Genomic DNA, 576,716 nt, shown 5'->3' with positions numbered 1-576,716 from the left:
CCATGCACGAGCAAACAACGCTCGGCAAATATGTGTGTATTGCCAATATAACCGCATTCCCCTTCTGAGCTAGTTAACGTATACCTGCACCATACACCTGGGTATAAAACATACACAAGAATATTATATTACGTGTGTGTACAAATTTATACCCGAGGTGCGAGGTATAAACATCTCTCGGTACAATATAATAATTCATACGCGTCGTATCTTATATTCGTCTATTTCATAATTTTCTATAACCAGGCGGTAAAGTTGGACCTGAGATTCTTATCTCGGCAGCCACCAGTCGAGGGACTACTTCTGATAAAACGAGAAAAGGTGACGCGGAATAACATGGAGCGGAAGATGAACGGTCCTTGTCGAAATGACAAAAAAGTAAATGAAGAGGAACCGGCCACGAGAGTAGCCGCAGCTCAGCGATAATAACACAATCCATGTTGCACCACGGTACAAGGCTTCAGGTGTCCCATGTGTCTTCGGGCTCTTCGTCACTTTTACGACTCCGGCACGTGGCTTTGAGCTATGGCAGACAAATAGACTGCCACGGCAGAGAGCTTTAGCTGCACATTATGCTGAAATAAACACGCCGGTATTGTCCCGAAGTCGACGGGAGGTTGACGATTCCAAGTCAGGGTGCTTGCGTTGCTTCCATGCGATCCTCGATCACTCACCTTGCGGGAGTCAAAGAAATCGTTCATGACTTCCAGAGTCTCGATGATGAGCCGAAAAAATTTCACCACGCCCGTCGCGGAGTGCGTGCTTATTTTTCGATTTGTCACAAACACCTTCCTCACCTCGCTTAGGTGTAAGGTTGGTGTGTCTGCGACGGACGAGGAGTCAGGACTCGAGGTATAGGAAGTAACTAACGTCTACGACCGGGGGGAAAAACGACGCTTGGTTTTTGCGCGCTGGTATAACGATAGGGAACCGTCTACGACGGTATTAAGTCATTTGTATGTCATATTCTCGCAAGAGGCTATCATCGCTATTCATCGCCTTCTCTCCGCGCGCTGCAATTCTGCGGTCTCTCGAATAGCCCACCGCATGCCGAGACGGACGAGAGGACGGAGAGATTCTTGCCGATTACGGGGCGATAAGGGCGAAGAGAGGATCACGTTTTAGATTTTTTCTTTATCATCGAGCGCGACAATTAATCGCTCTTCGTGTGAACGTCGAGGTAACAGGCATATCCCCGCTGTTGCATGGCCCTAACGATCTTCTACGTGTAAATAAGTATTTCTTGTTGTTTTTGCCTATATTGACGTTAGTCTGGCAGGTCAAAAACAAACGTAAATAAGCGGACAGGCTTACAAAAAAAAAAATGACGAGAACGATAATAAATACGACTTTGACTATCAATTGAATAAATTAAATGACATATAAATAAAATGTAAATGGAATATAACTAAAATATAAATAAAATGTAAATGAAATATAAATGACATATAAAAACTCTTTAAATCCTGTCCATCGTCAAAATAATAAAAATTACACATTCATTCAAACATTCACAAATAAATTAAAATAAAATACGCCGTAATTAACACACACTGGGATATAAAATTGTCTATGATGATAATGAAAAAAGTTGATAAGTCATAAATAAATTAAAAATCACTCATCCTTTTCTTTATACTTGGCAGCAGCTCCGTCGTGTGATTATCTAGGTGATTTTGAGAGTCTTTCGATAAAATTTGGGATCTACGGTCTTCTTAAGTTTTCTTCGCGGCGATTCCGTAAAGCGAAAAAGTTTGTAAAAATCGCTGATTCCTTGGATCTCGTGACTTCGTTTTGTTTTTTATTCTTGACTCACACGTTAGGATGCGTACGGATATTTACTGGCGATGTCGATGTGTTAATTTAATTTGAATTTGCGTTAACAACGATTAAACAATCACTACGGGAATTATAAACCGGTTGGTTGGGCGTCTTCCCGTAGACTCTTTCAAATTCTGAGCCGTTCTCCCGCCTGACGCCTAAATCGAGATGGCTGTGCTTAGCAAAATTTCGCGGGCACTTTTGAACTCATAATATCGTCACATACCGATCGCTGATGCTCACCGGCCATAAACTAAGATTCCTCTAATTGCGATCGTCGCTGCATTCCTTTTGACGAGTTACGCGCTACTTCGTTGCGCATCCTGCGCTAATACTGCGCAGCCGCTTCGCCGCCACCCGAGTGGGAATCCTGTGTCGAAAAAGGCTGGATCTATTGGATCTTCTAGCGTTAACACTCTTTGCAATTAATACGATCTTGCTGGCCAGCCCGACGATACTTATAGCCAGCTGGCAATTAAATTTTATCACACAACCGTAATCGTAATCGTTGCAAATATTGTACGCCAGCTTTGCGATAGTTGCAAGCAGTTGAATATTACGTTGCGGTAATCGTTTTTTTTTTTCATTTTACTTCATGTTGGTAAACGGTCTTCGTCGGATCGAATTTCAGCCTGCGAAAAATTTTTCGAAGCTCCTGAAGCGATTCATCGGTTTCCGATTAACACGTGAATTTCAAGTGAAGACAGCGTAAAGTCGTTTGAAAAGTGGGAATGGAAAGTAGAGCTCGAAGTTCCCTCTTCGACATATCCTTTTTAGATTTTGCTCAACACGGAGGTAATTTATGGACGTGATTCTTGAGTAAACTTCGGTTCGCTTGGCAGAAAGCGGCTGTGAAACTTGGTCGGTAAATTTGTTAGAGATACTGTGAAACAAGTATATTTCAGCGAAGAAATCTCGCGGGCTTTGTACTACAGATTCCGTCCGAATCTCGCCTACACACCATTATTTTCCTCTTCTTGCGCATTTCCAAAGACGGTAGTCGATTATACCGGCGATGATTGAAACGAGAATAAAATATTGACTGACAAACCGAAGATGTTTTATGTTCTCTCATTCAAATGTCAAAAATTACAGGGACAGAAATCCTCGCGAGCATTCTAGAAAGAAGCCAACCAAACGATAAGCGCGTATTAATACAAAGTGATTTAAAATTAATTGACCATACTTTTTGATCAATTACTCAGCATAAATTCTTACGGCAACTTTAGATGAGATTGACTAAGGCGCATGATGACGTTACAGCCCGAAGCGAAGTAACATCGTGTAAGAGCTACTCGCTTCTCTGTTTCTGCATCCAGTTTCCTCCTTGCAGATCTCCATAATACGCACAACCAGGTACGTCGCGTCTACATGCACGAGTAAGCATAAGTCCAGTAATAAATTTACAGTTCCTCTCGTCGTCGATAACTCGACTGCTTATAAAAACCCGTATTGCGGCATGATTGGGTTACATGGAAAGTACGCGCGTGGAACCAGGTCGTCGCAATCGCAGCGCTTCTCCGCTCGGCGCATACTCCGATCCCAATTGTAAATCGCGCAACTCTGGGACGCGCAGCAGATGTCAAAGACGGTAAACAAGTGCGCGGATTGAATTTCAGCAATAATCACTGAAAGTATTCGAAACTGTACGGACGAATATCGAGGGGCTGTAAAATTGTTATCATTGACATTTTTCTCGGCTCCGCGGAATCGCGCGCGCGTTCCGCGATGACAAAGCTCTGGAATCCGCATCGCCGTGCATCGGATGAACGCGCGTTGATACGGCGGACATACCGGGTCGATTCCAGACAGCCAATCAAATACCGGATGAGACGCGGAGGCACGGGAAAGCGGGCAGCCAGCAGCAGACGCGTTGCGCCGTTGCGCGCACGAGGGCAATGCTACCGGACTCGTCCTTGCCTTGCGTCATGCGACCTTCGCAGCAGTCGACTTCACAACGCGCGCAGCTCCTCCAGGCGTCCGTCCCTCTTCTTCCCCCCAATCGCGCTATTAGCTTCTCGCTCGCCGCCGCGCCGCCGCGATCGTTTCTCATCTTGCGCGCACGCGTCTCGACCGACGCGATTTGATCCGATGCTGAAAAACAATCCAGGCCCGAAGATGGCGGTCGGAATATACGCCGATGCGGAACGAGTTTCGTTGCTCAGCTGCTCCGTTTTTCTTTCGCTCATCTTCGATCGAGCCCACCGGTCGATGCGCTTATGGGTAAAACTTATTTTCAGGACATTCGCGTCACTCGATACTTCTTCCTCGTTCTTTCGCCTAACTTTGCCGATTTCAGAACCGTTACGCGAGGTTTTTCTCAGTACAATTTCAGTTCTTGAATTCCTGACAAAGATATAACCTCACTAGTCAAAAAACGTGGCCCATCTTGAGCGTCGACGGTCGGCTTAACCCAAAACTTTTGACGATTTTCATTAAATTTTCTTTGCTTCTGATCTTCTGATTTCAACAGTCAACCTGTACAATCTGTTACTAAAAAAAAAAAAAAAAACAAAGTAAGGGAGGTTGAAAAATCGGAATTGGCTGAAATGCTCCCGATATGAATTCCGCACGAATATATACCGCGAGGCTGTTGCCACCGGAGCCGGAGGTTGGTTTCGTAATCACCGCATCTCTTCGACCTTCAACTCGAACCGAGCCTTCGGCGTTGCCCCGTGGCACAGCGATGAATCCTGAGGCGCCTTCGTCCGAGAAGCGTTAAGACGATGACGCGGGGTTATGAGGAGGGTATTCCGGACGGCACGAAACCCGTCATTCTCCATCTCGGCAGCATAGCGCGGCGAAACCGAGGAGAAGAGTGTAACTCGAAGGTATAACCGAAACCGAGAGAAAGCAGGTTTTTTTTTGTCAGGGTCCCTCGCCGAGGTCGTTTCTCCTCGTCTTCTTCTTCTTCCTCCTTCACGGTCAGGTCCTTTTCCTTCTCCTTCTATTTCTACTTCTACTTCTCTTTCCCCTCCTCATTTTCGTTATTTTTTTCATCTCGGCATGATCGCAGCGTCGGCGTCGAGTCGCCCATGGGCGTTTAAGGGTTACGTGATTACAGGCTCCGCAGCTCGTTCAACGACGGTGAAAACACTTTCCTTCCTTTTTTATCGCGTCACTAATTGGTAGATACTGCATCGACCGACGAATGTTGCACAATGCACTCGTAGGAACGCCGTGTATCAACACCGACACTCGTTTACGCGTGTGTTTGCTACATCATAAAAGTCCATCCCCCCAATATTTTACCTCGGTATCAGATTTTAGAGAGAATAATTCTTTCGTATCAGATCATCCGAGATCTTACGGAGTTCGGAAGATCCCTTCTTGGTAAATCGGTCGATTGCAACGGACCGTTCCTCAAATGTGTTTTATCCGTAATTTTACGAGAACCGCGAACGCTTTCAACGTTTGACAATTTCGCAATTGCTGAAAGTTGTTATCGAAAGTGGAACGGAAGTAGTTTTCTTTTTCCTGTGCGCTGTTTTGTCTCCCTCTTATCTTCCATCCTCGAGTTCGTGCTTTTTTTTTTTTTTTAATTCACCTCTTCGTTAGTCGCACGAGCATTAGCATGGGAACGGAGTTCTACGATAAAGGAAAAAAAAAAAAAAAAAAAAACAGCTAAAGATTATTACAAAAAACGTAGCTGCACGGGCGTAAAACGCGTTTTGTTCGGGTACGTAATATTAGATTATCTCTTCTCGGTGCAGCAGCAGTAGCGGCAGCAGCAATGAGAGTCGACGCAAGTCTCAGATAGGCGATCAAATGAGTCTCGACCTCTTTCTTCCTTCTGTGTCTAGACATTGTGTACCCACAAATGCACGTACACAGAGACCGACCGAAATAATCTTTGTAATAGAATTTACCGTTGTTTTTTCGTCACCGTACAATATGGACGGGGATCGATGTAAGCGTACGCCTAGGCACAATCGTGCATTTAGGTACTCTCGCGTTACACACGAGCACTCGATTCTCTCTCGTGCACGCATGTGACAATACCGCGATCCGGCAATTAAAGACGTCTGACTCGCGACCGACCTTCCGACCGACTACGTAAACGCCGAGAGGATCCTTTATTCGTCGTTAATTAACGGGCGAAATGAGCCAGGCAAAACACATCTAACCGTACGCTCGCAGTTCGCGCGTTAGAACGTTCAAAAAACGTTGCGGTGATTATTATGCGCGCATGTTATAACCTCGAGTTTATCGAGTTGTGTATAAATTTTTCCCGCCGATTTCTTCTCGGACCTTTATAATCGCTTGTATCTTTGTGCAATTGATGTGTTCCGGGTGTCGCAAACCGTCCACGTGTATAACGTGTACAACATCGTAACGTCACGCGTGTATCGGAATTCTTGCAAAATGGCCACGAGGATAAACAGAACAATTAACGCCCTCCGTTCGCCCGGACCAAGAATGTCGACCACCTACTTCCGGTTCGCAATTAGCGCAATTAATGCAATTAGCATCGTTAGTTAGTCAGAAGAACGAAGCCTCCTCTCAATTCTGTGTCTCTTAAACGCGTACAGCGTACCTACTTCTCCGGTCGCGTGACGGTGTGCGAATTGGTTGATGACAGCCTTAGCTAACATCCTTTCAATTGTTTCGAGATTTCTCGCATACAAGCCTCTAAATGCTTGTTTGCTTGCGGGCGAAGAACTCTCGGATTATACATCCGCTGTTATTTGCGAGATCGCGTTCGCTAAATTTAGGACGCTAGCGTGCAGCCAAATGCCAATTCGTCTTTGCGTACTTGCTTTATTACATATACACATGCACCGGCACTATTCGGAGAAAGTTGCAGCGTTGCGGCTCACGCTATTCAGGGATCGCAGAACTTTCAACCAAATTTTGACTTTTTCCAACCAGAATCGAATAGGACTCGAAGTTACATAACCATTTTTTACGTCATACAAGCTTGTCTATTTCTTTCCTTCTTCTTGGCTTGGGGACACTTGGGGCTTCGGATTTCGGCCAAACATTTGATCACTTTTAAAAAAAACGCTAGAATTAATCGATCGACGTGATTTTGCGACAAAAAACAACCGTGCGTCATATCAAGTTGCTGCAATTGTTAGTTGCAAAGATACGGTAGAAAAACGGAAAAGTCTTGTTGTTTTTTCTCAGCAGTTGTTCGTACGATGTTTCGTTTGAATTGTTTTTCTTTTTGGATCTGGAATCTCAATTAGTGGAAACTACAGATCATTCTCATTATAAAACGTTTTTGGTTTCTAAATATCGTAAAGGTATCTTTTGTTATTGAAAAAACTATAATAATGGTTGTACATGTTTTCTCTTTAATTTCTATCCTGTACTTGTTCCCGATACGCGGATGTTGAGATCAATCAGAATTACGTTCGAGAATTATAATGAAACCGCGCATGTCTCTTGCAGGCTTATGCAATCAATATATGCTAAAAATGACAGATAGAAAGTAGGATTTGTTAATTATTATGCCTAATTGGATGGCGTGGGGAAAGAGAGAATCGTAAATTTCGTGCCTCGGGGGCAGACTGCAGGGTATACCCTAATATTTTGCACTTTTATTCCGACAACTGATGATTGCCAAAAATTATACAACCACTGAGAAAAAAAACAAACAGACATTGTATGCAGATACACGGTAGATGTTCTCGACGCTCTTCGTTACAGTTTATTACTCGTTTTTCAACCGTATCGGATCAAACTTATCCTTATCGCGTTCAGCTGGCTAAATTTAACTCCGACGATAATCTGCTCAACTGCATAATCCATGTAAGACAGCCACACAGGCTTGAAAAAAATTTACTCAACTAAGGATGATGCAATTATTATATACATATATACATATATATGTATATATATATACTCACTGACGATTCTAAAATTTTTGAGAGTTCGGGTCAATACAGAAAAAAATTAAGAGTACAATTCAAGAGGGAATTACGAAGAAATCCAAAATGCAGGAATCAAATCTTGAACTTGCTGTTTGGTTTTTGTTAAAAATAGTCGACGCGCCGATTTTACGTTTTCACCCAGTTATATTCGAAATCCGCAAATTAGAGCCAAATCGCTATCGCGCATTATGGAATTCGATAGCGTGAGTGCAGGATCTGAAACCGCCTGACCGACGGCAAAGAACTCATTATCGTTAAACGTTCATCGTTGAGCATTTCAGCCATGCAGTCATAAGAGCCCGGCAAACTGCGGATAGCCGGAGTCGTTGAGAGTGTCGAGATATTTACACCGCATCGTGATAGTTTCCGATTGTAAGCATTACGTGGGATACGCATGCACGCTGCATGCCTGCAGCGCGTTATGAAGCGTTACATATATCGCCTTCGGTCAAGGCACTCTCGCAATTAGACCTCCTTGATTTCTATCCGGACTTTATCGCCCTGCCACGATTTTCTCGTAATTAGGATCGGTAATGATCGTCCAGTTTCTTTATCTTTTTTCCGTCCTCCTCGAGCTGGGCTTATTTCTTTCATTTTGAAATTCACGCGCGTAGTCTGAACTTGTATATGCATGAGCTGAGGAATAACATTTATTCGAATAAATAATAATAGCAATATTAATTACGTAACATGTGTCTGACTCGCGTGTTACCGGAGATTTTCCGATACAGGTATATAATTGGTAGGTATACGGATATGATTAATTCTTGTAAAAAGCTACTCGCGTAATTATTTCGCCCGTTGTTTTTAATCTTGCGAATCTAATTATTTACGAGAGAAGAGGAGAAAAAGATAGAAAGAAGGAGGGAAAGAAAAAAAAGCATATTTGCAAGCAAATGAACAAACTTCCGTGAAATCGATTCTCCTCGCTTGACCAATACGTCGTATCTTAAGGGATCCGTGTATCAGCTGCGCATGGAGAGAAACTGACGAGTTAATTTCAATGGGAAGGAGTGGTCGCGACCACGCGATCGACGGGATGTTGAGATTCAGACCCGCCTGCGAACAAGGAGGATGTGAGTAAGCGCGTATGGCATGCGTGCGAGTCGCTTATCGAGGTGCAGGACACGGGGTACATTCCGGGCATCTGATCCTCTCCGCTCTCCAGGAGCCGGACGCGAATCGCACGCAATCGTTGCGCACGCGACGATTATGAAGAAACAAACTGCAAATCGAGGATTCTTTGATCGCGGTGCCGAAACGTCGAAAATCGAGAGGCCATTTCGATCGAGGAAGTCGTAAACTTCGAAGATCGAAATCAAATTGCATAATAAAGGAATTTAATTTACTGAAATATTCGTTGAAATAAAGAGGAATAGATCGAGATGCGGAAATCATTGCTAATCGCTTCGGATAACGTAATTGCGTCGAAGAAATCGCCCGGCAAGCGTTGGAATTCATGAAAATCGTTGCGGTAGACGTCAAAAATGGTTTCAATTCGCGATCACTATCGATTTTTATTTCATCGAATGCTTTCGTTGATCTCAACTGACTTCCAATGACTCCCCAGCGCTTCGTATGATTTACATTGGTTTCCTGTGATTCTAATCGAATCCGGAAATCATTGAAAATCACTCGTAATCAATGTTAACGGATGGGAATACATCATTTGATTTCAAAGCGAATGGCCTATCGAGTGGCTCAAAATTCAGACTCGTTCCGCAGCGAGGGCGTCGCGGAATAACCGAAACATCTTCGGAACGGATGTCTCGGTGATTTATTATCTCGCAATCGGACCATTTTCCTCCCTCATTCTCGACCTGCCCACGCCCAGGACACCCGGCGCGAAACTGCTGACTCAATCTCGCCTGAAACGGCGCACCTGTCTTTGGATTGTTTTATCACTCTAGCAGCCATAAATAAAGATATTAATTACACCGCAGTATAATTCTGTGCTCCGGGTTTAGGTCGTCAGGCTTCCAAGCGATCCATTCAGCGACTCGGTTTATTGCCGTGGATTGGTGGTTTCGCTGGTTCTCTGTAGGCTTGTTGGACGTTCGAACTGATTGCTCGTGCGGAAGATAGTTCGTCTGAAATTTGATCGGTTAACGAAAACGACAGTTTCTTATATTAACGATAAGATGGATTTACATTCGTGAAGCTATTCACGCCGGAAATCTCTGAGAAGCGTTTAACGTTCCAATCAATCACTTTAAACCTCCTGGGATTTGTATCCAAATATCTTGGGCGAAATTCACCCAGTACGTTATATTTTGCTTCGAAAACGAGTTCTAACAATTTAAATAAAATATCTAGGTATTTTTTGAGGATCGTAATAGAAGCTCTCTTACTTTTCCTAACCAAAATTGACCGTTTAAATACTGTAAAGTATCGACAAAGTTGAAGAAAGTGGCAAAAATGTCGAAAAAGGTCTTTGTTTTTCGCACGAAGAACCTTTTATCGCAATTGGCTTATCGGGGTTAATTTAGAGACTAAGAACGAAACACCGTCCTTCAATTCTACTTTTCCCACAAAAAAAGTCTCTTTCATTCAAGTTTCTCCATCCGGACTTGGCTGCGTCGAAAAAATGTCCATTCTTGGAAGCATGATCAAGAGTCCGTCAAGGAGATCGATCACACGCAGATCAGGTTTTTCTTTCAAACTCCTTTAGAAACGATTATTGAACAAAACGTATCCATCGTGACTCGGTAACTCTACGAGCGCTGTACGTGCGTTTTAAACAGAGTCGATAACGGGGTGTATAATGTAAGTGCAGCGCACCTACGGGGGGTGTAGTGATTTTCTAACGAGCGTATATGCACACGGGTGACGTGCCTCGCAACCTTTAGACCGCAATGGTTAGAGTAGCAACAATCTCACAATCACCGCTTCGCGGCACAGCGGCCTGCAGAGGTGGTGTACGTATTATGCATTATACCCGCAGACCTGGGTACAAGTATGTACGTATCACTTTCGCCCGCGGACAGATTCCGTATCGTTAACCCGTGACCCGCCTTTCCCCATAGACAATGTGACACCGGTTCGATATAAATATTCAATCGGCATCGTGACGGGTTCTTTGTCTGTTATCCTATCCCATGCGCCTAACCGCGCTTTCCTAATTAATTGCCCGTAACTGCGCTCCACGCTGTCCAGAAACCCCATGGCGCGAAATTCAACCGTAAGTTGTGGTTAGGAATGGGATTTTGCTAGCGGGTATTTATGAGGTTACGGGTGAAAGTCTGTTCAACCCCCTTCCGCCATCGGAAATGTGCACATTTTTCCACATTTAATGCAAAGCTGAAAGTGATTCAAGTTCCATAATAGATACGAATAATTCCGATAACTTCCCATGGGGTATGGAAAGGGTCCCGTTCTTACGACGCTCGGCGACGCGCGTCGAGGAATCGTGCGATTGAAATAATTGATGCGTTTTGTCGCGAGCCGAAGTGTGAAAAGCGGGAGGGGGATTCCATCGGGGAATTAACGGACCAATTTAATTGCAGTTTACACGAGTTAATTATTCTAAAAGCGCCTTTATGCTACCGGTTGATAATATCTTGTTTGACATCTCGCACGACTGCCCGGCTGCGCAGGCTCGCTGTATGAGAGGACTCGACGCTTATTGCTTGTTGCGCTGCTGATCGGCTAGTGCACGGCGCTTTTAAACTGCGCGCATTCTCTCGCCTCTGCGCTGCGCTCAGTGCCGGACGTAAATGGACTGCGGGTTGGCTTAATTGATTAGCTCGCAAACAGGTTGTGTTATTAATGTAACGCGCACCGAGTCGCCTCGCTGCGCGGTGTGTTGCGCACGGCGTCACCTCGAAATCCGCGATATTTTTCACTTTCAACTACCACCGAACTTTCGATAGATAAAAAAAGAGAGAATAATAAAAAAAAAAAATAAAAGACTAATGCAAAAATTGATTTCTCATCTCGTATCGCGACTACGGCTGGCCGATACAGGCATCTAAACACGCGAATCGCAGAGAAATCTTTTTCTAATAGCTTCAACTGCAGCGACGCGGCGATGCAAATTATCATATACCGATATACGCTTGAATAAATTGCACGTTACGGCGTCTAGTCAACAAGTTGTCGCTGCACGATGTAACGCGTGTTGTTACAAGCTCGCTAACTCTTGAATGTTAGCTCATCGGACCGACCAGACCTGTTTATCAAATTTTCGTTTCTCGTTCGGCAACGTAATTTCGCCATCGTTACGATATTGTAACTTTGTCGTATTATAATATGTACAAAAAACGCAGTGAAATTCCGCCGTCACGCTTATAATGCATAATTTTCGTGAGAATAATTTGCATACTGTTTGGCCACATCTACGTACCTACGTTCGCCCATATTTCTCTGGAATTTATGCCGCGTGTCGCGTAGATAATACGATCCTGTCTGGCACAGTTTTCGAGTAGTTGAAACATTTTTACGACGCTGATAAACACCCGGTCTATCCAGTACGTTGTATAACCGAGTCGCGGGTTCTGGAACGCGGCCAAGAAGAAGAAGAAAGCGGACGACGTAGTTGCGAGCATAATGTAACGTTCAAACGTTGCGCATCTATGACGAGAATACGTATCGTATATAACCGATTCGCGGAGATGCTTTTACGAGGCGTAAATGCACCCTGGATAAAAAAAAAAAAGAAACATTTTTGTCAATTTTTTACTTCACCCCAAAAAGAAAAACTATCCTTCTCGTTCTTCTCGTTTCTTCCAAGTATTCCTGACTAACGGAAGTGGTTTGCTCTTTTTTTTTTTTTTTTTTCTTTTACCGAGACGTCGAACGATTATAAGGTAGGAAATGGGGCAATCACGCGGTGAAAACGTCCCAGTCGATCGCGCAACTCTCCGGCGAAAATTAAACGGGCTGCAAGTAAGAAGAAATGCGGAGGAAACTGCGGCGTTTCGCGTTCCAGGTGAAACCACCGCTCTGCGGTGATTTTACGCTATCTGTATGCAAATCGATACAGCCGTAACGATTGCTGAGAGGCAAAGGATGACAGTTGATTGACTGGTAACAACGTCGTTGCATTGTGTGTAATATTTCTGCGACGTACGATTTTATCTCATCGGCTTCGTCCGGTCGTTTGCTGCGGCTGGCGACAATAACAGGCGGTTGAAAAACCACTGAACTCTGCTTCCTTGATAGTGCAGTAATTGTTTTCCAATTTAATATTTTCCCCGATACGACAGCTGCGCGGAGCGCGGATCAACGACAAGTGCTGCAGACAGCGCGGCAGCAATTATAATAGTTAATTAATTGTATCGCGGGTGCAGCCACCCTCGACCTCCGCGCTTTGAAACCTGAATCAGCCTTTCGACGATAAGTCCTGCACGCTGTGCAACGCGCCGGGATCCGAACCGTCGTTTCGAAGCCTCGCACGTTTTTCACCGCGATCGCAGTCGATCGGCAGAGCGGCTTTTTTGATTTCCTCCTCACATTTGGCTGAAAGGTTACCGGGAATAATTGAGAAAAATTGAGTCACGATTTTGTATAATAATCGCGACTCCCAATTTGTGATCTTCGATCCCCGACGTATTTGCCGCTTTCAAATAACATCCACCCGCAATTTCCAAGTGGGTAACGGCGCAGCGTCTTCCACGCAATTAATTATCGATATTTTTGCTATTCCGCCGCGTGGCCGAGCGATTCGAAATCGCTGCTGGAGACGTTTGCTTACCCTACACGATTACTGCGAGAGCAGACGCGTGTATTTCATACATGGGCACGTATGCATATTACGGATGCACATATAACGCGCATACCTGTGTCAGCCCGCGGCACGTTCCCACTCGGCTGAACTTGCACTATCCGTGCTATCCGGGATTTTTTCTCACCGCCTCAGGGGAGAGGAATAAAGGCTGACGGTCGATGTTTCGCGTTAAGGGATCGCGTTGCGAGAGCATCGATAAAGTTCAACTTGAAAATTAAACTCAATTAATTCAGCTCTTGGTGTAATTCTTTCTCCGTTTGTCACACGCGACGTGCGGTATTTTTTTGATCCACCAACGTCATCGAGGATTAACGTCGCTGGAATCGGACCGAGTCAATGCACCTTCCGTTAAAACGCATAATGAAAATCGAGCAGAATCCAGCTGCCGTATTCTCTGTCTTCTGTATTAGGAACAGCATGGCAATAAACATCAGGTGCATATGCAGCGTGACTCAGAGTCCGGTCGGCAAGGCCGAAACGCAGTGTTGTTTTATTGTAGGTGTGATCGCTGCACTTGTTGCAATCAGCGCCGTTCTTGTTGAAATTGCTTTCGTTATAACTTTTCATGCTTTGCAGCAAATTGTTATTTTTTTTTTTTTTTTTCTCTCATTCGACAGACTTAAGTAACCGGCTCAGTTCCTCCGCGCATAAATTGACATTCGTGGTGGAATTCACTTCGGCATTTTTCATATTTACAGTACCGAACGAACGTGAGATGAGAATTAGGGGAAACGGTCACCGTTCGAAAAGGAGAACAAATGTGCCAGATGTGTTTCCTGGCCGTAGTTGTTCGCGTTTATATTCTCAAATGGTCTATTGCACATCTTGAATGTACCTAAACATACAAGCGCAATGCGTTGGAATGCTGCTTTGAAACTAGAAACCTCTGAGAGACCCTCGTTTACGGATAGGTGTCCGCACACATAAACGTAAGTACACACATCTATGCGTACGAAAGATAAAGGCAGCGCGCAACAACGCGACAACGATCACGTACGAACGTCTGTGTCGTGAACGTGAAATGAATTGCGCGTGTGGAGTTTGCTACCTGCGACGTCAGCTCGTCGGCACGGTGAGCATGAAATGTCCAAACGAAATTATCACCTGATAAGACGTTATCGGAATGGCAGGTGTGAATCGAAAGTGAGACAGCGTTGAGAGAGGGAGCCAAGCCAACGACAATGGAACCTGGCATCGTGATCGTCAAGGTATGAATTTCTCACTGCCTTGAAGAGGAACGGGATCAATTGCGATTCTTAAATTGCCAATGAAATTGCCAGCTGCGTGTAGTTGTTGCACCTATGAACTCGGGAGAATTTGTCAGCGTTACACTTTTTCACGAGTCGTTGATAAGATACCGGGGTGAGTCGACATCGCGATCAGTCAAGTGGATGGGAGAACAGATTCGGTCGTGTTATTTCTGGTAACATTGACGACTTTACGACCACACGCTTGGGGATTATTTTATCAGACTGGATGGAGAAGAACGGTGTATATTCTAAGTTTGAAACAGCCGTATGACAATAATCCTATTTACCTAGTTGGTGCGCGTAAATTGAAACGTCGGAGAGACCGCGTGGTGTCAAGTTTGCGAGTCCAGATCACGCTTGTTTGAATACCTGATAACATAATCGCGGCTACGTTGTCTTTAAATTTATTCGTTGACACACGTTTGTTTAGCTGGCGGAGGTCAAAATCTGAGTTAATTTTTACCGCACCATTTGGATGCACGTTCAGACGTTTCGGATCGTAGCGTGACGATGCGGTTCGAGAACGACGAACGCTAATTACGTTTATAATTGTCAATCAAGAATTCGAATTGGCAATTTATCGAGACTGTATTTGGAGCAGCTTTCGATCTATGCCAATGGGTATGTAACGATCGGAAAGATATTGCGGAGCGAATAATGAAGCGCGAGAGGATCGACGGAATACTCCGTGTACACACCAACGGCGAGATTCCCGCGGCACGTTGAACTCCCTGCCGGTGGTTTTTTTTTTTATCTTTTTTTTTATTGTCGGTGGATAAAAAAGCGAATGAAACTCGAACGCCGAAGGCGGCGGTGGCCGAGGCAGGAGGAAGATAAAGAACGAGGAAGAAGAACGACGGATGGAAGGGCTTTCACAGAGGGAGGAGACGGCGTATCGGGCGTATTTAGATGGAGGGAAAGAGGGCAGGTGGTTCCCCGGTGTGTGTGGACTAAGGTAAGTCGGAGAGGAGCCGAAATAAAAGGAGAAAAGGAGAAATGGAAGAGGAGGAAACCCGCGGCCGGGTTCACCAACACCGATTTCAACCCGCGTCCGTGCACGCTTGTTATAATCACACGCGCGGAGGACGAGAATGAGAAGGCATTAGAGGCGACCTTGAGAAGGACCTTGGGGAGGGCCTTGCAAGGCCGTCTTTCCAGCCTCTCTGGACCCGTCCCGTCTCGGTTTGTTGCGTCCGGCTCCGGGACTACGGGCATCGCTAGGTTTGGACGTGGTGAAAGGTGCGGATGGCCGTAGTGTTCCTTCCTTGTATCGTCTTACGCTCCACCGCAAGACACCGGCTCTAGTTATGGAAGTAGTCGAGACACCGAATCTCCCGACCGACGCAAGATCGGCAAGGTCTGTCATTTTCGCCAGAGCGGTTGAAAAATATTAATCGGGATCCGATCCGAGTAAACAAAAATCTCGAGGAGGTCCATTTGTGGTCATTTTGACTCCATCTTCGGGGATTCCGATGACTGCTGATCATCGAATTGACCGACAATGAGTAGCTTTTCGGTCGAGGATCGCAACTTTAGCTACTCTTGACTCTTAAGCCACACAAGCGTAAGGTCCGCATATAATTGCGCAGGTACTTCAACCGGAAAATTTACGACAAGTGCGATACGGCAGTGAAATTTCTTGTTTGTTAGCCTCTATTATTAACGGTGATAAAACCTTTCGGAATGTCGTGATACCCCGCTGGCTTCAACCATATTCAAGCGTATACAGTGTATGCACAGGTGTCCCCCCGGCTCGTTTGAATAAGCGAATTCAGCGCAGCTCGAGTCGCGAGTATGTTAAAAGCGACACCAAGACCAGATATGGGAGGCACACGCTTTTGCTTCCGTCTCTCTCACTCTCCAATCTTCCATTCTTCGGTTTTTACTTCAGCTCCTCGACGGCTCCTTGAATGAAAGGGAAATTTTCCGATCTTTTTGTGTGTTTGCAAAGGATCGTTTAGATTTCCTGCGTCCTGCGACGGTTTGTTCTCAAAGAACCTGCATCGGGCTTCCGAAGAGTCTTTCCCCGATAACTTCACGTTTACACTTCCTCGGTTTTATGAATGCGAGATCTGGCGTGTTGCGAGTATATTATGCAACCATTCTGTAACTGCACATTGGTGAACGGTAGACTCACGCCGCGAGGAAAGTATGTTGAAGATATGAGACAAAGAAATGATCTCAAGAAAAGATGGTTCCGCGAAAATGGCCTTATTTAAGGTACACTGTGTATATAACTTGTAGGTAATAAATAGCGAGGAATTGAACATATTTGCATCGTGCATGTACTAGATTCAAAAATGCTCGTTATATTTTCAGGCGAAAGTTATACATATTATAACGAGGGTTAAGACGTCTTTCGATGACGCAATAAGTACGACAATCCTCCTAAGACGTCGGTATTTGTAAATTTTATTTTCTCTGTTGTTACCATATATTTTTTTTCTTCCTCGCGCCGCGTGACTCGCCGCTAGCTTACAAGCGTAATAAAAATTTATAGTATGATGAAACGTATAATATATAATACATATTGTACACGCGTGTAATATACATATACGGTAATGCCTGGCTGTAGAATATATCTAAAATAGAAAAAGGAAACGAAGAAAAGAAGCAAGATAGGAAAGCAATAAAAAAAATAAAAAATTCAACAATAAAAAATAATAATAAGTCGGCATGCGATATACGCTCGACAACAACGCGTGGTTTTTACCCGTGTATTATTGCCGGGTAAAACACTGGCGCAAGGTATAGCTGGTTTATAAACGTGGAAGTATTTTTAAGTGCAAAGTACGCGGTGGATACCAATCGCTTTGCCACTCGTTCTTATCGGGAATGACGTCGGCAAGGTCGTTCGTCGTCCTCAAGCATATAACACGAGCCGAACGGCTAAGCAACTGCGCCGATCATCCGGCTCGACGCTAGTCGCGCAACGTCGAGATAATTAATACCGATCGCACAGTTAGCGGCGTTCGCTTCGACGGAATGAATACCATCGACAAGATAGTCGCACGCCTACGGTATAAAATAAATAAATACATTGATTGAATTTCCGAATGAAAAAATTTCTGTTTGCGAAACGTCAGAAATTCAATCATGCGGGATATAAAATCTGCGGCATCTGATCAGCGTTAAAAGTTGTTACGACAGTTCTCAACCTGCTGCGCATTCCACATATCTTTGATGTTGTCAGATCGTTATATTCAAAAAATTTTACAATCGCAAGAGATTCTCGCGATTCGCATAAATTTTAATTACGGTAGATTGCTTTTACTTCCTGACTTCAAGTATAGAACGTATATATAATATATAAAAAAAAATTCAAAACCGGAGTTATTCTTTGTTGTCATGCGCAGAGCTCGTGGAGCCGGTCGAGCAGAATGTTGGAGGTCTGCATAAGTTCTCGATTAGAAAGTGAGACGACACCCACTCGGCTGAAAATTAATGTAAAAAAGGATGGCGTGCTGGTATCCACGCGTTTAACCAAAGCTCCAGTTCAGAGCATGACGGAGACTCGGTACCCTGATTGCCTGCTCTTAAATCTCGGCGTTATATTTACTCCGAGACGTATGCACCGAGAGTTCTCGTCTTGATTAGAGTCTCACCGCTATCTCGGCCAACAGGAGATTGAGAACAAGCCGTACAAGAGCCCGAGCGCAAAAGCTGTACTGCAAGACAAAACGAACTTGATGTGTAGCGAAAATTCCGTCTCCGCAGAAATAATTACGCCGCTTGTATTTGGATCCGGAAGATTTCATCCATCATTCGTTTCGTTTTTTCTTTTCAAACGACTTACGCAGTTCCGTGTGAAAGTAAAAAAGACTAGATGAATTCCCTCCTCGTGACAGCATCAACGCGTCGCAATATTTTCAAACTTTTTATGATCGTCGAAGAAACAAATCGTCGATACATCACGATTACGCTTTTTCTCGGTGCAATAATATTCTTCGATCTAATCTTTTCCAACCTTAACTTTCGAACGTACGCGAAGTTCGAGACTCCGATACGTTATTCCAAAGAGCAAGAAAAGAACAAAAAAAAAAAAAAAAAACAACTCTCGGTTATCGTTTGCTTCCGGATCGAAGAACCAGTCAAGATGGAACGGAAAATTCAAGGAATCGTGGAGTGAAGCTAAATCATTACGCATGGTTCAGTTCGCGCTTCGCGTATCTCTTCGCCTGCGATTTTCACGGCTGTATAAAATTACGCAAGGTTTCTTTCCCACCGGGCAGACTAATCGCGAGGCGGCGGAGCAGAGTAACAGCAGTAACAGTAACGTCCTTGCAAGGCCGACGGGGAAGGGGCGTCGAAGGGGACGCCCCCCCCCCCCCCCCCCCCTTTCCTCCTCATCGGGCCCATTCGAGATCCTACCCGGCCTGATGCCGCAGCCTCCGGGCGGACGGTTACGTCGCTGTGCAGCATCGCCCTGTCATCCAGCCGCCCGCAGCATCCGTTCTCCTCCTTATCTCATCCTAGAGATTCGAAATGCCTTCGCCGGGCGAAGCTGCAGGCCCGACGCTGTTGATGTTGATGTTGATGTTGATGCTGCCGCTGCTGGTGCTGCAGCCCGTCTAACTCTTGGTTAAAAATAATCTACGTCGACACGGATTGACGGTTACAAGCTTGCGCAACATACCTTATGTACCCCGCTTGCTTCTATTTTACCGATATTCGCGATAAGGGATCATATCTCGTTTGCCTGTGTGGATGTGGCGGGCGGTTTTGTGGAGTGGAATTTAAGAGTTTTTAACCGTGGCTAGAGATAAGAGGCTGGCCAACAGAAACCTATTTTTTATTCGACGTCAGGGAGTCGAGTGGTCGTTAATTTTTATCGTGTCTTTTTCATCGGGGATACCAGTTTGTCGACGTTAAGTTTTTAGGTATCAGAAAACGTTTCTGTTTGACGGAAAATTTGTCATCTCACCCCGTCAGAAACGCATCGTTACCCAATTTTTTAAATCAGTGTTCTTTGTAAAGGCTGCTTGTCCAGGTTGCATTGAATTTAACAAAAACAATGCAGTTCTGATGTTTCTTATTTCCGTATGTGCATTTGCAATATAAGTTATTATTCATCCTTGACCGTACTACACATAAAGGGCTTCGCCCTGAAGTGATACTGTTTCAATGCTCGTGCCAAAAATAGCATGAATCACAGAGCAGATTGAATTCGTTTCGAATTTTGTCATCACCTGTATCGAATTTTTGAGTTGCGGCAAATTGATACTTAACGCCGGAGAAATTAATTTTAGCTCACTGTTTGGTCCTTACTCTGGATTGAAGTTACTTTTCAAGTATTCCAGCCCAATTCCCTGTCGGAGTATTGGGCAATGGATTCGGGTGGTCGAGTACTTTTTACGCACAAGATTTAGATGATACAACCAATGATTGGAGTGATTGTACCAACAAATATGTTTCATACTTACACTGTCAGCCAACTCGTGCATGAACTGGATGTGTTTACGGTGGTCCTTGCCAAGTCACGTACGGTGCACGGCGAAATTCTCGAGAACACGATGAGAACAACAATAATTCACGTGAATCAGCTTGCTTGAGATATTAAACAACCCATAGAGAGCCTTGACCTCATGTGAGAAATAGTTGCTTTAATACAAGAGGCATAATTTGAAATTCAGTAAGATCAAAGTAACCCTTTCCTGAGTCTGATATCTTAAAGGAAGTCAAATAGCGAAGTGAAACTTTTGAAGCCAAAAAATTCTTTATACGTTGGTAATGTCATTGCAGAGTCCCGAGTCGTGTTGCGTGTTAAAAGTATCCTTATACTTCCAAGATCCTGTTTAATCACTATGTCTATTGCGACATAAGACGCTAAAAATGACAGATTTCTTTTATTCATTCTGTCATTTTCAGTGATCAGTTTTTCAAAGCTGCTATCAAAAACGTTTTATCCTTGTCATTTTCGACGGCGGCCAATTCATCACATCCGTCCGATAAATCGCAAGAATTTAAAAAATCGGTACTGAGCCCGAAAAAAGATGAGCTTCGGAATAAAGTTTCTCCATTATCCGCCGCATGAAACGAGCCTTTTGACGTGAAAAGAATTTTTTTTTTCCGCGCGCAATTAATACGTCGTGGGCTGCATAAGCCGCAGCTTAAGCCTGGACGACGTCCGTCAGCGAGCATCGTTAATTAGTCGGGGTAAAAAATTCCCTTGGAAACCTTAGGCGGCGTCTTGGTCTTCTCGGCAAAAGAGAAGACCCCCCAGCACGGGACGGATGCTCAAGTTCAGAATCGGTTAGCATCAGCTTCTCAACGCGGCGCGGGCAAACGGGTGGAAACGAACCACGTGGCACGGATACAGTTGCGCAATAAGCTTATATCCATAGGTTGCAAAAAGATGGATGGAAAAAAGAGAGAGAGAGGGAGAGAGAGAGAGAGAGCTAACAAGAGGACAAGGAGACTACTTCGATCTAGGCTCTCTGCAAGGTGGGTGCCAAACGCAATGCGGTCTTACGGCCCACTCGACATCCTGGGACCGTTCGATTCGCGGACTTACGTGGGCATTACCGGCTCAATCAACGATTGCCCCGATCCCATATGCACCACGCGAAACTATAAATAGACCGGCTGGCATTTCGCATCAGGCCATGTTTCAAGCTTCGATCTGCACTTCTGTAGGAGCCTTGCACAAGTGGGATACGATTTCGCAATGCCGAAGGTGTACGAAAAAAAGAGGGAAACGACTCTCTTCTGAGTCATTTCCATTTTTTTAATTTCCTGACATTTCTACAGGAGGGTATTGCACAATCGCCCCGAAAATTGAAAATTGACTTCTAAATAGATCGCAACGTTTTCGAGTCTGGGAATTCACCTAGCTCTGACCATTTTACATGGACCTCTGGGTATGCGATCAATTTTTCGCCTCGTGATATCTTGAGAACGCGTGAATGAATTTTCGTGATTTTAATCTCAATCAATGCCCTTGTTTCTATAACTTGCAATTAGAACTGACTGGATTTTGAGAAAAATCGGTAAACTCATTGCTGAGTTATTTACCAAAATGACAATTTTCATTCGACGATAACTTGAAAACTGACGAAATGATTAGGTCCAGAGTATTGATCGGCCTTCATTTATCTTGGTATCGATTTAATTTCCAAAACGAAAACCTTTTCGTCCGACATTAATATTTTTTCAAATAACAGGAACAACGGAAAGTTCTAGGCCTGATCCTTTCGGGCCGTTCAATTTTTCCTACTTGTTTTCCTGGAGATGGATTGTAATAATAAAAGGTTTTTCCCCCTCCCGCGAACGCCACGAAGTGATGTTTTTAAACGCACGATTTCAACGCCGGGTGACGGATTTCGCCCTCTCTATACAGCCATCTCTCGTTCAGGAAGAAGGTGGCTGGTTTGGCCTGCATTTAGAGCCGGGTTGTAAAATTTATAGCCCGCCCGTTGAAAGAGCCCGCGTGTCGGACGTCCGCTCCGCAAATAGAAGCTGGTGCGGTTCAGCCCCGTGGGTAATTTAGTATTGTTTCAGTCACGAGCATAACGCTCGGCTGCCACAGGCTCGCCTGTCCGCAGCGATGTTGCCTGTGCGTACCTTCCTGCACACTTTCAGACTCCCTGTGATCCTGACAAGTGAAGAGACGTGAACCCTGGAAGGCATCCGAGAGACTTTATCCAACCGCGGCGATACTTTACTGCAAGGTAAACACGAGCCTGGGGAGGCGGGCAGGTGAGGATAAGTGGATTTTCATGTCGGACGTTGAGCTCTGGTATTTCAGATACAGGTATCGGAGTTATACCCCGCACCGACCATAGTCTCGTCTCTCGTCTTATAAATTATTCGTGAAATTTAGCAACCGGGAGGGAGTAAACAGAAAACGAGAGGCAGGCTGTATCTTCGACTACCTGCTGCGACCGTCCAGGATTATAAACTTTGAACCTTTTTCCAGCAAGGGGGAAAAAAGAGAAACAAAAAAGAAACGTGGGAGATAAAATCAATCCCAACGGAGCTTAGGAGCATGTTTATGATAATCGCGTAAGGTCGAACTCTCCCCCGCTTGTTTCACATTTCAAATTAGTCCACCAAATCCCGCGGAAGACGATTTATAAAAATCCTTGCAACTGAAAGTATTTCCAATATCAGCGACGGTGATCCCAGTGTCGGGTCTAATTGCGATCGGTGCAGAAGCGAGAGAGAGATCGAGAGACTTTTCCCTATAGTTGATACAAGTCCGCACGTCCCGGGCATGAATCTTGGGCCGGTGGTTTGATAAATTGCTGCACTGCCCAGCAAGGACGTGCTCTATAATTACGAGAAGTACGTCGAAAGTGTCCGGCGCAGGCGGGTCTCGATCCTTCGAAGCTGTGCAGCATCCCGAGGATGCAGAAGTGAGATGCGGAATATACAGCCGGAAAATTCCAGGACGAGGGCGTTTTACGGCTGTTGAACGCAGCAAGAACTCGGGACCTGCCGCAATGTGTGCGCCGGGACTCCGAGTGGTCGCTATCGCTAATGAATCGAAGGCTGGCTGCTTCCAGGTTAATAAAAAGTTAACTCGGTGAGAAAGGTTAGTCGCTGCCACGCCGCTGATCCCTCGTCTTCCCCAGGGATTTCCTCAGCTTTACGCTCATAAACGCGATAATATGACGGCCGTTAATGTTTCAACCGTGAGCTTGACATCGGTAGCTTTCTTGCTCCTTACTCACCGTGTTACTTGAAATACTTGACGTGTATCGACTCGGCTGTGCGAAATTTTCAGAATACGGATAAATTTTATTTATACTCGCTTGTACCACATTTCACCTCGCGAATCATCCATACGCGTATAATATCAGGAACGGAATTTGGACTCTTTAAAACAGCGCATACCTACGAACACCGTCGGACCTTTTATACTTTCTCACTGTTATCAAGTCCAGCTTGTCAAAAATCAATTACGCAGCGATTACAATGATAGGTATGAGATTAAATTGAGCAGTGATTTATCTCTCGGTCCAAAGTCCGAGCGCGCGATGCGATTGCAATTATTGATATCGATTACAGGAGTATCGAGGGGTGAATAGAAAGCAAGTGTCTATGCTTGCTAAAATAGAAACGAAAAAAAAAAGAAAAAAGAAAAAAACTGATCTGCCGTTGTAACGGAAAATCGTTGCATTCTAGAAGCAGCGAAATATCGTGACTAAATATCTCTGGACGCTTGGTCTGGTAGCCGATTGCTTAATGTGGAAGTTCAAGAGTAATTGAACAGCATCAATGTTATCGCACGAGCTGTACGACAGAGGAGAACCCAGCGAGCGACAGTGAACTATGATCGATCAATTCGCGTTGCAACACATCGGTCAATTCAACTAGTTTAAACGCGTCATTGTAGACGATCACGCGGGTCGCAGTGCAGTATACATGATATAATATCACACAATTCACGATACGTAGACATGAATATCTCTCGCTCCTTCTCTGATTAGAGTTACACGTACGCCGCGTGCTCTTGCCTTGCCACGAATCATTTACAACTACGGTGGTATGGATAATAAGCGTGCAAAAATAAATAAAGCGAAAGAACAAATCTCGACTGCACGCGAGTATAAAATGTTCGTAAAACGAGTTTTAATATGAGTTTTAGTGTCGATTTGACCGGCGTAATTTGAGCGGCGCCTGTAACCCCGGGCAATAATGATCGGGCAAAAGAAAAGAGCAGGATTCGCAATTGAGCGCAATTTTAGCAGAGACGATAAAAATAGACGCTAGTATAGTACAGAGCGTGCATCATGAGCGCTGAATCTGGAGGATCGGATGAGGAGAGAGCTGCGTAGTTTGAGCCGGCGGTAATTGAGGCTGTGGTTGATTAATTTAAAACCGTTTTGTCATGCCTTACCGAGCATTGTACTCGTGTGTGTTTTTATTTAATTCGCGCCTCTGCCATACGGAGGCGCTTGCGCGCGGCGATTATGCCGTACCGAATATAATATCGTTTGACTGATCACCATAAAGGAGCCCGTAAACGTATGCCGCGGCATACGTGCCAGGCAGTAAACATCAACAAATAATAACTCGATCTGGTTCATATATTCGTTGAATTTAAATGAAATGATCAATTGACCGCGTGCGCCACTTTTAAATCAATGGGGGCCGATTGGTCGAGGCTTGTACGCACGCGTGGTGGAATAAAGGATAATATGAACGACACATCGGTCGAGCTGTAGGAGCAATTATACGTACACTCTGCGTCTTGAAAACAACGTCACGCGGTCTTAATCGAAGCTATAAACTTGATTTAGGCACCATCGCGTTAATGTTGCTAGTGTGTTTTTCTTCATGCTGGGAGCTCCCTCTCCGTATTCGTGCAGTTTTGGACAACAATGACGGTAGTAGGTGTAATGAGAATACTAACAAGAGTGGCGGGAATGGAAGAACGTAAACACGAATGATGAGGGGAACATAATGATAAATGACGAAACTGAACATGATCGTAAACTTCAACTTGATGAATTTCAATAGGGACGTTCAAACGTGACCGTGAATCTGCGTCTGTTCATGAAGATGACGACGAATCTAAACGTGCCCGTCAACTTGTACATGAATATAATGGTGAACCCGAACCTTACGAAGCGATAATAAACCTCAACACGAAGAATCTGACAGAGATAGCGGAGTGAAGCATGGTCGGAAACCTTAAGGTAATTATAATTCTGACCCCGAACGCGGTCGCGGGTCTGAAAATAAGCAGCGAATGATCGTGATACGGAAGAAAAAGAAGGGAAATTGGGGATCGGAGTAAAGTTGAATGGCAGGTTGACTGTTCGTTCCGGCGTGGAACGAAGAGTCTTCCTCCTTGACCGCTAGGTCTTCGGAATAACGTGTATATCATAAGATCTAGCCAGATTGAGGATCTATAATTAAGATCGCGTGGTGATCTGTGGCTTGGTTGGCTCCAGACAGGGAACGTCGACGACCACTGGATCTAGTGACGTGCGCGTGTGGTCTCCGCAGCTCCGAGAGACGGGATCCCGGATCGTGTTACCCCCGTTTTACAACATCTCAAACTATTTTTATTTAGCTATATGGGCAGGGTGCGCGATGCGCCTATACGCATTAATTTCCTGCCGCTCTGTACCGAGTCTGATAACATTCATGCTCCGCGGGCTAATTAGTCGATACGCTTTCCTCTCGTTCCATCGTTGTCAAAACGCATCGCGCAATGCAATTCTGTCTAGGCCGTGATTAAAATCGAGACAATCGTTTCCTCTCACGCTCTGCTCATGCAGCTGAGATTGGACATCGGAGGCAGGAATACACAGCGCTTGTTTGCCAAGAGAAGTTTCTTTTTTTTTACCCATCGCTCGTAATTTTTGCTTATTATCTTGCTCGACCAGTTCTCTTTCCGCTCTCTCTCTCTCCCTCTCTCTTTCTTTCTCTCTCCACGCTGCAATCGTGATAGCGATACTGATATCTCGGGGTCAAGGAGCCGCCGTTGTGCTGCGGTCCAGGAGTTATATTGCTCTGCGAAACGCCGCGAGATACTCCCGAAACACGCGGAAGGATTTACCGTGGCGAGCCACTCGGAGCTCTGTCGTTTTTAAATCACCACCGTTCGTTTACATTTTTTTTTTTTTTTTTACTCCGCGAGTTATGCCATATTTCACCCGATATCTCTCCTTTTACCATTAACAAGATGCGGCCGGTTGACTTCAAGTTATCCAATTATTCACCCAAGATGAAAATTCTTATTTATTATAGACACCCCACTCTGGTATCCATGCGGCTATAATTCTCATTAAAATGATAGATGAATTGTTTCGGTTATATACGGGAATTCCTGCATCGTTAGAAAATTCCTTTCATTCTTCTTCTTTTAGATCTTTTTCAGCAGTGAAGTTAATTCTGTGACACTAGTCTAAGGAACTCCTTCGTCCGTAATGCGAAGTCCGATCGAGTTGGCGATCAGATCCAATCGACTCCTTGTATTGTCATCGAGTATAATATTCTAACCCGATATCCAGGCACAGAGATACAGCCTTGGCCTTATTGAGTGTTGGTTGGATGTTCTACCGGTTAGTTGCGGGATGCTGGAGTCACGGCGGTTCCCACTATGGCCTTGTTTCGCGTGTGCACTACACAAGTACGCTGCCTTGTTACACGGGGATGCAGACCCAACGTCCATGTTCCCACATCGATACGGTTACACACATGTGCTTTTTACCCACTGTCGCATCGCTCTTACGCACATCCACGACGCGAGCTCAGAGCTAACTGTATCTTGAAGCCCATCTCATCCCGTGCCTGGGCTTCAAACATTGCACGCGGGATGCGTGCATCTACTGTCAAACTGATCCTCCGACGAATGTCCTAATCGTGAACCGTCAAGTCTGAGAATATGCAATTCATGGCTGCACCAAAACTGCGATGGTCGCTCGACGTGTTCCTTGAATTAGACTTATTTCAATGTCTCGGCATTCCGAGTCCGTTGCCTTGACCTCTCTCCCTGGAATTGTTGTGCGCTGGTGGGTTGATATCGTTAAACGGACTTCTAGTCCTACCCAATCGTGATCTCCAGTTGAACTTGACCTCCGTTTGAAGCGCGGTAAAATCTGCGTCACAGCACGTGTCATGCTCATCGTTCCTGGAAACTGTTCCGATAATTAGCATGTTATTAGAACGAAACTGAATGCGGGCACGATATAAACGAGAGTCGAGACGCGGTAACTTTGCCACTTGCGATAAATATTAATTGCACGAGGATTATATAACCGGAGAATAAGACGCATGGTATCTGTATAATATGTTAATACTGTGTTTAATGTGTTATGATTTACACAGAGGATTCTGATACGTGTGCGGGTGTTTAACAATTGGCGTAAGTGCATCTAGAGGACTGCCAACGGAATACGTGATGTGTATTATACACGATGTATGCGTATATCCGTACGGGTTCTGCGCTACACCGGGTCGTTTGCGGGTGAGACGGAGATTAATTGCATATTTAACGCGATATATGGGTGCGCGAATCTGCATACATCTACATATACATACTCGAGACGTGCCGGCGTAACCCTTCGACGAAGAGTGCTCATTAAGTCAAGCTTCTCCACGCCAGCTCGCATCAGCCACGCGAATCTATCGATCAATCGATGCTATCAATGGCTCTCACAAGTCAATTCACGTTTGCGTTAACCAAAGACACTGCGTTACGTCTCGCTGCACATTTTGCCGCGTATCGAAAATCATCTCCGGTACATCTTTATACGTGCCGCGTTGATTCTACAGTGAAATAGAACGCTCATGTTTTTTTTAAACCACGATCCGGTCAGGTTCGGACACGGTATTTTCCATACGTCAAACAACGCACCCAATCAACCTCCGTTAAATTTTGACGACCAATTCTCACGTTCTCATGTAAATACAAAAAGCGCACAGACATCGAATCGCTCGCGCCAAACGTCGCAGAAGCGGTTGTGCATTATAAATCGTTCACTCCTTGCAAGCACCATTATCAAGCAGTTTTTGCCAGCCCTACTCCAGAGTCCAAGGAAAAAAGTTCTCGGCGCCGGTACATTCGACGCCGGTTTCTCGATGCCGATGATGCAGGTCCTGCAGGTTTCCGCGGATCTTCTCGCCGACTGGGCAGGCCGCTCGAGCATTGCGGTTGCGGGTTGTAATCGACCTTGGCAACAGCTCAATCAACGGAGCAGCACGTTCCGAGACAGCGTCGACGTCGTCCCTCTGCAACACGGGGAGAACCCGATGCGGCTACGATGCTCCGATAGATGCGAGCCTTCGCAAGGGTAACGCCTAAGTAACGCACGTCGGTAGCTGACGCGAGTACGCCCTTCGGTCGGAACTGTTAATGCCGTGTCTCGTCGCTTCCCGATCCGGACGGTGGAACCTGTTCTTTCAAAGTTTATTACCCACCATTGCCCGGCTATTTCGACGTTCAAAGTTAACCGGCTCAGGATCCGTGGTACCAATTTAATTAGAATGTCTTCCTCGTCGAGGATGGATCGAGTCGATGGGAATCAGCTTCAAGATCCTTATACTTGAGAGAAGCTCGCCGCGAATGATACACGCGAAGAGAGCGTTTATTTCACGTTCCGATAGATTCCGAATTTCTTTTCATGTTACAGAAGATTCCCTGGGAAGAATACAGCGAGTAACCTGTTTTTGGAAATCACGAATAAAGGGATTTTCGAAAAAGTGCAACCTTGGCGAAATTCTTACTGCAATCGTTACTTCTTACGGTGTACCGCACTTTTTTTCAAATACGGTTGCAGTATCCAGGCATATGGAATTCGTTGTGGGTAGTTGACGAAGAATTGTAAGCAGAAGTGGGAGAGGTAAATGTCCCTTCAAGCATTCCTCGGCAAGTTCACTGCTGTACGTGTAAGTCAACTGCGTGAAAACTAATTGCGAGCATTGCGAGAAGTTCGTTCCTCTCGAAAACTCAAATGCTATTACCGAATGCCTGCTCGCATCGAATCAGAAATTTATTGCAGCAAAACGTTTAATGGATCGGGTTTTTTTCAACCATCTGATGAAACAGTTAGAACATGAAGCAATGTTTTTCTTTTTGCCATCGGAACACCTGCGTGCCTGTCTCGATGGACTCGCGGTTCAACGCGATTCACAATTTGGCAACGACTGTTATAGTTTTCGCTATACTGTACGTGGTCTCATAACGCAAAGGTACACCTGGTTCTCCTCTTCACATGATATTCGAACAATTTAATGTGGGCATCTACCCGCCTCGTTGAAAGTAGTCCGTGCGAAGAGCCCCGTGGAGGAATTTCGCCCGCCATTATTATTAATTAGCAGTAAATTATGGAGATCTTGCGAGGTCGAGTAGCTCTTCTTCTCGAAGCGGATATTTCTCGTGCGCTATGTTATACACACATTACAAGCGTGTGTGTATCTCACCGGACATCGCGAGCCGTTCCCCTGTATAATCAACGCTGCGACCGACCTTATAGTCCAGTTTGCTCGAGACAATGGAATCTGGAACGTGGCGATCACGATACTGGAAGAGAGGCGGGAGAAAGAGAGAGAATCGGAGGTCCAGTTTCGAGCCAGCACTTTTCGCGAATGCTTTTATAAAACGTATTGTGCCGATGACCACGCAACGTTTGCGGAAGTAACGATTGCTCGAATTGCTTTACAGCGTTACACCGAGACTGAAAATTTATGTCTCCTTGCTGTATGAGAATTCTTAAACATGCACCTAACGCGATATCGCCGCGAATCCGTAGGTACGTGCCTTTCGGCGATATTGATCACGGAATTTCGTCCACGGTTTTATATCGATGTCCCGTTCGATAAACAAAAAATACCAACATGCGAAACAACAAATGTATGAGTCATCCTCCGACGATACCAATCGCAATTTACACGTCATTGTCGCCAAGGTTGCAAAATTGTCGGTCAATTAAGGCTAATGCATAAGTTCGATGTTGAAAATTGTCATTTTTTTTATTAATTAATAGATGCAAACGAATGAAGAAGGATGGGACTTGAGGGGGAGTCGCGTGATCATGGGGTTGCCTATTATATAAGCGGCGGTCTAACACACGTGCAAAATATGCGTATGTATATCCGACGCGTAATCACGAGTTCCCACGCGCATTCCTGGGACCCGCGATGCGAGAGAGTTGCCCGAGAGTAATCCACCCCCTCATCTTTATCACGGGAGATTATGAAATTACTGTACTTAGGTCCCTTGTGCTTTTGGAAAATCGAAGAGTCGACGATCACTCGCGTAGGTACGTTATTAAACATCATGGATGCTGATTCAATTGTTCAACCTCGATACATCATCATCCGTACCGCAATCTTTGCTTCGTCTCGTATCGTTTCAAGCAATTGCTAATTATTACTAATTCTTTTTCGGTTACTTTTGTATTTATTTTCTGCAACTCCTTCGCTTTCCTTCTTCCACAATTTCTCGCATCGATTCTAATCGTAGGTCGTAGTGTGCTCGGAACGCTAGCGCAATATCGACGAATCGTGTGAAACTGGTCCGAATATTGGAACGACTCGAGGGTACCGTACGAATTAGCGATGCCAGGCGATACTAGAAAATAGAACGATACTTCTCGTGAGCGGCAGGAGCGACCCACATTGCAATCTGAACCTGAAGCGAGGGAACTTCCGCGTGCAAGTCGCGAGTTGTTGTTCGAGGCAAAGGCACGGCCCGACTTGCCGGATCATTAACAGGCGTTACATGCAGTTCGTAGCGAAGGAAGATCAAGACGCGTGTGCATATCGTGGCATCCAGAACTCGGACGTCCGTCGTTCTTCGGCAATTAATTCCCGATCTCTTCGATCGATTTTACGATTCTGCACGGCCCGGAAGATCGGCTTCTCCGGAAAGCGGCGACGCCTGCAGTCAGGCATCCAAGTCGATTGCAAGCCTTTCTAACGGAGAGCCGATGATCTGGGAGACGTAGATTGCAAATTACGACAGCAAGCTCTCCTTCCGTGCATTCTTAACTTCTTCATCCGCTTGTCCTCCGATCGAGCAGCAGCAGCGGCGGCAGCAGCTATAAAGGCTGAAAAATTTCCGAGCTAGCCACATGCTTCACCGTTCGCCGATTGGGCATGAAAATGAACGGAGCTCAGCCGAGGTGAAGGGGGCCCTGCAGCCTAACTCGGGTTAGCCGAGATTAGCTCAGGTTAGGCTCGGGCCCCGTATGTGGAGCATGGGAATATCTCGGAAGATCCTATCGTCCTCACTAGCCCTGCGCGCTCTCAGCTTGCCGACGAACATAACCGACGTCTTTAAACGAGTATCCTGAACCCAAGAACGCTTCCGAGGAATTCCTCATTTCAGGCTCTTCGCCTTAATTGCTTTTACCGTGGAATTGATGATCGTAAATTAATACCGTTTTGTTTTACTCCATTAATTAATTTTAACCGCACCGTGTGCGACTATTAATAATTATCAGTTTTCACCTTTGAGGTCGTAAATCATTTCAAGTTGAGTTGAAAATTTAATCGCAACTCGTGCAATCGACATTTTATCTATTTGTGAGATTAATGATTACATCGTCGTATATTTTTGAAAAGGAGTTAAATCCATAAAGAACGACGACGTTGGCGAGCCGCGTGCCACGGGTTTCGATAGGAATCTGCTCCGCATTTAAACGATAAAAGCTATTCGGGGTCTGAAAACAGTCAACGCACGTAGTTGTAACCGTATAATATATCTCAGGTTACGCAACAGGTTTGTTTTCGTGGCTCGTTCGCTTGTCGAATGGCCAGTGGTAGAAATTCGGTGCAAAAAAAAAAGAAGAAAAAAATGAAGAAGGAGAATTAGAAATAGAAAGAATGAAGAGCATTAAGTACAAAGAGAGATGAAAAAAGACATCGCCGTCGTGTAACGAGTGGGTTATGTATTAAGATTTGCATCACTAGGCCCAATCCGTTACCCCAACAATGAGCTTGTTAACTCCCGATACTGTGCCTACGTTGAATATTCATATGTACGTTAAATTATGCAGCGTCACTAACAGCCGTGTATGTAGAGATGTGTAATCTCGTTGGTTGAAATTCATCCAAAAAGCAAACGGAAGTACCGTTACACTCGTGTACAGTACTGTACCAATTGGACAATCGAATGAGATCAGAATCGAACGAGCTTATACCGTTTATCGTCTAAACTCACTGCGGAGGACGCCTTTTTTTTCGAAGCTTAAATACGGAAAGGATTCCGATTGTAGTAACGCAACGTTAAGTAACACCGTCGGACGTAAGTAGGCCACGCGTAAACATATAATGTATGATCTAATCGCGTAAGCTGCAGTTCAATTTCTTTAACGATCCGTGTAATTATAGGTACCTAAGTATGGATATATTCGAGTCCTCGCTTCGTGCGTTCAAACGAAAAAACAGTAGCGAACCAGACAACGTAGCGAATGTTTAATTGTTCCCCGGCGCGGTGCCTATTACAAAGCATAAACGGTGGGTGAACGAGATGTATCCTCATTTCCATTCTCAGTGAGACATAGACGCAGTGATTAAAGAGGCCGGCCGAAGATCGCCCGGAAATTTCCCATTGCGCAACCCTCCGCGTTATCGAATTGAACACCGTAGACGATTCGTACCCTATACATTATGCCTCGAAGACTACGGTGCTTCGTGAAAAAATAGAAGGAGAGGGAGAGAAAAAATGTCGACTGACAAACAGAAAATCTATCTTGGACATCGAAGCTCCACGGCTGAACAGACTCCGTTGTCTTACGATCGAGAGAATCGCAGAGGGACACCGTAACGATCTTTGTTGATGAGAAGAACACGCTCGCAGCGTTGGACTCTGCACGTCATGTCGCCATGTCGAGAACGCGGCGTGCCTTCGCGTCAATGCTCAGATACATATCTCGATTTGATCATCGTGATCCAGCCTCAATAAAATTACCGAGTGCCGGTACCTTTGCCAGGATCGGCTGCTCGGCTCTATCGGCGAAGGCGTGCGAATATTTTTCCGAAGCGGCTTTGACTCAGGTATTTTTTTTCCCGAAGAATTCGATCAATTTCGACGTCTCGCCGTTTTGTATTCGTACAGATTGACTCGACGTGAAAATGTTGTGTCTCCAGTTCTTATTTCATCACTTTTTATCGACGTGGCACCATGTGGCCCGATATCGCTGGCTGGTTATTGCACACACCAGATTGCTCGGATTATTACGTTATAAAATGAGAAATTCCGACCTGTACTTGGCGCCAGACTTGAGCCACAATATCGGGTAAAGTTTCTCGAGACTTCCCCCTTCCCGACGATTCGGACGACGATTGCCGCACTCGGGAGTTGATTTGAATCCGAGATCCTTGTTGTGGTCCTTGTAAAAATGTCGAATACTCTACGCCCGTTTTATTTTCTTCTTCTCGTAATTTTTGTCCGCCTGTTTTCAGACGGTGTAAAAATTTCAGGCACGCCTTCTTCGAACGTTGCAATAACACAGGATCTGCATGCAGCGACAAGGGGCTGATTGTTGTCGGTCCGCCACTCACCGACCTTGCGGCTACATGACCCAGTAAAATTTCTTCTCCTGTCATGCACGTGCTTACCGAAGTGCGTAGGAGTATGCGTATGACCCAGATGGAACGCCACGTTCATTACCGCGGACGCTTTCGACGGCCGACGCGCCGCGGTTTTTGAGAATTTAACGTCGATTTCTAAATATTATAGATATTGTAAATGGGAACGAGTATGGAAGAGATATCAGAGGCCGGTGAACCCGTGCAATGGTCGCTATTAATTTACGGCATACGTGTTATTATAACACATTGTGAGAACTGGAATTTTCTAGCTATCGAAGTGCCCAATTCGTTTCACTACATTCGTATGCGTGATAAAAGTAAAGAAACCAACAAAGATCGAAAAATTTCCGAGGATCCGGGTTTCGTCTACGAAGGAGAAACTCGCTGCGGTATAATATGGATGGATCTATGACTATGTTTTAGGACACGCAACTCTGTCGAGTCGCGGTGAGCCCGTGAAACGCTTTTTGTACATACGTGATATCGACTCGAAAGTATAACCGCAACTGTAACTCAGCTACGAGGATCGTTATGATTTTAAGAAGACGCGGATCGGCTTCAGTCCCGAGGAACATACATGTGCGTAGAATTTTAAATGTAGGAACAGTTAAATTCTCTGCTCGTCACTAGATTCGAACAAACTATTTTGAACTCCTCTATAAAAATAACAACACCCGAAGAAGTTTCCGGTAGGAAAGATTTGAGGAAAACGCAGAAAAATAATTAATTTCATCTGACAACGAGTGCAAAGAAACTCCATGGAATAAAAAAACCTTGGACATGTTTCTGTTTCGATACAAACCCGGAGGTTAGGTTACCATTTTTTCAGGGATCGAGCTTGTGTTTTTTTTTTTACTAAGGTAGCAGCTTATGTCACCGTTAAGATGTAACAAAATATGAAACCGGTGAACAAATATCAGAGCAGACTGATCGATTAACTCGCGACGTTCCGATGCCAAGGCACATGATTATTGACGTGAGCATGGATAAGTAATGTACACACCCGCGTGGTTATATGGGACGAGGATCTCGCGTTACATGCCGGTTGTGTACATGTTGTACCGCAAGGTCAGCGGTGATACGATCTAATACAGTGCCAGGCTCCGTATGTCTTGTCAAGTTCTTCGAGAGAGTATCGCCGCATCGCTTTGACGTACGAATGTCCTCGGTAATGGAGCCAGCGTTGATCATCCGTGATCCAGATGCTCGATCGGAAGAGCAGCCGTTTAGTCGGGAATGAATACCGTGTCTGGACCCGAACCCAGAGCAAGCTGTGTTCATTGGATTTGTTTTATTGTATTTCAGTAATTACACGACCATGTGGAGCATGGAAACTTTGCTTCGCACTTTAGAGGTAGTAACAAAGTAAGGATGACAAGCTTTGTTCAAGAAATCACAAGAAGAAAAATAATTACCGACATACTCCAAAGCACTCATTCCCTGTATTTTTTAGCGAACGGTGAGAGCAAGTGCGCAATATCCAAATGCGTCTCTGAATCAGCACCCTGGAATGCATTGATCGGAGAACAACCGAACGTTTAGCATCATAAAAAGGCGAAATTCTGTGAAATAACAAAATTCGGGTAGCGCGAATTACCGGCAATTGCTGATAAGAATTGGCGAACGCCTCGTAATCTGCGAGACAAAAGAATCACCGTATCTCTCGGTTTCTTTCGTTGGAATTCGCCGGTGTTTTCCATGTCTCGGGTGAACCGCTGTCAGTCTATGCCGATAGCAAGGTACAGGGTAGGTAGACTAGCGGAGCGTAGAATATCCGAGAAAGATGCAGCGCCGCGCGGTGTGTTTGCAAGGTGAATAATAGGCTGGAAATGGAAGTCGTCGAACGAGCGGGGTCCTCCTCTTTCCGCTGCTTTACGACTCCTGCCGGCCGTGGGTCTCGGAGTGGTTATTTCAAGTAGTGAAAATATCCTCGAGACGGAGCATGGACTCCATCCGGAGGACTCCCGGACTACCGATCACGCCTGGAGTAGTTCCTCAAAGCATCGACTGAGCTTTCCACTCGGGCAGTTTGCAAACAGTCTACTTTTACGATCATTTCCGTCGTAGATAAAATTCAAGCCTGGCAGAGACGCCACCTCTGGATTTTCAGGACATTTCAACCGCTGGGCTAAGGACCCGGCATTTTTACTTCCGTATCTCGTTTCTGAGAGAGAAAACAAGAGAAACAAACAAAATCGTGCCGCTGACTTCGCGGACCTGACCGAGGATCAGATGCTTTGAGTATCGTGGAGCGGAGGGAGGGAGGCTCGAGATAGACGCGATCCTATGGCCCATAAATTCGATTCTACAGCCAATAAACTACTTCTGATTACACGCTCCGAGACTCCATAGTGTCAACCGGGAGAAGAAACTCTCTGACTTCTGGCCCGACATTTAACAGGACCGTTAAGAAATCCTACACGCATTTAAATCCTTGATTCAGTTTGGAATTCATGCCTCTCGTTGACGCGCCCGTTACTGCACTGCTGCAGCCATAGCCTCGGCCAAGGTAAACTTGAGGCGAGGGTCGGGGTTGACAAAACATAGCTGCTGGGATTATGTACTATTTTGGTACGGCCACAGCAGCCGAGGAATAGGAATTTTTTGAGTAAACGAAACTGGTTTAAAAATGGAAAATTTGTTCAATACCCACGCGACTCTGATGCCTGTGTGGTTACGGGGGCTTTTCCCTTCGCGACGTAGGGAAGATATATCGAGAATTGAAGCCGGCAAACGATTACTCTCAAACTTTATGACGTTGTATAAACGCCGAATAAATAGCTAAAGACACGATCCGTTCCTGCCGTCTGAACAGCGTGGAATCGTTGGAATTTCGAACGCGGAATACGGATTTGGAAATGTTTTCAGATCGTATCCCACCTAAATATTAGTTCGCCGCACGTTTTTCCTTTTCTTTCTCTTTCTCTCTCTATCTCTCTATCACTCTCTCGCGAGTATGTGAAATGCTGCACGCCATAACGGAGCTCTGGAATTTGGTCAATCGAGCCGTGGTGATTTTGACTTTCACCAAAGATCGACCCCGAGACCTTCTCCGTCATCAGTCAGGAGGCAGTGAAACTGGCAGATGCCGTCCAACTTTGACCCCGGCCGGGATGCCGAAGGTGCACGAGCACGGATCGATGCCTACTTACATCTCGATCGTGACATCGACGATCATCGCCAATATATACATGCAGTCGAGGTGGGATAGGAACGCATAACTACGATGTGAAACGGCGAACGAACAGCACGACTCAGCGAAGGACGGCGAACCGAATCCAGCAACTCCAGCACTGCAAATTCTAGTCCTGACAATGACCCAACCGAGCACATACCTCAGCTCCGGAGTCTCGATTCTAAGTACAAGACTGCGGGGCTCAAGGTAACACGAGAGGGCCACCAGCATCGCTCGAGGCTCTGGTTTTAAATTTGTCTAAAGTAATTGAAGCTCTTGGCAAGGAGGAGGAGGAGGAGGAGAGGAGGAAGGAGACGACGGGTAAGAATAAGGTGAAGAGCGGGAGCAAGGCGGAGAGGGAGGGAAATAAGAAGAAGCAACCTACTTCGGCTTACCTATTCGGCCATCGTCTGCAGTCGCTGCATTCGCGGAGAATCCGTGTAATCCTTGCACGTAATTGCGGACTGCGTGCGGTGCTGAAAAGCGAAAGTCACTCTGCTAATTAGTAGAATAACAATTGCCAGACGTTTTGCATCGGTGGATATACCGGGTATTGAAGTTACCTGCGAAAATATGCAATCTAAGGCTGGAGAAGAAGAGCAAACCGCACAGCGAAATTCCGTCCAGGTGTGTCATCGGGAAAAATGTAGCTTTGAGGAAAGACGGTGTTTGACTTTGTAACGCGTTTCGTCACTCGTGTGTTTGCAAGTTTCTCTGGCTACACTTTTGGACATCTTCCTAAGTTCGAAGTCGTGACAAATTGTTCCACGTAGAGTTTTGAGTGTCTCCGTGCTTTATTCACGGAGGATTTACGATCCAAGAAAAGCGATAGAGGCATATTCCTGCACGCAGGCGAGATAGTCGCGTGGCTTGATGCACTTCTTGGAGAGCTGTGCTGGTGCAGCTGCGAGCGAGCGAGGGAGCGGGGTTATCAGGCGAGACAATTTCACGCGGGTTGCTTATACACGTACGTATTGCAACTATTAGCATATCTTCTCACAATAAAGTTAATGGCCCGGAGTATGCAAGACTCCCGTGTCTCCGAGACGGGCGACGTTGCGACGTTGCGACGCTGGCATGCCGGGACGCTAGGGTTCCGTCTCGTGGGAGACTTCACTATGTACGTACCAACGATGTTGTGAAACCCGGTTGGCTCCCTGCAGCGTCGTCTGCTCGGATTCCTGCTTCTGCATTCCAGAATATACCTACCTAAGACCAATCTTTATAGCGCGGCTAGAGAGCGAGGGAGAGAGAGTGAGAGAGAGAGAGAGAGAGAGAAGGGGTGGAGGTTGGGTGGGGATTTATATCCGTTCGTAATAAACATTCGCGGTGGATTTAACGAGGCACACCTTCCTCCTGGGTGTAAATCTATTTGCATCTTCGAGGGGATGAATATATATATATACGCTATGTGGTATGAAAGGTGGGCTGTGTATTTGAATATCCAAATGCCTTTTCCCCAGGGAACCCTTTCACTACCCCCTGTTCGACGGAGCGGCAGAACGCGAAACTTTCATACCGAACCAAAAGTCCTCGAAACGTAATATCTTTTCAAAGCTCCTGAATGAAACTAGATTTCGTTTCAGTGATGATCGGCTCGAGTCCAGCAGTGGACCAATTTCTCCAACTCGTCTTTCGAGTTTCAATGTCACGGTCTCTTGATGCCGATCGTTGTGTCATCTGGTAAAACGGCTTCACCTACTTCCAGTGACATCGGAAACAAATGAATTTTTTACCAAGGAGCCAAAGTGTCGGCCGCTTACGTGCCGATTGTTGGATTCTTATACAATTATTCGAACGGGTATGAACGTGTATCCGTTACAATACTCATTGTTCGAAACATCGATCGGCTCTCAGCGGGGCAGCGGTAATTATTGCCTGGTATAATAATAAAAAGTATCGGCGTTGAATGAATCAGGATAGAATAGCCATTGTCCGAGGCAGCGGCACCTGGTCAGAACCGGCTGTACAAAGTACCCATACGTGACGTCACGTGCTGCACTTGACCGTTACAAGACAATAGTACAAACATGGTGCGCGGGGCGGTGCGATGTTATCTTCAAATCAAAAGACACGTAGATGCGCGCTGCGTGCCTCTGACTATCCATCGCATTCCAGAATCGATGGGCACTCGATAAGCAAAGTGGCTGTACCGGTTGTAAAATCGTTATTTCGGACCCAAAGTGATTCGCAGGCGCCGATTCGTTGGGTAATTGCAAATTAGCACACTTAAACCGCGCGATTACTTCACAGGAAACTTCCTATCCGAATATAAACCAACTAACGAAAACAGCCGGCATCGAATTCATGTCAGTTGTATTCGAGTAAAGCAATAACTTCTGCTATATATCCAGTCCGATTCGAAATCAGAACGTAAATAATCCGAATTGAACGCTTCGGTTTCACGCCTGTTTATCTGTGATACTGGCTCATCGATCGCAAACTAGTTTTCAGCCGTCAGTCGGCGCGAGCAGCGAGATACAAGTAGTATACGATATCTGCTCGCTATGAATACTCATAATCACTTCGAGTCGGGCAAACCGAGTTCTTTACTCGGTCTCGTGACCCTCGCCGGAAATATTTGTATAAAGAGGAACTTCCGGTTGAAACCGGCGCGCTGCTGCACGGAACCTTCGCCGAACGCATATTTCTCAGACGCCCTTGTTACTCCTAAGGGGACGAACCCAAAGTTAGGATTTGAATCCACCAGGTTCACGAAACGGTTTTCAATTAATTTTCACTCTTGTAATTGGAATGTTTCTTTCCTCGACGTAATGATTAAAACTTGATGAAATCGCGTTGTTCGAGTATGTAAATATATTTGCTACTGGAACATTTTGTTCGTATAATTTTTTTGCTGTCCATTTATATTGGTATTATCTATAATAGATATCCGCAGGATGTTATGCGGCAGGTCGCAATGTTTCACGTATAATATTGTTAATAATAATGTAGCATTGATAATGCGCTTCTTGAGTACTTGTATAAGGTTATAGATATACCGTAAAAAAACAGTGCAAATTCTATTAAAGCAGTTGTTTGGTATTTCGAAACACACGACGCACGCCCGCGGACTCGGTACGTGTTTCATCGATGATTTCCAGTCGAATCCCGAGTTCTGTTGTGTTTTGGTTGGAATCAATGAACCACCGTTTGTGTTGGATGTACTGCAGTCGTGCGTTGTTAACCCACGTCATATGAAAATAGCGAGGAATGCGATTGCATCGATGCATGGCCAGAACCGGCAATGACAAAAAAACAATTTGTCACACGTTCTCACATCGTACTTTTCCGCTCGTCGTAATCGCAAACACTCTTATTTTACCACGTTTTTATTAGCTCGCTTTCTTTTTTGTTGGTTCGACGTTACCTTCGATCCGACCAACCGACGCAATAACATGGCGTGTACGCTTATTCCTCGTTCAGTGTAATCACAAGTTTGAAATTAAATTTTCTTCATCTTATCCGACTCGACGTGAAGAAAGGCTGAAAACATTTCGTACATCTGCTAATACTGCGCAGTACGTTGGCATTAAACGATCAAAGGCGAAACTAAGTTGGTGGGCCTGGTGAAAACAAGAAAAAGAATAAAATAAAAAGAAAATGCGCGGTGAAGATCGTCCTCAACCTCGATGTTGCGGTTTCACCGGATGCCTGAAAAAAATGTCACGCAACCTCGGTGATGTAAGTATAGCGAATAGGTTCCCAAACTTTATGCGAGTGGTAAGAAAGGGGCAATAAAATCCTCCCGCCCCGTTGAACAAAGATCCGACTTCTCGAAGACTGCTCGCGCGCAATATTTTTCACTCATTGTCAGTCTCAAGGCCCGGCAAGAACGTCGTCAAACCGTTTCGCGGTGGTCGTGTTGCAGCATTTTACACGGCTGTACAACAATCGTGTAAAATGCAGGATGTTCGCCTCCCGCCGCGAGTCGCCGACAATGGACAATTAAGATGGCTCGCCGTCACGAAGAGGCAATCAATTGATTCGTTTCCTAGCCGCCGTGGGAGGGCTGCATCCCTGCATATCCCGGAATACCTCGGCGAGGATATCCTATCGAGTTGCTTGCTCGTTTTTTCGTCCTGCATTGTTCTCCCGCGGGTGGCGAGACCGCAGCCTCGCAGTCGGGATAATTCGAGCTACGATTTAATTTTCCTTTGCGTGGCCTCACTGAAATACTTGCGCGCAACTCCTGCCGCGGATAGGATAATAAAAAGGAGCGGAATAACGACGACGATTTGTCGGGTGAAATATTTAACGGTGAAATAATGACAGGCCTGCTGGTTTCATTAACGTGCTTGCTGGCCCAAATCTAAAACCTATTACTATGCCCCTCTGCGGGACCGCTTATAGTTGTCACGAACCAACCGCCGCCGAGCCGCGCCGCCAACGCGGCCCAAAGCTACTGGGTCGACCAAAAACGGAGGAGTTACAGTTAGAAGGATGTTCCCGAATGGGATGACCGGCCACATCGTGTCCGGTTATTGCCTCCGAGTACTCCGGACATGCGACTTTGACGCGGAGACAATGCGGCTCTGATCAGCCATTAAATATACCCCGAGATACCGAAACTCCGGCTCGAATCGAACCTCGACTAACGGTACGACCCGATTTGAGAAAACCTCTCGGAAATTAGAATGTCGCGGAATGTTTGCCCGGAGTAAAATATCGTCGCACTAAATTATATTCAACAAACTGATCGAGGAAACGGACTCGGTTGCGAAAATTACCAGCTAGTATAATAACTCCAGGACGTGAACAGTTAGCTTCTCAGTTGAAGATTGCGTTGAGTAATTATTATTCTCGAAGCTCATTTTGTATAATAAATTTCGTACAATAATTCACGATAATTCTTGTTGTTTTTTGCACGTCTGTATGTGTTTTTGCTAATAGTCCTGCAGCTGAAGCGCGGGCTCTGTTGAATATTTTTGTATATTTTAAAACTTCGTTTTGTTTCCGGAGCTTGCGGAGAATGTGTCTGCAGCCGGCGCTCGTTTCGCGAGTTGAGACGAGATCTGATGCGAGGCGTGCAAAGTCGGGATGAATTCAGTACATAACGCCGCGTTTCTTACATAAGTAAGTTCATAAATTCATACGCTACGGAGAATTACCATAATGGCCGTCCGCGTGATTGCGGTAATGGGGATTTATATAGATTTGACTTTCTAAAGATATTCCTACTGCGTCTCGAGAGTTCTTGTCCCGACGACATCGTCGTCTGGTTGTTATTGCGCCGATCGCTCCGTCGGACGTAGACATAACAGCACGAGTTGAACCAGCGCGACTGAATTTTTTATGCACCAAATTTATGAGAAATAACCGCGCCGTGGTTTTTCACCAAACGGGGACATCGTTGTCTTGTAGCTAGGCGAGGGACTATTTTTCTTCACTTTCTTACGGAGATGCAGCCAACTCGTCACGCGCTTTGATTGCACCAAGTCCAAACGTCAAGTGTCAGCGCTCGTAATGCTGCAAAGGGCGAAGGTTGGCTCCGGGCTTCGGATTTGGTTGATTAAAAACCTTTGCTGCGACCATACGCATCCATGAGCACACGCTCCGATCCGCTCCGCACTCGTAATGATGACAAATGACTATGTAAATCACATGACAGGGCCAACCACTCGTGGTTAACGCAATCTTGCGATCGCCCGCGCATTCGGGCCCTCCATTGCGTGTAATCCTACGTACCAGTGAGAAGTGCATTGGTGCATCATGATTTGGGTATTGGTCGCGGATGAGATAGGTACAACACGAACGTTGCAGTTTGTGAATTGTACACGTGAACAACACGTAATTGAGACGCACTTTCTCATTATAAATTTTTATTTTCTTACTAAAAATCTCTCTTTTTTTTCTCAGCTCGTAATTCTGTCACTGAAGAAGGGATGAAAGTCAAGGACCACAGACACCGGAATCCGTACCCGAGAAGTTCTTGCAGTCGAACATCATTGGAGAAAAATACGGTGAGTCAAGTTCAAAGTCACAATTTTGAGCAAGACCTGGAGTACCGACGCGTTGCGAGTGTCCAGCGGGATAACAGTTGAAGAAGAATTTCGTTTCATGATTTTACCGCGTTTCGTAGATCGGCGTGTCCCTGCACGCGTGCAGCATTAACATTCAGGTGCCGAGTTTTACGGACGGGGTTAGCGACCGTATTTTTCCCCCTTTTTCTTCGCTCGGTTTCACTGTCGTTTTAATCTGTTCGTGTACCCGGGCAGGAGGTGGGTATAAGGTAGGCAGATACACGCTTATGCGGAGAGAGGCGGGATGCCGGAGAGAGAGGAATTTCCGTCCTTGCGCACCACCTGCGAGAGCTGAGACTCGGGTACTGAGCTGCAGCAGTTCGAGCGACACTAAAAGCTAAATTGATTTTGGCTCGGTTCGTGCTTCTCTTTGTCGTAAAAAGACCTTTTATTGCCTCCTACGCACGTGCGTTTGCCCACCTCTGCGCCCTGCAGTGTCTTGCCATGTTGCACGCCGCGTGTCTCGCGGCCTGCACGAAGAACGAGTGGAATCCTTCACCTCTTCTTCGGCGTAGACTTCGACTCCGTCGCGGCGTCGCGATATAACTCGAATAGCTCTTGGCTACGTAGGTGCGGAGAATTTTCATCCGCGCCCTCGAGACTCGCGTTGTACCCGCATTTGCCAACCACTCGACGCAGGCGCAAATTGAGCGAGTGACCCTCACTCTGTGCAGCCACTTAAATCGTGCGATATAAAAATCACGTTTACTGTAATTGAAGAGAGCCATTCCGAAAATTGGATTTACGCCAGCGCTGTTCGTATAGCCTATCTCGGTGATTTATGTCGAAGAGGGAGAAAAACCGATAAATTATAGACTTCTTCTTATTCTTTTTCTTTCACTCTTGACTACGATATAGTTAGATGTTAACCGTCTCCAAGCGAGATCATTGACACCCGTGAGGAATTACAGTCTTCGCATTATCCAAAGTCATTTGGCCCAATTCGTAAAGACACTTGAGACCGCCTCGAGCGTTTAAACTCATTGAAACTTGGTTAAAACCACTCGAAGCTTTCCAAGGTGCGACCAAATTAAAGTTCCTACAGTACATTAAAGTCCGGATTGAGAACCGTCTGACGTCAAGTAAAGACAATCACGTGACAGCTTGAAAGGTGAAGTTGGATGTTCAAACTCGCTGGAGTAATTTGAATCAAGGGTCCTTCAGGCCCCGCGAATTCGCGTGGAATCTCCTATAGCCATGATTTTATCTTACGAATATTTACGAAGTCGTGGAAGAGTCTCGAAGGCATGGGCAGGTGTACGATGAACTGGTATCCCAGCGGTTAACCCCTTGGGGCTCGGATTTCGACCGCAGGACTGGGCTGCAGATCGCGCCTGATGTGCAGCTGTGCGAATAGCACGGTCCGAAGAGAAATGAATACGTTTCGATCATAGATATAAATAGACATCGCGGTATCGTCTTGACGAGGCAAAATGCCACCGGTTAAATTGCTTCTTCACATCATTGAACCATGCGGGCTGAATTCCCGCTGCAGCGTCTTGCTGTTCCCCTCCACCCCCCCCCCCCCCCCCCCCCAACGTTCTCTCCGCATCCGGTCTATTATTCGCAATTATCGTTGCAGGATCTTTGATTTTTGACGCCTAATGAAATTGATTGGCGTCTAACGGACGTTCGACCAACAAATACCCGCAAATCACATTATATTGAGGTAGACGCAGAGTGCGGTGTTTCACGTTGGATCGCACACTCGACTCTTGGCGGGTACTTCAACGCTTCTCTGACAAGGAGTAGAACTCTTCGGCTCGAAGGCTTCGGATTTTCTGAAAATAAAGTCCTGAGGCGGTAAACTTCGATAGAAGTTCCGTCCGTCCGTCCGGCTGTCCATCAATCACTTCGACACCTCCGAGGATTCGATCTCAGGAGAAACACTCTTTGTTTCACCGTCTGAGCAGTGCTCTTGCAGCCAGCTCTTTCCCGCGCTGATCTTAAGCCGTAAATGGAACCCGCGGGATTTTTTCCGGCTTCTTGACTCGTCTGAAAAATTGTATTCGAAATCCGACGGTCAACTCCGGGGTGAACTCCGCTCTCTGATGCAAGCGATAGAGCTGCTCGCGCATTCCGCGCTTCAAGTGCCTCGGCTCACAAGCTATTTCTTCCCATGCAGCTGTATCGGAGAGAGAATACTCGCCGTGATCGTAGGCGGTAAATAGGAAAAAAGGGGAGGGGATCGGACGCCGCAGGAAGAGATTCAGAGGTATCGGGGAGTCATCGTATGAAGATGTCACGGTTTGACGGTCTAACAATGGGGTATAAATTACGAAGGGCACGAGTGCATCGTGACCAACATCTCCTTCTGGCCCGGTGCATGCGCCGGTTCCTCCTCTGGAGGCATCTACCCGGGATCAATGATAGGAAAGTTTTAAAACCGCCGCGCGGAAGGCCTTCGGACGAACACGACGCCGCGACGCCGGGCTCTAACGAAGATCTACGGAATTCTTCGAGGAACGACGCCGAGTGCGGGTAATCGTCCTTTTACTTTCATCTGGCGCGCGGCTTTAAGGAGAGAAAAGGTTGTCGGTAATTTCGATCCACTGCACGATATGTGCTTATTATTTTTCTTCCTCGTGACGATAATTTTTGTCCGCAAGCCTTTGTATTATTTGCACTAGCCGACGTACATCTTTGGTACATTATGGGACGCGGGACGACGAGGCGTCGTTTTATGGCATCGTCGTCGCGGCGCGTCCTTACGACCCACCCGATGGTCATCATCTCGCAGGCGGGGCGCGGGGAAAAATAAGCGGACGTTGTAATTAATTAGCGAAGATTACGCAGAGGTACAATCTGCATAATTAACTGGCTGACAGACGGAGGTATACATTTGTCATTTAAGATACTCGGGGGGAGTGTTTTAATTGCGTTAATAAACTCGCTCGTGCTCGTAAATCAATCCGCAGGTGTTTAACTGCCCGCTGAGGGTTCCATCCGCGATCCTCGATCGAAAATTGAAAATTATTATTCGAAGCGTCGGCCGGTGCGTGTTCGATATAGGCAGCTGTGTACACCTGTAATTTTTATGGTTTTTTTCATCTGATCTCAAACCATCAGATTCGTGTGTTTACTCGGTACCTATCTATAAAGCGCATATCAGGCTTGATCGTTACGATCAGGGCGGGTAAAGATCGTCTTATTTGCTCGATCCATTCAATCCGCGGCGTAAATTGTGAATTTGCATAATTAGCATCGCCTTAAGGAAGCCATGGCTGACGGGTGAATAACAAGGTCAGAGAAAATATAAAACGTAGGCCGACAACGACGTCGTGGTTTATAATACGATCCGGGCAATTTGCCCGCATTCGATTGCCTTCTTTGCGTACAATAACGAGCGTGTAATTATTTCAAAATCCAGGCTTGTTACATACAGACCGTTTGAGCAGCCATCATAGTATTTCAGCTTGTTAGAATTAATTCCCTGAGTTTCGAAGAAATCGGCTGCACCCTTTTCCTTAACTGGATGCTCATCGTTGCGGAAAATCATTTACAAAAACCTGCGTCGCCGTCGCTGAGAATATAACTTAATACCAAAAACCGTTGTAATTTTCCGAAAGTACAACGATTGCCGCTGCACTTTTTACGCGCTGGGTAAAAGCATCGAGCCGATAATTATCCGCAGAATCGATCGACGTGTATACACCGAATACTAATTTTTCTTTTTTTTTATATAAACACGTCGGATCGAGTTATGGCGCGTAATACCAGCTTAATAAATCTCGGCTACGGGTGCCGCAATAAGAGGACCCCAGCTGGGATAGGTGTTGGTAATTACAGAGTGTTGTCTGCCCGTTTCCCAGCTGCAGCCGCTCGTGATAAACTCGCCTGTCTAAGCGCCGGACATCTAGGAGGGCATCCAGGGATCCGCCATAAGGGAGCTCCTGGGCAGTCCGCAAGAAAGGCGACAAAGCATTTCCAGATCGCACCTAGCTGGAAACCGCTCTTAATTACGGGTGTAACACGCGGGCAGCTGACATTCGTTTTGCAAGGGGAGATTGAGACCCCGTGGATTATCATTAACGGATTACTATACGCACCCCGGATTGCCGCGCTGCTTATATTCTGCACCGTTTAATAAAACGAAGCTATTTATAGAACGTCCGCAGCACAGCGGCTGCGATACGCGTGTATCTCATTGTCGGAGAAGGTGCAATTAAACACGAAGGAGGTAATTTTCTACAAGCTGCGAGTTCCGGAGCTCCGTAATCCCTGAAAATGCAGTGCGTTCCAGGCAAAACCCCACGACGCACCGCTACCTTCACTGATGTGGGCACATGCCGTCATCTTTTTGCTTGTGCTTCATACGGTAGATGATCATGGGTAAATATTCCTCGTTACAAGGCACCGCTAAACTACTCGGTTCTAGCTGCACTGCAATTCAACCGAGTTCCGTGTTTTGATACAGGCAAAAATAGAGAACCACTTCCGAAACCGAATGCTAGTACTCAACGGATTGTGAGATGAATTTTAGTTGAATTTCAGGGCAAGTTTTGCAGAGGGCCCTCGATGTCACGACGTCGCCGTTAATCATCTCCGTCGGTTCACCATGAGAACGTGACTCTGGTAAGAGACACGTTCAGCTTGTACGTTTAACGAATTCAAAACAACTCAGTCAGAAAGAACGGACCAACGATCTGCAAAGTTTTTCTGCTTCCATAACGGATTAATTTTCAAACGCATGTTTATTTATCGTCCTTTTTCGTCGATTTTTTATCAACGTTCGTGCCTTCAGGCAGACGGTGACCGCGGTAGCGTCGATGTCCGGCTAATTGCGTTCGCAGAGCATGCACACAAGAAAGGAGGCGATTGAAACGGGAGCAAAATGCTGCAGTGTGGTATAGGATAGGATAGGATAGGTATACGTGCATGGGTACGCTAGAGCACCTTAGTCGAGGGCAGGCGGAGCAGCAACGACGATCTTCTTCGCATTCCGGCTAGTACATATTATACTGCGCGTATACGTAAGCTAGTCTAATTTATAAGTAAGTAATTACAACGGCCAGGGGCCTCCGGTTCCGGGATTCCCTCTGGCTGCCTCGACACACGCACCCGTGAGGACAAACCGGGATCGAGACGCTTCGCTCTCCCAGGCCATCAATAGACTCCGCGAGCAACCTGACGCTAAATACATACGTGTGTACCTGCCCGGTGTAAGCATAGAAGAGCAGAGACGCTGGTGCCTGATTTATCGGGTCCCGTAAGATCGAGTTCCACGATCGTCAAACAATTACGGAACATAAATTTCCACCCGAGAAAAAATTAGACTGGGTTTAAATAACAACGACCATAGGACGATAACGGATGCAAATCCGCGCCACTGTGAAATTAAAATTGAAATCCGACCACCGCGGAGCGAATTACCGGCTTATCTTATTATGCGCCTCTGCTGCGGGTGCATTATCTCTTGGCCCTCTATTCCTTTCTCTCTCCCTCTCTCTCTCTTTCCTTCGCCGTGGCGAACGCGGCAGAGAATCAAATCAATTCCATAAACTGCATCCCGCTCGGGGGCCTCCTTCAAGGCTGAAGAAGGCAAGGATAAAGAGGCGCGAGGGTGAGCATAAGGTATGGCCACCGCCGGAGAGCGAGAGTCTCTATGCTCCTTGGAGGCTGTAACTCGTGATCGCGGGGGTCAATGACGCCCACGACGCTGCGAAGCTCCAGGTTCACCTCTTGCGGCGCCAGCCCCTTTGGTATACTCCATGTTCTCGGTTATTAATTAGTATCGTCTGAGACTTGGACGCCTCCGTTCCGTCGAGATTTCTCATTACGCCGCGAGCGTTTTCTAATTCTAATTTGTCTACCAACGAAAAGTTCAAAAATTGAGGTCATATGAGTCGAAACTAAAGCCTAAGATGAATTTGGGTTACTGACGGTGAAAAAAGCTTATCCTGATCAGTCTCTCGACGAAAATCATCGCGCTGATTATCACATTCAGTTCTTCGGAACGTTTTTACAAGTATTTTCAACGATCTCGCTTGGAAACTTACAACATATACACTGCTACAGGGATCCAATTTGGATATTTTCAACAACGGTGCTTTCGCACAAATGTCTCAATTCTCGAATTGATAGCAGTAGATTTAAAAGTTGAAAGATTGCTGATTAGAGGTCGTGTATTATTTAAACGACTGTATACACAAGTATACTGCGTAATGTGTTTACACAGAGTGTACGGCATAAGACTCAATTAACGAGCTCTCACAATGCGCCATACCGGTGGCACGAATCATTAACCAGAGGTTAAAGTAGACCTTGTTGTTGTAAATAGTCTAGAAGCCCGATTATGCCGAGCAGGGTAAAAAATCTTGCACAACAAAACAGTGAAGCTAGGTGAGGCAAGATGGCGTCAACAATGAGAGTGTTATATCTTGAAGGTATGTCGCCGGTCAGGCTGTGCTGCTCGGTCCAGGGACGCAGCGCAAACTCCAGGATACAAACTCATATCCAAGTTTCGCGAGCTCATTCCAAATCATCACAATGATCAGTTACAGAATAGAATAATAAAGCATGAGGCGTGAGCCGGTGAAGATTGGCTATCAGGCAACGGTTGTTGTACCCAATTTCGAACGTCGCTGATCCTTATCTCGGATAAGTTTCACATCCAAGAATTTATCGGCAGAGAAGAAATTTCACCGAGTTCTCTGAAGCGGGCAGAGAATAGATCCGAAACGCGCAAAGTAATATTTCAATCCCTGCACAACGTGGATGACCTATTGATCAAAGAAGAGTAACTCCAGGATCGTCGAAGAGGTTAAAGTTATATTAGGAAGTCAGTGTAGGTATATACGATACCAAAGCAGGAAACAAGTGAGGAGAAAAAGAAGGCGAATGCATAACGAGGAACAAGCGCCGTTGAAGATAGTCTCAATTGTCATCCATATTCGATGAACTTTCGAAATCGTGAATGTGTTCGTATTCTACTCGAGTCACTCCGGTACCTACCGATCGGTGTTCGCCGGCCCTGCGCAGCATGGTTCTCATATTTTTACTGCGGGGGTGGCCGTGTGTGCCGAGCCTTGCCTCGCAGGACACTTGGTCTATCCGTGTTCCTATACTATAGTATCCCCGACGTATACTTGCGGCTTATGAACACATGGCTATGCTGCATACGTCTACCGGTCGGGGCACTCCATGCAGCGAGAGTCAGGCTGCAGAGTGTTACACCCGGCGTGCTGGAATCTAAACCTCTCGAATTCGACAATTCTTGAATACAAGGTTGACAAGGCGAAAGATTTCTGTATTGAGTCAGTCCAAAAATGGTGTACTTCACTTGAACATGTGTTTGAAAAAAGGACGTGGCCATTAAATTTGAATCCTATGAGTTTTTATGCTCTCACTTCGGATTATGCGAGAGGTCGATGAAGATTAGACAGTTGTCCTATACGAGGGGCTCGAACTATGCAATACTTTCTTTGTGGCACCAAACATAATATAGGTGTAGGGATATATACCTAGATGCAGGTATAGACGAGTCCGCAGGGCTTGCCTACACATGGCTAAGGACTCAGAGTCACGGTGAGCGGACAAACTCGCTAGGGATCGAACGAGAGTCGGATGCATCCATCTAGCCTCCGGGTGAAACAAAGACTGGGGAACGCCAAGAAGATGTCCATGCGTTTTCAATTATGACAGAGCCTCCGCACCGCGGCTCGGTTTTTCCAAATCCTCGCTCCCAAGAAATCCTTCGCTGACAATGAACGACTTGTCACTGAACCTGAGTCATCTACGTCAGTCCGTTCCGTTCCGATCAGTTCTTGTCCTGCGGTGCCGGCGAGTCTCTGACGCGAAAGTTGACCTCCAGCCGCATGCCGTGAGCCCAGCGTGGTGCCTAATGACCCGGAACATCCCAGCTCAGTTCTTGCTCCGTGTCACGAGCTCCTCGACCCTACTTCAGGGCGGAGATCGGTGAGCATGTGGCGTTTCCAACGGACGCCGTCTCTTGTGGATTTCATCCGTCCGTACCGCTGGGTTTTACTACCAAATAATAACTCTTAGCTTTTTCGGAATTGGTTTCGTTATTGTGACAGGATTTCCACGCTGAGAATTAGTTTGGTGTGGAGTTACTTGCCAGAATTTGCTACATGCTTACTATCGCACGAAGCATCGTGACCTTCCGGAGCTCGTTCCCATCTGTTGGATAATCACGCTCGTTGTCAGTATCCCCCAGAGCATTGGAGTTCGCGTTTGTATCGCAGATCTTGATAGCTGCGGTAGCCGCCCATAGAGACGACGCGAGTTTCCTACCGGAGACCGGAGCTGCTCCACTGACATTTATGACAACGACGCACTTGGTGAAGGGGTCACCCAAGATCGCGAGCCGCAGATAGAGGGCTGCGTCGGTGTTCCGCGCCCCTCAGAGACCCTGGCGCTGCACCAGGAAATGCAGAAACAAGCTCTGCTCCGAGGTATACAAGACCAGTTTTGAGGATGATTAATATTGCACGTATGCTCCGGTCTCGGTAGGTACCCTGCCTCTTCCTTATCCTTCCTCGTCGAGGATCTCACGGGCACGCGAAGATCCGATGGGCGTGAAGGAACACTCCGGAGTGTGACTGTAATTAGCATCAGTTCAAATCACTTTCAGCTCCGCGGTACGCCGGACTTTATGACCACCTAATGAACGAACTCCAAGGAAGGCGTATACGTATATCGCGTTTCCACTGCATTCTGCATTAAATAATTAGGCGTCTGCGGTGTTGTTGTTTCGCGACTGAAGGTTGGGTGGAAACGCTTGGTAGGTAGGTAGGTTCTTCTCTTCGGGCTCCGCGGAGCGGAACCCTCCTCTTTCCTTGAAATCGATTAGGACTAGACCGCCGGGAGATTTGCGCTCTCGCAATCAAGCTTCGGTCCTTTCCTCGCCTTTTTATCCTCCTTTCCTCGTTAAGCCACGCCGGCCGATCCGACAGAAGGCAGCCGCCACTGAAGATTACAATTTACCCTCCTTGATTTTCTACCTAGGAGAGAGTATTACCAAGACTGTTCCGCGAACTAATAAATTCTTTACGCGAGTGCCTTATTCTCGCTCCGTGACATTCACCCAGGCGTCCGTCTCTTCTCTGCCTGGCCTTCTCGCTCTCCATACACACACACACACACACACATATGCAGTTCGCAGAGAGTGTATAAAACACACAAGCCCAGCGGGACTTCGAAGCCTGGCCGCTATCGCTCAGGATGCATCGGAAAGCCGGACTCGCTTATCTTCGGCGTCGTGTCGCGAACGTTCCGCTTATTGCGAACCGTGACGAAGACGTTAAGACGCCATGGCGACATTGACGCAGATCAGCGGTGGTAACGCGGAGGCGAGCTAACGGGACAAAGACTTATAATAGTTGCTTGACGCTCGAATCGGGGATTGATGCCAGCGAAGTAGAAGTCGTCGATGAGTGCAGGTCGTGGAGAGCAAGTTATAGACCGGTTCTTTGGACGGGAATTTGGAGCGAACGGTCAAGAGAGTTCAAAGGTTGAGGTGAGACGTAGAGCAGCATCAGCCCGCCAAAACCGCGCGAAGCGAAGCGAAACGGAATCCCCGCGATTAGCGCTCGATGTGAAAAGCTCTGTGTGCATTTGCAAATTATACGGATTCAGTGAACCGTGTTGAAAGTGAGAAAGTGTGCCCTTCCTGACACGATTGTGCAACAACTATCTCTGCGCTATCTTGTACAGTATACAGCTACGCGATATAGTCATACATGCCTGTGGTTACGGATAAAGAAATAATACAAGCCTAAATTAGACGCGGGATCGACAGCAGACTTCGGCGTTTGCCGCAGACTACGCAATCTAGCAGCTTGCACTCCGCGATCCTATAATTACAACCGTAAACGAAGGAATCATGCGGTACCAGCTTACATGTACCGGTGATAAATAAACTCAGCGTATGTATACGCGCATGAAAGTGGATGGAGTAATCGACGAAAACTGTCAAGTAAATTGTACGAGTATGAATGTGACTATATTAATCCGATGCGGAAGAAACGTTTCGCATGAACTGAAAGCTTAATTAAATTCTGTCACGCTCGCAAGAACCATGTCCCTATTATGTATCTCACAATCGATGAAAATATTTCCATTCGTTGTGGCCCCATAGAATTCTTTCGAGAGCTGAAGAGCACAGCTGCGCTCTACCTCCCCTTGAGTAACTATAATACTCACATAATGTAGCTATTATCTAGCGACAAAAATTCCCCCTCGCGTGCAACGTTTCTGCAGCAGTACAATCAACGTTGATTTTTATTTTTCTTGTTCCGCCAGGGTAGAGGGCCTTGATCCAATCAACAGGAAACCAAAGAGTTGATCACATTGTCACAACAGCCATTGTGGCGCATTCGCCGCTAATTTAAAGTGCACTGTATGTACCTTCTTCTTGATTAATGTAAAGGAGAAAATTTCGTCGCGTCATGACAGCGACTTCATGCGCAGGCAGGGCTGGTGGGCCCAGGTCCCTTAGTCATGGTGCGACTTAATTGGGTCTAACGTGGCGTGAGCGAGCAATATCGTCCTGTGGAACAGGCTCGTCTGCAAAAATTTCGAACGTGGCGAAAACGTTACGAACGTCAAAGAATCTGCCAAGTACTTGTTTTTAGTTAGGAAGCGTATAATGGTTACAGCATCGAATAATGTACTAAGTTAAACACATAAACAAAACATTATAAATCTTTAAAAATCTGCCAATTACATACATGTTTAGATCAGCAGATAATTGAGCTCAAAAAAATTTAGATGATACGTGTGTACTTTTGAATTTTCAATTCCACATCTACAACGGTATCGTTGATATGATGGTTTCCAGAGACAAACTGCGGTTTGGAATATAGCGGATTACTTTGTTTGGTGTTAGACAAATTTGCTAGAAAAAAAAAAAAAATAGGCTTCAACATTTGTATGATAGTAATCTACGTTTAAAACTTTATTTTCAAAGGTGCCACGGTTTCACAGTGCCTCCAATGTATGGTATGCGAAGAATGACAAGTAGAAGAACAATTTTGCATCATCTTTAAAGCTTGATAATTCGAAAACCACTGGGTTGATTTGTTCAATGTTTATAGAGCACATCCGTTGTGCCTGAGACTTCCGACTGTACAAAGTTCGTCGGAAAATATCCTATGGTGGTTTACAAGATACAATGCGTTGTTTACAGAAAGCTCATTCGACCGGTTAAATAATTTTTCGTGCCATTTTAGATAGCTTGGCAGAAGGTTGGCACAGCACGTTGCTTTAAGCGTCATTACGCACCACCGCAGCACCCTAACCGTCCTACGAGACCATTTAAGGGTCGCTAAGCAGCTTCGGCTTGTAAAGAAAACTGTCAACAGATGGATACCGATTGCTATGGACCAGAGGATAAGTGCGGCAAGGTTGATACGCGGACTCCAAATTGCGGAACTTGACCGTCCACACTTTATCCTTGGTCTTGGATGATCTACCAAGAAATTATATTTACCGCGCCTTCTTCGCCGCCAGAAAAAGGCGCAGGCTTCTTTCGTCCCAAATCTTCGGCCCCTTCGAGGCAGGTGGACTACCAACTGTATCCTACCGCCAGATGTTTTTCAATCCTCGTCCAATGGCAACCGCCGAAAACTTGGCGATGAATCCTGACCAGACACGATCATTGTGGTGCAGCGAGTTATTTTTAACGGGGTTGGGATTGAGTATTAATTATTCGTACCTATTCGGAAATTTTTATGGTAGCTATTACTACCGAATCCAGGGATTGCTATTACGTTCCGATATGTCGATACATAGAAAAGATGTGGTTCCTAATTGAGGAGCGTGATCGGGGTCGAAGAGTTTACAGATTCAATTTCAAGCCCATACAAATCTATTCGAGGTTTGTCCAACTTGCAAAGTGGGAATAGAGTAGCCCGTCAACGGAGCGTATCGCAACAGAATGGAGACGGTGTTTAAAGAGCGCAGATGCTCGGCGGCAGATGGTCAAGCACCGGAGGCTGATCGCGAAGCGACTGTAAAGGTAGGCGGGAGACAGTCGGACACGCGTCGCTCTGCTCGGAGAACTGGAGGAACGGCACTGGGAGCAGTGGCTTTGGCTCGGTATAATCAAGACACTATAAACCTGGGGTTTTGTTGCTCAACGTTTTTCAGATACCATCATCGCGGGTCATAAAGCCCGGTCTCTGCCCCGTAGGTTGGCAGACGTACGTATTGCCCGGATTGCACGCAGTCGCTATTGTGCTCAGCTGCATCTCTGCGTCGGTAGCTCGGAACGTATAATTAAAAAAGAGGAGAAGTAACCAGCCGGGAATCGCGTCTCTGTCAATACCAAACCGTCCGCGAAGCTCTTTAATCTCCACCGTAGGCGCTCATTGCATCGAGGTGCACATACCCGCAGCCTACTCTCGTTTTCCTCCGCTCGCATCCCAGGATCAACGTCCGAAATTTATGGCTGATATTGCTCTACGGCTTATCTCGGAAGTAAATCTCAACCACCGGCATCTATACTTATGCAAGGAGGATATATTCCGCCGTAAATCTCTCCCGGTATTCCACTAAATCGAGTAACACAAAGGCTTCGAGTTATCAGTCATCGTTTCGCCTATAAATTCTTTTTCACCGTATCTCGGTACCCGAGCTACAATTGCCATGCTTCAAGGCTCGCCTACCGAACCTCGAGTCCGTTTCATCATACGGGTATCCGCAATTTTTCAACCAATGTAGGAACCTCAAGCATTTCAAGTTCTTGAAAAGCAATGCAATGGTCCTGTTCAATGGAATTCAGTCGATCAGTTTCGCTTTATGCACCGAGAAGATATGCAATAAATATATTTCTTTTATCACCCCGCCATTTATCAGACTGTGGATCTCCGCTGCTGACCTCGTCGTATAACGGCCGGAGCGCAGATGGCGCAGCTCAGCGAAACGGATGGTGCCAACTCAATCAGGGGCGTTAGAAGTGCAGTTATAAATCGTTTCCAACCGGCGCGGAATCATTGAAGAGACAGTGTGGGGCTGAATCGGACGGGTAGGTGTATGTGCAAGTTATAAAGTACGAAGAGCCGAGAACTAAATATAGGCACGGTGCTAAGTTCATCTTTATTGAGGTTTATGTCAGTTCAACCTTTGCATATGGTGTCTGGCCGTGCGTCCATCCCTTGACTGCACTTTACGACGCGTAACTCGCTATTACGCTCATATATTCTGCCGATCTCGTGACCATCGCTTCGGCCGTATCGAAGCGGTGCATTACGCAGTTGTAATTACAGGACATTAGCTAGCCATACTTCTACCAGCGAGTCACAGCGCACCCCTATTTTATTGCTATCGAATCCTCTCGCGTAGCCGTGCGCTGCATCTATCGTTGCAGAGCGGCAGATACCGTCGAGTGGAGAACGCGGTTGGAAACGTCTGCGTAGATCGGAATACAGCGGCATGAAAACGCGAGGAAGGGACGTTATCCATCAGTCATACGGCGCTGCACCCGCCGCTCTTCCTATGCGCGCATCGCAAAGAGGAAATCGCATTCTCATTACCGATTTATGATTTATTCAAACAACGTCTAATGACACGCGAACTGACGCGGACCGGCGTTGGCGCCCACGCACAGACCGGCTGCCCTCCCCCCGGGACAGGCATTAATCGTTCGCGCGAATAATCGATTCCTAATGCTGCGAATGCTCGGACGGCGTATTTCATAACCACTTGTTGCTGCACAGCTACGGCGAAGAGAACAGAAAATAACCACGAAGGGGGACGAGCCTCGGGGACATGTTATTAATTGGAATATCTTGCGTGGGCTTTATTTCCATCCGCTTATCCTGCCGCCGACTAATCGTGCTGATAGCGGCAGACCATGTGACCACCACCATTGTCCGCTTTTGAAGAGATTTTTCAGCAAAACACCTTATCATTCTCTTTCAGGCTACGGGTGTGAAATCGGGTCGTATCCACCAGAGATAAGAGCCTGTTTTTAATCCGTCATCGAACCTGGACTCGAGGAGTCCCTGACCTTCACCTTGTCGAGCTTGCGAAACTCCGGCAAAGTCTTTAGGTGGATGAAACGACGTGGGTACAAGTTCGAAGCCAGTTCGTGGCGGTGTAGGAGAGACGCTAAGTGACTGGCCGAGTGACGCTTCATTAACAGTGCACAGCTAGCTGCAGGCCGGTTCTTCCCCTCGCCTAGACGCTGCAGCCACCGACGTCGTCGAGTTGGACGGGGAAAGGAAGTGCTCAATAAGGCTCTAATAATGCAGATGCCAATGAACCCATCGCCGCCCGCAGTGCCTGCACTTCAGGGACAAGAGGACAAGAGACGCGACGCATGATCGGCCGAGAGCCGCTCTGAGTGATCCTGAATTTGCGAAACCGTTGAGCAGGAGCAAAAGTGTTGTCGTCCAACTCCTCTGGTCCGTAGATGGAACTCGGGAGTTTTGCACGACGGTACGCGACCTTTTCTCTTCTCTCGGCGGATCCCTCGGCGTCGCCTCCTGCATGCACCGTCTTGACGCGACAACTGAAGCCTACAGCTGTTAATGAGGCAGAGTGTAGACATGCCTCTCTACAGGAGTGAGGCCCTCAAGTGGAAAGGACTGCCGACCCTCGTCCATCAAGGGTGCAGATCGCGGACAGATCGAGACATGCGTGAGCTGTATTTTATCGCCAGTATTTTTTTCACCTGCCCATGCCGCCGCGTTACTTGCGTCAATCCCCGGTAATGGGGAAATGCCGATCCAGGTAACTCGGCAGAAAACAACAACGATCAACCGTCGTCGAACATTTCAAGGGTTAAGATCGGCGTTATTTTGATAGAATTTCTGCCGTTTTGCCAACTTTCACGGCTCCGTATCTTTATCCGTATGGAAAATTCAGCTTCCTATTCAAAATTTCTTTTCGCGTCCCGTCAGCTTTGCCGGGAATTATCGTTGAATTTCAAAGATAATACTCTTAATCGGCTGCGAGGAATATTTGATTTCTGTTTAGTAGAGTAGCACGTGTTGGAAAGACTTGGAATGGTTTGTTCGGGTAAAATTCAACCCATGAATATTCTACCGCTGACAAATCTGTGTGTTTTGTCATTCAACAAATGTTACGTGTATAACGATTCTCCGAATACGTGGCTCTTTATTTGGTGCCTTAACGTCGTTAGTAATTGCCTCCTCGACGAGGATCCAGCGATTGGTGGTGTCTTAAGTAGTGCGGGACACTCGCGTGCATCTCGACAGAGCCGAGGGGAGTAGTGGGAATTGGTTAATTATCCTTGGCTACAAAGTATCCATTTTTCCTCGAACGGCTCGGTGAGCGAGTCGCTGAGGCTGAAGGCGAGGGCCAGAGAGAGAAAAGGATGAGATAAGAACGCCCCATGGTAAAGAGACCTTTTCCCCACGTTCCGATCGGTGGATCAAGATGGTATTTAAAGCATGGAACGTTGTAGCAACATCTTAATTAGATTTAACGGACAACAAAGTGAATGAAAATAGTAAAAGAGCCCCTTTGTACTCGGGTGTTTTCGCTGATCCGATAGAAAGAGCTGAGAGTTTATGTAACGTTGTCTTCGCATCACTGTCATTAGCAACTTTCCGAGTAGTTTTACCAGCCATCAAAAAGTGGTCATTTTCAAAAAGTCAAACGTGTAAGAAAGCGCCAGTATATAGTACTCGGAAGTAAATTCACGATGTGTTTCCTGGACCGTTTAAGGAGTCGCGTTCAAGAGGAAAACTGGACGCCGCCGTAGCGAGCGTGTGGCAACTGTCGATTGAATTTCCTGTCTTTTCGCGTGGAAGTTGTGTAATCTTTGAAGGAACGGAGAACAGCTGCAGCAGCGAACTTCTCTCCCGTTTGCGCAGGGCTTCTGACGCAGCACCGCGGGTAAAGAATTCCATGCGTGTACGTTAATTAATCAGCGATGGCTAGAACGATTTCACGTCCGAGGCCTTTGGCGGCGAACTTGGTACACAGACTGCCGGTTGAAGCCTCAAGTTTTGTTTGGATTCCCTTAGGATGCTGGACACTCGTTACCAGTGACAAATGACACGGACCGACACTAAAGATGAACGACTTTACTAGCCTCCACGCATGTGCAGCCCAAGTACCCAACTGCGGTAATTTTATCTTTTTCTTATCTCGTGTTACTTACTCCCTCCTCAACTACTCCGGTCGCCGATGTTTCTGCGTACCTACTTGCGGGCTCACTCACAATCAGGAAATAATGACCCCAGAGAAAGTCTAAAAATGCGCATAATGTGGGAATGGTTTCTTATATTCAGAAGTGTGATACTGTGGACCACGATCTCGGCCATCAATGGAACGCAGTGTTAATTACGGTGCTGATTATTTTGCCGTGTGTCTCCAGCTTTTCGACGTTCTTCACTTCGAGAAAAGGCAACATCATCTTCCACCGTTTCCAGTTTGGTTCTCATTTGTCCTGTCGTGCTTACGACGAGCAAAGTACCGTTGCTCTTACTCGCTGCAGCACCAGTCCTAGACAGATCAATTTACGCGGTTCGATGGATGGCACCGATTATAGAAAAGCAGTTTCAATTATGCGGGTATATGTATAGCGTATGCATAAGACGCCTGCCGAGGCGCAAGCGTCGGAATGCACACGGAATCGCGAAGGCGAACTAGTCCGACAATATCGACGAGTTGAGAACGGGAGACGATTATACGCACGAAGGGTGAAGGTAAACACAAATAAACAGATAATCATAAATATGAATATAAATAGCTGGAATAAATAGGGACGAGGTAAATACGACGATAAGTGGAAAAACACATATAAATGAAATAAACAAACAAACAAACAAACGCATAAACGACGTAATATTTTGACTTTTGAGAGGTCGCTTTCTCTGCTCCTTGCGCAACCGTTCGCCGCGTGTCCGACTGGTTAATCGCCTTACTGGATTCTCGTTGAATTCGCTTAAGTATGACATAAGGCGGAATGCCGTTGGATGTATACGGTTGTTAGCAGCGCGGCGGCTCATCTCGGCGCGACTGTAGAATCATTATTTTTTTATTTATTTTTTTTAATTTTATTTACTTTTTACCGCGCGATTAGTGGTCCTCTAAAATCGGCTGACGCTCGCTCGTTCGTTGCACGAATAACGTAATTACAAATTCCACCAACGCGAAATCTCTGACAACCTAAATCCATACATCGCCGGGCCAGTTGAACCCGGAAGTTTTTTCGTATTATTTTATTTTATTTTTTTCATTTTCTTTCTTCGTAACAAATATGACAAATTACAGGCACCTGCGAATTTCACAGAGAGCAAATTACTTCTGTCTTTACACGCGCGTTTACCTCGTATGATCGTGCAAATTTCAATACGGTGTTCAGATGGTCAGACGCATATACAGAGAGAAAGAGAGGCAGAGAAAACTTTCGCAATGTTCCCGATTTTTTCCACGTCAAGTTCAGTATCTGCATGTTTAATACAGGTAATTGTATGTGTAATGACTAAATTGTGGCTGGTTTGTCTCGCAACGCTATACGTCGATTACCCTAACCTAACCGGTAGCACTAAAAAATAAGTTCCACTTAATTCGTGCATGCAGAACGAGTGGTAATAATAGGTTTCAAGGATCGGGTCGAGTCATCGGCATTGTTCCAGGCGAGCAGTCGTACGAGCTTGCTAACTACCCATTAGCTTTGATCTCTCGCGGAACCGCGTCTATAAGGTACCGATATGCGTTACACCGTTGCAGTAACGCATAAAAAGAGTTTTTTGCTCTGTCACTTCTTCCTCGAGTGATCCTCTTCCTTCAGCTGTATAATTTCGTGATTTTCACAGCCCGTTCCAGAAACTTTCCAGTGCAAATTTATGGTTTGCTTATATTTCTGATGCGTGTAATATACAACTCGGCGATCTTGTTGACCCTCGGCATCTGTTATTGTTATTGTTATTGTTATTACGGTAGTTGTTCTACCGGTGTGAGTAAATCTAAAAAGTGAAAGCGGGATGAACCAAGGGGGTTATGATGTCATCCAAGACCGGCTGACCCTGCAGGTGATCAAGCTGGATATAACGCGTCTCACAACGTGAGTGACATGCGCCGGACGTCACATAACGATCACGGGAAGTCTAACTGCGAGTATAAGGTATTGATCGAGGAAGTGAAAATTGACGGTTATAAATCGATGGACCCGCATGTGTCGTCTGTGAATCCGTAAATAATTATCTTTAACGCAGACCGTCGGTCCATAAGGCAGAAGTTACACTAATTGTAAGAGTCCGATTGCGTCCGAGGTGTCCATCCTCAGATAAAATTTCTCCTCGAAATGAGCCCTGCAGGGTATCACAACCGAACGTGCGAAAGGAAATAATTCATGGGCTCTGAAAGTAGCAATCGGTTGATTGTTTTCGGCGAATTTGGAACAAGGAATACGACAAAAAACTGCCGGTTTCGTGATTAAATATGAATCTGTGGAGTACGGAGTGCCTTTTGCTGCAGACCCTGGATCCCAATTCCACCTTCGGATCGCCAAAACCGTTGGCCTTACGCGGTCCCGAAGAGGGACGATTGGCCAGGTCAGTGTCGGGTTTCAGGGTTCGGTACTCGCACATCCATGAGTCGAAACCCGCTTTCACCGGGTGACGCACTCGGAGCGAAATTCACTTTCTTTCGTCTCTATATTATCTGATCTTATGTTAGATGTGTACATTGTTATATCGCGCTACTTGCCGGCTCTGCGTGGCGATGTTAAACACTACGGTCACCGGCTGACAAGACGTTTCTACGGAGTCACGCGCTCGTGAACGGACGTAAAAAGTAACTTCAGCTAGTATGATTCGCGCTCTCATCTCACCATTGTCGGGCTTTCTGCATCGGGAATTCCCGAGGTGTAATATGGTTATTCGGAGAAGTTTAAAAGCCACGCTTCAACACAGAGTGACACTTTGCGACCTTCGGACCGTAATGCTAGGTTAAAAAGAATAGTGGAATAAAGTACGGTGTATGTCTGTTCAGCAGAATTTATCAGATAATTAATAGAATGTACACTAAAAGTAGTTTTCAGTTAGAATGTGAAAATAAAAGTAACCAAAATAGAGGCATAAAATATTGCAAATACTAAGCCTCGGATCGATAAAATAGAAGCAATCAACTCTGTTGACAAACGTCACAAAAAATTCACTCTAGGATAGAAACAGAGAAATGCTAAGACTTTGAGCCACAACCCATGTTGCGGGTAAAATATGGCGTAAGGCATTTAACTTGCGAAGAATCTAGTTTACGTGGGTAACGAGTAAGAATTATACAAGGATGCAGAGTCGTGACAGAGAAGTTTGTGAATAAAAAAGAGAAAAGGAAAAAAGAGAAGGCTAAGGAGAAAAGAGGAAAAAGAACGGTGTACTCAAGGATGATCGTTGTACGATAATTCGAAATCGGTTATTATATGGCGCTGAGCGTAAATGAAACAGGTTTTAAATGTTGTTTGAAATATGACATTTGGCGTGACCTCGGAAAGAGAGAAAGAAAGAAAGACAAACTTTACGAAGTTGCATGGCTCTTTGTATCGAGGTTTGCAGCTGATTGAGATTCGTGGAAGAAAGGGTCGCGGGAGATCGGAGATGTACGAACGAAGATGGTGTATGTATATATATTCATATATATATATATATATATATATATATATATATATATATATATATGTACATGAAGTCGAAGCGGAAGTAATGAGGTCCCTCTCACTAGACCAGAAATACATAACAAAGGTACGTCTTCACTGCACGCGTGGCGTATAATAAAGTAAATGTTGGCGCCTCTTAACTCTCGCAGCACTCCGGTCTCCGCATAGTCATTAAATCGTTGTTGTATCTGCTTCCTTCTACGGACCAAGAATCACCCATGAGACGCCCAGGGAATGTATATCCTCGTATAACGCAGCCTTACCAACAACCCACCTTGCCCACCTCCGCGGCGTTACAGTTACCGCCATAAAGCAGGTAAACGTACAGCTGGAGCTTGGCCATCCCTGGAAACGGTTCTGCTACGGTTTGCCTATAAACAGCGGGTGAGAAACCCGGTGATACAAGTTTTATGAGTAATAATTGAGCCGCAGCCCATCGAGATGCCACGCTACGCTCTCAGGGCTCTGCGCAACGTCGAAGCGCGATCATCCCACTTTCCATTACTTCCGCATATCGCGCCGCATGCTGCCGCTTCATGCCGCGGCCGCGGCTGCGGCTGCGCCGTCGATCGGTTCGACCGACGATATTTCAACGATTGATAAGTCTCGCGGTTATTATATACCTTCGGATGAAATGCCTCTCGTGAATCACGAACTTGACCGATATCAATTCGCAACTGCATCCGGGATCCCGCGATAATGTGCACTGCATCCGCCTTCACGCTACGCAGAAACCAATTCCCGATTATACGCGGCTAATTAATATCACTGCCGTTCACGTTTACTCTTGTGTTGCGTTAGACACGGATATCACGTTTACTCCTTGTAATACTAATTAGAGAATTACAGGTATTTAGGTTTGAATGAGATTTGATCGCGAATAAAATAGCAGTAAATATATTCAACGAGCTGATGTGGTGGTAGATCGATGTGATTGGTAGTCAACATTTGTTGGGAATAACTCACAGAGTGAAGGCGTACGCTCTGCTTAAGGGTGCGTGGACAACAAGAAAGGACAACAAGAAAGGTAAGGTTGTGGGAGTTGGTATAGAAAAGAAAAGTGGTGGAAAAAATCCAACTAGATCCATCTAAATCCAAACAAAAAAACTGAAGGGATCAGTGAAATTGAGCAGAAAACATTTGCTAACCAGATGTCTGGTTGTAAATTACCACTTAAATCCTAGCGATGGTTTTGGGGCGTAGCAGTGTCAATATGCGAGGAACGTAAAAAAACGGGTCCGAGTTTAGAACGAGGAAAGGTTGCATATGCGTAATATTCCCTGCGCGAAAGTTCTTGCTGAGGAAGAACCGGGACGTTTGCGAAACCGTCGATTCAAACGTCGCAGAAACGTTAATTACGCTTATCAGGTGAATTACGCGTGTAATACGAGTATGCATTACTGCGTGTCGGTACATGACCAGAGAGATAAACACTCGGTAGACCTGAAGATTTGTTTTTTGAGTGGTCCTGCAGCTCTTTCGCTGAGATGCACTCTCGCTGCTCTCAGAGCTGGGCGATACAGACTCGTAAGCGCTGGCAGTGAGAGTGATTGGCTCCTAAAGTGACCGTTAAACTCATTGCAGTGGATTTCGATCAGAAATGGATGTGTACTGTGCGGGGTGTGCTCGTTAAAATATCGAGTGCCTCTCGAAAGTATTTTAAATCAAAGAACCGCTGAGATTTAACTTGTCGTCATAAACTGACACTCTGGTTTCACTTGCGAGCACAGTGCAACTGCTGGATACCAGACGTATGATCGTCGAAAACGATTCCTGTAGAAAAAGACATATACATATACGCTGAGCTAATTGAACTTTCTAATGGAATCTCGTTCACGTGTTACGAGAGCTGTGGTGCAGAGTCATTGCGTGCCTCCAAATGCAGAGGGAACGCTTTTAAACTCTCTCGTATACACAATACGCGTATGTACGCAACAGTTGCGGAGGATAAATTCTTTGTACATCTTCAGGTATAGGTATAATAATAATAATGCCAGCTAACTCGCCGGATCGTGGAGGGTTAATTATTTACTAAGTATAACAGTACCAATTAATATTACCGTTAAACCTAAACGATTTGCAGTTAGCTAAGTAACGACTGATAGAGCAAGATAACATAATCACTTGGACCCGATAATTATAATGGAATGCGCGAATGAATCAATAATTCATAGGTGTTCAGGCCATCCTCCGGGCTGCAACTCGAGCGCGAGCCAGCGCTGAAGCTTTACGTGTGTCTCCTACCCAGGTAGCAATGCGTGCCTCCCCTCTTGTCACCTCTCGCAGGAAATCAGGATCCGAAGCCCCCAAGAGCAAATCGAGAGTGGGATAAAAAAGGGGCAAAAATCAGTCCCGTCCTGCAGCATCGGACGGTATGCGCACCGGTTATCGCCCAGCACCGATACATCATGCTGCCATTGCGTGTGATAAACCAGGCTTAATCACGCTCGGGAACTGGTGCCTCGCCATCTTTCAATCTTCGTCGCGATACCGTATCTAAGAATTTGCGAGGTTGGAAAAAAGGGGAAAAACACCGGTGAAACGCTCCAAGATTATACAGGGACGAACTGACGATAGACGTCTTCAACCTCCCTGCAGCTCATCGCGCTGGTTGCTCGTAATGCTTCGATGATTAAAAAGCCATAAAGTAACCCCGCTGATCATCCACTCTGGCGAATAATCATTTAGCGTTGCGAGAGCAGCGGTCATTATCCGCCAGCCCCGTACCAATTATCGAAGCTCATGGCTCTCTCGTTTCGATCAATCGCCATGAAGAAGAAACCTCCAAGCCTGATGGATGTGAGCTGAGGAGACGTGGTCGTGTCGTAATATCCTACCGATTTCCGTACATACCTACAACCAGCTTCCCTGGAGCGCGCTGATTGCAAGAGTTCCTTCGAAGGACCATTCTTTTCTAAATCACTTGATCTTGTCTCCGAAACGCTAATTAATCTTTGGATTTGTCGAGAAAATTACGAGCCTGGTTACGCCGTAATCTCGAGTTCCGGTTTCGCGGGTCCAGACAACCGTGGCTCCTAAACTGACGACAGCCTAGATCAAGGATGCAATTCTACGAGCAAAGAAATTTCCCAATCTCTTCCCGCCTAACCAGACTGCATTCCAACCGGAAATTCGCGGACGTAATTTCGTAACGAAGCCTGATCCCACCGGAAATACCCTTTTCGACATCACTGCAGCACAGCGTTTGAGCATCGTGGTGCACAGGTGCTCGAACAACTTTCTTAATCAACACAAATGGAGCGAGAAACATCGAAAGATCGGTCCAGATGCTGAAGTACAAAGTGTCGCCGGTGTAGCTGACGATCAGGAGGGTCGATCGGAAAGCCGGTCAAGTGTCCCGTCTCAGCATGCATATGCAGCTTTGTCAAAGGAGCGTAAAATTGCGTTCCGTGAGTACCAAGAGACTCGTTAGTACATAATAAGGTCTTACAAATATTGAAGGCTTTTTCCATAGGCGTGTTTACCGGCTGGTCGTCGAATCGCACAGCCTTCGCCACATCTGCGCCAAACAAATGGTGCCAAACGTACTCGAGGACCACGGTGGTATACCCACGGTTAACGGATTTGCATAAAACTTGACTCTTGTGCCAATTACGCGACGTGTCGGTAGGCATACTTGTATGAGAGCGCAGGTACGTTCGGCACACCGCGGTTCGGATTTTCATCTTTATGGAACGTGACCTTGCGAGAAAGATAAACACGAGCAAGTATTCCGCAAGTATCTCCTGTCCGTCTTGCCGAATCACACGGGGCGAGCGGACGTCGGTGATAATTTAAGCCGCGACGTGTGCGAGACTGAGGATCGTTGGCGATCGACGAAGTTACGCCGACGCAAAAATTGTCCAGGGTAACGTTACGCAATAGCGGACAACGGTGGGCTGGTGACCAAGTGCGAACAAGGCTTGTAAACATGTAACTGTAAGAGAGTTGTGTAATTAGAAAGTTTAGGTTTGGTTCAGCCGACGCCACTACTGTCTGCTTGGATCCCAAGCTGGACCAGGAGCTGCACGAGCCATCGCAAGTGCGTGCAGCGACGACACGCGGACATGAAATCGAATAGCATAAGCCCTAGTTTTCCTACAATATAAAATCCTCCCGGTGAAAAATCCTGCTTAAGTGAGCCTCGGTATACGGGCTGCGTGTATACCTAAACTGTGTCATAGAAAGCGTTGCAGCATTTTTATCGCCTCTACGAACGAGGGGATCGCGTGCCTGTGAATGCGTTCGTGTGTCTCTCCGCAGCATCGGGCGCACTTGCAGGCGATCTCCGGCGTTGTCCGAGACTTGGGTATCGGATGACCGGAGCACCGTCGAGATTCCTAATCAGAAATTAATCGAATCGGTGGAACGGACACACCTATGGCACGGTTGACGGTGCGCCCATGTTTACTTGTCTCTTCCAATCGATGTTACGGTCTTCTCACGACTATCCCGATCCGCCGTCAATCCCACACGCTTATTGCGTCGTCGAGAACCGGACGAACCGCCAACGCGGTGGGCGAAACAACGTGATTAAAGAAACGGAAAATGTCGAGTCGTCGGCAATTCGTCATCCGGTAGACCGACCAGAATTTCGCGGTTCCAGACGATTTCCTGTTAGCTAGTGATAAATTTCGGTACCATGCATCGTTTCTTAAATGTCGATGGCACGGAGGTGTCGGTGTACGGCTTACGATTTACGATTTAATACCCGGATGAACTAACAACATGAATTTACTGTCGCATCGACACCTTGATATTGAGCCTGCGACTACTTTTTCGGGCATGAGTAACATCTTCGTAACAAATCATGCCTCGGGTTTGTGACAAGAGTAAAACGTTGGTCGTTTTGAACACGTGTGCGGCGCAACGGCGCGTTTCACTCTCTATTAAAGAGCTTTCATCGGCACCTGACCCAAAAACTAAGTCAAACGATGCTCAACCGACAAAGTGGGTAATTAAGACGCGGCCAAGAATTCTGAAATTCTTGAGGCAGAAACATGACTCTCGAGCGATGCACATACTCGTGTAAACGTCATTAAACATCCCTATCGCACTGCTGACCATGCGCCTAGCCAAGAGGAAGGAAAAGAAAAGAAGAGCATAAAGGTTGATTGCGCACAGAAAAGGAGCCCGGCATCACCTGAGCTGCAGCACTTTTACTCCGTACAGTCGAGTCACGGCGAGCAGCACCTGGATCGTTATCTCCTCCAGGCGGAGGACACTTAGCGTGACCGCAGGACACGGGCTGTCCAGTCATTTGCCATAATGTCACATTGTTTCGCAGTGTGCTCGAGGCGCACCGGTCAAACACACCCACTATAATCCCTTGCTCCACATGAACCAGGAGGCCTTGGAACTCACAATGTGATTATTATAAAATTATTCTCCTTTCTAGCTGCGCTGTTCGGTTTAACTGTTACATAAAAGCTGCGGTCGAAGTGCCGCTGTCGCGTCGTGGAATATGTACCTGCAACAATTTTAAAGCCTGTGGTACCTATCCGCTGCTGCAAGAGACACGCGAACCCAGAACGAAACAATAATTACTATCAATCGTAAACTTACAGGCATCCTTCTCCTTTTGGTTATATGTATGTTATATCCATACAACGCGCCGTAACGCTGCACTTTCGTGTCTCTTGTATCGCGACGTTGCTAAATATCTGTTATACCCGCTATGGCGACAGGTGATAGTAGGTCACCTCAGCAAATTCGTCAACTCGACAAAGAGTAACCGGGTATAACTGCTCCGAGCCACTCGTCAAGCGGTTTGAATTATTGTTGTACTCCCTCTACTCCTACCGAGCAATACGGTCTTTTTCGTTTCAGGCAGGATTACAAAGTGGATCGCTATTCACATTCGACAAAACTTTGCTGTTTCATGTTACATATTGTGAGGAATCTTGTATACGATGAATTGTTTCTGGGCTTTTATGATCAGCACACTCTGTCGGTGAATGAATGACTCTTACGCACGTGTAATCTTTAACCGGCGTTCAAATTTTTCAAGTCCATGGCATAGCTGATACACTTTCCTCGCACAGTGCTGGCTGCATTGAGGTAATGTTTTACGGGTAGTGGATGAGCAACTCCCTAATGCTTCCGATAAGTCCCGAGTCGAGGAAGAACTTACGGTCGAACCTGTGTCTGGATGCCGCGCGTTCCGCACGGACACTTACAACCCACCTATGCATGTATATTGCGGGCTGCAATTTGCTACGGTGCGGAGAAGGGCTGCGGATTTCTTTCGATCGGTTAGATTCAGAGGCACCTTTGGATGCGGAGCTAAAAAGGCGACGGCTAAGTGGTAGCGCTGTTCGTTCTCCTTCACTTTGTACGGTTTTTACCCTGACCATCCCATCGTGACTCGGGCTCCGAAGCTCGACGGTTACCGCAATAGCAGCGTTTCAACCGTGGCTCGCTAAGTGGCAAAATATGTGGCCAATTCACGCAATCGGTTACCATTATCATTACCATTATATCCGAGTTCTTCGCTCGATTCATTCAAAACGTTTCAGCTCATCGCGACGTTCGAAGACCGACGCGTTCACGGTCCGGGCGTAATTACCGTCGACTCTCCGTTTCGTACTTGGAAAAGTACCGGAGCTGCAGGGTCCGACGATCGGGGTGTATAAAGTCAAGGCTGAAGGCATCCCGACCCCGACTAACCTCCGGGGAAGAATCTGGGCGCGGGGATCGGGATCTAGGAGCGAGATGCATCGCAGGATCGAAGTCCTGCGGCCCGCGGCTCAATCCTTTGCTCGTTCCCTTCCGTAGTCTAGCCTGCCCACACGATCAGCGTCATAGTCACGATTTTGATTGCGAGTACCGGCCAGCTTTGCTGGGTGTAACGCGAAATGGTGTTTGAACTGGGATACCGATAAACGCTACGGGCAGAGCTGCGGGGCGAGTATATTACCAAGTCTCAGAGTCCGAGGAGTAAATCATAATTAGATCCGAGGAGATATTATCGCGGAACAATTATGAACTATGTATACCTACTATAAGTATAACATTATATATAATGTTATAAGGTAGGTACGCGCGTATTTTATCATGAAACATTTTTCCGACCTTTCTTCATTTTGCTTTTGCTTTTGCTCAGCAGAGCGTATGCCTGCAGATACGATCTCTTTGCAATGCAGTCGTATAAAAAGACTCGTAGTATCGTTCCGCCTCTTTTGATATGATTGGGAAGGGATATAATTGAGGACTGATTTATCGACGAGAAATATGACGAGACGAATGAATTTTTCTTTTTTTTTTTCGTTTTGATGGAACTGAGGGGGTGGAGTTAATGAACGGGATGTTGCGCTGTTCGAACCAAATAAAAATCAGTAACTCGACAATGATGATGATTTATGTCTGTTGAGACAGAATTGAATCCGGGCGTTAATTATATATTTATTATATACGCAAGTCAGAAGTAGTTGTACGGTAAGAATGAATATTTCTCAAACCATGCGCGAGCGTTTGCCTGCTGGCTATCCGTCCCTGTATTTCGAGGCTCACGGTTAGTATGACGACCCAGCGTTCCAAGTGTGAGTATCTGCGCAGCTCTATAATTTACAACGTTTTCAACTATAATTCAATATGACAGGAGTGACGTATTACGCATAACAGGCATAAGCTCAATATCTATAGAAAGATGTTTTTATTGCTGAATTGTTTGTTTGTCTTCGTTAGATCTTTTTATTTCAATCCTTTTTCCTAGCAGACAGATGAGCGCCGATTATTATTATTTTTCAATTTCATGCCTCGCAGTCGAATCCGTGTCTCATTGCCGACCGCGTACGTAGGACTTTGCGATTCACAACCTGATAATTAATGAATCGCTGTTGAAAAAAAACATTTTAGTTGAAGAGTAAGAATTAGCCGATCACGCCGAGTGGCTGAGTAAAAATTAATGACAATTATACTAACAATGATGATAATAACAGTGATGTAAATAGCGATACATTAACACAAATTTCGCAAACACAGAGCATGAGAATTTTAAAACCGCTGCTTCGATACAGCGGCTACGAATAATTCCCTCGTGGTAATGAAAAAACTAAAACTGGCAAACAGCGGCATCGTATTAATCGAATTTCACCGGCTGAACAACTTTTTGTGATTTTAATTGGGAATGGACGCGTGCTTCAGGTTGTCCGTTTTTGTTCTCGCATGAACTTAACGGGCCGTTGCGTTAAAATTGCAAATGAGACACGCGCCAACGAGCGAGGATCGGTGGCTCTCTGACCGTCTAAGGTGGCCCTCGGCCGTCTCTCATCTGCCCACGATTCGCGAACTTGATTTCTGAAGCAGCCGTTTTACATCGAAGGCCAAAAAAGGCGTCCCGCGTTCATCGTTTATTCTGCTCCATGCTCGCTCGCTTAATACCCGTGGTAACGTGTGTTCACGGTCTTTGACGATCCGATGTTAGACGGTCTGTTTGTTTTTTCTTGTCAATTACAAAGTAAATATGATTATCACAATATTGATCAAGATTTACCGAAGACTCCTTGTTGATATCAATACTTTGCTTGGTGATTTGGACCGGCTGCTTGTGTCGGCAAGTGACGAACGTAAGGCACGAAATGTTCCACGCTTTTCATCCGTTGAATTTTAATTAAAATTCAGCCGGGGTGCGACCTTCGGCTGTAAAGGAGTGGTCGATTTGCATTCAAGAAAGAGGAAAACGAAGAAGAAACGAGAAGAAAAGAAAACAAAACGAGTAGAAATACGACTTCGTCCTCTCCCGCAGAGGAATACTGATAAACGTTTCGCCGCGGTGGTTGACGCGTATAGTTTTTGACGGCTCCATCAAAGTTTTCAATTTTTTTTCCCCCGCTTTAATCGTGCCTCTCTTTTATCGCTGTCATTCTAATTTTAATTTCCGATCGGGTATAAAATATTATACTCATGTAATGTTACAGTTACGTGTGTCGAATCTTCGAGACCGCGTGGGAATTACGCATACCTATAACGGATTGGGGAACGAGATAAGGCGAATCAATTTACAGTACCTATCTAGGAATAATTTTCATCCGTGGCTGAAAGCGAGGATAGGAGATGGGAAAAAAACGTGAGAAATAAAAATAAGGAATTACAAACGTAGCGTCGAGATCTACGTTATATGACGGGCTAATTTAATAAGTTAGCTTCATTTAGCTGATTAAACACAGTTATAATAGCGACACGGAACGAAACGACGAGTCATGCGAGACCGCGACTGTATCACGTTATATTTTAACACACGTAGAGGCGTCTCACACGCGAACGGATTTGAGTATCGGTGCGTCGAGCCGTAAGGAGCGAGTTACCGCCAGATTTATATCGACGGCGGAAGTGAAATTAATTTGAAATTCTACGACGCCCTCGTTAGAAACATCAATTCATTTTCGAGATGCTCCCGCATGCCGAGTATTAATTGTAAGTCTGGAGCACATGCGGCCAGCGGTCGTTGGAAATGGGTGCGCAAGTCAGCGCTACATTAACCTCAATCTTTCGCCACGATTTCAACACGCGTGATCGGACCCTTTCGTAATGTGAAATTAAAAAATTACAAATTACGCTGGATTAGGATCACGGCGTGCGTGCGGAGTCAGAGTTACCGGGAACGAGTCGTACCTTAGTATACCTCTGATGTCTGAACCATAAGATGTAACTGAAACCTTATTGCCCAACGCCACCGCTGTACAATACCGTCCAAAACTAGTCACTCAGCTGTGAACGCCGCAGGAATACCAATTAACAGTGTAGATCGTAAGTTAAATTTACTCCCTCAACGCCGAATTCGACAGAGTTGATACATCCGATACGTGCACGATGGTGGAAGTCGACGAACGACGACAACTGTTTGAGAAACTTGACCGCTAGCTGCAAGCACAAATTCACAACTACTCCAGTCCGGCACGGTGGCTTTGAAACGATCTGTAGACAATTGGCGAGACCGCGACGAGGCTAGCAGTTAAGTTCAGGTTTGATATTCATTAAATCTAGATTCATCGCGGAGTTTCTTAGTATATCGTGATTGCGTTACTCAACCAGATTATTCGCCCTGCGTGTAGCTGGCTGATTGTGGATGGTAGTATAAGCCTAAGATGCATAGTACCTGCTTACTGCGTGGTATTATCTATAATACAATTCAAACGAATTATCCGCATAATGCACCGCGCGCATGCACGATTATTATCCGTTTTAATCCACCCGCGGCGCATTAAGTCTCTCGTCCATCCGCCTGTTGCAGCTCCCCAACTCCTCGTCATAAGCTATACGCATTCTTCGAGTAAAAATCAATTAACTCAGCACGCTCCTCCGTGAGTTTGTCTATTCGTCTGTCATGACCGCGCGGGACCGTCGGTCGTGGGTGGAAGACCAATCCCTGTCAATGAATGGGGTATTCAGACGTAGAAACGCGGGTTTTTTCCGTTATTGATGAACAGTATCACCGTCGTCTTGAAGTCTCCGTCGTAGCGATCCATCCGTGCATTTGGATCGCTCGTTACGCACGTGTGTGGGTGCAATGGGTAGCCGAATACCCACCCACTGGCAAAACTACCGCTATTCGAATGTGCGTTTACCGCGGCGCAGAATAGAGATACAGCGTCGTATAATACGTCGAGGTACGTGTACGCAGTGAGAACACTGAACCTGAAATTCCTCCGAGGTTAATTTACATGTGAAAAGGCCGCCTGATACCGTACCAAAACGCTAATTACACGCACAATGAGACTCACCCGGAGAGATAATGTGTACCTGAAGTGAGGACAAAACGCCGCCCTCTTCGTGGCCCTGACCTTGATGACGGTGTTTAATGTAAAGATCCTGACGGAGATGTCAGCGGTAACGAGTATTGTGCACATACCCCGGGGATCGTTGCAGCGATCGGCGATACCTAAGCGCCAAGGAGAAGTGCTTCGTACACCGTGGCGATGGAGATCACTAGGAAAAGTCATTCTCGCTCAACCATCGCGGAGCGTAAGCTTTCAGTGAAATAAGTTAATGGAGGAGCTGATGGGAACGGTGTTACAATGTGCAATTAGGCTGGTCGTATTGCCAGGTGCAAAGGCTCCGTAGCTGCATTGAGCCGCAGAATTGGTAGCAAACCTCAACAACTATTAGACGGATATTCCCGGAAGATCAAAGTCGTCGCACCGCCCGAGGATCTGGCTCCACTTTGCCAGAGAGCGTTACTTCTCTCCTGAGCTTTGTAGACTGCACGGTGTGATCTTTAATGACAATGAACAGTTAGCGCTAGGCCGGGCTGCGCCATTGCGCAATACCACCTCAACTCGGCTCTTCGTCTACGCTTACCATTATAATACCTAGTCTTCTTTCGCGTAAGACGAGGACGCCTCGATCTTTCCGTGCTATCAGCTCCTGGAACTCTTGGCAGCATGGACTTCTTCGCATTGTTTACGGCCATCGAACACGGAGTTGATAAACTGGTCGATGCAGGCTGATCCAACGGTGGGCAGGTTTATCAGAGCCGCAGGCGGAGGAACGACGCGACGGCTAATGCGAGGCTACAAGGACGTCGGGAACTCTCGACGGAGGAGACGTAAGCACGTCTATGTGGTTTCGTGTTCAAAGTCACCTCGCGCCGACGTGTGCGGGCCTTATTTTGAATCCTCGGATGTACGCAGAACCGACACAAAGCCAACATTGACGCTCTCGGATCATTGTTGGACGAGATTGCGTCGAGATCGCACGAGGATCGGGCGGAGGCTCCTTTCAGTCGGGGCTCGAAGACCTTGCGGGAAGAACCGGCTGGCGATTCAGTCCCGGCGCGTCATCGGGCCCGAAGAGCAAAAGATCGCTTTTCAGCTCCTAGCCGATTCAAGATCTACTCTGCATACAGAAACTCCTCGATCACCGCGACTCGTGATCTATGCTTTAATTACGATAATATCGATACTCCTGTACGCGCAATCAAAGACCTTCAACGAACTCCCGTCTTGATTGTGCGACAATCAATGGCCGTGACGCAAAACTCCGTGGCCCCTGTTTGACGTCGACTATCTACCGTCTCATTTATTTATCCCGGGTAGCATTGAGGCCAGAGTATTGTGGGTGCAGACAGGCAGGCTTGCAAAATGGCGCAATCTTTCCTAGCGTAAAGTATGTTCGTACGTTCTCCGTTGCGGAGGGCTGGCTGACTGACTCCTAAATGTTAGGAACAATGCCGCGTGCCGAGTCAGTCAGGCCGTGTCGAAACGAGCGCCTTACCCGGGCACCGGGGCGATATGCTCACCGAGATAATACGACACAATGCACTTATAGCCTTATAGCAGAACGGACAAAAAGGAAGAGTAAGATCTCTCCCCGTGGCTCGTATCCCTTCCTCGCTAATTCGCTCTTTGACTTTTTACACCGAGCGTCGAACCCCGCCGATGATGGTGAAAGACAATTACACGTTTCCAGGGAGACATTCTTTCAGGACACTACCGTCTATGTGTATATTCTTTGTAACGCAACGATTCAACGGGTCACAAGTAGAATGGTCAAATAATGTCGCTACTTCGGCGCAACAGGTTCGAAAAACTTATCGTTACTCCGGAGCGTCTCGTACAGGATTACGTAATGGTCTCGGAGCTGGACTATCCTGTGCCAAAGATTTGTGTGCATCAAGTCGTCGGTAGCATTCGGGTCGAGACCGACACCCTGGAAGATGAAAAATATCCGTTGAAGTGCGAGTTTGTTCACACGTTCATTCGTCTTACTGGAAAAATCATATTCCCAGGTTCAGCACCAGCGACCAGATCCTTTTCTGGACCTTTGGTTACATCGCGCGAGTTTTCCTGGCCCATATCCGTCGGAAAATTTATAACTTGGAGGTACTTTAGGTGGAAGAAGAGCTCGTAGGCCCAGCCGTCGATTGTCTCTGTAGTTCGGATCGCTTGAGCCAAGGATGGGTTCGGTGGTGTCGAGACGAGGGCGAGAGCCTGCAGCCAACGCTTGAGCTGAGGATTTGTGAGGAAGCTCGTCTAGAAAGATGATAATAAGGGGGGCGAAAGCAGGACCGAAATACTCGACTCACTATCGTCGTGTCTGCTATCAGTCGTACAGCAGCGGGTCTCATGGTGGCGGTGAGGACGTTAACCACGGTGGAATTTTCATTCGAGCTCAGGGTACTCCAGACAGTCGAGGTTCCGCACTGGATGTGCCGCAGGTTTTCCCTGTCGAAAAGCAGTTGTACAACCCCTGCGGATGACTCATGTACGCCTCTCACCTATGCAGAAACATCGCAGCGATGCAGTCCAATATGTACATCGACGGTTTGATAACCACTGTTCGAGTACAGGCCGACAGTCTGTTCACCAGGATCGCCAGGATGTGTGCCAACGGTCTGGAACGACGACGCAAGCTGGGTCCTCCGTATCCTAGACGGTATTTTTTCTTGGTGATACCGTTCCGGGATTTACACCTGTCCCAAGTCGTCCCTGAACAACAACTCTCTGCTGTTGGATGTAAGATTTACGTGAAGAATTTCAGTGATCGTACGAAATACACATGGTCTTACAGAAATGTTTCGTGATATTTGTGTGCAGATGTAAAGTGGCAAATCGAGGATTGCGAATCTGCAAATTGGCTCCTTTTACATAGAGACGTTCACATCCCTCGATCTGCCGAGAAAACCGTCATGAATGTCCACATCTGACTCGCTGAATGACAAACTGTGAGTATATGTGTACTTTTAATATCTTCGTGAATTACCGTCGTGAAAGTAATAGTCCCTGGTCGTAGAGATGATCGACAAGCAGCTGGGCGCAGGGTGCTCTGTTCCCTTTCCTCGACTCTTCTTTATCGCCTCGGGAGTGTAAGTGTCAATCAAGTTATTCAGCTCCGTTACTTTGTCAGGGAATGTGTTCAGGCAGAGCAAAGCCTACGAAGAGCGCAAAGTTGAAATTAATTCACCTCGATCCCTCTTTTCGTCCTTTTCAAAACGAACACGTCTCCGCGTTCATCGAGAAGGTTATCCAGTTCGCTCAAACGATTCGAAGTAAATCGGTTACCTCGCGTTGAAGCTTATCCAGACACGGCGACTCGGAGTCACTCTGCACGATTTCCATATTCGTTCTTGATCGTTTACTCGACTCGTGTTGTAGTGTATAAACAATTTCACATGAATTTTGACTATCTCGCGTACTGACATCTCCGATTCTGATCACCAAACACCGAGAGCGAGAAAGACAGCTTTACGTAACGCGATGAACAAAAGAAAAAATTCATCTCCTGCAACGACCGCCAAAGGCCAACTTCGTTTGCTCGGCGTTCGCGCCAAAGGAAGGACTCGTGATCCGGGAACGCACCGATGCCGATTTTCAATGCGTCTAAGACCGAGAACCTCTTTGATACTCCATGCGTATGTCAGAGTCTGACAGATCGACATGCCGGCGACTAGAATCTCAAATAAACGTGTTTTTAATATTTAGAATCCCGTCGCGATGGCGCTGAGCGTGGATTGCCGAAGGGAAAGGAACTATTTTAAGGTCAGCGTTCAAAGAAGATAACTCACGGTAACACTATGTTTGACAAGAAAGACATAAAATGGATGCTTGTTGCTGGTATGATTTACACCAAGAATAACTTCCTGCGATTCCGAGAAGAAACGCTGCGCCCTCTGCTGCTGCTATTGCTGCTGATGCAGGAGGTGCCATCGACTCTCTATAGATATGTGTATTTCCAGAATTTATACTCTCGAACACTTTTATTTTCTCCCACGTTACCACCTTCGCTGAACAAAAACATGTTCAAGCTACACAAATAGACGCTTCGTGCTTTAAAATATCATTTCACATCCACGTGCAATGAAAACGTGGTTCAAATTTCATCGCTGAAGATGAAAGAAGAACGCGATGGAATAAATGTAATACCTTGCACATTGGAATTCATGATTCCTCGAAAGTTTATTGTGTAATTGTTACAGGATTATATATCACGAGTAAATTAAAATATTTTTTGCCTGACGCATCGCTGTTACGTTGCTCGAGTCTAAAAAGCCGAGGCTTTCATTTTAGATATGGTGCGAAATCGTTCGCCATAATATACACGTTTACTTTCAGCCGTGCGTAGAATATTTTGACTCTTTGAACTCTGAGCCGTTATGAAATCGTTACAGGTACAGCAACTGTCTACTTCGATCGCCGGACGGTTATAGAATAACGACTGATCGGTAACCGACGTAACAAATTTTACCACAGTCGCGAAAATTCGAGGTTCAGTTCTCAACCAGATTCACCCACGAATACACCAAGTGCGAATTTTAGCAAATGCAACGGTAAAATCAGCGTGTTGAGACGAATCTTGGCAGAAGGAGGAACATTTTCGCGGTCGTTTGCTGGAGCCGACACGGTGGTGCAGTTATCGCTGCAGTTGTTGCCGCCCGCGGAGTGCAATGAGGAAGAGATGGCATCTTCCCGGTCCGCGCGCCTCGTTGTGTCTCTCATTGTTTATCGCTGCGAATAAACTCCTCGCGATTTAATCTTGATTTGCATTGTCACGTCTCGGAGCGGTGCTTTAATAACGGTTCCCCGCATACGGCTATGCGACGCGTCGAAATTCGCACTCGCTTATCTCGCCTCTCGAGCCTCGCCTCACGCTTGGAATTTCGATTTACTTTTCATTTTCGTTTTCCATCCGGACGAACTGCGACTGTCGCGCGAGGCTCGTGAATTAACCGATGCAGCTTCCTCTGGGCAAAAAAAGAAAAAAAATCGTATAACATATATCTCGTCGATGAGAAGCCGTTTCTTCATCGTTTTGCCGGGACGAGAGGTGAAGCGCCGCATGCAGCTCGATGTGCGGTAATGCGAATTGCACGTAATCGAAACTGCATTGCAGAATTGAATTGCAACGACGATGTACGTGACGCTCGTAGGAGAAGCGACGATTTTCCCGCTTTCTCTGTGTGTGTGTGTGTGGGTATTTCCACGTGTGCCTATCCGCTGTATCTATAACGACGTAATAACACGTGGATGAAAGTTTTCCGTTAACGTTTTAAGACGCCGTTTCGCAGCTGCGCTCTATCTCAAGCCAAAGCGATTCTCGATTCTGACCCGATCTAATGGTTCGATCGGCACGGCGGCAGCTATTCCGCGGCACTTCGCTGTCGCATATACCTCTCGATGCTTACTTCTGGGTTCTAACTATAATGTCCCGCGTAAATAACTGGATAAATTGATCGCAAGGTTGCGTATAAATTTATACGATTCTAATCTTCTTCCTCTTCCCCTCATCCTAGACTCGCTAGGCGAAAGCGATTGTATACCTTTGCGCCTGTCTGAATTCACCGGTGTGTGTCAAGGCGTACGTGTGCATTTCAGACGGTCACGTTGTAATACGGTAAAACGCATTTGACACGTCGAAAAACGAACATTAATTGCAGCAATCTTGTACCACCGCTGCAGAGGTGGTTGAATTTTTTCGTTTTACAAAAATTCTGCATTCAGAATGGCGCGGTTCTGGGGTTAAAGAAATTTCCTATAATGTACGTAACGTACGGTACAAATTGGACATTCGTTGAAGAGCTCGGCTCTGCGTGTCACGTCCGAGATACATAGTAATATTTACGATATTAATGATGATGACGGTGATTACAATGGTAATAATAACGGCGTAATAACTCACGTTTACATTTCTACATTACAAACGCAATAGCATAAAATAATTTACGCTGTGATGCAACTGCTTTCTCCGCATTATAACGGATTTATAATCGAGCTTCAGCGTCTTCCGCTATAATGTACAGGTACATCTCGAACCGTGCAGGGATCTGCTAAAGAATAAGTAAATAAATAAATGGTCCAATTACGTAAAGAAAAAATATATAACACGTTGTATCTAGACACAGGAGTCGCGAACTATTACGTTCTTCTGGATTCGATATCTTGTTTGAAAACAGAAAAGAAGCATACAGTGTACTTTTTAATAATGCTTCACGGTCCGGATAGGCGAGGAAGTCGCGGAAGACCTCGTACTGATATGAAAACGATTCGCTTGGATGATCGCTGGAGAAGTGTCTGGAGCCTCGGCTGTAACGAGGCTCATACTTTGTTGGTAACGCGATATTAGCTAGATACTGCAACAGAGACAATAAACGTTATACTTGAACGACCCGGTGCAGCGGCACTTGAGCTGCGCGCCGTGCCAGCAGCGTGTATACATGCAGACGGTAATAGGATTGTTTGCTTGTTATTACATCCCAAGCGCCCTACGGCCATAAGCTAGAAGGTACAATTATAACTCCGCTTTAATTACCTCGATAAACGCAGCAGGAAATGACCGAAGAGGAGTAAAATCGATTGCAGAGAAGATCGGAATGCGTGATCGAAACCCTTTAGAATGAAACGAAAATTCCGAACGACACGAAGGTCGAGCGAATGGATTATGCTGACAGTAAAATACTCCGAGATCGACTCCAACATCGTTGTTTTCCACTTCTTGAGCCCTGCCGCACAGCTGCAGGTATCAATTACACAAAAGATTGAGCTCTAGACCACACAGAAGCGAGGAAAGTGTTCTGCAGTTTATACACTCGGTACTGCACAGCGTTACGATGGGTATTCAATACTGGATACATGCATGAACAAGGCGTTCGTACCGCTCTGAGAATGGTTTCTTTTCTCGATGCGTGGGTGGCGTGGGTGGCTTCGTTTCACGCCTTGAAACCTTCCAGCCGAGATGCAAATATCACCGCAAGAACAACGCGAGCTTGTCATAAAACCCGCGGTTAGCAAACGAAGTTCATAAGAGTCTTTGCAAACAATTTATAAACAGTTAAACCTACGCCGCCGCACGGCAATTAAGCACAATCTGCAAACAGGATGAATGCATTAGTTCACACGAAACGAAGCTGCAGCGAAAAAAATCCGCCATCACGATTTTTGCCGTCCGAGAATGAACCAAAATCGTTCAATTTCATGGACGAGGTCGTTTCTCGTCTTTCAAGTCAACAAACCATTTCCGTTTCACGGGGCTGCAATGGAGCGGTGCATCCTGTTGGAAGACTAATTCCCACAGAGATCGGATGCGCGAGAGGCCCGCAGCCCCGAGTGATCGGGGTTTGATATTATAGAGTGTATAGACAATGAAATTGGTTCTGCGTCTCGTTGAGGAAGGGAAGCTTGCTGCGCAACGCGGCACGAGCAAGAACCACTCGAGATTTCATCTCCTTCGAAGAGAGGTGGGCAGCTGATACAGGTAGGTACGGATTATGTTTGCTCTGCGCTTCGGCACAGGTGTTAAAGCTCCGCAGCTCCGCTATCATTGTTGGCCTCGTGTGTATAATTTACCGGTACAATACCCCGACGATAATTCAATTTGACGTCTACCGACCGTACCTGCGAATTCCCGGTTATTCTCTTGCAGATTATTCTACTTCCCAAATTGCAACTCTGACTCCAAAGACCCTGAGATCTGATGGCGAATTAAGTGGCGCTGGAAATGTTTCCAAGTCTCTTCTTTGCACAACTGAAAACACAATATAATCGAGCGTAGATACGAAAATCAAAATTGTCATCAACGTTTTTCTGTAGTTTTTCTTAGACTGCATTATGGGAATGCGAAAATCTGGAAAGCATGTCAAAGATGAACGATAAAAGGTCAATATCGCCGTAACGGATAGTTCCTTGATTTTTTTCTATCCTTAAGGCCGTTAAGAATCCTAAAAAATTCCAAACATCCATACTCTTCGTCAGACGATTTACCACGCAGTTACGAAACAAATTTATTGGAAAAAAAAGTCCGATGTAACAGTGTAGCGGTCGAGAAAAAAGAACCGAGAGGAGAGACTTTCGTGCGGTATAAACTCTTGGACAAGTGGACGAACTCAATGAGATACTTGAGCACCTACCAACCGCATGAAAATCGATGATCATCATCGGGAGGGAAAAAAATGGGACAGTTACATGAAAAGCTTCACCAAATGACCGTCCATCACCACGCGTACCTATAAGATCTCGGGGTATTAGGTAAGAGTAAGGATTCTCCGGCACCTGTCATTTCTCTGTGACCCTCGAAAGAAGATACTTCAGGGTGGAATCCATGCGCACATACTTGGTCGAGCTCTGCGTTATCCAATCAGCATAATTCTTTCGGACACATCCTGCTGTGATTGTGATACTGCTCTAACAATGCGCCTCGGTATGTTTATCCAGCAATAAGTAGTCTAGCACTATTTCCAAGTACCCAACTTCTTCATGTTCGAAGCTGGTTTCTCTGATTCCGTGGAACGATGAAATTCCAACGTTTCAAAGTCAAACGCGTTCGTCCTCAACGTTGAAATTTGATACCGTTCGAGTAGGGAACAGTACAAAAGGTGATCTGGCTATTCTCAATGGCCCCGATGTTGAAAGTTCCTCAAAATTTTGAGAGTTTTCATCTGCAGCGAATTCAGTTCCTTACGCCACTGGGGGATGAATGATCAGTGAGACGGCCAGATGTTGGACTTCTCCTAGGCAACGACGCTGATGTTATTGGGTAATAAAATGAATTGCGATCGAAGCGTTTTACACTTGGCCTCAGCGGACGAGAGCGTGCGCGCGTTCGCGCTCAATAAACCGGTGATAAATGTGCGACTGGCTGCTACCACGGTGGGTCTATAGTTAGATTCTACTATACGGCATTCGGGGTAGGTCAGGAATACACCCGCTGACGTCGTATATTATTCAAACCGTCAAGATTGTCGAAAGAAGGAATAAAAAGGAAATAACAAAAATGAAAAACAACAAAAAGAAGGCTGGGAAAGAAAGAGAAGAAAAAGAGGATAAGGAACCGAAAATTAGGTACGTATCAAATTTCAGAGACCAGAAGCCCGAGGAAATCGATTTGAAGAGCACACGGTAGTATAGCTACTTTTCTGTTTTCTGCGGTCGAGCTACTCGCTTCCATCTATGTAATCCGACCGCCGAATATTGTCAGAACCAATTCCCATAGTGCATTTTGGTCGTTTTAACCCCCTGAGCTTGTGCCCAAGTGTTACACCTTACACCTATAATACGTTATACAACAGCGATACTTTAATAATTCATTTCGTGTCTTCGGGTAATTAAAATACGCCGTTGAAATATTTATAGGCAGTCAATATGCAGTGGAACCTTACTTCTTTTTTAACGTCTCGTCTCTCTAATTCCAATCAGTCAAGTGTAAATTGAATACACTATTCTCGGAACCTCGACAGTTGGGAACGAATGAGTTAACTTTACAATCGAACATTTGCACAGGATGAAGAGGACGGAAAAAACTAAATACAATTTAAAAAAAAAAAGAAACACTGAACGAAGGAAAAATAACTATACGCCAAATTATCACACCGCGTGGGGAGATCATCCTTCACTGTGAGTGAGCGAGGGGACGAGGAGAGGAACGAGAGAGCGGATAGTAATTTGCGAGTACATAAAAGCAACGTGTGAAATTGCGAATCCCGCTCGGGTGTTGAAAAAAGTGATTTATAATGACCGTTTCAAACGCTTCGCTGGCCGCGAGCCAACAGCTGATCCGGTTTACATCGATTTATCATTCAAACCATTTGCCAACCTGTGTAGCAGTCCGTGTAGGTCTAATACCGGAGACAAGTGAAGTCGTCAGAATTACTTAAACACGCGGTTGCGGTTTATACGAATTAAATTTTTTCGATCATTATTTGCTCGAGCAGTTATCTTGAGAAGAGACTAAGATGCACCGAAACATTCGGTTTGGCAGAAATGGATTTAAAATATACACCACCCTTGATATACTCCAAGAGTAACTTAAAACAGGGTTTATGATACTGAGTTGACAAATTAGTCAATCCATAGATGAAGATAAACTGTTGAAATAAACGTCAGGTGATATTTCGCATATATACAGCTGGTCGGTGAACGATTCGCAGAATTTTGGGAATGCGATGTTTTTTCACGTACCGTCCAAAATTTTGAATACTGCAAACTAGATTCCGCTTAGACCGCAAAAATTGAGCGTAATTCAAAGTAACGAATATCTCGTAAATGCGAACTGGACGGAATTCGTTCGGTGGTCCGGTGACAATTTTACTTCTATTACTATTATCGTTTTATAGTAAAACTGAATGATGTAGCTGATGTAGTGTTTTTTTTTTTTTTTCAGCTCTTCGAGGTTCACAATCACAATCCTGTGGATGGCAGAGAGTACCCATCGCCCGCGGGAAAGATCGATGGGCGTGCATCCGAGTCTTTCGACTACAATCGCCTTTGACCCCGACGCCCGAGGCTGGACTTCCTGGTGCGAGAGACGAATGGGTGGAAGTTCTAGGAGGTCTCGACCTTGGCCGATGAAGAAGAACGGACAGTAAAAAGTGGGCGAGGAGGTGCCGGAGAGGAGGACGAGCTCGGAATAGGTATTACGCCGAGGACGATGGAAAAACGGAGAAAACTGGATCTCGTGTAACTGGAAGAACCTGCGGTGAGTGCGAGAGCTGGTTATGCACTCGAGTACCGGGTATACCTACATTGAATAAAATGAGTTGTGTACAGTTTCGCCGATGCTCCTCGGCCGCTTCGCTCGGCCGTGCCGCGGTTCCACAATCCCGAGGACTCTGATCGCGGAAGTTGATGCAGGCGCGGGAGTAGCCGGGATGCCGAGATGCCGGGACGCCGACCGCCAAGGGACCGCGGTCACGGGATGGGAAGGTCGCCCGGAGGTCATTCACCCTGCGCCCTTTCCCCCCCCCCCCCCCCCCCTTCCTCCCTAAGACTTGCTCTAAGCCGCCTTGTCCTCCTCCATCTCTCTTCTTCTTCTTCTTCATCTTCTTCTTCGTCTTCCTCTTCCTCTTTGCCTCCGCTTCGTCAGCTTCTTCGCTCTCTGCCATCTCCGATCCCTCCCCCGTTCGCTCTTCGCCTAGAGCATAAGGATGGGTAAGCACCTTTTATACGCTCACCGGTTCATCGCCGCGTTCCCGGATCGTTGGACCGATTTGCTCGTGTCGGATGATACTGGTTCAGTGATTGCTGATCGCGATTCATCATGATTTTTATTTAGCTTGCAGTTGAAAGATTTGCTGGATGGAAACGAGGAGGAAACTTCAGTAACTATCTTTGATATGCTGTTTATAAGTTGTACGTAACGTGCCTGATGTAGACAACCGAATTCCACAAAAATCCTGATTATAAATAACGTCGAAATTGTGAACTTGGTTAGATTTATAATATTCTCGAATTTTGTTCAAGTCCGTATCGCAAATATTTATGAGAAAATAACGTTAATCCCCTCGTCGTGAAAAACGAAGTTGTGAAATCGTACCTTGACTTTATTTGAACGGTTAATTTGACTGGTATTTTTCTTTATCCATGGCAATTGATAGAGCTCGATGCGCGCGCGGCGGTGGCCTCAAGTTTAATTGCAACCTAGTTGAGCGCGGAGAATCCGGATTGCGCAATTGGCAATGACTCGAGCGAAGTCGCGGAGAGGTTGGCGAGCGGCGCGGGGTAAATACTGTATAAATAATAACGACTATCCCGTGATCCGAGAAATCCATAAAACGCCTGGCGCCAGGTATATGCGTGCATTCGTGTGTAGAGCCGGTGAGAAAAAGCGGTCGGCAGGAAAACCTCCTTGAACGTTAATGCCCCGAGTAGTGGACCGTGTTGACAAGCAACGGCTGCTGCTGGAACTCAAAGGCTGCGAATATCACCGAGCGGTCTGGCGTAAGCGGCATTCGGTAGCAGGAGCCGAGATGCCAAACCCGCAAAGAAGCCGGGACCCGGGAGAGGGAAAAGCCGCGAGGCGGTAATATCGCAACGAATGTCTATTACGGATTCCTGCCACTCGCCGGTGTAATTGCTGAATGAAGAGCCGGCATTATTACATGGTTGTGTATACGCTGAGAAACTATGCAATTATGCATCCCCGCGAGCTGTATTAATTACTCGGATGCATTCGTTGCAGCAGCGGCTTCCATAGGAGTCGCGGGCCCTCCAGGACTCGGGAAATGATCCGGCGATAATTCGAGACGCTTTTTTATCCGTACCCGTCCGGGAATAGCTGCCGCTACACGAATTGCGTAACGCATCGCGAGTTTCTTTACAGTTTAAACCTGGCGGTTGATAATTTATTTAGTTACGTCTAAATTACTCCACACATATTATACAAAAATGAAAACTCTTCAGGCGCACCGAGAATCTTTGGAATTTCTCTTTGTATGCTTGTGTATGTATGTATGTATGTATGTATACGGAACTCCATAGAAGACGAGCTGCGAGATGTAATCAAGCTGGAATCGGGCGGGGGGAATACTTATATAGGTGTGTATAATATACAAATAAATCCGATCCGCAGCGCATGCGTATTTTGTATAGGTGGATGCTTTTTTTCACAGTCTTGTAAATTTTGTTTAAAAGTTATTTTATCGCATTCCTGCGGTCCGATTGCTCATTAAAATATAGCGCGATGCTCGGATATGCAAATCGATCGGAATTATTACACGCGTCTGCAGCTATCCTACATTAAACAAACACACTTATTTTATGCTTCGGTATGTTAATATTAAATTATTATTGTTGAACGTTAAACTCGGGCAGAAATGCCACGGCCTTTCGCACGCCGAGAAACTTTCCAATCCCAATATTCTCTGTTACGGTGTGCGGCAGTTTACGTGGGCAGAGCCGCATAGATAGGAAGAAGGAGTTTGCGTTTAAATAAATCGCAACATTTTATTCGCACCGTGTTGCGGTTGACAAGGACGCCAGGTGTGGCAGCACCGTATTGAACCTCTTCTGCTGCAGATGTTCGCCAGCCTCCCAGAACCATATCCTTTCCATCGACCCTCGATTGTTATCGTTATTTCGAATCGGCGTAAGGGTGGTGAAAAAAAAAATCGGTCACAAACCTGCTGCGTCAATAAATTCTGCTTTCAGGCGGTCTTTTGATCGGTTATTCAAAAGCGAGAGAGAAAGAGAGAGAGAGTGAGAGAGATATGTATAGATAGAGAGAAAGAAAAGTTAGAAACAGCGTAGATCCATTTATAACCATTCCAATTCGTGGATGTACGTTAACGTCACCTGTAACGTGGCCTGCTTAAAATAGCCCGCAAAAATCTGCATAAAGTCAATAAATTGCCGAGTTGTTACTTACGGAGGATCCGTTGCGAGAGGATGAATAACGCACGTAGCGAGTGAACGAGTGAATGAACCATAAAGAACGAAAGTTAAAGCCTTTATTGTAATACTTTCTGCCCGTCATTGCGTCTCAAATGACATACATCGACTAGCCGCACGGTGTTATATATAATAGACATACGCGTGAACCTGTGCCGAAAACGAGACAATCCAATTACGTCAAGAGTCGAGCGCCGAATGGATTTGACAAATGATGTGATAATTACACGTGGAGGGGTAAACGAAGGTAAGGAAAAAGGAATAAAAATAACCTCCGCGGGATTGACAAATGACAGCCCAGCTTTCAGAAATAGATAGGTCCTCTACATGCATAATATAGTCTTCGAATAATCCGCATCTCCTTAACAGGTTGCGGGTGAAACGCGTACGATAATTGGCACGTGTAAGATTTTACATATTTTTTTGCCGGCTCATGAATGTAGCCAAAAGTGACATGATTTTTGAATAAAATATGCGACCGGGTTTTTTTTACTCGAGATACTTTACGAAATTTATTATATACTTACCCATCCAATATAAGACGAAGAACGCGGATTTTACCGGATTGATATGCCGGGTGCTTGCGTGGCAGTTGATTTCTTTTTCCTCGGCCGTTTTGTGCCAGCGATGAGCTTCGATGATAATCGGTTTTTTCTCAACGCGCGGTTCAACAAACTTTGATTACTATTTGCTCACACAAGTGAACGTGCAGCCGCGATCATCTAATCGTTAAATATTCCACGAGCCTGCAGGAGCCGCTGGACGGTTAGCCTTATTACTAACAACTATCGTGATTCCGCCGAATAAATGAACCACACTCCAGAGATCGATCGTATAATATCGCGAAGGTCGACCAGTATCAGTGTGCGAGGCAGCACGTGCATACATTCGGAATCGCGTGCATAGGTAGATATATTGTACATACGTGCACGGCGTGTGTTCAGACATCATCGTGATACAGACAAATCTGCGAGAATATGCGCGCCGTCTGTGTAATTATGCGTGTAACTTGACGGATCATGTAAGTACTCGAGCACCGAGATGGTGAGAAAGCAAAAAAGGTGAATAAAAATTAAAGGGGAGGAAGAGATAGAGAGAGAAAGATGTACGTACACGCATACATCGAAAGATTATAAGTTGGTTGGTCGAATACGATTTGAATAATTATTTAAACGCTTGTCATCGTACTCTCGTTAAGATTCCACGATGCCCCTCATTACACATTTCTATTTTCGTTTTAATTATTTTATTTTTTCACTTTACACGCTTTTTCTTTTCCCATCAAATTTCCAAGCACAAATTTATATGTAAGTATGTATCATACGATGTAACATGTGACGAATTCTTAAGGCTATCGGTTGAACTTTTGCGGGATTACATATATTAATCACTGCTTTGCAGGGGACGATAATTCATTCGAACCGTTTAATATTTTTCTTTCTTTTATTATTAATAATATTATTGCTGTTGTTTCACCGCATTTTTTGTTGGAACTAATCGCGGCTAAGTTTACGGAATCGTTTCGTTTCAGGACTCCGAGCGTAATTACACGACCGGGTTCGATCCATTGCAGGATCCGGGGTCTAAACGGTCTTTGATTTATGGTCGTAGAGCGTGTATGCGACGTGAGAGACTGACGGACGAGCTAGCTGAAGTGGCGGTATGCAGCGCAAACGACGACATTACGAATTCCAATCGTCATTTTGAGATGATTTAGCTGACGGGGATTTATCGCCTAATAAAGGAGGAAATAGGACGATAAAGAAGCTGCGTAGGGAATATACGTGCATACACGTACAAGGGTTGGAAATTCCGTGGATGTCGAGGTAGATACTTTCGGTCATTAACAAGTCCGGGCGTAAAGTCTCGGGCCCGCGGAATCTCGGGACAAAACGGTTTTTAACCAGACGGTAATGAGCGGGGAGGAGCTGACAAAATTTTTACACGTTGCGACGCGGGTCAACCGATCCAAGGGGGGCGAGTCTGGAATTTAATAACCGTGTCAGACGCGACGCTGAAACACGAACTACACCGCATTCTTCGGATGGTGTAAATGCCTCACTGTCGCCGCTCTGGTTTTGGATAAACGAACAGAGAGACTCGACGACGAAGACGACGAAGCGTGACGCCCGGCGTCGCGATGCTGCCAACAAATACATCGTCGCCTCCTCCCATCCGGGGATGTTCGCCTCTCGACGACTCCGAGATCCGCCGATTGAGAGAACAGACACGGTCTGTCCGAACTTTGACAAATCGGCTAAATTACACGACTTCACTCGTGCTACAACGTTTTTTTTTTTTTTGTCTTCCATAGAAACTACACGTTTCTTCGACGAAGACGGGAATTCTGAAATGTTGACGTTTGAAAGTTGTCTTTACTCTGCGGATCTCAAGTATCGTCGATCTGTATCGTAATCGAGAAATGTGATTCGGGGTACGAAATATAGGAATTTATTTCACGCAGCTGTGACCACTGTTACTACTATTTTTTGATTTGGTCAAAAATTTAAGACTTAATTTTGAACTCGATCGATGAAAGTACTTCACAATTATTCAAATATCGAACAAATATATTTCGTTCGATGTTGCTTTTTTCTGAGCGTGAAACGTATCTCAGCAGGAATTCCTTGGGCTATTCCATTAAGCCCAGGCCAATCAACGACTCGTTCCGTCGGTGCTGCGATGTCCAAATATTACTTCAATTTCTCAATACTTGACTACACCTACATGAAATATCTGTCAGTGTGTCAATGGTTCGCTTCAGTCGGCGACAAAAAGTAAGTTATCCAGAAAATAATTGCAAACGTCGGATGCCGGTGCCTGAAAGGAAAGATTGAAGATCGTCGTGTCGGTTGACCAGCGACCTTTCTAAGCACAGCCTGCCGAATGAAGCTTCTAAAATCGCCTAATTTGGTGGCGCCCGTTGTCGCCTAAATTAAGCCATAAAATTAATTGCTCGTTACGCTATTCGCCGCGGCCTCGAAGATTCCTCATGCAGATAGATCCACGGTTCAAGGTTCGAGGCTGCAGACTTTGTGAGTGTGGATTGTGCACGCCCAACGGTGGATATAAATTCTCACACGATTAACCGTACCGCGAGATATTCCATGTATGTATATACCTATGCTCTCAACGCGTAAACGCAATTACGCGATCAAACAATCAACTGTAAGGTAATGGACATGGCGTGGCTGATAATCATCCGGCGTATAAATTCAGCCGCCTCTACGAGCAGATGGATCGCAAATATTTGACTATCTTCTCGCCTCTCGCGCTCGCAGCTATTCAATTCCAATAATTGCAACGAGGTAGCGAAAAGTATTTCCTTCGTTAACGAATCTCTCGCCTTATAATTTACCTGTTCTTTCTTCACTTATCGTTAACCAGTTTCAGGTTCGTCAAAATCCCTCGCGACAATTCCGACGATAAGATTTCGCGAGGTATGAAACTCGCGAATCCACGTACGCATGCCTTTTCCGCATTCCTATGAAGCTGCATGATATTCGCATGCGGCACACGTATATACATACTGCCCTCTTTACTCGATATCTGTATAGATGACTGCACGCGCATCTTATATAAGTAATGTATACCCTGTGGTTGAACTCGCGACGTCGGCAGAAGTTATCTGCTGTTTGTTGAGCACCTGCATATCGAAAAAATCGCATGGTTATGTGCTCCGCACATCTTGGCTGAAGAACATTTCAGACGGTATGGAAGTTGATTAACTTGTTTTGCTAAATTAACTGCAGGTGATTACGTGCGCAGGTGATCGTTTCGAAATGAGTAAAGACACGATCACATTTATTAGCTACACAACGTGGATTTGAAATTTACGACATTTGTGATAATTGATTGCGACATTTAAATATTTTGAAACTTTCGGGTGTGAAAATATGCACAATGTAAAAGAAATTGTGGTACGTTCAATTTCTATGTTCTATATATAATTATATATAAATAACGTGAAACTGAATACAAAGTTTATACACTATAACGCGCTGATCGTGCGATGCAGCCTGCCTTGAAAAAGTCGATGAATAAACTCCGGCTTGGATACCCACGGAATTTATCCGATGCCCGAGGAGGATTCGACGTTTCATGCAGAGTGTACATTGTTCAAGCGATCAGAACATAAACATACGTAATGACGGAAACCGTGAGTGGAATTGAGTAACGCCGATAAATAGAATCCTCGATCTCTGAGGGGACATTACGATAGTTTTCAAGAGTCGCGTGCGACCGACGAACCTTATTTATAGACTTGTTGCATTACTGCAGCCTCGAGTCGTGGGTGGGTGCATTGTGAGAGGAAAAGGGGGAAGAGGAAGGGCTAGAGATCGTAGACACCTACGGTGGCGCCGCGTAAGTTCTGCGTCTGCGGGATGCTGCACCGCACCGGCATACCAGACGGCGTCTCAGGTCTCTCGGAGGAGGAGGAAGAGGAGTAAGAAGGAGAGGGAGAAGAAGAGAGGAAAATAAAAGATTCGTGAGAAACGAAAGAGATACGAGGATGGAATTAGAGAATAGTTGAGAAGGAAATTAAAGGTCCCGAGTTCCATACGCCGCGTGCGTTTCATTTCGTTCGCATCGATTGGCCAACATCCGAAGAAGCTGAAAAATATACAATCAGGTGCCCACCTTCCAAGTGAGATAATTGCGCTTGGCCGACGAAGAACGATTATACAGCTTTTCTAATTACCGGCAACCATTTCACTTTCTTCTCTCTTTATTTATACACATTATACATACATACACGCAGGATGAATTTATTTTTTCACTATCGTACGGATACATTGAATGAATAAATACGGTAAATCAAACATATTCTTGGGGGGCTGAAGGCAACTACCCGCACGCCATCCCGGTGCGCAGATTTATCGTCATCGTTTCACCGGGCGATGGCTAATAATGTAAGTAAAAGTAATTGCGAAGGAAGTATTGCCGCAGCTCATCGACTGAGAACTGCTGCAGCACGCGAACCTTCGGGCTGCATCTTATACATGATATAACAACGTACAAAGCTGAGGATAGATCGAAGCACGAGGTGTTGAAGAGGATTGGCGTGGCGGAGTAGGTGCTGCAGTCTGGGCACGCATCCCGGGTTATGCGGCAAATTATAATAATCCTCGGGAGGAAATCCACATGGAACAAAATCCCTGCACTTTTGACCGAATACGAAGTCGCGTATTTCAGCATCTGACATACGAACTCGGGTACCTATCCAACCTCGGCAGAGTATTGAAAAATCAAAAGAAAAATGGGAAAGGAAACAAGTAGCTACAATAAAAATTGGTGACCCGAACCGTTCTCCCTGAGCACACGTACGCATATGTGCATATATGTGTTTATGTATCTATCTGTGTACGTAACGTACGATGTTGATCTATCCTAAGTAAGACGTAAAACAGTACCGGTGATTTTATGTCCGTTTCTTTCACCCAGCGTTTCCACTTTCCGCCCGATTGAACCTTCGGCTCAGCTGTGCTCGGGGTATCGGTTCGATGTACGTACGTATGCATACGTACATGTGTGCGTATAGACTCTTCGTGCCGTATAGCTGTACGCCTGTAATGCACGTGTATATTCGCTCGTAAACCACAGGGCAAGAACCCAGACAATCGCCATTAACCAGTTTATGCTTTATCGCGTGCTGATCACAGTTATTTCAACCGATTCGTACCAAACACTGTACCTACACATATATGTACTTTCCGCCTGAGCCTCTTATCCACGCTCATGTGTTATACGTCCTGCACGACGGGATTGCTATTAGCCAGACCGACTCGATTTAGTCGAACTCCGTGCGTGCGCTTGCCATATTCCTACGATGACTGATCGCTTTCGCTTGTGCGAACATAAGACAGTTTGAGTGGTACTTGGTTAACGCGGGTGATAGAAATCGATGAGCAGCGGTCAGATTTCGACAATCAGCTCACCCAAAACGGACATAAAAGAAATAATGCATGTCATACGCAAAATCGTGTATCGTTGCGGGTGAATTCAACAAATCGACGAGATACGAAGAGTTCGATGTAAGTAATGAAAATAAAAACTGCAAAGGTCCAGCTAGGAGGCAAAGAGGCTTGTAAAATCTCAAGAAAATAGTAAATTGTTCTACGAAACATCCGGAATAGTGAACTGAGCAGCTATTTCTTATGCAGAAATGTAATACTGGAGTAAGGGCATCTTGGGCACGAATAAACGTTTCCACGAAATAAAAATTTATAAGACGCTCTTCTTGCCGCACCTTGTATACCGTGCAAACGCGTAACTTACAAAAGGTGCGTTCTTCGACGGTAAAAATTCTGTATAGATGTACGCGCATAGGCACGAAGAACAAGTTTTCGTAGCACGTGCTCGCGCCGTTAATCCCTGACTCGTGGAACACGAGACACACGGGAGCGTGGAATAAAAGCGTCGGTATATACATATATAGACGGACAGCAGAGACGGAAGCTAAAAGGCGTCGTCCTCTATATCATAATTATATCTATTGTACAGTGGCACGATTTCCGATACGGTATTGCGACATCGTCTCCTAGGAACACGTTTCACACCAACGGTTCGTGACTTAGAATGACTCATAAAATCACACGAACACGCTGCAGCGTTCGATACTAGGAAAAAAAAAAGTTTATAGAAGAATTTTGCCTTATTTGGAAATTTCACGACGATGTCAGCCGGCTGACCGTTTCAATCCAAAACCGCACGGTCGACGAACGGATATCGAATGAGAGGACAGTGATGACTTCAACCCTGACGGTTTTTGACTAAAAGGTCGCTCTCAGGTTTCCAGAAGTAAGTGCAAGTGTGGCAAGAAGTCAAAGAGGAGGAAGAAGAAGTCGCAGCTCGCAGGATTTATGAGCGCGTTACACGGAGGCCCACCGCTGGGAAAACGAGACGGACGCTTTCGTGCGAGAATGGGAATGGGAAGCTGACGGTGTAAAATCTCGGAAGCTATGGAAGTTTTCGTAACGGTAGGACATTTATAGAAGATTCTGTCGCTCGGATAAAATAGCGGGATAAATTCTGGAGGCTTGCATCTAGGCAAGTAGGCGAGGTGTGGGGGTAGGAATGGTCCGCCTAATATAATATCAACCGCCGCTGTCTCGCCGCTTTTTCCTTCCACCGCATTGGAACCGATTTTAGAATCTGGGAGCCGCTTTTAGATCCGTGATCCCTTTTTACACCCCGGAAACACACCCGAGGCATTAAAGAGAAATGGAGATGTAAGAGACGGGCCACGAATAAACGTCGCAATATTTTTAGACAAAAGTGTTATAAGTCAGAATAAATTTATTCAATTGTAATCTTCTCTGTGAATTAAATTAGTGAAAACTAGAAGATACATATGGTGTCTAGGTTGGATTTGAATATCTTGAATGGTACTGTTGGCATTTCTGAATGCTGCTTCCCCTCTTCCAGTAATCATCGGGTGAAACATAATCAAGGGATGGGACCCGTTCGTTATAGAATTCGTGTTCGCTTGTGGAGATGTATTACAAGGCATACCAATAAGCTGCATAAAGTCGGACGGAGTATGCGTTCAAAATTAACCCACTCCGCCAGGAATAGTCGGCCGGATATTTTCGTGCGGGAGAAAGCAAGAATCTATGCTCATCGGTCGGATGCCGGGAATTACGAACAGGAAATGTTTACCGGCGAATTACTGGATCTACCGTCCGTGCCGACAGCTTAACCGTAGAACAGCGACGGAGGCGCCGCAGACAGCGAACGAGCTTTCGAAATTTAAGGACGACTACCGCCCGCTCTATTCGTGTAACCCGCGTCTCAATTGGTCCGCGAGCCATCCGCGACGCGGGGAGATTTACGCCTGGGTGTGGGTGGAGGTGACCCCGTCTCATTTGTTTCCACTCAGAGAAGCGGGTGAATTTATCGTCCTGCGGTTGGCGGAGAGCTGACAAGAAGCGAAAAAACGGGGTAGAATGGGAAAGGAACGAGGTCGCTCGTCGGGGATCCGCTAACTCTGGAGGCACCCCGGCAGAAAATAGACGAACGGCTGGTGGATGTGGAGTTTAAACAAACACCGGCCGGCGCCATTTGTGGTGTATCACATTGTGCGGTGCAGCGAGTGGCCGATGATATTACTCCGAAAATAAACCGCCCGCGTACCTACGACTACGATTCTTACATTTCTACATATCTGAACGCTTATAGCCTTCTCGCCCATCCCTCTTTGCCTAGAGATGCATTTCGTGAATACCGCCGCCGCGACTCATGATCGTTGGAAAAACACCCCGCGGACCCACCGCGTGGTTATCCACCGGGATATATTCGGAAGTAGTATAATAAGGAGAGTTCTGCGTACAGATTCCGATACCGACATCTTACCGACATCTTTAGCCGCTTCGCAGCCCAGACACAAACCCTTTCCTCCGATAAAAAAGAGTTTGTGTCTGAGCTGTGAAGCGGCTAAAAATGTCGGTAAGATGTCGGTGTCGGGATCTGTACGCAGAAATCTCCTTATTACACTACTCTCGGAGCTGGATTTGAGTACCATGAGTCATTGTTGTACTTGTACTGAGATTTGGCGTGGCGACAGGTAAAATTTTCGGAAAATTTGTCTTCTTCGAACATTCCACTTTGTCGCTGAAGATCCGTCCGCTTGCGCCGGAAAAAGAACGACACCAATGGCTCTTCAAACCGCCCTTAAATCACGCTAGTTTCGAGGTTCGAACCTGGAGTCGCGATTCATATCTCATCCGAAATTATCGGCAACTTGTTGCCCCGGTATTCCGAAAGCCAAGGGTATGGTGGTTAGGTAGGTAGGTATAATAAACTTTACGAGCAATCAGTCATCCGCACGGCTTGTGCGTCGTAACCAAAGCACCGCGTAGAGAAAACGCGCGGGGTGCCCATCGCGCAGTAAAAGATATCGCAGTCACGAAACCCGGTGGGGGGTTAATCGTAATAATCACATAACTAGTCGGCCGCCGCATCAATTTACCCGTTTATTACCCCCTGCTCTAGTTCGAGTTTTTCAAAATTTTATTGCACCCCCCCTTCTATGATTCGTAGTTATACTCGATTTGATTTACGACACTCGGACCGCACTGCGAGCATCGCATTACCGATGAACGTCATCGCCCTTGACGAAATGAAACTAATTTCATCGACATCGAGCATATTTCTTTAGGGTGCGTTGTACCGATTAATCAAAAGGATTTCGAAACTGATCACCAGGGTTGTGATGGGATGATAAAGCGAATGATCAGGTTCAAGAACGACCAGATAATTGTGTACCATCAACTCAGAATTATACCGTCGAATTATTTCCTAATTCGAATAGCTACTGAAATTCCATGTACCGCGACAGCAGCACCTATGCAGAGGAATGTGAAAATGGAAAAACTCGGAGAAAACTCGGTTCAGCCGCGAAGATCTCGTGTAAGGAATGCGCGGATGGTCCGGAGCATCGAAGGTCTGGCACGTGAGAGGAGGTAGTAAAGATATGTGTTTGTATGGGTGGAGTATGCTAATAAATCCGTTGGTAAGGAGCGCTGATGGATACAAATAAGAATATTCCAAGGGGGCCGAAGCACTTGGAGGTAATTGTTTGGGGCATAAACGTTAACGATGCAGCATGTCTCCGAAACAAATGCCTGCAGAACGATCAACCGGCGATGGTGATGGTGGTGGTGGTGGTGACGGTGCTGCTGCTTATCGTTGCTCCCAGTCTCTTACTTCGGCATTATGCAGCTACTCCTGCGACTGACTGGTTATTTTTACACGCATCGTGAGAGGAGACGTACTGCTAGGCGGTATTCTCGACGGTTACTCGTTGCCGTAACCACCCCTCCCAGAGACTGCTAGTTTCAATTAGTCTTACACCTTCCTACGATTGCTTTTCTTTTATCTTTTCCCCGGCGCCAGCGATAAGCCGGTGAAAAAAGAAGGGAAGAGGGGAGGTAAGAACGGAAGATAAAAGATATACTGTTCGATCTGCATACACCGTCAGTATCTCATGAATCAACTGATACCTTCTTCCTCTTCGACGTATTCGTGTAAGTTGATTGCCGGTTTCAGTTTACTATGGGACTGATTGTGCACTCATGAAGACTTCCATAACTTTGAAGTTTTACAATAAATCAATGACCTGACAAATATCCAAGAATCGATTTTCGTGAAACTTAAACGGCACTTTGCTGTTCTGCCCATCCATTCATTCCCAATGTCGATTTCACCGCTTTGAATTTAATAATTTAATGGGGAATAGAATTATACGAGTTTTATTGACAAAATTTAATTTCACTTTTACCAAAAATTGTAAACAACAAGTTTGCCAGACGGACAATTTAAATATCGTAAATTCACAACACAAGCACGAGGATAAAATTTACATTCTGAGTGAAACCTTCACGGTTTATTGGAAAATGATACATTCACTTCTGCTTTCGAATTCCAGGCAAATTCCTAAGTCTGAAATCCGTGACTCGGATCGAAGTCATTGAGTCGATGAATTTTCTTGAATCTATTCCACTCGAAATTCACTCTAGGCTTGAATAAGTTTAATATTATTATCTTACTTGATTTCTGCCATACAAACATACGTGTGCGGTACAACGAACCGTGGATAAAATCTGCGAGGGACGGTTTGGGCTGATGGAGGATGCCTGCCGGAATCTTGAAGTGATTATCATCCTACGCAGCAGGGATCGGAGAATTCGGATTTGGATGTCGTATGCGAGCCGTTAGAACGGGACTTGGGCAAGGCGTTGGATCCGTCGGGCAGACTTCGGTGGAGGGAGTCTTGGAGCCGAGTGCCAGATTCTGTAAATTCCAGTGAGATATCATTGTCCAAGATTTATAAAGGGTCTACACTTTTTGATAAATGGTCCTTCTGCAACCGCCGAGGAATGCCTGCGTCGGGTGCGACGCCGTCGATCGGAAGAAGCGCGTGTTTCGCAACATTCTCCAGGTTAGATTGAGAGACGTGCACTCAAGAGGTTCCTGAAACTCGGATAAGCAGCTGCGCTTCGTCAGAAAAAATGAGCCCCGAAAGGATCGGAGCGAGACTGAAAATATGTAAGAAACTCGTCTCCGTACCTCCCCAATCTTGATGCCCGTCTTCAACAAAGGAATCGCGGAATCCAACATCTTGCATTCGTAATCCGTGAGCGGCGGCACACCCAAATTCTTTTGGACCCCGTCGGGCCCGAGTTGCAGAGGCGATGCGAAATACGTCACTTCCGGCACGACGCAGGACCGGACGTAGGCGCATTCAACGACACCCGGCAAGCCGCGAAGTCCTGTCGATTTTTCGCACCTTAGTATTCTATTTTTCGGTGGTATTCGGCGAAGCGGATTCTTTCAAAGAATTCCGCGACAGGTGCGGTCTTTGGAAAGAATCAATCTTACGTCGTCTGCTCTTTGATCGGGACATTTTAATACCAGCATTATACTAAAAAAACTGTCCCTTTTTCACACTCTCCTCTTACCTTTGCACAAAGAAACGCAGAATCTGGCAGCAGCGAATGCCATGCTCAATGAAGGGGTGCCGCTACCATCGTAGGCATTCATGAGTTTCTCATTTGCTGATTTTACCGACAAACTGAGCCCGCTGATCTCCTCCTGTTCGAGAGTAAAACAAGACAGTGCATCAGATCGGTTTCTCGTATCGATCACCGTCCGTGCATAAGCCAGATAATAGCCATCGCGTCCGTTGACAAAGGAATGCCTATTTGGATAATATGTGGAGCGCGACACACGCGCGCGGCATACTTTCTACCACGGGAGCATTCCTACGGCTCTCCAATTATACACAAGAGATAATGAATTAATATACAGAGTCGAAAGACGAAGCCTATGGCCAATGATCTCGGGTCGAGAAGTCGAGCGGCCGCATCATCGCCCTGGAATGTAAGACTCATTCCTTCTTCCACGCCATACACACCTACCTTCTGTGCAACGCAACGTGCGAATTACTCGGGCAAAGGTGGAATGGCGGAGTAGTTTCTCGACTAGGAGAGGGAATGACACGTGCAAATTGTTCTTGTCACTCTCGCTCGCGTTATACACAAATGTGAGAATATCCCGGTGAATAGTTGCACGCACGCAATTACACATACACAAGTACCAGCTGTCATCGCGCTTATAGTGCGAACAATAATTATCGCTGTAATAACTAACGCCGATGGCGACAATTGAATCGCTTTACGCGTGTGACACTGACGTTCGTTAATTTGCAGCTAGGCTTAATGTGAGAGAAAAGCGGGACGCAAGTCCGCGCACAGCTTCCGCCGATAACCGGAACCACCACTGCTTCCGGAGGCAGTCCCAGAATCTCCGCGGCGAACGTGTTCGATCGTACGCAATCCAGCGTAGTCACCCCGAATATGTTGTTCAGCTCGTAGAGACCCGATTTTTTGTACAATTCGGCGATCATCGGTATCAGAACGTTCACCGGACTCGTAACGACGCCCAGCATGGCCTGAAAAAATGATGCCCACTTAGAATACCGTGAAGGAAGTAGATGAGAAGAATTGCAGGTATCCAATGAATTTTTCAAAACACATAATAACAACGTTGGTGGTTTCGTGTTTTTCCCACTTGTCAAATCAGAACTTCGTTGAAAAGTGACTATTTAGACTCGGATGGGCTGTCGAGATTAGTCGAAACATACACAACGGAGCGTTAGAACGTCGACGCGTACGTCGCATGCATATCGGTGAATTTAATCCCCTCATTTATAACGTCAAAATACACCGAAGATCGTGGGAGGAATTCAGGAAATAGCGCCGTACGCGGTCCATATTTCAAATGCATACCTATATTATATATATTTAGAGAAGCGAGCGGCGGGTTATTTTTCACTTCGAAAAGAACAAGCCTCGCCCGAAATTCTTTCTCTCGACTCAACCTAAGCGCCGAGCTCCGCCGAATTCGTCGATCGGTGGAACGAGGATTGGCCGTGGCATATTATCGTACGCTTCGTCGTCGGGTTGACGAGCTGCCTGACGTTAATTGTCAGCGTTGAACCGGGATCGTTCGGGAATCCGAAAAACAGATCCTCTCGCACCTCGTCGCCGATGCTGCACGCTCGGATAACGAATGCATTTGGGTCTGGACCAATTAGGTCGCGAGCTGACGTTAATTGCGAGCGCAGCCAATGCAAGGGCCGTCGGCTGTCACCCGAAACATCCGCGAACGCAGAACGTAACGAATCGGCGCCGATTAGACGGGGCCAGGAGTTCTGATCTAATCGTGAACGCCGCTGACGGACGCATTCCTCTTATCCGCAAAATGCGACGCGCGGCGAGGCCTTCGAGAGCTTTTCGCACGCTTGAAATATCGACACGGAGTAGCTTAAAACCATTCTTTCACGAATGAATCGGACGGTTTTTTTCTAGCAATTGTACCACGATGAATAAACGGGAACGAAAATTATTCCGAGAAACAATTTGACCCGGAGATTGGAGCAGACGCTTTAACTAATACGGACTCGGTTAATCTTGCTTTGACGCAGCTAATTGAACCGAGTCCAAGACACCCGGCAGATTCCCTCTGGCGAGAAAATATTTCGGCATAACAGGCGGAAAGGTGATTATTTATGAAAAAGACATTTTTTTTCCGTCGAGGTATAATTGATTAATAAAAAATTTAAAGTTGAATCGTTGAACACACGTGGGCTCAACTAGCGTGCATTTTAGCTTACAGCAAATACTGAGAGATGAATATAATCATCATGAGAACTAATTTCACGTGACCTCGGGTGCTTGCACAGGGTAAACGTATTGAATTATATCAATCGTCGTAATCAAGCCGGGTCGAAAATTCCAGAGTTTAGTATTACGCTCTATTGATACGTCAATCTTCGTTAAAATATAACTAATTAAGGTATACTAGACACTTTAGGGCTGTCAATCGTCATTTAATTCACCGTACTATGTGCGATACGGACATATCGCAGCGCTAATTGCCAACTCTTCAGAATAATCACTACTATACATTAATCGCACATGCAATTCAACGGTAAGTAAATCAACGCTGCTCGTCGTATCAAATTCGAGTTATATGACACCAGCTTTGTATCTTTCCTCCTTATCTGCGAATACATGTATGCAGTGGGAATTACGAACACTTGAATAAAGAGAAATAAAATAATCTGATGCAGAGTACAAAGCTGAAGAAGAATGATCGAAGAGTGAATAGGCTGTAACAAAAATTCAACAGGACGTAATCGTGAGTATCTTATCTGTCGTGAACTAATCTCTTTTCTCTAATAGAAACCCTACAGCTGCCGGTCTTCACCGTGAGCAGAGTTTAGTTACCATTAATTTATAGTTGAAGGTATGTCGGCCCATGCATCAAATCGAAAAATACGGAAAAACGCATCGGAGCAATAAATTAAACTACAGGAATTTCGTAAGTTGAGAAATAGCATGAAAGAAAAGCTCATCGGCAATTTATAAGGTTATTCAAATTAACTCACCCTGGGGCAGTGCTCGGTCAGATGGGGAATCAGTTGGGACAATATTTTCGCATTCGGTTTGAGAATTTGCTCACCGTTGCGTTTTAATTTTTCCGGTTGTCCCGCGGTTATTATAACAACTTTGGCGTTCCTCAATGCCTCGTGAATGCTCGAGGGACCTGAGTAACCGTTCACCTTGCATCGAGCGTCGACGTGGTTCAGTTCAAGGGCAAGACTATGCATCGGCAGTATGTCGTAGATCGCAAGCTCGTCGACGATACTTGACCGCTTTAAAAGCAGAGCAAGACATCTCCCTGAGACGAAAAGTTTCTTATAGCCAGAAAGCCATGAGCTTTTTCCGTGGCTCAATTGTACCTGTTCTCCCAGCAGCGCCCAGAATCGCGACTTTCATAACCTTCGAATTCGTCGGAACAGTCGTTCGGAAATATCGACGTGGAATTTTTATCACCGCAGAGTTCCACCTGGCTTTGCGAAAAGCCCCAAACATTTTCCAACATATCGTCTATTTTGATCGTTTATAAATTACTGACTAGAAACCCGTGTTGTAAAATTTGACGATGTGACACTTCTGTCACAATAATAATATTAGAAATAAAAAAAAAAAAAAGGAACTACAAGGAACGAGAGGGGCTAAATTTTCATGCCTCGGTGGCTGAAATCCATTAAGAATCACGGGTCTCTACGATGAAAGATAAATCAGCCCTCCAGTCGGCTTGCTGCTACTGAATGTATGGAGTTATAACCGAGGAGACAGAATTCCTAGTAGGTTACTTATCCGGTATAGATTTCCGTGGAGCGGCGACGAACTCGCGATGCAATGCATAACTCCGATCCGCGATGCAGGGTTAGATGGAAGGTGGAAGGTTTCCGGGGAACGGAACCCAGGGCGACGTCTTAAGTCACGTTCAACAGCTCGGTTCCTAGAGGCCGTGGACTCGGCGCCGGGTGTCGTATGACCCGGTTCTCCAAGCCCGGCTCCCGGGAACGCATTCCTTCCCAAGTAACAACGCCGATATTCATTAGCAGCGTGCATATACACCGGCGACTGCCTGCGCGCCGGAATCGACTTACCGATTCCAACAACAATCAGAACCGCTTATCGTACATCCCAACCGGCAATACCACAACGATTAAGTGTAAACCTACAACGACGATCAAATCACGAGTTACTGGGTTACAACTTCGGTTGTCTGATCGGCATGATTGGCATCTCGCAGACATCCTTGAGTAATTTTTCGCAACAACGATGATGTCAAGCTTATGAAAACCGCGACGAGAAAAGAGGGAAGAGGGGAAGATAAGGTGGCTAAGTCGGAGAAAGTGCTTTTCGTGCGAAGCATTAACCGCTGACACGTGACGCCGACACATAAAAGTGCATCTCTCGCAGCGCTACGTTTCTTCTCTAAATATTTTACAAGCTGATAAAACATGGAGGTTAGGTGGGAGGAGCTTGAAACTTCCCAACGGCTATTATACTCTGTGTTCCGGCGATCGCTGTGCAGATTTCAGGGAATCTAGGCTGAACCGTATCACCAGAAGTAGCTTTTGTTTCGTCTACATTCTACACAGAGTCTTGTCAGAATCCTGTACGCGTGATTCTTCACTCAACGAATGTTTACTTAATAAATACTGCAACATGTTCTGATTACAACCGACTTAATTCATGCCCTTTCATCCTACTCGAATGTCGGGCTGTAATCAACGGCATTCGAAATATACCGGTACCTGGAACTTGGGGAAGAATAACGTCTCCCTTCTTCGTACAGGGTCGGATATAGCCTGGAATAAAAGCTACCCTTAACGAGAGGCCGAGCTTGCGGCGCGTGACACTCGTCTTGGAGAACACTGGCGCCTGCCCACCTTCTTCGGATCGTGACTGAAGCAATCATCCGCGTTTCCTGCCGCCGGCTTACGTTCAGACCCGAAGACCAATTAACCCTTCGTGATACACGTGTATTTATTCACGCACGAGCGGAGTTCAACGTATTGCTGGGACACACGCGGTGCGTTGTACGGATGTATCGTCTGCAACAAACCAGCGCAAACGACCTTCGGGGAAATAGTAATATTAATAAATATTTTTCCATCTTTGCCGATTTATGGCAGTCATTTGTTGTTTCATTCTTTCAATATTCAAACTCATGCGCGACCCGTGATAGCTTCGATTAGCCACGGCGCATAAATACGCCTCGGCTGTACGAAGCTGCAATCGCGTGCAGGCTGCACCAAGGGTGTTCAGGTTTCATATGCCTTCTCAACCGACGGTGAAAATCACGCGTAATGACAAGCCGTTGAATTGAAACTTGGGAGTATAGTACGAGGATCGTGTAATTGTTGGTTCGAGATTGATTCGTGACGCGGTGCCCTGTGACTCTCCCACGCCCTCAAGTCGACCGCATCAAACTCTGATCCCTGATGCGCTACTCAAGCTCGAAGTAAGTGGTTCATTAATATCACTAGCCTTCGGTCAGCGAATAAGAGGCTAAAGACACGGACGCACAGAAGCCGTGACGCTGCAGAAGACCTATCAGTTTGGATGATTACCGATTAAAGCGCGAGAGGAGGACCCAATAAGTATACAACCCGAGCGTTTTATGCTAGCGTACGTCGTTTCAAGTTTTCTCTCGGTGTAGCCTCTCGTGGATGCAGTCGTACCTTCGACGAACTTGTTCACAAGGCATTACGAACTCAATCGCACGCTGCGGTGGCACGTCGTTGACCGTTTTGATGATGCTCATAGTTATAGAGTCGGAGAAGAGGAGGAAGTATAGAGAAAATTGCGACGCAAGTCAGTTTTGTGCAAATATCATGCGACAGGCTGGAGATTGAACGTGAGAGAATAACGCTGCACGATTGCAAAGTATGAACGTGGAAAGAGGAAACAACGGTATTCAATTTCCGGGATTATCGTCTTCGGGCAAATTGGATGTACCTTTAGTGTATGTGATAAACGTACGGTTCTGCATGCGATGCAAAGTGCGAAGCAGAAGGTGTTCATCATCACCGAAACCGCCGTAACAACCCTCGACGAATCGGGAATAGAGCTAGACCGAGACATTCCCGTTATTACCGAGGATATTAAATTAGGTAAAACCACCGCAATTACCGGTCCGATTTACAGTATAATGCAACAAAGTTGCCGCAACTAACCGGCAATTCTGTTACAACGCAGGCAGTATCGAAGATGTTCGTGTAGCAGCGTTTTCAGCATGCGAAGAGGATTGCCTATCCTGCAATTATTACATCTATACGAAACTGCAGGCATGAGACGCCCATCAATCGATGCTGCGAGTATAATGCATCTACTTGCCATGGCAGTTCAGCATGCGCCGCGGAAACACCGATCCATAAATGCAGGTGCACTTCGTAGTGTGGGTACGTAAAGTGAGCCCGTCAGCTTACGGTGCGGTAGAAAAGATCATCTAGTAGCCCGTAGCTCGTTGACTTGAAGTGCGGGTATGGGGTTTGATAATCGGCTAAGTACACCGCATTCTTCGTGAATAATTGATTAGCTCCTTCGGCTATGTATTATCAGACCAAACCCACCCGACGATCCCGCAATCCCATGAGTCAACAATGCATCGCCTCGAAGATAGATTACTTCCTCGTGATAATGCGTGCAACGCCGCTTTCCAAACGAGCAGAAGAAACCAACATCCTCAACACTCTGAGCTGCTTATTCCGCTGCTGGGAAAATTAAAAAAAGTTTCTTCGATCTTTACGCGCTATCCCATCGCTCAACTTTTTGTGACAATTTCCATGACCACGATCGCCTGAAAGCGTTCTGCTCGTGTACTCAAATCCCCTTTGAATTCCCATCTTCTGACCCTCGCCGTACTTGTCCTGTTTCTCTCGCCTCGTTCTCTCCGAAGTTTGTGTCTATAAAGCAGCATCAAGCGATTACACGGAACGAGGACCTAATTAAACCTCCGCAACTTAACACTGCGCGTAGTTTACACTGTATGTGTCTTCTCGAACTCCCACAAAAGCGTGGCATAAAAACCCTACACCCATTCTTGCATGTATACATTTGAAAGCTTTACGGCTGTAAGCGTGAAGCCGACTGCATGTAATCCATTTCTCGCGCGTCCCGAAGAGTCCGGGCATTATCGCGTCTCTTCTTCCCCTTCGCCAGGCACAATAGACGCCCTGGGCGACAGTCGGGTATATAAAGTATACCAATACGTGTACGTGTAACAAGTTCACCGGGGTTCGTCCGGGTTGAGCGACGTGCCTAATTGCCCGATCAATCATTTCGCCGAAGACTTTATACGCCAGGTACCATGATGGCTTTTTGGCTGGCCGAATCAAGGCTTGGACATAAATTGCACCCGGAGAATGTTCCAGCCGTGATGAGCAATTGCGACCCCCCGCAGACGCGGCTCAAATCACTGTAGTTCCCTTCAGGCAATTTGCAACGGGTCGCAGACGGTTCGGAAATTAGCTTCTCATCCGATCGCTTCTCAATTAATCCGACGTTGCAGCGTAAAAGCGGGCCAGTCTTCGCTTCTGCAGGTATGTACCTCAATTTGTCGTAAAACAGTTGGGGTCCGGTTTGAACCCGCTATTCCTGCAGCTTATAGACCATCTTATCCGCATTTTCTGTTCGCGGACATTGAGCGACAGTGAATAAAAGTTGACCTCTGGCAACACGGCATCCGTCATTGTAGCCGTTCCTGCCTTTCGGAGTGTTGAATTTTTTGCCTTTCGCTTCTGCATTATACCGTATACCGTGTCTTGCGTTATTGTAGGCACTCCAGAGGCAACGTGACTCCGTACCGATAAAACTGTCAAACGAGCAACGTGGCAAGCACACTTAGCTTAGATTTACACATTTGTGACTTATGACCAGCCGTTCGCTATGGGGGTAGCGTATAAAATTTTGCCCATTTTCGCTGTCGCCCTTTGCCATAAGAGCACGATTTTCCACGGTGACTGATTCCGAGACGCGAGAGTAACAGCGAGAATGGAAATGATCCGCTTCGTAGAAGTCTCAAAGTGGTTTCGATGCGGTATCGGAACTTTGCACTGTCATAAATCCCAGGGAAAAGCATTCGGTGCGGAATATGTGCGGTCTGAAAATTTCTGACGCAGAACCTGCAACCATATTTGCATATAATCTACAACGAACCGCGAATAAACCGAGTAAGAAGTAAAGGTAACCGGGAATACCTGTGACCCGCGATCCCTCGATAAGCCGGACATCTCCGTGAACACTGGTTACTTGAAAATACACCGAAGCCAATTAAGCCCGCGACGTTAACCCCCCGCCCTTTCTACTCCATGCAGCCGCGTTCCCAGGCAGGCCGGAGATTCATCGAGGGGTCAAGGACGAGCTCGATTGAAAAATCGGAATGAGAAGAGGTAAAAGGAAAAAAGCTCAGATCGCTCGGAGCCCTCTCATTAATTTATACAATGTACTATGCCCGTCTTGTAATAGAAACGATACATGGACAATGTTAATTGTCGGCAAGTTCACTGTGTTCAACAAATTCGAAACTTTTCATATCCGGGTACGTGCGAGATTTCGAGATCATATGATGTGCACCCAATTTGCAGAGAGCGAAGGTGCTGCTGATGTATAATACAATGAGTATCCCGATCGAATGCAGGGGCATCGGGAATCCTGTTCACCTCGGGATTAAATCCACGAGGATTGTGCAGAAGAGGAGAAGGCGAGGACGGGACACGAAGCGGCAAAGAACTATAAACTGCAGAAGCGTCGAGGAGTCAGCGTCGAGTCGTATATCTCGCGGTAGTAGAGAGCGAGAGAATAACTGCGGTAAAGATTAACCAGGTCTAATCTAACCTTGAGGACTGTTGAAGCGGCGGCGCAGGTACGCGTCGGCTCGTGAAAACGACCTTGCGATCGGCGGAGTAACGCGGCCGATCGGCGATCGCGTTTCAGGCGATCGGCGAGGAGGGACTGCGAGCAAAACCGTCGCTCTTCGACGGCCGAGGCGAAGGGGGCCGGCGATCCTGTCTCCTCGCTCGGCTCCTCCGGTTTCGCAGGACTCGTGGAAGCCGGCGACAAGCGCGGCGGGTAGGTATAAAATCGGAACAGAATCGGCGTCATAAGTCACTGACGCTCCGCGTCGAAGATCTCCCGCACCCGATGGCGCCGCGCGTGCGGAGGAATGTCTGCAGCGGCCTTCTTCTTGCGGCGAACAATCCTACGGCCCGTTGCACGTAAAGGCAGCGCACCACTGACCAATAAGTCGGTGCAATGGGACCGACGCAGTCTACCTTTTATCGAAGTATAATGCTGTATTACGGCTGGCATGGGACCCGGTTTTTCGCGGTGCCGGTTCAGCCGCCAGCCGTTAACCAGGAGTCGGGCTCGCGCTGTGTTTGTTGGTAAAAAGCTCGACTGCCGCGTCTAGCGCTGCGGAACCTCGCGGCCCTCGGACAATCATAGCTCGAGACGTGCAAGCGTGTGCGTGCTTGCGCGCCGCCGAGCATGATCGCTGCGATCAAACTAATGGCTCGCTATACCCTGTCGTTTAATTGGCGTTTTCATTTAATGGCCTCTGATTATTATTTTCCCATGAAACCATCATCCTCTCTTCTTGCCCAGCTCCGCGGCGGTCTCGAATGAGTGCTTACGCTCTTCTTTCATCCCTAAGCCGGGGTGACGGACGCCGCAATGAGGAGGGCTGCGGCTTTTGATCGCCGCCGCGGCGGCCGCGGCCGCAGTCGGTAAGTCACGGATAATGGCGCGGGCGCGTCTGCGTTACCGGCTAGCCGGGACGTACGTATGTGTGTGCCTAGGTATGCAAATTGCGAATCGGTCGGCGCGGCCTGCGGGACAACCGCGGAGGCCTCGCGGTACATTGTACATACCTCGTTGGTTGTATACCTTGTAGCTCGTAACCTGTAAGCTGTACGCCTCCGCGTTTTTACGGATTCCCCGCCTTAACTAATGATCTCCCGGGACGTTACCATTAATTTGTCTCCCGGACACCGAGCTGACCTTACACCACTCCTTCTCGTACAGGGGCAGGCTTTGTCCGCGAGTAACTCGCTCGGCATATCCGTAATCTGAGCCTCGACTATTCCCCTTTAGTTTCTTTGGTAAATAAGCGCAGCTTGAGATGTTTTTGCTCGAATTATATGCTTAGTGCCTGATTTTGAATAATGATCTAGCCATTGTCATCGGCGTTGTATTTCTGTTTCAGGATGAAGCAAAACCGCATCTCCTCGGAATGTGAATCGGAATAGTTTTCGCAGGCCATTGAGTGTCGATAAACCGTATGGCAGCGTCATCTGTGAGAGGAGCCGAGAAACCTGCCAGTAGCTGAGAGCCGTGAAGTTGCCAACAAGGCAGAAACGTTCGTAATAATTTTTGCCCACTGATTTGAATTAAAATTCGATTGGCGATTCTCTCTCAATGGAAAAAAAGCTAGCGGCGTTGTATGAATAGGTACTGCATTTACTCTGGAACAACACCTATAAACAGAAGGGTCCGCAAATCCATTCTGAGGCGAACATTCCGTGGCTCACAGGATCAAAAAAAAAAGAAGGCAATTCATGCATTTTTGCAGTTAATTTTTACCAATTTCAAAAAATGCTATATTAATGGATTGAAACGCTAAATTGACGTAGTTTCGCGACAGAAATCGATTGCGCGCAATCTGGAATCACTGCGAACAACGAATCAAAAGTTACTTCCGGAAAAAAGCAAGTAGTCATAGCCGGACAGTTACAGACTCAGGCCAGTATAGTTTATTCAATATGCCTTAATTCTAGTGAGTGTTTCAGTGTCAGTGTATAGCAATTGAACAAGTTGACAAATGAAATTCGAATACGCTGCGAGCAATGAACCAGGATTTACAACCAAAAAACGAAATATTTTCTTCGTAATTTTTCTGCTGTTGATCCTACTATACTGATTACCTAGCCGGTAATCACGTCAGCGTCCTTTACGCGTCACTAATTACCGACGTGCAATTTCCATTATAGCGTATTACACGCTCTTACCATCAGATCTTGGATCTATATCAATCCACACAGTTACCATCATAGTATACATCGTTACTGCATCACTTTCAGCTTTCCGAAAATCTCAAGAAGACGGATTTAGAAAATAAATTATGATCGAAGAGTGAAGAATAAATTGAACTTAACATTGATTCCACATTCAAGTGCAGAACAAATGAACCAAAATCAGGAAAACCCTTAAATTCAGCAACCTCCGAACTCGAGTACTGCTGTTGCAACTGCAGAAAACAACTTTACAAGTAACTAGGAATTTGTGAGAACCTAACGCTATTAATTGATCGACAAGAGCTTGTTATTTGTTAACAAATATGTCTTTTGAATGAAAGTGTTTGTGTGAACAGAACTATGTCAATCACGCACGGTGATAGTTGGCACGACCCAAAATAACCGAATTCACGAAAAGTGTCCAGCTGAACAAGAAACCTGAACAAACCAAACATCATAACTCGCACGCCTAGATATCGCACAAATTGTGAACCCCATTTCGATCTCTCTCGAGAAGCATATCGAGGATCTCTCGAAGATGGTCTTCCAGAACGTACCACTACGCTCATTTTCATATATTTTCTACGTTCGTAAGGGTCCAATTAGGGAAAACAGCTTCATACATATCGATTCCAAGACGGAAAATGTTTCGCTCGAGGAAAAAGTGAAGATCTCCCGTTTGCATTTTTATTCGAAGTTTTGACGAGTTTTGCAAAGTTCTGTAATAAATTCTTTGGTGCACTATATCGACGTAATTTTGCAAGAGGAATCGATTCAGTGCAGTCCCAATGCACTGCGATCAACAGTTCAAGAGTTATAGCCCAAAAATGAAAGACATTTTCATTTTGACATCTCTCTGGTGCTGGTTTTCACTTTGTCGCTTCTCTGCTGTCGATCTCACGCTCTTTACGCTGTGTTTTCTGAATTCCTGGGGGTGCAATTGGTCAGGAAAGTGTTATACAAATCGAATCAGAGACCAAACGTTGTCCAGCCAAAAAACGAAAGATTTTCCTGGTAATTCCACTACTGTTGGTCCTACACTTTTCGTGACGACTTGTCTGAGCTTCTAAAGGTCCAATTAGTCAGGAAAGGGTTACGGCCGAAAATCGTTTAGTTCCTCTCGGGTGTTCAGTGAGGTGAGCAAGGAAAATGACTAATTCAGAGCCACAAAGTGTTTGTTCGTTGACTGAAGAATATGAAGACAGTTGCCCTAATGGGCTTTGGTGTGACAACCGAAAATCGCCGTGCGTTGAGAGCAATAGTAAGCCCAAGCCAGTACTTAGCCTAATACGTGACGCATACTATAAATTTCATAATTTCCAGGAGACAAACTAGATTATCTACAAAAATACGGCTCTAATCTGAAAATAGAAAAATTATCCATTTCGAAATGGGATTCTATTCGACACGCGCTCGATGTATTCGATAACAATAATATTCATAATTATTCCAACAACTTTGCATGTGCTCTCTCGATCTTGAATTTTCGTAGGCATAGAATCGAAACGCTGTTTTAGCTAGTCGCAAATGAAGTATCAACGTTGGGTAGAGAAGCAAAATTGTTTTTCGAAAAATGTTCGTATGGAAATAAATTCAGAGTAACTTTAAAACATCACGGATGCGCTAATTTTGATCAAGACGAAATGGATGCTCCGTATATGAGACAGTATTCAACGCAGTGTTCTGATTTAAAGACCAAAAAAGGTGATTGTCGGCGATTTTTTGTTTTTTTAATGGGGAGGGTTAGAAAGAAGCTTCTTAAGACTTCGAGTGTATTTTAACACACATTCCGAAGGTACGAGCAAAAATTTTTATCATCCAACTGCCGCAGAACGGCAGCGTTATTACCAGACCCTTCGACTGAAGAATACATCTTTAGTCAACGGCTGACCATCGGAGGGCCAAGCCGCTTGACTCTGGAATCGGCAGGAAAGATAAAGTGCGTATTTCATGTCTGAAATGTGAGAACTAAAATCATTATACATCATATCATGTCATCATACATCATACATCACACATTGTACATCATACATAGTATTAAAGGTCGAAACCAAAGTTTGGATGTTCGGATGTTCAGACAGTGACGTCACCCAAATTTTTTTTTCCTCTTGACGTCATCGATCTATATAGACGAAAATCAGCTAGCCGAATTCCTCAGTCTGGAATCAACCGCGCAGTAGAGCGGACGTATGAGAATCGCGCTCCGCAGATTTCGAGTACCGGGTTCTCTATCCCCGTGGTTCCTGCACTCCGGGTCCACTACCTGGTGAAACTCGACTTCCAGGACAAGCGCTCCGTAGTTTCTGCGCTCCAGGTCCGCTACCTGGTGAAACTCGACTTCCAGGACAAGCGCTCCGTAGTTTCTGCGCTCCAGGTCCGCTACCTGGTGAAACTCGACTTCCAGGACAAGCGCTCCGTAGTTTCTGCGCTCCAGGTCCGCTACCTGGTGAAACTCGACTTCCAGGACAAGCGCTCCGTAGTTTCTGCGCTCCAGGTCCGCTACCTGGTGAAACTCGACTTCCAGGACAAGCGCTCCGTAGTTTCTGCGCTCCAGGTCCGCTACCTGGTGAGACTTGACTTCCAGGACAAGCGCTCCGTAGTTTCTGCGCTCCAGGTCCGCTACCTGGTGAAACTCGACTTCCAGCACAAGCGCTCCGTAGTTTCTGCGCTCCAGGTACACTACCTGGTGTAACTTGACTTCCAGGAGAAGCGCTCCGTAGTTTCTGCGCTCAAGGTCCACTACCTGGTGTAACTTGACTTCCAGGAGAAGCGCTCCTTGGTTCCTGCACTCCAGGTAGGCTACCTGGTGATACTCGACTTCCGGGACAAGGGCTCCGTGGTTCCTGCGCTCCAGGTACGCTACCTGGTGATACTCGACTTCCAGGACAAGCGCTCCGTGGTTCCTGCGATCCAGGTACGCTACCTGGTAAAACTTGCCTTCCAGGACATGCGCTCCGTAGTTCCTACGCTCGAGGTCTAATGCGCTAATAAAATTTCTATAATTTTCTCACAATCTTCTTGGTAAAATGTGTCGATAAAAATTATATTAATCCTCACACAAAATTTTTGATGTGTTCTAATACTGAAAATATTTATTAGTATTCGAGGTATAACACGAGGTGGTGAGCGGTGGTCGTTGGAAGTGGTTAGCGGTGTTCGAGGTGGACGGGGAGGAGGACGAAGAGACCGAGGATTTGTGCATGGTGAGTACAACACTTTTATAATATTTGATGGTAATTGTAATTATATTTCATCTAAAATATTTCAAACTGTTTACAATAAATGATTTCAATTCATCTTTCGCGCAAACCCAATTCAAGAGCTACCAATGCGGTAATAAAATTTCTATAATTTTCTCATAATCTTCTTGGTAAAATTTGTCAATAATTAAATTATATTAATCCTTACACAATGTTTTTGATGTGTTCTAATACTATAAATATGTATTAGTATTTGAGGTGGTTAGCGGTGGTCGTTGAAGGTGGTCGGAGGTGGTTGCGGGTGATCGAGGTGGACAAGGAGGAGGACGAGGAAGACGAGGAGAACCAAGTGGACGAGGAGGATGACTATTTGTGCACGGTGAGTCTAACATTTTTATAATATTTAAAAGCAAGTGTGATTATGTTGCGTCAAAACTTTTTTAAATTTGTCTTGTTTTCAATAAATTATTTCAATACATTGTTCGCGCGAGCCCCAATTTAATAGCTATTAATGCGCTCATAATATTTCTACGATTTTTCATAATTTTCTCATAATCTTCGTGGTAAAATGTGTCGATAAAAAATTTATATAAATTCTCACACACAATTTTTGATGTGTTCTAATACTGAAAATATTTATTAGTATTTGAGGTATAACCCGAGGTCGTGAGCGGTGGTCGGAGGTGGTTGGCGGTAGTTGGAGGTGATCGAGGTGGACGAGGAGGAGGACGAGAAGACCGAGGATTTGTGCACGGTGAGTACAACACTTTTAGAATATTTAATGGAAATTATAACTATATTGCATCTAAAATTTTTTGAAATTGTCTTGTTTACAATAAATTAGTGTAATTCATTTTTCGCGCAAGCCCTAATTTAGTAGCTATCAATACGCTGATGAAATTTCGATACTTATTTATAATTTTCTCAATCTTTTTTGTAAAATGTGTTAATAAAAATATTATGTTAATCTTTACACAATACTTTTGATGTGTTCTGATATTGTAAATATTCATTAATTATACCTCATAACCCAAGGTGGTTGACGGTGGTCGTGGGACGCGGTTGCCGATGGTTGGAGGTGATCGAGGTGGACGAAGAGGAGGATGAGGAGGAGGACGAGGATGACGAGGATTTGTGCACTGTAAGTACAACATTTTTAACATATTCAATGGAGTAGAAGTAGGAGTAGGTGTAGGATCGAGAGTTGGATCAGGAGTAGGATCAGAAATAGGAGTAGTATCAGAGGTAGGAGTAGGAGTAGGATCAGGAGTAGAACTAGGATCAAGAGTAGAAGTGGGATCAGAAGTAAGAGTAGGAGTAGGATCAGGTGTAGGACCAGGAGTACGATCAGGAGTAGGATCAGGAGTAGGAGAAGTAGTAGGAGTTGGAGTTGGAGTTCGAGTAAGAATAGGTGTAGAAGTAGGAGTAGTATTGGTTGGAGAAGGACTAGGAGTAGGAGTAAAGGCAGTAAGAGTAGAAGCAGAAGTAGAAGTAGAAGTAGAAGTAGGAGTAGAAATAGGAGTAGAAATAGGAGTAGAAGTGGCGGTGGGGTGGAATGGGGTAGGGTAGGGTAGGGTAGGGTATAGGGTACGGCATAGGGTAGTGTATAGGGTAGGGTGTGGTAGGGTAGGGTAGAATAGGGTAGGTTAGGGTAGGGTAGGGTATAGGGTGAAAAATTAAGAAAAAGTAAGGCTAACCCCTTTGCATTTTTGGCGAAAATTTTCGCGATTTTGAAAAGTGCTGGAATAAATTGTTTCTGGAACTATTCCGACGTAATTTTGCAACAGGAATCGATTGGGCGCAGTCCCAATCCGCTGCGAGCAACGGATAAAAAGTGAGAACCAAAAAACCAGTATCCGAGTTTTCACCATTTTTCAACTGGTGCTCTTTCCCTCACCATTTCTCTGCTGTTGGTCCGCCGCACTTTCTGCTGCGTCTTCTGAGTTCCTGGAGGTCCAATTAGCAAGAAAAGAGTCATACAATTTGAATCTGAGACCGACAACTTTTCGCCCAAAAAAATAAGTAAGGCTACCAACTAATGCCCTAGTTTCTTATGCTGATGATACTGTAGTCTTGTGTAGTAGTAGCAACTGGCAAGAAGTGTCTATATGTTTATCGGACTGGCTAAATAAGCTTGATATGTGGTTAAAAGTTGACCAGCTAACGCTCAACGTAGATAAATCAACTTTTATTACCTTCGGTAGCTATACTGGTAGTGTACCTAAGATTTTGCATTTGTACATTAAAGATAGTGAGTTAAAAAGAGTTGAAAGCTGTAAATACTTAGGTGTTGTTTTTGATTGCCATATGAAGTGGATCAATCATATCACTGAGTTAATTAAAAAAGTCGAGTACTTTACTTTTCTGTTTTATAAACTAAGTAATTGGGTGCACCCAGCTATACTGAAAACCATATATCATGGCCTTTTTGAAAGTGTAATAAACTATGGAATTATTGCTTGGGGTAGTGCATATGATAATACCCTAAAACCTATAGTCAACCTTCAAAATAAATTGATAAGTAAATTGAAAATTGCTGATGAATTGTTAATACCACTGAAAATTAAACAATCTTCTATTGTACAGGCTTTAACATATTATTATTCTGAATGTAAAACGATGTATCTGGACAGGACGATAAATACACGGTCTAGACAGCTAACTCTACCAAAAATTAATAAAACAATAAGTACTACCAATGCATTTTACGCTGCAATAAAGTATTTCAATCTACTTCCCGATGATCTGAAAGTTCTTAGCCAAAGTAAGAGGTTAAGAAAGAATATTGTGAAGTGGATCTGAACTATTTTATTTTAATTATGTGATTAAGTCGTCAACTGTAATGATTATGTATTAGTAGTATTGGGTAAACTTTCTTTTATACTTTGTACACTACATAGCTAATAATACCTGTATAAACTGTATATGTATGTGTGATACCAATTCTGGGGTCTATGCACAGGTGCTCTTGCACCTCTATAGAATGTATACCGGAAGTAAAAATAAATAAAATGAGAAAAAAAAAAAAAATCCCTTTGCATTTTTGGCGAAAATTATCGCGATTTTGAAAAGTGCTGGAATAAATTCTTTCTTGCACTATTCCGACGTAATTTTGTCAGAGAAATCGATTGGGCGCAGTCCCGATACGCTGCGAGCAGCGGATCAAAAGTTACAGCCGAAAAACCAGTATCCGAGTTTTCGCCATTTTTCAGCTGGTGTTCTTTCCCTCGTCATTTCTTTGCTGTTTGTCCGCCGCACTTTCTGCTGCGTTTTCTGAGTTCCTGGGGGTCCAATTAGTAAGAAAAGGGTCATTCAAATCGAATCTGAGACCAACAACTTTTCGCCCAAAAAATAAGTAAGGCTAACCCCTTTGTATTTTTGGCGAAAATTATCGCGATTTTGAAAAGTGCTGGAATAAATTCTTTCTTGCACTATTCCGACGTAATTTTGTCAGAGAAATCGATTGGGCGCAGTCCCGATACGCTGCGAGCAGCATATCAAAAGTTACAACCTAAAGACCAGAAATTCTGTTTTCGACATTTTTCAGCAGGTGCTTTTTCCTTCGTAACTTCTTCCCTGTTGGTCCCACGCTCTTTTTGCTGCGTTTTCTGAGTTCCTGGGGGTCCAATTAGTCAGGGAATAGTCATACAAGTCGAATCTGAGACCATAAATTTTTGGCTCCAAAAATGAAGAGAAAAGTAAGGCTAACCCCTTTGCATTTTTGGCGAAAATTTTCGCGATTTCAAAAAGTGCTGGAATAGATTCTTCCCGGCACTATTCCGACGCGATTTTGCGAGAGAAATCGATTGGGCGCAGTCTCGATACGCTGCGAGCAGCGGATCAAAAGTTACAGCCGAAAAACCAGTATCCGAGTTTTCGCCATTTTTCAGCTGGTGTTCTTTCCCTCGTCATTTCTTTGCTGTTTGTCCGCCGCACTTTCTGCTGCGTTTTCTGAGTTCCTGGGGGTCCAATTAGTAAGAAAAGGGTCATTCAAATCGAATCTGAGACCAACAACTTTTCGCCCAAAAAATAAGTAAGGCTAACCCCTTTGTATTTTTGGCGAAAATTATCGCGATTTTGAAAAGTGCTGGAATAAATTCTTTCTGGCGCTATTCCGACGTAATTTTGCAACAGGAATCGACTGGGCGCAGTCCCAATCCGCTGCGAGCAACGGATATAAAGTAACAACCAAAAAACCAGTATCCGAGTTTTCGCCATTTTTCAGCTGGAGTTCTTTCCCTCGTCATTTCTTTGCTGTTTGTCCGCCGCACTTTCTGCTGCGTTTTCTGAATTCCTGGGGGTCCAATTAGTAAGGAAAGGGTCATCCAAATCGAATCTGAGACCAACAACTTTTCGCCCAAAAAATAAGTAAGGGTAACCCCTTTGTATTTTTGGCGAAAATTTTCGCGATTTTGAAAACTGCACTACCAATTTTTCACAACTCACAATCACCCACTTTACGTAGACCAAAGGATTTATAACTTGGAAGAAACCAAAGTTCTGCGAATTCGAAACGATGGTCAACTAATTTGCAAAACAGTAATCAGTTGCCATTTATTAATTTGCATTATAGAAGTTCATGTGTTACGGACCAATTGTGAAAGTCCTCCGCATGGTGATGTGATCGTGAAAAAAATTAAATTAGTACGTTAAACTTGGCGTGCCTCTTTTAAGGCATTATGCATATCTGAAACAATAATGATAGAATTTTATTTATTTCTAAAGGTGTTTTTCTAAAAATGCTGCCCAAGTACCACCTACCGATTTTTTTTTCTTCATTTTGGACTTCCATGAATGTATGAGCTATTTTTTATTTTCAATTCAAACTAAATTATCACTTCCATTTGGATAAATATAGGGTCAGTCCCACCCCAGTCTGGCAGCGATATGATTCGTGAGAGACGTGGAAGCTAACGGTCAAGTTTCAGTCAAGCTTTTATTGTCAAGTAATAGACATGAACTTGGCAGTAGTATGCGATTTAAATATTTTTTCTTAAAGGATGAGAATATTTATGTATCCTGTGTTTTTGTGAAATATTTTTGTATAAGCCGATTATAATAATATGCATACATTTTTCATCAGAGAAGGTATTTTGTGGGTAATGACCACATTTACGTACTTGGCGAAAGTGCTTTTTGGGGGGATAATAATATATAACACTGCATTATCCATCTGGGTACACACGTCGAGTGATGGTAACATTAGTGCTTGTCGTCTTTACGTACCGATCGCTTACCGACTTGAGTTGCGCGACGCAGAGAGCGCTGCTTGAAACATAAAGTTCAGTGTGAATTTCTCTCGTACATTTTCGGTTACGGAATAACGGAAAGCCCCACTAGGCCAACAGTCTTTATAGATCTTCAGTCAACGGCGTGAACGCGCTATACAAGATAATTCCACAGAGTCCAATAGAGTAACAGACACTTGATATCGCCATCAGCTCCTTGTTTTGAACCACGAAATGTTCTTGTATATTCTTCTAATATTAGAAGAATTTCTGGGCTAACAATAATTGATTTGCGTTATTTCAAATGGGTCCAGGATCAGACGAAGCATTTTTCTTTCAGGTAAACAGGCACGCGTGCAGACACACAGCATCGACAACGCGAGCAAATGAACCAATCAATTCCTATTTTAGTGCCACCTCCTGTGCTCAGATATTCTCCTGATAGCGGGGGCAGTTTTCAATCAACTTCAGCAGCTGTGCGAGTCTTCTTGCAATCCTTCAGACTTGATTTCAGTAGATCACGTTGACGTCATATTGCAAAAGGAAACGATCCGATCGGACATCGTCTTATGGTGGTGATCAGACAACCCGTTTAAGATGCTCCAGTCCAAAGGCGAATTTCGATGCTTGTCACTGATCTGATTATTAATCAGACTCATTAATCATCCTCAGCATCTGTAACTACCGTGAGCGTTCGTTTTCAGTTATAGTCAATCATAAGGGACGAAAGATTTAAGGATCTTCATGTGTGATATAGTGTAAACGACATAGATAAAAAAAAATTATTGGGGGAGAACTATTCGATTGCTGACTCAAAAATTATGAAAAGGCTTACGTCAAAGGGTAATAAGACTGAATACTGACTGCTCAGTTCACGGACTGTGAGTCACCACAATATTTTACTGAAGTGTTAGAGTTTTCATCAGCCTTATGAAACTCCGCGTTTTAGAGAAATTGAATGGTAAGTTACCGACAGTTTGAAGAATAGCCACTAAGTGAATATTTGGCAATGCGGCACAGTCACCTGACATTCTGACATTAAATTATTAATTATCGTTTTATATTTAGCGCTTTAGACATAGATAAAAGTCTAGTGTTACACTCAATAATGTCCTCTTTCACTAGTAAACACTATGAAATTGGTGAGATTACTGACTAGCACTTCACCTACTTAGCGTCCCCAACAGGCGAAAAAAATAATCTAGTACCGGATTTCGTCAATCCAATGCTCTACTAGCTTTGAAACGATGGCTAAGTTTAAGAATTGTAAACTGAGAAAAGGCCGAGCGTGTAATGTGTTCTCAGTCATCAATGGGCATTTCGCGAAAGTAAATATTCTCTACATTATCGACAGTTTTTTGTAATGGGAAGCTGGAGGCAAAGCGGTTGCCGACATGCGCCTACAACTGGAAATTAGTTCCGAAAACCCAGTTCGTCTCGAAAGGCGCTAGTAATCGAAGAAAGCGAAAAACGTGACCCTCGGTTCTCTCATTGTCTGCAAAGCAAACGTCAACCGCGTGCCGAAATTTGAATTGTCAGTGTCAGCTGACGTTTGAAATTACCACATTAAATCACAGCTTTATCTCGGAAAAGTAATATCGGTAACATGGGGCTGTTAACAGTTCTCAAAAAGTTAAAGCAGAAGGAAAAGGAAGTTAGAATACTGATGCTGTAGGTATTTTAAAGTTGTCCGACGTAGATCGTTTTTGAGGTTATATGCTCCTGTACTCCATTCCAAATTTCCGTATTAGGAAATAAGACGACTCGAGAAGTTTGCATAAAACTCAATATTCAGGACATCGACATTTATTGCAACGTCTGATACTGAATATCCGTTTTCTAGGGGATTGGACAATGCAGGGAAAACTACGATACTGAAAAGAATAATCGGAGAACCAATAGACACAATTTCTCCCACACTTGGATTCAATATCAAAACACTGGAGCACCGAGGCTACAAACTGAATATATGGGACGTCGGAGGGCAAAAATCCCTCCGTTCTTATTGGCGTAATTATTTTGAATGCACGGATGGTTTGATATGGGTTGTCGACAGCGCCGATAAGAGACGCTTAGAAGACTGCAAGGCTGAGCTGGTGAAACTTCTACAAGAAGAGAGACTGGAAGGTGCCAGTCTGCTGATATTCGCCAACAAACAGGATCTTCCAGGAGCTCTTTCAGCTCCTGAAATTGCCGAAGTGCTCGACTTGTCGTCTATAAAATCCCATCATTGGCAGATCTACAAATGCTCAGCTGTCACGGCCGAAAATTTGCTTGAAGGAATAAACTGGATAATCGATGACATTGCAGCTCGGATATTCTACCTTGATTAATACCACATTATGGTCATAGCATTTAGATATCTGTATTTATTGTGAGCAAATTTTTTCATATATTCTGCTGAAAAATTCACCGGCTGAAACAATTAGTCGAAGAGAACAAGAAAAATATAACGGAATTGCAAAATTTTTCCGTTTGTACTTTGTAATATTATTACGATACATTAATTGATCTCTGATATGGCTTAATAAGTATATCTATCAAAAATGGATGATATGTTTATAAGATTTTTTTTGTTACCAAACATACAGCCATTTCATGCTCGACCTTTTATTATTTTACGATTGCAATCAATTTTGGAGGGCTGTTCGTTTGAACATCACTGTTATAATTATCTGTAAGTACGTTTTTTACAAGCTCTCCACAAAACTGTATAAATTAGAGGTACGCAATATACGCAAGATCGATTTTTACGTTTATAGGCTTAGTCTTAGTATGGACTGACTAGGCATAACACTGCTAGCTTTTGTATTATGCTTACACTATTCCAATTATTCCATGTATTAATTCGATTTAAATAATAATACTTACAATTTTTTACTGCAAAGATTCTTTCTCGTTATCATATATACACACGTGCGTTCACTTTACTTGAATGGAATTGATATTACAACGACGAATTTTCGTTTCCTTATAATAGCCAGAACACCGCATTCAAAAGTTGATAAAAGTTGATAAAAGTAAAATTGCAGTATTTCTGGATATTAATTGATATAAATATCTTGCTTCTATTCACTTTTACAGTTGCTATAATCTAGATATAAAGCAGAAAACGGCCGCGGATTGATTTTGGGATCAAAACTTGTTCTACCGAGTAAATCGCCAATATTAACTTATCGATGGGCAACATGACAATGAGATCATCTTAGGCACCACCTAGTGAAATTTATGCAAATCCCTGGTCTCTGATATTCTAACATAAAGTTTGCGACAAAGAAAATATTACACGAAATACCGAGGATATGATCTCCCTGCACCATGATTCCACCGTCTAGTTTCACCACAACAAATAAACAGTCTCGATTTTTCAGTTGTCAATTAGTGCCGAGACTTAGATATTGGCTATAATCAAATATTGTTGGTTATTTTTCATTTTTCTACGAATTAATGCAGATATTAGACCACCATACCTATCTGTCTCCGTATTCTTCTTCATCTTCAAACTCATCGGTCTCTCCTTCCGTGCCAGAATTCGAGACGAATAATTTCACCGTCTTTGCCGACTTTACCTTAGCCTTTTTAGATGTACTTTTACTCTCCTGAGGTACGTCGTCGACTTGTTCTTCCTGTTTTTTTCTACCTAGCTTTTCCTGCTTCCCCTTCTTTTTTTTAGGCACCGGGGGTGGAGGCGCGGTTGTATCGGGATACTGCTGAAGGTAAAGGGCCTTCATCGCTGCCTGATCTACTTTTCTGTTTGCTCCAGGAAACGCAGTCATGAGCGCATGGATTAGGGTTTCGGATAATTTTATTTTAAAGGCTTTGACCAATTCTTTGAAATTGTCTGTAAATGTAATTTTAGAACAGCATAATCCGGCGTATATTTCGAACAGCAAAGTGGAATAAACTCCATGCGGCTGTATAAATGTCACCAAAGTCACTCTACCTCTGCTGTTAAGTTTGTCTTCCAGCGATAAAATAAAGTGTCCAAAATCCTTCCGCTGTTTCTTCTTCTTCGGTTTCATTCCCTCGAATATTGCACGTTTAAAGAAAATTTTCTTCTCGTCGGGCCCGACAAGCTTGTGATTACTAAATATTCCACCCAATTTTATCCGAAGCCAGGACCGATTGGTTCGAATGTTCTCCAAGTCTGGCAAAACGGTTTTGTTGACCCAGATGTTCTTCAAGTCAACGTGGCGTAGCTGAGTCTTTGGAGATTGCTCCGGAATTAGAGCGTGAATGAGAGCTAATCCTCCGGCTGATTTCAGGGGATTATCCCCTAAGTAAACCTCTTGAAGGCCAACATTTTTCGCCAGTGATTTTGCAACCGTAACTCCAGCCTGCTCGTCAAATCGATTTCCTGCGGAACATTGACAGAAAACGAGAATCAAGTTGCAGACAGAACATGTGATTTTCTCAAGAAACACAACTTTCACTACATTACTTGTAAAAAGCTGTGCGCCTCGAGTACAATTTCAAGAGAATTATTTTTGACTGATTTTCTAAATATTGATTTATAATTTTCGAGAAGAAATGTACATGTCTTACCACTCATATCCAAAGACACCAAAGTCTGATTCTGTTGCAAAAAGGTACCCAGAGATGCCACGGCTTCTTTGCCGAGCGCATTCCAGGATAGATTAAGAGAAAGGAGCGTCTGATTCTCGACAAGTCCTTTGAAGAGTCCGTTTGACACTTCCTTTGTGAAGAGACCATTCCACGAGAGATCCAAGTGCAAAAGATGAGTATTGTGAGCCAGCATTGCTTGCAATGTATGTGCGCATTCCGTTCCCAGCTGGTTGTCCGACAGATTCAGCGTATGCAGAAGCTGGTTGATCTCAATGACTGGTGCCAACAAATTGAAACCCTCATCTTTCAATTGGCAGTTACTTAAGTCCAGTTCCAAGAGTGACCAGTTCTCCGTTAGGCCCCGTAACATGCACTTTATGCCTTCGCATCCAATTCTACAGCCACTCAAGTTCACGTGACTTAGTATCTCAGTTTCGAGTAACAGGTTGTTCAAGTGACCGCAAGCTTCTCGCGTCAACCAATTGTCCTGAAACAGCGTGCCAACTTTTTCCCATTATGTGCATGTAGTCGGAACTTGCCGTATATAAACATTTAACAGAAATGACAACATTAATAAAACATGGAAAATTGCAGAGATTATATAATAGCTCAACATAGTTTTGAGGGTTACCTTCAGGTGTAAAGATTGAACGGATGTGTTATTGTACACTGACTGGCAGATGGCTTTTACAGCTCTCGGATCCAGTCCGTAATATCGGAGATTCACTACCTCAGACCTAAGTAGATCATACATACACGCGATGGGTCTCAGATTCAATGACTTCATCATGTCGGCGAACCTTTGAATACCGTCATTCGTGTAGGTCGGAACGGGATCATAGAGGATCCAAAAGGCTTGAACGTTACCGGGATCATCGGGAATTGGAAAGACGTTGAAAAGTCTCAGTAGCTTGATATCAGAGTCGCTTATGCCGCTGCTCATCAGACTGGAGGATGATCTCGAGGAGGAATTGGAGTGTAAACTCGCATTCTGAATTTCATCTTCCTGGGTGATAATCGTCTCGACCGAGCTCGTCTGTTGACTTTTCTTCGAACCCTGAACATTCGGAGAAGTTATATTATAGTCTTATCATACTTGTTCATCTTATGAATAATAGTTGAATTGAAAAAACGTGCAGCCAAGAGTTTCATAAACGCGTCCATTTTCTTCTCTCTCTTCCTCCTAAGAAATGATTGTTTCCTCTTCTCAACTTGGTCGGTACCAAAATCGGAAACACTATCCTGCGGGGACGTGTCCTCGATATCCTTAGCCACCTCTGCATCCTCATCTTCGTATTCAAATTCGTACTCTTCTACCTGCTCTTCTTCTTCTTCTTCTTCCTCTCCCCATACTTGCCATTCGCATTGATCATACAGCATCAGGTCTTCCAATGCACCGGGAACCTGTTGAAAATTTCAAAAATTTTCGTCCATGAAGAAAATTATTGGTTTATTCTAGTACCGAATAGGATATTAGCTGTTAGCTAGTGCAGAAAATTTCTCGTGTCAAATACTATTTCAAAATCTAGTATCGGAAAATAGTATCGGAGTCAAACTCTAGTATTCTAATATGCTTGTAGTAGCCTGGGAATAATTAAACCGTCCAAGAGTGAACCAAGGTTACAAGATTTCTTTCACCGTGAATCGACGAAAATGAAAATGCTCATCCATCAGCGTACCTGCTGAGGTTCTTCCATGGCATCTCTTCACATTGGGTACTGAATAAAAGTTTTGAAATTTACAGGTTAATTGTGACAAAAAAACTTGGAACTGTCAATGTGGATTGAACAGGTGCAGACTGAAGTTACTCGCGATGCTTTCTTCCAAATTTTCTTTTGTGTCCATCCGAAATACTGGAAAGAAATCAACAATAACTTGTCACAGCGTTGATTTTTCTCTGTCAGCGTAAGTGCACTTTTTATAATTCAGTCGATTCTCCGACGGATTTAAGCACGCTCGGTTCCACGACTACTTGATAAAGCTCACGGTTGCGTTAATTGATGACCGAGAGATTGACATTTGGTTGGAAATCTGTCCTAACGTTTATTCCAAGTGACTCACATGTCAAGTATTCGTCAAGTATCAGGCGGGTACTTGTCTATTGTATTGTTATTTTAAAGAGTCCCTTGAATCAGCAGCTTGTACGGTTGCAAAGCTGACACACCAAGAGTGTACTCCACCTTACATGCTTCTGCGTACAAAAGTCCTTAAAATTCCTTACGCCCTGTGAGATCTATCATTAAAAATTATCTTAATTAACAGCCAGAAAAATACAACGCATAGCGAGAGATGGGAATTAATGTAATTTTGTAAATAAACTAACGGGTATTTCACGATTGTACTTTTTATTGAAAATTTTTCTTCATTTTTATTATAGTGGGGTAGAAGGAGCCTATTTACACGCACTCATTCACTCAAAGTTCGAAACTTAAAACTCGGAATTCGAATCACACTCGATGTTTTAATCGACGCTTGGGCTTTTTCTTTTGTCTATCTATTAATCTTGACCAAAGGCATTAAATCTTTCAGCTCCACTCATATAATTGTTTCGTTATTAATATATATTTGTTGCACGGGCATTTTTCGTTTAATAGATGACATGAATAATTCCGGTATTACATTTCTTGATCATGTATCTGTGACCATTCGGTATACGGAAAGAATTATTGCCATTGATCGCAAAATAATAATATCCTTACAATAAAATAAAAATAATAATACAATATAATATCGATCTATCTATTCGTATAATAATAATAATAATAATAATAATAATAATAATAATAATAATAATAATAATATAGTTTTCTTTATGAAATAAAAAAATTCTAATATAAAATTTGTTCTTGCGTATATAAGCTTATTCTTAACAACTATCGTATGTATAATATATACATACTGGATGTATATATTGAAGTTTAAAATCTATACTATACGCATATGCACGGACGTATACTAATCAAGTTTTATCAAAAATTACAATCATTGTATCATTTTAATGAAATTAAAAAAAATAAAACCTTCTCTACCACATATTAATATGTAGCGTCTTCATGAGATTCACTGGGGCATTCACTGGGACGCTCGCTGGGAGATTCACTGTCTAATTGAATTGCACTTAAGGTATTTGATACATCGCATACTAGTGTATATACGTGACGTGTGAAACCCTTATACATACTATATTATAATATCCATATAAATCACGATCTATTTTAAGTAATCGCAAAGTCGTAACAAGTGATTGTTTTCCCTATGAGTATCACAATATCTTCTGAAGGAACGTAAGCCTGCGTTTATTAGATAAATTTATGTAACAAGTATTTATATATATATGTCTTTTTTTTTAAAATCATTTATGTATATATTTATAAAGATATATGTATGTATATACGTGTTTTATATATTTGTGTATAATTGTATGTAATTTCGGCGTGTGTCACAACCTGGAGCTGTCAGATATTCCTGTATAAAATTAAAACAAAAAAAAAAAAGAAACATTCAACTATTCGGAAAGACGATATTTAGTCGAGATAGATATTATATTACGGAGACAGGGGGAGATAGAGAATACAGGCTTAGCGAAATTAATAAGTACGGGCTATGTACATATGTACAACGATAACAATCGTTCATCAGACGTTATAACTATAATTGTTATTGCTATTTACTGTTATATTAATCACTATCAACCGTCAATCGTCATAGATAACATTATTATCATTACTACAACGTATAACTGTTACCACTATAATTGAATTACCGTTACAAATAATAATAATAATAATATTAATATTAGTAATATTGTAATAGTACATATATTATTACTTTATATAGTAAATGTTATTACAAGTGTTATTGCTATTGCCATATGTTTATGATTACTACTGTTACTTTCCCAGGAAATATTTACTGATAATTTTACGAATATTATACTGTGTGTAAATGTTATTAAATTCAATATTGCCAACTGAAGGAATCGAAGCGATTTACGTGCCAAACCAAATCCCCTTATTTCTTTACTGATTATTTTATGCATTTTCACGTTTTTCTAGTTTGTAAGTCAATTTTTCTATCGTACAAGGCGTTGTAAATAAATTCGTTCTGTTCGAAGATCTGGACTATTGCATATTTGTAAGTTCGTAAAATTGTATCGAGAAATAATTAACTGCAGCAATAAATGGGACGACGGAGGGGAGGGTTAAAAATTTTCGTCAACACATCTATGCACATATAAACCGAGGTAAAAGAACCGCATAGGGATATAAGATTCACTCTCGTATGTGTGTAAAATGCATAATGTATGAATGCGTAACAGCGTAGAAAAGAAATTTCAATTATGTGGGCGGTGAGCGTTGAACGGAGGAGAAGATTAGGAAAAAAAGAAGAAGGTAACGTATATACTGGCAATTTACGGACCTTCGATGAAACGGGATCTCTCCACCGATCGTAGAATATTTGTAAATACGTAAATATTATTAAATATACAGTCGTAGCACGACGACGCGAGCCCCGCAGTCTGTATCTTTCGGCACTATACCTTTAATACACCCACGCGTCAAACAGCTTGTCTCTCCATAACCATTATTAAGCCTATACCTCCGAAATTAGTTGCTTATTTCCCCATAATATTTGTCACCGATAATGATCGCGGACTAGGTTGACACTTGCCGACGTATTAAACAAACTCTCGCGTTCTCTGAGCACACTAAACTTGCATAATTTATGTCGAATCTCTCGAGTGAAATTTTCCACCCAAAAAGAAATACGGTGTGTGGGGAAGGGGGTGGGGAGGGGGGAGGATGGTTAAGCGAAAAGACAAACGTACTATGTTCCACAGAGACGCACGATGCCGGGCGTCATCTCGCGAGAACCGCGTTACATCTCAGAAGTACCTACGAAACCTCCACCCGAGGTGGACCAGACCTCAGGGACCGTTAAACGTGGACCGTCAGCACCTGGTGAGGTCCCGCCTGGCTGGTCCCGGGCTGCTGAAGAGGATAAGAGGGTTCCTGAAGCCGCGGTTTCGTGTACGGCTTGTGGAGTCCTTCCTCGTAGCTGAAGGTCGCCGTGTTGTTCCTCGTCTCGGCGCTGGGGGGTTTGTAGAGGGGCGGCAATCGGTGTCGACCCTCCTCCGAGACCATCTCGAGACTCTCCTCGGTGGGGCCCAAGGCCCCGAGCGAGGCGCCCGACAGGGGCCTTACAACGGAGACGCGCGGCTCAACGGAGTCCTGGTCCTTGAGTGGGTTCGCGTACCTCCTGAGATTCTCCTCGTTCTGAAGATTGTTCGATTTTTCATCAAGGTCGCTCCGGTGCCGGTGAAGCGAAGTCTCGCTGCTCGTCGTCGCCGTGATTCCGGATCTGTGTCGAATCGAACGGATGTACCAGACGCCCCCGAGAGCGGCGAGGAGGAGAATCGTCGCCAGGGCGCCCCCCAGGACAGCAAGGTATCCACCACCCCCAGAGTTCGCGGTGTTTGGCTCGCTGAGCGTGGCTGTTTCGACCTTGACTTCGAGGACGGAAGCCAGGGCGACCTGCCTGCTCACTGGCCTGCTCAAGGCCTCGCCGAGGTCCCTGGCCGCGGCCGATGCTGCCTCGGAGAATATCGTCACCTCGACGGTGTCGTTGTCGCCAGGTTTCAGGTCGCAGAGAAGGACGACGGATTGGGGTCGTCGAGGGTCGGCGAGCAGTCGCCTCAGCCTGCGGCAGAGAAGCTCCACCGAAGTCCCGATCACCAGAGTGTCTCTTCGCAGAAGGATGGTCAGTTTCGAGCAGGTTGGACCGGTGGTCGCTTGGCCTGGCCAGCAGGAGGGGGGCGCCGGAAGGGCTGGGGGGCCGACCCTTCGCCCGCTTTCGACCGGGCGGCACTCGCCCCAAGCCGGGCACGGCGGTGCCAGACAACTTTCACCGGGCGAGGGTACGCAGACTTCGTGAGCCAGGCACGACGTGCCGTTCAGACAGCTTCCAGGCCCGCACCAGACGTTGCTGCACTGATTCTTCCCGTTCGTGCACTCGCAGAGGTTACAATAATCGTCCCAACTGGCGGCGACGCAGCCCGGTCCCCCGGGGGTCCGCGCCTCGCACTGGACGCCGGTTCTCCCGGGGGGACAGACGCAGGAGTAGCTCGCGATACCGTCGATGCACGTCGCCCCGCCGACGCAGGGGTCGCTCGCGCACTCGTTGACGTTTATCCTACAATCGGGGCCGGTGAAACCCGGGGCGCATTCGCACCGGAACCAATTCACGCCGTCGACGCATCGACCCCCGTTCTGGCACGGGAGGGGCTGACAGTTGTCGATGTCCCTCCTGCAGTTCGGACCCTCGAAACCCTCTCTGCAGACGCATCGGTACCCGCCGTCCGCCGTGTTCACGCAGGTCGCCCCGTTCTCGCAGGGGTCGCTGGCGCAGGCTGGCGCCGCTATGTGACAGGCCGCACCCTCCCAGCCCGGGGGACAGTGGCAGGTGAATCCGTCACCCCGGTCTTGACACGTACCGCCGTGTCTGCAGGTCCCGGGCTCGCAGTGACCGCCCCGCAACGCGCACGTCTTGCCCTTCCAGCCGCCGCGACACGTGCACGTGAAGTCGGCGAGACCGTCTATGCAGGTACCGTTGTTTCGACAAGGTGCGGTTGCGCACTCGTCGACATCTGTAAATGTGAAAACCTCGGTCAATCGAAGATAATTACAGGTAGGTAGTTACCACGGTCCATGAATCACGGTTCATTAACAATGGATCGGACGCCGAAGCAGCCAAATATACCACCGCACCATGTTCAGTCGTCAATTGGTGGAATTCCACCCGCACTGATGCAACACGACGATACATTGCATTTTACCGCTACCCAAATGTGAGGAGAAAAGACAAAAATAAAACGCACCTTGGTCGCATAGATCACCGGTCCATCCCTCCCTGCATATGCACTGAAACGAATTGATAAGGTCAACGCAGGTGCTGCCATTCAGGCAAGGATTCCCTCTGCAGTCGTTGATATTTTCGTGACAATGAAGCCCGGTGTATCCGGGATCACACGTGCACCTTCCTCCGCTGCATTTCCCGCGACCGCCGCAGGGCGCCCCCTCGCTTCCGCATCCAAGATCGTCGTCGATGAAACTGAAGTCGGGATTGTGAGATGCTGGTTCGGAGCAGTTTTTGCCCTGCCATCGTTCCGGGCAGTGGCAGTAGTAGTCGGCCTGGGTGTTGAAGCAGGGTGCGGAGTTCCTGCACGGGTTTGGGCTGCAATGATCGCGATCGATCTCGCACTGATAGCCGGTGAAGCCAACTGGGCATACGCACTCGTAGGAGTTGACGAGGTCGCGACACTCGCCGCCGTTTTGGCAGGGCTGCGAGGCGCAGTCGTCGATGTCGACCTCGCAGTCCTTCCCCGAGTACCCAGGTGTGCACGAGCAGTGATAGTCGTTGACGAGGTCGATGCACAGAGCACCGTGCTGGCACTGGCCCACGCAGTCGTTAATGTTCCGCGTGCAGTTCTTCCCCGTGAACCCGCTCTGACATCGGCACCTGTAATCCCCGGCCAGGTTGACGCAGGTCACCGAGTTCTTGCAGGGCGACTCCTTCAGGGAGCATTCGTCGACGTCGAACTGACACAGCGTCCCTTGCCAGGCCGACGGGCACTTGCATACGAACTCGTTCTTCCCGTCGACGCAGGTCCCTCCGTTCTGGCACGGCTGGGAAGCGCACTCGTCGATGTCGGTACCGCAGTAGGGTCCGGTGTACCCTGGCATACATTCGCAGTGCGCCGTCTCCCCCGACTCTCGACACGTCGCCGCGTTCAGGCAAGGATTCGAGGCGCACGGGTTGTCCACCTTCTCGCACGTCGGTCCCGAAAACCCGTCCGGACACGTGCATCGGTACTGGTCTGGAGCTGTGTTTTCGCACGTGCCGCCGTTCTGGCAAGGCTCGTGGGTACCGCAGTAGTTCAAGTCCTGGTCGCAGAGAATTCCACCCCAGTTCGTGTCGCAGATGCACTGCCAACTCGATCCGTTGCAGTAGCCGTGCTTGCAGCCAGGGTACGGGGTGCACTGGTCGCAATACTCGCCCCGCCATCCCGGGCGGCAGTTGCACTCACCGCTGACGTCACAATGCCCGTGGACCGGATGACAGCCCTCTTTGCAAACCGCTGTAATCAGACGTGCATGTTAGACGATGCTGATTGGAGGAAGGAGCGGTTTGTATAGCGCGGAAGGAAGAAGGGGAGGAAGGAAAATAACGGCAAAGTGTAATCTTGATATAATCAATGAGGAAATGACGGAAGAAGTAAATTCAAGGCGCATGGAAATTGAGAGGAGGCCGAAGGCCTGTAAATACATGTCAGTGTACGTGTTGGTGCATCATCGTTGGATATTAAACGCGAAGGCGGAAGTAACGATTAGCCGGCAAAGAGAGAGCTGTTGAATTAACGAGTACTCTATTGTATGACGAGATCTGGCGTGATCGTGGCTATCTTTGTATCATCGTATGACAAGCGTCTAGCCGTCATCCATTAAGGAAGACGGTTCAAGATAATATATCAGCAACGTACATATGTATACAATACCGAGTACGTACGTACACACGGCGCAACACGCGATGTGTATATACAAACAAGTTTTATCATCATCACGTGTATATATCTATTATACGCTGACAAGAAAGGCAGAGACTCCTCGAGTGCATGCAACTTTCACCGAGACGGTACAAACCGCGATCAATAAAACATCCTATGCTTCCACATCCTTCATTGGCGGCGGCGGAGCCCGCAATCGGGATTTGGTACAGGTCGAACAATTAACAACCTGTCCCGCGGTAATCAAGACGTGCAATGAAATTGAGCCGTAGAGGAAGTACAAGGTATAGTTACGCAGAGCGTCGGCTGACTGACAGTCGGACTTACCGGTTTCGCAGTTGGCGCCTTTCCATCCGTGGATGCAAACCTTGTCGCCGTTGTCGTCGCAAGTGTAATGCCCAAACTTGTCGTCCCTCGGCCTGCAGAGCTTCGTGCACGTCGCGTTGTAGTAATGCTCGGCGCACTGGACTCGCACCCTGTAAGCCAGATGAGCGTTTCTACCCTGATGGTTCAGGGTGTGCCACGCCGGTCCAGGGAGGACGAGGCCGCTGTAGCTAGCCTCCTCTATCACGCCCAAAGTAGCCTCGTCTCTCGCCTGAAGGATCAGCGTGAATTGTCTCTGAAAGCACACATTGAGGAGCGTAAAATAGAGATACGAAACTGCTGTTTCCGGAGTTTTATCACACTCGATCATGCGGTGATTTCTTTTTTTATTTTTTATTTATTCCTCGCGACCGGTGTAACGCTCTCCGTGGATAGCGTGTAACAGTAAATACGGCGATCACGTGAAGTAGCATAAGAGACCGCTGCGGTGTTTGGATTTTAAGACTCGCCTCGCGGTTCCCAGCCTCGACTCTCTCGCGAATCTACCTATATCTTGATACACGCGTGTGTACCCACTGTGCCTACTTGTTATGGCGAAATAGCTGCGCGCGAGGATACGTGACCAGGCAAACGGATTAGGGGCATTCGGTACGCCCGAGATGTTCAAAATTATGATTTAAAAGGGTTCCTGATGGCCATTGGCTTATCGCTACGGTCATCTGTGCGCCTAGTTAGTGAGTGCGTGGACACTGTTGCGTCCGCACTCCGCACGCTCGACGTAGTTGAGAGAACCTGATTGAAACCACCAATCCAACCGATCCATCCAGCAGACGTGAGTGACGGCTGCCTAATGTAATAAATGAATTCCAATCATGCAACGCGACCGGCTCTCTCCGGCTCTCTTCTCTCTCGCTCTCCATCTCTCTCTCTCTCTCTCTCTCTCTCTAACGCGCGGGCCAATGTAGAAAGCGGCAAAGATGGCAGTTGAGGATCCTCCAACGGTCATCGCTAGCGAAAACACCGGTAATCTATCGAGATTATCAATCACCGGTAGTCGCAATCACGGGCTGAGATGATACCCTGGCAACTGTTTTCGCGAGTCCCGATACGCTTCGGATATCCTCGTAGGCGCACCGCGCGATCCTAACTCGGGGCAGCTAACCGATCACCTCGGCTAGGTAATGAACGCGGTGCGCTTCTCCTCGGCTCTGACGTCCACGTATGAATCGCCCACTCCTATTAATTAGATATTACTAAGCAGGCCTGCGTGTGCGCGACACACAATGGATGATACATTCGTCCATCGCATGAACGACGGTCCCGTACGTTACGGTGCTCCGGGAGTGCTCGCGCATGGTGTGCGCAGGATGGTAAACGTGAAGTTCATTCGGCGGGGGTACCTAGAGTATATGAACGCTAATTGGTGTTAATTGGTGGCTCGCTCGATGCCTTCTTTCCCACGCCCGCCACTTTGATGCTCATCGTCGTTTTCGCCCTCTTCCTCTCTTTCGCTGCTCTCGTTCTGTCCGTCTCTCTCTCTCTCTCTCACTCTCTCTCTCTCTTTTTCTTATACACACCTTGTAGAAACTTAAATATGTGCACACGCGTTTGAATCCATCCCTTGGAGAATCGCTGCCAGCGCGACTTCACGATTGAACCTAGGTTCCCCTAACCTGCAGGAATGCTTTTTGTTTCCCGGAGACGCCGAGCGTCTGGCCGGCCAGGAGGACCTCGAAGCGTTAATTAGCCCCGGCAACTAGAGGACAGCATTAATTGTTTACTGGGTTACGGCAATGCGAGGCTCTTATCATCGGGTGTCCGGACGCTGCGAAGCCTGCGTTTCAACCAAATCGACCACTTTGCTTTCAGAGCTTTCGGATTAGCCGCTGAGTCGACCGGCCAGATATACCCGGGTGAGGTTGGATTCTGTTGGGCTAGGTTATTTAACGTGACGTATAAAGGCTTCCAGCTGAGATCCTCGAGTGCCTCGAGAGACCAAATTACGGCGAGCAATTCGGACAAAGGATCAAGCTGTGTTCCAAAGTTCCCTTCGGGACGGCCCTTAAAAAGGGTTGTCTTATTCTATGCGGCGGTGAAAAAACTGGCTTCCGGTCTCAAATGCGGTTGCTCAAAATATTTTCATGCAACGACTCTGAGCGATAGAAGAGAGCCGCCATTACACGGTCGTGGTCACTGGTAAAAACGTTCTTGTTCTTCCTCAATCGCGTGGTATCGGCCTCGATATAACGGAGTAAAGCGGGACTATCGCATGCGTGACAAGAAATTGTAACGATGTAGCCGGGATGGTGGGATGGCGGAATCGGTAAAACGAAGTCATCCCGTTTTACAGCCCTAGTTATGGCCTTTCGTAGTCGCGCAATAACGAAATTATGTCGTGGATGTAAATTGCTTTTTTGGTACCTCAGCCTCTGGGATACACCTCATTACTCAGACCGAACACCGTGAAAACTAGATTCGGTTTGATTTTTTCTCTCTTTCTTCCTCTTCTAAGCGCAGGTAATGTTTTCAGCCGTGATCCATGCGGTTCGTGGATCCGTTGTTAAAATTTTCTCCTATCTACCCGTATGGACTTTGACGAATGAAGAAAATTTTCATGTTCGGTCATTCAAAGCGATTCTACAGATACCTCAAAGTCTCAGGCTATTCGGTGTATCGATCATCAGCAATACTGACGACGGTTCCACGGACCGGTTTTCAGTAAAGTATCGACTCGTTCGTCGGTCCAATTTAAATTTCTAGGTCTTCGGTACAAGTCGCGTTCACACATGGCTGTGATTCCTCCAAGCAATGCTACAAGCCTCTGAGACAGAGGTTCAGTCGTCTCACGTGTCATTCGACATGTCCGATGTTTCGCCGAAAGGACGCGTGGTTCACCGTAAGCGCGTAGGTAACGCTGTCGCTTCGTGCTGCGAAGGTATTCGTGTTGGCTTCAACATGTGGGCGTGGGTACGCGGTGCACTGTGCTCCGAAACGCAATGCGGTAGCTATGCCGCGTCTGTCAATGCACAATGGGCGTCAGTTTTGGTATCGGTGGTGCATGAGGCGAGAAAATCTAAGCACGTTTGTCCTTGAGGATTGACTTTCGATAGAAGGGTTTTGTCGGTCAGATCAACCGGTGCAAGATGGATATTTACATGGTCGTTCATATCCTCTACGATGATCGGGAGCCGAATTTTTCTTTCTTTCGTTTTTTATTTATTTTTCATTTTTTTTTTTTTTTTGCCTCTTGTGTCTTGTTTCTTTTTTTTTTCCTCGTCTTTTCTCTTTTTTCCATCCGCCCACTAAGTGCTTCCTATTAATTATATTTATTACAGTTGGGCATGCGTACACTGGTTTGATTGACGCGGGTTCTCTGCTCGCCTTCAATGTGGTTGTGGACTTAATTCCTCTTTTCAAGTTTACGCCTTTACAGGCACTCTACACTCCCTCGCCTGCACGTTCACTCGCACTCTCTCGATTCGTTAATATTATTCCTCGTCGAACACGTCGCGTAGGCATACTGGCGTTTTATTTTTTTGTTACTCGAGTGTGTGTGTGTGTGTGTGTGTGTGTGTGTGTGTGTGTGTGTGTGTGTGTTTTTTTTATCACCGCTAATGGAATCGACTTTATTCCTCAACTGAGTTTTAAGAAAAATTCAAATTCACCACAGCGCGTGATGAGAAGGAAATCAAGCATAGATCGTTCTTTGAGTATTGTAAAACGATCAATACCAACAAGATGTTCTTGGAGAAATAGTTTCGACAATTTCATCGTTTTTTTCGTCGAATGACGCAGGTATAAGTACATACATACGTACGTGCCAGAAATATTGAATTTAAATTGGTATAATACATCGATCGAGAATATCGTTAATTTGTGACCTTTAAAATACCTAACCGAAAACCGAAGAAAAACATCTAATGGCTCACAACTGAACGAAGCTGTAAACGATAAAAGTACGAGGGTACAAGTCGGACGCGCGAAATGTAACGTATTTCGCGATTACTCGATCCTGATTTATTCTCCTCAAGATTTCGATCTCGGCCGGCCACCCGGTCGCAGTATTTGCCGGTAATTAATGATTTCGACGAGTGTTCCTCTGCTCTTTTTCCGTTGCCTTCAATGAAAGAAGATTCCTTCGGTCAAAGAGGATCCCGCGATGCTGCGCCGAGGAGTGAGGTGGGCGGCCGATGGAGTAGGTAGGTAGGTAACCGGCTGTAGGGGACCATACCTGAAGCGCAGGAGCGTAAGAAGCGACATTCCGTCCATGTGTTAAATATATACCTAGACGATGAGCTGCCGAGACTCCGGTGCAACACTGCGCAGCGCATCGCATCGCGAGGGATCCGAGGAGGACGAAACCGAGGGACCAGGAGGGCCGACGAGAGCTGACTAAAAAGTCTTTGGTATGCGGTCCGCGAGGCTGGTTCACACACACGTCGAGGCTGGATATTGCCCAAACCAAAGCGACATTCTACCTCAATTTACATACGTCGTCACACAGGTGTATACACCTATACATGCGTGTATGCACGCAGGTATACCCGCAGTCATATCCACCAGACGCGGGTGCGTGCCTCGTTCATGTATTAAGTCAACACACCCAGCACCGCACAGGCTACGTTTCAGAGAGATGCAGGCATACACCTGTTGGCTCTCCTGAGTCACTGTACGGTCCCCGTGGGGCCCGCGGGCCCCCCCGCTTCCTCCCTTCCTTTTCATCTTACTCGTTCTCCAATGCCCGGCTTGTCCCGCGCGCCGCTCTATGCTAATGCGTATCCTATCTCGCGCTCGTTTGCGTTATATGCACCTTTTGTAAATCGGTTATCCATGCGCTGCTGATGCTGATGCTGCCGATGCGCGATTGCAGTCGCGCGCCGGGTCCTCGACGGATATCCTAGCCGTGTAATGCACGGTTACACAGTTCGATTGCGAGTAATCATCGACACCAGAACACCGCGCCTAGGCTGCAAGTGGATTCCGTCCCTAAACGATAATAATGGTAATACCTTACCGCGACCACGTGTTTCCCGCTACTTCTGACGTCATGTCATTGATACAGCGGCGCCCATATTAGCCACGCATCAGTGCACATTCATGAAATGCCTGCTCGTTGACGCCTAGGCTGTATATTATATTATGGTTTGCCTCGTGGTTATCACGTGGCCGTTGACCTCTTGGTAATACAAGACCGCGAGTTTCGCACTCTGCTGCGCTTCTGGGGCGGTAGTCGATTCGGGCCAAGGTGCGAACGCCGTCGCATCGCGTCAAGAAAAGCTCATCTTCACGAGCGCTTCGTCACAATGAGGGACGAATCGGCGAGTATTCTTCGTTTCTCCGTAGCGCGAAAGCGCGATAAGCGCGACTACACCGAGGAAGCCATCGATCACCCCCGATCTGGTCTGCCGATCGGGGATTTCGGGCCGGCCATATAAGTTTGTCCAATTAGCCGGAGCGCAGATCGTGAGATTAGCCAAGGCGATCTTTGTTCGGGAGAGGTTTTCGTTTCTCTGCTTCGCCTCTTTCTCTCTTTCTCTCTTTCTCTGAACGGCGCGCTGGTCCCGAGTCAAGGATGCGTCAAGCAGCGCGCCCGCGAGCATCGGCGATATCTGCAGGGAGCGGAAAACGCGCAGCTGAACAAAACCGACACTCGCGGCATGCGTGTAGAACACAATAGCGTAGGACTGATAGGAAGGCATCCGGGTCATTATCGCCCCGACGTCGACGTCGACGTTGATCCCACCCCCCGAACACCGGTTAGGCTGCCCGGACTTCTGAAGCTCGTCTGTAGGCCACCGCTCCTTGCGAGCTGAAAGGCGCGCGGTTGCCTCTCTTCTCCGTCAGCGCAGACGGCTGCGTGCACTGTTTACTTTCCATATTTCTCATATTATTATCATTGTTGCCCGGGACGCGTTAATAATTTGATTAACTCCGGACGGTGAGACGCTAACTGGGCGAGCAGCGGCCGAGGAGGAATATGTGTAAGAACAAGAAGCGGAGGAAGCGGAGGGGGCGGAGGAGCTACGTAAGTAAGCGACCCTTTCGGAGTCCGTCTCGGTCCTCCTCGGGACCTCTTGGAACTCCGGAGCAATTTGAGGGTTCGCGTGTATAAACACCGCGAAGTTCGGTCCTCGAGCACCGGTGGAAAGGGCCGAGGGGAGTACCAGGACCACTCGGGAACCGCGGGCGAGTTATGAAATATACAAACACAAAACCTCTTCAAATAATCTTCAATGTGTACTTTAATATTTAATGCGCGCTGCCTGCCGTCTCCTCGCCTCCCCGAACCCCCGGCCACGGAACCAAGTCTCTTCAGGGTCTCGGACATCTTCTACGGGTCTTCTTTCTCTCCGGATTATAATATGCAGTCGCCGCTTGTACGCTCTGCCTATACGGTAAATGTGAAAATAAATTCCATGTTGCCCAGCTTCAGCTAGGCGCTGTTTACACCAGTCGGTGACACGTTCGATGATTTAATCATCGTTCGATACCGCGACCCGTTTTTAAATTTCCGTCTGCATCAGTGGACGGCAGGAGAGTTCCCACGTGGCCAAGTCGTTTACGGAAATCGACTTCTCCGACTTTTCTCGTCGAGAGTAATTTTTCTTGCCTTTTCCCGGTATAAATAAATGAATACGAAGTTCCCACTTCGAACTGCAACGAGAATCGCCTTCCTGATACGGGGACTCCGAACGCGCAGATCGCGGTCGTGTTCCCGTCTCGAACTAAGTGAAAGCCACGGTGGCATCGTCCAGCAACCCCAATTAGCCCTCAATTAGAACATGGGTTCGTCGACGTTCCCGGAGTCGCGTTACACGGGCGCAATGCGTTGCGCATGATGCAGCATCTTGTCTTTCCGCGAGGGTTACACAGTGAGCTTGTCGCGGAGCGGCGCGAAAGTCTGGACCGTCGACAGTCGGAGAAGGGGTCAGAGTTCAGAGTTCAACGGAGCGGACGCGTCCGGAGAGAGGAAAATAGCTACCGCGGTACCCGGGATACGCACGAGTCGAGGAGATGTAAAAAAAAAAAGAAATAAAGAAGAAAAAGAGCAGAGAACAACACGAGAAGAGAGAAATGAGAGTAATTAGCATTTCCGAGTATACTTACAGTCCATCTGAAGGTGAAGCGCAGCTGAAGGGTGACTGGCTCGCTTAGGGTGAACGTGTTCTGGCCCAGAGCTTGACTAGAGACGTTGCCGAAACTGCAGGAACCGATCGCCGTCACGTTCGACTGGTACTCCTTCAGGCACAGCCAGAATGCGGTTGTGCAGGGCGTTCCGCAGACCGGATAACCGCCGCCCCAGTTGTCGCCGCCGCCGCCGCCACCGCCGCCATCGGTTCCTCCGCCGCAACACCTCCCGTCGACCAGGGTGCCCCTGTTGTTCGTCAGCGAGAGAATCTGCACCTCGAAGAATCCGGTGGCCGTTGTCGCCTGTCGAACACGTAAGACGTACGTCACTATCATTATGCTGCTTTTCCACAAGGGGAGTGGGGGGACCAATTTTTATCATCACTTCCTTATAGACCTCTCCTCTTCGCCAAAAAAGTGGAACAAAGTTTGCGCTTTTTGCTTTTTGCGTGACTGATTTCGAATTTGATTTCACAAATCACGGATGTTCGGAATAGTAAACTAAATAGTCTATTCAAGTGCAAAAGCTTTTTAAGATCGTCGATTGCGAATATGATACACTGTGAGCAATAGCTTCGATATTGTTATTTGGATATCGCACTTGAAGATGACATCTCGAATCACTCAAGTAGCTTCAGTTTTATCAAGAATGAACGATCCGTACATTTGAACATGTAACATTTTGCATGTACAATTTCAAATTCATAATCTTCAACATTGTGACAGCAGAGACCCAAAAAGACTTTGGTCGATGGCTTATAGTGGCTATGGACAAGATTCTTCTACTATACCTCCTGACCGTCGAGAATTGAAGTGAAAACAATTTGATCGAGTGTTGAAGAAATTGATTCATACTTTCGCGTAACATGTTTACAGAAATTCCAACCACGTAATCTCTTCCAGCGTGTATCTGATACGTGAATGTAGGTATAATGAAAGGATTTGGAGTAACCTGGACGGGTTAATTACGAAGTGTATAACCGTAACACGACTGTTTCTAACAAAAAATTCTTTCGTGGCGCAGATCGTTCCGTCGAACACATGTGCACGGTGAAAAGAAATCGCCAATTTGCGCAATCCGTCGGAGTAATTTTCGTTCTCCTTTATGCTAATGGGGTTCAGTCGCGGTTGTGCGCTATGTGCAGAACTCGTACGTGCCGCGAGCGTAGCGCTCCGTGTCCGTTTGCGCATCGCGCTACATAGACGTAACGAAAGGCATAGAAGCGTCTGCAGCACGATGCGCGGTACCGTGTATAGGCTAATAGAATATAGACTGTATATACAGCGTGAGGCGAATTTTTCCCTCCTCGATATTCTTTCTCTTTTTGTTCCCCGCGATATAACCGGTACTGTAGAAAGTGCACCGAGGCTGCCGAGGAGCGTCCTCCCGTCTGCCGCTGCACGGCTTTTAGTTTCCACAATATATTTCACCTCCGCATCACATGAACGAATATACGTACGTACGTGTACCTACATGTGTAGTAATACGCGGTATCTGCAGCACGCCGCTGTAGTAAACGCTTTACGTAGCGGGTGTCTGCAGATTTTACTGAAGAGGTCTTGCGAACGGCCCTGATTGCCCCGCGAGCCGCATACTTTACGCGGAATAGACGCGCGGACGTATCAGCGTTTCACCGTTCATTAATTATCGTTGAATCCCAAGCGCGTTGGTTGCCCTCGACCTTGGGTCGCATGCATCAGTCGTATGCGTGGTGGTAACGTTTGTAAATTACAAAGAAACGGTGAAATAGGAGAACGCTGCCCGAATACGATGAGAATTTTTGAGCGAGGGCGTGGTTCTGGTAATTATCATTAGAAATCAGCGTTCTTTTTTCTCCCTCTCCTCCTCCTCTTCTCCTTGTCTCATTTCCTTCGAAATCCCGACCGACCACCGAGTCACGGTCGGCCATTTTATTATAAACATTCGCGTCTCGACCCGTCAAACGATTTCTTTCCCCGTTCTGACGGGTGTCAAGGAACGTGTTCAACGCACGTAATTCCCAATTCGCGCGCATGAGATATCGCGTGACCGACTGACAGCGAATAATTGGCACGCGGGGTGCGAGCGATGCACGATAGGCGGCGCAGCGGGGAACGACGCTCTCGTTGTCGAGGTTGCGGCCGAGGAGAAACGCCCAACGACGTCGTCCGCGACGGCACCGCTTCCTCGCGTCACCCGGTAAGTTTAGCGCCGAAGCGCACACATGCACTCGAGGCAGCCGCGACTCGTGGTATATTACAAAGCCAGCCGTTATTTATGTACCTGTTGCACAGCGGCGCCCCTCGCGTACCTGTGCCCCCCTTGTATACGCCTTGTTCACCCGTTCCTGGCGCGATGGTGTAAGTCGAGGAGAAGAGCCGGAGAGCCTTCCTTTCCGCATAGCCAAGGTGCAGCGAGCCGTACCTGCCAGGCTCTCCCGGCTCCGCGTTGCGTGTTACGTTGTACAGGATAGGTATAGTCTCAGTGTGCGCGGCGTGGTCTTCCTCCTCTTCGGGATCCCTGGAGTCCAGCATCTTCTCTTCCTCGTCCTCTACTTCATTGCCGGTTATTACAGCGCGCGAAATCGGCTGAAATTAATGAAGATCCGGCCGGGCGGGTTCAACGATCCGGAGAATCGATTTATCCCCTAATTGAGGAGCAATTAACGACACCGATCATGCTCGGTCTGCCTCGACAACTTCGAACGATCATTGACAGCGGACACGAACGCGGGATGGGGAATACTAGACGTTTCGTAATCCGAGTTCAACCGAATATCACCTTCGGTTAACGGTGGTGAGCTGGTGTAACGATATCGCACGAGGATCGAGAAAGAGGAGAGTCGAAACTTCACGCACGGAATTTGCACATACTTACGCCATACAGACTAGGTGTATTAGATCGGATGTTTCGAATGTAAATGCGAGCGCAGGAACAGATACGCGCGCAATGATTTGTTTAAACGGGTTCACACACCCACCGACTCGAACGTCAAAGATCTTAACGCTCCGTGACGTTGACGTGTGGCGCAACTGCATGCTTAATGTAAACACAATACTTCTTTCATACAAATATTTTTGTTTCGTGAAAAAGCGAGAACCGAGTGTCCAAGCTTGGACGACGAGAGGGTCTCAGCACCGGTGCGTGCAGTGTCATCAGAAGAAGATGAATAATAAGAGGAAGAATATATTTGGTCAAGTCCATTCAAATGAGAAGACGCGAGAAAATTGCTGGACAAACACACGGGGGAATGGTTTCTTATTATTATTATTATAATTATTATTATTTTTCGGCAAAACGACCGCGCCTTCTCGATTTTACTTTCAGGAACAGGCGCATCTTGAAATATTAAGGAACAACACGCGCGTTTTGTCACTGAATTTTAATTCCAGTGCCACGAATCGAGCTTTACTCAAGATCTCTTTCCCGGGACGGCAATGAGATTGAAATAACACAATCATCGAAATCTGTTTAAGATTTGAGACGGACGGTTTCCCAGTAGATCGTACGAGCTGATGGCCGAAGTAGCGAATTTATTTACGCGCCATTCAACGGGGTGAGACTTTTAAGACGACGAAACGCAACTCAAGTACACGTACAAGTGCGGTGGACAAAGTTTTCTACCGGTGATTGTGAACAAGTGTCAGAGTCTAGATTTCCTGGTCGCGAGACGAATCGATGTATTCTGTTCCCGGGAAGAAAAATATACGACTTTGGCGTGGCGAGGCGACGCGTACAGATGAAGAGTGTATAATTTGTAAGTATCATGTGCGGCCGTGATGCGAGGTACGTTGTATCCGTGGCGTAGGGTTAAGAATCCGAACGGAGAACAAGTGACTCGTAAATAATCGATGCTGTGTGCATTGAGGGTTCTCACGGGGAGCCGAAGGGGGAGGGCCGGAGCTATATCGGGTCTATCGAAGTTTCGGTTTCAGTTTTGAAAATCCGTGGGTCTCGCCTTTCATCTTCCTCTGGACCAGCTCCTAAGTTATATCCTAGGTAGTAATTACCGGTGGCCGCTACCTGCCCGAAACGGAATAGGCCTGCCGAATAGCATTTAATTTTATACCATAGGCGGTTGTATACACCCGGTTCTCGTATCTCCGCTACGTACGCCACGCACACAGGCCCAGACGGACCCAGGTACGCGTCTTATACGCGACGCGAACGATCGTCGTGAGCAAACTGTGCGAGGCTCGTAAGAGACCCGATGCGATGGGTCCGGTACCGCAGCCCATATATCTCTCGCCGTTAAAAGCGAGCCTATACTTACGTGTTCCTGCTGCTACCCGATCGACCCCCGTCAGAAAAGACTGCAGCTTAGATATCTAGCCACAGGAATTGACCACAAATTACCAAAATAATTAAAAATTCTTTCTCGCGGTGAGCCGAAGGCGGAGTTTCAGCCGCCATGCCTCGGCGTGCTTGATACGCGAGCTTTTCGTTTTTCAATTCAATATTCCGACCCTTTTTTCATCGAATTTCAGACGGCGCAATCGGCCCTGGAGAACGGTTCCTTTTCTTTTAGCCGATCGGATGCAGAGGTGGGCACGGAACACAAGAGAGGCGCGTCTGTTCCCTGCGAAGAAAGGATCGTCTGTCCGTTTGTCAAGTCCAATTAACGGCTGGGCTCGTAGCCCATTGTTTCGTCAGAGCTCGCCGCTGACGATTGCGTTGTATAACCTCGAGATCCAACTCCTATATATCCATTTCCCGGTTCCGTTTCTCGGAATCCCGCGAGGAAGGCTTGCATTAATATTTAACGGCTTCTGCATCGCCGGCCTCACGGCGCAATCGTTCATAGCAGGTATACGTGTAGTACGTAAGCATTGCGTTCCTTTATTCATGGAGGATCGAGTACGCAGGCCCGTAGTTCGAGATCGTCGCTGGAAATCCTGCGTTACGCAAGGAGGGGGAGGCTGTGTGAGCTGGAAAGGCCGCGGATCGGCGCTCTGGGACACAATGATTATTCTTCAATATTCTTCAATCCCAACACCGCGCCGCGTCGTTCGCCTTGACAGACCCGTTGCGGAACCTGCAGCTTCTCTCCCGCAGCGCGTGTCACCCTGGCCAAGATTTACTGTTAATCGAAGAATCCCAGCGGAGGATCATTCGCGGCAAAAGGTTATCCAGTGCTGATTACGAAGGTAAGTAGGCAGACGGGTATAAGGTAGATACGTAGGTATATCGCAGGCGAGTGATGTACGCGCGGTAATTAAAGCTATCTTGTAAACTGGTTGCTGCCACTGCGAGAGTGCAGGCACGGTGCAGAAATGATAAATAGAATAGAAAAATCATTTGCAGTAATAGAAATCTGACGGAGATCCTCGGAGACGCGAGGACGTTGCTTGCGTTGTAGCTGTACAACACACGACCGTATTATACGGGTAGGTATACAGGCGGGAATCGATCGATCGATCGGTTTCTGAAACCTCGAACTGTCGGCGAGGAGACATACGATACGCGAAACAATGCGGGAAGGTAGAGAGAAAGAGAAACGGAGGGAGATAGAGATAGACGGAGAGAGAGAGAGAGAGAGAGGGAACGACGGGAATTGAACTGTACACAGTGCGTACAATGTACAAACGCATACTCGACGTGTCGGAATCTGAACCCTTCAAATTCGACCGCAACTTTCTAACGAGGCTGGCAAAATGAATTCGTCAGATGGTGGGGAAAAAAAGCGATTTTAGAGACGTGACGAAATATCCCTTTCTTCGATCATTGCTACGATGCGACGAATTTTTTTGTCTCTGTAATACCGAATCAATTACTCGTGTGAGAAATTTTTCGTACTTTCGACCCTCTTCAGGGGGTTCGGATTCCGATACCCTCGATCCGTGAGGAGATAAGGGACTTTTAAACAACGGGGAATTGTTGACGCGCAGGCAAAGTTTGTTCGAGCTGCGATACGAGCCACCGCAGAGGCCACTGTGCGGACAGACTCACGGGCTGCGAGATTTCTTTGACGGCATCCAATTACCTACCTGCCTACCCATACCTCCGAGCATCAGGTGGAGGTTGTTAGCCCTCGAGCGACCATTGCTGAGATTTCTCCGGGCCGTGCGAGACCCCGCAAACTCTGTAAGCAGAAGCACGCGAATCGACAATATGCGCTTGTCCCAGGGGGTCGGGACTGACTGTCTCTGGTTTTACTCGTTCCTGTAATCATCATTTCGACAGGTTTGTTCAGATCGCTGATCGTCCCAGGAATGATGGCAAAAACGCGGAAGATCCTGTAGAATGCAATGCGCTCGTAGAGTTTCGTCGAGATTTTGCCCTCACGGTCCCATTATCCCTGGACTATGATGCCCCAAAAATGCCGAGGCTGAATCTAGCAGCGAAACGTTTTAATATTCATTCGAACAAGGTAACGAAGTCGAAAAATCAGAATTTTTCGCAACACCTCGAACCCTCGATACTTTTATAGAATTACGAGGACGAAACCGAAGCGCATTTTTCTATTGCCAACAAGTTTGACAGGGCCGGCTGCTAACTCTGGCTGCTAGCTTCGGCTGCATCGAAAATTGTGTGCACGATGTATTAAGCACGAGCTCGCTTCGCAAGGGCCTCTTTATTACACCAAAGGCTTTTGGTAGCCGTTCGGATTTCGTGCTCGTGTAAATCGAGGACCATAGGCGTGGTTAGAGCTGAGAAAGGTGAGTATCGAGTGCAGGGAGTTAAAGCGAAGCGTTTAGCTCTCGGTCTCCTGGTCACGCGAGGCAGAAATAAAAATTGGCCCTGGAGGCCTTCTCCCAGCGAGTATCACGGTCCCGTGGTAGTCACAGGTGCTCGGCTCTGCCGCGTTCCAGATGAATCTCTCGCAGGCTTCGCGCTCAGTTGCCGTTGCCTGATCTACGGCGCCGTTTTTTCCGCTGCGCAGCGTTCGAATGGCTCACGCACCCATTCGAGCCGAGCACCGTCTATCCCGATGGATGCAGCGGGCCGATGAATAACGACGCGAAGCGAGCGATGCACCTAATCCCCTTTTCGGTTCGATTTGACCCGAGACAACGGGTATCAAGCCATCAACCTTCCCAGGCCCATTTTTCACAGACTAGCGGATTACACGGTGGCAAATTGACCGAGACGAAGGCCTCTGGGCCTAACTGTATTCCCTCGTATTCGGACCACCGATCGATACGGGTGAAAAAAATTTTTCCGTGCACCGATCTCGCGTTTTTACTCCCGCAAATCGCAGCCGCGACCAACCGCAGAGAATTACGCGCTACGTCCGGATGATTCGACCGAACGATGTACTCGCTTCTTTTTCTTTCTCCTTATTTCTGCGACTGGCAATCAACGGATGTAATCGAACCGAGCTTTCGAGATTTTTTCACTCCATTGTCAGACAGCTGAAAGGGCCCCATATTCGCTGTGTGCGACTCGTGGTGAAAACTTGTGCGAATCGCGACGCCACCTGCGTCTGCACAGAGGATCCCGACCCTGGTGAACAATTGACAGGGTCCCAGGTCAGAAGGCACATTCTCGCAGCCCTATTCTTTCGGGAAGAATAGACGGAATAGACGGACAGGCATACCTATATAAGGAGAATTGAGAAGAAGTGTCGCCCGAGCCTGACCACATCGGTCCCCAAAGAATCGCTGTTGAGACGGTGTTTTGTGGGAGGAAGAGAAGGGACGGGGGCCAGTGGCAGGTCGATTGCGGGAACGAAACAAAATACAATGGGCAGAGATCGTGAGACTCGCGTAATCCGATTCTACACCGACACTGGCACTGCTGTGCGGTGTTCTCATTGCGGGTGCGGGATTTTTGGGGGGCAGAGGATCGTCGTCCGGTTCGAGCTCTGAGCAAATCGACGCGCGACGTAAGCCAATATCGGCCGATCGGGGGGTCGGAAAATGGGATTAGCATGGTCTGATACCGTACCTGTATGAGGTGGGCGAGGAACAGAACGAATGCAACGGCCGCCCGCATGACTTCCCTCGGGGTCCCTTCCACTACCGCATCACCACTCAATGTTTCTTCGCCTCGTTCCGCGACTCCAGCAGCTTGCAATATTATCCTTGCACTCTTTCAACAACAACGCCGTTCGGTATACGCGACCGTCGATGTTTCCGGACGCGCAAGTGTTCGTCGGGTGACGGAGAGATCCTCGCCTGCGGAATAGGAGAGTATAGTAAAAAGCGCGACGAAATGAACCTGCACTGAATAACGCTCGCGCCGTGTCACCACTTCACTCCTCTCGTCGTCTTCGTCGTCGTAATCATAATCATCATAATCATCATAATCATAATCATAATCATCATCATCATCATCATCGATGGAAAACCACCCACAAACGTTATATCCACCACCTGCTACGCGTCGTCACGTGTCGCGGGGACCCGGGGGCGGCATCGGACGGCGCGCCCTGCAGCCCCGCCGACGGAAACCGCGTAACCGGACACTTTTCACGGTGGCGCTTGGCACCCACAACCCGCAACGGAGATGCGGCTCCTCTCGAACGCTCTTATCGCCCGACGAACTTCCACCTGCCGTCCACCCGCGCACGTGGGGACGTGAGTTATCGCCGGCGTTCCACCTTCGCGGAAACACCTGACGCTGCACGGTTCGTCGTTCCTTCCGCCCTCTTCGCCGATCGCAGTCCTTCAACCCCTGCTCGTCTCACTCGTCGTGTAAAAGCGCGCCGAAGGCAACCTGCGCCGGGTACAATAAACGGCGTGTACAAGCTCTCCTAGAATTGCTTATAGAAAATCGCTCCCACGGCCTGCGTTCTACTTTGCGGCACTGCAGGCCGCTCACCGCTTCACCACGGGGGGGAAAGGGACCCGGGAGGCTCAGGGGTAGGAGTGCCGCTCTTTCAACAATACACAAGCACCGAGCTCTTCGGTTTGCAGGTAAGAATATTTTCCAAAAGAGGTGACGGAGTCGGACGTACTTCCTTCCTTAAACTTCACTAACTTCCAACGCCTTCCGACCGAATGTATCGTGACAGGGGCGGCGGATAGGGGCGCGTTAAAATTCACCCCCCATCAACCGATCCTCCCGTAAAATATCCAGCAACACTTCACCACCGATACCTTTGCATACCCATATAATTATATCTTTTCACACCCACTAACAGATATTTGCTTGTGACACATGTACAACACGTTGCGGTATCATCTCCACGTGCACTGTTATTTATTACATTATAGTTTCTCCTTCATATCTTATTTTCCGTTTCCTCTTTTTATACGTCACACTCGGTGCACCAGAGGGGGATGGCGATCCCTAACCCCTGCAGGCAACTGTCGTACCGTATAATTTTCACTCCGCGATCACTGTGCAGCGAATTACACACGCGTTCGTATTATGCACGTTATACAGTGTGTAGATGTACGTATATACATATATTACATATAACATACTTTATATATGATCACTACTGTATATACAACAATATATACATATATATGTATATGTATATATATATACATATATGTCGCTCGTTACACCGGCGGGCTTTCACGTTATATTATAGCTGCGGCACAAGAACTTGCCGTACGGTCAACAACTATACGTATACAGAGAGAGAGTCAGGCGCGGCACTGCCACGGGGTCTTCGCGACGGTTGCTGCGGGGATACTGAGTCGGAGCCGCAGGCCGGCCTCCGGGCCTCCCCCCCGCCCCCCGTCGGCCCCCTCCTCGACACCCCATCTCCGGGGGCCCCCTCGTCCTCTCCTGCCGGCTCCTCTCTCTCTCCTCGTACCCCCTGACAGCACGAATACTCTTGCGCCGGCAGCATCCACCACCATCTCCACGCTCGACGCCACGACCGCTGTTCAACCGTACTACAATAATTCCCCGCATCCCTCTAATGCTCGATCTACGGTGCACGACGACGCGCGTACGACGGTACGTGTAATAACGCGGAGGTGTGCGGCAAACGCTTTTCACGAACGAATCCCGCCCGTCCGCACACCGACTCAATTTCGTGATATCCTGTACAAAGGATGCATTGAGCACCGATTTTTCAGGTATGATCGATCATCCCCGCAGGTTGATCGGGACAACTTTGATCCCTTTCTTTTCACATCCGAAAATTACGGCTCAGGGAGCGAGAGATAGAGAGAGAGAAGCGCTCGACGCAGTCGCCCCGAGGTCGGGTACCAGCCAGGAGTCTTGCCGGTGGTACCCGGGGATCCTGCTTCAGGAGGAACACGTCCGGGTGAATGCGGCGGTAGCCGCAGCACGCGATGGTGTGTACGATGTAGGTACATCGCATCGCTCAGGGTCTATCTATTCTGTTCTGGCGTGGTCGACGGAACGTTGACCAACACGGAGGCTTGCAGCATCGGCTCGGGACGGTAGAGTGGAATTGATGCTGCGCGGGACCCGGGCGGTCGGTCGGTCGGCCGGCCGGTCGGCTCTCTTCCTCCGGTCCCCCCTCCTCGGCGGCCCTGGCTGACTCGGGGCCTTGCGTTGGCCGGCGGGCATCATGGCTACTCTGGGCTCCGTCTTGCGGCACAACACACGGCGGAGAGCCCGAGGGTCAAGGAACTCCCTCGGGAACAGGTTCACCCCCCCTCCGCCCCCCGCCCTGTACCCCCTCTGGTTCGTACCTTAGGGTTTACTTATTTTCTCTTATTACGACGGACCGTCTCTCTCTATTCCCCTCTCTCTGTCTCTTTCTCTCCCCCCCCTCCCTCCCTCCTCCCCCTCCCCCCTTCATCGCTCTATCTCTTAGCGGCCCCCCCTGCGTGTCGTACGGGCGAAGAGCCGCCGCCGTTTGTATGCGCTCGTATGTGCTCGACCACCTCGGGCCCCGGGGGTGCTGCCATGCCTCTCCTCGGTGTGTCTCGCGAGAGCCAGATACGAGATTCCACCTGTGCTCCTGCCGCTGCCGATGCTGCTGCTGGTGGCTCCTACTGCTCGTCCCTCTTGCCCCCCGCGTTAGCCGCACTCGGGGCCCCACCTCCTCCTCCTCCTCCTCCTCCTCCTCCTCCTCCGCAGCCCGACTACCTGAGCTGTATTAATAATAGTTGCATTTTTATACCGCGCCCTGCGCCAACCCCGTGCAAAAATCCACAACGATACATGCAACAGAGTTTTCAAGAGCCCGATCGCCGATCTTTTCGTCGTCCCGCGGGGTCTCGAAAGTCACGCGGAGCCGAAATTGAATCGCCGCGATGCATTTCGCAGCGGATAGACGTGCCGCGCTCGTTGCAACTATTAAACGCTCTCTCGGAGCGCCTAGGGCAAGTCGCAGCGTTGATATGATGCAGAAGGTGAATGGTGCAACGCTGCAGGAGTCCCGGATCTCGGGCGAAGGGTTTCTCAAGAGCTGCGGAACGCGCTGCTCTCGGCAAATACGAGCGGACGGAATTCGATAACAACCGAGCCGATATAGGTACCTGATTGGTGTATTAATAATGCAAAAATTTTCATACGAATTCCATAGCCGCGTATAACACGCCGCAGTCGCACACTATAAACGACAACCGCGACAACTGTATCGTGAGTGGTGAAATTCCCCCCTTACCCAAGGTTATTTTCATATCAAGTATGCGTAGGTACAGCAACTTGCTCAGGAAATTTCTGGGAAACGACACTTGGAGCCACCGCGCGTGACAGTTTTTTACATCGGAAAACCGGTGCCGAAGAATTTCTCTGTCATAACTGCAGCTCCTGGTTTCGAATTTACAATATTTGCGGACTGTAACCAAGAAGCGAGGGGGACACTCGATCAGAAATCCCAAGATCTGATATTTCGACTTCGATTCTCCTGCCTGAGCGAAGGAAAACGTTGAGAAAGAGGACGAGAGAGGATAAGAGACGATAAGAGACGCGTACGATGGATCGTATAGGTGCAGGTTGATGTTTCTGGAAGCGAGACGTGGGCAGGAACAAGTAGCGTAAAAAGAGGATAAGGTACAAAGAGGAGTAGAATAAAGGCGGGGAACTTTTCACCGTTAATTAAAAACCATATATTCCGGCTGTTAATTACCAACTTATCACTTTAACTGCCGGCTAACCACAGCTTCGTGGAAACAACTGTTGAGTCGAGTCGAGTCGAGTCGAGTGTTAGCCTCCGCGGGTTAGACCCTGTCGACTGTTTACGGGACTTTCCTTTCGACGATTCGAGCTGGCCGGCTATAGCTGCTCACGGTCCGAGACGAACCTCCTGCCTCCTCGGAGTGATCTCAAAAAACGTGAATTGAATTTCGTCGCCGGATCGGGCGTGAAGACGGGTCCGTACGGCGTGTATCCGAGTCCCTCTAAGTGACCACGATACAAGCATTAGACGATAATCGACTAAACTTGTGATCGGGGCAATAAAAATCATCCCACCCCTCTACCATTTACACATTCCAACGCGGGCGTTTCTTTTCTCCGCTCGTTAATTACAATTCGATAGTCCGGCGCGCGGTCACTAACGAGCGATGAGTCGACGTTTCGTTAATGAGTTTTCTTTTTACACACGTTCACTCGGCAGGCATCGCTGGCAGGTTCTTTTATTTTCTCCAATTGGACAATTTTTGCGCCTTTGCGTATACACACACGCGACACGGACACAGGTCCACGTGTATCGCGGAGCCGCGGTTCCCCCTGGCCCGTCTTAATTAGGGAGATAGAGGGACCCCGGGGCGAGGCTTGATGACGCGAAACGGAGGAAATAAAAGTAAAAATCACTTAAAGATACAACTAAAGCAGAAAAAATGTCTTATCATTTACTTATTTATTTATTGTTTTTTCTTCAAAATCCCTCCGGACCTCGCGTCCTCCAGCCAGCGGCAGCTTCTCTCGGGAGCGAACCCGAGTCTTCCGTAACCGCGGGTCGTCAAGTGTTTTTCCTTTTCTCGAGTGGCGGGGCCCGAGACCCGGAGGCTTGGGGCGGTCGGGACGCGGGCCCGGTTAAAGAGCCATTAGTAGAAATCCCGGTTTTCGGAGGTACCTCGAGAGGGACGAGGCGTAGATGTCACCTGAGATCTCGGGTGATATATTGGAGTCAGCACGGATGGTTTTAACGAGGGCCAGCAGCTCCTCGTCTGACCCTCGCCGGTCCCCGCCGCCGCCTCGGGCCCTGCCAAAGCCGGAGGTATGCTCGCGGGTTTAACAGGTGCGTTCTATACCTGCCGGCGCTGCGCGCTCCGAGTGCAGGGACTTATTGAAATCCGTTTAGCGTCCGCAAGAAACAAGGCGCAGGGCCTCTGCTCCCACAGTTATTAGAGCCGCTCTGACTGTCCGCCTCTGCGGGGCCCGAGTTTAAGGGGGTCCGTTGACAAGCCAGTCCCCCAGTCACCTGTCAATTATAGACAGAGGACCGCCGCGGGATCGGCACCCTCACGCAACGATCTCTATCTTAACCGAGGAAATTCAAACGCCTCGGCTCTATTTAGCGGGGGAAATTTCAAAAAACGTCGCTTCACGATACATATATCTTTCTTCCGTGGGGTCCCGTTTTTTCACCGCCATTCGGAAGATGGAGATCTTTACGATTCCTGCCGTGAAACCCGGGCCGGAAATTCCATCGGGATGAAAAATTCGAAACGACGTAACGTGGGCTAATTAATTACGCGTCGAGGAAACTGTACGTATCGAAACATCGAACCATCAGAATTGGCGGCTCCGGATAGAGCTGATTTGTTCACGGGGTTTAACATGCGTTTAAAATTCTTCAAATTAAAGGAAACTCGATTTCAAGTATACCTTCAACATGTATCCACATAACAACGGGCATACCACCTAAAAGATACCTACCGTCACTCCCCTACTAATTCACCTGCCCACGGGATACAAGATAATCCGTTCAAAATTATGTCATGTGCATGAAAAAAATTTAATATTGATCGTGAAAAGGAGTCGACACGTACAAAATAAAAAATAAAATGATTAACAACACGTCGTCACAGGAATTGAATAAACGCGATTTATCCCGGGGAAAGAAACGTGGGGAAATATTGAGCGGAGAGTTATACTCGCATCGAATGGAAAACACTAACCCGTATATATTGTCTTGCTCGGTAGTAAAACTCCGGAGTTGGACAAAGAGAGGCAGACACGTTTTCTTTGACGACACCGGCGGCATGCAGCGAAGCTTCGGCACATAATACAGACGGGCAGTGTAGGTGCAGGTACCTACGAGTTAACAGTAAAAAGATCGAATTGGCTCCGGTGTCTCGAGAGCCTGCATGGCTTGACGCGATAGTCTCCGCAATCCGCACGCCTCCGCGACTTCCAGCCTCATTCAGGCCCTTCAGACTTCTCCAGTCAGTCGCGGTCTTAAACCGCGCCCACAATGCCCGACTAAGTACTACGAAAAAAGCTCTTTATCTCCAGTCCTTGTACCGCTGAAGTGACAGAAATCTATTACACAATTCACTGCTCGTAATTTTGGTGAGAAAGAATGAAGGTTGGTTATTGGAATAAAAAACAAATGCTGGTCATTTTTACATATCACTATAATATTCACGTGTTGGAAGCTTTCGAATGAATTAAAATTTTTTTTTTAATTATCTGCTAAATGGATGTGGACTCAAAATTCTGAATTTTTTTTATGTACACTGAGTGAGCTAGGTACCATTTTTTGACCGGAAGTCAAATCACATGAAAAAAAGGAGGGTTCTTATCTTGGACGGCGATCCAATTGTATCCTGAAACATTCAGATCTCCATCTTCAGCGCAAATTTGAAGATAATTGATGTGATTGTTGAGCGATAAATGATTAAGATTTGAAATTATCAAGACCGGTCGAAGATGAGAACTCAGCCGACTCTCAATTTTGAAAAGATTCCGAATTCTGATAATTAGTAAAACGGCGAAGAATTTTCAGCAACTAAGGGACGAACAGTCCCAAACTTGTTCACAAGCGTCTAGGCCACTGAATTTTTCCAGTAGGTAATCACCTTTATCTTTGACGAATTCTCCTTCACCTAGACGATCGGATCGGGGATTCGAGGGTTTTGCGAGGGCTGAACATCATCGACACTCAAAGTGAAACTCTGACTCGATGCGTGCACGCGGCCGCGGGCGTTGGGCCTCACACCGCGTACCAAGAGTCGGGGGTATAATGTTAAGAGTTAAAAATTGCACAGGCTCGAGCTCACCTCTACGCCCCCGCGGACCTGGGGGGCCCAGCCTAGGGCCTTGGGCCCCACGGAGCCGAGCTAATCGCCGCGCAGCGCGGCGAGCACGCCTGCCGCTGGGAGTCCGCGGGTCTCTATCTGGCTTGGTTGGGCCTTGCCCTCGCCCCGCCAACCGGCCCCGTCTAATTTATCCTCTCGGTGTGTATCCCCGTTTGCATGGCTCTCGAAAAAGCCTGGACGGGCCCGTTTTTGGCCCCGTCGAGTAATTAATGAGAAAATACGAAGACAAAGACCCAGTCAATCGATTGCGGACCCAGAGTTGCGCGCCGGCCACTCGGGGCCCGACGCCTGGCGGATTCCGACGTCTTCTGCCTGGGCGGACCCTATTTTTTATTAATACCAACGACGATTTGTCGTATATGCCCGGAGAGAAAGTACCATTCAAATTCTCACCAGTGTGTGGGCACGCCTCGAATGTCGCCTCGAAGTTTCCGTCTCCCTTTTCATCGCGCCGCGAGCGCAGTTTCGTTTACAGGTGCGTTTACCATTTACGGGGGACCGGTATTATAGTTAACTTTGATAGATGGAGAAAATACGTATTCAGTCACGCTGTACTTGTTTGCTGACAAAAAAGATCCCAATTCTTAGTTTGTTTCTCATTTTTTTTTTGGGGGGGGGGGTTTTTTTTCTGAGCGACGTCAAATGCATTGGCTGGCTTCGGGTTTTCTAGCTCGTTTTAGTTCCTCGATCATCGGAACTAGCAAATGACCGGTTTTTGGCAAACTGACTGGACTCCAACGACTGTCTTCTAGCGATTTTTCGACTCGATACCGGGCCGGTTCCCTAGACGGTCAATTTAAAAATGCGAACGCATAAACGATCCGCAGCTTACCGTTAATAAGGCAATAAAACGCCGCCTGGAAGCCGTTAAAATAAATTGATATATTCACAAAGTTAAATGCCCGGAATAAACGGGCTCTAGCATGACAGGAAATTTGCGCGGCGCCAAGAAGAAGATATCATCGACGATCGTCGCGATCGAATTATAATAGATCCATTCCAATATTGCTTCGAAGTGAGAAAAGAAGTAAAAAAAAATCGCGTTAAAAATCGATTTGGCCCAAGGAGAAACGGACTTCGAACCGCGGTTGTCCGTCCGTCCGTCCGTATGTCTGTCGGAAGAATAGTCATCTATAAAAATGCAGCGAAACGGTACACATAATACTTTTATTTTTCACGCATTGAGCTCCGTGACACTAATTACATTGGCCTAGGGTCAAAACGCGGTATTCACGTCCGATATCAATCTTAAATTATATTTCTGATCGTTGCACGTCATTTAACAATTTTTCAACTTTATTCATTCGCTCACTTATTCACGGTATCCGTACTTCCTTCGTCCGATCCTCGTTTGCTGGTCTGGCAAGAACGCTGCATCGAACCTCACAGACTCAAGTCCGTTTCAACGCGCGTCTTGCCTACTCTCAAATGGTTGTGCTGGCTCAGTTTTAACGCCGCGTGTCTCACCTAGTGCGCTTCGAGATCAGGAGGCCCCGATAGCCCACGGGCTCGAAATTCTTCTTAACCGCTTTTGATCTGTGACGAAATATTAATTGACGCAAAAAGCGCGACGGCTATCCTTCGCTCTCCGTTCACGATCTTAGACGAATTTACGAACCACTCTAATTATCGGATAAGGGGCAACGCTCACGAAAATTCTCAAACTCGGTGGCTAACTTCGCGATGTGAAACCAGTTCAAGGTTCCCCGTTTCTTAACTGCAGTCTTTTAGGCGGATAAAAATTGGCCATATTTTTCGGTGCATTTTTTACGACGTACTCAGGGACGAGTAATAATTGATATGAAATAGAGAAAAAAATTAAAAATCAAAAGCTTGTATTGTGCTGCGTGAAAACCAGTCCCGCGTTTATTGAAGATTGATGATCGGAGAACGTGGGAGTCTGACGCAGCGACAAGTTCAGACTGGACTCGAGTGAGTCACAGAGGCACAATCAGTAAACCGCGGATGAGTAAAAGCACGGCATGCCTATCGGTGGTCGATTACCGGAATGAACTTTCAATTCACGGACGCCGGCGTAACGAGCGCTTTGGTGCTTAAAGTAGCAGTACGGCGAACTGTAGCGATGTTAGAGCGGTTCCGAAGAATATTTTGCTTCTGTTGTGTACCGTAGGGAAATCGGTTTAACGAGAGCTTGAGAAGCTAATCGTCTCTCAAGACCGGAGGCATTCATCCCGTGCTGCGGAACGCGAGATCTTTAAGTCTCACTTTTAGCTCCGGCTCGCTCCTGCAGGGGAGTTTACACGCAGGGTATACACGTTGCATCGGTGAGCTAAATTAGCGCTGCGTCGAGAATCCTCGTACAGTGCTTACCTGCGTGCGGGGCAAAAACCGGTGCAATTACGCGGGCAGCGAGGTACAAGTACGACTAATTCCAAAGTGCCTCTTGCGAGCGATCGCGACTGCAGGAGAGGCCGATTGCCCACCGCGGTGCACAATAACGCCAGCATCGCGTAATGCATACATATATGTATGACGCAGCCGCGGCGAAAACGGGGTCGCCCGATTTGCAAAGCTGCATTGCGCGCCGGCTGCGCAGCGCCAGTCTGGAGGAAAAACGGCAGCGCGTGTGTCTAGCTGTTTCTCGTTCCATAACGCATAATGCACCGAGCCGATAGTCGTCGTGGAAACTATTTCGAAACTGAGGGCGATCGCCACGCTGCGTATTGCGTGCGTATTGCGTAGCGTTGCGCCGCGCCGCGGAGCGCCGCGGAGCGCGGAATTCAATTATTTCGCTATTACTTCTGCCCCCGGAGTCGAGCGCCGCGTTCGTATCGATACCGATACGCGAATCTCGCGACACGCGGAAATGCGATAGGTTCTCATACCGCTATAGCGGAATGGCGATAAGCCCTGAGAGTTGGCCGCAGCTCTTAAGTGGCTATTAGTTCTGTCATTGCTCTACGTCGCGATTGATTGGCCCTCCTTTTCTACTCTCACTCTTTATTCTTCCACTACTTCTTCTTCTTTCCGTAAAAATTCGAGTCGTACTTATTTGGCCTACCTATTCATAGTTTTGCTATTTTACTGAACCCGGTGACCCCGTGACCGCACCGATGCGGGGGTAAATCAACGCCGTCTTATTCCTGTACCGTTGGTTAACGGAATTTTCATATTTTATGACTGCTATGCGCGCGGTGAGTACTCGGCATCAAACCCCTTATGTAGATGACTTCGACCTATCAGTGTCGCGGCATTATTCTTGATTCCGAAGCATAGCTGCTATTCAGAGCCAGCTGTAAAATCGGTCGTTCGTTTGTGTCACTTACATGTCAATAGAATTTTTATTTTATATCATATTATTCTCAAAATAAATATTGCACGTAAAATTTAGAATTGTCGTAGATTTAAAGAGATTACAATAACTTGAAAAGGTTTCGCATCATTTCAAGGATTTCGAGTGACTTGAAAATATTCCAGAAGATCGCAGCAGAATTTACACACGATTCTAATGGTTTTTTTTTTAGAAAATTTTAACGAATTTATGTCATCAAAATGCAGTTGAGATAGTTTCAAAATGTTCCACCGACTCGTATATCCAGAGTTTCGAAAATAGTTGATCTGTGGTTTTTTCGCCACAGTATCCTAGAAGAACGGAGAGTTCACGTTCCATGGAATTACATTACCAGGTCATACCTACTGAATTGACCGATTTTCGAAACTCTAGAAAAGCGACTGGGTGCCCGAATTTTCGACTAGCCGTGCATGGAAGAAGAGGCGTAGTCGGCACTGCCAAAAGCACGAGCAAGAGCGTGGAACGCGAGCCGAGAGAGTGACGCCGGAGTGCGAGAGTAAAGGTAGGCTAACACACATATTGTTATGGGATTCAATGTCGGTTTGCTGCAGGCCCTCGTCGGGCAGCCTTGAGTCAGTAAGACGGGTTTCTGTTTTTACTTCTACACTTCCATCCTCCGAGGCTCTCCGGTGTAGTCAGTCCATCCTTCTTACTGAACCCACTCCGCTGCTCCTTTTTCCTCTTCATCGCATTACACACCGGCCTCGTTGCATCCACCATACGTACCCATTACTCCACTCTCATTCGGACGTTCATCTCATCCTCTCCGAAGAAGCTTTTGTTTCATTCTCATTCTCATTCTCATTCTCATCCTCAATTCTCTTATTTTTCTTTTTCACGGAGCACATCCATCTTCAAAGGGTTCAAAATTCGAACCATTTCCAATCGTTTCGCCGGATCAAATGAATCGACACTCAAGACCAGTTCCTGGCACTTGGTTTATCGAGTACTTAAGATTTATTTTTATCCGAGCACGAAACGAACCCGCATCCCTGGCCCCTTCACCGTGTAGAAATACGGTTTGGTATCGGACCCGGTCACAGATCGAGCTGCGGAATGGCTGAATCAGAAAATGTCCAACCGATCAGCGGTCGCACCCTACGATTAGAGATTTCCATACTGGACGTGGAAAGTGAAGAAATTTGCTTATTCGACCGCTCGTACAATCGCCTCGATGAAATAAAACAAGTTTTACCCAGCACGAGATACTATCTGGGCATTATAATGGTCATAACCGACAACGGTCACACTGCGTTGCATTGTGGCAGGTGCTGACCGGTTTGAATAGTGCCACCATGCGTCGCGGTTATTGCACAACGTTTGTTACGCGTGTCCGGAGTCCGATAGTCGAATTCGCGGAGAGTAAATCCCGTCGGCGTCTCCGATTCACCGGACAAGATAGCCGGGGGTTCGAGGAAAATACGAGTTCAGGTATAGAGAATGAAGCGTCTATCCGTTCTTGCGCGAGTTACCGGACGAGGCGGAGCCAATTAGTGATTGACGTGTGGTAGGGCATGCGTGTGTCCTGAAGGGACGTACGTAGGTGCGTATAGATATCTGTAAGAAATATCTTTATCGTGAATTCTGTCCGGTTTGCGGTAATGGACGTCGGTACAGAAGTCACTCCTGCGGAGCTGTAACGCGCGGTACACGACCACCCGACCGGTGTATATAAATTTATACACACGTATTACGAGGGCAAGAAACACGAGAGGAGTTTTCATCGGCGATTATCATCTCCTTAGAGTCACTCGAGGCTCGACGACGGGACGCGCGCCTTTCTCTCTCTCTCTCTCTCTCTCTCTCTCTCTCTCTCTCTCTCTCTCCCTTACTGATCCAATATCAATAATGACCAATAAACGGCGCGGCATACATTCGCCTCGGCCCGGTCCTAAGCCTCGGCGCTGAGTCATTTCCATTACGCGGGTCTCGCCTGCCTCGCGTTGCAGCGCTGGACCCGAGAGACGAGACGAGAGAAGAGGACTCGGCTTCTCTCTCGATCTCGACACTCACTCACTGGACAGGTTGGAGTAGTTCTACCGTAGGAAGGAGGGAAAGGGAAGACATACCTACCATTCGTATATACGTGCATCGTTCCCGAGGGCGCGGACCGGCCCCCTACAGCGGGACGAAGAAGCTGGCGCAGAAGCGGCGGAGAAGAATCCCGCTCAGCTGCGCAAGGATTGACGGATCCTCGTCCCACGTTAACAACGTTCGAGAGGAGTAACCGTTACCAGGGCCTCGGGCCGCGTTCGAACTGCCCGATTATCACCCCATTCACCTCTGTCGGTGCGGAGCCGATAAACGCGAGCGATCGACGCGATTTTCCGGCCGCACACGCGGCTCGACGCTCCGCGAAACGCGCGCTTGGAACGCTCGACGGAATCGGGATGGAAGGACGGCGGTCGAGATCCGGCACAACCGGCACCGCGGGCGATTTAAATCAGGCGTAATTTACGAATTTAAATTTAATAGTCTATTGGGCTTCGGCTGCAGAGAGACGCTCTAAATTAAGTTAAGTCCACTCCGCCGCGCAGCGCCGTCGAATCTCGGCTCCCTCGCCTCGACCGGATTACACGCGCGTCAAACCGTGCGTGCACGCACACGAGTACGCACGCGAGTGTTTGCGTGCGCCTGAGTAAATCTGCATAGCGGCTTAATTAAGGGCCTCCGTCGATTACTTCCTCGCCATGTAATGCCGGAGCTGAGAGAGCGGCGCTCGTCATTTTTCCCGCTTTGTATTTCCTCGGCTAATTGGCCCCCGGTCTTAAAGAAATTAGTCGTCACTTTCGAACCGAATCCACGATGCACGACCCCTGCCCCAGGACGCCGGATCGCCGCGAAGGGTGCAGTCAAAACAACCGGGGCGGACAGGTCGAATTTTTCCCTCGTGTTTCCGATACCGTCTTCACTCCGAACGCCGCCGGAACGGTCACGCTTTCTAATTGAGAGCGAAACCCGACAGCGATCGCAATAATTTAGGGGTAGTTTGGCAGTGAGACGAAAACTACGCTTCGAGCGGAGCCGACGTTGTTCCCTTGTCTTAGAATCCCGTCGCGTTTCTTCAGCGTAGCGCTTATTTCTCGGCTCAGGATCCCCGCTTAGCTTAGTCACGCTTCGCAATGAGCGCCGCTCTCACACTCCCGTTTTTACCGTACGTCACGTAGCCGGTCCAACGCATCCCATTAGCCGTCATTATCGGGTTTTAATAGGCCCGCAGGAAGTGAGGACACCGAAGGAAGCTCCGATTGCCCGTTTCCTCCTCTGCCCCGTATCCCCCCGCCGCGTCGCCGCCGCCAAATCCGCAGCTGCTCCCCCGCAGCGACGAGCATCGGCCGCACCTGTGCAGCCTCGAAGCGTCCCGAACCACCTCGTCTTCCCCCGGTCGGTGCAGCGAAGGGGTGGATTGTGAAAAGAGGCACGCGCCCCACCGACGCATCTGTCGCAATCACCGAGAGCATTGTCAGCGTTGGGGTGAAGAGATTTCCCCTCGTGTGTACCTAACAGGGGTCGCATGCAGGCCGTCTGGACTTGCGCCGAAGTCGGACAGAGTATCATCAGGGCGTATCTCCGCGGTCTTTTTCCTCCTGCTGCACGCAGGCGAGGAATATACAAGTTCGCTGATATTCGACCGCAGCGAAGAAGCCCGCCTCACTGTTTTTGGTATGAAATGGTTACTTTGATCTGTTCATTCGTAGAGACGCTGATGCACCAGGCTTGTACCGCCGAACTGCGAGGGTAAAATGACGCGTCCTTACGGATCTGAGACAGCCGCTGAAGTGGATCACTAGAGCGAAATCCCCGGGGTAAGTGAACAATAGACGCTACCGTCTGGCTCGAGTATCACGTGGTCGTCGGCACTGTAGCGAGTAAGCTTAGCTGCGTGCGTATGAACGATTCAGGAGGGTTGTCGAAGCGCACTTGTCCCGTTCCCGCAACTAGATTCTATGGTGTGGCTACGGAAATGCGGCGCAGGCATTGTGCGCCGCCTCGATCGGCAATGAACGCCGAACGCTGTGTTGCTTTTTTCCTCCCCTTTTTTACGGCGCAGTCATAACAGTTAACCCTCCTTCTGCCGATACCGCAAACGCGCAGATTGCTATCTGCGGTGTATCCACACACGGTCGCGTTTCGCAAAGTGGCTTTCGAGCCGTTTCACGAACGAGTCCATACTCGAGAATTTACACGTCCTTTGCTACAAGCTGTCACATCATACGCATAGTTAATTTTGAGCTAATATAAATGATTTACTTCTGTACTTTCTCGTTTCTTTTCCCATCAATATTTTCTTCCTAATTCAGTCTTTCTCTTGACCTCTACGCTTCATATTTACCACAACGTTTCGTTTCACGCCTAGTCTGAAATATTTTGCTTCTATTGTTTGTAAGACTGACATTTACTCTATCTTATCTCGTTAATGTAGAAATTTCCAAATCTCTATGGTATTTATCGCATCCGTACACTCCTGCTGTATCTTGACAATATTTTCCCCTTATCTGTCTTCTTCAATTTTGCAGTTCTCGTGACTCCTGACTCAGGGTTCTCCATTCCACTTGCTTCCACCGCGCATCTCCGTTGTTGTTCTAATCTAGACATATTTTTCGCCCCGACAACCCATCTCCCGTCTTTATCTCGCTGCGATATTTCCTGGACCATTGTCCTCTGGCAAGAGTCGACTTTAACGCTACAAGGGGACCGCAACACAGATTACTTGAGAAATAAGGCTGCATAGAAAAAATTCTGCTCAAGATGTCGAAAACTCGTTAGAATATAAAATATATTCAACACTCAGTGCCGGTGTTCAATACGCTTGTCCCGTATCGAATACGGAGCACGATCAATTGGCGCTGTACGAGGACCTAATAGAGAAACATATCACGTATTTAACATTCCCAGGAACCCGTGACTTCGTCCAGGCGGCAGGAGAAGCACAAGATACCGACTCGGGTGGCTCGAAATCTGGGACAAGCGGCAATGCCGGATCATTAATTTCCATCTCCTCTATTTCCGACGATATAGAACGTGAAATCCATCACACTCGCGGTATCGGTAGATGAAATACGGATATAATCGATTCGGGCACCTAGCCGGCTGTGGGCATCGGGAACCGTAAGTCAGGCTGCAGGACGATCGGTCGGTCGGTCGACAGGCCGAATATCGGGCGCGCCGATATCCGCTGCCAGTTATTAATTATATCGACGGTCCGTTTCACGTGGGCATATCGCTCGCGTTCTCGGTGCTCCGATAGCGGAGTTATGGCCGTGCATGGCCCGGCATTGACCGAACGTCACGCAACATTCGACGGAGTAAAATCCCGAGGTGTGCGGTGCGTCCTTTGCCGTTGCGGGAGGAGCCGACGAAATTTTTCAATCCTCGTTTATGATTTCCGTGATACGTTTTTTTTTTTATTTATTTGTGGTTGTTTTTTCATTCATTTTTTTTACCTCGCTTCCACTCGCTCGGATCTATCGAAATTTTTCACAGAGCTTGATTAGAAACGAGTTTGTATACTTGGATTATTAGAGCCAGGAGTTCAAGCGGCTGCGTCTGGACCAGGGTTCGGAAATTGAATCGGAATTGTTGCCGACTGCGAGACGAGAAACGGATTGCTGGAGCGCCGGATCGCCGCTCTGTTGTGCTTCACCGTGTATACGTATTGGATATTGTATATACTACGGAGGTACGAGGCTGGTAGGTATAGCATTGTACATTATACGTACGTGCCCGTTTCTACTTTCCAGATCACGTTTTTCTACCGAACAACACGAAGGCAAAGAATTTTCTGAACGAGTTTCTGCCATTACGCGAGTCACGAGGCCTCAAGATGTAATTCAGGTTGATCAATGACGCGCAAGAACCCGTATGAATTCAAACTCCAATGACGTTTAAGAATCTTACAGTTTTTTTCACTACAATTTTTATTTAATAATGCCTGTACCTTTTGTCCGCGGACCGGTGCGGCAATTCGACGCCGCAACGCTGCGGCTAATTTCTACCAAAACGGTTAAGCAAATATTCGAGCCGTAATAATTACATCCGTATTAGAGAAAATCTTCCGAAACAGGATCGTATATAACCTGTAACCAGGTTCATCCCCGTTTCCACCGGGGACATAAATTATCCTCGTAAGAGGAGGCGAAGCAGATCTGAAAATTTATGCGCATACGTGAAATGAAATTGTGTTTTTAATTAATAAAAATGCGGTATGGTTGATTACGCTTCGCGGCGCGGCGCGGGCGGCTAGAACCCACGCCGGATCACACAGGTGAGTGAAAAGCGTTGCTTCGATACGCCTACAGCGAGGCTCCGCGACGCACGATGCGTATGAATATATGAAGGGGGGCGGAGGTACGTTATAGCTAATAATCATTAGCCGGAGATGCGGGAGCAGATATCAGTCGAGGCAATCACTGCGGCGTTCGATCAAACGACTCGCCTCCGCGTATGATGACGACTGCGTCACGATAAATAGATACAAATTACAAAGTAAAGGCTGGATGGCTGCCCGCTTGCTGCCGTTGCCGCCGCCGCCGCAGCATCGACAGGTACTGCCCCGCAGGATAATGTATCTTGTGTACACGTTAACCTGCCTCAAGCCAAGCCTGTAAAATATTATTATCTTCGCTTGGCACGTACTCTTCTGCATAGATGAATATTTATTCACGCGGACAATCATCCCGGGGCCAGAGATTTTTCCCTCGCAAACTGATTCGGGTTGGTGCAACAAACTAGAATTGCTCATGAATTTTCATTGACGCGAAAATCTTGTTCGTAGAATTTAAAAGTGTGGAAACGTTCCAGTATCGAAAAATTTTAAACACACCAAGCAGACATACAGAAAGTTCGAAACGTGATACAGTAAAATGGATAACCTGTAATACGATGCTGTGTCATCAAGAGGAATCCGATGTTTGCCATTCTATGTTCCGATCTTTCTAATTCTTCCTTCTTCATATTTGGACTTTCACCATTATCAAGTTCTATGTATTAAGGTTTTTTTTTAAATTCAATATTATAGTTATATTTTTACCCCCATCGGATATTTCGCGAACTTTGTTCCGCAGAATAACTTGAAAACTTGTCCCCGGAATGTCATGGGATAATTTTGATGATATTGCAGTTATTATACGAACAATTTTTGCTGTCATCAAGAAGCAGCGTAGCGGTCATCAGGCGCCTTGATGCGCGACTCGCTACGAACAACGCTTGTTTTATTAGATGAAATTATCAGGGTCATAATTTGGACCCTTGATCTACGGCTGGTGGAGAAGGCGAACGCGCAAAGTGCACGTTGAAACACTGTCATTTCATTCCAGAGGGGGAGGGTAAATTCGCGCATAAGAATATCCGACCTCCAACACCGAGTTTGACGCAAGAAATCCGCTTGGCGTTGAAGCACGGGATGCCTTCTCGTCCCGAGTGATCTCCTCGTTGTCGAGAAGGGTTGTCGGCCATCATCAGGTGGAGATGCAAGCTCGGTATGAGGTAATTAAGCTTGAGAAGCGCCGCGATGCGATGTTTCGAGTAAGTCACCGAGCGCTCATTCGAGCTCGCGGTTCGGGGTCGTTTTTCTGGCCAACGTTCTGCGGTTCACCGCATGTCCAACACGAGTGCACCGCCTTCCCGGCTCCTTCAGCTAGTCCTTTTATCCGAGGGCCTCGAGTACATGCGAACTGCTGCACCCCGTGCAGCTCCATTAGCATTGCCTTGTGATCGCTCACGAGGTTCGCGTTATGGGATGCATTTTTATGCGGTTCGATTCGCCGCTGATTTTTTCAACAAAAAGACAAAAAAACCACCTTTACCGTCGACGCGGGCTCGCATGGCGGAATTTTGAGAGAAAACATCCGAGGGATTTCAGATTTTTAGATTACAATAATCGTTGTATCGCGAAAGAGCCGATGTGTATATCAATTTATTTCTGCGGTAACGTGACGGGAGTTGGCAAACGGCCGGTATACGAGACACGGAGATGCCCTGCGGTCAGGTATACGTATAAAAGGTACAAAACTCGTTTTATCCGCCGTTACATAGAAACTTAAGAAATATAATTAACGTTTTTTATGGCGCTAAGTTTTCCATTGAAAGTTACAGTTTGTATATATATATATATACGAGTATGTACAGACGTGCAAATGTATACCGCAATAATATTATCGAGAAAAAAGCTCGAGGTTGAGATTAAGGCTGACGGCGTGGCTGCGGAGACGATGTTATACCTACCACCGCTTCAGACCGGATCTACGCGAATTAGCCCAATTACGTGGATTTCAGTAATAGTAATATAGCAACGTCAGCGCGTTCTTAATATCGTATTTTATTGTTGGTACATTACGAATGCTGGGCATATCTCTTCTCGTTAGAACGTAAATCACTCTACACCTATTACCTACGGTAATACCAATCCCGTATAGCTGTATAAATAAAAGCTAGCCGCAGTCATGGCATCGCCGCGCATAAAGCAGCCTTTCGGCTCGGTATATCACTCACCTCCGTGTGGAAAAAGTATAAAGAGATAAATAAGAATGAAAAAAAAAACCAAAAAAAAAAATAAATAAATAAAATCATTCACACAGAAAAAAAAAAGTACCGAAATATCTCCGCAGGAAATTTCGGCAATACACCCAGAGGCGGTAAAAACATGGACAGGTAAAAAAAATTGCGGTTGCACATCTTCGGCGCGAATATGATTTGTTTGCCCAACAAGATAAGGATCAATTTTGTGTGAATTATTCCCTGCTTCTCGATTTATTGCCAAGTGGCAAGCGGCTATATCGCGTTATACGATCTGGACGCACGCCTCTGCCGATGACGAATACGTTTCGGCGAAGACTCGTGCGAGTATATAAATCCGAACTATTCACAAAGTCGGCAAAGGTTCCCATGAAAAATTTCGATTCAGGAGTACCCTGAACTCGTGCCATTTCCGAGAACGCCGGTTTCTGGATCGAAAATCGTTGATCCCCGCAGGACGAGTTTAATCCGTACATTTGACAAAAAGCTCGCGTATAACAAGGCCAGGCAACGAGTATCCGAGCCGAGTTCGTTGGGGGCGAGGAAGGGGCGAGGGGCGGATATCTCAGTCGGAACGATTCGTTCCGGTCGCCTTTACATCCACGGATACCTGCCCACCACGAGCGCCTCGCTCTTATTCGATTAACTCGCTTTTCTTATTTCGTTGACGTCCTCTCTTTTTATCGGGAGGTTGCCGAAACGCGGAGTCGCACCGAGACCCAGGGCCGCTCTATCTTTCTCCCCGTCTATCGGGCCCCACCCCCCGAACCCTTCGCCCGATTCCCGAGGCGCTAGACCCGATCGGGCCCTCCACCTTACGCACGAACCTTCGAGATCCCAGGCCCCGACCCAGCCGATAGCTGGGCCCGACACATCGGGCCCGCCCAGGAGGTACATTCTCCTCGCCACGTCTTCCGCCGTAATGAAAAAGGAGGAGATTACGTAGAAAAAGAGGAGATACCCCGACCGCGGGACGTATGCTGTATGTCCATTGTGTACAAATAAAGGCTACACGTATGCGCCAACGTGTCGCACGTATACCGTTTAATTGGATTTCGGATTATAATCCGAGTCACAGCCCGAAACGAAGAGTGACACCGGAATTTTTTCCAGGGTTCGTGCGGTCTGTCTTCGGGCCTTATACGCGGAGCGAAATTGGCATTTTCGGTGGCGATGTGAATTATTCCCGGTGTTTATACAGCTCGCCCGGCCGAAGGGTGATACTTTCGGATTGGAATTCCTCGGTGGCGTAAGACAGGAAATAATGAAATTACCTATAAACACGTAATCTACGACCGGGAGGCTCGAGGCGACGAAATTCTGAGGCGTCCGCGGTACGCGGCCGGCAATAAAACGGCCATAATTTTCCTCCGCACGAGGACCCAAATTTCACTTTTCTCAACGACGATCGCGTCGCCGGTTCAGCCGTTGCAACGCATGTGCGGCTATCGGAGATCAGCCGCGTCAAACACGGATTGTTACAAAGAGTGACATACTGTAATGAGGAATCCGACACTCGGGCGCAAGGCGCGCCGAGGCGCGGCTACGACGACCAAAAATACCGATTAAAACGAGGGGAAGAATCGAGAGGAGAAGGACGACGAGCGTTTGAAAGAAATCGGAACACACGGAGCCTTGACCGCGTCGCCGGAAAGAGGACGGCCGGGGAAGAGGAGGCGTTTCGAGTTTCGACAGATAGAGACGAAAACGTCGGTGTTATCTCTATCTCCCCGCAGGACGCTCGTGCGTCGACCAAACCGCGTCCTGAGGATCCGAAGCGCGGCGAGAGGGCGGGAGACGAAGGATGGCCCGCTGACAAATCACGATAAGTGCACTTGTTCGCTGCCCTCGTGCACGCGCGTTGCGATACTACTAATTAGACACCCCTGTCCCATTCCACCAAATTGATAAGGGCTATCGGCCAGCTAGGCGCCAAATCTATCATCGGTGCAGCGAGAGGCCCGGTTCCGTCGAACGGGTCGGAGCTGAAGAGTAAAAAGGCCCCGGCTGCAGGAGGAGGACTCCAGCCGGCGTTCCAATCAGGATTCGAATTAAATGCTCCCTCTTCGCGCGGACGCTGATGCACAATAACTTCACTGACTGAGCGTAACGAGACGAGACGAGACCGAGGAGTCGGGATTTCCACTGGATTCTTCGTAACTTATATCCAATTTTATTACGCAATCTGACCCGACTTGCTACCGCTGCTTTGACGCGAGTTGAAGCGTTTTCTCATTTATTGAAACCGTCATGCGTCTCGTGTTTACGCCGTATTTACCTAATCTCACGATAAAATAGGATGACACGAGCCTTAAACTTGACACCGAGGAGGATTTTTCCTTTTTTGATTTTTTTTTTTTCTTCTTCTACGCACGATTATACAAGTAGGTATGTTCGTTTCGACATATTTGGAATTTCGAAGCATTGACGAATAAAGTTTCTTAAAAGCCAATAGTTGATTTTATTTTTTTTTTTTTTTTTTTCGTTTTCTGTTTCGTAGCCACGTACAGTTCGCGAAATTGGATACACGGAAGCTGTGTCAAAAATAATCGACTTCGACTCTGCCCGCATTATCGTCGCATCTTATCAGTGTCCGAAATTTTTTGATCGCGGGAACGCTGAACACTGAATAGCATCCGAGAAGTGTTTGTTCCGCCATTGCAAGAACAAAAGCTACGTACTTTAATAATCTCTGAAAATTTGTTTAGCGCGATTAATTAATCACGAAATTTTCAATTCAACGTACGACCGACAAGTTTTTGTCACTTATTGCCGTACCTATCGTAGCTGATTACACGTGGAAGTAGGAAGAAACGTAACGGTCGGCGTGTCTCCGAGAATTAAGCGTGATACGCGCGACATTCTTCATCGCATATGTCGTTCCTCCGAGGCGGAGCGTCTGGTTTTTCATATAAATCGCGTATATTTTCCGGCCGACACGGCGCACACAAGTTTACAAGAAGGTATCGGTTTCGTATTAGGTGCACGATGCCCACAGGTATAGATGTAACAACATACCGTGTATACCTGCACAACCGGCGCTGCCGACGAACGTCTCAACTCCATATCGCTTTCTCCTTCGGGCACAAACCGTAGATCTAGATAATTTGTGATTAATTAGATATTATGAGAGTTATTGATGGGAACAGGAGGTCGCGAGGCTGCAGCACCAAACGACCGGCGAACCAACCACCAGAAAGACAGGCCAACTTAGGAACGAACAAACCAGTGTACAGAGATCGGATCAACGCTGGTAGGTGGTCCATCCGCCATCCGCCATCCTCCAGCATCCAGCATCCAGAGTCTAGGTTCTAGGCAGCTCTCTCGGCCACGCCGACCTCGAGTTATCCCGGCTCGATGGCAACACGGAACTGCTCCTTCTTCTCGCCCATACATATACCCGATTCGACGAGACTCCGATTCCCTGTAGCGGAAGGTGATGCCTCTCGGATAGGCGATCGGATTCGTCGCCTAATTCCGTGTCACGCGTTCGCGTCCGGCTGATCGTGATGGGGTAAACGAAGTGTGCGGGAACCGGACGGGGTTTCGGTGTCCCAAAGCGATTAATGGCTCGGTAAATGTCCCATTAAGTCGGTGCGATCCGGCCACGGTTGGATCAATTTTTATAGCGGCAATCGGCCCGGCCGATAGCTCGTATTAATTAATAGTACTGCAGCGAGCCGCGGCCGATCGATCCGAGGTAAGCGACGTGATTTCCCCGAATTTCATACCAATTATTTTCTTACCGAAAAATAGAGTAACACAGGTTCACCGAGCATCGTGGGAGGTAGGTTGGTACAAGAATCGCCGCCGAGGAACCGACTCGTCCGACCAACAAGATGACAATTCGATCGTCCCACGAGCTGTCGCCGATGCTGCGTTACAACTCGATTGAAACAGCTGCCGCGCCGAATCAATGACCCCCGGTCTAAATCGACGTGTCGCAATTAATGTGAGGCGGTTTAGTTTGCGGATATTTATGGGAGGCGGAAACGGGCGCCCATATAAACTACGGGTCTAACGGTCCTGCAATCCCTCGCTTTTCCATCACGAATTCAACTACGGGCGCTACTGTTGAACCTCGAGCGGGTGTCGAACGTCGTGTTCCGAAGACTCGGGGCCCGCGGGATGATTTCGCCCACAGGGATTTGGCACGTGATAAGTTATGATAAGTAACGAGGTTTAATCTACATGAATTATCTAGCCGCTATTATTTGCATAAATTACGATTCCCGGACCGCATCATCATGTAAATGTGGTAAGTGATCACGGTCATGTACCTGGTCGTTACACGCCAAGTCACTCGCTCGTCGTTCGTTGTGCGGATTTCACAGTTTAACCAGACTTCACACGTTAATACCGCGGCTCTTAGCTCTGCCCTCCACGTGGAAACACCGTATTAGCTGAGATTACCCGCTGTTTCGCTATGCGATACCTATTCCGATGCATTAACCGCGACAAATCGGCACGAACTCTCGATTATTCAAAGCAACTTTTCAATCATTCGGATTCATCACTGCAGCAACGAGATCATTCCCCGCAAAATGTTAATGCAGTTTATCAAAGAATATTCTGTGCTCGTGAAAAGGGAACTCGCAGACAGCGATTATCGCCTACCTGTAATCTCTTCGAAATAATTTCGTAAGATCATTAAAACTCTCTTCAATTTTGATGAAATTCACTTGCCCAATCATACCTACTTCGTATAAAATTAATAAGCAGATTCTCGGAATCGTTAAAAAAGAAATGTTCAATTAAAATGAAGCTGATTTATTTTGCGTGTAATCAAATAGTCCAGAGATATTTTCGTTAATACACCGCAAAAATGCCAACTGCTTCGAGATATTAATTATTCTTCATCCTGACGAAATCATCGCCAAATAATTAGCGAAACATCTGGAATTATATATACTCAAGCGAAGCCAATTTGTTATTTCGTATTTCTAAATTTTCTTAACGAACCAGCGTTTATACCTACAACCGCGAGTATTTTCTGAGACGTTCCAAGATGGAGAGACGATACGATATTATCGCGGAGGGATCTCGCCATAACGATCTCCTCCACTGCAGAGTAGGAGGTGTCCGTTGCTCTCGGAATGAAATCATCCGAGGAGGTGTTACCAGTTAAGTTAACTCCGTAACACAGGGAGGAGAGAAACGAGAGAAGGTAGAGAGAAGCAGAGGGTCACGGCTGTTGGCACGAGCTCTTTGGTCACAGCATCTTCACGCAGGATTCATAATTACTCACCGTATCGTTCCCGCGACGCTCTTCCATTCGTAACTGTGGTTTTTCTCGATCCCCCTGAAAGCCTCGGGTTGGTCGGCATCCGTTCTTTCCCACCGACCAACCAACGCGACGCGAGGTCTTTGCTCGTGAAAACGACCGGCATGCTTAGCGATTCGCGGCCCGAAACGATGTCTTCCTGAACTGGAAACTTGTCACACTTTGTTGATAAGTGATAACGAAACACCCCGTTCCTCTCTCTCTCTCTCTCTCTCTCTCTCTCTCTTTTTCTCATTCTCTGTCGGGATGGAGGAACATGCGACCAGGACCAACACGCGAGGGGAGTCCAGGTCGGAACCCGGAGGACTTGTTCACCAGCGAGCACCGCTTGTGACTTGCGTCGCGTAATTGGACGCTGCGGGATCTCTCCGGCTGATTAGCCAGGCCTTATTCCCCCGATTTCCACCCTCGTTGACCTTGCTATACTTGGCTCACGTGACCGATCGACGAAGCGTCTCCGGATTTGCCGATTTCGAATCACGGAGCATGCGCGGTAATTACCGACACGGTTGTGGGAGTTGCACGTTACACCTTGATAAACCGTTTCATTCGACGTACTCGAATTCACGATGTAAAAAGATCGTCACTTACACGTCGATGAAAGACAGACTCTTTTTCACAGCGTGCCTAATTTTCTGAGAATAACTTCGGAAGCCAATAAAATCCATTTGCTGGCAACCCGTGAACCGTTAGTTCGATTATTCTAAAATTTTTTAGTTTTTTCCGCGAGACAAACAGTTCTTGCGGGTTCCTTTGGCACGGTCGAAGCTATCGATTAATTGAAATTCTTGTCAGCTTTGCAGGTTGCAACAAACGATTGAAATCGGAATTGCAGTTTTTTTTTTTAACGTTCTTTTTTTCTTGCTAAACCACTCAATAAAAGTGTTTAATTTCAAACTATTAACTCTATAGTTTACGTCTAAAAGTTGCGAAAGTAATACGCGTATTAAATTGGCATATAATCAGGCTCTCGACAGGACTAAAAATTAATTTATCGGGCCCAATTCGATGCATACTAATGTATAATACACGCAGATTACAGCCAACTGCGGGTATACAATTTGTACAACGCTAGACGAGTTGATTAAATAAATTGATACGAAATAAGAAGTTCTTTTTATTATAGCCGCGAAAGGAATCCGTGTAACCTGCACCATCTTGAAAATCGTAGACTCGCATCGCGCGCTAACTCTGCGTAGACTTGTCGCGACACGTTCAGTATTATAGTTAGGATACCAATTATTTGAGCAAAGTATACAGAGACAAGTTTATTACCGTATAGATAGCTAGAGGGCTCGGGCATCTGTGTTGTAAAGTAAAAAGCGGCAGGTTTTTTTCTCCACAATTATTATTTCTCGTATCTTGTATTATTATTATTTATTTATATACATCGTCGTAATCCTGATCACGCTGATGATCATGATCACCATCATCGATCGACTCGTCGAAGGCAATATAATTAATAAGCCAGCCTCGAATGAGATAGATCATTAATATTGCATTTATTGGGGTCCCGGCGAGTTAGCGTCTCGGTTTCCGAGGCGTGGCTCACGGAATAAGAACGCGCGGGGGTCGCTCGGGGTCGCAATAAAATAACCAATTCGATACGCCGCGTTTGCCAGGGGCCTCATTCTTTCCACATGCTGGGCCCGGTCGATCAGGCCTAATCACCGGCCCATTTCGCAGCCGCTGCTCGTTGCGTACAGCGCCGAAATACTGTATTCTCCTACCGGAAACGCGAGACCCCCGTAAATCTGACCCGCAGGGGCCGGCGATCGATTGCGCAACGTCGATTTATTCTCGCAACCGATAACCGGAAGTCTCAAAGTTCGCTCTTCTCCGCACCGAAAGCGGGACGGACACCCTGTAGGTACATCACGACGACGAGCGAAGCGAAGAGAAGCCGAGGATGCGATCGTGTTCCCGTCTCCTTTCCACAACCGGGAATGCCTTCTCCTCCCTCCTCTCTCCTCACTCTCTCTCACTCTCTCTCTCTCTCTCTCTCTTCATCGTGCAGCATGCACGCGGCATGTGCACGGCATGCACTCCCCGGCCCAGAGTCATCTCGTGAATCGCGATTTACTTGGAGAGTACCTGTGCATCCTACTGCTAGACTGTAATAGACCTAATGGGCACTATATTTATATTATACGGATACTAGGACGGTATGAGGCCGGATTTTACGAGCCGCAGTCAGAGACGAAGTGGACGTTGGACCGGCGTTTATGCCTCGAGGCGCCCGCCCTTTGCGCGTTTCCCTAATTTTCCGTCGCTGTTAATTAATTGAAATCATCAGAGAGCGAGATCATTTCGTACCCGGTCAACGTGTAGTATAATTGTGATAATTAGTGAGCCGACCGGCCGTAACGATCAGCTTCGATTTTACAACTTGACCAGCTGATAATTACACGTGCGCGGCTTAACTCGAGAGTAATTATTATAGGAAAATCGTCTCGTGTAGCATCGAGAATTAACACGAGTTGCTCCGGCCGTGCAGGCGTGAATTTGTCCTCTTAACGATTATAAAGCGAGACCATTATTTTCAACGGTATACCAGAATCATAGCGTTATAATAATAGCTGCCGCATATAATCTGCAGCTGCCGCGCATGACACGCGTTAGGAATTACGGTAAAGCCGTAATATTCTCACGGATAAGTTTTAGAAAAGGGAGAGAGCGAGAGAGCAAAAAATTAAAATAAAATGTAATAAAGTGCACGCATATACAAACACGAAATTACCGTGCGATTTATAATCTGGACAGAAATAAACGGACTGTATATACATATTATAAGAGCGAACGGACTCCCGGAGATTTTCGATTGCTCGATTCTACTTAAATAGAAGCTGCGGTTCGAGGTATGGACACGTGTATATATTCACGTCTGACTGATTGAGCTCCATTTTAAACACTAATTTATCGTTGCTTCATCCTCGAGGAAGACGAATTGCACTTGATTATTTAGCCGATGTAGCACCGCGTTACTCCGCATCGGGCAGCTCTCGGACTTCGATTTCAGCCCGTAACGATAATTATTTGATTTTATGGCAGAACTTTATGCCTGTCATTACCCGGACCTGAACTGTTCCAGGTAAGGTAATCGGCGAAATGTGCGCTACTGTACTCGGGAAGTTCGCCAGTGAATTTCGCGGTATGTTCGGCTGCCTCGGGCGCCGTTCTATTTCACCGACGAGTGTAATGACCGGTAATGCAGAACGCGAAACTATACGAGCCCTGCAGGGCCGCCGTTCTTTCAAAAATTGCCACAATCGCTAGGCGAGCGGTTGGAACAACGTCATTTGAAACATGCGCCTCGACGAGAAAACAATCCGGTATATTTCACTCCGTCGGACAGGTTGAACGAAGTGTTTCGAGTAAAGTAAACGGTGAGCTTCGCGTTGGCGGATCTTCCAAAAGCAGTTATCTCAACGATCAAGCAGCATTTTTGTTCATCCCGCAATCCTTATACGGTCCGAACAAAGCTTTCAGTGATTTTAGAGGATAGATTCGATGTGCAGATGCGGGATACGCATCGTCACACTTGACGGACCATGCAACCGAAACACTTTACTTCGTTATCAATTGAAGCCTCCCCACTTTCTCTCTTCGTGCGGAGATAATTTTCAAGGCAGCGTAAATATATCGGCAAGCTTTGGCAAGTGGGAAAAATCGTGATATCGTGCGTTGGTTTGTACTGTTTTTCAAAGAAGTAAAATTCTCCAGACCGCGGTTTAATCAACTTCATCGATAATCTTGTTTCAGAAAAGAAGTGATCGGAAAATGCAGCTTCACAGTCGACGTGGACTTTATCCAAATTTCAAACAATTAACTCTTACTACCGATGAATGATGCATCACGGTTAATTACCACTCCCAAAAGCTCGCGCGGTGCGAGTCGAAGAAATGAAAAAGGATCGGTGGTGGATATTCCCCGTGGTTCAACACCGTCCGTGTACCGTCTTACAAAACGGATTGTGAATCGAGTTGTTACAGGAATCGTTTGGTGAACGCGGTGAATAAATATATACATCTACGGACAACCGCGTGAATTCATCCGAAATGATGACCCAGTGCGCGCATATGTGGGCTAATGACTCGCATCCAGCGGCGAGACAAATTGCGGGTAGACGTGCGGAGGATGCGGTATAAATTTTGATAACTTTTGATAAATTCCCACAGCTAAATGCCCGTAGCGATATAGCGCGCGCACGTTGCCTGTAGAAAGTCCCACATATATACCCGTACCCGTAGCATCCGTACACTGATTGCGCGTCGTACGACTCGGACGGCACAAAATGCCAGGCAGCGCCGACCGCCGTGGTTAAACGGCACGAACACACGTCGTAGCTTTGGCTAGACATTTCGTAGATATTGAGCCGATACGAAGCGCGATATACAGATATAGAGGTATAATGGCTCCGGCGGCTCCAGGTAACTACACGTCAATTCTAGGGTACCAACCAGAAGATGGGAGATCCTATCGGGCCCCCCGCTGGGGCCCGTGATGTATCGATCCCGCGCATGCGGCCCTGACTGTCCGCCCCCCCCCCCTCCCCCCTCCCGCTTGCCACGTACCCCGCAGCCAACTACTTACTTAATTTCCACAGGGCCCCGCCGCCGCCCCCCGAGCTGCTGCCACGCCGCGGTTTTCAACCTGGCGAATTGGGTGCCAGATGCCTCCACAAGGGTACGAGGAACCTGCGCCGCGAGTCCCTTTGCCAGGCGTTGGGTTTGAAACGCGAAGCTCGCGCTTCACGCATGGCCAAGCCCGCTAATGCCTCGCTAATAGCCCTCTTTCTCCTAGTTTTAATTTATTGCCGTGTTATTTCTCCGCTAGCGGTGGCACCGACGGACTCTCGTCTCGTCGCTCGTCGATCCTCGATCCTCGATCCTTCGACTGACCGGAACCGGCGTTACCTCCTCGCGGGGTGGTCCACGCAGCGGCACGTGATCCAGCGTGACTTGATGAATTTGCTACGCGTTCAAGTCGAACTCTGGTTCTCATTTTCTCGGTACGGTTATAAATTCCCACGGACAAGAACCAGCGCGTCCTATCTCCTCGGTGGACTTTGTCGCTACGATTTGGAAAAATTACACAGAAACACGCCACGCAAGTTCGTCCAAAAATCGAAGGGATCAGTCGCGAGAAATTTTTATTCCTTCATTCTGAATCGTTTACTTGTTCACAACGATTCATCATTATTTCCCTTTGGAATACGTTTCGTAGCTGCGACTCAATTATATAGGTATAGGTATTGCTGATTCAAACGTTATTCTCCGAATGACGTGAAACATTTTATTATCACCGTGCATATCATCTTGTCCTATTTTCGCATTGAATTGAAGTAAAATGGTATAAGACACCGTGAGAAAGTATGTGGCTGACAGTTGACTCGTAGAGGATTACGGAGTTTGCCTGCAAACGAAGCGTTACAATTGTCCGTTTTGCGAGCGACGAACGTTCACTTACCAGGTTTAAACTACGGACGTTTTACTGGTATAGAAGTCAGTGCCTACCGCGGGAAAAGGCAAAGAAATATCTGCAACAAATTGACGAAAACTTTTCACGCCTTGACAGCGACGTCAGTGGTCGATCGGCTTTGCGCTCGAGTAATCAGCCGTTACTCGCAGCACGAGCTATAGATCGTTGGGAAAAAAGAAAAGAAAAAAAAAAAAACAAGATGACAACAAACGAGTAAAGTGTCTGTAACAATATAATTCCCCGCGGCGATCTTTAATCTGTCCGTTTCCAAACGATTGCCCGTCGTTAACGCGGGGAAATAAGGCGTTGATAACGCGAAACGACGCGGGGAAAAATTTTGGGCCAGCTTTGGCGCTGGGGAACTCACGCCGTGAGTCCAGACCCCAAGGAAGATGCGCCTCCGGCTCGGAGGGCATGCGCTACCCCGCGACTAATCGTCGGTTTTACGCTTTTTATCGCCGACGATCCGCGCTTCTTCCGCCACCGTTCTTATTCGTTCTTGTCCGTTCTTTCGCCGACTCGTCGGGCCCCGATCCTTTCGTGGGTTCGTTTTCCCACAGAATAGTTTGACGGCGCGCGGGGGGAATCGGTCGAGGATTGATCGCCACCCGGCGGAGAATGCCTCGCGCAAGGCGTGCGACCGACTCCCGGGACTTCCTGTCCCCGGCTCGAATTTGTGCGATATACGGGCCCGTTTCTTTGGGGGCCCGAGCCGGGCGAGGAGGGTGCCGCCGCACCCCGCGGGCCCCGCGAGACACGAAAAGAAGCTTAAGCGCCGATGTTATCGCCGGCGGAGGAGGTTCCGCGTAATCTATCCAATTATCGGCGGATGGATCAGAGCCGTAAGGCCCGGCGCTGGGCCCCGCGAGAAGATCGAGGGTTGCGCTGCGCGCGCGGCTGCCGCGCCGCTGGCCTTTGCGTAATTCCCGGCGGGGCGCGGGCCCTCGAGACGTTTGCAGGGCCCCGCGATTGGGGCGGGGTCGCGACGGATTGCACAACGCTGCTGTTCCCTGGCGTGCGATTGCCACTTAAAGTGCACTATAATGGCCGCGAGACCGCCGAGAAGAAGGCGATCTTAAGAAACATCGTTGGGTGAGCACGGCGCGGAACCTGCAGCAGCCAGCAGGCTGAACACAGAACAACGCGAGGCCCCGCGGATGCGGATCGCCGTTGGGCCTTTCACTGGGGCCCGCGGGCTGCGGGTCGCGACCTCCGCGCGGTCCACTCCCTTTTATTTTTCATCTTTACTTTTTACCTGCTCCTTTTTTTCCTCTTCCTTTTTCTTCCTCGTCTTCATTCTGACTCCATTTTACCTAACCAGGCTCGCCTCTCCTTCGGGCCCCGAGCGCATTGCAGCTCCGGGCTGCTCGCTCGATCTACTATCCCCCTTTCTCTCGCGCCTCTGACATCCCCGCGCTCCATCTTCACGGTTTGCTCGGCTTATCTGATGCTGTAATACCGACTTTACGCTTTGGTCAACCCTCCACTTTCCTATCTCAATATAATTGCTCTGTTATATCCAGCCGCAACGATCCTCTACAACCTATCATAACACGCCGCGGCACTTGGTCCGCTCCCATATACTGCACTATTCCCTCTAGATCCCTCAATCCCCCCTCCGCCTAGATCTCGAATTGCAAACACGAACTCCGCTATTGCGCAGAAATTCTTTCATTATGATAATTTATTCACTTTTTGCACAAGTTTAATCAACTTCTCTTCGCGGACTCTTCGTGCTTCCTGTGATGTTTGTTTCTTAAAACGAAATCTAAAAAATATCTCTGATACGAAATTGCGAAAGTTTGGAATTGACATTTTTCTTCAAGCTGCTTAGAAAACTGCAGAAGTTCACACGTAAATACGTGATTATTTCGAGTTGTAATTCTGACCTTTGGTTCGTTGTTTTCTATTCATATTTATTTTTTGTTTCAATTTTTATCACGTCAGTGTCTCGACTCCGGAGCTATTAATATACCCTGATCGTACATGTGAGACGATCGTTGGCTGCAGAATAGTTAAAGGTCTCGCCGCAAAATATATTTCACGTGAAATCGGACTGTCGTACGTGTCAAATTTTTTAAATAGCGTTCTCAGTCCCGGTTGGCTTTTAGACGGATTTCGTATATTCATCGTATAATGTCTCAACAATGTCACCGCTTGTTTCGTAAGATCGTTACTCGCCGTCTCCGCCGTTTTTATACCTAGGTGTCAAGTGAGCATGTACACGTGTTTAATATGGCAACATTAATTACATACGTACAGGCACACGCGCATTACATCTGAAAATCTTCTACGGGGGAATTATACGCAGGTACATTATATACACAGGCAGCGATACGAAGCGGCGATAAAAAAATTAAAACCAAGGCAAAAAAAGACACCTGTACGACCGAATGAAAAGAGCTCGCCCGATTTGTGCGATCCTTTGAAACGAACCGCTGGTGGGCAGAGCTTCGAACTTAAATTTCGCTATGTTTCATCCAATCGCGACGTCCTCGCGAAGCTTGCGCGTTTCACAAACTCCGAGTTCCGTCTCTCGTTGATCCTCTTCTCACCAGATTCCGCTGTCTCCTTCTCTTCCTCTCTCTCTCTCCTCCTCGCCGAGGCTAAGCCTCGTCTGGGTCGTTGTCGGCGGTTTCATCCGTTCGCGCAGAAACAATTACTTTCCTTATCCTGCTAGCAGCTCTCTCATGCAGGGTAGCGCAGTGCATAAGATGAACCCGAGCTGCAGGGGAGCCGAGAGTATTAAACCGCGGAGAAAATCGTCTGTGATACACACGTACGCGTACACACCGAGCCATTCTTCTATTTCACGGCTTCGTCGCCTTATCCCATCGACGCTTCGTAGGTTCGCAGAATAAAAATGAAGGAAGGCGAGAAGGTGGAAGGTGGTGGAAGAAATAAATAGAAAAAGAAAAATAAAAAAGTAAAACCGGCGTGGTTGTAACTCCGCCGCATTAAGGAGCACCGCTGGCATTGGCGCCCGAGGGCTCGAACACGAGCTGAAGAGTACGAATCCTGTCGCACCTGTTGCACGAAATCTAGTCTCATACAAACAACGCAAAAGCCTAAGTGGCTGTTGTTCTGCCCATTAGCCATCGTCCCGCAAAATTTTTACCCACTAAACGCGTTTCCAAAGAGATTCAGACGACTCCTCGGCCACTGCAGGCAACATGCAGCAGCCAGCTGCCACAGCGATAAGTTCGGAATAATTCCTCATACCACTGTACCGCTGCCTCGAGAAGGACCGTCCATGATCATCCGCGATGTGAATATCAAGTTTTTAGTCCTGGGATGAGGCGGCAGAGCTCTCGGTACGTCACGACGAGCCAGTCCTCCCCCCCCCCCCCCCCCTCCCTCTAATACTACCCACGTATGTGAAGAATATTATTTACCTACAGAGAATGAGACTGCAGGGAAAACTGAATTAAGGAGACATCCAAGGTTTCTGTCAACGTAAAAACTGCCGGGGAAAATTATACCACCGTACGTACGTTGATTCACCGTATTTACGTATGTTTCGATGCGTTTTCGAATCGTTCTGCAGGTACGGTAATAATAACCAACGTGATCGTTTGCGGAAGGACCAAAGCACTGCGGAATCCAGGTATAATTTTAAGCGGCAAAATACGTCGCGTTGATAATCCTTTCGAAAATTACGAGGCCAAACTGGGACGAATAATGTCTGATGCACGCAAGTTATTCCATTCCGTGAAGAAATACGGACAAACAAGTACATTCGAACGATCCAATTTGCCACGGCTTATTCGTTTAGCAAATTCAACTATATCCACGCAAGCAGAGTTGGATTGCAAAATTTCACGTGATCTCAATCGGATACGTGACTTCTCGTACGTCTTGAAACAATGAAATGATCCTTCACAGCGTGTATAGGTAAAGAATTCCTGCGATACTTGGAAACTGATACATATTCAGGAACCTGTTGGAATACGACTTTGAGCAAATTGTCGAGAATCGAGTTGCGGAGGATTTTATTGAAACTGAACGCTGGATGCCGTCGGTGATGAATTCGAGACACGAACGACGGGCAGTCGCGGAAGCGTTGCGGATGAGTTGAACTTGACCGCTGCTGTACCGAATTTCATTTTTAATCGGTCAAACAGCCAGAGGACAGTGTATAGGAAAGTAGTCCGTGTGGTTTTAAGTCACGTCCGCACCTCTGACTTAAATCATCGCTTCGTTGACTGATAAATATTACAATCTCGCAGACGTTTATGCGCCAGCTAGTACACACATAAATACCGAAGATGATTTTGTACAGGTAAGTATATATCGAGGTAACGAGTGAATTTAAATTCAAGGTACACTCCGGCCACTTAAAACGGTTGTTGGATCTATCCTGTTTCCAATAAGATTTCTCGCGCCAAAGCCAGCGGTACGTGCCGCTGTGTACACGAGGCTGGAGTAACGCCTGGTACCTACCTATTCATGGTCGAAGTTGAGAAGACCCGATACTCGCAAGACTCGTCCGCATATGACGGATCTAAATAACAGCGAGCAGAGAGCCCGAAACACTGGAAGCCGCGTGAGTCCATTTGTAAGCAAAACGCCTCGACCTGAGACCGTTATATCCCACAGGCGATAAGTACGTAGACGCACACACACGCGTGTCACGCGTGAGCAGTGTGTATAAAATCGACGCATCTCGGCCGCAGCAACGTCGGTAAGGGTTGTGAAGAATGCATCTCTGGCCGAGTCACAACACACGTGCGTACGCGAGCTAGCGTACAAATTGGGCTGCACGGGTTGTTTAACAAATTTGGTCTAGCGCTGCGGGGGGTTGTTGGGTCGCTCGAACTTCTGACCGGTGATCGCGCTCCGCGGGGCCCGGCGGATGTGCCCGGCTCTAATCCCCCGGGGCGACGGGATCCTTGGGTATTCGCTGCACGAGCAGTCGCTCGCTCTGTACAGACTCGAGCACCGGGCATCGAGCAGGCGCTCGGGTCCATGTCGGCCTGGCGTGGCGCGGAGTGGAGCGGAGCGACCTGCACGAACGGGCCCAGCGTCGGGCCCAGCCAGCACACAGAGCGGCGCAGCGCTGGGTGGTGTGCGCCGGTGCAGCGCAGCGCGGCGCAGCGCGCCGCCGAAGGCAGGAGCACGAGTGAGGCCTCCTCCTCGGCTCGCGGGAGAAGAGGTACCGCTATCGCCCTCTGACCTCTTAGAGTAAGCGAACGAGGCCTCGCGTCCATCGCCGCGGATATATACCGGTAATTTTGCTCTCGGCTCCAGCTTCCTGGTCCCCGTACGGATCGGGATCTAGATCACCGTCGAAAAACAACACCGGTGCACCACATACCGAGATCATGCTTCTTCCATCGATCGGAGACTCCGGGAGACGATTGGTAATCGACCCTCGATTGCAGGATGAAAAAATCCTCGAGCGGGTTCGGGGAATCTACGGATTGAAAATTCTCTCCCGTTCGCGTATCTGCGTTATATGCGCTCCGGTCAAAGGTTGCGCTCAGCTTGCGGGCCACGTATCTTGTATACCTACGGACTTGAGGAACCGAGCACGGTTTCTTTCGATGCGGAATTGGCACAGCCTCTTCACGGTCGCAGCTAGAAACGCCGCGCTGACGCTTTACTCGAGACACACACGCTGCGCTGCGCGGATCGCGAGTTTCCGTGTGCGTGTATAATAGCTCACGGCTTACAGGTTCTCAGGGTTGGGGTACCGTTAGCCTCCGCAATGTCGAGGATGATATTTCGTATTCTCTGCTCTCTCTCTCTCTCTCTCTCCTCTCTCTCACTCTCTCGAGGAACTCGCGCGGCCCGTGCTTGACGTTCGAAAAATGGATGACAAGGCCGGGGAGTCGGGAGGGATAGTGATCCAGCTCGGACCAGGTCACGCGACGGATGTCGAACTAGGATCGAAGTTTCCAGCAGTATGCACCCTGACCACGCGACATTCTTCTCAAGCTTCTCGCTGCTCCGGCCGCTCGATCCACACGAGATCAAACCACGTTTATACCGGTTGTAACTGTTTCCAGAAGATTTCGAAAGCCGGCCGGGGTGAGAAGCGATGCGGTTCGGCGTATACCTAACACCGCGCTTTGTTCTTTCAGGTCGAGCAGAGGCTCCTGCGCGGGCAAAGGATCGCTCCGTTTTAATCGCTAATCACCAATTAACCGGGCGTCCTGCGTCCAAAACCCCCAGAAGCATTTTAACGAGCTGCGTGGTCGTCTGGTTCGGAATTTTACTTCGGCTAGCTCGCCGCTCGCTGCCCGCTCGGTCGGCTGGCTGTCGGGCGTCCAGGTCGCTCCCTTCCTCCGCTGAATGCCCCGATGGACTATGCGAGCTCCTCGTGAGTTCCGGTGTGTGCGTGTGCCTGGACCAATTAGTGCATACTTCGGCTCGGTGTGGTGTCGGTAGTGGCTTTAAGAGAAACACGGACACGGACAAGCGGGCATTGCTTCGCTCTTCGCTCCTCTATTTTCCTGCATTTGTTTCTCGCGTATCCAGTCTCGGTCCTTGCGTTTGATCTGTCAACTTGACAGGAGGGTATTTTAAATTTTCAGTCCCCGCAGTTTCGTGGTCATCGCGAGCAACCGATGGACTAGAGATCGCTAATAAGAGAGAGAGACAGAGACAGAGCAGCAGGGCAGAAAGAACCGAAACAAAAAACGCCTCTGCTGAAGGGCGAAGAGAATCGGCGGACATGAGTTGTTTCGGGGGAAAAGAGGAGCAGCTCTACCTGCTAGAGTTGATGGTCGGTAAGCTGCGACTCGTTCCCGAGAAGACGAAAGACGTAGGGGATTGTCATCTTGTCATCAAGATTAAGTTCATCGATTTCCCAGTCTTCGAGATCTCGAGGGGTGACTTCACCTCGACCAAACCTTCGCCGCCCGACGCTGAAGACGGATCGCTCGACTTCTCGGCAGGAAAATCATGCCTCTTTACCAAGCAGCCGCGAGACCTGGTGCTAGGAATGCAGTCCGATCCCCTTAGAGTAGGCGTATTTTGCACGGGCGATACTTACCCGATCGCCGAGTCCGAGGTTCCGATGTCCGGGTGCCTCTGCGACCAAGTTGCCATGGCGATGAACGACCCGGATCATTTGCCAAAGCCGTACACGCTGAAGGGTGGCTTCCATCTCCAAGACCCAGGCGGCAATCCGTCCGGAAGCGTCAGCCTCGACTTGAGACTCACGTGCTTCGGAAAGTCGATCACCACGCACTACCAGCTCCAGCCGAAGTCCTTCCTGTTCAAAAACGACAAAGAGAGTGGTGAATTTTGCGTGAGACGCGTAGTTCCACCGCCGCTATGCGGCGATCAGTCGATCAAAGTCGTCCAGGACGGGCGGGAGATGCAAGTGGGCAAGTGCGGTGACAGCATGCTACCTGACGCCATTATCGAGGACGTACTTCCGGAACCGCCTGTACCGGTCAAGGAAGAGAAAATAACGAAAGGCGCCAAGGGCGTAAAGAAAGAGAAATTGCCAAAAGGTGAAAAGGGCAAAAAGAAGGCAGCCAAAGCGTGATCAGCCCACTTAGGCATGTGAGAGATAGGACGAGTGGAATCGGTGAGGTAAGAGCGATTCTTTTCTGTCGAAAAATTTCCGTAGCAACGAAATCGATATGGGGATCACAATCAGTTGGTGATCGAAATTTGGTGTCGGCTTACCGCGGTCCCCCTGGGTAACTGGGTGCAAAATTAATGGAGTGTCTTACCGTGAATTGAAATGTTCCACTAAAGGATAAAAAAAAAATATTGTAAACGAAATTACTGTAGCGTTTTTTTTTTTTTATTTCTCTCAAATCGCGCGGAAGACGAAAAGATTCACATAACGACTAGTGCTCGTAGAGCTGTGCAAATATGGACGCGTGCGGTACGTGCGTTGGCTCGAAAGAGGAACAACTCTACATGGTGGAGCTGCTCGTTGACAAGTTGAACCTCAGCCCGGACAAGGTACGGGAAGCTGGTACCGCACCTTTGTCCGTACATCTCAAGTTCGTCGACTTTCCAGCATTCGAGATCAGCCAGGCGGAATTCGTCACGGCCAAGAAGCAGAGCGACAAGGATGCGTCGTTGAACTCGGATGGAAAAACGGGGGCGGGGGGCCTTGTGGATTTCAGCGCTGGAAAGTCGTGTCTCTTCACAAAGCAGCCGCGAGACTTGGTGCAGGCGATGCAATCGCAGCCTCTCAAGATCGGTGTTTACAAAACGAGGGAAAAAGTCCCGTGTGAGCCTCCGAAAGGCGACAAACCGATTTGCGAAACGCAGGTACCGCTGTCCGGGTGTCTTTGCGACCAAGTGGCAATGGCCATGAACGATGCGGGACATCTGCCCAAACCCTACACCCTCAAGAACACCTACAACCTGATCGACTACCAGGGCAAACCCTCGGGTACCATAGCGATATTCCTCAGACTCTCCTGCTTCGGGAAGTCGATCGTGACTCACTTCGCCTTCCAGGAGCGATCCTTCCTCTTCAAAAGTCCGCAGTCCAGCGACGAGTTCCAGTGCACCAGGGTTCCACCCGACCCGGAGGTACTCGCTCGAAAGGCGAACCAGGTCAAGGACAAGATCTGCGTCCCCCCGGGCGGCACGGAGCAAGAAGAAGACCCTCTGCCGAGACCTCGAGACGTCGTTGGGCTGGCTCCGATCTGTCAGGAGCTTGCGAGGAGGGACGGAGGCCCGGCGAACCTCGACCCGCCCATAAGTGCGCCATCGACGGCACCGAGGGTCGGCATGAACCGTCCGAGCTTCGAGAAATTAACCAGCGCCGAGAAGCTGAACGATCGGGATTACAGAGGGCTGGTGTACCGCGCCTACCCGAACCAGCCGACGTGCGCTTGTGCCCCGGGGGGAAACTTCCTGAAAGGTATAACCGGGGACGTTCCGTGCACGGGGGCGGCCTGCGGGGGCGGCTGCTGCGTCGGCACGAGGCGTTTCGACCCTCCGGCAAATGATCATCACGGCGGCGGTAAAAACATGCCGTGTTACACGGGAAATTGCTGTTCCGGAACGCCGTGGGTTCCCGGAGGAGGCTCACGGCTGCGGGGCGGTGGCTGCTGCGACGGAAATTATTCGAGGAACGGCCAACAGCGAGGTGGTAGCGTCGCGCAAATAACGACGAAGACGACGACAAATCGTTGTTCGACCGGCAACACTGGCATCCCAGCACAGCCGATCGAGGCCCTGATGACGGGGGCATGCAGCGTTCCTCAGGCCGGAGAAAACGCGAAAAAATCGTCTGGTTGCGGTTGCCAGGGGAAAAGCGGGGGCGGCGAAATGCCGATGAGAGCAGCAATCGGCAAAGATGGCGGTTCCTGCACGAAGAGACCCTGCCTCGGCATCGATTGCCTGCTGCGGGCGTTCAAGGAGACCCAAGAGTTCGTCGACTCGATCGGGAAGGTGCCCGGACTGGCGGGCCTCGGGCTTCCCGATCCCTCGGAGAGCCCGTATTTCGGTCGGGACCGCGACACCAGCTGCTCCCCGAAGAAGCCACCGGGGTCCAGAGCGTCCCCGTACACGAGCGCAGCGAGCGTTAATTCACCGGCGAAAAACCAGCCCGTGGGGGTGAAAACGACCCCCGGATTCCCGAGCCCTTACACGGTTGCGATGGCCGGGCGAACCGGCGTCGTCCGCGAAGCGGTATCCTCGTTTCCGGAAACCGGCTCGTTCGGCTCGACACGTGCCAAGAAGAAAGACGAGAAGTCCGACAAACAGTCGGAACTGCTGCCCCTGCCTCCGCTGGAGATCGAGTTGGGCCCCTGCGGAGAGCCGAGGTGTAGATCCCGCAGGAAGAAGCCTCGGGAGGAGGCCCACAGCCCCGAGGCTCAGGGCGGGGCCCCGCTGTCGAAGAAGTTTCCGGCGCAGGTGAGGCCCGCCAGCGGGGGAGGCTCGTCCAAGACAAACGGTGGCACCGGGGGCGGCGCAAGGCCCGTCAGCAGGGGCAAACAGACGAAAGGGCCGCACGCGGTTCCGGGCCCCGCTGGAGACCGGGCTCACTCGGGTTCCAAGTCGTACGTCAAGGTGAGCAGACGGGTGATGAAGTTCGTTTACACGGCCGGTGCCTCCTACCCGGGGATTAACTACGGGCACAAAAACTGCCTCGACGCGAGGATGAGGGTGCCGGCGAATATGGGGTGGCTGTGGAACACGAACGAGGTTGTAGGGAGGCTGAAACCCCGGCTCGGGTGGAAACCCGGGGCAATATCGAGGTACATGAACGAGCTGCTGCGACAGGCGAAGATGGCGGGCAACGCGGACAGCAGGCCCGGAAGCTCGTCGTCGAGGAGCAAGAAGGGGAAAATGCTGAAGAACAAGAGCAGGAGCTCGCCGTCGATACACAAAAGCCAGGGGACGGGGAAGAAGAAGGACGAGGAGGAGGAGGTCGAGCTGCCACCCACTTTGCACATTCACCGAAAGGACGGCACATACTACGTGACTATGTATCCGATAAAGCAGGAGACTATGGAGGTCCCGCAGCTCCAGGAACCGATGAAACCCCTGCAGTTTAAAATAACGAAGAATAAGGACGACGCCTCGATCGCCTCCAGCTCGACCGCGTCTGACATGGAAATTGAATTCTCTCCACCGGCTGCGGTCAATCGCTACCGTAAAAAACCCAATGTGATACACGTAGACACGCAGGTCAAGCAACAGGAAATACTAGACGCGTTTAAGCCCCCGGGCAGCAAAAAGGGCAAAGGGGATGGGAAAGGAACGGGAAAGAAAGGAAAGAAGAAATAATTCGTACCTGGGTGGAACACGTCCTTTCAATGGTATGAAGAAGAATCTTTATCTCGGATCTTTTCCCGAACGCGTAGAGACAGAATTCTGAAACACGTGAATCATACACCATTAATTTCTGTTATTTCTATTCCGTCGTTCTACCATAAATTTATTGCAAGCTTGATCTAGAATGCTATAGTGACATTCCTGTTACTTTGCGTGAGTAAATTGCCCGATAGAATATGATCCAGAATTATTCGAAAGAGCTGATTTTCAAATTCTGTGACGACGTGCCGCAGAGAAGATTTTTACTCATCAAGTAGAGAAAGGGGGCATAGCATTTCAAATATTTAAAATTTACATCGAAAAAAGTGATAAATCTATGAGACCAATAGTATTTCGATTTTTTTGATTTGATGTTTGAATGTCCTCTCTTACCATGTTCCAGTGCTGCAGGTCGTTGAGACAAGTGAACTTGAATCGATGAGCTTTGGAAAACGGCCGAAGGTGGCGCCACCGAAAAGTCAAGTCGAGCGAGTTGACGCGTGGTAGATGAGCCGTCTGCAACCACGTATTTACCTAACCTAAAAACCGGACAAAAGGACGTCAGGTAGACAGCGAACATGAGCGAGGCGAACACTGATCGGGAAACAAAGATCCTCAGAGAGAAGATGCAGGATCTGAAGGATGTAGAGATAGGTCCTCTGCCGCCAAACTCACCGTGGGTGAGGCCGGTGCGAATGCAATTCCGACAGGCAGGAAAACTGAAGAAATGGGATCTGCTCCGTATCCACGACTCCGTGGCCATGATCGTCTTCAACGTCACCCAGAGGAAACTTATATTCGTATCCCAGTTCCGTCCCGCCGTTTTCTATGCAAGTTTACCCGAGAAACAGGGCAAAGTTGACCTTCAGCAATACCCTCCGAGCCTTGGCGTTACGTTAGAACTTTGCGCAGGCATCGTAGACAAGGATCTACCCATCGCTGAGATCGCTAGGGAGGAATTGCTCGAGGAGTGCGGATATAACGCTCCTGTTTCCAACTTCGTTAAGCTCCACACATGCAGGTCTGCGTCCATTCGCTATTGGACCATTCGCTTATCTTTGCACTATAGTTGTCGGACACGCGGCACGTATTTCAGGTTAATGCAGGGCTGGCACACATTCGCTTAGTTGCTTCGCATTATTCATTGCAATTATAGACTTACTTTCGTGCTTCGTTCAAGTCGTATACCCTGCAACTCAAATTTCAATTTTCCCCATGACTTCAATGAGACTGCGCTGCTTGATAAGTCCAATAGTCGCCGTTACTTTTCGTTTTGATGAATGCGCATATAGTAGGTAAATTTTGCAAGCCAATTATTGAGTTTTTTTCTGTAAAAAGTTGCCTGCTGCCAGCTCTGTTGCAAAGCAATGAAAAAGAGAGTCGTTTTCCTCCCTTTGTACTAGTAGGTTTTCAATGAACGAATCGTATCGTGTAAATGTAACTGTCCAATTGGTCGTCTGTACTCATGTCCTTAATAAATATTGTTACTCCTTAAATTTTCATTTCATTTACTGATTGGCATTGTCGTATTATGCCATGCTTTCAGAAGTGGAGTCGGACCTACAGGAGCCATGGAAACACTCTTCTATGTAGAAGTTACAGACGAGATGCGAGTGAATTCTGGTTCGTACCAAAGGCAGAACAGCAGAGCTTTGATGCTGCAACTTTCTTCTTTGAACATGAAATATCAATTCTTCCGTTTCAGGTGGGGGTTCGGAGGTTGAGGGTGAGCTGATCGAGGTGGTCGAATTGAGTGTAAACGAATTTAAGGAGTACATAAACCGTCCAAGCATCCAGAGTCCACCGGAAGTTTTATTTGCGGCATCCTGGTTTTTCCACAATAAACCAGAGCACTGTTCCTAAATGAATAACACCTATGTATGTAATATAACATATAAATATATTTATACCCTATAGTTAATAACCGTCAATCAACAAATGGTGGTTATTAATCATTTAATAGTATATTAAGGGACATTAAATGACCATTACCCTCCAGTTGACGTTTATCAATTTTATGTTTATTTACAAAGTTTTGTTTTTTATATCAATTAAAATGGCAAAATAGATAGGTACTAGTGCTCAGCCTCATCTTTTGTAAATTGGGAACTGACCCAGGCCAAACCCCACTTCAGATTGGTCAGTAAAAATTTGAGAGCCTTGGTCCATTGCTCTTCGGAATTGAATTGGATCCTATAAATAAAACGGTGACAATTTTCGTACATTCCAGAGATTTGAAGAGTCGAGTCAAAACGCGACTTTAAAAGACGTGTACCAAGTTTAATAATAAAGGAAAATGAATACTTTACTTGATTGAGTAAGAATTTCCGGTTGCAGAATCCTCAATTTTACCACGATCCATTCTATAGGGAAGGCAAAAGCCACTGTCACCTTTTTCAACCTCTTCCTTAAACTGTTGCAAGCAATCCAAAAAAGCAACCATGGCAGCATCAAATTTTGTGTCCCATAAAAATTTGAAACCACCACTGCCATACAACGGGAGCTCTCTATGCTGATCGAGGACTTCAATATAGCTATGATTACCAAATGGGACCAGTCGAAAACGCTGGAATGTAAGATTCATCTTTCGGGCTAGGGCTGTTAATAAGAGAGTCGTTTGACCCCATGCTGCATTTATTTCGCTCCAGTCTACAGGAGCGCTAGGTAGACGACCCAACCGAAATGAATTTATCGTTCCAAAATGTCCGGAATGCCAAATATGGAATGTGGCATTAAATACGTTCGTCTTTTTCAGCCTCTCTAGTTGTGAAGCTGCGTAAGCCACTTGATTCTCCAAGCTGTAAAAGCATATCTACATAGCATTTGACGCTGAAAGTATATTGGGTAATTCGTATTTTGTTTCGAATCGACATAGTATTCAAAACTCACAAATTCAACCCGATAACCGATAAGATCCCGAAACATTCCTGACATCAATTCTTGTCACAGTAATTGACAAAAAACTTTTAAAACTATCATGCCGCTCGATACTTCATTCTGCTAAGTGCATTAAAATATTGTCAAGGTACTACGCCAAATATTTTGAAAGCAAACATGCGGAATTGTATAACATTACATCATCGAAATAGTACTAACATTACTCGCTTAAAAAGCTTATGATTATTAAAGCATTATTGTACATCAAAATACAATAGATTGAATTTTATTACCTGCGGAATTCGTCTTCGGCAAACATCATGTCTCTCCTGTGTCTGGAATACTCTTTCCAGTAGCGTTCCTCCTCTCCCTGTAATCGCTCTCGTTCCCTTTCCTGCTCAGCTATCGCAGTTCTAGTGGCAGCCTCTTCTCTCTGCAAGGCCTCCAACTCTCCAATCATTCTCTCCTCTTCTGCCTTGATGTCATGCAACTCTTTGACGAGATTATTCAGTTCAAGATCATCGTCGAGCTGCACCTGTTCGGATTCCAATCGCTTTAAATATTCGTTGTAATCCGACCACTCTCCCTCTGTTAATCTCAACTGCTGATCCATCAACATCAATAAGCTGTCTGTACATTCGTCACATAGCGGATGATCAGCTGAGCTACTACTGCTCAGTATATCAAAAAGCGTTGCTCTAACCTGAGAATGAGAAGGATTTTGTGGATAAAACAATTGTCTGATTGTGGATAAAATAATATTTCACACATAGAACACTTTACCCTGAGGTGGTGGCTCAGACATTCAGTTTCTCCCGAATCTCCGACGAGCATAAATCCGTTCGATCCATTAGCTGATTCGGTCAACCGAAAGGGTGGAGCCAATTGTTCTAAGCTATCGCTATGGTGTTCGAGGTCTCCGACAGAGTGTTGGTGAATCGGAACTATGGAAAAGAATGAGCTAATAAGAAACAATGTATTATAAGGGGTGTAAATAGTGGATAATGAAAAGTACCTCCATTCTCATTAGGAATATCTGTATTTCGGACTGTATTCCTTCACATACTGATATTCAGTGAAACTGATGTGGGGAAAATACAGAAGATGTGGAAAATTACTTATCAAAGTGATTACTCAGCGTTTTGTTAATATTTCCCGTTTCAAACGAGCGTGAGGTTTGATCAGATGAATGTCAAATATTTATACATTATACGTATGTAGATAGAAATGAAATTACCTACGTGAAAGTTCAGCGAGTGTGTGTTCCCCCAGGTGATTGAAGCTCGTGTCCAATCGCAAGGGCTGCAAGCATCTCTGGCAAGCGAAGCTGACGGTAGCTTTTGCATCCATCATTGTTACCCGCTCGCGGTTGAGGAATTGTTACACTCTGCGTTTTATGCAACGGATCGTTATTTACAAATACGCATTTGACACTTGGAAGACGCGGATCAGCTGTTCACACGTTGTTACCAAACTACCCACTAACCAACCACTAACCTTCAGGCGTCGGACCGAGATTTCAATCTCTAGATGGCGCTAGCTTAAAGGAAGCCCCGCCATTTTGAACACATTTGGGAGCCTTTTGGGAGCGCGTGGACCGCTCGAGATTCGAGATTCGAGGTTCAAACAACGTTGCAAGTCATCCTGTCCGTTAACGAAAAAATTTAAAGACGCTAATTTAAAAAGAAAATTTTAAAATGACCCTGCGCCAATTTTCGTGACCAATACTCTGCCGATAAGTGAACCTGTGTAGGTCTAGCGTCGTAGGAAGCCGTATTAACCATCCAGTAGCTTCTTTATCGGTAGCAGACGTTTAACACGCAAGCCGATAAGACGTAAACACTGATCTCTATGGTGTAGCATGGAGAACAGTGGACGTACACCACCCCATTAGGATAACCGTCTTTAACGGTCTTCAGTAAAAATATTATTGCACCCATATTGCGACATTGAATTTTGAAACTTAATCTATACTCACTTTAGAATCTTTTATAGAGAATTGTTTCGCACTTTTTCAAATAACATGTCAAAATCACTCAATCAAGAGTTCGTTTTTCTATTTAATGTACAGGATTAACTCGCGATTTAACGGCGATTTTGTACCTATTGTGAGTGTCAATTATGACACGGATTCTTGTATTTCGTCTACACAAATACGACATTCAAAATGTGAGTCATTTCAAACAAATCTAGTCAAATTGCTAGTGAAAATTCCTATTGCGATACTTTCAAAATATCTTGATATAATAGCACATTGAACCCTACTCCACCGAGTTGATAATCAATTTCTAGAATACCGCGAGAGCATGCCAAAAGACGTTGCGTTGCTGTTGGTCAAGAAGCTTCGTATTTTGACACGCTGGTATTACGTACTACTTCTTCCGCCGATTTGGTAAGCACAGATAGATGAAAAATGAACATTTTGGATCAAAAAGTCTCTCTTTTCAAAAATCACTACTCTGTAATATCGAAATCTGTTAAAAAACCACTTCCGGATTGATAAGTATTTTGAATAACGAGAGTTTCTACATTCAAAACACGCTGTGTTAAAATGAAGTATTCTTAATTTACGTGAAAATTTGAGAAATAAAACTGTAATAATCATTTATTATCCTCTAACTAATCCTCGTGAAGGCAAAATCAAATTGATTATTGCTAACTAGTGATTTTCGAATTTACGTTGGTAACAAGTTCCAACCGGAGTTTATCGCCCGGGCTCTTTGTTACTGCAACATTTGTTCAAAATTATATAAGATGGCACGGTTGTATTGTAGGAAGGTGCTGCCGACCCTCCGACCTGGCGGCAATTTGATGAACTATTCTTGCCGCAAGCGGACAAGCGCGAACTAGTACAAATCATCTCGTAGAATCGCGTGCATTGGGTTATTCAATGTTTCATACTGCTGTAAGGCAACATGAAAATTAAATGACGGTGTTTCGTACAACAAGATAATCATTTTTTAAATATTCTAGCTGCAGATTTAGCTGATACAGTTGGTAAATAGAAAACTTAGGGATTAATCATCCCATTTTTAAAGTGTACCAATCCCGTCCCGTTTTACAGGGAACCGCATTTGTATTAAATACGAAACAAATTAGCATTTAATTTATCACGGTCAATCAAAGGCTGAGAAACGAATAGTGTAATATTATAGTTAATTAGTTTTCGTCGGGTTAAAAAAAAAACTGCAACGCGTGAGTATATGGTCGAATAAACGAATTGAAATGTGTAAATACGTATTCAAGCCGAGTGTGCCTGTGTTATAGATCACATACGTCCCCAATGGAAGTTTATCCTCTGGAACTCGTATATATCCGTTTGGTTCGTTTCTCCGCATGTGGTTCCAGAGGCTCGTATAATGGTTTAGAAAGGTGTTTCAAAAGTTCCCTGAAATAGTGAAGGTAATTAACTCAGCGGGACGCAGTACCGTATCGGGATCGAGATTGACGAGGCGGTGGAGAGGGACAGGAAAGATCGTTGAGAAATTTAAATAACAACATTTCAAGTTACACTCCAAATTTGAGTGGAATAAGAATTAAGGTTGATATATAATGACGGGGCGCGGTGAGACGCGTGGATGTGAAAGAATGTAACAACCGTCCCAGACGTTTCTCAACACGAGATCGTACAAAGCTTCTACCAATTAATAAACTGGTCGACATAGTCCTGTCCATTTTTACGTGGGTATAATCCAACGTCCGACGTTTCTCCCGCGTTTATAATACGCCATCCCCGAAGTATAGAGGATATCACATTTCACGACACGGGTATTGGACCGACGCCCGCGTACCTTCGTACAGCTGTATTAGATATACAACGGTGGATTACAGTTTCCATTTTTGTAATCAAATGACAAATGGCAGACCGACACGTGACCGCGACGAGTGATTGTTCTCATTGTTGGCTCGAGGGTCGCCTCCCGGTCCGACTAGGAAGTGTGGGGTAGGCACCCTGGTCACCATAAGCGTGCAACGAGCTCTGACTAATTCAATTCACCCGATGCATTATAATACCGACTGTTCAACTATTGTTTTCAATTTTCGACCGTCGCACATCCGCGCCACTCGGGGGATTCCATTGACGCGTGCCAACTACACCGAGAATCAAGTTTCGCCCAAATTTAGAAAAGTGCTTTTACCCCGCGCTGCAGCCTCCAGCTGCGGCATCTGTGCGCATTCACGTCCCCGCGAATGGATGCGCCAATTACTTTGTCAATAATTAAAACAAAAAAAAAAAAAACACCGACTATCCTGAAATCATCTAGAGTGACGACAGCTGTACCGAGCCCAAATTTCAAGTACGTACACCGTTTACTCAGAGTAGCATTACGGCTGTTGAAATGTTGTCGGGATGCAGGGCGTAAATAAAAAAGTCGTAAAAAACTTAGAGCGAGTCGATATTTCGATGATTTCTACAGACACGTTCCCCATGATACATAAAAAATAACCTTGAAAAAAGAAACCAATATTCTTCGTCGACCATGAGAAAGAAAGCTTTCGGAGGAATTTCTCAAATGATCAACCATTCTGTTTCTATTTCTGTTTCGGAGCTGTATGTAGGCACCTATCGGAGCGTCGACAGCTCTCTGCAGCCGCAGGAGACGACCGGGATAATCCAACGTTTTATTTTTGGACGGGCACATGGGCTTGCAAGCGCGTTGTCGCCGCGTCCTGCAGTCTGACTTGGCCCTCTTGACCTCCCCTGCAGCATTCGGTGGATACGTGAGCGAAATAGGCATTCCTCCTCCCCCTCAACTCCCTCCGGAGACGGCGATATCCTGCGGAGCTGCAGCATCCCTCGGGAAATACGATTCTCAGGAGTCAGGAGCGCATATCGACTTTCGACTTTTTTACGCGCTCCGCAGAGTCGGCGATCAAAGAAACTCGGGCAGCGTTCTGCAGAGCTGAAAGTTGCTTCTTCCCATACGTAAAGCGATATATTTTGTACATGTATCGAAACGGGTGTACGATTCTTGACACTAAACTCATGCTCGGCGCTTCGGGGTTTGTAATTAGTTGCCACTTGCCACTTCCCGCCGAGATATATATCGTTATAATTGCGATTGCCCAACGAGTCTGCAACCGATAGATTACAAACTATCCTAGCTGAGCGCCTCGAGCAAAGGCAACGGCTGTGATACAGTGTTGCGTAAAATTAACAAAATGGTCAATAAAATTTTAGTGGTCCGGAGTAGTGGCGCAGCATGAGGCGAGCGTATACTTTGCACGATACGTGGCTGCGAACAAAGCCGATATTTCAAGCGTGCAATGTATACGACCACCGGCGGGACGTCGCGCGATTTCAAAACCCAGATCACGATTGGCGTTCGCCTTTCGAAGAAGGGCCGTAAGGCCCAATGGCCGCAGTATTTAACTCCCACTAGGCGATGCCCGGGCACTTCCTCTCGCCCCGGAATTCCCGCTGCTGTTGAAGCATCTGGCAACGGCTTGAAGACCGAAGCGTCGGAGGAAACGTCGTAACGCTTTTCCGTATGACGTATCCGTAAGGGATCTCCGGGGCCCAACATGGGCTCGAGAAAACCACGAGGAACGGACCCGTGGGTGGTGGGCGAGCGGTAACGTAGATCGAAGGGAAGATGGAGATGAAGATGAAGGGGCGAAGATACGCTTTGGGAATGGTCCGAGTGGACAGAAGGACCGCACTCGATGCGACAGATATAAGTGCAGCACCCGCACCAAACTTATGCTAATGTCCCAACCCGGCCGTTTTGTGGAACGACAGGGCGTAAGGTGTCCGAGAGGGAGGAGCGTGCACGACTCGAGAAGATGCCGAAGACCTTATGCGCTGCACACGGACTCAACAGGTGGCTTCGTCTTCTCTTTAGGTATTCTTGTACGCGCTGCTGCAAGTTTTCCCCAAGATTATTAACTCGATAACTGAAGCGTTAAAGTAATAGGAATGATTATTTACCGCAGCGCAGATTATAAAAACTTGTTAAAGTGTAGTCGGGAAAAAAGGACACGACTTGTTCTCGGTAATATCGACGGTGCTGCGCCGAATTTGGTATATAATTCAAAATCTGCTATACCATTTTTTTAAATCACGTTCGTGTACAAACGAATTACGATCAACTCGTTGTTAATGTTTCTTTTTTATTCAAGAGGAGTGATTTCTGTGTTGACGATCTTGATCTTGTTGCCATTTCTTGACTTCGAATCTGCGCAAGAACCGGATTTCAGGTCGTGACGACGATCGTGACAACGATGATAAAGAAATTGTAGATCGCTCGAAGATATCGATCAGTGAGTATTACGTAAGCGATTAAGCGTCAGAACGACTCGGCATGAATTTAGAAAAGAAATGTTTGAAAATTTTTCGAGGTCGTCAAAAGTCGAGGATAATCATCCGGAATTACGCAATCAGCCGTCCCTTTTTCCTGATTCGGGCAATAAAAGCAGCACCGATTCGAACGCAGTGATTGGTGTTTCTCCTCGGGTCAATTAATCTCAATTTGGCGTTTATACACGGGGCTGCTTGACCCAGGCCACCGCGACTTTCACCATTCCATTAGTCATTCGCGTTAGCCGCGGAGTACAAAGACTAGTATAATTAAGATTAATTAGCGAGGATCGGGCGCGCCGGGCTCGAAGGAGCAGATATCTCACCGATCGGACGAGTCCCAAACCCGTCGTCCGCGGTACCGCGCAGCCGGCGTTCCCACATCGGCACATCGGCGTGCAGCTAGGGCGGAATCGGCGGAATTGGCGGAATCGGCGAACCCGGAAAATTCCCCGGCGCGTCCTCGACGTACGTCGATCGCGGGGACGCTCGAGTGGGTGGGCGGCGACTCGGGCCAGGTTCTTTCCGTCAAGGCGGAGTGCCCCGGTAGCGAAGTGAGCCGAGTTCGAAGGTTCGAGAGTTGAGTGAGGCGCGGGCGTCAACGGCGGCGTCGGCGTCGAGAGGGCCTCCGCCAATCCGTCGCTCAGCGGCCATGTTGCCGGGGCGGAGCCCTCCTCTTGGCTCGCGATGCCGCTGCCACTACCACACCGCACCACGCCACCCGGGCACCTCTCCCCCGTCGAGTTGGTATCGCCGCTGGGCTGCTCCTGGTCCCGGTTGCACCTGCAGGCCCGACCTGGTCCCCGTTCGTCCGGTCACCCTCGGTTGGTCCGCCGACTCGGGGACGCCGCCGGCACCTTTCTTGCGACTGCGTACGCGTTTTTCGTTTCTTGTTTTTTTTTTTTTTTTTTTGCCTCGAACCTTCGCCGCCGCAGCATCGTGCGCTTTTCTCGCCCAAAGGTGCGAACGTGATGCTCGAACACGATCTGCAGCGGATTCGATCCCGAATCGATACGTATAATGCAGTTTCGCGCCGGCGTCGCGACGGATAAAACGCTAATCGTTGACGCGATCGATACGCCGATTGATTCCCGTTACATCACGCGTGCGTTGATCCAAGGGCGGCTTCGATGAAATCGTAGGAACCGGGATTTGGGTCGGAAAGTTAGGCGATCGGTCGAACCGGTGAGTCAATCGCGTTTGAAACGGACTCGAAACGCGCGGAGCGAACGAGAAGACGGATACGGGGAAGGCTACCAATTAGTCCCGTGAATTAATTTGTCTTTTTCACACCTCGGAGCCGAGGCTGGAGGATCGAGGCCGAGCCGAGCTACCGACGTCTCCTTTAATAAATCTGTAGATTTCGGCGGCCGCGGCGAATCAGAAGCAGAAGCACGCTCGTTCCCGATCCCGACATCGTGTCGCGCTAATGTAGACGGTATTTCAATCCGAAGCAGCAGGCATGCTTTGCCTATCTCAGCTGCATGTACCACCGTATTAGGAATACCCGCCTGCCGGGATGTGCTGCACGCAAGTCCGCCGCTCAATCGAAAGCTCTACCTAATACCGCACGTTCGTTAGCCGTGTCTCCGTGTGCGCGTAACGATCGTTTCCCGAATCGAACGATTTATCGACGTTTTATTGGGCCGATCGAAACGGCCCGTTCGATCGCTTCGCCCGGATCGATATGTTATCCGTTTTGCCCGCGGGGCCCGACTGACGTGATTAAAACGATAAAAATCACCTGCGCTTGAAACGTCGTAATGGATCAAATTGAAATACTTGTATTATATATTATGCGGTGGGTTTAACCTTATAGATGCGTATCCGTAAGCGTACTGCAGTCTTATGCCTTATACCTACTCGGTAGGCGAAGTCGGATTTATAAGCTTGTCGGCAGTCTCGGTGAAAATTTATGTCAGTCTTCCAGCTCATAAATTATACAAGTGAACATACCGCACTGATCTCGCGCAGACGCGTGACATGCGGTAAATCGAAGCGCATATGTGTTGGGATATACGTATATACATGTACTTATATATAATATACGTGCAGGGTAAGGGTGAGGCGAATTTCCCTCGAATCTTTGAGATAAACTTAATGTAACGCGTGTGCAGATACATATGATTGCTTTACCGAGACTTATATAATAATATCACGTGTCGCGGATGATGCACCGAAAATAATTATTCATACAACCGGCGCGGAGTATCAAATTTATGCGCGTATATAATATTCGATTGCGTAATTGCGCAGGTACGCGGGGCAGAATTAACGTTGGCGCGTAAAAAATGTATGCTCTGCATACTTTATTAGCCGTGGAAAGAAACGGTACTCAATTATTCGGACGCGGTTCTCTCATCCCGCGGTACGTAAGAAAAATAAGAATTTTGTTAATTTTTGAAAAGAACGGAAACTCGTATTTCAAAACAATCGCATTAGACACGACGATTATGCTCCACGGCTGACCTGCGCCGGGCAAACTTTGTAATTTTGCCCAATTTCCATGCTATTATTGCAGGCCGCACTGCGGGTAATAAAACGATAAAGGAAAGGAGGAATCTCGCCGAGGAATCTCGAGAGCTTAGCTCGATATGTGGTCCGAGTAAAAAGCGCACCGAGTCTCTCGTTACAATACAGCTGATGCGGCTGTAATAAAAGTGGCGAGTTAATTAGGGGAGGATATGTGTAATACACACGGCAGATATGGGTTAAAGGTGGGTAAATATGAATGGCATGCGTGCATGGAGCCGTGCCGGCTGAGTGCGTGTGGGATAATTCGAGATTTATCTGCCGTAAACCGCTTTACATGAAGATTCAGGGGTATTTATACAGTAATTAAAATTTCTCATCCTGCAACTACGTTCGATGCGGCCCAGAGGCGGACAGGTTTTAATTTTATCACGACACTAAAAACTCCGCGTACACATGCATGTATATAGGTATAATACTGCATCGTCTCACCGTCGGATAAACGCCTATTTATGAACCGTTCGTTTCGCCTCAGACTCTGACTTTCAAACGGACCTCGACAAGCTATTCGGCTCGGATTATACATGCCGGTTGCATATTCAAATCAGACGTTTTATTTTTTTTTTTTTTCTTTTTCCTTACTTTTTACAATTACATCTCTCTACGCCGATTGTAAGAAACTCGCCGCATCACGGTGTACGTATAATAATAAATCTCACGGTCGCGGTAAGACTCCGAATTTGCAGGCGAATACCGATTTATGTATAATTTGAAAAAAAAAATATATATATAACATATATTACTGTAAAATACAAAAACGGAAAGCAGATACACTGTTAAAAATTTTTGTATGGATCTTCTCGCACTGTATTGGAAGTTTTATTCGGATACGGAACAGTGAATTCACCGTACCGAGTTCACTGTTTATTCAATTTACAAATACAACAAATTTACTACACAATTCAGTGAATTCAAATGACTATTTTGTCTTTTTCTTATAAATTTTAGTAAACTCGTAATGATTCTTATCGTAATTTTAAGACAAATACATGGGATTTGCAAATGTGCAGCCTGATTTCGTAGTTTGTCAACTCCATTGTACGGTAAATGTGCAGTAAATTCACAGTCGCTTTTAATAGTACACGTAATTCCACCTCAGAATCGTAAAGGCTTTACAATTTTCCGTGTGCTCGCAGGGCAAATGTTCGAGGTGACACGACGGCGTCGAGATTCGAAGCGTCGACAGGGTGAAGACGAAGCGCGATCCTTTCCGAAAGGGGAAAGTCCGACGAGCAATTCATTCTGGGTTTTGTAACACAGAACACAGCCCGGGTTGCACAAGGCAGCTGTATCGACACCGTTCGGCGTCCCTGTTGTCGAAAAAATGTCGTAAGCCAGAGAGGGTTTTTAGAAAATAATACCTATGGTTTGTCAATACGGTATCCAGAGATGGTTGTAAGGTAGAAGAGGAACGCCGCGTGCGTAACGCGTATCGCACCCGCCCCGGATAAGGAAAATTACGATTTTATTCAAAGTTGAGTAATTAGGACGGCACCGATTCCCGAACCACTCAGCACCGGGGCCTCTGCGGGGCCTACCACATAATTACGGGTTTCGTCGGGCGCGAACGTCGGGTTTCACCTCCGTGGGTTTATTTTCCTAGTAGGTTTACGCGATGAATCTGTTGCTCGGTCGGCGAGCCAGCTATACGCCAAACATCGGAGCGGCCCGTGTTTACACCGTATGTATTTACGAGTCCCGCCCACGAACATGGTTTACGGAATCCCTTGCTCGAGAGCGGTTCTTACGGTGTCCTCCGGTCTGTACAACCCCTCGAGTCGAGCGTCGATTCCTTCCGCGACGCCGAGAATTACGCGCGCGTCCGTACGGCGAAAATCGGAAGTCGGACCGCGATAATGGCGACGCGTGTTTCGAGGAGCCGGAAGACCGCGGCAGAAATTCACTTCCGACTCTCTGGTAACGCGCGGCGATTTTCAGAGAGCCGAGTGGTGCTCGCGTAACATGCGTCAGAGGTAGGTACATAGGTGGCTGCACATATTGTCGGTGTTTTTTTTTGTATTCGAGGTATACGGCAGGAAGAGCCGGTCCGTGGAACGGTAGTCGTACATTTTTTCTCGCGTGTAAAACATAACTGTTCGGCAAACAGAAGCCTGAAAGAGGCGCGATCGTCGCGCGTCCGTGTTTGCTTGACATATGGCCGTTATCGTGTATTAACTTTTGTACAAAAAGTATGGAAGAAAAAAAGGAAGGAAACACAAGAGAGACGAAAAAACGAAAGGTAAAAAACATGTAATATTTGTTGTCCATTTAAATGTCGAAAGCGTGTTACACCGCGTATCGCTGATCGGACGACAGCCTGTGTAGCCACCCGTCAAACGAGAGCTCTTCCGTGTTCCCTTGTGGTTGTTGATTTTTCACTTAAAACATTTATGTATTCATCCCCGTGTTTCACACCCACACAACATATGCTACGTAGATAACTCCTGCGTCTAATCAACTTCCTTCTCCGATCTACCGCGGCAAAAGCCTTTTACGCCCCAGGACAAACCTGCAACAACGCACGTTCGCCCTTCGGGCAACCCTTCGCCCGGACTCGTCGCAAATTTTCATTCATTTTTTACACGGCCTTCACGTTTTCCGAAGTTGCAATCGTGCTCCGGGAGTACTTGAGAAATAATCAATGGGAAATGAAATCAATCGCGTGAATTTAGACATCTGCGTTTTGGATCCTGTTTCGGTTACTTCAAAGTTCACCGTCAAACTTGATCAAGCCATCCACGATTAATGAAAATCAAGCATAATCCGACCGAGCCGTTTTCATTCGCTTTATCGCCTGTAGTTAAGAGTCGACTCAATATCAGTGCGAAAGTACCTTATTTCGCAAGGGTATGACAGTATTGCATTGTGATAAATGTGCCGCAATGAAGTAGTTTTACTTTCATTGTTTCGACACGAGCAACTTTTCGTCAGGTGAAAGTAAATTTCTGCCGAGGGATATTCTATGCGAAATTGCGACGAAACGCGACGTTCCGGTGTTTTCGTAACACTACATCAGAGCTGCTGGGTAAGTTGCTTCGCGCGTGCCTTACACGTGCCAAACGAGGGTCGAACATCACAAAAAATTGACACGAAACTGAAACAGATTCGCAAACGAATGCGAAGAGATTCTGCTAACCGTGCGCAGGGCGTAAACCGGACGATTCTCGACGCTCCTGATCCCTGTGCATCTAGTTATGCACAAAGCGGGGGCGTCGGGACGCCGGGTCGTCGGATGGATGGGATACCACGGCGTGCATGCGGGGTCTGGATAAGCGAAGCGATACACCGCGGAGCGCGAGTGGGTGGCAGGATCTCTACGGGGGTCTCCGTTCCCCGGTTCGTTATGCTATTTACGATGGAAAGAAAAAGGGAGAAATAACGATTTTATTGTGATATAGCAGAGATGAAAAATGCCCGAGAAGTGGCGCCGGTTTCGTCAGACAAGCGCTGATCGTTGAGCGCGGCAAATCGACTCCAGGAACAGGGAATTACACGTAGGTATATAATTGCATAGGTAATTAGCAGTCGATTAATACACGCGGATAGGAGAAGAACCACGTCCGTGAGATTATGCCGCGATATTCGTCCTCGATTCTCGGCTTATTAAAAATCCGAGGAAGGAATTTCCGTCGTCCCAATAACGTTTTGAACGTTAAAAATTGCCGATCGGGTAACTTATGCCCGGTGCGAATGAATTCGGCGCTCCTTCGTGATCGGGCTGCAAGTACAACGCGCGCAGTTCCGAGATTCGTTTCGGGACAAAGTTGCGGTTTATTACGAGAATATGAGCGAGCGCCGCGGCTATGTGAGCGCAATTAATACGCCTGCGATACACACCGGCGTTCATTATTTCTTATTTATTATCGCTAGTTAAATTCTTATCCTCACGACGCGCTCCGCGCCTTCTATTATACCGTCTTCACGCTCGGATGGTAGCCTGCCAGACGCCATTTCTGTAGAAAAAAAAAAAGTATACGGCGAGATTAAGCCGCTGGCTGCATATTGTGCACCGGCCTTCTTCACGACCACGGCTATTCGGACAAACGAGCTATCCTTCAAACTGTTCCCGGGGATAGGTGTAAGGTGTATAAGGATACGTGTACACCGACGCTCGGAGTCCACCCTGATGATAAAAGTAGAGCTAATGTAACTCCGAGTCGATTCGAGGCGCAGTTTATGGGCCTGCACGCAGTGCAGCCTGTACATGCGCTTTCATCGCCTTCTGGATCGTGCGGAACCTTGTCTTCCGGATCGTAACAGTTCTTGATGAGCTCGGCAGCAATCCATGCAGCAAATATGATAGTTCTATGCATCGCTACACTTGGTTTACCTTGGAAAATCACGGTACAATTCACCGTTGTGCGGATAATTTTATAGTTTCCTAAGCAGGATCTTTCTTTTTCTTGTGATTATTAGAAAATTAGATGACAGGTAACTTCGCGGCAAACGTAGCGACCGCTCGGAAATATCGTTCTATGAAGTATAATTTTTCTACCGATTCTTGAGATAAACGTTGTATTATCAAAAAGTGTAGAGCTATTTTCTGTCAGGAATGTGAAGCTTTTGCAGCACCGCTGAACACTATGGAACACCGTTACTGGAAGAAAAACTATTCTCGTGTTTCACCATTATAAATGACATTTTTTTTTTTTTCGATGGAAACCATTAGGTACCGATGTTAGGAAATAGCAAAACAGACCGTATCAATTCCAACTGTAAAACCGAGTACAGTGTATCAATAACAGTAACAGGAAACGAGATGGAGCGAGAGAGAGAAAAGAGACAACCCAACGAAACGATCTCATGAGAATTGCGCACCCGATATATTCATGAATTGCAAAATAGACTCCATAGATTTGTCGCGCGTGGCCAACTGTGTCGTATCGAAATTTCCAAGCTCTCTGTAATAATTCGTGTCTCGGACCGCGCGGCGTGATCGAACGCACATCCTCAAGTCGGCGTATAAATTTTTGCGTAACACGTATAATACCATTTCTCAATGGAGTTGTTTCCGTGTTATGAAAGGACGATGACACGGTGTTTAGGAGGATTGCCAGCGGTCATTAATCACGAGCTCTAGCTCGAACGGGGTCGCGAGAATGACGCCCGCAGAAACGAGCTTCGTATCGAACGTGACTATTACAGGTATACACAAGCACGTGAAAATAAACCTTACAAATCGAAATTCTTCGGCGTATCAAAAACGAGACGCGTCGTACCCTGATTCGGAAACTGAATCGGCACGGTGTCCTCCTCGATGATCGGACGTTCCTGTGTCCACTCTCCGATTCCATTCTTCGATCCTTACCTCGTTCCAGTACCATTTACGCTATCTCTCTGCAACGAATACAGAAATCCGTAACTTTCCGGCCACGAATCGTTCGACTTTTCCAACAAGCTTGGCTGAAGGAAAGACGTGCGGAGGAGCTTCGAGGACGTCCCGTTGAGACCGAACAATGCCTCGAAGATTCGGGCCACCCTTTGCCGAGTAGAACACTCGGGAAGAGAGCCGTTCCAGAAGGAGATCGGGTTTGTGTTTCGGGCAGCAGTTTTGCCCGTCGCCGGTGCCGCATCTTCGAACGAATAACGCACTCCTCTTGTATACGTATATATATATATATATATATATATATATATATATATAGGTATCCTGGACCGATGCCGGTGCATTCGATGGGTGACCAAGGCTAACGTCTCTCGGCCGCAAAGGGTCGTCAAATGTGGGCGGGCGGCGCAAATTTCACTCGATGTCAGTGGGACGGCGTTCTTTCCATCCCCTGAATTTCACTGATTCTTTGTACCGCTTTTCGGACGGAGAGACGAGTTTCGTTTTAGAAGGCGGTGGCTGACCCGAACCCTGCAACCCGGGAGAAAAGGTCGAAAAAAAAACAAGAAGTGGAAGAAGTTCGATCGCCAAGATATTCTTTTCTTCGAGAGATTAGCTGTTGCCTAAACATATGACTGCAATGGATCGTGTACGCTACGCTTATGGTATGCATAACTGTACGTATACACAAATGTGCGAATCTAACGCGAACGGTACCTGTATAGCTAATATGGTCGTATATTCGGTTGTCGTTTTGCAAGGGTTCAGGTGAAAAGAGCCGATGTGCGGCATGCTTGACTGAAAATTGGCCTTTGGCACGGAGGTTTATTGCGGTTACCTTCCCCCATCTCTTTGCGGTGAAAAAGAAACACGCGTAGTATCTTCACTTTGACAGTCTGACCTCGCAGGTATTGCGGTTACGAGTGATTACATAGCCGGCGCATACGTATACCTATACACTTCGGGGTTCGAGTGAGTAATTTTGGTAATGATATTAATCAACCTTGCACGTTTTACTATATTATATGTGCCTTGTACCTTGGACGTTTCGCGCGATGACGCGTGATGCGTGATGATTAGGTATACACGTTTTACCGTGACACGCGGACGTCGAGACGGCCGTGTTCCAAAGAGAGACACGTCGGGATATGCTTCGTACGTATACCTAGCCCGTGAGATTTCATAGAAATACCCTGAAATTTTCGTTTCATCTCTTAGACACCTGTGTAATTACCAATTACACGCCAGGACTTTATAATCTGGACTTCAGCAGGGTGGCGATGATGTGTTTGGCACCTGTTGAAGTTCGCCGCCGCGCCGTGACGTCAAGGAATTCATATACTTCGAGGTCGGATCAGTCGGGTCATTTCCTCCGGTGCTCCACCCCTCGTCCTGAACCACGGCCAGTTTGTAAATAGATTATCCCGTGGAAATTTCTAGAGCTTCAATTTAAGCCGACTTCGAAACATAAAATGAGATGGAACGAGAGAACGAGAAAATCGTAATCACGCGAGCTCCAAAATGTCTGCGACGGTTCTCTGCCGCCTGTGTTTTTGTAAATTTTTTCCGTACACGAACCGCGGTTGGCGATGAGACAAAACGGGAAGAGAAATTCAATTATAAAGTTGAAAGAGCACGACACCGAGTCTTAATAACTCGAGCCTGCGGTATAATGTAAGCAGCTACCGTCTCGCAGTCCTTCTGCAAGGCTTCTTAAAGTGTAAGGAAAATTAGCGAGTAACTAGCGAGGGGGACGAATGCGCCGCCATGCAAAGACGAAGAGATAAGTCGAGCCGCGCGCTGCACGATAACCAGGAGAAGAAGGGTGAATAAATTTAAAATAGCAGCACATTCACGGGAACGCGATCCTCGCACACACAGCCGATTTACACGCGATTTAAAATTGTGCCGCAGGTTGCCTCGGCCACCCGTGTCACTCGACATTGGTACATTTTTCTGCCTACAGAGATAAGACGGTGAAATCCAACCACCGTTATACTTACGTATATACCCTCAGGACTGAAAGGTTTCTTTAAAACTTTTTTACCCCGCCGATTTCGTTTCCTTGAAAAATGAAGTGGACTCGCATTACACTTCCCGCACGGCGTATAATTTACCCCTTAGGAAGTGATGTTTAATTGAAATTATATTTGTACCAGAGTATTTTCAATGACGAGTTAAAATCACGGACTATAAAAAATTTGGCTTCACGTTGACTTGAATTATTGAGAATTATGCTAATCCGAGATATGAGTGTATGATCAAACTACCGTTATTAACATTACTGCTTATAACCGATCGTTTCCGCGCATTTTATAACGCGCGATGTCGCTGAATCCATTAAACTTGTACATCGGCAATCGCTGTCGATCGATGACTTATTTTTTTGTTTTTATTGAAGCAATTTCGAATATAATTCCACTGCGCGAAATTTGACTAAATTTAATACCGTAATAACGAACCTCCGTTAAACTAGAATTCTTGCTGTACTGCGTTTCTTCAATATACGTCAACGAAAATGTAGCGTCCCGAAGTTTCCGGAGATGGCTAAATTACCGCTTGTGCACCGCATCAATACATCGACAATGAGCTAGTTTGACTGCGCCGACCACAACTCGATACGGCACAGCAGTGCGTAGCCGTAGAGGTCGTATTTGCCTTCGAACAATGCGACTAACGGTCCGTGTACTAATCCAATTTATAATCCAAATCTCAACCCTTCTAATGCCATTACAAAGTCGCATTTTCAAGGAACCGTACCGCATTAGTTATATGAGAAGCCACGTCCCACCCTCCCTAAGTCCTTCACCTTCCGTTCGTAGGACAATCGACGGTACTTAATGCTAGTAGTGTGGCATGGGACAAGTGAACATCAAATCGGAAACCCCCGTCGGTTAGATACCGACGAATCCATTGAAATCTACCGAATGGTTTGTACAATTCTTTGCCGCCGAATTAAGGGGGTATTCTAGTGTAGAAATTTGAAAAAATCGATTTTTTTTTTATATTTTCAAAGCTTAACCTTTCAAGAATGTGTCCTTAAAAGGACAAGTCAAAATTTCAATTATTTTCAGAGATATAGCTATTTTAGTGACACGTCTTCAATACTGGCTCGGCTGGAACGAATTTTACTCGAAACTTTAAACGCGTTTTTCTCAAAACTACATTTTTCAAAACGGTTGACATGATTTCTCAAGTTCTATTGAACCGATTTACTTGAAATTTGGTGAGAATCTTCTCAATACATGTCTCTATCGCACGAACTATTATTATAACGAAATAATAATTTTTACTATTTTTAAAAAATTCAGAAACGTCCAAAAAAGTCAAAAAAAACGTATTATTTTTTCGGACAGCCGTAATTTGGCAAAAAAAAATTTTTTTTCGACTTTTTTTTAGTTAGTACGATAGCTGCATTTATGTAGATTAATAATCTTTTTTTTTTTTTTTTCTGATTTTGAAAATGCTTGCAATCGTGACAACATTGGCGCGCCATTTTTTTTGTACCCCCCACTTCAACAACTCATAGCACTTTCAATTTTGTATTTTTTGACTTGTTTTTTTTTTTTTTTGTAATCGTGAAATAATAATAAACGCCTGATAAAAAAATGGATGGTAAAAATATTTTTTGTTTTTTGTTTATAGCACTTCAAAAAACACCTCAAATTCATGCCTCTACACTAGAATACCCCCTTAATTTGCAATTAGCGTCGAATGCTCATGAGCTACGAATTAGTGGATCGTGTACTGGGTTATAATCCGTAGGATAATATACTTCGGTATTTTACACGGATTGAGGCCACGTTGTCTGCGTGTCCCTCGAAGAATTTTGCATTGTTGGTAATTATGCTTGTCTGAATTTTTGAAACCTAACCACAAGCAAATAACATGTATATAGATTTCCGTACCTGCGCGCATTCTATGATTTATGGGGGGTGCCTATGGTTCGTCTGACATTGGGCTCTTAAATACCCTGACGCAAAGTACCCAAGGCCAAGTCAATTTTAGGCCCGTCAAGCAAAGAAAAATTTGTCTCACTTCTCCGTTCGATAAACGTACAAGAAACTGTAGCGAAGATGATTTAGGTATAGGTGAAAAAAAAAAAGTATCGGCATCGTATCAGCAATCCGAGTCGAATTCCAAATCGGCAAACGTTCTCTGACAAACGTGGAAAGCTAATTTCGTGCTCACTGCCTCGGCTATTAGGTAATTGAATATAGACGGCAGGGGAGGGCGACCGATCTTATCTCTCGTTTTAATTTCAATATTGAGTTCGCATTAGCTTCGACTCGGTCGGAGACTTGTTCGTTGATGATCGCAGGCTTTGGTTAATGATTAAAATTCCTCAGCTAACATCTAGTCATAGAAATCGCACGATGTTTTCTGCGATTTCGAACGTACGGTTGCGGGAAGTTATAGGAACAAAAGTACGGACGTAAGAAAAAACGAGCAAGCAAACCGTCGCGCACATCGTCGGAGTAAGGAGTAATCGTTAGCAGCTTTTGTCGTCGACTCGTGATATGAGCAAGCCGGCATAATGAACAGCCGAGTGTTACAGTTCCGCGGTGATTTGCGAGTGGTTCAAGCGTTGGCTGAAATTTCCCTCTCGTACGGAGGTTTGCTCTAACACGCAAACGCGCCTCGACTATGCGGAGAGAACGATGATGGCACGATCTTCTCGCACGTGCGCGTCTCGCTGCGAGTTTTCACCTCGCGAAATCCGACCTTGCGGATCGAAAAATCATTGCGTAACGCGCGAGGCGGCGGATACGCGACAGCCTCGAATTCATTACTCATTCCACGGGGCGCGTTCCACTTCGGAATGTCGCACACGCAGAGACAGACGGGCTCGTGATGCCTGCCGTGGAATTGAAAGACTGGTAGATACGCAACGCCCTGCCCGGGACGAGGAAGGGGGAGGAAGGGGGGCGTTGGGCCCGCAAAAAATTGAACAACCCCTCGCCCCTGATGGCGGACAAGTATATCGGGGACAGGCCGCTACACGGCTGTCCCGTAGGCTTGTGACCCCGAGAAACAGCGACAATTAATCACACTCTGCGCCTGTGAGCCGCCCGTGCGTGAGAAACACAACCCAGCAGCGTCCCTTCTGCCTTACACTCGACGAACCCTGCGTGCCATCCACCCCGAAACCAATACAGCCAGAGGGAATTATATGCAGCCGAGATCCTCTCTGTCTCTTTTTCTCTATCGAGGCTGCATCATGTGCGCCGATGTCGTCCCAGATGTCGGGGTTGGCTTCGACTCGGAGATCCTCCCGAGGGAAGCGGAGCGGCCTGTTTTCGTACGCACGCGGTATTTTCCGCGTTCGAATTTCCTCGGAGATCGGAAATTTCACGCCATTCCTCCCCCCCCCCCGTCGCCGGCGCTACCGCTCTGTCGGCGGTACAATCTCCTCCTCGAGATCTTGTCCGCGTTTTGACCCCCAGCTCGTTCCTCCTGGCCGCAGCTAGCGTGACTCACGCGAGCCTTTCGTCGGCGCACGCGCGAGCAAATCGGAGCCTAGGCTCTCTCTCTAATCGTCAAAATCGAAAAGACAATTCCACGGCTATTCGGTTTGCTTGGCTTTACTCGCTCCGGCTTAGGGGAGGCGCGCAATCGGGTCTGGACACGAAAGCCTCGTAGCACAGCTTGTCTGAACTGGTCATTCGATAAGTAAACTCGATCACTTGGCGAACGCTTCGTCTCGCGGAAATCGACGCGTTAATTCGAAATCGCCTAAGAAGACCTGAAATCCATCGGCAATTCCGAGGCGAGTTAATTTGTTGCAGGTACCGTGAAAACGCTAGAGTTTCATTTCACGTCCATTGAAAAAATTGGAAGCACGAATTAGAAAAGGGGGACCATGCGGAATTCTAATCGAGGGTGAGATCTCGTGGATCTCGTGCAGGGTCCCTCAATAATCACAACAAACATCAGCTGGTAGAAAATGGGATTAGGAGTCGTGGGTCGAGTGTGTAGCTGTTGCTTCCGCACGGCAAGACCACAACTCAACGTAAAACGCCAGAGGGAAAATCGATCTGCATATTTGTAGATGGATAAGCGGGGAAACCACAAGAACTCTGGAAGCCTGGAAGCCGCGTCCAGGCTCCGAAGAGTCGCCTCGTAGTCCGTATTTCGGCCTCGTAATCAGGGCAGAAACAACAGCTGCACGTTCTCGCCTAAGTGTATGTCGACCCAAAGTCAACCGACGCACCTCCTCCGGACGGGATCCCTGCTGCAAGTGATTAATAGTCGACGGTACGAACGGACGACCTTATCGCGAGGGCATGCGCGTTACGTGAAGAGCCCGCAGGATCACCGAGAACAATTCCGGTGTGGACCGAAAAGGGGCAAGAGCAAAGAGAGACGAGCGGTGAGTAATCGAGAGTCTCTCCGGAGCGCGTCTATTTGTTGTTGTTTTTTACCCACCATTCTCTTTCTTACTTATATATATTTACGTTCCAGATTTAATACCTCATGAATATTTATCCGGCGTTGATTCTACAAAGAGACGTCGAGCTCCGATCCCCTCGCTCTTTTCTCTCCGGCTTCTATGTTCCCTTATGTGCATCTTTACGTCACGCTGTATTTCCATACAAGCTGCTGATGCACCGCCTCGGACCAACAGTCGCGCCACTTTGTATTCCACCGTGTGCCGGTATGTTACTGGACGCCAAAAGGTGTACGTATACCGATGCGGAAGGTTGGTTTCTTCAACCTGTCATACTCGAAGCTCTTTAAGCTGCCAACCCATAATCGGTATCTCTCAATAATCCGGACTGTTGTCAATAATTTAGACATCTCTGGGAGAATCGGAGCGTCAGCGTCTGCACCTACCGTTTTTCTACCGACAACTTCTTTACTTTTAACACTGGATAATGGTTAGAAGATGAATAAAAAAAAAATAAAATAAAAATAAAAAAAACAGCGTTACCTGGGTCTAAATGACAGTCATAACCTGACGATGCTTTGCTCTCACCTCAATTAGTCCCACAGTAGTTTGGATAAGAAGATCAGGGTCTCAACTGGTGCAATTATTCAAACACCGTCTTTATCCAAAAATCGGTCACACACGGGTTGATGCTTCGGCTTCATATTTCCTCTTGCATTCGAGTTCAAGTAACGTTTCGAAAAGCACCTGAAACGTCAGATCAACAGACGCTTGCAGAGTCGGTATAAATGTGCTTCAAAGTAATAAAGAGCTCATTAGAAACGGTTCGATTACACGGTCCATCATTCCGCGCGCTTTGAGCGGTCCCCTTGCCGCTGAACGTGATTCTTCGGGGTCCTCCGGTGTTGGAATGGCGTTGGAAAATCTGCTCGCAGGTAAGGAATGCGTACCCGTATATAGACAGCTGTGTGTCACTTGGATATCGCGTTATTACGACCCTGTGCGCATTTGTCCTCCGTGAGAGAGTTACCTTTCGTACTCTTTATTCTTTCAAACGGCAACGACGTCTCTGCTCAGAGGAACGTAGATCGACTTCTTCTCCTTGTTTGCCTCTATCGGGCTCCAACCTTCTCCATCTTCTCAGCCAACTCAGCGTCCCCCTTTTTCACGTAACGCAGGTGAGACCATCTCTAATGATGCTCCAACGTTTATTACAGTGACCGAATGATGGTCTTCTATTTGGTATTCTTATAAATTGTCGCAAAGCTAACGGTAAGACCTTGGCTTGTCGGATCGCTGAAAGCACTCGCCTCGTTCCGCCACATTCGATTGGGAACGAGAGCGCTCTCTTGAGTCCATTGTTTTTCCTGCGGCTCATGATAGTGCCCAAGTTGGCGAAGCTGTAAACGAGCAACGAGTCCGAAGAACTGGAGACATGCCTTTCTACTTTTGAACTTGGATCCTTTCGCCGATTCTGACCCTTGCGCCATCGGCTTGCAAGTCTCCTCTTCTCCACGCCGGGCCGTGTCCTAGGTCAAATCTGCGTTGCCTTTTACTCGAGCTTTACGACTCTTGAGAAATGGACAAAGACAGGGGACGACCGCGCCAAGCGCCCTGTAGGATCGGTTTGTTGTCCCAACAACAAAACACTCGAAAGGCGACTGCCGTTGCGGAATTGAGTTTTATTACGAGGTATACAGCAGCTACCCAGACGTAAGAGCTGAAGGGAAAGGACCGAGGCAGGAAGACCTCGTTTTCTACCAACTCATTCCGTTTCCAATGTTTGCACACCGAATTTGTCACGGATATTTCCTGCCCATAAATTACATGTGCGCGTGTCGCCTACATCCACACGCCAACACTAAGTTTCCGCTCGTAACTTGACACTTACCGAACCAACGAGTCTCGCCGATGTTCATCGCGTAAGTTTATAAAGAGTTTAAGTGTGCCACGTGATATGAGGCATGTGCAGCCGATACGAACGTTAACAAACTATGAAATTCGCAGTACTGCTTTCATCTGACAACGGAGATCATCAGCTGATGTAGAATTACGAAAGTTCTTACATTTTTTCTCACTTCAAATGAATTTACTACAGCTACATACCTCAATGGAAAACCGTGCGGCTGTTCGTGCTCCAATTTTGAGTGATTATTACAGCGTAACGAAAACTCGTTCACCCTCAAACATCGACACCATTGAACGGCGTTTCTCTCATTTCATTGCACCGGCATCATCCCACAAAGTGGATTTCCTCCGGAATCAATTTGCATCCGAGAACGTTACAACTTTTCAGTCACCCCGGTTGTAGGGTCTTTTTTCACGGGAGAGCTGGAGGGGAAAACAGGGGCGAGCGACCCACTGAAGGAAGAGAGAGAAGAGAGAGAGAGAGAATGTGGCAGCGTCGAGGGTTGAGAAACTTTCTCCCTTGAATCCCTTTTTCGGTTCGGGTCATGGCTGTCGCGGTCGTCGAGTTCATGGAATTCCAAAGAGGCCCAGAAATTCACGGATTCCGTTCGAGAGAACAACGGAACGGAATGGATCAGGGAACGGGGCGGAGGGCGGAGGGCGGAGGGTGGCGAATGTCGGGGAGAAAAGGGGGCTTACCGAGGGGGAGGGCGTCCGACACGCCATAGCTAGACCGACCTGCTGCAGGCCTTCGGTCTCCTTGTAGCCACGGAGAAACGACGGGACGGGATCGGATCGCAACGGATCGCACGCATGCGTCTGGACCGACCCAGCGGGCGGTGAATTTTTTTCCCTCCCTTTTCCCTTTTCCCTTTTTTCCCGCGTCCTTTTCCTTCTCCTTTTTCTTTCACTCTACTCCACTCTTATACTGCTTATATACTTGTACGCCGTTGCCGTTGCCGTTGCTCCTGCTCCTGCTCCAGCCGCTTCGACTTCGCGGTCCCACCGAGTCAAACTTCTTCTTTTGCTCTCTCGCTCGTTCGTTTGCCCTGGAGTTTGGATCTGCTTTAAATAATTGTGCCCCACAATCCGGGACCATCGCGGGACTCGGCCCGAAATGCTCCCCCCATTGTTGGCCGTTTCTAGTCGCTTCTTACCCAGCTTCAGAATCCGTCGCGGCAATGACCGCAACGATTTGCACGGCCAGAGAACATGGCGGTAACGATTTATTCTCGCAGGAGAACCGAAAACCAGTGTAACCTCAATAATTGACTCACAGTCGCACGCGAATTTAGATGATTTTCACGCCAAGTTCCAGCCATTCCGCAGAAACCAGATGAATTTATTTACAGAAATTAAATGACATTACGAAGCAGTGTTGCAGGATGTACGGTTTATTCTCCGAGTGAACTCCCGCTACCTGCCGAGCGTAGAATATCGAGGTGCTCAAGGATCGGGATCAGGATCAGGATCAGTTACATCTGCATTCGTTCCCTAACGAGTCTCGAGGTCGGTTTGTTGCAACGTGTAAATAAATAAGTTATTAATCAGTATCGCGACGGGTGGTACAAGAGACGGTAGAGTTTAGGTGTATAGGATCAAGGGATCGGAGGGGAATTATTTATGCTCGAGTATATACCTCGATCTCTGCTAGTACTTGTTGAACAGGGCTGATTACGAGCTGGCTCGCACACACGCGAAGACTCGCGGCACAGTTTTCGTCGGCGATTCCCGTGCGTGATCCGTGTTACGTGCAAGTATAACAGGACAGACGGTGATCCTGTGCGATATAAGCGGGCAAAGAGGGAGGGGGAGAATATCGGAGTCAACGTTACGTCGGAGCTGCAGGACGCGCGGCGTTATGACGATTAAAAAGAATCTCTCCCGCGGCAGGTAAGCGGCCGAGATGAGATTTGAAAAAGCGTGTCTAGCGCGGGTCGATCAGTCGACCGGTCCTCTTCTCACGTGAGACCGTAACAAAAGATACATCCGAACTAAAAGGTGAGCCAGCAGCAACTCGAGAGAGTTGCGTCCGAGCTGGGAGACGAGGACAGACATAATTCAGAATTATCCCCAGGCTCGCGGCTCTCCTCTCACATATATCACTCGACGCGTCCGTCTCTCTCTCTCTCTCTCTCTCTCTCTCTCTGTCAGTTTCATTCTCTCCCTCTTCGGGCGAGTGTCAAAGCGCTTCTAGCCAGGATATCGCCTCCTCTCGCGCATGAAACGCCCGTGAAGGTCTCTTGCACCTAGTATACGTGCAGACCGCCGCCAGTCGTAGGTGGGGTTTGTAAATTCAAGCAGGTGTCGCCCCGCCATCATTACACCACCTGTCGCCTAGGACGTCGTTAAACGCCTTCTCAGGGCAGGAGTTCTTTCGTCTTGCTCCGCAGGATCGAGCTTCCATCTATATAAATCCATTAGAGGAAAATAAACGAAAGAAATGAAAGAAGGATAGGCATGCGAGAAGAAGAGCCTACTCCAAAGACAGGAGCCTAGCTGATCCTTTCGAAACTACGGACACGCAAATAATCTCGTTTTCCGCAATCGTTGCTTTGTCAAATGGTTTGATTTGCTGTTCTAAAAGTGTCGTGAAACGGTGTAGTGTAGAAAAAACCGCTGAGCATGTTCCTCTCATCGAAACTTGCGGTTTACGAATACTCTTAGCTCACTTTCGTTATCAATCAACAGCTGTTGAAAATTGACTGAATTACAGATCGACTCAAAGCGTAAAAACTTTTAACGTGGCGAGCCTCGAAGACTCCGAAACCCAAATCAGATTACGATAGCGCAACGTTTTCTCTCCTTCGAAAGAATTTTTCCGCACAGACCTTCGTCCCGACGTAGGCTGGGTTAATATCGCGGCGCGAAGTGTAGGCAAAAGCTGCAAGCTCTGGAAGCGAAGCAGCGATGCGTGAGGCAGATGCCGCGGGGTCTGCGGGAGGTAAACAGAATTCCTGTCTACACTGGGCTTGTGTTTGTAGCGAGCTATCGAGGCTGTGTAGACACGGCGCCACCGTGTTACGTATCTCAAATAGCTTAATTATATTTTTCCACCGTCATTATACCAACGCATTATCACCACATTATCTCCGCGAGGCCGGCGAGGCTGCAGGATCCGCGGCTCTTCGTTATTCCGTCCGTGGTCCTCGCCCCCCTCAAACCTCCTTCACGGCACCGGTGAACGCGCGGTAAACGCCAGTCGCCACCGGTTAAACAAGGCCCTAATAAGGCCCGCGCGACAGTTTTACCGGGCGTTGTAAAACAATCGTAATCTCGACTCGTCCTACCGCTATTGCGGTAGCGCTATCAACGCCCGAGACACGCCGAGCGATACCTTCTCCTCTCCTCGACGAGCGAAAACCTCACCTTGGATGTTGTACATGCGATAACTCTGAAGGGATACATCGATTTACATCGATACGGAGAGGAGTTACGGGGATGCCGAAGAAACGAAGGGTCAATTTCAATGCTCACGATGCCCTGAGGATAGAGTCGCCTGGTGGACGATGAAAGTAATCTAGCCGGACCAAGAAATGCACCAATTTTACACGGACGTTTATACCTGGCAGATATTTGTGAACAGGAGATAAAGACCCGGAGGTATCGGATGAAGCTTGAATTTTTGCCGTTTGATTCGATGACTTGGTAAAATTTAACTGACGTGTTAGAGTTGACGCCTGTATTGAAACCCGCTCAGCTATTCAGCACACTACACTCGCAATCCTGAGGACGCAATTGTATCCAAGATTTGTGAGGTTGAAAAATGACGCTGGTTTGAAAAGGCTGAAGAAACAATTATGCCCGTTGCATGATACGCTTCTTCCGTGAATAATAATAATCATGCAACGCGAATGATTCGACTTTCGGTCTAGAATCGCTCTGAGAACAGAGTAAGAGTGAATTCGCGAGGACTCGTATACCTATACATACGAAACCAAAAACTTGGCAGAAGGTACGACACACGGACAGAGAAAAGCCAAGAAACGGGGTAAGAAAAGAGAGGAGTTGGTATAAGAGGAGGATTGCAGGACGCTGAAAAGGTCCAAGCGAAGAAGAAGAAGAAGACGAGAAGGATGAGGATGAGGAGGAGGAAAAGGAGTCGCGCCTGTGTCCCGCGGCAGCGGAGGCTTAACGACCTTTTGCGCGTCCCGGTGAAGAATGTGAATCTCTTGAGCAATGCCCAGCCAGAGTTTATGTAGATGGGCATAAGCGCGGCGGAATCAGGAGTAGGTTTATACCCACCTACACGTGCGCGAAGGGGCTCGTACCTGGGTAGTCCACATTCATCGGCGTCCCCCCTCCAGGGTATCGGTTCACAGGTAGGCATACTCGCCAGGGGGGCGAAGGGGGCATCGCCGAGGCTACCGAGCGAGGAGATGTTTATGCAGATGAGCGCCGAGTCCTGTCGCCGATGTCCGAGTCCGCGGAGACGCACGAGCGTCCCTCGAAGAGAACTAGAGAGAAACGAGGAGAAACGAGGAGAAGATAGAATGGGGGGAGGATAAAGGGGGAGCAGCGCTCGTTTGCCGGGGTTCGCCGACGCGGCGTGTCGCCCTCGAGCTTGGCTCCTGCGGAGGATAAAGACTCGCCGATTCTTGCGAGGATCAGTCGGGCCCCCGAATGGATCGGCTTAACGCAGCGGTTCTCTAAGAGAGAGCGCACGTACGTTTAATTAACTCGCGGTATGAGCGAGTCGTTTCTTTTTTTTGCTCGGAATACGAAAAATCATGCCGATGGACAGGGTAAAATTAAAGAAGGGTTCAAAAATTGTTGAATGCAAAGTTATTTGACGCCCGCTTACATAATTTGATTGCATCGCCTGCATGCCGATCGATGATAAAATTGACACTTGATATTCAGAGATTTTGAATTTCATCTTTTCCGTAGTTTAATGGAATTTGAAACACATTATCGAATATCTTGTAATCCGCGATATTCTTACCGAGTCGAGTTTCAATAACGTGACGCAGTTTCTTAACATCACATGATATTCCCTTACTCTTCCACGTTATAGAGCGAAAATTGGCGCTTATCGCGCCGCCCGTGCAGAATCTTAATCTCCACCTTAAACTAGGTGTAACAAACGGCCGGCTGTACGTCTTGCGGTTGTTCGATTTTCAGGCGAGTTGCCGATCGCCCGGCTTAAAACATCCTATCAATCCGTCGGTTTAGTTTGCGAGGTAACGAGATCGTTCGCTTGTTTTTCCTTAATTATCCAGGCGCGAATTAAAGGCGAAAAAGGGAGCAGCGGCGTTTCCGGTCTTTCGGACGGTGATCGCAGTCGGCGAAGTAGAAAAATTAACGCCATCGGCAGGCTGAGGCAAAGTGATTAGCTAATAGTGGGTGGCTCCGTCTCCCCGCGTCCCTTAATCACCTTAATCGGTGCCGCCTAATTATTCTCAGCGCGATTAAAGAGACTTACGACGCCCGGGCTGCGCTACTATCGTACGCTCCTGATCCTCGTTCGCGGTTTCGCAGAGGACACCGGTCCTTCTTTATGCGGTTCTTCCGCGGCCGACTTTTTGGAAATCGGGTCCCCCTTTTTCTCGCTCCGCGCTACAGCCTGACTCGCAGGAATCCTGCGGACGGTGCGCAAATCCGATGGTTACGAATGTCCGGGATTAAATGTTTTATTTTTATCTGCTCTTCTTCTTAAGTCCGGGTCCTTATTTATGCACAAAGGGCATTATATACGAGTACTGAGTATGGGTGTGCGGTATATTGGGAACACGTTACATGTATAGGTGTCCCTTTCGATATTTATAAACTCGTGTAATAAAACTGCGCAGTACCAGTGATACTTTTTATTTCTAATCTCCGTTGCCGCAAACGAGAATTATTTATGTGGTATGAGAAAGAAAAATTGAGAAAAATAAATACATTTTCAAACAGCGCCTCCAATTACTGATTCCAATCAGCTGCCATACGCGGTGCACGGATTATACGGATATACGAACGTGAAGGGTCTCCCGTTAACTCGGTGTCATTACTCCGGGTTGTAAATTATAAAAATTGTTGCCCCTCTTTTTTCGATGCATCTTTTTTTTCTTGTCTTTTAATTCTTGTAATTTTTTATCCTGCCTATGTAACGCTGGTTTTACGGTAGAAATTAACATCGGCGCGTATGTTGGGATTCACGATCGTACGGATTTATGCATGTAGCATGAGAAGATTGGATCATTAAAACGATCATTCAGTCGCCGTAGCACACATGCGCGGTTTTACTAAGCGGCGGAATGATACTGTTGGTTATAGCTTTTTATCACTCGAAAAGGTGTTTAAAAATCACGTCGCAACGGCTGGAATCGGTGCTCAATCATGAAACCGCGATTTGATATTCTGTCTCGGACACATATTACGCGTGATATCGTCGAGCACGCAACGCGTAGAGAGAAGAAGAAAATAAAACGAGATAAATAAAAGGAGAGAAAGAAAAAGAAAAAAAAAAATTATCTAAAAAAGCATGATCTCTGCGGGAAGGTGAAGAAACTAACCGTGTAAAATTAGAAAATCCCATACTCGAGGTGATCTCCGAGATGAGGAGGTCACGCGGACTCCGAACTTCGCACGTTCCGTAATCTCGATTTTTCATCACCGGACATTTCGCCCGAGGCTTCGGACACCCGAGAGGAGAGAGAATGAGAAAATTACGAGAGAAAGAGAGAAGGAGAGGCGAGCTGAGCCTCCGCGTGATCGTTTGTTTACATTTGCTGACGATAATTATATGTATAGAGCCGTGCTAATATAAATTCGCTCCAGGTATACAAGGTGGGTTATATAATATCGAAGTGTGGTTACGCGGCGTTTATAATATAACGCTGAATAATATCAACAGTGAACATAGAACTCGGGACAACGTTGTTGGATCAGATTTGGTGCAGATTTCATTTCACATATTTTATAATTATTACATACAGATTAGATGTATTTATTACGCACGTATAATACACACGATGGCAAGTACGCCTACATCCGTTCAACGGACGCTAGACTAATCAGTCGAAGCTACGGATTAACAGTTCTTCACGTATTACCAAAACCGTAAGTATCTTATACCCACGTCTGATCCACGAAATTGGCAAAAACGAAAATTTATACGAGGATTATCGTAATTTCTTTACAAAATTTACCATATCCAGTTACCGTACGATGACGTACAAATATTATACGTGCGGTTCGGTAACTCGGTATAACACGACACATTGTACAGTACCTACCGATAAATCAGTTATCCGCGCTAATTTTTTCTTGTCGCAGTCCTTTTTTACTTCGTAGGATGTGTCGTGACTTTCGCCTTTCGCGGCTTAGGTATAATATTTACCTCCTAATTTTCTTTCCGATTTGAGGATCGAGCCGGAGGGCTTTTAACGATCAGGGAGGTTTGACGACGGCGTGCACGTATCCCGAACTCCGTCAACTAATCACCGTTCGACCGTCGGTCCAGCTCGGTTAGGAACTAATAGCTGCGATGGATTTCGCTGGCGGAAAGTTGCGTTCGCCAATAGTCGGCGAGGCATCGCGGTGCCTCTCTGCGACCGCATCATGGATGCGATGCGATGCGATGCGATGCTTCGGGCCCGATTACCATCTCGTTTGCATACTGACGGGTTTTCGAATATTTATGAATATTTTATGTGCCTCTGCCATATCGCCGCGGCCAAAATGGAGACCTGCCGCCGGTGCTCGAACGAATAGCCTTTATGCCAACGCGATTCTAGACGTCTATAGGTACCTAGACGCCAGGATGCAAGGATTGTATACAGGTAGACGCGTCTATTCTCATCTAGGAAATATAGACTGACGATACCTACGCGTAGATGACCGCGAAAAAGATCGAGAGGTTTTGCAATTTCATATGTTATTACGGTGTATAATGTATGTATATACCTAGATTCGGAAGGAAATTCTGACGCAACATCGTGCCTGATTACATGGGTATTTGGGAATGTTAGATAACGTGAAACGGGGAAATCGACTTGCCTGTAAAAAGGACCATGTACTATCAGAAACAGGGAATCAGAACTTTGGGCGAAAATGTTATTATTACGTAATAGGACAAGATCCAAGTGGAATGAAGTCTTCGCCTGAATCAATTTATTCGTTTTTAACCTGTTGCCGGACGAAAAGATTTTGAAATTTTTTCAAGTATAAACTTGTGAACAGCGCTGCAGCTGATTTCAGGTAAGGCTCCCCTCGATTGATACTAAACTGATAAAAATTCGTCGATCAACTCTCCAGATATTATACTCGACGTAATAAAATAAGTGAAAACTCGGGTCTTGATTTTCGAGAGTACCTACGAGGTAGGTAACCGATATTTCGTAACCATAGAAATTTTCTTCCGCGTATTTTATCGTCACCCATTGACCGGTTCTAAAAAAATCTCCCGTAAAATATGATCGTCGTACAGAGTGGGATAATGGTGGGAAATTGATGGGAGCGTGTTCGGCCCTCGAAGAATGCACAGAGCGATGTGGGACTGACGTAACAATTTACTCAGGGATCGTGACCCCGCGATGTTATCATACACGGACCCAGCGGTGGGCCCAACGTTGGACGTCGGAACGCGGCGGACCCCACAGGACACGCGCGCGATTCACTGCGTCCTTATTCCCATAAAACCCATGAAACTCACGGGAATACACGAGACCTTTCTTCCAGCTGTTGCGGTGATAACTGATATCCTGCGCCCTTCGCCGACTTCACCTTCGCGGCCGATAAGGAAGCGATCCTTGCGCTTGAACCTTGAATCATTCGTTGTTTGAACTCGCGTTAATCGCGATTTTTTTCACCACATTTCTCGACGCCTCGATCATTATTGTTCCGTCCGCGGATCGAATGCTACGACGCATTTTCTCGTTCCTTCATTTTACGGTTGGGTCGTATCGCACTTTCGAATTCACGAGCTATGAGATTATACGACAGGTCAGGACTTCTGCTGCGCACAGCACCGGCCAATTAAATGTGAAGGTTTAAACGCGATGGTTGGCGAGACAAATTGCCACGCAATTAAGCCGATCTGCAGCGTATTTAACGTATAAATTAGCCTAAATGGATTCTGCACGCACTTATCAGCGGCATCCGATACCGTACACGTATCGATTGCCTGAACTATAATATCATGCTATATTTTCAATAAAAACTTTTACGGGGTGCACATAATTTGATACGCTTGTCAAATTTGGTGGCCACTTTGACTATTATTTTTTTTTTTTATTTCGCTTGCGTTACGATAATAATTATTATCATCATCTTTTTCTGGCCTCCACTAAAGTCGTTCATTCGTTTATATTATAGGTATACCTAAAGTTATATCGACATCTATATAATGTGCCGTTTGCCCGAACCTAGAAACCAAAGTTTTTGCCTTTTTGGAGAAATAAAGCAAATGGATAAATGATTTCGTCAATTAGATTCGGTAAAATGTATACCTATTTTTCATTCTGTATCAAGAAAATTATCTATATCCAAATTGGAATGTTCAATCACCATGGAAATCAATATAACTATGATTGTCATCGTGATCCATTGTTATTTAGTACCCGGAAAACATGATTTCGACAGTTTTTCTGTGATGAGAATTGGAATTGTATCGCAGGCTGCAAATAAAAATCAAACAATTCGATACTGCGTGGATCGACAATAAAATGAACATGATGTTAGTTAACGCGAGCTTTATTACGCCTTGCAAAGCACGTGGTTAATATCACTGTATCGATCAAAAATTCTGGGTCGATTCTCCGCATGCAATACCGAATATGATCTACAAAACCCAAGTTATAAAATTTCTTACGATATAATTACAGCATCGGACGGTGTGAAATGAGTCATAAATCAATTTATTTCCTTCTCCACGCCGCAACGCGTGGGTATATAGTTATAAAAACATAAAATATACCGGTAATATTATAATTTGACTCATCTGCTTCATAATATTTCTCTCATTCGTTACTTTTATATCACAAACAGGGTTGCATCATCGCGCGTAGCGAAACTATGTCAGCGTATTGAGCGCATTACGTATATATGATCTGCATGTACAATAAGATTTCTCGAAATTCCGCCTCATCGCAGTTACGGTAATTAATTATTACTCAATATTCGCAAACGAGATCCGTGCACGGATCGCGATAATAAATGTCCGATAAAATTTGAAGTGTGTTGCATGATACGAAAAATTTCAGGATCGAACATAATTAGCGCCGTCTTATATAATATTATTAAGTGCAAGACCTCGACCTGGAGGTTGCTATACACATACCTGCAGTCATAACTGCACAATCGGCTATATATATGGGCAATTCCATGCGAACCCGGTCAAAGTCTGATCCCCACCATTTTTGATTGGGTTCAAAATTTTTTTGCAATTTTCCCAAATCTGAAACAGAGCCCTGAATTTTTTCAGGTTTTTTATTCAAAAATGGTTAATGATTCACAAATATTTAAAGTTCAAACGGTCTGAAAATTCCCGAAAAATTCTCAAAACCTTCATTTTCCACTTCGAGCATTTCGAGACTGGTTCCATCGTAAACCGATTTGAGAAATAAAGCTTTTCGGAATTCTTTAGGAATTTTCAGTCCGCTTAAGCAACGTTTTAGTTGACCAAAAAACTCCGCCCATCGTAGAATGTTCGGAATAGAAAATACGATTTTTCAGGACTTGATGAGAGTGTTAAAAATGATGGTCTTGAAAACATTTATAAATAATCGAGCGGTTGAATGAAAAATCTGAAAAAATTCGGATTCCCGTTACAAAATTGGAACAATTGCGTAAAAAATTTCGAACGAAATCAGAAATGGTAAGGGCTTGAACGCTGCTCGAGTTTGCACGGAATTTCCCATACACATATTCGCGTATCATCGAAGCCGTGCCATTACAAGAACCGTACAGGAGGCAGCAAGGCGATCGCTGCTGCGCTTTGCCATCGCCGCGGTCATAAATTATGTTCTCCTCGCTGACAAATTTTGCAAGTATGTATTATATCCGTGGCATGGGGTATGCATACATACACTTATTACGGGTACGGCGATCAGGGGTTTTACGGCTAAACCACGCGTAAAGTGTGTCGACGATGAAAGAATGCAAAGACTGTAACGCGTGATGATACCACGTACGCCACGCTCTCATACCAAAGAAGTGTGCGAAAGGACTGTAATGAGAATTATCGCAAAACGAATCGATAAAATAACTTTCACCCGATCAAGAATTCCTTCGAGGTACACTTCTGTCACATACTCTTTTTCTACACTATCAGATTGTAATAAGTTCGAGAATAATATCACAAGATCATCGACTCTGTGATTCGAAACGCGCGCAAGATTTCATTCGTAAGTTGTAAATAAATTAAATACATCATAGAATATTAAACACACGATTGTAACGTGTCGGATTGCCAGTTGAAATAGATTTAATGAAAAGTAGTATTATACAGTTCGTTAAATTGCTGGCCTCTCAAGCATTTCGGATTATAATCTCGCCAACACGTAGGTATGAAATTAGGTATGTACCTACACGTACATTATACAGCCCCCATCACAATCGACGACAGATCGAGCGATTGATTGTCTTTGATAGTTCGATTGCAATTGGGAAAAGGATTCTTCTTCATCTTTCATAATTTATTTACCGCTTAAAAATTCCGCTTTAATACGCCAAAGAATGAGAATTGGAACTACAGCTAGGACGATTTTTGTGCTTGCAGGTATAACAACGCGCATTGTAAACCGAGAGTAGAAGCTATAAAAATCCCCGCCTTAGTTTGAAAACAAACGATTTATCTTTTCTGCACCAGTGCAGCAGCAGGTTGAACGCCAGAATCGCGGCGCACGTTCTTCCTCCTGTACATGCCTGCGGTAGAAAATATTGCTCGCTGTCATCCGAAGCCAAGAGGCGAGATTGCTCCGTCAGATGCTGCCGCTCCACGGCCGCTCCGAGAATCAAACGAAGCGGGAGAATAACCCGAATTCCATTTCGAAACCCGAGTTCGTTTTCCTGAAAAAGATAGAGATTTTCGATCGGCTCGATGTTTGTCCTCCCCCCCCCCCCCTTTTTTTTTATAGAAATTCTGTGATACGATTAGTCGCACTATCAACCGGAAGCAAAAACATGCTGGAAAATAAATGGGGTAAAAAATGTTTGGAACGTAACGGAGGCGGTTTTTTTTCTACGCAATTCGTGCCAGGTAAAAACGCTTGTTACTGCAGCGAAATTGCAGCGCGTGTCAAAGCGATATTCGGTCGGTTATTGCTTATTATGACGATAAGACGAGTCATAAAACAAGGCAGTCCGTCAGAATGTCAAACCGTCGTAAAGTCTGTTATGGCTGTTTCGTCATTCTACAAACGAGGGGACGGGTTGTGGATTGTTACGACGTGTCTTGACTCGGATGCAACGCGTCGATTGTTGCAGGCTGGGGTTCAAGGTGCATCGGGTATACCCTGGACCGCAGGTATACGTAAGAGGCATCCCCGCCTTGTTACAGCGACACTGTGACTCTTCCAAGGCGTTGAATTAAAAGTTAGTAAACTTAACAAGCTTAACGGGAAACCCCGCCGGGCTTTACGAGCATCCAAAATTTACAAGGGTAACATTCAATATAACGATTACGTGGGGAATCGGGATGTATTCCGTATACCTTGTACACATATTCGTCCAGACTTCGTAACTTGACGCAAATGACTAAATACCGAACCCCCATAACCGTTCAACGAAAGCTCGCTTCTCGTACGCAATAAATTAGAACGTGCGGCTATTCGAACTCGGAGAACCCGCGCAGGACTCCGTCAATAAGTCCTCGTCACACTCGGGATTCGTGCGTTTATTTTTTCTGTTGTTTTTTTGTTTTTTTTTTCAAGTTTTTTTTCCGTCGAAGATAAGATCTCATTCACCGCAGGGTATAGGTATTCATCGGTAACCTGTAGAAAAATTTCCGAATTCCCATGCCGAGCATTCCACATCTTTCTTTGTAAAATCTCACCGTTCTCACAATGTATACTAAATAAACATTCTTCTTTCGTTCGGTTATTTATTGAAACAAGTTGAACAGCTTGTTTTAATTCTCTGTAATTTTCAGAAAAAATCCTCAACTCTTTTAAGCTTTCAAAGGTGATTCATTTTCATGGATACTTGAAGTAATTCCGGTGTTTTTAGGGTTCCGTACTTCTAAAGACAAAAACGTAACCCTTATAGGATCACTTTCTTGTCCGTCCGTCTGTCAAGATCCTTTTTCTCAGGAACATGTAGAGGTATCAAGTTGAAATTAATGTCAAATACCAAAGTCTACGCTCCCTTGAAATTGTAAAAAATTTAAGATTACAAGTCAACGCAGTCAAAAGCTACGACCATTTACGTCACATATTTTGATCAAATCAGAACCTGTAGGGTACTTCCCGTTGACCTAGAATCATGAAATTTGGAGAGAAACAAGTTCTTAAAGAACAAGTAAAGGAAAAAGTTCGAAAAACGTTAATTTGTAATTATATCACATCAAAAAAAAAAAAAAATTCAACTTTGTACGGAACCCTCAGGGCTTGAATTCTTTTTTTTTCTTTTAATCGTTCCAACGTCCCAAACGAACATGATAATTTAACAATCGCTCTGCTTGAGAGGCTCAAATTAATAAAAAAAAAAAAAATGCAAAACACGTAATTTGTCTTTTCTTCCGAAGGCCCAACACTGCAGAAGCGAAACGGCACTGCAGTTCCGCAACGAATAGAAAGCAGGCATTACACGAAAGACGCGATGAGCACGAATTAACACCCTCCGGTTATTTTTCTTCCGTGCAGGTATACGTATACCTGAACGAGGCTAGAAGGTTCGGATACGTACGCGGATACACATATAGACGGCATATAAGTTTCGGTAGGGCGGCGTTGAAAGAGGCTGTCGATATTTGACGCGATAACGTCTCCGAGGAGCGTTCAGCCGCGCTGAGTTAGTGACTAACTGAGTGACTGACTGACCGAGTGACTGAATATCCTCGATTTGTCGAGAGAGACGCGCGCGAGGATCTTAGAGCCCAGTGGGTCGCCGTCCTATCGCAATCTTTCTTTTTCAACCGAGTTCCGACTCGGCGCCCCGCCGCATCCCGGCAAAGATTAATAACGTCCACGAGGTGGATGTACCTAACACCGGATACACGACAAGCAAATCGGACAGCCGCCACATTAACGCCCGTCGAACACTTGTCATCTCTTCGAGACGCGTCGGCGTTAATTCGACCTTCTTCGAGGGGTGGAATCGGTCGCGATCATCGACGACGCGAAATTCTCTCCTCGCAAGGCGATTTTTCTCTTATTTCCTAGGGCGAAGGAACGACTGCCATGTTCAAATTAACGGTGTAATTAGTTTAGTTTATTCATATCTCCGTAACCGTGAGGCACACAAAAATTTTGTACAAAGCCTTTTTGTAGGTGACACGATTATCCGTAACTTTTATTACGGTAACTTTTAGCGCTGATATCAGGTAGAAATAAAAAATTCACACCGCAGGTATAGAATGGACAAAGTGTCCGAGCACAAGTTTTTCCAAAAACAATTACTGAATCACAATTTTGCATTATATACAATTCTCGTCGAATAATTTCACGTTTCTCTCTATGCTGCGAAGATGATTCAGTCCCGATCACGTCCCGATGGTGAAAACTGAAACCGGAAGCGGAACCGAGTCAGGGGGAAGACGGGGTCGAGGAGGAAGAATGGCTGGCGTTAAAACCGAAGAATAATGGAGGCACTCCGGCGCGTCAGTCCGCGGCAGTTAAAAGGGCGCTGTTTTATCGGGTGTTTACACCGCGTGTATCTTTTTCGGTAGGAGCGATCCGGGCGAGCTGGGCCGCATCACGAACCGTGGGTCCAGCATCGACGAAGACCGATCGCCGGGCTTCGCCGCAGATAACTCAGCCGTCACTCACCGTCAAAACAAAACATCGGTCCGGCATGAGCCGGGACAAAAAAGTGCGTCCCTACCGCGACTCTTGCGGAGTTGCTCCTTCGGGGTAGCGCCGTAATTTAACCTCGCATAATCTTGCGCCCCGGGTTCGTCAAACTACGTTACAGGTGGTACACTGCATGGCTGTGAAAAAATTTCGTATCAATTTAAAGTCGCATGTTTATGCGACTGTTGGTGAATGTTTAGTTAAGAAGTTAGATCGTAGCTACTCGAACCGAGGTTCTGATTCTGCTCAGTTTTTTTCAGCGGCACTTACCGAACGATGAATCAGAGGTTACGGAGAGTAGAAGTGTTCCATTGGAACGGATGCATTACCGAAGTTAAATGCGTGAATACCGCAGGTCGTGTAAATCAGGACGCGTTACTCCGTCAGTCCGTAAATAGGAACGCTTCATCAGCCCCGAAGGCCTTCCCGACTACAAGGTATAAGGTACTGGATGGAAGGGCTATCGTCGGATTGAGTAAAACCCCGCCGCCACTTAGCGCGAGACTCGCAGGCCGGTTTTTAACGTTCCTCGGGAGCGTCGTGGAAATAAGCACCGTCATCGTTATCGTCTCGCCGCCTCTTTCCTGCATCTGCATCCCCGCGTCGCCCTCGAAAATTCAGGTCTTGACGCACAGGACGAAGAAACGGATCGAATTGGACCCGCACGGTCCGCAGGTGCAGGACCAGTCGAGGACTCGTCCATCGGCAGTGACAGCCTCGTTAACGAGTTATTAATTATTCGGCAGTCTCGAGGGGTCATCCAACCTCGTTACCTATGCCGATCGAGGAGGTGAGCCGGAGACTCTCCGATCCGTCGAGACGCTCAGCGTTTGATTTTACACTGAACGCGCGTCGGCGAGAATTAGTTGTAAGCAGCCAACCAGAGTGAACTTTTGCCTCGACGGTACTTTTTTATCTCGCACTTCAATGGCCTCGAGATTCGACTTTTTCGAAAATCGGCACAAGTTGCTACGCAGGGCTGGTTATTACCGCGCGGCGGTCAATCACGTGGAAACGTTGTAAACCTGCAGAGAAATGGTTAAACGTGTGAATGACCTAGCTCCGGCATCTCGAATCCCGGAAATTTATTCGAACTTCATCCGGAATGTGTTTGATACTAAATATCATGTCACATAATTTCTAGACTCAGCTTTCAGCATCGAATAAATTTCGCATAAAAAGCACTTTAATGGATGTTTGTTGCGTCCCACACATCAGAATCGGTTCTAATTATAATGTCTCAGCATCGAATCTTATCTATTTGACATGACCATTACCGTTTAGCGTGAGATGTACGTTTCAAAAATAGGCTCTAAACTATCAGAAGACGCGTGCAATGTCAATGACCTTCCCTCAATGATTGCTGAAATTAAAATAGATTTGGTTTTTTCAGAACCAAACCTCTCGCACAAGAACAGCGATGTTTAAATTGACATTGATACTCAGAAAATACTTTTCCTCGACATCTTTTACACCCTCTCCTAAGTCTGTCTCTCAAATCCAACTGCATCCCGGATAGTCACATGTATGCACGTACATTGTACATTAGGGTGGATCGCCCAAGAGAAATTTTTGTTTTTCAGTGCTGCTTCCTCATAAAACTGTTTTTTACGATGACAAACAAATCCTCTGAAAACTTGAGCTTGATAGGATAAGGTTTAGAGGCCCCGCTTTCGAGTTTTCATTTTGAAATAACTTGCAGAAAATGCTCAACTTATCTCACCGTCGATCTCACACGAAAATCGCATGAAAAACGCACAGAAAAAATATCAAGAGACCCTTTTTCTAGGCAATAGTATTCGGTACAAAGATGGTCTCCAGATTTTTTCTTCAATTTTGCATACATTGAGAATAATTGTGACTTAAGACTGAAAATATCATTCAATAAAAAATAATCGTGTTAAATTCAAAGAGTCGTTTTTCATTTTCGTCCATATATCCACGGGAAATCGACGGTGAGTCGGGTCAACCATTTTTTTTTTTACCTGTTATTTCATCGTAAAAACGAAATCTCGAAAGCGAGACCTCTGAATCTTATCCGATCGAGCTAAAATTTGCAGCTGATTGGTTTTCCATTGGAAGCAACAGTTTTATCAGGAAGCAGGAACTAAAAAAAAATATATACATATGTTTTTTTTTTTATTGGCTGTACCACCCCAACGTACGTACGTACCTACAAGGAAAAGTTCGGGCGATCCTGTTGCAGGTAGGTTACAGAGCTACGCAGGGAGGCTGGGTAATTCAGTCCTTTAAGAAAATGTATGGGGGCAGTCTCGCTCGAAATGTACCCAAGCGGTCTACCGTCAAGATAAATGGGGCATTACCGTCAGCAGGAGGCGACGAGTTTCCGTACGTACGTACCCGCTACCTGCGGTCTCTCCTCCTCCTCCTCCCTCTCCTCGCACACACATATGCGTTCCTCCTTATTCACACGACAGACCCGGACCGTAATGAGAGTCGTGGTGACCCAGCTGACGAGACGTCGAGTCGAGCTTCCTCCGTTCGCTCCGCGGGATCAAGATGCCCGTCTTCGAGGTTAACGCTCATGACACCGCCGGCTCAAACAAATCGCTCCAAAAGAATTTAGAACGCGTAATTTGAAGTGCGCGAGTCTGTCTTCTCGAGAACGGAGGACTCTCTTCGTGGTCCTGGTTACGTTTTCGTATTTCAGGCATCGGTGTACTGGTAAAAAAAAAAAAAAATTATCGGTAGCAAATTTTTCACCAATCTCTTCTACCGCGCGTTCTAATGAATATTTATATATGATGTTTTCTCCGAACGATCCCCGTTGACTATTGATTTACCATTTGAAGAAGGTGACACTGCGAAAAAAGGTGGAAAAAATAAAATGCGGTGTGAACTTTTATAGAATGTATTTTGGTATCAATCCAACACTATTTCATGTCAATCTAAACAGCACTTATCGTCCGTATCTAACACTGTCTGACGTTCGAGATCTGAATCGACTACGAAAATTCCTCCACGATTAGTCCACAACCGTAAACGTTGGGTCGATTTTCGGACAGAAGAATCAAGTCCGCGACGCGCGTAGGTACCTAAAAAAATAATTCAAGGGGGTTCACACGGCGCGCACGGCGTCGATCCGGAGCTTCGATGGCCGCGGTCTGCGGATGGGGCACATAAAAAAAGCGAGGAAAGAAACAAAATAAAAAAAAAAAAAAAAACAAGAACATTCCAGCGGTACCTGGAGGACGCGGACGTAACGTACGAGCAGGTAGAGGCGCACGGGCGCGTTACCAAACCCTGGAGGAATGACTGGCAGGCGGGTGTAGGAGGCCTGCCGAGGTCGCGGGGGTATCGCCTCGACGAGATCAGCTCTCACCCGGGCTGCAGGTCCTGGATTTCGGCCCCCTTGGCTCCCCTCGCCTCCAGAGGCGTCTTCTTCGAGCGAGGATGATGCATCGTCTCGATCCCGAACGGCAGTCGCTTCGCCGTTCTACGTCCACCCCTTCCTTCATCTGCAACGCACCGTCAGCCGAGGGTCAGGAAGTTTGTGCGGTCACCGATCGGCCTTACTTCGCATTGTCGTTTCGTCCTGGTGAAGTTGGTGCCATTTTTGCGCGTCCTTTAGAAAAATCAAAAATGTCGCTTAGACTGTTGGAAAATTCACGGTGCGGATAAAATTCCACTGCACCGATTAGTGGAGAAAATTAAAGATCATCGGATGCAAATCGCACGATTCTTGACACCGAGTGGTTTTCATTGACACGAAAATGGTGTGGATTTTTATAGAATGTTTTCGGTGTTACGTTTAACACCGCGTTTCTAACAGTGATATTGACACTTGTTGAATAGGAATGGCGATTGACTTGACTCGAACCAGACCAATGACTCGAACCATCATTCGCAGACTGTACAAGTTTAGTATAACCGTTTGGTAGTTTTAATACTTTGTTTTATGCGCCAGTCGTTATCCCGATAGCAAACGTGGACCACAAACTTTTTATATTCATTTACAACCGTGTTTGGTGTTGAGCTTGTGGATCGGTGATTGCGATTTGCTAATAATTAGCGTGTTTCAAAATTGTTTCGGTAATTAACGAATTTTGATCCTGGTTCGTGAATAATTAATGCGGCAAATTGCCGAGTGTCCGTAGAAAAGTACGAAACAGGGTAACGCTATAAACATATAATTTTACGTGTGTGGTCTGATCGGCGCCTCCTTATATCGGATTCCAATCATCCCGAGGCGGAAGATTAGCGAACAAGTTCGGGTATGGATAGGATATGCAAAATTGATCGAGAATCGTGTCTTTTCGCATCTCATTTGCCCACTTGTATTGCGATTTGCAAAATTATCCTAACTATTCGTTGTATAATTTGTAGTCAGCTTCAACATCGGAACTTGTTCATCCGAGCATATAATATTAGATTTGAGTTGCAAATTGTTATGCGTTAAAGACGTACCGCGTTTCGATAGGCAGCGGATAAGGATGAACGTGGACGAGAACACCTATAAAAGCAAGAATACGACGGATATTTACGATCGCAGGACCGTTTGACTCCTTTCTAACATCAACTAAAAAAAAGTAATCTGAAAACACACTCTCATTAACACATTTGTGCAATAATTTATTTCCTGGACCTGGATTTAACAAGTTTTTTCACGAAGCTTGGGAATAATGATTTGCGTCGCGTTGTCATTTTTTTTGTTACACGTCTTCTTTTCGTCACTGAATTAAAATAACGTTATTCAAACAGTTTTTCGCATTTTGGAAACTATCGAGGGGAGACTTCGGCGGAATTTTTGCCAAAATAAGAATTTTTAATTCTCAACCGATTGAAAAAAGTCACATGAGAAAACCCTTCCACCAATTTTTCGATCGTGGTAGTATATATTATAGGCTTTGAAAAAAAATTTCAACGCCCCGTAGGAGGCTAAGGTTTTTGATATACTAACACAATCTTAAAGATGGTGAGAAGGGATTTTTTCAACGATAATTTTCAATCGATAATTAAAATTTCACCGGAGTATCCCCTTGGATTTGAACGATTCTTCTCGTCTCTGCATTTTTAATTTTTTTTTTCTTCTCTTAAATACCGTTTACTACTTGTTAACTTTGATGTCACCGGCAGGACGAGAAGTCTAATGTAATTCCGCTGCCGAGTCAATATCAAGGTTGAAGACTACGTTACATGTCGACAAGATTGGATGGGACATGGCTGTGATGCGAGCAGCTAGTCAAACGGTTAAGTGCATTTCGGAGTCGTTAACCTTAACTGATCGTCGTTGAATAAATTACACGATTTCGAGTTCGTTATCGACAGTTGTCGGCAAGGATATACAGTTAACGCCGGCACGTTCATCGCAGAATAATAATTATTGTTTTTCACGTTACTGCAAATTTTTTCAACTTCCCATTTCTCTATTTTCAGAGAAACAAGGAAGTTGTCGTAATCATTCCGAAAATGAAAAGTCGACTTTTCGCTACATCTCGACGTTTCGAGGTCTAGAGAATCTAGGGGACGTCTGTATGCGTGCATGTGTTTCATCAATTTTATTGTCCTACGATATCTCGAGAACGAGTTACCGGAGTTCAATGATTCTGGTCTCAATTGACACAGATTTTCTAAAATGATTGGATTTCGGCTTTGATCAATTCGGTACTTTTTGAATTATTTAAATAATAAGATTACAAAGAATAAAATTAAACTGACGTTAGCTTATGAGAATGAATGGACAGAATCGAGTGAAAGTTGATCACGAATCTAAAGTCAGATTTGCAACATTTAAATTTGGGGTATTCAATATGTGCTGAAAAGAAAACAAAAAAGATTGGGATTTCGATGAAAATTGGTACTCGAAGGTTTGTTTGGTGGCTGATGGCGAATCTGAAGTTAGTTTTACGAAATCCAAAATGGCTAATCGAATAAAGTGGCAAATAAAATCTAAAAATATTCGGAATTTTGACGGAACTTGGTGAGCGGATATTTTTTGGGTCACCGATAACTACTGCAAAGTCAAACTGCCAGAATTTGTAGTGGTGGCTCCATTCTGGTGGTTCAAGATGAAAATAATCGTCATATTTTCACGTAACGTGGTACCTGAGAGCTTCTAAATCGTTAATCACGAATCTGAATTTCTCGTTCAAAATTCAAACTGGATACGAGTATTTTATTTTTTCCTGTCAACTCATGGAACCTGCACTGTGGAAACGGAAAATGCGGGGACCGGCTCACGGGCAGCCTAAACCCGGTTATTGTTTTATTTTATTTTCTTCGCACAAACAGAAAAGTGATATCAGCGAATTATTATTATCATCCAATTAACACCAACCAACCATTGAATGTTCAACGTTGAATTACTGAACATAGTTTGGAGAAACAGGTAAAACTTTTCACGGTTATTATACGTGTTGCACCGTTAAACGCGTCCGGAACATAACCCGGCAACACGAACACGGTTGTATAGGAGGAACCGAATGGGGGGTGATTATAATTCCAGTTTCCCAAAATTTATCCATTAATCGTTGCGTAAACGGTGCGCACATGGTGTTTATTGGTAAATAATTCGTCCCCGGGGTCCGAAACTATCACGGATTAAACCGGGCGCCTAATATCCGGGCGGATACGTTTGAAGACGAGCTTTTTACGCGCGCTCGTCGCTCCTCGCGTCGAATCTTGCAAGCCCGTGCGGTGCTGCCACCCGACGACGAGATCAGACACCGTCGTACGATATCTCCTTCGAGAAATTTTACAGGTGAGAAGGTGTGCAGCTACGTGAGTAAATAAACTCATGCATTCATGGGTATGTACGTCATAGATGCGTGTAACATTTATACCCCATTGCATTGCAAGGTATCGTATACCTGCGATTTGCGCCTAACCGGGCTCACAATTTGCACATTGTGTAATACAAAGCGCGTAGAGCTCACATGCCGCCGGGTTGGCAGATTAAATTTAATATACGAGTAATTTACTACGATCGTTATAACACCCAGGTGTCACTTGTGGCGTTACATTACCACCTTACGTGTTCAGGTACCTCTACGTTACGCAGACCCAGGCCTCACTTTTCAGCTTTACGTGTTCACGCAGTCACGCTTGCGATCGTGCACGAGGTAATCTTCGCGATTCCGCACCACGTAGGCACAATATTAACGCTCGGGATACAATTTGCGAAATTTTGCCAGTCCCAGACGCTGCACACTCTAGGCCGAATTCAAAAGGAATCATGTTTGCCAAACATCCTAGGTCTATCTTATACTCCACTGTCTTATACTTTCTTACTTTTAGCTCACTTTCTCCGCTACTTATTACACTGTATATGCTGCATATCTTCCAACCACGGTTGATGTGTACAGGGGACTTGTCTCAAATTCCACAATAAACCATTATTATTAATATTATTATTATTATATCGGACGGTTGCGATGAGAACAGTTTCACGGAATCCGAAGCGATGGTAATTTTGCACGGGTTTATACTGGGTATAAGTTATGCACGGTTGGAAATGAAACGTCCCATCAGATCGACTAAAATTTTTGAGTAGTATTAACCATTTTTAATGTATTACCGAGTGAAAAAACGTGAAAATGACAAGTAAAATGTTGATATTGAAGAAAATTTGAAATGTAACAAATGACACAAATGTAAAGTGGATCTGCTGGGAAATTACAGGTATGTTTAGTTAAATTTTTCTAACAGAGGTTAAGGTACGGGGACACCATACAACAGTGTTCCACGGGTGTATAACACAGCCTGGAGAGTTTTCCCAGCTGATTTTAGTGCAAGTCATCAATTTTACGAAAAGGTGTGCGTACGCACACCGCCGGGGTGAAACGCCATTGTGTGAGTTTCGGATGTTTATACATGGGGGCGAGCACGCTTTGCGGTGTTAAATCGAAACATACATCCCAGGGTTTCTCGCGTGCGTGGTCTACGTAGTACGTATCGTAGCGTACGCGCGATTCGAGTAGGTAGACGGGCACATACCGTGTAGACGAGTTGCGGATTGCGAGTATACCTACATCCTGTAACGTCGTTCACGTATCCACCCATCGTCGGTGTGGCCGTGACCCTCTGTATGTACACGTTGTCGAACCCGGGTGTCGGGGTGTCGCGTTAGGGGTGGTGATCGATCACGGGGTACTCGCCCTTGGTCTCTCATTCGCGTCACCCGGTGCAGTGCGAGACTCCGAAACCAACCGCGCGCAACAAAATCCTACGGATCGTGCCTGCGTTTGTACCTACGCACGAAAAACAACAGTTTCCTTTTTCGTTCGGTGATTAGACAGCGAATGACGCTGGCGACGACTCTTAACAACCGGTGTTTATTGTTGGCCGCCGGAACTGTGCGAGCTCAACTGCTCGAAGATCCGCACGACTCGAGAAGATTTTCCGACGGCGAGACTTCGAGCTCCGGAGAGCGATAGATTATGAAGAATGCCGGTGTGTGTCGGAGCTGATTGACGATTCGTTACCGTCATCGCCAAATCGATCCAGTTGTAAGGACTGACGATTCTCTGGCTTTCGATACTGCCTGTACAGAATTCTAAATTCATGAGAGTTTAACACCCTCGTCGCAAAAACTTTCAAACAAGTTTCAGAAGCTTCGATCCAACGTTTTTTAACACTGATATATCGTATTACCTACACGACGTGTAATATGCTCCCAGCAATTTTGTGCTACCGTATATATCTCGAATTTATTCTCCTTCGTCACGCTTTTGAATTATTGTAATTGGAACATATAAGACATTCGGATGCGAGATTCATGTTGCAAAAAAAAAAATATAGACGTATTGTCAGCTAGATCGTCGTAAAAGATCTAACTCGAGTTAGGCATCTTCCTCAAACCGGCGATATTGCCGCTGTTTTCTCATAAATCGTAAAAATTATCGCGAAGCATATTTTTTTTCGCCCATCTCTTACGGATGCACATTGTACTATTCGTAGCAGGTACAATACGCGCCCACAAGTGGTTGCCTGCAGGATATAGATGAACGCAAATTCGCATCGCAATACGCGTAGTTTAAACCCATGTGCCTGCTTGTTGCAAGTACACCTTACAGCCGCAGGGAGAGTTGTCGAGGTACAAATCTATAAACATTCTGGAGCAGTACGTGTAACGTATTACAGGCGCAGGTTGCTACAACGGCGTCGATCCGCCTGCCGAGCTGCTAGTCTGCCCCTTGGCCATTTTGTACGAGCCTGATGGTAAACACGGAAATGGTTGATTTAACGCTCGGAATTATAACTTTCGAATATTGTAGAACTCGATTTCTATGCACGATGGTTATAATAAGCGGATTATCCGCGGACAGTTTGAGATGTGTTCGTCCCGCGTACTATTATACCGTGTATTATGCATGGACAGGAGTCAACACACGCGTATATTCAAAGGAAGATACTACCTACGTATAATCTTTCTCGGGGTTCTTCCGTTCGATTCAATATACGTGCTGCTAATTGCGTAATGAATGATAATAGAGACCTGTGTAAAAAAAAAAACCTTTGAGAAAAGACAATTTACATTTGTTTCCTTCTATTATATGGTTAGGATATATAATAGATCAAATTATCCGAATAGATTACTTTACGGCTTTTACTTGATACAGCGACTGCATCCGTCGGCTGTAAAACGCTGCATTATAAACTGCGTATTTGGACCGAGATTATAAGTACCTACGCGATTTGTTTTATGAATTTATTCATATTTTTTTTTTCCAACCGCTAGTAAAGAAGAATATTGAACATATTAAAGCATTAAAGATGAATTATACCAGTGAAAATTGTAAATCACTCGGCTTGGTTTAATCAGCCGAAGAAAGAGGAACGCTGCGAAACTAATGAATGTGTACCGGCTGTATTGATAGATGTTCTCAGAATCGTTCACCGATTCGTACGCGTTCTGCTTGTCCTTTTTTTCTTACAAATATTCTGAATACTGTAAGCATTACGTTGGCCTAGACTTTGTTGTGTAAAATCCGGCGTAGCAGGTCTTACACACCCGTAAAATATCGTACGGGTTCCTGTGTACACGTTTACGTGATTCAGCGTATACATAGCAGACGGCCGGAGTAAACAAGACTGGATAGATCGCACTCAGACTTCAATCGCTTGGTAATAGCCGGTATACATCAATAATACATTACCTATAACAGATATACATGGTCATGAATGTAAACAGTTGGAATTTTCGAGGATCGAGGAAAACCTGCTCGGCAAGCTTGTTGATTCGAAGTAATTAACCACACACGGTGCAGAAAAAAATAATGTCCCAGCAGATCCACTAATTTTTGGTTTGGTTTAACCATTTTTTAATGAATTACTGAGTGGATAAATAAAAAAAAAAACATAAATTAAGAATACAAATCAAATGTTGACGTGATAATTTGAATGTTAAAATCACAAAAATACGCGTCATATTCACTAACTGAAATATAACAAATAAAACAGATATAAATTTGATCTGCTGGGACATTATACGTATGTTTAGTTAAATTTTTCCAACAGTGTTCAATAGCGTCATAATCATCCGTTTAGTATGTATTTGACAAATTCATTTGAACGCAATTTAGCAACGGCGATATTCAAAAAGTTAGGTATGCGGATATTTCATCAGACGAACAGATCCGTCAAACATCCGGTGCAAGTTCCACGGAAAAAAAAAAAAAATTGGCGAGATTTTCTACAATCGATACGCGCGAAGAACCGTGCGGCAGGAGTAATTCGGACCCATCGCATTACCACGGGAAAAAGACTGAGCGACAGCCGTCAACTCCTCCATTCATCCCGCGCGCAAACTTTCCCTTGCGACGGGCTGCGCGCGGATACGGTAAAACGCGCAATTCAAATTCTTACAACTTAAAGATGTCACACGACAGCGTCAACGATTGATTATACGTCGTGAGCCTCGATGAACTCCCGCGTAGATATACAGCGAATTGGAAATGGTGAAACTGAATCGTCCAAGATGGGAAAAACAACACAAGGGAACTGAACATATGGAAAAGAAAAAACTGCGAGAGGAAAAAAAAAAACAAAAACTTTATATGTACCCATGCGTGTATCTGCTCCCGAAAGTCTAACGCGGTGTTTTTTTTTTTTTACTTTACAAATTCCATTAATCGAAACGAGAACTGCAAGCGAACCGAAAAATTCCGACGGATCATCCTCGAATCAGGCGTTGTCGTACACGGGTAGGTATATACAACATGCGGTAAGAATATCGTCGCCCGCCCGTTTCCCCGTCCGACGTTTGTCACAGAGCGTCTCATCGCCGGATCCCGAGATGCACACCGAAGTGCGCCGGGGCGCAAAGTGAGGCGATCGAGGAGCGAGGCGCGTAGGCCGCAGGCGTGTGTTGGTGTAGCGATGGCGGTTGGTGAAGGAGACTCGACGGTCGGCCGTCGGTGGCGCCACGGTCGATGGGGGTCGGGCCGCGGAGGCATTGGACGTAGCGAGGGGGCGGGACCGTCGGTCTCCCTCCCCTCCCGCCGGCCGCGGTCCGTCAGCGCGCTACCCTACCTCCACTACGTCGGTCGGCCCTCCCGCCGTTTCTCCCCCTCCTTCTCCTCCTCCTCCTCCGACGCCGCCGGCACCTTCTCCCTCCCTCCCGCCCCTCCGCCCCCCCCACTCCAAGGCGAAACGCGGCGGTGATTGACAGTTGGCGAACGACTGCGGACGGCGCAGGATCTAAACGTTAGGCGCTTCACGCTCGCTCGCTCGCTCGCTCGGTCGGTCGGTCGAACGAACGGGGACGGATCTCGCTTTTAATTCTTCTTCACGGTGGTTTTTTTGAAACACGCATCCTGTGTAATATACAACCTGCACTAGTTGTTACATACGCACCGCAGCTAAGGCACGACTTCGTACGTCTTAGATTCACCTAGATATTTTGACGAATTTGGGTGCTGCACGCGAGTATAAAAGGAAAATTTGTTAAAACCGTTCACATGTGCGTACCCGCCGCGTATGTACATTCATAATAATAAATATAACAATAAAAATAATAAAAATAGTAACAACAACAACAACCAACAACAACAACAACAACAACAATAATAACAATAATAATAATAATAACAATAACAACAACAATAATAATAATAACAACATCACGATGCAGCGGAGGAGTGAAAATTCGTATCAACAACGGTAAATCGCACCGCTCTTCTCGGTCTGATCTCCAATTCACCTCCCTCGCACCCCCGACAACGCACCCGCCCATCCATCCTTAACCCCTCCCCCACCCCCCGCGAAACCGCACGACCTTTACGTAGGCAATTGTATGCAGTAGCGCGGTTTTCACGGTTACGGTTGAAATTCGCGCGTGACCGATGCATATGCGATGTTGCTGAAAACTACGTGCTCCTCGACACCTGCGTGAACGCATGTAAGGATATAGAGAGTTGCGGAGGATAAGGGGGAAAAGTGTTGAGGTTCTTTGTTGTTGTAATTATTGTTGTTATTGTTGTCGATGTCGTCGTGGCCGCGGTTACAAGTGGTAATAAAAACTACCCACGAATTACTCGGGGTTATTAATCGCACCGCGGCGGACGAGTGAATCATTTACGCCGGATGAATCGTCGTCGTCGTATTTATTGTTGTTGTAATTATCATTATAGCTGCAGCAGTATTATGAAGGATATACGCCGATCTACATCGTCATCTTCCTGCCTGATAATAACAAGTGATCCGGACGAGGTTGCAGTGATTATATATTTGTGTGAATGAGTGCGGTGCGCGCTGCAGGCCGAAAGGATCCGCGATTATATTCGATATCACAAGGCTGCAAGTAATCCAAGTGACAGTGCGAACACCTACGAGGATACATCCGTCGTTCTTCCTCGATCTTCGTCTCGTTCTACTGTCAAATAATAATTCGCGTTCCGCGTGTGCTTGTGAAATACTATAAGTTCGACGTACCAACGTGATTTCGGTTCGCGTTCACGTAAATATCCCCGATTTACGCCGATTTAACAACACGCATCCGAGTGCCGAGGAAAAACGAAGCAAGCCAACGTCGCCGACGATCGGTTTATCGGGATCGACGCGTTGATCCGCGTGGCTTTAACGAACAAGAGAATCGGATCCGCCCGAGAGGCCGATCTACGATGCTTCGGGACTGACGATCCCTGAAACCGGACAGAGAAGCGACGCCAACGATCCGCACCGAGTGATCGGCGTTAAAGATAGAGGGGGGGAAGATATTTTTTTTTTTTTATCGTAAAGAGAAGGCGAAAGAGATGAAAAGGCACGAGATCGTCGTCGTATCCTCGCAGCCTGTGGGGTGCTGACGTCTCCTCGTCCCTGGTTGTCGTCGTCCTTGTGGGGTACCTGCCGTATAATTTTAAGAAGAGGGCGACGATAACGAGCCGAGGATCCTGGTCGCCTCGCGAAATCGAGGATCAACGATTGCGAACCACTTGTAATCGGCGAAGCTGTTGTTTACTTTTCTTATCCTACGACGTGCCCTCAAACCGGAAGCTGGCTGGCCGGCCGTTATCATCCGGTTCGACTATCGCCGCCGCCGCCGCCGAAGGGCAGAGTAACAAAGTGTGAAAAGTGTCGTGTGAAGCTAGTCGCGAGTGAGGGAAACACAGCCGCTACGGTGGCTCAGCACGCAGAGTTCCCCGGCGCTGCCAGGGCGTTCATGGCTCAGCCAAGGGTACGTTATTCACTATTTGTGTGTCTTTTTCTCATATTGAGATTACAACCACGACCGTGATTCCCAAAAATATCAGGTGCGAGAGAGAGAGTCGAGAGATTTATTGGTGTGCAAAGATGATGTCGAGGAGAAGCTGGACCGGAATGACGAAGACGTTTCTTTTTTTTTATTTATAATTTACGGTATCGTGCGGGGAAAGTTCTTTAGTTCGTGTTCGAGTGTAGTTTAACGCGATCAATCTGCTCGGAGAGATTGAGGAGCAGAAATTTTGCCGACCTTATAAATTTCGTTCAAGTTCTCGAGTCGCGGTAAAACGTGAATTGTTACAAGGTGTGATAACGATCTCGTGCGTTATGCAGGTACGCGAATTTAATCGCGGATATTTATCGTGGTTTGAAAATTCACTGCGTCGGTAATATCGTGGATTATAAAAGTTACACGCAAATCGAATCTCTCTTGCGCAGATTATATACGTATAATGTAAACCAACTGCAGCGGCCTCGGGCAATCATCTCGATATTGTTATCGTCCTCATTTTTAGCATGTATTCCGTTGTTCTCGCAATCATTCCTCGACTACTCGGAGTTAGTAATATAGACTTATCGCAGTTATACACAAAAGAGTTCTTTACAACGATGTTAACATGTAAATATTATATACACGCTGTTAAACCGTTCGTGATGACTTTATATCGTTATTAGGTGTATATTATACGTTTAACCGTTCACCCCGTAGAATGACACTTTCGTTCTCGATTATATTAAAAATGAATTTCGTCGTCGTGTTTTTAAATTTTTACATGTACGTCGTACATAATTAGTACCAATGAATTCAAAACGAGAATTAAAGAAAGAAAAAAAAATCATTTAATTAAAAATAAACTACCAAACTGCATGTATAATTCGAATCGAACGTAAGATGGTAGAAATATGAAGTAAAAAAATACGAAAGTTCGGCTTTGGAGATATTCTAGTCCCGAGAGCGCATGGCTGCTGACCGGTTCGTTGGACGGGCACGCGAATTGCAATGTTTTCAGAATGTCACCATCAATCAGAATATCATAAAACTTCTCGCTTCATAGAATTTTACATGTCTGCACGGTGTACCATGTATACAACAGCCTGCAGTTAGACAACATTTGTGTAAAACTGATCGGCGGAAGCTGTGCTGTTCAAAAATTTGTAATATAGCCGATGCTACCGCGTAAAAACGCATGGGTTACGTACATATTTTGTTCTCGTGAAAGAAATTCTATAAACTAAATTTATTAATGAACAAGGAGCGAAATTGTGTTTCTTTAACTTTCCTCCCGCCACTGCCCAGGTTTTGAATCGCGCACGCCGGTAATTTTCCAAGTAAGGGAAAAGATCCGCACGACAGTCTGCGACCTCGGTTCTGCTCTTTGAGTCGATACGGATTATTTAACATCGAAATAAGTAGCCGATTTTAAGCGACGGAACGGTACTCGATGCGTGACGCGATCCCCTGTGTCTGTGACATGTCTGTCTCTGCGTATGTGTGTGTATCAAATGCTTACATCGGTTTCAAGGAATCAAAACGCGGAATTAAGTATCTGCGGTATTGTATGCGAAAAATCTTGCGGACATGTATTAGCGACAAGTATCGTCGAAACTTTCAGTTATACTAATCGGGATGCCGTGCGACGGAATATTAGATTCAATATTGTCCGACACGAGCAATTGCCGGTATAAATAGGCGAAGGGTTTCATTGAAAAACAATTGTTGTTTGTACAAGGGAATGGATTTCTGACGGGTATCGTATTGCGATATTTCGATGGGGTTTAGAATTTCCGGTTAACCGACGCTCGTCAGCCGCCGCATCTCTTCGGCACGATGCCGACGGGTGTTTCATCTGCTCTACCATCAACGAATCCGTTCTGCATTATATTTACACACTGGTCCAGGTTCTGTAGGACTCGTAAATCAAGGCAACCGCATCTTTCTCCCGATTTTGTTCCTGGTAATTTTGACAGGCAAAGTTGGAGCTTAGTCCGAGATAAAGAAAACGTCAGATCATTGTTATTGAAGCTATAATATTCTTCTTCATTATTATTTATTCTTGACGATTGTTATACTTGAATCTTTACAAATAATTGTTTGATTTTTCAAATATTTCATTTATTGTGGTTCACGGAATCGGTATATATTGTAAATAAAAACGAAAAAACAATTACAAATCCAGACGCTTGTATCATACAGGCACAAGACAATTATTCGCAAACATTTTTATTGAAAAGCATAATAACAATGATGATCAGAGGGTGGGAAATCATACTTTTAACGTTCATCTTGTAATCGTCGTCGTAGCCGAATAATCGCGTGTGAAAGTATTTCCTGTATTTCGTATAAGATATCGTGAATCTTAATCGCATCGATTTTAGAGTATTTGCTAATGCAAAAGTATACAGCTGAATAATAATTCGGCATTAGGCATACACGGCGAGAGTTACGCATTATATTAATATACCGGCATAAACGAGACGCAGCTTATATGTACTTTTGAAATGTTGTACGTGTTGAGAAAAAAAGAGAATGAAAAAGAAAAAAATAATTTATAACTATGTCTAGTGCGTATAGGATGAATTAGCGGATGGACTGATCGAGAAGTTGTGTCAATTTTAGAAATTATTCAAATCAAGCAGAATTAGATGGAGTCGAAAAATTGGTCACTTCAAAAGGTGAGACGCGATTTCAACTTTCTGTCTTTATAACGCGCGATGAGGCGTATGTGACTATAGGTGTGTGTGTGTGTTTATATATATATATATATATATATTATTATATATACATATATAGTGAATATATATGTATAGTGAATTGTTTTGATACTTTGATCGCTTGTTAAATAGCGAAACATGCATACTGGGTCAAAATTATACTCGAATATATTTTTTCTTTTAATGTTCCGATTAATTAAATAACAGAAACTTGTGAGATATTTATCGAACGATCTTTATAAATTTATTCAGCGCAAATTTCGATTGTGTTGAAATTTGACGCAACACGATCGTCGTACAAAAGCTACTCACCTTAAAAACAAGTATAAATATATATATATAATGAATTCCGGCGAATCGTGAAAAAATGTTGACATTTAGAGAGTTTACCGCAGTGTCGAAAAGTTTACTTACAACGCGTCTGTAAAATTATATGATTTTTCTTTATTTTTCGATGAAACATTACATGCACCGTTAAAATTTCTCGAGATCGCATAGTTGTAATTGTTTTGTGTCGGTTTTATTCTTTTTCTTTTTTTTTTTTTTTATTTTGTTTAAATTAATAAACGACGCGCGAAACGAGCGGATTTTGTAGAAGTAGAGAGGCAAACCCCTTAATGAATAACACACACACGCAGCATATCTCTGTCAACGAACGAACATAAACGTGTTAAGCGAAGCTCGATCGGTGGCCGTAAAAATAATATATCGATGTAATTATATGATAAGTTAGTTTATCTTCGGGTAACGTATTACCAATCATTCACTAATTATAAATTAGGACGGAATTGAGGTATAATTTGTAATTACAAATGCAGCTCGTGTCGCCGTCTTCGCATTATGCCTCGCCTATATATATGTTAGTACAATACGAGGAAGAATCGGTTTAACTCAATACCGATTCTCCTTCTTATTCTCCTCGGACGTGCATAAAGAGGAATAGCGCCGGAGAGGGAAAGAGAGAGAGAGCAAGCAGTGTCTCCTCAATCGGACGTATAGCACACATATTCGTATAGGTTGGTATTATGTACGCACGTTAAAATATTCCGCTCAGCTGCACGAGTGATATCTTCATAGAGGTCGTTCCGTGAATTATTAGCCATGGTTTTTCAACGGAATACGGAATTCGCGTCTTTTCCAGCTTCTCTCGTATTCCCGTGATTTTTCTTTTTCTTCTTCTTCTTCTTCTTCTTCTTCTTCTTCTTCTACTTATTCTTCGTTGCCTTCGGTACCGAAATTTAAAACGAAAGAGTGGATGATGAATATGTAACGTGGAAAATAGTTTTCTCCATTCGATTTTATTTTCATTCCTTTTATAATCTTGTGCTATTGCCTGTAATTCTTATATTATACGTACCTTTGACACAATCGTTTAATTTTCATATTCATATATTCGTACGTGTGTTATTTTTGCTATTATTTTCAATGATTATCAGAGTCAAGTAAGTGATCATTTCGAATATTGATCCCGGGTTTGCAGAAAACGAAGAATTACTCTCGAGTTTTTTCTTTTCTTTCTTTTTTTTCTGTTTTTTTCTTTTTTTTTTTTTTGTTCGTATCTAGTTATGGAAATATAAGAAAACACTGGAATCCAATTTTAAAATAACAGTAAAACAAGACTGTTAGATATAAGTAATAATAATATTTTACGGGTGGGTTAAATCTGACATCTTTAGTTCATTTTTTCTTTTTCATAAGAAACTGGAATCCGCACATCCGCTTGATTAGAAGACTACCTATGCAATATATAACGAATGTATATAACCGATCAGCGTTATAACTCTAAACCGGCTAGGGTCAAGTAACTCGTTATTAAAATTTTTCGTCCCAAATCGTTACACGGTGTTATGTAGGGAGGAGAGGTCCTAGTTATCGCACTTTTTACTCTCTGATTTTTAGAATTTTTTAACACGAAATATTATTTATGATTCCGATACGGGGCACTGTAGATGCATCCTTTGCGCACTTGGAGAAAGTTCGTGGTTCCGAAGCAAGTCTAAACATGGTTTTGCGAATTTTTAAAAATAAAAAAAAAAATGCGAAAATAACGGGTCAAAAGTGATGAATAATTTATTATCATTATTTTTAATTTTTTTTTTTTTTTGCACTTTTGTTTTCTTGTATTTGTTTTGGTGTAAGAAACTCGGGTTTTCACTATATATTTTTAAGCAATAATTCTATTCTTTATTGGATTTTTTTCCTGGATTCTACGAAACAGTCAACCTAGACACCGAAAACTCCGGGAATCGTGAGAAAATCGCCGGAGACTCCGAAAATCCCGAAATACTTGACCCGGACTCAGAAAACCACGGAGAAGTCGAAATGGGACAAGTTGTTGAGCAATTATTGTCACGTGCGACAACTTTTCTTGACAAGCGATTTTTTTTGAAAATGTGCGAATCTTGCCGACCCGCTATTCAAATATCAAAAACATACGTATCAAACGAAAGCGATAAAAATCATCTTTCCGATCATCTGATCGCGAAATGTCCCAACGCGGCGAAGAAAATGAGTAAAAATATATTTAGAAGATGGAAAATAATTACTTATCAGGTCCGATTTCAGTTTTTCAAACATTGAACTACAATTTCAATCTATAGCGCCGCTCGTTCCGACATCTAGCAGCGGAGGTTTGGACAAGTTGTGTGACAACTAGGACCCGTCTTCCCTATACATATATGTAAATGGGATGCAAAAATTTTAATACTTTTGCATTTCGCAAGATATTTGTGCAGCGATATTAATCGTAATTCTTGATTGTCGCGGATTCGAGTCGAAGGTTTTGCTTTTCTTGACGACGTCTATGTTTTTATGTATTTTTAATTCCTCTCAGCTATTTTATACGTTTTGAGAAATCGCGTGGCTCATACGATTCAACGTTTGCAAATTATTTTATGGACCGATCTTTGCCAATCAAGATGACGTCTTTTTATTCGATCATTAGACGTTTTGTATTCCCTCTCCCCTCCCGTCATTTCGTTTATGTTTTTAGCATCTTGATACCGCTCCGATACATGCGTTTGCGTTAATTTTGTCCAATTATGCAAATTGTCGTTTTCTGCTCCGCGTCTCGCCCGTGTAACCATTTAGTAAAATAGCTATTTCGAAGTTGAGACGAATTTGTTGCGGGTGATTTTTAAAACTTTAATACGTTGTAAACTCATCCAATGTCCGCCTGTGCCATCGAGTTATTTTTACAAAGTAAACTACCCTGTTCGGAGTAACGGAGAATGGGTTATTAATCTATGTGACGGATACGGGCACTGAAGAAAGCTGAACGTTCAGTATCGTAAGTTTGTGTATGTATATGTGTGTTTGTGTGTGTGTGCGTACAACATAGTTGGCGGGTTTTCGATAAATTAGCGAGATTTCTTAATGTCGGACCGGCAGGTATTACACGTTTATACTTATAAATAACGTAGGTAAATTTTCAAGGTGCGCAAAGCTCTACGCGTATAATTGCGTCGAAATGGGCGTAATTCAATTCGGTAATTTTATAACTCTACACCCGGCTTTATAACACTTAATATCGCACGGACGTGGTGCGGGACGGCAGCCCCAAAAATACATGGTCCGTTTTCTTTCGTGAACCAACATATGTTACGTTACGTACGCGACGTCTAAATCGACGTTCGCGTGCCGGAAGTTTACAGGTTATTTTATATACCATAGAAATATGTATAATATCATATATTATACGTTTACGTGTTTTGTTGATGTTGTTGTTTATTTATTTGTTTTTTTTTTTCGTTTTTTTTTTTCTCGCCCTCGTTTTCTTTCCACGTTTCTTCGTCATCACCTCTACCCGTCTCCTGTATAATACAGCTTCGGGCTCTTATGGTGATTAAGCTTCTCTTTTTGACTCGGCATTCTGCAGAAATTATTCACTAAGCAGAATGTTACTTTTCGTGTTCATCTCGCACCTGAATCATTGAATAAATTGAAATTTAGATAAGATTTGACGGTAAAAAGATATGATTTTGATTATGGAATCAGTGGATTTGTCCTGCGTGGATATAGAAATCGGGACTGGCAGTTATTTTAACGATAATCGCGTTTGCAAGTTTATGGCATTTGTTATCAACTTTTAATCAAACTACACGGTACGTTTAATTAAGGAATCACGTATATCTCGTATTACCGTATCTTGTCAGGACTTTATTTGCCACGTGTAGGTGATGGGTTTGATGATCCCGAACTCAGGTTAGGATACGGATTCGTTAATTCCGTGGGCAAATAAATCTTGACAAAAATTCCCGTAACTCCCATTCATTTTTCATCAGCTTTTATAATTATCGCAGATATTGTCTCAAACGTCTGAAGTTATTAGATGGCTTACTTCAAAAATTAATTCACTCACGTATAAGCTCGAGACTCTACTTCGTTTTTTCGCTCGTTCCCATTTCGCACGCAGACGAGACGATTGCTTCTTTAACACCCCCAAAAGTGGAACGAATATGTCTGAAAAATTTTACTTGCTTGTATTTCAGTTTCATTATACGACTGTATAATATACATATAGTCGTTGTATTTGAAATAGGCAATTTGGTCTGCCGATATTTCCCGAACAAATTTAATACAGAACAATATTTAAAAAATCACAAAATAGAAGAACCACGATGTCGAAGTTTTAAAGGAACGATAATTCAATTTATAGCATGTAATAATGCAGGAAATCGAAGTACGAAGAAGAACAAAGAAAAAAACAGGTTAGAACACAGAATGCGAAAATGTATAATCGCCAGAATTTGTCTCCACAATACAGAATCCTATACAGATGCTAGACTTTGCCGTAGTAGGTAAAATGTTTTTATTTTTGCATAATTCGACTTTCCAAACCTGATGTATTTTCAATTCTCTTTACGAATAAGATTTTCGCCTTGATTGAAAATTCGTTACTCCGCAGGTTTTCTTCTTCTTCTTCTTCTTCTTCTTCTTCTTCTTATGTCAGACAATCGGCCATCGTGTAGTTTTTCACCATCACGCGGTTATGGTTATGATATCGTTGCTGACGTTGCGTTGTGTTTTTCAGTACGACGACGGCGGGCTGCACGGTGGATACCTGGAAGGCGGCGGGGGCGGGGGCGGCGGGCTCTACGACCCCCACGGTAGCGCCCGGGGGGTTCCGGGCCTTCACCACAGTCCGCACCTCGGGGGAATGGGACCCGCACACCCCCAATACCCACCGCCACCGCCCCAACCCCCGCAGCACGTCTTGGCGGCGGCGGCAGCCGCCGCGGTCTCGGCTGTACCCGACGTCCATAAACGCGACAAGGACGCCATTTACGGGTAAGGAATCGTAACGACAATTTATCGAAGGTGCATGAGATTCGGGGGATCTGACAATTTTTCAAACAAGTTATCGTCGAGCTTCTTACGTACGCCTACTTGATACCTGTAGATTTAATTTAGATGTTCTTCTGTTTTCTCGTTTTTTGAGACATGCGGAATTTTTACCTGTACGCGTATACAAATATATCGAACTATGTTTCAGAACAAAAAAAAAAAGAAGCAATTTACCATTTTTCATCGTCACATCCCCTGAAACGTTTGTCCAGGTTGAAAGAAAAATTTTGTCAAAATATGAGCGTTCTACGTTATGCGGAAAATCGCGCGCGTTTGAATTTCACTTTTTTCACATTTTTGGGGGAATTTATGAAGATACACGTTGTACCATTTGCAATTATTATTTCTTGCCCGAACACATTTGAATTCAACCCGAAGATCACGATCCATAACACAGCATGCGTCAAACGGGACTCTTATTATCCGAAATTAAAAGTTTATATGTAATTATAAATACTTTTTGAGGTTTAATTAATAATTGAAACATCGTCAGATACATTTCTCATACATCAACTGGAGACGTAATATTACAAGTCCGGGTCTTGTCTGTGACGTAAAATGATATTGCGATTGATGCAAGCCGTGAAAAAAAAATTTTATTTACGACACTTCCCAAATGAAAGAAAAAGAAATGTATGAAAGGAAAAATCCAACCGAGCACAATCGTCCACGTAACGAAGAACACTCATCTTTTTCCAGAACCTTAATTTCAAAACAGCAAATTATTTTTTCTCTGAAACACCGTAATAAATATACATGTATGCGTGTGTAAATCGGCAAACTCGGTTTCTCGTACACTTTTGAACTGTTTCGGATGTATACGTCGTTTGAAATTTCACAAGTTTTGACAGGCTACTAATTATCGGCAATTAGCCTGATTCAATTTCAGTCTGTATTAGGTACACTAATTCGTACAAAATTTCATACCGCAACAAGTCGTGTGAAGTTGGCGCAAATTTTCTTATTCTTAGCGACAGTAACGTTTGAATTTCGATGAACTTGAGTAAAATTTGCACTAGTTTAAGAAAATCTCCACGAACCGGTATATACAGACTTGTAACTATACCTCATACACATAATTTACCTGAAATTTTTTTCACAGCGTTTACTCTCTTAATTCTGCTTCTTTTTCTTCTTCTTCTTATTACTATTATTGTTATTATTATTTTTCGCATCCGTCATCGCGTGTCTCTTCTATATATCATATATATACGTATAGCATACAGCCTATAAGCCGTTCGCGCACATTGCTTCCAGAGCTCGCGATGAAGGAAATAATGGCGGACACGGACATGCGTCGCTGCCCACGCATGATGGCAGTGCAACGGTTACATTCATACCTTCTAGTCAAATAATAACCATAAACGGAAAACAAAACGGTATGGTAAAGCGGATGAATGGAAAAATTGAAAAGCAAATCGAAATTAAATAATATCAATCAGCATTGCGGTCGACTTGGAATATATATCAATATTTGATCTATTATTTTTATTTCTATATGTTATAATTGTCAAAAAATTGCAGTGCCTATTAATAATATACATGCGATTCAAGTTCTTATTCGGCATGCGTGAACTATATACTATTCTTTATAAATTTAAACTACATGTACACGTGATATAAATATTGCACGTATCCCTGAACGGTGTGGTATTATTATTATTATTATTGTTGTATGTATGTACAAAATATCGCGCAAAATGATACATGCAACGAATACGATTGATTGACGTGCAGGATAAAATTAACTAGCGTGTTTAATGTACGTACAATAGTTTTTTCTGTATAATAATTCGCACGCGGTAACTGGAGATAGTTTTTTTTTTTTTCGCGTACCTTCACATTGTAGGTATGATATGGGTCCATATCGTACAGCGAGTGGATATTATTCGATCGTTAATTTTCTGCACAACGATATCAATGAAATTTATTGACTAGTTTAATCGTACAAAGTCGTAATTCCGTCCCCGCGTAATTTTTCGGGTTGCAGTCGTACAATTATTATAATAATTATTAAATTATTCCGCCGTACAACGTACTTGTAAAAAAAAGAGAGTAAAATAATTGTCACAAACATAAAAAATAAAATTAATAAAAAACATCATCAGTTTTGGATAACAAGCTTTTGGAAGGGTTGAAAGAAGTAAAAAAGTAAATAGGGGAGGGGGAAGAAAATTTTTGTATTAGTAAGAAAATTAAGCTTGCGTGAATGTTTTTCGTCATGTAAACAATGTACAGTAAATTGCAATAAGTGCGGGGCAGCGACGGCGAACGGATTTTTCGACGAAACGTTGGCATTTCAATTTTCTAAAGTCGGAAGCTTGGCCGTTATTTGGACACCCTGTAATTTTTGACACGGCCTTCTCTCTTTTTCTATCCTTCTTGCGTCTGCTGCGGCAAGCCTGTGATTCTTATTATCTTGGAAGACTGGTATTAGGGAGGAGGAGGGCAATAAACGCGCTTGAGCTAGTTGAGAGGAGAGCCTCATGCTTCAGCCACCGTAATATTTAACCGACCACCGATACATGTGTCGTGTGTTTTAAACGATGGGACTTTTCTCCCGTTGATAAAACGCATTATTCCGCATTCATTACCACTGTAAAATTCATCCAAAGATGTGTACTAAAATGATTTATCAATTAACTACATTTTCAGTATTATACATACAACCGAAACGTTGAGATTCTTAATTATCTTGTTTCTTTCATATTTTATTTCTGCTTCTTCCACGCGGTTTAGGCTTACTTTGCAAGTGGTAAAATCGCGTTAACACCCGATATATATATATATATATATATAATTCATTCGTATTAAAATTCAAACATTTATTTGTATGATTATAAATTAACAGTATATCTTCATTCCGTCGCGGATATACTCGAATAGCTATGGGTAAAATATTCTGCCAAAAAAAAAAATACATTTCTCTTCATTCGTTTTTTTCTTCTCGCCTTTCAGTTCTGTTTATAGAATAAGAAAAAGAAGCAATCATTTCCACACCGAAGGAAAATAACGAAACGCAATTATACCTATAGCGCAAGAAATAAATTTTTATTTAAATATTCGAAACGAGCTCGAGCGATCTATACATCATTACTTCGAGTCTCAATTTTTCTTGCGGTTTTTAAAAAATTTTAAATACACGACAAACGATAAATGTTAATAATAACATTCTATAAATTCATTCCAAAAGAGCTTCTTTGTTTTCCTTCCTCTTTGACCAACTTTTAGTTTTCACCGCAGATACATAACAATGAAAATTATTTATCACGTTCCTTCTACTCCAAAATCTGAGCTTTGCGGGTGCTCGTTGTCGTCTTTACTCTCTTATTATTATTGCTGTCGTTATTACTGTAATTGTTATTATTGCCACAACTCGACAACGGTTTTGCCGCGTTTAAGTGAGTGCTAGGTGGGGGTGGGGGGAGGGACGGAGGGTGGACATACTGCACTCGTGCAGTGCAGTTACGAAAACCACAAACCGCAGTGAGCAGAGCGCTGAGGCATTCCCCCAATCAACCTGCAATCATATGATTATCTCTGCGGTGTCATACCGTCACCTCGTTCACCTGTCACTCGTCGCCTGGCCCCCCCTCCCTTCTCCTCTCCTCAACGTTATTACACAGTTTTACGCGAAAACCGCACACAGATTCGCACCTATTCTTGACTTGAATCAAAATATGAAATATTTAATATATAATGAAATATTTTACTTGAATCAGTTTTACATTGTGTGAGAGAAAGAGAGGGATATTGAGTTGTAAATAATGAGTTGTAAGTAATGATGTTACGGAGCGTGAATAAATTGCATTTTACGTTAAAACATGTAAATTTTGAAAAAGTATAAAATGGTGTGATTTTATAAAACGCACGGGATAATTACATCGTACGATTATTATAACTGTGCAGATAATATTGAAATTCGAACAACGCTGTTAAATTGTTGGCAATTTAATTTGCATAAATGAGACAGTTGATAATACTTATCTACTAGAATATGAATTCTGTAAAACTGATCGTCGTTTCACAAGTTAATTGACGCAGTGAGTAATCTTACCGGATTTCACCTCGGTCGCCTGCTATCTCCTAAAATCTATACGTGTAACATTGTTACAGCCAGTATATCTTCTACGTAGATAAAAATATTCGCTTCCAATATAAATACAGCCTGCAGGCTTATTGGAATTTCATTGGAATATAATATTTTGGCTGTAGATATGTATCACACCTAAGTACTTGTTTCTGTTACGCTTCCGTTTCTCTCTCGCTTTCTTTCTCTTTCTCTCGTTCTCTTGGCTAATATTCTAAACACACGCGTGTAAATTATTGCTTGACGGAACATATCGCAGAGACCTATAACGCGTATCTTGCATACCTCGTTCCGAACGACGAAATGACCTCGAAATACTGCTTACGTCACGGATGTCAGATAGATCACGTCGTTGGCGATGCAATGCCGCGGTGACGCTCGAGTGACGATCTCTAACCGTGTCTTATTCGTCTTCTTATAACAGATCGTTGAAAAGAATCTGGTGATTTTTTTTCCTTTTTTTTTCCCCGACTCCTCTCTTAAGTTTCCATACCTCTCTTTCGTCGTTTCTTTGTTTCTCTGTTCTTATTATTTTTCTTCTCTTCTTCTCGAACGTGTTTCCACAAAAAAAAAAAATCAAATTTTCGCCCGCTTGTCACTATTATTGTAAATACCGACCATTGTTTGTTTTTTTGGAATTTTTTGTTTTTTTCCAATTTTATTTATATATCTTGTTGCTGAACGAACGAATATACGTTATATATGTTCAATATGTAACTTGGGCGAAGTGTGCTGCTGCAGTTTCTCCGCAGCCGCCGGCGGCTGCGTTACACCGGCAATTTGTCGGAATTCGTTCCGAATCGTTTTAGGTCCGCGAGACTGCAGCAGCATGGCTACTATGCGCACACACCTCTCTTCTACGGCACCGCAGACGCAGATTTCTTTAATCCTGCGGGGTTGTTGGTTCCCTTCTCAATATACATACACAATTATATGTATATATATATATATATATATATATATATATATATGCAAACACACATATGTATGTATGTATGTATAGGTACACGTTTGTCGAACCGTGCAGCAGCGATTATTTAGAGAAACACGCATGTTTTCACAAATTCGACGAGGAGCGATGGAAAAATCTGAGGATTGGCAACATTTTCTTCACCAATGCAATACGAGTAAATAGGGGAGGATATTTTTAAGAAATCTTTACAGCAAAGTGATGAGAAAACGTATCTACTAGATTTTCTCATAAAATATATTGATCAAGTATGGGTAATTTTTAGGCCTCGGGATTATTTGGCCGTATTATGTCTAATTGTATATTTTTGCAAAATAAAAATCATCGTTGGTTATTTACCGCATTTGTATAAAATTTTAAAATAAATAGAAATAAATAAACGCTCTCACGTTTTAAAGCAACTTCTCATAGGTGTTGGAGAGGCGATTAGTCCGAGAATAAACGGCAAATCGAGTTGCAGCAAGCGACGCTCGGCGTCCGACGGAAAGCGGCTTCGTTACCCAAAAGAGCAGCAACGCGTTGAAGAGGCGACGCGACGCCTGCGGCTCGAATATAATCGCCCTCTTTGTCTTGTAATTATTTGAGATTGTTCTTCGTTCATCGATTCGATTCTACGTCGGAATTTCTTTTTCTATCTCTCTCTCTCTCTCTCTCTCTCTCCTTTTTTCGCCAACTTCCTCGCCTTTCGGTACTGCTTCATTTTATTTTATCACCAGCACGGTCTGAATCGTAACACGTGGTTATTTCATACGTATGTATACTGAGTCTACAACGTGCCGTTTAATGTTTTTCCCAAAAATAATGGTACCCGCACGCACACTCGTTATCTGTCCATATAGATAGGCTCGTCTGTATAACTTGTATATTGGAATTGCCACTTGTCGTACTTCTGCGTGTGTATTTTTTCCAAAAGGTTGTATCTTTAATACGCGTCAATGATGATAACATCATGTACGTCCGAGTGTTCAAATAGATCCCTTTTCCAAGCAAAGTCAAAAATGTAACAACAAAATGCGTAAACAAATAAACATCACTAGCATACATATATATATGGCAGTGTATATACACACACACACACACACACACACACCTGCGCGTGTTTATTTATAGTACAATATTATCCGCGCTGAAATAGACGATATATTGTAGTTTATTTAACGAGCACTGATAAGGCGTTACGTTACCATGTGTTATGTACTCAACTACTTATATATTTACATATACTTGCCGTGTTACACATTTATTATTATTGTTATTTTTGTTATTATTACCTGCAGTATATATAGCATACGCAATGGATCTGGATGGTTATATAAATATATGATATATCGCGGAACGTAAACCTGAAATATGACGGATGTTTCAATTGGACGATTCGAATTAACGAACTTGACGAACGACAATAACGACACATTTCTTCTCCTCGACCTTTTTTTTTTTCTTTCACATACAATATTGCAACGCACGGAAATTGTTTCGAATAATTTCTGCCACGTATTTACTTACCTGCCCATTTTTGACGATGGCGAGATATCGTCTCAATCATTATTGCATATTTTTACAGCATATAAGAAGCAACTACGACAACAATTCTGATACACGGATCGTTATCTTTTTTCTCTTTTCCCCGTTTTTCAGACACCCGCTGTTCCCGCTCCTGGCATTAATATTTGAAAAATGTGAACTCGCGACGTGCACGCCGCGAGAACCTGGCGTTGCTGGTGGCGACGTTTGTTCCTCGGAGAGTTTCAACGAGGACATTGCCGTATTCTCCAAACAGGTGAGTGAGTTGCCTGGTATTTCACTCTCCGTATGATATCTATCTCTCACTCTCTCCGCCTCTCCTCTCACTTCATACCTACATATATCCCGGTGTATTAATAATACACGACATAGCTACGTGTAAGTTAATTTCGTTATGGAATCACACAAAAATGCCGTACCGCTTCTCGCTATTCAGCTCAACCGCAGCTGTTCGACGAGATTGATAAACAATATATCGATATGATAATTTTGAGAATATTAACGATGATACCTAATTTCCAATTCTCAGCATATTAACGGATTATTTATTCGTAATATTCCTGCACAACATCGACATTTCCATTTCATGCAGGAGTACACGACGGAACTCTACGGCATGTGTCTACCTATGTAGATATGCATATGTATATGTATACATAGTATATAGACTGGCACGCCTAGTCCGTCCGTAACTAATGGCGGAGAATCTGGTTACACTCGAATCGGTTCGCGTGCGTCTCGGATCTCCGTCCGGGACTTTGCCGGCTGATCCCGAACCTCCGCTGACAGCGTTCGAGAATTCTCTTTCGTTTTCCAAACCTCTACCTGCTCTCCTCTCCATAATGCTGCTCGGCAGTATCCTCAAAATTGATGCTTGCAGTTGCAATGCAGGGCAGAAGCCGAAAGTCAATTTTTACCTTGAATTTTACGTCCCTTCAACCCCACCTTTTTCTGTCCGCAACCTTCGGTTGCGTACTTTGCAACGATTTATTTATTTTCATACATGTTACACGTGGTACGTAGACGTGCTTTGTTGGTTGGATAGAGACTTGGTTTGAAATTTATTTGAGCATATTAACTGCAGTTTGGGTATAAGATATTTACAATTAGTATCGCGATGTGTAAGTTGGGTCAAGTCATTGTACCCGTGTGTGAAATTTTAAGTCCATTTCGGTCAGTTTCGATGATTCCGTGTCCATGATGTTGGTGTTGGTAATGGCGGCGTGGTTTAAGTTACGAATTTGAAGAATTTCAAAAGCGCCTAATTCCGAATTATTTCGTGGTGAAACTTAAAACTTGAAAAAGATATCGAACTTTTACGAAATAACAAAGTTTCGAATGGTCGGAAACCTGAGGGCTATGATAGAGCAAAGTTAGAAAAAGTAAAGCTCCGGTAGAGCGAAATCCCGAAAAATAAAGTTTCGATGGAGTAAAATTCTTAAAATTAAAATGTCCTCACACAGCGTAGTTCAATCAACGACTGGGTGTAAAAAGTCTGAAAGACCGAACGTCACAATGACCAGGATTCCGATCGTAAAAATATCAAGATCCAAAACAAAGAAATATCAAACTGGTGAAATTCCACCAAACCAGAAATTTTTAGCGTCGGATTTCGGACAATTCGAAACTTCGATGTTTCGTTAAAGTTTGATTTCTTCACTTCAAGTTTTACCACCAAAGAATTCGAAATTTGCCGCTTTCGAAACTTTTCAAATTCGGAATTTCAACCCCGCCCAACGCTGCCAATGGTATCTAAAGTAAGAGTACACGAAGTCGACTTTACGCGCGACCCGGTAATAACCGGGTCTCTTGATTCTCGAATATTTGATGCCTGTAAATAGTAAAGAAAAAAAAAAAAATGAAAAGAAAAAACTGCGAAAGAATTTGATTCCTTTTTTTCTCCCTCTCCTCTGAGTATCTCACTTGTACGTATATATGCAGGCAATTACACAGTTTCTTCTAGACCAGACGTCCGTCTCTTTCATACTATATCCTTCGGGTCGTTGGTTGGTCGAGTGGGGTGCAGCCGAGTAGAAGATGTTTCTTCGGTGCCGAGCGACGGTCCCGAAGTAGGTATTCCCCAAGGGCACGCAGGAAACCTGAGCCGAACGATTTGGGGTTTAAAAACACATGGATTCTGGCTCTCGGGACCCGCAGCTCGGCTTGGCTGTGTTATGTACGTACCTACGGCTAGTCGGTAGTCTCTCACTAGTCCTACTGCATACCTTGGTTCTATAATTCTCTCCTTCTTCGTTCCGTCTTGAAATCCTCAGACGCTATGGAATGTTTTCGATTTTTCACCACCGGCCTTTCACGGAGCCTATAGAATCTCTCCGCGCAACGAGCCCTTCGAGATAATGAGAGAAAGAGAGAGAGAGAGAGAGAGAGAGAGAGAGAGAGAGAGAGAGAGAGAGAGAGAGAGAGAGAGAGAGAGAGAGAGGAGATTAACGAGAATCATAGTTTGGAACGAAAGTCGAAAGTGGAAAGAAAGAAGGAAAAGAAAAAAACTCGAGTTTTTCTACTTTTCCATTTTCTCTACCCGCATCAAAATTTCTCCACGTAGTCGGTTTTAAATGAAATTGCTCGTTTTGATTCATTAGGAATTATCAGCGGTGTTTAATTGTCGCCAAGGTATTTCCCCGTCCTCGTTGCCTGCAACGATCAATTCGCCGCTAGCCTGCAGTAGGTATATAAAAAGTACCTGTTATTAGCACGCGTGCTGCTTATCTCAAACGAACGTTAAACGAATCATGCACTGCAATGGGAATGTACAGATATCTAATTGTTTACGAAAATAATTGCCAGCCTGGTGCGCTCGCGGCGATTTGTTTCTACGATCGATTTTTTACAGGCATATTGGTGCACCATAAGTATATGTAGGTATAATATGGGACCACGAATACCTAGGTAAATATTTACTAGGTTTTTAAAATTGTCATTTATTCTTTACCTACACAGCCAAACTGTACACGTATGGCTGTGAAAATTAAAACTATTTCGATGCAAATTGGAAATAATTTTTACAAATTCGTTGTAAAAATTATTACCACGATTTATACGGTTATAACCAGTTTGTAAAGATCTTCGCGTTATGTATAACCGTAACTGTATTAATATACATTTCTCATATATATTCTTATTTTTCATATTTATTTCGCTTTGACTGACAATGAGCGGACGGACAAATGACGATCATTATTTAAAACTTTGTAAAATCCACGATTCCGCGACAGTCGCCATTATTGTTCATTGTACAGACGAGGAAACGATCGTTGAGGGGTATTTCAAGTCACAGGAACCGACACTAGAACGCGTCGTCGTTATCGATTTGCAATTACTATAGTAAACATGCAATTGTCTGCTGAGGGTCGGGGAAGGAAACGGAATAAGGGCCGCGGGGTGGGGGGTGGGAGGTGATATGCCCGTCCTTAGAATATCATTACTACACCGCATATCTCGTATCGTACACCTCGCGTACCTCGAAATTTATACCGCGCGGCGTGTAATGCTTTGCATGAAATACGCGTACGTACACCCTGTACGTAGAAAAAAAAAAAAAAAGTAATCAGAAATAAAAGGGAGAGTCGTGGTGACGAAGGCCACCTGAGAGGTTGGGATCACGATCATCGTCGTCGACGCTTAATATCGGAGATAAACGACGCTTTTGGCCTGCTGCTCGCTACACTCGACAAGCACTAAACGTGAATCCCTCGGGTTCTAACTTTTATCACATCTAGGCAGCCGCGTATGCGGTGTCAGCCGGATTGGTTGGTTGGTTGGTTGGTTGGTTGGTTGGCAGCGGTTCGAGTTCTCTCGTGCAACGGATGGATATATCGATCGACTAGCGTTTATTTTTACAGCTTGCGCGGGCTTCTAAAGTCACGGAATAGGCGGGCATAGACCGTATATAGTCCGGCATTATACGTATACCTATACCTAACTCTTCTTCCGCACAATCCTTCCTTCCTTCCTTACAATTCTTCCCTGTACAATCCCCGGGAATAACTACACGTGCGGTTGGTTACACGGAGTAGTCTGTGTCTTGTACGTTATACAGACCTGTAACGATAGTTTTCTCTCCATACGCTGGAACGAAACGTACGTGTGTGTGTGTGTGTGTGTGCGTACGTACCTACCTACTTTCGTAGAGTGAATTCGTTCATCCAGAGGTTCAGCTAGACAGCCGCGAGCGAGTAACGCGGTAGCCGAATATCGAGAGCAGTACCCGCGCTAGCTTGAGATAACGATAAGAGCTGAACCCTGTATATTCACGGAACGAAACACCTCCACGGAATGCGATCCATAATCACGTGGTACGGATAACGAGAGATTTCGTTTTTACGTAGGTATACCTGCGCCTGCATCATCCAACGAGTAAAATTTTTATTGCTAGTTGCGAGAGTTTGATTTAAGTACGCGCAGTTCTGGGCAGAAATTGAAGGTTGGTCTTTTTTTAGCGGGAAGCAGATACATATTTATATGTATCATAGGGCTAGAAAGAAAAGAGGTTTTGTTTATTTTATTTTTTTGTTACTCTCTAATTATCTTGTGCGTAATTCATTTGTTTATGTGTAAATAATTTACTACTAGGATGAAATATATTTTTGCATCGATTAACTAACACTGAATAATAACACACGTGTCGCGTAAAATGAAATATAAGGTTTTTCACGCGTCAAGCGAATGATTAATGATGAAAATTGTGTTCGACTATGGAACATTTATATATTCACTTGCAGCGAATAGTCTTCGCTATAAATCATTTGCCTGAATCGAACACGTACGGAATACAAGTAGAATATAAGTTATAGGCGTAGGTCAGGTACGCTTTTTATCATATCGCTGACCGTCGCTCTCTTATACACATACGCGTATCCGTATGACGATATATTTCATTATTGTTGAATTTATATACCAACACTGCATTCGCCGCGTCGACTTCAAATGTACACTCAACACACTAAATACGCTTCTGTACATATACGTGAGATAGGGACTGACAAGGCCCGAATTCGACGCGGACGCGTCGGGGATGAGCAGGTGACGACGGAGTAGACGCGATACGACGCGACGCGACTCGAGGGGCCCGATGATCCTTGTTCGGGATTCGTCGGAAGCCCGGTTCGATCGGTCAACGCGATTCGGAAAGGCGGGTTAACAGCGCGAGGCTCCCTCGCTGTTCGAGACCCACCCTCTCCTCCCCGCCCCTATCTACCGGCCCGCAACTTTGGGCCCGACGCAGTCGAGGCACACGCTGACGATGAGTTGGGCCTTATGCGGCTTATTACGCGCTATTACGGCCGGGTGCAGTCGCTTGTGGACCGTCGTGTACACGATTCGTGCATCGGATCCGATCCGGGGCCCCCCCCTTACCATCGACCTCTCTTTTCTCTTTCTCTCTCGTACGAGTATCGGCCGTCCGGTCCCTCCTCGTGTGTTCGTGGGGTGGATATCCACGTGTGTTCGCGCATCTGCATACAACACAGCTAGAGGAGATGCAAAAAAAAGAAAAACGAGACTCAACGCTGGGGTGGGGGTACGTCGTGAGGCACGCATGCGCGACGGGGGATCGAGGGTCGGAGGGGGGCCGAACGGTCCTGCTGTTGCTGCTGCTGCTGCTGCTGCTGCCGCCGCTGCTCATTTTGTGCCATTGTAAATTGATCTATTCAATGGGCCAGCCATTATCCCCATCGTGCCTCGACTATCTCTCCCTCTCTCTCTCTCTCTCTCCTCTCTTTCTCTCTTTCTCTCTCTTCCTCTCTCTCGGCCCGACCCGCTGCTGTGCAGTGCCGGTGCAGGACGACGGGTACAAAGTACCCCGCTGGGCCCGTCGGGTTGTTGGCTGACGCAGCCAGCCAAGGCTGCACGGTTCGCCTGCCGTAGCATCGCTGATCGGGGCCCACTGGGTCGGTGGTGCGCTCGGCATTGTTGCGCGTCTTTTTGCTTTCCATTCGTTGCAAGTTTCTTTATTTTTTTTTTTATTCGCTCCTATTTCTTTTTTTACCCGTTCTATTTTTTTTTTTTTTCTTTACTTATACTTCTCTTTCAACGCGCGCGGGCCCTTCTTGCAGTTTCGGTTATAACGGCGCGATTGATTTGCCTGCGAAAAGGCAGCGCCCTCCCTGTTATACAGCTTCCGAAGTAGTCGAAGCTCAGGTTATCCAGTCCTTTTTGAAACGTCTGACGTGCTTTGCAGGTGGAGACGGAAAATTCGTCGTGCAGCGTGCTGCATCGAAGTAATATTTGATAGTTTGAATGATAAGTTTATATTGGTACAAATATATATGAAAATTTAACATCGTATAATCATGGAATTGAAACGTCTTGAAAACAAAGCTTCTATCCGAAACTATGAATAGCGCAAAGTTTTTTGTTAAATTTTTGAAAATGGCATCATTTTATTTATTGTAGTACAGATATTTCTTTGGGCGGGGGGGGGGGAACGTTTTTTCCTCCATTTCGAAAGAATAATATCACAATTATACCGCGTGAAGGAGTCTTTTTTTAATGACGCATTTTTATCTCGCGACCAGCAGCTGCAAGAAACGAAAATATATTTGCGGCCAAACAATTCATCTCGATTACAAATTTCAAACAATTCCTTCTCTCTGACCTGGTCTTGCAATATATACAGATATACGTTTGAGGCCCAAGATATTCTCGCTGTTTTAAATTCCGCCGCGTTCCTCCTGCACCGAGTTTTCAGGTCACCGTCAACGTCGTCGTCGTTGGCGTGTCGTTTAGGAACCGTAATTCTCTTCTACCTACTCACCGCTTGTGTTCTACAGCCTTACCCTCTAACCCAGGTGCACGGTTTATGCAGACCGCTCTGTTATATTTTAGATGTACCTATCGATACGGAATACCTATACACATTCAAGAATCGCAAGTATCGAAATCGCGCGAAAATTTTATGCCAATAGGTCGTTGAAAATATTTGTGAAAACTGGACACGAAAATAGGGATTATTCGTGTCATTGGTGTAAAGGTGAATTTTTTTCTATTGGCACAGAAATCATAAGCATCGGAAATTTTGAAAAAAAATTGAATGACGTGTTTCTTTTATCGTAATAGATTGAAGTTAATTTAACGGTAATTTTGAAGCAAACTATCTATCCGAGGAAAAAATCTTCCGTTGCTACCTGTAAATATCAGGTGTGTGAGGTGTCCGTATATGTCGTAGTTTGAAAAAATTTCACGAATACTTTTCACGTATCAGATGGCTTAACCGTGTCGTCGTCATTGCATCGCGGTTCCGTGTTATAATTTGCAAAATTTGCGTGGTCGCTGCATACGATCAGCATGCCGTAGAGACCAGGACGATGTTCGACGAAAATAAACGCACCACCTTCTTCTTAAGCCTGTATTTCTCCTCGACACGCGTCTAACAATATACATATGCAAGAATCACACCTATAAAATCTCTTAGCTCGGGGTGAAAATATGAAGCGACGATAATATTTAGAGAATGACTTCATTCCACGTTGCGTCTGCATGCAGAGTAGAACGTTTCGCGGCTGCCGAGGGCCTCGATCTTTCTCCTCCTCTTGTTCTTCTTGTTCCTCTTCTTCATCTCCGCAGGATGTTGGCCCTCCTCCTATCCTACACGCATACACGTACACATACACGTACATATACAGATACAGGCACTCGAATCGCAACGTTTGCGTGCGATGCGGAGACTCGCAGCTGGCTTCTGCCTCTCGTTCTTACTTCCACACGGATCCCCCGTTTTCCAAACTCCTCGAAAATAACGCGCGCGGCAAACACGCGCCAATATCGCGAATGTTCCACGTTCTCCGATCGGCGAATCAACGCCGTGTCTTGCACGACGCCCCGGGGCCAATTTTCGAACCAGTTTTTGGAACCACCGCGCTGCTGCGTTTAAACGAAAACGATACCGCCTCCGGCTCCTGCGGTTCCTCCGTATGCGCATATGCAGCATTTAAATGCACCATACGACGCGAATGATTTCTCCACCGAACTTATATTTCTTAAAATTCTTTTATTTCCTCGATGCAAATTCTCTTATTAGGGTACCGCACAACCGCCTAGGGAGCAAATCGGTTCCTTTTTTTTTTTCAATTTTCCTTCTTTTTTCTGTTTTTCATCTTCTTTCAATATTTCAAAACGAAATTTCATCTGCGATTTATCATACGGTCATCATTCTATTCCAAATATATGTATGTTATATATACATCGTTTTATTATTGTCGGAATTCTGCGGTGCTTGAAAAGAATTGAACGTTTTTTGTTTCTCATCAAGTGTTTAAATTCATACAACACGATGGGACACCATTTTGAATTCATACGTTACATGTTTACACGTTACGGATGTATAAAGAAAACACACTTGGATGTATGAAAAAACTTGTTAGATGACATTACCGCACGATAGTTCTATGTGTCTTAATTCAACCGATTAGTTTATTCAGTCTGTGAAGTTGTGACAGATATATTACGCATACAATTTGTTTGTTTTTTCCATACAGTATAGAGATGTCAGTAATCAAGTCGTCGATATAGCACATTTGGTATACCTTTATATGATGTGTGTATCTGATATTATTAGCATACCTTGATATAAATCAATTGGATAAAATAAATATCGCATCGTTTCTGTAATTATACATTACCGTTAATGTAAAGTAAGGAATGGAAAATAAATAGTTGATTTTCACTTTGACAATGATTAAATTACGTACAAGTATATATATAATATATATAATACATATAATATATTATACGTTGTGTAATAATATTATACAAATTGTGTCTATTAATTAGAAACAGTTGTAGGAAAAGTTTTACAGTCCGTGTAATCTAGATTCTAAGCCCGTAACCCGCGAATTCCATAAATATCACGCCTTATTTACATGAGATAGGAGTAGGAATTCTTTTTTCCCTCGATCCCCGGTTTCTTCGTATAAGTATACATGCATTCACAGAGCCATCAGCTCCTTCGCGTATCGTTGAATTACATCACGGCTAAACGATTTCGCTGTTTTATAAACTGTGCGGTAAATCAGGGGGAGACTCGAGTTTGTGTCCGACAGCGGATTAGAATTTTAATTATTCACACGGCGTTAATCCGGTATTGGACAGATAAGGCGAACCGTAGATACAAGCTTTTTAATTTTCTTACCCCGAGTAAGAGTTGGTTTGCAATATAAAACGTGATTTCTGCCCCCCCCCCCCCCCCCCCCCCCCCCCCCCCGATAAATCCTGTTTTTTTCCGTGTTTTCTGTCATTTATCGAGTGCCAAACACGGATCCGCGTTTCCGATACAGTGTCTTATTTAACACACTACTTGCGTCGATTTCTAAATATCCTTGAATCACTCGACGAAATTCGAAGAAAAATATTTGCAGCCGAAGAAGGGAACAGCTGATTATACATATTATATTTTACATGGCCATGAGAGAAATTTCCAACTGTGTGTATGCGTTATATTATTATATATGCCTGTAGTGTAGGTACACGTGTATATTATACGTATATAGGTAGGAGAATTTTGCTGCAAGTGTGCGCCGTGTCTGTATTAGGTGCTGTAAACCGATTTGACTGCACGCGCTTAAACTGCTGTATAAACGTAAAATTCTGGTGACTTGCTCGAATCTCACCTATATATATATATATATATATATATATGGGTTTATGTGTTGCGTATTATACCGGGTAGTATAAACGAGTAACTGTCGACATTCGACCCGTCGAGAGTTTCTTCGGTTATGGGAGGAGGGGATGCTGCCCATACCTGAGGTCACTTCCATTTTACAGCCAGTAACGGTGATATTTATAAGAAAAATACATGACTGTGTATTCTTGTAAGACGTTGATATTTATGACACGTATATAACATGGGTGAAAATAATTATAATTTAGCTCCTGGAAATTTTATTTATATGATATTTATTCTAATAAATATTTGACGAGTAAAGTGTGGGAATATATATATATATATTTTTTTTTTTATTTATAATTATGGTGTCACAGTCGGAGTTAATTTTTAGTTTTTTTTTTTTTTTTCCTTACCGAGCGTCGAAGAACATTTTCTTTGTAAATTTTGATGGGATTGTATAACGTGATCCTCTTTTCAAAGGTCAAACACGATATTATCTGATATTTGTATAATTGGTATATAGTTGGAAGAATAACCGCGGAACGGAAGGTATTTAACATAGCGTTTAATGGTCGTTTCAAACGTCATTACACCAATGATGTGAAGGCAGGCGCGTTACAATGATGAAAAATAGAATAAAGAAAATGGTAATATTGAATTTTATTTATACGTATACGAGTGTGTAATGTGTATATAACGCGAAGTGGTTCGTTATCTTTACGTTGATTTGTGCGGTGGTTATCTTTAATTACGGGAGTAAAACGCATGAAAGTGGTGGGTCTGCGTTAATTTCACATTTGCAAGATTGTCAGGGAGATAGGTTATAGTTATAATAAGCTGGTCCGATCGAGTCGCGCTTTGAAGAGTGACGCAACACTCGCGAGTAAATCCTCGCGTTGAGTAATAATTGTTACTTGGTCTTTCCATCCTATCTTAATGGGCCCGCGTTATGAGCCTTTCAGGTAACTCATCCTCCCCTCGTCGTCCCCGTCTCACATTCTGCGCACACACACACACACGCACACGCGCGCGTGTATATTATTTATACGCATACACCGTACGACGCACTCGCGCCATTTACCTTTTTTCTCTCGGAGTTCTGCCCGCGCAAAGATACGGTGAAATAGTTGTAAATATTATACCTAACTGCAGAGTAAATTAAACGAATATTGAATCGCGTCGTTTACACGTCCGTCATGACCATAATAGCAACGGGTAAGATTGTACATCTTACAAAATGTTGCAAGCCCCCCCCCCCTTCAAGCCCCTCAATCTCCCGATCTTGACGCGATCGAAAAATTCTTAACCTAATCGTAACGAATGGCATTCCAATTGCAAAATCGTTTCGCATCGTAATTCTTCTTTATTCCCTCTTTATATTTATTAACGTGTACGTTTATCTCTGCACTATGCGGACTGAAACGTGATTTATTACGTAGGCTGACATTCGAGTATCGGATCGCCGATTCAATCGTTTCGAAGAATAATCAATTTTTCTCTACTTCGCTTTACGCGTCGACACAAACACGTAAATTACACTAGATTTTCGGGTGTAAAAACCGTAACTGGTTGCTATTTCGACACGTGCAGGGTCACGCGTGCATGTTGGGGTACGTAGTTGTATCTAAACTAATTCAATATTTATACGATTCGTAATTACCATCTTGTCTATCTTCGTGTACGTATACCTACATACGTGTAACATGTTTATTAATGCTTGTACATTCGTCGCGTCGCGCCGTGAGGCACAGGTTAATTATACAAAATTGAGACGTTTTCGTCCTCGTCCTCATCCACATCTTCCTCCTCCTTTTTTTTTTTCCTCAAATTTTTCGCCGTCGTCGTAGTTTTCGGCAACAGAGTCTCATTGTCACGAGGTTTCATTTTCTCGTTGTCACCTGATAATCGAGCGAAGAAAAGCGACGTATACGTTTCTACCGCCGCCGCTTCTGCCGCTGCTGCTGCTGCTGCTGCTGCTCCAAGTATACACACGCACACACACAAACACGTATGAATATCCACATCTTGACGCGTTCGTGTCGAGATACATACATATGCTAAGACCGCGAGCAGGAATTGTCGACGTTATCACGATTATGATAATGCCGGTCGGTCGGTCGGATGTTTGTTTGTCTCTCTGTAACGCCCTGGTAACCGACGTCCTCCTCCTCGTCTTCACGTCTCTTGGCATACGTCGGCACACATTCCAACACCGGCGCACAGCTGACGATGACGATGACGATGAGGAGAGGCGGAGAGGAGGACGGCATGCAGCCGGCACAAGCCTTAATAAATGAGACAACTGCCCCTGTCCCCCTTTCCCCTCCACCCTCTTGTTTGTCCTCTTGGACAGGTCGCACGGGTGAAATGAGACGGCGAATTATTCGGCAAATCGCTGAGAACGAGAGCGAACAAGAAAGAAAGAAAGAACGAACGAACGAACGAACGAACATGTAACACGTGATTACTGCAAGCATGCGGTAGAAACGAATGTGAGAAAATTCGGATGTCAGATTAGATGCGGTGTCAAGAATTTGAGAAATGGTTTTATTGTTGGGACGTTCGAAGTTGATATATATTCTTGTTTTCCATACGAGTCGGTAACGTTTTGAGCTGTATATTTATATTTAGGTAAATTGTCGGAAAAACTTTGGAGAAATTTTACATTTATAGTACCTAGATAATTTTAAAGAATATATATATATAACGTTGTACCGTAATTATACAAATCTATTTTCATACAATCTTGAGACTGATCGTAAAAATTTCTTTAAAAAAAAAAACAAAAAAAAAAAAAACATAAAACAGTCGATCGGTGAGTAATATTTTAAACAATTATTCTTTTCAGTCCTTGGTGACAATTCTGTTCTTCGAGTATTCTTTTTCTTCTCAGATCTAAGATATTTTGAAACTGCAGTCCGTCAGGCAAAGAACCTCGACAAGTTTGGTTGTAATTTTTTTTTTTCACACGTATTTTGGCGGTTCCCACGACTTGTCGGCGATAATCTCATCACCCCGAGTATGTACGCGTAATCACGCATCGTGCTTGACGGTATTACGCATGCACGAGAAATTAATCAAACTCATTGTTTTCTCTTCTCGTTTGTTACAGATCAGACAAGAAAAACCTTACTACATAGCAGATCCGGAGGTCGACTCGTTGGTAAGTATTAGTTTATACGTCGCTACGCGTTGTTGGTCGTAAGGTGTTGGTAGCTTTATGTACCTTCTTCTCTAGTCGCCGGCGTATTTACATATACGAATACTGTTTGAACAATGTCATGCCTCCCTCGTTTCCTACCACAAAAGCATCCCACCAGCGGCCGCTATCTAATCTCTAAATTTCATCTGGCCCTGTACGTAGCGCCAGTGGCTATCGCCAGATCCTCCTTACTTCGTCTGTCCCAAAACGCGGTGAAAACCGGTGCCGGAAACACGTGAGGATTTTTCATTCGTCAGAAAATTCATTTGGAATTTTTGTTTACTCGCGTTTTCGCATATGATACGCAAAGTAGAAGAAAAAGGAGTCGAAATTCTTTCAGCTAAAAATTTTAATATTATCATTATGTACGAATTAAAGGAGAGGAAATTGTTCGCACGTATTGTAATGTAGGTGTTAAGTTGTTTTTTTTTTTTTTTGCTTTTTGTTTTATCTAGCGTTTCCTCAGCTCGTCGAATATTATTGTATATTAATTAGGATTGATATGTAATCGAGACACTCTCTCGCGGCTACACGCACTTCTTTTTTCCCCCCTTCTCTTATTTCTCTTCACGCCGTTTTTTCTTGCATGAAATAACCGGCGTGTGTATAATATAAATGTATATATACACAAGCTGCACAGGCTGCCATTATTAAACGAACGGCAGCAACGGTTGTTGTAACAACTGTTTTCACGGTGTTATACTCGTCGTCTATTCGTGACTATTCGCAAATATAACGTACATATAATGTAAAAAATTTGCCGATATTGAATACAGCCGTTTTCTTTAACTCACGCTCTTTTTAACTTTCGAATTTTTCCCTCGTTTGTACATGTGTAGAGAGCGATAAAACCGAAGAACGAAAGATGAAATGAAATAAAGGGAAAAAAAAAAAAAAAAAATTACAGGAAAGAGATTGAGAAGCGAAAAAGCTTTCTCGACTTTTCTTTACATATGTCGCGTCGTCTACTTCATATTATACGATTACACACTGTACATGGTGGTCGGTTCTGCAGCACGCATCCATAAGCTCTTTACCTTATACCTTATACCTTATACCTTATACACTCGCATTATGCGGTCTGCATTTTATAAATATCGGAGTAGGTACACACAGGCGTATTAACGAATGCAGGTATAAGGAAGACTCGCGTGCGCGTTGCAGAAAAACGTTATACGTTTATACGTCGAGCCGCGGAATTGGAAAGGATTTTCTGACGACTCCGCACGCGGAGTAACGACGTGTAATATCTTACATCTCGTCCGACACTCGGCTTGCTGCCGACCGATCAGCCGTAATGTTTTTTTTTGCCAATAATTCTTCCTTTTCCGTTTCTTCAAATACTAAATTTATACATCGTTTCTTTTAATTTCTTAATCTCCTTACTCGTTCTTCGAACACTTCGATACGACCGCAGTTGTAATAATAATTCTTTGTATATGCATATACCTATCAATGCTGTAAGAATACGAAAAGACAAGGAAGTAAAACGCGTTATTAAATCCCCTGGATATTAGAAATTTGCACGATACGTGTAGGTATATATATTTTGGACACGTGCAGAAATTTGATTAATATCACCGGAGAACGATCTGTACGATCGAGCGATAGCGCACAGTTTTGTTTGAATCAATAAAACGCGTTTCTTTCGTCGTCGCAATTTTTTTTTTCCACAATGCGGGTGTACGTACAGGTACGTAAACTCATTGAACCCCGTTGGATATCGAAATCCGCGAACGACGAATGTGCAGGCAATTTCATAACGTGACGTACAAGTTGCTTTTTTCACGTCGGGCGTTCGTTTAATCTCACAATTTTTCTAAACCGTGTATTCCTCATCATTGTTTTTCCTTATACCTTATACTACCGAACGGTTATCCTACCACCGATCTATATGCATAATAAATTTCAAATTTTTATAATGCGAATAATGAGGAATGAAGAACTAAAGCTAAAGCGTATAGTTTGCAGTTCCGTGAAAAATAATAAATAATTAACAAAGAAAAAACGCTTCTCTTTCGTTATTTCAACATTAATCGTTAGCCCAGTTTGCTTTTCAATCTGTGAAAATGAATTTAAAAAAAATTGCGGGACCGGTTCGAGGGTTAAAATCGGTTTCGAGTCACGCAGCTTCCCTCTTCCACCAATCATCGATCCGACCTTGCCTCGTTCTTCTTCCGGTTCACGGAGAAGTTACGCGGCTACGCTGACGTTGGCGCACCCTTGCAGCATCCTGCAGATTCCATCGAATTGTTCGCTCGCGTCGAAGCGTCACGTTTGTTATTTATATTCGTTACACATACGGACGAACGTGGGGCTTTTGGCTGCAGGGAATAATTCCGAATAATTACACGTGTGCACGATGCGAGAAGTGCATGCGGACGAACGCGTTGCATACATACATTCGTACATAAACGCACGCTCAAGTAGTATAATAGTCGTCCGCCCGGGTTCCTCCGGCCCCTAAACCAGCCGATGGGGCCCCTCGTCACCGTAAATCGCAGACAATGTTGGGTACCCGTCGCCCCTTGACCTTGACTGCAGGGAACGACTAAACATTCACCACGTCGCGTCACGGAAGCGGGGATGCACGCATATGCAGCTCTACCCTTAGAAACGATACGTATAATTTCGGCTCGCAGGAAACTCCGGAGTGTTTGGTGCGTGATGCGGTTTATTTTTATTTTTATTTTAAGGGATTGGAGGGGGAGGCAGGGGGGGAGGCGGTGTGCACAAGTCGCGTATGTTTTTCCATTTAAATACATAAACGAGGCCGAGATCTTGTTCTCAAATGACGATTTCACTCTTTAGTCGTTCGCAGCTTTGGTATAAACGTACTTTTCTCTCTCTCTTTCACTATCTCGACGCTTCCCTCGGTCGGTCATAGTTCCAGTATCCAGTTTCGCGCATCGCGACGACACCCTTAAAGCTGGCTTCGACAATGGCAAAAGTTTGGCTGAAGGGTGAAGCGCGGAGCGGTGGAGGGGGCCCATTCATCCCCCCCCCCCCCCTAAAATCACGTTGGTACCCCCGATCCATCCCCCCTCCCCCGGCCCCAATACTCTCCCCAACGCCGGCTTCACGTCTTCCGAATCTAATTTCTGACTGAAAGTGATCGCCGCGAAGCGGACCATTAATTAGACGCGCTCCGGTAACTTCGATTCAGCCTTTACTCCGACGGCTGCTGCTGCTGCAGCGTGTGTTGCTCTTGCTCTTGCTCTTGCTCTTGCTCTTTGCTCTTGTTGTCGACGCTGTCGATGGGCAGCTCTTGGCGGGCAAGCTTTGTTACGGAACCGACGTTGTCATACGGTGCGTGGGTGGAACGGAGCGTGGTTATCGTCGGTTACATGTATATCGGGTTGGAACCGTGTGTGCCTGTTGTGTAATTGTTGTTTGTCGTTCGGAGAGAACGGTGTAGCTTTTCAACGGCACAGATTGGTATTTAATTACGTATTGAAGGCAGCGCGGCGGGTTGTTATCACGCTTATTACGCTTTTTCTCATACATACGTACTGCACATACTTTATCTACCCATCTACCTATGTATGTATCTAGCCGTGTCGTACCTTGTAGCTTCTGGCAGCTTGATCCGCAGGATGGGCTAGACCTGAACGATCTTTCGCTTGTATCCACGATTCAAACGAGAAAGTCTATTTATACTTGTCAAGGACGTAACGAGGAACGAAGAAATATAAAAGAAAAACCAAAAAAATTGAACCGTACCGACGGATGAAAAAATTCATGCGATTACATTTACCTATACTTATCTGTAATAAAACGTATTACAAAAATCGCGGAAAAAGTGAAAGAGAATGGATGAATAAAGAAGGCGGCGTGCGGTAGTTACAGATCGTACAGATCGAACGATAACTCCGACAATCGGACCGGCATTCGACTCGCCGAGAGTGTGTATTAATTTCAATTGCAAATTAGTTGTATTATGTAATTATTCACCTACATCGCGGTGCGTAACTCGAGACATTGTATATAAGTGGTTCATTTATGAATCGCGTTTATACGCATATATCGCTATCGCACGACGATGCAGGTATCTACGTTGCACGCAGCTGCAGGTGCAGTGTTAATTTTTTTCCTCGTCTTTGGATATTTCCACACTTCGTAGTCACGTGTTATACGCGAGTTTGAGGTTAAACCGTGTCGACTTTGTGCCTTTTTGCTGCTGCTGCTGGTTGTGTTGCAAGGTGCGCGTAAAACGAAGCAGATGTGCCGTACTGACGGAAAGGAAACAATACGATACATACCTTGACGATGATAAAACGACAGGCTCTTGAGCGATCGCTTCCGTTTAATCTTGAGATCGCTGCTGGGAAATCAGGTTCAGGTTTGCTCTTGTTTTTATTCGAAAACTCGAGTCATCCTGCGGATTGACGTAAACGTCCTTACGTTATTATACCTGCAGCCGTGTCATTGATGAAGATTCTTCTTTCGTGTCAAGGTGTACATAAAAAAAATTATGATTAGCGTAGTTACGGAAAGTTTTAAAATTTTTTTGATCGACAAACGTCTAAGCCGGAAGTTTGTTGAGGTATATATATAAATATGTATATGCGTGCGTGTGTCTGTGATAACAACGTGCGGTGGAGGTGAGCGACATCTCGAGAGTCGCGGTGATTCATTCACCGTTTGAATAACCTTCGAACTTTGGAGGATGGTTAGCGTAGCCCGAGATATGCATAAATTTATTAGCGGCGATGCTGCGGTCGTTCCGCTTTGCGGTGGTACGTAGGCGGACGGATATGCACAATTTTTTGCCACAATTCGTAATCGTAAACGGTAAGGCAGGCCCCGCGCGTTCTCTACGGGTCGCCAAAGTGTTGCGGAGGGTAATAAAGTAAAACCGAGAATTCCGGACGAAGTAAAACGCGTCTCAGGCACAAGACGGGGGAATTGTCAAGGGGGTCGAGGTTCGTTAGACACGTGAGATACTGCTGTGAGCGGGCATTTCTTTTTTCTACTTCTATCCCGACAGTCAATAATAGAATTGGAAAAAAAAATAATGAAAGCTTTAAGATAAAAAGAAAATAACAAACGGATTTAAGTAATAAATTCCGGGAAATGAATCGATGCAAAAAAGTGCCGACTTGACTTTTTTTTTTTTACCTTTTAAGCTTTACTTCCTCTCTTTGATGGAAAAACATCGAGCTTTAATTCCAGTAATTGGAGAAAAAAGCTCTCGCGACCTTTTGGACCTTTTATATGTGTGTATATATTTATATATAAAACTTGCCTACGTTTTTCACCCACGCCTTGCACGCGGTTTGCAAACGTAAACGTACAACACGCGTGTCCTGTATTATTATTGTTGTTGTTGCTATTATTATTATTATTATTATTATTATTATTGTTATTATTATTATTACATACGTATAGCTCGCGCCTACGCGCGTTTTTTACAATATTATGCATTACACGTATACGCAGGAAGAAAGACACGCGAATGATAAAAAGCAGCGAGGACCTCGCGTCGCTGTAATTTTATGTGAATGCAAAATCGTTACGGTATAAAGAGCTGCTGCTATACGGCTATACGGCTATACGGCTATACGGTTATACCCAACGTGTATACCTACGTATGCTTCTCCTCCAGAGACGCTGGACCACCGGAGTCGCCGATGACCGAGAGTCGTCGCCGCGTCGCAGAGCTTGCCGGTTTTACTCTTGACGTACCGCTGACAATAAGAATCCTTGTTATATTCACCTTTTATCTGAATGTAAGTCGCTTTGTTCCTAACTCGGGATAAAATTGATGTACGGGTGTCGCGGATATCTAGTGCGGTAGGTATTTGTCGCACGCACGATGCAACTTGTATCGGAAATTTAACGCGATATGGTCAAGAGAGGCAATTTAACACAGTCTCCAATTATATTCTTCAATTTTCTGTCGGTATCAAAAAATATCGTCGTTTATTAAAAAATGAAATTTCATTTTTTAACTGTAACCGGAGAATTTGGTAATCATGTGTTGCTATTATTTTTACACGGAATAATTTGTACTATATTTTCTTCAGCTGTTTATCATTTTCAGTGGTATTACAAAGTTGGTGGAAAAATTCAATGCCATGAAACAGATTGAATACAAGTTTCAATTGTAACAATATTGCAACATTACTTCGGTGTAAATTTTTTTCGTAACTATGATAAACAAAAAATGAAATTTTTCGTCACATTGTCAGTAGAGGTCAAGATTCGGGGAACAAATAGAGAAGAGTTATTTATTTTTTTTGTTTTTTTGTCACCAAGGGGTTAGGTGGCGAACCCTTGGAGCAGGGTCGCAACAAAGTGACAAAAATGAAGGCAGCCCCAACCGAAACTGGTGTATTCATAAACGAGAATTTTTCTCTCCAAGGCGCTACTTATAATGGGAAGTAATTTTTAAAACTACGACGCCTTTACTGCCTCGCCTCGAGGTCAGGTTGTGCTTGTCCCCGCATCTACACTATACGCGTACACACAATGACGTGCACCATGAACGAAAGCACCATCGGCATCGGCATCGGCTAAGCAAGCGTCGCTTTGCGAGACCGGCGTCGCGTCGCCTTGCGTCGGGTTTATGTCCCCGAGAGAAAAAAAGAGCCTTGCCTACCTCTTTTTGGGCTTGTTATCCCGCTCGTTAAAACGTTAATGTCCCCGAAAATATTCGCAAAAATGCAGGTGCAGTAAAACAGCGAGGACCTTTCTCCCTCCGCCTGCGTTAAGGCCCCAAAACGACGCGACCACACCGGCTGCGCGTGTCCCTCTCTCTCTCTCTTTTTCTCTCCCGATCTTGCTCTCGATTCGGAATTCCCGAAACAACGAGAAGAAGAAGAAGAAGAAGAATATTAATAAGAAGGAAAAAAATAACGCCACGGCTTTTTCTGGATGAGAGTATAATTTTTCCTGGTTTGCTGCTTTTTCGTTTTCTTGGTTTCGTTTCGTATCGTTTTCTTTTATTTTTTTTTTATTTCTTCTCTTCTTGCTTCTCTCACCCCGGGGATCTCCGCGACTATAAATCTCCGGCTATTAAGACGCATGCGGTTTGATGGCTCGTGCCTCGTTGCGCTATCGTATTATTACGACTCGAGAGGAGCTTCGCTGCACCGCATCGTGTGCAGCAAAGTCAGTCTCGACTGTCTTTCGACTCGAGTCAGCCTTGTTCAGCTCAGGTATACGTATACCGACAGGACTCAACCCTTCTACCTACCCGCCTGCCTCACTTCTTCGTACCCCGATACGACCGCGTTCTAACGATAAGTGCCAAATCTTCGCTTGTATTTCTACGTAAGATTTACGCTCACGTGCGACAAAATGATGTATCGTAAAAAATCACACTTTATTGGTGTAGAGTTAAACGTGTATCACTTTTTCACTCTCGCGCCTTTGTTATATACGACGTTAATACCTTAAATGTTTCTCTGATATGTGTTTCCGTGTCCATGTGTTATTTCATCACGTAATCAGCAGCGGCGCGAGTCGGGGTAATGCACAGTTACGAAATTCAGTTGCCGCAGGTCAGGAAGTATTTTATCGATGCTTTTCTGTACAATTAGGACTGAAATTATTATTGCTGTTTAATCGGAGAAAAGTCGGACAATTGTTTGAAATACTATTTTTTTTTTTTTTTTTACTTTCGACGGACTAATCGTGACCTTTGTACGATACCTAGGATATATCGTTTTTACACACGTTAATATAATTTATCTAACGGTGAGGTATGTGCACGCGTGTAATGTTAGCTTACCTGTAGGTGCATTAAATTTTTTTTACGAGAGTTTGAAGAGAGCGAACCCCTTGTGCTGGTGCACGGTGTGGTGGACAGTTACACCGCAGCAACGATGGCAAGGAGGAAAAGCAGTCTTTGCTGGTTATACGAATGTTTTTATGCGTCTACTATTTACTTAGATAACGCGAGCATTGCCCCACACTTCTCTCTCTCTCTCTCTCTTTCTCTCTCCCTCTTTTAGGTATCTCGTTGAGAGAGAGAGAGAGAGTAAGTGAGAGGGAAAGCGAAAAAGTGACGGATAAAATTATGTCCGTTTACGTTAATTGTATAATAAAAAAAAAAAAAAAAAAAGGTAGAAAATTCGAAAAAAGTAAAGGAAAGGAGGAGTAGGGAAAAAGAAAAAGATGGGAGAAGAATTATTCCGGTTATACCGAATGCAAGATTGAGCTGTGAGACGTATACATATACACACGCATACATACATACATGTATGTATAATGTAAATTATTCGACATTGATTTAACACACGCAAACTGACGACGTTGAGATAATTCTATTCCCCTTTTTGTTTTACAAATATTTATTTTCATTTCATTCAATTCTATTACGTTACAGATTCTCTTTTTTTTTTTTTTTTAGTCGATCGTCCGTTCGAAAATAATTTTGCAACAGGCTCAAACGGGGCGAGATGAATGTATGTGTATGTGCGTAAAGCAAAGATGGATATTATCGTTGGGAATTTTAAAAACCCTCTGGCAGCTTTAACACGTGCGTCATCATCGTTGCCGCGGTCTTAAATTATTAGAGTAAAACGAAGAAGATGAAGAAAGAACAAGCACGAAATCCTACAAACCTTAAAGAATCAGGCATGCCAAACGTGAGAAAGACTCGAAACGGACGGAAAGAATTGTTTGCATTGCTGTTATATATTTTTTTTTTTTCATCCTCCCCTCCCCTCTTGCCTTGCTCAATTTTCATTCGGTTTCACTTAAAGAACGTCCCGTCAACAATATTGTCGTCAAATTTCACGAGTTTATCCTCTAATAATTACACTCCCGCAGGTTTGCTCTCCGCTGCAAGAACGAGCAGCAGGCCTGCGACGACAATAGATGTCCGGCCTATGAGGGAGACGCGTGTGTGCTTAGCGCAGTCTGGGTTCCTCCTCCCGTCCCTCCCTTCGCCCCCTTTCCTCATTCCCTCGTTCCCTCTTTCCCTCTTTCCCTCTTTCCTATTCCACGGTTCGGAGCGCGCTGAGTGTTTGCCGTACATAAGTATCGCACTGTTTAACAATATTTAAACATTGTCGTCCGAGTGTCGTCGGGGGTGGCAGGGCAGCCGCAGATAAACCACCGTTTGCTTACTCAGCCCTCCGCCTGCCATAACACCAGCTTCCTTCTTTACCTTGTGCTCCTTCGCTTGCCGTATTATAATATGTGCCGAGGAGGCCCCGCCGCAGCCTCGTTCTTAAACTCCGTCTCCGTCTCCGTTGCTCCCTGCGTGTCTCTTTGTCTCTCTTCGTGTTTGTGTTTGCGTTCGCGTTCGCGTTTGCGTGCGGCAATGCCGCGGAACCCGACCGTCCGGCTCCTGCGGGATGCAGGGAGGAGAGGGCCCTGTCGGTCAGTCGGTCGCGAACGAAAGCAAAAAGAAAAAAAAAAAAAAAGAGGATGAGAATGAGAAAAAACAAATAAATAAATAAATAAACAAAAAAGTAAAAAAAGTTTAATGATAACAGAAAAAAACAACGACAAGGAGGAATTCAGAAGAAAAGTAAACAAAACAGAATAGGAAACGAGAAGAAAGTAAACGGACGTTATTAGCAGTGATAATAACGATACGGTACCTGTGGAAACAGGGGAGGAGCTCACAGTTTATACACTAAACGTTATGTTGTACAGTTTTCATATTCTTGCGTGTCGTCTATTCGTGACATATTCTTCATATTATACGTGGATGAAATATTTTCTTTTTTTTTTTCTTTCTTTCTTTCTTATCGACATATTATACAATAACAAAGACATCGTATTATCGCAGTGTCATTGCTGTCGGTATCTTGAGACGAGGACAAATGCAATTTTAAAAAATTTGCTAACCTAGAAATTTTACGGACGATGTAATATTGGGTTGAAAATTATCGACTGGGAGTGAATCGAAGGGGAGAGACGAGGAGAAGGAAGATAAGGAGAAGGATCGACGTGTGAAACATTCATTACACGTTACCGCGGCGTGCTGCACGGGGACGAGATGATCAGAGGCGCCATAAATCACGACCATCCCATTGAAAAGCGTATACTGCATGTATACCGTATGCATTAATATATATCTATATTTAACCACGCGATTCGTTCATCGTCCTCCTCGTGTGGCATTATCGTACAGCGAGAGTAATACAATTAACGGTCATTCGTTAACCTGCCTGCTCTTTCCTCAATTCCGTCGTCGGTGTGTTGGGGGGGGGTTTGTATTCTAATTTTTAAAAGTTCTTTTCAATTTCTCCATTCTCTTTCACTTTCTCGCGGCAGTTTATCGTTTATATATAGTCACGTACAGCTGCCGCAGCGATTTAAGCGGGAAACCGCGCACGCACATTCGCAGCAACGTTTTCAACGCAATCCGTTCACGGCTGCGGCGATTTAGGTAGAAAAGTGTATGTAACGCGCGCGTATATAATTCGCAACGTTTTCGCCGCTATGTCCGCTGGTGCGGTGCAGTGCCGGACGTTGAAACGCGGCATGCTTGCCATGCTACTGGGAAGCTAAATAGATCGGCTATCTATGCGTAAGTTTATTACGGTCATTAACGACTCGGTGCGTCTTGCGCGCTACGCAACTTTACCCACTTATATATTATTATTGTTGTACTTACTCGGCTAGCGGGTTTCGTCAAGATCACCTTTTATTCGAGGCAGCAGAAGGAAACTCTCGCCGCTTCGGCTTCACCCCCGTTTTTTTTACATACACGTTAATACATACGTAAACGTGCTTACACCGTACGACCTGAACGGCGCTCCCTTTAATCAAGAGGAAGACGTTAATTAACCGACGCGAGAGACCGAATGCTAACTAGCCTCTGCACCGCGGTACCTCTCGCTCTCTCTCTCTCTCTCTCTCGATAACAATTTATTTTCGCGCCAGACACTGCTGCAGCTACTACGTACCTTATTTTTCATCGCTAACCCCCCTTTTCTCCACGTATTCGTACCCGCGTTTCGCACACGAACGATTGATACTTACTCGCGCAACGTTAACGTGCAATAATTTCGCTGCCCCGCCATGCCGGTGAGAAAACGAGAAGTTGAAAACACGAAGGTAAACGCAATTGATTCAATTTAAAGAACCTCGTTTCAGCGTGTTTTACCAGCGTATTTCGAAATATTGATCATTTTTATCTACCTACATGTATAAATAAAGGACCTTAACAGGCCTCTGAGCTTTTGCCCTAGAACCTTAACGGGACGGGGGTGAAACAACACCCCGAGCGAATTTAAATTTCTCGTTTTCGTTTTACAAAAAAAAAAAGAAAAAAAGAAAAGAACGAAAAGAATGACGTCACCGTTCTAGGATTAATATAGTGTATAAGTCTGTATACGTAACAACATGTGATGTGGCAATTATGTTTATTGTACAAGTTCGATTATACGTACGCGAATGTCACCTGCAGCATGTTGGACACCGACGCATATCGACCGAAAAATAATCTATGCGCACATGCAATACGATCCGTCTGTATACATATGTACGTATGTATCCACGGATGTGTTGTGTATCGGTAGGTGTGTATGTAAAAAAAAGTACGTCCACGCAGTGTCTTTGTATATCATTATACGCGTCTTCCTCCCCTATCCTCGATTTTTCTCTCTTCGTTAATTAATGCCACGTGACGAATGTGCGCGCTGTTGTCTATGACGTGTGACGTATGACGTACGACGATGCTGCCCGACGTAAATGTACTATAATAACGACTTACTCGGCGCGCGCCTACCAAAATGAAGCTAAAACGAAACGATATGAGAGAGCTTGAGAACGAGTGACCCCGACGCCGTGATTACATCGCACTCTTCACTCTCCACGTGCGGTATATACATGTTTAATTATATGTGTGTGTGTGTGTGTGTGTTAAGGATGCTGCGCAGGAGAGGAGTGTGTGTGTGTGAGAGAGAGAGAGAGAGAGAAAAAGTGTGAGACGCCTTCGAGACGACTTGTGAGAGCACCGCGCATAGAGGACACATTGTGCCGCCGAGAGACGTGGCTCGCGGTGTAAAAAACTAAAGAACCGCGCACCGTAGAGGCGAGATCCGTACGTCGACGAAGTAGCTTATGCGCGGCGAACCGAGGTGGAGAAAACGATGCCGAGATTCACTCCCCTAATTCGCATAACGCGATCGACTGTTCGTTGCTGTTGCAGGGATTCGGCGACACTGTAACGTCTCCGCAGCGGATACCAGCGGAAGAGCGAACGAGTGAAAGAGACGAAGATAGAGAAAGAGCAACAGCGAGAGGGCGACTCGCATTATCAGGTAGCAGGAATCATAATGGGCCATAATTGCATAAATATAACGTTAATTAACAATTAAGATTGCTGTTTTGCCTAATTGAAAGATGGCGGGTCCGCGGGTCTGTAACAACGATGACTCCCATAGGGAGGGGGTGAAATTAAGCGAAGCGAAATGGAAGGAAGCAAGGCTCTCTTCTCCTCTCCTCGCCTCCCCCCACCTTTCCCTGCACCTACACCTTTTCGCCGCAGATCTGCAAATCGGAAAATTATGCAGCTGAATGCCGCACGGCGGTTTATAGTTAGGTTTAGGTGCCGGTTCCCCCTGCCGATTCAACGCCGTACCTCCAGCCTATCGCAATCGCGCTCCCGCCGACCGGAGGGGCATTATTTACCTTTATCGCAATACCAACAACTAATTATTATTACGCTCCGCGGTGCTACTTGTTGCCTCGAGTCTTTTACACCCCGTGTTTCATGGGTGCATGCGTTCATCGGTATCCGTGCGAATGGTTGTAGGTGCAGCGTGCATGCGCGCGTGTAACGAAAACCCTTTTTCTTTCTTTTTATATAACCAACTATTTTTTATTCATACGGTATATTGTAATTTGGATTACAACCGTAAGCGTATAAAAATCACACACGCCACGAATCTGCAGTACCTAAATGTATGTATGTGTGTGTGTATATATATATATTCATTATTACTAGTTATTTTCACTAGTACTACGTTCTGCCACGAATGTGTACCTTGTCTTGTTATATTTATTATTTTTATTTTTATTTTTATATCACACTATTGCAAAACTTGTAGAACGTAATTAGCATGGCTGGGGAAAAGTTTCGATTGGAGATTATTGCCGACAATTACTTGTGTGTACACAGTATTGATTTGAATAATTCAGTTTTACTTATAGGTATGTAATTATACATGGTTCGTTGAATTTGAAACTTGATACTTGATTCGTGTTACATTTTATAGCTATATATTGCTGTACGTGTATACCAATTTATTCTCGTCGTAGCGATATTTTGTCTTAATTAAGAAATTAGTACGTACTACGATATCAAGCTGCGTACAGTATTAATTATCGGATAAAAAAAAATGTATATTCTTCTTGCGTCCAGAGATATAGAAGTCATACCTGGTATTATGTACATAAAAAAAAAATTGCAAAATTGTGTAAAAAATCGAACGTCTTTGCCTAGCTCGAGAAAATAAAACCTCGTCTCTTTCTTCAATCTCGACCATCGATATTTATTACTTATAGATTTGTCGTAGATCCACGGATCTTCCGGTATCGCGGTATCGGACAAGCGAGTCACCCGTCGCATAATAATTTTCAGTTTATAACCGATGTATCCGGCACGCGCATCTCTTCTTACCGCTGGGCAGTAATTGGCATGATTTGGGACGAGGCGTTCGGCGTTCTCTGCAGAGCCGTTTCTGCATCGCGCTGCGGTGGCTGCAGAGCGTCAGCCATCGGAGATTGGCATTCCTCGCGCGAGAATTCAGATACAGGCAATTAGCGAATGCAAATGCAATTAATTCCCGTTAATCCACCCGGCGGGAAGCGAGGCTTGAACGAACATTCCCTCATATGCCACCGTAATCTGTATAATACATGTATTATTACAATTAAACGTATACGCCGGGCGACGTAGCTGAAAACTGTACGAAAAATTATAGTAACAAGATTATTGCAACTCGTCTACGATGTGTGTATAATATTCCGACGATCGTACCTCGCCGACAAGTTTTTCTCAAGCCAATGTCTCGAGTTTCGTGATTTTTCCTTCTCGTGTTTATTATTCAACGCCTACGATCACTTTTTTGCTAATCAAATTTCTTTTTTCTGTCTTGCAGATGGTTCAGGCGATCCAAGTCCTCCGGTTTCACCTCCTCGAGCTTGAAAAGGTGAGTTTCTCTCGGGTGTTTTTTTCCAACGTTCTTCTCATCGTTTCTTTCTGTCCATATGATCCGTCTTTGAGTTTCTTTATTTTTCTTTCTTGTTTCCCTCTTCATTCATTCCCTTGTCGTTGACGATACGAACCACGACTCGTAATCATATCTCGCCATTTGATCGGAATCTTTGAGAGCGTCCCCAGCTGCTGCAGGCAACGTTTGAATATTTAAACAGAAATACGGTATATAGACAACTACTGCACACGGAACGAAGCGAGGTTTCGCCGCGTTTTCTACACTCTCGTTCTGTCACGCCCTTGTCCTTTTGGGAGCAATTAAAAGTTTGAAGAAGAGGACGGAGGTCGGTGACCTTTTACGGTAGGCACCGTTCTTGCAGAGCTTGGAGACTATCGGGCTTATGGAGTCGTTCTTGTACGTGCAGACGGGCCTCGATTCGTGTACGAGAGAAAGAGGAACGGAGAAGAGAGGGGAGGAGAAAGAGAAAGAGAAAGAGAAAGAGAAAGAGAAAGAGAGAATTACGATTATCGCCGGTGAATATCTGAAGTGACTATGCCTACGTAGCATGACGAGAGGTTGAATTTACAACCGCATCAACGTGAATTAGCTTCTTATACCTGATCCTGCCTCCTTTACTGCCGTGCCGCTGTATATCTCAACAAGATACTATGTATACCATTTATATAATACGTATACATATACATACGCATATTCGCTGACGTGATATTACATACTCAATTGCGTTCACGATGTAGCTACGTTAATACATTCAATCTATATACGTGCAGGTACATTGCCAATCCTGAAGCAGTCGCTGTTTCTCAGTTTCGCTGCCATCCCGTAAACCCCTGCGATAGTTGCATTGCCACGCGGACAGCTCTCGCGTTTGTAATATGTATATGTATACATATACTATGTACGAGCAATTATATTTTATATACCGATGAAGAAACAGTTGTTGAAATTTAGCTCCCGAAGCTTGCTGCAATTTTCCGTAATTGCGGGTATGTGTGTGCGTGCGTGTGTTTTTTTTTCTCTCTCTTTCTTTCTCGTTTTCTTGTACTAAAACTTGGTTTTATGCATTTTTTCACCTCCTTTTGCGAAACTTTTTTGCAAAATACATATCGGCGGCGGTGCAATTTCACGCGGTCTCCGCGTGTCGTATATTATACGGGTGTAACGTAATCGGTGCTACGATTTAGCTGTCCAATCGTCAACGAGGATGAAAATTATATCTTGTTCGAAATAGTTTGGTTTGGAAAGTTTATGCGCGTGGAAAATCATTCGTTTCGTTCTTTACACGCGTTGCGGGACAGGTAATATGCCTGAATACAAACACTCGGTTGGTGCAGTTAAAAGAGTATGGCAAATTGTTGCTCAAACGCCAATTATATTACATGTATTACGTACACACTTGTTTATTGGTGAAGAAAAATCTACGGGTCGAAGAACGAACGTTGGAAATTATTGGTAAATATTCCGTGTACGAAATTTTGCCGGTTATCAACGGCTTGAATAAAATTTTTAAGAATTTGGATTTTCATTTTTCCGACTTGAATATAACGAGGGGGATAAAAGCAAAACAAAAAATTGGATATTATTTTAGGTTGGAGTAAAGAGGCGTATTTATTTTTTCAGATGTCGGTAAAAATGATTGCAAATATATAATCTTCTAGAACTAAACAGAAAGCCCTGCAGGTACGATACGCAGCATGAAGATAGATGATGTAGGATGTGTTTTTATTTTTTATTTCAACTAACAATGTGAAATATTTCAGTACTCGCCAAGTATAATATTATTGTTATTCTTTTTCTTTTTTTTTTCTCTTCTCTTTATCACGATGCATCGATCTCGTGAAAATCTATCTATAGAATATAATTTGTTTAATAAGTCACAGGTGTGTTTAAACTATTTACTTTATCACGTGTACAATACTCATCGTCTTCTCTGAAAAGAGAAGAAAGAAACAATGAATTTTCACTGCTCTTAGTATGAAAATTGAAACCTGCAGTAACGGCTCGCGTAACGGAATGAAATTTTTCAATACCGGCACGCGGCGGTAAAACATGTAGTGAAAATGCGAGGAAAACGGTCGGTAGGAAAAAAACACGGAGATAAAAAAAAGTAGTCTGAAATTGCAGAACGATCCTTGACTCTCCCGTTTCTAGACGCGCAAGAAGAAAGATTCTTCTCATACGCGAAGGAGAGAACAAGGGCTCGCTCTTGATTCGGACAAAGGAAGCATAAAGATGGCCGGCGAGACGTTCTCGTTCCGCTGCGGCTGAAACCGCGCGTAATTGATTCGTAGAGGACCATCGACGTCACCGCCCGTACATTGTATGTTAATTCGCACTTACCGCGAACGGTCCACGCTCCTCTCAAAATCCTCCATCCTGCCGTGCCTCAACCCCTCGTCGGCACGGTGGTTGTATAAAAACTTGCTCACGGTGGCAAAAACAATAAATAATGATCAATGTAATAAGAAAATATGCAGTTTTTTTTTCTTATACGCGTAGCAAAATTTTTATCCTAAACATTTTATTCGTCGTTCGTGAAGTTTGCGATGTTGAAAAAAAAAAAAAAAAAAAAAAACTGATCCCTTTTATTCTAAATTCTTACATTAATTATGCACTCTGAAATTTTCTTGGATTGATACCGAAAATTTTTTCCTTTTTTTTTTTCTCGTCCTTTAAGCTTTCCTCAGCAAGACCTTTATTCGCAGACTCTTATTATTCTTGTTACTCTTCGTTTCCGCACATCGCGTTGTACGTTTAAATTTAATGCGAGGAGCAAACCGGGCCTTCGTGTATAAACCCCTCGGTATATGCGTTGGCTACTCCTGCAGATTTATACGTGAAATTGTCTCCCGAAGGAAGGCGGGGGTTATTCGCAGCTGCCCACAGGTGCATCTAACCTGCAGGGTACCGATACCGGTTGCATAATATGACGATACGTCAAAATTTATAACGCCTCCTTACGCAGGTCGATCGGCGGGATAGAAGAAGGGAGGATCGGAGAGGTTCGAGTTTCTTACGGTAATATTTTATCATACAAAATACCGAACATCCATCGCATTTCCATCGAAATGGCAGCTGACGCTGCCATTGGCCGAGGCGCAGAGAGAGAGAGAGAGAGAGAGAGAGAGAGAGAGAGAGAGGGAGAGGGAGAGGGAGAGGGAGAGGGAGAGGAGAGGGAGAGGGAGAGGGAGAGGGAGAGGGAGAGGGAGAGGGAGAGGGAGAGGGAGAGGGAGAGGGAGAGGGAGAGGGAGAGGGAGAGGGAGAGGGAGAGGGAGAGGGAGAGGGAGAGGGAGAGGGAGAGGGAGAGGGAGAGGGAGAGGGAGAGGGAGAGGGAGAGGGAGAGGGAGAGGGAGAGGGAGAGGGAGAGGGAGAGGGAGAGGGAGAGGGAGAGGGAGAGGGAGAGGGAGAGGGAGAGGGAGAGGGAGAGGGAGAGGGAGAGGGAGAGGGAGAGGGAGAGGGAGAGGGAGAGGGAGAGGGAGAGGGAGAGGGAGAGGGAGAGGGAGAGGGAGAGGGAGAGGGAGAGGGAGAGGGAGAGGGAGAGGGAGAGGGAGAGGGAGAGGGAGAGGGAGAGGGAGAGGGAGAGGGAGAGGGAGAGGGAGAGGGAGAGGGAGAGGGAGAGGGAGAGGGAGAGGGAGAGGGAGAGGGAGAGGGAGAGGGAGAGGGAGAGGGAGAGGGAGAGGGAGAGGGAGAGGGAGAGGGAGAGGGAGAGGGAGAGGGAGAGGGAGAGGGAGAGGGAGAGGGAGAGGGAGAGGGAGAGGGAGAGGGAGAGGGAGAGGGAGAGGGAGAGGGAGAGGGAGAGGGAGAGGGAGAGGGAGAGGGAGAGGGAGAGGGAGAGGGAGAGGGAGAGGGAGAGGGAGAGGGAGAGGGAGAGGGAGAGGGAGAGGGAGAGGGAGAGGGAGAGGGAGAGGGAGAGGGAGAGGGAGAGAGAGAGAGAGAGAGAGAGAGAGAGAGAGAGAGATAAAGACCGCGGGCTTGAAAAAATCGGATCGCGTCCCCTGAGCGTTCCTTTATACCGCAGGTATATGCATGCATGCATGCATCGGTCGAGGCCCTTGCACGATGCTCATCTCGACCTCCTCGCCTCACCGGTCGGCCCGGTTTATCATGCAATTTTATAGCAATTTTCCACATTTACGGTGATTATATTATATACCTACCTCTACGCCTGATTGCCCTCCAGCCAAACCCCTGCCGATCGGATATTCCTGCCCCGGAATTACTCATACACCGGTATTATTTTATTTCGAATTTTGTACAGGCACTTGTGCGCAGTAAATACAACCAAGCGCATAGAACGCGTAAGCAACGTATTATCCGCATCACGCCGTGTAATTGAACCAGAAAATTTGTACGAAAGTAATTTTTTTTTTTTTCACGTGTATATATACTTATATATAACTGGTTATTTACGTTGTCGATTTACTGAAAATAGAACACACAAGTGTAGTTACGGCAAATTGCAGATTTCAAATTATTTTATTTTGGATGAATTGTATAGTTTTATGCGTTGCGTTTGCTTTCTATCATGGCTGTACATGCATAGATACATTATATATACATATGGGTTACGGCTGACATGCACGGGGATGAAGGAAGTCTCGAGTCATCGTCTTCGCCGTTGCCGATTAGCGGACGATAGTGAGAGTAACTTTGATTACTTTCCAAACAATGGGTAACGTCAAGATAGTAATCGACCCTTGCCGAGAGTTCGTTTTCTCTATCAAACGCGTCGTTAAACCCCGTCCCGCGCCACGGATCACGGTGTGCTCGCCGCACTTCCGACCCCCTCAACCATCGCCGAATAACCGGTTCTCCATATACCGACCAACAAACAGACCTCTGCATATGCGCACTTCGACGACGCGTATATTTATCACTCTACTCTGATTTCTAACCCTACCGCAGCTCTAGTCCTATATATATATATATATATACATATATTTATGACAAACTGTAATAAGCGGAGGAAAACTGGATCGATTTTATTGTCACGCCCGGTATACGGAAGACACGGGAATCAAAGTGCACCTGCGATTCACAGGAATGGAAGGTCTATTAATAATACAGTTTTGTTGTTTCTCATTTTATTTTATTTTATTTTTTTTTATATTCATTTATTTTATTTACCGTCGTGATAACCCGTTGAAAATTGTTTTCAAACACTTTGTTTGAAAAAGGTGTTTTCTTTTTAGTTTTCTTGACGGAAGTACTTGAAACAGATTTCACCCTCTGAGTTATATATTATGCGAGGTGTACAAATTAATATCAAAAATTTAATATCAAAGTCAGTCGAAACGTCGGATTTAGAATGTGGAGATTGATCGATAAAAAACTAAAAAAACTTTTCATCAACCAAACATTATTGGAAAAGAATAAAACTGACGTCTCATGAAAATAAAATAATTCTAATATATTATACGGCAATGATTCGCATTTGGTAGGAAAATATCGCGTGAATCTTGAATCTAGCGACGATGGAGTAAAATAAATTGCAAAGTAATCTGTTGCGCTCCCTGCTGCTGTTGGCTTCGCGGAGCTCGGTGAAAAAGATATTCCATAAATAGGAGTCGCTCCTCGGCCAATGGGAAGCCTCTTAGCCCGCGGTGCTCCCCGTGCATTTAACATTTTTCAACCAATCGGGTATTAGCATAATTACGTTTCGCGGCACTGGCAACGGTCGATGGAAAGGCCGGCCTGACTCTTCGATGCAGCTCGGTTTCATTGGGCTTCACTCGCATCGTCTAAGTGGCTTCGTCTTCGACATGGTCGCTGCGCTTTTAGCTTAGGCTCTCGGCTTTGAGACGTCGTCTAATTCCTCCATAATTTCACCATTTCTTACATGAAATTACAGGTGTCAGTGCCGTTCAACTTTCAATACCGCAAAAAAGGTTTTTGCACCTCATGCAACCGAATACTTGTATTTATACGAGAGGCGGTATAACAGAAATTCGTTCCTCCTCCCATGTATGCGATGTAAAGACGCAATTCTCTTTTTTCCGCACTCCCGGCTCTCGAATCATTATTCGTCGTTGGCTTCGTTCGTTAATTTTCTAAATCAGCTGTCGTTTCGACTGACAAAAAATTCGGCTACTCGTGTCTACACATTGCGGGATTATTTTTCCGTCTCGTTAGCGTCAGGGTTTGTATTTATGTGCATGCCCGGGCGTCAAATCGAAATTGTAGACTCTCTAAAAGTCACGGTTTATCAAATAACACGAATTACGCTCGTTCGAGTCTTTGAATTTAAGTATAGGTCTCTACTAATGATGAACGAACGAACGAACGAACGAATGAAAGAACGAAGGAGGGAAGAAACGGTCGGTCGCTTCGTCCGTAGGGTCTCTGTTTAATATTACGTGTCTCCTGGCAAGGTCTGCAGGCCTGAACAGCTGTTACCTCGAGAAACTAAAGTTTCGCTGTACTGCTTCAACTCTCTTGACTCTGTATTTAAAAAAAAAAAAATTCACTTTGACTCCTTTCGTTTCGGTCTTACAGCAGTTTTGTACTAAAATATTTCTCCTCTTCCCCTCTCTCGTCAAATATTTTCTTACAAACCTTTTGCGGTTTGCCGCAAGTGTAAATAATACATGATATAACGTTTCTAATAATATTACAAGTCTGCGATCGCAGGCGCGTCAGAAACGATTCCGCATCCATAGCTATTCTTATTCTTCGCAACGGTTCTTCCTTCTCCTCGTTTCGGAAGATCCTTTGCTCGCTAACCTGCTCTCGCTCTCCGCAGTCTCATCTTTTGCTCCAGGTTATATTGTGTATATATATACAGCATCTTATACCTGCCCGGTCCGCGTGAATGCCGTAAGGGTGGTCAGGCCACGGGGTACAGCCATACCGCTCCCTCCATTACCTATGGCTTTGAAGAATCCTATTGTTCGGTAAACAGGGTACCTCTCTCCCTTGCCTTCTTCTCTCTCCGTCTTCCTCTCGTGCCTTTTTACGTGTATAAACGATGAATTACTCCGATCTATACCTTTCTGTGTCGCGCGTTTGCCTTTCCGAAGAGAAGGAAGAAAAAAAAAAAAAAAACAAATAGCTAGGAAAAAAATCCACCCCACCGTTCTCAGCAGTTCTCTGGACAAAACTCCGTTTACGAAATGTTTTCCGGCAATTTTTTCTCCAAGGGATAGAAAGAGAGAAAGTGGGAGAGAAAAGATCAGATAGAAAACCTATGTGTACACAAATACAATGCTTTGCAAACTGTTAAAAAAAAATTACGTCAAAATTACCGGCGGGATAAATGATCGAAAAAATTGTATACGTCAAACTGTGCAGGTGATATTTTTTCAATTATGAGATTTACGTCTATTATAGGTATCTACCTACTTACGTTTTCACCCTGGGTAGTAGGCACGCATCTAGGATGTTTTTATTATTGTCAAACACCGATGTGTCTACAAGGTGTCCCCTGAAGCGAGCACGAATCGTGTGCTTTTGTGCACTTTGAATCTTTTTGCTGGACAAATATCATATTTCAAGATTTGGGTATTAAAACGGTCATCGGAAGTTGGAAAAAAAATTGAGGAAAAACTCGGGGATAGTTTGAGAAAGTGGTGATTTTAAAAAGCTAAGGAACCGGATTGAAGTGAAAACGAGTAATTTGGGAACCAGAGATCCCAGGGTATTGAATTACCTATACTACGAATGCATGAAATTCTCAACAGTAAGAAGAGCTGTCTTTAGTTTCGAAATTTTGGTCCACATAGAACGACGACGATGGTCTCAGGTATCCCAGGTTATACGAATTACATCGGATCGGTGTTGGTCCTTCTCTCTCTCATATCGATATTGATTACCTTTATCCCCTATCAAATCTGGTCTCACACACGCGCATATTCACACAGAACGTAATCAGACGTACCAACATATTAATCCTGTATACGTATAAGACGGCTTATCGTTGGAGTTTGGCGGTGGCAGCTCATCGTCAGTCTTCCTAACCTAATCGTAAGCCAAGCACGGAGACTCGGTGCTCTTTCTCCTCTCGGGCTTGTTAAATCGGTCATAAAATAAGAATACGGTCGAGTTCCAGAGGCATGGGATCAGCAGAAGCAGCGGAAGCAGCACTCCGTGCCAGAGGTTCGCCTCGGTGCCGGCCGGTGTCGTGGAGGGTCATTGAGTCGTCCTCACGACAACCGTCGTCCCTCTCCCTCCGAGTTTGAGTATTGTATATCCATCTCGTATCCTCATTCCTACGGCGTTGCACGAGCCGCTGTACGGGCCAGGGTATAAGGTCTCGATTCCACTCCTCCTCGCGAGAGTTACTTCTTCTCGGTATTTATGTTTCTCTCCTCCTGGCCAGCCGGACGGCCGGAGGCTGCGTGGGTGACCGAACGAGACTCATGCATGCAGTCCTCCTGCAGCGAGACGAGAAGCGATACGAAACGGAACCGCAACGCGGGCCGCTATCCTTTTTTTTCCTACGACACAACTCTTGTTGGTTCTTTCCTGAAAGAAGAGAGACCCTGTCCCGTTGGTTCGTAACCCATTCCCATTTCCTCCCATACACTCTCCGATCGGTCGGGGTGCATTGACGCTGGCAGATAGCATCGGAGATAGATCCTTACCCGAGGATGAGGAAGGGAGACAGAGTAGAAGAAGAAGAAGAAGAAGAAGAAGAAGAAGAAGAAGAAGAAGAAGAAGGATTTTTGGGACAGAGTTGCGAGCCTTCTTCTCATCCTACTCTCCCCCCGAGGAGATAGATGAGTCCAGATACACGACGAATCTCGTTAGGAACACGAATGTTTCCCAGACGCCGACGTCGTCGCGGGGCCCTTCGGTACGTTCGGTTTGGTTCGTGAGAAATCGATACAGCAAGGATCCAACGGCGTTGTATACATATACACGCGTATTATTGACCGGCACTTGTGGTTTTCGCGTCACCCACGCCGAACCTCCGGTCTCTTCTATCCCGCCATGCCCCTGCACCTACGCGTGTGAACAATGTGAATTGTATGTATACGCGGGCCGATAATCGGTATGCTGGCGATAAAATTTAAACGAATAATATCACCCACTAACAAGAGCAAAAAAAAATAAAAAATAAAAAAGAAAAATAAACAATATCTCAGAGAGAGAGTCGAGATTTGTTTGGTTGTTTGCTTAGGTCATTTTTTTTTTTTTTTGTTATTTTATTTTGTTAATTCTTTTTATTGTTTAACACTCGCGTTGTACAGTTTTGACCTCCCCTCCATCTCCGGTAACAAGAGTTTATTGGTCAAGGACGGTTCATGTCTTTTGGAGTTTTACCGCCATTCGAGTATCCGATTACCCGACCTCCACCGAGACTCGGAAAGATTTCTTTCGGGCTCCGGGATCGTTTCTGTTTCTTTTTTTTTTTTTCTTTTCTTTCCTCTTTCCTCCTGTCTTCTTCCTTTCTTTCCTTTTTCACTTTCTTTCTTTTTTCAACTTTTTCTCAATTCGAAAACCGCAGGTGTGGCGTGTATCGTAGGTACGCGTGCACACAAACGCTCGGACGATGTAGAGGTATATAATGCCTCACGAACACCCAACGGAGAGACTGACCGGAATTTCTAAAGATGGAGATCCTCCTTTTACCCGTGATCTGGTATACTTTATTCAGGAATTAATTAACTTGGCCGTACGACGCACGGCGAGAAATGAGATCGAAACACGCGGCGCGAGAGGTATTATAAGGTATGCCCACAAAATCGTACATTGGTTCTTTTCACCTTGGTTCGTTTTTTATCTCTCTCTTTTTGTTTTTTTTTTTTTATTTTATTTTGTCTATTTTCAAATCATCCGCGTGCGTCGACTCCCACACCCTTGAACCTGCGTCGTAGAAACGAACCGTAATTACGTTCACAATTATTACGCAATTGCAGATGACGCTGCGGAATAATATATATATATATATAGCTACGATAGTAATACGCAAAAAAGATTGCTTGAGCAACGATCGCTGTTGGCGGAGTTATTTAATTCTCCGAGCAATGAAAATAAAGAGTTGGCAAATTTTTAATGCACCAACATCTTCGAGATGACCATTAATTTTTAGAATTTTGTATGGATTATTCCTCCCGGCGATGTTTCAGAATTATTACCGATCCGTTCGGGATGAGGATCGTAACGTTCACGAAGTCTTTGGCATCCTTTTATAATGCAGTATACCTTTATCTCGTGTCGAATAGTTCGGGGATCGAAAACTGTTATACTCTAATCTCTTCGTAATTTTGTTTGCCTGATGGGTATCATTTGGTGAAATAGTCGTAAAAGTTTTTTTTTTTTTTTTCTTCTCTTTCTTTCACGTACGTATGGTATTTGGGAAAGTTGACGTACGTTTCCCATGTAAAAAAAAAGTCGTTTACGTACATTTATGGCTGCGGGAATGACAGGGGGAAAAAAACCCACGTGACGCGACAAACGTCTGGCGTGAATGCTCGGAAAATACACGCGATCCGATCGTGAGTATAAAGTGTGAGGGGTGCACAATGGAGCATGGTAAGAGTCCTTCGCGTCCTCCGGGATCCTCGAAGAAGAAGTAGGAGTAGTAGTAGTGGTAGTAGTAGTATAGGGTATGTAGAACGTTTCGAGCCAGGTGAGGAGGGCCATAAAACTCTCGCGGTGAACCGACAAGTGTTTAAACTTTAAAGGCCGTCCTGCTCCGTTCACCCCCTCTGCCTCCAAACACATCGGTATTATATACGCGCACCCCGCGTCGTAAAATGGCTAGTTTCTTTTCTGATCCCTAAATTAATGAGAGCCAATGTTTAACATATGGGTAAACATTGAGCGTCTCTGTTTGCGGGAAAGAAGGAGAGAGATTTGTTTCATCGATCGGGCGAGCGGCGTGTGGTCCGTATCCATCCATCTATACATCCATTCGTACCTGATGGTCTCGATGTGGAATCGACGCGAAACGCGTATTCCACGCATGCCGTCCGTGCTGTTACGAGCGCAGTCCAGGCTCATCTTCAATCGCGAATCGTCGGTTCATCCTCAATCGCGAGCGCGCCTGTGTGCGAGAGAGGATCGTGAACCAGCCCGGTCGCACTCCTCAAGGATCAGATTCTAACCAGTTCGGCATTATAGCCGCGTGCAGGACGTGTCCTTCGAAGCTGGCAACCTCCCCGCCCTCCACCGACAAGAGTCTAGTCATCCTCATAGCCATTGTGCGTTGCCCATACTCGCCGTGGAGCACACACGTCGGGTTTGGCTCCGAGACTGGCCATGGGAAATCTCATCTTGAAAAAGGGTCTTAGTCGAGAGAAGTGTAAAAGAAGGAGTCGAGGGAACGATGACAAAATGCCGAGTAACGGCAAATTCTCAATCAATCCGTGAGGGATTTTCCACCCCTTCATGGATAGTCTTCGCAATTTCGTATCTTCCGATACGTTGACGATATTCACGTGGCGGTAACGATTGGAGTGTGTGAGGATCTTTTTTTTTTTCGTGTACACAAAGTGACGCTTTTACGCAACGATATTCCACGTCGTCCGTACTACGACATATTTTCCAAATCTCCTCGAAGGCTGTGCTGCCAGGCGGGATGACCGGTATGGTATCCCATACCCAATGCAGGGGGTATGGCCTGTCAGCTCTCATTTGCATACATAACATTCTGGTCCACCGGACACCGGTCAGATCTCTTCTCCTCCAGCTCAGACAGAGAGCCGAGTCGAGTCGACGCCACATCTCGGACCACCTCTCTCCTTGGCTACGGATATGTAACCTACCTTTACCCACGATTCCTCGCTCGCTCTTCTACTTCGGGCTCTCCGACTGCCTTGGATCTGTTTTACTCGTCTATACCCACCCGTACGAAGACGAACAACCGTCGCACACGTGACACGAAGTCCCTTTTCCCTCAGCTTGCAGCGTCAAAGGTTTCGATCAGGATCGCGCGTATCGTACATTATCACGCCATCGCGCCTGTAATACGTAAACCGCGGATGCGTTTAACACGCCTGGCCCAGCTTGCGTCGTTCTGGTTATTCGGCAGTGTCTGACGATGGTTGTTGCAAATTTCTGTTCCCAGGTCCACGAGCTCTGCGACAACTTCTGTCACCGGTACATCAGCTGCCTGAAGGGCAAGATGCCGATAGACCTCGTAATCGACGAGCGGGACAGCACGAAACCCCCCGAGATGGGCAACGGCCTCGACGGGGGTCCGAGGAGCACCGCCGACAGCACCAGCCATACGGACGGCGCGAGCACACCGGACGTAGTGAGTACCTCACCATCTTCCACGAGTTATTATCCGCACGACGCGCTCACCCCCCACCACGCCATCGGCAGTACCACCCCCTTGCAACTGAGCCAAAACCAAAACCAAAATCATAACCATAACCATAACAACCATACCAACCACCAGCAATCGAACACCCCCAGTAGCGCCGCCACAACTCCCAACTCCCTAAAGCGAACGCACCAGCAGATGATGATGGCCGCGGCCGCCTCGGCGATGGCGTCTCCGCACGCCGCTTCCGCGCCCGCGCACGCGCACGCACACGCGGCCCTCGCCGCTTATCACTCCATAAGCTCGGCCGTATATCCGTGCTCGTAATAGCCAGGCGAATTTACGGATCTTATTATTACCATTATTATTATCATTGTTGTTGTTGTTGTTGCTGCTGTTATTATTGTTATTATCATCATTATTATTATTATTATTACTATTATCATTATTATTATTATTACTATTATCATTATTATTATTATTATCGATGACGTTGTTATCATTTTCATTGTTATTGTCATTATTATTACAATTATTATTATCATCATCATCATTATTATTATTACTATCGCTACCACTATTCTATATTACGGATATAGAGAGACGACCGCTGAATACTCTAAAACTCGAAGTTATTACGCGTACGTAACAATTTCGGGGATAATTGTCACGAAATATACATATATACACACATGTATATATATACATGTATATTAAATATTGCGCGATTGCGAAACTAAAGAATCGCATCGTTCCGGTTGTGTTGTATTATTTAGTATGATTTTCTTCACGGTGTTGTCGATTCTTCTTTTTTTTTTTTCTTCTCTTTTATTCCCCTTCTTTCTCGAGTACTTGCGCTTGGATCGGAAGTGTGTTTTTTTTTTTTTTTTTTTTTTTTTTGCCTTTTTGTATTCTCATTTTCACTTCATTTAATTTGATTCGATTTTTTTTTTTTTTTTTTTGTTTTTTTTTGTCACGTTTTTTTCCATCTTCGTTACGCAATCACTCTGGCGTTGTTGTTGTCATTGCTGTCTTATTGTTCTCGTTCTTCTTATTCATCTTCATATATTAGTCTTGTTCAGGCGAGGGACGCTGTGTGGTACCCCGCGCATTTTTATCGATACACCCCGATACATAGATTATTGTATATACGTATACATATATATATACCATAGGTGAACGCGTGAGTTCAGAGTTGCTCGCGAATCGTAAACGAGTACGTAAAATAGACGGTCGAAAGTGAGAGTAAGAAAAAAAAAAAAAAAAAAACGAAAAAAATATTTACAATAAATAATGAATATCTAACCGCGGAATAAGCACATGGAATTATAACGAACGTTCATCGAGTTCCTTTAATTCTTTTACAAGCTTGCGGAATTTCCAGCTACGTACTATCTGGGCATTATTATTATTATTATTATTATCGTTGTTGTTGTTGTTGTTATTATTGTTATCACTATTACATTGATTATTACGCTCATTATTTTTGTTTTGATCATTATAATTATTATTGTTACTACAAACGAAGTTCTTTCAATACCGTAACGTAACTTTTGTATGCACATGAATACATTTTGCGGGGACGTTGTTGTGAGATTTGAGGAAATCGCGAGCAGCTCGGCGACGTTCGATATATAGGCCATGCATCGATGTACATAATTTACAGTCGGATCTTGTTATACGAGCAATATTATCTGGGTGTCTTGCTCTCAGACGCGTTCGCTGCTTGTTAACCAGATTTTACTGTACATAAGTATAACGATAATGGTATAGAACCGCGGCCTCTGCTATATTGATATATTATATGTATAATACATTATATATATGTATATCAAGCGTGGAGCGTCTAGAAATCGCGTGTGCATACCGCGTGTAAGGGGGATCGATATGATATATATCGAGAGCGGAGGTGGAAACGGGCCGAAAGGTTTTCGAAATCACGAAAAAAATAAAAATAAAAAAAAAAAAAACCTAGACGAATACCTGTGGTAAATAGGATATGTGACGAACAAAACTAACGCAGGCTTCACTTGAATCTATCGATTACTAGAGTATATTCGAAAAAAAAAGGAGAAACAAGAAAAACAATCATTAAACATGAAAGATGCCGATCTATGTATATGAAAATACACACACGCACACACACACACACGCATACACGGAATAAAAATTGAAATCATGTCGCTTACAATAAGAGTGATGTGAAATTATACATATTGGATATATACCTATATGTATTTTGGTCCAGAGACAGTAACTATCTCTTGGCCTATTCGTACGTGGGTATATATATAATATTTATATTTAATAATCGTCGCAGTGTCTATTCTAGGTAGCCTAGATGAGACTATTCACTTAATGTTGAATAACATACACACAAATATATACATATTTATATATGTAATAAGCGTAATAACAATAATGATTACAACAACAATAATAATAATAATAATGATATTAACGATAATGATATTAGACAACAATAGCTATACGTTAAGAAAGCTGAAGTCTAAAGGGAATCGTAAATTAATTAACAAATAAACGATAACAATAACAATAAATAATAATAATAACAATAATAATAACAATAACAATAATAATAATAACGATCGGGGAAAAAAACAGAAGTAATCGAGAATTAAATATTATGCATATATAGTTAATTAACCGTGATCAGAATATATACGTAATAGGCTTAAGAATCCGCGTGTCACAAATAAATTTGTGTCTATTTTTAAATGAGAATTATATACTATACAACATGTGTAATTACACGAACAAAGAGTTGCGAGTTAAAATTAAAATTTAAAATTGAAATCGCTGAACGTTTGAAGAATGTAGATTAGTTTCTTAAATTATTAGTCGTTAGCCACCATTATTACATGTAATGTGTGTACAATTTACTGTAAAATCTCAATGCCGCGTGCGCAGGTAGATCGAATATATATATAATGAAAATTCGAAAACTAGCCCGCGAATATTTCGTATAAAAATCGAAATAAGAACTTAGTAACGAGGCCGACAAACGGTATACGATTTAACGTGTAGAAGGGAATTGTGAGCGGATCGCTTGATATAATACATGTGTACAGATGAAAATTGCTTGATTAACGTACACAGGAAGTAAGAAAAAGAACTAAAAATATTGAAAATCCAATGAGACAATAGAAAGAGCGTGAGGGAGGGAGAGAGGAGTAAAATAAATGGACAAAAAAAAAAAAAGGATAAAAAGAACAGCTTCCAGAAAATACTTACGTATATATTTATAAGATCGTATAAGTATTACACACATAAGTTGCCGAGCGCGTCGGGTGTGCGAAGAACGAAGGAAAGAAAGAAAGAACGAGAAGTAAGAGAAATGAAAATTGACGAAATTTAAGCGTGCGATTTGATTATTCTCCGACACAATGTAATATTATTAACAATACCGGACGAGGTACGGAGAAGAAGAAAAACAAATAACGGTATACATTAACGCATAAATATAGGTATCGGTACTCGTAACTAGGGAGTTGTGTGAGGTACAAGTCCTGGCCGGCAGGGCGCGCGAATCCACCCCCCAATCCCCGTTCAATGACCCCCTGGCCCCCCCTCTCAGGTTGAAGTACAAAAAAAAACAAACAACAAAAAATGAAAAAAAAAAAACACTTTGAACCTGTGAACTCTGAAACTTTGTACTCTGAAAATCCATTGTGAAAAATACTGAATTCTGTAAACGCTGTTGCTGCTGCTGCTGCTGCTGCTGCTGTTGCTGCTGCTGCTGCTGTTGTTGTTGGTTGCCGCATGCTGCCCATCGCTGCGATTTATGCTGCCGTCGGTGGTGTTCCACCAGAAATCCTAGTGATCTCGGAAACTGAGAGATCCATTTCTCTCGGTGATACGGAGCCTTAAAATACTGCGGGGCATCCAGGCCGAGTCTCGCAAACGCGGGGCATCCAGTGTCGCGTTGTCGATATTGCAGTGATTTCGATATCGATTGAGAATCGCGAAACCCTTGAGGGGGTTTCGAAGACGGCGAAGGAATTCGCCCTGGCAACCGAATAATACGAATTCATTGCAGTAAGCGATACGCGGCCTGAAACAAGGTGCGATTATACTTTGATTTTCAAACTGCGCAACAGGGCAGTGCGCAGCAGCGGTGGCGTTTTCCAAGCGACCCGACATTATCGACGGAGCGCCGAGACGCGGGAGTTTCGATTTCGCAGGGATTTTATTCGAGCATTTTTTTTTTTTCTTCTATTGATCATGTGCTGCAATAACATCCCGATGAAATCGTTACACACTTTCCGTCGATCGCGATTTCAAAGAGTGCAAAGTTTCGCAGAGTGACGGGTGAGGAGTGCAGACCGAGACGGGGTGGCAAGGGAGAACGGGATTCTGGGAGAGGGATTTTGGCGCCCGTTGGTACAGACCCTAGTTACGAGTACCGAACCTAGGACCGGGAACGGTTTTTGGGACCCATTTTTTCACCCGAGAATCGGTCAGTTTCCCGGTTCGAAATACTATTGGGAGAGTGATTGTTGATTGGTAACGATGTGCGCAAAGGTGAAAGAAAAATTGATAAACATGCACTGCCGAGTTGTATAACGGTGAATTATTATTTATATTGTAAATTGTACGACGAATGTTTCATTCAATTCAGCTTATACGTTAAGTTTCAGACATATTATTTTTCTTTTTGTCTATTTTGTATTTTTTCTCCTATCACGGTCTCTCGCTCATGGAATCTCGTGAAGTGTCTAGTAGTACTGTACATTTAATAGCATGAGAAGGAGGAGAAAAGATCAGCTGTTGGTGATTGATAAAAAAAAAAAACAAAAAAGGAGAGAAAGAAAAAAAACGAAGTTATACAGGATATATATTAGGTATTTCAGATGTAGAAGTAAGAAGCGAACGGATTGATTTGATTGATTGATCGATTGATTGATTGATTATTTAATGTTGCATGAAATGCGTTACGGTGAAACGAACGGAATAGTGTCGGTCTTCGAAGTCGGGCGCAATAAGGCGACAAGTGATGAGAGAAAAAGAAGGACATGTATATATATATATACACACACACACACACGTATACATACACATACCTACATGTATACATCTTATACGTGAATAATTAGTGCCATAGAACGCTGCAGTGCGCGACTTTACCGCGGGAGTATATGTACTTAAAAGTTGAAAGTTGAAAAGATTTAAGTGATTGAATAGATAAAAACGAAGCAAAAGGTGTTTCTCAGAGCCGGAAATCTCGCGATATGATCGAGGAGATTATCGACAATTCCCGCGTCACGTTATGCGCAATTTCATGTAATGCAAAACATGTACTTATTATATATTATCACTGCGTCACGAATATACCTATAATACATTAATAGTTTCCAATTTCTTTGCGGTAGGTCATATTTAAATTATTTGAACCACACTATAATGCGTTATATACAATATACATTATACACATATATATATTTTTATATATTCATTTATTATATTCGCTTAAAAACAAGTGTAAAAATTCATTCAAGGATCTGAAGTTGTATAATTTTGCGAAAGACTGGCTGCTGAGATCACGTTTTGCAAAATTTTTGCGCAGATATTAATCTAAACACGGTACTCGATCGACGCTCGACACTGTTACCAGAGTAAAAAAATAAAAATAAAAATCAAAAATAAAATAAACACGGGAAATAATGGAGATAGAAAATTCTTTCGTTTTGTAATTGTAATGTAAGAAACACGCCACTTTGCCCTACGAAATCAAAAACCTGTAGATAAAAGCTACGTGTCGAATCGATATGAAATTCTGTGCTCTTTATAAAATTTTTTTAAAGTTTTTTTTATCACCTATGACCGCGTTATTTAATTACGGACACGTAACGTTTTCAGACTATACACGTACATACGTGCGTATAATGATTTTCTCAGTTTTATATTAAAATTAATTTTTCGTTCTCTTTTCTGCACGACTGCGCGTTTCAAGCATCGACGTCTGTTTTAATTATAATCTTGAACGCGGGTCGCGGGTCAAAAAGTAGCACGAAGCAGACTGCTGCAGCGTATGTAACACATGTATACATAGAGCTACGTCTACGATGATTTTATTTTATTTTTTTTCCCAATATTATTATTATTATTATTATTATTATTATTATTAATATTAATATGCGTATGTTTTTTTCTTCTTCAAACTTTGGCTATGCGTTAACGTCCACGACGCGTGATTGTTCTTTTTCCCGCTTATTTTTTCGAAATAGTTCCGTGTGAGCGTAATAACAGTAATAACATCAATAATAATAATAATAATAATAATAAATTAGTATTATTATCGTCATCATGATAAGACTCTCGAGGGAAAGAAGAAAGGAAAGGAAAGTTTCGTTGACGAGGTAATTTTTTTTTATATGTATATATATATAAATAAACATATATATACATATATATTATAATTCCTTATTATATACACGTCACGAACCGTGAATATAATTATTGTTGATGTGGTGTATTATAGTTACGTTTTTTTTTTTTCTGTTTCTGTATTGTTTCTGTACTTGTTATGTTGTTCATATACAACCGGCCACAAAACGCGTGCCGCGCATCTGCGGCGGGCGGTAAAAGATTAAGGAGAAAATGAGGAAAATGAAGTGTCGTAAAAAAACGAAAAGAAATCGGCTAATATTTAAACGACAGACATTGTCAATGTATGTGTGTTATACATTACAACTTACTGTAGGCTTAAGTGACGACGACGATGATGATGAAAAGTAGAGAGAGTAAAAAAAAAAAAAAAAAACTTCAAAAAAAAAAACAAACATTAATTAAATAAGAAAAAAAAAAAAACAACTCACCCCACACATTGTATACGACTAGCATTATAGTGATAATATATTACCAATAATGATACTGTTTAAACTATTGTCTCAATCAACGTATTTTCAATATAAATAAATGTTAGCCTTGTTGAGTTAAATAATCTGTTATTTTTTCATTCAATAGACTTGATCCAAAAACAATAATATTATATCTATAGTTCCTGCTCCGTTATGCATGCTGCAATCAATTCCCTTCTATACAATAGGTACGATAATATTTATACGATATTTAGACAATCACTTATATACTAATATATCGGAGGTGAGAGGAATCATCCGAAGCTTGAGCGATACTTGGAGTGAGAATTTGATTTTCGCAAAGATGCGAATTCCGTAGCTTCCGCGTTCAACCGCCTGCCCGGGGATGCCAGACGCACGATCTGTGCATAAATCTCACTTAACCCTTGCTAATAAATATTTAACCCTTTAAATTTGCAACAACCCTTAGCGTGTACTCGTTTGCATAAGATTGCTATTTCATTTACACATCGCATAATTGAATATTTAAATTCAATTGCCTCTCTCCTCCCGGCGGCCGACCGACGAACCAACCAACCAACCAACCAACCGACGCAGCTCTCGGCTCGCACTCTCCAGCCGCAAAACTGCAGTAAAACTTGTGTAGCGGGGGCTGCGAGTGCCGCAGAAACCTCCCCCCCCCCCTCCCCCCGTCACACTTTCACCCCTGAGAATTGCCCGAACGACGCGCAACCCCCAAGAATATACCGGATCCCCTGGGACGCCGGGATGAGGTCTAAGGAACGAACGCTACGAGATAAAGACGACGAAGAAATCTCTTTCGCATAATCACTTGTAAAGGGGCGGGCGGTTTAGCCGGCTGCCTTTTTCGTACAGATCTTGAAAAATGAATTCCGGTGAAAATTATTCTCCGCTTTTATTATTAACTTCTCAATTACAGATCTTAAATTTAATAGAACCGACCGACAGTTACGGGCTGTGCAGACTTTCCTTACATACTCGTCCTTGAATTTTGCAAAAATACACTCGATGCGATATGAAAAATAATCGTCTTATAAGGCTGTTCGGAGTTTTTATTCAGTGGAATTGTATAACTGTGTATTATAGAAAAGAGGCCGGTATATTAATACCGTATACTCTGCTTTCTGCGAATGTTGTCTGCTGAAAAAAGTTAATAACAAAGTTCAAGTCAGTGCTTCACCATGAGCTCGACGTCGTTCTCGATAACGGCGAACACAATTTCTCTATCTCTCTTGCGAACGAATCACGCTGATTATATTCCTCGGCAATACTTAATTCGATTTCATGAGATGGAAGAGGAGCTCTTATTGTCGAATCGGACAAACTCGATTCGTTAACTTCACGTTTCATCAGCGTTGCAAAGAGAAAAAAAAAAACAAAATGTAAAAATAAGTAACACAACGAACCTGTTATTGCACCACGTTTCACTTCAGTGATTCCGCTTCTGGATCCGCTATCATGTGTTTTCTTTTTACAATCGGGACGCGTTTTTCTTTAAATATTTGCCAAAGAAGGATGCGCTAAAGTACAAAATCGAGGACAGATGTTGAGAACTTGAAATTTCAACGTTATGTAACGAAAGGGAAAATATAACGAATACCGGTGTACAAATCGCCGTTTGGTTACGCTATTTTTGAACGCAGTGTACATCACTACCCGTTTAACTCGGAAGCAAATGGTAATGATATTTTATTCATAACGCGATATCGGAGCGTTGAAATTTTTTCTGCATCACATGAGTCTTAATTCAGGACACGCGTCCGACGCTTATTATACACATAACGACGATTGTTACTATCGTCGTACATATTGCAATACACATATGCGTAATATACGGTATACATGACGCGAATGCGAGCCAGGAGACGTTGTAAATGAAAGACGTGATAGTTTTACCTTGTTAATTGTTCATAACCCCGATATATTTATGGACGGGATCGCCTTCGCGAGGATGCGACATTGTACGTACGTACACATGCGCGATAGCTGAGGAACGTGCAAACGTTATCCCGTAACCGTCGTCGTCGTCGTCGTCGTCGTTATGGAGACGGCCAACCAGCTCCGCAACGGTGACGACGCGAGAACGGGGGGGAGAGGCGGTACTTGACGCGGAATATCTTGTTCTCCAATTGGCCAGGCGAGCTGTGCCGCGCTTATCACATCGCTCACAAGAGGCGAGAAGCCTATAACGAAGGTGTGAGGAGCGAGCAGGGATCGGACTTACAATTTGTACAGCAGCCGGACGAGGAACAAAGTCTCTGCGATTTTTATTCCGAAATTCATAGATTTGGAAAATTCGGGACAAACCGAGAGGAGATTTCGACCGTGTGAATAAACCCGCTTCTTCAAGACATAACGTAATCGTATTACGGATTATTAGCGATTTTTAGAACAACCTCGCGAGTTATTACAGGTCTAGTCTGTTTTACACTCGCACGCGAAAATATCTCTTGTACATAGAAGGTATACGTCATACGTGAGCGGGGATTTTCGTCGCGCAAGGGATGAGGAAAGTTGGAAGAACGAGGGTGAAAGAGAGAGAGAGAGAGAGAGAGAGGAGGGTGTTTTGCTGGTAATTGGTGCCAATTTAATCCTGCCCCACGCCGTCGTAGCGTACGTATTAACGTCGAGGGATGGAGAGCGGGTGATGGTGGCTGTTGCTGGTGGTGTTGCTGTTGCTGCTGCTGCTGCTGCTGCCATCGGCGACGCCCTTCCCACGAGACGTGGGGTGGCGAAGAAGGAAAGGCAGGCGGGCCTTCTGTTCCAGCCACTAGGGCGAAGGCTCTGTCACACGTGCAGGGAGGATTTTCGGCGATTACCTACGCCCTTAATCACTAATAAATTATAATTAACGCTGAGCCTTTGAATTTTTATTCATTCTCTTCGTTTTAATTTCATCCCGCCGCTGCAGCACGTTCTGTGGGCTCAGGGAAATGGAAAAAAGTAGCACCGTTATACGTAGGATGAAAATTAGAAAACGTACCGTGGGGATGTCACACGTACCTAATCTTGTTGTTATTATACAGTCCCGAAAATCGATCAACGCCACGTAATGTATTCCTATTTTAACGTTGTTCTTGTTGCGTAACTTTCCTCTCACTCGATGTCGCGCTGAATCGAAAAACCGATTTCGGAGTCGCGGAAAGTCGCTGGATCCGAGGGCCAAAGAGGCCATTTTAATCCGGCGGTTTGAGGGGCGAGGATATAAAGCGATGGCGACTCGGGAGATGCCGGGAGATCTTGTATGCAAATTCGACGATGCACCGCATCTGCGGCGGCGGGATCTGGGAAGGATTCACGGGGTTCCGTCGGCCGGCTCGGTTGAAAGAAGAATAGAGAATCGCGCCGTCTCTCGGGCCCCCCTCGCTTCCTCCCGCGGTCGGGTCCGCCAAATAAGAGAAGCGAGCACGACCGCCGAGTCAGAAAAGGAGAAGAAGAAGAGGAAGAAGAAGAAGGACGAGCGATCGCCGCTCTTGGCGGGGGACGAGGAGCAGACGCGCATTCCGCGGCACCGGGTATCCCCGATGGATCTTGCACTGCAAACCTGCCGCCGAGTTAACGGGGCGAGAGAAAGAGAGCGAGAGAGAGGGGCAAGGGGGAGGGGGGGGGGGGGCGATGACAGAGCGGCCGCGAGTGTAGAGAGAAATCGCGAGAGAAGCGCGAGAGAGGTGTGAAGAAAACTATTTGCCGAGCATTTTTGCCGGCCTCCGGAGCCCCCGGTTAGATATACGATCTTGAAAGAAGTGACGCTACGTGAGGAGACTCTGAAAATGAATCTTCTGCTTCTGGGGGAAAAGGATTTTATCGCGTTACACTCGCCGTTGCGACGCGACGCGCCAAACTCGGTTCCACGCTGTGAAATCGCGCGTGTATCTTCTGTCCGCGAATACGCGGTTCGACACCCCCCTCTATTAAAACCCCCTGATTTCACCCCCACGATCATCTCGTCTCACCTGCGACCCGGTATTCGCTTACGTCGATGTCTGCGCTTAAACCGCTGCGCGTAATTAACGTCGCGCGATTCGAGGGTTGCCCCGCAAGCTTCTCTCAGCTACTCGGGGTAATTGAGCCTTTACAAATAAATCCTATTACACTGGATTTAGGGGATGTACGTGGTGTGGTAGGCGATTCAAATCGGGGCAAGGTTCCTGCAGGCACTGCTCCCAACATTTCTTTTCAAATCCAGCACGGGTGACAAACCGTATCGTATTTATTGTCGTGTATTTTTGTACAGGTAAAGTTGTCAGAAATCGTTATACAGTCATATCGCTGGATTATAATACATCTAAATAAAAAATGGATCTTTTGAATTTGAAATTTGATTGCAATAATGATTTAATGCGTTAGATATTCCCGTTCCGAATCTACAAATCCCGCCGCGTTCCTTCATTTCAAACATACAATCAAGCACCCAAGTTGAGTCAGTGCTTATACTTAAATGCAGGAAATGCGACACACAACACAGCACGAACATGTCGTTTACGCGATCATTCGTTCGAGAGGGGACTATACGCAGCAGGAACACAAGAAACAGGATGGTATAAGGTATAAACTAAAACTACCCTTGTACTCGTCCGCGAAATAGCCCGGCTTAAATGCCCGGACAAGGGTTGCGCGGCGGCCGGAAGTGCTCGGGTAAATCGAGCGCGCGCGTCTAAACTCTGAGCTCTTCAGCTTCCGTCGTTGAAGATACGACGAGCAATTTGAGGCCAATAAAATGATAATACGCAGCCCCCGAGGTTCCCGCGGCTCTTCCTCAACCACGCCGTAAACTACCATGCACACCGGTCGCCTTGCAGCAGCGCCGTTTTACGTCGACGAGTCGTCCCGTTCCCAGTCCAGAACTTTGCTCAATTTTTCTCAAAGAACCCGCGTAGCCAACTCGGGTTCATTTTCCCTTCGCATCTTCGCCGCACGCGTATCCTCGGACTTCGTTATCTACCTTTCGAATCGCGCAGACTCATCTCGACGTCCGAGAACGGTAGGTGCGTCGGATTTAGCTCAATGTGGGCAGCGCCAACGGCGACACAATCGTTGGGACGACGACTGTTCCCTTGGCACGAGTAAAAATAACGTCGCCACAACGCCGCGGCAGCGACAAACGAATCCCGAGGTCTCTCTCTCTCGCTTTCTCTCTCCCAGGCACTGTCTCTCCCTTAAAAATCGGTCATGTAACGCAATGATTTTCGAAATGATCGCGAAAGCAGACGGCTTGCGCTTCGAACTTCGGAGTAAGATCAACGTTTTGACGAACCGAGAGTCGGGACAAAAAAAATGATTCGGTAAGAGTAGCGACGGACGGGGGGGGGGGGGGGGGGGGGGGGGTGTCCAAATTGCGGAAAGTCAATCAGATCGCGGATGGCAAAAACGCGACGACGACGTTTAGGTGCGTAGGATACAGCCTCGCAGCGGTTGATCGTTGACGTTATTACGAGCCGGACCTCCCGTCGGTTCGAAAACTGGTTGGCTCGCTCGAAACCGCGATTCGGATCGGCTGCCCGACGCCGCGACGCGAGCCACGGCCTGCGGAACATCGGGGTTAGGCTAGGTCCGAGACGTCGCCTCTTCCGACACATTCCGAGCGTCGCTGGGCATCAGAAACTGTCTCGATGTTAAGTGCGACAACGCGCCACGCCCGCCCTCCGAGATCCGTTCTTTGATGTTGGCAAGATCGATTTTAACATGATGAAATTACGGTGTGTTAGCCTGACTACTTGAAAAATTCGTCTCGCTCTTTTCGCGAAACAATCTTTTTCCATACGGAGAGAACAAAACTCGGAGACGCTGTTAGGCGCGCGGAGCAAAGTGCACGCGGTTATGGTAAGCGAGAAAAGGAGATGGTAATCAACGTCCAACGGGGAACGTGCATTGAAAGACGCGGTGCTGAGAGGATCAGTCAGTCACGCGGCGTGTGTCTTGATGAGGGAGGGAGGGAGGATACGCAGCGCGTATCGGGCGACCCGAAGGCCGGTGGTGCAGCGACACCGAGCGACGGGAGGCGATGAGAAGCGCGCTCTTGCTCTCCTTCGTCGCCAGCATCGGCACCCTTGACGATGAGGAAGCGAGGGAGCTGACGGATGGACGGACAGATCCTGTCCGTAGGAAACGCGCGGTACGCGCGCAACGCGCGCGTTTTTCCACTCGTCGAGAGGCGATGCGAAGAGGAGAGAGAAAGAGAGAGAGGGAGGGAGGGAGAACCGCCAAGGCATTTGTCATTCACCGATAGGATAGACGGGGCCAACAATGCCCGCTCTCGTCGACGCCCGGTGTTCGGTGGGTGGTCATTGTTGTCACCGGGTGCGACGGCGCTGCAACGGGCGTGAAACGCCGCGGCGCTTATCTGTCTACAATGCCGGTCGATCTCCTAAGCCCGGATCATCGTCAGATTCGTAATCTTGGTAAGTTACTTTTCGCCGCGAGACGATCGCTGCTCCGGAAACGCGCGTCGAAGGAGACGAGGTTGAGAACTCTCGAGGCGCGTCGGCGCGCGCCCGCTGCGCGAAATACCCTGCGCTGATCGTCGTTCGCTCGCGCGAGTTGGACAGGCCGCGTGGCGGCGACCGCGACACAGTTGTGCGAGGAATCTATGACCGCCATTTGTCAAAGTAATGCGACTGGGCCAAACGAAGCATTGATATACCAACAGGCCCGTCTTGTTGCGTCCGCCGCTCCGATGATACACGCCGCCAAAATCAGAGACCAACGACTTTCTCAGGACTCGGGTGAAACGACGGACGAATTACGGAACCCGTCGCGAATCAAACCAAGAACGTCCCGCAGCCTCGTACGGAGCTTATAGACGGTGTTGCGCTGTTTACTTCAGGCGTATCGTTATTTATTTGGGTGATTCTTGCGTTTTTTTTTTTTTTTTTTTCTTCATTTTCACTCGCTGGTAATGAGTGGTGTAATTTGAGTTTGCGCAACATTAACGGTAACCACGATTCATTCCTCGAATTGGTACTGGTACTAAGGTAGAGAAGCTTTACGTCTCGCTACTCGCGGTCTGAACTCTAATTGCTGCGCTAATTCGAGTCCGTCATTTGTGCCGTACGCTGGACGAGAGCCGAATCACACAAGCATCCACTCTGGTTCAAATCATATAACCAGCCGAAATCCACCAAGATATGAATTCTCTCGCCATGGCACAATCATATTAATCAGGATAACTGTCGCAATTGATCTTGCATCGTTGAGGGACGGTTCACGACGACTCGAGAATGTGTCGTTTCAGTTTTGAAAAGAAGAAGAAGGAGCACCGTGAGCGAGGAAGCGGAAGATCGCAGGAGCGGAGGTGACCCGAGGTGAAGTCGCGGTCGAAGGCGCGTGTAGGTCTTCCTGGCGTCGTTAGCCTCCTCGGCGAGTATATGAGCGTAGAGGGTCGTTAATTACTCGTAACCACGCGGCGTCGGTGCTAATTGTTACGATCGGGGTTGGAGGATGGATAGCAAAGTCCGGTCGCTTAAATCTTGTCGCTAACCGGTGGCAGCGGGGGGATCGAGGCTCGCCGACGTCGGGGTCTCGGACGCTTCGCTCCCGCTTCGGTCTTCTTTAATTACCGATCGGTACGCGCCAAGAGCTTCAGGACCGGCCGCCGCGGCGTTCCTCGACGCTTTATTGAGTTCGCCCATACCATGTCTATATGGAAGTGTCACGTCTTCGGTTATTCCGGGAGCTGGTGCCGTTGCGCCGCTTCGCCGTCCGTCCTCTATTAACGCACTCGCTCAAAACTCCTCTGCGCCACCCAGCGTCTCCCCGTTGCGGCCCCTTGCGCCGCGGCTCGTCAGAAATAGTGGCACTTCCCTGTCTCCACGCCAGCCAACACCGATATCTATTCCCGCTCCACAAAACGACATCCATTCCGTCCCATCCGAGGCAGGCAGGCGCTCGGCGTCGCGTCCTACCGAGCAGACGGGAGACGGAAGATATCGCCGACGGAGACCAGAAACCGTGAAGCTCGTGGCGGAGAGGAGTAACTTACCTTTTTATTTATATCGCCTTTCCCTGGGTGGCGAGAAGCCGAGGGCACGAATGTCTCCTCCCTTCTTCGCCCTGCGAGCGTACTTTGATTCATCCCACGACGTGCACGCGTGCCGAACCCCCTCGGACGACTCCGCGACGAGACGCGACGCGACGCCTCTTGCTATTGTAGTAACGGGTTGCGCGACGCGATCGATCGTGAAAAAGTAGTTTTGCTTCACTTCCCACTTCGCGATACTTGTCGGCCCGATCGATCTTCGAGTCAACGACATCGAGTGATTTTTGACCTTTGCGAGAGAAAGTTGAAGAAACGGGTTGACGAACGTGACTTTTCACCCAAAGTATCATTTTTCTGCACCCTCCGGACGGTCGGTTGTTTGGAAACCCGGATAAATGACGAGCATGATTTTCTAAAATAAGAACGATGGATTTAATCTTGAAAATCTCGGGGCGTCTCGCACCCCCTCATTAAGCCTCGCCGAGCGTGTAAGGCACGTTTCAAATTCTTACCGCGTTCCACTTGCAACGTAAAAATATCTCGGGGAGTAGCACTGCCGCGGCATCATCATTTCAGACGTAGCTAGAGACGGGAGCTATAACGGGTTGCGAGGAAGAGCAAACTACAACGATGGGTGATGGATACGCGATGGAGTTTAGACGCGGCCGATGCGAGGATCGACCTTTTATTTTTCCTACCTATAAATCCGCACGTTTCTTAGATCTCTTTTCGCGTCCCGTTCGCCGCGTTGCTCGCCAATTTCGATTCGTCCATTTACTCGTCGATTGGTTCGTTTATTTATTTGAATATGGTATTGGGATCGCGACACGTTAACGACGCCGATCCGCAGAGGTTCGACTTTTCACGACATCTGCTGGAAGTTAAGGCTTTGCCAAGAAATAGTTTCGCATCAATTCTCACGTCTTATTATACCGCGAAACGTCGTCATTAAAATAACAGGCGTGCCAGCCATCGAGCCGAACGCTGCGAAGTGCGTAAAAGTCGAGACTTTTCTCGAAAAAACCTGCAACAGACGCCCTCTCTCCTCCTCCGCACCCTCCGAGTTTATACCTACTTTCGCAGGCAACAAACGCTCAGCAACCGACGTTTCACCAGCGTCTATATTCGTCCGGAGAGCAACATATTTTCGGGGTCGTTAGGAGGCCCGAAGATTCCCCCCGATGTTAACGGTCCAAATGCCGTCAATGGGGCGAACGATCGTCTCCTCGAATTGGGATATGAAAAAACGACCTCTCCCAAATCTTTATACAGGGATTTGCGTCACGTATACTTTTACCGCCTGTACAAGTATTCTTTTACTTCTTCTTTTCGCTGTTAAATCGGTTTTTTTTTTTTTTTTTTTTTTTTTTCGAAAAGTTTTTCAAACCCGGCGCGTGCCGCTCAACTTCCGTCCAATTTTCATCCCGCGTGTGCAAGGGCGAGAATTTTCTCAATCGCGTTTGAAAACCAACCCCTCGTGGGAAGCTACGGGACGAGCTGAAACCCCCTCGCGAGCTGGCTGGTCATTAAATATTCAACCCCGTAATACAATATCCACCCACGCAGCTCTCGGCGAGGGATGGGAGTTGCTCTTACGGAATCAAACTGCGCGCGGTTATTTTCCGGGACGATGAGCGCGCGCCGCGTACCTCGAACCAACGCAAACACACGCGGGAACTCACACGCACGCGGGTTCGTGCGTGTATATTTACATCGTGTGACGGATGGCGGCGATCCTTATCGGCTCTACCGGCGATTCGCCGTAGAGTTTAGCTCCGTTTGCCGAGGGGCGGGGAGTTCGATATGTCAAAATAAACACTCGCGATAGGGGGCGAATGTGTCAATACGTCTTAATTATATCGTTAACGACGCTCCGCCGGAGACGGCGGCTCTGGCTTCTTACGAAGAAAAAATGTAACGTCAATGGGTTAAAATTTTTTTTCAAAATACACGCGCTTTAACCGCACGTTGACCCGCAGATATTATTTTCACTACTAATTATGATTAATGCGTACCGCGTATCTATCGTAATCCCCACCGTCTCTTGTCTTCCGAGTCACGATCGGTCGATGAGAGGTACACGTTACAACAGCCTGTAATTTAGTCGCGATAAGCCGAGTGTGTCGGACACGTTTGAATTTTTCTTGTATTTCCCTGGCTGGCTGCTGATCGGCAATTTGTGCGGAATTATCCGTACCTTACATCGGTTTAGAAAAGCGAACCGACAATTTCGGAGCTAAACGAAGGGGGGGGGAAAATAATTGGATTAATAACAAACGAACGAGAGGAAAGACACTCTTCCGACTATCGCAAAAGGGGGATAAAGGACGAGGCGACGTCTTTCAGGACGTGCAGGGAGGAGTTCGTGTACCTGCCGTGCGAAGGCGTTTCTTTTCAGGTCTTTTCTCTTGCCCTCCTTCTTCTCGCTCTGGCCTTTTTTCTCAGGAAAGTGAAAGGATCGCGGAGAAGATGCTGCAGTGCAGCAGTGCCGATATATCTGTATCGGCCATAGATCAGTTGGTTCGGGTCCTTCGCTTTTGCCCTCGCTCGCACCCCGATCCAAGATTTCAGATTTCTTTCAGGGTTCTCTCGGATACGAAACATCCTTCTTTCCTCCCTTTTTTCCTCCGAACTCTCGAGGGCCCGCAGCCAGCTAAGCGATCCCTATCTTAAAAGCGATCTTGATTTAGAGGCCCAAACCGATCCGAATGAATGGTGTGCGGCGGAAAGAAGCACCAGCCGGTGTTGCCAGCCTTGGACCCCAGGCCCCATAAATTTGCATATTATTTTCGAAAATTAGACCCCACTTCCCCTCTTGATAGCTGTTAAAAGCTCGGCTCGTAACTCCTGACTTTTCACTCACGTCAACCATCAACGCTCTGACGCACCCTGCTCGAGCCTCGCTTTTTCCCGCTCTGCTGCATCTAGGTACAACAATATCCCAGATCTCAATATTTCGAGAAACTGAAGCGATGAAAATTATGCAAATACATAATGAGGGATGATGATGATGATGACCAGATTGCTGGCGCAGGTTCAGATACTCGGAAGGAGATTACAGTCAAACTTTTCTCCTTGCTCTTATTCTCAATTCTTCATGGCTGTAGTGTTATATATATATGTATACAACTTTGCACTTTTTCTTATTTCATTTTCCAATCAAGTTCGCTTTCGATCAGGGGTCTTCTTATCCCTGATAAGAGATGAGGACGAGGGTATAATTCGGCGTCAGCAGGAGCTGGTGGGTTACGGGAAGTCGGCCATCCCCTCGCGCGCAGTCATAAATCAACCCGACAAATTTAATTATCCTGCTGTCTGCGATAAAGCCCGGTAGGTAGGTAGGTAGGTAGATAGGTAGGAAGTTGGGAAGGTAGGTGAATGGCTGGTTACGCACAGAGGCTGAGCAAACGTTCCGTTACGTCGCGTTGCGTTACGTTACGTTGCGAGAGGCGACGCGAGGCCACGGCGCGGAATACGCGCACCGATAGTGCGGAAGAGCAAAGGGAAATTGAACTCGAACTCCGTCGAGCTTGCAGGGTCTGAAATTAGCTGGCTTTCAATCGTCCGTTGCAACCTTCAAGAATCATCTCTCGCATGCCTGACACAATGTACTTGGTATAATAATATATGTGTATAGTAAAATCGATCGGGTAAGAAAAATATTTGAGCGCTGGTTTAGGGGTAAAATATTCATCGTTTTCTATTCAACCGTTTCTTTGGTACGTCCGTACAAAGATCGAAAGGTGAATATTTTTGGCCGAAGCAAAGCTGTTGGAGTGTAGTGAGGCTCGTTTTGTTTTCGAAACCCACCCCCGCCCCGATCCTCAGCCGTGTACCCCGTTCATATGTATTTCGAATGACGTGTATACACGGCACAGCGGCCCTTGTTCCAGATCGGCATAAGCCAACTTTGCAGCTTGCCTTCGCAGCCTCGGTTAATAATATGAGACGCGGGGGTGGCGAGTGGGGAAAGGGATGAGGGGTCGGTGGAGGCGGAGGGCTCGTATTATAATACAATTTTCAGAACTTCGAACGGGGCAGGCAGCCAGGCTTCGGGGAATACAGGAATATAAAGTGAACCGGTGGTTGGGAGCACAATGGTCTCGTATCAAACAAAGCTGGCTGCTCCTGCCGCTCCTGCTGCTCCTGCCGATCCTGCATGGGACCTCCGCGTATACAACGTCCGGAAGTGTTGGTTCGTTGGTCGGTGGATGGATGGATGGATGGATGGATGGATGGATGGATGGATGGATGGATGGATGGACGGATGGATGGATGGACGGATGGACGGACGGATGGATGAGTGGGTGGTTGGGTGGTGGCTGTTCGCGGTGTAGTATTTCTCATTCAACCGAACGCGATCCTCCTCTCCTCGCTTCTGCCTTCAACGCGGTCGGCCATTCACGTCTTTCCCATACACACTCGCGTGCATACCTATGCTATAGGTACCTACCTGCAGCCTATCTCCACTCCAGTTTAATATTGTAACGGTTTAGGCGTTACGTTAATAAAATATGGATCCGCGAGTTTACTTATTATCAAATCAAAGGCGTGAACAAAAATATCGTGATAAATGCTTTTAATGCAATATACGTGTTTCTTGTTTAAAGTCTGAAACAAGACTGTTTTTACAATAATATCGGTTGGCGCAGCAACCTTATTCTTTTTAAAGACATAAGAGGTTTATAAACGTCTTTTATCTATGCCGACTACTAGATCATTAAAGAGGGGGCAAAAGGGGTGATTTCACCCTTTGTAACACTACTCCCCCCCGAGGAAAAGAGTCGTCCCGACTCGGGAAAGTTAAAACAATTATAAAGGTGATCCAGTAGTCAGTGCTCAAAGGTGAGTTGGAGCTGTGGCTCTAAAAATTTAAAAACTCCCTTTTTTACTATCTGGCATTTGCCCACAGTCTCAAGGTAAACCACAGAAAACCTTGAGCAGATAGTTGAGCGTTAAATAATCTCAAAAATTTATGTGCCATGTTTTATAAAGGTTAGTGTTATTAAGTGTTATGTGGCTTCATGAATACAAAGTTTTCCGCAACGGCCCAGATTGACGTCGGGAAGAAATTCGATTTTCTTCATGAAGGATCCCTCCGAAACAGGTTCGGATGAAAACACCGAAACGGGAACCGACAATTCCAGGTCCAAATAAGACGAAAACAGACTTCTCTTCATATAAAATAAGGAAATCGTGGGGTGACTTCTTTAGGAATAGTTCACCCTAGAGTTTTGGAAGGACAAATGTGAGTGATGGTATAACAATTCAAATTCACTAAGTGAATTTGGGAGAATACTTGAATAAAGTAAATTGAATACGTATTCAAAAGAAAAGAAACGATCTTATCTGAATTATTTCTGCGTCCTTCTTCAAAATAAAACCACCAGTCATCGTCAGGAATCGGGGAAGATTGGAAGGAAAGGGCTGTGTCAAATAACCTGAAAAAGTGCTCACAAAAACTGACACTTAAGGTTAATAAAATGTGAAAATCAAGCAATCGCTCATCGACCTCGAAAAATAATCGTGACTCATTTCACATTATTCCTTAAACCAAAGCCTATCCGACACAAAACTCGATTCCAGAGAAGAAGTTTCTAGAAAGAAACAACCGAAGAAAACAAATTTCAAATTGATTAGCAACCCAGAAATAACAACCCATTATCAAGCTTCCGTAGTAAGAAGAACTATGTCAAAAATTCATAATTTAATAAACGCGGGAATATTAGCCCAAACCTTTGACTTTATTAGTTTAAAAAAACTTGTCAGAAGAAGAATTAGAAAACGTATTCCAGAATCAATGGAAAAAATTTTCTTGTGGGTTTTTCGATTTCCGAATCGAAGAAGGGAAAATTGGTCTTCTGTGCACGTCATGCTGTACCCGCAGGTAAATGGAAAAACAAACACAAGAAACAACCCCTTATTTAAATAGAAATTTAAATTGAATTTTTTTTTTTTTTTTTTTTTTTTTTTTTTTTTATTATTGTGAAAATTCCAGTCCTGAACATCCGCGAGGTGAAGTTGACCTACACGTAACCTTTCTGAAGGACAATACGACCTGCAACGTTTGCAAAGATAGTCTCATTTTCATTGCAAAACCGACGGAAGGCTGCTCCGAATGTGAAGCCGTAAAAATTGAATTAAAAACAATTATTAAAACCGCATACCACTTTCAAATTATTTAGTTTTTCTGTTCTGTTCAAATATTAAAAAAAAAAAAATTCTGTTCAAACTGTTCAAATATTCTTAAAAATGTAAATAAAATAAAATTAAATTGAAAGGTTTAACTTTATCCGTGTGTCATTGCAAAACAGAAGCTAGAATAAACTTGATCGGCTGCAGATTCTGCATTGATAACCAAAACAGGAGCCGATAAAGAAGAAAAGGTTTGTTTTACTAGCCAATCTTCATGAACCTCATGGATAGTTCTGAGTAGCTCTAAAGAAATACTCGATTCTTCCTCACGAGAACGGGAACTGACTCGAGCGAAAGAAGTTTCTGGGGAAACTCGCAAATAAACAATCAAATCTACTCTGAGCTCAGGCGAGCGAATGAGAAGATCAAAATTTTTTGTCAATAAATGAGATTCGAAGTCGCGAAAATTACCTAACCTTCGACGAGCTTCTACAAAACAATTGCTACTGAATATCGATCTTTCCATCACCTTTACAGGCAATGAAGTCGTCTGCAGATGTCTATCTAACATAACCATTTGAGCGAAATGTTGAAAATAATAGCAATAACGATCTGGGTTCTGATACATCAAATCTAAAAGATTAATTCCGGCTACATTTCGATATTCTTCAAGAGGTTCTAAAAGTGTACAGACCTGGCGATCTGCTAAAAACCTCTTAGTGAAAGTTGTTTTTCCGCATCCGATATTTCCTTCAATAATAATCGTAAGCGGTCGAGTTTTACTCAAACGAATTCCGAAAGGTAAATTCTTCTCCCAATCGATAACCGACTGTAAAGAAGGTCAAATCGATCACAGTCGTCAAGGGTGTTCGTTTGAAGATCTAACCTCGAAGGATGTCCCTGGTCTTGGAGAGACTGTTCCAGGTTGATCCTCTTCAAAAGGAGCAAGACGATCCAAGTGAACCACTTTCTGACGCGAATGAGGAGATCTTCGGATTCTATAAACAACATCATTTATCCGGTTAACCACTAAGTAAGGGCCTTCCCAATTTCTTTGTAGCTTTGGACATCGTCCTTTCTGTCTTCGAGGTTGAAAGAGCCAAACAGAATCTCCAGGATTAAATTTTAAATCTCTGGCTCGAATATCATAACGAGTTTTTAATTTATCTGAAGACATAGAAATTCTATTCCTAGCAAAGTGATGAATTTCTTCTAAACGTTGTTGTAATGAAAAGGCATAATCTGTTTGATGCTGTCTTCGCACAGGAACAGGGCCTTTCTCTAAATCTGACGGAAGTCGAAGATTTCTTCCAGTAAGCATGAGGGCTGGCGTCTGTTTCGTCGTCTCGTGAATCGCAGATCTGTAAGATAAGAGGAAGAAAGGGATCCAGGAGTCCCAGTCTCTCTGATTCTGCTCTACGAAGGACGACAAATATTGTAGTAAAGTCCGATTCAGACGCTCTATCATGCCGTCAGATTGCGGATGCAAAGGAGTTGTACGAGTTTTTCTAACCCCTAAAATCTGAGTAACCTCTTTCATTAAGGTCGACTCAAAATTTCGGCCTTGATCAGTATGAAGTTCTAGAGGAACTCCGTGTCTACAAATAAATTCTTTAACGAATGCCTGCGCTACAGTAGAGGCTTCTTGATCAGCGAGAGGGACCACTTCTGGCCACTTAGTAAAATAATCAGCAATAACCAAAGCATATTTATTTCCAGAATGGGTTATCGGGAGAGGTCCAAGAATATCCATTGCTATCCTTTCAAATGGAGCTCCCACGTTGTAAATTTGAAGAGAGCTTTGTCCCTTCGCTCGAGGTCCTTTCTTTGCCGTGCAGATTCGACATCTTCGACACCAATCTTCAACGTCCATCCGGCAACGGGGCCAAAAGTAGAAGTTGCGAATTCTGCCTAGAGTTTTATTTGAAGCGAAATGTCCGCCTGCAGGAGAATCATGATAAAGAGCAAGAATCTCTGGAACTCGTGACCTGGGAACCAAAAGTTGCCACCTGATTTCTTTCAAGTCTGCAGATTCCCATTTTCGGTATAAAATTCCATCAATTAAAAGAATAGAGTCCCATTGAGCCCAATAAATTTTCAAATCTGGCTCGGCTAAAGATATATCCTGCCAGTCCGGGCGAGTTTCTACTTCTTTCCAAGACTTCACTTGATTCAAAGTGTCGTCCTCTTGTTGCGATTTTCTCCATTCCTCCTGGTTATTTTTGAAAGAAATCTTCCGTATTACAAGAGAGGGGTCACGATTTTTCTCTAATCGTGCACACTGTTTACACTCTGGCATTTCCTCGCAGGGTCTTCGAGAGAGAGCATCGGCGTTTCCATGATGAATTCCTGCTCGATGACGAATATCAAAATCGTACTGACCGAGCCTTTCTAACCATCTAGCTACCTGACCTTCGGGAGATTTGAACGAAAGTAGCCACTTGAGAGAAGCATGATCTGTACGTATCAAAAATTTTCTGCCATACAAATAATGGTGAAAATGTACTACGGTCTTAACGACAGCTAAAAGTTCTCTACGAGTGACACAATAATTTCTCTCGGTTTTACTCAAAACTCTGCTGAAATAGCTTATCACTCTCTCTTGACCTCCCTGAATTTGTGACAGAACCCCGCCTATTCCTGAAAGAGATGCATCCGTATCTAAAATAAAAGGAATTTCGACCTCTGGATAAGCTAAAATCGGCGAAGAAATAAGATTTTCTTTCAATTTCTTAAAAGCCTCTTCGCATTCCGGGGTCCAGTCAAAAGGAATCTTGATTCCGGTCAAATGATGGAGAGGTTTAGCTATACTAGCGAAACCTTTTACAAATCTTCTGTAATACGTACAAAGGCCTAAAAAGCTTTGAATTTGTTCTTTATTCTTAGGTGTCGGCCAAGAAGAAACCTTCTCTATTTTGGATGGGTCGGTCTTCACACCTTGTGCTGAAACGATATGTCCAAGGAAGCCTACTTCTTTCTGGAACAGATGGCATTTTTTCGGGCTCATTTTCAGACCTGCTTGCTTCAGCCTAGCGAAAATTTGTCTGAGATTTTGAACTTCTTCTTCAAAGTTCTTGCCAAAAACGATTATATCGTCTAAATAAACGAGGCATATTTTGCCCGTGAGCCCATGGAGAACAGCTTCCATCATTCGTTCAAAGGTAGCCGGGGCGTTACTCAAACCAAACGGCATAACCTTGAACTGCCATAATCCTCCTAAACCCGTAACAAAAGCTGTTTTTTCTTTATCTAGAGGATCCATTTCGACCTGCCAGTATCCGCTCTGAAGATCTATGGTGCTGAACCAAGTTGCACCAGCTATCAGGTCGAGTGTCTCGTCAATTCTGGGTAGAGGGTAAGAATCTTTCTTCGTTATATCGTTCAGCTTCCTGTAATCGATACAAAATCGTTTGGATCCGTCCTTTTTGTTAACAAGGACGATTGGTGAGGCCCAGGGACTAGACGATGGTTCAATAACATCGTTCTTTAACATGTCTTCCACCAGCTTCTTCACCTCTTCTCGGGCGTTGAGAGCAAGTCTTCGAGGAGCTTGTTTAATTGGCGAACTCTCTCCGACATCGATCTTGTGCTTGACAGAAGTACATCGGCCCTTATCACTACTATCTTTCGCAAAAGAATCTTTAAATTCTAGTAAAAGAGATTTAAACGATTCTTCCTGAGCTAAATTTAACGAAATCGAAGATTTCTCAACAAGGCTCCGTAAATGAAGAGGAAAATGTTGTTGCAAATCACCTTCCGACAGTTCTATTTCTCGAATTCTAGGAGGAGTCCAATAAATTCCATTCCTATTTGTACAAAGAGTTATTTCGCGATTGTTTGAAGCTAGTGAATTTCTCTTAGTCGAGATAACACAGTTATGAGCTGTAAGAAAGTCTATTCCCAAAATACCTTCATCCTCTATATCTGCTATAAAAACCTTATGTGGAGAGTCGATACACCCAAAAAGGTTAATTTGGACAGTAGCCTGTCTCAAAACCGGGGTCGTCTCTCCAGTGGCTGTTCGCAGAGAAAAAGAGGGAACAATTCGGTCATCGGATTTAAAGAGATCCGATCGAACTACGGTTACCTCCGCGCCCGTGTCTATTACCCACAGACAATCGACGCCATTCACAGTACCGCGCGCGTAAAGACCAGACTGTCGTAGACTTCTAATTAAAAACTGTTCTCTAAGAGGGCTTTCACTATTAACAATCTGCGATGATTTTCGCCCTGACAAATCATCTGAAACTAGTTTTTTGAGTGAGTTCCTGTTGAAGAACTCGATTGAGGATCTGCTTCCCCTTTTTCTATATTTTTCTTACGCCAATTATAAGAATTTGGATTCGAGCCTTGCATCGGTTTTCCACTAATTTTTTTAATTAGAAAACAATGATTGGCGTCGTGGCCTGTTTTTTTACAAAATATACAAGTCAAGCTAGTTTGACTTGTCACGACCACGTTTTTATTTATACGCTCGTTTCGACGGTTTTGAAAAGAACCTCGATTTCTTGATTTAAAATTGTTACCGTTATTTCTATTTTTATAATTTTGAGGTTTTGGCTCCTCCGAGTATTCAACACTCTGTCTTCCTGAGGTGTTTTCAGACACCTCAATCCGACGAAGTTTGCTTAACCCAAAATATTGCTTTCTCATTGCCTCCACCTCGAGGGCTTTGGCGGTTGCCTCCCGCAGAGAAGTGAGGCCCGACGTTCCAACGGCCATTTTAATTTCCGGATCATTAATCGCATTCAAAAAAGCTTGCGTTGCTAATAAGTTACGAGACGGCTCGTGATCCGGCAAAGCTATACGAGAAAGCCGTTCAATGTCCTGACTAAGAGACGCGAGGTCTTCGTCTCGTCCTTGTCTTCTTGTCTGTAACTGTGCCGTGTACAGTTTCGTTAAGTGGTCATTTCCATACCTCAACTTTAATGCAGAACTAAGTTTTTCATAATCAGAGATTTCTTCCTCAGACAACGCCGTTAAAACATTCAAAGCCGGCGTTCGAAGACAGGAGGCAAGACTGTGGGCCCTCATGGCGGAGTCCCACTGATTATGTTTAGCAATTGTATTAAACTGGCGTTCATAATCCGCCCATGGAATTTTTCCGTCAAAAATTGGCGGTTTTAAAGGATAAAGAGGTTTCTCATTAATCTGAGAAACAACCTCAGGAAATCTCGAATTATTTAATTGATTAAAATGAGAACATTGAGGCCGAACTTGAGTCAAAGACTCGGAAAAACCAGCCTCATTATTTACTCTCATTCTACTAATTGGAGATTCATCTACTCTCCTAATAAAAGGCACAGACCTTGATTCAGGAACATCCTGGGTTCGACCTGGATGTTGGACCTCCTGAACAGTAGGAACTGGAACAGGAGAGGGAACAGGAGAGGGAAGCGGAGTAACAACTCTGGAACCCTGCGGTGTAACAGCTGGTCCCTCAGTGCCGCTCATCTGATGAACGGACTGAAGAGCCGCCACAGTTGTCCGGAGCAATTCGTGTAGACTAGTCTCGGAACGCTCTTGAGCTTCTCTGTCTAGCCTCCGCTGCTCCAACTGAGTGGTAAGCTCCCTTTCTCGCTGTTCTCGTTGCTCTTGAAGCAACTGGACAAGTTGTTGTTGTTGTTGTCTTGCTGAATCCAGAAGCTGCCGTTGATAACGTTCGGCGGCTTCTTGTTGTTGGCTCATAATTTTTAGTAGGTCGATTTGTGAAACTGAGACCATCGTAGGGACAGGTAAAGAGTCCACTGAAGGTGCACAAATAGACTCGGGAAGCTGCGGATTTTCGGTGATAGAATGTTCTTCACCGCCACTTTCCCGACGACGAGAGCGTGTTAAACGACCGCTACTCATAGTTTATTTCACTATTTCACGCACTGAATCAACTTGATTAATAAGAACTCAAGATCCCACTTCTGACACCAATTGTAACGGTTTAGGCGTTACGTTAATAAAATATGGATCCGCGAGTTTACTTATTATCAAATCAAAGGCGTGAACAAAAATATCGTGATAAATGCTTTTAATGCAATATACGTGTTTCTTGTTTAAAGTCTGAAACAAGACTGTTTTTACAATAATATCGGTTGGCGCAGCAACCTTATTCTTTTTAAAGACATAAGAGGTTTATAAACGTCTTTTATCTATGCCGACTACTAGATCATTAAAGAGGGGGCAAAAGGGGTGATTTCACCCTTTGTAACAATATAAAGAGTTGTATTTATGCCTCTGCTCGTCTGCCCTCCACCCCCGAATCACTCTTTCCCCTTCCCCACCTCTTGCGGTGTCCATATATTTAATTTTCGAACCCGGTTCGAGGGCCGCATCGAGCTCGATTCCTCGCCCGCGTTCATTGCGTCATCTTGTTATAAACCCTGCGCGATTTTTAGGCAGACGATCTTTCTTTCCGTCACAGATTTTAACTTCAACGATTCTTGCACCAAACAATGAGCAGTGACTCTGCTAACCGCCGCGTTCATTCCCTGAATTCAGTTTTAATTGGGTCCCGGACTCCCGGCTGCGAACAATCGGCTCACTCGGGCTCACAAGGTGCAGTCACAACACGGCAAAATCGCTAAACCGCTTTTCTGACGCAGGCAAGAATTGCAAGAATTTCCCGCGTCCGGATAAAGGAAACGCTCGAACTGTAAACCGATTTTTCTCCAACGCTAATTCCATTGTCCCGTTGAGCGTTGACGCTCAACTCCGCCCGGTCCAGAACCCGGGTAAAAGTAAAGTGGACAGTCGACCGCCGGATCGACGCCCCCCGTATTTTTCGCCTCGAAATTTCCTGTCCCGCAGAGAAAAGCGGCCGCGTGCGTCTGGGAATATTGAAAAGTGAAAATTTTTCTTTGTTCGTAGTTTCCCGGAAGGACTTGGAGGCTTAGTTTCCTCCTACGAGACGCCCGTTGGGCGCACATTGTCAAGGTCGACGTTCACTGCGGGGCGTCGGGTTCGTCGGTGGCAAAAATTTGACCGCAAAGAGGAGAAGAGTTGCCTCGACTCGTTCCCGGAATCGTTAGAATTTTCCCTCCGGTCAATTTTTACGTAATTAACGAATTCGTCGGCCGTTAATTGTTACGACGAAAATTTGACGCCTCGCGTAGGTGTCGCGTTCAGCATTCAGTCTAGTTCGTATACTTGGGGCGAGGCTGAATCGCTGGGGCGAATTCGAGTCCGAATCCGAATGCCGAAGGTGAGGGAAAGGGAAAGGGGAGGGTAATATATTCCCGCAAGCTCCGAGTCCGCGCGCCATTGAGCGATCGGCAAACTCGGCCCAATTACGTCCCACACCCGTGAACAAACGCACTCTTGTTACACGGATCGGAAGCCTGCTGGGAGCGGCGCGTTGCAGAAATTCTGCGCGATCTGGTTTCCACGTTCAATTGGCATTCCCGTTCGACTCGACGCAACCAACCGGGATTATTTCCACGAGCGATTTGGCCCGCGATAAAACCCGACTGCTCGGCACACGGGCGAACCGAACGTGTAACGTCGATCTATCAGATCGGTGAAACTCATGACGCGTGTACCGATTACCGAGCTGCCGCTCGCCGCGATTGCCGCGGTAGAATTCCATATTTGTCAGCCGACGAAAATAGGCAACTAAAACGGATAACCGATTGGAAGAATCGCGCCCGATAATTTATCCGCGGGAAATTGTCGACGTCCGGGGAACCGATGGAACGTATTAAAATACCGCGGGATTTCAGAGTCTTCTGCCTCGATATATACCGTGTAAAACTAGCGAGAATCGCTCGCGAACTCGCTTCAGCTACAGGGTGAAAAGAGTGGGAGAGCGGATCCATTTTTGGCCAAAATATCTTTGCCCAAACACGGGCGTGTGTGTAAACGTTGGGTAAAGTGAAGCGTGCTGCGCGGAGGGGTGGAGTCTTCCCATCATTTGCACGCATCCCTCAAGCCCGGTACGAGCAGTGTTTACAAAAGTCACCACCAGATGACAGGGGTGGCGCTCCGAACATTGTCACGTTCATTCTCACAGGGTGAGTCCATTGTTGTCGCTCCCTCGTCGGCCTCCCTTCTTCCCTCGGTCGGCGTACCCGAACCATCCCCTAATCTAAGCTAAGAGTATCCAGGACATCGTACCCCCCGAAATCCACCCCACTGTTTGTAGAGCCGCCCCTAATGGGCATTACCGATCGCATTAGCAGCCGTGACTATGAATTTATGCCCGGTCGATAATTGTTATTGCATTCTTAGAATGCCGGCAGGCTCGACCGCAGTTGCATTGATTTGCGACGGAATCCCCCGTGGTTTGAGATTGCGGATTTTAGACGCGGAATCTGGAATTTTGAGGTTACATCGGCTGGTTCAAGAGTAGAAGAAGAGTAACAAAGATACAATCGCAAACGTGATCCACTCGAACGTTGCTCGCGATCACGAAACTGTTAAGCTTATCTTATCTTTACTCGGCTAGTCCGAGATCTTCGCGAGCATCCGTTCGTCTGCTGATTATCATATTCAGATTAACGTTCCGATATTTTTTGCAACCTTATCCAGAGGTACGAGAGTAACAAACAACAAAATAATTGAATCCGGAAATCGAGCGTCGCGTTGAGCATGAATTCTGCTCTGCGGGCTACATCGAAGGGAAAATTGCCGCATGCACGTTTCGATCGTTTCGCGGATTTTTCATGTCGACGGAAAATATAAAAAAACCTACAGTTTCTCGGGTAGAAAAAGGAAACGTTCAATTTTAGTAACAAGCTCAAGGTGTACCGAAGCCCGAGAAACCGGCCAGGCATTGGTCTGGGCCAGGCTGACTGGACTGGTTGGCTAAGATTACGATCTCTAGTACGTCGATCAATTATTCCGGGAGATTAAGCTGTCGCGCGTTATCGTCATTCTGTGGCGGGCATTGTCACATGCGTCTCAAACGCTCGTCTATTACGGTGACATTATTGGTTCCTCCGTGATGAAAAAAATCAAGTAAAAATCAAAGAAAAAAAAAAAAAAATCGAACGGAAAAAAATTAGAAATTCAATCATCGATCAGCCTGCTTCGGCCGTTTGTGTGCGGAAAATATATTTGTACCGTGTGAAAAACTATAGTGAGAGGTGGGAAAAGGGTGGTTGGACCCTTGCTGATAAGTGTTGCAGAAATAGTTTAACGGTTTTTTTTTTATTTTCTTTTTCACCGATTCACATGATTCACTCGGTTACGTTGAGCTCGTGATTAATTAGGCCGCGGCTTTGCCCGAGGGGAACAATATCGCTCCCTTATTCCTCCCTGCATCGCGCCTCGGAGTTTGATTAGCAATATGTTGTAATTGCCGGAGCGACCCAGCGACGTTCATATTACTGGGAGCTCGATCGAAATCGGCTCCTTGCCGCTCTCCTGTCGGCAAGTTGAAAGCGGGGCGTGAAACGCGTTGCAATTGTAGCGGCTGCTGTGCCGGGAGGAGAAGAATAAGAGGAGAAGCAGGAGAATGATAAGGTTGTGTGTGCGCTTGGGTGACCGTGTCGGTGGAATAACGCGAGTTGGCGCATAGCGCGCACATTTTGCCAGATAATTACTTCCCCGTTGCAGTCTGCTTTGCCGATCGTGAGAGGGAGAAAAGGCGGAATCGCGTTCACCATTTCTTCTTAACGGTCGTTAAAGATTTTCTCGTACTTATTGTTAGTAATCAGTCATCGGACGATCGTCTGAGAGCCACTGAACCGCACCGGAGAACGTCGTCTCTTTTCTCTTCCATCGTCCCTTCTTTCGTTCCCCTTCATTCTCTTTCTTTCCGCCAGCGATCGTTTTCATTGTTTCCTCTTCCATTATCCTAAATACAAACAATCCAACGCGAAGCTGGAAGACTCGTACTTACCTAGACGTTAATCGAGCTGTTGTGACGTGTAATCTTTATACCTTGTACCTTGATTTTTAATTAAAGAATATAATATTACAGCGGCGTTAAAACTGATTTATTACATTTACATTCGAACACACGTGAGGCGGAATGAAAAAGTAAACACAGGACTCGCGCACCCTGTCGTAAATATTTTCGAAACCATTGCTCCTGGGCTGTTTAATTCTTTTTTTCTCTCTTTCATTCCTGTCCCATTTTGCTATTCTTCCACTTCTTCTTATTATGCACCTACCGTGAAATTTCTCCTGCGTGTACCTTCACGTTCGCGTCGACGACGCTGCTCGCTACCCACGAGGCAAGCAGTGGCAGTGACCGTGATATGCACACAACACGATCTAAGTTAGCGCGTTGTAACAGTATCAAGTTGGGCGTGACACAACCGAACATAAATCACTTCAGTAGTCAGAGCCCACCAGGTCGGCCGTACGGCTCGCGAAGCGATTCCGCCGCCCCCGCAGTCCAGGGGCGCGAGGGACGGTATTTATACGGTTCTTTGGAATCTTTTTTCTTCTTCCTCTTCATCTTTTTTTTCTCCTTGATTTTTGTTTTTCTCTCTTCCTCTCGTTCTCATCGCGACGCACCTTTGCCGACGAAAATCTTACTTAGATCGCTTTGTCTTAGAGCTTTTGTGTACGGATACCAAAAATCGTCGATCGAAGAGTGGAGAAAAGGCGAGGATCCAGCTTTTGGAGAACGTTGCAGCGCGGCGGATCGGATTTATGCTGTCCTTGAGTGATGCGCAAAGCTACGACGGGGGGTTGGCATTACGGGTGTATAATGTAATCTAATAAAGTACACGCGGAGATCGGCGATCAATCATAAAGTGAATTTTAATCATTCCCTGCAAGAAATGCCTTCGCTGATAAATAATGTCCCGAATAGATGGGTGATTGACGTTACGGCTCGGTCTCGTTTGCCAGGATGTGGGAGGAGTAAAGGGAGGAAGGTGGAGGAGGTATTCCGGCAGGAAAGCTGCAAACAAATCACACGGCTCGCTAAGTTTAGAAGTTCCTTCTCTCTTTCTCTCTCTCTCTCTTGGGATGAGAAACGGTCCTTCGTGCGTTATATTGACGGTAGCGAAAGGAGACGGCGAGATCAGGTATAAAAGCTGAAAGAGAAATGGGGAAAGGAAAGGAGACGAGAATAGGGATGAGAGAACACGAACCGCAGAATTATTCTCGCAGCTCCAAAATAGACTCGAAATTGTTCTAAAATCGTTTCAAGTGCCAAGCTGATCCCCGCTTCTCCCTCCCGCCCTACCGGCCCATTTCACCGACCGTTTTCGCTCACTTCGCTCGACGCCCCGATGCCGCAGCTCACGGGCTGTTTTATATTCAGGGAAAATTTCTGTCCGTTTGCCAACTCCTGCAGGAGGGATGGAGGAGTGTGCGAAAGAGCGGGAAATACCGAGAGAGCGAGAAGCCGCCGCCGCCGGATTGCGGGCTAACCTTTACCGGCTGCGCGGAATTGACTCAATCATGTTAATTTGACGAATCAAATTTACCGCCCTGCATCAGCAGCCGTTGCCGAACCTACGCAGGGGTGCCGATCTAATAATATCAATTGACTCCCAGCCACCGTCATCCCCGTCGGGGTCCGTCTCTCCCTCCCACCCTTATTCCGCGATCAGTGCAGAGTGCAGAGCGGCGGCGCTTTCCTCCTCGTAAATCAGCGACATGGTCTTTGAATCGGGATTTCGACGGGCAGTTGCGGCTCTCGAAACATCCTCGTGTGTAACTCGTTATCCCTCGGCGCGTATTTCGAAGCTTGGAAGCCAGAGTGTCCGTAAAACGTGACCGCGTCGGTATCCCGAGTACACGGTTATCGAGAAATCGTGACCGCGGCGACTAGAGCCGGGAGATTATAAACAGCTACCTGTATATTTTTCGCTAATCTCAAATCGCCCGATGCACCTCTCGCTCAGATACGAGGGAACGGCCTTGAGAAGGCAGCAGTCGAGTTGTCTGGCCTCCGAGTACCAGCTACGCGTCGTGCTTTTAGATCAGCTGCGTTCGAAAGGGGCGAGTGACGGTGCTGGTGTTGCATCGTCGAGGTATAAACCAGGGTCGTAAATCGGGCCGACTCCTACCCGCACTTATCCAACTACCTGGCGCGCGTCCGATCATGAAATAGGGGGCTAATAAATAATGATAAATATTTTCCCATGCCGATATGTGTATGTATATATGTATGTATAATTGTACCGCCCTCGATTGCCTCTCGGGACGGTTTTGGTATCTATGCTAATTGTTCCGCTACCGCGTTACGCGGGCGTCGAACCGCGGCGATTAGTACCTTGGAGGCGATCGTCGTAACGAACGATTTGTTAAACGAATGAGAGAGAAAGACGAATGAATAAATAAAAATGCGTTTGTCGTCGTCGAAAAACAAGCGTTCTTTGGAGCGTCGCACGTGAAGCACAACGGCCGCGGGCTTACGCCCGAGATTATTCGAGAGATTAGCCGCTTTCCCTAAGTAGCGGTTATAAATTCACGATATCGCCTATCAGGGCTTATGACATCTCCCGGGATTCAGCTCGAAGCCAGTCCTCTAAGCCTCACAAACGCTACCGTTACGCGCGGGTTAGTCGCAAGTAAAGCTCGCGGTTTCAACCTTTGCCTTCGCAAACACGCGTTATTCCCCGATTACGATCCGATCTTTATTCCATTTCTCGCTTCACTCGTTAATCCATCGATTTTTTCCTCTTGCCAAACCGCAGCCGTCGTCGCGTGTCCGCGAATTAATTCACATCGATCCGGCAACGCGTGCACATGGCGAACACTTTCCGTCCTGATAAACATCTGATTTGGAATAACCAGAGATACGGATCTACCTGAACCGATCGATCTTCGATCAATTTAATCGTACATCGTGAATCAAACGAACATATGGTACGCATCCTCGGATGCGAATAATTTTGTCCAAACAGATCGAACGTCTTACGATATTCTTCACCGTACAGTCTGCCGTTAATATTATTTTTATACAACTTTGAATCACCGGTGAAAATAATACCATCTTACCGACCAGAAAGTCATTGCTCGTCGATCAATTAAATACCGATCCCATCGGACGCCTCTGTTCGATTTGGTCGAACCCTCGACGTTGTATGACGGAGGTATCGGTGCATATATAGGTGGCAAGATAGAGAACGAAGGGCTGCTGGCCGATGTCCGGGAACAAGCAAACCGACGTCGCAGCTCTTGATCTGAACGGGTCGGTCACCGGTATCAGATTATCGTGGCCATTATCACTCGTACAACAAGTTTGTGTACGTACAATATTCGGATACGCGCGTCCCAACGGGGCCTCCGGGTGGCGTGGAGTTTAGAGGGGGGGAAGGGGGGGGGGCGGTGGAGGGGGTGGAGGAGGCGAAGTGATCGCTCATTGAAAAGTGACAGTAGCGGTGCGACAAAGCTCGTCTTATCGTTTCCTCGTGTGGCTTGTACACGCCCTGCTGCAACCGCGGCCTTATACGCCACGTCGGTTGCACACGCACGCAGGTATGTAATGCATAGACGACGCGAAGTATCCGGCTATTTTTGATTCCGCTCTTATATACGATCACGTAACCGGGGCTCCCTTGCGTAATAATGAATTCCGTTCCCCGTGTAGACTGCATGCCGGGGGCCCCGATTTCATCCGAGCCTTAATTAGACCGGACACTTGTAGGATATCTATCAACGGTGTGAGAAATTTAAAGACAATTATTCGGTTCTCCAAACATTTTCCAATTACTTACCCCACACTGTACAGTTTGACGACTCGTGTAACGACTCGAGTTTAATTTTATCGGAAAGTGAAAAATCAGGCCCCGATTATGTAATATCCGGTATCTTATACAGTCCTGTGTTTTCTTTCTCTCTCATCTTTGTTCTCGGTACCAAAATTCTACTCGACTAACCGAAACCGCGCTGTACGTGTAACTTGCGACTCCGATTTTCGGGGCGCATACAGACGTCCCTCTCCATCTCCCTTTGAATCTGCGTTACATAACGGAGAAGAACGGGGACAGGTTTGGCTGGGTGTAGGGCACCAGCGGCAACCCTCGCAAGGACGCGAATAATGACGTAACAATGGCCGCCGTTATAAGCGGGGCAGGAAAACACGAAGCGACGAAACGCCATTGTCGACTTATATATACCTACCGCGAGGAAAGGTGGTGCGAACCCCGTCAAACCACCCGGCGGTAGGTACACACCGTATAGGTACATATATACACACATCCTGCGGACCGGAATGCATGTGCGCGCCATCGGAAAAGTGAGGGGTGGAAAGGGGGGAGGGGGGGGTGGGGTGGGTGGGGGAGCACCAGCCGGACGACGCACGCTGCCGTCCTGCAGGGGTGCGCGCCACCGTATCTAACAACTAACCAATGACGAACGAGAGTCATCCTCGTTAACGATGTTTTCTCGAAAAACAATATTCACGCTCTATACGACTTTATGGGTATACACTGTATGTAATACCATGATTCGGATGACGGTTCTTTACTCCTGAGGGTTGTTCCGGCTCCTAATTCAAACTGCGAGGTATTATTGACGTACACTGTTGTTGATATGTTTTCCGTTCGCGGCTTACACGCATGCTTCATGCCAATGCGTGTACATTATTTGCGCACTGCTTGCAGGGGGATGCGCGAGTCGAAGGCTCGAACTCGAGTTTGTTTTCTTTTTCTTTACGCACAATATTTATAGATGTTTGCTTTGCGGGGTTATAAATTTTATTTCTCGATTGCATTTTTAACTGTGAATTTTAGTTATTCGAGCATAGAACGCAAGGGGCGAAGAGTTTACCTATAAGAATAGATCGAGAAATTCATCGTCATGATTTGTACCCTCTGAGAGTTCATTGTTTTTCAATCATTTGATTATCTCGTAATTATGGTATCTATACTCTGTAATCCGTTTTCAAACCGTTCTAAATCGAGCGCATACATCAAAAATTAATACGACAAATCGTTGCACCATGATTCAACCTCGGATGTTTAATCGAGCGATAATTATCTATAATACAATTAGCCAGGCCGCGCAATTGAGGCTGAAACAAGGCGATGACGATACTTTTCCATTCTTTTTTTTTTTTTTTTTTTATTTTTTCCCCGTTATATTTTTTAGAACAGAGTGATCGATCACGTCGACATTTCGGCGTCAAAATGAATCGATAAAAATTATTCTTGTCATACATATGTACCCATGTGGGAGATACTGCAGAAGTGCTTCTGATAAAGGAAAGAGCATACATTGAATATCAAAATTTCATAGATATTAGAAGTCAAGAAGAAAAAAAACATGAAAACCAAACTGCCAAATCAGATAAAACTTGAATATCGGTCTCACGATAGTTGGCGACTTTTCGGTAATATTTTATTTAAACGCTTTCGAATATCACCCGTCGTCGTTAGTCTGACAAGATCATTCGTGTTATAGTTCAAAGCGTAAGCGGGGGTAAAACAACGAATGTGAATTGCAATTAATTAGACCTCGCGGACTCGTGCGGAAAATATACCGGACCGTTTTAGCCGCGCATCAAACGCCCGAGGCGACTCCGCAGGGTTCGTAAAAGAGAGAGATAGAGAAGTCGGTACGCCTCTAATGTAGGTAAGTGCAGGTATATGTATATCCGTACGCCACGCCTCCAACGTCTTAATTATGTAGGCCAGTTCTTGCAGGTGCCTTCTTAGGAGTACTTAAGAGAGACTAACAGAGACGGACTCTTCTAGGTTCGGCTGCAGGCCTGCATGCGTGAGTTTGTCAGACGGTGAGAATACATACGTGTGTTACACCTCTCTGCCCGCGCTACCTGCGCGCAACGCGCCGCCCGTATTAGAAGGATAATGTAATATTTCACCAAGTCACCTCACGTCTCCCCGTGTCTCTCCGAAAGTCCTCGTCAATACTTGGAATAAATAATTGATTACGAAGCGCCGTCGCCGCTACCGCAACACCGACGACGACGTCGACGCCGGATAATTTCTCGTCCATTCTTCTCCCTCTATTTGCTTGTAAACCTCCGCTCGTATACGCGTAACGCTGTAACGCGGTGAGAATCGGTGTTATTCTACTCCGGGCATACTCTAATACGTATAATGTGAACCCTGACGAATCGCCACTCCGCTAGCCGCTCTCGTCCACCGCCTCGTGGCCGCCCTTTTCTGCTCTTCTTCTTCTTCTTCTTCTTCTTCTTCTTCTTCTTCTTATTCTTCTTACTCCCCCGTCGACGACAAACTCGAGCTGCAGAGCGTACGAAGCCGAGCATTTGGTAAACAGTCCGCCTAGCGAGCGTGGCTGAGTCCGGCGATCGCGCGAGCTGCATGAATAAGTGTTTTCTTCGGCAGTCTCCTGCCCGCTGCCTCCTTATTCTCCGTTTGGCTCGCTTCGATCGGCCCTCGAGCACGGATCGAGTCCGTCTCTTCCGCGTCCTTGCCGACCGTGTCTTCTTCGTCTTTTTCAACCCCGCGCGAAAACGTTTCGCCGCACCGTGAAGTCTCAATGGCTGAACCGAGGGTCCGAGTTGTTCCTGAAGAAATGCAATACCATCGAGGAGGTTTTGATGTCGACTGTCAGACGAACACAGAGTATTGCCAAAAAATTTTCCGCACGCATCGCGTCACCGGCGTCCGAAGAGGGATCCGGAGCGTGGCGAGACTCGGACAAGCGGGAGGAACGCGGCGGTCTTGGCCGCGAGTATTTCGGTGATCGGGCTGCGAAGCACGTCCCGGATGACCTTATCGGGCTGGTATCGTCCTCGCGGACAATTAGATATGACTTCTTACACGCCGACAATACGTAAAGACCCAGTGAACGTCCTGGGCCGTCACTCACCGCGCGGACGACTGTAGTCGGTGGCCTCTGCATACGGACTTTGGACGGATGGATCATAGTTCACCTGCCTTCCAGCTGCCCTGAGGCTGGCGGGATGATGCCCGGCTAATGAAACCGCGCGCTGCGCTCTTGTTCCTGGTTCGCCTTTCGAAAGGAGGAACCTCGTCGTCGTTTGGGCTACGCGGTATACAAAGGGGTTCCTTTGTAGTCGGTTGTTTGTTTGGCCTGGAGGAGCAAAGCGGTGTGTTCGACATTCGAATTCCGTCGAGGCTCGTTCTCTCGCGCCTCGCGGCTCGAGCCGGTGTATCCGCGCGTATGGATTCCTGGCGGAGGGTGTGTAATCGAAGCAGCGACGGAAGGTAGTGGAGGAGCCTGCAGGCCGCACTCCTGTTTGTTGATTCAGGGCTGCCCGCGATAAGCGCGGCTTCCGCGAACTAAGCGTGGAAAAGAGAAAAGAAATCCCTCGTTTGTTTTCACTCGGAGCCCTTCTTCAAAAGGCCCGAAAGACGTCGAGGCGCGCTCGCCAGCCCGGCACTGAGCTTCTTCGATCACTGGAATTGCTTTAGTATCTACGCAGCTTCTACCCCCGAGTTGACTTTCGTCGGAATTAAATAAAACTACGTTTGGATTTAGATCTTTAGAGACGGCTGCGCTATGCGCTGTACGCGAAGAGCTTCGTGGGCGGGCCGGCGAGCCTCGATACGCGCCAGACCGAAACGAATCTTTAAAGAAATATCGCCCGACGAAACGATCCTCCGACTTTTAACCCCCCTACGTACGTACGGGCAAATCCTGTATCGATTATCAGCTCACACCCCGAATATACCGTCAAGTTTACCGCGATTTCAAAAATCATTCGACGCAGTGTCCCCGGGGAGATAGTTTGATATTTCAAGTATCGGCCAGGCGGGTTCTGTCGGTACTTCGCGGGCGGATCAATCCTGAGATTAGAAAACGCAACAACCAAGAGATTTCACGCATGTGCGGTCCGGGATTGAATATCCCGGTGCGTGTAGAGCGTCGGCAGCGGCGTATTGAATCGGGCCGTGTGCGTGCCGTGTTCCCGTCGCCGTTCCGAGGCTTGCCAGATCTGATCCTAACCAAATCCGACCCAACGTAACCAAACCGATCCTAGGCTAAACCGTTGTAATAATACGAAGTACCGAATCTAAGGGGCGGCGGCGGCGGCGGCGGCTGACGTGCGGTTTCGTTTTATACAATGCCCGGTGGGGGGCTGCCGCCTGTAAAATGCACAATATCATCAAATTTCATTATCGATATAATAATACCGGCTTAATTCAACGCATGGTCTGCTACTCTCTGTTCCCCTCGTGCACCTTTGCTCCGATCATGCTGCTTTCACCGCTAGGGGTTGAAATAGTACGCGACATCCCTCCTCGACGTTTCTTGCTCAGACTAGGTTTACCCCGTACGCATATCGGGTTAATGGAGTTGGAAAAAAGTCTTTATTCATCATTGTCACGATCAAGCGAGGGAGCGCGAAGTGGACTTTTGATGAAAATTCAATTCAAAGTCGTAAATATCGAGACATTGATAAGGCGACGGAATTAATTTTTTTTTACTGTAAATCCGATCGATATAGGTATGTCACGGCAAGTAGACATGACGAGCGATTACGTTTCTCTGAAATCGACATTCGATTAACTGAAATTTTGTCGCGTTATCAGTCATTAAATCTGTTACTTAATTCTTGAAATATCGTCCTTGGTTTATCCCAGCTACAAGGTGACATCTTTTTCCGAACATGACCGAATTCACGGAGCGAGAACAATCACGGATTCCATAGATGCTGCGCAAGACGCACGACGGTCGATCGCGTTAGGTATTTGTTCTTCCTCCGATTTCACCCTCCTATAATTATTACCGTCGCATGCTCCGCCGAGTCACAATACACGCGCCCTCCGAGCGAATCCTTCACCTCGGCATCCACGGCATGAGCAACGAGGTAATTGCGCAGTGCGGCACGTTCGTGAAATCGAGACCTCCCGCAGCAGTCGTAGAACCGACGTCCGATGGTGGGCCGGCTGACTGGAACCTGAGCAGGAACTTCGCGACGGGGTGCTTTGCCGTTTGCCTTACTCAGCCTGGGCGGCCGCGGGCACGGGGTTGAGCTGGCAGCGACTGTCAACCAGTCGTCACACCCGAATACGTATGAATAATCGTACCCGCCTGATCCGTTATTCATGCCTGGACCAGAGGGATCGCGGGGAATCGCTCGAATGGGTTCGTCACCTGGCTAATATCGGCCCCCTTCGCCCAGCAAGTCACCGCACTCCGACGGCGTGTTTCTTCTTCCTCAAAATGTGACTGGATCGTGTAATTGGGCGTTAGAATTGTTCTTGAAACAACTCGAGCAGCAGCGGCAGCAGCAGCAGCTACCGAACGCGTCGAAACTGTATTTCGAGTTATATATTACGGGTCGCATTACGCAGGAGATCAGGAGGATTCTCTGAGAATCCCTGGCGGTGATGGAGGAGAAACTTTGACTCAGCTGCTTCCTCCGCAAATCCGCGACGGTGCGTTCGTCGCAGTCGACTTACTCGTCAGGGTTCTACCCTGGCAAAGCTTCCTTCCTTCCTTCCTTATTTTCTTCCGTTCGTGATTTTATTATACATACGTATACGTTCTTCTTCAAGATAAAAGAGAGGACGGAGGATTACGTATATGCTCCGGGTGGTTCCGCGAGGCATGCTGCCGTTTAAATTGATCCAACTCGGTTCAAGTTGGTCTTCCGCTCCAGGTAGTCTCGCCCCTGAATTCTCTCTTTTTCCCCTGCCTGTGCCCGCCGTTCCCGACTACCTACCGAACTAAAAACTAACGCTTCTAAACACAAACCGTCCAATGTATGGGATCTCTCTGTACACAAACACCGTTCGCCATCGGCGAGATGTTTAATGTTTTCAGCCGTTTCGGTCATAATATTTACACAAACGCTCCCAGGACCTCGACAGCCTCGTGGCTGAGGTTCGCCGATCGCTCCTATAATATCGAGCGGGAAAAAATCTTCGCCCTGGTTTCGTTGGCCTGGAAAGAGAATTATTGTCGGAATACCGGAGAGATTCGGCTTCTCTTGGAACGGTGTCGGGAATGTTGGGAGCCGACTCGTTGCAGGTTTGGCCGCAGGTTCCTCGCGGCCGCGACCGCGTCGATTCAACTCCACCTTCGGGTTCGTAACGTGGCCCGTGTTACCTACGGGCAATTACTCCGGGTGACTTGCACTCCACACCCCACGTCGCCGACTCTACAGTGGCTGAACACGAGCCGACCGGAGTTGCCAACTACGCCGAGTGATCCCCGAGTAAATATTGCGTTACCCTATAAGGTTGGCGTGACTTGACGGTCCTTAGGAAACCGCAGGGAACGCGGGCGCAGGATTCTCCATCGTCCGACGCGTCTCGGCTCCTCCCGCAGGGTCAGCGGTCAAGGAATTTATGCCGCATTCGGTTTTTCTTCGATTTAACGACTCCGCGTGCAGGCGAGAAACGATACGCCGATTATCCTTCCTCGTTCGCTATTCTTCATTCCTGCACCGCTTCTTCCTGGGTCGGGGATTGTCAAAATATTCGTATATATCACGGCTCGCGCGGTGGCGCGTTGATCTCTCCGTCTCTTCTTTACCGGCTCCTCGAGTTTTGTTTCCACCGTAATATCGCTGGCGTGAAGTTCAACCTTTTCTGGTGTAGTCTGCACACGGTGCACAGCCGAGGGTTTTGAAAAATAGGGTTGCTCGAGGGCCTCGAGGGGATCCAGGGGGAGCTGCCTAGATGACGAACACATGGCGCACATGGAAGCTCAACGACAGTCGGAGAAAGTCTTTTACCCCACAGGGGGCCCACGTGGTTTTCAACGGTACAGTCCCGGCAACTCGAAACAGCTCGCGCTGGATCCAGTTACCCGTTTCCGTTGAATTTCGAATTTTCACACGACGTATACCTTTCACGCAGGGCTGACTCTTGTACACTACCGGGAATTATTTCCACCCTCGTTAGCGGCGCTGCAGTTGTCGAGTTTTCAATTTATCACAAATTTCGAACATCAACGAAAAATTTCCCCTCATGGTTGCGAACGTTATCTTTCTTCTCTTCGATTCTGCTCGGAGCGTCGTTGATTTGATCGGCTTTTTCCGCGCGCAGCGAGTCTTCCGGTGTTTGTTTTTAATAACGTAAATCGACGTGCCCGGCGCGAAACGACGGCGGTCTCGATTTGGCAATTCCTCTCACGCCCGGTGTCTTTGACTATTACGTGCTGGACGGGTTATGGGTTCGTGTAGATCGTACTTACTCTGCAAGGTAGCGTGGCCGCGTACACAGTGTCACGTATCTCTCGGACCGTTCGACTCTTTACGATGCCCGAAGAGCGAGCGTTCGAAATAATATAGCAGACCCTTCGAGCGCAGTTCAGCGGTCGTCTGTCTCGACTGTGACAAAAAATGCGTTCAAAGTGGTTCGCTGCGGTCTTGGCTTTGCCGGAAAAGTCCAAGGGGCCCCTAATTTCTCATTTTCTTCTCCTTAATTCTTCTTCGACGTACGAAAGCGTGCGGTGGGCTGCGTCGTCGCAACGGAAGAACCGTAACTACGGTCAGCGATGAAGAGGTGGCGGTAATTGCAGGGTGCGAGCCCTGCAGCCACGCGCCTTAGACACGAGGTGCACCAGAGGCTGCAGGAGTCCGGGGTGGGTCTTTTGGGCCTTGCGCCGGCTCGCTTGTTCCGAGGATAAACGGCAGCGCAATTACCTCGAGGAATCGACGCCGCGTCAATGATTCCCGGAACCGAATAAAGGGAGTAACAATTTTCGAGAGAATGGATTCGTGTCTGTTCATCTCGCCTCACGAACCTCGGCTCGGTGGTGCGTCTCTCGATTTTCCACTCTTCGACTGCCGTCCGAACTCTCCGCGTTGGTATATCGTAAAATTCGTAAAATTGGGTTAACGAAGCGTGATTAGAGCCCGTGATTAGGGCGCGGAAACTTCGGCTTGCATGGCGCAGTCGTTAGTTGGCATTAGCGCGGCAGCTTCGTCCTGGCTAACTCTCAGCCTTGCCGCTCATACGATTTAGCGTCCAGGTAACGACCAACCTTTGCCAACGCTCCTCGAGAACGACAATTGGCCACCGAAACGCGAAAATCTATGTAAAGAAATTTTATCAGACAAAATTGATCTGGAAGCACGACTTTCAGATCCGGACCGCACCTGCGTGAGAATTATTCGGGTTTGTCTTCACGTCGAGGAATCGAATACTGTAAATCAAAATTAGCGGTATAGATTCGTTTTACTCGGAATTATAAGTCGATATTTTAACTGGAAACGGGAACCAGGGCCCACTTTGCACGCCGTGTAATTTCGAGCAGTGTCAGAGCGTGACATCAAGTTAGCTTATGTAATAACGCGGAACGGGTGTAGCCAGCGACAGTTCGGGCCCCGAAGTTCGGGGGCCTGGCTGCAAGGTGTCGAGGCTCTCCATATGTGGGTCGCTCGCACCCTTTCGGGTCCGCGAAGCGTGTTGAGGGTGTCTATCCAGTTCCAATTTGCCGCATCATTATAAGTAGTACAGGTATTGCGCCAAATGTTGCGCCGCTTCGACGTCGTGGTCATTACGTCGATACAATTCCCCCCTTCCCTCTCGTCGGCGTTTTTTATTTCTTTCATACTTTCCCTTTTTTCCTTTCTTTTTCTGCTTTTATTGTTTCGGCTCTTTCATTCTATTTTCCTTTCTCTTCCTTTTCTGTTTGCACTACTATCGAACCGTAACCATTTGCATCCGGTGGTACACCCCGCGGTCGGTCGACGTATTTATACCGGTTATTTTCTATGCAACGAGCTGCCAGTCGCGCTTGGCTCTCGGACGGGGTGAAATGGTCGTTAGGAAACGAGGCGCACGTTGAAACGCTCTCAAAGACAACACGGTACGTGTCGTCGGGCGGACCCGGCCAGGATAATGCCGATATAATGACACGCCTGTATGCAGAGAGAGAGAGAGAGAGAGACGGATTCTCGAGAATTATTCGTTGCCCTCGACCCCGTCGTCATTTATTTATTTATTAATTTATCAAAAATTCGTCCATACTATTTAAAAAGAAAACGTTTTCCTTGAAAAATTTTCTCCGTCATAGGTAAATGACGATAAATATATAGTATAATCACGGCGAAGAATCCTGACGCGTATATTACTCGGTGAGTTTTGTTTAGAGCTAACGGCGTACGTAGAGGTACACGTATAACGTACACGTTTAGGTATGCGGACGAGAGCGCAAGTTATCCTGTGCCATGCCGGCCGTATTAGCATAGGCTAATGAATATGTTAAATCAATTTCACAAAACAAGTGCGCCTCGGCGATCCTGAAACCACGTCCAACACTCGGCAAGCCGAGGCCTGTTATTATTGTAATTGCGGGCTGCGGAAAACGAGTGTAATGTGACGTGTGCGGGCGGCGGAGCACCCAAGAAGCCAAGCCAGAAGCTCGTTTGTTTAACGAGGGCGACGAATCTCCTGAGGATCGTTTTGACTTTTTCTCATTTCTCTCTCTCTCTCTCACCCGCTCCTTACCCTCCCTTTTTTTTATTTTTCATTCTCTTTTGCTTTTTCACCGATCCGTTCCGCGTGTCTCTCGACGAAACGCGAACGCGTTTTCAAAAGCACTTCTTAAGCTTTGCGAGAGAGAGAGAGAGAGAGAGAGAGAAATTTGATGTAGGAAGAAAAATCTGTGCCTTCCTCGTTCCGAAGGCGCGCGTCGTATTCACGACGTTTACGAAGCGTTAATAAGGAGCAGCGCTCGAGAGAATATCGTCGTTTGCTTAGCGCAGATTAGGCCCGCGTTGCTACCGCGAGTCAAACTTACGCAAGTATCTTATCTCGCGGTGAATCCGTAACCGTAAAGGGTTGCAACACACTCCGTAAACCAAGAAGCTCCACACGTGTCTGACAATGCGAGGTAGGTAACCAGGTATTTCACTCCGTTCCGAGGCATCGTCGGGAGATTAACCCGCGCATATAAACAATGCGTTAAAGTCGCACTCGAAGTAACGTTTCTTCTTTCCCGTCCTTCCCAACTTCATCCGTCCCAGCTTGTTCCTTTTTTTTTTTAATGATTTTCTTTATTGTTACATCGTATCATAATCCGATATAAATCGTTCCGCGACGATTTCTGGACGGGAAGATAGCGAGATATCAAGGTTAGCGGGCCCCGGGTTTCGACTGCGGCGGCATGGCGTAATACGACCGAGAAGAGACGCGTAGACGGTTGGGCGGATGTGTCGAGTGATGTACTTCCGGTTATCGAGCGCCGTCTGAAGGCTCAACCGAGGCTTTTGGTCGCCGGCGAGACGACCGAAACTCCGGGTGGCACCTGGACGAGCGTTTAGCTGCAGGAGCCGCTTCTCTCCTCGTCCTGATTAAATATGCGCAAACTTCGGGTTCGTCCCCGGGCGAGAACATCTGTTCCTTATTCCTCGTTCCATCGAGTCGTACGAAGAGAGCTTTTAATTTATCCAATTCAGTTCTTACAATTTTCAAATTCCCTCGACGAATCCGAAAATTAACCAAAAATTATTACTATCCCAGTTACACGCGCAGAATATATCTAATGACGGTCGTTCGCGTTGTTTCTTCTTCATTTTCTCTTGTCTTCCGCCTATACGTGTTACACATGCAGGTACCGTTTTATTATTCGGTGTTTTCTTTCCTTCGCCTCTTGCTCACTTTTACTTTATTTTTTTATCTTCTTCTTTTGTTTCTCCTTGTTTTTTTTTTTCTTTTTCGAATGCTTTACGCTAACTGTCTGCCGGCACGCACGTCGGTAGCTTGAATGGTTTATAATTGCTCCCCGGTTGACGTTGGCTGCCGCGGGACAGCAGTGGCGTTATTTACGCTACAGTTTCTGCCAACTTTTACGTTGTACCCTCACCTCACCCACTGCTGCTGCTCCGGAGCTCGTTCGGCTCGATGGGCGCCCCGAGACGGCGCCTGAACTCTTTGAAACCACATGTATACACCCGTCTGCATGTCTATATATTATTTTTACTCAGCCACAAAGACCGGAATCTTTATCTCGTACGTCAAAACATCGATCTAAATGGTTACCTGTCCTCGGGCGCAGCGCTAGCGCGCAGGAAATTGACCAGGAACTCGAAAAGTTTTTTTCGTAAAAAATGAAAAAACAAAAAAATAAATAAATAAAAGGAAGGAAAAAAGAAAACACCGAGATGTTAAAAAAAAGAAAACGACCAGGAAGAAGAAACATCCGCCGTACGACGGAATTCGATCGTGTCAAAACACATATTACATTGTACACGCGTACATTGTATATTCCTATGATGTACGCCGACGTCGCGACGCCGATCCATAATCACGCCGCGGGAGATTTAGATTCGAAAGAAGGGGAAAAGTGTTTTCTTGACCCGCAGGAATTTTTCACTCTCTGCGTACGCGTGACGTGTTTTCGCGGGGAAATTTGAAACTGTCGGGTAGATATAGGTGTACGGTTACAGCCGGGGCAATGAAACACGCACGCACACACGAGACCTGCATAGGTGTCCATAGGTCCGTATGTACGTACGTTTAAGCCACACTCTCGCTCGTCAAGTAATGGCCGCAGTAAACAAAACTGTTTAGTGAGGAGGCTCGTGCAGACCGCGGGGGGAACGCACCTGTCCCCCCATATAAATGTTTACAGCACCCAGTAAAAGTAAATTAATTCACGATTAGCATGCCCTCTGTACCGCGCCTCAGCACGCATCCTCTCCTCTTTCCTCCACTTCCTTCTTTCTTTTTTCACCCCGTCTTTATACCGCTCTTCCCAGTTCCTCGGACATGACTCATTGTCCGTCTGCTCCGACTGCACCAGGCCTTTCGGTTCCACTTTTTCCTGCACACTCATGATCGCTGCAATACGCCTTTTAATTTGACGCATTATCTAGTTTAGGCTAATCGCACCTATCTATCTGCTCGCTGGGTGGGAATCGCCACGTGGTCACCACGAACGATAGTGCCGGTTAATCCTTTGACGAGTTGGGCACCTTTCGTGTGTATCGGTGACGAGGCCGAGCCAAGAAAACAGTGTTCCTTCCAATTGCGTAATCCATGCGTTTTTGCTAATCCTTATCGGATTCGATTAACGATCGTTCCCGATTAACCGATCCACCGCGGCATTAGTAGAAATCGTTTACATCATTCGCTGACAGCGAACCGTGACTCGTTATCCTGAATTGACTCTAGCAGCTGTACGATGTACACGGTGTTATTTGGAACGGGCTCCGTGTGCATATGTGTATTAGTCAGAATATTAGAGACGAGCCTATCAGCCCGTTAATCCTCAGAGCTAGATAAGAATGCCCTGTTTGTGCGATCCGGCGATATTACGATGTTCACGTCACTCGACGCAGCGGCATACCTATATATGGATATGACAACGCGATAGGTTATATACGACGCGAGAAACGTAAACTATGCAAATTATTCGTCGGGGATTACAGTGATCGCGGAAGTGTTTTCACCGTCATCTAATCACACGGTAATTACTACCGATCTCTGTTGCTTTACTAAATTGTGATATTAACATCGCGTGTTCGAGAACCGAATAAACGACAAAATGGAGAAAGAAGAAAAAAGGCGAGGATCGCGAAAACACCGCGTCCCACCACCTCCTACCTATTCGAGCCTGCTCAAGGCTCATTGATTGGCTCCAACTGCATTGCGGAGCTCCGCGATACGCCGGCATCGATAGGCCTGCAGGTCATTGCATGGCAATTAAAACACGCAACGGCCACACCCCGCTCCGCAATCAGCGCAACATAAGCGTGTGAGTTACTCAGCTGCATGGCACGGTTCCAACCCGTTCTCACGATCTCCACTTACTCCCAAGATCAGGGAAAGTCAGGAAAAGTCGAAAACCGCGGCCGAATATGTAAGAAATCTTGTTATTACGGAAGTTTCAGTCGACACCTTGATTCCCCCTTGAATTCTCGTTCCCGTTGCACAACGGCTGGACCACCCGAAAGATTCGCGTGGCATCGAAGCTGATCTGTAGGACTCGAAAGAGCTGAGAGGTAATATTCGGAATACGACTTGAAAGCATCCGGCACTCGCATCAGTAACGACGAGAATCAATTTATTCGTTATCAGAGCGGTTAGTGTAGGTAAAACCGAATTACCCTCGCGTTTAAGCGCAGTCGAGCTGTTCTCGGGCAAGGATTATTAGAGACACGCGTTGAGGCCGTAGAGTCACTTGCACGGGAGCGTATCGTGAACTCACACGCAGGCACCAACATGAAGGAATGCCTAAATTATTGCCTGAATTATGAAGCGTGTGTCGCTTCGTAAGCACCCGCACGTACCGACAATAACACGAGGCTCGTTGCTCGACGGAGGTGGAGAAGAAGGTGGCGACTCTCTTCCCCATTAGTCTCTGGCCTGCAAGGTACAAGCGAGGAAGTAACCCGGGTACCAGAAACCCCTGGTTGACATGTGGATTACTGCCGCACTTGACCCATCGCTACGTCTAACTCTTCTTTTCAAACCAATACCCTCCGTCCCGCGTGTCAGGACCAACATTCCACGCACCCGTCCTCAATTATCGCAGCTATTATTACTCAGTCACATCGTGGCTTACCTAGGCCAACAGGCTTTCGTATGGTAATAAAGTTGCGCACCTGTAAGCCTGTCTTGTCTTCCTTCTCCTCGTCGCGCACCTTCCAACACCGTTTTTACTCACCCGAGTAACTTAGTCTCGGAACACTGCATTGTAACAGCGGTCCTCGAATGGTCAAGGTCATGTTTTCTGCAACAATTATTCCGACTTCTCTCAACATTTGTCGATCATGGTCGTTTGTAGAATTACTTCCACGAGGGTTTGAGGAATTGAGAAGCTAACCGATGGTCAGGCTTGTTGAGATGGTCGAAGCTTGTAAAAACTGTATAAGGTCAAGGTTGCATTTCCTTCAGCAAAGATTTTTTGCCAGTTTCGACGCACAGCCAAAGCGGAGGAGAACTTGACTCTTACTTTGACAAGTTTGAGAGTCACAAAGACGTGCCGAATTGTCTGTAAAAATATTCAGCCGCTTGTCAGAGTTTTCCGTGCGTAGGGGGAAGAGAGATGAGACGATGCTGCCGGAAGGTGGCATGGTGTACGAGAATGAGCGAGTTGTAAAGTATTTTATTTTTTATCACGTGTGTTGCGGGGTGGCTCGGAGGGGCCCGTCGTATGTGGCTGGGAAAGAAGACGCGAGTGACACTACCGGGACCAGCCATATCCCTGATGGGATACGCAAAGCGAGCAGAGCACACGACTATGCTTTCATAACAATTTGCATCCAGCGGTGTGGCCCGCGCGAGCATGCGGCGGTTTGCATTAAATATGAATGCATTTTATGGCACGGGGTCATATTCCTCGTATATTTCGAAAGGGCGAGAAGAGAAGAGAAGAGAAGAGAAGAGGAGAGATGAGATGAGAGGAGAAGTCGAGGAAAAAAGCCGGCTCAGAGAGCCCGCGTATTCCCTGATGCCGTGCGATCAAACCGTGACATCTTCTGCAGGTAGTCCCGCTTTCGGGTATCCAGATATGCGGGGAAACGTGCGGCTCCTGCGAGATAACCGGGAGCAAAGAGACAGACGGACGGACAGGCGGACGGGCAAACCGACGGACGGACGAGCGACGTGGATCTCACGTCTCGGAGCCGGTATCAAAGATTCAGATATAGGTTACAGCGCCCGTATCTCTCTCACCCCCTTGCGGAGTCCTTCCGAGTCCCGGGTAGTCGCAGATCGCGCTACGTTGGTTAACCGACCTCCCACATATAATCTCGTCCTCCTCTCCCTTTCGCAGGCAAAGAGTCTTGTCTCTGTATATTCTACTCGACCGTAAACATATACCTGAAACTTTGTCGAGCCCCATCCGCCACCCTTGAAACGTATGGCGTACTCCGTGCTCAGTGGTGGGTGCGTTCTTTCCTCTGCGTATGCAACGTCTGGAATTCAGGGACAAGTTTAGCCATCTCGACGATTACACAGATTATTTTTATCCGTTGCTTTTCATCGAAGAGTCGCAACTATCTCAAAATGTTGTACTATGCCTAGTACAAAAATGGAAAAAATCGTGACCTTGATGTATCCGAAGCAGGCAATTTGTGTCACATTCAATGGGGCTGATAAGATTTTGGACACCGACCCTTTACCGCGAGGTAGAAAAAGTTCGAACAAAGGTTGGGCCGGTTTTTCAGGGTGAAGTTAAGAAAGGGCCTTGGACCGTGTCCGGTTTAAATCGTGCGGTCTTCTCGCGGTTTGTTGGAAAAAGTTGGTCACCTCAGAGTCTAAGAAGTCGTGTGGCATGGGCGCGGGCCCGGAGCGTGCTGTTTCTCTCCTTCTCGCTCTCTCTATTCCCCTGCACGGCGGGAGCTAAGGACTTACATGTACCGCGCAAGAAGAGTGACCGTTGTCAAGGCTCTGCTTGTCCCTCGGTTCATCTCTTCACCTTCAGCGGTGCTCACCGACACCCCGTATGACCGGATCCGATAGAAATGGCAACCGAGTTGACAAGATGGACCTTCTTGTTATCGTCGGAGACCTCGCATCACCACCTAGCCATAATTTGCCTCGCGTGGATGTCTGAAGAACAGCAAAGCAGCGCGGCAGCGTATAAAACGTGTAAAAAGTAGAGTCGAACGACTGCGCGTCACTGGACGACGGTTAATGCGATCGCGGGGCCTGATTAAGCCCCGTTCAACGGTGTCTCGCCTAGTCCTGGTTGGTGAATCGTCGGGTGGACTTTGGTCGGTCACCACCGATCCTACCGGAGGTGCTCTAGAGCGGCAGAGTTTGAGCGTCATGCGCGATCGCGGGTGCCGGATGGCTCGGGTGGATGAGGGCCGTCACCGCAGACACATGGACGTCTGGTCCGGGGAGGACGCGGGGGAGTCTTATCCCGAGGGAGAGCCAACACGGGAAACCAATTAGCCGTAGAACCACGCCACCAGATATGAGCCTGTATTTGGTCCTGCTGCTGGCTCTTCTCCTCCGTCGCTTTTGCCACCTCGGAGAGCCGTTTCTGATGCTGCGCTGCTGCCGTTGCTCAGCACACCTCAGAATGTTGTCCGTCGGTTCGCTATCTGCTAGCTGTGGGACGTGGTCCGGCAACGCGAGGCGAGCGCGCGATACGCGCAGCGCTACACGTATACCCACGTACCGCCATATCGCGCGAACGCATAACGCGGCGCAGCCCCTTTTGGCCTTTGCTTTTCCCCGTTTCTTTATTCTTTTCTTTTCACCGATCGTTCCGACGGCGCGAGTGAGAGCGCGGCTATTGAGTTATGAGGTATGCGTCGATATCGGGATAACGTTGCCACGTACGTCACGATACGCCCGAGGACCTTCTTTCTTTCCCTCCATGTGTTTTGGTTTTTTTGTCAATTTTTTTTTTTGCTTTCCACATCTCCCAGAGAAATTTCTTCTCGCTCTGTCCATTCCCTATCACATCTACGGGTCTCGCCGCTGCACGGAGTGCCGCGATATCGTTCTCTTATCTCTTCGCCGCCTCTCGCTGCACCGGCAGTTTCGCCTTCCTCGGACGGAATAACCGCGAAGTGTTTCTCGGTGCGATCGGCCATGGCGTCCGTCATTTCTATCGCGCTTTTGCCATGGCCTCCGCGTACCCGGGACTGCAACATTTTGTGGCCTGCGATCATTTGGGAGTCTAATTTATCGAGCGGATAAATTAAAATGAACGCAGAGCCGGCGGTCGGTTCGCTGCTGGCCGCGCGCTCGTCGAGAAAGAGGGCCTCGAAGGAGACTGGAAAAAGAGTGAGAGGGCCCGTGATTAGGGAGGAATGTTGATTAGATCCATCAGCTGGACGAGAGAGCGGTCTCCGATCCTTCCCGCTGTACCCCTCGCCCTCCAGGTCTCCCGCCCTGCGCCGCTTCTCAGCAGCCTTTCAAAAACTCCACGAAGGCTCCTCGAACCAAAGGACCTGGCCCGAGTTTCGTGGCTAGAACTCGCCCCAGGCAGTGGCGCAAAGCTACGATCCATCTTTGGTGTTCCAAATTTTTTTTCCTACTCGATTTGTGGTTTCATTGGAAGCTTTCGATCATTTCCGGCATCCATCGTGTGTGAAAGATACGCTCGTCGTGAGGTGTTCGCAAATCTCGCCGAAGAAAGCAGAACCAGAATTTCATCAAATCGCACTGTTCCATCTCTGCACGATTAAGCGACCGTTGTAAATTTCTTACCGAACATTCGTGTCGGTCAGTGAATGGCATATGGCCCAGTGCTGCTCAGCTCAACGGACCGCTGCCGAGCTCCTTCCCAGTTTCGAATTCCTCTCGTGTTCGTGATATTTTCTTTGCTCTTTTCTCTGTCGATGATTGCAAGAAATCGATCACGGGGTTGCGGAAAGCTCGGGAGGCGCACGAAGAGAGAGAGAGAGAGAAAGAGAAAGAAAAAATAAACAGAATTATAGCGACGAGGTTTGTTAACTGGAAATGATGGGCGTTTCGATTCGTAGATGGTGGTGCTCCGATGCCTTGTACCATCTGACATATAATACGTCGTCCTCTCGAAACTGCAGAGTATATGGTAGCGATTCTAGACTATGACGTCATCGCTCGAACGATACGCGTGTGAGTGTAGAGTCATTGTTCACGCGTTGCTGAAACTGGTTTTCCATCGCGTTCTCTCGAACCTTTGGGCTCGATTTCCTGAATTATCGGACAAAGCGACGAGCGAGAAGGAAAGGGAGATGAGAGAGATGAAAGGAGTTTCTGTGCGCGCGTGTGTGAGTGTGCGTCGGAGAGAGGTAAATTACAGCCAGATAATTCCTCCTTCTCTGAAACAGACGCGATACTAATCTCTTGGCTGGAGGAGCCCAGACTCTTGGAAAAGGAATAAGTAGGAGAGTCGCAAAAGAAAAAGAATATGAAAGAAACAGAAACAGTCACAAATAAGAAAACGACAGTGTGTCCGTTTCGCATCAGTTTGTTGCTTCGTATAAGTAACTGTGAATCTGTTGTTTAATTCTGGGACCCAGTCTCCAGCGGTGCGGACCCACCACCATCACCATTACCATTCCCATTTCCATTTCCAGCCCTTACTGCGGTAGGCACCCGCAGTGTTTCGTCCAGTGGCGTAGGGCCGGATGGTCCCTCGGAAAAGACAGCGGTAGAAAATCTGGCGAACAACGAATCTTACACAGAGAAACAAACAAATGTCTCTCGCGGTAGGAGTAATAAAAGGGAATGCAAAAGGCATATTTCAAAGTATTTTCATAGCGCGCGTCAAGCGGTTGACAACGCTGCGACACTGGTGGGCGTAAAAAGTGGAAATAAAACTAACAAAGAGAGAGAGAGAAGGAATGGAGAAAAAAGCCAACAACCACCAGAAAAAGAGCGTCAAGACTCGTAAAGTTAGCGCGTCTTTTGTCTAATTGAGAGGCAACTCTCTCTCGCTAGGACGTCGAGAGGCAGGCGTCGTTATTGGTTGAACCAGCATCACCGCGGGGTCAGGGTAGGCCGCGAAGGGAGAGGAGATCGGCTCGAGAGGAGGGCGCCGATGGCTGGTCGGTGCGGAGCGGCGGTAGTAAGCGTCGTAAAAGCCCCCAGCAACACCCGTGCTACAAATCTGACTCTGGTTTTATTGACAAACAAAATCCTAGGATTCCATATTTATGGTACCGTGGACGAGGAGGAGCGGCGGGTGGGGGGGGATGCTGCCGGAGAATCCGGGGGTTGCTACACTCCGTCGTAAATTTGTTCCCTTTATACAGGGACATAAATTCTTCCGGGGTTGGCGCACCGGCGGGTGGGGTCAGGTGTTTGCGGACCTCGTTAAGGGCTGAAGCCATCCGATCCTCAACCCTTCCGTGGCCCCTGGCGTGCAGTAAAAGAAGATTCTCGGGGCCCGAGACCCAAATCGCGGGACGCCACGCGCGCCACCCATCACGAGGCCCGGCCGTCCGAAACTCCGATCTCTGGGGGTGAAGGGAGGGGCAAACCTTACCGGTCGAGAACTGTCGGGTGTCGGGTTGTCGAGCGAGTTGACGTAACAGAAAGATAAAACGTTGACTTAAGGCAATGCTGCAATAAATCGTAAATATGATCCTTTCGACTCCGACCGCCGCTCGGATTCATACGGGCGGAAAACACCGCGTCTTTTAATCCTCCCGCGATTCCGCCCGAAAATCTTGTCCAAGGTTGAGTTCAACCGCCTCTGCAGATCCATCGGCTCGCCTTGACAATGTTGCGAGGCAGGGGCATAATCTGGACACTTCTCTCGTCCGCCGCGTTGCAGCAGCCGCCGCCACGCCGGTGGCAATAAATTAATTGCAGAGATTTACCGCATCTCAGTGAACGGTAAGCCAGTCGCACGACTAATGCTCCCGGCTAATTATATAATTGTATACCATTAAGGGGACCGATTAATTCATACCCACGGTAACGTTATGCAACTGGAAGTCGTTTCGGCGACCGGAATTATCCCGATTCGCTGGCAGTGGGAGAGTTCCGTTGCACCGTGGCTAGAGACGCTTAACGCGGTGCGTATATTACCCGCGATTAATTTATTACTCCAGTGTGACGTCTCGCGTGTGCCACCGGAAGTTGCGGCGCGGTCCCCGTTCAACGGAGAAACAAAGCTGCTCACCACGACGGACGCTTCGGAGCTGCAGGGATCGCTGTCCGGCGCGATCACGAATTTCGAGAGTTCCGGGGGCCCGCGTTGGTAATTGATCGAGGCTATTTGAGCCTAACTAGTCTCGATTAAACGCAGAGCACACACGGCCAACTCCCTCCTCGGAAATATGCTCTCGGCATATGAAGCGAGCGATCCTATGGATATAACAGACGAAAGGCGCACACGCTTCCAATACGAATTATCCACTCTTCTTCGACGCTCTTCGACGAGACCAGTCGCACTCCGCTCTGGTTCCAGGTTCCGCATGCGTCCGTGTCTCTTATACCTACCGGGTTCGAACACCCGTCAAAACCCATTACTTGCTCGCTTACTCGACCGACCGTCTGTATTATTTATTCCATCGATGTAGCACGGCTGATAGGGATATACCGTAAGCTCGATCACAAACCAGAGACCTCGGAGCGGTCAGCCCGTGGACAGAACCTTGAGAGTCGTCAATCCGGCCGCAATATTCAATGCCTATGACAGAATTACGTGCGCGGTATGTATGTTGGTTCGGGCGATTACGTTCGCATCTTGTTTTTCTGTTTCACACTTGGACACGAATATGGTCGACGCGAATTGTCTTCGGGACGATTTTGTGAACGGTGGCACCGATCTGCGAGAAAATTAATCAGAGACCAAACTGCACGAAGACATCCGTTAGAAATTGTTGAAGATTATCGTGGTCACACTGACAGACATCCGGCAGTATCGTCACTCGTGTTTCTGATGGAGAACTGATGACCGATTTCAACGATTTGACGAGCTAATCAGAACTAGGATGACGTAACAAAGTTTGAGGAGAATATAAGGAGGGTGTGTCAAGGTCAAGGTTGGAAGTCATCATCGAGCCACTGCATAAATCAGGAGATAAGAACATTGTGATCCAAATAGTTGGTGAAACTATTAGCGACACATTCGATGACCGTGAGCTTGATTTCCAAAAGGATGTGCTTTATCAGCGACCAGATGACGTGGAACTACGCGTTCCGATGTGAATTACCGCAATGTTTTGCAACGGATCACTTGTATGCTCGTTGGGTAAATCCTACTTTGAAGAAAAATGTGACCAGGTTAACAATGAGTTTGCATTGGCGCACTTTTTTGGCATGAACGCTTCACTTTGCAAACGAATTCGCGAAGTAGCAGATCACTCGAGGAGTTCTATCATGCTGTGAAAAGCGTGAGTAAACATCTCATCTGGCTCATTTCTCTCTTTGTTGTCGAACTGCATCCGACGGCGATTCGAGCGCAGCAGCAACAGCAACGACAGTGCACCAAGTCGTAGATATTGAGCATCGTATACGAGTTCGTTCGCTCTCCGAGCAGCTCGCTCGACATTGCTTTTAACAGTTTATCACTGCATCGACACAAGTCATCACGTACGTGGACCCCACCACTTAAAAAAACCGGCGGACCAACGTTTAGTAGGAAGTGACGTCACGTCAGATCGCCAGAGCCTCGGAGAGGAGAGGAGAGGAGAGGAGAGAAGGTGGCTCCGCACGTTGGCGACGGTCGACGGTCGGCGAAGGGCGGCCAGGGGGCTGAGGGGTACGGCTATACTCGATGTATCCGTATGTACGACGTACCCACATACTCGTATGGCAAAAGCGTATGGTAATGGCATGGCTGGTGGAGGCAGGCAGGCAGGCAGGCAAGCCGGAGGCCTTGCTCGTTCGAAATACTCGAGCAATTACCGAAATACGTGACAAGACGACGCGACGTCTCGTGTCCGCGGAGAGGGTCTCTCTCTTCCTCTTTCTCTCTCGCTCTCTCTCTCTCTCAATATGGTACGTGTGCACCATGCGTACCTGATTACACCACGAAAAAATTCGATGCCAATGTTAGACAGTGCACGGATTTGCGCCGTACACTCTGCAATTCGTCAATGTTTATTAATAAATAACACTTGTTCATGTGAAAATGTGAACGGTGCTTCACCGGAGGTGCGATCGTTGCCGATTAACGTCGCACGTTGCAAATCACTACGGAATTCCATCGACGTCGAGAGTTGAGAGCCAGTGCGTATAACTGCAGATTTTTTGCAACGTTAGTAATACTTGTACGAGGTGTCTCTGTCCGTTGGTGACAGTGAGTCGCAGCTTGCGCGCGATTCCGCACCCACGCGTCTCGCCCGCTGCACATTCGCGCCGCATTGACACCTTCGCTGCAATTGCACCCGACTCACCGTGGGTAGGTATAACATACTTGCGGTATCCACACCTTGGAGATAGCACCGAGAACTGCTGCAGGCTCCGGGCTGATCGTGTCTGGTTCTTAGCAGCAGCAGCAGCAGAGGTCTGGCCAGTGGGAAACCCGGCGACGGCCGATGCATTATTTATGTACCTCTCACTTACTGTAGGTAATAGCGCCTCTCATAGAATATCTCTAGATTCCTTCTCTGCTAATAGTTCCAGCCCATCTTCCCTCCTCCGGCTACCAAGCCTGTACTTTCCGCAGGCGATAACTTGATAGTTGTGATAATATCGCCGGGCTTGTAATTATCGTTGTATAATCATAGATTCGTTTTACATGTTTATTTTTGCTACAATATTAAGTATCGAAACACGCGTTTTGCAGGTTGTCCGCATAGCCGAACGGCTCTCCCGGATTTATCGGAAGTTTTCCTCCGGCTCGGTCTTGGAATTTTTCTTTCTGGTTTTTTCTACTTTCTTTATGATCGTGCTTCTTTTTTTAAATTATAATTAATCCCGTCTCGTGCCTGCGCGTGCAGCCGTTAGCCGACTGAGAGGATTATAGTTTGTTTGAAAAATATTCCGCGAACGGGTAAACTCGGTGGGAAATGGATGGATAGAGCGATGGATGGATGGATAGAACCTGTTACAAGATATACTGTATAGTTAGCGAAGCCAGCGGAAGGTTACAGAGCCAACTTCGGTCAGTAGCAAGCGCCATCAACATATTCCTTCGGCTTCCATACACTCTCCCAGTAATATAAATTTTTCCAAGATTTTTCACGATAAAACAAAATGGAGGAATGAAAACGGGGAAAAACACGAACCGAGAAACGGATAAAACTCCAACGTCGCATAAACGTGCAAACGTAAAGATCCAACAGCACGCGGGAAATTCGATTCCCTGTCATTTATTATTTCGCCGTTTCTGCCGTGCAGGGTCGCTGAACGCTTGCTATTCATCTTGGTAGTTCTTATTCTCCTCCGCGCGTTTTCCCTACTTCTTCACTATCTCCGTTCTCATACCCGCGGCCCCGTCGTGCGGATCGTTTAAATATTTTAATATGTATTTATTATCGATCCGGTGTGCCGTTGCTAATCGTTCTGTTTTTCTTCCCTTGCAGAGGCCACCCTCCTCGTCGCTATCGTACCCCGGACCGGGCGGCAATGACGACGCACGCAGCCCCGGAAGTGGCGGCACTCCCGGACCCCTCAGCCAGCAGGCGCCCACAAGCCTGGACTCCTCTGACCCCGGTAAGTCAACAAACTCGAAATATCTCCAGCTCGGTAACCTAGATGGTCGCACTCTGCGGTATAGGTGGAAAGGTAGCTGTGGATAAACGGATGCTATGCCAACGACAAAAAACATAATAATAAATCCATTCATTCGGCAATACCATATGGAATAATTGTCGAGGTCAGAGATATAGGCAAAGAGAAAGATTTACGGGTTCGTCCGTTGCTCGTCTCATGAGAAACAGCTCACGGGTTTGTAACGCATACGTTCGACGTTAAGGTTAACTAGTTAAGTATTCGGTGAATGTAATCGACTTAAGGTATTCACAGGGATTTTTGTGTTTCGTTGTCGTTTTTTTTCTCTGTTTCTTTTCGTTTTCTTATTCCACTTTACTTTATTTTTTATTCTTTTGTTTTTATTTTATCCTTCATTCTTTCAATAAACTTCGCCGCACGAATTTGTATGCGTTGTAGTATAGTCCTTCTTGAATTACGGTTTAAAATTCCTCCTGTCGTCGTCGAGTCCAGCGCTGCACTGAGTGAGCCTGTAAGCGAGCGGGGATCCTTAAACTCTAGTTCGTTGCCTTCTACGCACGAGTCAAGTTTGACTCACAATTTTGTTGTCGAATATCGTTCGAGCACTCGGCGAATTTTCTTTCACACAAGTAGACCAGATTGAGGCGTCTCGAAAATCGTCCACGTCGTCTCGCCGCTCGACCGATGGCTAAAAATACGTAAAACTAAACGATGAGATAAGAAAAGAGGAATAAAAGAAGAAGAAGAAAGAGAAGTAAAAAAAATATCTGCGCGCGGAAGTCCCGAAACACTCGAGTGCTCGCTAATGATAATATCAAGCAATCAAACGAGTTGATGACAATCAGGCTGGGCCAAGACCCGCGAGCCTCGTTCACCCTTCAAACATTTTCAAACACGGACGATGGACAAGCACCGGGACCGATCCCGGCTAACGAGCCGTCGCCCATTGGCGTAGCGATGGAAGAAATCGCCCGATTCTGGTTCTCCGTAATTCCGGGGCATTAGCGAAGTCGGCTTCGCGATTTTCGAATCTCCTCCGGTGTCGTTTTGTTCTCTTGGGATCCCTCGAGCGTCGTTGAGAAATCGCGCCAATTTTCTTCGCCCCCTCATTTTCGCCTCTTACCGACTCGCGTACGTTACGTCGACGACGAGGCGACGGGAACGGCGGCAGCTGCTGACGAGTCCAGAGCAGAGCTACTATGTAACAGGAAGTGGGCACTACCCACGTTGCGTCGTTAAACTAATTTCGCATTAAAGTGCGCGGGGTAATTAAGGTTTGACGATCCATTGTGAATGCTTGCGCACGCCGGGAGAGGCGGGAGGGAACCAGAGTGAAAGTAGAAGCACGTCGCGCCGTTGCAGAATATGCAGCGACGAGAGAGCGCGAGAGTTGGTTGGTACATTGCCGGATTCGTCGGGATGACGATCAGTCGGTCGTCGTCGTCGGACGTAAGAGAGCAAGTTCACGGGACCCTGTCTTGGGGATTCGTTAAACACGAATCACGCACACAAGCCGAGATCGCGTCGCGAAGATGTAGCCTGTAGAACGTGTTCGAATTCCCCGGGCTCCTGCAACATCAAACACGACGCTGATCAATGGCAAACTCGGCAGCGGTGAAGGCGGCGTCGATTACATCACGAAAATAAATAGCCCCGCAGAATATACGGGGGCCCCCGGCACAACGTTTATGCGTTTAATATTCCTAATATCCCGGAGAATTAATTGTCCGTGGGGGTGGATCAAAATAAACTTCACTTGATTAACGCTATTTTCACACTCGCATCGCCGCAGTGCTGGACTCGAGATACGGCCTCGATTTCTACCGTTGGTCGGCGTGAAATTTTGCACTCCTAAGAAATCTGATCGAAACTTTTCAAGATCGACGGCCTGAGATCGATCGTTTCTGTAATCGGTTTCAGACCTGATTGCAGCGTTCTAGCGAACGATTCGGAACGATACGGCAGGCTGAGTAAACAGCTCGGTAATTCACGTAAAAAACAAAAAAAAAGGAAAAAGAAACAATATCTAGAGAAGCTTTTTTCGACTGATCGCGAGACTAATTGACTGCGTTGTGAAGTGTGAAGTCAGGGTGAGAACCGTTGCGATGTTGAAAGCATTACAATCTAATCAATTGATTCGCGGCTGGAGTCGTCGACTCGCTTAGCATGCCATTCTCTCGTCAGTTCAGAGTCGTAGTATCACCATTCGCGACGACTCCTCGAATACGCGGTGCGCAGGTTGCGAGCCTTGGTAAGAAAATGAAAAAGAAAAAAAAAAAGAAAAAACTGGAAGAGCAGATAAACGAGCTCATTGCGAACGGCGCAGCAGCGGAGCGTCGGTAGAACACGCGACATGGGGAACACCTCGGTAGCTTATTATTTAGTCACCTAATGCTCGCGATGGTATCTCGAACTCGGGCTGTCACTGCCCAACCAGCCATTTGCCAGTCATTTCATTAGGCCCTCGTTTTTATTTTCCATTAATAGAACGGGCACCGTCGCTGCCTCCAATTTTCGGCAAACCTCCCCGCCGCGTTGCACGGTCCCACGTTCTCCTACGTGCGCACAGGTACACGCGTTACTGTTTACGTTCGGATAACATCTATGCTCGTTTCCCGGTTAACTTTGCGCCCCCTCGTTCGACGCGAACCGCGCCCCTCCGCTCTTCGTTCCTTTCTTACTTCCTCGTGCTCGCAATTACGCAGCGATTCGATTCACCCGGAATTCTGACAATTATCGAGGACCGGCGCCCCTCGGTCGCGCGGGGCCAAAGATCAGGATGATTCCTGGTAGCCGCGGAAGGGAGCCGAGATCCAAGTAACGAGGCTGACTCCTCTTTTCACCCGACTCCGGCTGCCCGCAGATCGTCTTATCTCGGCCGCTGCCTCTTTTTATTCACAGCTCTCTCGCCGCGGCGACTCCGCCACGCATAATGAGGGATTCGTGTCGCTCACGCTGGCCGAGGCCTTTGCTTTGTCTCCGCCTTTCCCTTTCCTCGTTCCGCCTCACCATCTACGATTTTTCATATCACGAAACTTTGATCCACCCCTGCATAGGCGCGAGAATAAACTTCGAACGAGTTTTCTCAGCTTTTACGGCGAGCCGAGGGGCGAACTCTTCAAAGCTCACCCCGATCGGGGATCGAGACAGGTGTTTAACGCCGTTGGAAACTTTCGGAAAGAATCGGCGGCACGGGTCGGGGTGATAAAATATCCTTCGGTTGAAGGAGTGGGTGGGGTTAGTAAACAGCGGATCGGAAACCCCGGGCTTCATTATAGGCTGTTGAAATCTATTTACACTATCGGATACTCGTCGATCACGCGATCTGTCGATCGATGAGGTGAATTAATATGCTAATGACGCATAACGAGCTATAAAATATTCTCCGCGCTTTCGGGTTAACCGATGTTAATCACGCCTCTGTATCTAGCCGTGAGTTATGACACCTCTTCTTGTGACTTGGGTTGCATTTTTCCCGAAGCTGAGAGCCCAGGTGTTTCATTCCTGACGTTCGAAATCACCGCGAATCCAACAGTTTGACGCAGAAGGCTTAGGAGAGATGAGACACGGTACGGGTTTTAAAAATCGTGGTGAAAAACACTTTCACCAAGGGACAAGATCGATTAAACCGGTCACGTGATGTATGCCAGTAATTACGCTCTACGACGAGCCGCAAATCTATTTTGTTGCGCCGTATATCATACCGCTAAATTCTCGTATTCCCGTTCGACGTTCATTCATTTTCAATCGCGGCTATAAAGCAGGAGCGATAAATTGGCACGTCTTAATTACCGCGTCTCGAAACTGATTGAAGATCGTAAGGAATTTTATTTATACATGGATTCGTAACCGAGCAGCGGTAGAGAAATATCTCAATTACAGGTACATCGTGGATCAGCGCCGGCTCTTACAGCAGTTTAATTTACAACTTTCCATCCATGCGGCCGATCCATGCATACGTTGGTTTACGCGCGGTCTAATACGCTCACGCATAGGCGAGACCTATCGAGAAATTGAATTTTAATAGGACCAATAAAAAGATAAGCGCGGACAGATGTGACGCGAGGCGCCTCGCGCGCAGCTCCGGGCTTGAATTATTTGGATTAAAGAATATCATCGCCACATGCTCGTAGTATGTCACTTACACGTACGCAGCAACGGACGACGGAGCAGAGGGTATCTGAATGACCAAAGCGACAGTTGTATCAGTCACATTAACTAGTGACCCGCGGCCACTTGTCAATCCCAGTAATGACAAACTGCCAGTTAAACTAAAGAGTCCCTGCAGCTCTCAGTCAGCCATACGATCACGCCTATACGTGCAGCAATGACTAATGAGCAATGCGATGAGTAACGAATATAATGTAAACCAACACGCACTCGTGTCGTAAACTATACCGCCATTCACCCCGCCGCGCGAACAACCCCCGTCAATGTCGCCTTCCCTCGAAATCTCAATTCCCATTAAACATTCGCCGCTTTTTTTTTTTTGTTTTTATCCATTATACCTAACCTGATTACACCGATTGCCGCACTATTTCATGTTGCACGTTGTCAGGTTGACGATAGTTTTGTGGAAGCTCTGGGGATTTCAAAACCTTTTAGTCGACATCGGGGGTAAAGTTGGTAAGGTCAGTTCCCAAAGAAATATAGTCACCTTTGTCGCACCTGTAGATGTATTTTTAATTGAGCTTTATGGCTTTGAGAAGAATACACCGACGATTGGATTCTGGTGATGTTTGAGAACGCATGCGGAACCATGCGGCCCATTGTTAATACGAACACTTTACAGAGTTCAAACTGTCTTATTGGCCATTGGTTTAATTAGATTTCTGAAAACACTTTGGACTATGTTCGAAATTTATACATCAGTCTTCGATAAAAAACGGAATCCTAAATCTCCACAGTGACCGTTATTAGAACGAAATTGCCATAACGAGAGCTGAACGTCCAGTAGAAGACGTTGGATAATACGTTCTGTTATGAAATCTTGTGGTCACTGGATGACGGATCCCGGTAGTAACAAATCATTCGAGCGCGTGAACGTTGAGATTAAGATCGACCAGACATACGGGTACAAATCACCTCGGGTCACAAAGCGAGAAAATGAGTTTCGAGCAGCGTTGACATTAACATACAATGCGGCACAGTGTCGGATGGTGGAGGTTCCATGCAGTAAGTCTGGGAAGGATGATACGTTGGCGAAAAGGTTCGATTCGAGAGAAGGATCGCGTGTGAAACAGTGCGAATTGTCGGTGATTTATCTCGCGAGGAGAAAATTGGACTGCGCAGCGGGTTGAGAACCACTGGCTGACAGCTGTTTCAAGCCCATCCGATAACCTAAACTTGACTTGGCGGCGCCCCGCGTGCGGTTAGTTTGCATATGTGCGCGCATAGACGTACACATATATGTGTACTATACGGATTCGTCGAGCGGTGTTTATAATTTTTAACCGTCTATGCGTAAATAACGCGGGCGCAGGTCGGCGCATCCTCTTTGATTGTCTTCTTGGAAGCGAGGAGATTTTTCCCGGCCATGAGATAAACGGGTGAATTGCTTTCAAGTCCGTTGATCTTGGAATTGGAATGATGCTGACGCTACTGCTGCTGCTGCTGCCGTTGTTAAAAGTGCGTGGAAAGTGTTAATCACCCCTGATACATCGATCTGCGATAATTAAAGAGTACAACACGTTTTAGAGGAGATAAATCTCCGTTAGAGAACTCCGCGTATTGGTACGCTATCGTAAATTCTCTCCACGCATTACCATCTCGTGCACTCATCTACACCCATATGGGTACATGTAGGTATAATACGTACGCTTGAGCGCAACCCACGCCTTGACTGTTATCGGATTCCCATCACGAATTCATTCATCTCTCGGTTAATTAATTTATCGGTTATATCAATCCAGTTCCTCGTTATAACCTCCAGCCAGCGATCACCACCTTTCGTATTCCTCATTCTCAGAACAATTTCAACGCTGTGGTTAAGCTCATTTCTCGGTCAAAGGAAAACAAATAGTGCGCACAAATACCTACTAGTGGCGAGTAGAAGCAGTAGCAGAAATCAAATTCAGTAGAGTCCGAAAGCAGAGACTCGCGTACATTCTTGTTGAGGTTAACACGAACTCGTGACGCAGACTGTGATCATTTTTTATTTTTTTTTTTCCCCAACAAAGTACTCAAGGTACACGTTGAATCGAATCGTACGACAGCGAAATCAAGGCGCACCGCGTCCGTCGGAGATGCAAAAAGCCGATAGAAACCGCGCTTGCGGAGTAGGTTTTAACAGTACGCTGGATCTTGAGGGGGGCAAAACGACTTCACAGTTGTAACGTGCAGCCTCGTTACCAGTGCGTCCTGAGGAGCAATCAAAGAACGTACGGTGCCCGGTTAAGAGCATGCGGAAGACTCGCTGAGCGAAAGAAGACATGTTTTGCTCGTTGTACCATCTGTCGATGTGCTCGTCCAAGCAGCAACCTCGTCAATATACGGTTCATGAATATGCATGGGAGGACGGACTGCTGATCTTATCCCCGAGCATCCGTCCTCCGGTACCTTATTAAATTTGTTGACCCTTTTTTTTTTATTCGTGGAGAGGAAAGTCCGAGAAAATCTTTCAGGCTCGAAATCGATGGTGACAGCCACTCGCCTTTTGACAGACAGTCTCTGACCCGGCCGTAAATTCTATATTATCGGGATAACGAGCCGGCTACAAAGTGGCGGAATCGGTCCGACGAAGCGCGCAGAGGAAATCCGGCGCGTAGCTCCGATCTCCTTATCGTCTGGGGCAAAGGTGGTTACAGTTTTTACGATATGTTGCGTCTGTCGTGTGACCGTGGGAGGCGAGTTTTGGTCGTGCGGGGTTGAGGCAGGTCAGCGACTCGGGCGAAGAGATTAAACGTGCTCGTCAATCGTTGCTCCGCCGCATATGACGCTCTTCGCTCGAGCCCAAATTTTTTACACTCCCTCCGGCGTAATCTGCGATGGGAAATCGAGATGACGTCGGGTGGTTAGCGGCGCGAGGAGAACGGAAGCGTCAGATACTGAGAGAGAAATAGGGGGCAGGGAGCGGAGTAGAATTAGCTAATGGCGCGCGATGAATCCGTAATGGGTTTGCGCTGTTCACGGGCCGCGTTGGGATTTCAACGACTGGGTCCACGCCGCTCTGCGTCCCCGTTCCTGCCCCCCTTCCGCGGCCCCCTCGCGCCGGAACGCAGCAGAAAAGACGAGGTAAGACGCGGCGTCGGGGTGTGTAATACCCCAAGGAATGCGTAGATGGGAGTATAGATAAACCGAGGGGTAGAAATATGTGGGTACCTTCCTCTCCACGGCGGCGGCGGCGGCGGCGGCGGCAAAGGGGTGCCGAGATCGGCGTCGCGCCCTCTGAGGGAGGGTCGCGGAGCTCGAGTGGCGCGAACTGTGAACGGTGAATCGGTGCGGAAAAGCCAAAAGACTTGGAACTTTACTTCCATCCTCGGTGCAGGCGGGAGTTAATGGAAACGTAATCTTGAGATTACTCGGGAACGTTTCTGTCCCGCTTTTTCCCTGCAGGAGACGACGCCACGTCGTGTTCGGAGCGAGAACGAGAAAGAGAGGGAAAGAAAGCATCTCTCTTTGAAGGTTAAACACGGCGTTGGCTTCTCTCCAGCCTTTGTGTGTTATTTCGTTCGCATCATTCCGTCATAATTCTGCAAATTCGCGAAGGTAAATCTGCCTTTATTCCCTGCTATATTTTTGTCCCCCTCATTCAGCCCTGCCTTCTTTCTCCGTCTCTCGTTTTCCATCCACTTCCCCCGACTCAAAGTTCGAGAATAAAATTGAGCGAAACGACGCCGATGCCGGTAGTCTGTAGGGTGTCGGCGGTGTTGCGATGGAGGGAGGATATGCAGTCGTCCGGAATAAACGAGGAGACCCGAAGTTGTCGGTCGAAGTTCAGCTCGGGGGCTTGGAATGAGTTTGCGTCCCGGTGTTGATGAAACTTTGCCGTGACGAGCGAGCGAGCGAGCGAGCGAACGAACGAACACCGTCTCCTCTCTCACTCTCTCTTTCTCTCTTTCTCTCTCTGCTCAACTTTGAGCCCCAGGTCGCCGAGCAAGCCGTGTCACGCATCCTGCAGCGCCACCCCGAAGAGCGCGGAGCACTTCTCTCCGTCTCCCTCGAGCCGGGCAAAATGTGAAAAAGCGCATTCCCCGATTTCCGCACGAGCCGGGCATCTTCTTTCGCTCATCACAGCGGCGCAGAACTGAAGTTGTGCAGTTTAACTGCGGACGGTCCTTCGGCGCAATAAAACTCCAAGGTAATTGACGTGGGTCGGTGTCATGGCGCAGGTTGCAGAGGGCAGGCAAAGACCACACAGGAACGGACGTCAAGTGCCGAGGGATAAAAGACACATCACCTAGCAAGTTGCGGTAATACGGATCTCCGCGGGCCGCGCTTTACGTACATGAAAACGACAAGGGGGGAATATTTTTGCGTGCCACTCGCTCTCTCTCTCTCTCTCTCTCTCTCTCTCTCTATATCTATCTCTATCTCTCTCCTATACGGGCTAAATATAGACCGTGACTCAGGAGACGACGACGAGACGTTCGTACGTCGAGAGAGCCTGGTGCACAAAAATACGCGTTCTTCGTCGCGTATACGAGACCAAGAAGCTTACGCTTCGGCGACGGCGTCGCACTGAGGGCCCCTTGACCGAAAGACGCTGCGGATTACACGCGACCGTGTAATTCCCCCCCCCCCCCCCCCCCCCCCCCTCCCGCAACCTCGACGAGGGTCGCCGACTTTGAAACAGCGTCAAATGACCGATCGACGGAATCTCGAGTCATCAGCCGCGGCCTAGATTGTAATTCCAGTGGCAAAAATTTTCCGGTATTATCAGAAGGAACCTGAAACGTGGGTTAGACGGTTTGTCCAAGAGCTCGAGGGCACGAAGGAGAAATACGGTCGTGTTTTTCCTGCGTCTTAAAAAAATTTTTTTTTCCCTCCCCGTTTCTTCTTCCTCTCTTTTCGTTACGTTTTACTTCTGAACGGGCTTCATTCTTGGTTTACAAGCATGTGGTCTACAAAGAGGTTACCACGTTGTTAAAATAACCGCAGCCAACCTAACGCGTGCAGCGTGCACGTGTAGAGGAGTCCCACAACGGGCACATACGCAACTTCGGGAGGCCGAAAACGAACCGGGATTTTCAAGCCCAGCCTGGCATCATGCGCCGAGACAGGCGGCCTGCATCTTTATACTTTGTGGCATTGCGAGAGTGGTGGTCAACCAGACCTTCGAGTAGCACCACTCCACTCTCATCTCGTATTCCGTGCTTGAATGTTGCATACGTTGGGGCACAACCGTCTGTTTCACATGCAATCGCGAACTTCGAACGAGCGTTCAATCCTCCAAAACTGCGAAAAGTTGGGCTGAAGTTCAGCCGTGAAAGTCTTGTGATCCAAGGATCCTCCGAATGAGCATCCCCGACGGGACATCATCACTGTTATAGTCGTTGGAAAGAAGCTTTTCGGAAAACCGCCAAGTACGCCGTAAAATTTGAATTGCGGCGCGGTCGCTCGTTCCGTTTGACATGTGACTGCCAAGAGGGAGTAGCAGGTTGACACCGCGTCTCGGTTTCGCAGAGTTTCATATAGGCGTGGTGCAGAGCCGTGACGCGTTGTCCCGTTAGTCCCGAGTTAACACTTACACTGCGAAACGTTTCTCCCTTCGTCTCTCTCCCCCAACCTCTCTTTCTCTCTCTCTTTCTTTACGGGTATCAAAATTCCGGGCAATTAGGAATTACGTACACGCACGCGGACGTTTTTAATATTGCCCCGCGTATATCGACGGACAGGAATCCCGGGCGAGAAAATTGACCAATTAGACCTATGCATGCACGGCAGGTCGCGTAAGCCAAGTTTGCGCGATAAAGCGACATACTGCTCGCGCACCTAGCCACGCTGGTTTCCTGCTCCAGCAGCGGGGCCCTCCTCGAGCCGTGGGCCTGATTTTTAACTCGGCCTAATTGTCATCGAGACGAGGAAGACGAGGACGGAGAAAAAGGAGGAGTCGGTCGACCCTTTCCATCACCTCGTGTATCGCCTTCATTACGCCTCATTCAGTGGGCGACCAGGCCTTCCTCAACGCGTGGACTCCTTTGTCAGCGTCGAGGCTACCTGGCCAGTCGTGGACTCGAACTGGACGGTAGTGCCGGAGGTTGGAAGGCATTGCTACAATGCTCGTAATTACACCGAATGTGGGTAAGTAAGAGTCCGCTTCATAACGGACGTGGCTGTACGGAGATTTTCGAGCGATTCGCCCCGCGATCAGCGATGGTGAAAGGGGGGAAAAGTGACCGTGGAAAAGGGGCTTGTGGAGTTAATTTATATCGGAGCTTGCAGTCAATATCTGCAGGGAGAGGAGAAGGTGGGGGGAGGGGCCTATCGATTACGCAAAAGTTATTACACGGCGAAGGAGTTGGGGTGGGATCTCGACCCGAGCATGTCCTCGTAACGGAGGTGACTTTGGCAGAGCTCGCGGAGTGCGCCTCTCGAGAGAAAGCGATGGCCGGAGGGGGGGAGGGGGATGAAATGGCTCTAAATTCGGTAATAATGAAACCCAGCGATGTGTATGATTGAAAACGTGGGGACGACGCCGAATAGCTAACCGAATACTAGGGGCGCTCGGCGCCGTGACGCTCGAAGCATACTATTACGCGCTGTTAGGCGATTTCAAATCTTCGCTCAGAATTTACTCTTTTATTCCTCGCACTCGGTACGCGTCTGCGTTTCTGTTTACACCGAAAAGACCGTCGGTGGGATGCGCGATGCGTCCGTCGTCCGTAATAACCGGATCGAGAGAACTCGGTTGAGAATTTCAATGCGCGAGTTGAACGGAAACGGTAAAGACGCGATCCTTTGATCGTTCGGACAAAGTGTCGCTGGTTCGGTTGTTCGCGTTCAACTTTGCGCGGCTGCGATGAATACGGGAGCGGCTCAGCATCCGTTAATTGTTTGCCCCTTACGTCGTTCAAAGTCAGTCCGCTCTTCACGGGACGTGATAATTGTTGGAATAAGGTCACTTGGCTCCCCCGGGCCTCCCAGGTAAGCCACCATTTTATCGTCGGTCTGGCGTTGTTGTCGGTAGGTACTGGAGGAAAGCTCGTATTATCCAATAGAGCCTTCCTCGCGCACCGGCCGCCGAGTGATAGATCATTCGGCGTGACATCCAGTGCGCAATGTCTCGTCTAGGTACGAACCAACAATGAACCAATATATTTATTTATAGGCGGATTACCGGTAATCCGTTCATCGCTCAAAATATACCGATCCATTACAGCAATGATGGGCACTCGTGTCTTCGAAGGTACGTACACGGACCGTGCGTGTTCCGGATCAGACTTACTTTCGGGCCCTCGTTGGCATTTTTTGGGCTCCGAGATAAGTGCAACGGCCTGGCCTACTTATCGTTCTTGGCTTCAAGCGTTGACGCTGCGACGACACTTTCCTCCCCTGCTAGATCTTTCTCGTCTCGTTATCCGTATCTAGACCTAATATCTACCGCGGCACAGTCATTATCAACTCCTATGCAGAATCGAAGAAGAAGTTTTACCCGATCGTCCCCCCCCCCCCAACAAAAAGGCTCGGCTAGTTATTGATGAGGTGTCAAAGCCCTGCGATCGAGATTTATGGCAATCGTTGATAAACACTTTGTTTGATATCGTTTTCGAAATTTCCGCTCGTTGTCTATAAACAATTAAACCGAGAACTTTTTGCGCCCCGTTTCAACGGGAGAATAATATTTTTTCCTCAAGGTTGCCTCGCCTCGATGCCATTTCCCCTGACTTTTTACACGCGGTGTACCAATCCGTCACACGCGTACGGTACGATCTCCGCCCTGCCGGAGTTTGGACGAAATCTGCAATACAATCAAACGGCGGCATCACGTATTGCGATGGGGAATGAAAAGAGAACGGGACCAGTATCGCCCTGTTGCCGATGGTTCATTCGCTGCACGCATCAGCGCGCTCTTTAAAACGACCTGTTTTTTTTTGTCCTTTCTTTCATTCTTTCGCTCTTTTCCTTTACTTTTTATATATATATATATATATATATATATATATATATATATATATATATATCGGCGATGAATAGATGAATGGGGTTGAAGAGAGACAACTGGGGGGACGCAACTGCAGCGCAGCGTTGTGCTCTTGCATTGTGTCATTTCTGCATTCATCCCTGATTTTGCGGTCGGCTTGCGTAGCAAATATACAAAACGCCGAGTCCCTCCTGCGGAACCCCGACGTATCTCGAGGGGTTGAGAAAAAAAGGAAGAAAATAGGAAGAAAAAAGAAACAAACGAACCCGTCGAAAACTACAACGCCGAATCGTTCTGTGCCGCAGTACTTTCAACCCTCCGCCGCGCCTCGACACTGCGTGAGAATTTCGTATCTGTTGCTTCGGGTAATAACATCGCCTCGGTTTTACGACGAAAGAAGGATTCTCGTGAGCTTGTAAAATCACTGACGAGAAAAACTTTGTTCCGCTGAAATTACCCCCTCTGCACGATCTGCTCCCGCGTTAACAAATCTATTTTTATTTTGTGTTTCAGGTGAGTTTGACAAATACAACAGCCCTCACCAGCATCGCATTGACTTCAGTAATCGTAAGTGGGAAAACTAGTGATTTATACCTCATGCATGTAGCGCGAAGGGCGGCTGCGTGCAGCGCACGAGATTATTCGACATTGCAGGTCGCGATGGCGGGAAGAGGGGTCGTGGGTAAATAAAAAGATCGCTGACAATGAGCACCGAGGAGACCCCACTCGTAACAATGACAGACAGACACACTGCCGAGGCATACGGAGTACCGTTTACTTAGTTACGAATAATGCAATCATATATATTCCCCCGAGTGTTATCCGTTAAGTGCAGAGCACCGGAGCCTTTCGCATCAATGACACTGTTTGTTGTCGCGTCAAACGAGGCGATCTTCAAGTGGATTTCGGCTGGTTAACCACGTTGTGAAAACAAACTGCAGGGAGGAAGCGCCGCGTTCCGTCGCAGGATCACGGGATCCTCGAACGCGGGCCGGAGGCCCGACCGCCAAACTGCATGCGATGATCGGTGCTCCAGGGGCCGGGAGTATCTCGTTCAATCAGCGGGGCCTGATTGGGACCATTGAACGATTTGAGGGCCTGCATGGGCGGCTGGTGGGTGCGTCTGTTGGCTCGGTTGACTACAAAAAGTTCCGAGATAGGTTGGAATTTCTGTTGCTTTCGGATTCGGTCGAGCCTGGTTGTCCAGATTCTCTCGCGTCTCCCCTCGCCGCGGCACTTTCAACCAGATAAGTGCACCAGTCGCTTCTTTCGACGAAATTTTCTACACCGTAGGTGGACGCTCGGTGTATATACGTACGACTACCTGCGCGTGTGTAAGCTTTCTCACGGTGAAACGGCCGGCTCGGTTCTCCGCTCCGAATCGTACGACGCCGACGTCATGCATACATACCAAAGTATCCTGCACACCGAGGTATTTTCAACTAGTTTTGAAAGCAAGCGGAACGTGAAAGAGTCCATGCAGCGAAATATCAACATTCCGCGAAGCCTGCAGTCGTGCAGCAAGCTTGTTGCTGCAGTCTTGACCGAGATCCGCTGTATTTATGTACACTGTGAGACCGTTTTAGTACGACTATAATCCCTGAAAAGTTGACGGGTGTATGAGAAACACCGAGGTGTTTCATTACCGTCTGGTGGTGAGATCAAATTTTCTCATCCATTAAAACGGCATCTACGTTACGCGTATACACATATATGTATAATTACGTGGAAAAATCGGGGAATTTCTCGTTCAAACCTCTAGTCGCCGCTTACTTTGGCTCGCGGTCGAGATATTTCCCGCAACTCGAACGGTTGCGGACGTAACGATATAGATACGTGGGCGTTCAACATGCACAGGGAGACGCGGAAATCCGGTTGAGAATTAGATTTTTGTACTCGCGGTACCTCTTTAACTCGATTTTCCCCACTCGCGCGCTCTCTGGCCCCATTGAACAAGAACCCCGGGCTGGTTCGGCGGGGCGATAAGAATGAAATACCCTGGCACAATGAAGGTGTCGTTGCAGGAAATTATACAGCAGTTAGAAGAGCCTTCTCGCTCTGAGCAATTGTCTCTTAGCTGGAGCCATTGTCTCATACCCTACCCGGAGGGCCCAGAGAACCGCTTGTCTGACACGGCGGCGCACAATGAGAGATCTAATCGTGGGTGAAGTACTTAATATCTTAAGGTGGTCGGGTTGTAGTTGCCGGGACCGAGGAAACGGGAGCGCGACGCCGGTGGTTTCGACGTCCCCGTCCTCGTTGTCACCAACGCCATCCTTCCATCTGATAAGGAGACGCGCCTGCTCCTCGCTTGACAGACGCCCTTCACCCCCCGCGATACCCCAAGACGTCAAAATATTAGTCAACGTCTGGCATATTACGCACACCCAATTTGCGGCCCCTCGCCGCCCGGAGGAATCCTCGAAACTCCCCCTCACGCAGTCTGGCTCAAAGATCGCGACAATTTCACACCGAATGATACGAAATATCTGAGAGAAGGGATTCTTTCGCGTAGGTATCTCGATCTGCCGACCTTCCGGAAAGGTTGCGAGCAGGGCGAACCTGGATACGAAGTAAAGTCACACGCGTCGTTCGCTCGATACCGAGTTCGCCGTTCTCCGTTGGACCTTCTCGGCACGTAGCTTCGAGCAGAACTCGGTGTGGGTGAGATTTGACGCTGCACCTGCCGCAGCTCGGTAAATGGATCCTTTGTCTTCGGTTTGGCTGGCCTTTAGAAAGGAGCCGACAGTCGTCTGCGGAGGAGTGCTCTGTACTCGAATCGAAACGGTATAATAACGCGAGGACGCTGCGTATTCCTGGATGATGAATCGACAGAAAACTCATGCAGCGTCTGCTCGTGTGTCTGAAACTGATGAACTCCTCGCTGGCAAGGAAACTTGGATAGTAAAAAGAATTCAAGATTCGCGAAAGGGTCTCTCGCGCGCGGGTTTCGGGGTCGGGATGAAATGGAACGGCTGTTTCGGGAGCATAACTATTTGTACCGCAGTATCATAATCGTAACGTCAGCTCGCGGAGCTGTGTTCGTCCCAATATATATGTAAAGAAGAGTCGCGTATGAAAATGGTTTCGGCGCGAGGTTCGGGGATGTAGCCGGGCCCCTTTCGCTCCGGTTCGTCCACCGCTCCGTTTGTCGACCGTGTATGCAAAGTTCACTTGGCTTCTCTTTCGCCGAGCGATATTTGCAATTCAACGCGTATCTCCCGCGAAAGATCCTGCCGCGCGAGGAGCGTGTGAGAGCGATGCGTATGAGGGCGTCGAGAAGAGGGGGGGGGAGGAATATAATGAATAATAATCAGGCGTAATGCGGCCCCCCGCAGTCCGCGGTTCGAAAAGTCCGTTCCATTACGTGTCAAATATCAGGGGCAGGGCCACTTTATAATTTTTACCTACTTATTTTTTTCCCCCCTCTCATTCTCGACTCCATCTCTCTCTGTTTTTTTTTTTAATATTCGCACCGAAGGTGGTCTCGAGACACCCTGCACCGCGAGGTATGAAATTGAAGCTTAAATATTGTATGGAGTGGATGATGCGGGATCACCGTGACGCCTCGAGTTGTGCGGCGAGGAGGCCGGGGGTGCAAGCTCGCGTGCATCTCAAGTATAAACCATCGTTACCCGGGAGGTGGAGGCGGCGGAAAGAAAGGCCATATTGCCATTTCGCGAGATCATTCCCTCTTACAATGCAATCTTAACTTTATTAACTGCTTTGCAGGGGATCAAACCCGCTCCGGGGGTTCGTTTTGCCTTTCGACCCCATTTCGCGATTCCGCGAGAGTCGAATGCAGATCTTGCGCAACCTGGCTGTTCCTCATTTTCATTCGCCGGATCGCTCCTTATATGCGGCGAGGTGTAATCCGTACACACACGCACTCCGGCACGCTGCAGCGCCAGAAACGAGAGTCGAGAAAGCTCGGTGCGCCCACGCTTTCTTTTCAGAACCAAAGACATCGCATTTCTTATTTTTTCTTTTCTTCTTCTCTTTCCTTTTTCCTCTTTCTCCTCGCTCTCCCGCTTCAGCTCTCTTTAGGAATTCATTGGGTTTGTTTACACAGATGCCACGAAGTAATTTCTTTATTTTCCTCTCGTGGGAGAGGGTCTTCGCCGTCCTTGTTCCTCGCCCTCCGCCGCCCTTCTCTCGGCACGGTCTTCTCTATCCTTCGGCATTTCTCGCACTGCCATTTGTTTTTATCAGCGAGTCCCCGCGGGGATGGGGAGCCGACGCTGCTGTCGCATCAGGGCTTTTCCACAAGCCTTCCCATCCGATCCTTGGGGAAGCTGCGATCGCGAGGGAAGACACGCTGCGTGCTCGCTAAAGGCGGAGAGAAATGAAAAAAAAAAAAATACCGTGAAAGGTAGAGAAAAAAAATACCTATATATATATATATGTATTAGAGCCAACTTGTCTACCTGTACGAAACACCCTGAAGTCGAGGCACGCGCACCCCCGCATTTCACATTTATTATTTACTCCACTCTGCTTGCACCTCTCTTAGAGTAAAGAGTTTTTTCTCCGCCTCCGTGATCTGCGCACCTAAAACACAGCTGAGTTCACTGTTCAATTTTCAACGTTTGTACAAAAAAGTTTGAGTGTAGTGAGTAGCCTGAAAAGAAAAAATAAAATTTGTACAGTATACACGACTGATCAAATTTTTTGAAATTAATTACCAGGCAGGTATCTCAAAGCTTCTGGGTCTCGAAGAAGAGTTTTAATTTAAAAATGAGAACAAAATCCGCGATTGTCATTCCGCACTCCTTGATACATCTGCATGCGGAAGAAAGTTTGGAAAAGGAGCCACCAATCCCTTGGCATTTCGATTCGGCTCTGCAGACAATAAGGTTCGCCAAAGGCATATCACCTTCGCAACGAGCTCGGAAGTGTGAAACCGTGTTCAAACGCGAAGCCGCAAGGAAGGGAGGAGTAAAATCCCTCGTCTTGCAGGGTCGATGTAACTTGATTTTCACTTTCATGCAGCACGAGCGCATTCCGCGGAGCGTCTGAAGACGGGAGCTTCCACCCATCTTTCCGCCTACCCTTGCCGTTAACGATCTCCACCTCCGTCCAACCTGCGCGTGAATAGTGTCGTGTCATTCCTGGTTGACCGGACGCTCGGTGGGCGATGAGAGTGACTTCGGACCCGCGGGAGTCGAAGGAGGATGACCGAGTAAGAAGACCGGGCGCGGTGGAAACGCCGGCATCTACGACGTTGGTAATGAGGCGGGCGGGCGGCGCCCTCGTCGCATCGCGTGCGAACCTTTGTTTCGAGGATTCTGGTTGCGTGTCAGCTGACCACGTGGTGACTCCCTTTAATTTCGAGGAAGACGGACACGCACATCTGCGGCCGCCGCCGTTTCTCCCCGTTCTGCAGTCCGACGTTCGCCACAAAACGCGGACCCAGGACCGCCCTGGAACAACCTTTACGACGTGTTATAATTATAGGCTTTCTCTCTCTCTCTCTCTTGCTCTCTCTCTCATTCTCTCTCTCTCTCTCTCTCTCCTTCTCTCGCTCGACCTCCGAACGCGACGCCTGTCTACCAACGCGAAATGAACGATGATCATCTCCTCTCCGACACCCATCGACATCGACTAATCGATCAATCGACTTCTAGCTCTTATCTCGCAACCATTGGTTCATCGTACGCATACTCGTATGTCTACATGGCCCTTGCAATTGCCTCACCTTCCATCCAACGCCAACGTCGGATTAAACTCGAAAGGATAGATTCAAATCACTTCGGGCAACGGTAACTGCTTTTCTAAGCACGATTCGACTTGGCCGCTTATTTCTCGCCTGTGTCCACTCCGTGATTGGTCTCTTTTTTTAGCGGTGTAAAATATTCCGAGAAGCATCTTGATATTGGATGACTCTTAAATTCTTCCACATATTATACATGCGGTACGATGTACGTTTGTGATATATCTTCTTCCGGGTAACCTCAAAGTCATACTTCGGTATGAAAAATTTCACAACCCTGAGCCAGAGTTCCGAGTTAGGAACCGGAATTACATTCACACTCTTCCCTCACCGTGCCCCTAAATTTGACAACTGGGAATTAAAGCTCGGAATTTCGTCTCTCCTGAACCTGGAGACCTGGAGAAAAGCGTTTCTGGTCTAATACGAAGGCAGGGAGCGCTCAGGTCCATTAAGAAGCCCCGAGGGCGCGGAGAGAGAGAGAGAGCTAAAGCAAGAGGGAAATATGGCCCGAGCGAGAAAGGAGAGACCGAGGGCGGCTCTCTATCTACGAAAGTGTCACCGGTGATGAATAGTTCGCATGAACAAAAAGAATGCCAACCGCCTCTGACCCAACCAACTCGAGCATTCGGGCCCCGCGCCCCCGTTCTCCGCCCTCGTCCAGGAGCCGCACCGCGAGGCGTCACCCCTCGACTCCGCTAAGACGATACCATCTTAATTAAAAGTTGCCAATTCATTTCGCGAGGCATTTCCACCCCGTGAACCTGCAGGAACACTCCCGAGTAACGGGGAGGATACGGTTATTCTTTTGTTTTACAAAACCTCTCCGCAGGGGAGCGAGAGAAGCGGAATAGAAAAGAAAAATCCAAAAATAAAAAAACGAAGAACCGGAGGAAGGAAGAAGGGAGAAAAGCGCGCAGATAATAAGAGCGTCGTCTGAGATGAAATTAAATAGAAGTCGACGGTGGTTCGCGTCGTTTGCGTCACCCACTTCCGCGGCCGGGGTCTGGAAGGTACTTTTAATTTATCGCTTCGAGCAGCCAGCCGCCGTTCCTCGGAGACGAGGGGCTGCCGTACGGACGAAGGACCGCCGTCTCCCGAGATGTCGAAGGATAAAATACGCGGTGCGGTACGTTTCGCATCTCGAATGGAGCCCGGGTATAATAAGCAGGGTTGGTCTTTCAGTGGTGCCGGCCGGTGAAACTTGCTGCAGCGTACCCGGCGTATATATTAGCAGTAGACAGCCTCAAATTGCTTCATTAGCCTGGAGATATTTTATACAAATTGGAAGAGTAAATTACGCCCAGGAACGGGTGAAAAATTCATAATTAGAATAGGTAACAGTACGCTGCCGTAAGAGGAGGAATCGTGACGCGGGCGAAGGGGGCGAGCAGAGCTATTTCTTAATTATTCACGGTTATCGTCCGAACCTCCGTCAGGACTAGGAACTTGGACCACCGATTATTCGCACGGCAACCGCACGGCAACCGCGAAAAATCGCGCACCTTCCCCTTTGTGCTATAACGTGTATGTATGTATATACGGTACATTCGCGGTGCAGCAGCAGCAGCAGCAGCAAAGTGTTCAGTTTCGTCAAAGGAGTAATTAGTATTCAGTGGCACATACGCGTTAACGTTGAACGTATCATTTGCCTCTTAAACTCGACCACCGGTGTCGGCGCCCGAGCCGCAAGGGCAACACTTCGCTCCTTCCTGCTTCTTATTTACGGCATTATTAACGCCCCGGCCGCGTATGTGCACGCCGCGTTAACGTTCCCGCGGACAATTCGCTCTATAACTCTGTGCTCGCTTTCGGCCTTAGTTGGTCTCGGGTAACCACCGCGCTTGCCTTGCTATCCACGTACCTTCCACACGGAACGAAGGACAAAAAGTAAGGCTGCCGACTGAATTTTTCACGCTTCGAGGTAGGACCAAACGTCCGTGGCAGCTACTGTGTCTACCTACCCACTTCGGTTGAGACCGGCTGTAATGATGAAATCTGCTTACGACACGATCATCGTGTCACCCGGTTCCAGTCGATGAGTAGACGCTTTTTCGATTTTTAGCCCGTGATTGGTCAGAAATACGTTCCAAACATTTCTGACGAGTTTTAAAGACTCTTGAAAGTACTATTTATTCAAGTTCGAAACCAAGAGAGAACAACTAAAGCTTCTGATTGTAATCTTCTTCATATGAAAGATCGATGAGTAGAACGGAGCAGAAGTTACGGGTCGCGTGCCGAGTGCGGTATCCCTACAGGATAATTATCGACGGTTCCTCCGAGCGAGGATCAAAGTCCTCGAATCGACTCGGGTGATGACGGATAAAATTTCGACGATTTTCGTCAGGGATATTCCGCAGCGTGCATCAGGTTGTAGAGGCGAGCCGGCGAGGAGTCTCCTCGTAAAACTGATCCCTGTATAATTTTCAATCGCGGTTGGGTTTGATGGGCGCGTTTTCCTCCCGACTCCTTTAACCCCAGTGCCGAGTAGCGTTCGAGGCGGGTGAGAAAGGATCGAGGAGTTCGAGGGCAGAGATAAGGGCCCGGAACGACGAAGTCACAACGGCCGGTAAAAAGGACGATCTCAACCGGATAAAACTCCGGGTATAGGTACCAACATGCTCCCTCTTCCGGGGGTGTATTCCGCCCCCAGAGTTGAGGGAGGAGACGGCCCCGCGGCGTCTGCGGGGGCCGTAAAAAGACAATAGCGACGTTGGAGCTTCGCGAAGGGTGCGAGAGGCGCTCGGCGGCTCCTCGCCGCTGCTTCTTCGATCACTCGCTCGAACCTCCGGCTTCGCGCCACCCCGACAAAGGCGTCGCCGCCCTTCGCCGATCAATTGAATTTTATAGTAATTTTATGCTTTTTATTAGCAGTATTAAAAGCCCTGCCGCATAGAGTTGCCAGCTATATAAGCAAACTGATTTTACCGCCTCCGTAGCACGCCTCCGGGTTTCGCGGCTTTCGACCCCGCTTCGCACCTTCTTTCACCCCTTTTTTCCAGTATTTATACGCCGACGAGGAAAATCGCTCCTTCATCGCTCCGCGATGAAGACCATTTCATGTTTCTCAGATTATGTCCCCGCGGATGTTTCAAACGTTCTTGACATTTTCGACAGGGTCTAATATTTTTTGCGACATCGTATCTTATTCTCATACGGTTAAAAAAAACTTGGAATTAAGTTTTTCGTAAATACTGTTTGGGGTTAATTAGAATGACCCCCGAGTGTCTCGAAACCCGAGTAAATCGTGCCGGTCATAATTTTTCAATGAAACCGGGAGTTCTCGAGGTTTTTTGCTCCAGTAAACTCTGCCGCTAGAAAGTCACAGGGTTATAGTAGGTTCTTTCATTCAAGCATTACAGGGTTTCTCGAGAAACTCTTATCTACTTTATAAGTCAGTGTTGACTGTCCCCCTCTTCCTCCCCCTCGTGCAACTTTTTGTCGAGCTTGACAAGAACCAAATATTGTAGAATTCCATTTTCACCGTTCACTCAAGTTTTCTCAGCATTCGGTCAACAGAGATAACCATCACCTTTGACATTCTCTTTAATCTGGGAGGAAACAAGCATACCAAACACACCGTGTCTACCGAATATAATTCCCATGCTGAAAAATCGTGAGGAAGCTTAGCCCGTCGTTGCCATCGCCCATTCATCCCCCTTTCGCGGCAGCGGGGGGTCAGGGTGTAAGATTGATGATGAAAAATCCTCGACTTCCTCCGTAGGCGTAGTTTACACGAATCTATCCATGTGTGAGGCGATCCATGCATACGCAACTCGAGGCAAAGAAGAAACGAGCGAGCGCGAACGGATCCGCAGGGGTAGTGAAAACGGGGGTGGAGCTGATCGTAGTCAATGCATTCGCAATTCGCACGGCATGGCGCGGCGTATGCAGATTTCGGGGCTCTCGAGTGTTCGCCGCCGCGTCGCACCGACCGTGGAGTGTCCTAATGTCTATCGGAAATTAAAACAACCCCCGACCCTTGCCGCGGGCCGGAGCGAAGCGCCCTTGCGGTTCACTCGGGCGAGACGCAGGATTGATCGCCTTCAACTCGAGCCTCGTATCCATTGATTTCATTAGCCGATACCTACCGACGCATCGGTTTACAGTTGGCTCGAAGGAGTCACGAACCCTTCGGAAAAGGTGCGGGTGTTGGTACAGCGGGGACGGGGTGCCGCAGTTTGACGCGTTAAATTACACGCGTGCAGCAACGGCCGGGGCGAAGACCCCACCGGAGTACAAGATGCGATACATTAACGAGGGTGGGAACGGGCCGCGTAACGTTATCAGCCCTCGGAGGAGCCTGGGGTGTCTCTCGGGTGAAAAAGGAACAAAAAACGTTAGCCAACGCATTATTCATTCCAGCCAACGACAATTAGATCACGGACAGAGCTCGAGTGATGCGGGTGTGATTTCGCGTATTCGAACGGGGATCGTCTTTCGTCCGTTACAGCTACGTCGCTAAGGTTACTTTTACCCTTGTTAGAACAGCGACAACGTTCTAAAGCTTCGTCGAAATTGAAATTTCTCAGTGAAACTGGTGATGTCGTGTCGCTTATCCTAAACGCCGTGTCATGGCTTTTGGATGAAAAGTCGCACGACCACTCCATCTTTGCCGTGTTAGTTATCCGTTCCGTTTCCACGTATTCCCGTGACCAAGATGGAAGCCGAAGTAGCTCAACTTGCGATAATATTTTTCGGAATCTTTTTTCCGACCGCCATGTTCTGCTCGTGGAAGTGCTCGTAAGGTCTCGCGTAAGGTGGGACTAATTGGCACCTGTAGAAAAACGAGCCGGGATGAGACTCGAGTGCCTCTCGGAGACGTAGAAAAATTCACCGGCATCGTTCGGTAGTAGGAACGGAGGTACGTTATACGCTCGAAACTACAGGTACGTACGGTATTCCTCGCAACGAGTAATTGGCTGTTTCGCTAAGAGTGGACGCGCGGCGGGGTTTTATGCACGAGCGGCATGAATTTCTGCTGCCTGGCTTAGCGAGCTGGTCCGCTCATAGGTGGGCATCTACCGTGCGCCTATTAGGAGAACGGGCAGGTGACTGTGCGAGGCGCGTTGATTGCCTCGTTACCTTCCCGTTTCATAGCTCAAGGCGCAACAAACCCTCGGGCGTGTTTATAATTGCTTTTCCATATGGAAATTCTGCAACCATGCAAACACGGCCATGCTTACGTACGCTCGACGCGTCAAACTCCGTCGCTTCTTGTCGCGGGAATTGCGTATTTTGAGCCGAACCATCTATCTCTAGTTGTCCAATCGCGAGTATTCCCACGGGTCATTCTTTGCGACGCGATGGCTTCCTTTCCCTTGTCGTTCACCACTTCGCCCGGACGGTGCGGCAGGCTCGGCTTTTCACCGGATTCGTGAAACGGGTTCTATTTCACAAATATCTCGAGGCTACGGAGAGGCTGCGGCAAGGCAGTCGGGATCCTCGCCGACTTGCCCACGAGCATTCTTCCCGTCGATGCTCGACGTGCTCGTGTATCGAACCTACCTCCGACGCATTGAATTGTAAATACGATTCCCCCCGCAGGCCGGCAGCGACTCACACTTGAACTCGGCCCGCAGGTATGCGTCGTTTAGCGAGTGTCCGACACTCGGTTACACTCGGGAACTCCGTTGGATTCTGCCATTCGGACGTAGGTACCGTACGGCTTGACGTCTCACTCGGTCCCGCCAACCACTCCTTCGACCCTAATTAAACTTCAATATACGCCGTGCATCCGCTGCGCGCGCAGTTGCACAATGGTATATAAATGGAGGGAGATACCGTTTCGGCAACGAAATCACACAACCCGCGGTGTTTTGCTTTCTGGGTTGAACGGTCTCGAATCTTGCTCAAATAATCCGCACACTTTTTTCTATTTTTGTTTTTTTTTTTTTATTTTGTTCTTACGAGTGGCGTGATTATGATACCATAGAACGTGTTTGAATGTCATTCGGGACGCGAAGGTTGTGTTATTTTTCAAAAGTTCGATCGAATCGCGGCCCCGTTTTGGGAATCGTTACAGCGGGTGTGGACCTTTTTTTTATCACGTCACGCCGGCACGATGGACCGATATAAATCGTTGCGCGTATCGGCGCATATAATACACCGAACTTTCACAATACGACTCGGCTGCAATAATAATTATTGATTAATTGCCGAGGTTAGTTATTAACTCGTTGCCAGAGCGAGCTGCGGGCGCGTCTATTATCGATAAAAATATATCTACGATCGGACTGTCAGCGTTGTTTGCTTGACTATTATCTCGAATATCTCGTCGACCGATAATTATTTTGTTATTATGTAAGCCGAATAGGAGGCACTCGGTCGAAGATCTCCTCTCAAGATTAGCTCGTGGGCTGTGCGCGGGTCTCGCTGCTCGAGCGATCGAGTCTCGAAGACCGGCGTTCGGTTCGTCCGGCGAATAAAACCGGCCAATAAAAATCTCTCTTATCCGCGGAACGATTGCCCACTGCTGCGAGTCCCTTCCCCCTCCCCCACCTTACGAAAACCTGAAAGCGATAAATCGCGGTTATTAGCGAGAGATTACCCGGGTCTGGGTTCAGATTGGCTTCCCACTCCCGTTCCGCGCCGGCTTCCGCTTCCGCCTACCCCAAATCCAAAATCTATACCCCTCGCGGCGCGGGGGCTGAAACTCTCGGCTGGGACTGAAATCACTCGCGGCCAAAGCTCGTACGGGGAGCTCGCCGCTCTCGGATAGAATCTAAGAAGATTCCAACGCGTGCACATTGTTAGGGGAATCAGATTAGCCGCAGAGCCTGATGTATGTGCCGCCGCCTGCATATCCGTACGCCACGCATAGAGCGACAACCGCCTTGCCGTGCCTTTCCACCCCGTAAAGACCACCGACTGTATCGGCGTAATACCTTCGCTCGCATCGTGCGGCCTGGCTGGCTTAAGATCGATCTGACGCTAAGTAAGTCGGCTAGCTAACAATAAGCGCCGCGGTAAGTAACTGCTAAGTAAGGCAACGCTACGGTCGCTTTTTCATCTTTCATATCGCGCTCAGGGTGTTACATCCATTTGCGTTGACTCACCGCAAACGTTCGTGCCTTTTATCCGCCTTTTTTTTTTTTTTTTGTTTGTTTCGCCGCTGAATCGTTGTACGCAAGTTTATCGGTTGTGTCTGAAAACGGTGCGTTAGAAATTGCATTCAGTTCGTTGCGAATTCAATGTGTTTTTTTATTCAATTTCCCGAATCAGAACTGATTGAAAAAAAATCCCATACATCAGCGTGAGGACGATCCGTGCTAGTTATTTTTTCTAATCAAGCTAATCAAAATCACCTCTGTACGGTGATCGTCTTGTCACAGGTAAATCGTACCAATCATAATTATCAATGGTATGATTTTAATTGCAATCAAAGTGATTAATTGCACGAAAAAACACGTCTCGGCAAAGGGGAAAAAAAATTAAGAAAATGTATATTTTTTCTCTGCATAAACGATCGAACCGTTAAACACTCTAGTCTTCTATGCCTAATCCTGAGATTTCACCCTAACCACACCGCGAGTAGACGCATCCCTGTTACGATTCAATCGAAGCAATCGTACCACCAGGTATACCGCTTGTCAGGATAGAGTACAGATCTCGGAGTCAGAAATCGCCGTTCCAACAGGGGTTCGAGTCGTCGACCGCAGTGTGTTTTCGGGTATCCAGCGTCACAGTGCGGCGGGACGTCGGCATATTGAAACAGAGATTATTTTATCGCATCCTGCTTCGGCCCTTACGTGAACCTTACGCGTCTTGAGCAAGGTTTATTGTCTCGACCAACCCTCGAGGGCGTGAAAGAGGGCATTCATTAATAAAACGTCGCCCGGTGAATTAGCCTCCTGTTAGGTGCCGCGGGTCGGGTGTATTCGAGATAGCGGTTGACGTTGGTGCCGGAGCAAATATTTGACCGGCTAACCAAGCCGCGGGACGGACGGAACGCGACGCAACGCCTGTTTCCGTTTCGAGTCCTCGTTCCGTCCTGGTTTCGCGTTTACACCAACTTCGTCGGGGCGCCGCGACGCGTACGTCTGCATCCTCGCTCCGGGGGTGGGTGAGAAAGACGCGTGTGTGCTCAGTGGATAGCGGGCGCCGGTCGTCGCGTTGTTGTCTGGAAGGAGGCGGCTGATGGCGCGAACCGCAAACACAGGCCCCCCGCCGTTTCGCGCCCGTTTCTCTCACGGGTAATGGGGTTGACCGTTGCACTCGAGAGGAATAATTAGTCGCCTCGGATCGCGCTGCAGCCACTCGAGGAACCCGACTCCCCGGATTCCCCCTCGTTCTCTTTGTCCAGAGCAAAGACTCTGTCACTCAACTCCGTATTTTTCCGCGACCGGACGTAAAACATTCCGTTAAACTAGACTCGCGATAAGCACGTAGTCCCGTCGGGCCCATTTCGAGGCTGCAGCGGGGGCGGCTTGTGTGCCAAGGCCCTGAGCCAATAGACTCGAACGAGGATCCGGCGTGTGCTCCAGCTACCGCGGAGATGGAGAAATATATTCAAACAAACAAACAGGCTGAAGTCGGGGAAGAAGCCATGGGACCGCAGGCACCTTGGCCCTGGCCCAGAGAAAATCGTCCTCGCGTCCTGCGTACGCCGGAATGGAAACCGGAGTCCGGAACGGCGTCCATTTGTGCGTTAACGCGGTAATTACGCCTGGATTCATACTCCGTGAAACTTAAGTGAGATTTACCAGGGTGCGAAGTGGTCTGGAATTATCGTTCGCCGAGCAGTGCAATACAGACGTCATCGTATTTCACCGCGTGCACCGGCGATACGGATATAGAAGAGGATCCCCGTCGTCGTCTTCGTGGTCCACGACTATCTTCGCGTCATAAAACACCCTGGCGTGGGAGGCGAGGGGCGGGAGTCGCCGGGCTTAGCGGTCGGCACTGAGTGTCAGCGCAGGTGCGGACATTCTCATCATAAATACGCTCAGCCCTGCAGGGAAGCCCAGGAAACGACCCTAATTGGGGCGTGGCGCAGCAACACCTTCGCTTCGGAAAGCTAGCCTCTTCCCCCGGCCCCAGGCTCGATGATCGCCTCGCGATCCATCATCCCCCCGCGCCAATCGTGCTCTACCGTAGCCTCGATCTCCGTTCTCCACCGCCACGAGAAAAGTCACCGGTCGAAGAGAATCGGCGCGCACCGAGTGCAGCGGGTGGTTCGGTCTCACCCGTTAATAACGCGCGATGCGTGCAGCCTGGGAGGGTGCAGGAGTGGTTCGCTCGCCACAATACGAGCCACGGGTGTTCGTGTTAAAAGGTGGGCCGGCCCGGCACACCCCGGCTAAACCGCTCGGATCATCGCATGCACTTCTCTTCATTTCGTCGATCCTCCAAATTTATCGTTCCCCCAGCGGCGCAGGGCTGATCGAGCGACGCGTAACGGTCAGTCGTCATGAACAACGCGAACCCCGCAGGATCCGGAGCTCGCGTGATCCTCCTTTGGGGTCCAGATGACGCGTTAACCACGCGGCTAATTGCGGACCGCCAATATTCCCCTTGAAACAACTATGCGACGAAAGTAATTTCGGCTCAAGGTCGCAGTTTCTTTCATTATTCGAGTTTTACTACCAGTGTTCTACTTCTTGGAGGAAAGTTTCTACGCGGAAGAACGAGTCGGGATACTCGAGGCATCCGTGATCCGTCCGTCAGCGTGACAGACGTTGCGGGTTCCGGTGACGCTCAGACATCTCGACGAATCTAAATTGACAGCGAGTGACGTTCTCGAAAGAGGGAAAAAAGTCCTCCTCCTTCGCGGACCCCGCAGAGTTGTAAATATTCACGCCCGTTACATTCAAGCCCGTCGACGGTCGATTTGAGGTACTTGAGATATGAATTATCCGAGGTTCGAATTGAATCGCGGGGAACGGGTGGAGAATCGCAACGGGGATCCCGGCGATGAATCACGTCTGCACGACGTATAAGTTGCGATTCGATTTGGTTATCCACTCCTCCGCGGTCGGTGGCTCCGGAGAACTCGAAGGGCGCGACTGAACATCTCCGGAAAGTCACGGAGTATCGTTCGTCCGCCGCGCCGGCTTCCTCGCCCGGCTTAATCGCATTCGGAACCAATGTCGCGGAAAATTTCATTCCGCCAAGAGTAGGCGAGTCCCCCTCCACCTCGACTTTGTTTCGTCCCCGTCCTCGAGTCGCATTTGCATACCTAGGCGAAGGCGCAGCGACGCCGAATTTATTCAAGGCTCCTCCGCACGTCGCCTCTCACACCTGTGGCACCCGTTTTCTTCGACGTCAGTTCGCGAAGCTGCACCCGCTTGCAGGAGGCGGCTTATCCGTCCGTTTCATCCGCGGCATGTTTCAACGTCCAGATCAGCCGGTATCAACGAACACGGTATACGCGTTGGCGAACTTGTCCACTTCCTGACTCACGAGCGCGTATTATATCGCCTCGTTCACAAGCGTGTAGCTGCTGCGTCGGGTGTACGTCGAGAGATGAAGATAGTCAATCCTGTTCGGCCGCGAGTATTAGGTACGCGTATACGTATCCGTACGTGCAACGAGACGCCGAGGTGTGAGCGTGTTAAAGTTGATGCGAGTTTGAAATCCCCGATGACAATTCCCGCCTCTGCCGGCCGAACGGACGGCGACGTACGCGTTTCTGGACTGAATGGCATCGCAATATCGGTGGAGTGGGCAGAGAGCCGTTCTCGCATTAACATTTACACCGAGAGACTGATTGAATCTGGATCGAAAACTCGGCTTAATTAACAACGAGGCAGAGTGTTTATTTGACGGGTAAATCGATTCCGTTCGGTGCAGTCTTCGTCGGCCCACATATGCCGTTCGTGGAAATCAACCGGACAATCCGCAGCCACCTGCCTCTGTGTATAATTACTACTCGACGGTAGAAAAACTGAAAAATTTTATTCAGGTCCGGTCGAGAAGAGTACCTTTATTTTCGCGCGCATCCAACATTCGTACGTGTACTTAGACACACCTTGTAACTCGCGCTTCAGGTCGAAAGCTTAATCAATTCGTGGCTATTAGCGTTGAGCCGGAATGTTTGAGCATGTGGTCTGCGTGACCCGACGGGGATGGTGGGTCGGTCGATGGCAAGGGCGAACAAACTTGCGGATGTTCGTGGAAAAGCCGAATCGGCGATAGAAGAAAAAGCTCGTCAGTGGAAAGACGCGCGCAGCAAGATCGTCGCTCGTTCTCGGTTTCCTCCGCATCATGGGACGTAAATCACTTGTGCAGCCGCATCGGGATCCGGAGTTTCATGACGCCCATTCATAGTCCGTTGGCACCAAACGACAGGCGGCTGCACGCACATTCGTGCAACTGATTTAACTGCCGGACTTGACCCTGTTAGGCGACGCGCGATGCGTCTGCAAAAAATCAGGCGTTAATTGGGATCAAGACGTAACCCTGGAGTAGCGGAGTGCAGGAGTGGGAAGAGGGAATCGCGTGGCGGGCTGCAGGAGGAGCTGCGCGGCGCCTGCAGCAGAAATAACAGACGACGTGCGATCCTAATTAATTACTCGCTGGCTAATTACTGTAATTATATATCGCCACACCCGCCAACCATGCGAGTCCTCCTCGTCGCCCGCGATCCTCTTCCACCTCGGCTATTCGTACGGTCCGCAGAAGCTCTGCCTCGATGAATTCGCGCGTGCGATTCCGTCCCGCGGGGGTGTCTGTGTCGGGAGTCGATTACTTTTTTATTTATTTATTTATTTTTTTTTTTCTACCGATCGTCAGGAGCGAGGATCAAAAGTGTGCGAGAGATAAAAAGGGAGCACAATGCTCCGGTTCTCGTTTTATAGAGCTCTAAATTTCTACCGGCAAGAAATACGACTGCCCGGGTTGGCATAGTAAACGTTACGAGAGCGATACGCGGTATAAACAGGTAGTCCGAGCGACAGGTGGTGTTGGCAAGAAGCACGGATGTCTGCCGCGTGACCGCGAGACACGCGGAACCCGGCGCCGCATCGGCATCGGATTGACTCGGTCAATGAGGCTGCAGGACTCTGCCGAGGAGTTACGCTGCCAATTTAATCTTCCTCATTACCTCTCGTTGCTGCCATCGAGAACACATATTCCATGTTCCACACATGTACGCGTGTCCGATCCTCGGCGGATACCGTCCGTCCGTGTATCACCCATACCTGCTTTCGGTTCTCGGTGCACGGGGAGGACCCGCGTGCCCGACCACTAACTGGCAAATGTCACTCGTTATGTTAATGCCTCAATGTTTACGAGGAGCAACACCTCGGCCCGGTATCATATACCCCGAGCACCGCCGATCAACTGATATTCTCTCCATCGCCTGCCTAACTACACACCCTGTCGAGTATGTTTCCTCTTATTTGCAAGAGTAAGTTAAACGCTACAAGTGTCTTCACCTCGGAGAGCGACTCTACTGCAGTTAGAGTACGCGTTTGGGCCCCACTAATGAGTCTTCTTCCGAACGCTTTGTGATTATGAACCTGCGTCCTCGCAGTCTCATGTTTTCGGCCTCTTCGACAAATATGTGTTTTTGCAACGACCAACGTAACGAATATCAAAAATCACGAAAGGTCCCAGAGCATCGGAGAAAAATATAAAATTATCCGAGAGTTTGTAGTTTGGTCCCGAGGAAAAAGAGCAAAGCTTTCGACTCGGAAATCTGAGCGATTCGTGAACAGCGTCCAGTCGCAGCTTCCACTCGAGGAACGGAGTAGGCTGCATTACGCTGATAAGGGATGAGACGACGAGCGTCAGGGTGATCTATTTCGGGTTATTAGCCGATCTGAGATAGGGGCTGGTCTATCAACAAATTACATTACGGTAACATCGCTTTGTCATTTGCGCGATCGCGACTATTCCCGGCCATTCCTGGAGGAGGGTATCTCGCCGCTAAGAGACGAGGGCCGCGGTCCCGAGGCCTAATTGCGTTAGATAGTCTCCGTCTTATTAATTCCTCGGGTCCGGAGGCCCGCGCGTGGGTCGAGGCCCGGGCTGAGCAGCTAGTGTGAGGCGGCCCGATAGCGGACACGGCATTTCACTTAATGATAACCTGGTTTCCCCGCCGCGTCCCGCCGAGAGTCCCGCTTCTGGCATCCTGTCGGTGCAGACTCGGCGGACCGGACCGGATCGACCCAACCGGACTGCGCCCGGATTATCGGACGGACATCTCCGCGACGCCGAGGCTTCTTCGAGGGACGACCGGCAGTTCGACTCAAACTGACCACCGAAATATTGCGGTTATTTTCTCGCCACGTAGCCGGAGATTTGCGCCGTTCTACGGCTGTGAATGTATAGGGTATGAGCCTCGAATCGTCGGCGTGAGAATTTTACCCAGGTGGAGACAAAAACTGCTTTTTATCTACCGTCGTCTTTCTTTCGTTAGAATTAAGGACGCGGTCAAAGAGCACAGCGATATTTATATCTCCCGATGATACGGCTGTCTTTTTTCCCACGGAATAAATAGATCCGAAAATTTTACCGTGTCGATCCTGCCTCGTTCCGTACCGATTTGCAGCCACGAAATGTCTGGGTTTGGAACGTCGAGAGATATTTGTGCGTGGATACTGAATGGCGAATAAAATTTATTCAAAGTTACCGATGCAGCGACGAAAAAGAAGCACGGAGTTGCGGTTCCCTCGTAACGGCCTGCAATCAAAACTCATGTAATGGGTACGGCCACCATCAAACCGAATGACCTGGTGGGCGTCCTAAAGAATGTTTCACGCGAGATAAGGTATAAGAATTTTTCTTGCAACTCTCGCGAGTTTCATTACACTTCGTTCCCTGAACCCCATTGTATAACCCTTCGAACGCTCGGCCACAGGGTTCCATGAACTTTCCCGCAAGGTCAGTGCCGATGCAAATCGAGACGATGACTCGAATTTCGTTGAAACAATACCAGCTCCCAAGGTTTTCCTTCGTCCTTGGGTTGATCCTGCTCACGGATTCTTGGCATTATGTTCTGGTCCTCGGTAATTGAGATTTTGCAAGTATCGTCGGTATTGTTGGTAGTAAAAAGAGGTGAACTGATTTGCAACGAAGAGGGGGAAGAAAGACGAGGGAAAAACAGTCGGAGAGCGAGAGAAGGACGCGGGTCAACGCTGCGGCGCGTTTTCTCTTTTTGCTCCTGATTTGATTTTTTTGCTTTTTCGAACGCTCCAACCTTTTTCACCTTCCACTTCTCTCCTCCTTTTTCTTATTCCCCGCAATCCGAGAAGGCAAGAGCGCGCACGGCAGTCGACGATCGCTCGGAATGCCCGGTGCCGCACTCCGTCCATTCCCCGCTGTTCCTCTCGAGGACAGCTTCTGACCCGCGGAGACCTCGGGATCTTTTCCCGCGTACGGAGAGACTGCTGCAAAGACGCGAGGTTTATCCCGGTTCGGATTCACTGCCCGGTGAATTATCGGAGCGGACGAAGAAGACGCCTGGCGCACGATCTGGACGTCGTGCATGCGGCTACGGGTCTTCAGACTCGATCTTGAAATTTTCTAACTCGAAGAGGAAATGCACGCCGACGACTCGCGCCGGTCATGCCGCGATGAAGTGACGGGTCCAGGGGCCGCGTTTCGCCTCCCTCTCCTTCGCCCGATCGGGAATACCGGATCTCTTTCAAAGCGCCGAACTTGCTTGGCCGTTAGAGATCGAGAGACGGGATCAACGAGGCGCAGCGTCGAAAGAGAGGAGAAAGAAAAGAAGAAAAAGCAGAGAAGAACTTGAAATTCTCCTACGTTTTCTCCCGCCGTGAAATCAAGTTTCTCTCTCGTTTTATTTTCGTCGTTTCATTATCGTCGAGGGCGGTGAACCACCGCTACTTTTGCATCTTCTGCGACTTCGTGAGGAGTTTTCGGGTCTCTAGGACCCTTTCTGCATCCTTCTCGCTCGCTCCGCCCGCGAGGGTTAATTTGTCGAAGCCGATTGCGAGCAGCGAGAGGTATTCGCGGTAACAATCCTCTGTCGCTCGGAGCGATCGCGATCTCTCTCCGCGGGTACGGGCAGTTTTAGCTCGTTCCAAGGAGATTCCTCTCTTGGCAGCAGGAAGACGCGGGCATGGCAGGCGCTTGGCAGACCCCGGGCAGGGGCCTTTTCTCCTCACTTGCCAAATGTTCTCTCCGGCTCGCTCTCTGCCGAATATTTTATTTAATATGAAATAAAACGCATTCCGCATACCAAGCATGCCGACGGCGCCGCTGTACCAGCCATTGTGTTCTCATGCCTCGAACAGACCAGCCTGCATTTCGAACGAATGCCGAGACTGGTGCTCAACCTGGTTCCTCCTCCATTTTCGTTTCGCGAATCGAACTTGACTCGCGATCCAAGTCCATTATCGTCTCTGGCTTGCGTTTACGCTATCGCAGCTTTTCGACACTTTCGGTGCGTCGAAGAGAAAGCACCGATGAAACCGGAGAAAACGAGGCTCTGACTCACTGGCAGCTTTCGAGTACATTCGAGATACAATTTTGCCAAGACCAGCTCTGAAACAAAGGCCAGAGTTGCGAACCTACCAAAATCGTGGCAAACAATCGAGTCTCAGCGGTGATTTCTCACCGGATTGGAGAACCCCTGTTTGCGTATAAGATCGCGGGCGAAGAGCTGAGAGCATGGCAGATGGGAGCGTACACTGCAACGGATCCGAGTGTGCGGGTCGCGCCGAGGACACTGTCGTCGTCCGGGGCAAAAACATTATTGAGTTAATCAACTAATTTATAATTAAAGTTCTCGGACGTATAGGAGCGACGTCTTGGGACCTGGGAGGAGCAAAAACGGTCTCGGTTTTCTGATCGATTCAATTCACGGTAACCGCGTCCGAATTCACAGAAGAACGAGGATAATCAAGCGCCAGCTTAATTCCGGCGGCGTTGAAAAAGAGTCTAGAGAATAAAATGAAGGAAATCAGGACAGAACTCCAGGTCGAGCCGACGGAGAGAATGAATGCAAATCGGAGAACGAGTTTTCTGAGCCGATGATATCGCTATGCTCGGATTGAAATCGAATGCGAAATTTTTGACCCGCTGCCAGGATCGGCGGAGGGGGAACCGAGAGAGGCAAACGCAGCGGAAACTTGATGTCGTTAGTCGCAGTGCGAAACCGAACCCACGGAATGACGTAGCTCGCGAAGAAGGAGCGAGAGGGACGGAGCGAGAGGTGCTCGACCTTAAATCGGGCAACGGCTGGCGACAACGACTCTCCTTTGTCGCTTTGGTCACTCGAAATTCATTGAACCGTGTCACTCGCGCGAGATTATCGCGCCTAGACCGAACCCACGCCTGCGGGCCGCGTATCCTGAGCATCTCCACTCAAATGTCCATAGGCGATTACATACCAGCCCCGATATTTCCAGGGTGAATTAATTACGCGCTGGTTATCCCTCCCCCCCACCTTCTCCGTCATCCTCCAAAACTGCGCCACCCACATCGTTCCCTTTTTGCAAAGTCGAGGCTGAGCCGTTCGGGTCAGTCCGTCAACCTGCGAATCTCAAATCTTTGCGGTTGACTGCGATCATCGTGAAGAAACTGTCACCTGTTGTGTGGAAAAATTTGGCGAGGATCAGGACTCGGCGGGCGTGCATTAGGCGAGATAATTCAGGATGACAACAGCGAATCTGCGAGCTGTAATTTGCCCGCAAATCAGCGAGGCGAAATCGATTTTAACGAAGGTTCTAAATGAGCACCGCTAACGAGGGATCCGGCCATGCAGCGGTAAAAATTTTTCAGATGGTTTCGCGGATCTGGGGGCTTAATTTGTGGCACGTTCTTGCCCCGCTCACTGACGACCATGTCGATCGGGCAACGTTGGCCGAGGTGACGATGGTCCAGACTCCCCGAGGAAGGTGAACGGCGGATGATGGTCCAGGGATTCGTGCCGAGACGAGGCGGCGAGGATGGAGTGGGTTAGTTAGCAACTCGAGGCGCGGCCCGGTTTCTTGCCGCGATTTTTTCGGGTAAGACATCGCTGCTAATTAATCTCGTCGCCGCTGCTCGGACAGTGCGACAATGCCCGCGAAGTGTGGAATCCGCTGAATCGGTGCCATAACCTGAACCACCAAAAAACCCTCCGTCTTTTCGAGGGCGTCAAAAAGGACTGCGATCCGGACGCCTCGGGCCGAGACGCAGCGGTCGAATCTGCAACCCCGAGGAGAGGAAGAACCTCAGTCGAGTTTGGCGCTGGGGAGTAATATCATCGTTTCGTACGAGCTGAATGGACGACGAGTCCTAGTCCCGAGGGACGGTAGTACCCTCAGGTAACGAGGAACGATCGAGATCTTGCGAAAGCTGACGCGTTACGAGATCGCTCGCTGTTCAATAGCGTACATATAGGCAAGTCGGGTCCATTCGCGATGATCTAACCGAGATATTCCCAAGTGCCAAAGGCCGCTTTACGCCGTTTGCGTAGGCATTATAGTACGTAGCGTAGCGGCGAAGCGCTTGCTCGTGTTGAGCCTTGGCGAAAAAATAAATAACTATATAAAAGATAGACAAATGGAGATACCGAGGCGAATGTGTCTTGCGTCGTTGACCACGTCGAGATTATCTCGAGAAGTTATGAGTGAACGTTCCGCCGGACGGTTTCTTCACTTGCGTACAACAAAAAAGCGCACGCATATGCTGCTGTTGCTGTTGCTGTTGCTGTTGGTGCTGCACGCACGTGGAAAGAACGCCGCAATCCGCCGACTAAACTGAACAAATAAATTACACATTTTCTAATTCTCTCTACCGCGATGATCGCCGTCGGCCAAAGAGATCCACGTGAACGAGACCCTTCTACATACCACCATTGCTCACGGTACGTTTATCCGCCCGAGCTGAGGTTGTACTCCAACCACTCGCGAAAGTGCAATAGACGTTTTTTCCCCGGCACAGCGGGGCTTCTTAGCCCGTGGTTGCATCGCCGCAACCACGGTGCAACCACGGATCAGTAATTAGCGTGGAATGAACTGCGTGGCGAGTGATGAACCACTCGTACCTGCAGCTCCTTGCATTTTTCCAGACACTCTCGATTTACTCTCGCGGAGCAGCCTGTGACGGCGATTCTCACGTTGTATAACCTGCGACGCACTGTTGGAACTTGTTCCGAAAACTGTATCAAATCATTGTAACGAACTTGTTCTCACCACGTCATAATTTCTAACGAATTTTCTTCATTTCTGTTTCAGACGCCATGGGTAAGTGAATATCGAGCTTGGACTACTCTTTGATCATGATCTCGTAACTAAGGTAGGACGACGACTCACACCAAGTTGTAGACCTTTACTTGTTCCCGTTGCTGAATGATCTGCCGTGTTCGTTTAACCGACGCGGTTCACCCGTACTCGGGTGAAATAATTGCGAAAATTTAATCGAGGGATTTCTCTTGAAGCGCGGTCGAGTCGAGCAGTTAAGAGGAGGCGGGTGTAACGTATATCTTCATCCACAAAGGTAGCCGACTCTGCGTGCTGCGGGGCCGATGAGAGCGCTTAGGTGCTTCGGTATGAAAAAGTGCGCGAGCTTGGACGATGATTTAATCATTCGCCTCGTTGGAAACTCGACGGCTGATGAGGATGATTGCCGGGGACTCTGGCGCGCGTACAAACTCCTCGGACAATCAGCCGTAGTTACCGATCTGTCACGCGCGCTGCGATCCCATACGCACTTCTTATCTTCTCCCTTTCTTCCCGAGAGCCGATCCAGCCGGGATTGAGGCGCGAGAAACGAGACCGAGACGGCGACGATGCGACGCTGCCCGGGTCGACCTAATTAGATTAATTAGGTTAATTGCGTCCGCGGCAGACGCGGAAAAACCTTTATTCACCGATCGCGTTACGAAACCGATAGCGGCTCGTAGAATCGTGAAATATCAAGACTCGAACGTGAATGTGAAAATGTACGCAGGATACGTCCTGCAAATAATTACCCGTGCCCGAGTCGTCCTGACGCCACATGGCGAGCGTTCGCTTCGAGCCACATGTCAGTCAGATGTCCGTGGAAAAGTTAGTTAGTTGCCGATCGCCTCGGTAAAAGTGAGTTCCTCATAAAAATTACTAGAAGAAAGAGGGCGAGGAATTCACAGAGTTAACTACCGAAACGGACCGTGTGGATCTCGGGCGGTTTTTGCATGATGCAGAGTAGAAGAAGAAGAAGACTCGGTGACGCCCTCCGCGGATTTTCGCATGCCTTTTACGAGTCTTTCATCGCGTGCTGAGGACTAGATACGCGTAGCTGCGAAGGCAGGCTCGAGCCGTTGTAGGCACCTCTTAAACGATCCCAGCATCCCGCCGTCTGTCGGTCTGTCTGCCGTTTGTCCGAGACTCTAGGCACTAATGAAAGTTCGAAGAACCGTCGGGTCTAAGCTCGGCAAGAGCGCCGTAGCTATAAGCGATGTTTCTCACTCGTCTAAGCGAGGCAATCATTAACCGAGCACACCGCGAACGTAATTAATATATAAATGAGAAAATCCGAGGTGACCTCGCTTCGCTAGCCGGCTTCCCGATTTGCCCCCATAAATATGTATGCATTGGGAAATTGTCGATGGTTAGGCCATAACGAGATTGCGGGTTCCTGCACACTGGCTAACGAACCCGAAGATGATTTGCCTCTCGCCTTTGCTCTCCCTTCCGCATCTAATTAGTCGGTCACCTTGCGTGTGTACTTCGCACGGTGACCAGTGTCTCCTTTTTCGTTCCACGATGCTGCTGGCGTATCCTTCACGCGTCACCGGATCGCCCCTCGCGTCAATTATCGTTAATCGTTTCGACGAGTGGTCCCTACGCCAACCGCGATTCCACAGTACCTACCTTTTGCAGCGGTAATTGTTATGGAAATACGCGCGTCTCAGTTCTTGCCCGCGTTTCGTTCACGGCTGAACGGCTCGGCTGCACCCTGCGCCAACTTTTGCTCTTTTCCAGCTTTGGAGCTTTCAACCTCGTCGAAATTACCGCTCGTCGTAGTGCTCCCAACACCGTGGCTATAACGTTCGGCAAGTTTCGATTCGGCAAATTTCTGGTCCCACCTGACCCACGCCTCGGTTCGTTCGTTGATCCCGTTCATGGCGGTCTCAATCCTGGAGCAGTAAAGCAACGCTCGCGTCTTTTACGACTCGTTACTTCTCGGGCTGATGAGAACCGAGCGGCGTTCAATCCTCGCCGCAGTCCAATTTCCCGGACACAAACGTCCTGCGGAAATTTGTAAAGATCCTAATCTCTGGCCCCGGTCGTAATCGGACTCCGGGCTATTTCCGTGCCGCGTAACGCATGCCGTGCGGCTAGAGGGAATAATTTAGCGGTCAGTTGGACACGCGGCGTGCAGTACCGACGTCTGTCTCTTTTGCATTCCACCCGCAGCTTCTAGTTACGAGGTCTGCAGCCAGTCGGTGGTGAAGCTTTGCCAGAAATCTGGATGCCGTTCGGCGCGTGTCCTCGACGATAGATAGCCGCGTGAATATTTCCTCCTAGCTCGTAAAAGCTCCTGCAATAGAATCGCGGAATATCATCGGAGTTCAACGGACGGTCTCGGAAACGAAGGCACGGAGTCGAGATATGGGTACCAGCTCGAATGGTCCTCGTGTTCGAAAGATGTTCGCGGTTTTGCGGTGCAATTAGACCGGCATACGGGGGCCGAATGAAGCAATGGATCTTTCGGGATGTCGAGGTAAGTTCGCGATGGGGCGATAGTTCCGAAAAGACGGATGACAGCCGGCGGTGGTTGGCTGAAAGTTATGCGCCGCTTCTTGCGACGGTCCGAGTCTGGAACAGGGTACGGATATCGCGGTGCTCGTACGTCGATATGGTCAGAATGTCGCCGATCCATCTGAAGAACCTGCAGGCAATCCCGGTCGACGTCCCCTCGCTCGGGTACGTGCCAGAATCCGAGTCCTCGTCGATCCCGCCTTATCCCAAATACGCCCAATTAGCCTCGGCTGACATAATAAGCATATAAACAAGCCCAAATCCCTCTCGCGCGGTGAGATCAGAGCAATGACTTTTTACGGTCACCGAAGTCGTAAGAACCAACTTCAATGATCGCGTATTAGGAACGACTTAGTCACCCTGCACGCCGCCTCCATTCCGTCCGGTTTTTACCTCGGACAGATCGTTCCAGTACGTGTCGATGTACCGCACTGCTGAAAAGTTCACGATTGTCCCTTACGAAAACGAAACGGTCATCGAATTGCTTACGCAATTATGTATTTTCCGTCCCGACGCCTCGTATTTTGAGGAACAGCATAACGTTGCGATGATGGCCTCTGTAACGGCGCTGGGGATTATCGGCTGTCAGCTTTCTGGCCTGGAGAAAAATATCGCGTGTGTGTCTCCGCGGGCTTCTTCCTATTCTTTTTCTACTCCTTCCTCGTGGCGGCTTTGAACATCCTTCGACCCCGTGACCAGCTGTAGAATAATCCTAGACGCATGAACGAAAGCGTGAGAAAGAGAGAAGGACGATCGACGTCAAGTGGTGTACGTGCTCCTAACCTTTCCGTGAGTGCAGGCCAGCCGTGTGTGGGTCGCATACGCGTGTATAGGAATTACGGCGGAGATGCGGCGTAGAGTTCTGATGGGTCCCACGAGCGTGGAATTTTAATGGAGCTCCGATCCCTCGTTCCGTGTTCGCTCGCGCTCTCCTCACTCGTTCCGTAATACAGACGTAGATTTAATAATGGAATGGTTAGTGGATTTGGGGCTAACGTGTTGCAATTTTTGGGCGCTCGGTTCTCCTCGGCCCGCTTCCCACCGCCTTCTCATCCTCCTCCTCCTCCTCCTCCTCCTCCTCGAAGGGAAACTCGAATGAATACGTGAGTGGCATGTGGGAGGAGGGCGGAGGGTGGAAAGAAGCTACTACCCTCGGCAACGCGGTTGGCACGTAATCTATTTGTTCACCAACCGCGCATCGGTCCTTTCGACCTCATCCGCGGGGACCTTTTACCCCGGCCACCAAGAGGTGCGATTGTCCAATCGAGTTACCCGCTCCATCCGACGATTACACTCTCCGCGATTCCGTTGCAGGACGATGTCTTTCGAGCTGTTTTCAAATCTAATCAAACTTGAACGATTTTTTGTGAACCACTGCCAAACCTCGACAAAACGATGGTTAACGCCTCGGCATGAATAATTCGTGTCAAAGTTTTTTCCCCACGAGTCTTCTCTTCGCCAAAATATCAACATCAGCTCCCGACACCGCGCTGTATACGCATAAAAGTGCGCGCGGCTCGTTTAGTTTAATCACGTGATTTATCGATAGGTGAACCGTACGCCTTCGCTTCCACTCGCCCTCTCTCCCCCGTGGTTCAAGTCTTTTCTCGTTTCCTTCGGCCTCTTACCGGTTCTGCATTGAATCAATTGATTTTTGTTATGCCGTCGCCGCACACACGCAGCGCGGCGGTTTAGCACAGGTGCGCAACAGCCGCGCAGTTAATGTTCGGGGGCACGCTCGGATTCCAATGCAGGGCTCGAAGCGGGCCGGTGTGTAAGGTTATACACCGAACGTTCACTTTGATAGTTCATAAAATGAAACGGATTTTGATTCGGCCCCTTTGTAATCCCGCACCCGCAGAGTTATCGGGTTACAAGCTGCCGCAGCGCGGCCAGAACAACAGGAAGTGCCGCCCTCCCGACGGAGCGGCGCGTGTGGAGCCGCTCCTCCTCCTTTCAATTTTTTCCTCCTCTTCCTCTCCGGAGATCTTGATCCAAAGTATCAGCACCGACGCGTCGCTAGCTGCGCCCGGCTGATCCCTCGGACGCAAAAGTACCGAGTGGTCAGTGCCGAATACGAAATGACCGCGGCGTCGCCGCATCCCTTATGTATGACCGCGGACCCGTCGCCGTCGTCCTGAGAGAGATATTAAATCAATATAACGTTGCACCGTCATCCCAAGGGCCTTTCGTTCCCCGCGCGATCAAAGGGACGGGACGCGGGGATGCTCGGATCATTTCACCGGCAGCGGAGTATCCTCTCTACCTCTCTCTCTCACTCTCCCTCTCTCTCTCCCAAATTTCCCAAATTTCGAATTCCGAGAAAAGGAAGGAAAAGGCAACACCGCTGTAGGAGTCGCTTTCATCCCCGGAGGACCCGACGACTCGGTGATGCCGAGCACGGCCGACTAAAACGTCCTGGTGACCGCGGGTGGGCGTGGGGGTACCGGTGCCCGGCCTCGGACCGCGGCGTAGCGTGAATTCTAAACCGTTCGTTCCCGGCTCCGGATGGGAACGGGTAGCCCACGGACGATACACGCGCGGCATAGCCGAGTCCTGGATCCCGGATCCCGGCTTGCCGCACGCCGCAGCAAGCCATGGCAGCACCGCGAGTCCGCACCGTCCGGTTGACGTGACTCCGACTTCGCCGGCTTCTCATGAATTTAAATGAAACCCGGGCTGAGCCTCCGACCGCCGGCAAAGTGGCGAATATGATTATTTGCTCGGGGGTCAACTTTCGTCTAGGCTGCTCCATTTCCTCGAACGATCCCGATCAAACTGCACTCCGCACTCCCGTCGTCGGCTCGCTCTGCAGCGATGGAGACGCAACCGCTTCGGCGTTGAATAAATTTCCTGCAAAGCGAATGCGGGGGCAAGCCGCTTACAGATAACATTGTTCCACGCGGTCAGCCGGCTGGTCTTGGCGTGAGATAAAATGCAGGGGAAAGAGATTGGATGAGAAAGCCGAGTGCCCGTAGCCTTAGACAAAGCGGTTCTTGATTATCTAACTTGTTTGCGGGTATCAGTATTTTCGCCAGAGACCTCAAGTTAACGAAAATTCGCAAGAGAAAACAATTGCGCGCAGTTTGAAGTTGCTACGAACAGCCGAAAAACGAAAAATTTCTTCACGTTTTCTCAGCTGCTGATAATAAAAAAAAAAAAAAAAAATTAAATCGTGTTTGGTTTGGAAAAATGCTAGAATCAATTTGTAGCGGTAAAATCGCGTCTGGAGCTGAAAACGCTCACGCCATTTGCGTCAGTCCTGATAGCGATGAAGCCTCTTCTCCTCATTCTTCCATCTATTTCTCATCATTACTCTTTTCCCATGTGGCTCAATTGAAATATGAAGAATACAACTGTCGAGATCGAGTAAATTAGAAGCGAAACCATGTACAGGCGAGTATAAACAGCAGATAAAAACCGAAACACAGAGAGTCGTGAGCCCCTGCACAGCAGGCCGTGACGAGGCACTAGCAGCTCTCTCGCGAGGAGCTCTTTATTACACACCGACAGATCTTTCACGGGGATAAACCGTGTGCCGCGAGTCGTCCGTTCGTTCACAATTCAGGTTCAGTTACTTCCGCAACTGGAAAAAGTCCAACTGGCTATCCGGTGGTGAAGGAGGAGGCGTCAAAGTATGGATTATGGAATTAAGGAGGAGAGGTCACGTTGGAATGGTTAATCGCCGGAGGAGGAGAGCTTGAAGATTGGTTCGCACAATGCCACTCAAGGCCTACCGGTATCGGTAGACACGCTCGACCAAACCGTTTACACTCTCACACCGTACGAGTTACCTGCAGAATGTATCGTGCACGGATCCCAAGACCGCAATCTTGCCTTGTCCCTTTCCACCGGACCGTATTCAGCCGGCGACCCGATAGGGTGTCCGGCCATCTGTTTCCTACCTTCTGGAAGAGAGTAAAACGCCACATCAACGCGCCTCGTTATTTCGTTCGGTAAATTTTCGCCTCTTTTTCACCCTTCCCTCATATCGAATCTTGTTCCATTTTTGCGGTAAGCGTTGAACGGGGTTGGCCAACGCAAGCGCATCGGCTACTTGGTTGTATCTGGAACCTTGTCTTCCGACAATGTCGAACCTTCCAAATAATCGAGTACGGACGCACGCGAAAGGTGAGCAGCTACTTAATGCCTCAAAACTTACCTAATCTCCTCTGGGAAGATGTTATATTGTCGATTTTTACCGGTTACCGTGCTGCATCGTTCCACACGTACCTACCTACCTCTGATACGTTATAAGCGGTACAGGTACGCCTCGTACAAGCGGCGAGAGTAAGGACATAAGTATAAAATGAACAGAACACCCGCTGACCGCTGCTTACATAAATGCGTCGGACTGGCCGCTTACCCGCTGGGCATGTAACTATGGTAGCTAATAGTTGCTTACTTATTAGCATATCTTGCCGAGCGATAACTCGGGACGATGCCTTCTCGCGGTTTCAGATGAAGAATAAGAATAACGATAATATTCACCGTGAACCCAGACCGCCGAGTGTTCCGAACTGCCACGGAATTATTAAACGGCGCCTTTTTTCACTCCGCTCGTGAATCGTCGAACTAGCCGACTCGCCGTGACCGGTATCCGATTCGATCGAATGGAAAGTAAAGATCCTGTACGTACGACAAAGGGTTACGTAAAAGAGGTCAGGTGCATCGGATCGGGCGAATGACTGACGTTCGAACTTCACCTTGGACTTGATCCGATTATGCGCATGCGGTACGATATCGTTGGCAATTGTACGATACATCGAAGGATGGAGTGGTTACATTATAAGCCGTCTGTATTAGCATCTTGACGCGGTGATATGGGCGCCAAGGCGCGAGATCTTATTTATGCTACAAGTTGAGAAAATGTTTGATTAATGAGCGATAAGCACGCTAGAATGTGCCTCGTGAAAGAAAAACGTCGGCAGGTAGGTTTCAGGGCGAGGAGGTAATAGTTGTGGTTGCAATTAGTTTTCTAGCAATTACCCGTCTCGACTCGGAATATTTTATCTACTTTGGATAATCTTGACGGACGTCGTGGAGTGCTACTGAAAAGGCAATGAACGAGATAAAGCTCGTGTTACGCCTGTACGGTTATCGTTATACGAGGAGGGATTTCCACCTGCGATGGTGCAGTGAAACGTCCTCGAAACGGCTCTGATCGATTCAGTCCGGATAGCGTGCTCGCGACGGAAGCTGCAGCGGCGTCCGATCCGAGATGAGAAACCCGTAGAGAAGGAGAAGCGAACCGGTGGAAAGCTACCGGAAACCGATAATCACCCTGGTTATTATCAATCCCCGCGACGTCGATGCGGCGGGATCGAAATTATCGCCTTTTTTCCCTCCAGCTTCGGCATAACATTATTCTCGGTACCGCGACGATACGATGATCAGGTTCCCTACGAAGAGGACGGGATGAGTTGTAAGTGCAGGAAGCACCGTGTCGAATGCGTCGCGGTCGCCCGTTTGTTTTCACTCCTGTATATAGACAAGGTGCAGAGGACCGGAGGCGGTGCGATGCGATGTCATGCGAGGTGAGGTGAGGTGAGGCAAGGTATCGTAGCTGGTAGCTTCGGAATCGCAACGCGTGACGGTCAACGGTGCCAGGGATATTTTACCGCTGCTCTTCGCTCCACCTCCACCTCTTTCGCATCCGAAGCTCAGGAACCACCGACGATTCGAACTGGGCAACTCTTTCAGCCGCGTCCTCGAGGGTCTGTATCGTTGTACCGGATGGCGGAGGGCATCGATCAAAGGGAATTTTCTCTGGTGGGGAATAAAGAAGGGCAACGCATGAATAGCATTAGCGAGATTACGCAGGGAGGTAAGGAATACGTGCAGCAGCACCGGCGCGGCACGCTACAAGGAGCACACGGTAGCGTTTCCTCCGCCTCCGCCTCCGTCGGGACGCTGGTTGCGGCGGCGGAGGAGGAAAATGATTAGTTATTAAAATGCCTATAATGATATATAATCACGGGCGGGGAGTGTCCGCGCGGCAGGCGAGGGTATAAAGACCGCTTGCATCGTGTGGAGGAGTCGCTGCATATACGCGCACATTATACCCGCGCAGCCTAGCCCTGGTTGTGTACCGCAGCCGCCGCTTCTGGTTGGCTCCGAGGGTACCGCGCGTATTATAAAAGGCCTAATAACTGTTATCCAGGATCGCGCGGTGGACCCGGGCTGCAGAAGCTGCGGCCGATGCTACTCCGGTAGGTGCTGGAGGCGGCCGTATCTCGCCCCCCCCCCCCCACCCCCCATCATCTCTGGGTTATAATATAACGCAGGTACTTGTACCTACTTCGCTACCGTTGGATCCTCAACGCTAATCGGTTCCTCATTTTTTTCTCATTCAATTTACCTTGCGCCGAATGATTCGTTGTTCGCCCGAGTCAAACGGTTGGCGAAAGGTCGTACGGCGCTCATTCTTGTATTTGAAATTGCGCAGCTAATTATTATACGCGCGCACAGGCACAGACACCTGATGGAATATTCGGGCGATGTTACTGCGCGGTTTGAATAATTATTTGACGCTGTTTCAAACTTTTTAGATAACAAAATACCTATATTTACATATTATCTGCACCGCGAACGGTGGCGTCCCGTTGTTATTCCTACTCGAGACTTGCCAGTCGAGAGATTGTTATCTGACTAACGAGAAAGAGAGAGAGAGAGAACGCAGGTTCCTTCTCACCAGGATATACGCAACCACGGCAATACCGCGAAGACTAATGAAAGCTAAATAGTCATTCCGGCGTCATTCCGCATCTGCATATAACATTTAACTCGATGTATCTAAAAGCGATACATAAATATCTAAAGGATGACGAATTTTATAATGTGGTAAAAATGAGCCATCATTTTTAAAAAGGATCGTGATCGATCCGATCGGCGGTGTCGGTTCAACATCAGCATAATATTTTGTGTAAAATAATTGTGAGCTTGAGTTGTCGGCTCGCTCTTTACAAGTGAATTGTATAATGCTTTAAATATGCGCAGATACCGACGGTGATTTTTACGGAATCCCGGTGAGTCCCGAGGTGCTTTCTCAACTTGACACTGGCTATTTGGGGATTCCCGATCAGCCGCATACCTATAATCCCGTCTTTGTAACGGCGATAATTGAAATTTGTTTCGATGCCGCTGCGATCTTCTTTCGTTACGCAATCTTCATCGTCAGCCGAGGTTTACCGCCCCGTGTAGACGCCGTTTACGTTACGTACATCTTGGTCGTCGCCTGATATAACAGAGGCGTGACGTAGTTCATCCGTATCTAATTCGCGTGGCAGTTTGAGAAGCTCGTTACGTAGGTACGTAAATATACCTCTATTCGCGAACGCTGTACGAAAAAAAGTATTCCTGTACACCATACACGTGATAATTAGATTGTCCGACTTGGAACGCGCGTGTTTCGTAACCTTCGACTCTACAGATATATTAATTAGATCGCTCATTCCAAAAATGACGTTTTTGCACCGACGGAAGAAAGAACATACAAACAAGTAAATGATTCTTCTCGATTTTGGGGGGGGATGATAAAAATGAAGTTGAAATTGAAATGAGAGAAAAAAGAGACAAAGAAGACGGAATTTTTATTTTTTTTTTTTTCTTGTTTTGATTTTTCGCTGATTGGTTACAGTCACGCGATATTCGTTCGGGAATGCAATATAAGCCCGGAGCCACCTCGAACCGCTGCCTTCACTTACACAAGAACACCTTTCGATGTGTAGCAATCTCTATATTATATATATTATAATCGCCCGTTAACCGCGTGCAATAGGATTTTACCATGGCCATCGCTTTTCTCACCGTTTAACTCTGCAGATTATTTATATCGTGCAATTTCGTGATATCCTTGTGACAAATGGATTATCAAGATTTCTGATCTTTGAGCGGAATTGTCACGTTACAAATCCCGGTACTTGGTATATTACAAATTTGCAGACTGAAAAATGAAAAACGAAAAAGAAGATGTAAATTCCTTCGATAAGAATAGAGGCACTTGAGCCTGATGTGTGGCATTTTATCGATAAAGATAGCCGCGCGCGAAGTTTAATTTGTACTCGTTGCATGTCAATTTTTCGAAAAGTATGTTTCATTTTCGATGCTTGACTTTTCTCGCAAAGAAATGGATTATAAACAATCCTCTGATAACCTGGATATCGAATTCCATTTCCGGGCGGAATACCAAAGCTGGCTATCGTTTTCGAGAGGCTTACCTCAACGTCCGCGTTAAGTCCACGCAGTAATAACCCGAGCTAATGATCGTCGTAGTACCCGTTGATCCAGATTGGCGGATGTCGGGGCGTCGGGACGGGCAAAGTCAATATTGGCGTCCGACAATGAGTTTTAGTTACATACGAAACTGGTCCGAAGCAAGGATGCGGACGCTGACGCCAGCGGAGCCGTGCCAGCCTCGGAGGATCAGGACCCCGTGCTTCCGGTACTCGTCCGCCCCACATCGCATAAATCTTCTCCTCCTCGCTGCAGGATACGCTCGTAGACTCCGAGGATGTCCTGTTGCCTCGGATATTACGCGTAATGGGGTGGCGCGCCGTTGTGATCGCTTGGTAGGACGGCGGAATATTTGCAAACGTTTGCGAAATCCGCGAGCATCAAGTTTACAATCGGGGATCGGCGCCGCGCGCACCTTCTCCTAGCCCCGATCGGAAATTCCCGCGCCCTCGCCAAATTGAACTCATCCTCTTCGTTCCTCCGCCTAGCTCGACCCCCGTATCCAGGGGCGGAAGGGTGGCGAGGGCCCGCGGATCCCGGCTTGATACCTAAATGTAAGCAGTAAGCCATTTTCCAGACGATGAGGCGCGAAGCCCTGCTCTGCCTCTTAGCGCGAGTAATCCCTGCCGAGCAGACCGAGCCGCTCTAGGGAAGCCGGCAGGTGCGTTGCGACCACGGGGCTTCGTGTTCCACCGCCTCTCGCTGTCTGATCGACGTGCTCCGATGATCGGTCGCGGATTCGCCGGCGTCGAGCGATTCGACTTTCCCCTCGACCCGGTCCTTCCGTGTTTTGGTTGGCCGTGGCTTGGCCTGCGAAAAAATCCCCCGTTGGGCAAATACCGTGACGGTCAATGCGAGGAGGCAGGGCCGGTCGGAAATGTCGGGATGCTTTTTTTCCGCGACGTTCATCGGGAACTTCTGCGAGTTGGCAAAAACGGCTCCGCAACGCTCGCTCTAAGAGACCCCCGGTTTTTCCTCCGCGTAACCCTCGCGATGGGAAACTTATTGCAGATAAAATATAATGGGGGAGGATGCGGTATCTGTACTCATACCGCGTTAATAATATCTTGGTTGGCCAGCCCGGTAAGCCGGGCAAAAAGATCGGGTTGTATCTTTTTCACTGCAAACGCTACGCTGCGCATGCACGTGCACCGGCCTCGGCAATATTGCATTATATGCTGTAGTTGGTACCGCTGCAAGAACTCAATTACTATTTTATGCTGCTGTTGCACTTTTTTTACGTGGCGGAGTAGTTCTAGCACGTATTCCAGAGCGCGTCGCTCTTGAAATTACGTTCACACACTATCCGTCTCTCTGTGAGAAGAAGAACATTGGTAGTCATACACCACTTACAGAGGTAATAACATATGACAGACATGCTCTTTTCCTTCAGACTAAGATCGGATGAAAAAAAAAATTTCTTACCGTTATACATTCTGGTACGCCACGCATCCTGCAGGATGAGAATAACAAGAAAAGCACTGAAATCTGTACGTTACACTCGTACCGAGGCTCGTTTGTCGCGCAGATACACATTTTTTTTTCCTCCCTTTTTTTCGCCAGCAAATGATGGAGTCAATCTTCGTCAGGGAATGACCAAAGTTATGCGATAACCGTGTTAACGACGTCCCTCGGGAACCTGGGGTGCGGTCGAGGGTAGCTGACTCGGTTGCGGCGGTGTGTGGGGGTGGGTGTCGTGGGGCGGGAGGGGGAGGGTGAACGGCGAAAGCGCCACCATCGTAGCACCGCTAGTGGGAGGGTATACGGGTGGATGATGGCCAACTATCCCGGGGTAAACAGATTTTAATGAGTGGAGCGCTGTTTAAACTGTATAATAACGTTTGCGCCAACTTCACCGTCGTCAATTCCCTCGCGCTTTTCGCCCTCCTTCTTCCAGCGCCACGGCGAGAAGGGAAACGCGTAATGGCCGAGCTGTAAAATATTTATCGCGAAAATTAGGCGGCTGATGAGGCCTGGGCGCTGGCCGCTGGGCGCGGATTTCTTTCGAACTGGATCGCCGGGGCGAATCGTGCGGAATCGAGACACGTTCTACCGAGCAGGTGGCACTGATCCGGGCTTTGGACTCTTGAAATACCGTGGCTGCCCAGCGTCACGAACTTCAGGCCGGCTCCATTGTCGGCCACTCGGCCCAGCGCCGCTAGCTCGACTTCCATGGGCCAAATTACGCCCTGCTAATCACGTGGCAACGCTCCCGATCAACGACTGACATCTGTTTAATTCGCGGACACAGCTGCACGGTTGGCAATTTTTCACACTACGCTGTACTTTTTTCGCAATGCGGTTCTGCGGTGTGGGGATGATAATTTTTATTCAAATAACTTGGTCTGCAAACCATGATTGTTGGTTTTTTCACCTCGCTTTTGCTGGGTGTAGGTACCGATCTAACCATTTTTCTAACGGTGCGTATGAGATCGACGAAAAAATCAACCCCTCTTCTTCACCGCAATTCTCTGCAACAGCCAGCGGCGAAACTCAACCCGCATGGAAACGTCGCGTGGGAGTCAAGTGTCGTGTAAAATGAAGACGCCACTAAAGTGCGACTTATCGTTACTGTAGCGGAGTCTGAACGCTCGCGAGGCGACGATAGCCAAATGGCAGGGACCCTAATCCGTACTTTCGAGACTTTATGGTCTCGGTGCTGGAGCGAAGAAAGACCAAAGCATCCGCGAATAGCAGAGGAACAAACTTGTCTACAAGATCGATGCTTAAATTTAGCTCGGCTATCAGTGACTGTTCATCATTCTCTTTATTTTTCTCCTTCCCGTCCTCTTCTCGTTCTTATTTTTCACTCTGCGAGGCTCGCACAGCTTCGTTGCAGTGCGGAGGACACGGAGTCGGGGGGGATTGAACGGTCCTCGCAGTGCCAGAGGTAGCCCGAAGTTTGCTATTACATGCCATTTAGCTGTGGAGACCGGGCTCCGCGGTGTTTCGTTATTTTTACGACTGTGCCGAAACCAAAGCCTGCAACGTTAAACCCAACGCGAAAACCAAACGCCCGCGAGCGGGAGCCCTTCAATCATTCTTCAGGTGATTCTGTCCGTCCTTTCGTCAGCGGTTCGCAACCGGTTAGCGAATCGATGATGTTGCTAATAAGGAGTCAAACTCTGACGCAACCAACCAAGCCTGGGAATATTCTGATTTGTTTGTCAATGCTGTACTGAAGTTACGACTCCAATCCAGACGTCTGATTGCACGCTGCCGTGCCTGACTGCATAACGTTTATGGTCTCTTAGAACGTATGTTATGCAAAGGTACGAACCATGCGCAACCTAGCGAAGGATTGTTTCAATTGACCGAGATCCAGATGATAACTGGGCACGCAAACTTGACAATACCGGGGAACACGTAAAGTGCGAATTTGAGGTAAAGAAAATTCCAATGTATTCTTGACTCCGCTGTTACATGTCTCACGGGGAGACATAATCTTGACAATAGTCTGACGGTCGTTCCCTGCCTGAATATATAACGTAAGCATTAAGACTTGTCAGAAGTTAATTCGCCGTGACATCCTAAAATTGCCTGGTGAGAAAATTATATCCCTCCGCTGTCACCTCCTTGCTTCTGTACGGCCTGAGAAACCGGAGTTCGCTTCTTCGCAAAGTGAATAACAACGCCACGGCCAAGGAAACCTCGGGCAATGCGATCTCTGTAATTATTACTTCTCGCGTGTGTTTAGCAAGTCCAACTCTCCTTCTCCGTCTCCCTTGCACTGCCTGCACTCTGCTCAGTCGTAACGCACTTTGCCGTAATAAAGCAGTCCATCCATCGATCCGCTTGTACCGAGTGAGGCAAGTGAAGAACAAGAGGTAGGGAAGCCCGAACGATGAAGAGCATGGAAGAGTTATTCACGGGATAAAATTAAGAATAACCCGTGCAAAACTGGTCATAAATTACCCGGGTTAACGTTCTTGGGCTGAAACCGGAAGAAGGAAATAATGCTTGTGCCGTACGCGTCGTTCTGGTTGTGGAGGAGAAAAAGAGACGAAAGAAAGAAGATTCTGATGCTGCAGCTTGGTTGCCAGTCATTCCGAACATGTTCAGAGTCCAACGATACTAACGGAAAGAATCCAACTCTTGCGAAATCCAAGGCATATAATTTCTACCCTACAGCTGCTCAAGAGCCTCGTGATACTTGTTGCTGCGCAGCGTTGTTCTAGAGAATTATCATCCCTTGTAACTGGAATGATCCACACAACCCTTAGTTACAGCTCTTGGAAGTACCCATGTTGAAAAAATTGTTCCGGCAACATATTCGGCGAAGTTCGCGGCAGCCCTCGTTCAGTTCCGCTCCCACGAATTCCCATCCGGCACACCTAGACTCACCTACCAGGATGGGTGAGGAATAAGGGCGGGGGTCGCGGGGATCCTCGCGGGTCCAATGACGTAGAGCGGAAGGCGGTGGTGGCGCTGAGCTTCAACTGGCGCGTATCGATTCCTCCGCGAGCGAAGCGAACCGAGGCAACGAAGGAACAGCCCGACCCCTTCGCCCCCTTTGGCCCCTTCGCCCACGGCCATGGCGCTCACCTTGTTCCCCAAGCCGCCCCACAGCCCGTAACCCACTCGGTCTGCACCGGCGCCCTGCAAGGTATACCGAGAGTAAACTTCCTTCCAAGATATGAATTAACAGAGTTGCCTGCCGCGTAACGCCGATCGGTTATTCCTCGCGGATTAATCCATCTCGACCTCGCTAACAACAAGATCGAGCTTTTACGCCGGTCGACGGATCCCGTGACCTTGACGATGCCCTCTCATCGCACGACGCGTTCTCTCGAGCAGGAATGCGTCTTGGTCTCACCCCTCGTATCCGATGCAGACGGACTGATTTGGCCGTGAATCAAGGATCGTTCTCTCGCGGCGACGATGCCAGCTTACGACATTCCGGCTCTCTGACGAATCTCGGAATCCCAAGTACGGTCCCGTCTCGGTTTGCACCGGGTGGGAAAGGGAGGGAATAGGCCTACAGTTTCTACCGTATAGTTCAGGGTCGAGTCATACAGGTGGTCCATAACACGGGACAACGGTAACCACTGCCTCGTTTTATCCCGACTGTAAACCGGCCTGCGGGAATGAAGCCGGGATTTTAGTACCTCGTCCCGTCAATCCGACGATCAGCTGTTCCATGGAAATCTCGACTCGGGAAAAGTGATCCGGTGAAAGGATATTCCGAGTCCACGATGTTCCAGACTCCTGCAAGTCATTGGCCTCCCTCAGCCTTGGCTCAGCGTTTTCAGTTCCCCGATCGGTATCCTCGATAAATTACAAGTGTATAAATGTTGCCCAGTCGGGTATAAAAGCGCGAGTTTCCGAACGCGGCACAGAGCCTAAGCTTCGCCGTCGACGTACCTACTCGGGCTCCAGTTGCTGAGTCCTTGCACCTTACCTTGCGCCCAGCGGTCAAGATCGCCACAATGAAGACGTCCGATGGGAGTCAATCAGATATATCCAGGGTCGTCCGGTTATTGCCGCTGCGTGACGATCCGTATTCTAAACCCCTTGAAACGGCGGCGCATAATGGAGATATCGAACGGTTGAATGCAACTCTCACTTCTCTTCTTACCTGCTCTATTTGCATGGTTTTTCTCGTTATTGTTCCACGCTGGATGAATTTTCGGAGATTCACGAGGCGAAGCGAAAGACGACCTAGAAGATAGACAAAAAGGAAGCTGAAAACAATCGCTAACAAAACGAAAATTCGCGCCACGCCCTCTCTTTACTCGACGTCTTGGCTCCTCGTCGAAGTGCCTCTTATCAAGAACGGAGGTAGCTGACTCCCCCCCCCCCCCCCTCCCCCTTCATCCGTTGTAGACCCGCGTCGTCACAATTATTATTCGCCTTATCTCGCTCGCTTTGCATTATATTTAAATTCAAGTACACAGCGTGCCTTTGCCTCTCCTACCTTCCGCCTCTTCGCTCAACCGTCTATTACGCCTGCACCGCATCGTTTCACCGCGCTAAACTCCTCCCCCTTCTCTTTTTCTCGTCTTATTTTTGTTCGTTCTTATTTTATTTTACTTCCCTCCATTTTTGTTACTCGGTGAAATTTTCTCCTTTCCTCGATATTTTCACCGATAATTTATACTTTGACGATAATCGCGCACCCTGTTACACTACACATCCGTATTACCCCAAGGCACATTACAACGCATCAGATAAAGCCTAAACCCATTACTGCCGAAGCGGTAAAAACATCCCTGCAGTCCGTTTCACGTACGCTGGGTATTGTCATTGACGTGACAATTTGTGCGACACGAATCGCACGTGCGTGCGGATCTCTTATTTATTCATGCGGTGTCCATACAGGAAGACATTGTGGATTATTCCAGCGCACACCCACGCGTTCATCGCTGGTGATTTCACCCGCTTAGGTACCTACTCGACTCGAGGCTTCTGAAATCATTGTTAATACAGCAGTTGGATCGTATTTCTTCCGTGCTCCGTGTTTCGCGTTAGAATCTCTGAGGTATCGTTTCTAAAAATAATTACCGATGATTAGATCATAGTTTCTTTGGTATTCAATCTCTGACGAAAATACGCTCGCTGTATCACGTGGATGTAGAACACATTTCAACGCGTCAACTTATACGGCAAAAGAGTCGAAAAATGAGCAGCTGATTGTGTGTACACTGAGAGATTATAAGTGTCGTATAATAAAATATGTATACAACGATGATATTAATTGCAAAGACAAGCAAAGTTACGCGATCGCGTAATGGAAATATTCTTTTTTGATCAACGTCATAGATACGCGTAGTGAAATTGATAATTTTCACGTTATATGAACGGTATTTTTCCGACTGTTACGATAAGAGTGTAACACGTCATCGATAAACGTTTTTCTAACAACGCAATTCTCTAAAAATACTCATCCGCAAACACCGCGTAAATTAGATACGATGTACTTTTTCGTCACAAACGGTATTTCCCCGAGGTTACACCAAGCGTAATGCAATAAATTTTTCTTTCCAGACGTCATGATTCCACTGTCTTGTGGATACATCAATCCATTTCTTTATCTATCTATCTATCTATCTATCGATCCAAGTTTACCCAAAAAACACAAGAGTATGTACGTCGTTCCCGAACAAACATATCGTGTCATGTGACGTACCTAAACCGGCAATCCGATCCGCGCGTCATAAAAGAGAATAAAAAGTGTCGGAATTAGTCGGTCGAAAAGTCCAGCGTTGCTGCAGCGCGTCCTTAAACTCTCGCTCGAAGAGCCATCAACCCCTCGCGACGGGGTTACTGTCATAAACATATCGAGCTGGGCCTCCGACCTACCCTAACCTACCCCAACTAAAACATTACGCGAAACGGCGTCGTAAATAAGCGTAAGTATAGCCTCGGCGGAGACGAGCATTGCCGGGGAAGTGGTGCGGGCATGGTATACTATACTTACTACCGTAGTACCATGGCTGGAGCAGAGCGCACACGGGGCAGAGGAATGAACGCCTCCGGCACGCACACACCAGTCAACCCTTACGTCGGGGGTAAGAGGAGGCGAATCACTGCTTACGTACGGCCAGTCGAGCTTTAACGCTGTCGCCGTATTGCGAGGGAAGGAAGTAAGGAAGTCGGAGGAGGAGGAGGAGGGGGGAGAGTGATTTCTGTTGAGAATATCGGCGATAAAAGTGACGGAGGGCGTCTCGACGTCCGTCAACCTGCGTCGGCGTTTGCTCGTCGGGGGCGGGGGCGGGGGTAAGTCGTCGGGTTAGCCGGGAATGGGGGTTGGGGGCGAGGGAGAGGGAGAGCGCAGACGCCGCGCAGCATCCCTCCGAGGCTCGAAAAGGACGCGAGTCGGTGAATGGCGACGGTAGCAAACCAATCGTATTCCCGTTTCCGATCCCTCTTCTTCCCTCGGCGGATTCCCTCCTCTTCTTTACTCCCACGAATTTTCACCCGCCTCTACATCCGAACCAACCCCGCGTAACTCGCGTCCCTTCGACGCTCATACCGCGGCTACTTCTCTCGCTCTTATTTACCTAGTTACTCGTAATTTTACCACATCGGTTGGTCGGTATGGTGTTTAACTACATACCCCGTTGGATTACAACCACCGTTATTCACTCTCGTGTCAATCATGCGATGCAAGCTTAAATTTTTATGAACTCTTTCTCTCATTCCAATTTCTGAAAGTACCGTGTTGCGTTACGATGAACTATTGATTTCGGTTTATTTCACTAAAAATTCATCGTTATATTTTCGATAGCTACTGCGGATGGTTTTTATCCGCATTTATTACTTTTCTTTCTAGTCGCAGAGAAAAATCGAAGATTTAGGACAAAATCGATTTGAATACTTGTACCCGTTCCAGTAAAGTTTATTATGAGTTGAACCGTTGTCATGGGCAGAATTTCGGATTATTTATCTGTTTTCCGTGTGTAAGCTTGTAGGTGATCCATTAATCCAAGCGTTGGTAAAATTACAGAGTTCTCTAACCGTTGATCCAATTAAATGCAAACTAACTCTCGGCTAGAATTACTTCTCATGCAATCTATCATCAACTCAGATATTCACTTATATACGCTATGCCCGCGGAGTTGATCAATAAAGCAGTTAGCTGGCGGCGAAATCGCGCCGCGGGTGGATCAAGAAAACAAATTGCAACATTCGGCGAGGTGTGTACCATCAGGGATGAAAGTACTAGACCTAATATAGGACTCTCTGTCTTCGTCGAGACGTTGCGATGCTCTTCGACCCGCGGCAGCGATGCAATTTACCGAATTGTTCTCTGAAATACTGAAATTTGGTTGTGGAAAGAGGCGAAGGCGGAAATACTTGATGCAGGAGCTCGAAAATTCGTAGAGCGCACGAGTAAGAAGGAGAAGGAAGAATGACGGAATGGCGGTTTCACGGTAAGAGCGAGGAAGAAGAAGAGTTAAAAGGAGAGGAGAGGAGATTAGATGAGATGAGATGAGAGAGCCGGTGCCGGCAGCCATGGCGTCAGCTGTTTTGTCGCTGAGACGGATTCCTTTCCCTCTTTTCCTATTTCTTTAGTTTCGTCCTCGAAACTCACTCCAATATTCTCCCCTCCGCACTTCTGCGCTACTGCACAGTTATCCCCACGGAATGGACCGCGTTGCTGAACCTTTTTCTCTCTCATTTCTCTTCATCGTGTTATAATGTTTCACGTATTAACCACGGTGCGTTTTCCTCTTCGACCAAGTTTTGCACCATTAAGCCGGTCATTTGATTTCAGAAATCTAAACAGATGTCACCAATCGACGAAATTAGGTAAAGCTTTCTATGCGACTTTGATTTTTCAATTTGGTGCAATCGATTCTGCAGCATCGTAAATACGAGAAACTGTTCTCATCGTATAACCCGGAGTGTGTAGATATAGGAGCGAAAAATCGGCATGCAGCGGCATTAAATCGAGGCTACACGAGACCGCGTTCCTAAATCGGATTTGATGGGTGCGGGAGTGGGCCGAAGTAGCAGGTCTTGGCAATTGGAGGTGCGGCAGCCTTTGAGTCTGCTAGTTTTAACAACCGGCGATGCATAAATTAATCCAGAAGCCCGATATGTCGTTTGATTCCCCGCCGTTATAGTACATCAAACAACACCCGTGTGCGGTATGGCTTTACCAGGTACATATACCTACATATGCATATTCGTGTACGGCGTATACGTGGCCTACAGGTGTGCAATTTACAGGACGCCGCGTACAATAATGTCTTTTATGTACTTTGGTATACCGTAAAAGTCTCTACGAAACGAGGGCACAAATCGCCTGCATGTATTAGCACAGGCCGTACATACATTGAAGTAGCAGCCTTTATGTTATCAATCCCCCGTGCCGTTCAATTAATTTCCTTTGATAATCAGTCAGTCTAATGAACAAACAGTGGGAACGTTTAAGCTCGTGGAAACCGGTTCTTTGTACTCTAATCATTGATTACAATTATTTTGGGAAAAAGGTCTAAACTGATCGTTTCGTTTCAGAAGATAAGAGGCAAGTGACCGATTCCGAGGTATGAAAAGCTTGTAACCGAGGTAGATTTTTTTTACACTGCGAAATTGTAAAAAGAAAAGCATAGTAGAAAGTTTCGTAGAAATACCATATACGTTGAAGTTTATTCTGATCCTAGTGCAATTTTTTCCAATCCACTTCTTACACGTAATACATCAAATTACCCGTCTCGTGCTTCTGGGATCAATATTCGTATACCGCCCGCGTTGCACGCTGATAGATTTTATATTTTGCGGTCCGCGGTTAATCGTAGTTCGATTTCTTTCTTCAGATGCCTAATTGGTTCGCGGTTAACGACGTAATTACCTATGGAATAAAAACAGCGTGAGTCTTCGTTTCTTGAGATTCGTTTTTTGCTTGAAATTGTAATTTTCTTCTGTTTTTATTCTCGTTTCTTTTTCCTTCCTATCATCCGTTTCACTCGAACCGCGTGGGAGAAGAGGACGATACTCGGCGAGCGCAAAGGGAGGACTGAAGAACCACTGATCTCTGTACTAACTGGATGCGGTATCCCAAGTTATTTCCTTGTGACGAATTGAAGCTACGAAGCGGCCATGCAGCTTGTAGTAAATTTCTCACATGTCGCGGGAAATTCAAATTAATATTACCGAAATAGTTTCGCCGAAATCGGTGGATATTGCTTTAACAGCAGATCGATAGCATTCGATGAACTCTCTACATCGAATATTTTACTCAAATTTGAATCGTACTTACTATAAAACCTAAGCGTCACATAAATAGAAAATATGGAACGCGTATGATGTATGTTAACTGTTGAAGTAAAAGTATTTTTTATTATAATTTGTTTTACACTGCGAGAAATTTTTCGTTCCGGTTAACGCTCAGTCCTTGGCTATTTTCATTTCTTACCACAATCGAAAAATATAGTTCTAGGTAGAAAATGAAAATTAGTCTTCTAGCTTTTACCGAAAAGTCTAGTATCCGTTACTATTCTTTTTCATTACGATAACTGTTACTATATTTTCTTGCAACTGTTGCGAAAATTTAATGCTTGCGCAAGAATAAATTGACGTTAAAGCCTTGTTTAGCTAAAAAAAGTAGAGTAAACCTCGGAAACTGATTTTGCGATGCAATTACGAAAAAAGGATCGACAATAGCGCGAAACGGTTAGGCGTAACTCGTTTTTCGTAATTCCAACAATATACAAACAGTTTTTTCAACGGTACCTGTTTTACTGAATTTTTCTAGTTACTGTAACAAATGAAATTTTTCTCAGTGTATAATTTGTCAAAAGAATAATCACAAAATAATTTAATTTCTACCTCATTTGTAATTCGATTTCTAACAGTCGGAAGGCCGCTCCTGTACCATGCGTACCGTGTCTAGTCGGCACAGAGATCAGGGTGAGGACTTGACAGTGAGGGTCGTCGAGCTGCGGCGGCAAGAGAGAGGAAAGACGCCGAGACGCCGAGTACCTTGAGCCGCCGCGACGCGGCGTCCCGACTAGGCCGTGGCACAGTTATCGTCGGAGCCGTCAGCTGGCAGCACGAGCAGGGCGACCGCGTGACTCGGTTTGCGGGGAATTCAAACGGCGCGCGGTGCGATCTCGCGTTACTTGGTCATTGTCAGCTGGGCTGCGTGTTCGAGTCGTCTCTTGGTCGTTGTTACGCGCGTGGGGAGTAACGGAAACAAATCGAGCCATTCATAGGCGGCCACCGTATGCTTCTGCGATATATTGTGTAATTATGCTGACCGTGCTGTTCGTCGTTCTTACTTTCGTTAGGGAAATGAAAATTGTTGCTTCGTACGGTAGTTATTTGTTTAGGTATAATGTATGATCACTTGTCATCGATAGTTGGAATTGGAATTATTTGACCGGTTACACCCAGGTCCGAGATTAAAATTTAATCTTTAAACTCCGCGGGCTCGATATCTCGGAAAGCGTTTAAGCGATCTGGGTCAAATTTCTGGACCCCCGCTCGACGTTGTTATCTTAACTGTGAACCGTACGAGCGATAATCCGAAACCGGGTTTCCGGCGAAGAGGCTAAAAAAATTGAAGAAACGTTTTCGCGTTCATTGATTATTCTATGCAAATTGAAAATTTATAGTAAAATCCGTAGTCGACATGATTCGTTGTCAGAGATCTCTACGCTCCGGTATAATCTTTGAAAAATGTTGTTATTGAGATGTGTGATAACCGGTGTAGTTGGAAAAGCTATGCGTGTAAGCATATCGTTCTTGTCCTCCGCATCGAGATTCTAGACGGATGAAGAGAGGGCAGAGTTCAAAGTGGGCAGAGACACACGGGATATTACGACGAAGAGGCAGAGAGTCGTCGATTACGGGTTGTTGGACCTTGACGGTACAAGTCGGGGGTCAGCGTCTGAGACGCGGTGGTGAAAGTTCGTTAAGATTCCGAGCTATCGTGCGAGCTGGCCGATGCCCGTCGGTTGTGTGGGTGTGTTTTCGTCCGTTCCTCCGACGTCGCCGGACCCTTTCTCTCCTTTTTTCGAGTTTCCCCCGCGCGTCGGCCGGTTGTTCGTACAACTCGTAAACTTCTATACCAACTTGTTTTGAAGAGGGTCATTTATTTTTCCCAGCTGTAATTCAACCGGCTGGTTGGGTCAGTCTAGTTGGCCCGGCGAGATAGTTTATCATCATTTAGTCTCCGACCTGCCGCAACATTTTAAATCTCGCCTATCACACTCTATCATGCGTAGCGCTCCGCGGTTTATACATACAACAGTCTTCCCGACACTCTCGAGCGGCCCTCGTTGGCCAACGGAGAAAGAGAGAGGGAGAGAGAGGGAGGGATAAGAGGAAGGGGAGAAAAAAATTTCTCCGCAACATTTCTTCACGCACACTCGATTCTACTCTTGGATTTTGGTGCGCCAACGAGCGAGCCAGTCCGTTTGATCCTGGCCAAACGGATATCTTGGCCCGTTGCACACGGAGCTTCTTGTGGAACGGGGAACCTGCACGGGTGTATACGTTGTACGAAAGAGGAAGACACGCAGAGACGATATAATACCGGCCGCGCGATCGTGACCATTTTTGAGATCTGTTCATCTCCTCGCTCGCTCGCCCGCTCGACCGTTATTTATTGCTCAACTTGCCCCGCCAAACTTTTGGTCACGGTTCTAACCGCAATCCCCCGCGATTTATTATGTATCCTTCTATAAATACGCCGCTTTCTATTTATATACGACACAATACATATGCGTACGTATAGAAATACGTACGTGGCTCGTATTTCGTACTACGTACTACGAAGTCTGGAGTGCGATCGTATGAGAATGCGTTTAGGTAACCGAGCTTAAATGCACATGCGAAACTACTGCAATAATTCGATGGTACAAATCAATCTTCGTGTAATATACGTAAGAATTAAAAATTTCATTTTTTATTTTATTTTCAACCATTACGTATTGCACGGAAATTCCTAGTTTTTCAATGAACAATTTAAAAACGTGCTTATACACGCGTTTACTCGTTTCATCGAAGTACTTTCTGTATAATTTGAATACCTAATTTCCTCTCTGAAATTTACTTCGTGTTTCGAGGAATAAATCTTCTTCTTCCTCTTCTTCTTCACGGTATGTATGGTTTTCTCGTCAAACCGGAATAGATTGTCATATTCTTCGTCAGCTATACAGAATTTCGTTTATGGTCCGTATCCACGACTCGAATCCATATCGTCAGCTTGATCGAATGAAATCGGTACCAGACCTTCTTCGTCATCGGTTTTCATGTTCACCAGCCCCGTAACGCGAACCCACGGGGACTTGTGCTACTATTTACAACGCACACAATCGAACCAAACGAAGAGTTGCTCCCTCTGCCTCCCTCTTTCTTTCTCTCTCTCTCTCTTCTTCCTCGAGCTGCAACAGAAGTGCACGCACGAAGGTACGTAGTTACACATGTATGACGAACACGAACATGCACGCATATCCGCACGTTTCACGAAACGCAACGGACACACAGGCGCACGCATGCCGCAGGTACGCCTGCCGTGCACACACACATCGACAGAGGCAAAGGCACGTGTGTGCGGCCCTGCATGCACGGGGAGGTTGGTTAGATTAATGGCGGCGCGTCACCGGAGCGCGGAGCGCGGTGGGAGAAGAGGCGTCGGAGGGGCCAGAAGGCGGAGGAGGCCGAGGGGGAGGAGATGGCCGAAGGGGATGGTGGGATGTGAGGGAGGGGAGGGGTGGGGAGGGGGGAGGAGTCACGGAGTGACGTCACCGTGCACGCTGTCGTGACTCGTGACACGCGCGTGCGAGGTTTAATTAGTGGTACAATGCTGAATCGTATCCCTCCACCCCCCCCTTGCCCAGCCTTAACCTCCCGCGTTCCCCGTCGTTCCTCTTTTGGCTCCCCGCCTGCGCGATCACGACGACCTGTGACCTGGACGTACATCGAGACCGCGTTCTTCGAATTACTTATTCCTGCATTGCAGGGACCGCGTTGCACTTAACGTAAATTCCGCGCCTTCGTAGGTTTCGTTTTTTTTTTTTTTTTTTATATCGTTTCTTCGCTCGTTCTTTGCTTCTTTCTCTGAGAGACAGATATCGCTTCGAATATGTGCATCGTTGCCGCGTGCGTGTTCGTGCACAGATTTTACTTCCTCGTTATCGAATTAACTTAGACCTATAGCTGCTACTTCACGTTTCATCCCGTTCCCTGCGTGGATACCAGCATGATGGAACTGTCGTGATTTATTAACGCTTCTCGGACTTCATTACCGTTATAATGGATCTAAGAATTGCTTCGTTCGTAGGATAAACTGCTCGTAGAGAGAGGTCTTCGGTATTTGCGATTCTCGACGAAAAGAATCGTCGTAAACAGTAAGAGTTTTGAATCGCAAATTGGAGAAGAACGAATTGCTACTTCTGTGAATTAATTGCCTGCGTACGGTTACAAAGTATGTTATAATTAAAGCGTGGTGAATTCCGTGTTGGTCTGTACACTTTTGAAATAATTGATTCGTACACTTATACTGGATGGATGTACGAAGAATCCTTTTCTTGAGGGTTGATAAAAAAATTTTTGTCTGCTCGGTATAACAGAGAAAAAAAGCTCCTCCTTCACGTGCATTCACGCAACGATTACGATAAAGTATACAAGATACAGGTCACACAGATAAAGATCTCGTAAGTAAAGACAACTTGGCCTCCGACTTGGGCTCTCGTTTTTCACTTCTCGCCACAGGGTCTCTAAACTCCTGGGTACACAAAGTAAAACGTGGTCTCTACGTCGACGTCGTCGTCCTCGAAACTGGATATAACTGTAACCGTGGCATTAGAGGGGGGACGGCGCGGATCGCGGCGTGAATACAAGTTTAATTACTGAAAAGTGCTAATTGTAAATTTGCGTTTTATGGAGGAAGTCGAGCGAAGTGCGTCGCTATATCCGCCTTCCGCCTTCCGCCTTCCTTAGTCGGTAGTTTCCACACTTAAACCCGAACCGCGTTCAGCTGCCGCTGTAGCTGGTTTGTATATTAGCACCTTTGTCCGATGCTATCACCGCGCTCGCGCTCTGTAACCCCCCCCCCCCCTACGGACTGAATTACCTCCGCGTATCCACGCGTCTATACGCCGCGATCCTACGAATCTTACGTTACTACACCCTCTGCACCTTTGCACACCTTGCCCATGTACCCCCGTTATCTAGTTCTCTATCTTCACCGCGGCTGTGCATTTCGGCCGCTTACTCTCACCCTCGTGTTGCCTCACCGTCTCGAACATATATTTATTCGCGTCCGATGTTACCGCGTTTAGGCTTGTCTCGATAGACATTTCCTTTCCTATTCGGTACTAGAGCTCGGAATATCACCTCAGGGCTTCCGACTGTGTTGGTTCAACTTACGACGCTGCAGGTGCAGGCGGAATTTATACAACCTGTGCAAGCCTTCGAGGCGATGGTTCAATATCGTTGGACTGTTTAGTCTTCAGGAACAAACTGTAATTCGAATTGAACTGTGGTTTTTATTCATCGGAAATCCAAGATAATCGTATAATTATTGATCTGAAAAATTTTCTGTGACATTCGAAATCGTTCCGAGTACAAAATGATTCGCAGCGATTTTTTGATACATTTAAAAGAGGTATCCAAACAGTTTGGGTCTTGAAATATTTGACAAAATGTAAGTGCATCGTGACGAAGTCGAGCAAAGAGGACTTGGGTCAGGTTGGCCCGAGTAAACGACGGGTGTGTAAATCGCCAGGGCGGTGAAGGTTGGTGGAGATCAGGTGCAAACTTGGGCTGTCAGGAAGTCGCTTACAGGGAGAGGACAAAAGCATCCCGGGGGACTCGTGTGCAGTGCGACGTAGAAGCGGGACGAGGATCCCCGCCGGAGTCGCGTGGGTGAGCAACGAGCCTAACTGTGAAATAACATGGTGGCCCATTCCGTCCCGCCGTCCGCCACCCCCGCCCCCCCCGCTCCTCGTCGCTTTCCGTCGCCCCTTGCCTCGAGAAGCGCGGAAGAGATCCAAGCACCGGAGCCTCGTACGTCACTTCCTTGAGCCGAGGAAGAAGCAATGAGCGCGAGGGAGAAAGAGAGCAGAGAGAGAGAGAGAGAGGCCGAAATGTAAGGGTGGGTTAGCAGGTTATATTGATTTATTTATACCTAGGAGGCCCGAACCTCCCTCTCGCCTGCGATGGGGTTATATTGGAAAAATACCTAAGGTTCACATCAGCCAGTCTCCATTTTTGGGGTGAAAGATATTCCGCGATTTTTCAAATAATGTGCATTTCGAGTTATTTCTTTGCAGGGGCTGCATCTGAGGGTAATATATATTCTTTTGCGCGATGAGAGACTGTGCCGATTTATCGGCGAAACGAAAATCATGACTTTTTCAAAAATCACCTCGAATTGTTAACTGCGCGTCGTCTTCAATTATCATTCTTACTTCGCACCCGGGCCATTCTGCAGAGTGCAATTGCGACATGGCACGAGTGCCGTTGTCTGGTGACCCGGGTGTAGAAAGGGCGACGAGAGAAACGACGAGCCGTTAGACGCGTGCCTGAGGATTACAGTTCAATTTATAACTGTCACTGCGCCGGGCCGACTGCAAAAATAAACTCGGGTTCTTCGCGGAAACTGCATTTAAGCACAGCTGAGAAGGGACCGAGGTTCGCGTATGTGAAATTTGTGCGCGTATGGGATGTGCGAAATATTAAGAAACGCGAAACTTTTATCGAGCTCGGTCGTCTCTCCGTAAAAATATTAATAATAGTAGAAATAATACTATTAACAATAATAATTAAACCCCGAGCTCGACGGCGTGAATTTCGCGCATTGACCGGCTTTTCGCAATAATATTGGATGAAAAAAATATTGTTTTCGACTTCTCAAAAAAAAAAAAAAAATTAAAAAAAAAAAAAAAAAGGTAAAATACTGTCGTACAACACGATTGTGTATGCGAAAGAATGCCAAGAATCCTCGAAATATGTGAGAAATGTAAAATGAGTTTGAAAATTCCCACAGTAAATCAGAGTTAGGGGCTGATGGGGTGATGTATATGATTACACCCTGTCTCCTTGCGGCCATAAATCTCCCCCACCACGGCGAGACGCAGGTCCCGAGGATCCTACAGGTACATCCTGCCTCGAAGGACTTCGAAATAGCTCCGCTAGAGAAATGAATATATTTCGTAGGGACGGATTCGAGTGGGGGGAGAGCCCGGAGGGACTCGAGAACTTTCAAACAATTCCAGGCAATTACACACCGTATATAAGGGATGGTCGAACGATATTTCCAAAATTCGTCACTCGCTGCTGTGCGATTCACCGCGTATGGATTGCCCCGGATATTTTCGCGTCGAATCGTTTCGCTTCTTGAACTCGGAGCGTCGAGGGCCGTGTCCTGCTCGTAGCCTTCGATCTGAAAGCCGTACGGGGCCCGTATAATACCGTCTTACAGTTTCTCCTCTCGACTCGTTGTCGACTGAATTGTTATTAGTGTGATTACTGGTGCTCGTCGTGCCCTCCCATCCTCCCTTTCCATGGCTGGCACACTCACACCGCCGCGGTGTGAATTTCGTTGTCATGGTGTTTGCCTTTCAGGCTTTTACCGCGAATCGGGGGTTGGAACAGATGTTTTAACGTGTGGTTCTCCAAAGACGTAATAGCACGGCGTGCAAGGTGATGCAACTTTTTTTTCGTATCCTTAATTCTCCTCCTTTTTGCTTTTTCATCTGTTTGGAAAATTTGACACCACTGCAGCTCTCGCTACAACATCTGTACTTATCATTCGCGGTATTGCGGTGCGAATGGAACCGGAGTACACAACAGGGTAAACACAACGATCTGTGCAAATGCAATGTCGAAATATCGGAAAAACTTGGCTCCGGCAAGCCCGATACGCGGGTACATAACTCTCGTCCCCGAGAGCAGCGAGGGTTGAGCAATTGAATTCTGGTTTCGAAAGACCTGGAGAACAACAAGGAAACGAGACGGTCGTTCCCCGTGTGAAATTACTTCGCTGCGCGGCTTACCCTTTATCCCCCTGAAACCCTCCCCCCTTCCGTTTTCCGTTTCCCGGTTTCGCCTCCCCTGCATGCACCGGCTCCTTTCTCCCGTGTAGGTATATCCTCATCCAGGAGGGATCTTCCGAAAATAAAGGAGATACGTCTTCCGCCCCCCTTCCCTCCTCTGCCGCTTCGTATCCACGTATCTCTCTACACGTATCTCGTTCTGCTCGTGGCGTCGCGTCGTTCCCGAGCAGCGCTGCAGTAGGTACAAGAGCTTTTCCTGCACCCCGAAGCTCCGGGTCCGACGATCACCGTGCATGCGCGGCATCGAATGCGATAATAATTCGTTCCGCACATGCCGCCGCGCCGTTGCATTGCATTCGACTATTGGATATACCTACCGCGCGCAATGTGGAAAGAATCGCGGACGATATAGGTTATTCATATTCTATGTGATAAAATATTCATAGAAGTAGTCTTCCCGGTTACGAGTATATACGTGTACACGTTGGATGAGAAGTTATTATGGTTAGAGAGGCATCGATTTCTACTGCTTAAATTCGTGATAAACACCGCTGAAGGATGTTATCCAATTATTGTATTTGCATGATAGTACAGACTTATCTTTGGAAAAGATTTTTTTCTCCGATAGCTTGAATTGTTAGAGATTAGATTAAGACGGTATTGCCTGTAATAACAAAAGAGCGCATTTAGCCAACGTGTTATTGCGTTATACGTATATTATGTAACGCGGGTATAAGAATGGAAAACAAATTAGCCGTAGGAAAGAAGATGGGTAGAAAGAAAAAAAAAAAAAAAAGAAAAAAATTGTAGAAATGACCGACGAGCTGAAGTGGTAATTAAAGTCGTGTTATTTACGCCTCGGGACAATAAAACATGAATTGTGTTGCGAAGGCAGAGAACGGATACCAATTCTAGGTGTAATTCAACATGTTTCTTTTCCCCGCTCTTGGTTATCTTTTTTCTTCACATTTTTTTTTTGTTCCCTCCTCGTTTTTCATTTGTATGTTTGAAATGCGTTTATCCAATTAACATAATTGCGCGATTATCTCTCACCTCCCTGCCTGGCTGCCTGCACATGCGGACGGCGTTGTACAGTCCTCGACGACGTAACGCCTCGGCCATTTAGTTAACAAATCGAAATGAAGGAGGAGAAAAAAAAAAATTTAGATAAAAAAAACACCGCTTATTACCGCACGCACCAGCATTTAACAATCGCAGAAACTGTCCAAGCATACTATCCGCAATTGCGAACATATTTCCACCGCGTAATATGTTGTTTATGTGTGTGAAAAACGTCGCGCGATAAAAATCTCCACACGGAAGTTTCGCGAATCCGCGACGCGTGTCAATCCATTTGCATCGACGAGACTCGGCTGTGAATATTATTACTACAGCTCGTACGGCCTGAAAATTAAATCGTCATTCATTCGTGATCTGCGTTTCGAGACGCCGACGAGCCGAAGCCTTATGCGTATAATTTCGGAAGAAAAAAAATGTAACCCACGAAATAATTTTTCAACCTTTTTCATCCCGTGTTCTTGGTAAAATTCGCCGAGTCATGTTGCACGGGAATTATTTTCTGCCGTCCTTTGGCCGACGATAACTCTCGAAACGTTATCACCGACGTTGAAAACTAATTGCGCAAAAGGCGCGCGTTGCGCAAATCAGCCGTCAGAGAGCTCGAGTTACTATCGGGTGCCTCGATGGCGTGTTAAAGCCGCCTCTTGGAGGGGTCGCGAAATATAATTGCACTGCAGGAGTTGAACGGTGAAAAGAACTCGACCCGAGTTCGACGCCCTTCGTGATATCGTAACGCCGTCAGAGCCGCGTTACAACCAAGTTTCATGATAATGATCAATTTTCTTTTATTTTTCAATTGCAGGCAAATGGTGTCCGCGCAGAGAATGGAGTTCGCCACCCGACGCCCAACGAGCTGCGAGCGACGCGGCGCGTCGCGGCGTTCTTTACTCCTCCGTCTTTCTCGGCAGTCCCGGTGAGTGAAAATAAAACATTTTATTTATATTTCTTCGTTCAATTTATCGGGAACGATTCCTCTCCGACCTCGTTGCTTTATATAAATTTTCACGGGATTATACCATGCGATGCGAGTTTTTCTAAAATATTTGTCTTTGTCCTTTGTGTCGGTGTTTCTTGTTTTTTATAGTGTCAAATCTATCGGGAATTAGACCGACTTGTCGACGAACGGTTCGATTTATTGTTCCTGTTTACATTTATATTTTATTACCTTGCTGTTGTTATTATTATTATTATTATCATCAACATTTTTATTTTTCACACACGCGTTGTGGCTCACCTGCGTCTCGCACGATTATACTTTATTCATTATCGTCCGAGTTTTCCTACAGCGGAGGTCTTTGGGCTGCCTCTGACGCGGGACAGAGAGCCAAAGTATAAATATAAATGGCTCGGAATCAAATCTTTAGATTTTCTACGCCGACCGACTCTCGAATGCCTCGGAACCAGTTCTCGTTAGTTATATCTAGACGTCGGATCGCCGACATATACGTATACCTTAAATATATATTAGGTACATATACGTATGTATGTGTGTATAATACGTGGTAGAGTAAAGAGAATTTTTTTTTTTCCTCAGTCGTTAGCTGCGGTTGAAATTTTTCAAAACTGATCTCTTTCGCTCTCGGCCTCCCCATCTTTCTATCCTTCTTCTTTCCCCTCTTCTCTCTCTCTCTCTCTCCAACGTACACCGCCCCCGGCGTAGGTAATTAATTCGCAAATTCATGGTAGGTACTATACCAGCTACTCTGCGCTCGCAAAAGAGATTAACATCTCGGTAATTACAAGGATGTACGAGCCAGAGCGTATTCTCACCCATATCTGTTTATTTTATTCATCTTTCGCGAGGTATACGCGCTCAGGTAGTAAAAGAAATTCGTACTCTCGTTTTTAACCAAGATATCGTACGCAAGATCTACGAATGAAATCTGTCCAGTGACGAAGACAAAAGCAACCAATTAAACGAAATTCATTGACGATTCTGCTGCTCTATGCATGCGGAATTATTTGAGAAAGAAGCTCGTCGCTATTTTAACAGTATATGTAGCTAATAAACAACGGTTCGTTTGGAAAATAAATTGTCCTATTCTTCGAATTTGATACAGGAATTGCGAACAAAACCCCGTACGTAAGAAGAGAAACAGAGATATCAGAGATCCGAGAATTATTGCAGACCATTCCGAAGATGTATGTATGCATATAACCGTCGAAATCTTCCGCGAGCATTGGGAATAACAAACCGGAAGTTCCCGTGCGAATCCGGGACGACCTTGTATAAATTTGCGGAATAAAAGCATACTACGTGCATACGCGTTACGTAGATACGTGTAAGATGATCGTGCAGGACGCAAACACCGCACTGCAGCGGAACCGTGCGAGGCATTGCAAAATTGCCGAGCGTCCTTCGCGGGAATAAATCCAGGTCATAGAGCGAGCGTTTTTGCTAAAACGTATAGGTTTTGTCGACCCCTCTCGATATACGTGGGCACCTACCTACAAGTGACGTAAGGCGTCTTGCCCGGCAGAGTATTCGCCCACTCGCTGTCTGCGCGAGCGATCTCGTCGCTTGCGCGCATGCGCGAGACTCGAGGCTTTAGGGCTGCCCGTGTCGGGAGGGAAAGAGGCTCGTTTCGCTCCTCGCGAGCGGTGGAGAAGGACGATACCTTGCGCCCTACGTCGGCGAGCGCAGCGGAGGTTAGCGCACAAGTGAACCACCGCCTCGGGTCGACTCGGGTCGTCATGGCAACCCGGCGAGGCGGTAATGCGGCGGTAACCATGGCAGCGCGAATCCTCTTCTCGTCCCTCCCGTCCTTGCCCTCATCCAGCCTCTTACAGCCTCTTATTCCAGCCATCTAGACGTGTCTTTATTCCGTCTCTCGATCCTCCGATCTCTTCGCGCTCTACGATTCCTGATTTTTTTTTTCATTCTTCGGGTATCCCACTCGTTCCCAAAGATTGGCGAGACGCGATTACCTGTTTTTTTTTTTAATTTCTTTTTTTTTCGTTCTTCTTTTTCGGATGACATTCCTCGTCTCTGGAACGGCCTTCGCTTTAAAATTACTCACGACGGAATATCCGGTGATCTTGAAAGACAGTTTAATGCTCATTCATCGTTGATGGATAATTCATTACAGTTAGGAATTTTCTTCACGTACCAGAAATTCAACAATCTAATTATCGATAATCTTTTTAAGTTATATTTAGCTCGTCGTGAGAATATTAAAATATCTACAGACGTATAAAGGACTATCGTCAAGTTTGAAGACATATTTTCACTACGTATCGTTCACGATGTTACGTCAGTTTCTCGTTGCAAATTTTTGTCCTAAATTTCGTTCGACCGATTGTATTTGCGAGCGAATTCTCTCTAATCTGTTCTGAAATTTCCATTGCAATTCAGCCCATTTCCCAATCCACCTAATTTCAAGGGGTTGAAAACTCAACTGGCACTAATCGACTTTTAGACTCGTGTATATGAATAGAGATTCAAGAATTTAGACTTGCTCGAACAAACGTGCGCGATAGAACTTTCCAATTGTCAAAAATTTGATTCCGCGAATGCGAATATTCGGAGGTGCAAGTGCAGTCGACGTTCCATGCCATTGAAGACCCATAGACGATAGGTTGGAAGAAAAGTTGAAACATTTCTCAGAAAACATGCACTTATCGTTAAGCTTCGCCGCGAGAGCATTGCACCGACCGAAAGTATAGATCCCAAAGTGGCGGGTCGGCGTTGGGCTCTGGGTTGGGGTTTGGTTTGGTTTGGTTTGGTTTGGTTTGGTTTGGTTTCTCGTGCGGGTCGCACATCACCCGAACCCCTCGTCGCGTCGCTCGGCGGGTGATCGCGGTGTAACGTAAGGGTTGCGGGCCAGCGTCGGCGTCCGCGTTCGGGGTGAGCGAGTTTAAAACCCCCGGGGGCTCGAGGTCCGGGTCGGGTAGATTTATCGGATGTTTTGGTTGGCGGCCATTGTTGCCGGTGCTTTCATCTCCTTGGCATCCAGCAAGCGCGACCGCTAAACAGCCCCGGACTCCGCGGCTTGCACCTTTTATACCTTGTATACGCCACTTGCACTAGTTATGCTGCTGCTACCTGTACTTTATTCTCACATTCCCTCGTATGTAATTGCACGAAGGACGAAAAGCTTTCCGTTGAAAATGAGCTCGAAATGCACCGGAGGCGAATCTCGAATGAATTTCGAACGACTTTGCGGTGAGTTGAAAAAAACTTTGCGACGAGTTCGAAACTGTGGACCCTCCGTGTACGATGTTCTTGAAACGAGCTCAAAATCCGCTTCGAGCTCGTGAATGGAGATATGCCGAGATGAGTTCGAATGGGAACTTTGTCGAAACGAGCTCGAAATTATGTCGATAACGAGCTCGAAGCGAATTTGAAACAATACAAGTTCGGATCATTCGCTCCGATTTGACGGGACATATCCATGCTCAGCTTGGAAAGTAGCGGAATATTCGACAGCGCCGATGTGGCGGGTAAGACCTGGTCTTGACTCGCGTACCTAGAGACGCGAGGAGGAACGGCAAGTTCCTGGGGCGAGTATCGCGGAGCGGTCACAAGGCGTCCGTATGAAAAGAGTAGGCACAAGGTATTTCTTTTCGCTGCTCGGACGAGCGACGCCGAAGCCGCGGCGTGTTCTTCGATTAGCTGGAGCGACCCGACCGTGACCTCTCTCGCTCCCTCCCGCTCTCTCCTCTCCTCTCTCCGGTCTCCACTCTTCGCTCTTCGCTCTTCGCTCTCCTCTCTCCTCTCTCCGCGCTCCATCTCGCAGCACTGATTGGACGATCCATCACCGAGCGGCTGCCCCCGGCTCCGCTCTCCGAAGGTTCGGCTCGCGTCCGACGCGCCCAGGCTGGACACACGCACAAGGCCCCCGCGCGTCACGGCGTCCTTACGCACGAAGCCCTCGCTCTACACGCCGCTGGACGGGGACGGGGACGGGGACTCCGGTGTAATTGGTTCTCGTAGCGGCAGAAAACACCTCCGGATCGAACCGTGAGGAAAATGAGATTCTTCGACGAGCAACGTTGCAAAGCGCGCCCCTCCGACCCCCGGGACCTTTAATTAGACCGTTTCCGAATCGCGGATTGATCCTTGCCGGACGGAGCTTTCCTCCTCCGAGTCAAAGGGAGATGTTAATACCGTAGATCGTAATGAACTCCGAAGCGAATATATTCGTCCGAAATTCTTTGTATACGTACCGTTATCATAAAGATGTAGGATCGGTCGATAAGCACATGTCTAAAAGCCGTCGATTGTTTGGGGCCCGATGGTGTGCCGATAAACGGTGAAAGGTATAAAAGGTACGACGGCATCGAGGCTGCAGCCGTCGATCCGTTCATATTCATGGGGCGAACAGATGGTAGGTAACCCGGCGGGCAGAGATATGCGCGAGTCTTGTTCGTGGGACGTGGAGGGATGATCGAACGCGTCGGGCTTAAGACGGACTAAGCAGCTAATAGACATATCTCTTTGTGTCGGCCGGTAAAACGTGAACACGTTGTTCAGTCCCCGGGGTCGAACATGACTCGGATAATTTTGAGCATTCGTATAATCGATGTATTACACGGGCCGGTTCGTGTCGCGGCGTACTTAGAAGGAGGCGGAGTAGCGGGTTCCTAACGTGACGTCACGAGTGAGTCCCGAGTCCCGGTACCTTTCGGAGATGACGGAGCCGGGCTGCGGCTAGGAGAGAGACTCGCCCGCGTGGCGATTACGGGGCATTTTTCGAACACAATCATTAGCGCAATTATCATTGTGTCGAGGCACAATGAGCGCAGCTCCAGCCACCGACAACAATGGGCGACTCGAGAGGAGGAGAAGGAGGAAGATAAAAGAATGTAATAATGAAAAAGCAACGAGAGCCGTTCCCTTGAGTGCTGATGCGAACTATGCCTCCTCTCGTGCGCGCGTACTTACCGTAGTACCTGCAACGCCAAACACTCGATGCAACACGGCTCGGCAATATCCTCCGCTGCGCCCTGTGCATGTAAACTTCGTCCTCCACTCACTGACAAAAGACCTCTCAGAGCGTAGTGCCGTTCGTGATTATACTTACATCCCTCAATTGACGTTCCGCCGACGTGTTCTTAATGGGGGATCGTTCACGGGGGCTGCTTACGCGTTGACCTTATACCACGCCGTCTGAACAAACCGAATGCAGGCTACAATTTCTCGACCGAGGATAAAGCTTTGTCACTTTTCGTTCGACCTTTATACGTCGGAATCAATAATTGCCGTATCGAAAAGCCATTTTTTCAACATAAGGCAAGTGACCTGCGTCGTATGACGAAACTTTCCCAATCACGACTACAGTTTTTGGATAAATTTTATCACGATTCTTGGCTCTGTGTCAGAAATCCACTTTTCCACCACACCGGAACGATCGTATCAACATCGATGGTTCGTTTTTTTTCATCTGTCAATGACTTTTTAAATGAAACGAAACTTTCTTCTGTGTCCGTATCGGAATCGTACACAGGGCTTATCGATTAGAACGGTAAAAGTATATTACAGGCGCGTGGTCGAAAGTCCAGACCTTGAGATTACGAGGGAGAGTGAAAGGCGCGGGCGTTGGATGCATGCAGCGTAGGGGTAGAATCTGCAGGAAAAATGGCGAGCGGTGGAGAATTCGCACGGTTAGCGAACGGGGCACATGCGGTTCGCACGAAAAGCGGGCCACCCGCGGCAGCTCTCGGTCTCTTCATTTCCAGGCTGTCACGAGCAGAAGAAGATTTGGCCTGGGTTTGACAGCTGCAGGGTCCTGGCTGGGGCCGAGTAGGTTCGGAACTGGGCGCGGGGGCGGCACGGGCATCGGGAACATGCCGCATTCCCCGCCGTAGCTCAATAGCACCGCGTGCACCGCCACTGCACATCGCTTCTAGCCTTTTGTGAGAATACGCCGCACGTTTTAATTATTCGGCATCGTCGCCGGTCGTGATTCAGTTGTTCCTCTCGAGCTTTTTCCCTTTCAACCGAGAGTGCGTGCGGTCCCTGCTTGGTATTTCTTTTTTTCTTTTTCTTTTTTTTTTTTTACCTCCCTTTTTTCTCACTTTAATCGTTTTATTCTACCGACGAGGGACGAACTCGCGAGGGACGAAGAACCGCGCTGCAAAGTTACGAGAGTTAATATACAGAAAAACAGATACCGGCTAACAGCGAGAGGAGAGGAAGTAGAAAGCAAAGATTAAAATAGAAAATAAAAAACGAAATAAAATAGATAGGTGAGAAACGGACGTATGGTGGGAAAAAATCGTTTCACGGGGAATGACAAAACCGTCTAGCGGGCCAAAATTGTCCCTGCGAAATTGCGAACGAACCGAACCATTCCGAGCATCTGCGCCCATCTGTGCATGCGCCATATTATCGTGGCGTGACGGACTACCGTGTGTGAGCGGGGTGAAGTCACGCGTTGGTTTATATTCACGGGCCTCGTCTCGCGTCGTTGAATTTCATATTTTGCCGTGAAGACGCCGGTCTGCACCGTGGCAATACGTCGTAACGCTTTATTTTCCGCCTCGGCTAGACCCGAGATCGCGGTGAAATTTTCGCCGGGATATGAGAGCTTGCAGATTTAGTTGTTCGACGCTGTTCGCGCGACTTGCACTGTGTATAGGAGAGAACTGTTTAATATCAGCTGCGCACATGGGACTCGCGGAGAGACACATTTCGCTAATATTCCTGCCGTGGAACAGGAAGGGAATAGGTGGAGGAGGAAGCTAGAGGACGCGAGAGCTTTTGCCGGGTGTGGGCAGAGACTGGGAAACCCTCCCCCGTCTCTCCCCTATTAATACGGTACATATATTCAAAAGGTACGAATATAACCCACACGGCGACTCGCGCCGACGGCGTAGGTGCCTTCATACGTCGGCTAAAACCATTGTGCCTGTATCTCAACTCTGACTTCATGAAATCTGTGCTTTCTATTGTTCCACGCCGAGGCTTGAGCTTTACGCTTTGTGAATTCCACCAGGGAACTCCGGAACTGTCTTTTCTCCCACATCCACACCCCCCTCTCTGTTTCTATCTCGCTCTCGGTGTAGTCGATGCCTTTGAATAAGAAGCTAATGAACGTCGACGTTGAGAATATCCTCTGTATTGTATCGTCCTCTCGACGCATCGGTTCACCTCTTCTTTATTCCTATTCCGTGTTACGTGTATCTGATACGTTCATGCGTGTTCAGCTTTTCAAAGAGCTTACTCAATTCTCCTCCGTATGGAGGTTCGCCATTTTCAATCATGTATACATACAGCACCCATCAAAAACTCGGTATAATTAGGCTACGCTGGAAGTGACATATTCAGGGATTCGATCAAGTAGCCTTATCCGGATCATTGTGCGAAATTCCAAAGTCGTTTCTCTTTTCGCATAGACGTAAATAGTGGAATTTTCTGCTATCAATCGTACGAATGATTATTCAACTTTGCAAACCGCCGTATTCAAGGAAGGTTGAATGAATACCCGAATGAAAGATACTTTCGGGTTTTCTGTGAATGCACCTTGCAGAGTTGGCATTCTCACCTTGGCGCGTACAATGTAAGTACCCGCGGCTTTCATCCTTCGCGAGCATAGGGAGCAGCGAAGTAGAGGCGGTATTGTTTCTCTTGTTGGTACTCGAGTCGAGCCTCCTCTCCTGTCTCCTCTCCTCGAGTGGCCTGGACCTCTCAACCGCCCTTGAATACCCCCTGACTCGTTCCTGGCCACGTTCCGTACTTACTCTCTCTCTCTCTCTCTCTCTCTCTCTCTGTCCCTCCCTCCTCTTCTCTTTCTCTCTCTTTCCGTATAGGTACCACCACGCTGAATACGGATACCTATACGTCCGCCCTCTCCCTTCGACCACCGTCAATTAGTGTCCTATTGACTCTCCCGGATCTGGTAGCAGCTCTGACTCTAAACTAGAGAATAATTAACGATTCTCCCCGTCCGTCGCCCCACGAATTACTAGCGTTCGGTGGTCATAACGTGATTTACAACGGTGCTGCATATCATACGAAAGACAGAGAGATGTGCGGAGAAGCTGAGATACGAATAGGATGCCTTATTATTATTTTCATTCATACTATTTTTATTTTCGTTATTATTGTTGTTGTTTCACCAGGTGTGGGTTCGTTAACGAACTTTTTAAGAATCATCTCGCGCACGCAATAAATATTGTATAGCTATATGTATAATGTATATTCGTCAGGTAGGAGTACAAGTTTGTTTTTCTATATATATATACACTTGGGTTTTTTTACCCAATTTTATTTTGTATCGAAACGCATTTAATTTAACTTTTTACGCCCGACTTTTCATACAAGTGTTTCTAGTCTTTATTTTTATTAGCTCAAGTGGCTTGTTTCCTACACATACCTTTTTCTTTCACCTTTATATTCATATTATCGAAAGACTGCGTGTAATGAAGATGTCTGTTTGCCGTGAAAGACCGGGGAGAAGGAGAGGCGCCACAAATTATCATGCGGGTCCGAAGGAACCAACGACGTTTATACACCGCGTGGCCAATGTGCGGGAAGAGGAATGAGGGGGAGAGAGAGGGAGAGAGGGAGAGAGAGAGAGAGAGAGAGCGCTTATCTTGCGAGCGGCTTGTTTCCTGACCTCCCTATTAGTTCGCGTGTCCCCGATAATCTATATACTCGGGTGAAATACGGCTACTCGATCTCAACGGACCCGGTCCAAGTCGTTAATTAGCTTCGTTCCACTCTTACTACTTTCTACCACTACTGGCTACTCCTCATTCTCATTCTCATTCACCTTCGTTTAATTACTTGTATATACCCAAGACAACACTGCTTCTCGTGTCAAAGCTTGACACGTGTCGCCACGCCGCAATGAATCTCTTTCAAATTATACAAAATTCGCGCACGCATAATTCAATCCGAACTACCTACTCGTACCTGTCGTCATATATTTTAAAAAAATGACGGTGAACGATCGATCGCGGATTTTTTCATGAAACAGTAAGAAGTTACTTCTGTGTGATCAGCATTTAAGACGTTAGTCAATTCTGTCGTCGAATTTGAAACAGTACAATTCGGAAAGTTCACTTTTTTGAAAATAATGTCTAGCTTCAAAATTATATCTCCTTGAGTATAGTGTGAAGGTAAAAACGTGGGTTTTTGTACAACGAATGTTAGAATCCATCTTGTCCGGTTGACGGAGATTGTACTCCACTCGTATAGCGACTCGGTGTTCTGCGTCATCCATCGATTGCATTCCAACTCCTTTCTCACATTTTATTTGTTTCACTTTTCCATACGGTATTCTTACTTTATTTCGTTCAATTCTATTTGTAATACCGTCTTGAATTACTCGGGACCGATCAGCGATGGCATCAGCGGTTTTCGGACGAAGACGATGAACTCTGTAATTTTATACTTTCCATTCGATCCTGAATTAATTCAGCAGTTAATCCCTATTATAGATTAGCTCTCGACCTCCAGTTACGGAAAGTATCGGGAATTCGAGATTAAACTTATTGGCGAAATTTGAATAGGAACCAAATAAGGCAGAATTATGTGTACTAATCGGCGTCAACTCTACAAGTGGAAACTCGTTTCTTAACGACGACAAGGGCATTATACCTTTAGCATATTTTTGTGCGGCGTCGAAACGATCGCTCGGTGACGCTGAAGAGTCCGAATCATACTTCTCAAAGCAGGTATCACGCATAATGTCTACAAACGTGGAAATTAACCACGGCGTGGATTTGACGCCGTCGAAGTGATCGATTTACGGCCCTTGTTTACAAAAGATGCTAATTTTTTCTCATTATCTTTAAATATTCCCCGGTTAGATTGGAAGACGAGGAAGGCTCAGCGGGACCACACGAGTCAGTTCCGCTGCTGAAAAGAGAGGACGAGACGCTCTTCGAGGCAGAGAAGAGTGCAACACGCATAGTCTACGTGTCGTCGGGGCGCGTCCGCACTCTCGTAAATCAAATTGCTTAGATTATGTCGTATTAGTGCGTGTTTTATGACGTACTTTGAGATACCCGCCGATGCCGCTGACTCTGCTGCCGCTACCGTCAAGGCGATCCGCGGTCCGCTGCCGTCCTGCACAGTTGAAAATTATTAATGGCGCGCTTTCGAATAATTAGACCACTTAGTGAACTTGTCGACGCGAATCCCGCCGGTTCGTCAAACCGTATATCACGCGCGCTTATAATGCGGTCGCTCAAATATATCGGGTTACAATTATCCTCTTCACTTTCATTTTCTTTCTTTTTGCCGAATCTTTACAAAATCCCGTCAATATAATCCCTGCGTTACATATGTGTGTGTGTGTATATAAATGACGAAAAATCTTCAAGATCATTGCGTGGAGCCTGGTGATTTTCGAGGAGTATTCACTTTATCCCCGTTTGATAAGAATTAAGAGGATCGTCAAGTTTCGGAGGAAACAAGGAAGTGCTCAACGCAGGGAGATAAAATGCGTGAGGTAAAAAGAACGAGCGGTGGGTAGACAAGAAGCCAAAAATGAGACTGTGAGCTGATCGAGCGAACGAAGAGCCGAGTCATGTCGCGTGTCACGAAAGCTACTCCCTGCGGACCAACACCTTCTTTCCGTCTGTGCACGACGCGTCGGAGCTGAGAGGAGGAACCGTCGGTTCTCAGGTTTCTCAAGTGAACGACAAATATCGCGTTCAACGGTGTACAAACTTATATTACGTTGCAAAAACGCTGTATCAATTTTCGGCAAAACTGTTACGCGGCGATTCGCGCAGAGGTCAACGAGCGGCCAAGCTTTTGTCCCGATAACTGAAAGTGACCAGGAATTGATCGTCGTATCGGTATCTGCTTATCACAATTTCTCGGCGAAAATCGAGGCCTCAAGTTCGCCGACATCGCGCGTCGCAGCACACGGAGAGCGGTTATCTTTAATCTGCGGGAATAAATCAGATCGCACAATGCTTGCGGTGAATGTATTACACATACACGTGTGTACGTGGGTGCGTGTAACCGCAGAGGCATAAAGGTGATGCGAAAAACCGCGGCAATGGTCGAGTCGAAAAAGCTGCGCCTCGGAGTTTCTTGCGGGATTCGGCCTGACGAGACGACGGGTACTAACGTAACGTAGTTCGAATCGTTTCCCTGATTAATTTGAGGAGAAAAAGCGTCGGATTCCGCTCGCTCCTCAGTCCTCGAGGCTCGGAGTCGCGAGCGGGTCGATCGGAGCCGGGGGAGGCCGACAAACGCGGATCACAGGGCCGCTCGCTCCTAATCGGAGCCGCGATTATTATCTCCGGTTGAGGTGGATGTATATGGAACGTTTTACCGTATAAAAGCCATATCTCGGTCCAAATACGGAGACGCGGGCATCGCCGATCGCGCTCCGCGCAACCTTCTGCGCCGAGCATCCGGGAGAGCAATCTCGGCTCCTCTTCTCCGCATACAGTCACGCACCTACGTTACACGGCAACGTCACGCACGGAGCGTATGCACGACCCACACACGCGCGACGCCCGCCGATGGAGGCTACATTCCATCAAACCAGCCTCCATCTTGTGCGCCTCTAACCCCTGCGGCCACGGCTGGCCTCTCTCTGTCCATCTTAATCTGATCGGCCTGGAATCACCTATATGGATGTCTCTCTTTAACCCACGTGGCGGAGGGAAGGAGACGAGTGGCGAGGAGAGGAGAGGAGCGGAGAGCAGAGCAGGGGAGAGGAGGGGAGGGAAAGATGCCCGCGCCCGTTGGGTGAAAAAGGATATGATAAAATCCAGACGGGATTTTTTCTCCTCATTTTTTTATCCCCCTTTTTCCTTCCTTTTATCTCCTCCTTATTCTTCTTCTTCTTCTTCTTATTCCTTTCGCGGACGATTCTCTCCCGTGTGCGCGGGGTTTTGCGCGTGGGTGGATGAGGTCCGAGGTGCGCTGCACCCATCGAACAACGCCGCTGCCCTCGCCATCTCACGCGTTTGCGAACCTCAGCAATGGAGTCCGATCCACCGGCGGTCAGCCGGCCGACCCTCGCCTTGCTCGGCTAGCACTGCGGAGACTCTCTCGCGCTAATCCGAAATATCTCGTTATTAAATCGGCTGAGTTATAGCTGCGCCGAGTCGGCTCGCCAGCGTTGTGCAAAAACGCGGAGGCTACGCGCCATCCGCGATCTAATCTTTTCGTAATCTCTACGGCATTAGTCGTATAACGGTCAAAGGAGTTTCCCGGATTTATATCTACCTCGATATTCGCGAGCTGCCGTGCGCGCGATTTGAAACAAGTTGGCAAAACCGTGCAGGCTACGCGTCTTCGAGATGTTGTCAGGATCGGGAAGACCGACGTCGAAATTAGTGCCCTTGAAATTTGTTCCACCCTGCGGGCGCTACGGCGGCGGATATGCGGAGCGAGTTGAAACGCGGGGCGAAAGGGGCTGAAGATGCAGGGTGCAGGATGCATTTTTAACGATACTAAAATAGCGACCGGGGCAAAGAGCCCGCTATGCTCTGCGGTTGTGGAATAGCGCTCTCTCTCCTCTTCGGAGGAGAAAAGCCCCCGTTGCAGCATGCGCTCGATGCACTACCAGACAAAACATCAACAGCTGCGCCGCCGACGATCCGCGCTCGTCGTCGTCTTCTTCGTCTTCTTCTTCTTCTGCTTCGTTCTCGTCGGGCTCTCCGAAATTCTACGCTCTTCTTCATCTCTTAGTTTCGTATTTCGGACCCCGAAACCCGTCTCTCTCTTCGAGAAATTCTTCAGGGTCTCCGATGAGCGTGTTCACGCATTCCTTCGCCTTACCCTCCTCCCTCCCTTCTTCGCTATATACGCCGAACGTGTCATCAACCGCACAAAGTCACACGGTGTTGTCTATCGGGCTTCTCTGTATGTTTCTTGATTATACGACGAACAAACAGCGGTTCTTCTCATCCATGAAAAATTTAGAGGAACGATAATTCCGGCATACACGTATTTTCGCACGAATTGCACGATGTTCGATCGTACGTAAGGCTTAACACGCAATATTGCGTGTGTGTGTGTGTGTGTGTGTGAGTACGCGTTTCACCGGCACCCGCGGTGATAAATTGATTATACCCATACAACCGACCGCCTTTCGGGTAATTCTCGTTTTCGTTATTCTTATTATAATAAACACATAATATCGATCGCTTTACATATTATTTTCGTGAGGAGCTCGCGCACACTGCACGGAATAAGAAACGCGTGGGCATATCTGCTCGTTGGGATAAGTGGGCCCCTCGGGCTCGACGGTGAAGCTCGATGATCGTCTCTTGAGAATATCTGCAAGATCGATCGATCGGCACTTGAGAAAGGAAGAAAGAAAGAATGATAGGGAAGGAGAGGGCCGACTTTCGTGTTTGAAAATAATGCAAATGTACAATATTATACATCTCGCGGCAGAAACGATATGCAGAAAAGTGACTAAACGGAGAAAACAACACTGTATAACAAGGACGTGGAGGAGATGAAAAGGTGAGGGTAAAATGAGCAGCGAACAGGTGTGCGAACCGGTATATCTATACCGTGTATTATAATTTGATCTCTTATATGTACATTTCGAGACGACAACTCGGCTCGACGACGAAAAGCTCTGTTGAGAGCCGGAGCCGACGACTCAGAAATGGCCCGTCACAACTCACTCTGATTACAGCCGGTTTATTTAGAAGTTAATTTGAATAAAACGACGAGCGGCGGACCCGCTGCGGAGCCGAGACGCGATTCCAGAGCTCGTGGCAGCGAGCTCGCGGCGTAATCTATACATAGATATACAGGGAGTCACTGTCACCGAGTTGCCTCGGGTCGCCTGCATCCTCGTGGTAGCCAGCTTTGAGCTCCGCAGGCCTCGTGACGCTATTTATTTTAGTTTTATTTAAGAGTTCGCAGGTTTAGGATCGGCAGTTTATAGAGCCGATTCGTGCCTGGGTACACAAACAATCCGGGGCTATTAGGGCCATAGTAGTGTTTTTCCAACGCTTCTCTAGCCGCGTTAAATCCCCGCCTCAATAGTCATTCTCATTCCGAAATCCAATTCTCGCTCTCCCTCCCTTCCCCCAGCTACGTCTTTTCCCTCTCGCCCTTCGAACCCTCGGCGTTGATATCGTCTGGACCAAGATCCCCGGCTCTCCCCCCTCCTCCTCCTCTCCCTCCTTCTTCTTCATCTCCTTACTCCATTGATTAAGCTCGCTGCGAAGGAGCGGAGCTGAGACCACCGCGTCTCATCGCAGCCGCGTTATGGCAGCTCTCTTCGCGAGGCGGAGAGAAATGGGCACCAGCGGCCAGTAATGAGCCAGAAAACTGGCGACAGCTAGCTATGTGTGCTATCCCGACCGGCGGAGGGTGTGATACGCGGCCCATAACTCACCCGGGCCTCCGGGCCGTCTTGTTAGCGCCCCGGAGTACCGAACGAAACCAGCCAGCCGGTCCGGCGTGTACCGTTTCTACACACCATCGAGGCAGCTCGAGATACCGGCGATGGTCCTCGTCCAGACAAACGGCGGCGTTGCGAGTCGAGAGGAGAGAGGAGAGACCCTCCAGCTATGATACACCGTCGATATCCTCCGCAGGCACACTCGGCTCACCCCTTGTTACTCTCGCCGCGGAAACGCGTACGCGATCGGCCGCTATCTTTGAACGAATCTCTCTTCCCAGTTAAGCGGAGGAACGAACCGCTGCGGAGAATCGAGGAACCGCGGGAACCTTGTCGAAACACCGCGAAAGGTCCTTCTCCGAAGACTTCTGCCGGATGGATGAACACGCGTGATCGTAAAATTTTTACTGCTCTTGAAGATTTTGCAATCGGTGTATCGTATAGTTTCTCTTCCCTCCGAGTTCGAGATCGGTGATTCGCTTATTTCGGGGTGAGAATCTGCCTGCAGAGTTACGGATGCGTGAAATACTGTCTCGAGATGCCCGCCTGCGTGCCCAAAGGCGAATATTACCACAATACGGTTTTATATCGTACAGCAGTCACTAATTGCAACACGAAACGGAAGAGCGTTACGTTTTACGAGTATTCTCGAAGAGTGACTAAAAATAGTACGCCCGAGAGAGCGTTGAATCGAACGGCCCGCTCGCGGTTGTGTACGAAACCCGAGCCTCGGAATCTTGCGGCGAGGGTTATCTCGGCGTCTACATCTCGCCGCGTTGCGATCCGTCGCGATCTCGACGTGGAATAAGGCTGTGGACGGTTGGCGGTGGCGGCGGCGCGGCTGTGGAATATGAAAAAACGAGAAAATAAGAGGTGGATACGGTAAGGCCGAGACGAAGACGGAGTAAGGAGAGGAGCGTAAGAAACACGGGCAAAAAGGACGGGAGGAGATAAACACACAAGCGGGGTAAAAAAAACATCGGGTATACGTATATGTGGAAAGAGAGGACGCGAGAGTCGTTAAAACGTTAAAGCCTCACCCTTAAATGCCCGGTGAACCACGTGGCCGCCGCACACGGCGACAAAAAGTCATCTTCGTGCCGCATGCACCACTCTCTCAATCTACGTACGCAGATATCTCCGCTTCTCCACGGGCCCGCTACCAACACGCACCACGAAAACGGAATCCCAACACCGTTTCGAGGACACGTGCTCGTCAGATGTCTTCGCCTGACATCGCGCAGCGTCGCAACTTTGACGTCGCCGTCCCGGCGCTTCCATTAACACTTTTATCCCGCCCTTTCGAACCCTGGAATTGACGCAACGCCGCTGCACCCTGCGTCGAGGTACTCGGGGTCAGATCGCTTCCATAAAGTCTCCTTTATATTCGGAGTGTCGAAGCCCAGAGGCGACTCGACGCAGTCCAAAGTCAAACAGACAGAGATCGATGCCGTGACATTCGCGATTTCTGAATCGTCGACGTAAGAACGCGCAACGTTGACTGAGATCGTTATTGAACAGGTTCCTCTTGAATCATCGTCATTACGCTCGAGGAGAAGCCCGAGAATCCAGTCCGTCCGTTCAGGCTGCCCTGAAATCTGGCATAGAACAATGGATCACATTGTCTGGTCTAGGAGTCATGGTACCTGGTGAAAAACTGTATATTCGTAGCGGGTAACACGGTGGTGAGTGAATTCCTAGTGTTGACATGGCCGGGGGCCGCCCCTAAGTCCCGTTTGTTTGACGGGGTTTCGGGGGGGCGAGGAAAGGCAGGGTACACAGAGAGACCGCGAGGGTATTTATGACACGTGTGGTAATCTGGGGACAGTATCGCGGTAGCACGCGCTAGTATCGCTGTTTAACGACTGTATAATTAAGACGAAGTCTCACGTCCTGGCTGTAATTATCATAGAAAGCAGCGCGTTGTTTCTGGCTACGCATCACCGAACGCGAGTCGCGCCGGGTCGAGCATTAATTAAGGTAATCTCTATACGTGCCCCTGAACACCGGGCAACGAACACGGATGCGGTTAAACCTCGGCGTGATCGTTGCACCTGCGGTCGAAAGGCGTTGCGTTCCCGGTTTCTTCGGCCGCTCCGTTTTCCGCTCGTCGGTCGCGACGAGTTCTCTCCGTTCCTTCGCAAACTCTCTCGCTACAGCCTCGCTGAATGCGACACACTCTCTCTCTCACCGAGGCGGCTGTCAGCGGGACGTGTTCGACTGAGCCTGGGCCAAGACTCTTCGCCTTTGCCTCTGTCCGGATTCCCTTCGCGTTGCGTCACTCTCATCCCTAGACGGGAGTGACGGGAGGCCGTTTGTCCGTTTCGTCTCCGGGAATTTGCTCTCAGTTTTGATCCAACGAGTAGAGGAAAAGGTCGCCCGATGTCCTCCGGGCCTGATTATGACGTTCTTTTGAAGCTCGAGCCGAACAAACCGACCGACTGAATGATCGCATTGTGTTCAGCTGCTCGGAGCTCCGTGCACGGAACTCGAGGCGGCTGGTATACGAGAAATAATTCCGGTTTTGTCATCGTCGGTATAAAAATTGCAACGGGTTTGAATATTCCTGCGTCCTGCACCGCGGCTGGGGGGGGGGGGGGGGGGAATATTAATACCTTAAATACCAGATCGTGATTGAGTCTCCGATATACGTTAAAAACTCGCAGACGTCTCTCGGCCTGCACGATTCGTCCACGGTCGGTTCGTGATCGATGCGGACATCTCTCAAAACCTAATTACCGATGCAAAGTTCCCCCGAGCATTAAAATTCATCCTTCTTCTTTTTCATTACCCGTCCGCACGCATTCCTTTTACCTTACGACGCTCCTGATCTCGGTCTCCTGGAAACATCCGTTGACATAAGAAAAAGGAACAAGGCGTCGAGAGAACAGAAAAAGGAAGGACAAAAGTACAGCATGAAACGAGTACAAGAATCAAGGTGGCCGTATAACACACTTGAAGCTGGCTATATTATTTACCGTTTAATCTTTATTACTCCACTTTCGTACAGAATGTGATTTATTCAGCTCGTTTTATTCCCGGAGTCTGAAGAAACGACCGATCGTATCGCGAGTCGATCAATCCTCTATAAAACTAAAACAAAAAAAAAAAAACAAAAAAAAACAGAAACAAAAAATCCATCGGTCCAAGAAAATGGAATTCTCGGAGAAAAACATCGTTTTCTGCACCGATCCAAGCGGATGTTAGCCTGACGGAATCCTTGGACCACCTTGAACGAACGATTCCAACGAACCCTGCAACGTCGTTCATCCGGAGACCAATAATCGGGGCAAATAACTGCAAAGCGGCGGGACCGTGAATCGTGATGGAAAATTGCGGCGACGGTGTGTGGGTGCCGTTTTTATGGTGTTCGAGAATCGGCGAACGCGGTGGAACGCCTGATACAAACGCGCGTGCGAATGTGGGTCGTATTTGCGGAGAAACAGCCGCGCGGCTCGCTAACGAATGCACCTAGATTACTCACGTGTTGCGCTGCAGCGGTAATTGATATATCGATTCCGTCCGCCTCCGCCCCCCTCTGCCGCCGCCGCCGCCGCCGCCGCTCCGCGGGGGCACCGCAACGCACGCGGCAAATCGATCAGTATTCATAGATCGTACGACACATAAAATATACCGGCATGTCCATGAATCAGATAACTGTCACAGAGGCTCCTTCGAACGTCTCAATCAACCCGACTACCTAGGTATACCTTGTTCAATCGGCTATCCCGACCGCAATCGCGTTGTTTATCGAGTTAATTTCACCAACTACACTCGACGAGCGATCTGCACCGATTTCCCCGAATGCGTATCAACGTTTCATTATTCTTAAAAAATTTGTTTATTCAACTTGCATTATTCGTCTTCTTTCCATTATTTTCTGCTTCCGTTTTTCAGCGAATTAATTATCGCGCCCATCGGTCCGATATGCTCCTCGTTTCATCGTTACGGTGTCTCTTTATCTTTTTCTCGTTCCAGTGTATTCTTATTCTTCTTCTCCTTCTTCTTCTAACACTTCAATCGGTTTTACGCTCTGTTGTGTTAACGCGCGGAAGCGGTTCGGGGTTGTTTGAAAACAGACTCGTGAAACACACACGAAATTTGTGATCGCTCGTCGAGTCTGGTCTCTTAATTCGTTGGCTTTTTAAGGGGCATGGGGGGGGGGGGGGGGGTTAGGCAGGGAGCGACAGTTCGGGTCGTTGAAAGAACTTCACAAGGCGGTGCAAGCGTGCGGCGTGCGTGCGTGGATCTATAATAATTTCTCTCTGACGAGAAAAGGCAGGTGTCTTGGCGATAGCCCCAAGTGTCGTTCGCTCTCCCGTTTCGTATGGTTATAGTGTGGCACAGCTATAACGCGTTCGCACCCGTCAGTGTAAACACGAAGGAATTAGGGACCGCGACGCGGGGGCGAAGAAGGGAGGCGGTGAAGATTCGAGATACATTCCCGAAAATCCAAGTTCTATCATAACAATAACACGCTTCGGAGCTAGCGGCGTCGCACACTCGTTAATCCGCATAGCTCCTCTTATTCTTCTTCTTCTTCTTCTTCTTCTTCTTCTTCTTCTTCTTCGTGGTCCCGCTGCGCTCGGTATTTCCGTCCCTCTGCGGGCTTCGAAAACCTCGCGCGTCATCAGAATTAGTAGAATTCGCGAGACACCGGAGGCCGCAGCATATCTCGCGATTTTCTCCCTTCGCCGATTTCTTCTTCTATCGTCGATCCCATCTCCCATCTCGGTGGTTTCAGCAGCTCGCTCACCGAATTAACCGACGGAATTGATACAGTTAACATTAATTACCGGGTCATCGTCACCCTCCGCTACCAGATCGCGTCGCGGTATCTCCTCGCCCGCTAGCTGCTGCTGCTGCCGCTGCAGCTCGATCCTTCGTCGCCAAGCGGCACGGCTGGTTCCATTGACAAAACATTCCACCCGCCGTCGCTCCTACGTCGTTTGCATATTTTTCCGCGTATACATGAACGCGATTCACGAGCAGCCGTCGCGGGAATTGAATATAGCGGGACACGCTATCTTTTCGCATGACTCCCCGGCGCATCGGGGTCAACGGACCGCAACACGAATTCTCTGCCCCGAGGCAATTGGCGACCAACTATTTTCGGCGGTAAACTGCGGCAGCCCGGAGGCTGCACCGACTTCCCCCTTCCCGTCTTCCCCGGGACGATACACGCGGATCCGTGCTTAATTCGAGACTATTTAGCGCCGAGATTAATTGGCGATCGTGGGCGCGTGCGGCCGCCGCAACTCCCGTCCGCCTCCGCTCCTTCCTCGCCTCCTTCTTCGCCTTCTTCTTGTTCTTCTTCTTCTGATGCGCTGCAGTTCGAGATACGAGAGAGGCGCTCGTTGCGTTTCTCGGGAATGATTTAGTGGCTCGCGCACGCCTCGAGAGCCCGACCTTTGTTACGCGCCCGCGTTTCACTTATTAGCGCCTTGTGTCCTCAGCTTCCCGGTCGTTAACGCACCGCCGCGGCTCTGCAACCCCGCCGCAGAATTGTTAGAGGCGAAAGAAACGAGCTTGCGCGATCATCTTCGTCGGGATGCTTCGTCTCGCTGCGCTAGCTTCGGGTTGCCCTCTTGGCGCTTCTTGCTGTAGATCTCCACGTGGTGTAATCGGGGAGAACGCGGGGCTTGAAGCGATACGGAAGTAAACCGATCTGCATTCTTTACCGACGCCTCGAGTAGCTCAAGTTTCTCGTAAAATAGGTCGACCAGGGGATAATTTTCAACTCGCTCTCCTCTTTCTCTTCTCTTTCTCTTTTCGCGCCGTCCTCACGTTCATGCGCCGTGGGAATAATGAGCCAGCAATTCAATCATGGCGGTTTTCGTACAATCTTTTTTTTTTTCTTAACTTCTCAGAATTAGTTGAGGTTACCCAACTTAGGTACGCGTGAAGTTCACACCCTTGATCGATGATCGAATCTAATTCTGGCGAGTCGGTGACTAATTTTTTTTCGTCACAGACTCCGGTTACGACCGAAACAACGTGGTTTGAGGTTCTCGCACCTTATCCGAGGTGTCGAGGAGTGATTGCACCCCGAGGAACCGGAGCTATATATATTTACGGTGGTCCTGGTCCTGGCTGCCTAACTCCAGCGGCGCGCCTCGCACGTATTCGAAATAACCTCGCATATGGTTCCTAAATATAAACCCATCGCTGCCCGACACCCGAATCTTCCACATCGCGTATAGCGCACCACGAGCGGCGCCGCGATTCCCCGCTAGAGAAGAGAAGAGAAGAGAAAAGAAGAGTCGTCGAAGCAGCGCCGGATACCGAGACATTTATTTACTGCCAGGCGCGAGAAGGAGAGGAAAACGCAACCGTATCGCAGCCGTAATACAATCAAAAAAAGTGAAAGGAAAAAGGTAAAGCTCGAAACGCACGACTCCGGGTGCCGTTGAAACGGAAAAGCTCCGGAGCTCTGCGAACTCATCGCGATCGAGTCACCTGCCCTTAAAACTAATATAACTTGCCGAATCTTCCGGATACGCAGGCGGATATAATTCTTCGTTGAAGACCACCCCGTAGAGGTTCCTCGATCGAGCTAAACATAGAGCTAGACGTCGTCTTCTTGCTCGTAATCGTCGTCGTCGTCGTCGTCGTCTCTGCGGTGCGAGCGAGGAGAGGGTTGAGAGTCGCTATACGGCGACTAGTGTAGACACTCATAAATGTATAATTGGCCGCACTTAAATCTCTATAACGCAGCAGTAAAAATGCGTACCCGCTCTGCGTAAATCAACGCGCCGACGATATGGCTCTCCACCTCCGCCCTTCTGGCCCCCCTCTCGCCTCTTATCTTTTTTTTCTCGAGCTCTCACCCGCGTCTACATACTCGTAAATGCAGCTAGTACTACTTTGCTCCCTCGCCCCACCTCTTTCTCATCCCCGGCGGGCTGTCTGCACGAATCCTCGGCGCCTAATCGACGTCACCGATTCTCAGGGAACGTGTTTTTGTTTTTTTTTTTATTTTTTTTTTTTTCTACTGACACTGCCCAAGAGAAGCTTGCATTTGGTATTCGAAAGCTCCCCGCGCCGAGGGGGTGATTTTCGGGGCTGTCACGCGACGCCCTGTACTGGGGGTCGTATTATCGACGACACGTCGCTGCAAAGTTGGTGGTGGTGGTGGTGGTGGACAATCGGTGTGGGAACGACGGGATCACGGTATCCCTCGGGCGAGAGCTGCGGAGGACCGGTACGCAACATTAACCCGATTCGCGGAGTAAATTAACTGCAATCAGAGGGACGCTAGCCGTCCGCCGTCCGCCAACCCCGAACAGACCTTCGTGTATTTACCCACACGAGGGTGTCTTCGGCACCGACAGACGTCGTCGATGAGGGCGATCACCAGGCCGAAAGCTCTCTGGTTTTTGCCAGCTTCCGTGCTTCTCGTGCTAGGTGTACCGTATATTATACTATACCGTAACGAAGTAAGAATTCCTGCAACGAAGGGATCACCGCTCGCCAATTCGGGAGGAAAGTTCCGCAAGCCTGATGGGACGGGCTTTTTCACCCGCAGTTTTCTCTCCGCACAGCCGTCCCTCCCGCCTTGTCGGTCATGGAAAAATGCTCGATCCATCACTTCCCCCGAGTCCCGGTTCCGCTATTGACGAATTCAAAGTTAATCTTGGACAAGGAATACTCGCGGGGCGAGGGACCGACTGCCCCGAGCGACCTGTCATCCCAAACCCCCCGGGAGCGAGTGTCCGCTTCCACTTCCAGCTCGCTTCGCCTCGCCTCAGTGCCCGGACCGCGTTGATCTCTGTGTCGTTGGTCTCTTTGTTTAGTTTTCGTAGGCGTCACTCCAGCCACTTGTTTCGCGTTAGGCGGACCAGTTTTCTCCCGGAACAGGGCTGGAAAGCCCGATGTCTTCTCCGCATTGCCATTCGCTCACCGCCGGACACAACCGAATCTGGATAATGAGATTCAACCCTTTCGTATCCCCGCAACCCGGCGCTGCGCTCTCGCCCTGTATTTGCATTTAAGTCACTTAACTCCGACACCGAGTGAGCGAGGGGAGTTGGCTCGAAATAGAGTAGGCGAGCGGTTTGCGGGCGCGGAGCTCGACTCCGTCATTTCGGGCATTTACCACCGTAATTGATGATTTTTATTTTCGTCACTCTGGAAATATATATATATAGCTCGGCGTGGCGTTCGTTACTCATCGTTCATTCTTGAGTTTCACCCGCTTATGAGCCACGGATCTCTGACCGCAGAATTGTTTCGAATGTTTCAGGTGACGCGAGTAATGCGAGTATCGGGAGCGGGGAAGGCACGGGCGAAGAGGACGACGACTCGTCGGGCAAGAAGAACCAAAAGAAGAGAGGGATCTTCCCCAAGGTGGCGACCAACATCTTGAGGGCGTGGCTCTTCCAACACCTAACGGTAAGTGATTCCTATCGCTGGCTAGATTTGCGATCGGTGATCCGATCGAGGTTAGGCATCCCGCACCTTCGGGGTGACAAAAAGCTTGTTTCGCGAGAATGTGAAGAAACGGGAATCAGTCCTGCAGCGCTGACTTAATGTCCTAACGCGCGGATAAGGGCCGTTGTTCTTGGCCGCCCCGATTCCACCCCCGGGCCTCGGGCCCCTCGCCCCTAATGATTCACGGGTAATCCGAGCTGCAAAAAGCCCAACCCGATTAGACCACCGAACGCTGCCTCCGCCGGTTGGACACCCCGTGGATTTTGGGTGTGATCAGGTTACCCCCGAGCGATATAATCGTATTGCACCACGGTTAATGCCATTGTCGCACACTCCGGCTCCCGCCGCCGCCGCCGCCGCTGCCACGCCGCGCCCTTGATTCTATTGGTTATGACGTGCCGAACTGTACCAAGCTTACGGTTTAACCTACGTACCGATCCATGCTCGTGTTCCCCTCATGTGCGGTCGACGTACATGCATAGACCCACACGGACAAGCACGTGGCGTTCGGTCGAAGATTTTGTTTCACACGCGGCACGATGACGCGTGTGTATTGGTCTACCACGGATGCCTGCGTACGTGTGCCGGTAATACCTTGTACTTTTGGTACGACCATGGTTGGCTTCTAGAGTTCTAGCCTAGGGGAACGACCAGGACGTCGTCTCGGTGTTGGGTTATACCTTCCAGTGCACCGTGGAAAGTTATTTTAAGAGCCGGGATATCGATCAAACACTTTGTCTGCTCTGAAAGAATCTTTTTCTCTTTCTTTTCCTTTTTCATTTTGTTTTATGCTCTCCGCTTTACTGTCTCTATTTTATTTTATTTTTTCTCCTCGGGTATTATGCGTATATGTACATATATACACATATATATATATCTAAACTGAAAGTTTGTTCCGAAGTACGCGTATGTATACACTGAGTCTAAATTGCTCTCTTTTTTAAGTTCACTATAGCTTTGTTGGTTGCCACTGAGAAACCCGAGGTTGTCGCTACTCGTCTCGAATACTTAAAAGTCACTCGGTGATGATCAATTTGAATTCGAATAGGGCTTAGTGTCCGAGGTTCTGAGTCGGTAGAATGGTAGCTGCAAAGTTGAGCGTCATCTCTTTGAAAAATTAGCAAAACGTTGGAACGTAAGAATCGCACTTCATCATTCGTGCACAATTGTCGGATCATTTGTAACGCATAATTGGAAGATTTTTTATAACGGTATTTGATACGATTGCGAGAAATTTGAGAATATTGTTTCCATTCCTGGTATTTTACATTCGAGGGTGCTTTTCAATTCCTCAACTTTGTTCCAGAAGACTGTTTACGAATTCGGAAGAGTTGAAATTATACATTCAAGCTATATCGGGCTGTTTTTAACGGTAGCGATTCTTCATTCGAGTGTTCGTGTTCGTCGAGGGATGAAACGACGTTACTTTGCGGTGTCTAACTTCGCTACATGGAAATTCTTCCGGTAACATCCTTGGAAAGGGTGCGAAATTTAATCAAAGCGTTGTCGAGGGTCGGAGGCAGAGGCAGCGATTCGGCAAATATGTGCTAGGAGATTGGCGTGCGAGAGCCATTCATTCCGGTTCTATCAAATGAATTTAATTTACATCCTGCTGTCCGTCGCTCTCGTCAGGACTCCGGGGCTCGGGAAGGTCTAAAACCACAATCCGGTGGCGAGGGTGCAGCCAAGCGAGCGATGCCGGGAATCAGCTGTGTACACCTACGTACACACACACACACACATTTATATATACATACACGCACGTTCCGAATAGTGCGAGGAATCGTCGAGGACTAGGGGTCGTCACCTCCTCGTTCGGCGGTGTAAAGATTCTGCGCAGTTCGACGTCTGGGCGTCACTTCTATCCTCCATCGTGAGGAATGGCAGTCCGCCAATTCTCATCGAGAGACACGCCGTGTTAGAAACTCCGCACAGCCAGTGCGTGGAAGTATCACCGGGAATAATTGAGGGAAACTTCGCTCTCTGATGTGTGCGGGGGCGACGCGACGACGAACCTGAGCTTGCAAACGTCGCTGCCGCACGGAGTAGCGAAGTCAACCATGATGTATGCCGGGCTTCCGTCTAATTAAACTTCGGAGGGTTGGCTCGTTCAAGCCGCGCACGTTCCTCGGGTGCGGGATTCAAAATGACAAACCGGAGAGACACAGCCTCCACCCGGGTATACCGGCTTTCCCAAATAGTTCCGCGCCGACCTCGGCGTCGTCCTTGTCCGTCCCGCGTTTCTTCGTTACCGACAAATTATTGCGCTGTACCCGAAACACCGACGTCGAGGGAACCTTCGACCCCGAATATCCGGTATGCCGTCTTCCTCGCGGGTTACTCGGGTGTCTACCTATCCGCAGGTGAACGCCAGACACAAACGTCACTTTCTCGCATCTCGCTCGCCCGTCGTAAACTGTAATATGCAAATAAATCCAGATGTATACGCTTGCCGTAGAATGGAACCGTGAACTTGAGTAGGTTCGTATGTACACGCGTTAAAAGAGACAGATTCGGGGAGGGAACGAAAGTCGCGTTAGAGCAATTATTTTCTCGCCTATTCATCCAGCTTCTGATCCCGGGTTAGCTAAAAGTACAAATTCACTCGAGCGCAATAACAATTACGCGAAAAAACCGGTGCAATAAACGGAATGAGGTAAAAGAAGAAAGATTGAATACACCGGGTCGAGATATATAATCCATTTTAATTTAACCGAGAGAGATATATCCGTCTAGCTTGCAGTTTCTTATTCTCGACTGCCGTGTGCCCCTCGCGCGGTACTTTTCTCGTATCAATGAAAGGGTTTCACGAAATTACATTCGCCCGTGGGACGTCGAGTCACAATCTCCGGACTGCGCGGAGTACAAAGTATTTATTTCGCGTGGACATCGCTGAATTGCACTCAGGTGCAAGTGCGCTTTTGCGACCGCCGTTGCACTTTGTCTCGCTTAACTCCGCGGGCCGTATAATCGCGCGTAGAAATCTATGACACAGCCGCGGTTTTCCCGACGATCATTACAGGAATTTTCAATAACTCGATAAAGTTTCCCCGATATTCCCGCGGGATCGCTGCGGCGCAGATTGAGAACACCGTTCGCGGGGCAATTCGAGCGTGCCGCAAAACACTACGCGGATATCTTAAACAATTTGCATAGACAATGATAGCGGGAGTTTTTCGACGGGCATAAAGGGGCTCGGGTCGGTACTTGACGGAGTCGACTTGACTCGACGTCGACGCCGCGACGCGAGGTGAGGCGAGGCGAGGACGACGCCCCTCGACACCACCGAGCGTTTTATGCCGCCATAACCATAGCCCGGCATGGCCCACTTAGATCCGCTATCGCGCCCCGCGCCCGTCACCAAGACCTGCGCTGATATCTATTGTCCACCGCGCTCTTTCACGGGTCACGAGCGTCTCGTCCTGGCGCCGAACGGAGAAGAAGGCCCAGCCGAAAGAGGCCCCGACAGGGCCCGGTAAGGACGAGCTCCAACCTTCGCCGGGCGTCGAATCGGCCGTCGGTCGCACCGCGTCCCGAAGAAGGGACAATTCCTTTGCGGCTTGAGGCCTTTTTGTCGCGCGACTACATCGCTTAGGCGAAGCGAGACACGCCCGTTGTCACCCCATCACCTCTAAAAGACGTGGAAGAGACGCGTTTGCATACATTCGCTAACCCACGCGGGTGTTTTTCCGCTCGAACAAATCCCGGATACGCGACGTACGTTTCTTTCGGTGGGTGCACTCGGCCAAGGAGTCAATGTAGACTTGACCGAACCGACTCGAGCTGAGCGCGCAGCTCGTCTCCCGAATTTTGGCCAAGGGCAGCGGAAGGGTCGACCCAGACGATGTAATTTCCTCTCCAAAGTACGCGGGTGGTTGTTTCGTGTCACGACCGCCGTTTCGCAGTTCCGGCCCGAGCCGCATTTGAATATAATACATTCGGCATTCCGAGTCTCGAGCAGCCGAGCAAACTGTAATTATGCCGATTCGAGAGCTATTGCGATCGCGGTGAACCTGCGTCGATACTCGAGCGGCCGCGCAGCCGCCTCCGGTTGTCGATAACGTCGAAGGAGGAAAATTGCGAGGCGTCTCGAGCCGCGGAATGATTAAAAAAGGGTCTTAGAGCCGGGAGATAATTGCAAAAACTACCCGACGACCCCTCGCGCAGTCCGCTCGCCGGGCGAGCGAGCGCAGGATTAGACTGTCGACCCGCGACAACGTAAGCCCCCATTTTTGCGAAATTTATCGCCGTTAATCCTTCACCTCGCAGCCATCGTCCTCCGCTCTCTTGTCGATATTAAAAATAATAAAAGTAGTCGAGCCTCCGCGACGGGTAGAGTCCTGCAGCCCGTAACACCACCACCCACCTTACGCCGTCCCTCCGCTTTCAGCCCATTCCGTACCTCATCCACCTCGTGAATGTCTCGCCCACCTCCTCGCGGCTTAATCCCGACGGATTTAAAATATTCGTATCTTGAATATGCATTCATAGGTCTAAACCTCCGGATAGGTTCGGGATGGGACCCTCTCTTCGCGGCTGCGTTCGAATACATATTCAAGTTGCGAGGGGCGGCGGGCGGCCCTGAGCCCGGTATTAGCTCGGCCACTCATTACCCTTTCCGGTGCCACTTGTCGCGAGACGTAATCCTACGTCCGTCCTAAACGGCTCGCGATGGGCTTAGGCCCGGCCTACAGGCCCTCCGGACCATCGCGTGGCTCGTCTCCCCCATCCGTCAGGATCGTCGCTCCGAGCACTTCGAGTCTTTGAGAATTCTCGTTCCCGCGGAGAGGGCCCGGAGGCTTGTCGAAAAGTGCAAAATACTTTAATCGAAAATCTCATCTCCAGGAGTTCGCACCTGACCGTAAGATCGGCGAACCTTCTCTCGTCCAAAGGCAGGGAGCGATCGCTCCGCGATACTGGAGCAATGCCATTAACCAGTGCTCACAATCCCCCGGGGCGTTGTAAATTCCTCTCGGGTATCAAGGAGACAAAGATGGGCGGAGGGGGGAGCGGGAAAACGACGGTTCACTGACCAGCTCTCTTGCGTAGGTGTGACTGCGGTTGTAGGTGGCAGCCCATTAAGGAGAGTGCAGAGGATGGTATCTGGTTCGTAAGGTCCTTCGCGGGTTGAGGTTCGCCGTTAGCGCTCGGCCAGCAGGTTCGCCCGACGAAGTGGCATCAATACTTGATGCGCGTACCCTGCCTCCTGGTTCCCAGTCCCGGGAACAGTTCTGGACGGTCCGGGTCCGTCCGGACGAAGTGGCGCGTGGGGTGACCTATGGGTTATATTATTCACAATACATTAAGCGCTTTCACAGTGCAGGCCGACGGGCCGGGACTCGGAAAGCAGAGTGCTCCGCGATTCGGGGGGAATGGGGGAATGGGGGGATGGGGGGATGGGGGGATGTTATCGTCGTCGGCGGGTAGTCGGATGAAATCGATGCGTTGCACCCATCGGAGACGCGTGCAGGTTCTCCGGTTCATTGACGTCACTCCGTGTGTTTACCGGTGGTCAATATTTGTGACACCAGGCGCGTGCTTTCCCCGTGTTTTTTCGAGCGACCGCGTTCAGGTGATTCGGGTAACGCACGGGTCTCCGGTGACTCCGCGACGCCTTCGACGTCGAGTGCGGGCGAAGATGCGGGAAGACGGGGAGCGGAGAGGAGGATTCTCTGTTCGATTGCCAGGCCCGGCGACCCGGCCATCCTTTAATTCGGGCTGACAGGTGAACCCACCCTCCCCGCCTACGCTATCCCTCGGGGTAAGATAGACCCGTACCCGGGATTTCCTACGGGATCCGGCGGATCTTATATCACGGGCAGCCATCTCTATACAAGCAATCCCGCCGACCCCGGCCGAACCATACGCGCGCGGCAAGTGTTGATCAAACCTTACGGTCCTCGGTAACTTTCACCTCAAGCTCTTTTATTTCTCGTTAGTTCGCCACTGCACGCGCCAAGCTTCTGGACCTGACATTTCTCCCTCAATAATTTGCGTACCCAACTTCAATTCTCTCTGTCTTTCTCTCTCCGCGACTTGATTAACTTTTAACCGGTGATTTAAACTACCCAGAGTCTTTATGCTCACCGTCTTTCCACGTCCCCGCTCAATACTCGGCCACTTGAAAACCCGACCGGCTTATATCGCGAGAAAGCAGCAAACGCGCAATAAAATATTAGCGAGTAGTTCGCTGCGTGGTTCGGGCCTCCTCGTATTACCGGGGATATGTCATCCCGTGGGACCATTAAACGCTCGCCAGGGGCGAGTCGGTCAAGCGATCCGGCAGCCCAGCGTCGAAGGACGATTCGGCTCTCGCGGTCTCAAGCTCCGAAACGGATTACCTTTTCAAGAGATTTTCAAAGGGCGAAACTTCCGCCGAGTGAAGTCTGTCGCCGATTAGATCAGCCTGTCCCTGGGAGGGAAAAAATAACGGGCAAATTTGAAAAGAGCACGGAAGAATCGTCCGCAACCACCCCTGGGTTTATTCAGCTACGAGGGTTTTCCCGGGGCGCGCTGTCTGTGATTTTACAATACGTGTCGCGCGCACGGACTGAATGATCAATTACCGCCGTTGTGTGTGTTTAATTAATTATTATTTCATTAATTACACGGTACAGAGATCCGGTGTTGCATACCGCGTCGCACCTCTTCTCCCCTCCTACGAACAACACCGCCGGGTTCATTCTCGCTGCTAATCGCGTTAATTCACAATTACACGTAACCGAACGTGAATTATTTATCAGCGTCGAAACAGCGCGCCTCGCCGCAAAACACCTTCCCCGGGGCTTCGCTCGAAAGTATCAACGATTTTTTTTGCTTTATTGTTTCTTTTACTCCTCGCCGTGGATGGTCCCGAGACCGCGTTCATCGATCGGCGTCAATCTGAGTGAATTTCAATCGCGGACTGTGTTCGCGTTTTCAGATCTGTATCACAGTCCTGCACATGCGGCAGCAGCGGCACCGGCAGCAGCTTGGTTCGAACGTCGCGCGGCGCTGATACTAATTGGAGAAAAATTCTCGGTGCGCATCACTGGGCTTAGAAATTATCCGTCGTAGATAAGGATCGGCTGTCGCGTCGAGTCGCCGTCACTGCGATGCATAATCTACACCGTCAGGATCAGGAATAATTACTTTACAAACCGGGCATACCTCATATACCCGTCTTCGTTCCTCGCGGCGCGGCGTCTCGGCGCCGAAGAGAAATGGCTCCTTTGCCGAAGCCGGAGTCTCGGGACAGTACGAGACTTAACAGGCACCAAAAACTCACGTCTCCGCGAAATTCGAGCGACCGCGTTACGATAGCGACCATTGATAAGCGCGTCTGCCGTTAAAGCACCGGGAATAATTCACCGTCCAAGTTCAGCTTGGCTAATCCGTCTCCTGCCTGATTTAGCCAACCGGATAATTAACCGACCGTCTAATTTGTCGCCGAAAATTCTCGCGGATGGAACGAAGGTGTGCGGAACAGTCACTGGCACCTGGGTATTTTACCGTTGCAAGCTCGCCTCCAGATTTCTACGCGCTGATGACCGATGATTAACTTCCTACGTCAATGCAGATGAGGTCTTCACCCTTCGACCTGTCGCCGCTTCTCTCGTCTCGCGGAAAAAGAAACGCGCCGTATCTCTCTTGTACTATCGCTCGCGCGCATCGCGATTTCGTCGCGAGCGTTTTTGCTAACGGGGCGGTTAATTAGCGCGGTTGGTATTTGGCCGTTCTCCTTTCGTCGAATCGGCACCTCCGACCGTTCTCTCGGTGATGCGCGATCCGGAGTTTTTGCCCCGCGAACAGCTTAGGCGAGGTTAGGCGCGTATGACATTCTTTCGGGCGCCAATGAGTTCGGCCAGGCGTTGACGAGCCGGCACGGTCCGTCGAGATGTTTTCTGAAGGTGCCTTCTGCTCATTCTCACCACCAGACAGCGGAATGCCTTCTCGCCGGCTATCACCGGCCGACCACAAAAACTTGATGCGTCGGCTGAAAAGCGAGACCGCCGACACCGGCGAGAAGGGGTAATCCGACACGGTGCATAATATATAACATAATACACACCGCTCCTTCGGCCCGTTGCACCAACCCGTACGCCATGCGCGGTGTATCGGGTTACAACTTATTTGAGGTGACTGCGTTTTAACTACGTTCTTTACGCGCGCAGTTGCTGTACAATCAAACGCATTTCTTATTTTCCCCCGATCTACGGGGCGAGGGGAAATCACACGTAGCTTCTCCTCGTCTTTAGCCTGCGTATAATATCTCGAGTCTCGCTTCTAATTCTGAAACGCTACAGGGTCGTTTCGATTCGCTGTACCCTGTGAATATATGTTGCGACGGAAATTATAACCAGATAACTTTCACCTGTTATCGCTTTAACTACGTTGATGAATGTGTGTTTATATAGACGTAACGAAAGGAATTTTTATCCGAATAACGAAAACGGGTTCTCGGAATATACGTCTTGGAAGAGCCGTGTTAAAGGAGAGACCGCGTCATAAGCCAAGCGGTAAAAATAATACCGAAAAATGCAGCTCGATGAGGGACATTCGTTTTTCTTTTGCCAAATTATAACTGAGAGAATTGTTGAAATTTCGAACGTTTTACCGCGGATCTCTTGGCCCGTCAACCGGAGTCTTTGATCCGTGAAGCAGGTTCCTTGTCTGTGCAACGACGCCGCTTGGAACGGAGCAGCGCGCAACGGTTAGTTGGCCATGGGATACGTGGATGCACGGCGCAAGGCATTACAGAGCGTCATCTGTTGTCCGTGCAGAATTTCACGCAAGTGTAATGGACCGTTTAACGACAATTTCAGAAGTAGCGGCCCGCGGAAAAATGAATGCGTCTACCGTTCGCTCTCTCAATGCTGCCGTGATTCCAGACTCTTCCCTCTTCCCTCTCGCTCCCGCCTAGTATAGCGCTCTTTCTCTCTCTCTCTCTCTCTTCCTCCCGCGTTTCAGGCCGAATGGTAAAGCCCGAGGAGGTCGAGAGGGCCGCGAGCGTGTACGTCGTGAGAGAAAGAGAAAGAAAACCGGCTGAAAATATCCTCTCATCATTATTTTTCCTTAAATAGTGGCGTAAAAGTGCAGGGTGGGCTCTCGAGGGATGGTCGAGGTATACGTACGCCGGGATGCGGGTGGGAGCGAGAGGCAGGATCGCCTGGAAGGAGTCGAAGGATCCGAGGTATGGGGGGCCGGGAAGACGAGGGGCGCGCGGGGGGCCCGGGGAGATTTATGACAGGCGTTAAGCAGTAATGAAATTGCTCGTTGCTCGCGTCTCGGGGAAGGAGGCGCAGTGGGAACCGGGAAGGAAGAACCGAAGACCGGGAACCGGGAACCGGGAACCGCTAGGGAGGGGGGCGAGGCACCTTGTACCAACAGTCACGTGGTGTAATTACCTCTCCCAGCTGCGTGCTGCGCCGCGCTAAACTCGCGAGTTTTATAATCGCCTTATTTCTTCATCTATCCCGCGTCCTGAAAGACGTGCGGTATCGAGGGGGTGGTACAGGTGGGTGCCTTGACGTGTTGCACAGGTAGCACACATTTGCCGAACAGTTTTTCTGATCGTGAATTACAACCCCGTTTTAGTTTTATTCTCTTTCCTTTTTTTTTCATGCACCGCTAACTTGGCACATGATCCGCACCTTTTGTAAAACCTGTAACGGCAAAACGATGAGAAAGTATTGTATCTTTCTTTATTCAACGTCTAAGAACGAGGACGAATTATATACCGCATACCGTGGCGAAATTTTTGAACCGATGAATTTTTGCCCATCCGGAGAAAATCGCTGAATGTGTTGGTAGAAATAAAATCTATCGGCTTTTTCTTCCCTCGGCTGCAGACTGCAGGACCTTTTCCCTCCGTTGACTCTCTTCCTTTCCCACTGCGCGACAGTCGGTTCCCGTTCTCGTTTCTTGCGCGACGGGATAAACTGGGATAAATGTCCCGGAAATATAGTGGCCCTGCCGGCAGCGACCGGAAATGGAAGCTTGTGGTCGGATACGGATATATATTTCGTTTGGCTTGGCGAATTTTTTTTCTTTTTTTCTCCTCTCTCTCTTTCCTCTCCTTCCCCATTTTCACGGCCCTTCTCAACGTTTTCGAGACCGTATAACAGTTTTTGATATCCGGAGGGATATGTTTTCCTTGTCGAACCGCAGAGCGACCACGAAACGATTTCATTCCTCACCGCAATTGCTTCCCAGCTGTTGTTTTCCGAAATATGTATACATATCAGTGTCGGGAATATTTCCGTGTCTAGAAACATCGGAAATTAACGCCGTTGAGAATAAATTCTACGTTAGAACTGCAGTGAGATATATTCTGAAGCTATATGCTGAAGAATTCACGAGCGTGTAATCTGTTATACCCACATGTATAATCAACCTTATATTTTACCAACCTCGTACCTACTTCTAATCACAATACACAGAGCGAGCCAACTCTGATCCCGTGGCGAGTGGCCAATCAAATTCCACCGGCGGGGTTGCTCGATGACGTCAGATAAAAATAGAACTCGCTGATCCCCAGAACCCGATACGAACCTCGGTCGACGCATATTAGCCATCCCGTCGAAGACGGGTCCTCCGACTGGATTCTGAAACCGCGCGAATGCCGCGTGTACATTTTTTTGATCCTGCATTGTCTTTTCTTTTTTAAATTCGGTTCCGAAACGTGTGTATATGTGTGTGTGTGTGTGTTTCTAACGGCTGTCGTCTGAGATGAGGAAAAAAACCAAAGGTCAAAGGAGTGACGAGAGCAAGTGAGAGGGAGAGAGGCGCGGAAGACTTGTCAAAGTATACGACGGGCGTTAAGGTCTTTCAGCGTTGTACAAAGTGTGTATAGACCGCGATAATCCGACGCTCAACGTCGCGACGGTAACTTGGAGGGCCGCCCCCTCACCGTCTCAAACCGTTAAGTAAGAACCGGCGGGCTCTTCCGACGTCTCGTATAACAGGAGTAAAAAGAATTTTTACAAGCTCGCGGGTAGTCCGGCATTAATTAAAACCATCTGAATTATCGAGCTTTGGAACGAGTTATTATACTCTTCTTTTGTACAGTTCCTCGCTCAACGCGGAGACGAGAGCCGAGCTTCTCTGAAATTCCGGCTCGTCTTCGTCTTCGTCGTCGTCGCGTTGAGGAGAATGCAAATTGTTCGCTGCAGCAGCCCTCAACGTTCCTACGTCGCTCTTGAGATGCGCGGATAGACACCGAGGCACTGAGTGCAGTAGACCAGAGGGAATGAGAGGGAGTGAGAGAGCGAGAGAGAGAAAGGGGCAGAGGAGAGTCCCGGCATCGATCTAGTCGACGGCCTGGCCGGGGGCGGAGCAGCGGCAGGGACACAGGTGTGTCTGCGTCTGCCGGCTTACCGCCTCGCGCCTGAACCACCCTTGAACAACCCCGTTCGGCGCTAATACCGGGGCGGCGATGCACGGTTGAAATTTACGCATGCATGCCGGGCGAGATGTGGGAATATTTCGGAAAAGTTCCGAGTTCGTCGAGCGGAATGCGGAAAACGTCGCGGAGGAGAACGCGAGAGTGATTCTTCGGTATGGTAGAAACGTATAACCTGAGGTGAATCGAAGTATGGATGGGTAGAGAGAAACGTTTGCGTATGTACGGAACGCTGAGAGAAAAAGATTTATCGGGCGAAGAGAGGGGAGAACTTTCTTCTTGTAGCCGTTGTGAATAAATTAGGAGGCCGAGATTATCCGGCTCTCCGTGTGCGCGGCGTGTAATGTAATGGATACGACCAACCCGAGGCGGCCGGGCGGCCGGACCGCGTAGAATCCGGGCGTAGAGAACCGCCACTAGCGAACAACAAACCAGTCTGATTAATTATTTCGGTTTAAATTCGAAACCGGGAACGATACCGCAGCGCCGCGGCGGCCGGGACGACCAGTTCCGAGAAGATGCTGCGCGGGCGGCTGGGACGCGTCTTCGATATTCGAGGCCGGTGCGCTTCGAGTTCCATCGTCCATCCGTCCTCGGGAGTCTCGAGGAGGCGAGACACTCGTTACTCCTTTGACGGAGGGGGGAGATTAAAATCAGAGATTTCTGTCAGACGCGTAAACAAGAATCTCCCGGCCCTTCGACGCTGGTTTCGATTCGTCGGAGATTTATATCCCGCGTCGTCACCGACGCGACGCGTTTCTCACGCTGTCTGCCGAATACGGCAATTAGGTACTTTGTTTCTTCCTCCGTTTCACCCGGGGACGGATCGGTTTTCCGCCATTTTCGGGATGAGGAGGCTACTCGTTTCCTTACGACCTACGTATTCCCTGCGTTCCGCGAGGAACGAACCCGCGGTACGATCTCTCCAACTCGGCGGATGAAACAAACGGTCGAAATAAAACGAGGATGCGAGAGAAGAGGAGACTCGGACGGAGAAACGCTCGGAGATCATCTGCTGCTGTAACAGGCTGCCAGCTGGCAAAAAAGTAAAACGAGAGAGCTGCTCGTACGGCCGTGCAAGCTGAAGCTTTGCGGCAATTTCGGATTATTTTCAACCTGGTTGCATACCAGGTAATACCCGAGAGCTGGAGGGTCGTTCTTCTGCTCTCGAGGAGGCGGGACAGACGATGCAGCGAGATCAGGGTTGATCAACCGCCCGTCATCCCGCTCTGATCCAAGTTGTAGTGAAATCGAGAACCGTGATCGTTGTCAGAGCTTGCGTTTCGAATCGGTAACAAAAACCGACCAGCCTCCTTCACCCTACGCGGCGTGTTACCGCAAGCTCGAAAATTCACGGAGAAGACGTTCATCTCGGGAATAAATAACACCCATCCAACCAAGGCGATGCGATCTCCAGGCTCTCCTATCTCCCGATTCTCTCCCACGCGACGAGGAACAACGGCCTGAAACGGAGCCCGCGGGGTAACGGGGTTAACGCCAGCCGCGACTTACCTACCTTCGCAAGCTACCCTGGGTTAGAAAGTGAGAGGTGGAGAAAAAGGGGGGTGGGGGGGGAGGGGGTGGCGGTGGTGGTAAGGCAAGGGTAGAAGGAACCCCGCGCTTCTGTCGACGCTACCGTCGACGGAGGCGTCCGCGTCGGCGTCGCCCGACGGAGGTGGGGCTGGTTCCATTTTGTTTCTCTGCCGGCGTGTGGCGATGCGATAGCAACGGCACTCTGTCAGACCCTGACGTTATCACGACACCCCTTCCACTAGTCACGGGGTCGAGGTACGTACGGACGGCTCCCGGTTTCTGGTTTCTGGTTTCTGGTTTCTGGTTCCCGGCTTGCCCCTATCCTCCCCTTTCTAACCACCCTGCCCCGCGTTATGCCGCCGCCCGCTCTACGCGGATCAAGTCCGCGGATTTTGCTCCCGGTTAGGTACTGCAGGCGCGGGGAGACCGGGCGAGGCTACGCTTTTGACGCCGATAAGATTTCACCCTTCCGAACGGACTTTGCTAACGGGCAAACCCGGAGGTGAAAACTAATTGCGAACGGTTTTTCGGCCTGCTGCAGAGACGTCGTTCCGGATCGTTGAGACAGCGAAAAGGACGTCAATTTGCGTGAGATTGATATGGGAACCATGATGCACGATGCGGATTGTACAGCTTACTATTTGCATCGGAGTGGCGTTTCCGTCTTATTGTTTGTACCGCTACATTGCAATCATGGTTGCCTCGGATCTGAGTTTTACCCTCATCTTGCGTTCGCGTCATGGGATTAAAGGACGAATATAGAAATTCTTGCTCACAGCTACTACAACGACGCATGAAATCATCTCTAAATCCGTGTAGTCGACAAAAATTCATCATTATTAAAATAATCTAAATCTAGTTTCATTCCTATTGATCAGATTAATGCGAAACAAATGTTGAAGGTGAGATGTCAGGATATTCCGAATAGCCTGTCGAATGTTTGCAGCAACGTTGACACCGCGTGCGATACAGAGTTGGAGATATTGCAGTACGGTTAAAGTCCAAAAGGAAACGCGTTAAGTTGATTAATTTAAAAACGCTTTTTTCATCGGTAATAAAAACTGCTGCACGCGGTAGCTGCTCGCAACCAGCAGCTATACCGCGAGGCTTGTACATACCACCACCACCACCACCACCACCACCAACAGCAGCAGCAGTAGCAGCAGCATCAGGTAGAGGGGCTGAGCTTCCGCGCACCAGTGCTCGCTAATGGTACGAAAGGGGTGGTGAAAATAAAGAGGCACCGATGGAGTGGGAAGCGGCGATGTCGGGGGAATGAGGAGGAGGTGGAGGAAGAGGAAGCGTGACGGGGAGTGAGGAGGGAGGAGGGGGTGACTGTAATTAAAACAGGAATGTTAATTACTCTTTGCATTACCGAAAAGCGCGTTATTACTGCAACTGTGCCGCCCTTGTCTCGCTCTCCCATATGCCACTACGCCGTGTGTGTGCTCGGGATTGTATTCGTGTTCAACGTTACTTTCGCAAGTGTGGCCCATGCGTGTGCACCTTCTCACACCAAAGCGAACCACCCACGCAGACATGCAAACCGACGGCACCGCCTAACCCGCCAAGAAGAACATCCATTCGTGAACATAAACCTCTCTGTCGACACGGACCTTTCGTCAATGCTCCTTGGGGCGAAGTCCACTCTCTCTCTCTCTCTCTTTTTCTCTTTCTCTCTATATATATATATATATATATATATATCTATGGCCACGGACAATCAACGGGCCACTCGAACAAATCACTCGTTATTCATCAGTTATCAATTAGTAAATCTCTGCCGCAGTTTCCCACTTTCCATGTTCCATGGACCTGAAGTCAGTCTGGTCTCGTCTCTTTTCACAATCAGACAAAAATCTAGTACCTACTTAAGTATTATAAATTCTTTGAATGAGGGAAGAAAATCTATCATCCTACCGTATTTGGCTGTAAGTTGAAATCTAAAATGTGACAAAAGCGCCTTTGTATAACGCTGCACGCTGCACATATAGGAAACATGTTGGACAGGGCAACGCAAGCAGTATGCGGTTTTATATCAGATTTGAATTTTCCCTGGGGTAGAATTCTCGCGACATTCCATACCGTCGTCTTAGACCCTGAGGAAAAATTCCGTACGCGTTGTGAAAGGAGAGATTAAGTTGTTGAGATTAAATTCTGACGTTTCTGTCGCAGAAATCATGGAGCACAGTCATCTGGACGGAAGTTCATTCACACAGTTTTTATAATACGGCAAATCTTTTTCTTCCAACGTGACTGCGGAGCTGGAATCATTTAAAATTATACGCGCTTGGAGATATGCGATGTTATTTTTTATCGCACGAGCACTTGGCTTCACGACTCCTGAGAAAGTCGTCGTCCACGAAAGTGATAATCGTTTGAAGGAAAGAGAGGCTACGGTGTTGCGTATATCGCTTTTAAAATGGTCGGTATAATTAACATTAACAAGAGTGCCGGGTTTGGCCGTTTGCTGCTCGTCGTTTCTCGTTTCGCCTAAACGCAGAGCTCTCTGCGGTCATTTTCCACCTGGCTAATTGGCGGCGAATCCCAGCTGCGAGAATATTACAGAGTGGGTATGAAATTTGTCTAAACAAAAAACGAACCTGCACTCACCGACTGCAGAGACTCTCCGTGGAAGAGAAGTTGACGCTTCGCATACACGATTATGGGCAATTTCCAAGGCACCGAATGATTTATAGAAAAAAATCTTGCAAGTATTCTTGGGTTCCATATTATTTTCTTCCGCAGCCGTCTTATCCCGCTTCCTCGGAACGCGTCCGAGTCTGAGTTTATCTCGTTTTTCTCTCGTTCGAGTGGCTGCACGAGGAAGCCTCGGACGGACCGAATGACGAGGAGTGAGCGAAGGAGGCAGAGGGCGGGAAGAAACGAACGAACGAAAGAAGGAAAGAAAGAGAGAGAGAGAGGGAAAGAAAGAAGGAAAGAAAGAAAGAAGAAACGCCGAGGCCTTCGAATATTTAATTACAGCCTGCAAAGACGAGAGACGAGGCGCGTTCTTCGAGGCAAGAGAAGTAACACACCGATCCATACAAGACGACTAACACGAGTTCGGTTCCGAAGGAACGAAACGGACGGGTGAAAAGAACGGTCGAGTGGCTGGTTGACTTCGAGGGAACTCCGGAGTCTCCTCCGGTCTGTGTTTACCCCGTACTTATAATTACTAGCTTCGGTCTCCGAGAGCGAGAGACGAGCAAGAACAACCGCTATTAAGAACTTCTCCCGTATACGGAACACAAAAACTTAAGACAGACGAAACACAGTGTCTGCCTAGCTTCTCCACACGACCATTATCGGTCTTCGAAATCCACGTGGCGTAGGACATTCCTCGAATCCAGGAGAGCCGGACTTGGACAAGCCTGGCAACCCGTCTTCCAGCTTATTCTCGAAGCTTGTGGTCCCGATCGACGAGAGCTGATTCCTTCGGTAAAAATAAACTCCCGGTAATGTCGTTTGTCGGAGTGTCTTGATCCCGGAGTCCCAACGTTTCTTCCGAACTGACACGGGTCAAAGTGGTATTCCTATTCCCCCTAGACAACTTTTCTACAGAAGATGTAAACAAAGCGACAGCAGTCGACGTCACAGCGCGGTCGTGGGTCCGATCCTGAATTGGCCTCGGTGTCGCAAGAGTACGGGTGTCGGGGAAGTCGGGCTAAATATACAAGGAGGTGGCACATGTGTACCGACGATTAATACACGTAGGAGTGAGTCTCGGCGATACGGAGAGGTGCGTGCGTGCACACAATGGTAAAAAGCTCGGTGTGTGTACGCGGAGGAGGAAGAGGAGCGCGGATCAGGCGGCGAGTCGGTGTGTTGATAGTCGGGCGCGCGCGGAGCGGAAAGGGGTATACGGCCATGTTGGTGAGGATGTGGCCAATGGCGCGAGGAGCACCTGCCTCTCGGATTCGTGTGTGCATGCGTGTGTGGGCGTGAGTGAGTGGCGTGCGTGCTTGCACTCCGTCGGCGTTTCGCCGCGTGCTTCGAGGCGCCCAGGGTGGCCGAGGAGGAGGCGACGTCGCGGGCTGCACAGTCGATTGGTCACCCGTCCACCTCTCGACGGTCACCTCGAATCCGCTTTCATTTGCACCGCGTTAACGACGCAACGACAACTCGCCGGTATGCCAGCGTCGCGCTAATCAGCGCGATTGTTCACCACCGATTCCGTATCTATCCGCAACTTTTTATCGTACACTCGCGCTCTTATCGAACGTCAACCATCTCTATAGATCTTCGCTCACCTCCCGATAACGAGCTCGACGATTATTCGATTTCACCCGGTTTTACGTAACCGTATTTTTTTTTCTTTTTATTTTTTTATCGGTGTACATGTACTCAACGTGCCTGTAGAGACGTGTATCTCTGCCCACGGTCAAAGGATCTTATTCGCAGTATCCAGATGCAGCGATTGATTTGATCAACTTGATTGATCGGTTCGTTAGACAAGCTAGATTACATTTTCCAACGGCAGTAATCTAAATATACCTCGGGTATACTTCACATTATCTCTGATACGCTCGGGGAAGTTGTTGTTGCAGATGAGGTATCGAAATTAGAAGATCGAACGGAATTTGTTTTCAATTCAACGACGGCTGGCAGGTCCGACGAGTAAAATTTCAATGAAAGGAGGTCGTTATTCGTGAAATAATTATAGGAATAGGTTAACCTTGTCTAATTTCTACTCAAAGAACGTTCGTAATCGTACGTTACCATAAGTTAAGTACGATACCATACGGTAAGTTAATACCATGGCAGATCGATAGTTGTTATTCGTCAACGAAAGCATCGACAACTTTCGAGATTCACTGTCTTCGTGAAATCAGAAACGGATTGTTATACTTGAATATTTGCTTCCGATATAGGCTGCAATCCAAACAACGTCGAAAAATTGTCATCTCCGTTATAATACAGTCTATTGAATACGAGAATCTGTGAGTGTAGAATATTACACCTGCGATCGAAATTCAAAACCGGGTGAGCAAATGACGAGGAATAAATTTGCAACGACGAGAAAAGAGGACCCGGAACGGTGCGTGATAACTCCAAGCCCAGCGCACGGCTTGCTCGCTGGAAGAAAGTTGTTACTCTGGTGCGACGTCATATTCGTGCAACTTCCGATCTTCGTCCATGTCATCCACCCTCCGAATGCGTTGATACATGTCTCCGACGTGCGATTCTCGGTTCCCTGACCTTGCCGCGTATCTGAAAGCCTCCGCTTCTTTGGCGTCGGCGTTCCGCTCTCATCGCGCGAGCGAAAGAATCCGCCTGGCGACTCGGTGGCAAAAACGAACCTCGCCTTCGGAGGCGTCCCGGACACTCGTTATACTTGCGCCGGCGGGTATCCACCACTTTAACTATTTACCCGAGGCCGGGAGACGTCGACTTCACCGCGGGATCTAGGAACCTTGGAACGACGAGGATCGCCGCTCTGCCGGCTCGGCCCTCCGAACGCCCGCTCCCATCTCTCGTCCACCATAATAATTTCCGGAGGTTTTTATTTCTTCTCAGGCAGTTGCCGGCAACGGCCTATGGGCTGCCGGTACGGCCTGTTATTAGCGTCCGGTGCTCGACCTAAGTCGTTATTGCCTCGACTACGCCGCGGCTGCACTCGCCGGTGCGCGAGGATCACCGCGCCTCCAGGAGAAGAGGGATTGGTCGGCCCTCGGCCCGTCCCCATCCCCTCGACGAAAGGGCCATTCTTTCGGAGGGCCTCTCGCGGCGCTCGATCCGCGGAGATATGCGGAAATTATCAGCGGCCGATTCGTTAATCGATAACCGAGGGACTCGGACTCGCGATCGGTGTCCCGGCTCAGCCGCGTCGTGTCCGCCTCCAACTTATCGAGAATGATCGCTCAATTCCCCGACATCAATCACCGGCTCGACCACCGCGGCTGTAACTCTCCGTCGCGACTCGACCGCCTCGCGACGGTCACCCGGCACCCGGTCCGGGTAGTAAACCGTCTTTACGACTCTCCGTTTGTTCGTTCGCTCGTCGTTCCAGCGCCTGCTTTTTTCGTCCCGTGCAGCGACTCGGAAAAAAACGGAATACGTTTCGCTCTCGCCCACCCGGCTCACCCCTAATTACAAACCGAAACACACGTCCGCGGCGCCTCTTCAGCGACTTCTTCTTACCTCGTATCCTCGACGCGGGAACAACTCCGCGGCGGCTGTGAGACAGCCAATAAAAATTTCAGACCCAACCTGCAGTCCCTCGGAGCTGACCACAGCCGGGACGCGAAATCCGGAGGCAGTAATGCACGGGGATGACGTGTGCGGATAATTGCAGTAGTTGCAGCCACCGACTAGCGCGGCCGGGGTTGCGGTCGCGAACGGTGTCACCGGGCTCTCACACCCTTAATCAAATTCAAACGCCGTGCACCGCGGTGCCAACGTACGAACCCCGTGCCACCTTCACGCCCTCTCTCCTGTATCCCGTCTCTGATGAAATTATGGTCGACTGCACTCTGTTTTCGAAACACCGGTCAGCTATTACCTCCTACTACTACTACCTTACCCTCTGCGCAGAATGGAACACGCGAATACACGCGGCGTGTGGTTAATCGAGCCGCGAAACCTTCCTGCTTTCTTCGATTTACTTCATCGATCATCGCTATTTGAAAATGATAACCTTATAAATAGGACGGATTTTTTCTCGGACCTTGAACACCGTTACCACCTAACGATCGTGCTCAAGTCCCAGCTTGCGGGCCCCGTGGCAATCACTGAGAGGGGGGGGGGCAGAGATTCGTGTTACGGGAGGGATGCATCGATACTCTCTGCACTTGCCTGCACGCTTGGTAGTATCGCGCTCATGCATCGCGTCGGTATCCTCTTGCTTTGTCCTCAACTTCGTCGATGTTCAACTTAATCCAACTTTAGGTTGGCCTCGTCAAACTTCACCCCTCTCATTTTCGAACAATGTCTGTAAACTCGATCCAGTACGTTTAAAAAAGAAATGGAGTAAAATCATTCGTTGCGTGAAAATTGAAACGACCGTCACACGCATTGGCGCTATATGTTATAACACACCTCGAGTTTCTGGATTGGTCATCCCAGTCCGGGCGGGAAGGAGGAAAGCCGTTAAAGATGTATAGCTGGTAATCGTTTTGATGGTTCCTGTAGGACACAGGGCTCCCCGGAGAGCGGCGAGGATCGTTTCCTAAGAGCACCGGTTGCAATTTTTATGAGGTAGTCGGTAGACCGATTCCTTGGCGAGCCTGTGTTTGTGCGCATAGCTGATTCTGAGTACAGAACCACCCTGGGACCACGAAAGGTTCGATTGGGGGCAGCGACGTTGCGGGGGTCGGGAGAAATGTATGAATATCTATATTCGCGATGTTTCCAATCGGTGTAAAGAAGAAAAAAGATGGATAGTTAAGAGGAGGGCGAGGGAGAGAGGGCGAGAAAAAGAAAGGAGCAAGCAGGCAGGCATGAGAAAACCCCTTGGAAAATATGAAAGCATAAACCGATCGGCCACACCGATATAATACGAAATCATACATAATGCAGGGGTGTAATGGACGGAATGCGTTATCTCGAAATGGTTTTACAAGGGAGACATCCCTCGTGTACATAAACTTAGCATACCGCCAACGCCGGTATACACGTGCATGCATACATCCGTACAACACACTTACATACCTACCCGCGGAGAGGAGAGGAGAGGAGCAAGCTCCTGCAACCTCGCCTTTATAGAAAGGGCGCGCAATCATACCGCCGAGAATGGAATCGGGAAATAATGCGACGATATATCAACCCCGTATGTAGTATACAGGGTGAAAAAGGAAGAAGAAAAATCAGACGAACCGGAGAAAAGGTGCTCGGCAGGACGAAACAACTGTACAGAGGGAAGAGGAAAGAGCCGAGCGAAACCGGGCAATATACGGAGTATATGCATGCATGTATATCTACGCAAAGGTCCTTCTGGGGAAATAAAAATCCTGCAGGCTTGATAATGCCGAAGTGCGGGTGTTCGTTGCAGGTCGCCTCTTTTCGTTCTCCTCGATATCGAGAGACCAAGATATTCGAAGGTCCGGCTCGTCGTAATGACCTCAATCAATAACGGCGTTCGGCCGAGGCGGTTCATCTCTTCTTTCCTCCTCTTCCCTCCTCTCCTCCTCTCCTCCTCTCCACCGTCATGGTACAGGCTCGTTAATGCGGCCCGCGGAAACGTGCGGAGCCGTGTTGCGTTCCGCCGTTCCGTTCCCACCGACTTGCCCTCCCTCCGGGGCACGGCGCGAGCTTTTTTTCAACCGAAGAGCTGGAGACCAGGCGGTATTTGATTACGACGCCCCCCGTCGATCGGCCGTGTAAAACCGCCTCGACGTTGTGCCGAGCCGACGCCGCGTATCCCGCGCCGTGTATCTTCGCGTGTATCCGACACGCGTGTCTTTTTCACTTTTTTCCACGCCACCGCCGAATGAAAACGTATCTCCCGTCGTCCTTCTGCGGGCAAGAGCGGCGACGGAGGTTGGGTCAGAGGCGTATCGGCCTTGAATCTCGCGTCCCCTTCGCCCATGCATCGTCTTCCGGCGGAAATAGCTGAACCCCGGATTAATTCTCCTCCGTTTCACTTCCGGCGATCATCGTGCGCCGGGCTTTCGCGACTTCAAACGCGTTCGATTTAATCAGGAATTATCTGTTCTCGAATATCCCGCGAATCACTCATGTTTTTATACTCGCCATTCCCTGGGTGGTTCACCTCAACTTTATGTCCTCTTCGCCACGGCGTTTAGTTTGTAAATACACGTATACGAAGTGCCGTGTCGTCGCGTTTGCCGCGGTTCTCGGACCCTGTAACAGAATACGTAAGGTCCTTCGTCTAATTTGCATACCGGTTTATTAATTACGATCTTGTATCCCCCTCGGCTCTCGGCCATTTGATTCCCGTCAAAAGTTTCCCCTTATTATCGTTACTTTTTATTTGTCCTGCACGTTTCTGTTCTTTGATTTTGCTGTTTTTTTTCTTTCTTTATTCTTACTTATCCAAGACTTGATATGCCCCAAGCCAAATCGACCCGTCCTCGACGAGTGTCGTGAATAAAAAAATGTGGAATGAAGGTAGCGAGATAATGAAATCTAAATAATCTTAACGGGAAAGAATGGAGAAAAGAGTGAAGAAAGAATATTTATTCTACAGATCGATTCTAATAAAATTTTTATTTTTCTGTTACAGGTAAGCTTTGAATTCGCAGAATGCAGTTCGTGAGTAAACCTATAACATACTGTAACTTTGGTATGTTGCTTTAAAAATAAGGGGTCCTCCGAGTTATAAGGCAAATGCAGAGAAACGTAGAAAATACAGGGCAAAATCATACATTCACGAAAATACATGCTCACGAGTTAAAGTCTGGAAAAAGACTGTTTCTACAATAATAATAATAATAATTGGCGCGGCAATCCAGTAAAGAAGCAACGACACCTACACATATATAGTACGCGATACACACGTTCCTGTAATCTGGAAATTGGTATGGCATTTGAATCGATTTTTTTTTTCCTTCCGTTTCTGCTTTCTTTTTTAAATTTGTAATTTCGGGGGAAAACAGATGTGGAAGGGCTAGTAGTTATTCAGAAATCCCATTTCAAGTTATCCCCGGGCGAAGATTGGTGGCCGGCTGAAGATCTCCCTATCCGAATGCAATCTAGAACGCATTCGTGGGCGTCCTGTAGGACGAATACATCTCCTAGGATATTATAGAATAGAATGGGAGGGCGAGCGGGCGTCGCAAGGTGGTAAGAGTAGGCCTCCGAGGCCCATAACCCCATCAGGGCTCGTCCCAGGGGCGGCATAACCTGGCCCTGCCTGCGTTCCGTGCCCCGACCTAGCCGACCTGATAGTTCTGCGGTCTAAATCGCCCGACCCCTTTTTCGGCGGTATCCGCGCTGGAAAAGAGCTTTTAGTTACTCGCCTGAGACCCTCGCCCATCAGCCGGAATGGGATCGCGTCCCGATTAGCATTTCCAGTACAGATTGAAAGTCGGCGAAGACCGGGAGGCGGTCGCTTCCTTGGATTCCCATCGCCGACGAGGGGGAGGAAGGAGGGCGGAAAAGTGGCGAGCTTGCAGGAAACGCGTCTACGACTGCGGCTCGCGTCCGGTTATATCTCGTAAATACGTTCTCGCTGAGAGGATTGTTGTCGGTCGGGCTCTTGTAACCTGAAATGTATAAACATGACGTCCCGTCGTACCGGCGACAACCCCGCGACCGGAGATGTCGCAATGCATCAAGACGAACACGCGCCTCTGGTGCGCACCGACGTCGCAAGCTTCGTGATTTTTCGCACGCGAAAGCGCCGCGCTGCGGAAATATTAGCGTTCTGTTTTTGTCCGCATCCCCCGCAGCGATCCGGTCGTCGATCCTGACGCTGCACGTTTCGTTTCGCGTACCCGATGCGTATGGTGCGCTCGGTTTTTATCACACCGCGCAGAGGCCTCGATCGGAATGTCCGCGAATAAGCTACCCGCACACGAACCGGTGCGTCGGTGGTTGTAAGCGAAATACGAAATGCGAAATGCATGTTGCTGCACTGACGGCTCCGAGTTTAGATTCGAGCCATTCATTCAGAACGCTGCACGGTATGCCCGCGGCTCTATTTGCGTAACACATTTTCCGGCCCATAATATTTCGCAATATCCATCGCTGATGGTTGTCCAATTATTTAGAAACTAACCAAACCACGCATTGCGCAAGCGACGAGGTAACCGAAGTCAATGCGTTTCGTGGCACGTCACAGTCAAGGGAGCTCTTCACGATGTCGTGCAAGGGTCTTGGGTCTTAGGGTCGCGCATTATTCAGGGGTTCACAATTTTACCCCTAGTTGTTCAATAATGCTGAAGGGTAAGTAATTTCTCGGGGGTGAAGGAGTCAGATCCCCTGAGAAAGAGTTAGGAGAGAGGAGCGGATTTGAAACGGGGAAAGGGTGAGGATTAGTAAATGATAGTTGGGCAATCGCTTGTTGAATGACGCAGACGAGAGATAAAATCAAGCTCTCACCGAGCGAGCGTAAGAAATTTCATATACTGGGGTAAAAATTGAATCGGTTTACAAAAGTTGCAAACAAAAAAATCAACGTTTCAGTCAGTGGTCATTTCCAAAGCGAAAGATTCAGCCTTGCTGCCAAAATCAAGTGTGTGGGTTGTGTATGTTTTAGATCCAGTCAGAATATAAAAACAAAAAATCAATATTTCGCAACCAAAACTTCCGTTCGAATCTGATGGAAATCGGGAACAGCATCGAGGAGAGAAAACATAATGAACCACGAACCGCGTTATCCGCCCACAAAAATTTCTACAAACTTGAATGAGACCATTTTCCGCGAGCGATGCGTAGCGACGCGTCGAAACGAAACTGCGCGGTTTATTTTCGACGGCGTAGGATGAAGAGGACGGAGGCGGGTGTTCGCGATATTGCGGAATATGTTTTCCGTTCGCAGCCACCTCTAAATTGCAGAAAACTCAGAGCAAACGGCGCACGGGTCGAGAGGACGACGCAAACTGACTAGACGAACGCTCGCCTCCTCGTTGAGCAATTATTTCAACCACACCGGACACATCGGAAGTCGGCTTGGTGATGACTGGGGACTGACCAACAGTCTGTATGTATACCTGGTGGATCGTGAGCCAAGAGGATCCAGTGCGAGTAATCGCGAGATCGAGAATCGATGGTTTTTGGTGTCAGCGGGGTGGGATTTCTTCGGAGCGAGGAAGAATCGATCGCTGCGCGGAATCGGAGGCTGTAGTTGGGCAGATAGTGCTAATCAGAGAGATCGCGTGGCATCCCTCGGCCGCAATGCATCACGGACGGCGCGGTTTCGCGATACCGCCGCGACTCCTATTGTTATTCATATATTCCGTATCACGTCTGCTCATGCGGACCCACACCCCCAGGGTGAACGACGCACCTACGCACCCGCCGCCTCGTAAATAGCCAGGCACCCTCGCCCCAGGCCGAGACCCGCGAAAACCGTTCGTCCGATCTTTGACGGATCCGCACGCGTTGCTCGTTCATCCACCGATAATCGCGCTGCTGCCACAAGGAAGGCTAGCCTCACGCGAGCCGTTTTTCGACCTCCACCCTTCGTCCCTTTTCACTTACCGATCCACCTCGAAGCCCTTCGAAGTAATCGAGATCGTCCGATCGAAATTCCGGGGATAATGCACTTTGCTGCATATATCCTTCGGTAATTGCTGACAAGGCTCGACTCTCTCAAATGAAATCTAATCGCGACTCGGAGACCGGAGATTGTTGGGGTCAACAAAACGCCTTGCTCCTCGAGCCAGCTGCCAAGAATTTATTTTTTCTACCTCTCTTTTACTTCGGTACAAAATTCCCGAGTGCTCGAGCATCCATTCGCCTGAACTGCGACTTGTTTCGTATAATACGTATTTGAGGAAAATATTCGATCGATTTAAACGGTATTGATTGACCGGTTTATTTTCATTGCTGATTGCGAATCGGATTATACTGAGATTTTCTGTCTGTTCGTGTTTCCGAGAAAATTCACGGCTAAACGAGCAGATATGTAAACACTTTTTTTTTTTAACAACCGTTCGAACTTGAAATATTCTCAGAAACGTGACGTGATGGAAAAACTATGCAAACACATCCGTTCAATACGTTAAAAATACGGGAAAGAAAGGAACAAGAAACTTTGTCATAAACCAGAGTTCTTTCGCGAAACGGCAAGACAAGACTCGAAGACGGTAATCCGCGCACAGCTCCTGGCTACAACTCCAAATATAATCGGTGTAAAAAACAGTCCGTTGTTGCTCACGGACGCGAGTGCAGGTCGAGAATACCTTCGGATTCTTTTTCTTTCGCTCCACCATTGGCGCATGAATAATTGACCGATGCAAACGCGGGCGAAGACTGGTTACGTGTCCGCCCGTCGTCTACCTACTCGAGCGAAAATTTTTCGTCAGGCAAACAAGTCGCGGCGCGATGTCGGATCGCATAAAGTCAGCGCGAGTCTATTCATCATGCGCGGCGGCGATCGCGAGATACTCGAAAGGTGGGTCCAGCCTCGATAATAATGTACTCGGTAGATTTTCTGGACCCACCATCGATGCGCCGCGTCTCTGGTTAATCGAGTTCGCGGGCGTAACGCGTTCCGGTTTCGGTTTTCGTCGCCGCGTATTTCAGCCGCGGCGCGGCTGCGAAAGGCGGGGCTCGATTGCGCCGGTGCCGCTCATTGTCTCGGTTAATTAAGTTTGTGAAATTCAGCCGTGGCCTCCGGCGGCTCCATATCCGCAACCCGCAACCGCGCCGCACAATCGCTCGTCTCCGTTCGATCCGTTGTTCCCGGCGCCGTTCGGTTCTCTCCTCTCCCCCTCCCTGCGCGGCTCCGGCTCCGTTTCGCGCTGTAAAAACCCTCGACGGCGTCATTATCGTTATTTAATATCCCGTCATTAGCGAGCTGGGCTAGCGCAGCGACTCGCCCAGTTGTTTATGTACCGCACCGTAGTCCGGCGACATGTCGTTGAGAGTCCGATGCTCCCTTTTTGCGGGGTGTAACCTACGGACGCGAGGATCGACGAGGAGCGAGAAAAGGGTTGCGACGAGAAAAGCTCCAGCCAGCCCCCTCCAAAAAGTGATACCTCGTCGATTGCGGAGAATATGCATATGATCTAATTCGGAACCACCGTCCCACCACGGTTATACGTATCCTCGTGTGCGAGTGACGGATTGACAGGGGAATATATTTTTATGCGGGTGAAGCCTCATTGAATAATCCTCGAGCTGTTTTATGGCTGCACTCGGTGCACCCCGCTCGTCCCGTGACGTCACGTAGGTAATGCATGAATTTGAACTCGGCGTTGCCCGGCACTGTATCAGCCTGCACCCGGCTTACCGGACCGCCCGGTAAAATGGGGTGGGTCACCACCCGGGCTCGATCCACCAGATTGTCTGCGCCCAGATACGCGCTCGTGTTTACTCGTTTTCGAGGCCCATTACGCTCCGTATTCCGGTTATTGACGGATCGCGTTTTTATTCCAGGTTGTATTTCACCACGCGGGTTTTTACTCGCAGGTACTCTCCGCTCCCCTCGCGGTCCGAATCGATTTCGACGAATCCAATTGACCGTGAGATCGGACGAGTTTTTTTCGAATCGCTTAGCGCGGTCATTGATCGTCACTCCGCTTTCTTGTACACGCGTGCACGTATCTCCGAAACGATCGTAAATCAAACACTCAACTATCTTTCTTGGACAAAAATTAACCGGAATTTGAACTCGGACTGTTCGAAAACCAGTTATGGCGCCTGTGACTCGGTCGAATCAGGACGCGCAATCATCGACACAATCGCCTCCGAGGAGCTCGAGGCGTTGCCAGAAGCCGTGACAATCACCTGTCTATTATCGTGGGTTGACCGGTGTGCGCAGGTGCGCTGGAAATCGTTAATCAGCACCGAGCCGTGTTAATTAACCCGTGAATCTCATAACCACGGACGTTAATTGCCTCTAAAGACGTTGCGCAGCGTTGCGCGCCGCTTTGTATTCCGCGAGAACTCCGTCTCCTTCGACTTTTTACTCCTCCGTATTTTCGCACCTTTCAACCCTTTCGCCACGTACGTTCAGGGCTCGCCTCGGTATTTCACTAATCGATCAACGCGCTCGCAGAATCGATTATCGGCTCCGAACCCCCGGCCTGCATTTGGCCGGCACCACCGACTGTGCCGGGTCGAAAAATTCCACCCCTCATCTCGCGCTGCAGTTTGAAATTTATGGAGCTTCACCGGCGTCCTCATTACGAATGTTGTATTTTATTATAACTCGGTGATATATTGGCAAATTACGTCCGTTGCGGATTGCGTCCGCGCGCATGCAGATATTCGTTGTTTGAAACGTGGCCTCGGGCCGCGGCTGTTTTGTATTTCATAGTTTGAATCCTCGGCGCGTCGTTATAACGCTGGAGCGATGATTTAAACCCCCGCGTCGAGGCCGTCAGTGTGCGCTCGGTTTTCCACCTGGTAGATTATAGAACCGCCGTGCCATCCCGGCGCTCTTTCAACGACGCGAAACTTTCCGAGACCCTTCACCAGAACGGGGCCAATTCGCATTCTGCGAAAGGCGCCCAGCCATGTTTGGAATTTGATTAAAATCGGGCAAGCCTCGGGGGTGGCGGCTCGGTATGTGGGTGGACTCGGGTGACTTCTCCGCTAGTTACAGAGTTATTCGGCTCCTCCTAACCCGCTGATTCCGCCAACTTACCAACTCCCTATAGGTGCTCTCTTAGACGGCGCAAGAATTTTCGCGAAACGATGAAAACTCCCACCGAATTACCAGTCGACGTTAAAATTCATTCGGCAATACCAAATTCCTCCCGGACACTTGCGGATTGATTCGAGAACACACAGCGACAGTGTGAATCAGGGTATAAGGCGGTATTGTTTTTCGGTTCAAGTTCGAAACATGCTGCTTTAATAATCGGAACAACGGTTGAATGACATCCGAGTTTTTATAGATCGAATGCGAAACCTATGGAATCCCGTGGAAACTACATTCTTGTTCAGATCCGTGCCTTCGTGAAAAACACCCCGTATAGCTGGCGATAAATTATTGAACGGAATGAGAGAGGAGCGTGCGTGGGGGCGACGGTAAGGGTTGCGGGGTTCGTTTTTCGGTAGACGATCCAATATTGCAAACCCAAATTGGTTGGTCTCAATAGAGGTTGCATGCTCCTCGGTAACCCGTATAGCCCATTCCGGGTGCCTCTACGGTGCCATTGCCGGGTGGCGGGTTTAGGATAGGGTCGTATAGCGGCGGGGGTGAGCGGCGGGTTACAAGACGAAATAAATACAATATTATGCAAACGGGGAGGTTGATCGCAGGCGGCAAAGCCTCGAAATCTCGGGAATCCCGAATAAATTGACACTAAACGCTAGGGGCTCCTCGAAGCGAGTGCGAAGAGGACGAGGCGTCGCGGTTCCGGGGCGACAGAGAGAGACGGGGGACGAAAAATATATTGATAGCTTCACAACACGCCGTTCCAATATCACCTAACAGCTATTTCGCTTATAGCCGCCGAGGAGGTTAGGGTCGGACCTGGGCGTGTTTTCCGAAAATCTATGCATAGCTGCGCGGCAATGATAGAGGGTTCGCCCTGCGCCCTTCGACTCCGCTTCCTCCCGACATCCCGGCTGAGCCGAGCTCAGTGCGTAACGGGACCGTTGTACACCAATTTTCTTGTGCCCTCACGGTTTGCGACGGTAGAAAACGAGGCGCAGGGGAGGGCCGGCCACTCGTTGGCAGGTCTTACTCGACTGGCTCGAGTCGAGGCGAGCGAACGAGGCGCGTTTCGCTTATGGGAATACAGATAATTATCACGTTTGAAACGTTCTAGTTGCAGGGCGGGCAGCAGAAACTCCTCCGAATCCAAGGCCCGGGGCGCCAATTCCCGGTTGATGCTTACATCCGAAACCGGCAATCATCCCCGGTCCAAAGTCCCTCAGTCAGTTCTGCTGCTATTTAATTATCCATTTAAACTATGTAATTTAGTCGAATGGATTTCGGACCTACTCGTACTCGGGCAGGGTCGAGATCCGTGAAACCGAAAAGCGTGGGAGTCTCCGACTCCGAATTTCCTCCCCGTTCCACGACTCGATTTTTATATTCCTCCGCGCATTCGTACGCACGTTTCTTCTTTTCGCCAATTTTCAGCGAACGAAGCGAACGGATGGGCGTGGCGGTGCGAAAACTCCCCGACTATCTTTGCGTTTTCCCCCTTCCCTGCCATCTCGTGTGACACGGGCACCTCAATCACGAGTAACGCCCAGACCTGTCATTATCACGCGTGCGACTGCCACGATACCGACACTTCTGCTCCTCGAGCTCACGTTCGACCCTGCGAGAGGGACGAAGAGGGAGTAATGGAACCCCGACAACGAACGCTTGGACATGTTCGGACGCCTCCTCGTCACTTGGCCGGGAGGACGAGGTGGAAAGTGGAACGGCGGGACTACGACGCGGTGAAACAGAGGGACCGCACCTCCTTCATTGTGTCCTCCTGGAAGCCGACGTCGCACCGTCGTCGGAGGGAAGACTCGCCGGGCTAACACGAACCGTGCCGTTCAATCTCGCCTTTACTCTCCGCCTCTCTTCCGTCCCGGGGAAAGAGAGTCTGCTACACCGCTGACCCCTGGGATTGTCTCCCAATTCCATTGATTAGGGGAACTCCGGCTTGTCGACCCCCGCGACGATTGCGTCCCGCTAATGAAACGGCCGGTAATCACGTGGGTCTAATCGACCGCGAGAGATACGAAATTAAAAACTTTCCCCTCGATCGTCAGGTGACGTTGCGGTGTACTCCTTTGTTTCTTCTGCATCTCGAGACGTGACGAGAAGAGAAGGTCCTCTGGTACCCAAAGTTCCGTGCACGATAAGTTCGACGCGCGGTAGGTACGCAGTTGCAGATTCGGACTGTTCAACAGGTAGAAGGTGAGGCTTCTTCCGAGGATCAATCTTTCCGAGAGCTCGAGTATCACCTGTCGCAGCGAGTCCGGGTATAGGGGGAATATTCGACCCGGTGTATCATGGGTAGAGAGGGCGGTTGGTCCGAGGTCCGTCTGGAAGGCAGAGGCTTGAAATAGTTGTTAGTTTGGTTGACTGATAGACGGGCGCGCACGCCTGGTACGGTGACGAAGCAGATCCTGGCGCGATATCTGGCGCTCGGTCTCCTCTCTGCTCTTGCCTCGTCCCTCTCCGAGTCAGCGTTGCACCAGCGTGGCATACCATCTTCAGGTTCCGGCTTATCTGGTATCAAGACAAACTCTCGTAGCTGGCATGTCGCGCTCGCATACCGCCGATGCATTCCATTGTGTTTCTCCATAATTACATACAAAGGGACATCGCGTCCCTTCTGCCGTGACTCATCACGTGGGAAATCTCACGAAGGACACCGCGCGTCTTTGCTCGATTCCGTGCGTTCCGTGCCACCGTGCAGGCGCGATTCGACCTCGTTTTGCACGAATTATCGCAGTCCGCGTACTATTCGCTCCGAGGAGACCGGCTCGATGACGTTACGTTCCGGGGTTGAGGAAAGGACGCTGACGTCGCGTCTTCCGTCAAATTCTAGGACAGACGTAATTCCTGACGGAGGTGCACCGAACGCGGCTGGCAACGAGCACCCCCTGGAGGCGAGAGCGTGATGACGAGGCGCGATCTCCGTCGGCTCCCACGCCCCCGACGCCCCCGACGCCCTGCTCGTTAGCCGGAGTCAGCAGCGGACGTCATCGACGTGTCATTCGGAACCCAAGGCGCGCACCGGGTTCATTCCCGCGCCCATCCACGCCCACTGACATCGACCTGACGCAGCATGCGACAAAACGCTCCTCGCAAATTACCGAGACTTCGATCCCGGAGCACCGGCGACGCGACCCTCCGACCTGGGGGGTGGTTGGGTGTGTCGATAATTATACTGAAATCAGAGAACCGTGAAGGCCAATTCGGATTGCTGCCTCGCGATCCGCACCCCTGTTGTAACTTCACGCAGGCTTTTATATCGTTGAAGAGTCTTTTCGGTCGAACGCGTCTTCGTGCCGCGTCTTTTGCCAGTCCGCACCCTCTAGGACGAGGGAATCGGTGAATCCCGACCCGGGGATATTGGCCATGCAAAGACACACGGCTTCCGGCCCTCTCCTCTGATCCGGAAGGAGAATAAGAATAATACCAAAAACGAGGGCGGAGCTGCAGCAGCGGAGCAAGTGTATAGGGGAGAGAATTAACCCATTCAGTAGGTGGAAGCGCGGCGAGGAGAGGGAGGGCAAACAAGCGATAAAACGAAAATGAGCGGTAAAAAGACAATATGAAAACGATTTGGGTCGACGATTCTCCGACGGGGTTTTGTCTGGAAGAAGGTGGCGCCTTGTCTTGAGGGAAACCCGGTCTGAGGAGGCGGAAACGATCCGGAGGAAGCGAGCTAAGTGTGTAAATGAGTCCCGGAGTCTCGTCGTCCCGTTATCCCGATTGCCTCGAGACGAGCCCTTCGCAGCCGTTTCTGCACCGCTTGCCACGACTAGGGGTGCCGAATCCCGTGCCCGATTTCTCAAAAGCTGCAGCTTCGGTCAGCTGATTCGGCCCAACTTTTTCCCCCCCACCTCTCGAACGTCTTCCGACTCGCGAACATTGCGAGTGGTTTTCCACAATACACGAAAGTGAACGAACCCCTCCCTTCCCGTCTGCGAGGGTACGTTCTCGGATGCTCGCGGGGTGGTCTCGACCCGCCGCCGGCACTTAAGACTATTGTTTTCAATGTAATTGGATAGCTTCGGCTCGTGCAGGGGAGGAACGACTAGCAGGCAGCCAGAACTCGCTCGGGTGAACGGCAGTCGTCGTCCCCACGAACCTTCGACAATTATCTTGATTGTTTTATGCATATAACAACAGATGAGAGGGGCGGAGGGGGTGGGGGGATTACAAAGAGAGACCGTATTTCTCCGTTCCTCGATAAGCAGCAGCCATCGGTAGCATCGTCCAGCTGAGCTGGTGTCACGACGCGTTCTTTCCCTTACTTACCCTTACGCGAACTTGAAAAAGTTTCTTCTGAAAATTGCGCGAAGGACTAGGATGTAGAGGGGAATATCCGAGTCGTCTTTTTGCAACCGAGTATCGTGGCACGATATCCCGACAGTCGATACCCGCCTCGTAAGCCAATCCTGAACGCGATAGGGTGTTGAGTTTCAAGAGGAGTAGCTCGTCTGAAGGCAGCTGCCTCTTATCCCGCAGTCTCGTCTCAATAACGGCGACGGATGAATGAATGCCGCGGATATTGGGTGGATAGGTTTGTCCTGAAAGACGGCGATCTCCGGTTCTCTGCATGATCTAAGTGGCATAATGGGTAAATATGCCTCTGGGTAATAAATATCGATAATCACTGGGGATCGACTGCGGGGACAAACAGAGAGTTTACGGGGGAGTGCAAGGGGCGGGATAGCGGTGTGAAAATCTGGTGAACCAAAAAACCTGATCACGGGAATACGAAGATGTGACATCGATGAAAAGAGCGGGATTCAGCGTTGAATTGAATAAAAAAAATGTCGAAACCCTTGCGGCTGGTCGTGAATCTTCTCGTTTTTTCGTCGAGAGGAGAAGAGATGGTGGCGCCATTCGAGAACGAAGTAACGAGACGTTGAGGTCCCTCTCGCAATTACTGGCAGTTTTTCACTCGATAATGAAGCCGGGTGCCAGGCAGCGTATCTGCGCGTTTCTACAGACATAAACATCGGCGTAGCGCAGCCGCCACAGTTGAGACAAGTTTGTATTTTATCTCGTTTCATCTTGTCCACGTTTATAACTTCCGATCAAGATTACTCTGCCACAGTTGTACCACGCCGCGCGTTAATTAAACTGTAATTTCTCACTCAAACCTCGTAAAATCTGACGACCACGGAGAAACGTGCGGGGTAAACCGATTCCCCTGATGCACTGCGGGCAATTTTTTACTCGGCCTTTGCGTATGGGCGTTTTTCTCGAACAGTTAAACCGTGTGCAGAGAATAAACGGAATTAGCAAGTATTCAAAGGTCAGCGGCTCGCCGTCGTCGGGTCAGCCATCACGCCGCCTCGAGCAAACCATCTGCCCCCGATCCGTCTGACGATAAGACCAGCTTGCAGGGCCAACGACACTTTCTTCCCTTTTTATTATCTCACGACACATAAATATAATAACTCGCTGCAGGTGCGGGACTTGAAAAATTAACGCGCTGCGTACATTTCCAATATGTGACTCAATATCCCCCCCCCCCCCCTCCATCATTTCTCTGACTGCGGATTGTATTTATTACTCCCTGGTGCAGCGAGGGAAAAATCCCGGAAAACTTTTTCCCAAGCTGAGCTTAAGGCTGGAAAAGGTCTTGAAAAAATTCCATGAACAGTAAAAGTAACGATACGTAGTATGAATTCTGAATAAGAATAACTATGAATTAAGGAAACACTGCAGATCGTTGAGCGAATCATATGTTTCAAAATGTACCTGAGACAAAATTTTCCTGAAAATATGAAGTAACCGTCATTTTTTTTTTCCTATCATTTGTTGCAGCATCCATACCCTTCGGAAGACCAGAAAAAGCAGCTCGCACAGGACACGGGGCTGACGATCCTTCAAGTCAACAATTGGTAAGTCGATTGATGACAAAGTTTCTAAAAAATATCGTTACCCTCGTGATCTAGTTATACGTCTCCTTTTTCTTTAAACTGAAGTACAACGGTAGAATTTTCATCCGTACAATGTATACGCATACCATTACACGAATATATTTATAAATCGCACGACGATCATGGAATCTCGTGTGACGTCACCGGTATCCGTACCCGTTTATACCTACCTACATACGTACGCTACTCGTCCCACATTCTCTGACACGTGTTACACTTTTATCACAATATACATACATATTATGCCTGCTGTACGTATTACACGAAAGAACACAAGCTCGAAGAGCTTGTAAGAGGATGTGGGTCGAGGCGAGAGCCTCCTGTGCAGTCGATGATTACCGAGCGATGATTATTTCAATGGTTCCGTCGCGAGAGCTTAATGTAGTTTCTAGTACCCCGTCAGTCCTATACGGCCAGATGATTTTACATTCAGGCACGATGCACGCGTACGTGGCTCGGGCTAGAGGGCGATACGAGATAGAAAATTTACAGAGAAGGGAGGACGAAGGAAACGTTGTTTCTTTTTTTTTCCAACGGAAAACCGACATCACAGAATCGTGTACGTGTACGTTTCAGCCAGCTATACGTAATACACTTGTCGAGCGATTAATCGTTCCCCGATTTTTTCCACTCGCCTCGAAGCCTCTGTGATATTATTATATACGCGATGCAATGTTTGAGAAAGAATATTCACCCACGCTCTCCTGATGGTCAATTCGCACTTTGCGACCGCCGGTTCTTCTTCTTCTTCTTCTTCTTGGTCTCCTACTTCTTTTCTTCTTTTTCTTTTTTTTTCTCTTTTTCACTCCTCTCCCTCTCGAAACGCCTGTCCGACCGAGGCTCTTACCAAATTGGAAAATACGAGCTCGTCTCTTCTTGTGCGGTCCGTCGGGGCTTCGGGATTGCACCATATTCACGATATTTTCGAGTGCTCCTCGATTATTTAATTTCTATATAAAGAATCTCGAGCCTCTCTACGTTCGAGCCGCTCCTACTTTTCGGCGTGAGTTAAGGTGCCAATTTAGTCTCGTTTAAAACCCGGCTCGATCCGATCCTCGAAACCCACGCGAGAAACGTGGACCGACACCGTTTGTGCCCATTGCATAAAACCCTGACTCATGTACGCACGCTTGACACTTTGACTGTGTGTTTGGAAATCGATGCGGCGAATGAAGCTTTCGATCCGAAGACCCGGCCATGCAGTCGCGCGATTGCAACAACGATTTATTTCCCCTGAATACATCGAAACAAAATACATGGATCAAAGATAATATTTATTTCAATAATCCTTAGCAGATCGTTTGTTCTTTCAGAAAAAAATATTTCATTCTTTCGATAAAAACTAATTTTATTTCGAGTGAACTTTTCTTGCTACGAGTAAATAACTATTTGACACGGTTAAATATCTACCAAGGGCTATTGTAATAAATATGCTCTTGGATTCGGCTATTTTCTATTCAGTATACGTCGAATTTTTCAATAATCATATTTTGCTACATCGCAAGGCGAGTTCGCATACGATTACTTTGGAATTTACCGCTTCCGGCCGATTGTTAATATTATATATTCTCGAGTTATGCATCCGGCGTACAACAATAGCAAAACAGCAAAACAGCAAAACACGGTAGTAACAGCGGCGAAAGCGACACTCGTTATGTTATATATCTATACGTAAACGAACGCGTATCGCGATAAATAAAATTGAGAAACACGTCTACCTGCAAACGTGTGCAAAAACGATGACTGCCAGAGCTGTGATGTCACGTGTCGATGATAAAAATAACAGCAACACGAGCCCTTTCGATAACGAGTCGCATCTACCCGCGCCTCTTTAATCTTCAGCAAAGTGCTGGCCGGATTACTCCCGCTATTATGTATCGTGTTTACGATTTTGATATCTAGGTCGGTGCGCGGATGTGCAGTGTGCAACATGCAGCCGACTGACGGCCCGCGGCCCAGAGATAGTCCTGCAATTTTATTGACCGAACTCAACTTCTTCGTCGTTAATGAGTCCTCGTCTTTGAGACTCGGATCGCGGTCGCGCGGTTTGTACGCGTCTATCGCAGGTGTGCCAGATAAGTCGAAAGTTACAGCCGTAAGTGTTGAACCGTAAAGTGGTTATTACGCCGCCACGCCGCCACGCCGCAATATTCTCTTACTTCGTGTCAAAATGTTTCCACTTTGCAGTGTTGTATATAATTATGCGCGCGTTTTCGCTTCCATCTATATTTCTTTGACGCGTCTAGGGAATTTGTTTATCGTTGCACCAGTCGAGTGCTGCGGAAACTTGTTATTTTTTGTTCATTCATTTTTTTTTTTTTTTTGTTTTGCTTTACTTTCTTAATTTTTATCCTCTTTTTTCTTATACATATTTGGACACCAATGACCACGTCGCTGCGGTTTATCTGACGTTGTAGTCAATTGACAACAAATTTGGTTTGGTGTATTCACAACGGAAACCGTTTCGAGACTCGTTAGTTTCTCGATTGACAGCAACTTAAGACAGTGATTGGACAAGGAAGTTGGCAAAATGTCATTTCTCAACATCATCTGTTATAGTTGTTGAACAACCTTAAGTTAATCATATATTCGACCATGTTAGGTCCAATCGATAATTTGCCTAATTGCGACGAACAAGATCCTCCACGTATGCATTAGGCGATTCAATTCTAACCGAGCATTGCTTTAAAAAATAAAGTGGAACAGAATTTTTCTTTACTATCAAATCGAAGTTTGTAAATTTCGTGTAACGATACTTTCTTGCGGAGGATCGTTGTTTCGAAATATAGGAATTGTTTAATACTCAGTAAAACGAAACTCTACCCCATCTGAGTTTTTCTACAAAAAGTTGACAAACAGCGATCGTTTTCAATATCAATTCACGAATCTTGCGAAAATTGTCAGACAGAATATTTTCCCCTCTTTTTGTGGACGGGCAAAGACGGCTTGTCAAATTAACGGGCAAGAAAATATCGTCTAGGTTGTATTTCTTGACTCATAACGCGAGCGCTAATGCCTAATACCCGCCTCCGGGGATCCGGTTTTAGAGGAAAATCCTGAGGGTAAGGAAGGGTTGAGCGTGGAACGAGGCGGCGGTGCGCTAAAGGAGCTTAGTCTGTCTTGTTTGTCTGTCGCGGGTGTCTGTCCCGCAGAGTCCCGATGATCCAGCGGGAGCCCTCCTCCCCGCCTTGATAGATGTTTCCCCGCGACACCTGCGTCACATCCAAATTATTGCCCGCCTCTCCCCGCTCCCCGGCATCTTCTCTTCCTCTCTCTTTCTCTCGCCGCGTCTATGTTTAACGTGAAAATTAAACAAACCTGAACACCCTGAGAAAGTAATCTCTTTGACTAACTTTAGAAGCGCGCGAGATCAGAATAATCCAGGGTTAGTCACTACGCTATTCGGTGATTCAGGCGTCTCGTCTCTATCTTTGCTCGCTGCACGCTGCAACCTCGACGATTTACCTTCTCGAAATATGCGTTATACGTAGGTATGCGCGCGAAAAATACGTTCTGTTTTGCCACCGCGGTAGTTTGTTCGCATAGCTTCGTTTCGCAATTCTCGTTTCTTCTCGTCTCTTTACTTTCAGCAATTATTATTCTTTCGCGCGTTGCTCACTCTCGCGGTCTACTAAAGATTATTTGCTACGGCACAGATGCGCTTTCGGCTACACGAGTACGAATATGCACCTACGATTCCTGCCCCTCGTGCAGGTTTGAAATTTGGAATAAATAGTGGGACGGTCTTCGCACGATCCCGATACATGCATATATCTGTGTCTGTATCTCTTTCTTTTTCTCCCCGTCGTAGCGCGGGTGGCTTGATGTTATAAATATAAAATGAACGTCCAGCGTCGCGACGCCCGGCGTCTTAGCGCGTTTATAATAAGAGGACGGTGGCCGGGGCGGCCGGGGCGGCGGGGGTAGACGAAATGCGTGGTAATTGAGCACAAATCAAGTTTAAGGAGCTCTCTCGTGTCAAGTCAACATGCTCGAACGTTCGCCTTCGAGTTCGTTCTCGGTGACGTCTTCGGCCCGCTCTCTTGACTCGTCGTCGCATTCGTTACGATTTCGACCTGCCTGCCTGTGTGTACAGGCATACAAACGATGCGTAGGACGTCCCAGTCACTCCCGTTGCCAATAATTTAGCAAAAACACTGTTTTATTTCAACGTCTAAATCAAACGTTCCTCATAGCTCGCCTGTAAGGTCTCTCGTATATTTTTTCGTTATTACTTTTTTCTCAATCTTCGCGTTTTTTATTTTTACTTTTACTTTTTTTTTTTTTTTATATTCTTTATCTCTCTTCTCCTCGTTTCCCAATGTATTATAAACTAACGAAATTCTGTCCCATTTCTATGAATTTGATTGTACACGTGGTTTATAAGCCGTTTGAGTTTGCGTAGGTTTTGACATTTGTGAATTGTTCGTAACAAATTGAATTATAAATTGTTTTTTTACCTTTTTTTTCACCTTTTGCTGCCCACATTTAGTCGGCGTTACGATTGGTTGATGTTCTTTGTAATATTGTACTACTCAAATTAATATATACCTGTGTAATTTAAACAAAGTTTCAAGTTCGGTTAGCTGCAATGCAAGTTCTCCGAAGTGGATTGAAAATTTGAATTTAAAAGTTGCTTTCGCGTGGCCGTATAAGCAGTGGCAGCAGAATACACAATTCCGTATAAGCGGGCAACTTTTCGATCGGAATAGGCTCGGTTGTATTTTATAGTCAAGTCGATAAATTATCGACCAATATTTGCCAACCCATTTAGCTGAGCTCGCCGCTAAATCCACATAACTTTGTATTTGCCTGCGAGAATGGAATTAAAACCCGTTGCCGAATAAATAAAATCTGTATTCCATTGCCCTTCGCAATATATAAATATAACGTGTATACCCGCAAATACTCATGTAAATATATATTTCGCACCTATAAAATTTCATAATCTTACCGTTAAATCAGTATAGCCGCGATTTTTTACAGTTATCGTTGAATTCGTATAAATTTGTGGCGAAGCAAATTACTTGGTACAATAGGTGAGTTAAAATTTTGCAAGTCGCAAGTATAAATCGAAGATAAACAATCGGAAAACTAGGGGGAACAAAGTTTGGCCAAGAAAATAAAAAGAGCAGTGAACAACTCCTGTCTATATTTATCTCTGGCCACTTTGTCTGATACGAACGACAAATAGAAACGTAGTCTTTTTTTTCTCTCTCTCGCTCTGTATCGCGTTCGTCTTTTTTTTGCTCCTTCGGCTTCTCTTCCTTTTTCTTCTTCTTTCCCGTAATTTATAGACGCCCTGACTCTCGTCTAGAGGAGACTCTCCGCGGGTTGACGACTGCACTTGGTCTTTCCTTTACGCAATTAAGAGTCCCACACTCCTGCCCTCCGGGCAGCCGATATTTACGCATCCAATGCGCTGCAGCCTGAAATTGCACTTTCGAAATAGCGACGGTCCAATTGGAATAATCTATGCAGGTACACTCGTGACTGTCTTGTTTCAACGAATGAAATGATTTTCGTTGACCCGCGCGTTCCTCACGCCGTCCCCTTTATGCACAGGTCAAGGTGGCAACAAATCTGGAAAACCTGGAAAACCTAGAATTGTCAGGGAATTTTTAATTTGGTGGTAGAAAAAACATAAAAAAAATATTTATCTTTATTTTCGTCGAGAAAACAAATCGGCTTAAGGGAGCTTTCCAGTGTGAAATTTTCAAAAAATCGATTTTTTTTTTTTTGCTTTATCGAATAGTATACACTCTTCCGAATATTCCCTGAAATTTTCATGCCGAAATTCAGATTATTTCGGTTACTGTACAGCATTTCTTGGTAGAAGGCAACGGAGCGCTACAGCTGCCGCGTCGGCCGTCTGCCCGTGCGACTGTTATTTCTATTGTCTCGTTCCTACCTGCACGTACATGAACTTGGCTCGCCAATTGTCGAAAATGTGAATTCGGACTATTGCATAATTTGCCGTTAATTAGTCGTAAATTAGTCGCGCAATTTATTTTTTTGTCGCACTCAATTTTGAAAAAAAAAAAACGGATGGCGTGCTAACTTTTCAAAAACTTAGCGCGCCATCCACCAAAATAACGCACAGCGAGCATCATTCGTAATTCTGACTTGGTTGATAATTTGCCAGAAATAAGCCGCAAATTAGTCGTCGAACTTTTGTTTTTGTCGCACTCAATTTTCAAAAACAAAAGCGGATGGCGTTCTGATTTTTCAAGAATTTAGCCCGCCAACTACCAAAATAACGCACAGCGAGCACCATGAGTGATTCTGATTAGGTTGATAATTTGCCGCAAATAAGCCGCAAATTAGTCGTCGAATTTTTGTTTTTGTCGCACTCAATTTTCAAATACAAAACCGGATGTCTTTAGAATTTAGCACGCCATCCGCTTTTTTTTTTTTAATTGGGTGCGACAAAATAATAAGGCGTGACTAATTTCCGGCTAATTGACGGCAAATTATGCAATAGTCCGATTTCATATTTTCGATAATTAGCGAGCCAAGTTCATGTACGTCCTACCTGCTCGTCGTTCAGTTCGATTTCGACATTCAAAATGGATAGATGTACGAAAGAGGAATGTGCGTGGCAGGATAGAAAAGGCTCGAGAAGCGGACATCCGCGAAATAGACGAAAAAGATCCGGTGGTTTCAAGGGAACAAATCGACACGATATCGAAACGAATCTAACGTTTGCGAGCACTTCGGCAGCAAAAATCTTGAAAAAGAGTCCAGAGTTTGAAGTCCGAATCGATCAAACGTTTAGCTACGTGATTTTGGAGTTCTTTTTGGTTTTCGGCGCTCTTCAGGAACTGTTGAAGTGCAAAAAGTGTAATAGCGACGTGAAGTTTTTTAAAAAATCGATTCGCGGATTGGGCTTTAAAATTTGTGTTCAGTGTTCGTGTCCAGATCCGGCCGAGATAGATTCTTGTCCTTTGATAAAAAATGCTTATGAAATCAATCGTCGTTTCTGCTTTGTCATGCGATTGGTCGGCATCGGCATAAATGGCATTAGAAATTTTATCGCCTTGATGGATTTAACTGCAAACTTCAATAATAACACCTATTATGGAATCGTAAAAATCCTGCAGATTGCAGCGAAATCAATATACGAGGCCGTCGTGAAAAAAGCAGGTACCGAAGAGAAGGAAAAAACTTTGGAAGCAGAAAATCGGGGCGATATTCTGACGGTGTCCGGTGATGGATCGTGGTCGAAACGCGGTTTCACGTCGCGCATGGGTATCGTGTCCGTGATTGGAAAATATACCAACAAAGTTTTGGATGTTGCTGTCAAATCAAGCTTCTGCAAGGCTTGTGTATTCTGGAAAGGACAAGAGGGAACAACCGAGTACGAGGCGTGGTCTGAGACGCATGAATCCGAATGCAACGTCAATCACGAAGGCAGCGCGGGAAAAATGGAAGTCGACGGTATAATCGAAGTATTCAAGAGATCAGAAGAATTGCACAACGCGAAATACGGTTTCTATATAGGAGACGGCGATACAAAAACATTCAAGATGTTATTAGAAGCCAAGCCGTACGGTGACGATTTGACGGTAAAAAAAAAGGAATGCGTTTTGCACGTGAAAAAGCGAGTATATAAAAGGGGAAACGAAGCAAGAAAAAGGTTAGTTCAACTAAAAAAGGCCAAAAATCAAATCGAAGACAAGGCAATGGAGAGTGAACCGAAAAAAAAAGGATCTCGTTCGAGTTCTCCGAAAACTAAAAAAAATCAAACAAAAAACACTGCTGTTGAACCGAAAAGAGCGCAATTGACGTTAAAATTATTGACAAATCTCTCGGAATATTATGGCTTGGCAGTTCGTCGAAATTCCAATTCCGTGGAAAATATGAGGAAAGCCATATGGGCTACATTTCATCACAAAAGCTCAACTGATGAAAATCCTCAGCATGAGTATTGCCCTCCGGGAGAAGATTCGTGGTGCGAATGGCGCAAGGCCGAGGCCACAGGAGAGGAGTACACCCATCCACCAGCACTCGACGAAGACGTACAACAAGTTTTAAAACCGATTTACGATGATCTAACAACGGAGGATCTCTTAGAACGATGTACGGGCGCGAACACTCAAAATAATAACGAGAGCTTCAATCACTGTGTGTGGCAACTAGCCCCAAAGCACGTATTCTGCGGCAAGCAGATAGTAGAAATCGCTACGCAGTGTGCTGTGTGCACCTTCAATGAAGGTTACGACCCAATTTTAAAAATTTTGGAGACGATGGGATGCACGATAGGGCCGAGCGCCGCAGATTTCGCCGCTAAATACAAGAATGCGCGCATCACCCAAGCAAACCGCCGGGCGTCCCTGGATAGCAAAGAGGCGAGGACAGCTCGTCGGATTGAACAATCCATTGAGCACGATCTTTTCGAAGAAGCAGAAGGGATATTGTATGGACCTGGCATCGCTGATTGACCGTAAGTAAACGATTTACCTAAAATTTCCTCACTTGAAACTTTGAACGCGTTTTTCTCGAAACAGCATTTTTCAAAACGGTGGCCAACTTGGAGGGCAGAGTTTTAAAGCTATCGAGTTGAATTTTTTACACAATATTCTTAACGTCATTGTTTATCGTGCTATGGAAGCTTTTTTTTTTTTTTTGACATCTTCCTATTTTTTTGTAAAAAAAACTGCCAAAAAAAAATGCTAAAATCGATACTTTTTGTTCAAACCGGCGCCATTTTTGCAAAAAAAAAAAAAAAGAAAAAAGCTTCCATAGCACGAAAGCCAATTATATACCGATCAATAATCTTTTTGTGTTTTTTGTCTCAGATCAAAATTGTGACCCCCAATGTGGCCACCACATCCAAGTGCATTTTCTGCAACAATTGTTTCATCATTTTTATAGATACTAATTAATAAATAAATCGATCTTTAAAAAATTGTTTTGTATTCTTCAATACCCAATTAATATACAAAAAAAAAACCAGACCGATTAGATTATTTTTTCTTTAAAAAAAAAAATCGCGAAAAACAGCGATTTTTCGGGCTGTCACACTGGAAAGCCCCCTTAAGCTGACTTTATTGTACATTATATTTTTCTTCAATTCGAATTGAATTTGAACCGAATACAGAGTTAATAAGCTGAAGGATTTAGGTTTCAGTAACTTACCGGAAGTGGGGAATATTTTAGGGAAAACCTTGAAATGTCATGTAATTTTTGTCCCAAAAATTTGTGGCCATCACGATAAATACGTACACCCGCTCAATTGCAGCCTTATGGCTGGACCTCTTGGCTAGCGCCGCTTGAAATATATACACACACATTCACCCATAATTTTCCGTCACATATATCAACCTGGACAGCAGTTAGAAGCACTGCCAGCTTGTTATATCCTGGCCCCCCATTGAGGCAAAAAACTGCGTAAACCGTCGCCTGCTCGATCCGCGATGCGCGAATTCCGCGAGAAAACTCTCGGTTTTAGGAAAGTCATTCGGAATAATTTCTTCAGCGTCAATTAGCGCGAATTCACGCTAATATTCCTGCTAACTCAGTAGCTCTTCTCACCCCTTGATTAACCAGAGGTTATTTATTATCCCTCCTTACCCGGATTCTCCTGGCACTCGCATCGTGTATTTCCGTATTCCAGAGTCCAGCTTCAGGGATAGTCAGGCAATGCCAGCCAGGCCCGGTTATCAGTTCGCGTGCGTAAAGCGTCACACGTCATATCTTCTACGGTAGTCTCTTTCTGAGGATTTGTAACCGCAGCGAGCTGCAGCCGAAGTAAACGTGACCGAGTCACAATCTAATTTACTACCCGACGTGCGGTATTTTTCTCCACTTGTTTTCCTTCTTCTTATTCATACATTTTTCCCCCGTTTTTATTTCCTTTCTTAGCGGTTTCTTACCCCCCGTTTTCGCCCCGCGTTATAAGTTTACCTCGACGCGGTTTGCGGGACGCACGCGTTACGTGAATTATGAATATAGACACAGCGCAGTAATGTTCGGCGTCGTTAACATCATAACTGTACGTCGCGGCGTAATTTAGATCCTTGTAAAACCGAGACCTGAGACCCTGAGACCTCCTATATTCAGCGCGCACGAGTTGCAGGTCAGGAACTTGCTAACGAGACATTTCGTTTCACAAAATTGTTTCGAGGCTGGGAGTCGGTTGAATTTGCTCCGTAAATCCTCCTACCGGATCTTGGTTACGTTTTCGCGAACAACCCGGCCGCGGCGTTTGCAATCTCGTTCAAAAGCCGCTCGCGATTCTAACGCAACATTTCCGCCAGCGAAAAAAGCCCCGCGTTGGACCGAATATTTAGCTCCCTTCTCCGTACGTTTTTCATTCGCTTACGCAAGTGCGCATAATTGAGCCAGGCGAGATTCTGGCTAAGGTGTGCCGGAGGTTGTTCAAGCTTGATCAAGCTCTTGATAAGCGGAAACCGGTGACGTCGCACACCCGGCTGACTTACGAGGGCCTCTTCACCTGCCGCAACGCGCGAGTAGGTATTTCGAAGAGCGGTAACGACTATTTGTAGATCCCGTGATAGAGCGATTTCCCAATTAGCAGTGCCATGAACGCCGCTTTCTCACTTCCTGAGGAACGCGTACCTTGCACGCATACGTGTACTCACACCACCGGTTACAATCTGTGAGATGAATTTGTCGCCGATCGGATCACCGACTTCTTACAACAAGGGTGAATGTTCCCCTACTCGGCGCAATAATTTCTCGTGTCGAAATACTTTGTAACGATTTCGGACTTATAATAATCCATATGTATAAACAAATAAATTATGCGCAAGTATTTCATTTCACTTATTATGCACTTGAATCTCAGCCTCAACTAGTCACAATTCACCGCAATCGTTTACCGGTCATGAATCTCCACGATGCAATTTACCCTGCACCGAGCAAGTTTATATGCCCGACGAGAAGAACGATTTATACTCACCACCAAGATCTAGGGGTCAAGTTTGCGACTCGTGACTCGTCGTAACAACGGTTCACAGGGTTGAGTCACGTGCCGTAGAAACTGCGGGGACCTTCGTAGTTCGGATCGTAGGATCGGAGACTGATTGCGATTACAGGTGAGGTTTACAGTCGTGAATGTATGCGTCACACGCACGCTTTACGCTTGGACTCGACGCTGCAGCGGCCGGACCCGTGGAATATTTCCAAGGCGTCAGCTATGATGGATCGGTCTAATCAATCCGTGCTGCGGGATTCCCGCGTGGAAGTAGCCGGAGAATCAAAGACGACGGTATTTGTACCACTGTACGATTCCTGTGAAATCGGTCCCGGATCTAGATCCCCGAAAGCAGCCGGCAAGAATGATCTCCCGCACGATATGCGACGCAGGGTTGGTTTCGTTACACGCACCGAAAATCCCTGGGAAATTCCACGTCATCCGGACAACGTCGTCGCAGGTGGCAATAATCCGCGTGAATTTCTACCCCGCGGAACGGGATCCGCACCTCTTTTTTTCCCCGGGAACACAACAATGCCTCTGATCGTCCCCCGCAGCCGCCATTACCGACGCCTTCTCCATCGCCCCTCATCCCCCACGGCACAAATGGAAAACGGATTGATTAATCGTAGTAATTACCGATCAGCCCCCGCTAATTAGATATCCGACTCCTACCCCCGCGGCCCCAGAGGGTTTCCGCTCGGCGTGGGACGAGGCGAGCTGCAGGTTCCATTGTGTGCGTACGGCGGCTGCGAACGGCGATCGACGAGCGGGGGAGAGATGGCGGCTAAACGAGATTGTTTGACGGAGGCGGCCAATAAGCCCTTGGTACGTCTGCCTACCGACTGCGAATCCCGGTTCATAACCGAGCCGAGTGCGCCGGCTGAGTCTCAAGACCGCGGGGCGAACGAGAGGACAGTGATCAGCGGCACAACGGCACCTGCGGCTGCGGAGGGATTTCGAACGCGCTCGCTACGGTTCGCCGGGAATTAGAGATTCATCTGGGGTTCGGGTCGTATCGTTCTGGTACCGAACCCGAGCCGGGGTGTCGTTCCGATTTCAACCAATATGCATACATTTCAACCCTGTAGCACTCGGAAATCTTTTATTGCATTAGGATCCGCCTGCATCTGTTCCCGAGACCTGAATCCCGCGCTCAGCTCGTTCGTTTTACAACGCTCGTGAAAGCCAATCTTTCGCATTGGTGTAGCGGATGGAAATTTCGTTTCACTGGTTCCGGTACCGCGTATTAACCTTGCGTTACTTTGCGGTACTTGGCGCGGTTCGAGACGTTCGAGTTGCTGCTAAGACGGGTCGGTGTAATATCGTAGTTACACCAGAGGATGACTTTCCGGAGGATATTCTACGGATGGGATGGGTGGCGGGTACGATGTTGCGAGAAAATATTATCGCGTGAATATTTAATGCCGACTAGACTCCTACGCCCATGGTTGACGGAGGAAGATGGATTACCGAGGAGTAGGCTAATGCAATAGGAGAGAATGGGGGGCATATGGAGCCAAATCTCTTGATGCCATTAGCTCCGACTTTGTAAATAGTTTTCGCCCGAAGAATAACAATCGAATTGACGAGGGTGGCGTAACCCTAGCCCTTCGTGCACCCCGTCTCCCCACGTGGTGCACGTAACTGCACCCGCACGGAGCGTGGATTTCGTTCGCGGAGCTGCTAGATGGCCCTCTTTCGCCGAGGAGTCAATAATGATTGATCACTGGGGATTGCCGGTCGAGATAGGGAAGGGTTGGAAGGGTTGTTGTGTCTGCTGGACCGAGAGCCCGAACGATCCCTGGTATTTGTTTTCGCCAAGAGGATTATCGTGTTATTAGTTCGCGTCGGTCAAGGGTTGCACGCCGGCTTCGAGCGGTCAAGAGCTTTCCGAAAGACACGCAAACACTTGGATATAGAATTACCACCTCGAGCAGTCCGTGGAGGAGGCCCGCTGATTGGACGACCCTCGAACACGCCATTGACGGTGGCAACCGAAGGGGAAACCCGTGCCGGGACATTTTCTTCTTCTTCTTCTTTCCTTTTCCACGTTTCCGCGACGCCTTCCCCTCGCGAAGCCCGGTTACTACCACCGGAAGAGGTGATTTTTGGATGTCGCGTGTGTCCGCGAGCTCGTCGGACGAGATTTTCACCGGTGCGAAACCACCGCGCAGAAAAGATGAGGACAATGCTTTCATCATTGCCGCTCTTTCTTTCTTCCTTTCTTTCTTTTATTCATTCATTCCCCCCAGCAGCCGGGGGACCGCTTTCTTCCCTTTTACACTCTTTTTACCAGCAAAGAATCCATTGTCACAAGGTATTGTAGGCCCGGGCCGCCGTCAGTACCGCCCGATATCACTGTCTACCGAGGCCGACGAAGTGGTTGGTGGCCCACCGCGATAGCCCAGGGTCGGTTTTCTTTTCGGCGAAAATCGCGGGGCGGCACGGAAAGAGCTGGGAGCCTTTTTAAAGCTCGCCAACTTGGAGCACGTTTAAAAGAGGAAAAGAGAACGGATAAAGGAACGAAGAAAAAGAAAAGCCGGGCGCCGCTTTGACTCTCGTCATTTTCTTCCTTCAAAGTCCGCTCATCTCGACGGAGGGAAAATAGATTCTCTAAACCGACCGAGCGGCGCCGCGACTGCCGCCAATCGCCCCCCGGCTACTCGGGTTCCCAAACACCAAACACTCGTCGCGGTACCGCCGATCATCCTCCCGTACTCGTTTTCTCTTTGACTGATCGTCAGACCTTCCCGTGCTCCATCGGCGAATTTTTGCACTCCTTCCGTCCCGCTCCCTCCGAGGGAGTTTCTTCATCTTCCCCCGAATGAAGATATCTTTCCGAGCATTACCCGGCGATCGCGGCATGATTGTCGTTCGGAGCCCCGCGGGAGACCGCCAGATGTTTCGCGGCGACCCAATCAGCCCGGCGACCCCCGTCGACGTTGTACCACCAGCGCGACAATCAACCATCAAACAATCCGCCACCCTCATCCAAGAGCTGACTGCGGTCCCAGTGCCGTCCGCAAAAACCTACGGTGCACGAACCCAAGGCGAACGAACCTTTGCAGCCTTTTCGCCGACTCCCCGAATGAGCATATGCTACCTACCTCCCGCGTGTGGTCGTTCTTTGTCCGCAAACACTCCACCTCGTACGTAAGGGGGCGCGTTTCTACCCACTTCACTTTGACAAACGCGAATTTTCCTACCCTTCAAGGTTTACGAGTCGGAAATCGTTCAGGTGATAATAGATCCCGCTCTAGTCTACTCTTGGTGGTGATGGGGAATCGGTGTTCCTGGGAAGGGTCGTTGACCGTAAACCCGAAAGGGAGAAGTGGCGATATTACCCCGTTAGGCCGGGTGGCTAGGGTGTCTCTGGGAAGTAAGTAAGTTAGGTAGAAAGGAAGGAAGGAAGGAAGGAAGGAAGACGGAGGTCTCCAGTTACGGGCTGGAAGTCTTGCGGACTCCTTTGTGCGCCATTTGGAAGCCCGTTTGATGGCTGTTTGATGGTTCGTGGGGCCGTTATTGTCTCCGGACACATCCGCGACCCGCTCCGAGTATCGCAGTAGGTACGGCTCTCCGAGCGCGTTGGACACACATCTGATAACGTCCAACCGGGAAATTGTTAAAAACCGCTCGGTCCCCCGGCGCTGTATGTATAACTACAAGGACTATTGTTTAGTTGAACGGTGATGCTCTCCCTCTCCTCATTCTTCGCCGAGCTGCGGCCCACTCTGCCTCTTTTTCCACGCCAGTGTCTTCTGTTTCCTTTTCTTCCTACTCTCCTTCGAAGGAGTTTCTGTTGGGAAAACTCGCGGATGGCGGCCAGTAGTAACTAAGTTTTTATTGGACGGTATATTTCTCGACCCGATGGCTTCAGTCTCGACAATGTCTAACCCGTGAGAAAGGTCGCTCCATATCCTCAGGGGACCCTGGTACTTCTCTCGTTGACCACTCGCTCACACTCGGCCATCAAACTGAAATCAATTTTCAACCGTGTGCGGCTCGCGTAGTCCGGGATCGTATACCATTGAGTGATGGAAAATTCATCATCGGAAACGAATTGGCGAGGTGAATAAAATAGCTGAAAGTTTTCCCACGAGAGACGACAAAACGGAGTGGAAGTTGGAAGTGGAAATACACGCGGAGGCTCGCTTCCTGCTATACATTCGGGGCAAAGCATTGCGCTCCGTGTAGCCCTTGGCACATAAGCTTTTCGTGTCTCTTGCGCGTTACAAACGACGCCCACTGTTCCCGTTTTCCTGTGGGAGGCGGGCGAGGTGGGGAGAAGGCCGGCTTTACAATTACCCGGCGTTGTAATTAGCACTAATTGTTTCTTCCGCGTAGAGGGTGTAACACTCTAGTGGCGATCCAGCTGGGATGCGCGAGCCTCCGGGTAAAGCGATCTCTCACCGCTCGGTGCGCGAAAAATCCAATTTGTAGGCCCCGGACGATCTGGGATGAGTTCCTCGGGCCGAACAACTCCTCCGGGAGCTTGGCCACCTGACCCATTAAGGGAAAGAATACGGTGCCGCGCGGCTCTTCCGCGTTGTCTACGGCCCGCCAAAGGGCACGAGGCTCCTCGTTGCGGTGGCGTTTACGAGTCTACGAAGGCCGATTACTGTCCAACAACCGTAATTTTCCCGAGGTACGGGTGACCTCGTCGTCTTATGTATAGTTGATGCCCGTAAGAGACGGCTGGGGGCGAGAAAACCTCTCGCGTTTTCGCAGCCGAGCCGCAGTTGCGGAACACCGAGAGGCGACCGCGGGACGAAGGGAGAGGCGGCGGGTCTGCGGAGGCTGGAAATTGGGTTGGTCGGAGAAGGCTCGGCTCTGCTCCCTTTTTTCTTTTTCATCTTTCTTCCTTCCACTTTTCGTCCCCCAGGATACCCACTTCCCACTTCCCTGCACATCCACTACCCCGATTTCATTTCTTCTACAAGCGCCTCGTCATCATTTTTCATAGAGAAACCCAACCCCGGCGTCCCGCAGGCACCCCGGGAAAAAAGTGCACGCGGGAATTCGGCTAATACTACATCAAACTTTACAACTCGCTCGGCGATGTTCAGACTGCGAAGAATATCCGCGCAGTGATTCAAACCCGGGACGATGAGACGAAGAGGATGACGTAGGCGTCGTGGAAAATCCTCGCGGCTTCCACGCCGCCGTCACTTCCATCCGTGTTACCCGGTGTATCACTCGAGCACCGCAACGGACACCGAGTCGCTGCCACGCTGAAGACGAGCGAGGTGCAATTTAGAATATTCGGTGCCGGATGTCAGCTATTGCTCGCCCACCGTGCCGCCATTATGTCATCATCATTCTCTTCTACGGCGACCGACCGTCCTGACGTTGACGGGAGGCGCGCGCCTGGGCATCACTCATCGCTCGTCCAAGGGGCCCAACTGCAGACACCCGCTTCACTTCACATCACATCACATCACATCACATCACATCACTTCACTTACGCCTCGTCTGACTAAACAATATTTATCGCAGCTTCGGGCTGCTGAATTGGAGATCCGGTGCCACCCACGGCACTCCGTCAACTCTCTCCCTCTCTTGCTCTCTCTCCATCTTCCTTCACATCTGGATCCCCGTTGTTTGGTCCAGTCTTTACGTGCACCGTCTCGCCTCGTCGTCAACTTCGAGTTTTGCTCATGCCACGTCTCGACTTCTGCACTCGGTTTATTCTCCGTCCGGTAAAGAAGACGAATGGCGATAACACCGCGTGCGGTTTTTGCGATGTTAAACGTCGGTCAAAAGACCTCGTGGACGTTGCGCTTTTTTTTTAACATCTTACCGCCCTGACATCTTCATGGACCATTCGCGATGTATTCCGAGATCCTTCGGATAAGCGCGCTCTCCTTTCCTCGCGGCTGAAAACTGCGACACGGAACCGAGAATTAAATTGAGAAGACGGCGGATCGGCAGAAAGATTATTATTACTATTCCCCAGGATAGCGAGATGTGGCTGCCGGTGGGGGGTCGGTTGGCTTCGTCTTAACGATTCCAATTTTGCGCTCTCTCCTAGGTATTCGCGGGCGCCAGTCTCCGAGGAAATCATTGAAAATGCAACTTAAGGAAATCCTCGGATATTGTGTTTTATTATAAACACAACCGCGCCCCGCACGACTTTGCATGTGAATATTTTCGGATTCGAGAGTACGATGTTCGCTCCTCTCCATCCCCAGGGATTTCCCTTCCCAGGATCCAGACAGTCTCTGATCGTCGGGATCGACTCTGTTCGCTACGCAAAGTGAGAGACAAGGGAAGAGAGAGAAAGAAAGTCCGAGTGCGCCACCAGGAATTCCAATTCCTCGAAAGAATTGAAGACGCGGGAATGAGGAAAGGGCGGTACTCTAGTCCTTGTATTGCAAGGAGCGCGAATGTTGAATCAAATTTTCCAACATAGCGTTGCCTGTCGGGGAATCCTCCTTTTCTTCATCGCCTGGGTTTTTTTTTTTCTTTTTTTCTCTCCACTCCTCTCCCTTTTTCGCCGTCCACTGCCGTCGTCTATGATCGCGCTTAGCATGACAATGAGAGAACGAGAAGAGGAGAGAAAAATACGCAGAGAGAGAGAAAGAGAGAGAGAGAGAGAGTGAGAGAGAGTCGGAGAGAGCGCCGCGGCGGTGCGCGTTTTGACAAATCGTTCGAGCCGAGAGCTGGAGATGCCCTTTTTTGATCCCCCGGTGGGGTTCGCCTAATTCCTCGAAATGTTTTCGTCTGGCGTCTCGCTGGGCGCAGCTTGCCTCCTTCCACAAAAATTCTCCCCCGTTTCTCCTGGCCCTCACCACCGCAGACGCAATTCTTACGTCGGCTTACTTTTGTCGTTGTCGTCTTCGGATCTCCAGCTCGCATGCCATTCAACCGTCACTGCGTTTAGATTATCTCTACGCGTCTCGAAACGTGAAATTTTTCCGTACCTCCTTCGAAAATTGCAACGTTCGTACCGGTTGATGCATGTATTCATCCTCGCCGATGCACTGCTCTCGATGAAAACTGGGTGAAAAATAGGGAAGCGGTGAGAAGCAACGCGGCACGGTCTACCTAAGAACTTATCTCCTCGCGACGATCCGTCGGGTTCTTACGTGCCGTACGAACAGCGTCGGCGTCGAGGAGGGTGCAGGGCCGTGGTCGGGGGCGGGGGGTGGAGGACGCTCGGGAGTGTAAACGAAATGGCCCCCGGAGGGGTGATAGAGGCTACCTAATAGCTCACCGAATTGCCCCAGAAACATCTTTTTAATGAACTATTGCTCTGCGCGAAATGAAAAGAGACGACATCCCGGGTTGGACTGCCGCAGCTTGCAAGCTCCCTGCAAACCGAGCGAACGCGGTCTCTTCGAGAGCGATTCGCGAAGGAAATGGAAGGCAAGCGACACAACGACCACAGCTTCGCTTCGTCTCGAATGCTCCGGTCCGTGGCCCGAGCCGACTCGAGACGATTTTCCTCACAGGATCATGCGAAAATGCGAAAGTGCAAAAAAAGCGCGGAGGATGCGGGAATTGAAGGCGTCGATCGAGCGGGTTCGGGGAAAGGAACATCGCCCTGGGCATGTCGGGGTCTGTAATTATACGGTAGCTAGCAACTACGGCAATTTAGGCAACGGCACGATGCTCCCTTCCCTCAATCTCCGTCCTAAACTGTAAACTCGTCGACCGGGAGAACCTGGGTCCAGCTACCGGTTTTCCGCGAGTAATATTCTCCGGTATATATCTCGTAAGGTATTAATGGTTGGCGGGCAAACGAGGTGCCCGTAACTTCGCCGCCGGTCGTGCAATTAGCCAAATGTTACGGATACCTACGCGTGCTCTCGGTGGAAATATAGGCTTGGATAGGGTAAGGATATCGAGTTCTCGCACCTCTCTTCCAGCGCCGGCATCGCATTGCCGAACAACGAGGAAGCGACGCCATACTTTTTTTGGAAGCTACTCAAACTCGTCACAGACTCTACGTAAAGTTTCACAGGCGAATTGTACTCTCAAAGTACCAACGACGTTGGCAGTTTATTTCTGCCTTCCTATTATTCTCTCGTTCCTCTGTACCGTATGAATCATACGCGCTGAATCTTCGGATAATGATTTTTATCACCGTTGCTACTAATTTTTTTTATTTTTTTTTTTTTTTTAATTTCGTTTTATGTTTCGAATTGTTTTTTTACTCCTTCCAACGCGCGTAAAAATCACCAAACTCGATAACATTTACATAGGTACGGTGGTCTGTTATCGCTTAGCTATTTCGAAGATCGTTTGATCTCTGCGGCGGCAGCTGTAGAAGTTCCTATTGTCAACAATGATTCAGTGACCGGGTTGTACGGCCAGTTCTCTCGTTTATAGGGTGGTTAAAACGCGTTTGTCGGTTCTCTGATCTTCGTCAAACTACACACATCTCATCCTGTCTATACTTGAAGCAAACAACTCCCCACGCCCATCGATTCAACCTGCAACTGTTGAACGCCGGTTTAACGTCTTTGCAAAATGCTATCGGTCCAGAATCCGAATAACAACTTCCTATCAACGATTGCCCCGAAAATATGACATTCGCTTATCGGCCTCGTCGATTAACCGCAAAATTTTTTTCTTCCTATTTGTTTCAGGTGAGTTCACATTATTACGCCTACACAAAACTACTGCCGCACGATATCTCTGCGTAAACCAACTGCTCAAACTCCGGTGAGTGACTCTAGACTAAATTGTATATGAGAAAGGATTGAATGTAAAAAAAAAAAAAAAAAAACAACGAACGACATCTCCGTTATACGGCAGTCGAATCTCCGGCCGTCCGCGCGTATATATGCAACGTATAGGAGAAACTCGTCGCGGGTGGATTGAAAAATGCAAATCGGGTCTGAAAGTTGGGAAACGTAGTCGCATCGTCGAAACGCGGCGCTGAGCGTCGGGGGTGGAGAAGTCGATCTGGTGGACCGTTCGGCTGTGTTACACTCGGTGATGCAAATGCGAATGCAACTCTTGGCCGTGTAGGACGGAGGTGGCGGATGGCGGTGGCGGCGGCGGTGGTGGTCGACGGGGCTGTTTCGTCGCCGGGTGATATATCGCTGCTCTCACGGACGCCGAGCGAGCGAAGCCCTCTTCTCCTAGCTAAACGTATTTCCAGCCCCGGGTCGGCTCGCTCCTTCTCTCGTTCTCTCGTTTTTTCGTGCTCGTTTTTTTTTTTTTTTTTTTTTTTTTTTTTGCTGTCGTTTTTTCTTCATTATTTTTTAAAAAATTTTTTTTCCCCTGTTTTCTCCTTTTGCAAACGGGGGCCGAAGCAGGCTTTAGGCGGATCGCGACCAACCCTACCCGACTACCCGTTAGTCACCCCTGCACCCTCTCCTCTGCAGTATTAGTTTTTACGAGAATAATACACAACGCTTAAAGGGATAAGGGATTAAATCTCTCGACCGGCACCTGACCGGCCACTGTAAGCTCTCCCCGCGTCGCCCCGCTTGTCCCCGTCGGTGAAATGCGGGAGTTGTGTGCCTTGTAGATCTCGGCGGATTATTTCAAGCTCCGGAGGTGTCCTGCAGGTTCGCCGGATGAACATAAACGGCGATTTTCGCCAGCTCACGGCGGGGTGTACGAGGCACGAAGATAGAGAAAGAGAAGGAAACGTCGTGTGAAATTCGATAGGGACTCGCTTGGTGCAAGGCAGAGGGGAGAGGGGGGCGAAGAGGGTCGTGAGATTGTCAGCTCGTCGCGAATATAGGTAGGTTTGGGAGTAGGAGGAGGAGGAGGGTGGCGCGAGGGTAAATTTTTTCGTTTTATTTTCTCTTTTACTCATTTCGCAATGTTTCTTCCTTCCATCCGAACGGACACCGACGGCCCTCCCAGCAGCTCCTCTTTTTCTCTTCGATCGGACCGTCGCTCGCGTCGTGCTGCCATGGTCCGGGGTTTCGAGTCCTTTTCTCTCTCTTTCTCTCTCTCTCTCTCTCTCTCTCTCTCTCTCTCTCTCTCTCTCTCTCTCTCTCTCTCTCTCTCTCTGCCTGCAGGATCGCCCGGACGGATCACGGCGAGGAGCTGGTCGGAAAAAGCGTCATAAATAACGTTCAACTTTACTTCTCTCCTATGTTTCAGCGTCCCCCTTCCTCCCTCCGTCCCTCCCACCTCCACCCTTGCTTCCTTCCTTCCTTCCTTCTTTCCTTCCTTCCCTCCCTTCCCTCCCTCTTCATGGCCCACGCTATCCACCCGACCGATTTCCCGCGAACCCCGTGTCCTCGCGAAATATGAGTAAAAACTGCGAATAAGAGGGTTGCCGCTGCACGTTCATAAATAACGGTACGCCTGACAGCCGACCGAGTCGCGGTGTATATGAGATCCTCGTCCTCGACGCCTACGCGCTAAAGAGAATTGGACGTTGCTGCCGCGAGAAAACTCGCCTCCTCCTCCTTCTCCTCCTCCCCCCTCCCTCCACCCCCCTGTTCCTGGCAGTCCGCAATTTTCCATATGAACTCGAAAGCTCGCAATGCTACATGGTGTTGGTGTTGGTGCTGATGGAAAGCAGGTTGGTGCGAGCCGCGCGTACGCTTGTATCATAAAAAAGAATAACAGCCTGTTTTTTAATCCAGGGATTTTTGTTTTGATATTTATTATTTTTTATTTCTTTATCCTGGATCCGTTTTGTTTTTGTCTTTCTTTCTTTCTTTTTTTCCTTTTTGTTTCTTTTTTGCCCTTTTTTTTTATTGTGTTTGTTTTTCATTGTTATTTGAAATTTCGCTCAGATCTCTTTAATCCACGGGAATATCCCCGTGCAGGATATTCATCCCCTTCGGTTGTCGGATGCCTGGCATACACTAATAACCGGTGGCAGCGTTCGCTGTATACATCGGGGCAATCTTTTACAATTCAATTACGTTTATCAAACAGCTATTTCATTTTACGATTTAAAAGGGTTATATTCCTGGACTCGTTTCCCACCACCGCGTACCCACCCCCTCAACACCGGTTCACATGTGCGTGTTATGAGTCTTTCAAAAAAATACATTTTTGTTTCCCCCTTTTTTTTTTACAAATATTGCCACGCGCTAACAAGGGAACGCAAAACCGGTCGATGACCTCAATTATCTGGCTTCGATTTTTTCGATTAAAGGACAAAAAAAAAAAAAACACCACTCTGTCGAGGAAAAGTTTTAATACCATTAATTTTTTTCAACCACATTGTAGGTATACAATATTATTCACAAGTAGTTGTCGCAAAACTTTGGGGATAGTGGAGAAAAATTTCACCCCTAAAATGTTCGAGTTTTTATAGTACATCGATCTGTCTTTCTCTGACAAAAGTTAGACACCGCTGTAGATGCTCAATTTTGGTCATCGACGATCACTGCACTCACAGAGAATAGATATCGGGCAAAACGCCGATTCACGGACCAGTCGCGGCTTCGTGTACCCCGTAAATGTAGTTCATGTCGAAAGCTGCAGGTAGACCAGACCTGTCGCGTCATTCGCTTGCCGCTGAGTGCTCGCTGCAATATTCACCTTCCATTGGACCCGGTACCTCCTCCTCCACCTCCTTTCGTTCATCCTCATCCTCACTCCCACGTTTCGTGGTCGGGCTAAAACATCACGCAGACACTGTAAACTATTCACGGGACGTCGTATCTACACCGGTTGACGCTGCAGTACCATCTGCGGTAGCGCAGCTCTCATCCCGTTCCCACCCCCGACTCGAGGATGCAAGCGCATTTTACCCGTATCCACGTCGGGCGTGGATGACAATATGGAAGGGATGAACTTTTCTCCCCGTCCCGGCGTCGCGACGCTCCTCTTTTTGCTCCCGAAAACTTTTTTCTCAAAGCGACGCGGAGGAATTATTGGGAATCCTAGCCACCCCGTCAGCTACGTCAAGCAGCCGCATATCCAAGATATTCGCCGCGGTTTTCTTCGGCGGTCTTTTGTGATAGCGGGACCGCCGCGAATTAGATTGCGTAATCCTATTTGTATTGGAAATTACAGCGTAGCCTCGGCGCGGTTGACATTTAGGCTCCGCGATAGCGTATCTGTCGAGCACTCTGAGTGGTAATTGACTCTGACTGGAAAATTCGATTTGGATCGGGCGAAGGCGCGGCGAGGCTGAGGGGGATGTTTCGCTCAGCGAATAAGCTCGTTTCCACAAAGCCAAAAGCTTTGTTCCCTTAATTGCGTCAAGTGCGCCTATATTGACATGATTTGTGCGAACGAACACGCATGAATTAGACGCGGCGAGGTCCGTGGAGCGCTCTCTCCCGTCAAGTAAACCGGCGACATACCGCGCATGTCTTCTTCGTCGTCCTCTTGTACGACGATACAATCTGATATCAATTCCGAATCATATTCTGCTCGCATTCGGTAGACCGACAATGAAACTGCTGTGGAATCGCGTTTGTATCGCGGCGCGTTACGAAACGCTCGAGCGGGAAAGACGTCACGAGTTTCAAGTCGGCCGATTGTTCGACCGTGCAAAGGGTTTTCTCGGTCCTAATCGAAACCATATTTGCTTCGTCGTAATCCAGTCGCTTGGACCCGAAGGACCGTGGCCGCAGAACGGCAACGTTAACAACCGAACAAAGATTCCACCCCGAGTTCATGCAGCTATTTCCACTTCGCTATTGCCCACCGTTACTTCTGCGATTGGTTCGTGCGTCCGATTCATCGTCGGACCGCCTGGCATCCATTATACATCCCCGTCCTTCTTTCGCCTTCTCTTCGTTCGAGGAAAGATAGGTAGATGGATATATAGATAGGCAGAGGGAGGGAAAGGAGAACCGCCGCGGCACAATTAGTATTGTACACTGACTAAACAATGTGCCCATCAGTGCTTTGTTTCCTCGCCCCAACCTCGCTCTCTCTTTTTCAAAGATCATATTGCTGTATCACGTTATAGAATACCTTGCGTCACCTTGGGCAAGGTTAGGCCGTCTTCGGAACGACAATTTGAGTAGGTACGTTTCGTTCTCGTATTCCGATCGCAGATTACCCTGTAAATTCGAAGAATGTATCGCGTTAGTCGCAGAGGGTGAGATGGACGATGCAGCATCCGCGTGAACATCATCACTAAGGCTGGTTAGGCGTAACCTGGATCAGGATAGAAAAAGCCCACCTGGCACGGCGAAGGGATTCGGGCAGGCAGAGAGCGGAAGAGAAAAGCGAGAGAGGACGGAGCTCAGTCCTCTACTTACGTAATTTTAAATTAAACTGTGACGTTTTCAAATTAACGTTTTTGCCCGTCTCTCCCTGCACCGGCAACGGTGGTGGCTGAGGGAGAGCCGGAGAGGAGAGGAAGGTTGGAACTTGTGATATTACCCGGAGAGAGAGAAAGAGAGAGAGAGAGAAGAGCGGGGCGAAGGGGGATTTTTCGCCGTGTAATTTAGGTACCAGGAAATTGGTTTTCTCGACAATGAAATAGAAGAATACGGTGAATGCGATGAGCAAAAAGCAAAAACTCGCTCGCTCGCGCCTCGGTTGCGCACCCCCATCCATTCCTACCTCGCCCCCTTGCTCGTCACTCCTTCGCCGCATATCCCTCGTTAGTATATATCGAGAACCGTGTGAGCGAGTCAACATGGAGTACACGTTATTCCGTAATTCACGGATTTCGCGAAAATTCATCCGGATCCATTCTCTCGGCGTATTCGCCCGCGGCCGTTACACCATCTATTGTTCAAGAGCGCGTGTCTGGAAATTTTCCTCTCGCGTGTTCTTGATTCTTTTTTTTTTTTTATTCAAATAATTTCTGTACTCAGATGTGTAATTACCACTGCGATTGCGACTGAAACTGCTGTTCGGCATGTTTTTTTTTTCCCCCAAATTATGCTCAACATGTAGGAGCAGGATCTCGGTTAGTCCAAGTACCGAGTAGTGACAATCGGGGAAAGTTTTACCTTCTCGCAATATACGGGTGAGGTCGTTGGTTGAGGATTACGTAATATAATTGCTCATCGGGCGAGCACGCGAAACAGATACATATTTCAATGGGCATCTTCCTCGGAGCGACGCGAAGATTTCGCTTCTTTCAATTTCTATTCTCATTATTATCACCATTGTTTCCTTTTCTCTTTGACCGGTCGACAGGATGCGCGGCCTGGTCGTTTCGAGATCCCGGTCGCGGACGGCTGCGTTCGTGCATCGTCGCGAGGTCAGCAATTATCTATACCAGCCAGAATCGAATTATCCCATCGCGGGCACTGCGCACGGTGAAGCAGCTTTCGTACATCCTGTGTGCGCCCGCTTTTCACATTCGCCCGATGCGTGCCTCGACCCCCTGCCCCCACCCCTAATTGCCCGGTCGCCGGACTTTGAATAAAACAGAGGCGCCTGATAGTCCTTTTCGCCCTCTCCTCTCCTCTCCTTATTCGTACGTCAGAACCTAGCTCGCCGGTCTGCCACGCCCGTCACGTTTGACGTGGGAAGAAGCCACGTGTTCCCCCCCCCCCGCCTGACCGCCCGCCGTCGAAAGCTAGTTACGATTGTTGGAAACTCATGAAGTCATGCAAGCTCCGCGGTTCCCGGTTCTAGTCGGGTCTCCACATCCCGCGCTTAATGCTCGAGCAATTCCACGGTCATGCAATCATAATCAACTCCCCGAGATAATGGGACCGCGATGAGCGAACTCGCCCGGCGACTTTGTTCCACGTCATTCTGCGCCGCCGTCACGGATGCACGAAGGAACCCGCTTACATATCTAATCCTTCGTTCGCCGGTGGATTTTTTGAATACCCCCCTTAGGATGCGACGCGCTGGGACGTTCGCCCGCGAGTTTCGACAGGGTACTCGAATTTCTAAGGGCATCAGCCACTTCTGGAGGTCCTCGAAGACCGAGCGGTTCAAGACGATAGACGTCGTCGTCGTCGTCGTCGTCGTCTTTAACCTGCAACGGCTGCTCCGCCCACGCGAAGGTTACAAAGGCTTTGGGGTCCGACGTCGAGTCGTAAAGGGTTACTTTGAAGCGCAGCCTTTTTATTCTCTATTCTCCTCTCTCCTTCTTTTACCATTTTCTTTTTCCTACTCGTCCGGCCCTCGGTCCTCGTCCCTACTAAATCTTCCGTTTTATTTCCATGCGCGAGTCAAAATGCTTTAATGGGTATTAAAAAGCCGATGGTGATGGGGCGGCGGGGGGCGGCGGTGGAGGGAGGAATAAAGATGGCTGCCCAGAGTCAGGTATCTCGAGAGAATCTCGGACGGTGGAGAGAGTAAGCGAGAGGGAGAGATTCAAATCGGTCGAACAAATAATTTGATAATCTTGTCCGGTCTATCAAAGCAATTAGTTACCCAGCAGGATACGAATCCTGCAGTGAACCTAGTCGACAAGAAGGGCTGCGGCGGCTCTTCTACGCCGAACCTCACCAACCGTTTCCCGCAAGTTTCCGCAGCGGATTTCTCAAATTACCTAAGAAATTATCGAGATATCACCGGTCTGACCGCAACCTGCGAGTTTAAACTATTCGTGCACCCTTTTTTATTTCCCCCTTGAGAAACTCTCGGTTTTCCCGACTCGTAGCCGCAATCTAAGTGTCTAATTTGACTATTGATTAATCACCAACGATTATTGGCTCAACCCTCCGGGCCAGCTGCACCCGCACTCAGCGTCTACGGAATCGTATTCGAAAAGCACAGCCACGCGCTGACCCCTCGAAACACGATATACCTAATTACGAACGCCTCGGCTAGACCGCAGGGTGAAAAAATATGCCCAACGAACGTAACGGCGAAGTCAAAATATGTCAATGGCTCGACTGCGGTGAACCGCAGGCCGACTCGACGGCGCAAAGCCGTGGGGAAGGAGGATAAAAACGACGAAAATAAAACAAAAAAAAAATGCAAGAACGAGGGAAGCAAGCCGCAGGCCTTTATTCTGAGTCACGGTAAGGGTGACGTGTCGACGATTTGCGATAGCCGCGATTCCGTCGCAAATAGTGCCGCGCCGCATGCGGTCAATCCTACAGCGTGCAGCCTAGCACCGCCGACCGGAAGTAACGGATAGTCAAAGACGCGCCTCGTTGGCGGCGGAACTTTGGCTTTTGAAAGAACCGACAATTACGGCTGGACGGACGTTGCATCGACTGTCTCATCTGACGGGTAAACTCACGATCGGCTAAAAACTCCAAGTTTCAACTTTAATTCCGTCGAGTGATGGGATTTTCACTGCAGATATCGATATCTCGCAATGGAGATAGATAGAGAGGGGCTGGAGGGGGGAGGGAGAAAAAGCGGGGGTGGTCGCGTCGCCCGGCAGCGAGAGCGAGGTCCGCGGATGGAGCTACTAATGTATGTAATTGATCCATTGTGCGATGCATTAGTCCTCGAGGCAGCGGATAGCCCATTCCGTTGCGAGGAATGGGGGGGATTCCGGGGTTCGGTAGCAGCGTCTCCTCTGCTCCGTGCTTATTACTTCTTTGTGCCGTTAGATTAGGCTAATGCACTCCCTGGCTCCGGGTGAATCGATCCTCGGGGTCACTCGTTACCGGTGAAATTGACACCCCGCGAGTGCAGAATAAATTTTCAATTCAACGGTGCGAAACGGATCGAAACGCGGTACGCGATGAGACGATTAACGAAGAATGTAAATTCACCGGCGGGAGGTATGAGTGAAAAATTGACGAAGAGAAAGAGGAATAACACAACTATCCTGCTCGCTGCAGCACCGTCAAAGAGATAAGCGAGTACACGACGTCGACGTCTCAAGCAAGCTGCTCGACGGGGTCGGAGCGAGGAATTGTAAGTTAAGATGATGGCGAAGAAGAAGAAGAAGAAGAAGAAGAAGAAGAAGAAGAAGAAGAAGAAGAAAAAGACGGGGGGAGGTGGAGGACGTTCAGCCTGAGGTTAGCCTCGGCAAGGCATAAAGTCGCAAACATACGGCGCGAGATCCGCGATACCCTGGCGGCCAGGATAAAGGCACTAAAAAGCTCCGAGTATGCGACTTCGGACGCAGATCGACGCTGCACTCCCGTATAATTCGCCGCACGCAATTCCGCGATACCGAAAAAATCGCGGCGAAAGGGAGAATTTTCCGTGGTCCATATCGGAACACATACGGAACCCGAACCTAAGGTTCACCTACGGCTTCCGAGGAACTTCGGAACGCGTGAAATATCGCCGTCCCAGCGATAATGACGAACCGTGTTTACACTGGACGGGATCCTCGCGGGGCGCCTCGTCAAGATTCGAGGGGGTGAAGGGGGCCCGGCTTCTTCCTTTATCATGTAAATAGGATGTAGCAGCATCGCGTTAGGGCTGCCGAGCTTCGAGGGCATGTGGCACAATGTGGCTCTCGCTGGCGGCCAGGCCGCCGTGCCCGTAAGGAACAGCCGCAGAAACACTCCGCTGTGAAATATATCAGCCTCCGTGTGACTTCCCGGGGCAGTAACAAATCACGCCGACCCCCCGCGGCTCCTGCAGGACACCGAGAGTCCCGACGAGTCGTCCGAGTGGGCGCTGCGCTCGTCTTTCTCTCCTCGGCCATGCGGCCCGGAGACGATCGTCGCGACTTCGCGACCCTCCGGGGAACCGCGCTCTACGGGCTGCGGCTCGTTAGGCGGAGGAGGCTTCGAGAGCCGCGGCACTGCGTCAGGGTGAATGCCATTAATGAGGCCCCCGAAGGAGGGCCGCAGCTCTTTTGAGACGCGGGGGCTTTTGTTGGGCCCGCGGGAAATAATGCCGGGAGGAATGTGACCTGTGCACCTCTCGACGCATCACCGACGGCAAAAGATCCTCGTCCGCGGCTCGAGCCGCGTCATTTTGTATTACGAACAACCGTTTCGCGTGACCACTCCCACCCACCGCTGTACGAGCTGGTACTCGCTTCTCGAATCGTCGAAAAACGTAACGGTGTAAGGAGGAAGATGATGTCATCGGAAAGCTGTTGTGGATACAACGATTCTCGCTGCATTCGGAAACCGTGCGGTGGAATGCTTCAACCGGTAGCTACTACCGTCGTTATAACGATTCGAATCTACCGACGATCTTCGGTCGGCTCAACCATCGCCTTATTATTAATTTTAAATAACGAGGACGCCTGCGCGCCGTCGCTCCAGTTGCGGAGGTGCGTTTGATACCATTCGTTATTAATGATCCTCGCGGTGATGACTGTAACGCAAGCGATCTTTGTTTCGAGGAACGACCTGTGAAATAAAACTTGAAAACGTATAAACGTTGTACTCGGGTGAGTTATACCCGGCATTAAAGACCGCTGGCTTTATCTCAGAGTCGTTGGCTGTAAGGCCCCGTACCTAAGGCCCAAAGCAGGTATCACACAGTTGCAATAATAGGAACGAGCGACTGACAGGCGTGGAGAATTAGTCAAAAATGGACATAATCTTGTCGCGACGTCTGCCTGTCCTTCACCTTTCTTCCAAAATGAGCTCGCCGACGGCCGATAGCGTCTCCATTCTCCGAATAAAGCGTCATATGTGTAACAGAGGGGACGTGAACGACGTGAAAAAGCAGCGAGCTGCTCAGCCGACAGCGTGATGAATGGATATTCGTGCGACCCTTTCGTTTTGGGATCCAACGCTAACCTGTGATTGACGAAACGGGAAGTTATTCAGCGGCCGTTGGTTCACGGAAATCGCACCTGATGCGCGAAATACACGCGGACGCAAATGCGCAGGGTTTGGGAATGGCGGAGCCGCGCAGTCGGAGGAGTGCAAACCAGTTTTCATATTTTTTCGGAGGCGCGATAAATTCGCAACGAAATACGGATGAGATACTCGAGACCTCGGATGCACAAAAGCGCTCGCCTCATGCGAAACGCACCGCGCCGGAATGAGGATGAGTTACCAAAGGCTCTGCAAGAGCTCTCCTGCCGCTTGCCTGGTCGCGCGATTTTTTTCGGATGGTACAACGTACGTGTGCAGCGTTTCGCGAAGCTTATATTGCATCGCAAATCTCACTTCGAACGATGCTAAGAAAATAAATTTTGTTCTATCACCCTCTGATCAGCGACGAGAAGAGCCGGACGCACCAGGTATACGTATACATATGTATTATACGTGTAAGAGAAACCTCCGGATCTTTTTTTATCCGCCCGGCGCTTTCCGATCTTTAATTAAGCCCCGGTACTTTATGCTTCTTTCTTTCTTTCTTTCTTCGTACAGATTTTTACCTTTTTTCCTCCTCCGGTTCTCTATCTTCTCCTCCAACTCCGTACCGCCACTTCCCTCTTTCTTCTTACAATTAGGCGTACCTACTGCAGGACGATCTCAACAAAGTGCTAACAAGGCGCCCTTTTTTACCTTTGTTCCAGGCGAGTGAACCGTCCCTCCTTATATACTCTTCCTCTCTCTTTCTATCCATCCATCTTCGATGATCAGATTTACCACGGGCTGTCGTCTCTCGTTTTCCATAACCAGCTAACGGTTCCGCTGTGCTGCGGAGTGCGGCGACGCGTCCGGTGACTGGAGTGATTTTCGTCGATTAAAATTAGAAGAAAAAACAAAAATAAAAAAAGAAAAAAGAAAACTACTCAACGAGACAACAAAAAAGAAATCGACAACTCACGACTCATCGATTCGATAAAAATAACTAACGCTAATCGCGGCCGGAAGTGCGATGATGTCGCCTCCCGCCCCACGGTCAATTACATGCTCGACATGTTTGCTTTCTTTGGGCGCCCCGCGCATTGGGGTACTTTGCGAGTGCCGGAATAAAGGGACGCCTCGCATTGTGCCCGTTTCGCGGGGTGAGCGAGAAATAAACACGTGTTAAAGTCGGCGGTGGAGGCAGGCAATAGCGCTAAAGGGTGCCGGGGGATTATGCGTGTAGGAAGTGACGCTCCCGTGCACCGAGTCGAGGGCCGCAAATTTCCGTGCGAATTTGCCGCACGCATCGCGGTGGCCAAAAACGGAAGATACGCGTCCGCGATTCACAGCCGGTACGCAGCTCAGAGCGGCTAGGAGAGCGACCGGAAGGAAGTCATTTGACAGATCGTCCCAGCACGCCCTGAACAATCGCGGACGCTGCAACAACAGCGTGCAACAATGTGCGACAATGTGTGCAACCCGCTATCTGCTCGAAATCGGTAAATCGAGCGTGCGGTTGTCGGACAATCGCGTTCGGCTCAGGCTTTCACCGCGTCTCACGTGTGTGCGTAGGTATCGCTCTAGCATTGTCCGAAGTTCGCCAATTCACGATTCAGGGATATTTATCGCGTTGAGAACGGAGCTGTATAATCATTTTCTGCATCACTCGCACGATCGATGGGAAACAATGAGAGCTTCTGAAAGTCGTTAAAAAAAAAGACGTAGGTTGTCGAGGTGAAGAGAGACAGAGAGATAGAGGGAGAGACAAAGATAGGGAAAAGAGGGCGTAAATAACTGGAAGTCATCTTGATAATTAAATAAATAATAGTAGGGACGGGGGAAGAAGGCGAAGGTGAAGCGAGCGAGCCCCGAGATAAAGACAAGGTATAGGAAGAGAACAGATACGAGCTGCGGCGCTCTGCTCGAGAAGTTTTCCCCGCTTTTCAGTAGACGACTAAACTAAGACGAGGTGGCTGAGCGGTTTTAGCGGGACTTGCGCTGCGGGGTGGAGAGACAAGCGAACGGGCCAAACGGACAGCCGACTTACTTACCTACGTCACACCCGGCTCGGATGGGAAACAATACAATTTAGATAATTAAAGAGATATCGGGTTGCCCAGCGTCGAAATAAAACAACCCTTGTTTCATGGTCGGACGGGATCCGTGCGATGGGAGAACCGAAACCAGAATCGGAACGAGGTTCCTACGATCGGCCGAAGGCGCATCGGCGGAGGCTGAGATGAGGACATGACGTAATTATCACAGACTTATCGCTGCCCAGTCTGACACAATCAATTTATCCCACGACAGTCACGGTCGCCGCTGCCGCCTCGCTTAAACCCGATTCGAGGAGTCATCCTGATTCTGCATTTCTTTCCTCCGCTGCCCCCTCGTTCCTGATGCAGTTGGCGCACTGCCAGCCGACTTTTACTTCTATTCCATCAAAATTCCTGTCGAAACTACTCGCGCGGAATGGACTTTTTACAGTAGCGGACAGTAGAGGGAGATGGAAGGAGTCGGGATGTAAGTGAACTCGGTTTCGCGACTGTGAGCCGCTCCGTGTACGTATACGTGGTATAAAATAAAAAAAGCGACGACGAAATAAAAAGAAAAAATTTTAAAAATGCAGAAACAAAATCTGAACGGAAAAAGAGAAGGCCGAAAGTAAAGAAAATAGTCGGAAAAGAGTAGATGACAAAAAATTGAAAAAAATATTGAACATATGACGATATTATCTCGCTTCCATACCACGTGAGTTCCCCGTGGCAGGATGGGGACCCCCCATTGAGCCTTGCGTGTGTTAATTTGAATTGAGAGAGATTACGCGGAGACCTCCCGTCGGGAGCAGCCATTTTGTATCAAAATGTCGATAAAAAGACCCGGGGTCAGCAGAGATCATTTGGGTAATACGAACATTCGGCGTTTTCACGGCCATTCATCAAGAAGCTAGCGAGGATCCCTCTCACCTGAGGGTCGAATCGTGAGCAAAGAGAGAAAACACGATCGTTTCGGGGGGTTCTTCGAAAATCGATTTTTTTTTCTTTTCACCCACCGTCGATAAGCTCGCTGACCTCGACGGGGTAATTGCGAATGAATGCGGTATACTGAAAGCGGCGGGCTGGGGGAGGGGGAAACTCCGGGGATCGTATACGAGGAAAACACGCGGAGGAGAGAAGAAAAAGAAGAAGAGAATAAGACCTGGGAGTGACGCGAACGCCTCTGCCTGGGTTATATGGAAATGTTGGTCAAATATATCATTCTGGCTTGACAGTGCAATTCTCTTATCAGCCTCGCGCCGCCTGCCTCTACCCCAAACCATCCCGGGCGGAGGCTCCGAGGGCGACGGGGATCGGGGTGGGGAATTGGGGCCGGGGGCTGGAGCGCCCGATAGAGGATCTGCAAACACACCGCCTCACCCCATTCCAACCTCCACCCTCTCATTCCACCCCGACACCACCGAGATGACGAACTACTGGGCAAAATAGAGCGGAATGCTGGAAAACACGGACGCCGAAAATACGCGAAGGCCCTTCTTTGTTCTCTCAACGCCCGTCTATTGAACGTGCGGTAATCGATGAGAAGTTTACGGAATTCACTGCATCTTCGGGTGATAATGATTTATCAAGAAAATGACGGGTGGAAATCCATTTACGTACCGTCGTACTTTTATCCGCAGTACGAGCAGTATAACAAGATGAACAAGAGCCAACTAACCAACTAATTTTTCACTACGTATTGAATCATGTGCGGACCATTTCATGTGAAAATAGGGAGAAATCATAAGATTATTCTCAAACTTCAGAATGGCCCGTCTGTACTTCTCATCGTAAAAAATTGTCGGAATCCATGCAGACGAGGCACTTTGGAATTTTTCCTAACGCAATCCTCAGTCTTTATCCCTCAAAATTTCATCTCAGACAGTAATTGAGGTTGAATAATTTCCTAATAATCTTTTTGTCTCGTCAGTTTCACGTATCGAGTTATCAGGGGTACAAATATCGAGACAAGAGTGCAGGTCAAAGTTACGAATGATCAAAATTCAGATTTGCCGTCATGTTGAATTTCATACAGTCACGACTTGGCATCGGGATAACAAAGAATCCGATAAGAATTCAAGTTTTTTAAATTTCTGCACCGAATTCTCCAAACGTGTTACACAATTTTTCATCACGGGTTCGAATGGATAAAAATTTAGAACTCGAAAAATTGGACTCGATGAGATTTGACGTAATGGTAAATGCGACCGCGACTTTGAACCATTGAGAATTTCTACCCACGCCATCGAGACATAAAAACGTAATTCACGTCAGAGACGGCGAGCGTCGCGTCGCGTCGATGCTGCGGGGTTCCGACAAAAGGATCGGGATCAGAGCGAAACGGGGCGCGATTAGAGAGTTTGTCTCGACGCCCTCACGCTGGGTGATGGATGCCTGCCGCGGTGGCGTTCCGATGGCTCGTCGCCGCTCGCCGGGTGGGTTAAGCTCGCTTTATCTGGTCCGGCGGTCCCGACGCGGAGCGACGCAGACCCGCGTGCATGCATATATTTGCAATCGCGGGATTAGCATCGCCGGGGAAAAATATAAACCTGCGCGCGGGGTACCCGTGAAACGGTGAAAAAGTGAAAAAGCGAAAAAAGGGGGTCTCCCGCGATTCTTCCCCACGTGTTTACCGTCGAGGAGACGAAGTGCCGGCAATACGTCAGACGGTAACCGAACGCCCCGAGCCGATGCACGTGTTGAATGTTTGGATCGAGCCGACGCGAGGAGACGCTGCGCGATGGGAAATTTCTCGAGAGCTTATGTATTATAGGTACATTTAGCTCGCGCGGACCTCCCGCCGTGATTTTGAGCCCCGCGGAGGCTGCACGCGAGGGGAATCGATAAGGCAAATAAACAACGAACCCCGGGTAATTGAAGATCACAGCAAGGTCCGTCGGTCCTCGCCTGGAGGAGATTTTTGACTCGCATTCGCGGTCGCTCGCCGGCGATCGACGGTGCCATGCGTGTAAAGCACGCGATTCCGCGCCGCCGTTACGATCGCTTTATCGCATTCCGGATCCCCGGCACCTCGAGTCGCGGGACGAACCGTGGAACGCTTTACGGCTTTCGGGAAGAAGAAAAACACCGGGGATCAGGGACCGTCGCCCGAGGGACCGGGGACCCTTAACGAGGCCGGCCTGGAGACAATCAGTTTCCCTTATCAGCGAACTCATATCTCCTCGTCGTCGTCGTCGTCGTCGTCGTTGCGGCCTCGCTGCCGGTCGGCCTTCCTTTTTTATTGCCTCGTGGACTCGCTCCTCTCTCTTTCGTTTCCACCCCCCCCCCCCCCCCCCCCGCCCCCCGTCTCCCGCTCTCTATAATTGCTTCTTTTAACTAAGATTCTCAGATTTAACTTGGTGGCGGCGCGGCGCAACCCGCCGCGGCTTTCCCAGGACTTTTCCTCCCTCTCCACCTCTTTTTCTTTTTCCCTTCTCGAGTTTCTCCGTATCTGCACCTTCATTTTTAAATTGGTTCTTATAAGTTTAAATACACCGGGGCACCGCGACCCGTCGAGATCCTCGAGCGACTCGCAGCTAGGTGGAATCAAATCAAAACTGTTTTAAAACTTTCTTCCTTTGCCATTATTTTCCCTTCTTTGCTCGTTTCTTCGAGCCCCTCTCACCCCTTTGCCAGATCCCCTCACCCTCCGCCCCCCCCCTTTCCAGAAAACGCTTCTCTGTTTTACTTCATTTCCTTCGGTTATACCTACCCCGCAGCATACCCACCCCTACTATTCGCCCCCGAGGTATTTCTTTCCGTACTTAATTTCAGTCAGGTCCCGCAGCCATCTTTCATTCTTATTGGACCAGGGAATATTTTCTTGTAATTTCCTGTTGGTCGCAATAAAAAGGTTCCTGCACAGCTCGCCTTCTTCGCTTCCCTTCAGCCCTTCTTCCCTGTACCTCTTCCTGCAATTTTTCATTATCTTCTTTTCCGTCTCTCTTTCACCTTTATACCGTAACGCACCTTACATCCGCGCAAGGTTACCCCGTTTAAGTATCACACGGGAATGTTTCGCTGGTTCATCGAGTCGCCGACTCTTAGTTTTGGCACGAAGAAACGGGGAAACGAGAGTCTCGCACGGCTCCGCGGCGATATCGATTTCAGGCGCAAGCAAGCGGATGCGAGCTTTTGCCGCGCGATGCAATCTTTGAAAGGAGGACCGCGTCATTACGCTCCGGCGGTGGTTCACGGGCCATTGCCCCCACCCCCCACCCCCGCCCCCACATCCTCGCCGTCGTTCTCGTTCCACCCTTCGTCCACCCCGCATTCCCGCTGCAGGGCGGAAGGCTCACGCGATTGAGAGCAGCCCAATGACACATGACTCAACGCCCGACAACCCTATACGTCACGCGGCTCAACTCCGCGAACCGAGACCGAGAAGCGGAGGTGGTTCGTCGTGACCCGGGAGGCCGACCTGCCCTCGGGAAAAATAATCTGCAGCTAGAGTTTCCCTCAACTGACCCGCTCAACCGGCCATCAAACCGTCGAAGGAGACGCTCTACGCCGGTATCGCGGCGAGTAAAATTCACTCGGTGCCATCTGCTAGGATCGTAAAAGCCAACCCCTCGACGGAGAAGTGGGTACGCGGTTAAAGTAACGCGAGCGTAAAACTCAGTGGGGCGAAGGTGACTTCCGGAATCCAAAGTTACACGTCGAAGCCGTTCAACGGTCGAGGACTGCAGCGGATAATCGAGGTGCAACGCGTTTTCCCGTGACGATATTACTCCTCGCAAGACTCGCATCGTGGACTCTTTTGCTCCTGCGGGAGCCGAGACGTTGATCAAGGCTAGCGAAGCGAGCAACGCCAGCAGCTAGTCACTCCCCCGACGCACTGGGCCCTGGTGCAAACTCTGGGTTTATTATCAAGCTAGGCTCCCAATTAACCGGCAGCAGCTGTGAAAATTAATGGAGCACAGCTTTTAAGATGTAATTGGGCACATTCATAACGCGGCCGGAGGTGGGTGCCTCCTTGTGTCGGACGGGGTGGCGAGGGGTGGGATGGGCGAACCGACTCTCCTGCATCCAGCGCCAAACCGCGCGTCCGCCAACTCCGGAGCGAGAGAGGAACGGAGAGACAGAGAGTGGGAGAGAGTGAGAGGGTTGCGCGAAGCGCCCCGACGCCGATGCCGGCGCCTCCGCTGGATGGTGATAGCGACGACGTAATAATACTGAATGACGTGGCATTGTGCGCCCGAAGGGCCAAAGCGAGCGAACGGGGGTTGACAGGGGAAGCCCCTTCAGACGCTCGTAAACATTTCGTAAATTTGCTCCACAGGTGTGCCATCGCCGCAGCCACCGTCGCCTCGCCATTGCCCCCTTGCCGTCGCGTCAACTTGGTATTTCTACCTCGCGATTCGACCGAATTCCGAACGCCTCGATTATACGCACCCCGCGATATACACCCAAGTCCTTATCGCTCATGTTTCCAAATCGCTTCGACGCCAGTAGCCTATGATCCCGACTCACCCTTTTACCGACACAATGTACCGGCTTTACAACTCTACCTCGTCAGGGTCTAAATCCGATGATCTGTACCTTTCGGATCGACCCTCGTTCATCCAGAGAATCGAAGTAAGCGCAAACAGGACCCAAGCACCACGGGATGATTAGTGCGAACGAAATCTGACGCTTTGCGTGATCAGGGCAATTTGGGCATGAAAGTTACGTGATTGACAGTCTACACGAGGACGAAGAGCTTGGAATCCTGGATGACGGTTTAGTCGTGAATGCAGCAACTCCGAAAGCGGTGGTAAAAAATAAAAAAAAAAAACAAGCGATTACGGTGACCGACCCGACGGACCGCACCCTTTTTCGTCCGTTTTCCTGGTCCACTCAATCCCCGTTAACCCTCTCTGCCGCCCCATGGCCAGTGTAATTGTTCGGGCAATCATTAGCCAGGATTATCTCGCCCGGGTCGGCGTCTCGACTCCCAACACCCGTGTCCGTCCTCCCGAGGGTCCCCGACGAAACCCTCCACCTCACCTCGCGTCGGTCGTCGTGTTTCGTTACTTCGTTTGCGTTTGTGTTCGGAAAATGAAAGGACGGTACATGGGAATAGCCGCCGCACACCGTCGACGCGGATGCGAGGGTGGAGGGAAATCGCGAACCCAGAGGCACGAGAGGGACAGCCCGAGAGGAATGCCAGAAGGGGGAACACCGCGCAACGTTCCGGAAACTAAGCACGCGGCTGAGCAATGGCGCTCGTGGCTCATGAGTGATGGAGGACCACTTCTGATTCCTCGAGGTTCGTTCGCTCCGAGGCCAAATTTACCCTTGCAGGAAGTTTGGGCTCCGGCTTTAGTGGGAAAAAAAAGCGTTTACAAAAAGCGTGTAACGGCTTCGCGGTTCACATACTTACTGTGGGTATCAAAATTGGACGAAGATCAGTGGTTCAATGCGGGTAACGCCGATGGTGCGAGGTAGTTTTCTGTCTTCGGTTCCTGCGTCGTGGGGACCAGAACGGAGAGTCAAACTCCGTCAAACGCGCTACCGTGCAATCCGATAGAAGGACGATTTAGTGCGAAGAATAGGGGCGTCGATGTTGGCGTCGGCAAAGGGTTGCTTTGAAACAGAGAGAGAGAAAGATCCCCGCGTCTCAAGGGACGTCGGCGTCGGGCTGCATCGGGGAAAGGGTAATACTCATTTATGTGTAATCGCGCTCGCAAAACTCCATCACACTTTGCTAATAGAGCCCGCGAGGGTAGGGATAGATGGCCTTCGGAGCTTCATGCTCAATAACAACCCCCCTGTTCCCTCGGTCTTCACGCCGCAGCTTGGCTGTTTGGCGGAAAACAGTGCTGGATGAAATTCCTCCGGCATCAATCGAAGGTCGACTTTACGCTGTAGCGAAATCAGTTAGTATATTCCCGGAGTTTGTTACGTAAAACAGAACACAGCGTCGAGTCTCGACGGATTGACGGAGAACCTTAGCAGCGCGTAGGATAGGTTATTTGTAATTTTCATTATCTTGGAATTAAGGCGGTCGTTCGGTCGCCGAGCACGTAGGGAGTTAATAGAGCCGCGTGGCCGTTTCTCGGGCGGCCTGCCGGCGAAGGTCGGGGGTGGTTTTCGGAACAGGTGGCGGAGGTGCGGGGGCGGTGCGCGACGCCGGGTCGTTTGTCTATTCCGTCCGCGACGCCAGACGTCGTTTCGGACGTAACAACAATTTCCCGAAATCTGACGAAATTGGCGGCGGTCGAGGGTTGGGGCGAAGAAGGTGGATGGCGAACCGGCGGCAGGGCCGGGCCCCGGGCCGCGTAACGGCGTTTATTGGCTGCTTTAGGGCCGTTTCTATGCGCGACACATTGCCGCTAAATAACGCTCCCGAACCGGCCGTTCTCGGCCCCCACACTGCCCTGCACGAAGGGTGGTCTCTGCGCCAGCGGCAGCAAGCGGCAGCACGTTACACGGTATGAATTACATACGCGTATGCGGCTCGCGTGAACGAAGGCAGTTCCGCCGAGAAGTTGAGAAATATAGGTACGCAAGTTAGGGCATGGACGGCATCCAGTGCCGGAGCCCCGATGTACGGTCAAAATAACAAAAAAGGAAATATCTCGGAAACCCGACGGTCAACTTACGACCCGTTTTCGTTTCAGGCGGAGCGCCGCAGCGACCGCCGTCACTGCGTTCGGTCGCGAGAACGCATCCTGCGAGATACGGTGACGTGTAAATAGCGTCGCGTTGCTAATAATCCGGGTGGTTGATGCAGCGAACAATGCGCCCCCTTCCACGATCGCTCGCTTGCTGCTTTCATTCGCGCTGCAGCACGCGCTCGTGAAATTAGTTTTCCAGATAATCATCTTACGGTATTGCGTTACCTCACGTACACCTTCCCATACATACCCTGCGCCACCCTCCACCGAACTCCGGATATAGAACGACGCTGTAAGCACACAAGTGTACGGATCGTGTACCGCACGTTTGTACGTACAATAAGCATGAACAAGGATTAATGTTAACTCGTGAAATACCCACGACGCGCATTACGTCTACTGATAAGAAACGATATTATTAGAGTTTCGCGCGTGCGGTGTTAGACTCCGATAAGTTTTAGATATTGTCTCGGTGGTTGGATGTAGTCTGGCCCTCGTACCCGCAAGGTCCTCAACTCGCGGATTTCAATCGAACTGAATTTACGATTCGTTACACGTCTGCACCAATGGACCTTCGAGATTCATGGCTGCGTTCTCAAGTCAGTGTCGGAAGATTTATTCACATCGGTATGGTTCGAAATTCTACCATAGCCTTGTTCGGATACTTCGATCGAGGGATCGGCGAAAGATTCTGCTGGTTGATCAACCCGAGCTTACAGCATCGAATAAAAAGACGGTGCAGTGGTGTAAGGAGACTGATTGGACGAATGGTAGTTTGACGGTCTGGTTGTATCGTTTGAGCATCGAGACAAATCGTAAAGGCACAAGACGCAAAAGTGGTTGAATTGCGTACCATAACAAATGTTGTAAATCAAGCGTTACTAAAATTGCCTCCGTGTTCCCAACCTGCAAACATGGTCTATCGGTGACCATTATCCGTACAGTGATCGTAACTGTACGGGTATTTCAGTGCGGTACGAATTCAAATTGATCAATGTCGGTAAGTTTCGTGACATCGAAACATTGCAGACAGTCACTGCGAAACGTTAACTCATAATACCATCGACTCCCAATGTCAGCGTTCTCCGTTCACCCGCATCCGTTCGCTTAAATTTGTATGTACGAAACGGGACCTTCGAACAGCCTTAAGCCGCGTGTGCAGTTCAAGGTGGTGCACATGCCGCGTGATGAATGCGCCTAGAAAGTGACGATTAGCGAATGTTGCAATCCGGTTACACAGGGAGTTTGGCGAGAAGGGTTTGGGTTGGCAGGGTTGAAGTTGGTCCCGGCCGGCAGGCGCGCAATATTATCAGTTAATTTAAAGGGCTCGCGACGGTCTGCGAGGCGGGAGGAACCCCGAAGAGAAGAAGTTATTGGCGGCGCAGCTGTCGCCGATCTCGCCCGGGTGCGGACCTGATTGTCGGCGGCCACCAACTCGTCGACACCCGGGGTCAGACCCATCGTCGAGCGGAGGGCGGAGGCGCGATATTCGCCGCTTCGAGTTCTCCCGCCCTCGACGAAGGGGCGGCGAAGAGGCGCCAGCTTGCAACGGTCTCTTAAACTCCAGCTTCCGCGTAGGTACCCGGCAACCCCGCGAGTATATATATGTCCGGGTGTCGCAGCCGCTGTCGCCGTTACAAACTGCCGTTCCTGGCCCGCGGGCCGCCGGTCGCAGCGTTATTACCACCGGGGTTGACGCATTGCGGAACGGCCGAACGTTTCTTTCCGGAATCTGCAGGCCTGCAGGTGAAAGCGCGGAAAGAGCTTCGCCTCGAGCCATCCGGGGCCGTCTCGCAGTCGTAACTGCGTTATTTAGATTAAAAAGGAGGCATACATCAGAGATAAGCGTCCTCTAGATTGACCACTTGGCCGCCGGATGGCCCTAAAGCGGCTCCGTGACCGTCCCACGCGAGAAATCTCTCCCGGCATCTCGCCCTCCTCGTGTCTTTTCCCTTCCCCGGCCATTCTCATCCTCCTTTTATTCCCGCTCTTGTATATTCTTACCCCGCGGTCTCCACGGCCGCACGCAACGACTCGCCCCCGCCTCGTTCCCTAGACCAGCTCGTCGTTTCGCCTCGGAGATTTAGAGGTCAACGATAAAAAATCGGAATTTTTATCCGTGCCAAATAGAATACGAGGACCCCTCTTTGGCTCGAAGAGAACCGAACCAGCCACGCTTTTCGCTGGTTTATGGGCAGCCTCGCGGGGAGGGTGTAGTTTTTATATTCGCGGTACGGGGGCAAGGCGGCTGCCCGCTACCGCGTGTGTGGAATTTGAATCCGCTCGTAATAAAATCCCAGCTTTATGCGAAGGACGGGGCGCACCGCCCCCGCCTCTCAACTCTCAGATTCTATACCCACAACCCAACGCGCGCCACTGACTTCGTTCGTTCCCACAGCAGCCGTGTAGATTCATACCGCAAGAATAGCCAACAGTTATTTGCCCAACTCCTTGAGTTCCTCGAAACGTGGTCGACGCGAGAGTTCCTCACCAATTTACTCAGTTCTTTACGAACTTCCCCGGTCCTTGCTTTCGTTTTTGTTCAAAGTTGCGAGTATCCTTGGTGGGACGACTTTTTGATCCAACGGTGAGGAAGCATTTGGCTTTTTAGGATCTGAAAAAATCAAATCTGACCGGAGGCACTAATCGGTGGAAAAACAGTCGGGCGTGTTTCGGGGCGGTAGATAAAGATGGAGCCCGACGAGGGGTGGAATGGGTTTGTAAAGATCGGACTGCCAATTAACAAAATAGCCGGTGCGAAGCACCGCCGCGCGGTACTAATTCGGCTTAGCGCAATCAACCCCTAACCGGGTCTGGCTCTCTCCCGAGGGTGGACGTATTCGGTCTGTAGGGAAGATCCGTTGTATAATTACCCAAGCGAGCGAACGAGCGAGGTTGAATGTTGATAGCGAAGTCGAAGTAAATCGGATTAGCCAGATATCATCTGCGTAATGTATGTATGTAAGCCGAGCCGCCGCGGTGCGCGCAACGCCAAAGCCGAAACCCCGTGTTACACTCGGTGCGTAAGGAAAATAAGGGTGCGCGGACCGAGATAAAGGGTGCATCGGGGCTTCCGCCACCCCGGCGGTGCGCACTCCCTTTCCCCAGGCGCTACGACGTCGTCCCCCGAAGAGGATAGGACATGTTTTTCCAGACAATTTGTTCGGCAACATTAATCACACCGATGGATGCATGCAAACGCGTCTCACCCTGCGTTTCGCGAACAAGAATGTGTCACATCCGCGTTATCCAAAACTCTCCGTGGAAAAAGAAGAAGAGTCGCGCGTACGTTCTTTTCTATCCCATTATTTCTTCTCATTTTGTTTTGAAAATATTCTTCATTGTAATTCAGTGCTAATTGTGATCAGATAGTTTATAAATATTTCTGCATCGGGTGATTTCACGTACCAATTTTCATCCACATCCTTTTTCGAACCTTACATTTCTGGGGTGGTTTTCATTGCCCGGATTAAACGCAACCTCGGGATTTTGCGCGGATAACGAGATTGAGGTGAGTCGAGGGAAGGGTGGGCAGTAACTATCAGTGACGCGTACGGCGTTAAATCGGTTTGTTGACACACGTAAAGCTGTCGACGGATATCGGTTTCTACATCCGTCGACGAGCTCCGACCAGCAGCAACTCTCTGCCATCCGATCAGCCTGGCAATTGCTAATTAACGCGCGATAACCCGAGCCGCGTATCAGCGGGTGCGATAACTCTCCGTCGGTCGTATCGGGCCAAACACGGGGCTGCGAAAGGTGACGCGGAAAATATTTTTCAGGCAAAAAACGGGCGAGAAAGTCGTTTCGTGACTCTTTTCCGCGACGGTGCTTGACATTATATTGCAGTCAGTCGCTCGGCGAGCCCGGAGCGGAGCATCGAGACCTTTTGCATTACCGGCGTGCAGCAGTGAAATTGATTACCAATAGCACTACCTACCAGCCGAGTCGGCGTTCCCGGTTCGCCCAGCTTCCGAGGTAGTAATGATGTTTTGATGCGAGCCTCGGGGCGGTGGATATTGACTGCAGTTAACTAATGGAACCTCTCTTGATAATTACGAATGGTTACGCGAGGAGTAAATATTACCGCGCTGAGCGGCAGTAATCATCGTTATCCTCGGCATTCCTGAGTCGTCGGGAACAACGCGCCGGTGTTATGACCGAGGCTTCCATTGCGGCATTAATCCCACCGACGAAATCAGGCGACGTCATTCGGTACGTAAGTTATCGTCGTACGCTCTGCGGATATGAAAAATTTATACGTACGTGTACCGCGTTGCTATCAGAAATTCTACCCCGAAAATCAGGCATTTCGATGAGCTGTGAAAAGAAAATGGTGATTAAAATCAATGATTTAAACTGCGGCGCCGTTCACGTGGATATCATTCTCATCGTTTCCTCCAGATTTGCTGAAGGCATCTTGATGTTCTCAAAGTTATCCTAATGTTTCTCAAATAGAAACGTCATCAGTCTATTCTTAGATGTTGAATAATAAAAATTCAACGAAATCGTCCAGTCACTGATTTGTCATTAGATACTCGCTAACTTGTTTTCTTTTCTTTTTCTTTTTTCATACGAAATTTCCAAGTGTTAAAGCGCTGGGCACCAACTGTCAACACTTTTTGTACTCTACGCAGTGTAAATGTGTATATGTGTACCTTTTTATGATACACGAATCTTTATCTAATTAACGTTATGCAAATTTTTACTGTACCAGAAAAAAACGTCAACTAAGCGTGTTTTTTTGTTTCGTTCCTTTTCTCTTCTTCGTTTCCGGGCTCACGATCTTTTTTCTTTTTTTTTTTTGCGCTTTGTTTTTTATCACTCCGTCTTTTTTTTTTTTTTTTTTTATTTGAACACAGCTTGCGTCATTGCGAGCATATCGCCAAGTCTTCCGCATCACGATTCCCACGCGACACGTGATCAAATTCACGCGTTATTCACGCACACGAATCGTGCCCACCTACGTATGCATGCACGTACAAGAATCCACTGCCTAGTCCGCGAAATACAAGGTCATGCAGTAAGCACCCTGCAATAAATTTCTATTTTATGGAGTACCATCATATGCTTCGCTCTCTCCAGGCCTCCCATAAAAATGTAACGGGATCTGAGACCGCTGCAATCTATCGCCGCTTAGGTATTACATACAGTATCAACGACCACGATTGCACGTATAGTGCCGTTTGTTTCTCACTGATTTTTTTCGCCAGCAACTTATCACAACATTTGTCTTCTTCTATGAATTCATTTAAAGGTTCTTTGAGAACACTGATGAAAAATATAAATTAATTTTTTATTGACCTGAAAGTTTTCCTCACCAAATTATCGACGCATTCAGCGACGTCGATGCGTCGGTGTAATATTACAAGGTGTTCGTCGCATAATGAAAACTGCATTAAAAACGCGAGCCGAAATTCCGAATCATGGTGACGTCGTCCAGGGATGGGGTGTTGGAAAAGTGTTTTGTCATCCATGCAGGGGTGAACGTGGTGCCGAGGAAAGCGGCAGGCTGCTAAGAGAACAATACGTTCACCTCGTACCTCGGCGCCCATCCTCATCCTCCCCCTCCCCTCCCCACCCTCCGTAACCCCAGAGGCTTTGCATCCGGAGTTCGAGTAGGTTCTTCATTATGTCGCGATAATCCGCGCAACGCCTCCGGAAACAAAAGCTGTATCGATTTCGGGTCATTTGTTGCGGTTGTTCCGTCGTGATATCGGGGCAGGAGGATGTACCTCGCGGATTATCGAGTGACGAGAGGCTGCGGAGAAACGGAGACAAGGCTCGTTCGAGTCGGTGGTGAAAAAATTCCAATCCAACCCCGCTGGAGGAAAGCCCTTTTTCGAATTTTTCTACAAGTTTTCCGGGAGGGGATCAGCCAGCTCCGGCTCGCCAGCTCTTGTTGGTTACAGCCGGGGTGGAGGGCGGACTCGACGGTTTCCGAGCTGCCGAGTTTCTCTGCGCTCTGCTTCTCTCAGCCCGCGGGTTGGGGGCTGGGGTGGCTCGGGTGGCGCGCCATTGTTCGGGCGATATTTCAGCCACGGGGGCGGCTGGCAGGGGCGGGAGTCAGCTGGCTGCGACATGCCGCCTACACCGCCAAAGGGGAAAGCCGAGGCACTGAGAGGCAAAGCGACCGGGGAGGCTCGGGGCGCGCCGGCATACTCTTTCATCTAACGATATCCGGGGCCTTGACACAGAGCGGCTAAGTTATATCCTCTCTGTTCCTCCTGTAATTCGATTCAAAGTCGCGCTGCGGTTACCCTGCCTCATCCCACATCTTCCGCATCCACCGCGACAACAGTTTTACAAATATATGTATACACGTAGGTATATCCGGGTGCCACGGGCTTCTTTAAGAGAGAGAGAGAGACAGAGAGAGAGCGAGCGAGTACCTGCCCATTTGTTCCTTGAAACCTGTTCCGCTGAAACAGCTGATATATTCACTTGAATGCTCCTAAGCGCAACTATCGCAGCGGTGAGATCACGAGATTGTGTGCACATGGAGGCAGGTAACGTAGCGCAGACTTAACGAAAGGGTTGAAACGGTGAAACGGTCGAGCTATTAAAACACCGGGATGTTCGACTAATACCCGAGCGATAGGCAAAGTATGTTTCTTGAACCCGTCAACTTAGATTGGTTCTGAAGGTTCTTAACGGCGAGCTGCGGAACGCGCGAGGCATCAACCCGTTATACTCACCATCTCTGACTTATAACTTGCCCGACGGGTTTCGTACTATAATGGTATACATAGACGAGAGTTTAATAATTATTATTCATAAGACTCTCCCGGGAGTCAGCCAGGCGTGAGACTAAGCAAGAAAGATGTGCTGCAAAACAAGGGGGCTGCGCCTCTCCTGCTCCCATCCTCGTTCCCCGGATTGCCCGAGTCCCGATTTCACCCGGTGCGTACGACGCCCTCCATCCACCACCACCACCACCCCCGCCTCACCCCCGACGATCCGGCCAAGGGTGCCCGGACCCAGTCGAGCGGAAACCCAATCACTTCCGGCGTCTGCGCCCATTAGGGAGCCGCGACGCTGACGTCGACTGACGTACAGCCCCGCCGTCCCTCGTCCTCCGTCCACATCGCCGCCTCTTATGCCCCCAAAACATACCGCAAATCTATTGTTTGGGAAGCGCTCGCTCGGAAGCCTCTCCAATGGGCTAATGATCCTGCCTCGAACCTTCTTCTTCTCGACACCGTATATATCGTGTATATAGTATGTTCGAGTCTTTGTTCCCGCAGCCGAGGATATCGCTGTTTTTACTGAGTGAACCGCGGATACGAGGTGTGGTAGGCAACAGTTTGGCCGATGATTTGCTCCTTCCTATCTAATCGCAACTTGCTTCGTTCTATGTTTCAGGTTTATCAATGCGAGACGTAGAATCGTTCAACCCATGATCGACCAGAGCAACAGAGCCGGTAAGTCGCAGCCGGTTGTGTCATCGCTTGACCATTACACACGATTACATTCGACTCACGCTAAACACGAACATACTCACACGCGGTGGTGAACGGAGCTACGTTGCACGCGTGTGATCCGCGTACAACGCGGGAGAAAACGAGCCGGGAGATCCTGAAACCTTAGCTTCGGTAAATTTCGTAGGAAGTCGGCGTGAGTCAGGGGGCGCGGTTCATTAATAATAGTGACAGTTTTGCGTGTACTTAGGATGTTTAACCAGCAGTCAGGCTGTCTTTCGAATCCGAATTGAAAACTTATTCTCGAACTTAATTTGTAGACATAGATATGGATCGGGTTTCACATCGCTGTGTTGCGGTTAATCGCATTATACAAAACTGGTTGTAGACCGACGGTGCGTAATTGATCATCCCACAATCCAGAGCGACAATTGTAATTCAATTACGTATCGCGCTCTGAGCATACTTGATAACGCTTAATAAAATCAATCAGTTCGAATAGCCGATATTTTACCGAACGCCTTTGTTTCACTGCCCCGTAATTGAATCGATGAATTATTTAAACCTACCGCGATGTTTCACTCAACCTCTGACCAAACGCTACCGCCCGGAGATACTCGATTCGTACCTTTTAGTCGGACAGGTTTCCAACTAATTTCGTTTCCGTGTTCGCTTCGACGTTTCCGTAGAAAATACCCGCGTGCGGGAGAATATTAAGGTTCCAAATATGTCGCGGGGCGAGACTAGAAACGGATTGAAATATCGATACGAAATTGAACCATTTCTCACAATTTCTAGAATATTTTGCCTCGTAATTGTCGTTAAAACACGGCGCTGATGTCGAGTTTCATGGTTTTATTGGCTACTAGAATGAATTGGACGAGTATCTCGAGAGAGTTATAAAGATAAATTTACTTTCCGACAATTTAAAATCTAACTTGATATTCCCGGGTGGCCTCCCGGGCGGTTGAATCTTGATTTCAAACGGGCGTGAATTTAGTTAATTTCTTATCTCCGAATCCGAAGCAACGCTCTTCAGGAGGTGAGAATCGCCCCGTCGGATACAGCAGAACGAGAGACAACAAGAAGGGGGGCGAACAGAGAGGAGGGGGATGGTTGGCCCTCGGGTTGAAGGGTTCGGGAATAAAGGGGCGAGTGGTGAGGGGTGCGGAGACGGGTGGATAACGCCAGGATAACGTCCGGATAACGCTTGGATAACGGCGGGATAATTGGTAGCGGTGATCAGACTGGGTTTTACGATCCGGGAACATGCGGCTGTCCCGGGAAACCTTTCCGGCCGAGTTTCGCCCCCGCGCCCCCGCTTTTACTCTCATCGGGAAAACTACGGCTCTTAAGAAAACTCTCAGCGGCGAAACAGCGGCGGCGAGGGTTCCGGGTCCAAACGCGGGCCGACATTTCGCGCACTTTTACGACTCTGCCGACCCTCCCCGTCCACCTCTTCGTTCTCATAAACACTCACTGAGTTACGGGTTGTTTGTTTTACCGAAACCAGGCTTTAGGGGCGGTTTAGCGCAAGTAGCTTTCCGCCCCCGGCCTCGCAGCTACGGAATTTCGGCGAACGCCGATTGAAAAATTGCTAAAATTATCGCCCGCCTCTCTCACTCGGCGGCGGAGGGATTCGGCAGCTGAGGCGCGTCGAGACGACGACGTCGCGTTATACCTTCGCCAAGAGCAAAGTGGAAATCCGTGTCCGCCAGATTATCATCCCGGAGTCAATCCTGATCAGTCCAACCCCTCCACTATCCCTCTCCCTCTCTCTTTCTATCGTCCTGGAACGAAGCGCGCGACGCGTCTTGATCTTGTAATTTCTAAGGCAAGTCTGAATTATTTTCGTGATTCGCGTTTAGTCTCGTGCGCCGAAAAGTGGAACAAACTCCCGATCCGCGTTAGGAACACGTACGAACGCCCTTGCTTTAGGCAGCATCTGTTTGCCCATTTGTTTAGTAAATTTAAATCTGATAAAGGGTTGCAAGTAACACCATTGGTGTGTAGCCTAGGCTAGTTATTGGTCACTAATTTTGTTTGCGCCCTTCTTTGTTATTTTTTCTCTTTTTTTATTATACTAATACTTGCTTTGTTTTCTTTTTGTATACTTCATTAGTCTGAATACTAATAAGATTGTTATAATATTAAGCTTTGTACAATGCGATATAATGCGAGTAGATTTTATCTACTACCATATGTAAATAATCACCTTGGTATGTATATTTTGCATAATGCTTAAGCTATACGGGAACTCTAGTCATTGACTTCTGGATTCCTAGCCTCTAATAAATCTAATCTAATCTAATCTAATCTATCTCTTTCCACTTTCCCGAGCTCCTCCACCGCTCTCCGACGGCCAAAATATCGCGCGATTTTCGTGCCGTCTCTATTTTCAAAATCATTTCAATCACGCGCCCCAACGCGCTGTCTCAGGGGGAGAGGAACGCATAACCGCAAACTATAAACTCTCGGTGCATCATTTTACGAGGGAGGAAGTAGTCCCTTGCTTAGGATTCTATTAACTTCGTATCGGCGCGTGTCTCCTCGACGAGAACGATAACGGCGCGAGTCACCGTCTCAGTCGTAAGTTGCGAAAATCCAACCTTCCGCGCATCGGTATAATCACCTACGTTCGAAAGGTGCCTAAACTTCTTTTCGAGTATCGACTTCGTCGGATCAGGTTATTTCAGCGATACGCGAAAATCAACCCCGTCACGCGGCCAGACGTTCATATATTCGGATCTCTCGGATTCCCGCCGAGCCGACCTTACGCCCTTCTGACAATATCGCGAGGAATCGCCGGAGGTGGAACGAGGAACTCGAGCACAGCCGGGTAGATACACCCCTCCGCGTTTTCAGAACGACGTTGTAAAAACGTAACAGCTCGCCCGAAAGTGTCGTAAAGCTGAGACTTTGCCGCGGCCGCGCGCGTACACTTGGCCCGATGTTTTGTGCGAACGGCGCCATGACAGGCAATAAGACGTATACGGGGCGGGGGTGGAGGTCGCGTGGTATTCTCGTAAAATTACCCCGAGCGTATGCCTCGCAGGCAGTTATATTTATTGCGCGACAAACGAGAAGGAGAAAAATTTCCTACCGCCCGAGGTCAGGGTTGTCTACCGCCCCCGCTCAATCTCCAGGACAGCGTCTCGAGTTTAAGGACGAGTCCTGAAATTGCCCGGACTGGATTCTCGCCCGGTTCTGAACCGCGCCAGTGTTTTGTTTTACAATATTTTTCGAGCTCTCAAAATTTTCGAGCGCCGTCAACCGCGCGTATAAATTTCTTTCCTCGATCAAATCCCAGTCAGTTTACCGACCGCATCCCCGCCTTTCGCCTCCTATCCGTGCGGTTATCCATTAACGTCTAACGGCGAACGCGAGTCGGCTTTATGTGGAATTTTTTCGTTTCAAAATACGTCGAGTAAATGAATTTTCGTCCGGGTTAAGTGAGTGGCGGAGCGCCGATTGGCGTAATGGGCAAAACGAGCGATAGGGCCGCGAATGGCTCGCCGAGGGAGCCGAGGGATGGTTTTTGGCGAGGGGATCGGCCCGAGGACTTACGCAGCTAGTCTACGGGTCTTCCATTACGCGTTCCAAGACTTTCCCTTCAGAATTAATAGCCGGAGACACACTCCGGTTATTACGCAGCGTTTCTGCCGCGGTGACGGTTTTCAACCAGGGGTCGGGGTTCCCTGCTTTCTTCGAGTTCGTTGTCGCGGGAAAAATTACGCGCGAGGCCCGACAGTCGGATACTTCTATTCGGGATGTTTCTGGCGCAGGGCGCACCGGCAATCGTCGTAATGAAAGTATGATTGATGACGCCCTCAGCCGTGCAACGCCGGCATCATTAGCCCGGCAAGTAGGACACAGCCGACGGGTCGGCCAGCTCTCGTCGTTCCACCGCAGCCGTCACACGACTCGGAACATGTCACGCACCCATTAAACGCATTATGCATTAGTCCAATCCGGAGATGCAGACCGGGTGCCAAGCCGCACGATTACCACTCTCAAAGTTGTATCTCGTAACGTTAACTCCGCTCGCGCAACAATCTCGCGCCCTCCTCGAACATCCGACGACACCGAACTGCGATTCGCGAACATTCGGATACGAACATACCGAAGAGCGCGTAAGGATCGCTGACAAGCCGAAGGACAACGCGTGCACGTCAAGCTTCCTTATCGAGCTATACAATTCCGGTGGATTTTAATTTCAATAACGAAAACACCGGGGCGCCGTTGGTGCTCTCTTTTTTAATTACACTTTCACCCGTTCCGTCGTTCCCGATTTTTGGCGATCCTAGTCCCGAGTACCAGTGCCCTGAGACCCGCCGCAGAGTTTCGGTAATTGAGGAGAAAAAAAAAACAAAACAAAGAGCCAACGCGAGGCAGCGCTGTTTCTAAGGGCATTTTTGTCCCCTCGGACATTTATTTTATTTAGCCCCGTCCCCTGAAATACCATAGAGCAGAAAGAGGTGGCGGGAGAGGATTCGGAGCTGGTCACTCCGCTACTCAATTCTCCCGTTCCATCGGCGAGCCGTAGGATCCCGTCGAGCGTGGAAGAGAAGAGGAGGAGGGCGGGGGGCGGGGGGAGGGAGGGAGCCTGGACCCGGCCGAGATGGACACAGAGAATCGCCATTACAAATTGACAACCTTGATTGATGGCGTTGGTGCGGGCGGGGTGGCCCGGGTGCCGAGCCAAGTGAGATGGAGTGGATTCGGGGCGCTGGAGGGACCTCGCCTCCGCCTCCGCATCCACCCCCGCCTCCGCAGCGGCAGATAGCGACCCGCAACCCCGGAGCCCCGAAGGGAAAGACCCGGGCGAGCCTTATCGAGACGATGCTCTCAGCGAGTCCGTGACGAATGACCCGAGACTAGATGCGAAAGGACCCGATGCGCGGAGCTGGGGAGTCCGACCGAATATGAGATCGACTCCGAGAGCTTCGCTGGACTTATCTCGACGACCGGATGTCCCGAATGCCGGACAGAGCCGGGATACTCACCGAGGCAATTTTCCACCCGAGTATCGCCGCCCGTGAAACTATTCTTATAACGAAAACAACGCGGTTCGGCAGTTGGAAAACATTGGAACCGATGGTAGTTTTCACATTCGTTGAAGTAGCGTCAGTCTCGAATATGTAATTCTTGAGGGAAATTGGCCGGTTGAGAATCTTTTATAAATTCGATAACAAAAAAGTATCGGAATTGTAAACAAGAGCTTGGATATCAATTTTTCATTTTTCGATACTGAGAAGAATCTTCCGGATCGCTGTACCAAACTTTTTCGCAAAAATGCCTAAAGTATTACCACTGATGCGAAATAGTTCGCGTGATTTTTTGTAAGTTGCGTCGACGCAAACGTTTTATGCGTTGTATACACGATTCCGATTGCCAAAGGCCGAAAACTAAAAGTTTTTTTTTGTCTACAGTTGTAAATTATCCGATCCGCAATACCTGGACGAAGAGCTACTCCGTCCGTGCCGTGATAAAAATTCCGAAATTCAACTCTTGCCAAACGCACAGCACCGAGATATTTTGGCCGGTTATCCGGGCTCCGAAAAGCTCGGAGGGTTTCCGGTTATCCCGAAGGGGAGAAGCGTCTCTGTTTCGACGGACATTACGTCGTTCCTGTCACGTAGTAGTATGATATAGAGTTACTTAGCCGCGCGACCTCCGGCATTACGGCCCTGAGCGAGGGCGAGAGAGGTGCTCGGATGGTCCTTATACGGCATACGTCATACGTCATGCGTTAATTGAAACGGGGGTTCGCGGCGGCGGGCGTCGACTACAAACGACCGCCTTATAGAAATGTTATTATTTGTCGGAGGGGAGCCGCGACTTCGATGGCTCGAAGGCTTACCTACGCCGAAATTGCATCGCCTTTCTCCCTTTTCCGCCGCATGACGCGAGGAAAAGTCGCGTCCGATCGATTTTCCTCTGAACTCGGAATACCGGCTTAATCCCGAATGTAAATTCGACGCCGAATCAACCAGCGCCCTGCGGATATAAATTGGTCCAGGAAATGAAGGACCCGACTGACCAGCGGCGCTCGATCGGAGCCCCGAGATAGCCGGCCGAGGGTCGTCCGACACCAGCGGCAGGGTTACTCCTAGATTTTTCATGCCCTCGAGGCGCGTCCGGTGTATCAAGGTTCGAGTAGCCGGCTCCGAGGGTGGACCTATCTTATCAGGCCGGCATAATGGCCTGTTCTATCGCATCTCGAGCCGTTGACCGGTGACCCCTAGACAACTCGGAGCGCCGTTTTACCCCGGAGAGTTTGACCGTAGTTTTGAAGACGGTTTAGACGAGGTCTGTATAGATATACGCAGCGAATCGGGGATGAGAACGTTTCTTCTTTTTTCATACAATTACCGCGATCCGTTGTCGAACGAACAATGACTTGTTTCTATCGGTATTTCCCGCTGTTTTCTCATCCCCCTTCAACCGTCGGCTGATGCTCGATTGATCGCTTCTCCCGCACCGCACCAATTACGGAATGTTTTCCTTCGCAATATTGTAAAGTTTGAAAGAAATCCCGCTCTTTTGCGATCGCGAGTTACTCTTCGTCTCGATTCCGATTAATATTCCCGTCTCGATCGGGACCGCGCGGCGATCCGGGTTTGAAATATATAAAAGAGGCACAGGAACAGGCAACGATTCCAATTCTCTCAACTCTCCCAATTACCATAATTTATGGTCGATCGGTTAATTAAAATATCTAAATACCGTAAGGTGCGCCATATAAAATCGTGGTTCGCTCGAAGGGTGCACCCTTCATCCGGCCCGTACGGCTCTCGCCTCTGTATACGACGTATACCTCATACCTTATAAATATTAAGAGGTTTATAGACAGGCCTCCTCCTCGCGGCGCGCTCAATCATTAATTATTTATTACGTCAGGCAACGGCGGAGAGGCGGACGATCCGGTGAGTAGCGGCATCTCGTTGTTTACCGTCTTCTTGTTTGACCCGATCGGCAGAGCAGATTTGGCAAATCTCGCCCGTCCGCAGTCCTCGCAGTGGATGAAATTTATGAGAATTCGAGGGCGTGCAAGAAAGAGAAATGTTGGAAAAAAATATGTGTATCGCAAAATGAAATACACGCGCGATCATCATGCGATAAAACGAACCCCCCGAAGAAATTGGTTAAAATATGCCAAACCGCGACGCCGATGTCGGAGGGTGAAATTAATTTAAACTCGTCGTCGATACTCCCATCCATAAATGCAACGGCTTCTTTCGTCCTGCCCTAACCGAGGACTCCGTGGGACTCCCGACGTCGGTGAAGATCGAAATCGTCCGGCAGAAACCAGCGACGATTCGCGTCCTCGAGGTGTGCAAATCGTAAAATATTTTCGACCCTTTTCGGGGGCAGGAAGCTTCGTTTCAGTGGCCGGCCGGCGATCGATGACCGTCCTCCTTTCATCGGCGAAGAAGGCTAGGCGGGTATCCCGGGATCCTGGAGGAACCGAGGAAGGAACTCGCTTGCTGGAGACAGCGGAAGAAAAATAGCGGAAGTCATCGACCTCCAAGGAGCTATATATCACCCCGATGCAGGGGTTCGCGTGTGTGTTTGCGTGTTTGCGTGTTTGCGTGTGCGAGCCCCGCTCGTCGAGAGAGTAAAAGGGTGCGGAGGAGGAGGCGGGAATCTAGGATAGTAGTCCTGCCGTTTCGTCATTCCGGTACGGCGTTTTCCGCTCTTCGCTTGCCGTCCGCATCTGTTCTTTATTTCCTTCCTTCCCTGTCCGCGCGCTTCTTTCTCTTCTTCTTCTTCTTCTTTTCGCTAGACGGGTTTATCTTAAATGAGACTCCCCGAGGCTTAACTCGGCTTGGCAAGGTTAACGGGGCCTTGGCAAGGATGTATCTGATTGATTAAATTCTTGCAATTACACACGCCCCGCACGGCCGACGGCAGCTGCGGATATCTTTCGACTCATTCTCCGAGATTATATACCTTTTACCCGTTTGCATTCCTCTGCCGCATATGTTTCGCTTTCGTTATCGATTTTTTTTTCTTCATCTTTATTTTTGTCGTTCGTAAGTACGTCACAAATGTGCCTCGATTATCTGGGATGGCTCTCGCCTTGATCATCTCTTTCCTTTTTTCATCATTCTTGATCCTCTTTTCTTTTCTTTTCTTGTTTTTTTTTTTTTTTCGTCCAGCCAACATCGATAAAACGCCGTTCCGTTTCAGCCGCGGGAGTTATCACGTGCGAAAACGCAAGTAATGCAGGAAAATATAGGAAGCTCTTGACTCACCAAGTCGGAAACTCGCACGCTGTTTTCTCTCCGCTCGAAGGGTTCAAGTGTCGCTGACTTCAGCGCGAAATCTGAAATCGATTGCCAGCCGCTTCCTCCTCGTTCAAAATACGTTATCTCATACTGTTTCACCGTCAGCGCTTTTCTCGTCTTCCTTTTTTTTTTCTTCTTCGTGTTCTCTTTTTCCCATTCCCTAGAATATCATGCCACTATTTCACTCCATTATATACATACAATTGCCGAGTCATGGCTTTGCGTAAATTCCAACTCTATTCTGAGACTAATTTTGATTCGTTACTTTTTATACATCTTGTGGCAAAATTGTACGAAGAAGATTACACCGCGTTGCATAGAGGCAAAAACTACGCTTGTTTTTGTCCGGGCGATTATTTTGGAGTTACGCAAACGTCGTCACGGTCAATTAAAATGGGCAGCTTCGTGGATTCGTGGTTCGGTGTTGTTCTTTTTCGTATCCTTCTCCTTTCTCTTTCATCCTCAGCTTCGTTTTTTTTTTTTCTTTTTTTTTTCTTTGATCATTATTTTTCTCTCCCCGCGAGTCACGAAGCGGAGAAACAAGAGAAGAGATTCCGGAATCGGAAAGTCTCGGTAAATTACCCCGGCCGTTGAGAGGATCACTCGTTCGTTCCTCTCGCTTCCCTCTGCAGAAGAACGGCGGCAGTCGGGACAAGCTCCGACGCTCTATGGGGCAGCGATTCATTGGCTAATGGTACCTTTAACGATAGTTGCGGTAATCAAGGAGCCAGAAGAGCATGACGGCGTGGCCGTGACTACGGCAAGTGCAGGGGAAGCCGAGGAAAGTGGGCGAAGCATCGCTGGTCGGTAAGAAGGGCGAAGGGCCGAGGAGAAGGGCCGCTAAGCGGAGCGGCGGAGTAAACAATGGACAATTCGGACCCGAGCTAACCGATGAGTTATTAGATCCGGGGGCATTTCCGGTATTGCGTCGCGGATGACCAATAGTTTCATCGAGGGATCGTTGAAGGATCCGGAGCACATTTCCGGCTTCCGTACCGCGACTCGTCTTCCCCAGTTTCCCGGTTATATCCACTCTCCATCCTCGGCGAGATAGTCGTCGTGGCCAACGTTCCCTTTCCCCGCTGCGGTGTCTCCGCGGTTTCCCATTCCGCCCTACTTTTCCACAGTTTCGAAAGATATGGACCGTGCCCCGTAGATGGTCTTCCGTTTCAAATCGAGCCGCTTTTGTCTACTACCGCCTCGTTCGCCGATCGCGCGGAAATTCCCCTCTCGGCAGGATCAAAAATCAAACCAGCAGCAGCGTCGTCACGGCTTAACTCACGTTGCTAATAACCGCGAGTGGTACAGCCGAGGACCTGGAATTGGTGCCTGGAGAATGCAGCTAGTCTGGAGGGGCATTTCCGGGGAAGGAAGAAGTTAGTTGGCGGCGACACGAAGTGGTCCAGGGTAGTTTGCCAGAAGTTGAGCTGCCCCGCAGTTGCTCCGGCTTCTCATCGGGAAGTTTCGAGTCCCGGATCGAGAATGGTCGCGCCTAAACCACCGGAGGAGTTGGTAGCCAGCTACGCCGGGCTCGGTGATAGATATGGAAGTCCGGAGAGTAAGAACCATCGGTTTCCCGCCCCGGAGCGAAGTAACGAACCCAACTTCTCAAGATTTCAAGGAATTTTAAAGTTCACCTCGCGACTCGAGCGCCCTGTGACGTTGGATTGATGGTTTAATTACGACCACCTCCGCATTTTCTCTCTCGATTCGCGGGCTTTGAACGCCGGCGGCAACGCTCCGGATGGAACTCGTCCATATCTGCACTACGGAATGCAACCCACGGCGGTGGCAAAACAATGCACAGGTTCAAGGTGCCTCGTTGGAACCGCTCGGAGCTACGGGGTAGGCGCACACCAGCTGGTAAACACATAACCGTAACTCGGTGGCCGGCAATGAATCTCCTTTTAGAAGTTTCGGGGTTGTTCGTCGGGGAGTAAGAGGCATGAAAGCAGCAGGGCCCGTTTTCTCTCACTCGGTTGGCCGCCCTCCCATCCCATATACCCCCTTTCCTCAGGACTCTCAGTCTCAGTCTCAGTCTCCGAGCTTCAGCCTTCAGCCTCAGCTTCCCTCGCGGCGTGCAACTCCCTTTTAGATCCCATCCCAGAATACTTTCTCGCAGCTTAGCGGACGGCAATTAACGGCTCCCTCATTTCCCCTCTAAATAAATTACGGAGGTATAACGCCCGCGCTCCTGCGGAGGGCTCTCTCTCTCTCCTTCTCTCTCTCTCCCTCCTCCACCCCCTCTCTACACTCGTTCCTCGCCGTAAGCGCGGCTTCGGATTTACGTTCCGAAGGCTTTATTGCGTCGCCCCGCGCCTTTTTCCCCAACGAAACCGACCGACCGACCGAACGGTATATACGGTTCGCCCCGATCTCATCCGATTTCGTTGAATTTCCCCTGAATTTACAGGCCAAACTCAAAGCCCCGCGAACTGCATTCGATTAAGCAAACTTCTCCGAACAGAAACGATCAACGACCTTTTACTCGATCCGATCTACGACCGGCCGTCATCGTCGAGAGTGGACGGATGACGGGGGGCCCGGATTCTGGGACTTGACGGAGCGTGATTTTAACAGCGAGAAACCAGTTTTCACTCGCATGTTTTAACATCGCGAGCCTGTATCCCAGATGCAAATGATGCTTCGAACCGCAGTGCCGGTCAGCTCGGCTAGTTGGATTCCAGCGGTTTTTGCGAGGCTTTCGCGAGAGAAAACGCTCGGCATGTGGGTCTCATTTGGTGAAATCCAGGGTTCAGAGCACGCGGGGCTGCTCGGGTCGCCCTGGGCTCCCATCCTGGACTCCCCGGCGCGTTACGGCGCAGTTTAATCACACTACCAGCGTATCTCTCGTTAGTGGATATCGCCTGGGCGGCTATTATATGAGACTACATTCCTCAGTCTACCCTGGAGATGCGATACGGCTTACCGCCTTGCCGCCGTTATAGGTATACGTGTACAACATACGCGTATAGAGGTACCGCCTCTTACTGCTGCACTGGGATCTATTATCTTTCGAGTTCTTAGCTAGGATTTCACGCCGGCAAAAACTCTCTGTTATGAGTCCCCTCGTGTCCGTATTTTATTGCAGGTTTCAAATTGCAACCGTTCCCGGTATATGAATACCTTGCCTACCATCATCCGGGAAATGGTAATCGAGTATTTCTTCGTTCTTATTCCAATCGAGCCACGTACGCTTGCGAAACGATACTTCAGCCCCCCGTTCTCTTCCTCTTTTCGATCCGCAATTGACTGACCAAAAGTGAAACTTACCCGGTGTTCAAAAATTAAACACCGTTACGGAGATAGACGAGATGTGGAGGATTTATGGGTATCGATAAGGATCGATGTGGAAGGGGGTAGGGGGATGAAGTTGTTGTCAGAGGGTCGGTCGGGGCGCCGGGCGCCATTGAGACTCTGCGAGACCGTGTATCGGCGTAGATTGAGGTCGCGGCTAGACTCGGGTTGGCTTCAGTTGGCTTCGCCGGCGGATTTAGCATAAGAAAGGCTTGTGGAACGATGGTGCACAATAGTGCGCCCTTGCATTCAGGATTTCACCGAAGCCGTCGCCGGCGCTACTCAGCAGTCGGCCCGGGGCTGATCGTGGATGGGGAAAAGCGGGGAACTCGACTGGGCCAAGAGAGAGAGAGAGAAAGAGAGAGAAAGAGAGAGAGAGAGAGATAGAGAGAGAGAGAGAGAGAGAGAGAGAGAGACAGAGGCTGCAGGGATCTGAGGGTGGGACGCAATCACGGTACTTGATTTATTGAGGCAATATACATTAAGATACCAACATTAAAACTAGGGGAGACTCACTCCCGTCCGGCAGCCACCGCGGCTCCGTTACACACGAGGAGTTGACAAGAAAGCTCACAGGGAAGAAGGAGGAATCGAGGAAAGTGGAATAGGAGAAGCTTTCCTCCTATTACAGGCGCTGCTCTACTTCTTGTAGCTCCGTTAGAACACACGCGCACACACACACACACACACACACAGTCACACTCTTGAACAAAAACATGGCGAACATTGTTCCTCGATCTTGACCCTTACGTAACAAGTCTATGTTACGCGAGTCGTAAAAATTATTCGAAAGCACACGATGCTTCGGATCATTCGAAGTGCGAGTCGAGGTTCAGGTCCGTTCATGCGCCATGTTGAAAGAGTGAGGTATGCGGTTCCATCGAATTTTCGAGGACTTTTGTCTGATCGTGAAAATTGTCGATCGAATCGCGAAGCGGGAAAAAGCACAGCTCGATCGAATCGAGAATGTCGCGTAGCCGCCTGCCGGCTGAAGAACAGGGTTCTAACCGTAGTAACGCGTAGTGTTTCCGCCGTTGTCTGCAGGGCCGAGCGGGGCGTACAGTCCGGAAGCGACGATGGGCTACATGATGGACGGACAGGCGGCCAGCATGATGCATCGACCGCCGGGAGACCCCACCTTCCACAACCAGTACCACTACCCTTCGGAATACTACGGCCACCCCTTATAAAGGTAAGCAAACGTGGCGCTGTGTCATCATCCCCTTAGCGACAGGGTTGGAGTCGAAAATACACTCGGAGGTTCGCGTTCGGTTTAACGATCGCGATGCGGATCGATGGAAGCGGTTTCAGCCGTACCGCTTACGGTTATTTCATTCACCTAGCGCCAACTCTGTCGCGCGAATAAGGGTTTTTAGTTTTTCATTCCATTTCGCGGATACTCTTCGATGATTTGTGTTACAGCTAAAGGCGTTCGAACCGAGTTCAGGCGAGAAACAAGTTTTACGTCTGACGCCGTATCGTGCGTGAATGTATCTGCGGATCACGGATAAAAATAAAAAAGAATAAAAGAAAAAAAAAAAAAAAAACGAAACCACGGGATGTTTTTCGCAGACGTCGTCGATACGGAGAGCCAGCCTCAAGGTAAGGGGTGTCCGATTGTGAGACATCGTGAGCCCGTGTCGCAGAGCGTCGATAGAACACACCTGCACCGAAGAGTTGCCCGACGCCGTTTCACGGATATTTATTAACAGCAATATCGTGGCGAAAATGCGGTACATACTACATGCACAGCTTTTAGATGTCCTGCGTGCGTGTGTGTATTATATTATATATATATATATGTATACATATATGTATACATGTAATTAATCCAACGAACTATACCGTGTGAAGACGGGGGAATTGATTGCACTGCCAAATCCCGCGATAAAAAATTACGTATATGTATATAACATGTTAAAATACGTCAAAGATTCGATTCGACGTTCAGATTAATGAATATAAAACCGCATTTCGCGTCATCGCTCCGAGTTCTGAGGCATCGCGACGGTCACGCCGGCTCTGGTGAAGAAGGAATGAAAAACGAAACGAAATGGAAAAACAAAAGGGAAGGGGGAAATTCATGTGATTGTTCTCTGTACAAAATAACGAGGTGTAATATTGTAGCGAATGAAATATAAATGTTAAATTTTAATACGATTGCAATGGAGAGACTATATAATAATAATAATATTAATATTATAATAACATTTAATAATGATTATTATTATAACAATAATATTAATAATAATTATAAATATAATATTATTGATAATGAATATCAATAATTAATAATTATAACGATAACTATAATAATAACAATAGCCGTAGATGTAGTGGTAATAATATTAATATTAATAATAATAAATAATAAATGATAATATTAATATTAATAATAATAATAACAATACACTATTTCTAGCAAATATATATATACTTTATATATATGTATAGTTAATTGGCGGGCATGTACATTACCGGTGCTCGCGTGAATGTCCAGATCGTGACACGATTAAAAATAAGATGAAAAAGTTTGCGGGCAAGAAGCGACTAATGGAAAAATGATAGAAAGAAGGTGTGAGGAGATATTGAAAGATCATTCATTGACGGAAAGAATTTGACGGATTAGAATTGCATCGTATATACGTAAGTGATTCTAATAGCTTGGCTAATTCTGACGGGATAAAGAAATAGTATGAGAATTAAAAAGTGCTTGATGCATGCGTTGTGCCGGAACGGAGCGTCGACATTCTCTTAGGACATTCAATTTGTACAGTTCTTAAATATAAATAATTTACTAATCGGTTAGGAGAAGGTGTAACAAACAAGCAAACGAAAATAAAAATTAAAAAAAAAAAAAAAAAAATGAAAGAAAGAGGACAAAGAAGTTGAAAATTAAATATGAATAATAGAAAATGAAGAAGAAAAATAAAAGAGAAAGAAATTGATTATATGTACAAATAACGCAAACCCTTTGTAATATAATTGAAGAAATTGGGTAAAGATGAAATTTAACTGAAAAGATAAAAAATGAAAATTGCATATATATACATATATTATATATATTATATGTATTATATATGTATTATATTATATATATTATATATATATATATATATATATATATTTAAAAAAAAACGAACACGTTTTCATAAACAGACGAGAGATGAAAATTATAATGAAATAACGAAATGCAACTGCACAAAGAAAAGAGAAAAAACGAAAGAATAATTCGTTACACACGTAATAACAGCCGCGCTCTATATTCGGCTGCTACGGAAAAATTAAAGTGAAAAAGTGTAAATTTTTAGCGAAGGATTGTAATGTTGTGTCGCGATCGATCGATCGATCGACGGTGAATAAAATGCGTTAACGTCTGACGGGGACAAATTTGTATTGTGCATAATATGTCTAACTTGTAGAATTTGCTCGATCTATACAACCTGAAATTTATAACACGTACGTAAAAATAAATTATGTATATATGTATATATATATATATATATATAATATATATATAAATTATACATATATATACTGTACGATGTGATGGGTGATACATATTCGTTCCCGCAGAACACGAATCGCCGCCGATCGACGACTTGGGAACTCTAATGATACCTATATATATATAATTGTAATAATAATTATTATCATTTACCTATAATATATTGTGTATAAATAGTTAAATTCAATTGAACACTAATCAGCGGACTCGATCGGGGACTCTGTTCGTTCACATGGGACACACACGGAACACACACAGAACACACGAAATGTGATATGCGAGAAAAATGAAGTACCTAGAGGTATGTTTTTCACACGCCCGCGAAGATATCAGCGTACTTTTTTAAACATTTAAATTTCTTTTCATTTCTTTCATATTTCATTCATCGTTTGTTTGTTTGATTTGTTTTTTTTTTTTTTAGTTTCTCGTTTTTCACTCCATTTACAACATTAGATTTATATTTTTCCCGCGCAAGGGTATCGAACGTAATCTTGTTGAAATGATATAAAAAAAAAAGGGTGTAACGTGCAATAACAAAATATCAAATATGAAAGAAACAAGTATCGACGAACCTCGAATCTTTACGCATATACAATTAATACACACGTACGGTAAAGTGCAGGTATATAAATATAATACATGCTATTGACGAGGTGAGGTGAATAATCATAATGATAACGATTACGAAACGGATTTAAACAAAAAAAAAAAAAAAGAGGTGAAAAATAATATAATTAAAATTTACAAACTTTATCGCGGAAACGGGGAAGAGTAAGGAAGAAAAAGTTTTAAAAAAAAATTAAAACCAACCAACTACAGGACAGCGAGAGATTGGCTTGCATGCGTGCGTGCTCGATCCTGTAATATAATATTATATATACATACATATATATATATATATATACGATATATGTATTATATATGTACTATATATATATAGATATATGTGTACTGTAAGTTCGAAGGTGCGATAAGGTGCGAAAGTACGTCCGAGGTATATTATATACGGAGAGAGTGGATGTGAAAAAGACAGTGAGAAAGAAATTTAAGAGAATTAGAAGAAAACGATAAGTAATAATAATAACGAACAGATGATGTACCATAGAATATACATATTATATGCACACACACAGTTGTACAGTTTTTGCGAGCGGTAGGTTTTTCCTAGGGCCCGAAACTATCCTCGGCTTCTTTTTCCCAGATTTCTTCGCCATCCGCTTTATCGAAATTCATTTCTATAGTTTCTCAGCGCGCGGTGTGCCCGGCCTTTATTTCCCCTCTTCCGTTGCTTTTCGACACCACCAGTGATACCGGACTATTTTTTTATGCCGTTTGCCAGCTCAACAGTTCGCGATGAAAGCTTGACAAAGCTTGTTTTCCGCTTCTAATCGACTCCTGTAAATGATTAACAATAAGATTATTTTTTACGGTTAAGCGACATGATGTATACGATGAAGACTATATAATATTGTACATGTAGGCGTGTATCGCGTTGCCTGGTCAATACACTATATATACTATATACACATTATATATACATACGATAAAATTAATTAGTCAAATTTAGTGTTAGTTATAGCTTTAACACCGTCCCAGTGTAATCAGCGGAGCTGAAATTCGACGCGCAGACGTTTATTTATTGTTATTATCTTTCAATTATACCTTCTTCGCGATTTTTTTTTCTTCTATCGTTTCTTCCGTAGAATGTTTGAATTATATTGACATGCCGCGATTCTTCCGAATCAATACAGCGGGACGCACCGAAATTTTTTCTTCACTTTAAACCTTGACTATTTCGTCACGGTTATCTTTCTTCCGTTTTAAAAATTGTAAACTTCTTGACTCGATTATCCCCGTGATCTATAATTATACGGAAAGCCAACTTCCGCAATGTTAACTCTCACCTACCGCAGTAACATAATCTATAATATATATCTTCTATGTACATCGATCGTAAACAGTTGTTTGCGCGAGCCTGATATACGTAAAGTGTTTTTCGATTAACGTGTATGTACGTATGTATATATAAGTATATATGTATATGTATATATGTGTGGAAAAAAAAAACAATTTGACAAGCATTCATCATATACATAGGTGTAATGATACAACGGGGTGAAATTTATCGAAAGAAGAAGAATGAGCAAACGATTAAACAAAAAATTAAAAGAGAGTAAGGTTACAATTAAAAATAAAAATTAATTTTATTTCTTTCGTACGAAAACAAGAATACACAAAATAAGTATCGCATGTGTATAAAATTTTCTGTATTTTTTGATGGTCAGATTATAACAATATGTGATTAAACTTAGAAAAAATGAGAAAAGTAACGAGAGATGAAGAAGAAGAAAAAAATAAAATAAACTAACGACACTTTTATCACTCGCGTATATTTTGAGCGGCATAAATGTAAATTTATTCATATAATCCATATTTTTCCGTATACGCAGACATTTGTAAAACATTTACGAGACGTATGTAAAAAAAATTCTTTCGATCTGCTTGTACGATAATTATCTGCGAGATTCAGGTATAAAGAAAAAAAGTAGAAGAAAAAGAATTTAAAAAAAAAAAAAAAAAAAAAAAAAAAAACCAATTAAAATGACTCCACTTTTGCGTGATATTCACGACGATTTGTATACTAATAACGACTGTGCACAGGTGTATACTCGACTCTAAGTGCTCGGAGATAAGAGTTTTTTGTACTGAGATACATTTGCAGTGTCGAATAAAACAGCCACTGATTCTCTACCACAGTACAGGCAATCTTACAATTAGCTGATCGACTCGAAACTCGTTATCTCCGAGCGGAGACAAGCCGAACAGCTATTAATGACGAAAGAAATCGAAAATACCGGGGAAATGAAGATTTTCCGAAAAGGCGTTAATTTTTATCGGTATCATCGTTGATTTCATCTCGTTTTTACCTCGCAACTACCGACTGTCGTCGCTTATTTCTATCGACGATACTCAACGATTTCATAAATTAAAGACTTGGAAAATTTTCATGCGGTATTCTTCGACGTGTTAAAAATTAACAAAAGAAGCAAATTTCCCTCACTGCACACCCATATTGCATACTATATTATACGACACAGACAATCACTGATGTTTCCGTGTGCGACGATCGCCGGCAGTGACGTCACGGATCGTCGACGAGCAAGCATGTTTTAGAATTTCTGTTTGTTGACCAGTAGAATGTTTAATTTTGTTGACGCCGTCTCTGATACCGTCCGTGACGATGCTCGACGGCCCTGCGGGCGCACCTGAAGCTAGCGCAAATTACGGATGATTTATTTAACCGAGTTTCGCAAAGGACGATCGGCTTGTCTCGAGTCGCAATCTAATTATTAATTCAATTTTTTTTTTCTTTTAAATAACATTTAAATCGCCGTAAGAAATACTCTGTATACTTTTATGGGCCGTTTCTTAATCCCCGAATTCATTACAAGTACTTATTAACCAACGTGTATAAAATAAATTAAATTAATCCGTACGACACGTTGAAAAGATGAAATTTATGAATATTAATTTGTGTACGTTTCAATCCGTTTACAAATATATCTGATTTTATCGCCCAATCGCACTAATCGTGCGATTATGTATATCAACCTGCAGGTGTAGATAAATTTAAAAAGTGAACAGCAATCTGAGTAGTTCGCGCGAATCTTTCCTTTCACATGTTGGCAATACTAATTCAACAGAAATTATCCTTATACTTATGACATTGAATTTCGGGAATCAAGAAGCGTGTAAATATATACACACACACATATATATATATATATATATATATATATATATATATATACACATAAATATATATGTATATATCATGCAAATCTGGGAGGACGAAACAAAAAAAAAAAAATATGCAATCCTCAGTGTTGTTCCAATATTAATAATTATTTGTTTGAAACGACTTATAGAGCTGTAGCTGCAGTTTATGTGAATTGAAATCAATTCGATGCTTTCCTGCGTGAAATGATTCAGTAAATCTTTTGAAGTATCTCCACCCCATTCCCTCAGATTTGTATTATATTCAGAATATACGATTTGCCGAGAGCAAAAACGATGACCCTACACATTGGCTGTTCGTTTATAAATGAGTTCATTCAATTGAATCATCGCCTTAAAAATGTATACGAAGTAACGCTAAGGTATCTAAGTAATAACCACGTTAGATGATAAACGTATTAAAAAAAAAAAAAAAGATTAAGTGAAGAAAGAGAGCAGAAAAAAAAATCCACACAAAAAAAGATTAAAAATAGAAGTAATTAAAATTAACAAAAAAAAAAAGAAGTTTTTATCAGTGCAGCGATACGAAGAAGGAAGAAGAGAAAGAAAAAATTATAAACAAAAAAGTTAACGGGAGAGTCTGCAGCGGAAAAGATTTAGAGTGAAAGAGTGTGTGTGAGAGAGAGAGAAAGAGCTTGAACGTCTGCGAAAGGATATGAGATAAGAAATGAAAATATATTTGATGAATATTACTGTATTATTATACGGATGATGATGTATAATGAGCTAAAATTTATTATTATTATTATTATTATTATTATTATTATTAGCATTATACATCGTAAATATGAAGTCAGATTTTTTCCACTGTTTGCGTATATAATCGACGATTGACTATTGACACCTGAGTATAAACGAAGCGAAGAAGGAGAAACGAAACGAAAAAACAAACAAACAAACAAACAAACAAACAAACAAACAAACAAACGAAGCAAACAAATTATCAAAATGATAATAAATTGTATTCTGCTTTGTAAAATGATCACCGCTCTTCGGCTATGTAAGACGAATTGTGATAGTTGACATATGAATTCTTATTTCTAAAATACATAAATACTATATTAATACTATCGCGACGAAAGATCCACGCATACACTTGCATACGCATTTAATATGAACATAGCAAACGACGAATAAGTAAAGTGAGAAAGATAAAGAGTGAGAGTGAGAGAGAGAGGGAAAAGAAATTTTCGATGTAAAATACACATTATATTATAATATAAATACTACGGGACTATATCGTGCGTGCGCGTGTCATCGAAAATGCATACAGGCACGATGTAACAAGAGTGTGCATAAATCATGCGCAGACGTCTCCGCTACGTCGTACATGCATGCGTGTGGAGGATTGTATATCGTCACATGTTTGCGTGTGTGTGCGTGTGTGTATTTTGTGTGTGGCGTGTATAGAGTGGTATGCGAATATCTGCGTATGTATGCATACAGTTATCGCATAATTATTATGTACCCGGTGTGTATGTGTGCATACGCAAAACAGGGGCGCATGCGTGCGTCATCGCTTGCTCGTCAAATCACCGATCAATTGTGTACTGGACTGATTTATCTATCATTCGGCTTATCATTCGATAGATTTTACGATGATGATCATGATGATAAACAAAAAAGGAAACGATGTTATGGTGGTCTATGTTAGAGAGTGTCCATTGTATAGTGTTTTTTGAAACGTGAGCATTAAATGCTACATCTTGTGTAAAACCCTCGTCTCGTATTCTTTTCAATTATTTCTTCCTCGCCTTCAAATCTCCTTTACGTCGGTGATCAGCCGCTGTACATTATATACCCAATAACTATCAAAACTTCCAGTTTGAATACGGCGGCTTTTCACCGATAAGCATCCCTTCCATATCCTCGAAATTTATTGACTCTTAAAAATAAATAATCACTTCTATTTCAGGTATGACAACTGACGTTTGAAACATATTCTTTTCCACGTGTATCCTCTTCCACCTGTCTGTAAAAGTTTCATTGCTTCCTTACGTTTTCAACGTGATCTCCGTGTATCACTCTTCCCTGAATCGCGGCCACGAATTCCACCCACCCACCCCCCCTTCCTCGCCGTCCGCTGTAAGTGACGGCTGTCATTTCCACAGTCGGCCCTCATCCTCGTTCCTCGTCCCCTGCACCGTGGCCTAGAAGAACTGACCCAGTGGGTAACTGGATCACCCGGTTTTATTATAACTCGGCTGTATATCCATTCGACTATACGGTGCTTCCGGCAGGTATGTGGGATAAGTTGTCAAAAGAGGAGCGATACGTCATTCGGAAACGTTGAGGGGTTGAAGAGAGTCGTTATTGCCGAGTGCTTCTGCTTCGTTATCCCGTCTCGGAGTTGATGGCGAACGAAGCCGTGTCACCGCTGCATAAAACAAGCATTTCTACCCCAACTTTTCCCTCCCTTCTCGCGAGTCCCTTTCCTCATTGAAATATGAGCCCGAGCTAGGCGGTCGGTACCATACCAATGCCAATTACGATCTACTGGTATAACCGATGGATATCGGCCTTGTTACTTCCTACGCATTCGTCCAACGACCAATTACCCGAGAAAAGCTCCTCGCGGACTTTCGACGACATGTGTCCGCAGCGAATCAAAATTCCAACGCTATGCGAAAGCGAGATATTCGCCACTGACAGTGAGTAAATAGATCGCGATGTTGGTGACTATAGAGATCAAAGGTAAACACACGGCGTCGGAACACGGTTCACTTTCGCAGAATGACAACAAACATCTTGAACGGGAGAGTGAAGAGGTGTCGAGTCGTCAGTCATACCGCAGCGGTCTTACCAAACGGACATATATCGATTCGAAACTTGTTCTAGTTCGAAATAAAACTAACAATCGTGGTTATCGATCTGCTTACACTTCGAAATAAATGCAGTGATGAAGATAACTGTGGTTCGTGATTCGGAGTCTTCTTTGCCCCCCCAAAAAAAAATAAAAATAAATAAAATAATAATAATAATAATAGTATATTCGTTACTTCGCGTCAATGAGTCGGACCTTGATAAATGATTCACATGAGAAACCTTGCCAACTTCCAAGTTCCGGGTGATCAAAGTTGTTCCTGGAGGTATTGCTAGTCCTTACTTTCTACAGCTATATCGAAGTACCTACCTATCTTGCACTCTACTGTAGTCTGTGTACCCTGCACTATCCCTCAGATGCATCCCTTACCGACGGGGATGTCGTGTCAGTGTTTGCGGTGTACCTAGAAGCCCGCGAGCGAGCAATCTCTTAATGGCAGGATAGGACGACTGTACGGTGGCACGGTAATGAGATATTAGCCTCACTGCTCCAGGGAGTGGCTCGCCGATGTGTATACGAGGGTGAAGATATTACTCCAACAGGGCGCGTATGGTGGCTATATCAAGTCAGCCTGGTCGCCGGCCGACTATCTCGGCACTACTCCGCTGGTATCTAGGTGCCGGGGAAAGATACTCGCGGTGCTCGTCGGCGTCGCGACGCCTCCGAGGGTGTGAGGGTGCAGCGTTAACACTGCCCCCGGGTATCGCCTTGCCCTCGAGGGACGCAATTACAACCTAGTAGCCCCGGAAACTCCTGCTAGCAAAATTGCCTTCCTTCTCACGGTTCGATTGCTGCGATTGACGCCGGGTAATGGACGAGCTTGCACCCCTGCCTGTGGCGAAGAACCGCTCAAGATTATGCAGAGGACCGGAACATTTCTACTTCGGACATACAAACCATGCTGGTTTTCGAAGGTAAGTTTAGACCAAGGTCATTGAGAACAAAGTATCAACTGTAGAAAATCACTTCGAACCCTGCGTTCGATATTCAAATGTTTTCGAACGGTCCAGACTGAGTAGATACTTGCATGAAAACCAAACTACACCGTTGACGTGTGGTTTCGCATTACAAAACGAGTAGGTACTAGAATCAGAGTCCGTCAATGTCGGGGTAGGGAAAACGGGATGTGCCTGATAGAATCAGCAGCCCTTAAGGTGTCAAAACCAATAAAAGTTCACCGACACGGTATAATCGAAGTCGGCGATGCGGTTGACGCCGCTTCGATATACGAAATTATTTAGAGCTGAGCATAAGGCGCCGTTTGTTTTTGGGGGTAGGTAGGTGAGCCAGGGGATCTCATTTGTCAGAGGAGCGGACAGCCGCGACGTGACTCGGTCCATAATAGCGGTAAGCGACGGGCCGAAACGGGTCGCGTTGGTTTGGCCGGTCCTCGGTGGGTCCGCGTTCGACTCCTGGCCAAGACCGGGTCTCGCACCCCGAACGGACAAATGGGTGTCTCTGCATATGTAAAAGCACCGCTGTTCGGCGCGCCCTGAGCCAGCCATTTGTCAATGTCAAGGCGCCAGCGCGTATCCATGGCAACCCCCCGACCGTTCGACGGACCTGGAACCCTCCGCCTCGCGCTGCTCCCCCAGCTACCCTCCCGGCCATCCTCGTACCCACGACAACCCCGACGCGCACGCGCCCTCGGCTGGGCCTCGCTTCTCACCGCCGACGCCGAGCACCGAGGGCGCCGCAGGACGATCGTCCGCAAGGACCTGCGTCGCGAAACCGACCATCGCCGCTGATAGCGTGATTCCGGGCCTGAGACTAGGACAATTCGAAAAATTCAAGGTCGAATTTTTCGGGGCGGAAGAGGGTGCAGGGTCCACATGCTAATCCATTCGCTGCAACTCCGATCGATTGGGTCGTTAAAAGTAACGGCTTGTTCTACGAGGCGCTGCGGGGTGACAACGTGAATGGAACGTAACAGATCGACTTTTATGGTATTGTGGAATAGGCACGGGAACGGGGGGAGGGGGGGATAGGAGGGTTGGTTCACGTGAAGAGGATGGACATCGAGTCGCACAGCTGAGTGCTAAGACGCATCAGGTTGTTACGAGGTCGTATTCGGAGGTGTAAGGGTGGGAGGGAGATGGGGAAAGCGAACTATCGGTGGGAACGCGGTTGTCGAGTAACAAATCAAGCAGCCCAAAGCCCTGTAAGACTTAACTAGCAATTTGAGGCCCGGTTAAATGAGCGAGCGTACCAATGAAAGTTTTGTAAACCGTTTGACGTTATGGTTATTAGCTCGGAGCAGCTGCCTTGTTCGAGATGTCAGTATAATTTATGGATAGTAACGCGTAACAAAGAAAATGGATGTCCTAGCACTCCAAGGAGCCATAATCCCAAATGAAGCAGCATAAAAACAATGCCAGACTCGTCCTCGGGTCTCGATTCTCCTCAAGGATTACCCTGCGCTACGTGCAGCAACCGAATAGGCAGCGTCCGTCTCTGTTACCAGTTATACAGTTTTCAAAACAGGCTCAACAGAAACTCAAACAAATCCTCCGGTCACTGGCTGTAAGCTTACCGCTGTTCTAATTAATGGCTCGACATTTACACACTGCCAAAGAAGCGCGGGACTCGGCGACTGTCGGTCGAGCCATTCTCGTGGTTCAACGTCACGTACCTCACCTGCAGACCTCTTTTTCCCACCTTCCTCGAGCCACGAGGCAGAAGTAACGCCGGCAGTAATCATTCGCTGAAAATGATTTTCGCACCCGCTTCGCAGCTATGCGGGGGTTTGTTTTCAACGCGATCGAGCTGTGGAGGGTGTGCTGCCGCGTCCCGAGGCAGCTTCTTCGTTAAATATGCAGAATGGGCGGCAGTCGGAGTTCCGTGGATAGCTGCTAACCGAGGAGCGGGGGGCTGCCCTGCGTCGCTTGAAGTTCGCTGCAAGGGGTGAACTGACTGAGGAAAACACAGGGCTGAAGGTGCGCAGGGGGCTCGATTCCGCGCATGCGTCGCTCGTAATGATTGACTGGCTCCCTGGCAGCCAACGGACAGACATTTGCCCCTCCACGAGCCACCCCCGACCCTTTCGCTCGCTCGCCCATGCCGGAGACTCAAAAAGCTCCGCGATACAATAGTACTTTCTGCTCCTCCTTCACCCTCGCTCCTAAACCTCCCCCCCCCCACTTCCCGCGCTTGCCCTCGCTCTCTCTTCGCCGCAACCCCCTCGCCACTCTCTTTTCACCGTTTCTCTCGTTTTTCCATTCCCTTTTTTCGTTACTCTTTTCTCTTTTCCCTCTTCTCTTTGCTGCCACCCCCTCTGCCACCCCGACTCGCCATTTTTTTTTTTTTGTTTTTCGGTTCTCTTTCTCTCTCGCTTCTTTTTTTTTCGTTCCTGCTTTCTCGTTCTTTTTTCTTTTCTTTTTCTTCCCTTTTGCAGCTATCCGAGTTGCCCGTCCAACCCGTACTCTCTCTCTCTCTCTGTCTCTCTCCGTACCTCTCTCCCTCTCACCCTCTGCACTAGAGAGATGTATGGGAGTGAAATGTTTAATTTTTCGGAACTCTCGAATTTCACCTAAGCGTTCATTGGCCTGACGCGACAGTTTCATTCACCCGTAGGCTCTTCGGGTTGAACAGTTTACCCCTTACTCATCTATGAGGCATTCCGTGTTCTCGACTTGAGCATGATTTTAAAATCAAGATAAGTACGATCGAGTCAAGGTAAACACTTTCAACGTTATTAAATTAACGCTTACCCAATCGATGAGGAGCGAAGGCCGCACGACGTCCACCTTTACATGTCGACGAACCCCTGCTACTATAACACAGCGAGCAAACACCACTAGAAAAAGCAAACTCCGATAGCTGAAGAAGCGGAGTAGGAAAGAGAGGATAAAAGGCAGCGAAATCGTTACCGTGTTGCTATTTCCCTATTTAGCGTGCTGCGAGTTAGTGAATTTGCATTTTTACTCTCGGGCCGAGTCTTTCATGCTGCAGGTATACCGGTTAAATTGGCGCTACCAGCGTGTTTCTGCTGTCGCATATAAAGTCAGGATGCAGTCCGTGAAACTGCCCGAGGAGTCGGAGAAGGCGTCGTGAGTTACACCAGGATCGCGTTTCAGCACTCTCAACCGTTGGCAATTCGCAATGGTTTCGTCTGCCTTGCGGAATTCGTACGGGTCCTGCTTATCGCTCGAAGATGCTCGGTGCGAACGTCGCCGCGGTGTTCGCCTCCTCGGTTTCAACACATGCCGCAAGAAATCACCTCCGTTCAAGGAAATCCCTTTTACCTAAGGCCGTAACATATATTCACCAGCAAAATGGGCAAACGCGAGTCCTGGCAGATCCTGCGATCGAATAGCGTCAGAACGACGACGGTGCGGTTCGATCAGTACCGCACCGCACCGAACCGGAACCATCGGAGGAGTTTGAAACCATGTCTGTAGGATTCTTCAATTGCTTAATATCTTTTTGCATCAAGCTCAGCGAGACAAGCCTCGGACTTGTAGCCTTCCGGCTGGAATTTAAAGTAACTCGATATGGAGCGTTCGGGGTTGGTAATAAAAGGTGAAAAAAAGGTCGTCGGAATTGGTACTCGAACGGAAGAGGCGACCTCGCTGGACACTCGAGCCGGTGGGACTCTTCACTCGGACTGCGGATAGCTAATAAATTCCTACAGCGCGGAATTTAAGTGCGAACAAATTTGTATTCCCGCAGAGCTGCAGGGCTTCACGATTACACGAACATCAGCTCACCGTAAATGGCCTTACAAGCCGGCCCTCCACAACCGGGCCTTACAACTCGCTCGGGACCGTATAATTAATTGCAATGCTCGTTGACCGCGGTGAACCTTTACTTCTGCATAATCGTTAGTTACTCGCAAAAACTGATTCCGCGTTGATTCCTCGCGCGAGCTTACTCGGCGACTCGTATCCGATCCAGATCATTGCCTGCACGATTGACGGAAACCACGAACGAAAGCTCTTATCCCGACTTAAACCACCGCGAATCGCTTCCGCCAGGAATAATCTGACACTCGACCCTTGGCCAGTTTCCGCAATTTCTCGAGGAGCGTTTGTCTAGCGCTGAGGCCGAACGGCGTAGGTACGACGCCTAATACGACGGAAGAACGGGCTGCTAAACCTTTAATCTTTCCGCAGACAGATAATTCCGCGGTGCCCAAGGCCGAGTGCCAGCCCGGTTGTTTCGCCTATATTAGCATAATACATTGTCGCCTATCTTGGCCAATTAAACAGCCATAAAGCCAGCAGAGACGTTCACGCGCTCTCCGTAGTTCTGGGACATATTACCAGCCATCCCACGTGGTCCTCCTCCGTCGCCGAGCAGCTATTAATGAATAGCTTCTCGAGGGGATGGCGCCTCGTAAACCAACCCTCTTCGCACCCCCGAGCCTCACTCAGTTCGCCCGTCGCTTCCTCTCGTTGACCGAGCGTTAAATGAAACGAGGTATTCTCCCTTTTTCTATCGCGAATCCCGATGCGTCCAGCGACCTGGAAGGCCTGGAGGGCTCGAAGTCTCCGCAGGATTATTCCGCAAGGCGCCAATCACGCCGAATGGGCGGAAGATTGAGGGAGAAACGCATTTCCAGGTGGTAAGTCTACCCCGTGTGTATTCTTGTCTGGATCTACGCCTCGACGTGGAAACGAGGGATCAATCAATAGCGTATTAGGAAGCGTCTTTAAGGAAAGTGGTTTTTAATGGCCTGGGATGGGCGGCCGCGCAGGCAGGCTTTTATGATTTAGGAAGTCCCTTGTTTTCTCAAGGTAATGACGGGGTAGGTGCCATTTTTCGTCCCGGCACAGCCCGGTCGCTACTTTTCCTCAACTTATTCGGATCCCTAAAAACGTTGGAAACGCCTATCAAACTATCACCTTGTCGTACTAAGTAATTGGCAGCCAACTTCGCGGCTGTTCCGTATCTCGTTTCGTCGAACGATCTAATCGACAACCGCAAGCCACCTATCCTGAAATTTTGTGAATTGTACGCTTTTAGACCCTAACATCTTTTACACCCAATCATTCGACTCCGCGACGATTATAGAGATGGACAGAGTCGTTGGAAAACTTGAGGATCCCGTTTACCTTCAAATTTTTCCTTCTCTTTCATATCCCAGAAGATAAACGACGCTGTTATAAATGGAAAACTACAAGCTAAACAGAATCTAGCCCTTGGGGCGTAGTTTTCATTTAGAACATTAAATAACGCTCCCATTTCCTGTGTAGCCACGCTCTCCTTGCCGGCACCTCAACCTTCGCTCCCGGAGCCTCTATAGTGGCCCCAGAGTCCCGCGGGACGAAGCCGAAAAACTCCGGGCAACTCGCATCTGTATCAATTTATGCTGCCGATATAGGAAAGTCTGAAAGACCGCAAAAGCTACGCCGGGAGGGCAAAGACGAAGCGTTAGAAGCCTAATACTTGGTGAAGTAACGGCCTTATGTTCAGGATATATAAAGTAGTTTCACAGGGATGCTGATAAATGATGAAAAACGAAAATAGCTCAGAGAATACGTATAATTGCGGCATACAGGGAACACACGCGTACATTTTTCATTGGGGTTTACAAATGATCGTTCCTGAAGGTGTAACAGAAGAGAAGTGTAGAAACAAAGAGGGAGGGACTGGGATTCGAATTCCATCTCGTCTGAGCGAGAAATCGTATATAATAAATCAAGGGACAATTAAAGCTTTAAATATTAAACATTGCCTCTGGAGATGAACGCGCGTTTCTGCGGGCTCTGCGGGTACCTAATATCTGGACTCCGCGCCGCTATATCTCCCTGTTTGTGCTTGTCTGCCCGAGCGTGATCTGCACAGTGCACAGCAGCCCCGTTCGCGAAGGGTGGTTTAGAAAAAAAAAAAGAAGTAAGTAAAAATAAAAATCTGCATTTGTTTTATTTCCATTACATTGTCTGCGGGACCGAAAAATTGTCTCCCCAAAAAACAAATTGTGTATCGGACACTGAAAGAAGGGTGTTGTTCCGTTGCCTGAAATGAGTAACGACGATGGAGTTGAGTCGAATTCAGGAAGCGGAGACTCGCTCCGAAGGGGTGTCTGCAGTCTGCAACCCGGCAACGTTCGTACATACCGTGCAACATGGATGTACATGTGTACGTCAAGCGGGAAGATCGGAGGGCGAGGCATCTCCGCGAAACCGCGTAATGGCGCAGATGGCACCCCTAGTTTTCATAGTATTTTTTCGCGGAAGAAGGAGGAACGCGGCATGGACCACCGGATGTCAAGCGGATCGGGCGAATCGGCGCGCGCCTGGAGGCCACATTTCAGCATCCCATAACTCACGGGACGCGGATCCCGCAGGGGTATCTCGCACGTCGGCTGATATTTACCTTACTTCTGCGATGTCCCGTGCGTGTGCACGAAGGGGAAAGAGAGCCAGGCCATCGGGGTTCGCGTAAGGTATATCCTCAGGAACGCCGTGGCATGCCAGACAACCGCCGGGCAAATGAATGGGTAACGTAATATATTGTGATCCTATGTAGAATAACGCGTGTAAGGCCCGCGTAGATGCGGCTGTAGAACAGTATGGAGAACGGTTGTAGAACGGTGAACAACAACCGACCGACCCTTCCGCATTCTTACAGAACCATAAATTATTGCCTTAAGCCCGGGTATCATGCCGGGGCGGGGATGAGGGGGTTTAGTCCCAAGACACAATGAGACTGTCATACTACCCGCCCGCGTGTTCGCCTCACACACGATCATTTTTTAATCACGTCCTCACGTGTGCCTGGCCGCGCGTCCTTGGCTAAACAAAACGGTCGACTAATCACTCGCTTCTGCGGAACGGAATCCACTTGCCAAGGTATCAGTCCGTCTTTCTTATCGGCCGATGTGTTTGACGATTATAGAATAGTGTATGACCGAGAACCGGGGGACTGGGGGCATCTTTTTCGTACCGGTTTAATGAGCCATACGCCGGTTAGGCGGAGGAGATGATTATGTCACTTTGGTAACAAGGAAGGACAAGGCAGTGGGCATCGGAGTCATTTGTAACGTGACTCCGCGGAAATCACAAACAAGAGCTGAGGCAGCGAGCACGAGAGAGACGGGTATAAGAATTGAGCCGAACCAAGCTCGCGGGCGACTAATGGTATTAATGTCATTGCTAGTTGATTCCTTGTGTACCGAACAAATATGTATCTATTGATTCTCCGGGCCCCCCGTGAAGTGGCAGCGGCGTGGCTGCGGAAGGGTTACACGGCTAAGCCAAGCGGCTCGAGGGCCTTCCAGTTCAGCCCAGATATTAATGGTTCGAACCCGAAAGCGCAGGAGGAAACGGCCGGCCGTTTCGAAAGCGGAGATTGTTTGCTGAACGTTTACGAAATTGTATACCCTTCCGGACCGCATATCCTTGCAGATGCCATTTCGCCGAGATCGATCCCCCCCCTCGCCTTTCTCTCACTATTTTTCGTCGTACACAAGAGTAAAGGCGATAGTCCATCGGTATTCGAGTCCCGGTCTCTTTCGCTCTCTGGCTTTCCGCAGCCGCCTTATGGTTAGTAAGTTACCGAGCATATTCATAAACGCATTAGACCCTGAATGACGCTCATTCAAACACACCCGGCTTAGACACCGTGGACCGGGAACGCCGTAAGCCCGTAGACGCTGAAGAATATCAGAATGGTAAGGAACTCCACTCCATTAATCACCTTTATAGCGGTCCAATGTCGCAAGTCACTATGCACCGTGTAAACGGCGGTCTGCACAAGCTCTAGGACCGGCTGGACGGACGGGCCCTAACCCGGTGGCATTTCGTGCGACTCTCGTCACGGGACCTGCTCCTATTTTTCTCATCTCGCGGTAGTTTGTGCAACCCGTCCGCTTTCATATCTTTCGATTTTTCACCCCGTTATTTGGTCAATCATTCATTCGATCTTTCGCTCGTTCAACCGTATTCATTTATACCCACTCACCCAACTCGTACCACTGATCTCCCAGACATAGACATTCTTGATCGAGTATACCTGCCGGTGCATAAAACACTTTGTCTATTTTGAAACGGGGAAGGATGAGTACAACTCAACAACCCTACAAGCTCTGCTCTTCCTTGTTTACAATACTTGGGTTTAAGCGATCTGATGATGCAATGGATGCATTCAAAAACTTTTTTAACGTCTGTAACAATATTGAGAAGAATTGCATTCGAGTTTTTTCGGTTCCTGGTAGAAAATAGGTACAGCTTCTCGTGTGCCAAACGAATCCTGCCGCGATATTCTTTGGTCATCGATCGTAGTCATTGACTGAAAAATGAAGTTTTTATGTTAGTTTAAACACTCATCAGGTACTTGTTTAGCGAGCTGTATCGGCTGTCCGTAATCGAGCTTTATTCTCCTCCCCTAAATCTAGTAATATCGGACGAATCGATCGCGTGAAAAATGCCTGATTGAAAAACGCCATGGCAGTAGGAACGAGGTTGGAAGATCTGCTGACGGAATTAGCCTCACGGAAGCCGGAGAAGTCATTAATCTTACAGTTCGGTCGTGAGCCACACACGGGTTAGCGGTCGTATTATAAATCTCAGAAAATCGACGCGTATCTTGTATAACTTTCTTTTCACGTTCCTCCTTCCCCCCTTCTTTTTTCCTCACGCCGTTTGTTCTACAAAGGTACAAGATTAACAGCGGGGATATCGAGTCGCCACCCTGCAGGCACCGGTGTCGAATGAATCCTCGTCGCGTGGGCAGAACAATACTCTCAACCTGTTCCACTGCTTGGTCTCCGACCCACGTCACTCCGGGTGAATATTTTCACGGCTCAATAGGTCATCGGTTACATAAGCGTAGAACCGGGTCACGCGTCATGGCGATATTGGTCCCCTGTCAGTCCCACTTCCTCGCAGAAAGCTCGCGCCTCGCGTACAGCGAGCGCTATAGTCGTCCTTGTTTTATCAATGAATTTGAAAAAAAAACATGATTCTCTCGCACAGGGAGGAAAAATTCCAAGCGAACAACCGCGTGAAGCGAATAATCACAGTGACAACTCTGATTCAATAAAGCATAATATCTGAACCGGGACTCCGGGCTGCTGGAGACGGGGCGACGTGAGACGCGTAGCCCTGGAGGGTCGCCATTGATACCAACATAAATCACAATAGGAATTTGTATTACAGTTACAGAGGCTGGTGGATAGGAAATAAGGAATGTAATAAAGAAAATGGGACAGGGTGGCTGGGCGGGCGGAGGGGGGAGAAGCCGGGAAGCCGGCTCCTGAAGGGGATGAGAAACCGGGGTTCGGAGCGACGCGGAGGGGTGTGCTCTGGAAAACTCCGGGTAGCGCGCAAGCAGGGAACGGCCGGAGGGGGAAAGGGGGGCGAATTGCGAAAACAGAGTCGCGGGGGCGTATGTGGGAAACGCGAAATGTGATACGAACAACTAGTTGGCCGGGCGAGTAGAGGGTCGGGGGTTGGGCGGGGGTGGAGTTACCTCCGTCCATGACGCGCATTTAAATTGCATCAGCGAAAACAATTCAACGATTCCGAGCGAGCTGTTGTATGTTGGTGTTGCTTTTTTTTTTTAGTCTCTCTTTCGCTAATTCATTCCGCTATTTCGCATTTCAGTTTTCGAACTCACATAACCCGGCAGCCATGCAGCCTCCGTGAATTTTGCAAGAAACAGAGTTTTTGTACCGCGTCTTCTTGAAATACAAACTTATCCAACGATTATCGTTTGACAATGCATATGCGTACGTATAATAATCGTCGGGAAGTAGGTTTCGCTAATCCAGAATTTCATAACGTCATTTTCAATTAATTTTTGACCGGTGCGGATCGATCGATTGAAATTAATCCGGGCAGTGCCGAGGGGTAACCAATCTACCCTTATTTTTTCCGTCAGACCGGTTAACTGGTGATAACCGGGCGAAACGGTTGTCCGAATCGCGAACCAATGATCACCCGAGAAAAACCAGTGGTGATAATGACGACGACAACCAGGAGTATCGGTGTGATTAAAAATGGATGTTTTTGTGCCGGCCTTTTCTCTCGAATGGGGTTGCGTCACGCATTGAAGCGGAATAGGTGGCGGAGCGAGAGGGCGCAGGAAGAGCAGGAGGACGAAAGACGGCGAAGGTGGAGATGCGGAAGGGGCGACGAAGAGAGTAGAGGGATGGTTTCTGCCGGAGGAATGGGGAATTGTAATGAGCAGCTTGACAGTTACAAATGACAGGGCGGAATTCGCGAAGTGCGATAGAATCCTGTTATGTCTAAAGCCCGACTTACACGAACCAAGAATCTCCGCGGAATAAGCTCTCGGATAACATTTACTCTGCAGCGTCGGAGAAACGGGCGATATCTCTCTACTTCGACGTGACTAGTTTCTTTTTTCGATCCCGTCTTTTTCCTATCTCCATCCCGCCCCCTCTTTCATCTTTCTCCTTTTCCTTTTTCACCACCGGGAATCCGGCCACAGTCAGGACCGTACGTAAATCTGACGTTAGGACGAATTCGGTCCAAGGTTCTCGATGGTTTAATTTCGCGAAGGCGAGGGACGACGCGGGATTGAAGGAACGGAAAAGGGCTGGAAAGGGGTGCAGCTGTAATTGATAACGACGCCTCGTTCGCCTTTGAGGCACTCGTCTTATCTACCCTTCGCGCTGATGCCGCGAGTGCCACTAAATAGCGGAAAATTCGTAACGGTGTTTCAATGCCATTGATATTCCCCCAACCGATGCCGACTACCGCCGATACAAAGCCAACTTAACCATGCTCGAGGCGGAACACACGATGCGAAAACACCATGCAGAACCGAGACAGTCAACGTCGCCTGACTCTGATCTTATTCTCTCTTGGGGGTAGGGAAGAAGAGAAACCTCGTAAAAACGGCGATTCGATATCCGATTTGAAAACAAACGGTGCGGCATGAAGGACCAGATTTTCGTCATGGGGGGAATTTCGGTCAGGCCTTTTACTTTGCCTGATCGTCGGCAAAAGCTGTGAATGAAGTAGGCGAGCATGTATTATCTACACTCGCAACCGTTTCTCGAGAAATCGTACATGAATGACTACAAAATATCATTTGAATTGCTTCAATTCCTTGTACATTGACGTTTACGATATAACGAGGAGATTGATTTTCACTTTGTTTGTAATTGTTTTTCGGAACAATTCATGCTTATTCAAACTCTCCGCAGTTTACCAGACGTTGGTAATTGACGGCGGTGCCATAAAAATAACCGAACAAAGATTCTTATGCAGGATAAATTCTTCTTGTCGCATGTTATCAAGTTGATCGATTAGTTTCCAAGTCTTCGAACAACTGTGACAACTTCTTTTGAATGAATAGGAAAACGACATTTTAACCATCAGAAATATTCCGAAGAAAGCGCGATTTATTTTTGTTCAATCCAAACCAGAGATATCATTGTACCCAACAAGTTCTCATCGTAATTTCCATGACCATTGAAATCAGTCGAACAATTGCACAGCAATTTTTCAACAACCGAGTCAGTTTCTTTGAGAATAGAAAAGTGTCAACTTGACAATAACTCTATCGTCACTCGCCAACGATCATTACCCGTGCGTTGAAAGGTGTTTCATAAACGCTGAATATCCATTACAGGTATGTCGCTGATTTTTTTTTACGTCAGACTGAAAAATAGCAAGTCTCGTATACCCATGGACTTGCAACTTGGAAGGTGAATAAGTAAATTCGAGCCGGGAACACGAAGCAATCTAAAAGTTATGCATGCCTCGAGGATGGGGGTTGGGGGTAGTAAGGGGGGTCCGCGGAGGTGTTAGGTCGGACTTTCGAGAGCCGGTGTATGGGCTCGTGGATATGAGTCCGGCATGGGGCAATATACAGGAGGCTTAGCCGTGATAAATCCTTATATATGGGGCCGCTGCGCAATGGGCTCTTTCTATGAAGCTCTCTCCCGCACTCTCCTGGGGATTACGACGGTACGGGTATACCCACCAGCGAGAGGCCGAGGCCAAGGCGAACGGTGACCGTAAGGCTCGCAGTCGGGCAGAGAAAACGAATAAGAATTCGATCGATCACAGATCGGATCATCGCTTCAATGACGCCGTTTTGTCGGCCCGATCTCACGCCGACTTTATACTCTTGGCGATCACCGACGCCGCGGTCAGACTCGACAAAGGATTGCTAATTGCACATTCATGCCTCGTTCGCGTTGCCTCCGATTGGCAACGGTTCATTCGACGATAAGTTTCGCTCCTTCTTTTGCGCTTCTTATATTATTTAAGCTTCTCGACAGGTTTCGAAAGGCTCGGTTTACACGCACAGGCGTTGGGCGATTTAACAAAGTCGGGGGGAAACGTTCGGCTGGACATTGTTCGACGCGACTCGTCGGGGCGATTCGAGGTGGAAAAAATCTGTCACCCTTATGGTAACCGTTTCGAAACGAGGCCGTAAATGGAATCGCCACGAGCTTGCGCTGCCGAGTTTAGTTTAGCCACAGCCAAAGCGTAGCACCGTTAAGAGCTAACGATTTAACGATTATGCCGCTATAAAGGATAATCGTCACCCGAAAGCGATACGGATCTTTATATCGGGAAAAACACAGGAAAACGCTGACGCCTAACGCACACCAAATATTGAAATAAAATTCCGATCAATGTTCATTGATTAACGGTATAAACGCGGTGTAATTGAATTTCATAATGCTCATACGCTCCGGCCAACGATAACGATTAAAACTTCTCTGTCACGTCAATTTTTGTGCTGATAAAAAAACGGGTCGCTTGCCAATACTTGGACATGTGTTTTCCTTATTTATCTAGCTTGCGGTCGATGAGATGTACGTAAAAAATTGCCTCGATGATTGAAATAATTATTCGTTATTAATTTTGTTGCCCAGGGTGGTAGGTAGTGAAACGTAAAACGCACCAAACGGCAATAAACTGTTTCACGCGATAAATAATAATTACACATCGGCGCGCGTTCCGAGCGGGTTTTTGTTCCTTTGCCAAAAATCGAACGTTATAATAATTATCGTGAAACAGAATATCGCGCGGCTTGGATTCCGGGTAAAACAAGACCGGATACCATTCGGTCGCGCAGGTATATAATACGTACAATGGGAGGGCGATGTGGGCACAACGTGTCGGGTGGCGCCCATTGTGTTCGTTATAATTAAAAACGCAATTCGCAATCGCAAATTGGAAAATGGGAAGCAGGGCGAGGCTGGAATGTAGTTTATGGGCTGTTCATTGATTTTTATACTCGGCAAATTAATGACCATTTCCTGGATTCGGTATCAGCAGTTCGCCCTGCAGGCTGCAGCCTCGATTCGGCGTCGAATTCAATTTAAAACCCGATGTGTCCACCGGACGATTAGCCGTTTCGATACGCTCGGCCCTCGAAAAACTGTGAGAAACCGAAATCGCCGGTTGGACACGGCCCGATCAACCCGGATTTAGAGAATCCGTGGACGCGGACCGGAGATCTAAGAGTCGAAGAATCCGAATAAGCCGTGACTTACGCAAGTCATCGACCAGCGCGACACACGTAAGCTGGCCGCCCGCGTGACGAGGCTGATTTCGTTGTAAACCGCGGATAACATAAATCTTAGCGGTGTTTGGGAAGCGGGTGTAATAACACAATTAGCATTATCGCTCGGATCGAGGTGGCGACGAGGAAACCTCCGCGACCGGTATCGGAAAACTGAGAAAAGACGCCGGGAAAGTCAGCCAAGCGTACCCGATTACCCCCAGCCCTGCAGTAATGCGGTCGAGGCTAATGGCCAACCCCCAACGATCGCAAACACGTTCGGGACACCGAACGGCCATAATTATGCCCGGTTGAACTGTAAACTGGGCCACACACCGATCGCTACTCCTTCTAATCGCTTCTCTGTTCAACGACCGTGCACTTTTCGACCATCGAAGAATCGCTCGGCCGGCGAATTCTTATTGATAGAAACGCTGGCTCGACGGTAAGATTCGTATCAACGGTTCTCGTCTTCCGTATTTCAGGATAAAAACGTAGACTTATGCGGCCGCAAGTTAAAACGTTTGCAAAAATAATTATATCACGCATGTTAAACAATTGCCAAATTTTATACGCAATCAACTGATCCACAGAAATTTAAACAGTAGCATGAATACTCGAATACGTCGGTATTAGATTTATTATAAAACGAGCTCTGTTACTTTAGAATTTTGAAACGAAAATTCTTTGAAATTCCATTTTCCGTTTACCTTAACGCGTCTCCAAATGACGTGACCAAAGTCATCGCATTTTACTGATTATGTGCAACTTTGTTTCGACGATAAAATACGACCGATGATTTATCGAGCCTGCAGGGACGAGGCGATAGGCGGGTGTTTTTTAAGTACCTTGGGAAATGATTTTATGTGAAATTGAAATCGTGGTTTGACGGAAATCGTTCGTCCCGAATGTAGATAAAAATCTGGAGGCTGTGTGCACGTATACCGACGTATCCAGTGTGCGGCTAGCCGTCGCGCTTAGTTCGGCTCCGACCTGCAAACGTACAACGGCTTCGTCTTAGGGCATTTATTTATAGGGGAGGTTAGCACGCGAGCGTAAATTTGTTTAGGGGTGGACACACCGCCGTTTCCCGTCACGGGACATTTGCGTCGCAAAGTGTTTTCGCCGCTGGCTCGTGATTCTCGCTTGCAGAAAATCGAGCGCTTGCACACTCGCCGAAGGGATCGCTGTAAGACAGTTTTAAAAATCCATCACGTGTGACGCTCCAGAGAAAGAGAGAGAGAACGACAAGCGGAACCTCGGCGATAAGATAAATCGCTTTTTGCGGCCGAGAGTCGAAACAGCGGTAAAAATTCGTCCGACGTTTGAGTGTGACAGTCGCAAAAGCGAGATAGAGGTGGCCTAATGGCCGGGCAAAGCCGAATAAACCAGACCGCGTAACGTTGCGATCTTTCGCCGGGGGCGTCACGCGGGTAATCCTCCACCCTTATCAATCAAAAGGTCGTGGAGAGGCCGAGTTACGATATAATAAAACAAACCATTACCATCCTTGGTAGTGGGCGAGTGTATGGACTGGCCATGCCGAGGATCTCTTTTGAAGAAGCTCGTAAAAGCTCGGGGCGGCAGCATACGCTGCCGACGGAAGGCCCTTGAAGGGCTTTGATGGCCCGGAGGAACGGGACCTTCGGCCTCGAGTCACCCGGATCGTCTCGGGCGTCTTTTACTGCCGCGTCATCTGGATTTATACCCGAAGAGTGAGGACTAGTGCACTTCGGACACCCGTTATATAAGATTTTCAACACACGTCTAAGGCGAGGGCGTGCCGCGCGTGTAGGGCGGAGGAGGAGGAGGGCAGCTTCGCGTCCTGCAGATATAAACTTCTTCCACGATATAAGGTATATTATCCGCGTTGAAAGGCTGACCTGCACTTTCACGGACGAAAAAGACGCCAGCTTTATTTTTCTTCTTGTTTTCCCTCATCCCCGAATTCGGGGGAGACTCCAGACTCATCGGTGTCCTCGATTCCGTCGAAAGCTTTTTCGTCGAACGGAGCTTTTGTGACTCGGATAGTCGCGTATGAACACCGGGCGTCACTTCATTACGGATTATTTTTAGTGATCCTGATGAGATCGGGGTTTTTTTTTTTCTACCACTTAAGAGAATGAGGAAGAGAGGAAAAGGTGGAGTGAGTGATATCCGTGCCCTGTTCTGTATCAGCGGCAAGCTTCTGCCCGCTACTATATCAGACCACGATACCTGCGGAGGTGATTCTGCACTCGCTGTTTTCACATGGTTGAATTTCTCGCGAATTTCATCCGTGTGGCCGGATATCGTGCGAATTGTACCGAATGTCTGTCGGACGACTGACGTACGTTCACTATGGAGTATATTTTTTGCAGCAGCTCGACCGACGATCCTTTTCGTTGTTGCTTGTCTTAAGGAAACGCGAGGATTCCTGCACGAATTGGAAACGAATACGAGGCTGGAAAATACAGAGATTTGCGGTTCTTGGTTCTCGGCGAGTCAATAATGAAAAAGAAGCACATTCTAACGTACGGTCCAAAATCTCCTCGTTTTTCATTTAATTGCCAGTCATTTGAGATTTTCAATAGTTGGAAACAACGAGGAAACACCGAGTTTCATCCCCTTCAAATTTCTAGGCTTCCAACCTCGAACTGGAGATGAATTCCAACCAACAGAGATATTTCGGTATTCAAGTGCATACCTAGGTAAGTACCGGAATTCTCGGGGCACGGACGGGCATGGCGCGTCGAACGCTGTCGCTAATGATTACCATTGAGGTTCAAGAGGTTGCGGTAAATATAGTCACGGCATACTAACAGAATGCCGCAAGCGGAATGATAGGGGATAAAAAATAGTGGAGAACGCCGGGCATACCGGCGGAAAAGAAGACGCGTCGTTCACAATGCCAGAACTCCGTTTGGCCGGTAACCCTATTCCCGTGGGATCCTGTCCCTTGAGTCGATGGGAATTCATTTTGACTAGCGTCTTACTGATCGAAGATAGGATCCGCGCCGAGATAGGAGATTGGTTTCGGCCGGCGCCGCGGCTCGCTGCGGTTATCCAGCCTTCTCCATTTTCCCGCACAGACGCGGCAACCGGACCGCGAAACTGTTACGAAATAACGGGGTTTTTTCACCAGCGAGATAAGCGGTTCGGATCTAAAGAAAAACACCGGGGACCAGATTCGCCGGATGTTCTGTGCTCGGCTCGTGAATTCCAGAACCTCTCCCTTTAATTTTACTTTATTTTACACCTCGGATTTTCCCGGCTTCGTCCCCATCCCTTCCTCCCGCACCTCTCTTCCCCTATTCCCATATTATCCCCCGTCATTCCTGGAAGCTTATCCTAGCTGTCCGTCGGCGGCCTTTCCCAAGATGGACTCTGCCCACCTATCTGCCATGACCTCGCTGAGTTTTTACATTTATACCTCCCGGCCTTGATATACCCACCCGCGCCTTTTTATTATCCCGCACAAAAACGACGGGTGATGGAATAGATCTGACCGTTTTCACCGATCCTTCACGCGCCGTTCGGACCCGAAATTTTCACGCTTTATTCAAACCCAGTGTTTCTAGTATTCCGATTTGAAACAAATAAAAGCGTCACTTTCCACTCGTTCCGTGCAAACCTCACGTGAACATTTTAATTCCACGTCAGGAGCAGTCTGGAATTTTTGTACAAAGCATCGAGTAAAAATAGTCATCAATAGTACTTTTATTTACCAAGTTCTCAAAACATTACAGGTAAGTAATTTTCTGAAACGAATTCTTCGTCACTTTTACAAAACCGAATGAAAATCCAAACGTCGATCTCCGTTTCCTAAGCTTTGAGATTCGAGCACAGCGCATTTATGGTGATAACGGAGGCAAATTAATGAAAGGCACCTCGAAGTCGGTGGCCGTCCATATATCTCGATCCGGAGAATAAGAAACAGATCGGTATCAGGAGGTTAAACCGCGACGCGGTGGGTGACAAGGAGAAGTCATTCGTCACTACCCGGTGGCGGTTGACTATCAGTTGACCCCCTGGGTCGTCATATTTGTCAAAGAGTGGTTCAATCGGTGCGGAGCGATGGCGGCGGTTGTTGTTACACCTACGGAACGGCGGAGCTAATAATATTCTCACACTTGGACAGATCGCCACGTCAGCGCCCGGGCCGATAGAGACGTGTTAATAAAAGCGCGCGGGCCGAGATACGTATCGACAATTAATATTAAACCGGCTTGACGGAGGTTGTAACCGGGACGAAGATACGCCCGCGTGATAACCACCCAGGGCGACGTCGAGGAGCTGGGAGCAGCGGATCTCGGGAAGAGGAAGGCCTCCGGGACCACGGGGCGCCTTCACCCGCCATTTTTATACCCCGAAACTGATCCTACACGAGAGTTTGACACTCCCCAGGGTTCCTGCCGGACACCTACATGCCCACTTTGAATAACTCGCCGGATAATCCCGGGGAAGAGCGCGAGCGGCGTCTCTCGGATCTTCCGGAAATCTCGACGTCGAGATCGGATATCTCGCTCGACGGCCGCGAGAATCGCCGATGGCACGAATAGGGCTGTAAAAGTTGCCCCGACGGGGTCGTTTTTCACTTGATTATTCGCCGTGGTTTTGATACGCGCTGCCACTGTAAGCGAGCCGTCGTTAGATCGCCAACAAATGACGGGGAAAATTTTTCCAAAGCAATTTTCATTCACCGACCTTTCATCTCCATCTCTCTATTCTCATGCCGCAGTCGCGGCCGCTCCCTTCGCTGTTCACGTACGATCGGGGAAATAATAACGAGCAGTGCCGCTGGATGGTGTAATTAACAATAAATCAAAGAACGGCTTTCGGCGCGGCTGACGAAGGATCGGGGAAAACTGAAAGCTCGATTAAGCAGTATTATTGAGAAATCCGCACGGGCATGAACGACGTGAGCATATAAGCCGTGCGAGGATCTCCGTACACGTGTACCTTTTAAGCCGACAATTTTTATCGGCGACTCATTTCACTGTCGGGGGTATTCGACGTGATTGCGCGGCTGTAATCTCGCGTGGATTCAGTCGGGATCGGCGAAAGAGGAAGAGGACGAGGCGGAGGTGGAAAGTTCGGACGGGGAGATGAGATTATCGACACATCGCGTGGCGTACGGACAAGTAGGTAGGTGTACAATAAACTTGCGAGACAGGGTCGAACCAAGCCGCGGAGTCTAGAGGGCGTAAATCAAGGGAACCCGAAGGGCACGGAAGCCGAATGAGTGAAATATAAATTCATAAATAAAGTCATAAATTAAACGGACTCGCGCGATGGCGTCGCGTTATAAGCATCCCCAGTTTTACGTTCACTTCTGCACAAGTCGCGGTAGCGCCGAGTCTTGCGGCATGATTGGAACCGTCGCAAATTTTATCCCACAATCGCCCGCGAATGAGAAACTTCACGCGACTTTGCGAAACCGAAGAACTTGCCGAGATTGATGCGCCAAAAATAAAGAGGAAGGACCAAAATGTTCGCACACAACCATGAGCCGAGGCATCGAAGGGAGGACATTGACGCAGAGACGCGAGGGTTTGTAACAGGCGCCCCGTTGCAGCCGAACGCCAGGTATTGAATCTCGACATTTTTACAGACGTATTAGAGGGAAACAATCTCGAAGACTGGCTGCTTGCAGTTACTGGATAGAAAGACAATTATATGCTGTATGGGTAGCGTGGAACGAATTCCTGTCTCAGTTTATTTCCCACAGCCTGGAATGCATCCCGTATGTATGGTCAGTATACTCATAAACTGTTCCTAGACTTGGGTTCCACGAGGTCTCAAGGTGTAAATCTTGTTTACGGTACGCCTCTTTAGGGAATTGAAATGTTTACGCAATTTACATCTTCAGAGGCTGATTCGGATTTTGAGAAACGCTGCTTTAATCGAAAGCTTTCGAAGTCTAATCGGAATCGACAAACTGACGAATTACAGACACGATAGTGGAACCAATATAAAAACGTGAAAAAATTGGAATCACCGTCCTCTCTTCCCGCCTGCCGTGCAGCCCAATTTCGACGAATAGTGTGATAAGTGGGCGGGATACGCATTCGCGGTGTCAATTCATCAATCGCGATAGAGGCGAGGAATCAATTTGAGCGGCGTTTTAACCGCGAATGGAATAGCAATAAGCGGATTGCATCGGCGGGCGTAACGCGGAGCGTGGAATCGGGTGGGCCGTTAAGTATGTTCGACGTCGCGTCGTTTTTCCCACAGCATCGATTAACGTCTATTTATAGTAATTTGGCGAGAAGCCCCGATGTTCGTGGAACCGGGAGAGAGGAGAGAGATAAGAAATCGTCCTTGCCTGGCGCGTCACGGCACCAGAATCGCAATTGCTTTCGGCGGCGGCAGCGGCGGCGGTGCCGTGCAATTTTCTCATTCCCGTCATGCGGCGGCCGCCGCTTATACCGAGAAGTCGTCGACCGGCATTGCGATGCTCGTCGCTGCGTTTCACCGCCACCGCACAGCCCGTCAATCATCCATGACGTCTCCATCATCGGCGCAAGCCGCGTGATCTCGGCAACCCCGCGACCCCCGGACGCGATATCGCACCTCTCTCAAAGAGGCCGCGTATCGCCGTTCTTTTTCGACTTTCGTTAAAACGGTGGAAATCGATCACCGCGGGCCCGAAGACGTCTCGAACCCTCGGGCCCCGCTGGTTTCGTCGTCCTCTTTGTCTCGCGACTCCCGGACGAGCCGGAGCCGAGACCCAGGAGATGGTATCGCCGTTCCAGCGAGCAAACGAAACGTTGTTACATTCAAATTAGAGTGGACGACCAAGACCATGCCGGGGTCTTCGGCGGGTCGCTTACACCGCTCAGGATGGTCCTGGTGCCGGACTCACTCCAGTGGTATGCGATACGCGAGCGGGGCACGGCGACGGGGATACGCTTTATACGTATCCCTTTGAGGGTTGGGGGAAGTGGGGGGGGAGGGGGGCAGACATGGGATCGTATTCAAAACAGCGGGAGACTCCCAGGCCGCTCTTCTCCTCGCGGGGCCCGCGGGCCCCGGCCGTCATGCGATCCTGTCCTTCCACAACGGGCGCATCCCATCGCATCCCATCGCATCGCATCGCATCGCGTTCCGTCTCGAAGGCAGAATTTCAATACACTCGTATATTTAACGAACACCGTGTCGTTCTTCGGTCAAAGAATGGTTTGCGAGAACTTTTTTTTCCCCCTTTTCTTTCTATACCTTTTATTCACCCATTTCTTATATCTTGTTGCTTTTCTAGTTATTTATTCTATTTTTGTGCAGGCTCCTTCCCTTCCCTTACGCTATTCGTTCACCGCGCCTGAACAAACGGAATCTGACTGGAATAGAAAATTTATTGTCCCGAGGTATGACTGCTACCGCTGCAGCGCTGCAGCGGCGGCTTCGTGCCGAGGGAAATACAAGGCTGCGCTAAGGGAAGACGGGGCAACGCGCGGTTAAGAACCACGGGCTTAATCAGCTCTCGAGGATCTCTCGAGACCACGGTGATGTTTCTTGCCGGCTATGCGGTATCAAATTCCGACTATCAATGTCACCCGGCGCGTCGCGGCCGTTTGGTGGCTTTTATGGATTTCACCGTCTCAACTAACAGTATAATTATTTTCGGAGAAATTCGAAGACGTAGCGATGACTGAAAAAATGTCGGAGAAAAGGACACGAATAAAGCGAGGTCGAGTCTCGACTCTTTATTTCGTAAACTCGCTTCGACATTCCTCGCTGAAAGGCCGTGACTAGGAGAGGATAATTTCTCTCAGCTGATCAAAACGGTGCCAAGAATCTGTCGGGATCGGTGTGATGCTGCGAATGGCAATACGCGGAATTCCTCGCTTCGGTTTTCAGCGGCGCCTCTCTGCATTTCTAAGCCATAAAGAATTACGGGCACGCACCGTCGGGTTGACAGGAAGGTCCGCGAGGCGATCACCCGTCAACGAAACGTAGTCTTCGAGGACGGAAGCTGAGCAGACGGCGGATCCCGGAGACGTCAGGCTATAAGAGCGACCTCGTCTCGGTGCTTCGACGACTCCTGCACGCAGGCCGCATCCTGCAGACTTCGCGGAAGCTCCGCAGCTCACCGATCGTGATCGTTGTTAATTGCTGGCGGAATAAATCAGGCATTGTGAATCAACGTCGAGGGGTGTTTTTTAATTTATATACATACGTAAGTATACGGCAACAGATGCAGACTATTTGCTTTCATTTTCCCTGCTTTTCATCCGCGCCACGCGTCGCTGCTGCGGAGGAAACGTGAGCGTGATCCGGGATTCCGAGTTTGTATGAAATCGGCGAAAGGTCCGTTTGTTCGACGACCGAATGTCTGGCGACCCTTCATCGGGATCCCAAGCTGCGTTTCACCCTCGCCTCGTGGTGTGAGACCGTCGGAGGATTTGCTGGACGCTGATTATCTCGCCAGGGGGTGACGAGCTCTATTTCTCCAGAGCATTCCCGAGGCCACGTGGCACTGCATGCACTTCTACAAGTGTATTAGCAATGATTGATTTCAATCTACGTGTCAACCTCACTTGCCGTCAGAATCACATGAATTAGCAATGCTCGCGCACAGTGGGAAATTCAACTCTGTTAAGCTTTCATCGTACTGCATTAAAAGCCCAGCACTGAATTCGTCGGGGAATTATTCACTTGTTAGCGGGGGTTGCAGTATTAGATGTTTGGGATCTTGCGCCTCGGTGAATAACCTACATTCGTAAAAGAATTCTCGCAAAATATTCAATCGAACGTGTCCTGATGCAGAGATAACTTTGTCTCAAAGAGCACCTTAATATTTAGACAAAAGATGAGTTCGCGAATAAATCACGATTGCGCGACAGGTGAAATCCAACGACCAGCTGCAAAAATTAACTTTTAGAGAAATTTGGAACCACTGACGATACAGTGACCAATACCTCAAAGGTAATAGAAACCGCTGAAAATATCGCCCTAAGGCAGGAATCGAGGGGATATAACTTTGGCCGAAAGTAAAATCGATGCTGGTCGCTGTATGGCCGTGCGGAGTTTCGGTGGTGGCCGTTACTTAAGCGTCAACACACTACGTCGCTGCCGGGGCAATAAACAAGAAAGACGCCTCCCTGCTCGGTAGCGCGGAGAAAGAGTGACGCCCTTAAGAGCAAAGAATTAAAGAATGGTTCTGTTTACCCGTGGCTAATGGCCGCGGAATCGTCTCCAGTTCTCCGGTTCCCTGGTTCCTCGATTCCTCCGGAGAGTGCTCTTTTCTCTTTTCTCTATCCTTCTATCTATCTTCAACTCTCCCGCTCCGGGGTTTGTCTCTAATTGATTCGATCCGACAAAAAATCCGCATAACTTCCTGTCCTCGTTTCACCCCGTTGTTGCTCTGCACCGCGAACTCCTGCATCCAGGGCTCTTCGACGCTTCTCGACGACGGCTACGTAGGCGGCCCTGGAATGTCCTCGTTTGTTGCGCCGCCCTCGGCCCGAGAGGGTAATTGAGATTGACGCGGGTTCCGAGACGCAGCGTGGAAAGGAGGAGAGGAGGATCGTTCTCACTCTCCGTGGTCCCCGGGACGTCTTATTGTGACATCTCTGTCCATTTGCTTCGCGGATTGTCTCCGCCTTCATCTGGCCACCTTTGACCCGCGTTTACATACGGCGACCAGCCTCAAGGCTCGGACCTCGCGCGAGTTTGATCAAATCGGCGGATTTATGCGCCGCGATGATACTCGCTTCTCCTCCTACGGCATCGGAGCGTGGAACGGAGAAACGGCTCATGCCGGTTGTCTCCAGGGTTCAGGGTACCAACAAGCGGGAGGATCGTCCGGGCAATATTTCGCCGCATCGGCTTTTGAGAAGTCCGCAAGTGCCTCGGGGCTCCGAGTTTAGCCACTGCAACCAACGTTCGCCAGCTGTCTCGAGACAAATGGCAATCCCGTGGAGGCGCTGCCGCTGGAAATTATTCTCGACCTTCTCTGGTCCTCTTTTTCACGCGTTCTATACACGGACGTACACGCAGCAGACGCAAACAGCCCGTGGAGAGTCTGTATTAGGCTCGAGGCAATTAAACCGCTAAGCATTCAACTACCGTGTGGCTTTTCCTAAGTCGTAAAACAGTCATAAACTCCTAGGCGAACAGCCACATGACGCAGGTTCTCGCGATAAAACGATTAGAATTAAATCACCGTCAAGCATATCGTCGGTTGAGGAAGTTGGAAGAGACTCAGACTCCGTCTACCACGTTACTTGAACACCCGGGAAGACGGTATTGTTACAATCTTTACGAACGATTCGAGACTCGAAAGGTTATTTACACGGTTGGTAAGCGAGGTTATCGCTGGAACCCATTACGCCTGCTTTCCTCAAGTACGAAGAAGAAAGAAAACGAATAACATAGAATCCCGTAGGTACGTGGTAAATGAGTAGAAAACGATAACGTAAATGTTGAAAGGGAAGTTGAAAAAAAAAAAGAAAAAGAAAAAATGTCTACCGTTTAGGTAATCATGATTAATTATTCGATTAAGCCCGGAGGGGAAACGCGTGAAAGGAATTACTAAAGTAACACGAGGTACCCGCCTGATTACTCGTGTACCTATTCTATTCCCAATTTCAAACGGGCCCCGTCACTCGGGTGTAAAATATCGAACGTGTGAGCTGCCCACGTGGGGGTTACTCGTGTATAAAATGATAGTACGAGGCGAAGTAAAGCGGGGATTTGTTAAAATCCACGCGACCGTCGCAGTGAGTACAACGGGTTCGTGACAAGATGTGGCAGGATAAGGATGATACGTGTCTCATTGTCAGGAACGAGTTGATCAAAATGCGCGACGCTGCAGTCATCGGCCCCCCTTCGCCCCCGGCTCGCCGGCTTTCCGATCGCCGATCTCACCCGCAACACCGTCTACCAACCGTCAGGATGTCAGAATTCTTTCAAGCCTTGGACACGATGGTATTCCGGCAGCGTCTCCTCGAGTCAATCAACCTCACACGACGCGGTCCATCCGCACTTCCGAGGAAGCTGTACCGACCGCTCCTGGTCCATGCTAATTTTCAGGGATCGCCCGAAACTGGTGGCAGGTGAATTTTCGTTCCGTTTCTTTACTCAATCGTGGATCGAATAGTTTTCACGGTGGTAAAAGCAGTTCTTGAGATTCACTTCCACGAGCAAAAGGTCTTCAGGACCTCCTCAAAGCCGTTTGCATCTTTGTTCCCTATTTAACTTGGCACTTCACTGGGGGAATAATAAAGTTGCGATTCATTTTTTGCCGGCTTGTTCATCCCCTACTGAAACGCCGACCAAAGGCTGAGAATTTTTTTTTTCGTGGATACACGGGAACCACATTACTGACCGTTCTTTCGGGAAGTTAGATCCTAAACGATCTTCCCCGAGAGTGAAAGTAGAAACTATACGGCGGCTACCGGGAAAGACGGGCGAAGTATCTGATAACCGTAATCGTTATCCGGGTGGATCGCGGATCCCCTAATTATTGGCCATCACCGAAGTTTGTAATAACCGAAGTCAGCCTTGATCCGAATCGGCGGGGACATTCTTAGAGCGAGGATTCGAAATGTCGGAGGTAATATCGGAACTAATTAGAAGTTTTATAAAGAAAATGGCAATCGATCGATCCCGGATCTGCGTCCCGCGTCCGAAAAACAAACGAACTCCAGAAGGCACGGTTAAAAATTAATCTCCTAGCCCGAGAGAGGATTTGATTAGACTGGCGTCGCTGCGACGGGGCGATCGCTTCATAAGTCAACGCCAATCACGAGAACGAAAGAGCTTCGCCGGAGCGTAGAACAGGATACGGCGAAGGTTGGTCGCGGACGACAAGCGGAGCTGTGCATCGGGGAGAAGGACGAACAACCTGAACGGCGGTCGACTTTTATTTAGTTGGACGGAACGAAACGAGACGGGGGAATGGATATAATGGCACAAAGCCTCTTTGAATCTTCAGTCGGCGCCGCCCGGCTCGCTATCGCCGATCTGCTGCATCGTATGCAAATATCCTTCCTTATAAATACATCAGCCGAGGAGCCGAGCTCGGACCCGGGCTGAGAGTCGCCCTCTCGGCTGCACCCTTGCAGAAAACGAAAGGTGAAATTTCAATCCCGCTGCACCTTAAGCGAAGCGCAAAGAATCGCGATTTCGATTCCCGGTGGAAATAGTTTAGCCGATCGAGACTCGCCGCTGCGCCCTTTAGATTTGCTAATCTCGTCCCAATTTAAGCCCCGCCTCGGGACGCCGCGAGGACTCGGCAAAGGACGCGCCGGTCCTGCTCTGGTCCTCGCAATTAAGCGGGAGCTAATTAATGGGTAATTAATGAGTAACACTGCGGAAAGGAGATATTTACCGACCGGCTCCGCTCCGAGCACCACGGCGGTCTCTTCTGGTCAATGGTATCTCCTCACCCGGCCTCGATCAGTGTCCACGGGCCCCTTACAATCCCAATGGCATTGTTAATTGTTTGATCGACAAGATTGCGCCGCGTCTTACCATGTCGCGGGTCCTTTTGCCTCCGCCAATTTTTTTTTCCCTCCACCCGATCCGCGGCTCGTTTCGCCTTTTTTATCGGGTCCACGTTCGGGGCTCTCTTATTCAGCTGCCGAAGAGCGAGTAACCGGACCGCTGGCGCGATCTTTCGGGGGGGGAAAACTTGGATCGGGCGAATTTATTCGAAGAGTAATCGGTGACGATGCGTCTCATCTCATTAAGATATTCACGATTCCCGAGTCGAGGTCGCTTATTTAGAACCTGACAGCGTTCACTCAAGAATCAGACCAGACACCGGAACGTCGGCTCATGTCAATCACGGCCGCCTCTCGGCTCTTCGCTCTCCACCCCTCGGAAACTGTCCCCCAGATCGCCCATTCCGTCCGAATACTGCGCCTTCGTATCTTCATCCATCTAATCGGGGATGGAGTAATTGATACAGATGAAGAGATCTCTCGCCGTCTCGTTTTCCTCGCTCTCCTTCTCTCTCTTTTCCTCTTCGCCCAGCCCTTCTGCAGTCCCGCCGACTCCACCAGGTCCGATCCTCTCCCTCGCCAAATCGTCATATCAAGAGGCTCCGTTGGTACCAAGAGTCCTAAAAACCGTGGAACCGCTCATGCAATATTGATGAAGAGAATTTTTGACTCGATAAAGCCGGCATATATTCGTTCCGTTGGATCATGTGACCGAGGAAGAAAAGGAATCGTCGAAGCTTCTCGGTTCTTTTTTTTTTCGACCATACAAAGTTCGACGAAGATCGCGATGATCGACGGTTGAAGACTAAGCGTCGTGATTCTGAGATCCTGGAATGCTTCGAGAACGGCTGGAGATGATCGTCTTTGTCGCGTCGACTCGCCTACCGAAAAGCACGCCATTAATTAGAACAAATTTAATTACACGGCGGGAGACAGAGTCGAATTTTCGTCGACTGCGCTTGTTGGACAAATTTAGTACCGGATAGTCGTTTCACCAACATTCTTAATACCCACCACCGAAAGTTCGTACAACGTTCGGAGTCGGGTGCTAGCCGTAGGGCTCGTCAAATTCCTCGCTGTAAACTATGTATAGACCCTCGGGTCTCGCGCCGCGTAGAGGTTTAGTTTGGTAGACTCGAATCGTCTCGACGCTCGAAACGCCGACCTGCCTTCTTGGCGTCGCAGCCATTCTCCTCACTTCGGATGTGCGCACCAAGAAACTGCGAAGTATCTAACTACCGCGCGCCACCTGAGGCCACAGATTTCCCAGTACAACGCTGCCAGACTCTCTGGAAGGAAGCACCGCGTCGAGACGCCGTAACTAATTCCACCACCCTCAGGATGCCCAAGTTTTCTCTAAAAGTGCACAAGCGCCTGGCATGAATTACCGAAGACAAGACGCGTGGAAGCACCGGCAGGAGTACACCACTGCCAAAAGCTCCCAAGTTTGAACGCAGTCAAATTCACCCTCGACAATGCGATCCTGAAGAAAAATGATGAATCCTAGATGGGGGGGGTTAAGTACAGTACTCGAGGATCAGCTGGCAGCCTAGACTGTGGCGAGTGACAAGCGACTGTTCGAATCCGTAAAAAAGGTTTGGTGAACAAGTGGGATGACGCGACGGTACCAACGATGAGGATAGGAGCGGGCAGCTCAAGAGCAAACAGCCATCGCGGCCGCCAACGCCCCTGAAGGAGAACTTTCGTAATGGCGCTGCGATTCCGGCCGCGCGTTGCCGCGATAGTTACGGCTCAGGTGGACCTCGAGGATCGCGTGCTCGAGGGCAGTGAGGTGGCCGAGGGGTCGGGGCCAGGGTGTTGACGCGGGGGTGGCGTGGGCGGCGAAGGGTGGTACCGTGGCACCGCTTGGGGCACCTGCACCATTCCGTTATGCCCGGACCTCACGCTACCCCGCCTAGCCTGCACCGAACGGCCCTTTCCACTTTGAGCTTTCCGACGTCTCTCCTCGCTGCCAGCCATGCACCCGCCAAATTTAACGACTGTGAGATTCTACCGCAGACAACTCGATCCCAGTCACGGGACCCGAGTCGAGCCACGAACAGTTGCTTCGGAGAGCGTTGATCAACTCTCATCGAATTTAAGCCCTCTTTGCATTTTTTGTAAGGAATGTTCCAGGTTCGACTTCTGCAGGTTGAAACACTTGGACTTATCGATCGATCCATCCAAATCTCATCGCGATATCTGAAAAGCTTCGGCAACCTTGACTCGAGGTTGCAATGAATCTTTGAAACTGTCACGTGAAGGTGGTGACAAACATCTATTTCTGGTCAGACAAGCTTCGGTTTAGTTATACTAAACGGCATATTTTCTGCTCAGAATATGGATCGAGTTTATCCACTACGAATGTCCAAGATCGCAGTTTACCCCACTTCCAAATCACAGTGATTTGGATGTAACGTTCCACGGACATTGCTGCGCTTGACGTTTACCAGAAGCACGAGTATTTTTTGATCGTCTACCTGATTCCAACCGTGAATTTTTCCCATCTAAAAAACGCTTACTGAAGAGAAAAAGTTTACCGAGTGGGTAAAGCGAGCTGTCGATAGTAACGAGGGTGTGGGAAATGGTCGAGGATGGTTCAAAATTTTGCTTTTCTTGATAGGTGAAACGAAGCGCGGATCAGTGACGCGTTAAAAGTTTAGAGTCTAGACAGGCGCCTGCAGAGTTCAGCTGGACGGAGTGATACCGGCATAAAATGCATTCGATGTAGCGAGTGTGTGATGTAGGCGGGTCATGCCGGGGAGTTATTTCTGTAAGCGTGGATGGGAACTGTTGTACTCGTAAACTAGTTGGAAAGTGAACAGTTCGGTAACGAATGTCGAAGTCAGCGCTTTACGCTACCTACCAGAAACGTACTTAACAATGCCAGACTGGCGGTGGATCCCATTACGTATGTATACGTATAGGTATAGCTACAGTCACGGCGAAACCTCCGGCTTCATCCTCCCCGGCTCCGACTCTGACTATGCCAGGCACGCGAGAGGGTGGCCTGTAAATTCTCCCCGAAATGAGAGTGTCACCGCTCCAATTCTGGCTCCTCTACGTGGAGCGATTCTCCGCCCCAACTTCGCTCTTCTCTCCTCTCCTCTCCCATTCTCTCTTCTCCTCTCCTCGCCGCTCTTCTCTTCTCTTTTCTTCCCGCAGGTGAGACGGGCGACGGCTAATCGGAACAAGAGGGCAAGGACATTTTTTATTAAAATTATCGCGGGTTCGATAAACAGAGGTTAAACCTACCGCTGCAGTTTCCGCCTCACGTGTGGGTGGAATGGTGGAAGAGGTGGTGGAACGGTTTCGCCAATGGGATGATTTCGTATTCCCCGCGAAGAGCCGGAGACGAACAAACAAGTTCTGGGAACCTATTTCCCTCGCTCCTTGTACCCCGGAGGAGCTATAGATCACCCGGAGGATCGTGGCGGGGTCGCGACGACGACGCCTCGAGACGCGGAGGACGGTTTTGGCGCGTCGCAACGCCGCCGAATCGCGAACGCCGCCACGCATAATTGTGTATCAACACGGAGCGTGTGGGAAACCCTTGATAACGTGATGAATGCCGGTTCCCGTCCCTCCCGCCCTGCAGAGCCAATATCGAATCAGCTGGTTGACAGGGAATGCGGCCGACGCGGGCCTTGTTTGCCGCCCGCGATCATTGTCACACTCGCGTAAACATTCCTCACTCCCGTAAATATGTATACCGTGCAGGACGGAAAATTGCGCGTATATCCCGCTCGCCCCGCCGCCACCCGTCATCCCCTATCCATGCATTATTCAGGAGACAGAGAAACGTGCAAGATGAAAAAGTATCAGAAACAAACGCCTCTCCAGCTGTATCGCCCCTTGCTGTCCCTGGTCTTCAGTCGATCCACCGCGATACTGACTTTTTCGCCGTATCGGAAACCGGAATCTTCACAGCCTCGGTGATTTCTTGCCGCGATCGTGAGAAGAAAATATTCAATTCCTTCGATCACCTTTCTCATACTCACACTTCTCCACTTTCGGCACAACGCGGAATCGAATATTCGCAAAGAGAGAACGCAGAAAGCAGAGAGTAGGCACCTTACACACGGTATCAAAAAAATATACAAAAGGGATACCGTACACGCAAAGACACTTTTTGGATAGGAGTTCTTCCGTCCAAGATTATCGATCCCAAATGAATCGAAGTAAGTTTTTCCTCAATACTCGAATTCTTCCACGAAGTCAGCGCGCCGATAAGCAGGGGCGTAAGAGTTGTCGTCAAATCGACTAACGGCGATAGGCGAAACCTTCCGGGTACCGTGACACGCTGGGCTGTTGGACGGGAGTGGATGGGAGAGTCTGGTAACCTTCGGGAATGAAATTTGTCTTTGGTAATCCATTATTGAATAGCACGTGGCCTGGCGTAGGCCCTCGCCAGAAGAGAGAGGGAGAGAGTATCGCGAACGAGAGCGTGGCAGAAGCCAGGAGAGAAGCCGGGGCAAAGGTACAGGTGGTGCGCGGTGCGCGGTGGGCGGACGGAGCATGCATTATGTATAATACATCACGTTATTGGTTCCCTTAGTGATTCCACCCTTGCCTTATCGTATACCACGGCAACGTGGCTCGGCCTAGTAAAACATAAGCATCGGGAAACGATAAATAAAGGCGACGTGGCTCGCATGCTCACCACACACTCCGCTTCTAATACCCATGTGAATTTCCCCACCCCATCCCCGTAACGAAACTCCCCGTTTTAACCCTTCTCTTTTCGCAGCAGCCCTCCTTCAATTTTCAACACGATTCGCGTTTCACGAGGACCGCAGAAGTCGCCCGCGTCTTCGGTACCCCCGAACTTTGAAAGCCTCGGAATTACGAACTTGGTGAAAATTATTTTACCAGATTTTATTTATTTATTTTTTTCAATTGTGCTCAAACTTCGCTGATACAGCGTACCGTCTTCGTCGATTAAATTACTCAAACTTCAGAGTTGCAGCCAGTCGAGCGGTGAATGTAGAACGACTTGGAACCTGGTTTGATAGAAATCCAGGTTACCCTTTTAATTCGTTGATCTGTCGATGACGGCATCTGTACGAGTTGTCGGTTTTATGGGTTAAAAAATTTTCCGCTGCGTACTGATGCCGAATTTCCGATTGCAAGGGAGATTCGTTTCTTTATACTTCGTTATGGATGTTAAATTTGAACGGACCAGTGATGGGTGTGTGGACGGAGTTTATGGGTATCTACACACAAATACGGTGGAGCTATCGCGAGTGTATAGCGGGTAGAATTCGGCCTCTACACGCGAACTCGCAAACCTCTCCGAATGTTCAAAATATTTTAATATACGAATTCACATAACTCAAACCGTTCCCTAAATCATCGCGCTTCGTTTTGCCCCGAGGCGGTGGATGTTTCAATTTCCTTGAGGCGTAATCTGATGGCCCCGAATCCCGGGCGGGTAAAAAGGGAGGGAAGGTAGAGAGGAGAGAGAGAAAAAAAAACGATCGAGGATAAAACGAAGAAGACGGAAAAAGGATGACAACTAAAAAGGGAGGCTGCAAAGAGAGCGCAGAACAGTTCTCCGGGATATCGGGGTTAATTTCTACACGTCCAACGGCTCGAGCTTCGCCCCGTATCGCTATTCTTAGATCAACCCC

General features: G+C 47.3%; 8 protein-coding genes and 1 long non-coding RNA gene across 17 annotated transcripts; 5 read left to right on the top strand and 4 right to left on the bottom strand.

The window, feature by feature from the left end:
* Nucleotides 1-97,226: 97,226 nt before the first annotated feature.
* Nucleotides 97,227-101,503, bottom strand: LOC107225206 (malate dehydrogenase, mitochondrial-like). The gene is made up of 6 exons (XM_046731941.1): nucleotides 101,371-101,503; nucleotides 101,017-101,309; nucleotides 98,752-99,015; nucleotides 98,024-98,150; nucleotides 97,632-97,834; nucleotides 97,227-97,355 (listed from the first exon to the last, which is right to left on the bottom strand). Exons 1-6 carry the CDS (start codon nucleotides 101,501-101,503, stop codon nucleotides 97,227-97,229), a joined length of 1,149 nt encoding a protein of 382 aa, XP_046587897.1.
* Nucleotides 101,504-112,847: 11,344 nt separating this feature from the next.
* Nucleotides 112,848-115,212, top strand: LOC124292720. The gene is made up of 3 exons (XR_006902627.1): nucleotides 112,848-112,956; nucleotides 113,238-113,343; nucleotides 113,990-115,212. It is a non-coding gene; the product is annotated as an uncharacterized LOC124292720 (long non-coding RNA).
* A 3,696-nt stretch (nucleotides 115,213-118,908) lies between these two features.
* Nucleotides 118,909-120,327, top strand: LOC107225207 (ADP-ribosylation factor-like protein 2). The gene is made up of 2 exons (XM_015665590.2): nucleotides 118,909-119,101; nucleotides 119,274-120,327. Exons 1-2 carry the CDS (start codon nucleotides 119,037-119,039, stop codon nucleotides 119,761-119,763), a joined length of 555 nt encoding a protein of 184 aa, XP_015521076.1. The 5' UTR covers nucleotides 118,909-119,036; the 3' UTR covers nucleotides 119,764-120,327.
* Nucleotides 120,328-120,900: 573 nt separating this feature from the next.
* On the bottom strand, nucleotides 120,901-123,693 carry LOC124293034. The gene is made up of 6 exons (XM_046731940.1): nucleotides 123,676-123,693; nucleotides 123,209-123,400; nucleotides 122,628-123,053; nucleotides 121,976-122,483; nucleotides 121,374-121,787; nucleotides 120,901-121,271 (listed from the first exon to the last, which is right to left on the bottom strand). Exons 1-6 carry the CDS (start codon nucleotides 123,691-123,693, stop codon nucleotides 120,901-120,903), a joined length of 1,929 nt encoding a protein of 642 aa, XP_046587896.1.
* Nucleotides 123,694-124,324: 631 nt separating this feature from the next.
* LOC107225208 (protein jagged-1) lies at nucleotides 124,325-186,949 on the bottom strand. Of its 2 annotated transcripts, XM_046730582.1 has the most exons (7): nucleotides 186,815-186,949; nucleotides 186,402-186,481; nucleotides 182,676-182,897; nucleotides 137,991-138,314; nucleotides 130,887-131,178; nucleotides 128,874-130,133; nucleotides 124,325-128,642 (listed from the first exon to the last, which is right to left on the bottom strand). In XM_046730582.1, exons 3-7 carry the CDS (start codon nucleotides 182,787-182,789, stop codon nucleotides 126,934-126,936), a joined length of 3,699 nt encoding a protein of 1,232 aa, XP_046586538.1. In that variant the 5' UTR covers nucleotides 182,790-182,897; nucleotides 186,402-186,481; nucleotides 186,815-186,949; the 3' UTR covers nucleotides 124,325-126,933. The 2 variants fall into 2 exon arrangements, with proteins under 2 accessions (XP_046586538.1, XP_015521077.1); XM_015665591.2 differs by lacking the exons at nucleotides 182,676-182,897; nucleotides 186,402-186,481; nucleotides 186,815-186,949 and adding an exon at nucleotides 145,882-147,568.
* Nucleotides 183,512-186,394, top strand: LOC107223196. The gene has a single exon (XM_015662812.2). It carries the CDS (start codon nucleotides 183,512-183,514, stop codon nucleotides 186,392-186,394), a length of 2,883 nt encoding a protein of 960 aa, XP_015518298.1.
* Nucleotides 186,896-188,729, top strand: LOC107223207 (uridine diphosphate glucose pyrophosphatase NUDT14). Of its 2 annotated transcripts, XM_046730583.1 has the most exons (4): nucleotides 186,896-187,442; nucleotides 187,968-188,044; nucleotides 188,127-188,299; nucleotides 188,652-188,729. In XM_046730583.1, the coding sequence occupies exons 1-3, from the start codon at nucleotides 187,000-187,002 to the stop codon at nucleotides 188,282-188,284; spliced, it is 678 nt and encodes a 225-aa protein (XP_046586539.1). In that variant the 5' UTR covers nucleotides 186,896-186,999; the 3' UTR covers nucleotides 188,285-188,299; nucleotides 188,652-188,729. The 2 variants fall into 2 exon arrangements, with proteins under 2 accessions (XP_046586539.1, XP_015518308.1); XM_015662822.2 differs by having other exon boundaries at nucleotides 188,127-188,729.
* LOC107223218 (beclin-1-like protein) lies at nucleotides 188,421-190,831 on the bottom strand. Of its 2 annotated transcripts, none has more exons than XM_015662842.2 (5): nucleotides 190,536-190,831; nucleotides 190,082-190,242; nucleotides 189,592-190,001; nucleotides 188,731-189,219; nucleotides 188,421-188,614 (listed from the first exon to the last, which is right to left on the bottom strand). In XM_015662842.2, the coding sequence occupies exons 1-5, from the start codon at nucleotides 190,642-190,644 to the stop codon at nucleotides 188,497-188,499; spliced, it is 1,287 nt and encodes a 428-aa protein (XP_015518328.1). In that variant the 5' UTR covers nucleotides 190,645-190,831; the 3' UTR covers nucleotides 188,421-188,496. The 2 variants fall into 2 exon arrangements, with proteins under 2 accessions (XP_015518328.1, XP_015518319.1); XM_015662833.2 differs by having other exon boundaries at nucleotides 190,540-190,830.
* A 47,507-nt stretch (nucleotides 190,832-238,338) lies between these two features.
* Nucleotides 238,339-535,673, top strand: LOC107222053 (homeobox protein homothorax). 6 transcript variants are annotated; one of them, XM_046730451.1, is made up of 15 exons: nucleotides 238,339-238,615; nucleotides 239,286-240,328; nucleotides 248,099-248,355; nucleotides 255,111-255,252; nucleotides 267,731-267,781; nucleotides 281,896-281,946; nucleotides 293,984-294,172; nucleotides 351,849-351,978; nucleotides 387,923-387,931; nucleotides 419,003-419,113; nucleotides 441,736-441,884; nucleotides 475,886-475,962; nucleotides 522,437-522,495; nucleotides 535,107-535,275; nucleotides 535,506-535,673. In XM_046730451.1, the coding sequence occupies exons 2-14, from the start codon at nucleotides 240,314-240,316 to the stop codon at nucleotides 535,271-535,273; spliced, it is 1,407 nt and encodes a 468-aa protein (XP_046586407.1). In that variant the 5' UTR covers nucleotides 238,339-238,615; nucleotides 239,286-240,313; the 3' UTR covers nucleotides 535,274-535,275; nucleotides 535,506-535,673. The 6 variants fall into 6 exon arrangements, with proteins under 6 accessions (XP_046586407.1, XP_046586406.1, XP_046586405.1 ...); XM_046730450.1 differs by having other exon boundaries at nucleotides 238,339-238,630; XM_046730449.1 differs by having other exon boundaries at nucleotides 238,339-238,815.
* Nucleotides 535,674-576,716: the final 41,043 nt, after the last annotated feature.

Source organism: Neodiprion lecontei, chromosome 2, assembly GCF_021901455.1.
Source record: "Neodiprion lecontei isolate iyNeoLeco1 chromosome 2, iyNeoLeco1.1, whole genome shotgun sequence".
NCBI classification, from domain to species: Eukaryota; Metazoa; Arthropoda; class Insecta; order Hymenoptera; family Diprionidae; genus Neodiprion; species Neodiprion lecontei.
Note: the sequence above shows the minus strand (reverse complement) of the source record. Positions and strands in the feature narration are given on the sequence as shown.

Coding starts and splice junctions, on each gene's coding strand:
- LOC107223207 (XM_046730583.1), top strand. CDS start 187,000: ATGAGCGAGGCGAACACTGATCGGGAAACAAAGATCCTCAGAGAGAAG. Junction 187,443..187,967: donor GTTAAGCTCCACACATGCAG/GTCTGCGTCCAT, acceptor CCATGCTTTCAG/AAGTGGAGTCGGACCTACAG. Junction 188,045..188,126: donor CGAGATGCGAGTGAATTCTG/GTTCGTACCAAA, acceptor CTTCCGTTTCAG/GTGGGGGTTCGGAGGTTGAG.
- LOC107225206 (XM_046731941.1), bottom strand. CDS start 101,503: ATGTTTGGGGCTTTTCGCAAAGCCAGGTGGAACTCTGCGGTGATAAAA. Junction 97,835..98,023: donor CTGCGTTTCTTTGTGCAAAG/GTAAGAGGAGAG, acceptor AAAAATCGACAG/GACTTCGCGGCTTGCCGGGT. Junction 97,356..97,631: donor CGGGCATCAAGATTGGGGAG/GTACGGAGACGA, acceptor TGGAATTTACAG/AATCTGGCACTCGGCTCCAA.
- LOC107222053 (XM_046730451.1), top strand. Junction 248,356..255,110: donor GACAAGGACGCCATTTACGG/GTAAGGAATCGT, acceptor CCCGTTTTTCAG/ACACCCGCTGTTCCCGCTCC. Junction 255,253..267,730: donor TTGCCGTATTCTCCAAACAG/GTGAGTGAGTTG, acceptor CGTTTGTTACAG/ATCAGACAAGAAAAACCTTA.
- LOC107223196 (XM_015662812.2), top strand. CDS start 183,512: ATGGACGCGTGCGGTACGTGCGTTGGCTCGAAAGAGGAACAACTCTAC.
- LOC107225207 (XM_015665590.2), top strand. CDS start 119,037: ATGGGGCTGTTAACAGTTCTCAAAAAGTTAAAGCAGAAGGAAAAGGAA. Junction 119,102..119,273: donor GAAGTTAGAATACTGATGCT/GTAGGTATTTTA, acceptor TCCGTTTTCTAG/GGGATTGGACAATGCAGGGA.
- LOC107225208 (XM_046730582.1), bottom strand. CDS start 182,789: ATGGAAGCCACCCTTCAGCGTGTACGGCTTTGGCAAATGATCCGGGTC. Junction 138,315..182,675: donor ACCTCGGACTCGGCGATCGG/GTAAGTATCGCC, acceptor CGTGTTCGACAG/GCGACAACGGCCACCGGATT. Junction 128,643..128,873: donor CGGTGATCTATGCGACCAAG/GTGCGTTTTATT, acceptor TCACATTTACAG/ATGTCGACGAGTGCGCAACC.
- LOC124293034 (XM_046731940.1), bottom strand. Junction 123,054..123,208: donor CCGATTTTGGTACCGACCAA/GTTGAGAAGAGG, acceptor CCGAATGTTCAG/GGTTCGAAGAAAAGTCAACA. Junction 121,272..121,373: donor AGACAAACTTAACAGCAGAG/GTAGAGTGACTT, acceptor TTACATTTACAG/ACAATTTCAAAGAATTGGTC.
- LOC107223218 (XM_015662833.2), bottom strand. CDS start 190,651: ATGATGGATGCAAAAGCTACCGTCAGCTTCGCTTGCCAGAGATGCTTG. Junction 190,002..190,081: donor GTCTGAGCCACCACCTCAGG/GTAAAGTGTTCT, acceptor TCTCATTCTCAG/GTTAGAGCAACGCTTTTTGA. Junction 189,220..189,591: donor GCCGAAGACGAATTCCGCAG/GTAATAAAATTC, acceptor ATGCTTTTACAG/CTTGGAGAATCAAGTGGCTT.